We start from the raw sequence: 494,418 nt of genomic DNA, 5'->3' as shown, positions 1-494,418 counted from the left end.
GGGGGTGGGTCGCCTTCCTCAGCGCTCATGTTATCCAGTCCTTCCACCAGCAGAGCACTTTAAAACTTCAAAACCTAGGATGATAAAAGGTTTCCTTTTAAAACTATTCAAAAAGTTGAGCGCGATATGTTAATTTGTTACTACCCTTGAAGCTAGACAGGTGAACAAAACTATGTATTTCTCCCTACTGCATTATCTAAAGAAACTAAGTTTATGGGGCTAGAGAGAGAATTTTTTTAAGTGAGACAGCATGCACACACACACACACACACACACACACACACACACACACACGTATACACACACATCTGTCTAGGGGCTTTTTCAAACTGTGTAAGTGCTTCTCCTGATCATGATGTGACCCTAGGGTACATACCCCATTCCCAGTGGAATCTGGTTCAGTTCAGTTCAGTCACTCAGTTGTGTCTGACTCTTTGCAACCTCATGAATCGCAGGCACGCCAGGCCTCCCTGTCCATCACCAACTCCTGGAGTTCACTCAAACTCATGTCCATTGAGTCGGTGATGCCATCCAGCCATCTCATCCTCTGTCATCCCCTTCTCCTCCTGCCCCCAATCCCTCCCAGCATCAGAGTCTTTTCCAATGAGTCAACTCTTCACATGAGGTGGCCAAAGTACTGGAGTTTCAGTTTTAGCATCATTCCTTGCAAAGAACACCCAGGGCTGATCTCCTTTAGAATGGACTGGTTGGATCTCCTTGCAGTCCAAGGGACTCTCAAGAGTCTTCTCCAACACCACAGTTCAAAAGCATCAATTCTTTGGCGCTCAGCTTTCTTCACAGTCCAACTCTCACATCCATACATGACCACTGGAAAAACCATAGCCTTGACTAGACAGACCTTTGTTGGCAAAGTAATGTCTCTGCTTTTGAATATGCTATCTAGGTTGGTCATAACTTTTCTTCCAAGGAGTAAGTGTCTTTTAATTTCATGGCTGCAGTCACCATCTGCTGTGATTTTGGAGCCCAAAAAGATAAAGTCTGACACTGTTTCCACTGTTTCCCCATCTATTTCCCATGAAGTGATGGGACCAGATGCCATGATCTTTGTTTTCTGAATGTTGAGCTTTAAGCCAACTTTTTCACTCTCCTCTTTCACTTTCATCAAGAGGCTTTTTAGTTCCTCTTCACTTTCTGCTATAAGGGTGGTGTCATCTGCATATCTGAGGTTATTGATATTTCTCCCAGCAAAAGGAGGGAAAAAAATCAAATTTAGAACAATAATCAAATCTCCATCAAAATATACAGGCATTCGGAATATGGCTAAGATTCTAACTCTCACAGAATAAGAGTAAATAATTAAAGAGCAAAAGAACAGATTACAAAGCAGCTACTTCAAAAGAAGATAAAGAAGCTTTCTAGTGAGAAATTCTGAAGTCACTGGTGCAGACCTGGCCTAAGTGAGATGGTGCTTCATATGAAGGGACACCAGCAGCCCTTCATCAGACACAGAGATTACCTATAATCTGCACCCAACATCTGCCTTCTCCAGGTTTTCCAAAGCACCCATAAACAGCTGAAATTTTCTTTGATATACTACTTTGGTCTATTCCAGAACAGAAAGATCCACACTGACCTTTCAGCTGCCAGGCAACCTGTTGACCCACCAACATCCAAGATGTACAAATAAGAACTCAAACTGCCTGAAGTTTTTGCTTAATTTTTTTTCTCATCTCTCTCTCTCGTCTCTTATGGATCCTGTTTTTTGTCTTTGATTTTTGGCCACAGTCTAAGGTCTGGGCTTCCCTGGTGGCCCAGACGGTAAAGAATCTGCTTGCAATGCAGGAAATCAGGGATCCATCTCTGGGTTAGGAAGATCCCCTGAAGAAGGGAATGGCAACCTACTCCAATATTCATACCTGGGAAATCTTATGGAGAGAGGAGCCTGGCAGGCTACAGACCATGGGGTCGCCAAGAGTCTGACACAACTGAGTGACTAACATACACACACACACACACAATCTAAGGTCTAGCTTCTTCACACTAGAGGAAATTTGCTTAGGCAGTGACTACTTAGATGTCTGTGAATTATTATTGGATACAACAAAGATATACAATACCCAGGGGTTGTGTGTGCATTATAATCTTACACTTGAAACTGGCCTATAGGAGAAAGTTGTGCTATCTATAATATGTCAAGATCAAGTATGATGATACATACTAGTGAAGTCATATCAACTACCTGTCACTCTGATCAAATTTTTGCTTTTGAATTCTACAAAATAATTCATTTTACTTGGTAAGAGAATCATGCCTTCTTTCAAAGGGTATCAACAGGTATTGTTGTCGAGTTTCTGAAACCAAAGCAAAATTTAATTTCAATAAATGGTAAAGTACGTGTACTGATTGAGTTCAGTGGGGCTGGAGAGCATCTCTATAGGCAATCAAGGCTCTTTCTAGAGACACACAGTAATTTAAGCCAGTATAGAGATACCATTATGTAAGCCATGAAAGAAAGGCTAAAATTGAAATATATTTTGCTTAAAAAATCAAGGAAGGATTCAACAAATCTTAATAAGGTTCCCATCTAAAAATTACTACTATTTCTTAAGTGTTGGCACAGATTAAATTTTCAGAAAATTTTGTTACTTAAAGATTCCAGATAGTTAAGATTCATGACACATAATTTTAGAACTAGAAAATAAATGTTAGAAATCATCTAGCTTAATTTTTCCTTTTTACTGATAATGAAACTAAGATCCAGAGAAATTACAGGTCTTATCCAATTACACAGCCAAGAATGATCTTTCTAATGAGGGAAGTAAACACATCAACACTTATAATTTCACTAGAACCAGCCAAAGTGTGCACAAAAATCTATAGTGTCAAAAGAGAAAGTGCAGGAGGAAAATCCCTAAAAATGAGCTGTCATTTAAGACAAGTCTTGGTAGGATACATATGAGTTCCAACCAGAAGACTGAAGTTGCTGTAGTCGTTGAGCCGCTGTCATGTCAGACTCTTTTGTGACTATAACTTGCACTCCTCTGTCCATGGGATTCTCCAGGCAAGAATACTGAAGTGGGGTGCCATTCCCTTCTCCAGGGCATCTTCTTGACCCAGGGATTGAACTTGAGTTTCCTGCTTGGCATGCAGATTCTTTACCACTGAGCCACCAGGGAAGCCCAGAGAAGACTGGGGAGGTAATAGTAATTGCCAGCAAGTAAATCCCAGTTTCTGTGCTTGCTGAGACATAGAACTGTGGTTGATAAATATATATGGAGAGAATGTAAATAATATGAATTTTAATACACTTAATATATTTAATACTCAATATATATATTTGATGAAAATTGACATTATAATAATCATAGTCTAGACATAAAAAATGGAGTTGGGCTGACATTGAGGACCTGGTCTCAGACACATCCCCGAACCACTGAGAACTTGAATTTTATCTGAATTGTATCAAAGTGAAGGACACCACGAACCATTTTCAAAACAGCAGCTGCTGGCAGCTGCAACCTTATAGTCTCAAGGTTTCCCCTTGTACTTAACTATGCAACCATTTCAGATCCCAACAAATCCTTACAAGCACCCTTACTTCTTGCCAGTTTCAACTATTATTCTTGATAAACCATTCATGTAATTAAACTGTAAACCTGTGATTTTTGCCTTTTTAAGCCTCCTTCATTTTGGAGTCCTGCATAATACAATTCAAGTGCTTTTTGAATCTGTGTCTCTCAGGCTGCAGTCCTAACAAACCCCAAATAAACACCTTTTAATTTCAATCACGCCTCTGTTTCTCAAATTTTGGTTAACATAGCATGTGTGTGTGTGTGTGTGTGTGTGTGTTTGTGTGTGTGTGTGTCTACATACACATATGTAGATCTATACCATGTATGCACGCATGCTAAGCAGCTTCAGTCGTGTCCGACTATTTGCGACCCTATGGACCATAGCCTGCCAGGCTCCTCTGTCCATGGGATTCTCTGGCAAGAATATTGGAGTGGGTTGCCAGTGGGTTGCCATGCACTCCTCCAGGGGATCTTCTTGACCCACAGTTCAAACCCAAGTCTCTTGCAAATCTCCTGCATTGGCAGGTGAGTTCTTCACCACCAGCACCAGCTAGGAAGCCCAATACATAGCACAGTCATACATATTTTGAACATTTTTTCTAACACTAGTAAACTCAATTTATTTCAGGCTTTCAACACTTACTTTCTGCTAAGATGATAGATTTCACTTCTTTTAAAAAGAAAATGACCAGGGAGAACAAGATGGCGGAGGACTAGGTGGACATGGAGTACATCTCTCTCCTCGGATACATCAGGAATACACCTTCAGACACAGAAGTGCATGCAGAACACCAGCTGAGAGCGGACAGGAGTACCTGACCAGCGGAAAAGAACATGTGCTGCTAAGCTGCTAAGTCCCTTCAGTCATGTCCGACTCTGTGCGACCCCATAGACGGCAGCTCACCAGGCTCCACCGTCCCTGGTATTCTCCAGCCAAGAACACTGGAGTGGGTTGCCATTTCCTTCTCCAATGCGTGAAAGTGATGTTGCTCAGCTGTGTCTGACTCTTAGCGACCGACCCCGCGGACTGCAGCCCACCAGGCTCCTCCGTCCATGGGATTGTCCAGACAAGAGTACTGGAGTGGGGTGCCATTGCCTTCTCCTAAAGAACATATAGACCCATGCAAAACTTGGTAGGATGAAGGAACTAGGGAGAAAACCAGGAGTGTTAGTAGGACTGGACCTGCCCACAAAGGGTGGAGGAACTGAATCAGGGGTTCCATCCCCACACTGGGACAATTGTCTGAGTCAGAGGAGAAACATTTAAGGCTGAGACTGAAACAGCTGATCTGTGGCAGCCTAAATGGAATGAGAATCAGACAGTCCTTGACTCAGTCTTACATACCCCAGACAGGGACGCAGATCCCCTGTACGGGGCAGCAGCTGGGAGCTGGAGTTTAGGGATTGTGGAGCAATCCCAGGGTGAGGGCTGCCGTTGATGGTGGAGAGGGAGATCGATGGGATGTGAGGGAGGAGATTGTGGTGGGAAATGACTGTGGAGGAAAGCCAGGCAGCCAAGGAAGCAAGGAGATACTGCTGAGTCACGCAGCAGGTGGAGCCATCGCCATAGCCTCTCTCCCACTACACGTCAGCATTGGCAGCTGAACAGTATAGAGAGGCTGGCCTATCAAATGCCTGACATACTGAACTACAGACCCGGACCCCACCCAGGGTGCCCCTTTAAGTGCCTGATGGGCCGATCTACAGAATAGGACTCCAGCCAGGGGGGCCCCTCTATGTGCCTGACACATGGAACAACAGAGAAGGACCCCAGGCAAGGGAGCTTGCTAAGTGCCTGAAAGGGCAGAGCTACAGAGAAAGAGTGGCCACAGAGGCCTTCTGATCACCAGCTACATGAGGCTCGAAAAAAGATTCCAATAGGGCCATAACTCCTGCAGCAGAGGCAGTCCATGTCCCTGCACACTTGGTGCTGCCAGGGTCCCCACAAGCCAAGCAGCTGTGCCACCTTCACGCTCAACTCTCACTGGGGCAGAGCTGCCATGGGCAAAAAAAGTCTTGCGTCTATGCGTGCAGAGTCGCTTCAGTCCTGTCTGACTCTTTGCGATCCTGTAGACTGTGGCCTGCTAGGTTTCTCTGTCAGGGACGGGGGTTCTCCAGGCAAGAACAAGGGAGCATATTGGCCAATGCTGGTTGCCACACCCTTCTAGAGCACTATATTTCCTGCTGCCCTAGCCACCAACTCCCCTGAGTACCTGGTGCTGCCAGAACCCCTGTGCCCCAAGCAGCTGCGCCACCTCCACACCTGGCCCTCACAGGGGCAAACCCAAGCCCTCCAGGGCAGCCTCAGGAGCAAACCCCAGTGGATGACCCACATGCAGAAGTGGAAATAAAACCACAGTTGACACCCAGGGGCAGTGCGGCTAACGAAGAAGACCCAAAAACCTTCCCACCGGCCGTACAAGCTGCAGATTAAATCCACACAATCAACTAGGCAGATTCTGTGTCTATGGAATACAAAAAAGGTCATGGAGAGCTCCCACAAAAGAAAATGCACTAGTTGATAGCTGTAGACACTGCAGGCAAGAACACACAGGAGTAGAACCAGATTAGAATCTGAGCTGCCCCCACAGCAGGTCCAGAGATCAGCACAGTGCTGGAGGGCATCCTAGGGAGGTAAGGTGGACTGTGACTACCAGCAAGGGAAAGGACTCTGACAGCAGTGACTCAAGAAAAACATTTATTATTCTTATGTTTTCACTTGTTCTGTAGATTCTTTGGGATTTTTTCTTTATTTCCCCCTCTGTTGTAGTTGTCAGTTTTATCGGCACTATGAAGTCTAATTAAACTTTTGAGCTTTTTTTCCTTTTATTCTCAGTCACATTTTTTATTGTTGTCATAAACCCCTGCCTCTATGTTGGGCTTTTGCAATTCTAGGGAATTTCCCTCTTCTTTTTTTCCTTCCTCCCCTTTTTTTTTTTAATTTTTTAAACCTATTATTATTTTTTCTACATTTATTCCTTTGTTTGCTTTTCCTACTGTTCTTTTCCCCTTTCAGTTAATCTTTCTTGTATATAAACCTTCATCTACCTCTATTTAACTTTACATATCTTTTCTTTCTTTCCTTTCCTCTCAACATATTTGTTAGTTTTATTTTCATTGTTTTATTCTCCAGTTGGCACCTGCCTTTAGTTTTGTTGTCCAGTTTGTGCTGTAGTTAGGTTTGTTCTGGTAGATATAATTTTTGGTTCCCTTTGTTTGCTGGCCCTATTGTACTTTATTTTCATTGGACTGTTTTGATTTTGCTTATGGGTGTATATGTATATGTGTATATTCAGTCACACTTTTCATTGTTGTTATAAACCTCTGCATCTACATTGGGCTTTTGCAGTTCCATGGAGTTTTTTCCTTTTTTTCTTTCTTCTGCTTTTTTCTCTTCTCTTTTTAATAATTCTTTTTTTTAAACCTATCATATTTTTTCTACATTTATTCCTTTGTTTGCCTTTCCTACTGTTCTTTTCCCCTTGCAGTTAATATTCAATGTACATACCTTCTTCATCTACCTCCTATTTAACTTTGCATATCTATTCTTTCTTTCTTTCTTTCCTTTCTTTCTTTCCTTTCTTTTCCTCTCAACATACTTGTTAGTTTTGTTTTCAATGCTTTATTCCCCACTTGGCACCTTGCTTTAGTTTTGTTTTCCACTTTGTGCTTTAGTTAGCTTTTTTCTTAACTGGGAAATATAATTTTTGATTCCTTTGTTTGCTGGGTCAGTCTATTGGACTTCATTTGTGTTGGACTGTTTTGACTTTGCTCATGGGTGTGTATCTGTATATCCCATTATTTTAATTATTATCTGCTTGATTTTGTAACTGTCATTTGTCTGCGGTTCATCTTTGGTCTCTCGTTTTTGGATATTTGTTTTAATCTCACTTAATGCCGTAACAAACTACTTGTGGAATCTTCATTCCTGACCAGAGATCAAGCCCCGAGTCTTTGGAGTGGGAGCATTGACTGCAAGACCCTAGACCACCAGAGAACTAACTCTAGGGAGTTTCAAATAGTGGGAACTCACACAAAGGAAACCACTTGAATACAACACCAGGCATCACCCAACCAATAGTAGCACCCTGTGCAGGGCACCTCATCTAAACAAGAAACAAAACAAAAGTACAAACCCAGTCATCAGCAGACAGGATTACTACCTCACTCAGCCTTGCCCATCAGAGGAAAAACAAACAAACAAAATCTCAGCACAAATCTCACTCTATAAGCTTACACAAACCACTGGACCAACCTTAGGAGGGCAGAGACCAAAAGGAAGAAATAACTCAACCTTGAAGCCTGGGAAAAGGAGACCTCAAACACAATAAGTTAAAAAATATATATAATGAAAAGGCAGAGAAATACTACACAAAAGAAGGAACAAACTAGAAACAGAGAAGTCCAAATAAATGAAGAGGAAATAGGCACACTACCTGAGAAAGAATTCAAAATTATGATAGTAAAAATGATCAAAAACCTTGAAAACAAAACAAAGAAAATGCAAGAATCAATTAACAAAAACCTAGAAGAATTAAGGAATAAACATACAGAGACAAACAACACAATTACTGAAATTAAAAATATTCTAGAAGGAATCAATAGCAGAATATCTGAAGAAGAATGAATCAGTGAGCTGGAAGACAAAATGGTGCAAATAACTTCCAAAGAGCAAGATAAAGTGAAAAGAATGAAAAGAACTGAGGATAGTCTCAGAGACCTCTGGGACAATACTAAATGCACCAACATTTGAATTATAGGGGTCCCAGAAAAAGAAGAGAAAAAGAAAGGGTTTGAGAAAATTTTTGAAGAGATTATAGTTGAAAATTTCCTCAACATGAAAAAGGAAATAGTCTATCAAGTCCAAGAGGCACAAAGAGTCCCATACAGGATAAACCCAAGGAGAAACATGCCAAGACACATACTACCCAAACTAACAAAGACTAAACACAAAGAAAAAATATTAAAAGCAGCAAGGGAGAAGCAACAAGTAACATACAAGGGAAACCCCATATGTTTAAGAGCTGATCTTTCAGTAGAAACTCTGCAAGCAGAAGGAAATGGCAGGGTATATTTAAAGTACTGAAAGGGAAAAATCTACAACCAAGATTACCCAGCAAGGATCTCACTCAAAATTGATGGGGAAATAAAAAGCTTTTCAGACAAGCAAAAGTTCAGAGAATTCAGAACCACCAAACCCGTTTTACAACAAATGTTAAAGGGATTTATATAGTCAAGAAATACAAGAGAAGAAAAAAGATCTGCAAAGTCAACCCCAAATAATTAAGAAAATGGCAATAGGAACATATATATCAATAATTACTTTAAATGTAAATGGATGAAATGCTGCAACCAAAAGACACAGACTGGCTGAATGGATACAAAAACAAGACCCATATATATGCTGTCTAAAAGAAACCCACTTCAGACCTAAAGGCACATATAGACCGAAAGTGAGAAGATGGAAAATATATTCCATGCAAATAGGAAGCAAAAGAAAGCTGGAGTAGCAATCCTCATATCCTATAAAATAGACCATAAAATAAAGAAGATCACAAGAGATAAGGAAGGACACTACATAATGATCAAGAGATCAATCCAAGAGGAAGACATAACAATTGTAAATATCTATGCTCCCAACACAGAAGCACCTCAATACATAAGACAAACACTAACAGACACAAGAGGAGAAACTGACAGTAACACAATAATAGTAGGAGACTTTAACACCCTGCTCACACCAATGGACAGATCATCAAAACAAAATTAATAAGGAAACACAAGTTTTAAATGATACATTAGATGAGATGGATCTCACTGATATCTTCAGAACATTCCATCCAAACACAGAAGAATACAACTTCTTCTCAAGTGCACATGGAACATTCTCCAGGATAGACCACATCCTGGGTCACAAATCAAACCTCAGTAAATTTAAGAAAACTGAAATCATATCAGCATCTTCTCTGACCACAACACTATGAGACTAGATATCAATTACAAGAAAAAAACTGTAAGAAACACAAACACATGGAGATTAAACAACATGTTTCTAAATAACCAACAGGTTACTGAAGAAATCAGAAGGAAAATCAAAGAATTTCTAGAAACAAATGACAATGAAAACATGACAACTCAAAACCTATGAGATGCAGCAAAAGCAGTTCTAAGAGGGAAGTTTATAGCAACACAATCCTAACTCAAGAAACAAGAAAAACATCAAATAGACAACCTAACTTTACACCTAAAACAAATGGAAAAAGAAGAACCAAAAAAACCCAAAATTAGTAGAAGGAAATAAATCATAAAGATCTGAGCAGAAATAAGTGAAAAAGAAATGAAAGAAAAAATAGTAAAGATTAATAAAGCTAAAAGCTAGTTGTTTGAGAAGATAAAACTGATAAACCTTTAGCCAGACTCATCAAGAACAAAAGAGAGAAGAATCAAATCAACAAAATTGGGAATGAAAAAGGAGAGGTTACAACAGACAATGCAGAAATACAAAGGATTATAAGACTATTATGGACAGCCTAATGCAATAAAATGGATACCCTGGAAGAAATGGATAGATTCTAAATAAGTTCAATCTTCCAAGACTGAACCAGGAAGAAATAGAAATTATGAACGACCACTGAAGCACTGAAATTGAAGTTGTTATCAAAAATCTGCCGAAAAACAAAAGCCCAGGATCAGATGGCTTCACAGGAGAATTCTAACAAACATTTAGAGAAGAGCTAATGCTTATCCTTCTAAAACTCTTTCAAAAAATTTCAGAGGAAGGAACACTTCCTATCTTATTCTATGAGGCCACCATCACTGATACCAAAACCAGACAAAGACAACACACACAAAAGAAAACTACAGGCCAATATCACTGATGAACATAGATGAAAAAATCCTCAACAAAATTTTAGCAAACCAAGTTCAGCAACACATCAAAAAGCTCATACACCATGATCAAGCTGAGTTTATTCCAGGGAGCAAGGATTCTTCAATATATGCAAATCAATCAACTGTGATACACCATACCAATAAAAACCATATGATCACCTCAATAAATGCAGAAAAAGCCTTTGACAAAATTCAGCACCCATTTATGATTAAAACTCTTCTGTATGCAGAAAATTATAAGACACTGATGAAAGCAATCAAAGATGACATAAACAGATGGAGAGATATTCCATGTTCCTGGGTAGGAAGAATCAATATTGTGAAAATGACTATACTACCAAATACAGTCTACAGATTCAATGTCATCCCTATCAAATTACCAATGACATTTTTCACAGAACTAGAACAAAAAATTTCACAATTCATATGGAAACACAAAAGATCTCAAATAGCCAAAGCAGTCTTGAGGAAGAAGAATGGAGCTGGAGGAATCAACCTTCCTGACTTCAGATTATACTACAAAGCTACAGTCATCAAGACAGTATGGTACTGGCACAAAAACGGAAATACAGACCAGTGGAACAAGATAGAAAGCCCAGAAATAAACCCATGCACCTATAGTTACCTTATTTTTTACAAAGGAGGCAAGAATATACAATGGTACAAAGACAGCCTCTTCAATAAATGATGTTGGGAAAACTGGACAGTTACATGTAAAAGAATGAAATTAAAACACTTCCTGACACCATACACAAAGATAAACTCAAAATGGACTAAATACCTAAATGTAAGACCAGAAACTACAAAACTCTTAGAGGAAAACATAGGCAGAACACTTGAAGACATAAATCAAAGCAAGATCCACTATGGCGCACCTCCTGGAGCAACAGAAATAAGAAAAAGTAAACAAGTGGGACCTCATTAAACTTAAAAGCTTTTGTACCACAAAGAAAACTATAAGTGAGGTGAAAAGACAACCCTCAGAATGAGAGAAAATACTAGCAAATGAAACAACTGACAAAGGATTAATTTCCAAAATATACAAGTAGCTCACACAACTCAATGCCAGAAAAACAAACAACCCAATCAAAAAGTGGAAAAAAGACCTAAACAGACATTTATCCAAAGAAGATATACAGATGGCTAACAAACATATGAAAAGATGTTCAACATCGCTCATTATTAGAGAAATGCAAGTCAAAACTACAATGAGATATCATCTCACACAGCTCAGAATGGCCCTCATCAGAAAGTTTACAAACAATAAATGCTGAAATGGGTGTGGAGAAAAGGGAACATTCTTGCACTGTTGGTGGGAATGTAAATTGATACAGCCACTGTGGAAGACAGTATGGAGATTTCTTAAAAAGAAAACAAACAACAAAACTAGGAATAAAACCACCATAAAATCCACCAATCCCACTCCTAGGCATATACCCTGAGGAAACTGAAATTGAAAAAGCCACATGTATCCCATTGTTCATTGCAGCACTATTTACAATAGCTAGAACATGGAAGCAACCTAGATGTCCATCGACAGATGAATGGATAAAGAAGTTGTGGTACATACACACAATGAAATATTACTCAACCATAAAAAGGAATGCATTTGAGTCAGTTCTAATGAGGTGGATAAACCTAGAACCTATTATACAGAGTGAAGTGAGTCAGAAAGAGATGAATAGTGTATTCTAACACACATATACAGAATCTAGAAAATGGCACTGAAGAACTTATCTACAGGGCAGCAGTGGAGAAACAGACATAGATAACAGACTTATGGAAATGGGGAGAGGGGAGGAGAGGGTGAGATGTATGGAAAGAGTAACATGGAAACTTTCATTACCATATGTAAAATAGACAGCCAACAGGAATTTGCTCTATGGCTCAGGAAACTCAAACAGGGGCTCTGTATCAACCTAGAGGAGTGGGATGGGGAGGGGGATGGGAGGGAGGTTCAAAAGGGAGGGGATATATGTATACCTATGGCTGATTCATGTTGAGGTTTGACAGAAAACAACAAAACTCTGTAAAGCAATTATCCTTTGATAGAAAAATAAATTAAAAAGGAAAAAAATGAATAAAGGCCTCATAATAGGCAAAGGTTAAAAGTAAAAATAAATAAACGACGGGAGTTTAAAACAGTATAACCTCCATGGAAAAAACAGTTTGGCAGCTCTTCAAAATCCAAATATAGAATTACCATATGACCCAGTAACTCCACTCCTCGATGGAATTCTACTAGTAATTATACCCAAGAGAATAACATATGTGCACACAAAACACTGTACACAAATGTTCACAGCAGCATTATTCATAATAGTAAAAAAGTTAAAACAGTCCAAATGTTTGATCAGATGATGAATGGATAAACAAAATGTGGTACAGTAATATACTAAAATATTATTCAGGAAAGAAAGAAAGGACTTTATATTCTGCAACATAGGTGAACCTTGAAAGCATCACACTAAGTGAAAGAAGCCAGACACAAAAGGCCACATTTTGTTTGAGTCTATTTACATAAAATATAAATATAAAAGAATATCCAGAAAAGGCAAACCCATAGAGACTAAGTTAAGTGGTTGCCAGGAGGTGAGGGAAAGAATTGAAACTAACTGCTAACAGGCATGAGTTTTTTTTAATGGGTGATAGAAATGTTCTGGAATTATATAGTGGCTATGGCAGCACAAATCAGTGAATATAATAAAAATTACTGAAGACTACATTTTAACCTAGTGAACTTTATCTTACATGAAGTATATCTCAATTTTAAAATGTTATTAATATTTTAAAAAGAACAGTAAACAGGATAAGCACTGCACTAAGAAAATGACCACATCATTCATCTCACTCTAATAAAGTAATGCTCAAAATTCTCCAAGCCAGGCCTCAGCAATACATGAACCGTGAACTTCCAGATGTTCAAGCTGCTTTTAGAAAAGGCAGAGGAACCAGAGATCAAATTGCCAGCATCCGCTGGATCATCAAAAGAGCAAGAGAGTTCCAGAAAAACATCTATTTCTGCTTTATTGACTATGCCAAAGCCTTTGACTGTGTGGATCACAATAAACTGTGGAAAATTCTGAAAGAGATGGGAATACCAAACCACCTGACCTGCCTCTTGAGAAACCTGTATGCAGGTCAGGAAGCAATAGTTAGAACTGGACATGGAACAACAGACTGGTTCCAAATAGGAAAAGGAGTACGTCAAGGCTGTATATTGTCACCCTGCTTATTTAACTTCTATGCAGAGTACATCATGAGAAACGCTGGGCTGGAAGAAGCACAAGCTGGAACCAAGACTGCCAGGAAATATATCAATAACCTCGGATACGCAGATGACACCACGCTTATGGCAGAAAGTGAAGAGGAACTAAAAAGCCTCTTGATGAAAGTGAAAGAAGAGAGTGAAAAAGTTGGCTTAAAGCTCAACATTCAGAAAATGAAGATCATGGCATCTGGTCCCATCACTTCACGGGAAATAGATGGGGAAACAGTGGAAACAGTGTCAGTGTTTATCTTTTGGGGCTCCAAAATCACTGCAGATGATGACTGCAGCCATGAAATTAAAAGACACTTACTCCTTGGAAGAAAAGTTATGACCAACCCAGATAGCATGTTGAAAAGCAGAGACGTTACTTTGCCAACAAAGGTCCGTCTAGTCAAGGCTATGGTTTTTCCAGTGGTCATGTATGGATGTGAGAGTTGGACTGTGAAGAGAGCTGAGTGCAGAAGAACTGATACTTTTGAACTGTGGTGTTGGAGAAGACTCTTGAGAGTCCCTTGGACTGCAAGGAGATCCAACCAGTCCATCCTAAAGGAGATCAGCCCTGGGATTTCTTTGGAAGGAATGATGCTAAAGCTGAAACTCCAGTACTTTGGCCACCTGATGTGAAGAGTTGACTCATTGGAAAAGACTGATGCTGGGAGGGATTGGGGGCAGGAGGAAAAGAGGATGACAGAGGATGAGATGGCTGGATGGCATCACTGACTCAATGGATGTGAGTCTGAGTGAACTACGGGAGTTGGTGACGGACAGGGAGGCCTGGCATGCTGCGATTCATGGGGTCACAAAGAGTCGGACACGACTGAGCGACTGAACTGAACTGAACTGAAGAAAACGACCAACTTTTGTTGACAGTTTATCAAGAGGTCTTAGTTTGTAAAAATCCTCCTCATACCTACAAAGGGGGGAAAATAAAAAGCATTCTGATACTAGATACTAGAGAAAGATGAAAATACTAGAGAAAGCTAGAAGAACCAGTATAAGTATTGAGGAACTACATCATCTGCAGGCACCAGCTTTGCCTCCTTGCTCACCTATTTGTAATCTTTCAATGAAAGGATATTAAACACTAAAAACGCTCAAGTTAGCCTGAACACCACCAGTTAGGTTAAACAATATCTATAACTAAGGGTTAGGCTAAATCAATAGGCTTAGAGAAGGAAAACTGAAAGCAAATAAAAAGGAAAGAAAGCTGAGGGGAAGACAAATAGTGTGCAAAGAAAACAACAAAAAACACCCCAAATCTTCTCTCTCCTTTTCTGTGCCACAGCTGCACCTGCCATTCAAAGTGGTATGAGTAACTAAGCCATGTCCAGGACTATGATATTCACTCTGGGACAGAAAACAAGACAAGACCCTTGTCCTCCAAAATTCACAATCTTATTGGGGAGATAAAGTAGTCTGCAAATCAACCAACAGTGTAAATTTGTCACATTCTACTGGAAAAGGAAATTAGAAAAGGAAAAAAATGATGGTGGAAAAAACAGACAAAAACGATGTCATGCAGGATTTGGACATAAGTTGGCCTTGAAGGAGAGGATTTAGTTAGAAGCAAAAAGAAAAAAATCTAGAGAAAGAAGTAGAATGATAAAAACCTAGAGGGCTGGGACAGGGGGTCTGGGGGAAGGAGGCTCAAGAGAAAGGAGACATATGTATACATATAGTTGATTCACTTTGTTGAACAGCAGAAACTATCACAACATTGTAAAGCAATTATACTTTAATAATAAAAATATTTTTTTAAGTTTCAGTTCAGTTCAGTCACTCAGTTGTGTCCGAGTCTTTGTGACCCCATGAATCGCAGCACACCAGGCCTCCCTGTCCATTAAAGACATAAATTCATGTTGATGTATCGCAGAAAGCATCACAATACTGTAATTATCCTCCAATTAATAATAAAATTTAAATTTTTTAAAAAAAGAAGCTACAAAAAAAAAAAAAAGAAGTAAAAAGGTAAAGCCATGAAAAAGCATGAAGAGGTCAGAGGGGGTGAATTTAGTTGGGGAAAAATGCTTAGAATAACGCCATATTGTATTTATTCTCCCAAAAGACCACAAATTGCAAGGACTCAGAATCAGTTACATAAATAATAAAATGCAGTTTTTATACAAGCACCGATTCCTAATGTCAACATTTTACGGAACAGGCTCAGTTCTACTCAGAGCTTTTTTTCTAGCACTCCTAGGTCATACTTGAAAACCTCCTAATTAAGAATTCCCCCAGCTTATCATAAAACACACTGAAAGAAGTCGCCATGAGTTACTCTGATCCTATGGTGATCTAATAAACATAGTCTGTAGCCTCAATTCAGGTAAACATTTAAATATAACATTTCCACCTCTATATGTGTCTCCTTATCTCAGTTTCCTTGGGGTTTATGTGAAGCTGTTTAGGGAAGGGAAAAAATAGCATTTAAATTCTGAAACTTATTAGAATACTCCTCTCAGAATACATGTTTTATGTAAAGAGTTCAATTTGTTCTCTATGAATTAAGTGCTGGCATATATATTTCAAGTTAAGGACAGGATAAACTCTTATTTTGTGAACATAGTGTTTATGGCCACTAGTTTGTACACATTGACAATCAGGAAAATGATAACCAGGAATTAATCACTATTATGACTGAGGAAGAAGTAAATTCTAAATAATTTGTTATAGTTTACATTTTTAAAGAAAACCATATATCTGAGACACTCAAAATAAATAAATAAATTACCACTGCCATTTTGGGGAGATTCTGCTTAGGGAAGCTGTAGAATTCTTACTCTAATGAAATCATTTGACTTGCTTTTTCTATGTCGTTTCCAAATGTCAAATCATATATGGTGTGTAATGAACTCTAAATAAAAAATATCAGCTTTATCATTTCCAAAGACTGCTGCAGTTATTTCATTGTAACTTAGAAAATGTACACAACTGTTTTATACAGAATTCCTAAAAACTGCAGCAAAAATTTTAATAGATTACATAGTTGAAATAGAAAAAAAATTTTAGTAAATATGTTAGCTTACTATATATACATATTCATATCTTTGTATACAACATGTTTGCAAAAGTAAAAAGAAGCAAGAAAACAAACACACTTCTTGGAAACAAGCAAAATGTTCCTTAATAAAAGGACCCATTAATTGTACTGTAATACTCTATTCAATAAAGTTTTAATTTGACATTAGCAATAAAATAGAGGTAAAGCTATATATATATACATATATATAGAAACATTTCAAATTCATTACATGGAAAAAATAAATTTTTGAAGTATATGTATGCATATGCATAACATTTCATCTATTCTAAGATGCTCACTTTAAGAAGGTTTAATTGGCAACCTTTTTTCCTTTACTCATATTTTTTTCTTTGTGTTTTTACATAAAGTATGGAATTTCCATTTATGTAATTGCATAAAATTATAATCAGTAGTAGTTTAGATTTGATAAAAATACATTAAAACTTTCTGGGAAAGACACAATGAATTATGAACCATTATCTTGAGTGAGAAAGGCTGGATGAGAGAAGTAGAGGAAGAGTTGTGCTTTTCAATTTGATAACTTAATGGATTTTTGAAAATTATTATCATGTGGATATTTTACTTGTGTTCTATGTGTCTGTATCATATACACAAATAATTTTCCTCCTATATATCTTAAGACTTAAAATTTGGAACCTAAATTTCCTTCTAAACTTTAGGATTTAGCGCGACTAATTCTGCAGTGAAAGGGCAGGTCTTTACTCCAAGTAAAGACGCTTTGCTGGCTGTAAGAGGATAAACACCTTTTCGTCTCCTGCTCGTCCTTCCTTGTCCTCCTCCCCAGACAACTTGATGCCACACGCACTCATTCGAAATTCCGACCACCCCTTCTCTTTAAGTTCAATTCTGTTGGTTCACTGAACCTCCACAAAGGCATCGCTGGTTATTTCCAGGAGCAAGCTGCCATTTCAACCACACCCCTTTCTCTTGTGCGCATCTCTGTAACCCTATCCCTTCCCCATTACTAAGGGTCTCTGCGTGCTTGGTCCCTATGGCTACATACACAGCCGAGACGCCCCTCTAAAGAAAAGTCCACAACGGAAGAGGTGTGGGGGAGATGACAGACTGCTAAAAACGCACAGGGTGGTCAGTACGCCAGCAAAAGGTGAATGAACAAGAGAACTGACACAGACTAGCAGGGAAAGAAACTTCTGGAAAAAACCTGACAGAGATGACTTTGACTTGGGTCTCTAGAGCCGTCAGTAAAGGGCGGAAGAAAGTGAAAGGCTCTCAGTCGTGTCGGACTCTTTGTAACCCCATGCGCTATATAGCCCGCCAGGCTCCTCTGTCCGTGGAATTCTCCATGCAAGAATACTGGAGTGGATAGCCTGCTCCAGGGGATCTTCCCAGCCCAGGGACCAAACCCAGCTCTCCCGCATTGCGGGTGGCCACCAGGAAGCCCAAGAATACTGGAGTGGGTAGCCTATCCCTTCTCCAGGATCTTCCCGACCCAGGAATCTCACCGAGGTCTCCTGCATTGCGGGCGGATTCTTTACCAGCTGAGCCCCCAGGGAAACCCCAAAGGACGGGAAAGGGGGAGTATTCCAGCAAGAAAGCAGGAAAGGCTCAGCTTGCTTGGGGAAAGTGTCAAATTTAGTGGTGAGATTTTCGTGGTGCAGAGGAGTGGGGAGGAGACGGGAGCAGAAGAAAAGCCTGAAGGGATAGACATTTTGTTGGTCTTACTTTTGAATTCTTAAAAGCGGGAGTGGGCTGTGGAATCTCTCAGACGTCCAGCGGAAGATACTGGGATCGGCCAGGGCATGGGGCTCAGCTGGGGGCCGTAGCAGGGTGGGAACCGGGGAGGCTGGGAGGTGGACGCAGAGCGAGGCGAGTCGGCCGGGCCTCCGCCGGGCGGGGAACCGGGTCTCCGCGCGTCCCTGAGGGCGCCGCGCCGCTCAGCTCAGCTGCGCCAGGAGCTGCTCCAGCTCGGCCTCCGCGGCCACCGAGGCTCGGCCGTTGGGAGCCCGAGGCCTGCTCGCTCCCCGGCGCCCGCGCGCGGTTCTGCCCGGCGCGGCTCCACGCGGGGCGCGGGGGGTCGTCGGGGCGGCGGGCGCAGAGAGAAGGGCTTCCCCACCTCACCCCCGCGAGCCCACAGGCTGCGGCGGACACTCACCGCGCGAGCCCGGCAACTTAAAACCTTGTTTAGGCGCTCTCCAGCCACGGAGAGCAGCTGCCTAGAGATGGAATGTTTGAAGGGTGTGGAATATTTGGGAGGATTCCAAGGGCTTTGAGGGGATTGACAGAAAGTTTTTCTGTGACATTTAACGTTTTCTGAAGTTACTCCGTGTCTCACTAGAGAGCATTAAATGTTTTCTTTTGAATTTGTTTGCTCAAACACCTATGACTGGTAATACAGAGAGTAGAAAGACCAAAAAACGGGCCAGTTTACCACGCCCCTCCCACGCCCCCTCCCCCGCCCCGTCGCCTTTTCTGGTTCATTTCTGCTTTTCCAGGTGAAGTGGCGTGATGGGTATCCATTTTAATTAGATGTTCAAGTCAATCTTTGAATGTAGAGCAGGTGGAACTAAAATGAGGGCTGAAAGATCTGTTAAACGAAACAAATGAAATTAAATAAGCCATGGTCTATGCAAATGAAGAAATACTGCAGGGGAAATATGAAAGAGTTATAAAAGTTACTAGAATTTTCGTACCCAGAGATCGTGAGTTTTAACAGACTGGCATATTTATTTCTAGTTTTATTTTCATCTACTTATGTGAAAATATTTTTGTGAGATCGTGTTCTCCATATAGTTTTGGGTCCTGCTTTTTATCTCTAAATTTTGACTTTCAAGGATTTTCATGTATTTTAACAGTCCTTTACCAGTCCTTAGGGCTTGCCTGGTAGCTCAGATGGTAAAGAATCTGCCTGCAATTTAGGAGACCAGGGTTCAATCCCTGGGTTGGGAAGATTCCCTGGAGAAGAGAATGGCAACTCACTCCAGTATTCTTACCTGGAGAATCCCGTGGACAGAGGAGACTGGCGGGCTACAGTCTGGGTTGCAAAGAGTCGGACACAGCTGAGTGACTAACATACGCCAGTCCTTAAAAATATAATTTTAATTGTCTAGTATTTTATTGCGGAGAAGGTGATGGCACCCCACTCCAGCACTCTTGCCTGGAAAATCCCATGGACGGAGGAGCCTGGTGGGCTGCAGTCCATGGGGTCGCTAGAAGTCGGACAGGACTGAGCAACTTCACTTTCACTTTTCACTTTCATGCATTGGAGAAGGAAATGGCAACCCACTCCAGTGTTCTTGCCTGGAGAATCTCAGGGATGGGGGCGCCGTCTCTGGGGTAGCACAGAGTCGGACAAGACTGAAGGGACTTAGCAGCAGCAGCAGCAGCAGCAGCAGCAGTATTTTATTGAATAGTTGCATATTGAATTTTCAATAAATTCACTTACAATTAGCACACACAAAAAAAAAAAAAAAGAAAGAAAGGAAAAGAATACTTCGGTCATCATACAGTATGAGACAGTCCACATGGGCCCACAGGGCCCTTGCCCACCTCGCTGAGAGAGCTAAACTGGCAAGACCTAACTGTCCTTTGAACTGTTTCTTTAGCTAGTGTGTAGGCAATTAAGCAACCCATGCAGCAACCTTGGTGTGAGTGAGGAGCAACTGCTCGCTTCCCTGGGGAGGGGTACTAGCTTGTTTACTGCTTGCCACAGAAGGTGCTAAGCATTTAGCCCTGGAGTCTTAGCTGTCTCACAATCCACTGCCTGCGATCTCAGAGAGAATGCAGTAAGCAATCCTGAAGAGAGATCTTAGTTCTCTGCCCAAGAAGTGGACCTGGGTAGCCAGGGTGAAAACCAGGAATCCTCACCACTAGTCCACCAGGGCCTAGAGGCTAGAGGCAAAGTACCCCTGGCTCTTACCTGCATTGAAAGCAAGAATGTTTTAAGGAGGTAAAATCTGTAGAAACAGGTAAAAAGTTTATTATTAAGAGACACAGCGTAACATGTGGGAGAGCACACAGAGAAACAGTTTGTTTATTTGAGACAGAAACAAGACAGAAATAAACACCTGGAGAGAAGTGTGGGCATCTTGACTGAGGAGTATAGAAGTCAGAAGTTAGGCATAAATATACACCCAGAAAGAAAGAATATGGGTGTCCTCTCTAGTGAGGAGGAGCAGTTAGGAGGTGATTTAAATCACTTATGTAGGACAATTCGTCCAGGTCTTTGTTTATCTTTGGCCAATTATCCTGTTTCTTTTTTCACACCTCATCTGTCCTGTGATCCTCCCCAAGATGCCTGCACAGCTTTTGTTAATATAAATTCTACTGCAGAGGCCTGTGGGTGCATGTCCATACATATTATGGAGTGGTATCTTCTCCCTTTTTGACTCCCAAGGAGTCTTTCTACACATGTGAAAACTGGGACGTTTTTCTTGACCTCAGACGTGGTTGTCTTCTCTCTTTATTCCAGCAGAATAAACTAACTTTGTCCCTGGAGTGTCTAGGTTAGAACAGAGCTTCAATTTTACTCCACTTGGCAAACACCAGCTGTCCAGCCCAGGGGCCCATCTATCTCCAACCTCATCTGCATCTGGGCCCATACTGTTGCCCAGCACTAGCCTCCTGTGTGATGCTTCTGCCATTTGTTGGGCCATAATAAAAGGTCTCTCTCTAATCCATCCTTGCTTCATCATCTATTTTTGACACCCACAGAGTTATGGCAGATTTAATCCTTGCCATCTTCCCAGTCAGAGGTATAGCTATATTTGATGTAGTCAGAAATAAGTTACAGAATATCATATTCTTTAAAGAGCCTTAAATATATCTATATGCCTTAAACTACAAATTCCTCTTTTGAAAATATATTCTAAAGAAATAAAACTAAACATGGACAGAGTTTTTGTTCCAAAGATGTAGATTTTAGCATTAGGTTTGTTAGTATTGCAGTCCATGCAAAAGTTTCATTAATTCTAGCAGAAAACTAGGTTCACGGAAAACTACCAAATAATAACATTCCTGAGGATGCCTGAGGTATGGGCATAGTTTTCTTGAGACTTAATAGAAAGAAAACACCGTGTAGTACATATAAAACATTGAATGGTTAGACTGCCCAAGACCCTGAGAATTAAATGTTCCTGCAAATACAAGGAGGGAATGTATACAAAAACACTTAGCACAGTAGTACACAGTAATGGCTTAATCAATGCCAGTTATTAGTGTTAGCATATGTAGTAAAGAAAAAAATTACTGAACTGGAAATTAGAGGACCTGAATTTTAGGCCTGGGACTGTGCTACCCAATTACTCAACTAATTACTTCTGAAAGTCGGATTGTGAAATTGCTATAGTCCTGGGTGTCCTCGTTTATAAAATGAAATGTGGGAGATGAGATGATCTCTAAGTTCCCTTCCTGTTCAAAAAAATCCTAAACCCATGATGTTTCCTTTCACGCCTCATCCTCCTCCTCCAGGGGATGATACTATTGACGGAAAGAAAAACATCAAGAAATGTCTAGATGTTGGAAGGAGCATGCAATTAAAGTACACGGCTTATCAATATTTGTTGTTAATAATTGTCCTAACACAGCCACTTGTTCTTATTATCAAATAATAATTTAGGTAGTCATTCAAGTAAAATATCTTGAACATATATATCTCAAGTAATTATCCACAGTTCATTCTTAGAGCATTTCTTCCAGGATTATTGGTTTATGGCTGAAACAGCACACCTATATTCTGTTTAGTTGTCCATTTTATTTAATAAAAAAACAAAAAAAGAGAATGACAATTGGAACTTAGGGAACAAGTAAAGCAATGTTCATTAAGGACAATTAACTCTACCATAAAATTATTTTAAATATACTCTAAGTAAATTTCCTAATCTTAATTTTACTAACAAAAACAACAAAACAGCTATGTGTGCCTTGAAGTGGGTTGAATTATGTCCCCCTAAAATATGTCCAGTAGTCATGTATGGATGTGAGAGTTTTTTCCAGCAGTCATATGTGGATGTGAAAGTTGGACCATAAAGAAAACTGAGGGCCAAAGAATTGATGCTTTTGAACTGTGATATTAGAGAAGACTCTTGAGAGTCCCTTAGACTGCAAGGAGATCAAACCAGTCCATCCTAAAGAAAATCAGTCCTGAATGTTCATTGGAAGGACTGATGCTGAAGTTGAAACTCTAATACTTTGGCCATCTGATGCAAAGAGCTGACTCATTGGAAAAGACCCTGATGGTGAGAAAGATTGAAGGCAAGAGGATAAGGGGACATCAGAGGATGAGATGGTTGGATGGCATCACCGACTCGATGGACATGAGTTTGAGCAAGCTCCAGGAGATGGCGACGGACAGGGAAGCTTGGCATGCTGCAGTCCATAGGGTCACAAAGAGTCAGACACAACTGAGCGACTGAACTGAATACATCATATCCTTGTGTGCATGCTCAGTCACTTCAGTTATGTCCGACTCTTTGTGACCCTAGGCACTGTAACCTGTCAGGCTACTGCAGTGGGTTGCCATGCCCTCCTCCAGGGGAGCTTTCTGACTCAGGGATTGAACCCAGGTCTCCTGCATTGCAGGCAGAATTTTTTATGATCTGGGCCACCAGGGAAGCCTCATTATATTCACACAGAGTTTAAAACTTGGCAAAAATTGTATTGGTCATGTGCATTCCTTTGAAACTTTTAATTATTTAACTTCTGTTTGTGAGATTTATCAGTGTTAGAATATGTTCCTCAGACATCTTCACTTATGTATATTATTCCACTGTATGAAAATAACACAATTTATTTTCTCACAGTTGGACATTTAGGTTTTATCAATCTTTTTTTTTATTCAAATCTTGTCTCTTATACTTAGAGGGTAAGCACGATAATCTTCTGGATATATACTTAGTAGGACACACTGTCTTTAACTTCTTGTTGTTTTTAGCCACTAAGTTGTGTCTGATCCTTTTGCGACCCCATGGACTGTAGCCCACCAGGCTCCTCTGTCCATGGGATTTCCCAGGTAAGAATACCGGAGGGGGTTGCCATTTCCTCCTCCAGGGAATATTCCTGACCCAGGGATAGAACCTGCGTCTCCTGCTTGGCAGATAGATTCTTTACTACTGAGCCACCAGGAAAGCCCCTAATCTTACATACCTCAGTCGAAATGCTACCTCTCAGGGAAAACTTCACTGATTCCCTCAAGAAGGTCCTGTCCTCTACTAAATATACTCATTCATTTCAGTCACTCAATCATGTACGACTCTTTGCGACCCCATGGACTGCAGCATGCCAGGCTTCCCTGTCCATCACCAACTCCTGGAGCTTGCTCAAACTCATGACCATTGAGTCGGTGATGCCATCCAACCATCTCATCCTCTATCATCCCCTTCTCCTCCTGCCTTCAGTCTTTCCCACTCTTTTCCAATGAATCAACTCTTTGCATCAGGTGGCCAAAGTATTGGAGTTTCAGCTTCAGCATCAGTCCTTCCAATGAACATTCAGGACTGATTTCCTTTAGGATGGCTGTTTGGATCGTTTTTCAGGCCAAGGGACTCTCAAGAGTCTTCTCCAACACCTCAGTCAAAAGCATCAATTCTTTGGTGCTCAGCTTTCTTTATGGTTCAACTCTCACATCCATACATGACTACTGGAAAAACCATAGCTTCAACTAGACAGATCTTTGTCAGTGAAGTAATGTCTCTGCTTTTTAATAGGCTGTCTAGTTTTGTAGCACCCAATTTATGTTAAATTGTTCCTTGGTCTAATTTCAATGAAAATCTTATCATTTCATTAGAAATCTATTTTCAGTGTTTAAAAACTGTTAATATGAGAATTCAATAAAGCCAAAAATAAACAAATGAGACCTAATTAAACTTAAAAGCTTTTGCACAATGAAGGAAACTATAAGCAAGGTGAAAAGACAGCCTTCAGGATAGGAGAAAATAATAGTAAATGAAGCAACTGACAAAGAACTAATCTCCAAAATATACAAGCAGCTCATGCAGCTTCAATACCAGAAACATAAACAAACCAATCAAAAAATGGGCCAAAAAACTAAACAGACATTTCTCCAAAGAAGACATACAGATGGATAACAAACACGTGAAAAGATGCTCAACATCACTCATTATCAGAGAAATGCAAATCAAAACCACAGTAAGGTACCATCTCACGCTGGTCATAATGGCTGCCATCAAAAAGTCTACAAACAGTAAATGCTCAAGTGGATGTGGAGAAAAGGGAACCCTCTTATACCGTTAATGGGAATGCAAACTAGTACAGCCACTATGGAGAAGAGTGTGGAGGTTCCTTAAAAAACTGGAAACAGAACTGCCATCAGTTCAGTTCAGTCACTCAGTTGTGTCCGACTCTTTGCAACCCCATGAATTGCAGCATGCCAGGCCTTCCTGTCCATCACCAACCCCCGGAGTTCACTCAAACTCATGTCCATCAAGTCAGTGATGCCATCCAGCCATCTCATCCTCTGTCGTTCTCTTCTCCTCCTGCCCCCAATCCCTCCTAGCATCAAAGTCTTTTCCAATGAGTCAACTCTTCCCATGAGGTGGCCAAAGTACTGGAGTTTCAGCTTTAGCATCATTCCTTCCAACGAACACCCAGGACTAATCTGCTTTAGAATGGACTGGTTGGATCTCCTTGCAGTCCAAGGGACTCTCAAGAGTCTTCTCCAACACCACAGTTCAAAAGCATCAATTCTTTGGCGCTCAGCTTTCTTCACAGTCCCAACTCTCACATTCATACATGACCACAGGAGAAACCATAGCCTTAACTAGACGGACCTTTGTTGGCAAAGTAATGTCTCTGCTTTTGAATATGCTATCTAGGTTGGTCATAACTTTTCTTCCAAGGAGTAAGCGTCTTTTAATTTCATGGCTGCAGTAAACATCTGCAGTGATTTTGGAGCCCCCCAAAATAAAGTCTGACACTGTTTCCACTGTTTCCCCATCTATTTCCCGTGAAATGATGGGACCAGATGCCATGATCTTCGTTTTCTGAATGTTGAGCTTTAAGCCAACCTTTTCACTCTCCTCTCACTTTCATCAAGAGGCTTTTTAGTTCCTCTTCACTTTCTGCCATAAGGGTGGTGTCATCTGCATATCCGAGGTTATTGATATTTCTCCCGCCAATCTTAGTTCCAGCTCGTGCTTCTTCCAGCCCAGCATTTCTCATGATGTACTCTGCATATAAGTTAAATAAGCAGGGTGACAATATACAGCCTTGACGTACTCCTTTTCCTATTTGGAACCAGTCTGTTGTTCCACGTCTAGTTCTAACTATTGCTTCCTGACCTGCATATAGGTTACTCAAGAGGTCATACAACCCAACAATCCCACTTCTGGGCTTAGGAAACCAGAACTGAAAGAGATACGTGTACCCCAGTGTTCACTGCAACACTGTTTACAATAGCTAGGATATGGAAGCAACCTAGATGTCCATCGGCAGATGAGTGGATAAGGAAGTTGTGGTATATATACATAATGGAATGTTATTCAGCTATTAAAAAGAACACATTTGAGTCAGTTCTAATGAGGTGGATGAAACTGGAGCCTATTATACAGCATGAAGTAAGTCAGAAAGAAAAACACCAATACAGTATATTAAAGATGGTATCAATGACCCTATATGCAAGATAGCAAAAGAGAACAGACTTTTGGACTCTGTGGGAAAAGGCAAGAGTGGGATGATTTGAGAGAATAGCATTGAAACATGTATATTACCATATGTGAAATAGATGACCAGTCCAAGTTTGATGCATGAAACAGGGCACTCAAAGCTAGTGCACTGGGACAACCCAGAGGGATGGGGTGGGGAGGGAGGTAGGAGGGGGCTTCAGGAGCGGGGTTCTGGATGGAGGGACACATGTACACCCATGGCTGATTCTTGTTAATGTATGGCAAAAACCACCACAATACTGTAAAGTAATTAGCCTCCAATTAAAATCAATTAATCAGTTTTAAAAAAAGAATATGAGAATTCTGTTAGATGGCTGCTTGCAATATTACTATGCAAAAAATCAACAGTCTTCCTAGTCACAACAGTAACCTATTTGAAATATGATAAAAGAGTATTTTACATTGCTATCACAAAACTGTAAACATCTTTTGTCTGCCCAGCCCTCCTTCCTCCGGGTTTGGGGAATTACTCCTGTCTTGTGATTCTGGAGGACACTGCTCTCAGAGCCCTGCGGGTATATGCATGTGAAAACTAGATTAGCTAGACTCTCGGCAAGACTGTAAATCTTGAATGGAGACACACAAAGATAAAAGGGGATTTGAGCAAATCGGTCTACTGATGAATCCAGAGAAACTATCCTGAATCCATGGAAACTCTCTCTTCCTATTTCTCCCAAGACCTGATTGTTCAACTAGTTCTAAAGTTTGTGAACTACCCAAATGTTTGAATGTTTTGCTGACTTTAGATACTGTCAAATTATTTTCCAAAATGTTTATAATAATTTTGGTTTCCACCAGCAAACATTGCTCCTCATTCACACCAACACTTGATACTGGTAGACAACAAAATTTTCAATTTTTCTCAATCAGAAGAGTATGAAAGAAACCTCATTTTTATATTTAATTGCATTTCCCTGTTTTCCAGCAAGTTAGAGCATTTTTTTCATGTGCCTATTAGCTACTTGTGTTTTGTCTTTTGTAAACTGCTTATTTTTCTCTTTTGACATTTTTTCTATTGAGTTTCCTTTCTCTCATTGATTTGTAAGGGTTTTTACATGTTATGGATACTGATCCTTTGTTGGCTATGTGTGTTTCCCCTACTTTCTCCCACTTTGTGGTTTGTCTTTTTCCTTTTTTAATGGTGTGCTTTAGTTAGAATATTTTTTCTTTTATATTTTGTGCTTTTACATCTCATTAAGAAATTCCTACCATGAATTTATAAAGCAATTCTCTGATATCTTATTCTTTACATGTTTAAGTTTTGTGTTTTCACTTTTATATCTTTAATGCAGTTGGACTTCTGTTTTTCTTTATGGTATGAAATGGAGAAAATTACTTTATTCATATAGATAAATGATAGTGTTCCAGCACAGTTCATTGAAAAAGTCATCCTTTCCCCACTGATCTGCAGTACTAGCTCTGATCTAAATCAGATTTTCATGTGCATGCATGTGTGTGTTAGCTGTGTATCACTGCATAACAAATTACTCCAAAACTTTAGCAGCTAAAAACAATAAAAATTTATTATCTCATAGTTTCTGTAGGTTAGGAATCTGGGAGTGGACTACCCGGGTAGTTATGTCTCAAGATTTCTCACAAAATCAAAGTTCAGGAGTCACCTGGGGCAGCAGTCATCTCAAAGTTCCCTAGAAGAGAACTTCCAAGCTCACTTACATGGCCATTGGCAAGTCTCAGGTCCTCACTGGCTATTCACTGGGAACATCAATTCCTTTTTACCTGGGTCTCTCTATAGTGCTGCTTGCAACATGGTACCCTCTTACGAGAGATTGGAGAAAAAGAGAGAGAGAGATCCCAAGACAAGAATCACAGTCGTTACATAGTTTAACTCGGAAGTGACAGCCCATCACTTCTGCCATATTCTCTTTCTTAGAAGTGAGTCACCAAACATATTCAAAGGGAGGGGCTAACTCAAGAGCATAAATACCAGGAGCTAGGGATTACTGGAGTTGTTTTAGAGCTGCTTGTTAGAGTTTCCATTGATTAATCTATACCAGTGCCATCACCGTATTGTTCTCCTGTAGATTTATTCATTTATTCATTTACTTGGCTTCATCAGGTCTTGGTTGCAGCACTTGGAATCTTCACTGTGGCATGTGGGATCTTCTGTTGCAGCTCGAGAACTCCTCTGGTTATGGTGTGCAGGCTCCAGAGCTCCTGGGCTCAGTAGTTGTGGCCTGTGGGCTTAGTTACCCCACTGCATGTGGGCTCTCACTTCCTCGAACAGGGATCAAACCTGCGTCCCTGCATTGGAAGATGGATTCTTAACCACTGGACCACCAAGCAAGTCCCTTACTCTTGTTATCTAGATAAGTAGGTTTCCCTACCGTTTTTTTTTTTGGCCTTGCCAAATGGCTTGGGAAATCTCAGTTCCTCGGCCCGGGCCAGAGCAGTGGAAGCGCTGAATCGTAACCACTAAGCCACCAGGATATTCCCCGTATTTATTCTTCAAATGCGTCTTGTCTATTTGGGGTTCTAAAATTAGAATCTACAATTGGCTTATTAGAATCTACAATTGGCTTATTCAATTCATTGAAAAACCCATCAGGATTTTAATTGGAATTGCATTACATTAATGTATTAATTTATAAAGGAAAAAGCATTTTATCATATTGGGTCTTCCTATCCATTTATATGGTTTATCTCTCATATATTCTGGGAAATTCACCAGAGGGGTTGGAGGAAAAACAGTTGGAATGTTTTTTACAATAAAATATTTCAGACAAATTTATTTCATCTGGATTTCCTATGCAAAAATTTACTGGTAATACACAGTGTGTCAAGGGTCTTGCCTCAATCCCTGGGTTTAGCAGCTTTAAGCTCTAAGTACTCCATGTCTAAGTACTGTAATTCTAGTACAATGAGTTTTGACTCAATATTCCTCAGTAAGTTAGTACCAGGTGTGAAGGAAAGCTACACAGCTCAAAATAGCCTGGAGTTAAAACTCCCCTTCGGGTCCTCCCCACCATTCTATACAGAATAAAGAACTTTCCCCCCCAAAGAAAGAAATGAACATTAAGACTGATTATGTTCAGCTCCCAGCTAATCCCAGTCTCCGGCCAGTCTCAAGAACTCCTTGCCCCAGTTGTTGAAAGCTAACTAGTCAAAATAATCTTGAGGAAAAACACACCCCCTCAAAACAATGTATCTCCGTATATATATGTTTTCTATATATACCTGCTCTTTTCTTGACCTAGCGCAGCAGTTCACAGTCTGACTGCTGCCCCTTCTTGCCTCATTAAAGGTGATCTGTTCCTGTAGAGTATCGGTCTCATCCTTTCTCTGAACCTCACCTTCTCCAGTTCCTTTACCTTACATTTTTGTTGCCAAAACCCAGGAGGTTGAGGTTCCCTCTCATTCTCATTCTCCACGGCCAGCTCTTTGGATCGTGGAAACCTGCCAAGCTCACTTTCCCACCTGGTCTTTCAAGACCTCCTAGAGAGGACACTCTGTGCCTTCATGAGCTGTACAAACCCTGTGTAAGGGCTTTATTGGTTTTCCACGTACCCCAAGGAATATTGGCATCTCTCTCTCTCTCTCTCTCTCTCTTTCTGTCTTCCTCTTTTCTCTACACTCTCTTTTTTGAGAGACTGACCAGCTCCAGGACAGAGGCCTTTTGCCATTCAACCTCCCTCCATCCACCATGAATTCGCGCCTGACCCAGTAGCCCAGGTAAGCTCAGATGGTACTCTAGGGCACCATAGACTATCCTCCTTTCCAGGTTCCCGGGGAACCCTCCAGCCAAAAGGCCCTCTGGGGAGGGACTTGGGGGATGCCCCTCCCTCCTTCAGAGTCTCTCTCTTCCTTTGCCCAGTCGAAAGATTAGGTGATGACCTTTTCTCTTGACCAGACAGTCGCTAGCCATTTGCTATGGGGTCAAGTTAATCTGTCCCGTGGAACTCTCCCTTGGCCTGGGTAAAATGAAACCTCAAACTTCTACTCTTGACTAATCTCAAGGTTCAGAAACTCGAGTCACTTTGTACTCAAATTTGGTCTCAGTACGAATTGGATAACCAAAACCGCTGGCTTGAGTTTGGGATTTTTGATTTTAATATTTTATCAGATCTCACTAACTTCCTCAAACAGAATGGCAAATGTTCAGAGGTCCCCTGTATTCAAGCCTTCTGGGACCTTAGAAGCCGTCCTTCTCTCTGCAAGGACTGTTCTACTTATCAAATCCTCCTCTGTTTTCTCTCCCCCTCCACTACAAAAGAATCCAAATCTAAAGACCTTAAAAGGCCCCCTAAACCCTCAGCTCCTGATTTCAACCTGGCAGGTGAGCCTCCTTCCTACCACTCCAGAGATGAGGCTTCCAGAGATGAGACCTCACCCTCTAGCCCTTCCTCCTCCAAATCGGGAAGCAATGACCCCACAAACCCCAAAAGAGATTTCCACTCTCCCTCCATTGACCAGGTCCTGAAACAAACACATGTTTCCACTCAGAGAGGCAGCAGGACCGGAGGGCCCTACATGGGTTCATGTGCCTTTCTCAATTTCCGATATGAGCCAAACTGAAGAAAAATTGGGATCTTTTTCAGAAAATCCTAGTAGATATAGGAAGGAATTCCTCTGCCTTACACAAACATATCATCTAACCTGGAATGATCTTTATTACATCCTAAATGCCACTTTAACCCCTGATGAAAAGTGGATATGGCAGGCAGCCGGAACTCATGCTGATCAGCTCCATAACCAAGATAGGACTAATCCAGTGGCTGATGATGCAGTTCCTTTAACTGAGCCATGCTGGACATATCAAGCCAGCAACGCCAGCACCTGGTACCTACATCATATGACCATCTGTTTGCTAAAAGGAATGCTAAAAGCTCTCACATTCATGTGAACTATGATAAGATTAGAGAAGCGACTCAAGAAAAGGATGAAAACCCTGCCCTTTTTCTTTCACAGCTTACTGAGGCAGTCCAGAAATACAATAACCTGGATATTTTCACCCCCGCCAGACTCCTATACTTACATGTCTAGTTCATAAGTTAGTCAGCCCCCGATATTCACTGAAAACTACATCAGTTAGAAAAGGGCCCTGAAACCCCTCAGCAAGATCTCCTAGAAATAGCCTTTAAAGTTTTCAATAATAGAGAGGAAGAAGCAAACAAGGAAAAAGAAAATGAAAGAAAGGCCAAATATGCTTTATTCGTTGCAGCTATCCAAGAAAAAAATTCAACCCCTTTGGCCCATCAACCTCGGCCCACCTGTATGGGACCTAACCCTCCAGGCCCTTGCTTCAGATGCAACCAAATGGGATACTGGGCTAAGTCCTGCCCAAACCCCTGGCCACCCACCAAACCCTGCCCCACCCGCAAACAATGGGGCCAGTGGAAAATGGATTGTCCTTAGGCACTACCTACCAAATCTCGGGGTCCACCTCAGGCCCAACAACAATGGGCCGGGAACCAGACTCTGGGGGGCCCTGACACCCCAGACCATGGTTCCTTGGACGAGCTAAGAGATGATCCAATTGTGCCTAAATTATTCCAGTGATGGAGCCCAAGCTTCAGACCCCAAGTACGCCCCATATGGACGGACTTGGAGCTTCAGGTAATTGGCACAATGGCCATACACGAAGTCTCGTTCATAATAGACACTGCAAGTGAAAGCTCAGTCGTGTCCAACCCCTTGCGACCCCGTGGACTATAGCCTACCAGGCTTCTCTCTCTATGGGATTCTCCAGGCAAAAATACTGGAGTGGGTTGCCATTTCCTTCTCCAGGGGATCTTCCCACTCCAGGGATCAAACCCTGGTCTCCTGCATTGCAGGCAGACACTTTAACCTCTGAGTCACCAGGGAAGCCCTATAATAGACACTGGAGTGGCCTTTTCACTTTTAACCTTCTTTCAGGGCCCTCTCTAACCTTCAGAAGTGGCCATCAAAGGGGTCTCATGAAAAGGTCCTTTTCATCCCAAAATAACGCCCCCCTCTCCTTTGTTCTTTTGGCAAAACAACATTAACACATTCTTTTATAGCAGTTTCTCAATGCCCAACAGCATTAATGGGATGTGATCTTCTCGCTAAGCTGCAAACTTCTATAAACCTCCCATTCTTAGATCCCACATCAATTCTTTGCATCCAAATGGCACCCGAACCCTTGGCCAGCCCTCACTCCCAAAACCTGCTCCCTGATCTTCCCCCAAGAGATCCTTGGGTTTGGGACACCGAAGCCCCATCAGTAGCTCAACACCATTCCCTGTACAGGTTTTTCTTAAGAATCCCTCTCAGGTCACAACCCAAACTCAGTATACCCTGACTACAGAATCCCGACAAGGACTTCAACCACTAATCTCCCGACTGCCCAAAGCCGGCCTTTTGCGGTCCATCTCTTCATCCCATAATACCCCCATACTGGCAGTCAAAAAGGGACCCCACCCCTGGCGTCTAGTCCAAGATCTTCACAGGATCAATGAGGCCATAATACCCGTACACCCTGTGGTCACCAATCCCTACACCCTTGTCTCACATATTCCCCCCGACACACTCTATTTCACAGTATTAGACTTCAAAATGCTTTCTTTACTATACCTCTACACCACTTCTCACAGCCCCTATTTGCCTTTACCTGGACGGACCCAGCCACATATCTATCTCAACAATTAAGTTGGACCGTTTTGCCACAAGGGTTTAGAGATAGCCCTCATTTTCTTGGTCAAGCCCTTCAAAGAGACCTACAAACTTTAGACCTAGGCTCTACCACCTTACTTCAATATGTAGACAATTTATTGTAATGTAGTTCCTCTCACCATAACTGCCTAGTCTACACTGAGACAGTATTAAATGCCTGAGGCAACTGGGGCTACAGAGTCTCACTCTCCAAGGCACAAACTGCTTCCACCACTGTCAGTTACATGGGATTGTGACATGGCCCTATCTCCTTTTATAACAATATAGCGGATCACGAAGCAAAGTGGCAGGCCGCCTCTGTTAGTCCTGTCTTTACTATAGCCCAAACTGACAAGCCTAACATCCACACATTACTTTCATATTTACATTCCCTTTTCCACCCCTCTGCAAATGTACTTAAGACTTTCCTTCAGAACTTTATTGATCTGACTAAAGATAATGTGGCTTATTTAAATAATCTGACTCAAACTTGTATCACTTGTCAGCGGACAAAGCCTAATTCTAACATTCACCCCCCTCCTTTCCCCATCCACCAAATTTGCGGGCATCTTCCTACACAAGACTGGCAAGTAAATTTTACCCACATGCCACTCGCAAAAAGGATTAAATTCCTCCTAGTCTTTGTAGATACATTTTCTGGATGGATTGAAGCTTTCCCAACTACTAACAAACAAGCCCCTACTGCGACTCACCTTATTCTTACTGAAATTCTCCCTACGTTTGGAATGCCCTCCTCCCTCCAGTCTGACAACAGGCCCGAGTTCACATCCCAAATCACCCAAAATATTGCACGAACACTTCAAGTTTCTTGGAGGTTTCACATTTCTTAACACCTGTGGTCCTCAGGTAAGGTTGAGAGAGCCAACCAAATCTTAAAAGAAACTCTGACCAAATTAACAATCGAACTTCATCAAGATTAGACTAAACTCCTTCCTTTAGCCCTCTTAAAGTTCCGGGCCTTACCAAAAAAACCTCTAAATATCAGTCCATTCAAAGCCATGTATGGGAGGCCCATAGTACCTTTAGGACTCCCCCACTCCCATGACGGTCCCAAACTATCATCCCACCTTCCTTTTCCCTTACTTGCCCAGATATGAGATGCCCTTTGGCAACATATGGATAACCTACTCCCTTGACCACATCCCAATCTCCCGTACCCATCCCTCCAAATAGGAGACAAAGTTTATATGACAGTTCAGTCCCACTCAGACCTAACCCCAAAATGGCAAGGACTTTACACGGTAATTCTGCTGACCCCTACCGCTGCAAAATTGAAAGAAATCACCCCTTGGGTGCACATTACTCGACTAAAAAAAGGTTATGCAGCCCAGTGATGAGACTGCTTATCAGACTAATACTTACCAAGTTTCTCACAGAGGCCCTATAACTCTAAAGTTCTCCTGGCTTCCACTGGCCCCAACTGATGACGGATGAACCTATTGGTTTCACGGCTACAATTATTTCTGGAACAATTCCTGGCAGATATCTGGGTCGTGAGTCCTCAAGGATCCACGTTCAAACACGTTGAAGATTACATCTTCACCCTGTGGCTGCAGGGAACCTTTTATAACTTTTACCCTTTTGAAATCCAATTCTTCTCCACAGTAGTCTATCATATATTCACTTCCCCAAATGTTGCTTGACATCTTCTTTTTATCTTCTCTCTTTCCTCTGACTCAAGAACTCTTTCAAAATCCTCACCTCAACTATCTATTCCAGACCCTTAATTTAACCCATACTCTCCTCAATGCGTCTAAGCCACAATTGGCTAAAGACTGCTGGATATGTCTATCTATAACTCCTCTGAGAGATTCAGCCCTCCCCACATCCATCCTTGACTGGACCACTGGTAACATATCCCTATACCACTCATACTGTGGAGAGCCTTTATAAGTCTCAAATCTTAAATATCTTCACACTAATGATCAAATCCAAAATTCGGACAAACTCTTAGAATCTTTACTCACTGACCTTCCCTCCTACAATGGAAAACCTCCAATGGAGGCCCTATCACCCAGAGAGTAACACTATTATGACCAGCTCCTTTTTGCATACCTAGAAATTCCTGAAATAGCTCATATGACCAACCCGTGGGCATAATCCCTAAATCCATGTGTAATCATGCCTCCACTTTACTCTTTGCCACTGGAAAAGCTATATATAATGTTTCTGGTCCTACAGGACACTCTTTAACTTTTACAGGATGGTTTCCCTCAGCATATTCCTCCACTTCTCCCATTGTTGGGGCCACCTTAGTGGGTTCCCTAACTATTCTTGAACAAACGATCAAATCCCTACCTCCCGACTCCTCTTCGCCATGGACTTCAGCTGTTGTATTGTGACACCTGGCCTGTTTTTCTTGTGTGGGGCGTCTACATACCTCTGTTTACCTAGTAATTGGACTGGAATCTGCACCCTGGTATACTCCAGTCCAAACGTATTTATAGCCCCCAATGATCAACCCTTACCCTTTCCTCTCATTCACAAATGAATGAAATGAACCATCATTTCATTCCCCTCTTAGTGGGACTAGGAATAGTGGCTAGAATTGGAACAAGAACTGCTGGACTAACCACCTCCATCCAAGCTACCATGCACTATCTAAAGACCTATCAGACAGCCTCCAGGAAATAGCCCAAGGTCTAATAACTATCCAAAAAATCATCTCAATTCCAAATAGAATGGGACTAGATCTACTAACTGCAGAAAAGAGAGGTTTGTGACTTTTTCTGGATGAATCCTGCTGCTTCTATACCAACTAGTCAGGTATTGTCCAGGAAGCTGCAAAAAAACCTTACAGATCGAGCCTCTTGACTCCGCCAGAGATTAAGCAACTCCTGGCAGCCATGGCTGATGGATTGGATCTGGATGCCTTCGGTTTTGCCCCTTCTTGGACCATTCATATTCATTATCCTCCTATTCACATTTGGACCTTATTTGCTTAATCTTTTCAAGGGATTCCTCCAGGACCAAATCCAAGTCATTTCTCAAGATCAAGTTAAGACTGTTCTGCTCGAGACCTTGGCAGCTAGAATAGAAAATCAACACTACAGGCCTTAGACTTCCTTCCTCTCAGAACACAAACCCCCGACCCTCATTTACCAGCACGAAAAAACCCTGAACATTGACAACACCCATCTCTCTTTCTCTTTTTATATATTCCTTAGGGTCTGGAATGAAGGAAAGCTACACAGCTCAAAATAGCCTGGAGTTAAAACTCCCCTCCAGGTCCTCCCCACCATTCTATACAGAATAAAGAACTTTCTCCCCCAAAGAAAGAAATGAACATTAAGATTGATTACGTTCAGCTCCCAGCCAACCCCAGTCTCCGGCCAGTCTCAGGAATTCCTTGCCCCAGTTGTTGAAAGCTAACTAATCAAAATAATCTTGAGGAAAAACACATCCCCTCAAAACAATGAATTTCTGCATATATATGTTTTCTATATATACCTGCTCTTTTCTTGACCTAGAGCAGCAGTTCACTGGTCTGACTGCTGCCCCTTCTCGCCTCATTAAAGGTTATCTGTTCCTGTAGAGTATCAGTCTCGTCCTTTCTCTGAACCTCCCCTTCTCTAGTTCCTTTACCTTACGAGGTGTACACAAAATTTATTTTGAAATGCTTATCCTGCCCGCCTTTTTGCAGTGGGCATCTCTGCTTCAGTTTGCACAGGATGATAAAGAATCTGGCTGCAATGTGTGAGACCTGGGTTTAATCCCTGACTTGGGACAATCCTCTGGAGAAGGGAATGGCTACCCACTTCAGTATTCTTGCCTGGAGAATTCCATGGACAGAGGAGCCTGGTGTGCTATACTCTATGGGGCTGCAGAGAGTGGACATGACTGAGCAACTAACACTTTCACACTTTTCTTCCTATATGAGCAGCATCTCTTTCCTTTGGGAGAACTGCTTCACCCCCCAACTCCAACCTGGTGGTTCTAACCCAGGCTGTCAGTCACAGTGCCCTGACCATGGAAGTAAGTACAGGTCCTAGTCTAGGCCAATCATAGGCTCCTCTCTGGATTTTATCAAAATCAGAATTCAGGGAAGAGGTTCCCTCTCTCTCTGGTAAGAGGCTGAGAGTTCCAAGTTTCTAGGCTAATGGAGCAGGTATATGGAACAAAATGAAGCTGAGATGAGAGATGGAGACATCTTGGGGGTGGCCAGGTACATGGTACCAGGTGCCTCTCTGCCCTGCTTGTTTGATTTGGTGAGTAAGTTAGTTTTTATTTTGCCCAACTCCCTGAAATCCAAATTCCTGACATCCATCTGTTATCTTCCTGCTAATTTAGAAAGACCCTGCTCTTCACTTAGAAACTCTTGTCAAATCTCATGCCTCATTCATTTATTAACATAAAGTCCTTTTCTAAATTATTTTTACACTGGTCATGATCATTTAGTCTCAACAACATGATGTATTTATCGACAATCTATTACGTGCCAGTCATCAAAACACAGCGATGACTAAGTCGTCCAATGAAAATAATTAAAATACATGCCTTAGCAAAATCAACGTAAAAGACGATGAAAGTCATGGACATTTAGATAAGTAGTGAAACCGTAACTTAAATCTTATTTGATCCTCACCAAAATCCATCAAGGAAGCTCAGAGAAACGTCAGTAATTATTCCAAACTTTTAGAGCTAATAAATAGTGGAGCCCAAACTCGAAACCTAGGTTTTTCACTAAGTCAGAGTTGCTTTAATTATCCTCTACTGCTTAAACTGAGAAAATCGTTTTAGGTCCTTATAATTTAAAAATTATAACTCTTTTCATCAGATTCCTATCTCCTACCACGTGGCAGCCTTGAGGTATGGGTGATTATTGAACTTTAGTAGTTAAATAGAAACCAAATTAGGTCATCAAGTGACAGTGAGAAACCGCACTTTCTTCGGGCCGATTTGGGTTTGGTTGTTTTTTTTTTTTAAAACGACTCGCAGGCCTCCATCATATGCAAAGCACATTGGGAATTGTAGTGTTGGGCGTAGAGCGCTGTGGGCGGAGGAACTGGGACCCAATCAGCAGAAAGCCAACTTCCTTTCCAGCAAGCGATTGGCTGGAAGTCAGCAGCGCCCGCCCTGGGGCGCAGTCGCGCCGGCGCTGGTGAAAAGCGCTTAGAAGCCGGCGGTGTGTGGGTACCTCTTGAGTTCCCGGGGACCGTCGTCCGTGATACAGCAGTGAGGCCATGGCAGAACCACAGCCCGCGTCCAGTGGCCTCACCGACGAGGCTGCCCTCAGCTGTTGCTCCGACCCGGACCCCAGCACCAAGGTGGGTGTAGAACCTAATTTTCCTGAGTCGGGGCCCCCTCTGCGTGGCGCGGCTGGGGCCCCCAGAGGGAGCAGTTCCTGGGCTCAACCAGGCCCGGCTTGGGCTGGATGATTCGAACTCTGGACTTGAACCTACCTCATCCGGCCACCGCTGTAGCTCCGCCCGCCTTGGACGGATCGGAGTGGGCCGGGAAGAGGGCCAGGGGTGTCCCAACAGGAGATCAGAGAAAGGATCCGTTTAAGTTGTTTGAAAGACTGTGGCCCTGCTTGCTTTGATTTGTTTGACTTGGGGCAGTTACCTGAAACGTTGGCTCAGCTAGGATTAGAGACCTTGTCTGTGGGTTATGACTGTTCCTCAGCCCCAGGTCAATAGCCCTGGCAGGTAAGGGCAGTTTCAGAACTCAAGTCGTGGTCGAAGGTTTCTACGTGCCGGCTCCTCCCAACCTGGATGATTTTCCTTTCTTTCTTTTTTCTTTTTAAAAAATTATTTATTTTTATCGATTTGCACCGTGTCTTAGATGTTGGCAGGCGAACTCCTAGTTGTGGTGTGTGGGATCTAGTTCTCTGACCAGGGATCTGTCGGGAGCCTCTTATGTTGAGAGTGCAGAATCTTAGCTACTGGGTCACCAGGGAAGTCCCGGTCATTTCTCTGTAACTGCCTTGGCTTTGGGTTTAACTCCTCCAAACCAATCTGATGGCTCCTGACTTGAACCGCGCCCAGAATTTCGCTTTGGGTTGGCCTTTACAGTTGTTCACAGTGACAGTCCTCTGCCTGGGCTTAATGCCCCACAGGAGGGATGTTAGAATCCTGAAAGGGAATCATGGAAATTGCTTCACTAATCCTCTTATTGCAGCTGAGACCCATTGAGAGGAATGACTGGTTGCATAGGAAGGCTTTTCAGCTTGCTTAACGTGTTTGTACTGAGAGTCAGTGTAACTCACTCAGGTGTGGTGCCTACAGGCCTTATCAAGATCAGACAGGGCAGCCACTCCAGCGTTTGCTCCAGCACACTCAACACTGTCTGCAAATGCCTTTGTATGCATTCATTTGACTGGAAAAGCTCCAATTCCTTGAAGATTGAGTGTGTGCTTTGTACAGACCTTTAAGACAGTTGCTGACTTCATTCCCTGCTTGCTTTTTACATTCAGGGTGAAGAGTCAAACACTTCTAATTGCTCAAGCCTTTGACTAGCACCTGATAATACTTAGCTTAGGAAAAATGTTAGTCACTGCAAGACTAAGGGGGAAGAAATAAATATATACATTTCCTCTCACACTTATTTTTATACTCTTTAATGTTAAATGCCATGTTATTTCACATAATACCGATGGAGTTATTCAGTGTAAATTAATTATCCAGATAACTGGACATTTTATACACTGGACTGTTTAAAAAAAAAAAAGATTCCAAAGAGAGCTTGATGAAATTGATTGATACAATCCCTTGTGATCTTAATTTATGCATTCTCAATTTAAGTAGATTTCTCTTGATTTGAAGGAATTATTTTGGGGAATTAGTCATTTTCACTCTTGAGGTGCCGTATGGGGGACATAAAATGGACTGTGTAATATTAATAGTAGCTGGTATGTGTTGAGTTGTGCCAGGCCCTGGTTTGTTAAGTGTGTGTATTTAGTTGTTTAGTTGTGTCCAACTCTTTGTGACCCCATGGACTGTAGCCCACCAGACTCCTCTGTCCATGGGATTCTCAAGGCAATAATACTGGAGTGGATTGCCATCCCCTTCTCCATTGTTAAGTACATTACTTCAGTTAATCCTCACTACTGTGCAAGGAAGGCATACTCATTTCCCTGTTACATATAAGTAGACAGTGGCACAGTGGTGCTGAGTAATTTCCCTAGGGAGAGCCCACACTCTAGTCTCCACCCTGTTCTGCTTCTAGATACTGACTATAGTGTTTTGAAACTTGACACAAGGAAAGCGTAAATTCAATGATCATTGATCATCTGATATATGTAAAGAGCATGGTAGGTACCTTGGGGGATATTGAGATGAACAAAAAGATGAAGTTCCTTCCTGCACCAAACATACACCAACTGTAACATAAGGTGGAACTGAGATTATATATATTGGAATTATAAAGCACTGTGGGACCACAGAAGATAGAGATTTTCAAGGGTTGTGTCTCTTGTTGTTCAGTTGCCAAATTGTATCTGACTCTTTCCAACCCAATGGACTATTGCACACCAGGCTTCCTTATCCTCTGCTATCTCCCAGAGATTGCCCAAATTTATGTCCATTTAGTTGTTAATGCTATCTAATTATCTTATCCTTTGCCACACACTTCTCCTTTGCATTCTGTCTTTCCCAGCATCAAGGTCTTTTCCAGAGAGTCAGCTCCTCCCATCACGTGGCCAAAGTATTGGAGCATGAGCTTCAGCATCAATCCTTCCAATGAATATTCAGGATTGGTTTCCTTTAGCATTGACTTATTTGATCTCCTTGTTGTCCAAGGAACTCTCACGTCTTCTCCAGCACCACAGTTTGAAAACATCGATTCTTCAACACTCAGCCTTCTTTATAGTCCAACTCTCACAGCCCTATGTGACTACTATGGAAAAACCACAGCTTTGACTATACAGACCTTTGTTGGCAAAGTGATGTCTCTGCTATTTAATACGGTGTCTAGGTTTGTGGCACTAGTGGCAAAGAACCTGCCTGCCAGTGCAGGAGTCATAAAAAGACATGGGTTCATTCCCTGGGTCAGGAAGGTGCCTGCAGAAGGGCATGGCAACCCACTCCAGTATTCTTGCCTGGAGAATCCCATGGACAGAGGAGCCTGGTGGGCTACTGTCCATAGGATTGAAAAGAGTTGGACATGTTGAAGTGACTTAGCACGCACTAGGTTTGTCATAGCTTTCCTTCCAAGGAAATGTCTTAATTTCATGGCTGCAGTCACTGTCCAGAGTGATTTTGGAGCCCAAGAAAATAAAATCTGTCACTGCTTCCACTTTGTCACCTTCTATTTGCCAAGAAGTAAGAAAGCTGAGCGCTGAAGAATTGATGCTTTTGAACTGTGGTGTTGGAGAAGACTCTTGAGAGTCCCTTGGACTGCAAGGAGATCCAACCAGTCCATTCTGGAGATCAGCCCTGGGTGTTCTTTGGAAGGAATGATGCTGAAGCTGAAACTCCAGTACTTTGGCCACCTCATTGGAAAAGACTCTGATGCTGGGAGGGATTGGGGGCAGGAGGAGAAGGGGACGACAGAGGATGAGATGGTTGGATGGCATCACCTACTCGATGGACTTGAGTTTGAGTGAACTCCGGGAGTTGGTGATGGACAGGGAGGCCTGGCGTGGCGTGATTCATGGAGTTGCAAAGAGTCAGACAACTGAGCAACTGAACTGAACTGATGGGACCAGATGCCATGATGTTAGTTTTTGAATGTTGAGTTTCAAGTCAGCTTTTTCACTCTCCTCTTTTTCATCCTCATCAAGAGGCTCTTTAGTTCTTTTTTACTTTCTGCCACTGGAATGGTATCATCTGCATATCTGAGTTTGTTAATATTTCTCCCAGCAATCTTGATCCCAGCAATTCCAACTTGGGATTCATCTAGCCTGGCATTTGACATGATGTACTCTGCATATAAGTTAACTAGGCAGAGTGACAATATACAGCCTTGTTTTACTCCTTTCCCAATTTGGAACCAGTCTGTTGTTCCATGTTCCATTCTAATGGTTGCTTCTTGACCCACACACAGGTTCCCCAAGAGTCAGGTAAGGTGGTCTGGTATTCCTGTCTCTAAGAATTTTCCACAGTTTTTTGTGATCCACATAGTGAAAGGCTTTAGTGTAGTCAATGAAGCAGAAGTGGATGGATTTTTTTCTGGAATTCCCTTGCTTTTTCCATGATCCAGCGATTGTTGGCAATTTGATCTCTGGTTTCTCTGCCTTTTCTAAACCCAGCTGGTACGTCTCAAAGTTCTTGGGTTCCTGCTGAAGCCTATCTTGAAGGATTTTGAGCATAACTTTGCTAGCATGTGAAATGAGCGCAGTTGTATGGTGGTTTGAACATTCTTTGGCATTGCCCTTCTTGGGGATTGGAATGAAAACTCACCTTTTCCAGTTCTGTGGCCGCTGCTGAGTTTTCCAGATTTGCTGACATTTTTAGTGCATCATTTTAACAGCATCATCTTTTTGGATTTGTAATAGCTCAGCTAGAGTTCCATTGCTGCCACCTGCTTTGTTTGTAATAATGCCTCCTAAGGCCCACTTGACTTCACGCTCCAGGATGTCGGGCTGCAGGTGAGTAGCATCTATAGTATGATGTATAACCAGGGTATTTGGAGGCTGAAGACCTATATTTGAATCTCTAATTCTATCATTGGCCATAATGATCTTAGCAGGACACTTGGGCTGAGTTTGTAAAAGCAGCAGAAACAAAGCTGCTATAAGGATAAAATGTATCTATAATCTCTAAACTTTGAAAAGCAATACAATTCAAGGTTGTATTTCAACTGTGGATATCAGGGAGTGAGTCAAGCAGAAGGTGGGGGTGAGCCTAGACCTTGAAAGATAGATGGGATCCCAGCATCACACAGGAGATGGTTGCATGGGAGGGCTTCTAGGTGGAGGAGACATCTGAGCAAAACTGGTAAGGTAACAAAAAGATGCAGTGTGAAACGTGTTCTGGAGAAATGAGTTATGTGTTTTTGGTTCAAGTTATTTAAGAGGTGGTAGAGAAGACTGGAATGGTAGGTTGAAGCCAGATCTTGGAGAGAACCTAGAGTGTCACTTCTAAGAAAATTGGATTTCATATAGTTAGTGGGGAACCAGTGAGGGATTCAAATCATTCTATAGAATAGATTGGAGAGATCTAAGTGTAGAGATGATGAGGACCCCTAAAAGGTGAGAAAAGTGACGAGGAGCTGGTTTGGAAAGGACAGAGCCGTGGTAGAAGGTCAGCTTGTTTGTTGATCATTTGCATCTTTGTCATAGAGGCAGACCAAAGAATACACAGCTACACCACATCCCGGGCAGACTTACTAACTTGCTTCAAAAAGCCAGTGCTTCTTCTATCCCCAGGTAGTGATCTCCTGACGTTCTTTTTACTGTCTCTGTCAGTCCTCTTTGATACAGTTACTTGATGTCCCTTCCCATCTGAGTGGAAGATGAGGAGGTCAGGGAATACTTTTAGTGTTGGTGACGCTTCAGTTTAGTTCAGTTGCTCAGTCGTGTCCAACTCTTTGCAAACCCCATAGGCTGCAGCATGCCAGGCCTCCCTGTCCATCACCAACTCCCAGAGTTTACTCAAACTCATGTCCATCGAGTCACTGATGTCATCCAACCACCTCATCCTCTGTTGTTCCCTTCTTCTCCCACCTTCAATCTTTCCCAGCATCAGGGTCTTTTCCAATGAATCAGTTCTTCACATCAGATGGCCAAAGTATTGGAGTTTCAGCTTCAGCATCAGTCCTTCCAATGAATATTCAGGGCTGATTTCCTTTAGGATGGACTGGTTGGATCTCCTTGCAGTCCAAGGGACTCTCAAGAGTCTTCTCCAACACCACAGTTCAAAAGCATCAATTCTTCGGTGCTCAGCTTTCTTTATAGTCCAACTCTCATATCCATACATGACTACTGGGAAAACCATAGCTTTGACTAGACAGACCTTTGTTGGCGAAGTAATGTCTCTGCTTTTTAGTATGCTGTCTAACTTGGTCATAACTTTTCTTCCAAGGAGCAAGCGTGTTTTAATTGCATGGCTGCAGTCACCATCTGCAGTGATTTGGGAGCCCCGCAAAATAAAGTCTCACTGTTTCCATTGTTTCCTCATCTATTTGTCATGAAGTGATAGGGCCAGATGCCATGAGCTTAGTTTTCTGAATGTTGAATTTTAAGCTAACTTTTTCACTCTCCTCTTTCACTTTCATCAAGAGGCTCTTTAGTTCTTCTTTGCTTTCTGCCATAAGGGTGGTGTCATCTGTATATCTGAGGTTATTGATATTTCTCCTGGCAGTCTTGATTCCAGCTTGTGCTTCATCCTGCCCTGCGTTTCTCATGATGTATTCTGCATATAAGTTAAATAAGCAGGGTGACAATACACAGCCTTGATGTACTCCTTTCCTGATTTGGAACCAGTCTGTTGTTCCATGTCCAGTTCTAACTTTAGCTTCCTGACCTGCCTACAGATTTCTCAAAAGGCAGGTCAAGTGGTCTGGTAATCCCATCTCTTTAAGAGTTTTCCAGTTTGTTGTGATCCACGCAGTCATAGACTGCATATGACTTTGGCATAGTCAATAAAGCAAAAGTAGATGTTTTTCTGGAACTCTTGCTTTTTTGATGATCAAACGGATGTTGGCAATTTGATCTCTGGTTCCTCTGCCTTTTCTAAATCCAGCTTGAACATCTGGAAGTTCATGGTTCATGTACTGTTGAAGCCTGACTTGGAGAATTTTGAGCATTGCTTTACTAGCATGTGAGATGAGTGCAATTGTGCAGTAGTTTGAGCATTCTTTGGCATTGCCTTTCTTTGGGATTGGCATGAAAACTGACCTTTTCCAGTCCTGTGGCCACTGCTGAGTTTTCCAAATTTGCTGGCATATTAAGTGCAGCACTTTGACAGCATCATCTTTTAGGATTTGAAACAGCTCAACTGGAATTCCATCACCTCCACTAGCTTTGTTCGTAGTGATGCTTCTTAAGGCCCACCTGACTTTGCAATCCAGGATGTCTGGCTCTAGGTGAATGATGATACCATCATGATTATCTGAGTCATGAAGATCTTTTTTGCATAGTTCTTTGTATTCTTGCCACCTCTTCTTAATATTTTCTGCTTCTGTTAGGTCCATACCATTTCTGTTTTTTATTGATCCCATCTTTGCATGAAATGTTCCCTTGGTATGTCTAATTCTCTTGAAGAGATCTCTAGTCTTTCCCACTCTATTGTTTTCTTCTGTTTCTTTGCATTGATCACTGAGGAAGGCTTTCTTATGTCTCCTTGCTATTCTTTGGAACTCTGCACTCAAATGGGTATATCTTTCCTTTTCTCCTTTGCCTTTCGCTTCTCTTCTTTTCACAGCTATTTGTAACGCATAGTCAGACAACCATTTTGCCTTTTTGCGTTTCTTTTCCATGGGGATGGTCTCTATCCCTGTCTCCTGTGCAATGTCACAAACCTCTGTCCTTAGTTCTTCAGGCACTCTGCTGTCAGATCTAATCCCTTGAATCTATTTGTCACTTCCACTGTATAATCTTAAGGGCTTTGATTTAGGTCATACCTGAATGGTCTAGTGGTTTTCCCTACTTTCTTTAAGTCTGAATTTTGCAATAAGGAGTTCATGATCTGAGCCACAGTCAGCTCCTGGTCTTGTTTTTGCTGACTGTATAGAGCTTCTCCATCTTTGGCTGCAAAGAATTTAATCAATCTGAATTTGGTATTGACCGTGTGTAGAGTCTTCCCTTGTTTTGTTGGAAGAGGGTGTTTGCTGTGAGCAGTGCTTTCTCTTGGCAAAACTTTACTAGCCTTTGCCCTGCTTCATTCTGTATTCCAAGGCCAAATTTGCCTGTTACTCCAGGTGATTCTTGACTTCCTACTTTCGCATTCCATTCCTGGCACCCCACTCCAGTACTCTTGCCTGGGAAATCCCATGGACGGAGGAGCCTGGTAGGCTGCAGTCCATGGGGTCGCGAAGAGTTGGACACAAGTGAGCGACTTCCCCTTCTCTTTTCCCTTTCATGCACTGGAGAAGGAAATGGCAACCCACTCCAGTGTTCTTGCCTGGAGAATCCCAGGGACTGGGGAGCCTGGTGGGCTGCTGTCTGTGGGGTCGCACAGAGTCGGACATGACTGAAGTGACTTAGCAGCAGCAGCCCCTATAATGAAAAGGATATCTTTTTGGGGTGTTAGTTCTAGAAGGTCTTGTAGGTCTTCATAGAACTGTTCAACTTCAGCTTCTTCAGCATTACTGGTCGGGGCATAAACTTGGATTACTGTGATATTGAATGGTTTGCTTTGGAAATGAACAGAGATCATTCTGTCATTTTTGAGATTGCATCCAAGTACTGCATTTCAGACTGTTTGTTGACTGTGATGGCTACTCCATTTCTTCTAAGGGATTCTTGCCCACAGTAATCTCCTGTTTGACCACTTCCAATTTGCCATGATTCATGGACCTGATATTCCAGGTTCCTATGCGATATTGTTCTTTACAGCATTGGACTTAACTTCCATCACCAGTCATATCCACAACTGGGTGTTATTTTTGCTTTGGTTCTGTCTCTTCATTCTTTCTGGAGTTATTTCTCCCTTGACCTCCAGTGGCATATTGGGCATCTGCCGACCTGGAGAGTTCATCTTTCAGTATCCTATCTTTTTGCCTTTTTTACTGTTCATGGGGTTCTCAAGGCAAGCATACTGGTGACATTTATGTTGGGTTTTACTGAATACAAAGGAGGTAGCTAGGTAGAACTGGGTGCAGGGATTGAGGGAAGAAAAACAGAAAAGAAAGAATAAGGACAGTGGCTAGATGGATGAATGACTTTTCTCAGCAGAGAGAACTGTAGTTTATATAAAAACACAGTGACAATAGAGAACCAATGTGGGGACCTGCAAGTATACAATGAGACTGAAGTTATAAGGCAGTGGGAGTTAATGGTGAGGGACACAAAGCAATCGTTGGGATTCTCAGAGAAAATATGAACATTCCCACTTGGTTTGTTTTTCTCATCCTGTGAAGATTTTTGTTTGGCAAATATATTTTAAATATATTTGTTTTTTCAAGTATATTTCTATGTATAATTAAAAAGAAATGTATATATATACATTTATGGTGGGTGCATGCTCTCTTTTTTTTAACTGCTAAGAGTATGAAATCAGAACCATTTAAGATGACCAGTTTAGTGGAGTAATGACAAAAAATGAAGTTAGAGAAGTATGCAACAACTGTATGCGCTTGCTTTGGGGATTTTCTTCTTAAAGCTGTAAGGCACCATTGAAATTCTGATCTTTATCCCAGAAATGACACAACTGGGTTTTTATTATAGAAAGCTCAGTCTGGTAGCATTATCAGAATTCTGGATTGCATCACTCTGGATTGCATTTGGGTTTGAACTGTGGTGTTGGAGAAGACTCTTGAGAGTCCCTTGGACTGCAAGGAGATCCAACCAGTCCATTCTAAAGGAGATCAGCCCTGGGTGTTCTTTGGAAGGAATGATGCTAAAGCTGCAACTCCAGTACTTTGACCACCTCATGGGAAGAGTTGACTCATTGGAAAAGACTCTGATGCTGGGAGGGATTGGGGGCAGGAGGAAAAGGTGATGAAAGAGGATGAGATGGCTGGATAGCATCACCGACTCGATGGAGATGAGTTTGAGTGAACTCTGGGAGATGGTGATAGACAGGGAGGCCTGGCATGCTGCGATTCATGGAGTCACAAAGAGTTGGACATGACTGAGTGACTGGACTGAACTGAACTGAAGCTCACAAGAAGCAGACAGACCTGGGAGGCTTCTTCTCTTTTTTTTTTTAAATGTGGATCACTTTCAAAGTCTTTATTGAATTTGTTACAATGTTGGTTCTGTGTTTATGTTTTGGTTCTTTTGGCTGCAAGGCATGTGGGGTCCTAGCTTCCCAACCAGGAATCAAACTGCACCACCTGCACTGGAAAGCAAGCTCCTGACCAACTTGACCAGCAGGGAAGCCCCTCCAGGGAGGTTTGGACAATCGTCCAGGCAGGAAGTAGTGAAGACAAGAACAAGGTGGTAGTGATCATTGGAGAGGCAAGGAGAAAGATTCCAGAGGGACTTGAGCAGTCAGGTGATCCAGTCCAATCCAACGCTTGGATTGGGTTACAGAAGAAGTGGCAGAAAGAAACTAGGAAGATTCCATATGTCTGTCTTGGGCTAACAAGGGATTCTAGAGACATTCCCTGAGGGGGATGTATTAATAGTAGGAGTGTTCATCTGGGCTGTGATTAATTTGATGTTTGTTTGACTCAGGTGGAAATGTTGAGTAGACAGATGAAGATGTAAATCCAGAGCTGAGGTTAGAGGTGTGGGCTGGGGGATACAGACTTGGGAATCGAAAGCAATCGTTGGTAGTAGAATAGTTGGGGTATATTTTATAATAATAACAAGAGCAATAGTAAGTGGAGTAACTTATAGTTGGGGTATATTTTATAATAATAACAAGAGCAATAGTAAGTGGAGTAACTTACTCTGAGACAGAACTCTGCTAAGCACTTACGTGGATTTTCCCATTTATTTTCCAACTCAGCCCTAAGAGCTGAAAACCATTATTATTTCCATTCTAAAGATGTGAAAACTGATGTTCAAGAAAAGTAATGATTTACTCAGGGTAACAGTGATAGAGCCAGCATTTGAACCACATTGCCTCTGAAGAATTATTAATAATTCTTTCATACTTGTGTATGTTTTTCTCCCTTTGCATGAGATTGGAAAGGCCTCATGATACTGAGGGCTTCCAGGATATTCCTGTTTCTCTTATTTGTTGTAAGAGTAGTTGGGTGCAGGTATGTTCACAAATACCATAGGTAATTTTAAAAATAAAACGGATTTCCTTTGTGTCTCCTACCTGTTTTTGTCTTCCTTATTTATAGATTAAGTATACTTGCAGTATGTTGTTAGCTGTTGAGTGGGAAGAAGGAAAGAACCACATGAAATCAATTTAGATAGGACAACTAGTGTAGAGGAAGTGGCTGAATTATTTTCCGGAACAACTGTTACTTTCTGACATAGGTTGAATCAGAGAAGTAATAGCAGGAAAAAGATAGTAAAGAAAAAAATGTATCAGACCATATTGTATATCAACCATGTGCTCCAGCTGTCGCATAGTAAATAACCTTCCCCTCAAATACATTTCTTTTTCCAAAATGAACTTTCACAGAAGGCAATTGTGATTTTTTTTTTAAGTCAGGAAAAAGCAAAACCTTATCCATTTCTAATTCATAGGAGATGTGACACCTAGGAGTAAAGTTAGGCTTTTTCCCCTTGACAAGAATCTGACCTTTGGTTATCTCTAGCTCTGTTTCCCACGAAAATGCTATTTGTTACTTGGCAATATTGCTTTTGGTAGAAATAACTTGACTGGAAGGTTGCATCTGCAGAGAGAATTGTAAATATCTAATATAGCTTTGGGTTTGCCTGAATTCAGTGCCTCTTAAAACTGTCCCATGTGAAAATCCCGAAAGCTGTGCCTGTGGACTTGCTACCAGAGATAGTGGCCTTCTGTGGCACACAGGGCTTCTACACCAGGGTGACTCCCACCCCTGCCCTAATGTGGATCTTCTCCCTGCACCTGAGCGGTATAGATTCTTTCCCAAACTCTTGCTGCAAGAGACATCTAACACTGCTCTGTTGGTAAACTGTTTTCCTGACTGAGAGCCTTCTAGCCTATAGTTGTCTTGTGACTCTGAATGCTTAGTTGAACCTGAAGAAGACCCTTTGCTGGGGGTGATGCATCACATTTGAAAATTCATTGGGAGAGAGAGTTGATAGGCTCCATGGAGAGTTGGCCTCGCTGTTACTAAGACCAGAACACACAGTTCAGACAAAGAAGTATAAAAATTTCTGAAAGTTTAGCTGATGCAAGATTGCAGCTTTTATCCTGAGGTTGCACCTGTTCGGTCACATCTTCAGGATCCACTTCTAATTTTAGTTCTCTCATTATTTCCACCACATCTGCAGTTATTTCCTCCGCTGAAGCCTTGAACCTCTCAAAGTCATCAGTGAGGGTTGCAATCAGCTTCTTTCAAACTCCTATTATTAATGTTGATATTCTGACCTCTTCCCATGAATCACAAATGTTCTAGATGGCATCTAGAATGGTGAAGCCTTTCCAGAAGTTCAGTTTACTTTGCCCAAATTCATTAGAGGAATCATCTATGACAGCTATCACCTTACAAAATGTATTTCTTAAAGAGTAAGTCTTGAGAATCAGAATTACTCCTTGATGTATGGACTGCAGGGATGGATGCTATGTTAGCAGGGATGGAAACAAAATTAATCTCATTGTTCACCTCCGTCAGAGCTCTTAGACAGCCAAGTGCATTTTCAATGAGTGTATTAAAGGAATCTTATTTTTTTTCTGAGCAGTAAGTCTCAACTGTGGGCTTAAAATATTCAGTAAACCATGTTGTAACCAGATATGCTATCATCCAAGGCTTTATTGTTCATTTATAAAGACCACAGGCAGAGGAGATTCAGCATGATTCTTAAGAACCCTAGGATTTTCAGAATGGTAATGAGCATTGGCTTCAACTTAGAGTAACTAGCTGTTTTTGCTCCTACAAGAGAATGAGCCTATCCTTTGAAACTTCAAAGGCATTGACTTTTCTCCGATTGTGAACGTCCTAGATGGCATCTTCTTCCAATAGAAAGCTGTTTCATCCACATTGAAAGTCTGTTTAGTGCAGCCACCTTCGTTCATTGTTTTAGTTAGATCTTCTGGATAACTCACTGCAGCTTCTACCTCAGCACTTGCTACTTTACCTTGCACTTTTATGTTATGGAACTAACTTCTTTACTTAAATTTCATAAACCGACCACTGATAGCTTCACACTTTGCTTCTGTAGCTTCCTCACCTCTCTCTGCCCTCTAGAATGGGAGAGAGAGGCTTGCTCTGGATCAGGCTTTGGCTTGAGGGAATGTTGTGACTGGTTTGATCTTCTATCCAGATCTCTAAAACTTTCTCCATATCAGCAATAAGGCTGTCTTACTTTCTTATCATTTGTGTATTCACCGGAGTAGCACTATTAACTTCCTTAAAGAACTTTGTCTTCACAACTTGACTAACGCGGTGCAGGAGGCCTAGCTTTCAGTCTGTCTTAGGTTTTGACACATCTTCCTTGCTCAGCTTAATCATTTCTAGCTTTTGATTTAAAATAAGAGGTGTGGAACTCTTCCTTTCATTTGAACTCTTAGAGACCATTGCGCAGATATTAATTGATCTAATTTCAGTATCGTGTCTCAGGGAATAGGGAGCTGACTGTGGCTCAGATCATGAATTCCTTATTGCCAAATTCAGACTTAAATTGAAGAAAGTAGGGAACACCGCTAGACCATTTAGGTATGACCTAAATCAAATCCCTTATGATTATACAGTGGAAGTGAGAAATAGATTTAAGGGCCTAGATCTGTTAGATGGAGTGCCTGATGAACTATGGACAGAGGTTCGTGACATTATACAGGAGACAGGGATCAAGACCATCCACATAGAAAAGAAATGCAAAAAAGCAAAATGGCTGTCTGAGGAGGCCTTACAAATAGCTGTGAAAAGAAGAGAGGCAAGAGGCAAAGGAGAAAAGGAAAGATATAAGCATCTGAATGCAGAGTTCCAAAGAATAGCAAGAAGAGATAAGAAAGCCTTCTTCAGCAATCAATGCAAAGAAATAGAGGAAAACAACAGAATGGGAAAGACTAGAGATCTCTTCAAGAATATTAGAGATACCAAGGGAACACTTCATGCAAAGATGTGCTCGATAAAGGACAGAAATGGTATGGACCTAACAGAAGCAGAAGATGTTAAGAAGAGGTGGCAAGAATACACAGAATAACTGTACAAAAAAGATCTTCACTACCCGGATAATCACGATGGTGTGATCACTCATCTAGAGCCAGACATCCTGGAATGTGAAGTCAAGTGGGCCTTAGAAAGCATCACTACAAACAAAGCTAGTGGAGGTGATGGAATTCCAGTGGAGCTGTTTCAAATCCTGAAAGATGATGCTGTGAAAGTGCTGCACTCAATATGCCAGCAAATTTGGAAAACTCAGCAGTGGCCACAGGACTGGAAAAGGTCAGTTTTCATTCTAATCCCAAAGAAAGGCAATGCCAAAGAATGCTCAAACTACCGTACAATTGCACTCATCTCACATGCTAGTAAAGTAATGCTCAAAATTCTCCAAGTGAGGCTTCAACAGTATGTGAACTGTGAACTTCCAGATGTTCAAGCTAGTTTTAGAAAAGGCAGAGGAACCAGAGATCACATTGCCAACATGTGCTGGATCATCGAAAAAGCAAGAGAGTTCTAGAACAAACATCTATTTCTGCTTTATTGACTATGCCAAAGCCTTTGACTGTGTGGATCACAGTAAACTGTGGAAAATTCAGAAAAAGATGGGAATACCAGACCACCTAACCTGCCTCTTGAGAAATCTGTATGCAGGTCAGGAAGCAACAGTTAGAACTGGACATGGAACAACAGACTGGTTCCAAATAGGAAAAGGAGTGTGTCAAGGCTGTATATTGTCACCCTGCTTATTTAACTTCTATGCAGAGTACATCATGAGAAACGCTGGGCTGGAAGAAGCACAAGCTGGAATCGAGATTGCCAGGAGAAATATCAATAACCTCAGATATGCAGATGACACCACCCTTATGGCAGAAAGTGAAGAGGAACTAAAAAGCCTCTTGATGAAAGTGAAAGAGGAGAGTGAAAAGGTTGGCTTAAAGCTCAACATTCAGAAAACAAAGATCATGGCATCTGGTCCCATCACTTCATGGGAAATAAATGTGGAAACAGTGGAAACTGTGTCAGACTTTACTTTTTTGGGCTCCAGAATCACTGCAGATGGCGACTGCAGCCATGAAATTAAAAGATGCTTATTCCTTGGAAGGAAAGTTATGACCAACCTAGATAGTATATTCAAAAGCAGAGACATTACTTTGCCGACTAAGGTCCGTCTAGTCAAGGCTATGGTTTTTCCAGTGGTCATGTATGGATGTGAGAGTTGGGACTGTGAAGAAAGCTGAGTGCCGAAGAATTGATGCTTTTGAACTGTGGTGTTGGAGAAGACTTGAGAGTCCCTTGGACTGCAAGGAGATCCAACCAGTCCATTCTGAAGGAGATCAGCCCTGGGATTTCTTTGGAAGGAATGATGCTAAAGCTGAAACTCCAGTACTTTGGCCACCTGATGTGAAGAGTTGACTCATTGGAAAAGACTTTGATGCTGGGAGGGATTGGGGGCAGGAGGAGAGGGGGACAACAGAGGATGAGATGGCTGGATGGCATCACTGACTCGATGGACGTGAGTCTGAGTGAAACCCGGGAGTTGGTGATGGACAGGGAGGCCTGGCGTGCTGCGATTCATGGGGTCGCAAAGAGTCGGACACGACTGAGCGACTGAACTGGACTGAACTGAGGATGGGGAAAGAGATGGGGCAGTGGTCTGTCAGTGGAGTAGTCAGAACACACAAATTTTTTCAGTTAAGTTTGTCATCTAATGTGGATGTGGTTCATGGCACCCCAAAACAATCACAATAATAGCATCAAAGATCATTGATCGCAGATCATCATAACAAATGAAATGAAAAAGTTTGAAGTATTATGAGAATTATCAAAATGTGATGAGGGCTACAAAGTGAGCAAATGCTGTTGGAAAAGTATCACTGATAGACTTGTTGGACACAGGGTTGTTACAGACCTTCAATTTGCAGGGGCGGGGGGGAAACCAACCAGTATCTGTGAACCATAACAAAGTGATGCACAATAAAACGAGATATGCTTATATAAAACAAAAATAGGAAGACTCTGAAACGCAGAGAGAAGAAGGCAGACTGGGTAGGGACTTCGAAACCCTAGGAACATCATGGCAGTAAGTTTCCTGGGTTTTCTCTGTGCCTCATATAGCCCAGACTTAGAGCTAAAGAAGCTAGTGATCTGGAAGTGCCAGTGGATGCACACACACAAAGAAAGCCGAATGAATGCCTTCTCTCTCTACCCACAGGACCAGGAGATACACAGTATTTCCTGATAAGTCAGAAAACTTTTAGACCACAAGTGCTCTGCTACAACCAAACCCCATAGAGAAAACAGTGGCCTCAGCCACACCTCTGCCAGCAGAGGCTGAGTGGGGAGTTTAGTCTTCCAGCCAACTGGCTATAAGGTGCTCAACCTCCCCGTGCTACGGTAGTATCAGAGAAGACTAAGTAGGGAGCGATGATTTTGTCTTGCCAGGCAGTAACAATCTTTCCCCTCGTGCTGTTATCAGTGGAGAAATACGGAAAACCTAGCATTCCACCCTGGCCCAGCAGTGGAAATATTTTAAGACAGTTACAAATCGGAGAGAGTAAAGGGATATAAGGAGAGATAAGGTTTCTACACCTCACTCAAACCATTATATGATGATGCCAAATGCTGTGGTAAGTTACAACTGATATAGATCAGTGGAAAAGAGTTCAACCCAGAAATAAACTCACTAATAAAAACCCAACAGATTTTTCACAGAGATGCAAAAGTAATTCAGTGGAGAAAGGATAGATTTTTTGAACAAATGGTGCTGGAGCCATTGGACATTCATAGGTAAAAAGTGAAGCCCTATGTTTACGTCTTATGCCAAATAAAAGTCCGTTTAGAAGTGCTCAAAGGGACCTTGACCTTGATCCTTTGGTTCACTCCTGGCTCCACTTTTTATAGTTTTGTCAGGATTATATTGTAGGCACATAGTGCATGTACTAGAAACATCCCTGATTGTACCTTTAATGTTTTTGCACAATAGTTTTAAATTAATTAAATTTGGAGATTGCCCTCTCCCACTCCTGCAAAAGACTGATTATTTCTATTACTCTTTTTGTAAGGCAAAGGAGCAAATCTTTGTTGCTTAGCAGTCAAGCCAGAAAGCCCGAAACTTTTTGAGCATAAAAGACATCTTTTACTGTTCTGAATTTAGAGCATAATGAGGGACAGACATCCCTGAGGGCTCAGTGGTAAAGAATCCACCTGCAATGGAGGCAATTAGGATTCGCTCCCTAGGTCGGGAAGATCCGCTGGAGAAGGAGATGGCAACCCACTCCGGTATTCTTGCCTGGGAAATCCAAAAGACAGAGGAGCCTGTCAGGCTGTAGTCCATGGGGTTGCAAAAAGGTTGGACATGACTTGCAACTGAACAACCAAAGGGATAGACAAAGTTAAAAACTGTCCCATGAGATAATACATCAACTTTTAGGCTCAAGTCTTTTTTAGACACAAGATATATTTATTTCAAACAGTATTTTAGAACAATAGCAGTAAACAGTGATTTTTAGTAACTTTTAAAGAAACTTTTTTCCAGAATCATTTGAGTGTTTATCAGAAGTAACCGAGTGGTTTAACATTCTGTTACAGAGAGTTAACAGAATGTTTTGGTGATAAAAAGAAAACTGTTACCTGAGCATAGAATAACTAAATCATTTTATAAAAAGCAAACCCTGCTTGTTTTTTTAAAATATCATCCAAATAATACTTTGGCAGCAAAGGATTTATATGCCTTTATTTTTATGAATAAATCCACTAACATTGCTGGGAGAAATATCAGTAACCTCAGATATGCAGATGACACCACCCTTATGGCAGAAAGTGAAGAGGAACTAAAAAGCCTCTTGATGAAAGTGAAAGAGGAGGGTGAAAAAGTTGGCTTACAGCTCAACATTCAGAAAACAAAGATCATGGCATCCGGTCCCATCACTTCATGGGAAATAGATGGGGAAACAGTGTCAGACTTTATTTTTGGGGGCTCCAAAATCACTGCAGATGGTGACTGCAGCCATGAAATTAAAAGACACTTACTCCTTGGAAGAAAAGTTATGACCAACCTAGATAGCATATTCAAAAGCAGAGACATTACTTTGCCAACAAAGGTCCGTCTAGTCAAGGCTATGGTTTTTCCAGTGGTCATGTATGGATGTGAGAGTTGGACTGTGAAGAAAGCTGAGCACCAAAGAATTGATGCTTTTGAAGTGTTGTGTTGGAGAAGACTCTTGAGAGTCCCTTGGACTGCAAGGAGATCCACCCAGTCCATTCTAAAGGAGATCAGCCCTGGGTGTTCTTTGGAAGGAATGATGCCAAAGCTGAAACTCCGGTACTTTGGCCACCTGATGCGAAGAGTTGACTCATTGGAAAAGACCCTGATGCTGGGAGGGATTGGGGGCAGGAGGAGAAGGGGACGACAGAGGATAAGATGGCTGGATGGCATCACCGACTCGATGGACATGAGTTTGGGTGAACTCCGGGAGTTGGTGATGGACAGGAAGGCCTGGCGTGCTGTGATTCATGGGGTCACAAAGAGTCAGACATGGCTGAGCGACTGAACTGAACTGAACATTGAATATATTCAATGTTAATCTTTGATTTTGTTAATCTCTTTGCCATATATAGACTTTTTTTTAAGGTTAAATGATTTTGGAATTTATATTACTCTATGTTTTCTTAGAAATAATGTATTTATCTTATTAAGTCTTCTCAATCAGAAAAGTGGTGTTATCTTTCCATTCTAAACTGTTTTTGCCATCTTTATTGAGATAAAATTGACATAACATGTATGTCATAATATCATATGTATGTCCACATACTTCTAAAACAGCATTTTAAATGTCTTCATATATTCTATTATGCCTGTGTTAAAGAAGGAGATGCAAGTTCAATCCCTGGGTTGGGAAGATCCCCTAGAGAAGGAAATGGCAACCCGCTCCAGTATTTTTGCCTGGGAAACCCCACGGACAGATTAGCCTGGTGGGCTACAGTCCATGGGGATTCAGAGAGTCTAACACGACTTCGCTACTAAGCAACAACAACTAGTTTATTTAACTATTTCTTCATTGTTAGAGGCAGTTTAGCAAGATGATTGAAAGCAAGGAATTTGGAACCAAACTGTTTGCCAGTTACTTTCTCAATAGTAAAATGGAGATGGTATAATATATATATATATTATATATATAATATATATATATCATAAGGAGGGTTATGAAGATCATATAAGTTAATTTCTATAAATCATTTAGAACAGTATTTGGCACACAGTTACTATGTAAATGCTGTGATGAATGTCTTTATACATAAATCTTTGTCAAAGTTTCTAATTATTTCCTTTGATAGATTTTTAGAAGGGCAATATCTTGATTAATGAGTATGAACTCTTTAGGATTCTTGAGATCCAGTTGCTGCTTAAAAAGATTTTAGATAGAATAGAAATAGGGATAGGATAAACAGGGTTGTTGAACTTGTTTTACAGAACTTGGCACAAATCTATAGAAAAGAAAAAAATTTAAAAAACCCAAATCTTTGACCGAGCTACACAAATTTGAGCCTAGCTTTTATGGACTGAACAGAAGCAATAATAAAGCCGTGATGGACTAAGGGATTGCAGTGGTGGACTGTTGGTATCTTGTTACAGAAAGCAAAGCTAATGTTGGTAACACGTAGTAAAAATTAAAGGTGTTTAATACATACTGTTTCCCCTTAGGATTTTCTCTTGCAGCAGACTATGCTGCGAATTAAGGATCCTAAGAAGTCACTGGATTTTTATACGAGAATTCTTGGAATGACGTAAGTAAACTGTTGGTACCTGTGATGTTTAAATACATAGCTTTGCAAATATAGGCAGTGTTTTCAGATCTATTTTAAAAATAGATTAAAGTTTGCTTCAAAGGTCACCAAAGTATTTTGGCCAGGAGTCTGGGACTAGGCTTGACTGGCCAGGGCTTCCGTAAGGTTCCTCTCCTCTCTCCCAGCCAGGTTCACTGGGCAGCAAGACCAATGCTTGCATTTTCTCTTAACTCCCTTCTCAGTGAGAGCTGCCAGTTTAATCCTTAACATGCGCAGACCATTTTGATGTTATGGCCACTCTTAGCCTCTTGTTTTCTTCAGAAAAGATATAGCTATAAAGACACATTATTTAGAAAATTTAGTGAGTTTACCTAAAGTTGACCATCTGTCCCATTTTATAGAATATGTTCTCTTTTTCCAAATAAGTAATATTCACTGATAAGATACCTTTAACATATTTGCTTTTCTCGATTTGTTTCCTTAAATAATATGAAGGTTTTTATTTATTTCTGGTAGTATAGATACATGCAGAATAAAATAATCTTTAATTTACTGCCTATATAACCTTCATTAAGAGAAAACATCAAGTAATACAGTAATGTCTATATTTAGAAAATCTGACTGCTTCCGAGAAATACAAAGTGAAAAATGACAGCCTCCCTCTCCTAGTTCTCTTCAAAGATAACTGCTATTAACAGTTTCTTGTCATTCTTTCCAGAAAAAGTGGTTGTGCACATAGCTGTCAGTAAAGAATCTGCCTGCAATGAAGGAGACCTGGGTTGGATTCCTGGGTCGGGAAGATCCCCTGGAGAAGGAAATGGCAACCCACTCCAGTATACCTGCCTGGAAAATGCCATGGACAGAGGAGCCTGGCAGTCTGCAGTTCATGGGGTCACAAGAGTCGGACACGACTTAGCTACTAAAGCACCATGACAGGTTTAAAGGACATAATGAAACAAATGTATCGAATGTCTGCTATTTGCCAGGCCCTTTATATGTTCTTTTCATTCAGTCTTCACAATAGGCTTATGAGATAGCTTATATTTCCATTTTTCATGGAAAGGAAGAAACCAGAGCTTAAAGGCATTAACTTACAGCACCAAATCCCACAGTGGGAACATTGGCAGATTTGGAATTTGAATCCAGGTCCAAACAACTCCAATGTTGATATTATTTTTAAAGAGTCCCAAATAGATGACTCAGATGGTGAAGAATCTGCCTGCAATGCAGGAGACCCAGGTTCAATCCCTGGGTTGGGAAGATCCCCTGGAGAAGGAAATGGCAATCCATTCCAGCATTCTTGCCTGGAGAATTTCATGGACAGAGGAGGCTGGTGGCTACAGTCCATGGGGTTGCAAAGAGTTGGACACTACTGAGCGACTTACACAAGTACAACTTGATGTTATAGTGAAAGATAAAGCTGTGGTGGGGAAAGCAATGTACAACAGATTCAAGTGTTCCATTTGATTGGTCTGTAAGAGCTTAGGCAGTCTGCTTTGGTAGGTGCAGAGATAGTTTTTTGTGATTGGAGTATTTGAGTTGTTTGACACTTCATCATAAACATGTTTGAGTAAGAGTTATTTGTGATGAGTCAATGGGTAGATCTCAGTGAACCAAGGCATATTACATAGCAGTAATAAGAAGATTTGGAACAGAACTCTAGAAACTTTTTATTTGCTGTGCTTCAGTCATTCCTTCTTATTGGTGTTGAATGAGGTCATCTTTGAGCGTTTAGTAAGTAAAGTTGCTCAGTCGTGTCCGACTCTTTGCGACTCCGTGGACTGTAGCCTGCCAGGCTCCTCCCTCCATGGGATTCTCCAGGCAAGAGTACTGGAGTGGGTTGCCATTTCCTTCTCCAGGGGATCTTCCCGACCCAGGGATCGAACCCGGGTCTCCTGCATTCCCGGGTCTCCTGCATTCCAGGCAGACGCTTTAACCTCTGAGCCACCAGGGAAGCCCATTTAATCCTCTGTAACCTAAAGAAAACTATACTGTGTGTATCCTTGTTCCACCCTACTCCTTGCAAAATAGCGTCACACTCTAAGTTCGTTTTAGAAGCCACGGCTTTGTTGGATCTTCTTCAGAACCTCAGGATGTGGAATTCATGCACTGACTCTCACAATCAGTCTCTCCTTTTCCACTGCTCTTTTCAACCTACGAAAGAATCTTAAGTCTTCTCTGTTGTAGGATAATTGTCACCCTCCGTTCTCTTGCGGTCCATCCCATCATTGTGACTGTACAGATAGACCCCAGTTGCTAACCTCCCATTCTCCAGCTTCTGCTGTGTGCTGGTGAAACTGCCCTCACAGGACCTTTCTGTATCTACTCACCTCTCCTCAAACTTAATCCTGTCTGACCTTTCTGCAGTATTTGATACTGTCAACCACTTTATTATTGACATTCATGTCTTCTGTGATATTAATCTGTTCTCTCTTAACACCTATCCTCAACTTATCTTCCTAGGAGTTTTGGCACAGTAAGAACTCAATAAATTTATTTTTTTAACCGAATGCCATATATCTGAAAGGTGTGAGACATTATATTTTTCACTGAAAAAATTTTCTTTTGAAGATGTCTTTTGACACTTATAAACAGGCACCATAAATCCCGCTAATTTTCACTGTATTTGAAGAACTGATGAATTACAAGTTTACATTTAATTTTTTTTAATTTCACTGATATTTACAGATAAGTTTTTTAATTAGACCTTTTTATTGATTTTCCTTGCTTTTTCTATTAAAACAGGCTCACTGTGTACTGTTCTTATTCTCAGTAGAACTTGAATATTGTCATGTTGATCTTAGTATTAATCGACTTTTCCTGTAAGTTGAGTCAGGCTTGTTGTTTAATTTCAGACTACTCCAGAAACTTGATTTCCCCACTATGAAATTTTCACTCTACTTCTTGGCTTATGAGGATAAAAATGACATCCCAAAAGATAAAGATGAAAAAGTAGCATGGGTATTCTCCAGAAAAGCTACACTTGAACTTACACAGTAAGTATGAGTCTTTATTTTGTTTATATATTCTACATTTTTTTTTGAAGCTTTTTTTTTTAACTTTTCCCCCTTACCAGTTTAATTCAAACTGGGTCTTATCTAACCACTTTCCATTTGTAACGATATCTTTGAGTATTTTTTCATGGATCTTTGTATTGTTCTTGTGGCGCAAGTAGGGCAAATGAGATCATTTGCAGAGACTATAATAATGAAATGGCAAGATATTTGTCAAACTGTAGCTAATGAATGTTTGGATACTACAGCTGAGATTGTCACAGGCATTCTCCTTTCTGTTCTATTCTTTATGCTGCTTTTGTGCAGTCTTGAAAAATTAACACAACGGATTTGTTTCAGGGTGTGCTATATCCTGTGTCTCCTGAATCGGAACAGCCCAGGAGTCAGACAGACCTGGCCTGAGTCTTGCCTCTGATGATAGCTCTGTGACCCTGATCAAGTTATACCACCTCCCTACGTGGCAGTCTCATTTGTAAAATGGAGATACTCAGATCTAAGCCACGTAGCTGTTTTGAGGGCTTCATGAAATATAAAGTGCATAGCACAATGAATGGTAGTTGCTGTTATTATCATTTTATTCTTTTCCAGATGCCTAGTTTTATTGTCTCCTTAGTCTAGTTGATCATTCTTTGCCTATTTGCTCTTTCTGTTGTTGAAAACTTAACGTTTACAGTAGCAGAGATTAGACCAAATATATTAAGTAGCATATATACATGGAAAGATTTCAAAGATTGTTGCAGCTTTCTTTTCAGAATTTCTGTTCTCCAGGTCACTTAGAATTATGTTTTCTCTCCATCTGTAGCAATTGGGGCACGGAAGATGATGAGACCCAGAGTTACCACAGTGGCAATTCAGACCCTCGAGGATTTGGTATGTTTGCCTATTTGTGTGTAATACACTTTTATGGTTTTGTGATTTTGCATTGGGTACCTACCTATTTATGGTTATAAGCAATCTAAAACATTAACTTTTAGATTTTTGTTAGTATGGCTATTTTTATTTTCCACATGTAAGTTGTGTCCAGCTCTTTGCAACTCTGTGGACTATAACCCTATGGAATTAGAGGACTAATTCCTCTGTCTGTGGAATTCTCCAAGCAAGAATACTGGAGTAGGTAACCATTCCCTTCTCCAGGGCATCTTCCCAACCCAAGGACTGAACTTGTGTCCCTGCATTAACAGGCAGATTCTTTCCCATCTGAGCCACCAGGGAAGCCTAATTTTATTTAGGAGTATAATTTCATCATGTCAGTCTAAACTTTACGTTTATTCTCTCACCATGGTTTCATTTTTCAGTCTCAGTACTATATTTCCAGTAGACTTTTAAATTAAAGAAACAAAACCAAAAATGATGGTTAATAATAATCCTAATTTCCTCTAGCATACACTTCTGCCTTAATCTAAAATCTCTCAATCAAATGCCAGGATTATCAGTTTAAATGGACTGGTGTATAGTCATTATCAACAATTAGCTTATTAAGCATGAATAAATGGATATATATATTTTTTTAACTGTATTTTACTTTACAATACTGTATTGGTCTTGCCATACATTGACATGAATCCACCACGGGTGTATACAAGCTCCCAATCCTGAATCCCCCTCCCACCTCCCACTGGATATTGTTTTTTTAAGTAGGTTATTCTTAACAGATTGAACTATTTATGAGCAAATATTGGGCTTATGTCAAATAATTTATAATTCAGAGCAACTAATTATTATACCCAGCCACTTAGATTCTTGTTCTTTAATATTTTATAGGTTTTGAACCAACTTGATTCAGTCTGTTTACAGATGCCTTGTGTTTTGAAATTAACCAGTTTTGGAAGCCACCTGTGGCACACGGATACCCTGTTGTAATTTTTCCTTCTTTCTCTCTGCCTTGTTTTGGGGGCGGTTTTACCTAAGGTCACATTGGAATTGCTGTTCCCGACGTTCACGGTGCTTGTAAAAGATTTGAAGAGCTGGGAGTCAGATTTGTGAAGAAGCCTAATGACGGTGAGTCTGCTGCTTGTTTTCCCAGGCCTCTTTAGCTCTCTAACACCTACTAAGCACTCACAGAGGGTCCTGCTGCAGTTAAACCTTTTGGTTGCAAGTGACTCTGAATCCTACTCCAACCAGCTTAAGGAAAGAAGAGAAATGATTGGAAGCACACCGAGTTATCTTAGGAAACTGAAAGGCAAACTCGAGGGTGGCTTCACATGGGACTAATTGCAGGATCTGGAGAGCCATCCAAGACCGAGGCCGCCTCTCCACTCTTCAACCCTGCCCTTTTCTCGGTGACCACCGGCTTTTACTATCTCAGGTCTAGTTAGCCATCCAAAACCTAAGTTCCTTAAAGTCTGTTTCTTCTGCTGTTAATGTAACTACAGCAAGTCTGTTCAGTTCATAATTGTCTGGTGTTTCTTTTTCATCCTTGTATAACTTTTGCCTGTCTTTATGATTTAGGTATGTCTCTTGACAATAGTATGTATCTGGATTTTGTTGGATTTACATGTATTATAATTTATTTAGATCTATTTTTGCCATCCTAATTTATTTTTTAAATTTTTCATTTGGAATATTTCACTGTTTCATTTCCATCCTTTTTTTTTTTTCCAATTAAATTTGATATCCAAAAATCATTCTCCCCAGTAAGACAAGAACTTGCTCCCTTCTACCTCCATTATCTTACTATACCCAGGCTGGGATAGTATTGATTTATTTTTCTTTTTCTTTGGCTTGTTTTTTAAGATAATAAATATGTACAGGTATATATTTTTTCTCCATGTATCTTGCTGTAACATCTTCTGGATCTTTCTGTCCCTTTATTAAGAACCTCAACCAAAACTGCTTTCAAAGGGTTTGCGAGGCAGAACTCTTGAGGCATTCCATGTACCCCAGAACCATGCCTTTATATATATAAATGACAGTTTTGTTGTCTATAAAACCTTAGGTTTATTTTCCTTCAGTCTTGAAAATACAACTCTGTTGCCTTATTTTTCCCACCCAGTGTTGCTGCTGAAAAATCTGCTGATTTATGTTCCTTTGTATACTTTCTTCTGTTTTGTCCTAGAAGCTTTTTATATTTGTTTTCTTTGTCCTTAATTTCCTTCTGAGATTTCTTCAAACTGGCATACCAATTAGCTAAGTTTTCCTCAGATGTATCTGTTCTTATATTCGTCTTTGGTATTCTCATCTATTGTGTTATTTCAGCTATTATAATTTTGATTTCTAATTTTTGCTGACTTCCTTTTATATTGTTCAGCTGGTAAAGAACCCATCTGCAGTGCAGGAGACCCCAGTTCGATTCCTGGGTCTGGAAGATCCCCTGGAGAAGGGATAGGCTACCCACTCCAGTATTCTTGGGCTCCCCTGGTGGCTCAGAGAGTAAAGAACATGCCTGCAGTGCGGGAGACCTGGGTTCGACTCCTGAGTTGGGGAGATACCCTGGAGAAGGGAATGGCTACCCAATCCAATATTCTTGCCTGGAGAATTCCATGGACAGAGGAGCCTCAAAGGCTACATACAGTCCATGGGGTCACAAAAAGTCGGACACGACTGAGCAACTTTCACTTCACTTCATTATAATTTTGACTTCTAATTTTTGCTGACTTTCTTTAATATTTTCTTATTCTTATTTCATATTGGTTATATTTAATATTCCTCATTGCTTTTACATATTTCAATAGTTCTTGGTCCATTGATCTCATATTTGTTCTTCAGTTAGAATTTATAATCCATTGTTTGTTATATAGTCATATTCCTCAAATTCTTATTATTTTGATCTCAGAGATTTGGGGGGGGGTTGTTTTTGTTTTTTTACTGAAACTATTAGCTATTCCAACCATCAGTTCAGTTCAGTTCAGTCACTCTGTCGTCCCCTTCTCCTCCTGCCATCAGGCAGTGTGAAATGGGGGAGACCAGACCTTGGTTCTTAAAATTCCAAATGATCTCAGGGACATGTGCAGGGCAGAGAGAGAAAATAAGAGTTAAGACAAATACTTCACATTCTGTAGTCATATCCTTCTCCCGCTTTGTCCCTGATGTAGTATTTGTAGGAGATGCTTCTGGTATTGTTTTTCCCTAACCCTGGTTGTGTGGCAAGTGTAACCTCTGGGAGATCAGTTGCTCCCCACCTGTTTTTCTGCCCTTACCCACTCCTGAGGACATCTGAACCAGTCATTCGAACCCCCGGCACTGTGGGAGTAGGTGCTGAGGCCCAAGGCACTGGGAGCAACTAATTCAGCATCTTGGTACCAAAATAAATTTCTGAGGTCACACTTTTTCCATTTAGGCAAACAGCTCTACTACTAGACCTGTTAACCTCTCAGTCGCAGTTATGAGGTCCTGGGAGAAAGAATCTGATTGGCACAGCTTGGGTTATACAGAATAGTGTATGACCAAGCATCTGGGTCCCTTGGCTGGCTAGATGCACCATGCTACCGCCTCCCTTGAGCATCTATTTACTTTTTCCTCTTTAAGACAGCTTCTGTGACTACTCAACTAGTTGCATGATGTTACATTGTGCAGGTGAAGTAGATACCTGATACCTACAAGATACAGCCAGTCTCACTGTTTATTTCAGGATAGTTGGTTTACAGCTATGTGTAGAAGATAAATGTATCATTCTGAAAATCATGCATCTGGGCCACACTAATAGATTTTTTGAAGTTAAAACTATGAATGAAATAATGTAATTAACTAAAATGCAGAATAAAATTTGAATTAATAAATGTTATTTAAAATTTTTAAGTATATATATATTTTAGGTCTCTCAAATAATGAAAATTATTTTGTTTTACAGGTAAAATGAAAGGCCTGGCATTTATTCAAGATCCTGATGGTTACTGGATTGAAATTTTGAATCCCAACACAATGATAACTATTATTTAGTTCTGTGAGAATGTGGATTTGAAATTTCAGTGGAGACATTGTAGAAGGTAAAACAGGAAATCATGTGATTCAAGATATTCAGCTAACAGAAGCATCCAGGACTGATGGATCCTTGTCCCAACTCAGATTATTCTCAAATCTATCTCCCTTTCCTTTTTCAGCTGTTTCCCACTAACTGTTCAGTCATCCTAGTTTTAATGTAGTGCCTTGTCTTATGTCCTTGAATATAGTTGTATAACTACTTTTTTAGGCAATAATTAGAACAGTTCCCTTCAGAGGCTGCATTTGCCTTCCATCTCCTGAAGAGATACAAGTCTACAAGTCTGCCTTTGAACCATCATTTAAAATAAAAAAAACACTGAACATGTTTTTGTTATGGTTACCTTCTGGGGTTTCAGTTCCTCAGAAGTAACTTTTGACAATGAGAAGTTAAAAACCCTGAACAAAAATGAAGCTTCACGTATATTTCAAATAGTATAAAGTTTGTTTTACAAAAGAGAAGTGACTCTCGGGAGAAATTTAGAATCATGCTGACACGAATGCAGATAGAAATACTAATTTCTTCTTTACAGAGTGCTCTGAAAGTTCAAGGACTAGCCTCTTTGGGGATGGGGAGGGAGGATGGGAATATTATATACTGGTTATGCAGACACAAACTAGACTGTCACGTACTTTATCTCACTTAATCCTCCACAGTGTCCTGTGAGCTAGAAAGCAGGCTAACATGCAAAATTAATGAATCCAAGGCAATATAAATAGGCTCAAGTACTCAAGATCTCATCACCATCATCATCACTTTTAGTATTTCGCTGTACCTCACATCTCCTTCATCAGTCTTCTTTGTAAAAACCTTTGGTGAGTTTGAGCATTGCCCTCTCAGCTTTGGAGCCTTGAGTACCATGGTGAGGAAGAAGCAGAGGAGGAAGTCAGGAGCACACGGCTGCTCCGGGAATGCCCGGCCGTCCCTGTGCAAGTGGTGCTTGTGTTACTTGTGGAGAGCCCCTACCCCAAGGTCTTCCGCATGCCAGTAATCATGTAGGATACATTACGTTCAGCGATAACATAACTTAGTTATCGGAAATCAGCTCAGTGGTCTTCCTTGCCATGACTGATGGGTTTTTAAAACCAAACTGATGTTGAAAATTTCTTATGGCACAGATAATAAGAACATCCAGTTTGTGGCCTAACTCCATTTGGAATTTTTGTGTGTGTGTTGGAAGACCTTTGGATAGGCCATGCCAACTCTTACGCTGTTAGAAGCATTTTATATTTCCTTTTTGGATGGAATGGGTTTATGTGAGCTATTTGAACAAGTGGCAATACTCACAGACTGAAATAAAATAAAAATTTAGATAAGACTATGCTTAGTTTGTAAACTTCTATCCTGTACATTCTTTCTTAAAAAAAAAAAAAAAGAAAAACTGCCCTTGAGAAGTACTACAAGGATTTGAAGGGGCTTGCAGACTCATCGAGAACTGGGAATAGTTTGAAAGATTTGAAGGGGCTTGCAGACTCATCGAGAACTGGGAATAGTTTGTAATTCTCTACATCCAGCAAAGCACACAGTTTCTATGAATAATGAAGAGTGAGGAAGATGAGAAGAGGAAAGGAGATAAGGGTGAAGGATTTTGATAGAAGAAGTGCAGAGGAGGAGAAAGGCGAAATGTCAAAAGTGAGTTGTGGTTAAGCAATGCTAGTACATTTTGGGTTAATGGGTTATTAGATTCATAAATAAGCCTCTAGTGGGAGGGTTATTAGATTAATAAATTTAATCATTTAAACCTTACTCCCACAGAAAGAAGCCTTCTCTGCCTGCTAAGTAAAACTTGCCAAAAAGATAGCCCTTGCTTATTCTCGAAGTTCATCCTTAGATGTGTTGAAAAAATGTGTTGTATCACCAGGCTTTGCTAGGGATTAGGAAAACTCACTTCTAAATTAATTTACCTGAGCAGTGGTGACATGAAAGGATGAATTAGAGCACAAGAAATGTTCTTGCTTTCCATGATTGGACAGCAAGACTGTATAGCTCACTGTCAATGTGAAATAAATCAGTCTCTCAGGAACCCTACACAGCTAAGCCTGGGACTCAGTTATAACACAGATGGTCTGAATAGGAGCTGATGGCTGAGAGAAAATCACTTAGAGCTTCCCCATGTAGCATTCTCACCAGGATTGTGTACAGTGTATGTAACTATTCCTTAGCAACACAACTGCTTATGAAGAGGTCTGTATCAGTAGACATGCATACTGCTGACAATAAGAAAAGACCCAACTCTGTTGGATGTAACAAACACTTCAGAGGTTCTGGAATGGGTTGAGAGAGGGTTCAGAAATAACAAGTATCGTGGTTTTCTCCTATCTTTCCCAAACTGTCATTCTCAGCAATTTGGGGAGGGGGGGATGTGAATAATACTTGTGATCAAAAAACCCCTTCTATGATTCCAGGTATCATTGTATAAATAATGTTCAGTGAAAGAAAATAACCTTTTCTTCTTGGTGTCTGTAATGAGTGTAAAACCTTTCTCAAAGCTCATCAACAGAATCTTCTTGTCTCAAAACTGGGATCAGGTCACTCGCCTGGCTCTGATGATGAGGCCATTCTGACTTGGATTAGTCATATTTATCTGAGTTACCTGCATTAGGGTGGACACTGCATCAAACTGAGACTTCCAGAATGCAGGAGCAAATGGGGGCTTCTGAAGAGGCAAACAGAAACTGCAACAGGGTGAGATTTCATATTCAGAACTTGGTGCAAGGGTGCTCATAGAAATCATAAGGCATGTTCTGCCCTCAAAAAACTTTGTCTGAGATTACAGTTCTCAACTATATCAGACTTAGCAGATCCTCATTATAACATGGGAACATTTATAACATCTATTACACCACTATCCTGAAACAAAATGCATATATAATGTAAACCTATATACACAATTTCAGAAAGGATTAAGCCAGTGCCTTTATTATAATAACAAATCAATTTGTAATAAAGTGTGCATTTCAGAGTATAAATGCCCAGATACTACCACACTAAGAAACAATGGAGGAGTCAAGTGCTTTCTCTTATGTATACAAGTGTGTGTGTGCTCAGTTGCTCAGTCGTGTCCTCCTCTGCAGCCCCATGGACTGTAGCCCACTAGCTCCTCTATCCATGAAATTTTCCAGGCGACAATACTGGAGTGGGTTACCATTTCCTACTCCAGGGGATCTTCCCAACCCAGGGATGGAACCCATGTCTCTTGCATCTCCTGTATTGGCAGGTGGATTCTTTACCACTACTACATAGAAGAAGTAAAATTGTTTAATAGCGCACTGGTAACTCTATTGGTACTTTAAAATAGAGACTGAATTCATGACTTCTGAAGAGCTCTGTTACAACTTTTAAATGCATATTGATAACAGGTGTGTTTTATTGGTCACTCAAAGAAATTGAGTGATGTTAACTGTTGGCAACATCCTTTTCCAAAATGGTGATCAATTCTTGTGGAAGTTTTGAATAAAAGGATAATATTCCTTCTGTTTATGAGATAGTTTTGTCTCTAGTGAATATTAAGATTAGGTATACAAGTAGAAATTCTAGGCTCAGATGATAAAAGCAGATATTATAATTTTTTAGTTGACGTAAGTTTAAGGTGTGCAGTATGTTGATTTATGTTTGCAATATTACCACCACAGGCTTAGCTGACACTTCTATCGTCACATAATTACCTTTTCTTTTCTGTGATGGGAATAATTAAGATCTAGCCTCTGCCTAGAAATAAACAAGAAAAAAAAAAACTGCAAGAAGACACAAACACTGAGGCTGAACAATATGCTACTCAGTAACCAGTGAGTCACTAAAGAAATCAAAGAGGTAGACATTTGGAGACAAGTGAAAATGGAAACAACAATCTAACAGCAAACGCAGTTCTAAGAGGGAAGTTGATGGTGATACAAGCCAGCCTACCTCAGGAAACTAGAACTCTCCGTCTTAACCTTACACCTAAAGGAATGAGAAGAAAGAACAAGCAAAACCATCCTTGGCTAGCACTTCTGCTGGTATAGGTGGCAAACTTGGTGGAGTGACCCATACTGTCACCTCTGAGAGGTCTGAGCACCTGGACAACATGTTCTTTTCAGACCAGCCAGGGTTGCTGCACTTGTCCATCTACCCTTAAACCTGGGCATGCAAATACCAGCAGGCACCTAAGGGGGTCACAGGGATGCTAAGGAGCAGTACTCCCATTGTATAGCAGCAGCCCTACTTCGCAATGATAAGGGTCACTTACTAACACCAGAATGCTAATGATTCTTCTTGCCCAAAGTAACAGGGCAGCAGCCACAACTTAAAATTAATGGGATTAATCCCAAAGCAATCTATAGATTCAATTAAAAACCTATCAAAATTTTAATGACTTTCTTTTTTCAGAAATAGAAAAATTCAAACTAAAATTCACATGGAATCTCAAGGGAACCCGAATAGCCAAAACAATTTTGAAAAAGAATAAAATTGGAGGACTCATACATTCTGATTTCAAAACTTACCACACAGCTTCAGTGATCAAAACAGCATGGTACTGGCATGAAGACAGACACAGACCAATGAGTTTGTTCCTGGGCATTGAGCCTCACACATACGTTCAGATGATTTTTGATGAGGATACCAAGACCATTCAATGGGGAAAGGAAAATGTTTTCAACAAATAGTGCTGGTAAAACTGGGTAGCCACACAAAAGAGGGAAGTGTAGTGTAGGTGGATCTTTATCTTACACCATTATAAAAATTAACTCAAAATGGATCAAAGGTCTAAATGTAAAAGCTGAAAGTATAAAACTCATAGAAGAAAACATGAGAAAAGGCTGCATGACCTTGGATTTAGCAATAATTTCTTAGCTATGACACCAAGAAACACAGGCAACAAAAGGAAAAAAGTCAACAAATTGTACTTCACTAAAATTTAAAACATTTAAATTTAAATTTTAAAGGATGCTATCAACAGAGTGTAAAGGCAACCCATAGAATGGGAAAACATACTTGCAAATCATAGATTTGATATAATATTCAGAACATATGAAGAACCACATGCAACAACAACAAAAACAACCCAGCTTTAAAATGAGCAGAGGATTGCAAGTCAAAACTGCAGTGAGATACCATCCATACCCATTAAGATGGCTGTTGTTTACTGGCTAAGTTGTGTCTGACTCTTTCGATCGCATGGCCTGTAGCCCGCCAGGTCCCTCTGTCCATGGAATTTCACAGGTAACAGTTCCGGAGTGAGTTGCCATTTCTTTCTCCAAGGGATCTTCCCTACCCAGGGATTGAACCTGAGTCTCCTGCATTGGCAGGTGAATTCTTTACTGCTGAGCCACCAGGGAAGTATGTAAAATTAAAAACAAAAACAGAAAATAACAAATGTTTTAGGGAAAGCCTGAATGTTTACATTTTGGATTAATACTTTTATTACAAGTAACTTCATTTGTACATGCAGTTTATCCTAATAGGTCACTAGTTATCATATTTACATTCTATAAATGTTAACATTATGGATTAATATGAAGGTGAAAGTTGCTCATTTGTGTCTGACGCTTTGCGACCCCATGGACTATACAATCCATGGAATTCTCCAGGCCAGGATACTGGAGTGGGTAGCCTTTCCCTTCTCCAGTGGATCTTCCCAACCCAGGGATCAAACCCAGGTCTCCCGCATTGTAGGCGGATTCTTTACCAACAGAGCTATCAGGGAAGCCCTAATATAATATATCCTATAAGAATTTAGAAGCTTTTTTTCTCACTAAATCAGAATCAGGAATGAACACTGAGCTTTCAGGCTCTGCAGGTGATTTTTATGTGTCATTGAGTAAATAAAAATCAGTTTTAAAGATGTTTGGGAGTTCCCTGGTGGCCTTGTGGTTAGGATTCTGGCTTTCACTGCCACAGGCCAGATATTGCTGGCGGGAATGTAAAACAGTGCAGCTGCTGTGGAAATTAACTAAACAATTACCATATGTTCAGCAATTCTACTTTTGGATATATATATACCCAAAATAACTGAAAACAGACTCAAACTGATACTTGTACACCAAGGCTTGTTGGCAGCATTATTCATGTAGCCAAAAAGTGGATGAGTTTGAGCAGACTCTAGGAGACAGTGAAGGACAGGGAAGCCTGGCATGCTTCAGTCCATGGGGCTGCGGAGCTGGACATGACTGAGCAAGTGAACAACAAGAGGTGGAAACAACCCAAATGTCCACTGATGGATGAATAAGTAAAATGTGATATAGGCATACAATGGAATGTTATTCAGACTTGAACGAAATTCTGAAACATGATACAATATGGATGAACCTTGAAGACACTGGACTGAGATAAGTCAGGCAAAAAGATAAGTACAGTGTGATTCCATTTATATGAGATACCTAGAATAAATTCACAGAGACTGAAAGAATGGTGGTTTCCAAGGACTGGCGGGCAGAGGAAATGGGGAGTGATTGTTTAATTGATGGAGAGTTTGGGAAGAAGGAAAAGTTTTGGAGATGGATGATGGTAATGGTTTTACAACAGTGGAAATGCACTTGAAGCCATTGAACTGTATACTTAAAAATGGTTAAAAGGAAAGACTTTGTTTTCGTATATTTTACCACAATAAAAGAAATGAATGTGTGCTCTGGTGAAAGTGTCCCACTTTTTAGAAGAAGGACCTCTAGACAAGCAGAACCTGGAGTTATCCAAGTGAATAACTGGGAGCAGTGATGCTAAGAGGGGCTGCTCATATTTCCCCCCTTGGTTCCTGAACCCATATGATACCTTTTGGGAGTAGAGTGCTAGTAATGATAATTGACAGGGTATATCATGTGTCCTGGCAGTTGGCATCTCATCATTACAGGGTATCATCTCCAAGCTGGTACCTCAGCTGCACCTTCAGAAGACCATTTCATCACTGTCTCAGAGCAGCATCTTCTGATGGTACAGTAAGTGACAGGTCCAGTGGATCCCATGGTCATGTGCCTACTGCCATACTTGCTGTGCTCTAAAACAGGCCCCTTGGGCTGCCATCACCAAGAGAAGGACGTGCTCCAGAGAACCATCGACCTTCCAGTGGGGATCTTAGTATGGGACAGTTAGAGCAGAGAGTCATCCCAGTTGTTCCACAGTCTGAAGCAGAGTGATCTGCTTACGCAGCTGATTATGTAAGCTAGAAATAAATGCTTATTGTATGCAACTGAGACTTTCTTCATGTGTGTTACACAGAATTTTGTGGCAATAGCTGGTTGACACACTTCTATCTATCCTCCCCAAATTTCTAAGTTTATCTTGTTCTTTGTTCTAACTTCTTAACTGGAATGATTGGTTTGCTTATTGAAACTATTTTTAAAGCTCAAAAGTGCATTTTAAAATGTTATTTTTTCCCTCAGAATTGTTTTGGCAGCATGCCCCACAGTTTTTGCTATGTAGGCTCTCATTGTCATTATTTTGCTATCTTTTGATGTTAATTTTGTGTCCAGTGAATGTGAACTGTATTGTTCCTTTTTGAAATTTACTATAATTTTCTTTGTGAACAAGCATGTGCTTGATTTTGTGAATATTCCTTGGACAAGAACAGTATCTGCTGTTGTGGGATATTCAGTTCAGTTCAGTTGCTCGGTCATGTCTGACTCTTTGCAACCCCACGAACCACAGCACGCCAGGCCTCCCTGTCCATCACCAACTCCCGGAGTCCCCCCAAACCCATGTCCATTGAGTTGGTGATGCCATCCAACCATCTTATCCTCCATCGTCCCCTTCTCCTCATGCCCTCAATCTTTCCCAGCATCAGGGTCTTTTCAAATGAATCAGCTCTTCACATCAGGTGGCCAAAGTATTGGAGTTTCAGCTTCAACATCAGTCCCTCCAATGAACACCCGGGACTGATATCCTTTAGGATGGGTTGGTTGGATCTCCTTGCAGTCCAAGGGACTCTCAAGAGTCTTCCCCAACACCACAGTTCAAAAGCATCAATTCTTTGGCGCTCAGCTTTCTCCACAGTCCAACTCTCACATCCATACGTGACCACTGGAAAAACCATAGCCTTGACTAGATGGACCTTTGTTGACAAAGTAATGTCTCTGCTTTTGAATATGCTATCTAGGTTGGTCATAACTTTCCATCCACGGAGTAAGCATCTTTTAATTTCATGGCTGCAGTCACCATCTGCAGTGACTTTGGAGCCCAGAAAAATAAAGTCAGCCACTGTTCCCACGTCTGTTTGCCATGAAGTGATGGGACCGGATGCCATGATCTTCGTTTTCTGAATGTTGAGCTTCAAGCCAACTTTAAAGTTCTGTTTAAAATGGTTGAGATCAAACTCACAGAGTTTCAACTAAAAATCCTCCACAGCAGCTGTTATCTGTTCCTCTTCTTCCCCTTCTTCTCCCTCTTCTCCTCTCTCCTACTCCCCCTTTCTGAATTCCATTATAGGAAAATTAATATTGCTACCTCTGCTTTCTTTTTGTTTGCATTTACCTGAAAATTTTGCTCTTCTGTTTTTTTTCAAATTTTTCAATTTTATTATCTTTAGCAAGTCAAACAAAATATATACAAAAACGTTTCCTTCCCCAGCCACATCCATTTGAAAGAATATGTGTTAAAAAGTTGGTGATATTTATCCTTCAACCTTAGCCTCTTAAGTTCATAAATCTGTATAAATATGTTGTAGTAGGCCAAATAATGGCCCTCAACATGTCCAGATACTAATCTCTGGAGCCTGTGAATGTCTCCTTATATGGGAAAAGGGTCACAGTACCGGTGATTCAGTTAGGAATCTTGAGATGAGGTTATCTTGGATTATCTGGATGTGCCCTAAATGCAACCATACTTGTCCTAAGAAGGAGACCGATGGAAATTTAATACAGAAGTGAAAAAGATGATGTGAAAATGACTGTGGGGATTGGTGTGATGTGACTGTAAGCCAAGGAATGCTGTCTGCCACCAGAAGTGGGAAATATAAGGAACATTTTCCTCTAACTATTCAAGTGAGTGTGGCTCTACCCATATGTTGATTTTAACTCAGCAACACTGATTTTGGACTTCTGGCCTCCAGAAGTCTAAGAGAATAGAATAAACATGTACTGTTTTAAGCCATCTTTCTGCTGCTGTAATTTTTACAGCAGCAATAGAAAGCTAATATGTAAGTTTAAAAAATTTCCCCCTTTTTAATATTTTTGATAAATATGACATCATATTCTTATGGTGCTCTAGACTAACTTTTTATCCCTCTTAATAATTATATAAAAATAATGTATCAATTATATCTTCAAAGGTCAATATCTATAGATGCCATTCTTTTCAATAACCAAGTAATAGTCCATAGTATGCTCAGTGGTAAAGAATCTGCCTGCCAATGCAAGAGACATAGGTTCAGTCAAGATCCCCTGGAGAAGGAAACGGCGATCCTCTTCAGTATTTTTGCTTGGGCAATGCCATGGACAAAGGAGCCTGGTGGGCAATAGTCTGTGAGGTCACAAAGAGTTGGATACAACTTAGTGATCAAACAACAACAGTCCATAGTATAGATGTTTTATAACTCATTCAAACATTCTAGACTTTCTAGTTTCCAGTTTCCCATGGTAAATAGTGCTGCAGGAAATGTATGTATGTGTTTTATATGTTGGGATTTTTCTTGAGGGGAGAGGACAGTAGACTCCTATGAGGATCTATAGATAAGTATTAAATTTTAATAGAAGTCAACAGTTTACTTTCCAGGAAGGTTGTAACACTTCCCATCTGATTTGAATTTTCCTTTCTTTGAGTGACGATGACTGTTTTTTTCATATTTTTTGGCAATTTGTATTTCCTATTTTATGCAATGCTTGTTTAGTTCCTTTGCTCCTGTTTCCTTTGGATTATTTTCCTGAACTCGTGTGTCATGAGTTTTAGAAATATTTCTCGTCTTTTGATTGAACTGTGATTTTTACTCGCCTTTCATGATATTGGGGGAGAATTCTCCCCGTTCTTGCCCACTCACATCTAAAGAAGCCTGAGAACCTAAAATACTTTCCTCTCTATGCCTTAATCAAGAAATCACCTGTAAGTTCCTCTAGTATTTTAGAACAGATATCTCTCCCTTATCTCTCCATCATTGTCTGCCTGATGGCTCTCAATGGCTTCATCTGCACAGACACTGAAAGAATATACATACTATCAGTTAGTATGGGTGAGGTTACACTGCAGAAACAAATGATCCCCCAAATCTCAGTGGCTTATAAGATTTATCTCGCCCTCTCACTGCATATCCACCGATTCTCTCAGGCTCAGCTATTGGTGCAGCTGCACAACAGGCAACTTCTGGTGTCAGTGGAATCAATGGCTTCTCCAAGAGCTGCCTTTATTGAGAGGTACACAAGGGGCCTTTCAGGCAGCTACCAGACTGAACATTCTTCTCCCCGGATTCAGTAAGAGGCACATTTCCTTCAAGGCCACTGGCTTCCTAGTCTTTCTCTGGCATAGTAACATCATACACAGATGTGACTCTGTGTCTCTGTCGTAATGCCCTACACCAGCCTCTAAAGAAAGAACCTTAAGCCTTAGATGAGATCTGTTTCAGGAAGAAGAGAAGGATGTTTAATTCTCTCTGCAGGATCAAACGTCCAGGTAATTAAGGATGTTTGTCCAGAAAACACTAACTCAGCATTCTGTTCTTGGTCGTTTTACCTTGGCTTCTTTCTCCAAACCAAGTAAATTTTCCCCTTAAGTTCATCCTAGTCCTTTACGTCTTTGCCATTCGCCACCCTGCTGTGTGTTTCTGGAGGTCTCATCTCGCTCATAGTTTGATCACCGTGCTTCCTTTACCATCACGGGGTAATCATTAGTGCGGCTCACGAGTGTCTGGTTCTCCACTCTGGTCACATAGTAGCATGCATGTCCAGACTTCCGTAAGGTTAGAAGTGGTGACTGTCACTTTGAGGGTAAAGAATTTAATTGCTAGTGTAAGCCTTATGCTGCTGCTGCTGCTGCTGCTGCTGCTAAGTCGCTTCAGTCGTGTCTGACTCTGTGCGACCCCATAGACGGCAACCCACCAGGCTCCCCCATCCTTGGGATTCTCTAGGCAAGAATACTGGAGTGGGTTGCCATTTCCTTCTCCAATACATGAAAGTGAAAAGTCAAAGTGAAGTCGCCCAGTCGTGTCCTGAACTCTTCGCGACCCCATGGACTGCAGCTCACCAGGCTCCTCCGTCCATGGGATTTTCCAGGCAAGAGTACTGGAGTGGGGTGCCATTGCCTTCTCCAAGCCTTATATTTCAGGGTTATTTTTTGCTGTTGCATAGGATAGCCTATCTTGACTGAAACTATTACATACCTTTTTAGGTATTTAAAATATACATGACAAATTAGAGGCATTTAAAACAATATAAGTCTTCAGACACATAATGGGTAGAAAATGCTCCGTAACTCAAGGTACAAATGTAGTCCCAACACTCGTGTCGCTCTAACTCAAATTTAAATTGTTTCAAGCACCCAGATGCCGATTAGGTAGGAAGTTCAGAATCACTCTGTTGAGCTATTCCCACTTACCCTACATTGACTTTTCTCAGTGTAGTTTATACACCCTCTGTATCAAATCACCTGGGTTATTTGTTAAAAATAGACTCCCACATTACCCATCAAATTGGAATCTGGCAGGACTCAAGGTGCCCCCATGTCATTCTTTTGTCTATTTGTTGGTTGCACGGGGTCTCAGCTGCTGCATGCGGGCTTTCTCTAGCTGCAGCAAGAGGGGGCTGCACTCTAATTGCAGCGCATGGGCTTCTCACGGCAGTGGCTTCTCTTGTTGCCAAGCAGGGGCTCACATGGGCTTCATTAGTTGTGGTGTGTGGGCTCAATAGTTGTGGCGCACTGGGCTGAGTTGCCCTGTGGTATACAGGATGTTAGTTCCTGGACCAGGGATCAAGCCAGTGTTCCCTGCGTTGGCAGGCCGATTCTTATCCACTGGATTACCAGGGAAGTCCCTCTTAATGCATTCTTAATGCATACTTCACACATGATCTTTCTTAGGCTGAAATCACCTTGCTCTACCTCATGGTTCCCACACAACTGCTGCTGCTGCTGCTAAGTCACTTCAGTCGTGGCCGACTCTGTGCGACCCCATAGACGGTAGCCCACCAGGCTCCCCCGTCCCTGGGATTCTCCAGGCACACAACTTCTAGAGCAGCATTATCCAATAGGACCTTCTTCATTGATAGAAATGTACTTTACACATACTGTCCAATATAGTAACCACTAACATCACTCAGCTCCTCAGGTGTGACTAGTATGACTGAGGAACTGATGTTTTAATTCAACTTAAATAGCCACATGTAGCTAGAAGCTACCGCATTAGATAGCACAGTTCTGGACTGTTAGCCCTTGAGAGCAGGAACTGTATCTTCAGTCTCTGCATCTTTTTGCCTGACACAGAATAACCCAGTAAAGAGAAACTGAAATACGGCTACACTACTCCCATTTATTTTTTGAGTTTCCTGGTATATTAAGAAAAGAAATGCCAAAACAGGATTACAAAAGCGTTTTCCGGACATTCTAAATCTTTACTTACAAAGCAGCTTTATTGTCCTTTCTCAAGATGAACACAGGATTAAAATACTAAATCATAGACACATTGGTGTCTGAGAACAATACCTAATAGTCATGGGGGTACTCAATTACCTTTCTACCTTTAATTTAGCAAATATAAAATATGTATTAAGACAATGATGAATCTTGCTTAGGATCTTTCCATGTACCTTCAGTTGAAGTGTATGTATACAAATATGTACACCAGTGTATACAAATCAGATCACTAATACATTAGATAGAAAAGGGTTTAAAACAAAGAATATGCTTTAGATATAGGACAGCCAGTTCTTTACATCATGGCCTACTAGAACACTGTACTGAGAAAGGCTATGAGAAAAGTGTTTGGAGATTTTGGGACTTGAAGTATCTCATTGATGATTGTCAGCCATTCCTTTATCTGTTAACACCTCCCTCAGAAGAACAAAAGCAGAGTTAAAAGTGACATTCTTTAGATTTACAATAATATTAAAACTTCTTTGACAATAATGTATTGTTCTGGTTGTTTAGTTAGTGTAAAATCCTGGACATGTTATAAACAAAATATTCTTATCAGCATGGAAGGGTTCATAGTTTTTATTTATTTTTTATTGGAGGGTAATTGCTTTACAATGGTCTATTGGTTTCTGCCAGACAACAACATGAATCAGCAATAAGTATACATACATCCCTTCCCTCTAGTCTCGCTCCCCCCGCCCCCATCCCACCCCTCTAGGTTATCACAGAGGCCAGGCTGAGCTCCCTTTGTGGTACGGCAGCTCCTCACTAGTTATCTGTTTTACACGTGGTAGTACACATAGTCCCACCCTCTCCTCCCCCGGCTGTGCCCACAAGTCTGTTCTCTATGTCTGCATCTCTATTCCTGCCCTGAAAACATGCTTATAAGCACCATTTTCTAGATGCCATATATATGCGTTAACATATGATATTTGTTTTCCTATTTCTGACTTCCCTCTGTATAACAGGCTCTAGATTCTTCCTAATTCAAAAAGACACATGTACCCCTGTGTTCACTGCAGCACCGTTTATAAGCCAGGACATGGAAGCAACCTAGATATCCATTGACAGGCGAGTGGATAAAGAGGTAGTGCATACATACCATGGAATGTTACTCAGCATAAAAAGGAACAAATCTGGGTCCATAAGTTTTAACTCGTGCCTGAAGTAAGGATTCAGTTCAGTTCAGTCGCTCAGTCGTGTCCAACTCTCGGTGACCCCATGGACTGCAGTACGCCAGCGTTCCCTGTCCATCACCAACTCCCAGAGCTTACTCAAACTCATGTCCATTGAATTGGTGATGCCATCCAACCATCTAAAAGGTAGTCTTTATTAAGCATAAGTATCACTCATTTCCCTAGCTTTTCTATGATCCACCTGAGTTGCCCAGGGCAATTATACACACAATCCAGAAAATTACAGATAAATCTGAGTAAGAGAAAACCCAAATTTAAATAGAAGATAAGGACCAGGGAATAAATTAGAACACAGATGTGTAGGCCACAGTTCCTATGCAAGCACTAAAGCTGAGCTAAGAATGGACTTGGAGCTTCATGACAGGGAAAGTGAAGAGAAACATATCTAGTTATATTACCTACTTGCCTGTGAGGAAAACACATCACTTACTCAAGGGTTACCAGCATTTCCTGACACTTGGCTCTGAAAGAAAATTCTCCTGTGGGGTTTTCCATAAGGGACATAAATACTGAGTGCACGATAGCTCTGCAGCAAATGCAACAGTGCGCTTTGCAGAACTGTTTCTTTTAGAAGTCCTTAATGTATGCAGAAGCCGCAGTATTCAAAAGATAAGTCCGTAAAACACTCCTGGTAAGGGGGTGAGAAATATTTCTGTGTGTATGAGCTCAGGACAACATGGTCAGGGATGCAGTTTTCTGATGGACCAGCTAATACCCAGGCTGACTAAAAGCAAATACATATTGTTCAGTAATCTGACCAGCAGATGGTGGGTGGGTGACAGCCTTTTGTGCACAGTGAGTCATCCCCTTGAGATTCTCACCTAAATAAGAACATTCCTTTCTTCATGGGGATGGACAGAGGGAGCACCTGAAGGCAGTCTAGAATTTTCTTTAAAAAACACACAAAAAAATACAAACCCAGTTCTTCAAAATAAGAAGAATGAAGGATTCAAGTTTGTGAAGTTCTAACAGAGCAGAGGGTCTGCAAACTCACACACAAGTCATTTGTTCTTTTAACCCATGTTCACATTAGTTACCAATATTAAGAGATGAATAAATTAAAAACCTGGCAACCCAAAATGTTCACATACCACTCAGCAACAATCTGCCGGCTGGGGGTAGAGCGTTTGCCCACTCTTTAGGCATCTGAACTGTTGGAGGATGAAGATTTGGATTGAAAAATGTTCAAAGAAGAAATTATCAGCTGTTCACTCTGGCTATAGAAAAATCTGAATAATACTCCCATGAAATGTGTGGCTTTTAGCAAAGTATCAATAACTGGTCAGTAAATCTACCTGGAAGAATTCCTTGTAAAACACACCTTTAAGTAAAGAAATGAATCTGGAATTGAGTTACTGGATCTAAGTCAGTTAAATTGCAAGACATGTACCAAAATACCTATTTTAGTTTTAGAATAAGTGATCTTCATCCATTTCTGATAAATGCTAAACCACAAAATCAGCTGTACATTAAAGTTAATTATAATAAAATGTCAGCATTAAGGAAGATGACTGACTTTCTTATCTCTAAAGCAAGGCAGAATATGTTCAAATAATCCAAAAGTGGTTTCAAGTTATTTAGATATGTTAAAAATAAGGAGGGTCACAACTTGAAATACTTTCTGATTTGTCTGAACACCAATTCTATTGATCTGGACTTTCAAGATCACAGAAGTCCTGGTTTCATAGGGACTAGGATTCTACATTGAATTCATGGAAGTTAATCTGAAACTACTTCCTATCCACAGATTCAAAGTCTGAGAAAGCATGCAAAGATGCAACCTTTCTTTTAAAAACAAGGTTTACTTTTTCTAATTATAAAATAAATGTATAATATCAATAATCTAGAAAATGCAGAAGAATTTAGATTTCCCCCAGCTTTTAATTTTGAAAAATTTCAAACCAACAGAATGTAGACATGCAAGCCAAGAGTCTTTCCAGTTACTAATGCTGAGCCACAAATTTCTCAGAGCTTCTTGGCAGTCAGAGTGAAATAAGGAAACAGCCAGTTATGTAATACACATCACCTATAATCAGAAAACATATCAGTTCCTCAAGGGTAGTCAATTGTTTCATGGCATTTGGCTGAGAGTGAAAAATTCTCTTATGGTCTTTTAATGAGGGATACACAGCAATATCACACACAATAAGCCTATAATTACTGCACTAGAGAGTTCTTTAAAGTATATCTAGAACCTCTCAATGTTAGCAGAGGATGCATGATATGAAGGAAGGCAGCAATCTGGGGGTTAAGAGCATGGACTCTAGAACCCAACTATCTCGGTTTGCATCCGTCTCCATCACTATTGCGTTACCTTGAGTAAATTACTTAATCTTTCTATGCCTTGGTTTCCTGAATTATAAAGCACTGTGATTAATAATATCACCTGCCTCAAAGGGTTATTATGAAACTTAAGTGATTTAATGCCCAGAACTACCTAAAACTACCTGGCCCACAGGAAGCCAGGTCATCATCAGTATTACAGTAAATGCTAAAATAAAGGAGTGCATACTATGTAACAGTGGGCTTCCCTGGTGGCTCAGTGGTGAAGAACCTGCCTGCCAATGCAGGAAATGTGGGTTTGATCCCTGGGTCGGGAAGGTCCCCTGGAATAGGAAATGGCAACCCATTCCAGTATTCTTGCCTGGGAAATCCCATGGACAGAGGAGCCTGGTGGGTTACAGTCCATGTGGTCACAAAGAGTCAGACACAACTTAGCAACCAAACAACAACACCATGATGTAATAATACAGAGAAAGGACACTTAGACTAAATAATGGCCAGAGGGAAGGTTTCCTAAAGAGAGGATGCCTGATCGATTACATAACTGCTGTTAGCAAGACCCTGGCCCAGTTACTTAAACTTTGTATCCTTGCCTGCTAAAACAGAGATATAATATCAGTTTTGATACAATAAGCTGAAGTTTGTGAGAGTTAAATGAGATAGTATATGAGGATTAGATGAGCAAATGGAACAGTGTGGCATGTATAACAGATAAATATTTTCACTTAAATCTGGTGGAAAAGTAAATAAATTACTCTTGCATTCAATTTTTACACATCTGTTTCTCCAATTAAACGGTATACTTAAGTTCAGAAGTAATTGTACATAAATATTCATTCCAATCACAACAAAGCTATCTAGAAGTAATGTTAAATGATCAGTGGTGGATTAGCACAATTCCTCTTTCTTTTTTTTGTTTTAAATCACCATGGAAATGCCTTATGGTTCTGGTTATGTCATTTCTGAGGGACACTGTCCACCTGAGAGTAGGTAAATGTAACACCTTGATTTCCATTTGGCAAAAATTATTGCTCCCTCATCTGTATTACTTTTTATATCCCTCGTGTCACTTCATACAGAATTCTAATATGGTATGTAGTATACTGTGTCACGACCCAGATAATCACGATGGTGTGATCACTCACCTAGAGCCAGACATCCTGGAATGTGAAGTCAAGTGGGCCTTAGAAAGCATCACTATGAACAAAACTAGTGGAGGTGATGGAATTCCAGTTGAGCTATTTCAAATCCTGAAAGATGATGCTGTGAAAGTGCTGCACTCAATATGCCAGCAAATTTGGAAAACTCAGCAGTGGCCACAGGACTGGAAAAGGTCAGTTTTCATTCCAATCCCAAAGAAAGGCAATGCCAAAGAATGCTCAAAGTACCGCACAATTGCACTCATCTCACACGCTAGTAAAGTAATGCTCAAAATTCTCCAAGCCAGGCTTCAGCAATATGCAAACCATGAACTTCCAGATGTTCAAGCTGGTTTTAGAAAAGGCAGAGGAACAAATTGCCAACATCTGCTGGACCATGGAAAAAGCATGAGAGTTCTAGAACAAACATCTATTTCTGCTTTATTGACTATGCCAAAGCTTCTGATTGTGCAGATCACAATAAACTGTGGAAAATTCTTCAAGAGATGGGAATAGCAGACTACCTGACCTGCCTCTTGAGAAACCTGTATGCAGGTCAGGAAGCAACAGTTAGAACTGGACATGGAACAACAGACTGGTTCCAAATAGGAAAAGGAGTACATCAAGGCTGTATATTGTCACCCTGTTTATTTAACTTATATGCAGAGTACATCATGAGAAACGCTGGACTGGAAGAAGCACAAGCTGGAATCAAGATTGCCAGGAGAAATTTCAATAACCTCAGATATGCAGATGACACCACCCTTATGGCAGAAAGTGAAGAGGAACTAAAAAGCCTCTTGATGAGAGTGAAAGAGGAGAGTGAAAAAGTTGGCTTAAAGCTCAACATTCAGAAAACGAAGATCATGGCATCTGGTCCCATTACTTCATGGGAAATAGATGGGGAAACAGTGGAAACAGTGTCAGACTTTATCTTTTTGGGCTCCAAAATCACTGCAGATGGTGATTGCAGCCATGAAATTAAAAGACGCTTACTCCTTGGAAGGAAAGTTATGACCAACCTAGATAGCATATTCAAAAGCAGAGACATTACTTTGCCAACAAAGGTCTGTCTAGTCAAGGTTATGGTTTTTCCAGGGGTCATGTATGGATGTGAGAGTTGGACTGTGAAGAAGGCTGAGCGATGAAGAATTGATGCTTTTGAACTGTGGTGTTGGAGAAGACTCTTGAGAGTCCCTTGGACTGCAAGGAGATCCAACCAGTCCATTCTAAAGGAGATCAGCCCTGGGATTTCTTTGGAAGGAATGATGCTAAAGCTCAAACTCGAACACTTTGGCCACCTGATGCGAAGAGTTGACTCATTGGAAAAGACTGTGATGCTGGGAGGGATTGGGGGCAGGAGGAGAAGGGGATGACAGAGGATGAGATGGCTGGATGGCATCACTGACTCGATGCACATGAGTTTGGATGAACTCCGGGAGTTGGTGATGGACAGGGAGGCCTGGCGTGCTGCAATTCATGGGGTTGCAAAGAGTCAGACATGACTGAGCAACTGAACTGAACTTACTGATACTGTGTTAGAGTCACAGTTCATTCAATTTATACCTTGATTTGTTTAAAAAAGAACTATGGCAATTAGTTACCTACTTTTATGTTTATCTTCCTTCCAAAACTGTGAGTTTCTTGAGTAACTGTATCATATCCATATCCATAGTTTCTGGTCATAAGCTGAAACATAACATACTGATTCTCACTGTGTGGTGAAATGAGGATTTGAAATGTGCTGTTATAAGCAAATAAGTCTAATATGAAGTTAAGGGGACTCTCTGGGAATCTATGTGAAGATCACAGACATCTCCTTTGGTATATGGGAAACCAAAGTGTGGAATAGTTAAGTGATTTGCCAAAGGTTACTTAGCTAGTTAATGGCCAGAACCAAGACTGGAATCTCAAACTCCCATCAACTAGTCCAGATGGCAACCCACTATACTGACCTGCCTTTCAGACCCCAACAATTTAGGATATATATCTCTACTACCTCACTCAGCTGCAGTTGTTGCTCACCAATCACTCTTGTGTTGCTAATCCAGTCAGTGCTTTCCAGCCCTTCATATGCTTGCCCTGTTTGTGGTCTCTGACTCTGCTGAAACCATCTTGCAATTCTTTCCCACCTGAGCTTCAGAGGCACTACACTCACCTAGTTCTTTTATCTCTCTGGCCATTCTTCCTCAGACTTTGTGCGCTTCCATTCATCTGCCACAGCCTTAGTGCTTCCTGGGGATCTATCCTTGGTCCTCTTTATCATTTCTTCTGTGTTTTGATTGATCTCATCCAACCCCTGGACTTAAATTACCAGATTATAAATTAACATCCTGTAAATTTATTTTAACTCAACTTGTCTCCTTACTCACAAATCTGTGTAATAAACTGTTGATTGGATTTTTATTTCCCTCTGGATGTGAAGGTTCCCTCCATTAAGTCACAGTCACATTGCAGTCATCTCTGAAAGAACCTAATCAATTGCATTCTTTAAATGAAAGAGAATGTAGCAGGGGACCAACTATCTTCTTTATTATGGAATGTATTCATTTCCTATTGCTGTTTTAACAACTTACTACAGAGTTGGTGGCTTAAAACAACATAAATTTATTATCTTACAGTTCTGGAGATCAGAAATCTAAAAATCGAGGCATTGGGAGGGCTGTGTTCTCTCTGAGGGCTCTGGGGAAGAATCTTTCCTTGCCTCTTCCAGCTTCCAGAGGCCGCCTGCATTCCTTGGCTCCATCTTCAAAGCTGGCAGTGCAGATTCTTATCCTCCTTCTCTCTGACCTCTGCTTCCATCCTCATCTCTCACTCTCTGACTCTGACCCTCCTGCCTCCAGCCCAGCCGGATAATCCAAGATAATCTCCCCATCACAGATCCTTAATATAACCCATCTGCAGGACTTCCCTGGGTGGTCCAGTGGTTAAGACTTCATGCTCCCAGTGCAGGGGTAGCAGGTTTAATCCCTGGAACTAAATCCTGAGTGATGTGTGGTGCAGCCAAAACAAACAAAAACCCAAGGCAAAACAGCAAAACAAACAAAAAGCAACTAAACAAACAAACAAACAAAACCCTTCAAAGTCCCTTTTGGCACGTAAGGTAACATTCACAGGTTCTGGAGATAAGGGCATGAAAATCTTTCAGGACCTATAATTCTGTATACTACAACTGAAAAAACTGGAATTGAATATTACCTGTGGACAGAGAGCTTCATAATGCTAAACTCTTGAATTAACTCTGCAGCTCTGGACCAAGCACCCTCAACCCCACCCCCAGGCTTCACTCCTGATGAATCAGAGAAGTACACAAAGATAGTTCCCTGATGGAAGCTTTCCTTAAAGAGGGGGAAAAAAATGGATGGGCTACACATTTCCAGTTTCTCCTTTTAAATTCACCAATCAGGAAGCCACTGCTCCAGTGAGGAGTGAGCTAAGGCAGGTGCAGTGACATCTGTTAATAAAATATGTAATATGTGTATGAGTGTAGAATGTTTCCCCAACAAACATGCCCATTTTTTAATACATCATTGTGCATGCCTGCATGCTAAGTCACTTCAGTCGTGTCGGACTCTTTGTGACCCAATACACCATAGCCTGCTAGGCTCCTGGAGAATCCCACAGAATACATCATCATACCCTACAAATCCGATCTTCCTACTGGCGGTGTCATCAGCATTATATGATTTCCTGGATTACAAACTGGTGGATGACCCAGATTCATTTTTCTTCACTTCTTGTTAAATGTTTCCACCACCTACCCCAGACATTCTAGAAACTTGGCCTACTCATTTATCCCACAGTCAGTGCTGTCAATGCTACCACCTTAACAGTGCTCACACCTGTCCCTTCCTTTACATTTCCTCTGCCAAAACTTTGGTTCAGGCTCTGATCACTTCTTATCTGGGGTACAGCAATGGCCTCATAACTGATCTCCCTGCCTCCAGTCTACTTTCACTTCCATACCTTTACTCAGGAAGCTTCCTTTGGCTGGAATTATGTCCTTTCTAGTCACTCTCTCCAAAGCCCCACACCCCAGACCTCCAGTAAGCCCAAGGGTCAAGCAGAACTGACCGTCCATCATTCCCGATAAGACTTAATACTAGGTTTCCCTGACTCCACAGTCTATGCTCTTAACTGCTCTTGCTTGCCTTCCTTATAATAAAGATACTTTAAAGTCTAGTGAGCTTTATACTTTAAAACACACTTTTGCATGCATTATTTTGTTTTAGCCGCACAATTCTACAACGTAGGTAAGACAAGTATTGTTATCCTCACTTATAAAACGAAGAAACAAGAGTCGGAGGAATTCAAGGCCGGGTCCATCGCACGTTGCTGCGGAGTTAACGAGTGTCACTAGGCATTCTTTCACATTAACCTGCACTCAGCCCCAAAGGTCCCGGTTCCTGGAAAAGCCTTCCTGTACTTCGCAAAAGTAGCCGATGGGATCAGCTCCAGAAGTGACAGCAGTCTGGAGACCCTGCCGTCTACCCTACAGGCGCCCGGGCGACCACGACGGGGACCAACCCGTTTGTAGTGACGCGATCGGTGACGCCATACAGTGACGTGCAGTGACGTAACGCACCGGGAGCCAGGTGCCGGCAGGGCAGCCACACCCTGGAGCCCTTTGATCCGGAAGGCAGCGTGTCGGGCGGCTGCGGGAAAACCGCAAAAGCCGCGGGACGCGACCTCCCGGCCCTGAACCAGTGTAACCAGCCGGCCAGCCGCCGATCGGTTGCTACGTGACGCAAGCGCGCAGAGGCGCGTGCGCGGCCACGGCGGTGTGCGTGAGAGCGGACGCGCGCCGCGGCGGCGGCGGCGGCGAGGACGGCGGCGACGGCTGCGGCCGAGGGGGCGGCGGCTACGAGGAGGGTGCGGAGCGGGCGGAAGAGGTGCCCGTGTGGGCCGTGAGGTCGCAGAGGAACATCGTGGGGGTGAGTAGCCGCGGCCTCGCCGGGGAGGTGGGGCCCGGCCGCACCTGCTGCGCGGGCCCGGGGCGCGGGGACGCGCGCCCCTCCGCGCTCCTCAGCCGCCTACTCCGGGGCGCGGGGAAGGAGCGCCGACGGGGGCTGATGAGGGTCAGTTCCTGGGCGCGGGCGCTCCGGAAACCGGCAGCCTGCGGCCGGCGGAGGCTTTAGTTCTGGAAGCGTCTGGGGCGTCTGGGGGGCCTCAGGGCGGCACTGCCAGGCTCCCGGGCCGAGGAATCTGAAGCCCGAGAAGTCCGGCTCCCTGAGCAGCCTCGCATCCTGTCTGAGACGAGGCTGCGCGAGACTGAAGGCGAGGAGGAACCGGGAACGCAGTGGTTGGTGTTCGGATAAGTTGGGCCCTGCTGGGGCCCCTCAACGCCCCTGCCCTGGCCGGGCTCCGAGGAGGAGCCGGTTGTTATGGAGAGAGTTGTGAATCAGTGCCCGCCCGCCGCGTCAGACACACCCACGACCGGGGGCAGGAGATCTGTCACTGCGGAGAGGGGGCGGGCAACTTGTTGCTTGGTGTTTCCAACTTCAGGAGTTGTGTGCACGTGTTTGATGCACGCTGAAAGCTTTGTCGGCGCTTAGCATTTTATCACGCTGTTGCTACAGATTTTGAGGCCAAGGGGTGGATAGACATCCTTAGTTCTTCCTCCAAATAAATCAGCTGTTTTATATCCCTAAACCGTGTTGTACTTCTGTCATTATTAGGGCCAAGTAACTGTGGAGGCGCTGCCTTTTATTTTCTTTAAAAGAAGTACAGGCTTGGTATTTACTAGGCAGAAAACACAGATTCTGTTCAGCGTGTGGCCTGGAAATGTTGATGGTCGGATAAGCCTGATTGGGTGCCGCTTATCATCAGCCCAGTGCTTTCTTAGTGCCTTGGACTCCCTCGCCTAGTGACCATGCTCAGGAGAAAGTATTGGAGGTAGGGAGGAAGTCAGTCTTTTCTGATCGTTGATGAAGGCAGTGCCTAGAAACGGTGGAAAGGTAGGCTGTACTGAAATTTAATCATGATTTGTGCAAGAAAATTGAAGACAATAACTTGCAACTTCTCATTCAGTTCGAAAAGTCTGTGATTCAGTTTCGCAACTGAGGATCTGTAATGTTTGTCACTTGAAGTTCTTATATCTTGGAGCCAGTGATAACCTTGCTCTGTAGCTCTTCAAGTACTGAGACTTCAATATTTTTTGTGCTCTGGACAATAGTAGCTTTTAGGACAGGATCACATTTGTTTCCTTCAGGGCCATGTCTCCAGCATCTGCAAAAGTGCTTGCCACAGAGAGTAGACACAGTCGATATTTATTATATGTGACGCTGTGGATAAGTTGTGTATCAGTGCTTAGCAAGCGTTTAGCTCAGTCCTTCAAGTAGTTAATACATATGCTGCCTGTGCCCGGTATTATGCTATATGTGGGAGGAGGATTGTGGGATTACAAATGACATTGAAAGACCTGGCTTTTTCCCCTTAAGAGTGAAAACAGTATAGCTGGGAAAATAAAGCATATTATATAAAATAGTTATGAAACCAGATGAGGCAGTCTGTAAACAGGTGCTCTGTGAGGTGCTATACTTTAAGTACAGTACAAACTTAGAAAAGATTGATCTCATCTTTGGAAAAAGTGGAAACTTTCTTTTAGAGATAAGTCATATGTTTGAGAAAATAGTGTGAATTTGGTCACCGGGGGAATATATTGCAGCGACTTATATGTCCCATGATAGGGGATAATTGGAGAGAGAAGGTTTAGCAGGTTCGGGAGGGAAAGTGTTAAGACTCAGGCAGGCTTATCAGCATCCCACTGATAAACAGAGCCTGCTTCCTGGGAGGGATGGGAGTTGTGTTACTCAGAGTAGAGTCTTAGACAAGAATAAGTGTTATCCTTACTTAAAATGAAAGGATATTATAGTTGAACCAAAAGCAGGTATACCTCTGAGTTCAGTACTGATTTGAATAAATGCCTCACTACTGTGCGCTTATCTTATGTATTTAGTCAGCAGTGCATGCCCTCATTTCTAAAATCTGCCTGATGTTGCTGGGGCCGTTCTATTGGAAATGTACTGAAATGATGTACCCAAAGCAATTATCCAGCTACTCTCAGTGACAGAGTTTCCCTTGGGATTATCTCTTACAGCGGTCTGTGATGTTTGTAGTTGCTGCTGATCCTGTAAAATATACAGATCACGTTAGCTGGGAAAGGAGTCTATTTGAAGGATACTAAAAAATATTGACAAAAAGATTTTGAGAAGATTGCAGATGCTGCTGCTAAATATTGAACCTTCACTCTTTATCTTTTGTTGTAATGTGAGCTTTCTTTTGAGTGTTGCATAAACCTGAACTTGAATTGCTAACCTGTGTAATGTTGCAACACCAAATGTTGCATTATTTAACAACTCAGCAAATATTTATCGGGTAATGGCTATGGCTGGGCACTGTGTTGGGTGCAGGGACAGTGAAGGAAACACAGTATACCTGAAATATCAAGTGTTCATCAGAGGAGACCGACACTAGCCATGACATGTCACAATAAGAGCTCACTGTTTCTGGAATAAATAAAATGCTGAAGGAATAGATTACTTTGGCTGGGGAAATAAATTGATAGAGTCAGGGAAAACTTTAAAAATGATGGAACTTAGCCCTGAAGGTTAATTAGTATTTTGCCACATGGAAAAGGAAAAACAATCATTCCGGGCAGAGGGGAGAGTATAAGCAGAATTGCCAAAGATTAAAATTAAGTGGTAAAACTTTGAGTTCTTTTTTGTAGGCTTCTTGTATGACAGAAGTGATGAGACAGGAAAGGTATGGTTGGAGCCAAATCATGAGGAAGTCTTTTATTCTAAAAAGCCTAGGCCTGCCAGCACTAATCCTGTGTTAGTGATAAGAGAATGGTGGAAGGTAGAATAATCAGATCAGAAAGTGAAGTGGCAGTTCATGTGCAGAGTTGCTTTAGAGTGGAGAGGCAGGGAAACCAATTAGGATGTAGGTCAGAGGTGCCCATATCTTGAAGAGGGACAGTGGGAATGGACAGCTTGTAAAGATATTTTAGATGTTAAAATCTGTGAATGTTACGGACAGCTAGAGGTGAGAGAGACTGAGAGGTCAAAAGTGGCACTGATGATTATGAGGACATTAGATTAGAAAACACAGGAGGAGGAACAGATTTACAATGGAGGGAAGAAATGATGGCATGTTAATTTTAAGGCCTCTGTGTGGAGTTTAGAGAGGTCCATTAGCTAACTGGAAGTTCTACTCCAGAGTTTATCAGACTTTAGAAGTAATTGTCATATAACTGACAGCCTCCAAGGCTACCGTGTAGTCGCATTCTAGGACTTAATATAGTCTTTGGAGTTAGGAAAACCCAAAGTCAAATTCTTATGCCTCTGTTGATTAGATTGAGTAACCTTAGACAACTTACTTAGCATCTCTAAACCTATGTTTTTTTTTTTCCCCCTGAAAAGTGGGGTTAATAATACTTGAATTGTTTTGGCAGTTAAGATAGTATGTACACAACAGGACAGTGCTTGGACGATAAATGCTTAATAAATGACAGCTGTTGCTGTTAGTTGTTCTAATAGTTACAGCTGCAGAGATAGTGGAAGAAGATAATCCTACCCAGAAAAGTTGAGAATGAGAACTGGAAAGAACATGGAGTGGAACTTTTGGATGGTTTCTCAAACTTGAGCATTCATCAGAAATACCTGGAGGCTTTGGTAAAACACAGATTTCTTGGTGTCCCACCTCCACAGTTTCTGATTCAGTAAGTCTGGCAGGGGCTCTTGAAAATGCGTTTTGAATAAGTTCCCATGTGATGCTAATGTTGTTATTCCCGAGAACCACTGATTTAGAGGATTGGTGAAGGAAGAGGGGCCAGCATAGAGGCTAACGAATAGATTGAGGTTGATGGAGAATTCAGAGAAAGTTTAGAGCAAAATAAGGAAGGAGGAGCCTGGAGAACCACCATTCTGCTTTCCAGTTCCATGAACTTCAACTCATTTTTATTTCTGTTTCATCCAGAGTTTGGTATAATGCTTGGCACATAGCATTGTTTGAACGAACCTTTGAAGCTTCTTAACAATGTCCTTGTGGGTGATTGCAAGTACTAACATTCCTTCATCCTCTTATATCTCTGCAGTTTCACTGAGAAGATACTGTTTCTAATTTTATAGAGACACATAAACACAATAACTGCAGAAAATTTCTTTCAGATAGATGAGGCATAACTAGGTGCTTTTGACTCTGAATTAGATGCCCCCGCCCTCTTCTAAATGTCAGAGAGCCCAGTTAGAAAATAATTGTCAATAACAAGTGCCAAGACTCTGCTCAATGTTATGGGGCATCCTGGGGGGGAGGGAAGTTTGGGGGAGAATGGATACAAGATATGTACGGCTGAGCTCCCATCACTGTTCACCTGAAACTGTGACAACATTGTTAATGAGCTATACCCCAAAATAAAAATTCTATTTTAAAAAGTCTGAACATTCTGTCTTAAAAAATATGCCAAGATTACAATCTGTATCTTTTATTAGGTACTTTGAAGGTTTATAGAATAAGAAAATAATATACTTTGTGTACCTGGGATGTTTACAAGAGGATGGGCAAAACTCAAAGGAAAGAAACAGAATGAGATAAAATCACAGAGATGTGGATGGAGGGGTACAGGAACATAAGGATTTCTTTCTTTGCTGATGTACTTTGGGTCTTACATGTCTTGTGTACTCATATAGCACAAATGTTAGTGCTAATACCATAGATGTTAGTCCTACATCTATGATAGGAAGTTATGAGGGAGTTTTTCTGTTTTGCTGTTGTCGTTCAGTTGCTCACTTGTGTCCAACTCTTTGCGACCCCATGAGCTATACTATGCCAGGCCTCACCGTCCTTCTCCATCTCCCGGAGTTTGCTCAAACTCATGTCCATTGAGTTGGTGATGGCATCTAGCCATCTCATCCTCTGTTGTCCCCTTCTCCTTCTGCCCGCAATCTTTTCCAGCATCATGGTCTTCTCTAGTGACTTGGTTCTTCGCATGAGGTGGCCAAAGTATTGGAGCTTTAGCAGCAGTACTTCCAGTATTCAGGGTAGATTTCCATTGATTGACTGGTTTGATCTCCTTGCTGTCCAAAGGACTCTCAAGAGTCTCCTCTAACACCACAGTTCGAAAGCACCAATTCTTCAGTGCTCAGCCTTCTTTATGGTCCAACTCTCACATCCATACATGACTACTGGAAAAAATATAGCTTTGGCTATATGGAACTTTGTTGGCAAAATGATGTCTCTGCTTTTGACTATGTTGTCTAGGTTTGTTATTGCTTTTCTTCCAAGGCGCAAGCGTCTTGTAATTTCATTGCTGCAGTCACCATTCATAGTGATTTTTAGCCCAAGAAAATAAAGTCTGTCACTGTTTCCACTGTTTCCCCATCTGTTTGCCATGAAGTGATGGGACCGGATTCCATGATCTTCATTTTTTTAATATTGAGTTTCAAGCCAGCTTTTTCATTCTCCTCTTTCGCTTTCATCAAGAGGCTCTTTAGTTCCTCTTCACTTTCTGCCATTAGCATGGTGTCATCTGCATATCTGAAGTTATTGATATTTCTCCCAGCAATCTTGATTCCAGGTTGTGCTTCATCCAGCCTGGTGTTTCGCATGATGTATTCTGCATATAAGTTAAATAAGCAGGGTGACAATATACAGCCTTGATGTACTCCTTCCCCAATTTTGAACCAGTTCATTGTCCCATGTCTGGTTCTAACTGTTGCTTGACCTGCATACAGGTTTCTCAGGAGGCAGGTAAGGTGGTCTGGTATTCTCATCTGCATTCCAAGATATGCAGATGATACCACCCTAATGGCAGAAAGTGAAGAAGAACTAAAGAGCCCCTTGATGAGATGGCTGATGGCATCACTGGCTCAATGGACATGAATTTGGGCAAACTCTGGGAGGTAGTGAAGGACAGGGAAGCCTGGCATGCTGCAGTCCATGGGGTCACAAAGAGTCAGACATGACTGAGTGACTGAACAACAACATATCTGCATGTCTGAAGTTGTTGATATTTCTCCTGACAATCTTGATTCCAACTTGTGATTCATCCAGCCCAGCATTTTGCCTGGTGTACTCTGCACAGAAGTTAAATACGCAGGGTGACAATATACAGCCTTGCTATACTACTTTCCTAATTTTGAACCAGTCCGTTGTTCCATGTGTGGTTCTAACTGTTGGTTCTTGATCTGCATACAGGTTTCTCAGGAAGCAGGTAAGATGGTCTGGTATTTCCATCTCTTTAATAATTTTCTAGAGTTTATTGTGATCCACACAGTCATAGGCTTTAACATAGTCAATGAGGCAGAAGTAGATGTTTTTCTGGAGTGCGCTTGCTTTTTCTATGATCCAACAGATGTTGGCAATTTGATCTCTGGTTCCTCTATGTTTTCTAAATCTAGCTTATATGTCTGGAAGTTCTCAGTTCACATACTGTTGAATCCTAGCTTGAAGGATTTTGAGCATTACCTTGCTAGCATGTGAAATGAGTACAATTGTATGGTAGTTTGAACATTCTTTGACATTGCCCTTCTTTGGGATTGGAATGAAAACTGCTATATAAGGAAATCAGACAATAGTTGTGCAAAGATACAAACACATTGAAAAGAAATTTCAGGAGTTAAATTGTAGCTAGACCTGTTAGCTACTCAGCATGCTTCATTTGGCTCTTGTTCACTCAATTTATTCTTTCTACTAACATTCGTTCATTAAGTATATACTATGTGCCAGAGACTGTGCAGAGTGCTACACCTAGAGTAATGCTAATTGCTCTGGTTATCCAACACTGGCTTCTGTTAGGGATCTGGTGGCTCAATGGTAAAGAATCTGCCTGCAATGTGGGAGACTTGCATTTGATCCCTTAGTTGGGAAGAACCCCTGGAGGAGGAAATGGCAACCCACTCCAGTATTCTTGCCTGGAGAATCCCATGGACAGAGGAACCTGGCAGGCTACAGTCCACAGGGTCACAAAGAGTCCAACGTGACTGAAGCGACTTGTCAGGCATGATATACACCTTTGTGAAAGGAAGATCAGATGCCTGAATTTTACAATCTTAAGACTATATTGTTATGAGTAGACATTAAGAATATTTGTTGGAAGGACTGATGCTGAAGCAGAAACTCCAACACTTTTGCTACCTGATGCAAAGAGCTGACTCATTGGAAAAGACCCCAATGCTGGGAAAGATTGAGGGCAAGAGTAGAAGGGGCTGACAGAGGATGAGATGGTTGGATGGCATCACCAGCTCAATGGACATGAGTTTGAGCAAACTCCAGGAGATAGTGAAGGACAGGGAAGCCTGGCATGCTGCAGTCCATGGGATTGCAAACAGTTGGACATGACTGAGTGACTGAACAACAGCAAATATTAATATGAGTAGACACTGAGGACTTGAAGATAAATTTTTTTCAGCCCTATGTATGCTAGAGCCATGAGAGAATATAGAGATATACAGAAAATTTTTAAAATTTTATTTATTTTTATTTTTGGCTGCGCTGGGTTTCATTGCTTTGTGCGGGCTTTCTCTACTACTGTGTTGTAGTATGCCAGCTTCTCATTGCGGTGGCCTCTCTTGTTGTGGAGCATGGGCTTTGGTCATTACAGCACACAGGCTTAGTAGTTGCAGCGTGCAGGCTCTTGGGCATGCAGACTTAAGTGGTTTTGGCACAGGGTCTCATTAGTTGGGGCTCTCGGGCTCTTGAGTGCTGGCTCAGTACTGTGGTGCTCGGGCTTGGTTGCTCTGCGGCATGTGGAATTTTCCCAGAGCAGGGATTGAACCTGTGTCCCCTGCATTGTCAGACAGATTCTTATCCACTGTGCCACCTGGGAAGTCCAGAAAATTTTTTTAAAGCAATCAAATAATATATAATTTGGTAGAGGAGAAAAACATATTTCTCATGGTTCATGAACTGAGAATTCCAGATGTTCAAGCTAAATTTACAAAAGGCAGAAGAACCAGAGATCAAATTGCCAGTGTCCGTTGGATCATTGAAAAAGCAAGAGAATACCAGAAAAACATCTGCTTCATTGACTATGCTAAAGCCTTTGACTGTGGATTACAACAAACTGTGAAAAATTTTTAGAGATGGGACTACCAGACCACCTTACCTGTCTCCTGAGAGACCTGTGTGCAGGTCAAGAAGGAACAGTTAGAAACAAACATGGAACGACAGACTGGTTCAAAATTGGGTAAGGAGTACGTCAAGGCTGTATGTTGTCACCCTGCTTATTTAACTTATATGCAGAGTACATCATGCGAAATGCCAGGCTGGATGAAGCACAAGCTGGAATCAAGATTGTTGGGAGAAATATCAATAACCTCAGATATGCAGATGACACCATGCTAATGGCAGAAAGTGAAGAGGAACTAAAGAGATTCTTAATGAAAGTGAAAGAGGAAAGTGAAAAAGCTGGCTTGAAACTCAACATTCAAAAAATGACTAGTGGCATTCGGTCCCATCAAGTGAGTGAAAGTTGCTCAATTGTGTCCAACTCTTTGAGACCCCATGGACTATACAATCCATACAATTCTCTAAGCCAGAAAACTGGAGTGGGTAGCCTTTCTTTTCTCCAGGGGTTCTTCCCAACCCAGGGATCGAACTCAGGTCTCCCGGATTGCAAGCAGATTCTTTACCAATTGAGCCACAGGGGGAGCCTTGTCGGTCCCATCACTTCATGGCAAATAGATGGGGAAACAGTGGAAACAGTGACAGATTTTATTTGTCCGCAGCCATGAAATTTAAAAGGCGTTCATTGGAAGAAAAACAACGACAAACCTAGACAGTATATTAAAAAGCAGAGACATTACTTTGCCAACAAAGGTCTGTCTAGTTTTTTCAGTTTTTCCAGTAGTCATGTATGGATGTGAGAGTTGGACCATGAAGAAGGCTGAGTGCTGAAGAATTGATGCTTTTGAACCGTGGTGCTGGAGAAGACTCTTGAGAGTCCCTTGGACAGCAAGGAGATCCAACCAGTCCATCCTAAAGGAGATCAATCCTGGGTGTTCATTGGAAGGACTGATGTTGAAGCTGAAACTTCAATACTTTGGCCACCTGATGGAAGAACTGACTCATTGGAAAAGACTCTGATGCTGGGAAAGACTGAAGGCAGGAGGAGAAGGGGACGACAGAGGATGAGGGCTGGATGGTATCATCAACTCGATGGACGTGGATTTAAGCAAGCTCCGTGTACCTCCCTGGTGGCTCAGATGGTAAAGTGTCTGCCTACAATGTGGGAGACCTGGGTTCAATCCCTGGGTCGGGACGATCTCTTGGAGGAGGAAATGGTAATCACTCCAGTATTCTTGCCTGGAAAATCCCATAGATGGAAGAGCCTGATAGGCTACAGTCCATGGGGTTGGGAAGAGTCAAACATGACTAAGCGACTGAACAACAAAATAGAATATGATATGTTATATAAATATTGATCACAGTCTAGGTTCTCTAATATTTGAACACCCGAGTGTTCAGTTTCAATTTCAGCTTGTAAGCTTTTATAATATTCCAGAAATTATAGTGTGTCATAAATCCTTATTAATCTCCTGGGCTACCTTTTGGGTCTTTATGTGACACAGGAAATATTCTGGCAGTCTGTGTCCTTGTTTTCTTGGTTTGGAAATATAGTTGCTTGTGCTGCTGCTGCTAAGTCACTTCAGTCACATCTGACTCTGTGTGACCCCATAGACGGCAGCCCACCAGGCTCCCCCGTCCCTGGGATTCTCCAGGCATGAACACTGGAGTGGGTTGCCATTTCCTTCTCCAGTGCATGAAAGTGAAAAGTGAAAGTGAAGTCGCTCAGTCGTGTCCGACTGTTTACGACCCCAGTGTAGCCACCAGGCTCCTCCATCCATGAGATTTTCCAGGCAAGAGTACTGGAGTGGGGTGCCATTGCCTTCTCCGTTGGAAATGTAGTGCATATAAGCAAAAACAGTCAGCCACTGTTTATCAAGTGGTTGCATTATGCTAGGCCTTTTCTACTCATAATTGGATATTATCTTCATTTTATTAATTAGGCAGCTGAGTTTCAGAATGGGGAGAACAGTTTGCCTGTGTTTGTTACCAGTGAGGGTAGCAGCCCCATGCTTGGTCTCCACAGCCGCGCTCTTCAGTGCCGTCAGCGTGGGACCCTAGCAGGGAAATATCTAGATGAAGAAATCCAATCTTGTGTCTGCTGATTTGGGGGAAGTTGTTTGAGAAGTAAGACTTTTAATAACTGCCTGAATGATTGAAGCAATTTGATAATATTGTTAGAAATGGAGAAGAAAATGAGGTAGACAATTAAAGGCCCCCATGCGGATTTTCCTGTGAAGACCTGCTATATTTGACCCAAAAGTTTTTGGTTGACTGACAGGTTATTTTACATAAATATTCAGATTTCCCATTCTCTATGCATAGGTGCAGTCTTCTGGAGGAAGAGTTGTACTTTTCGAAGCTAATGACATTTAAAGTAAATTCAGAACTCCTTTTTTATCACTTAGTGAAAAATGTCTTGGTGCTTCACCCCAAATTGAAATTTCTCAGCTAATCGTCTTTCTTTCCACACCACTTATTCCTTTCACTCACTCAAGTGTTTATTTTTTAAATCTATTTACAAGCTAGATACTTGTGTATATATTCTGCTTCTGGTTTGATGTTCTTATTCTGATACCTTTTGAGTCCAATTTTATACATTCCTGGGAATAGTGACTATAATTATCTTTGTAAAGCATAGTTGATTTCCACTAATGTCATAATAAACTTTTAAGTAAAGTTAAAATTATAAAAATGGATAAATATTAAACCCTGTATTTGTTATCTATTGCTGTGTGACAAACTGGGGCTTTCCTGGTGGCTCAGCTGTAAAGAATCTGCCTGCAGTACAGGAGATGCAGGTTTGATCCCTCGGTCTGGAAGGCCCCGAGGAGGAGGAAATGGCAATCCATGCCAGTATTTGTGCCTGAAAAATCCCAAGTATTCGTGCCTGAAAAATTCCATGGAGAGAGGAGCCTGGGGTTGCACAGTTGGACAGGACTGAAGCAACTGAACATGACATGTAACAAATTACCTCTAAATTTAGCAGCTTAAAATGACAAATATTTCTTATCTAACAGTACCTATGGGTGAGAAATTTAGCTGGCTGGATTCTGACTCAATTGTAGACATTCTGTGACAGGTCATCTAAAGACTTGAAAGGGGCTGGAGGATCTGCCTCCATGATGGCTGCAGCCTCAGGTCTTTGTAGGGCTGCTTGATTATCCTCACAGCATGTCAGCTAGCTTTACCCAGAGTAAGTGATACAAGAGGAAACCACATGCCTTATATACCCTATCTTGACGACACAGTGCCACAACATTCTCTTTGTTGTAGGTGGGTCACTGAGTCCAGCCCACATTCAAGGAAAGCCTTTTAGGCTCCACCGTTTTGGGGAGGATGTAAAAAGTTTGTAGACATGTTTTGAAACAACCATGGATCTGTCATATGAAGTCGTTTTCTCAGCTGAAATTGATTACCTTTGTTGTAGCACGTGCTGTAGTGTTTCTGACTTGTGTATTCACCATATTTTCTGGAAGGATGCTTTGGAGAAAAGGTATTTTTTAAAATGTGAAGCAAGGTTTTATAAATTAAGTTTCGTTGGTGATTTTTCTTTTTTTCCCCCGAATTTCTTTTTTTTAAGTTAATTTATCTATTTGACTGTGCTGCATCTTAGTTGTGGCATGTGGAATCTAATTCCCTGAGCAGGGGTTGAACCCAGGCCCCCTGCATTGGGAGTGTGGAGCCTTAGCCACTGGACCACCAAGGAAGTCCCTACAGTAGCCATTTGACTTTCAGAAGCCCTCCTGGCCTTTCAGCTTATGAATTGCCCTACGTGAAGCATGGGGGCTGCTGCTTGGGGAGGCCCAGGCCCCATGGGCATAAGTTGTAGGTAGCAAGGTGACCCATCTGTATCATCCAGAACTGAGCTGGCACCATTGTGCCCCAGGCCAGGACAGTTGGACAGTCCCCTGCACACTGTTGGATATTTTCAAAAATTTTTCATCTTATTAGCTTTATTTCTAACATAGCTGGAATCTTTTCCCATTAAGAGGTTATTAATGGCTTTGATAAGAACAGTTTCAGTGGAGCAGTGGGCTGATAATGAGACTTTAGTGGATTCAGGAGTGAATTGCAGGTTAGGAAGAGGTGACTGCGGGTAAAGATAATCTTATGAAAAGTTGAGTAAATACTGGAAAAGGAATTAGAAACTATGTGTAAAGTATAGTATTGAAAAACTGACATAAGATTTCCCTGGTGGTGCCGTAGATAGGAATCCACCTGCCAGTGCAGTAGACATGGGTTTGACCCCTGGTCTGGGGAGATTCCACATGCTGCAGGCAGCTAAAACCTGTGTACCACCACTACTGAAGCCCAAGTGCCCAGAGCCTGTTCTCCGCCCCGGGAGAAGCCACCACAGCGCGCAGCCCGTGCACCACGACCAGAGAGGAGCCCCTGCTCACCGCAGCTAGAGAAAGCCCGTGTGCAGCAGTGAAGACCCAGCACAACCAAAAAAATAAATAATTTCAAAAAACTGGCCTATATGCTGTCCACCTTTGCTAAGCTGATATGGGCTCAGTACAGCAAGCTGAAGGTATTTTAAACCGTTGAGGGGTATAGGCTTAACTCCTGAGGCTTGGAGTCAGCTGCTTCCTCTGCAGCCTCCTAGTGAGTCCTTCTGTTCCTGAATGAAATATATAGTTTGCTCTAATTTGTATATCAATGCAGTATACCTTGGAGAAGGCAGTGGCACCCCACTCCAGTACTCTTGCCTGGAAAATCCCATGGACGGAGGAGCCTGGTGGGCTACAGTCCATGGGGTCACTAAGAGTCAGACACGGCTGAGCGACTCCACTTTCACTTTTCACTTTCATGCATTGGAGAAGGAAATGGCAACCCACTCCATTGTTCTTGCCTGGAGAATCCCAGAGACAGGGGAGCCTGGTAGGCTGCCGTCTATGGGGTTGCACAGAGTTGGACGCAACTGAAGCAACTTAGCAGCAGCAGCAGTATACCTGTCAGAAGATCATCGCCAAATGTACATCATCCTAAATGATGTTTTGGTTAAAAAAAATAAAAAATGTGATAGGGCAAATTAGTGGAGGAAGCCCAGGGCAAGAAAAGGATAGTTATGGGGTATTACATGTCAAGCATATACTGTATCCTTCATGTGTTTTATATTATTTCACTGCATCTTCATAACCACCCTACCAGGGTTGTGGTTATCCCCATTTTCTGGTTGAGGAGATTTAGAACCCATAGCCTTATCTCCCCTTACCTTATCCTAGTTTCTGCCACTGATGGCTGTAAGCTTGGACAGTTTTCTGTTTCCTCATTTGTAAAAAACCATGGTTATGATCCTTAAGTTCTTTCTAGCTCTAGGCTCCTGGGAATCTGTAAATAGTTACTAAATAGTGTTGCTATTGGTTATGAAAAAAGGCTATTCAGGGTATTTCCCCCTCTCAGTGAATTAATAACTTAGTGGTAACACTGTCCGGTTGTCCAGACTAAATAATTTATTTTCCCATCACACAGTGTGTACCCATTATGTATGTGGCCTTAGAAGGCTACTGTAAAATAAATCAAGTAAATGGGCTCGGTGACAGGCTCTCCATCAGTTGTTACTAGCCCTGGGCACAGAGGCTCAGAGCTACCTGCGAGACTGTGACGATTTTAAAGTGTGTTATAGGTTAAGTACTAAGTATTTTTATTAATTTAGAGAGTATTTGGCATGTGGCCTTTAAAAATTACATTATTATGTTATCATAAATCTTGATTAAGGCAACAAAATGTATTTACTATGGCCAGCTTCACAGCTGGGGTGAAATATTTTATAGTGTGTATAATGAGCCGCTAGATGATGGTGATTCTCTGTTCACATCTAAAAAACGAGAGTTGGGAAATTAATTAGAAGCTTTAAAAGTCTATTTAAGTGTGAAAATTAATTTCAAATAACAGTATCATGTGCCCTGTGAGTACTAAATAATTGAGAAGGAGGAGGGATAAAAGGAGATTTTGAGGCTTTCAAACCTTCTTAAGTCCATTTTGGGAAAAGGTTAGAACAACAATATTATGCTACTATGATTTTCAAAGACATCCTTTACAACATGATGTGTAAAGAAACAAAACTAGCAAGTAGTAAGCATTTTAAGATTAAATATCCTAATTTTGAGTCAGTGTGTTCTAGATACAGTGTCCTGGCAAGCAGAAGCTATGGTTATGGACTCTCTCCTCAGAAGGCATTATGAAAATTTATAGAGACAGTTTGGTTTTCTAATTTGGTTGAAATGCATATTATTTTATTATAAATTATTAAAAAATCTCTCCCTTATAGCTAATGTATTTTTTATAAGTAACTAGTAGGTTCTCAATCTATGAATTTTATTACAGAACAGTAGGCAATATAGCAAAATTTTTATTATAAAAAGTGGGTGTTGAGTCTGATAGGGTTGATGGCCACTGCATTAGTTTTCTGTTGATGTGCCACAAACTTACAGCTTGAAACTGCAGCCCCTCATGATAATTTCTGTAGGTCAGAAGTCCAGGCATGGGATAGCTATATTCTCTGCTCTGGGTCTTACCAGGCTGAATTTGAGGGGACTGCAGGGGCTGTGGTCTCATCTGAGACCACCAGGCTCTTTGGTTGTTAGCAGAATGACTGAGGTCCTCATTTTCTTACTGGCTGTCTGCTGGGGGTCCCTCTCAGCTCCTAGAGGCCACTTTCAGGTCTTAACTACAGGGCTCTCTCACAACCTGACGACTTCTTCAAAGCCAGCAGGAGAACCTCTCCAGTTGACTGCAGTGTCTCATATAAGGTTGCCTGATTACAGGATTGACTATAACTATGCCAAAGCCCTGTGGTCTGAGGGAGCTTATCGTGTGCCAAGGAACATTAGGGAAATGACTGTGGAGTCAGAAGGGAGCCAAACTCCATAAGCCTCCAAGGCCTAGTTAAGTGTTTTTCCTTCTCTTGTATTTAGAGGCTTGGGAAGCCACTGAAGGTATTTAAGTGGGGATGAGAGTCATGGAGGGGTTGAGGGAAAGAGTTCATAATCAGTTTTAGAATGTGACATTCAGTCTGGTTGCTGTATGGAGACAGTTTGGAGTAAAAACAGAGAGATGGGTTAGAAAGATGGTCTGAGTGAGAGGCAGGGGTGGTGTGGACTAGAATGAAGTTGCCAATAAGTGAATGAGTTTGAGAGCTCATTTAGGAGGTAAAATTAAAAGGCTTGCTGATAGATTAGGTATGGGAGGTAGGGTTGAAGTAGATGTCATTCTGGTTTCCATAATTGGGTTCACAGAGCTGGGGAACTTTGTAGGGCAGGTTTTTTAGTGGCAGAGATGTGTAGGGCGGACAAAGTTAATTTTGAAGTACTTTTGAGGTAACCAAGTAGAGAGATAAACTAGGCAGTGGGATGTTGAGATCTGGAATTCAGGGAGGAGAGATGTTAGTATCTATATGGCCTTTTTCTGTTAATTTTGAGGGCTTAAATATGCTAGAAACTGTATTAGCTACTGGGAATGTAAAGAGGACTAAGACATTAATTCAGTATTTGTTGCATGAATTCGTTATTACTCTCTGGAAGTTTGCTTACTAATAAGACAAATCACTAACAAGATCACTGGATGCTGTTGATGGGGCAGTGATGGAGGAAAACAAGCTGATTTCAAAGCACATAAGATAGACACCTGACGAAGACTAGCAGTATCAGTGGAGGCTGTTGCTGAAGGGTGTGAGGTCTGTTCCTGAACCTCGAAGAGCAGGCGAATTTAGCCAGATGAGGAGAATATAAGAATTTCCAGTAGTAAAAGCTTGATTGTATGAGAGAAGACAATGAAACCTCAGAAGAGCCAACAGTTCCAAATCCCTGGTTTTCACTATAGGCTGGATAAGTGGTGGTAAGGCAGCGCCTGTGCTTACACTGGGTGTTTATGTGGTGGTCTGGACCTCTGATGTAGCTGGCTTTGCTCTGCAACCATTTTGGAAAGAGAGGAGAGTGTTCAGTAGTTGGAACGGACTTCAGAGAACTTTTAACCCTTTCTTCTCATTTACGAGTGAGGTTACCAGTAGCCAAGGAGTATACTTGGCTGCTACACTCCCGGTGTCCAAGCTAAGCTTCATCAAACTGCTGCAGTAATGGCCATGCCCTTTTAATTGTGTTTCCATGTCCTCTGACACATTCATGTGGAAGAAAGTGTACTGGAAATACTCAGATGCTGCCGCTGAGTAGTTTGGGTCTCTATGGGTGCTATGTCTTTGGAAGAGAAACGCGAAATTCTCTCTGGACTGTCTGTGTTTGTGCCCTCTTTCCATTTTTTTATCCACTTGTCTCTGTCCTTTTCCCCCCTCATGTATTAGCGAATAATAATAATAGTATAGTGGAGTGATAATAGTGGTTAATACTGAACATTTATTATGTGTCAGGCACCATAGTAATTGTTTTACCTTATTTAATTCTACCAGCAGTCCTGTAAGATATAGTTTTTTAGTACCACCACATTTTATAGAAGAAAACATGGAGGCTTAGAAAAACAAGGCTTAGAAACCCACTGTGTCAAGGGTTATACAGTAATAAGTATAACTGGTGCCACAATTTGAATTCGAGCAGTGTGACTCTGGATACTTTTTATTCCCTTTTCCAATACAATTTATAAGCAGTTCTGCCAGGAGAAACATGATGGGAGCTACAAATGCAAGCTATGTTTGTAATTGAAACTTTTTAATAGTCATGATGAAGGAAAGAAAAACAGGTCAAATTAATTTAGAGATATTTTTATTAAGCCTAGTATATCTAAAGTATTGTCATTTCAACATCTCAGTGTGAAAAAATAAGTAAGATGTTTTCATAAGTCTTTGAAATACAGTGTTTATTCTATAGCATGTCTCAACTTGGGCTAGCCATGAATTCAAGGGTTCAGTGACTAGGTACCATTTTGGCTAGTGCAACTCCAAGGGGGCAGGAGAGTGCATGAAAATTTTGTCCTGCTGAGTGGCGAGAGGGAGAACCTGCTGAAAAATCTACAGATGAAACCAATGAAGAAGGCAGAGTGGTAATTCTTGGGTCTTATCCAGCAAGCACGGGCAAGTGGAGAAAAATTGTCTCTCCTATCGCCCTGAAGCTAAATGAGGTATCTTTTTTTTTCTTCCCACATTGAGACTCAGCATTTTTGTATAGTGTTATGGGTAGTTTCCATAGTGGTCTGATCCTTAAGTACTTTTGGGAATAAAGATGCATTTGTGACTGGCCACCAGATGTTGGAATGTTGTTTCTGTGGGAAACACTTAAGAATTCTAAAACCTATACATTACTTGTTTTTGGAATGTCATCTTCTGTTAATTGTGAAAGGGGTAAGATTGGAGAACAAATGGTAGTGATCACTTGCTGTGTGATCGCTTTAAGTTACAGGTGTTACAGCACAGGAGAAAAGCAATTAGCTCTTCAAGTTTGTATTCACCTGTTACTTTTTTCACCCTGTAGCTAGGCAACACCCAATTGCTTGTTGAGTTGAATATTAGCTGAGACGCAAATATACCTGGAACTGAGCTGTGTGAATCATTTCCTTTGTGACCTTTTCATTCTTAAACACTTGCTTTCCTTCAGTCCTTCCCCTTAGAAAAAGCAACACGGGCTTATCCCAACAAACTAAATAATACTGGCATGTAGAAAGAACAGTCCTATCCTTCCTCTGTTCTGAGAGTGCAGACCTGTGCACTACAAAGCACGTCAGCTGGTGTTCTACGTTTTTGTGGATGGAAAAATAAAATAGTGATATAGCAAAGATTTTTTACCGGAATGTTAACTCTCAGGACTATACTGTTGTTAATGCTTGTTTACATTCTTGAAGTATCTATAGAGTTTGCAATAGAAAAACCATAAATCACGAGACGCTTAGGAAGAGAACACCAAGAAAGGTGCTGCATAATAATTGTGTTTTAAGTTTTAAAATACTTGAAAAATATGAGAAACATCATGCAAAGTGTGATACGGAATATAGCCTTGATTTGCGAAGTGGAAATTTGGAAACCAAACAACTGTTGAATATTAGAGGGGGGCAGAACATCTTAATGAAAACATTTGGTTGTAAACTGTTGAGAGAGATTTTTAAGATGAGCACATGTATTTTTATAATCAGCTCCTGAGAGTGACTTGGAGTCCCAAGTTTGTGTCTCCAACCTGTGTGGTTCATTTCATTCCAGTGTGATATTTGTTTGTTGAATACTGTCCTTGTGGGATGCGAGAAAGACCTAGTCACTGCCCTCCAGGATTTTGTTTTGGCTTATTTTAGCTATTAAAAATCTCTTAAGTACTAAAAATCTGTTCCATCAATGTTTGCTCTTTTCTTCTCAAGTTACCTCTCAGAAAATATAGCAGGTCAGAGATCATCTATATCAGTGTTTTCATCCTTTTGTTTGGTGGTGGGGGAAGGGGGGAGGCTTCCTTTAGATAAACAGATATTTCATCAGTTTTTAAAGGTTCCACTTCTTAAAATTTTTTGAAATATTTAAATAAAAGGTAAATTGATTCTTATTTTAAAAGAAGGAAATACCACAACAATGTAAAGCTGTTGTACTCCAATAAAAAAAAAAAAAGGCTACTCTTCAGAAGTGCATTGAGTTTAACATAAACTTTCCTATTTATTCCTTTCCGTCCCCTAAGTCCCACCCCATCCTGGGAGATTACTTACTGCTGTTAGTAGTTGGCGTGTGGCCTTACAGTTCTTTTTTCCAATATGTGTATTTGCTTAATTCATTCAGTGGATATTTAAGTGCCTTATTAAATGTATACATACACTTACATATGTTTATGTAGTTGAATCCTATTGAACTAAAGCCTGTCCTCTTTACTTACTGTGTTATGGAGTTCCGGTCAGAACTTTTGATTTGTTCGCTTCTTCTTAATGGCTGTATTGTATGAATGCATTGCAATTTATCACCCTTCCCCTCACCTGTCTGCTATTGCAAGCAATGCTGAATTAAATATTCTAGAAGCACAGTTGCTGGATTATAGGAAATATATATTTAAAAATTTGACAGATTGTGCTAAGCTAACCTCTAAAAAGCTGAACCAGTTATCCTTCCAACAGTCACGTGAGGTCACTGATCCTACACATATGATTTAGTTACATAGAGATTTAGGACTTGAAGGGACCACAGGATGTGGCCTAACTCCATCCGCTCCTTTTCCAAGACAGAAGATGAACCTCAGAAACTCGAAATGATTTCCCCAGATTTTACCCAGCAGAACTATGTCCCAGTCCCTGATCTGTGTTCCCTTGAAGGCCTCTTAGTTTAGACAGATTTTATAGTGCGAGATTCTACCATACTGCTTGTCTGTTTCTGTTTCTTTTCTGTTGTTACTCAAAGCACACTTCCTTTTCAGGTTCACAGCCTTTGCCATCTTGTCTACATGGAGCAGCTTTCATTTAATATCCTTAAAAAGCTGCCTTCTTCCATTATTTAAAGCCCTCCTTCTCCACAGGGCATATGGGTTACTTTAGATTTACCCATAGGCATAGCACAACGAAGGAAGTATTTTATGAACATTCCTTATCAGCAGCTGACGCCACCCTGTTAGCCAAGTAAAACATAAGCTTCTTTTATAAACTTGGAGAAGGAAATAGATTGCAGGCATTTGTCTATTGCAGGATTTCTGCTACATTTGATCATTTTATATTTGTCAGATAATATGATGGCATTAAACTAAATGAACTCCATCTTAACATTATAAGTTTTATTAATTGCAGTTTATTTTTTCTCTTAGAAATAGCAATAAGAAAGTAGTCTACTTATATAAAGTATAACTAGCATCTCCTGCTCTTGTGTTAATATAATTATTTCTGATTATATTCCTAAACATGCCTACATTGGAGGCTTGCTTCTCTTCTAAAGGCATGGTCCTGGTAGCTTTTCTTGATGGGCTATGATAATTTGTGTCAGTGACATCCCAGGTTGGTACTGTGGTTGAGCTGGTCACATACCAAGATTATGACTTTAGGTAAAGAATCAACCGATGGAATTCTAAGAAACAGAGAACAGCCTTGATGCATATTTTGATGACGATAAAAGAGGCAGAATTCAGTATTAGATGTGAATTAAATTTGGCCTATGAATATTGTTCAGAACTGAGAATAGCAGTCTAATCATAAGCTTATCAATTATTCAGTAGCATCTTGGGGGTATTAGTGCACAGAATACAGAAAGCCTATCCACTACCCTTTAGAGTTTTTGTTCTGAGACAGAAGGGGAGAAGCATGCATTATTCTCTTCTAATGCATTTTATTCTTCCACAGGCGGGTGGAGTTTACATGTACACCAGAGGAGTGCACATACAGGCAGGCCACGTGATTGTATATTCACGGAGGTTTGTGGAAGATCTGGGGTGGGATTAAGATTGGATCATGAAAGATGACAGTTTTACAGGAGAAGTCCATTTTTCCCCTAATTGTAAGAGATGTGGATTTCTTGAACTCTCTGCCTAAATTTTTTGTTCCTAAAATGAGTCGTTTTCTTGATGTGTGCTGAGCTGTTCATCCCCTTATTCTGTGTATATGCTATACATTTGGCTTTGGCTGTAGAAGGGCTTCCCTGGTGGCTCAGCTGGCAGAGAATCCTCCTGCAATGTGGGAGACCTGGATTCAGTCCCTGGGTTGGGAAGGTCTGCTGGAGAAGGGAATGGCTACCCGCTCCGGTATTCTGGCCAGGAGAATTCCATGGACTGTATAGTTCATGGGGTCACAAAGAGTTGGACAGGACTGAGTAACTTTCACTTTGACTTGGCCTAAGCCATAGATTTGGGTCAGTGGGTCTTATTTTGGATAGTAACTACTAGACTACATGAGGATAATTACCTCTGAGTTTTATTCTTTTCATTGTAGTAGAGAATGGTATGTTGGAGGAACAAAGACAATGCTCATAAAACCAAAGGGAAGGAATTATATGTGGGGGGGGAGGGCAAAAGGAAGACTAGTATAATTTGTGAACATGTCCTTTAGATTATGTGCTAGAATGGCAACAAATAAATTTGTAAATCAAGATTTGTAGGTGGACTGATTTCTTAGTTGATCTTTTTTTATTTCCGTTTTCTCAGAAGATAGCCAGGATAGCAGGGTTTAACAAACTGCATCAGAGTATGCACAGCAGACCATTTTTATAACATCTACAAGGAAAAGCCAGTTTCCTTTACCCAGACGATAATCCAAATGTTCACAGTAGCTTCACTACAAGGAAATTAAATTGTTGCAATTGATGATTCCACTGCTTTAATGGGAGTTCATGCTATAATAACCTTTATTAATTAGGAAAATATCATATAATTTAAATCTGAGCAAGAATATTACAGACCCATAAGGTGCCACTGAAGAAATTAAAAAGAAATGGCTGTCCTGTATTTTCAAATATTATTACAACTAATAACCTCTGTACTCATTATGACTTTTTCATTGTTTTTTTTTTTAGGCTCTTGGTGCATTTATTTTTCTGTTCCTAGCGTACAGTTCATATAATTTTCAATAGACTTGAGATCAGTAAGACTGATAACCCCAAAAAGGATAATTATATAAACTCTGAGATCTATAAATGATAGCCAGTTGAAGTCTGTGACTTATCATTTGTATCTTACAGAGGGTTGTCTTACAGCGGCACGAACAAGAGCTGAGAGACCAAGGGTAGGTTGGTGACTGAATAACGTAGGTCTTTGGGTAATAGGTTAATAAAATCTGGTGGTGAGTTTCTGTACCTTTGAAGCATAAACTCAAGAAGGTACTCTGTAGGGAAGAAAGAAGAAACAAGCTTCAATATTTGGGGAAATATAATAGGAAATATAATATAATAATATTAATGGAATGAAACTCACTTGGGTCACTTGTTATTTTGTTTTAGGATACCTGATTTGAATGCTTTTGTTTGAAGGTGTTTGGGAAAGATTGTTTTAATTAGAGACTGGATTTAGAGAAACTGAAGTACTGAATAGAAAATAATAATACTGCAAATTATTGTATATATTGGGCCATATTTGCTTTGGGAGTCTCAGATATTTTGTGATTGAATAATAGAGTAGCTTCTCGCAGCCACCACAGAATTAGATGTCATTGCCAAACTAAGCCAGGAGCATTGCCCAGTCGAGGAAAATGCTTCTTAAAATATGGCCCAAGGTCACTGGTAGGCCTTGATGAGAAAATACTGGCAAATGTCAGGAGATCTCATAGTCTTTTGTTTATATATCCTTTGGCACCTTGTTAATGACCATACAAGGGAAGCATTAAGAATATGCACAATGTGGCATTCATAAATCCATGTTAGCATAATACTAGAGTTCATAAAAGATTCTGATTTGGTGTTCTACTAAGAAGTCTAACTTAAGCAGTCTGTAGCAGCATTATAGAACTCCTTTTCCACATGTGAACATGCATAAGTTACAGTTATTTTATATTTTTGAAAAGATACATATCACTGTTGAGTTGGTTGTATTTTTCAAGTTATTTCTGTTCTTCCCCTATAAGTTACTGTTTAGTCTTGTTATTATCAATTTAATTTGTTACAAGTTGTTTAGCTAGTTAACTATAGTGTATATTGATGCATATTTGTATTAATATTCTTGGTCTGTAATTTTTCAGTAGAGTTTTAAAACATTGTAGTTTAAAAAGTTGGATTAAAAAATGACACTGCCTTTTTTTTTTTTTTAACACCATAGCATATTTTACCTGTCTGAATAGAGTGTATTTTAAAAAAAAATTCGAGAACTGCTAGTCTGAGGAGCTAATTAGCAGGTCTAGTAGTCAGAGAGAGAATCATTTCTGACTTCTTCGGTATTACTACAGCATAGCTCTAGTAAGTTCAGAACTTTGACAGACTTTGGTTTAAATATGTTATTTATTGTCTGTGTCCTTGGACTTGTTGCCTAATCTTGTCTGTCCTTCAATTTTTCCTGTTAAATAAAAGAACAGTATGTGCTTAATCCACTTATTTCAATACTGGGTAGCATGGTATGTGTAAAATGCTAAGGACTCTGCCTAGCTTATACTTAAGTCCTCAGTATTATTTGTTATTGTTCTTGTTGTTCAGTCCTGTCCTACTTTTTTGTGACCACATTGACTATAACCAGCCAGGCTCCTCTGTCCTTGGGATTTCCCCAGCAAGAATACTGGAGTAGATTGCCATTTCCTTTTCTAAGGGATCTTCCCGACCCGGGGATGGAACCTATATCTCCTGCATTGCAGGTAGATTTTTTTCTTTTTAACCACTGAGCTACCTGGTATAGATAACCATTATTATTAGGTAAGAAGTACTTTCTGTGTCCCTTGGAAGAAAAACTGTGACCAACCTAGATAGTATATTGAAAAGCAGAGACATTACTTTGCCAACAAAGGTCCGTCTAGTCAAGGCTATGGTTTTTCCAGTGGTCATGTATGGATGTGAGAGTTGGACTGTGAAGAAGGCTGAGCGCCAAAGAATTGATGCGTTTGAACTGTGGTGTTGGAGAAAACTCTTGAGAGTCCCTTGGACTGCAAGGAGATCCAACCAGTCCATTCTGAAGGAGATCAGCCCTGGGATTTCTTTGGAAGAAATGATGCTAAAGCTGAAACTCCAGTACTTTGGCCACCTGATGTGAAGAATTGACTCATTGGAAAAGACTTTGATGCTGGGAGGGATTGGGGGCAGGAGGAGAAGGGGACGACCGAGGATGAGATGGCTGGATGGCATCACCGACTCCATCTACGTGAGTCTGAGTTAACTCCGGGAGTTGGTGATGGACAGGGAGGCCTGGCGTGCTGTGATTCATGGGGTCGCAAAGAGTCAGACATGACTGAGCAACTGAACTGAACTTTCTGTGTCCCTACTACAAAATTGTTAATTTGTTACTATTTAATGGATTGTTACTTTGCTTTAATTTTCTGCCTTTAAAATATATACATATATCAGAGTATACTTGCTTTACTATATGTTGTGTTAGTTTCAGGTGTACAGCAAAGTGATTCAGCTGTATATTTACATATATTTATTATTTTTCAGATTCTTTACCCTATAGGTTATTACAGAATATGGAGTAGGGTTCCCTGTGCTATACAATAGGTCCTTGTTGGTTATCTATTTTATGTATAGTAGTGTGTATGTATGTTAATCTCAAGTTCCTAATTTATCCCTTCTCCCTCACATTTCTGCTTTGATAACCATAAGTTTGCTTTCAAAATCTGGGAGTCTTTTTGTAAATAGGTTCATTTGTAAAAATTAAATTGCACATGAGTGATACCAGATGATATTTGTTTCTCTCTGACTTACTCTCTTAGTGTGATAATCTCTAGGTCCACCCATGTTGCTGCAAATGGCATTATTTTGTCCTTATGGCTGAATAATATTCCATTGTGTATATATACCACATCTTCTTCATCCATTCCTCTGTCAATGGACATTTCGTTGCTTCCATGACTTGACTAGCTTCCCTGGTGGCTCAGAGGTTAAAGCGTCTATCTCCAGTGCGGGAGACCTGGGTTCAATCCCTGGGTCGGGAAGATCCCCTGGAGAAGGAAATGGCAACCCACTCCAGTATTCTTGCCTGGAGAATCCCATGGACAGAGGAGCCTGGTAGGCTACAGTTCACGGGGTCACAAAGAGTCGGACACGACTGAGCGACTTCACCTTCACCTTCATGTCTTGACTAATGAAAATAGTGCTTCAGTGAATTTTGGGATGCATATATGTTTCCAAAGTATGGTTTTCTCTAGATATATGCCCAGTAGTGGGATTGCTGGATCATTTGGTAGTTCTGTTTTTAGCTTTTCCTTTATTTTTAAGGAACCTCTGTACTGTTCTCCAAGGTGGTTGTACCAATTTGCATTGCCACCAACAGTGTAGGAGGGTTCTCTTTTCTCTACCCGCTCTCTAGCATTTATTGTTTGTAGACTTTTTGATGATAGTCATTCTGACTGATGTGAGGTTATGCCTCACTGTAGTTTTCATTTGCATTTCTCTAAAAATTAATGGTGTTGAACATCTTTTCATATACTTGGGCCATCTGTATGTTGTCTTTGGAGAAATGCCTATTCTTCTGTCGATTTTTTTAGATTGAGTTGTTTTTTGACAAAGAGCTGCATGAGCTGTTTATATAGTTTGGAGGTTAATCCCTTGTTGGTTGCTTCGTTTACAGATATGTTCTCCTAGTCTGTTGGTTGTCTTTTTTTTGTTGATGATTTCCTTTGCTCTGCAAAAGCTATGAAATTTAATTAGGTCCCATTTATTTGTTTCTGTTTTTATTTTCATTACTCTGAAAGGTGAATCAGAAAAGATATTGCTACCATTTATGTCAAAGAGTGTTCTGCCTGTTTTCCTCTAAGAGTTGTATAGTGTCCAGCCTTAACATTTAGGTCTTTGATCAATTTTGAGTATATTTTTGTGTATAATGTTAGAGAATTTTCTAATTTCATTCTTTTACATGTAACTGTCTAGTTTTTCAAGCATTGCTTATCTTATTGAAGAGACCACCTTTTCTCCATTGTATATTCTTGCCTCTTTTGTCATAGATTAATTGACCTTAGGTGCATGGGTTTTTTTCTGGGCTTTCTATGCTGTTTCATTGATCTATATTTCTGTTTTTATTCCAGTACTGTACTGTTTTGGTTACTGTAGCTTTGTAGTATAGTCTGAAGTCATTTTAATGCCTTTAATGTGAAAGTTTGTTGTTAATAATAGAATATGTTTCAAATGATCTTGCTAATTTCAAAATTGATGGCTAGTTTTATTGAAATACATTTGACATATAACTATAAATTCAAGATGTACAACATGTTGATTTGCTACATTTATTTATTATAATTTGATTGCCATGATACAATAATTAGGACCTCTGTCATGTTACGTAATTATTTCTTTTTAGTGATTAGAATAATTAAGCTTTAGTTTCTTAGCAAGTTTGACTATAATACAACATTGTTGTCTATGTTCACTATACTGTGTATTAGCTGTCTAGGACTTATTGGGAGACAGGTCACCTTATAAAATCTGATTACTAGGAGTAGAGTTGTCATAATGGCTATTTTCTTGTTGTCTGCTTGTGTTGGCAATGTTATATTATCTTCAATCAGTGGTTTCTTTGTAGGAACCTTTTAAAATTCACTTGTCATTTTGTAAGCAATAACTTAAACTATATAATTTTTGGTAAATTCAAGTAGCAGGCCCAGGCAAACCTGATATTTCCCTTGAACAAAGGAGGACAGTTCCTTTTAGCTCATTTTTCTAGGTTAAAAATATATATCAGTGTAAGTGTTAAGAGGGGCTTCCCAGGTGCCTTAGTGGATAAAGAATCCGCCTGCAATGCAGGAGATGCAGGCAGATGTGAGTTCAGTCCCTGGGTTGGAAGCTCCCTTGGAAGAGGGAATGACACCCCACTCCAGAGTTCCTCCCTGGAGAATCCCATGGACAGAGGAGCCTGGTGGACTACAGTCCATGGGGTTGCAAAGAGTGGACACGACTGAAGTGACTGAGCATGCATGCAAGTGTTAAGATTTTTCCCAAATTTCCATGGTTTGTATTCCACTCCGCCTAGGGTGTGAATGCCCCATTTTAGAGAGCAGTTAGCTCGTTATTTGAATATTAACTCTTATTCTGATACAAGAGTATAAGAATTTTTTGTATATGTTTTGGTACGGTACCTATGGAAGATAACTGTCTTTGACTTTCTACAGATCATAAACTCACGGCTAGTTCTAGTGTTGACTTTACTTGTCATCTGGTCCTACTTTCCTCAGTGGACAGTGAGTTCTTTAAAGGTAGCAACTTTCTTTTATTAATCTTTGTGTTTGTATCACCTAGCACTGTATTGTAGTGAGAGCTCAATAAATCTCTTGTGGAATGAATCATATATAGCTCCAGAAACTAGTTTGTCCTTTGGCAAACAAGTGGTAAATACATGTGGTAATTGGTAAATGGAATTACATACACTCTCCATAAAATAATCTCATCAAATATTTTATGATACAGTTCCTTAGTGTTCCAAGCTGAGAATATCTATAAATATTTATTTACAAACATATAAAATCATAGAGTGACAAGAATTTGGAGCTGGACTGGATGTTAAAAACCATTTAATTTTTCCCAAAGAAAAACATGTCAGGAATCCCAAGACAAGAAAATGCCCATGAACTCCAGTCATATTTCTCACTGTAGCACTTTACTGCCTGATGCTGCTCTTCTGCAAGGTTTAGAAATGGATCTGCAGAATATCAGAATCAAGGTTACACCTACCAGGATTGCCAGTCTACACCTGTTTATTCAGACTGTTGGATGACAAGGGTAGAGTATATATCAAAAGAAGTGGGGCCTCCTTCCCATGAGAAACGAGAATGTGATTTTTTGTGAGTGTTTTAAGATGCAGACAGGACATCATTTATCTCCCCAGGCGATATTAATTTAAAGTTTAAGGATTACTACTTCAAATTACACACCACATGGGTACTAAGCACAGAAAGAAATTGCTAAACCATATGCTTGTAAATACCATCTCTTTCCTCAAGAGAAAAATCATTTATATTTTGCAATTAAAGAACAGGTCTCTTTTCTCATAAAATTCTTTCAGTCAAGAAATACATGGGCACAGAGGGCTTCCCAGGGGAGATTTATACAGCAGTTCAAGGACTCTTTGGCGTCTCCACCTGGTGGAACTTTGGTCTTTGTCTATTTCCTGACTAGACTCTGGAGAGTAAACTTTAAGTTCAGAAATTATAGTAAACCCTTGTTAAAGAAAAGTTTGTAAACAGTTCTGTTGGAAGTGACTTTAAGTAACGAAGTTGATATTTAGGTCAGTTTGGTTTTTTCACAATTACAGCATTACAACATTGGGAACCACATATGGTGCTCTTGCTTTATTGGTGGACGTTGGTTCCTATTTCGGTGACAACAAATGCATGTGGGTTTTTAATTGCATAATAAATAGTCAATAACCCTGAGAATTTTAATACTCCTTTAATAGGAGTTTTTTTAAAAAATATTTCTGATGTGTTTGAATCCAGGAAAGTTTAACCAATCACACAAAATACGATAGTTTCTATACCACCATCCCTGGTACATGAATTCATATGAAGTCTCAGAACCCTCAACTAGTAATTGATCATGATATCATGAGTGGTACCATTTCCTCTCTTAGAGTAAGTCTCTGTTCCCCTTGCCTTCCTACTCGTCTCTTTCCTCTTTCCTTGAAGGAACAGCTTGAGTGAATAGATTACCCTCCTCTATTCCTGTGAACGTCAGCAAGTTTAGACTCTGGGACTGTTAACCGGAACAAATTTCAGACCACTTTGTTTACATCCAAGAAAATATGCTGTAAATTGAGAAAAGTCATACTGAAAATCTCTGAAGGTGAAGATGTTTATAGTAGGCTATGCTACCCAGGTGTCTGATATTCATTACTTTTTACCTGTCTTAGTGTAAATGAACTTTTTGTCCTTGACTTCAAATTGTTAATTATTTTTTACTTGTAGTGTAATATATAATCCTTCTGTTGACCATTCTGTCTTAGTCACTAAGTCGGGTACTACTGGATTTAGCAAACTAAAACGCTTGCTGTCTTATTAAAAAAACCAGTTTAATTTGTGATTTTAGTGGCTAAATTTATTGAAATATTTGTGTATAGTTTTATTACAATAGAACATGCTTGTTATAAAAATTTTAAACATTACAGAAATAGATTTTATGCTGTGTAAAATTTTCCCCATAGCCCAATGGTTAATCCATTGGGTTAATCCTTGTTTGGTGTGTGCTTTTTATGTGTTTAACAAAATAAGGTTATATTATTGTTTTGCAGCTTGCCTTTTTGCATGTAAACATATATTTGATTTTTCAATGTCAATAAGGTATTTAACTTTATTTTTTTAAATCATTGTACAGTATTCCATTGTATAGGCTTATCATTGTTTATCCAGTTCCCACTAAATGGGCATTTAAGGGTTGTTGTTGTTTTTTTTTTACTGTTACAGAAAACACACACACACACACAACCCCCCCCTGCCCAACCTGTGTCTGTTGTTGGTATCGTTCACTTGCTAAGCGGTGTCTGACTCTTTGCAGCCCCGCAGACTGTAGCACATCGGGCTCCTCTGTCTTCTGTCTCCCTGAGTTTGCTCCAATTCATGGCCATTGAGTCAGTGCTGCTGTCTAACCGTCTCATCCTCTGCTTCCCCCTTCTGCTTTTGCCTTCAGTCTTTCCCGGGATACTGAATACCTCTGTATATTTGGGTTTATTTCTGGACTAATGTTTTAATGTTTAATTTTATGTTTAAATTTAATGTTTAACGTTTTAATGTGTTAATGACATTGCTTAATTGTTCTAATTTATGATTTGCTTTCTCATCCAGTACCCTGGCCTCCTTTTATTGCTCTTCTTTTTTAGAGTATATGTGAAGTCACATATTTATTCTTTCAGATTAACTTCTTTACCCCAATTTACTTTAAAAACTCAGTTGTGGTTCTGATCATTATTACTTTTAATTCCTGTATTAATTAGAACATTCTCTCAGCTTTAAAAATCTCTTGTAAATATAAAATTATCGTTTTCCTTCTCAGTTTACTAATATGTGTGCCCATTTGTCAAATTATTGTTTTTAACTGTATCCCTACCAAGAACATTTTGGTGAATTTTGTTTTCTGCTGCTAAAGCTTTGTTTTTGTTAACAATATGAAGGACAAGAAAATATCAAATATTCTTTTCTATAGGGTGAGTTAGAGATGAAGTGAAAGAAAGTGAAGTCTCTCAGTCGTGTCCCACTCTTTGTGACCCCATGGACTATAGCCCACCAGTCTCCTCCGTCCATGGGATTCTCCAGGCACAAATACTGGAGTGGGTTGCCATTTCCTTCTCCAGGGGATCTTCCCGACCCAGGGATCGAACCCAGGTCTTCCGCATTGCGAGCAGACACTTTAACCTCTGAGCCACATCTCCAAACATTGTATGTCTTTTCATTTATTTTTCTTAAATCCCTCAGAAGAGTTTTATAACTTCCTTTACATGTTGTATGAGTTTATTCCTAGATATTGCAGTTATAGATTGCAGATCTTTCCCTTCATATTTTCTATCTGGTTGTCTCATATTTTCTATCTGGTTGTTTTGGACATGAAAGACTACTATATATTTTCATATGCAGTCGACTATTGAACAATACAATGGTTAGGGTGCCTACCCTCCGCACAGTGGAAAATTCAAATGTGGTTAGTCTTCCATGTGTGAGGTTCCTTTGTATCCTCTGTTCCTATCCATCTGTTGTGGCTCATGCAGTTGTGGCTCATGTAGTACTGTGGCATTTTATTGAAAAAATCCAAGTATAAGTGGACTCATGCAGTTTAAACACATGTTCAGGGGTCAGCTGTAATAATTTATGTGGTCACCTTGGTGAACCTTGCTTATTTTCTCACATCTTTTTCAGTTGATCTCATGGATTTTTTTCATGTAGGCAATGAGATTATCAGCAAATAGTGATTACTTTGCTTATTTGTTTCCTAATCCATTTACCTTTAACTTTCTTAATTGCATTGTCTTTTGCCTCTGAAAAATATTAATAATGGTGAATAGATATCCTTGTCTTATTTCCAAACTTTCTAAGGATGTTTCTAGTGTTTTTATTGTTAATAGTGTCTTATATCTATTATCCCTGGAGAAGCAATGGCTACCCACTCCAGTATTCTAACCTGGAGAGTCCCATGGACAAAAGATCCTGGTGGGCTACAGTCCATGGGGTCACAAAGAGTTAGACACGACTGAGTGACTAAACACACATATCTATTATAGTTAGGATGTGTGTGTATAAGGTTAAGAAAATACTCATTTATCCCTATTCAATTAAGACTTTAAAAATAAACTTCTTAATGATTGTTTAAAAGGGGATTTTAGCTTTTATTGAGCTAATACATGATTTTTTTCTCCTTTAATCTTTTGCTGACAGTTATTTTTGCTAATATTCATATCTTTCTTGGAATTGACCAACTTTGTCATGGCTCCTTTTGCTTAATTCTGTTTTCCAATATTATACATAGGATTTTTTTCATTTTTACTAATTTCTGAGTGTGTGATGTGATCACATCTTCGTGTCAGGGTTAAATTGGCTTCATAAGAAGAGGTAGAAAACTCATGTGCACAGGAATAGGTTAAATAACACTGTAATCATCTGATCCTTAAAGTTTGAAGAAACCTGTCTATGAAACGGTTGGATCTAGCATATTGGGAGGTCAGGGGTCAGGGATTAATTTAGGCAGATGGGGTAGGTTATTTACTTAGTATCGCTTTCTCCTATCCAAATCTGAGGTTCAGTAAGTCTATCAGATAGGTTTTAGGCTCCTTGTTTTCAGTGCTCATCTATACCAACACCTCTCATTTGGCACCCTGAGTACTGCGTCTCTAGGAAGCTCCTCGGTGGGCAGTGTGCTGTCATAGCTTCCTGGGGGAATTTAATTTAGCACATGCAGTGTAACTCCATTGGGAGAGGGGCCTTGAAAGTTTGCGTCTAGGTCCCCCCCGGACTTTGCCATGTGTACTTTTTCAAAACCTTTACTGATTTTGCTTTGCCTTTTTTTTTTTTTTTGCTGTAATAAATCACAATCATAAGTCCATCCATATGCTGAGTCATGAGATTCATTTCATATGACAGGACAAAACAGTGGTATTAAAATGTGGTGGCAGAGTTCTAAAATACAACTTTAAAAAAATGTACTATATCTTTGTCCTTATAGGTATGGAAATAATCTCATGGAAGTTAGAACACTTGTCAAAGACCACATATGTTGTTAGTAGCAGAATAAGTATTAGCATTAAAGTATAAGAAATATGTCAGTAAATAGTTTTACTCCATGAGCTTTAATTTTTTCTTTATCAAATTTAAATTGATGTTTTAAAATGCTAACTTTATTGATGTGTGGCTTTTAAAACATGCTTTTTTTTAATGGCAAGTGGATGGACCCAAGCTGTCACTTCATGGATAAGCTAGGGCATTGGGTGACAATATTTTCTGCATACAAGCTGTGGCACTCGTAACTGGGTTAGCATCATTTGCCTCTTTGCAGTAAGATTAAAAATGGAATCGTATCCTAAATAAATTTTCTTAGCAGAAATATTGTTTGCGTATTTATGTACCTGAGAAGGGATGTTAACCTAGAACAGTAGAGTCTAAATAAATGAGTGTTTTCTAGGCTGAGCATTAGAATCACTTCAGATAGTGGCCAACTGCATCAGAATTTCTGGTGAGTGGAGCTCAAGCATCTTTGTGTTTTAAGCTCCTCAGTGATTCCTGTTGTGGCAAGCTTCATTGAGAATCACTGGTCTAATTAAAATTATTTCTGTATGCCAATGAAAATTATTGTTCTGTTAAAATTTCTTTACTAAGTGTCTGTTTCGTATACACGACAATCTTTGCTTCATGCCTCCAGTTGGAAAAGCATAATTAGAATGTAAATTTAGCAAAAGGAAATTTTACATAATAAGAAGTACAAATCTGGAGAACTTATTAAAATAGATATTTATATATGTAGCATTAAAGTTTATTATGTATCAGTTGAGGAATTATAAATTTACCTTTGAGCTAGTTAACCAAGAATCTATCATTGTCCATCAGGAGTTATTAATCATTTGAGTCTCACGGATAACCTAGATAAAATTTTAAGATAATATACCAGAGAACATACTCATTGGGTATGTACATGGCATCCTTTCTGGTAGGGAAAACATCTATTTTGTTTGGAGTCGTGCATCATCATTGAACTACTGGATAGTGTTGTGACAGTTCTGGTTGAAGGAGAATGGGATTTTGAAATCAGGTATCAGTGAGTTTTAGAATTTCATGACTGACATAGGAAATGATCGTGATATTTTGAACATTGTTTGGATAACCAAGCCAGAAATCAAAGCAAAGAGCAAAAACAATCTGATCCTTTATGTAGAATATAGCCAGTCCTTGATCATTTCTTAGAGCAGGGATGGCAAACTATAATCTGAGGGTTAAATCCAGCCCTTCTCTGTAAATAGTTTTATTGGAGCAAAGCCATGTTCATTCATTTACTTGCTGTCTATGGCTACTCATGATAGGGTTGAATGGTTGTGACAGAGGCTATTTGGCCTGCAAAGCCTAAAATGTTTACTCTCTGACCCTTTGCAAAAAGTTTGCCAACTTCTGTGTTAGACTGTTGTATCATATATTAAGGGATTGAATTCCACATGTTCTGGGGACACTCCTAAATGGATCCTTTTAAGCCGAATTTGGTCCTAAAAACAGAGGTGACTGGAGATGATCCACTTTTTAGGGCTGAAAATGCAGGTTGCGGTTGAGGGAGAGGGATTTGCCCTGAGAATGAGTATGCTGCTAGCCCTCTGATAGTCCTACGAGGGGCCAGGAGCTTCTTTTACTTATCTGGGGTGGATGTTTCCTTGCCTAACTCAACCTCTGTGTTCCTCTACATCACATTCCTTGCTGCCTTTCCCTCGGTTGGGAGTGGGCATGGAGTAGCAGGTAACTGGGAAAACTGGACTGTGAGGGTATTCCACTACAGTCTCTGGGGATAAAGGCAATTTTTTCACATAGCTTGTTTTATCTTTTAGTTTTAAAAATATTTTTATTTATTCTTGGCTGTGCTGGGTCTTCGGTGCTGTGTGGGCTTTTTTCTAGCTGCAGTGAGTGGGGCTGCTCTCTAGTTGGGGTGCTCGGGCTTCTCACTGTGGTGGCTTCCCTTGGTGCGGGGCACAGGCTCTAGGGCACGTGTGCTTCAGTAGTTGTGGTGCTTGGGCTCTAGAGCACAGGCGCAGTAGTCATGGGCACGGGCTCACGTTGCCCTGTGGCAAGTGGGATCTTCCAGGACCAGGGATCGAACAAGCGTCTCCCGCACCGGCAGGTGGATTCTTTACCTCTGAGCCACCAGGAAAGCATCACATACCGTGTTGACAATGAACCTGAATGTGGAAGTGTAAAGGTTAGGAGTGGCTTAATCTTTAATCCTGTTACAAGCGGAGAGTTCAAGAAGGTGTGGAGGAGGGTCTAGTGGACACAGAATATCTGACTCAATTCTAGTTTCAGGTACAACACCTCTGAGGTGTCTCACCTCCAAGCTGTCAGCCACATCGTCACTTCAGACACCTGCACTCTAGTGAGGGCTTTCATCCACTTCCTGGGTTACTTATATCTGGGAAATACAGTAGATATTTAAGAATATATCCATTTTTAGCTTTCGAAGATAATTACTCCCCTTTCTAATATGTAAAGCTGTTAATCAAGTTTTAAGCTTTTGATTTTCAGTTGCATTTGTAGAAAAGAAAAGCAAGGAAGTGAGAGTGATGTTGTGATAAACACAGGCTACCTGCTTATCAGGGATAAAAGTTTGAACTGGAAGTTAACAATCTTCAGAAAAATACTGGAGTTTTTCTTTCTTAGAGGGAAATTACATGCTTACTACAAGCTTCCATTAATAAATGTCCATTTATTTTTGTGGCTTCAGAAGATTCTAATCTTTTAATAAAATACTTAAGATGGTTTCAGATCAAAACTTCTGTAATTATTTGAAATCGGATTTAGTTTATTCTGTTTGTGATTTAGGGCTAGATCTATGCCTGAATGAGTTTTCCACTGGGTCTAGCTAGTTATACCCACCTTAGTAAATACAGCTATGCTAAAAGAAGAACTCTTCTGGTTGTTGATTTTCTTTTTCCTGAGATACTGAGAAATAAAGGACCTAAACGCAGTTTGAACACAGTTTTCTAGATTGTGATGGATCCAAGTGCTGTTAATGTTTGAAGATCCTGAGTTTTAGTGTGATAAGGTGGTGAGGATAGTGGAGTTAATGGAAATAGGCTGAACTACTTCCCAGAATAGATGGGTTAATAGAGATACCAATGATGATGATAAAATCACTCCCTTTTGTGATTTTTTAGAAAATACATTTTTACCTATCTGTGTTTATAGTATGTGGTTTTTGAAGTGTACTCCTCGTCTCTCACTAACGCTCATCCCTTCTTTGTATAATAGATCAACGACTATCACCTCTTCTACAAGATGAGTAACAGCCACCCTCTTCGCCCCTTTACTGCAGTGGGGGAGATTGACCATGTGCACATTTTGTCTGAACATATTGGTGCCTTGTTGATTGGGGAAGAATATGGCGACGTCACATTTGTTGTGGAAAAGAAACGTTTTCCTGCCCACAGGGTAATTTTAGCAGCAAGGTGCCAATATTTTCGGTAAGTGTATATTACTTTTTGAAGATACAAGTCACTTGTAGAAAACACTGGTATTTTCCACTCTATGAAAAATATGTAACAAAACAACAAATTCTAGCAGTCATTCAGTTGAACATCTATAAGCATTTCATCTTTGTTGACTTTTGTTATATTTTTGAAAATACCTTTTCCTTTCAGGAGTCATCATCTTAGGGTTGCAAGGCTTCTCAGGCTGGACTGTACCCCATCAACCATCTTCCAGGTTCTCAACAATATTTCTCAGGCTGAGTCTTTTTTTCCCTTACCCTCTCCTTACAGTTGATGACTAATGGAACTTAAACTGATTTATTGGCAGACAGTCCTCTTGTTGTATAGGCAGAATGACCTTTGGACTTGCCAGTGAACATGTATACCTCTTAGTTTCAGATCACTGAGGTCCAGGACCTATATGTAACCAAACAGATCTATCTCTGAGACATGTAATTTGACAACCCCAAAGTAAAGGAAACTTAAATATTTACTGAGACCAAGTTTCATAGTTATATTAGCGCTAAAACTAAACAAAATGTTAATTTATGTAGAAAGCATGCTTGTACTTATACGTAGCTATTGTATGTTACTTATACCCCTAATTTCCAGGGTTATAAATATTAAACTGAGGTCTAATTACTCTCTGTGTTACCTAATGTTAGTTAAAAGGGAATCATTACTGAATTATTGACTGATGATATATCCTTGAAAAAAGCTGTAGAGTCCATATCCATGAGATCGTGGATTTGTCTGTGAAACTTGATATCTAAAAATTGAGATGTGGAAGGCATGAAGAAAATTTCACTTACCTTTTAGTGAAAGCTACAGTCTGATATTATTTGTGATTATAATTAATTGAGAAGCAAAACGTACACCTGGAGTCACACACATTGTAATAGAGTATGTTTCTTGGCAATATTTACTATTTAGCTAGAACTCTTACTACAGTGCTTTATAAACATGTTTAGAACATTCTATCTTGTACATATAAAATGCCAACATAGAGGGAGCCAGGAGCTTAGAGATGAGAGGAATTTGTTAAGAGTTCTAGCTAACATGCTCCCGTCGAGGTGAGGCAGCTCGCCTTGGTCTGGTCATTATTTTTGCCAGTCTGTCCTCTGTATACTTTTGTTTTCCCTTTTCTTTCTTCCATTTGTTACTGTTAAAGTGTCTTATGAGAGTCCAGTCTTTATTAACTTAGAACTTTTCAGCCTTAGGTTTAGTATTTATTACTATTATATATCTTTCCTCTTTCAAAAGAATTTGAGACAACTGTATCTGGGTATCTTTTAGGTGATCAGTATATTCTTAAAAGAAACTCAAGTATCCTTAGACATTTGAAGAGCATATTGAATGAATGGAATATACTCCCCTCACTTACTGACCTTGTTTTTGCTGTCTCTTTGTGGGTATTGGACCTTTATAATATCTGGTGGCTCACTAGGTTAAACTCAGTCATTACCAATGCCAGCTTAGACTGATTCTCATTGCTGATACTGTTCTTGTGCAAAGGAAGGTTAACTGTTAGCCATCTGGAGAGGTCTTATGAGTGTGGTCATAGAGCCTATCAATTTCCAGATAAGGACAAGCTAACTGTACCAGAGGGACCCTTCTACAGTTTGGGGGTTCATATTTGAGACTTCCCAGGAGTCCGTGTCAAAACCACTTTTAAAGCATTGAGAATTCAAGTAAGTACCATGGATCACGCTGGAGTGAGAATAGGTCTTGGCAAGATCTCCCCAGGAAGGTGTTCTTTAATCTGTTAATAGTAACTTTAAGGTCATTGATTGGATGTGTTCTGGATTAATGGAAACCTTCACAGGTGTTTATAGGCAGAGTATAACCCAGTGAAGAAGTATGCTGAAAATATCCATGAATCTTTTGGTGAGTAGTTTCAGCTGTTTCTTTGAGACAAACAAGAATGTCCTGTCCTGCTTGTCTGGGGGAGGGTGGGAGGAGTTCTAGGCAAGCTTGAGGGGACACTTGGAAATGCTCATCCTGCCCTGAGAATCACAGGAGTGAGGGGCTCTCTCTTTGCTCCTTACTCTCTTGCTCTCGCTTTGTCACATTTTCTTTCTGACCCATTTCATTACTCTTCCTTTTCTGCACTCTTTCTTTGTGCTTTGCTGATGGATTGGAAGCTTTAATTGGTTCATATTATTTCCCCTAGAGTAATAGAGGTAGAAGTTCAAATTTATTACCTGACTGGATTGTCTGCTTTTTTATTATTTAGATGAACAGATAAACAATAATGTGGGGATTTTGTCTTAATCTGAAAAAAACTGAAAGACAAAATAGAAAAGTCAGATCATCTATAATCCCATCATGAATTTCATTTTAAATTTATAAACTGACAAATGAAGACCCTCTCCTCCCAGACATCTTTTTCCATTCCCTAGAGACAACCACTGTTAACAGTTTAATATGTATCTCTTCTCAATATAAATAGATGTATCTATATATACCTTTGTGCATACAAATGTAAGTATGTGGTATACACTTTTTTTCTGTGCTACACGTAAGGATTGCAACCTGACTTACCAGCTATGTCCTGACATCTTTCCAAGACAGTATATATTACTCTCCCTTGATCTTTCTAACGGCTGCATAGAACATATATATCTCATAATTTTGTAGCAAATCCTACTTGAAGTTTTCCTTATGCGTTTCTCCTCTGATGTGCAGAGCATTACTGTATGGTGGAATGCGAGAATCTCAGCCTGAAGCCGAAATCCCTCTTCAAGACACCACTGCAGAAGCATTCACAATGCTGCTTAAGTACATCTACACTGGGCGGGCGACGCTGACAGATGAGAAGGAGGAGGTGCTGCTGGACTTTTTGAGCCTGGCTCATAAATACGGATTTCCGGAGCTGGAGGATTCCACCTCTGAGTACCTCTGCACCATACTTAACATTCAGAATGTCTGTATGACTTTTGATGTTGCCAGTCTCTACTCACTTCCCAAGTTAACTTGCATGTGCTGCATGTTTATGGACAGAAATGCTCAGGAGGTACTCTCAAGTGAAGGCTTCCTCTCCCTTTCTAAGGTGTGTCATTGTCTCCAAGTAATTTACAGGCAATATGCATTGTTTTATTTGTATCTATAGAGAAAAAATATAGCAGTGGACTAAGAATAAAAAGAAAAGCTGCTAGTGTGGAAGAGGTGGTCTGTCTAGCTATCTGCCTCTGACTCCTGAGACTCTAGATCACATAAGAGGGAGGCAGATTGCTGCTGCTTTCTTTTAAGGTTCTTCTGGTAAGTTCTGTGTGCAAGAGACTCTGCCGCGGGGTGGTGGTTCTCAATGTAATGATGTCAGATAGACTCTCTTGTGGCTTTGCACACTGTTTTTTGGTTTTGTATCAGTATTTCTCTGACAGAGAGTGCAACTGATGATTCCTTATTTATGAGGGGGGAAGTTCATAAAGGAGATAATGATGTGTTGTTGTTCAGTTGCTGAGTCATGTCTGACTCTTTGTGACCCCATGGACTGCAGCACACCAGGCTTACCTGTCCTTCACTGTCTCCTGGAATTTGCACAGACACATGTCCATTGACATGAGTGATGCCATCCAACCATGTTGCCCCTTTTTCTTCCTTCCCTTAATCTTTTCCAGTATCAGGGTCTTTTCTAATGAGTTGGCTTTTGGCATCATGTGGCCAAAGTATTGGAGGTTCGGCATCAGGCCTTCCAATGAATATTCAGGGTTGGTTTCCTTTAGGATTGACTGGTTTGATCTTGCAGTCCAAGAGACTCTCAAGAATCTTCTCTAGCACCACAGTTCAAAAGCATCAGTTCTTTGGTGCTCAGCCTTCTTACGATCTTTAAGTCACTGTTTTTTTTTTTGTTTGTTTGTTTTCCTCTTTTGGCACAGAATTCACTATTGTGCAATGTTTTATACCATATAATCGCTAGAATAAAACTGTTTTTCCCCAGTCTTCCTTTGAACCCTGGTGGTTGTCTTTCCTTTCCCTTTCTGTGTCGCCCCTAGGACCTGAACATTTTGAATGGGAAAACCTATTAGAAAAACTACATGTCTTGTTTTGTGTGTAACTATGATTTTTACTTAATTTTTAGAGGCAAGGATCTTACAGGGTTACACCAGTGTTGCTGGAAGTAATTTTAGGAACATGAGAACTGAAAATATGGTAGAGCAGTAATACTGTGGAACAGAAGATTTTGAATTTTTTTATTATTAATAACTTTAATATTTATTGAATATTTTCTAGAAGAAAAGTCTTTTGCTGAGTCCTAAGTTATTTTTTTTTTGCATTTCTTTTTTTTTTTTTTTTACTTTATTTTACTTTACAGTACTGTATTGGTTTTGCCATACATCAACATGAATCCACCATGGGTGTACACGTGTTCCCAATCCTGAACCCCCCTCCTACCTCCCTCCCTATACCATCCTTCTGGGTCATCCCAGTGCACCAGCCCCAAGCATCCTGTATCCTGCATCGAACCTAGATTTTGAATTTTAAATAGCTAGATGTATCTTACTTACTTAGAGAAGTAAATTCTGCTAAAGAACGTGTACAGAGCAACAGCTTCTCACATTGCCATTTTTCTTGTTATTTTATTAAAGATAGGTGCACATGTGTTGAAAAGACTAGGTACCAGATGCCTATAGCTGTTCACACAGCCATAATGGGCAAGAGTATATGGCACAAAGAATAAGGAAAGAAGATGGTCAAGAAGAGTTAATTGCTTAAATATAAGTGATACTTGCAGTTCAGTAAAGTTTTACTTATTGATCATACACATGGTTGAGCTCCATAATAACTGGAATTTTTCCTTTTTATCCTTTTCAGACAGCACTTTTGAACATCGTATTAAGAGATTCATTTGCAGCTCCTGAAAAAGATATTTTCCTAGCCTTGTTAAATTGGTGTAAGCATAATTCAAATGAGAATCATGCTGAAATCATGCAGGCTGTGCGTTTGCCTCTGATGAGCCTCACTGAACTTCTGAATGTCGTGAGGCCTTCGGGACTGTTGTCTCCTGATGCCATCCTGGATGCTATTAAAGTTCGATCAGAGAGCCGGGACATGGACCTCAATTATAGAGGCATGCTCAGTAAGTACCTGTTTATGCCAATCTCACCAAAAAGTTTTGTTTGTATCCTATGACAGTCTCAGCGACAAACTCTAGCTACCAAACCGTAGTTCAGGTGTACGTGTGTCGGTCTGAGGATTAGTGCCCTGCTTCCTGTGGATTGGCTTCCTGTCCTTCTCCTGCTAACTCCTCCTCACATTGCTTGGCCTTTGTAGACCACAAAATATGTATTTCTTGCCGTTTCTGGACAGACTTCTCTAGTGCTCCCTAGAATGTCAGAAGTTTTATACTTTTTGTGAGAAGTTTCTTCTCATGTTAAGATCTTTCCTCCTTTCCTCCATCGAATCAGTACCGAATACATGCTGTATACTTATTATTTCAGGAACATGGAGATTCTAAATATTAACAACTAATAATGGCTAACATTTATATAGCATTTCCAATACTTACATGGTGTTTTCCTGATAAATAAAAATAATAGCAGTGAACACAACATTTAAAACTAACATTTCTCAACATTCAACACACTTGAGTAGTCTGTAGCAGAGGCTTGATGAATTAATGCAAGAAGAACTGACTAGAAGCAGTGGAAACATATTACTGCTGTATAGAAAGCAGTCAAAGTCGGTGATAAAAGAATTGAAACCTGGGCTAGAGTATAGAGAAAGAAATGAAAATCTAAAGTCTAAGACTCGGAGAAGACCTTTGGCCAGGGGTCCAAAGGTACAGAGGGAAGAATTAAAGGTAGGAAGAAAACTGGGGTAGAGTTACAGAAGAGAGAGCATTTCTATGGAGAAGGGTGGTCAGTGGTATCTGGTGGTGCTGGGAGGACAAGAAGAAGAAGAATTGAAAGAAAATTTTTGGATATCAATTGTGTGGATATAAATTGGTAGTAGTCTGGACAGAAGCTTAACTATACAGAGAATTAGGCCATAGATTTGAAAATATAGTAAATACCATGTATGACTACCCGGTGTGTATGTTGGAGTAAAGGTAGTAGAGAAATAGTATGGCAGCTAGAGGGAACAGGCCAGGAAAGATCAGGTAAGAAATTAGAGGTGCTGGAAAATGGTACTGGTGAAGGGTCAGCCTTTGATAAAGGATGGGAGGAGGGAGAGGGGAGAAGTAACAAGAGGAGTAACATAGTTTTAGCCTTTGTAAATCTTCATGGTTGGATCCTTTCTTATATAAGCACCTTTTCCCCCCTTTTTGTCCTAGTTTTGACTGAGGTGTTGATAGGGCCCCAGGCCCAGTTCATTATTGCTGTAGGTAGTAGACTTGGGACATGGCTGCAGAAGTGAGGAAATGCTTTGGACGTTTCATGTACTTACTGGAAGCCTGGAATTGATCAGCTGGTCAATATAGGTGTCAGACCTGGGTTACAATAGGCCCATGAAATTACCAAGAAAGGGGGTGACCAACCAGTTGAGGAGCATTCAGTTTCAAAATGATATACTGCTTATAAATGTTAAATTCTTCATTTTGGAATAATTCAGTGGGAGCTCAAGGAGGAGATTATTCAAATGCTTAGGAATCTTCTAACTTATAAACTTGAAAAATGACTAAGTAGCAGACTCTTTTTCTGATTTTTTCATTATATGAGTAGTAAAATTAATAATAGAAATACTGAGCATTTCACTTTCCTCTCAGATCCTAAAATATAGGTTAGTTATTTTCTAAGTAAATGTTATTCAGACATTCATTTTATTTTTTAAAAATCCAGTTTCTTCACTGTTTGGGGAAAAGAGGTCTAAAAATTCAGGACTGTTCCTGAGCTGATGATCTAGAAAGACAATTCTGCTTATTTTGAAATTATTGTTGAGGTTTGTTTGTTTCTTTGTTCTTCCCTGGGTATAGGTTCGGAGTCTTCAAGGACTTCCCATGAAACATTGAGAGGTTCTATCTTGGGGCTAGGGAATTAGTATCTAGGGGCACAAATACTAACTCGTTTTTTTTAGTTCATTAATATTGGTTACTGCATGGTTTAATGCTTATGGTTGCATATCAAATTAAAGCAATTTCCACCCACCCCTTCAAAAAAAAAGGATCCAAAGGATGTTTTTTTAAACTTACCAGTGATCTGTCTTTTTGAGAATGTGCTATAGATGTAGTTGTGTACATATATAATGATGAGCATCAGTCTATATATCTGCGGAAAGGAAATTAACTTTTTTTTTGGAAATTAACTTTCTAATTAATTTTTTTCCTTAGGATATTTAAACTACTTGTGCTCAGACCATTCCTTAATACTTAGTTTTGTCCTAGCTGTGGAGCTATTTCTTCCTTGAAAGTTAGTGCTTTTTCTCTTCCCACTGAGTTATTCTTTGTTTTGTGTATCTCAGGTTTTAGGCTTTGGGAAACAGAACAGTAATTTCTTGTTTCTTCATGCTTATAACAGATAGCACATCACAACTTCTGTCCTTAAGATGTTTTTTATTGGCAAGTCAATGTGCTTTCTTGGCCTGCTAATTTATGGTATTGGTTTGTGTTTGGGTGTGTGTCTGTTTAAATCTGTGCTGTAGGTACATGGTACCACACACCTATGCCCATAGTTTTCAATCACTAGACTGAGGGGGCTTGTCACTGTGAAACTATAATTGTTGCTTTTCTTGCCTACATTCCTATTCAGAGTGAGCTTCTTGAGGACTGTAATTATATTTTTCCTCCTGTCTTTTCCCAGCACCTAGCACAGTGTCTGAATCTAGACTTTTCCAAATAAATGAATGGCTGAATCCATCAGTTGTTTCTAAACTAGAATTTAAAATTTGTCTCATCTATCACATAAAGACAGTCATAAAAATGAACCTTTAATATTTTGAAAATTCTTTGACTCTGTTAGTATTGCCTTCCCAATTGTAGTTTTCAGTATCTTCATCTGTAAACTAGGGGGTTCCTGAGTCATCTACTGAGGTTCCTCCACAGATGCATTTCGTGTCTGATATGCACTCTTGTCTCCAATAGATGGTGCACTGCTGAAGGGCTGGAGGGCTGAGTCCAGCACAGTGAATAGCACCCAGAAAGCAGCTTAGGAATTTATTTTTTCCTTTAAATTAATTGGACAATGATCCCTTTCAGTTCTTGAGTGATTTTATTCTGTGATCTTTGTAAGTAACTTGCCTAGAGTTCGAGGGAAATCAATGCCTGAGCAAGAACCTAAGTGCTCATCTGACTCATGAGGCCAGTACTCCCTGACAGTCACCTGCTGCGTTATTTTCTGTTTCTGTTTGGTGTGTTTGAATATAAGTACTGTTAGATGTGAAGACAGGGCTGCAGGAAGTGTGGATAATGAGGAAGGTTAAGGTAAGGTGTGATCAGGAAAGTCATCTATAATGCTTCGCTTGCTGGCAGGGAGGGTCCATACATTTTTCAGGAAAGTCAAGTAGGGGAGTAGAGTGTGATTTAGGGGACAGAACTGGGTAAAGAGATTGCAGGGTGCAGAGAACTAAATGTGGATCCAAATGATCCATCAGGGGTTAACAGCCATCTCAGCCTAGATGCAACAGAGTTCAATAAAGGATGATTAAGAACATGAAGCAATTAAAGAAAAACACACAAGATAATTAACCTAGTACCATTCAGATTTTGGCACTGTGTAGCTAGGGGCTGGTCCTGCTCCATTTCTTCTTAGTTTTTCTTTCTAGTAATTGACTTTTTTCTGCTTAACTGTGGAACTTTAGAGTTTCATTTTCTTTCCTTATTATTTGTAAAATGCATCAAAAATTAGAAATGCAAAGAAAACGATTATTGTTGTCTACCACTTACTCCTTGGAAGAAAAGTTATGACAAACCTAGATAGCATATTCAAAAGCAGAGACATTACTTTGCCAACAAAGGTCCGTCTAGTCAAGGCTATGGTTTTTCCAGTGGTCATGTATGATGTGAGAGTTGGACTGTGAAGAAAGCTGAATGCTGAAGAATTGATGCTTTTGAACTGTGGTGTTGGAGAAAACTCTTGAGAGTCCCTTGGACTGCAAGGAGATCCAACCAGTCCATTCTAAAGGAGATCAGCCCTGGGATTTCTTTGGAAGGAATGATGCTAAAGCTGAAACTCCAGTACTTTGGCCACCTGATGCGAAGAGTTAACTCATTGGAAAAGACTCTGATGCTGGGAAGGACTGGGGGGCAGGAGGAAAAGGGGACGACAGAGGATGAGATGGTTGGATGGCATCACCGACTCGATGGACCTGAGCCTGAGTTTGAGTGAACTCCGGGAGATGGTGATGGACAAGGAGGCCTGGCGTGCTGCAATTCAGTTCAGTTCAGTTCAGTTGCTCAGTCATGTCCGACTCTGAACTGAACTGTCTTATTTAATCTCTACCACCCTATTTTTCTGAGAGCTCTTTTATCTACTGATAGGGAAATAATAGGCAGTAAGAGTATTTGTGGCTTGAATTATTTTGTTATGACTTGAACTTTTTTTGGTGATCATTTTCCCTTTTAAATTCATCATTTAACTATGGATTCTGGGGAAAAAAATTATTGGAGTTGTATTTTTAATCCTGTGAGATACTCAGCTTATAGTTACCATGAGAGAATTTCCATTTTTGTAAATGTCCCCAATTTTGAAGTGAAAGATACAGGGAATCTATATCAAGAACAGTTAGATAAGTTCTCAAGTCCTCCTGAAATAAACCTCAGAAGAGAACTTAGAATTGTGGTCGAAATTTTATTTCCAGTTTAGACATTCAGCTATGGCCACTCAAAACTCTTGTGCCTTATATGTTATTCTTTGCTTGATAAATTTTAGAAGTGAAAAGCTTATGTTTAGAGAAAATCAAAGGATAGCAGCAGGCTCTACATCTGAAGCTTGAGTGGCCCCTTTGTCTTGGTCTTGACTAGTGGTGGAAATAGATGGGGAAACAGTGGAAACAGTGTCAGACTTTATTTTTTGGGCTCCAAAAACACTGCAGATGGTGATTGCAGCCATGAAATTAAAAGACGCTTACTCCTTGGAAGAAAAGTTATGACCAACCTAGATAGCATATTCAAAACCAGAGACATTACTTTGCCGACTAAAGTCCATCTAGTCAAGGCTATGGTTTTTCCTATGGTCATGTATGGATGTGAGAGTTGGACTGTGAAGAAGGCTGAGCGCCAAAGAATTGATGATTTTGATCTGTGGTGTTGGAGAAGACTCTTGAGAGTCCCTTGGACTGCAAGGAGACCCAAGCAGTCCATTCTGAAGGAGATCAGCCGTGGGATTTCTTTGGAAGGAATGATGCTAAAGCTGAAACTCCAGTACTTTGGCCACCTGATGTGAAGAGTTGACTCATTGGAAAAGACTGTGATGCTGGGATGGATTGGGGGCAGGAGGAGAAGGGGATGACAGAGGATGAGATGGCTGGATGGCATCACTGACTCAATGGATGTGAGTCTGAGTGTACTCTAGGAGTTGGTGATGGACTGGGAGGCCTGGCGTGCTGTGATTCTTGGGGTCGCAAAGAGTCGAACACGACTGAGCGACTGAACTGAACTGAGTGGTGTCAGAGCTGGAGGATATGCTTCCAGTGGTCAGCAGCCGCAGACTTTGGACACCCACAGTAAGGGAACAGAAGTTTGTTTTCACCAAGTAATGACACATCAGTGATACCTGAAAATCACAAATTTGAAGGCTTTGTTTGCTTGCTTTATAAAATGCTTCATCTCAAGATTGGAGGCCTCAGCTTCTCTCTGTTTGGTTCACTGAGGGACCCCCAGTGTCTCACATGGTACAGAATGGGTCCTTAGTAAATGTTTTTTGACTAATTGAATGCTTATACTTATATAGTACTTTAGTATATATTTGCAGTATGATTTTTAGAGTAGCTCTGTGGGTGGGTTGGGTAAAATTTTTATTGGTTTTAGATGAGAAAACAGATTCAGAGAGACTAAGAGACCTCATCAGGGATAGTAAGTGGTAGAGCCTGAGTCTCAAACTTAGATTTTCTCATTTTAAGTCCAACTTAAAAAAAACAACAAAGTTTTATCAGACTGTTTCTTTCCTTTGGGACTAAGTAACCTTAGAAGGAAGAGCTAGCAAGGGTGGGGGGGGGGGGATATGGTCTTCCTGTGAGAAACCCTTTGTGATGGTAGTAGCAGGGCAGGGGCCCTGGTAAACAGACCACCTGTGTTCCAGTAACACCTCTGCTCCTTGCTGACTGTATAGCCTTGGACAACAAAGTCCACCTAACCCTTCTCTGCTCCACTTCCCCATGTGCGAAATGAATGTAATAGGAGTCCTACACTCAAAGGATTATTATGAGAACTAGATCAAAGGAATTGATAATGTTTGTTAGATAAATGAAAAATAAATATGAACACTATGTGTGATTTCCATGAGCTAATAGAACTTTTTTGTTGTTCAGTCATTAAGTTGTGTCCAACTCTTTGTGACCCCATGGATTGCAGCATACCAGGCTCCTCTGTCCTCCACTAATAGAATTTAGAAAGTTATAAACTGAAACTGTCTCTTGGACAGGGAGATCAAACTAGTCAATACTAAGGGAGTGCAACCCTGAATATTCACTGGAAGGACTGATGTTGAAGCTCTAGTATTTTGGTCATCTGATGCAAACAGATGACTCCTTGGAACAGTCCCTGATGCTGGGAAAGATTGAGGACAGAAGGAGAAGAGGGCATTTAGAGGATGAGATGACTGGATGGCAGCACCGATGCAATGAGCATGAACTTGGGCAAGCTCATGGTGAGGGACAGGGAGGCCTGGCATGCTGCAGTCCATGGGGTCACAGAGAGTCAGACACGACTGGGCAACTGAACAACAACAAACTGAAACTGAGCACATAAGCCTCTGGTGGTAAGAAGTTGATCATGACTAGGTTTTATTTTCATTTGGTTTGGTTTCTGAGTTGCCTTAGTCTTTTGCAGGTTAACTAAATTCAACCCAAACCCTATTTTTCAGGTGCATTTTTTATCAGCTGGAGCCACTCTCTTTACCTGTCTTCATTTGAAAAAAAAAGTTTTTAAATCTGCATTTTCCTAGAAATCTGCAATGATAAATTGCTCCTTTTCCCTAAGAGCCTAATTATAGCTCATACTTTCACCTAGTCAGATATATATATTCTGTGAGAATTCAGCATTTATTTATACCATCTGTAAACTTGGCCAGTGCTCTTATTGTGTGCTTTTATACACATGTTTTGTAAAAATAATGGCAGTTTTTTAGAGTTTAGTCTGTGCTTTGCAAAGATCTTCTCATTTAATTCTTAAAACACCTGTGGGATAGATGATGCCCTATTGAGAAACTGAAGTTCAGAGAATGTGACTTCCCCAAAGTGACACATCTGGTGAAAGATGGCAGCATTATTTAAACCCTGACTTTGAAGCTCAAGATCTTAACATCTATTTTATGTTGCCTCTTATCACTCCATGGAGAGAGTGTCAGTATTAGAATGTTAGTACCTGGAAGACAAGTTTCCAGATCTGTGAAGCAAAATTCACATAGAAAACTTCAGAGTCTTAGGAACAATTAACTCTTAGTACATCTAGTGTTGGAGAGGGGAAGAGGAGGGTTAGTTATAATCATAAGATTAATTTTGATGACGGACTGAATTTTTATTTTTGAAAGTATATCTTCTTTTAAACATAGTTTTGTTTTTTAAATAATTGATTCAGCACATCCTTGTATGACCAACAGCTCTGCTGTATTGGAAATTTTCTCTTTCTGTTTTGTCAGAAATTGAACCTATTTGCTTTGCTTTTATATTTTGTGCTCAGGTCCAGGTGGCAGGTATAGGTCATTTTACATGCTATTTTTATCAAGTAGATATTAAAGCTTCTAATAGAATGAATTCAGCAGAGCTGATTTGTTTGTCCTAGAACATAGTTTCTCCTAGTATTTACCACTTTTTCTTAGTCATAACTAGTCCCAGGCACTTAGTGGCTACGGTGGTGTCATTAAATTTCAACTTTGATGGTATCTTAAACCTCACAGACATTCCATATCTCCTGTCTCTTGTTAAATTAAATGCATATACTAGAATCAACTAGAATTTTAATCTTTTCCCTCCAAAATGGAAAATTTAACAGTAACCATTGTGCTTTTTCTATTTTTCACTTAGTACCAGAAGAAAACATTGCAACTATGAAGTATGGAGCCCAGGTTGTGAAAGGGGAGCTGAAATCTGCCTTATTAGATGGCGACACTCAGAACTATGATTTGGATCATGGATTTTCTAGGCACCCAATTGATGATGACTGTCGTTCTGGCATTGAGATTAAGCTAGGTCAGCCGTCCATTATCAATCATATACGGATCCTCCTGTGGGACCGAGATAGCCGGTAAGTCATTAGCGTGACTTGGAGAGAAACTGACATATTTGATTGAGATGGCCTAACTTTGTGGTCATCAGCTTTGGTTTTACAAATTTGATGTTTTATATCTTTGTCATCATTTTGCTGTTTCTCTTGAAGTTCAGTTTTAGGGGAGGAATTAAGTGCATTTCTTTAAAACAACATTTTTTGTTTCTTTTCTGCATATAAAAGTAATGAACATGTGTTTATTGTGGAAAACAGAAAATACAGAAAAGCACAAAGAAGAAAATAAAAATTACTAGTAATCTCACTGCCTATTATTAATCTTTGTACTAATCTAACTAGCATTTTTTTGTTATGCATAGTGATACAAACACACATAAACACACACAAAACAGAAACCTGTAAAACCACACATAGTTTTACAAAATAAAGATCAGGTATATACAAAAAGTAACTTCACTTTTTAATGAAAACATTGTGAATATTCTATGCTTTTAAAATGTTACTTAAATTTTTTTTTAGGGACTTCCCTGGTTTTCCAGTGGCTAGGACTCTGAGCTCCCAATGCAGGGGACCTGGGTACAGTCTCTGGTCAGGGAACTAGATCCCACATGTTGCCACTATAAGTTTGCATGCCACACTGAAGATCCTACATGCTGCAACAGAGATTGAAGATCCTGTTTGCTGCAGCTAAGATCCAGCGCAGCCAAAATAAATAAATAAATTAAAAAATTTTATTGAAGTATAGTTTATTTACAATATTGTTTTTAATTTCTGCTGTACAGCAAAGTGATTCAGTTATATATATATACACACATACACACACATATATTTTTTTTCATATTCTTTTCCATTACAGTTTATCATAGGATATTGACTATAATTCCCTGTACTATACAGTAGGTCCTTGTTTATCCATGTAAAATGTTACTTTTAATGATTGTTTGGTATTTTCCACCATTTGGGTTACCACTATTTATTTACTTGATTGATTACTTTTAGATATTAGAAAAACTTTAAAAATCTATTTTATACTATAGATAAAGAAAAAATTGTCTTTTAGTGTGGATAAATATCATTATCAAAACAAAATTGTGAAAAAGATTTGGTGGGGTCCAGCCTAGAAACTCACCAGTTTCAAAAGTTGACCTTTCTTTCTAGCCACTCTGGTTTTCACCCACTGTGGTGTCTGGGTTCAGCCATGATGGCAGAAGTACCAGAGCAGTAGGGTGACTAAGAACTGAACGGTCTCCCTCATTACTGCTTATCTTTAACCTAAACCCTACATACCCAGATACTGGTGTGCAGTCTCTGAGGCCCTACTCATGTTTTTTACGTCTAGGCAAGAAAGACTTAATAGTAAGGATGATGAAACCCTGCAGATCTTGCTGGTTAATTCATGTTTCTTGTTAGCACCACTGACCACCACACTGGGCTTTCAGGCCATTTGAACCAAGTGTGAGGGAAACTTTATGAAGGGAGAGCCAGCATTTCCCATGTGTGTGGATGTTGGAGGTTATCTTTTGGTTATCTGTGCCCTTTATATTAAGAATATATTTCCTGATATGTATCTTATTGGATATAATATGATGTTTATTTGGCAAAATGGAACACATTCATGTATTATTTCCATGAGTCTCTGATTAATAATAGTAGTAGGTACTGTTCTAGAAGTTTTACATATATTCATTCATTTAATTAATAATTAAATTAGTATAAAAATAATAGAAAAAGGTTAGCACATTTGAAGGTAGTTATCATCATTTCCAGGATGTTAAATATTTATAGGCCACTTTGTTTTAGTATGTGCGTTACATTCACAGGGGACTTTACCATGTACCAGTTGTTATCTCACAGAAGTTGTTATCATTCTAAGCAAAGGTGAAAAATTCAGAATCTTAAGCCAAAAAGATTCTGACATGTGTTGTAAAATTATATCCTACATTGCTGATAACCCAGAGAGGTTCAATAAAAGGTTATAACCAGTTTGAGACTGAGCGATAAAATGAATGGGAGTGAGGGGAGCAGAAAATGAGGGGATGACACCAAATAAGCTGAGCTTTTCTGGTCACAACTGTTGGTTGAAGGCTGACATTTATGGTCACCTAAATCTTCCGAGATTGTTCCCGTTGATATTACAGTACAAGTAATAACTGCATCTCAAATTTAAATTTGGCTTATGACAGGGGAATATAGATTTGTCCAGGATGGGACCAGCATGTAATGGTCCAGGGTAGCTGACCAGGGGAGGATGATAGGCTGTTTTCATTACTGGCAGATTATTAGCTGCCAGATTTTAAGTTGTATGGAAAAGAAACACGTAATATCTCTTCACCCATGTCATTTATTGTTCTGCAGGCTGTGTTTGTGTGTGGGATGGTAGGAGGCTGGGAGGGATCAGGAGATAAGCTGGCCTCAGTGAGGAAATGTTCAGAGTTGCCTTTCCTCCTGAGAGAGTAGGGCTGAGCACGCAGGCCGATGAAGGCAGAAGGAGAAAGCACCCTTCTCTATTTTCTGTCCTCTCTCTGTCATGGCTTTATTAATCTGCAAATATGGTGTGTGCAGGGCATCCTGGTTCTGTTATGCCTTCTATACCTGATAACATGCCAAGCACCATGCTAGACCCTGAATATATGCAGATAAATATGGCATGGTACATGTTCTTAAGCAACTTGAGACTTTCCCTGGTGGCTCAGCAATAAAGAATCTGCCTGCGATGCAGGAGACTCAAGTTCAGTCCCTTTGTCAGGAAGATCTTCTGAAGAAGGAAATGGCAACCCACTCCAGTATTCTTGCCTGGGAAATCCTATGGACAGCGGAGCCTGGTGAGCTACAGTCCATGAGTCACAAAAGAGTTGGACATGACTTGGTGACTAAGCAACATGTTCTTAAGCAGCTTGAGACCTAGTAAGGCAGACAGACACGCAAAGAGATAACTTCAATACATATTGTAAATGCTGTGTTAGGGAAATCTATACAAATTTCATCATCAGGGTTTGGTCATTGTTCAGAAAACCTAATTCATGAGTAGTATATTTTTTGTACCTTTTAACATTTTATTAAAATACCACTTGTTATTTTAATATGGTCCTTTTTTTTTCTGCCTTTTTCCTTTTGATTCATAGGTCTTATTCATACTTCATTGAAGTGTCAATGGATGAACTTGACTGGATCAGAGTGATTGATCATTCACAGTATTTGTGTCGTTCCTGGCAAAAGTTATATTTTCCAGCCCGTGTCTGCAGGTAGTTCTCATGGCTTATAAATGATACTGATGTTTGTCTAAAGAGATATGAATGTTGAGAAACAGATTTTGTTTTCTGTCTCATAGAAGAAAAGTTTTTCAGGGTATTAGCTACCAAATGCATTCCAACTAAAACACTTAGGAAAACCGTGGAAAATTAACATCTTAATATTTATAGTGTCCTGTGAAACTGTTTTGTACCATGTTTATGTAGTAGACCTGTAAATGGATAAGAAGGGACACTGAGATGTGGAAATGCTTTTTAAATTCCATGCTATACCTTGAAAGCAGAGCTATTGTTAGTGGGTGCGTTCTTTCCACAAAAGCCAAGAAAGATATTTTTGGAGGCTTCCCTGGCAGTCCTCAGGGCCAGGAGATTTTTGGATGCCTTCGTGTATGTTCTGAATATCTTTGTTCTTTTTCTAGGTCAGTGAATATCAGTGGGATTTGACAGAGCAGGTGTTTCTAAGTGGGGTTGTGTCTGGGGCAAAGGTGGCTGAGCTGGTGGGGTTCTAGACTCATACCCTCCCTTCAACCAGAGCACCTTAAGTATTATTGTTGTTATATATTTTAGCTCCATGTAAGTTTGTTTTTTTAAAAAGTATTGATAAACTATTCTAATGTTTCATATTCTTACTTTAGGTATGAGCCATTTTTAAAGCTTTCTTTCTGAAATTCTGTAAAACCAGGATGAATGATGAATTGAGGAATTGGGAAAAGCGGTTAAAGACCCCTGAAATTCTGTTGTTGTTGTTTTTTTCTGTTGTGCTTTTCCCCTTGGAAATTGCCCTTCAGATATCACCCTAACTCAAGAGATCAAAGGCGGAAAGTGATTGGCTTATTTAGTTAGGTGTGACAAGAAGAGAAGGGAAGGGATATGGTGGGTATAAGCCAGGGAGCATGTGGAGCAGGCCTCCTTACCCCCAACCCTAACTCCCCTCCACACTCTTACTCATGTTCCCGACTGACATCCAGTGTGGCTGAGTTGGGGCAGATGGGGCTGCCCCACAGCATTTACTCTCTTGGTCAGAAGATACCCTTATACTTATTTAACGCATGATCTAACAGCATCAGGCTGAATTCTTACTCCCACCACAGGAACACCACAAAACCTTTCAGCCTCTGGTACTGTAACAAATGTTGCCTACATGTTTTTTTTTTTCTTAATGGGTATGACCAGACACATTATTGTTACCCAAGAATCCTCTTGTGTGGAAATGAAGAAAATCAATTTCATTTCCCCAAAGAGGAAGTAAAGTGTCTCAGGTCTGGCAGTTGCTCTTTTATCAGAGGGGTTTTGAATGTATTAAAATGAGAGGGACAAGAAATTGAGTGAAGATTCTGTGTCTCAGAACTGCCTAGGGATACTTTGAGAGTGACAGAGGTGCCCCGAAGTGGAGGACAGGATTGAGTCTGCATCAACTCACATTATTATGGTTGTATCAGGTTAAAAAATAAGCAGTGTAACAACCAGAATGTCTGATGTGATCCAAAGGACTCTGAGTTTGTATTTAATTTGAAACCCTAGAAACATGACTCCCAGGACGAATTGCTGTACCTGTGATAGCAGCTGGGACAAAGGCATGTGCTTTACTCACCTGAAAACTCCTGCCTTGAGGAGGGAGACATGTGCCCTCAGTCATGATCCGTGGCTTTTAGAAAATGTCATTCTCTTGTTCACTAATGGGCATTATTTATACTCCCTTTTCCTTATTTTGTCTCTTCTTTGTGGCCTTGCCTTTGTTTTGGTTTTGTGTGCTATAGAGCCTGGCTGTATTCGCGATGCTAATTTTTGTCCTGTTATAGCCACCTCCCGATGCTGGTAGAGAAAACCTGAGCAAAGGTGGTGTTAGAGATAGTGATAACAAGAAAAGGAGGGAGTCCTGTATGCATTTTAGTGAGAAAAATATTTTAATATTTATAACCACTTTAACTTATTATATATTTTTAAAATATTTATTTATTTGGCTGTGCCGAGTCTTGGTTGCAGCACATGGGATCTTTAGTTGCAGCATGTGGGATCCAAGTCCCTGAGCAGGGATCAAACCTGGGCCCCCTGCATTGGGAATGCAGAATCTTAGCCGGTGGAAGAAGTCCCCTAACTTATATTACTTAATACATTCCATCATAAGCTTTGCCTTTTGTGATAGTTTGGAATTTTGGTAGTATTTTAAAATGAACTTAGTGAGCCCCTATTGATTATCCAAAGATGCCTTGTGCTTGGTGTTTCTTATCTTCACAATCATTTATTGACTACCTAACTTCACAATCATTTATTGTTCTTGCCTGGAGAATCCCGGGGACAGAGGAGCCTGGTAGGAGGCTGTCTCTGGGGTCGCACAGAGTCGGACATGACTGAACTGACTTAGCAGCAGCAGCAGCAGCAAGCAATGTTCTAAATACACTTCTTCCAGAGACTTTACTGGGCACATATACATTCTTTCTTTAGCACGTAAGTGTTCAGTTTGCATTATGTTAGTTAATTTGCACATTTGTATGTCACCTTTGTTCTTCAGCATCTTTTACATGTTTGTCTTATTTCTGATACCAAATTATAAGCTCTTGGGAGTAAGGACTATGGATTCTAATCTTTTAGTATTCTTGTATGGTATTCAGGCTATGTAGGTATGCAGTAGGTACTCTGTAAATGCTAGCACGAGTTTGGGGTCAAGGCACTGACCAGGTAATGACGAGATTAATTCAATATTAATATGTATATATTTTCATTGGTGTTTTCTACCCATGTCTTTGTTAAAATGTATATCTGTGCTGGAAAACTTTGAATTGGTAAATGCTATGACAGCAATGTAGGGAAGTGGTCTGCTCTTTCTTTCTGGGCCCTTTTCAGGAATGCATGGTTGGGTTAAGTGGACTGCTCAATGTAGCCAAAAGCTTAGACTAAGCACAGTCCTGCTAGCCCCCAGCTGGAGATGAAGAAAAGTGACTTGTCAGTTCTCGTAGTTTTCCATAGGGTTCAGTTCAGTTCAGTTGCTCAGTTGTGTCTGACTCTTTGTGACCCCATGGACTGCAGCACTCCAGGCTTCCCTGTCTTTCACCAACCCTCAGAGCTTGCTCAAACTCATGTCCATCAAGTCGGTGATGCCATCCAACCATCTCATCCTCTGTTGTCCCCTTCTCCTTCTGCCTTCAATCTTGCCCAGCATCAGGGTCTTTTCCAATGAGTCAGCTCTTCGCATCAGGTGGCCAAAGTATTGGAATTTCAGCTTCAACATTGGTCCTTCCAATGAAACTCGGGACTGGTCTCCTTTAGGATGGACTGGTTAGATCTCCTTGCAGTTCAAGGGACTCTCAAGAGTCTTCTCCAACACCACAGTTCAAAAGCATCAATTCTTCAGCGCTCAGCTTTCTTCACAGTCCAACTCTCACATCCATACATGACCACTGGAAAAACCATAGCCTAGACTAGACAGACCTTTGTTGCCAAAGTAATGTCTCTGCTTTTTAATATGCTGTCTAAGTTTGTCATAGCTTTTCTTCCTAGGAGCAAGTGTCTTTTAATTTCATGGCTACAGTCACCATCTGCATTGATTCTGGAGCCCCAAAAAAGTCAGTCACTGTTTCCACTGTTTCCCCATCTATTTGCCATGAAGTGATGGGACCAGATACCATGATCTTAGTTTTTGAATGTTGAATTTTAAGCCAACTTTTTCACTCTCCTCTTTCATTTTCATCAAGAGGCTCTTTTAGTTTCTCTTCACTTTCTGCCATAAGGGTGGTATCATCTGCCTATCTGAGGTTATTGATATTTTTCCCAACAATCTTGATTTTATCTTGTGCTTCATCCAGCCCAGCATTTCACATGATGTACTCTGCATATAAGTTAAATAAGCAGGGTGACAATATACAGCCTTGATGTACTACTTTCCTGATCTGGAACCAGTCCATTGTTCCATGTCCGGTTCTAACTGTTGCTTCTTGACCTGCATACAGATTTCTCAGGAGGCAGGTATGGTGGTCTGGTATTCCCATCTCTTTAAGAATTTTCCACAGTTTGTTGTGATCCACACTGTCAAAAGCTTTGGCATAGTCAATAAAGCAGAAGTATATGTTTTTCTGGAATTCTCTTGCTTTTTCTATGATCCAGCAGGTGTTGCCAATTTGATGTCTGGCTCCTCTGCCTTTTCTAAATCCAGCTTGAGCATCTGGAAGTTCTCGGTTCACATACTATCATTACTTTGCTAGCATGTGAGATAAGTGCAATTGTGCAGTAGTTTGAACATTCTTTGGCATTGCCTTTCTTTGGGATTGGAATGAAAACTGACCTTTTCCAGTCCTGTGGCCACTGCTGAGTTTTCCAAATTTGCTGGCATATTGAGTGCAGCACTGTAACAGCATCATCTTTTAGGATTTGAAATAGCTCAGCTGGAATTCCATCACCTCCACCTGCTTTGTTTGCAGTGATGCTTCCTAAGGCCCACTTGACCTCTTACTCCAGGATGTCTGGCTCTAGGTGGGTGATCACACCATCGTGGTTATCTGGGTCATGAAGATCTTTTTTGTGTAGTTCTGTGTACTTTTGCCACCTCTTCTTAACATTTTCTGCTTCTGTTAGGTCCATACCATTTCTGTCTTTTATTGTGCCCATCTTTGCATGCAATTTTACCTGATATCTCTAATTTTCTTAAAGAGATCTCTAGTCTTTTCCATTCTATTTTTTTCCTCTGTTTCTTTGCACTGATCGCTGAGGAAGGCTTTGTTATCTCTCCTTGCTATTCATTGGAACTCTCCATTCAGATGGATATATCTTTCTTTTTCTCCTTTGCCTTTTGCTTCTCTTTTTCTCTCAGCTATTTATAAGGCCTCCTCAGACAACCTTTTGCCTTTTTGCATCTTTTTTTCCTTGGAGATGGTTATGATCACACCCTCCTGTACCATGTCATGAACCTCCGTCCATAGTTCTTCAGGCACTCTTATCTGTTTTATATGGTACTCAGAACCATCTTCTATCTTATCAGCTTTGTCTTTTTCAGGAAAAGACAATTTCTGCCATACCCATAAATTTCCCTACCTTTGCATTGTCTTCTTGGCTTCCTAGGAAACTCTCTTCAAGCCCTTGCATAGAGTTTTTAGATGGTGGAGCCTGGAACTGAACAAAAAACACTAATAAGAAGTGGAAATACTGAGTGCCCTGGAGATGCTTTAAAAATTTTTTTCTGGCTATTTCTCAACATGGTGCTAGTATATTGGCAGCTGTGTAATGTTGCTGAAATATGAGAAGACTTGAAAACATGGATGTGAATGTGTGTAGAGGTAGCCTGCATGTGGCTGGTAGCTAGAATTACTAGAGCCATTTTGGGGTAAAACCTGAGAGTTGAAGGAGAAGAATAGTTGGCTTGAAAGCCAAGTTCTTAACAATGTACCTGTTGAAAGAGGAAAGGAAAGAATGGGTGGCAGATAGGTTTATTGCTGGTGCTGATTAGAGAAGTGAGAGGAGAATGCAGAGGAGCCAGAAAGGGTATTGAACAGGGTGCAACCTGACAGTTCAGAACATGACAGGAGGGTTGAACCCAGTTAACACTAAACTGGGCTTCTTTCTTCCTTCCCTTTTGTTTTTAACTATCAAAATGGAAATGTCATTTTATGACATTTTAATTATTAAATTATAATATACTGTTAGTTGCTCAGTTGTGCCTGATTCTTTGCAACCCCATTGACTGTAGCCCACCAGGCTACTCTGCCCGTGGAATTCTTTAGGCAAGAATACTGGAGTAGGTAGCCATCCCCTTCTCTTTGACCTTCCTGCCCCAGGGATCGAACCTGCGTCTCTTGCAGGTGGATTCTTTACTGTCTGAGCCACCAGAGAAGCCCAAATTATAGTATAGTATACATTTCAAGTATTGATGAAGCCTGCCCTCTGATAAGGCTGTACTCAGTTTCTACCAATAGCACATAAAAATGCCCCGTCTCTGAGCCCTCACCAATGCAAGCATTGTCAACATTTGCCAATGTGATTTAAGATTTGTAAAAAAATTGCCTTATTTTAATTTGGATTACCTTTATCATCAGTGAAGTAGGATATCTTATAGTACTTGACATTGATTATTTCTCATTTATGAAAAGCCTATTTTTGTCTTCTGTATATTTTTCTTCCAGTGTAATTATCTTTCTGTTTTTGGCTTGTGAGAACTTTATGTTGATACATACATCTTGATATATATGTATAATATAATGTATATGTGTGGTATATATAGTTATACTTATTTGTATATGTATGTTTTATATGATTATACTTTTGCCTATCATGTATTGTATATTTTATTAGTTTTTACTATTTTATTAGTACTTTTTATCACATGGAATTTTATGTTTAAAAAAAGTAATCAACTCTGTCCCATCTTTTTTTTATGGTTTCTGGTAATCTGATATTATGTTTAGAAGGGTGTTCCTCACTCCAGTGTTAGAATGTTATATTTTTAGGTTTTCTGCTTGTTATTTTTATCCTTATATCTGAATATTTAGTCCAGCCAGAATATTTTTCATGTATATTTTCAGATAGGGAAAGTCAGCTGACTAAGACCATTTATTTAATAATTGTTCTTACCACACTGGTATGAACAGCCATATTTGTCATGTGCTAAATTCTATCATATACTCTACTCCGTTCATTGATTTCTTTGACTGTTAATGAAAGTGTTTTAATCATTGTGGTTTTCCCTTCCCTCCTTTTTCTTCTTTTCTTAGAACTAGAGATAATAATGTGCCAAATGTGTCATGGAAAAAAGGGTGTCGTAGAGCATCTGCTGGCCTTGTCTCTTAGTCTCACTGGTCAGAGTAGAGGTCACAAATGATGAAAAACATCTCACTAGAATGGTTCTGCTTTCACATACAATAAGACATTTAGGTGTGCTTCACCAGCTAAGAAAATAGATTTTTCTTTATTTATTCATCTGTATTTTCATCCATTACTTACTCATTTCATAAATAACCTCCTACTTTGGGCTATGCATTGTAGTAGGAACTGAGGCCGTAACACTGATGAAGACTGCCAAGGTTTCTACTCTCATAGAACTTGGGAGGAACAGATATATACTGTAAGAAAACATCTGGTAATTTTAAGTGTTGTTAAAATGGTACTGTGATGTTGACCAGGGTCTAGGAAGTGAGTGGTTATTTAAAATAGGAGATTGTTGAAAGCCCAAGAGGGGAGCTGGGTGTTTCAAGCAGAGATTTAAGAGGATGACATTCTCTGGTTTTTGTGGTAGATGTTTGGGCTTTCTTTGGTGTGCACTGAATGTTATTCAGGAGTAACTGGTCTACTGTAGGAGACCTCATTAGATGAATACTAAACCTGTGCTGCTTCTTGGTTTAGGGCACTTTAATCTCTTTTATTGCTACCATACATTCCGAGTCCCCTCTCATCCCTGCCATCATTAGATGCAGCATAATTTTTTCTACCCATTTTCATTAGATTATAGTACCTAACAGTGCTGTAGATCTACAAGACATAAAACAAATTAGAAAATAAACATTGCTATTTATGGAAGCGTCCTTTCCCTACCATATTAGCATTGTACAAAAGCATGTGCGTCTTCCATTTTTTCTCTTTTGTTCTCCCCCAGCCTCATACCTGGGCACTGGTGTATTTATTTACTTTTAAAGGCAGACAAGTTTACATTAATCAGTGGTTCTCATCAGGATGCTTTATAATCATACCTAGAATTATGCTGAGCCTTTATTTATATGATTCATGTCTTCAGAATTCAAGAAATGCCTTATTCAGATGTAAAGGAAGAAGGAACAGTTTCAGTTTTTAAAGGTGATCATTTTAGTTCATGCTTTAATATAATTTAGTTTGAATTGTACCTCCACCTACAACTCTGATATCATAATTGAACTAATACAGAGTGACCTGCAAGCAGAGGAACATTCTAAGAGTGCAAAGCAAAATGTAGCCACATGGTGTCACTAAATCATAACAGTTTTACTTGGGGCTGAAGAGAGATTAAAATTGCTTTTTTTAAAAACCATATTTAAATATAAATTGTTCTGAAGTCTGTGATTTGTGAAATAACATGTGAAGCTATTTGTACTATTTAAGTCTCTCTACTCATGTGGAGCATTAATTATGCCTGAAGTCCGCAGAGGTACATTCAGGTGCTAGCCAGCCCTTGACTCGTCATCTGCCAAATATAGCAGATATGTGGGCTTCTGTAGTACATCTATTCAGTTTCATACAAATAAGTTCTTTTTTTATCTTCCTTTCAAATTTTGAAATAAATAGAAGAATAACTCAAAGGAAATAGATCCATTAAATATTTATAAGGAATCAGGGAGCAGAAGAAAGGAGTGAAGGAAAGAGAGAGAGGGTTACAGGACCTCAGAGGAGAGACAGGAGAACAGTCTAACATTTATTGTCTGTTGTGGGCCAGACACGTACTGCTCCTTTATCACTGATTCTCATGATAGCTTGAGGAGAGGAGCACCACTAACTACCATAATTGTACGAATGTGGAAACTGAGCCTCAGAGAAGTTTAACATGCAGGTCTGCCGGATTACTGTTAACCTCCCAGTCTAACATTGCCTCTGCGGACTGGGGTGGAGAAGTAGCCCTGTTTAAGGGTAGGGGAGACACGGAGCCCTGGACAAGCTCTTGCTGCCTCTTTGGCAGGAGCAGTGTCCAGGAGTGCTGGAATAGAGGGCCTGGGGTGGCCATAGTCCCCGTCATGACAAGGGTACTGAGGAGGAGGAGGAGGCAGAACAATTTCCTCTTTTAAAATGCCCTAAAGGGAGTGTGGCAATCCTTTATGTATGTTTTGTCAGTTTTTCAATAGACCTTTGAATTTTCCTGCCCCTTAGTTCTCCACAAGATGATTTTAGCCTTTATTATTACGGAGTGCAGCTGATGTTCTTAACTCTTGATTTGTTTGCTTCAGCTGTGTTTAGAAACAAGTTTCGTATATTACAGAATTTCTCTTCACAAGATCTTTTTACATCTTGAACTGTTTCTTTTTTAGTTGATTAATTTTATGTTATTTTCACTTAGGATCCTCTTATTAGGCCAAAAATATTTCCCACCGTGTTTTGTATTCAGTAAGACCTTTGAGACATGGCTATTTGTGCTTAAGTTTTTCAATTGAATCTAGGCTTTTTGTTTTTGTTTTATTTAGTTTAAAGGATAATAACATGTTGAGCTGCTTTTGTGTATAGTGGAGCAGTTGAAACATGAGAAAATAGAACAGGAAAATACTGAATTTTCCTTTTAATTTTATCTTATAATTTTAGAGTATAAATTAGCATCTTTTGATAAGTGTGAGATGATGTTAATAACACCAATGACCTGTCATTACTACCGCAAACAGCCATTGTCTGTTTTTTATTCTGGAAGGGCAAGAACTATATTTGGTAGTAGTACAGTTGCTTCCCAAGCAATTTCAGGATTAAGTTCAGATAATACCTCCCTAGCTGATCATTAAACATCTTTTTTTTCCCCTTGTTTTCCCTCTGCTTGTTGTACTGTGCTTAGTCGCTCAGTCGTGTCTGACTCTCCACGACCACATGGACTTTAACAGCCTGCCAGGCTCCTCTGTCCATGGGGATTCTCTAGGCAAGAATACTCGAGTGGGTTCTATGCCCTCTTCCAGGGGATCATCCCAACCCAGGGATTGAACTCAGGTCTTCCACATTGCAGGTGGATTCTTTACCATGTGAGCCACCAGGGAAGTCCTTCCCTCTTCTTAATTATACTCTATTACTTATAGGACTTACTCATCAGACATTCATCCAGCAAACATATTTACTGAATACCTGTTATATCACAGGCATTTAGTTTGGGTTCCAGCATAAAAGGATGAACAAGACACAGTTGCTGCTCTCACAAACTTCATGATATAATAAGAGTGACAACTTTCTGACGATGGATAAAGTAAAATGTGATCGGTACAATAATAGGTGTGTGTATATATATGTGTGTGTGTGTATATATATATGTTATTCTAGAACATAGTCATGGGAGGTCCTACAGAAGAGAGAATTTGGACAAAGGGATCAAGATATTGAACAGGAAAAAGTATGGGAGAAAGGATACTCTTTGTTCTTTTGCCAAAGGCAGAGTCTTCAGTGGACTTGGTCATATCTAAACTCTTCACCCGTAGCTCTGCATCACTGGGCCCTTCTGCTTCTCTAGCTTCTTTTTGGTTCTTAGTATAAATTCCGATTTTGGTCTCACCAGTCTAAATCATCTATTTAATGGGAGTTCCCTGGCAGTCCAGTGGTTTGGACTCCAAACTTTCACTGTTGAGGGCCTGGGTTCAGTCCCTGGTTAGGGAACTAAGATCCCACAAGTCATGCAGTAAGGCCAGAAAAAAAAAGTTATGAATATGCCATCTGCTTATGCCTTTTGCCTATACATGAGACTATACATGACTGACACTTCTCTTTTCATGTGACCCTGTATAACTGTTTCAGGTATCTGGAACTTGGGTTCATTTAGTTTTTGTTTTGTTTTTAATTTCTTTCAGTAAGACTAGAAGATTCCCTATGAAGAATCATAAACTAGATTAATTTTCACAAAGAATATTCAAAGAATAGTAAAAATCCCCAAGAAGTGAAGGAAAAAGAATCCCTCTTTTGGAGCCAGGATTTGAGTCAGTGTGTCTTTTGCTTAGAAAAATAAGGCACTTTTGTAGGTACTTTGTGTTGGGTATATGCTGTCTATAAGGAAGTTGACATGAGTATACCAGTTTTCCAATTTGAGATCTCCTTTTGGAATATACTGGGCTTGGCCAGAAAGTTCGTTTGTTTGTAAAAACCTGAGCAAACCTTTTGGCCAACCCACTATTTTGGCACTGTACTTTGCCCACACTTATTTATGGGACTTAGGAAATCCTGAGTCAGGAACGCACTATTGAACTGTTGCGCATGGGACTGGGGTTCTGTCAAGGAGAAAACAAGGAAGGAATAGAAGACAAAGTCATCTGGGACTTTGCTGCTACTGCTGCTAAGTCGCTTCAGTCGTGTCTGACTCTGTGCGACCCCAGAGACGGCAGCCCACCAGGCTCCCCCGTCCCTGGGATTCTCCAGGCAAGAACACTGGGGTGGGTTGCCATTTCCTTCTCCAATGCATGAAAGTGAAAAGTGAAAGTGAAGTTGCTCAGTCGTGTCCAACTCCTAGCTACCCCATGGACTGCAGCCTACCAGGCTCCTCCATCCATGGGATTTTCCAGGCAAGAGTGCTGGAGTGGGGTGCCATTGCCTTCTCCACATCTGGGACTTTAGTCTCCTTTATATGAGCCGGGTGCCTCCAGCATAGGAAACAGAGGCAAAGGTGAGCTATAGAAATGAGAGCAGAACCCCAGTAATTAATGGAAATGGTGGGGAAGTGGTTCTAGGACCTCCATCCCAGCTTCTGGAGTGAATGAGGAAATAAGAACTTTCACTCACTTTTCTTTTTGGAAGTTTGAGAAGAAGGAAGGACTGCTAGATCTTAGAGGTTAAGAACAAACAAACGTGGACATGGGCTTATTTGTGAATTACATAGTTGTTTTCCAATCCTATTTACTTTGGAAATGGTCATCTAAAGAAGATACTGGTTAAGTAGTTAATAATTCTCTCAGTGGAGAATTAGCCCTATGTATATTTAAATTTTACTCCACATTGCCTAGCATTGATTGCTCTGACCTTTCATAACATTTATAGCTTGAATCACCTAATTTTGCCATTAATTACATAGTAGATCTTATATGCCCCTCTAATTTTTTTTTTTACGGTTCGTGGACCTCACTGTATATTCCTTTGGTAGTATTTGCTTATCAGATATCTTGTTGAATCCTTTTAGCCCTCTAACATCCCTGAATTTAGGTGGCTGGAAAATAGTCATTTTTTTTCTGGAGAAATCCTTGTAACATTTTTTCCCCAGTGTTAGAAGGAGATACTAGGAAATGAAAATATTTTATTCTTTTTGCAGAAAATATGCTTAAAGAGAACTGTATGTACATGTCCCATGGTTAATAAAATCATCAGAGCTTTATCAGTCATCATTATAAATGGTACAGGTTCTCTGGATCAGGGTGCTTTCTGTGGATACAAGGTTAGCTCAAGGGACAATGGACCAGAAGTGAAACCACATTGCTTGTCGGCTGCCAGAAGTTCTGGGCAGAGTGCCAGACTTGGTTCACCTTTAAAAATTCATCTCCCAGTATGAAAATAGAGGGCTTGATCCCTGCAAGGAATAGTGGTAGCATGAATACTTGGACTTCCTTTGGCCCAAAGTACTTTCATTGATGCTAGGAAAGGTGGGGGGACTGATTGGTGTGGACCAGCAGCTTTGACCTCATTTAAGAGCTGCAATATTTTCTCTAGCAGCCTTACTTCATTATGTTTCAAATTATAATTTCATAAGTTAATAATTGTACTTCCAAATAATGTGGGTCATATATACACATTGAATATGTTCTGCCTGATAGGAAGCTGTAGGTTTAACTTCTAATAGTCATAGAAATTCTATGCACATTATGAAGCTATTAGGATGTAACAGCTGTTTTAGTTCATTTCACCCTGCAAAAGAAATGTGATGCAGGCTAAAATGATCAGTAATTATGTATTTTGAAAGCGAAACCTCCAGTTACAGAAAGAGCTAATTTACACATTAGATACTGATAAAACTAGAGTAAGCTCTGAGTTTCAAAGTTAGTGTTATCTCCTGCCTAGGACTATGAAAGAGAATCTGTACCAAAAGACAGTTTTTTCCTCTTTGAAATGCTCTTTTACATTGCCTATTGTAATTTTGAAGTTGCAAATCAACTGTAATGAAGAACTGTTTGATATCTTTCTAAAGAAAAAAATTAGAGGAATGTTAGAGGGAGTAGGATTTAGAAGGATTTCACTTTATTTCTGTTGATCAGGGCCTACCATCTGCCTTCCATTTAATGTTGTAGAAGCATGCATGCGTTTCCCAGTTCTGAACAGATGATGTGCATGATTTGTTGAGATATATGTGTATTCTGGATGTGTGTGTGTGTATATATACCTACGGTGCTTAAAATCACACTTGAAGTGTAAAACAGATAATGAGTCTCCATTTTGGCCTAATTTGCATATTCATCTCTTATACACAAAACAAAAGTCTACAATGATACTGATTTTCTTTTCTACTTTAGAATCAGCACTAACCAGCTGTCAACAAATATTTTGATTAAACAGTCTTCTTTATTAGGGAATTTTGGGGCACATTCTTTATATAAACACATTGTTTTCTTTGATTTCAAGGGACTTATTTTCAGTATGATTCATAGATGCATCACACCGGTAAGCTGTCATGCACAAAAATATATTTTTCTCTGTAAACTTCCTTTTTACCATTGATTTCTCTAGGGCAAAAATATGGCTCAGAACAGAATATTCTAACTTAGGATATTTGCCCATAATAAAGGTGGTAAATAAATGTATTGGCCTGCTTTAAGTAAACTGAAAAATTTAAAGTAAAAGCTTCACAAACTGGACTTCTCCAGGAGATTTTTAAAGATAATTTAACAGTTCCTGTTATACATCTAAGACGTGATCGGACTACAGAAATTTTGTTCGTATTTTGACATGTATTCTAGTCTTTCTTCTCTGTGTAACCATATATAAATATGTTATTTATAAAAATGGTATCATGTAGCACATATTATTTTGAAACCTGGCACATACGTATATTCATTGTGGCTATTGTTCTATGTCAGGACATAAGTATCTGCTTTATTCTTTTTAACAATAGCACAGTATTCTAAATATGCTGTTGTTTACCTAAAGTCCACTATTGAGGGACTGTAAGAATTTTTTTGGTTTTACTATTATAGAATAATACAGTCTCTGCATGCATATTTGATTATCTCTTAAGATAAGCAGAGTCAGAAGATATTACCATCTTAAAATATGACACATATTGGTAAATGACATACAAAGCATTGTACCAGTTTATCTTGACCAGTAGTTTGATAGTACCTATTTCCCTACATCTTTGTCAACAATGAGTATTTTATTTTAAAGTTTTTTATCAAACTGACAAGTAAATGATAGTCTCACATTTATTTTATGGTGCAGATTTTTGATGATTTATGAAATTAAACAACTGTGCATTTGTTTGACAAGCATACATATTTTCATAGAAAAGATGAGATTTGAGTTGATCTGAAGGTGAAAGTGAAGTCGCTCAGTCATGTCTGACTCTTTGCGACTCCATGGACTGTCACCTGCCAGGCTCCTCAGGCGACAGTCCATGGAGTTTTTCAGGCAAGAGTACTGGAATGGGTTGCCATTTTGTTCTCCAGGGGATCTTCCTGACCCAGGGATCGAACCTGGGTCTCCCACATTGCAGGCAGACGCTTTACCATCTGAGCCACAGGGAAGCCTGAAAGGATGAGTTTTATTAATTTTTTTCCTCTGGCTGCGGTGAGCAGGGTCTACTGTTTGTTGTGATGCACGGGCTTCTCATTGTGGTGGCTTCTCTTGTTGCCAAGCACAGGCTCTAGGCATGCAGGCTCAGTAGTTGTGGAGCATGGGCTTGCTTGCTCTGAGGCATGTGGAATCTTCCTGGACCAGGGATTGAGTCTGTGTCCCTGCATTGGCAGGCGGATTCTTAACCACTCTGCCACCAAGAAAGTCCCATGAGTTGAGTTTTGATTGGGTACTTTTAGAGGATTTTTCTCATGAGATCATCTGGGAAAGTGATTCTCAGTGAGGGGTGATTTTTGTTCCTCGGAGGACATTTGGTAATGTCTGGAGACATTTTTCTGGAAGAAAAATGGAAATAGTGACAGAAACAGTTCTTGGGCTCCACAATCACTGCAGATGGTGAGGACAGCCATGAAATTAAAAGACACTAGCTCCTTGAAAGAGAAGCTATGACCAACCTAGACAACATATTAAATAAAAAGCAGAGACATCACTTTGCCAACAAAGGTCTGTCTAGTCAAAGCTATGGTTTTTCCAGTGGTCATGTATGGTTGTGAGAGTTGGACCATAAAGAAAGCTGAGCACTGAAGAATTGATGTTTTTGAACTGTGGTGTTGCAGAAGACTCTTGAGAGTCCCTTGGACTGCAAGGAGATCCAACCAGTCCATCTTAAAGAAAATCAGTCCTGAGTATTCGTTGGTAGGACTGATGCTGAAGCTGAAGCTCCAATACTTTGGCCACCTGATGCAAAGAACTGACTCATTGGAAAAGACCCTGATGCTGGGCAAGATTGAAGGCAGGAGGAGAAGGGGATGACAGAGGACGAGATGGTTGGATGGCATCACCGACTCTATGGACATGAGTTGGGGCAAGCTCTGAGGGTTGGTAATGGATAGGGAAGCCTGGCGGGGTGCATGCAGTCCACGGGGTCACAAAGAGTTGGACACAACTGAGCGACTGAGCTGACTGACTGACAAGTATTCTTGCCTGGAAAATCCCATGGACAGAGGAACCTGGCGGGCTCCAGTTCATAGGGTCTCAAAGAATTGGACATTACTGAGCTGCTGCTGGCATTGGTAGCCTGTCAGGGTCCTCTGTCCATGGTATTCTCCAGGCAACAATACTGGAGTGTGTTGTCATTCCCCTCTCCAGGGGATCTTCCCAACCCAGGGATCAAACCTGGGTTTCCTGCATTGCAGGCAGATTCTTTACCATCTGAGCCACCAGAGAAGCCCAGGATAAAGTCAAGGATGCTGCTAAACATCCTACAATGTACATAACAGCCTCCTACAGCAATGAGTTATCCAGGTGAAAATGTCAGTAGTGTCAAGGGTGAGAAACCCTGATTTAAGAGAAGGTTGTAGTAATTTTGTATATAAAGAGGGCTTGAATTAGGTTGTTTTTGGTTAAAATGGAGAAAAAGAATCACTGTGAAAGACATTTAAAAGGAAAAATAGTCAAATTGATGCCTGATTGGATAGAGAGGGAAAACAAGAAATTGAGTCACAAAGTTTAGAAGCTAGATGGCTGGGATGTGGGATGACATTAGTGGAGAGAAGTTGTGAGAGAGCCAGTTTGAACTAGTTACTTAAGTAAATGGTGACACTCTGCTTTTTCATCTACTTCGCTTTCATACAGTGAGATTTTTATTTTACACTTGGTGCCAGGATTGTTTTGGATTTTTGAATTAAAAAATCACTAACTAGTACCAAACATTTCGTTGCGAACAATTTCTTCTTTCTGAAATGTGCTTCTTTCATCTGTCCTGCTATTTTGTCCCTTTCTAAAGTGCTGTTTCCTCCAGGAAATCTTTGATCTCTCCAAATGAAATAAAAATACTTTTTCTTTATTTATTCAAAAAATACTTACCAAGTGCCTGCTATGTGCTAGGCAGGCAATGTGCTAGGTACTGGAATTGCAGTGGAAAGCTTTAACCACATGTCTTCTTCCTTTATGGAGTTTAAAGCATAGTAGGAGAGTCAGATATTAAACAAAATAATTACAAGTAAAGGAAGAATCATAGGTTCTAATATTAAAAAATGCAAAGAAGGAAAAATACAAGTGAGCATTAGTGCCAAAGCAGAAGAATACAATTTGAACTGGACAGTCAGGGAAGACCTTTTAGGGAGGTGATGTTTAAGTAAAGACCTGAGTGATGACTAGGAATTAATCAGATAAAGACAAGAGGGGAATGAGGGAAAAGTAATTGGAGTAGAGACAAATAGAAAACCCTTGAGGAGAGAAATACCTTGGTCTGAATAAGGATATGAAAAGAAGTTTGTATGGCCGAAGAGCAGTAGTGAGATAGAGGGGAGGGTGGGTAATGACCAGATTGTTTAGGCCTGGAGGACCTTGTTAAAGAGGTTGATCTCTGGGTTAGGGTGGATGGTAATAAAGGCAGGGAGATGAGTAGGAGGCCTTTGTTATAGTTCAGGAGGTAAGGTGGTTACTTGTATAAGGATGGTGCCAGGAGAATTAGAAGTGGATGAATTTAAGATATGTTCTTCAGCTTGTGAGACTTCCAAGGAGTGATGTATAGATACAGGCTTGGAACTAAAAAGGAGGTCTAGATTGGAAATAGAAACATGAGAGTTGTCTTAGAGGATGGTATTTGAAGTTGCGGGCGGAGTTGGTTAGATTCAAATGAGATAGAATGTAGTTGTATGAAGAAGGAGAAGAAAAGAGGACCTCGAACCGAGTCCAAGGTGCTCTTAAATTTGATCAAGTAGAAGTCAATGAAGTAAATGGGGAAGGAGCAGCCAGCAAGAGAAGGACAAGCAGGAAAGTGTGGTTTCAAGAAGGAGGGGACAGGTCAGTAATGCCAGATGTTGCTGCAAGACCAAGTGGATGAGGAATGGAAAGTATCAATTGGCCTTGGCAGCATAGAGTGCACAGTTTACCTTAGAGATAGCAGTTTTACAGACATAGTATGATGCAGTAGGGGCAGAACCAGATTAGGATTGTAATTTATAGTAAAATTAAAATGCATATATGTGTTCTAGCAGCAATCATCTTTTTGGTAAAATTTAGTCAGAGGAAGGATGTACATAAGGACAGTTAGTGCAGAGTTGTCTGTAAATTTTAAAAGTTGTAAACTACCAAAATGTCCATCAAAAGGGGAGTTCAGTAAAATTAGAAATTAAAATCCTTCTATGAATTATCCTAGAAAGATTTCCATAAACATTGTTAGATGAAAACAAGATTGAGATAATGCTTTTTTTGGTCAGTAAACTACCATATATACATAGATATGTAAATATAAATGTTTATATGAATTTGTATGAGTATAGAGAATGGTATGGAAGGATGCACATCAAACTTCAATATTGATTATTCAGGAAAATGAAGTTGGAGTAAGGAAAGTAGAAAGATCTATTCAATTTTTATTTATCTTTTGTTATACTTGCTGTAACGCCATTTTTTTTTTAATTAAAAAGATTGAGGATTAAACTTTTTAAAGAAGAACTCCAGGAGATGAGGAAATGGAGAAAGAAAATTGAGTAACTTAAGAAACTTTGCTGGGAAGGTATATAAAGATACAGGATGGTGTGTTTTTAAGAATGAGAGGTGCTAAAGCTTGTTTAAATGTTGAATAAAAGGATCCAGAAGAGAGAAATCGAAGAGGCAGAGAAAAAGATAGTCTATGAAATGGGACACCTTAATTATGTGTGATGGGAGGAAAGAAAAAAGACTAATCTGGTTTTATACTGTGAGTGCCAGTGGGGTGGCTTCTGTTTTCTTTAGGATGAATGGAACAGAGTCATCAGCTGAGAGTGAGAGGGAAGTTGGGAGTCTGAATAGAGTGGAGAAAAGTGGGAACTAGGTGTTGCAGCAGTGGGAGAGTAAGCTTTCTAGGGAAGTACTGTGCCGTGCGAGGTGTGGTTGACTGCCTATTTGAGATTGGGCAGCGTGAGTCCATCTGCCTTGTTGTGTGGTTTTCTCTGGTGCAGTTCAGCTTCTTAAATTCAGAGAAGTAAGTAGTCAAGGAATAGGTGGGAGTTTGGCTAGTCCAACGGGTTGAAAGATGGGAGGGGCAGGAAAGTGGAGAGGATTTGCAAAGACCCAAAAGAAAAGTCTAGAGGTAATTACCCCTGGGACACTAGTAATAATTGCCCACATCCAGGTACTGTTTTCTATTTTTGTCTTATGTTGACCGCACTGCCTTGACCACCACTGGCTGGTGGGCTGTAGTTTGTGAGGTCGAAGAGAGCCGAACGTGACTGAGCATGTGAGTGGGCACAATCCCATGTGCACGCCTGCGCGTGCACACACACACATGCACGCACACACACGCACACACACACACACACACACACACACACACACTACCCCTCTTTTGCCGTGACTGTTAACTATGAACAAGATGTAGCTATTTTCTAGTTTTCTTGAAAACAGATCCTGGGGCTTATCTTAAAATATAAAACTTATGTAAACCTGTGTGTGTGTGCCCAGAATCTGGAAAGAAAGCAAACTAAGAAAAAGCAGTAGGTTTAATTGAAGCTGAGAATGTGACCTAGATGGTTCCTATTGCCATTGCCCACATCATACCTAGAAAGATGGTGTGTTTTTTTACAAACTTTCTATGGCTTGGTCAATTGAGAGATTATTTTGAACCTTGTCATTGGACAGTACTCATTATGTGACTGTCATCCCATTGGTTTTTATCAGTTTGTTATTTGTGTTGTCATCTTAGAGAAGACATGACCAGTAGATGTGACATCCTAGGAACAGATCTCAGGAATGTGTTTTATGGCTACCATAACAAAATGTACCCTGCAGAATCTGAGTCTGAAGGACTCTGACTTACATATTGATCTTTGGAGGTTTGTGGTTTGTTTTCTTTTCAAATACAAATTGTAGATGTCTTATTTTTAAAATGACATTATCTGAGAAGTGTTGGCGATCAGATGGCTGCCTTCTGAGTACTGAGTGCTTTTACATAAATTATTTTATGTCCTTAAACAACTTAAAGAAAAAATTAAATTCTTAAAACATCTCTTGGAGATAGGTTTGATTATTCTCATTTTACAGAGCCTCGAAAGGTTAAGTGCTTTTCCAAAGATCTCAAAACCAGAAAGGTCTAGAATTCTAGCTAGATATGTCTAGCTTTAAAGACAGTTATATCATATCATATAATGTCACTGAGAAAGAACCCATTCATGTACCTAAATAATGTCTTCCCTCTTACCTTGTAAGGCTTAGCAGATGTGTGCTTGGGGCTGGGACCTCACTGTTTCTGAGAAGCCTTATTTATCATACTGCCTTTATCAAGTGTTTCTGACAAAGTCCACATGATGATATCCTAACCTTGTCTTTGCAGACAGCTAGAGCGTCATCAGAGACTTTTTGGAGGCTGTATACTGTCATGCTGTCAAATGTGTGGAAAAAGAAGGGAAGTTATTGTTTATTAGCTTAGATATGGTTTACAGCACAGGCAATACCCACAGTTTTCCACACATTTTGCATATTTCATTTGATCTTATTTGGAAGCTAAGCATTTATTGCCCAGCTATTGTATTTCACAAATGAGGAAAGTAAGACTTGGATAGCGTAATGAACTTAGAGTTACACAACATCTGGGATTGAAATCCAAGTCTGTTTGACTCTGAAGTTTTGTGCTTTTTTAAAAACACACAGTGCTGTCTTTTCCATCTCTGCTTATCATCTTGTGGCATTATCTTTATTTTTTTGTGAGGTTTCAAAGATATTTAAAAATTGTTTTATTCTGGACTTCAGGATTCTGAAGTAATAGCTCTTACTGAAGGGTGATAAAAACACATACACGTACACTTTATAGGATAAGGAAAATATTCATATGTTATATATATTTTAATCTTATAAAAACACTTGGTAGCCTCAGTAGATCTAGATTCTGGCAGCTGCCAGATATACATTTGGATGCTTAAATTGATAAGTCAAGATTTTAATTTTGCTCCTATGGTTAGTGAATGGTGTCAGATTAAACTTATTTCCAGAGAGTGAGATGCATCCTGGTATCATTTTATCTAGTCTGTTTATACTGTGATTATAGGGTATGCAGACAGGCAATATTAAAATGTTGGGATGCGCTTCTAGTGCCCTGAGAAACATTTCTAGTTCCCAAACATTTCTATGATGGCCGTGGTCCTTCATATATGGGATGCCCTTCTTATCTGAATATTTTTTATTTCATGCTGTGTAGTCACAAAGATTGCATAGGGAAGCAGAAGTTACCATAATGTAAAAATATTTCCTGATTAATTGTCCACATGTAAATTTAGTTCCCACTTAAACACTCATCCTGGATAAATACTATCCCTTGCCCATCCTATTAGTTATAATGTGTCACCTATTGTTAAAAAGATGTAAAATTATTGTATTCAACTGTAAAGTCAATGGCAGATTTTTCAAAAATTCTGGAGATAAAAATTTAATGAAACCAAGAAGAGTGATGTCAAAGAATTATTGCCAAACTTGCAGGCAGAGCCAGTGGCAATGCAATTCTGACAGCATTAGCCAGTGAACAACTGAGGTAGAGAAAATCCACCAGAATAATGACATGTTATTTCAAAAGAAGGATCTGATTATTAAAAATTAGAGGAAATTTGATGATGTCTGGGTATTTTTGGAAGAATCTCTCTCACTGTAATTGTGCTAGTGCTAATTAGATAAATAGAGTGTCTGATGTCAGATCAGTATTACTCATCTGCTACTGCTGCTGTGACTACTACTTTGGTTATTACAATAGTTGCATTTATTATTCAAATTTTATTAAATTGAAGATAAAATACACTAATATTTGATATTTCAATTTTTTTACCTTAGTGAAAACATTCCCCCCCCCCCCAACATTCACTATGAGACTTTGGTCCCTATTGTAAGTGAATAGATTAACAATCCTCTTCAGATAATTGTTATCCTCACATAATGAGACCCTTCTGTAATGGTTATATACTTTATGTATTTGTATGTTGTTCCTCTCTTAGTTATGCTGTTAGTGAGCAGCAGTTACAAAAACTGTTGTGGTGAGTTAGCTGTGGGGTTGACTCATTCTGAGTAATATTGTCTTTTAACCAGTAATTCAAAGAAACAGAACTCAGGTGAGCAGTTGTCTCTTCTAGCAGAATGGCCAACAAGCAGATTACAGTTCTGTCTTGGAGAAAGGATTTCAGGTCACTCATTGAATTGAAAAGCATTACATAAATAAAAACTTCCAGTTGGGGATGGTTGAGGGGAATGCAGTAGTATTGTTTTTGAAGTCTTTTTTTTTTTTCTGTTCAGTAACATTGCCCATAGCTTTAATGTTCCTCAGATTTGAAGATGAATACATTTTGCAGCTTCCTAATCTGTATGAAAAGGAAAACGTACTTGTAATAACTTTACCAGCCTTAATTTGGCCCATTGGTAAACTTGGCAGGCTCAGCTGCAGCAGCCAGAGTGGAATCTAATGTCCCCTCTGGCTGCTTTCACCACAGCCAAGGTTCTAGATGCCCATTATTTCTGGAGATGATGTTCCTTCTTGGTGGTTTTTTAATCTTGGAGTCTGCGGAATACCCCAAGGTAATGTCAGTGTCAGAGAATTAAGTATTTTCTGGGTTCTGAAACATGTAAACAACATATATTAGTTTAAATTATAATGCATAGTTGGTTTTCTGGTAACCTCTAACAACGTGCAGACCCTTTTCTAAGCAGAATCAGAAGGTTGGTTTTTTTTTTTTTTTTTTTGAGACCTATAAAGTAATGATACCTTACAGCCATTCTCCAAATAGAGCTCATTCATTATGACCCCCATTTACATTCCTGCTTCCCTTGAACTTAGGCCAGAATATTTATCTGTGCAATTTAAGTAGCCACATGTTAGTTAAGTGCTTGATTTAAAGTAGCTGCCATTTCAATTTATTTTTCCTTTATTGGGAAATTTCTTCCCTTTGAAGAGGGGTTGAATTAATCATTGTGTGATTTAGATAAGTTACTTGATCTGGGGACAAAACGTTGCAGGATTTGTGGAGTTGTCTATGGTACCTGTGTGAGAGACACGTCATGAAGCTCTTAATAGTTGTGAAATTGCTTTTCATGAAATGTGTGATGTGTGACTGGCTCCTTCTCCTCCTTTTTATGGCAAATCATGTAGCTCATATATCATGCCAGCCATAAATCTCAATTCATATTTGTCCAAGGATTTTACTCTGAGATTCACCTTCTTAGAGCTGAAAAGGTTCAATACCATATGGTTTCTTTTTATTAGTATGATTAAGAATGTATTTTCATCAAACTATACCATCTGTTATAAAGAGAAAACAGGTAGATACATTGATATATTCTCCTCATTTTTTTTCTTCTTAACCTCCATCCAATTAGCTTATAAGCATAAATCTCTAAGATTGAGTTATTTAGAAAATAAAAAAATTTATGTATTGAAAGACTGGCTCCTTCAGGGCAGAATTTAGCCTTCTTTTTGTCCCACATATAGCTTGTATTATATCACATATATAGTAATGCTTCAGAAAATGTGTTGAAGTTATCTGTAACTACAGTGTTGTATGTAATATAAAATTACAGAAATATATTATCTGGTTGAAATTGCATTTAGCAGACTGAATAATTGATGGTTTCTCATTCCTGGTCCAGTGCCTGGCCCAGAGTTGACATTCAGTGACTGTTTGTTGACTTAGCTCATTAATTAATTGATTGATTCTTGGGATAATTTAGTCTGATCACTAAATGAGATTTATGAACAGTCATGTAACCTTTATTATGATAATGTATTTTAATAATCCTGCAAGAACAGAATTTGAAGCAAGTTTCCTTTGTAGTAACTTTACAGTATTTATAAGGGTATGAAATATTTTTAAACACAATTTTTTAAAAATTACTATTTGTTTATTCTTAAATATTTATTTATTTATTTGGCTGCACTGGGTCTTCTTTGCAGCATGTGAACTTTTAGCTGTGGCATGTGGGAAATATTCCCTGACCAGGGATCAAACCCAGGTGCTCTGCATTGGGAGCACAGTCTTACCAACTGGACCACCAGGAAAGTCCCTAAAATTTGCTATTTAAACTTCTACTGAGTTTTGCTTTTTTTTTTTTTTCCTCTCGTTCTTTCCAGTGAAGCTCATGGGTGATATTCTTCCTACTTAGATCTCTTTGTTTTTAAGTGACCCTTCAAGTTTACATATGTATAATCCAGAGGTCTTTTGAAGTTCCTTCTGGTTCTTGCAGTATAGGTAAGAGTGCTCAACCCCCACTCAGTTCTGTGGTCTTGAAGAGTCCAAAACTTCTGTGCTATTTGGGAAATCTGAGTCCCAGGACTTAATTCTTATAGCTCCTCTGCCTCTCATTTCTTTTCTTCTTATGTGCTAATTTTGTGTTATATCATGGTGTCCCAGATATAAAACTCAAGACAGCTTCCAGTTCCTCCAGAAGAGTCCTTTCCAACAGGAGCTTTAGAGACTAATGTGGACTTTCTGGGAGAGAGAAGGAAGGGCTTAACATTATCCATCCCGTTATCAATGCCTTAAAAAAATCTGTATTAGACGTTATTTTTCATTTGTTCACTGACACATATTCAACAAGCCAGGCACTGTGCCAGGCACTGGGTAGTCAGAGATGAGGGGAAAATAGACAGGTTCCTGTTTTCATGGGCCGAAGATCCCCCAGAGAAGGAGGCGGCAACCCACTTGCCTGGAAAATTCCATGGACAGAGGAGCCTGGCAGGCTGTAGTGCATGGGGTTGCAAAGATTCAGACACAACTGAGCAACAGAGTGCACGCGTAGACCAGTAGGGGTGCCAGGTAATCAAGCAGGCATACAAATTGATGTAGAATTCTAACTGTGATAAGTGCTATGTAAAAGAGGTACACAGTCCTGGAGAGAACGTTTAACGGAGAGCTTTGACCTTTTGGGGAATGGAGGTGGGTGAAGATGAGGAGGAATCATGTGGCCAAGTAGGGTGTAGGAGTGAGGAGAGGCACAGGTGAGTTTCTAGAGTATCTTCTCCATAGGGCTGCCATCTGTATTTCCTCTTGGTCACTTCTGTCTCTAGGAGCCCAGTCTGGTTGGCTGTCTTCTCCTCCAGGATTTTCCCTTAGAATTTCCAAGTACTTCTCCCTCTCTTAGGCATAGAACTTCTTCTAATCTTCAGATCCTATTAAAAACTTCAATAATTTTTATACATTAACACTCCATGTTCCTGCCAAGATTTCACCTCTGTCTAGATAAGGGAATTATTCTTTTTTTAAAATTTTTATTTATTTTTTAATTGAAGGATAGTTGCTTTACCGAATTTTGTTTGTTTCTGCCAACCATCAACATGAATCAACCAATCAGCATATGCAACCAATACATATGTACTGTCCCTCTTGAACCTCCCTCCCCTCTCCCTCCTCATCCCACCCCTGTAGGTTGTTACAGAGCCCCAGTTTGAGTTTAGATGGAGGGAACTGTTCTTAAACTATATGTTGGCAGCATCATTATTCATTCATTTTTTCATTCATTCAGCAAATATTTACTGGACACCTGTCCTCTGAAAGCAAGAGAACTTCACCACACCTGACTGATGCTGGAGCATTCCCCTTCCCTTTGAAACTTTTCTGGACTAGTTTGAACAACCTGAGCATTGTAAACATTAAGGATTCAGCAAAGTGCAGATTGCACAAAAATGTCTATCTTAATGGAGATTATGTTCTAATGGGGAGAGACAGACAATAAACAAAATAAATAAAGCAGGGAAGAGGGACTAGGATATTTATGGGGTGGGATTTGCAGCTTCAAACAGGCGAGGCCTGATTATACAGGTGACATCTAAGTAATGACCTGAAGAAGATTAGGGAACAAACCAGTGTGGTTGGAGTGCTCCTGGCTGAAGGAATGATAACTGACCCTGACATGGGGACATGCCTGGCGTGCTCCACAGATGGGAAGGAGGCCACTTGAACTGTAGCAGAATGGAAAGTAGTCTATGGGATCGGATTGTTTGGGCTTGGAGTGAGATGGGGGAGCCATTGGGGGGTGGTGAGCTGAGCAGCCATGTGATCTTATTGATCTAACTGCTGGGTGGGGCGTAGGTGGAAGAGGCGTAACAGAATGTAGGCAAGAGGTGGTGGCAGTCTCTTGGATGAGAGTAGAAGCAGTGAAATGAGGGAAAATGCTTGAAGTTCTGATATATTTGAAGGGAGAGCTAATGGCATTGGCTGGAAGATACGCATGGGATAAGAAAGGAGTCACAGGTGGCACCAAGGTTTTTGTCCTGAAGAACTAAAGGGATGGAATTGCAGTGACTGAGGTAGGACTGTGCAAGATAGGTTTTAGAGTAGCTCTAAAACATTTTAGATACGAGATGCCTATTAGATGTCTTAAGTGGAAATGCTGAAGAGGCCGTTGAATATGTGTCTGAAGTCTAAGGTAGAAATCCTGGCCAGATATATTAAATTAGGAGTTACCAGCATGAGATGTGTCTCAAAGCTGTGAGACTGGATGAAACCCCAGCGTTGAGGCTGAGGTTAGGAGAAGGGTCCGGTACCTCAGACCAAGGAGGAGCTGCCAGTGATGGGGGAGCAAAGTCAGGGGAAGGTGGTGACTCGGAAGCCAAGGAATAGAGTGACCCATTGTGTGGTGCTGCCAAGGGTTCACGTTTGATCAGGCCTGATAATTGACAGTTTAGCAACATGGAGATCGTGAATGCCCTTGTGGAGCAGTTTTAGATGAGTGGTGGGGTAGAAACCTGATTGGATTAGAGAAGGAAGAATTGGAAACAGGATATGTCAACATTTTTGAGAAGCTTAGGTGTGAAAGAAAGAAGTAAGGCAGTGGTTCCCTACTTTCTGGAGGCTTCGCTACACAGTCACTTCTAGTATCATCTGTCTGGGGAAGTTACTTTTGCAGAAACGTACTTACTACCATTAAGGTTTTTTTCCCTCCTGACAGCTGTCATTTTGAGTTGCTTTCCTTCTTTACTCTGACAGTGCCTAAGTTGGGACCTACTAAAATCTTGCTTTCTTTCTGATCCTCAAATATGATGCAAAAATATTGAGCCAGCCTCTGTTTGAGAACAGATACTGTCCTCCATAGCAGGTTAACAGGAGGGTGAGTTTGGAGACACATTTCCTAAGACTTGAGGCAGGCAGTGCTGTGTGCACAAAGAAGGCTAGCTCGTATTTCTCGAGTGCTTCTTCCGTGGCAGCACAGTCTTCCTGTTCTACATCATTATCCGTTTAACTGTAATAGCTGCTTGGGGTGATAGAGCTTCATAAAGAAAATCTTATAGGTAAATAACGGATTTGTGACAACCCTCTTAGTATTGTGTTTTATCTTACCAACTTTGATAGCTCATTGGAATATCCATGGATGTTTTATGAATGACTATGAAGTGCCAGGCACATTTATGGAACCAGGCATTAAAAGAAGTCACACTGTAGGTTGCTTTTAAAAAAATATTATGAACTTCTGGTTGAGAAGATAACTTTTTTTTTTTCTTAACTGAGAGGCTAGATTTTGGGAAAAACAGCCTAACCCAATGAAAATCCTCCAAAAGATCTTAAATCCTTAGAATTTACACATCCCTTTTACCCATGGGTTCTGTTGTCCTTTTCTGCAGTTATTGATTTTTCCTGGTGCCTTTTCTATAATGTCTGCCTGGCCATATCCATTCCTTATGGATTTATTGCTCATCTTTTTACCCTGCTCTCTTTAGAGGAATACTATATCAAACTTTTATCCCTTCCATCAGATTACAACAATTTAAAGGTAGATTGTGCTCCTGGCCTAAACGTGTTGACAATGACCCTTAACAATATTTGAATTATGGTGTGGTTTTCAGGTAAGCATTTTAGTTGACTGTTTTCTTTTTATGTGTGGACCTTCTTCTTTTCTCATTTACATATCTCTAGGGAAAGATAAATGCCTGAATTGGGCAAAAAAGAAATTTTGCTTTGAAATTGCTCTTTTTTAAGATGTCATCTAGGAATGCACTATTTAAAAATTTTGAACTTTATAGGCACATTTTCAAAGAAGAAGGGAAATACTTTTTAAAAATGTGTTGGCAAAACCTGAAAAGAAAGCTCTTAAAAAAGGACTCCAGCCTGACAAGAGGAAAGGAAGAAATGATTACTGATTATTTCAATTTCCAGTAAATTACAAAGCATACATAATAGGCTTCGAAGAGAGAGGATTCCTATGGCATACTTCATGATGCCTTTACAGATAAGTGTGAAAATGAAAGGGAAATTAATTGTTTCAGCCTGGCAAATCTATACCATTTTGGTGGAGTGAAAATGAATGAAATTAATTCTGTCACTCTTTACTGAAAATAACACATATTTTTGATGTGTTTCTGAAGCAGTGTACTTATAGATGTGCTACAAGGAAACTTAATACTGAGTCAGAGGTAACTAAATAATTATCAGAAAGTAAGAGGGATAATAGTATTTCATATAATTTACACTGCAAAATTTGGAAATTACCTGTGGCTAGGAATGATTTTTTTTAAACTCCTTAGACCTCCCCCCCCATAATATTATTAATAAAACAAAAAGTCCTTGCCATTAGGAGCTTATATTCTAGAGGAGGAGATTGATAATAAACAGTTACATAGATAATTGTATCATTTAACTTGTCACATCGTAAGGGCAGTGAAAGAAAAGACATCTTCCCTGAGGAAATAATGTTTAATTTGACCCCTGAGGAATGACGGGGGGAGGCCAAGTATAGGGGAAGGGAAAAGCATTCACAGAACTGAGAGAAGCAGAGAGTTGGGCAGTGTGGATGGAGCAAGTGAACAGGAGTATAGGAAGACAAAGTGAGGCTGGGTAGTGAGCTGAGGACAGATCTCACAGGGCCTTGTAGGTCATGTTGTGGATTTTGAACTTCATTCAGAGAACAAGGAGACACTATTAAAGAATTTTTAGCAGGTTTGCATTTTCAGATCATCACCTTAGACAAAGGACTTGAATAGACAAAAGGTTATGTACAGATGGTCAGTAAGAGATTCTCAGTGTTGTTAGTCATTAGGGAAATCTGAGTGAAAATCACAGTGAGTTAACACTTCACACCCAAAAGGATGGCTGTTATAAAAAATGAATGAATGAAAGAGGAAAATAGCAATTCTTGACAAGAACATGGAGAAATTGGAACCCTTGTGCATTGCTGGTGGGAATGTAAAATGGTGCTACTGCCACAGAAAACAGTCTGGCTGTTCCTCAAAAAGTTAAACATACTTAAACATATAAAGCTTTTTATTTAAAAACTTAGGTTTAAAAATATATATAAAAATTAAACCCAAAAAGTTAAACCATATGATCCAGCAGTTCTGCTGGATCGGTTCATCTGCTGGTGGACAAATAAACAAACTATGGTCTGTACATACAGTAGACTACTATTAAGCCTTAAAAAGGGATGAAATTCTGATACATGTTACAACATGGATGAACTTTAAAAACAATATGTTAAGTGAAATAAGCCAGATACAACAGGAAAATGTTGTATTATTTCACTTATGTGAATACCTGGAATAGGCAAATTCTTAGAGATAAAAGCAGCATAGAGGTTATGAAAGCCTCAATTGGTGGAGTATGGGGAGTTATTGTTTAATGGTTCACTATGTTAAGAATGGGTTGCTATTAGTTAAGAATGCATTTTAGTGCAAATCATAGGAAACCCTGTGAACCACAACTTAAATAATTGGGGTGCTTATTCTCCTTAATAGTGAATCTTGAGGTTTGCAGTCCTGTGTACAGTTCAGTAATGCCTTCTGGAGCCAGGCTGTTTCTTCCTTTCCATTCTGATATCCTTAGAATGTTGGCATCATCCTCATGCTCATCTCTGCTGGACACCAAGGCCCTTGTCTGTACTCTAGGCAGGAAGGAGGCGGAAGATGAGCAGGAAGGAGTAGCATCTACGTTACCTGCATCAGGAAAGCTCACTGGCTAGAGCCTTTGTGTCACCCTACACTTCTTTTTCTTATATGCCACATCTAATCCATCAGCAAATCCTTTTGGTCCTCCCCTTAAAATATATCCAGAATTGGAACCACTTTTTGCCATATCTGCTGTATGTACCATGATCCAGGCTATCACCGTCTCCTAGATTGTTATACTGGTCTAATACCTCATCTCCCTGCCTCCGCTCTTATAGTTCTATAATCTGTTCTCAGTCCCTGGAATGCCTTTTTTTTTTTTAATGAATAATTCACATACCCCCCAATTCACCCTTTTACAGTATACAATTCAGTGACTTTTAGTCCACAGCATCATGTAAGCCCAAAGAAATATTTACTTTTGAAATATAAGTCAAAATCTTCTCAAAACCTTCTAATAAATCGTCATCTCATTCAGGATAAAAGTCAAAGTTCTTGAGCAGTCTGCAAGGCCCTGCATGATCTAGGTCCCCGTGCTTATCAGACCTAATCCCCTACAGCTCTCTGCCCTCATCTTTCTGCCTCACCCACATGGGCCTTCTTGCTCTTCCACACCAGACAAGCTCCTGCTTTGAGATCTGTGCGCTTGCTGTTCCCTCTGCCTGGAATGCTTCCTTTCTCACCTCCTTCTGCTCTTTCCTCAAATGTTACCCTTTCAGCAGGCCCTTTCCTGACCATTTTGTTTAACATTGCAGCTCACCTCTCTGTACACACACAGACACACTCACATACTTACTGACACATGGTCACCACATTCCTTACGGCCCTTTCCCACTGTTTTTCTTTAGTCTTCATCACCTTCTAATATAATGTATAATTTACTGACATATTTGTTTATTTTCTGTCTTTCCCTACTTAATTATAAACTCCTTGAGGGCAGGATTTTTTCCATTGTTTGATCTCAGCACCTTGAATAATTGTAGTATATGCTTGTTGAATGACTGAACCATGATATATGGCACCCCAAGCTGCAAAAGAAGCTAGCCTTTAGATTAGTAGACGGTTGGGGATGGGTGTTGACTGAGCCCATTTAAAGTTGCGAGAGCTATTATAGTATTATTTATTTGATGTATATTTACTATTAATGCTAAGCAGTGTGGTTACAATGGCAAATAAGACATTTGTGGTTCCTGTTGTGATGGCGTTTACATTCTAGAAGGGTGATATATATAATAGGTAAATGAACAAGATAATATTAAAAAAAAAGTAGTGGTTGCTGTGAAGAAAATAAGACTGCCTTGTAGAAAATGAAGGTGTGCTGTGGGGAGACACTGCTTTATATTCTGTGGTCAGAGAAGACTTTTTTAGTAGGTGACGTTGAGCTGAAACCTGAATGACAAGGAGGAAGCAGCCAGGTAGATATCTATGAGAAGTGTCTTCCAAGCTTGGGAATAGGAAAGTGAAAGAGAATAGTACAGATGAAACCTGGTGAGTGAGGGGAGTGGCAGGAGATGAAATTGGACAGGTTAGATCATATAGGGCCTTTTAGGTGATGGTAAGCTTTTAGGTTTTTAAGTCAGTTGAAGTCATGAGAAAGTTTAACCAGGCAAGAGATATGATCTGATTAACATTTTGAAATGGGTTCACATACTCTTTTGCCTTCAGTGGTGGTATAAAAGTATATAGCAGACCCATATAAGCAAAAATACTAAAGCTATGTTGATAAATGTCAGTTTTCCTTTGGCCTCAGTGTTGGGAGACCATGAAGAGGGGACCAGCAAAGAAACTAGAGGGCAGAGTTGTTCCTTTCCTGAGCCCACCTAATGTAGACCAAGTGGAATTATGTACCTACCCAGTGTTGTTGCCAGATTTTTTAGTTTTCCAAGAGAAGCTAGGAATCCAAATTGTTTTGTTAAATATTAAAATTTGTAAATGTTAACAGCTGATCCAAATAGCTTATGAAAATACAGCAAGCCAAACAGAGCAGTCTTGCAGGTAGGATAGGATTCTGTAGATGACAGTTGGCAGTCTCTAGATTAGGATGATGACAGTGGAGACGCTGAAGAGCAGGCGTGATTGAGATGTTTTGAAGGTAGTATCATTAAACATGATGATAGAGTGGCTGTGGAAGATGCAGGAAAGAGGGAGGCCTCGTTTTAGCACTGTACTTCTGCATGAATAGCTGGGTGAGTGGTGCTCCATTTGCCAAGGTAGGGAAATCTGAGGAAAGGCAGATTGTGCATGCAGTGAAGAGCAAACATTCAGTATTGAGTCTTTTCAGGTTTGAGACGCCTGTGAGTCATCCAAATGGAGATTTCCAGAAAAAGCTGGATGCAGAGGACTGGCACATGGAACACAGATTTGGATTGGAGATAAATTGGTAATTACTGACACATAAAAGCTATGGGAGCCAATGAGCTCTGCTGGGGTGAAGGATTGAGACAGAGCAGAGAAGAGGGCATGTGTCCAGCCTTAGAGGCATAACTATTCTCTTGTTAATCGTCTCTGTGCTCCCTTTCTATATATGCTATATATAAACTTATGGGTTAAACATGTAGTTAAATTTATATGTCTCCTACTTGAGAAAATAAATTCTGCTTTTATCTGTTTTAGTGACAGTGATCCTAGGAACCCCAGGAATTCTAGGAGGAATTACTCATATACAACTAGAAGAAATGTTTGGTTTTATATTAAACTTGCTAGAAGAGAAAGAAAGCAGGGCTTTCGCTAGTTTCAAGTGGAGGTTTCAGGGTTGGGGTCAATCCCAGAATGAAAATTTTACAGTTGGCCTTTATGTCTATGCTCCACTTACAAAATTCCCCTTCTTGAGTTCTTCCTTCTTTCCTGTTCTTCCTCCCACCTTCTTCAGATATTTGAGCACCTACTATATGCAAAGCATTGTACAAGCATAGGTAATATAATAGTAAAAGCAAACCAAAAAACTGTGAAACTATCTAATGTATGTTCAGGCATTCTATTATTCTGACATCCATTTTGTGACTTTTCCTGCTTTTTATATGGGAGGGGTAGTCTGGGAAGTCTGAAAATAAAAATCAGAATAAATATGAATAATTCACCAGAGGCTACCAGAAACATTGTCATTAAGTTTCTATTTACCATTTCACCTTTGCCCAACATTAAGGCAGCTATTGTATTTTATTGGTTTGCTGTCCTTCTGATCCAGCTGTGAATGTATGTGAAAGAGAAGGGCCTGCTCGGTAAAGGCCAGGTGAGGGCGATGCTGTGTGCAGTGTTGCCGCTCCGGCATTGGGCATCATCGGTCACAGCAGGAGACACATCGCAGCGCTGCTTTGCTTTGGAGTTAAATTCAGAGAAGTGAGTTTTATTTTTAAAAAATCTGTGCTTTAATCCTTTAGGTATCTTAAAACTTGCTTCCAGTGAGGCACCACCAAAGCTCTCTTGCTAGTTGGCCTGTCTTTGGTGTCCAGAGAGAGCAGTGTTTTCTTGAGGTAGACTTTTTTATTTTATAAATCTTTATAAAGTTGGCCCTTTGGGTTGACCTTCAGGTATAAGCCATATGGCTTTTGTTTAGTGCTTTAAAAAAGAACAAAAGCAAATCTGAACAGAGCCTGGCTTTTCTTCTTGTTAGAATTTTGTATCTGCTTTTATATCATATGAACGCCTGGAGGCATCTTAAGATGGACATGATTTTATAAATCTTAAATAAAAAATAAATGCTTTATAGATTTGGGATTTGAAAGTGTGCAACATGCTGTAAGTCAGTGAATCTGTTGTAATACAATAAGGTTTATTGTAATACAAATCTATTTTTCAAAAATACGGCCCCTGGATTACTAGCATAATCCATAAAATGGGCCCCACTGTGGAGCATTTCATGTTAATTTATTATGCCTCCACTGTATGTCTTATTACTTAGCTCTTATTAAATGCTAGAAATTTCTTAGGCATTGAACAAAATCAGAAGATGGAATTTGACCCAAGTCAAAAGGTTTCTAGACACACAGGCCCAGGAGAGAAGCAGTGGAGGGAGAAGGCCTTCTTTTCCGTGCACCTCCTGTTCTGGTGCTGACCCCCCAGCTACACTAGTGGCTTCCGAGGGATTTCAGGTCCATTTTGAACTTTGGAGCACACATAGCAGTGCACATGGTCCATGTGTCCTGGTCTTTGTTGGTATTAATAACCTGTAAGAGTAAAGCACTTGTTGGCATGTCTCATTGCTGGTGATGTTAATTTGATCTCTTGTATTATACGCTGTCTGCCATGTTTCTTACATTGTAAAGTTATTATTTTTTCTTACTAATTGATAAATATCTTGTACTGAAATACTTTAAAAAATAGAACAAAGCACTAATAGTATTAACATCCTTGTCCTTCAGTCTGTGAGAAACCTTTAAGGCTGGTAGTCCAACCACCAAGGGGTGTCTAGAAATATTTATTTCCCTGAGCTTGTGAACTCTAATATAGCACAGATTTTCTCTTTAGCTATATCTCTATAAGTCTAATTCCATACAGAGCCTAATACAGAATCGTGTTTTAAAATATCTTATTTTTAATATCTGTAGTCAAGTCTCATTTATCTCTTATAATTGGTCTGCTTTCCATTTTATTTGTGGTGTGTTTTTATACCCACATTGAATTGGTCCAACCACCCGTTATGCTCCTGTCATTTGGCTTGTACCCAGGGAATGTAAGTCATTTTTTGTATTATCCTGAGAAAAAGATAATCAAATAAATCTCTTTAAAAAAATTAATAGATATTTCAAAGCCAACTAGAAGTGATTTGCAGAATGTTTTTGATCATCTGTTCTTCTGCCTTCAGTTAACATAAATAATCAAAGTTGGCTGTGGCACAATATAATTTTTGAATGGAACAGTCGTCATGTGGTTGTAAATTCTTTGAAGACCAGCCATCTGTCCTAAAGGAATTCAGGCACCAGAGTCTCAGATTCTTGACTTCTACCCATCTTGGAAATTAGTGTTAACCCTGAGTTCATTTGGTTAGAGGAATACATATATTAAATAAGGATGATGTTGGTAATATTCAGTTAAGATATGAACAGTTAGAAGTACATTAGTTGTTGACATTAATAGTTGGCATCAGTTAAATGTGATACAAATGATTAGAGAGTTGGTAAACAAAAGCCCCTAAAGTTAGTAAATTTAGATTAAAAAGTGATATAGCTAATAACTATGGATATTAAAATTACTCCTGCTTATATATAAGAAATGTTAAAAAAAAATGTGATGTAGATAATACTTGTCACTCCTAAAATGTACTTGGATTTCAGAGTTAAAATCAGAATGAATACTTTATCATCGCTCAACTCCTCCCACTCTCATTTGTTTTTTACGTTAGCGTTGATAATACATGTGCTCCTCAGAAACCCCTTAATTTCCCTAAAGTATTTATAGTTTTCTTGTGTTTTGAGTTTAATACTATGGACTCAGTCATTGCTTTTTTTAATCTTAAGAAACCAATGAATTCCTTGGCATCAAGTATGTGGGAGTAGATACATACTGGGTGACATTCTCTGCTAAAGGTATACCTAAGTGCTGTGAATTTACATAGAGTGGTTATATGGTCTAATATGCAGTTCTGATGTTTAATTTTGTCCATATCTCTATCAATAAGAGTGCAGATTAAGCTGTTGTATCAGAGAGACCCAGTGACTTTAATAAATTTTGTTCTATCACTTAACAGTCCAGGGCTGATCGGCGCTATTCCTTATGACCTCATGGGATGCAAGCTGGCAAAGTGGCTCTGCCAGCCTTTGGATGTGACTTCTGTGATTCCTCTGGTGAACTCCATGGTAGCAGAGGAGTGTACACCCAGTGTATAAAGACCAAAGCTTTGAAGTATAATTCATTGCTTTCATTCACATTCTGTTGGTGAGAACTTAGCTACTGATTGTACCTACCGGCAAGGGAAGCTGGAAAATGTAGTCTCAATTAGGTTGCTGTGTATCAGCTAAAATTTGCTGAAGGATGAAGAACAAGTTTTGAAGGTGTACTACTTCGTTTTATTTTTTTAATTTATTTAAAATTATATTTACTGACTGGCTGATTTCTGGCTGTCCTGGGTATTCATTGCTGCACAGGCTTTTCTCTAGTTGTAGTGAGTGGGGGCTACTCTCTAGTTGAGGTGCACAGGCTTCTCATTGTGGAGCACAGGCTCTAGGTATACCCAGGCTCAGTCGTTGGGGTACATGGGCTTAATTGCTCCGCAGCATCTGGGTTCTTTCCTGACTAGGGATCAAACCCATGTCTCCTGAATTGGCAGGTGGATTCCTAACTACTGGGCCAACAGGAAAGTCCTGCCACTTCATTTTATATCTAATGTTTTATTTGTTCATAACATAAAATTCAGTGTCAGTTTAAAGTGAAGCACTTTCCCTTGCCTCTCACCCATTCCCACCTCTCAAAAAGAATAAAGAAAGAGATCTGCTTGCCCTTTTGTTGAGATGGAAGATTAACTTGATACATTAGATCTGCAAAATCAGAAGATATTGATAGAATCACTCTTGGCCCTGCAGAAGTTTTTGATAATATTTATATATTTTTGTCTATCAGAAGGCCTGTTGACCACTTGCGAAAGGATAATAAAAATAAATTTACTGAAGTGAGCATATCTAAGCCCTTTTAGGTGAGTGGTGGTTTCTAGTGCCAGTAGTAAGACTGGTATAGTTTGATGCTTTTGTTCATTTGAATCCTGCCTCTGTTTTGGAGCACAGACTCATTAAACACCTTTCTGATTTCCAGGCAGGTCTCCATACATAGCGAAAATGCACCAGTCATGCAGTCCGTAGATATTTCTGATTGCTATAAAAATGATTTCTCATGATTAAAAAAAGTAGTTGGAAATCATAGTGATATATTCCCTCCTTCTCTAGGAAATTAGTTTCTGATTATGATTTTGACTTATATTGAAGTGGCTTATCTACAGGGATGGGAATGTGCTTATTGTGCCACCATATATTATTTCACCCGTGTGACAAAATACGTTTATTGTAAATGAGTAAATCATTCTGGACTGCCCTGGTGGCTCAGGCAGCCTGCAATGCAGGAGACCCAGGTTCAGTTCCTGGGTTGGGAAGATTCCCTGGAGAAGGGAATAGCAACCCACTCCAGGATTCTGGCCTGGAGAATCCCATGGACAGAGGAGCCTGGTGGGCTATAGTCCATGGAATCAGAAAGAGTCGGACAGGACTGAGCGACTAACACACAAAAATCATTCTGGTGACTCCTTCAGTCTTAATTTCACAAAGGATGAGTTGATTTCTAAGTACTTGATTTCCTGGACAGTGACAAGAAACCAGGTTTAGCTGGCTTGCTCTTGTTTGATACCTACTGCCACTCCATATAGAGACAGGAAAGGAGGGATGAAGGAGAGAATGAATTGTTCTGATCTCTGTTGATTCATGTCTTCGTTACGAGTCTTGAAAATTTTAGCTAGAGGGCAGAAACTACCTCTTTGTGGTTTATTTTATCGTATTTATCAAGCAAGAGTGGCTTTAAGAAATAGCTGAAAAATTTGCCTAAATACTATCAAAATGAATATCAGGTCTGCCAAAACTAAAACTAGTTTCTGAATGGGTGGAACTTCTGAAAATGTGTACATTTTTCAGAAGACTCATAATGTTGGACTTAATGGAATGTAGCTCTGCATAAAAATTATGTTCTGTAGGAGACAACTTAGATAATTTTGTGGTCAAGGTAGCTAATCCATTTATTAAATAAACATTGATTTAAGCATTGTTATGTGCTCACTATTCTAATAAGAATCTGTTTCTCTAGTTTCAGGCAAGACTATATAATTTTTCCTAGGCATTTTTTATTCTTGGAAATCCTAAAGAGAAGAAAATTTTCAGCCTGTCTTATAACATTTCATGATGTATAATCATTTGGAAATTTTTTCCTGACATTCTATCTTTATGATTTTGTTTTACCATAGGGAAATGAAAAACCCCCTAATAGCCAGCTTAAAAAAAATAATAAACCCTCTATTCTTGGAAATAGTTTAAAGTTACTTCTCAGACTTTAAAATCTCGGCTAGATACTCTTATTTCTGTCCATTCTTATATTTTTCATTTAACAAATCTATAAGCTAATATTTATTGATAGTGATTAGTAACTGGAGAAACCTCAGTAGTGAAGGTTTACCTAAGTGATTAATCTAGCTGAAGGAAAAGACTTAAATATGTCTTGTCATCTCCTCATAATTGAATAGATGTGTCAAAGTAGCTTATTGATAAATGAGCAGTACAGACAAAACTGCTAAGGAATTCCAGATAGGCAGCAGAACACAGACTTTGAAACCACGAGGCCTGGATGTCATTTGTGGGCCTGCCGCTCACAAGCTGTAAGTCTAGACGATTGCCTAGTTTTCCTGTGCCCCAGTTTCCCCATATGTTAGATACAGATAATAATGGTATCCATCTTACAGCATTATTGTAAGATTTGGATTAATTCGTATATATAAAGTGTTTAGAACAGTGCCTGGTACATAGAAAGCATGATGTAATAATAATAGTAAAAAACACTGTATACCTAAGTGCTGCTGGAAGATTGTGTGGGAGGTTAAGCTAAGATTTGAGGCAGAGATGGAATTTGGGTGATTTATAGGAGTGGAGGGGCTTGTGCAGGCAAGCTGGGAGAGTATGAGATGTGTAGCAGATGCTGACCAGAATGGCTGTGAGCTCAGAGTCGTCTGAAACATAAGGGTTTCAGTGCTGGGAAGGGAGGCAGTCTTAGGCCCAGCTCTCAGAGACTTTCAATGTTATTGTCAGGAATTTGGATTTAATCTTTGTAGGTGGTAGGTGCATGAGTGGTAATAGGCACTTTAAAAACCTTTTTATGAAGTAGTTTGCTGGGTTGGTGGAGACAGATGGAGAGTGGTGGCAGGTGACATTGTAGCCAGTGCACGGGCCTGAAGTGGGGCGGACACAGAAGAATGGTGAGAGAGACGTCACTGTGGAAAATTGAAAGGCTTTGCCTGCCCTTATTTTTTGAGAAGTTTTCTCTTATCTAGTATGTATTCTCCCTTCATTTGTTATCTTTAACTACAGAGGGAAAGTCAGATTAAGAAGTAGTCTATGGGTAAAAAATCACATTTTTCGGGTGGCATGCTTAGATTGAAAGTCCAATTGGAAATGCCTGACAGGCAGTTGGAAATGGACCTGAAACTCAGGGGAGAAGTCAAAGCTGGAGTTAGAAATACAACAGTCATCTCATTAGAGCTAGTGTTTGAGCAAAGGGGAAAGTCAAGATCTTTGAGACAGAGAATAGGAAGAGCTGGACCTCCTGCTTGAGGAACATCTGCCGTAAGGGAATTTGATGGAACAGCCAAAGAACTGTGAGAAAACCACGATGGTGTTAACAACTTGCATTAAAGAAGAGAAGAGAGTTTGCAAGCTGACTGCATAGTCAGCAGTGTTAGAAGTTGCAGAACAAACGGAAGGAGGCCTAAAACAGTTATCGTATGGCAGTAAGAAGGCCATTGGGGATCTTGGTAAGTAAAGTTTCGGTGGAGTTTAAGAAATCAGATTTTAGGACTTTTCTTTGAGAAGTATGGATGTTAAAGGAAGAAGAAATATATGGTGACTCTACCCAATGGCTCAGCTGGTAAAGAATGAAGAACCTGCCTGCTAGTTCAGGAGACACAAGAGACGGGGATTCAATCCCCAGGTTGGGAAGATCCCCTGGAGAAGGAAATGGCAACCCACTCCAATATTCTTGCCTGGAAAATTCCATGGACAGAATAGCCCATGGGGTTGCAAAGAGTCAGACCTGACTGAACATGTACCACTACCCCGAGTAGGTACAAATGAAGATTTTCAGGCAGAGCAAGAAACCAGTGGAGAGGGAAAGATTAAAGATTTGGGGGAAGAAGGTGGAGTGGACTGGTGGGGAGGTGGAATGAGCTGGCGAGGAGCTGGAGCCAGTGGGAAAGATCAGGTGAAGCCTGTGGCTTAGCTTCAGAAAAGAGGAGGCCCACATTCTTGGGCAGTGGCGTCTTGTGCCTGGGGCAGTGCTAGACACTTAGAAGGTATTTGGAAATATATATAAAGGTGTGACTGAAAGGAAGAAGGCAGAGGCAGTGAAAACAGGTGAGTCTGTGTGAAGTGAAGTGAAGTGAAGTTGCTTAGTCGTGTCCGACTCTTTGAGATCCCATGAACTGTAGTCTACCAGGCTTCTCTGTCCATGGAATTTTCCAGGCAAGAGTACTGGAGTGGGTTGCCATTTACTGCCTGATGAGTAAAATTCTGTTATTAACGTAGGGAACAAGATCATCAGACAAGGTGTTGATGAGGATGATAACTATGGTTAACGTCTACCTGTGGTTCAAGCTCCATTTTAAGTGTTTTGCATGTGTTATCTGATTTATTTTTCAAATAAACCTCTATGTACTATTTTCCCACTTACTAGATGGAGAAATTAAGACAAGAAAGATTAATTTGTCCAAAAACATACATTTTGTAAGGGCATATTGGGGGTTTGAACCAACATCGCCTGACTTCATAGGTCATGATCTTAACTATTGGGCTCCCGCTTCTCAAGCCTTGAGGAATGAATGGAAGATTTCAAACATTCATGAGATTCAGAACATTTATGATAGAAATGGTGCCTGGGAAGCAAGTCATAAGATATAGTTAAAAAAATCTTTTTTAATAGCAATGAATTTTTTAAAAATTACTTGTTGGTTGTTCTAAAAGTAACATATGCTAATTAAAACTTGGAAAATAAAGTATATTTTAACATTAATAGTCCCAAACCCAGAGATAACCAATGTTGACAATTTTTAATATTTTCTTGTAGCTTTTTTCTAAGATTATATTATGTATTTATGTAGATATTATATATATATGTTATATTATTCTAACATATATATATATAATTTTGTGGGATTTTCATTTAAAATTTTTATTATTATTTCCTAGTATCAAATATACCATAACTTTCACCATTTCTCTTTTGTTGATGATCAAGTCATTTTTGTATTTTGTTCTGGTTCTTCCTGCATGTTTGTTTTCTGAACAGTTTTCCTCCATACCTTGGGAAATATGACCATAGATATCTCCCGCGGTATAGCTCACAGCATTGCCAGCATTGGGACTTTGGTTTTTCTCCCCCAAAAAAATTTTCAAAGTTTTTCAAACTAAAGGCTTTGCTATGTAAGTATGTTATTACATTTGCTTTATCACATATCTGTTTATCAATCCTGCTATGCATCTTTTAAAAATCCATTTCAAAGTAAATTGCAGACCTTAGTAGATTTCCCCCTAAATACTTCAGCATGCTTATTATCAACTTAGAATTCACCATTTTAAAAAGTGTGTTTCCTTTCGATGTAAAATCTACATTCAAAGAAATATACAAATCTTTAAGTTTACATTTGCTGACTTTTGATAAATCCGTACACCTGGAATGCTCAACCGTTTATCACTTTTTATGATCTTAAGATTTAAAGATATCCCAGGAAATTGCTCTGACTAGCCCACCTTGGGTTTGACACTCTGACATCACAAAATGAGGGGAGCAACATTTTGAAGATATAAGAGGATGCTGGGCAGATAGAACTAAAGATACCTACTGGAGAGAGCTTACACTAATGGAATTTAGACAGCATGTCTTTATGCTGGGCAAAAAGCATGTAGGTTGGTTTTGTTTCCTTTAGAATGCTGCCTCTAATCTCCCACAGTAATGATTTTTTGTTCTATGTACTTGTGGTTCATCATTTTTTTCTTTAATTGATGTATCATATGTTTTGCATGTCTTAAAAAAAAAACAGATCGTAAACTCTTGAGGACAAAGACCACTTTTTTTTTTTCAAATCTCAGTTTATTCCTTATATAATGGCATTGATGGTAGATACTCAAATTCTTCTCCAACCAGCCATATTCTCTACGCACCAGTGAAGGTGCTTTTAGCTGCAAGTAATAGTAACCTTCACTCAAAGAGGCTAAATAATCAGGAAGTATACTTCAGTATGTAAAACTAGATACTGGTCAGCTTCAGAGTTGGTTAATTTGTGGCTTAATGACATTGTCAAGAACCTAGAATTTTTCTGTCTGGGCTCTGCATCATTTCTGTGTCAGTTTTGTCCTTAGACTACATTCTTTCACAATCCTAGGGTGACTGTTACATGTCCATATCCAGGCATTAAATCTAAATGCAATAATAATATTTCTTCCCTTCTGTCCCTCAAGAGTCAAGAAACCTTTCCCAAAATCCCTCTAGTTGACCTCCATATTTTACTGGCTAGAACTCATTGATGGTAACAAACTCAAATCAGTCACTTGTGAAGATAATGGAATCATGGTGACTTCTGATCAAAATTTACCCATTTATAGGTCATCTCTCCCCTTTCACATGGGAGAGGAGTGGACGCTGATGCAATCAGGACTCTTAGAAAGAAAGAAGGAAGGAAAGGAAAGAAGGTAGATTGATTGTGTAGGCAACAGGTAGCACCTATTACACAGCATTATTACTTAATGAAAATGCCTGATCTTGTCCTCTGAAGTTGGTGGTCATTGGACACAGTGGAAAAAAAAAAAAAAACAACCTGTATTTGATTCTTGTTGCTGTCTGAATGCTTTGTCTGTTGGTGACATTTGATACTATATATTGACCCCAATCTTTTACATTTTAGGCACTTCAATTTTTTTCCACTTCTTCCTGGGATCCTGGGATTTATCAGTCTTTATCTCTTACTGTATTCTGAAAATGTGCATTTTAACTGTTGCATCTTAATTTCATCTGACATTAGTTTCGATAAGACTAATATCTAAGCCTGGGTTCTCTGACATACAGACCCTGAGACAAGGATTAAAGTGCAGATTAGATCTGAAAGCTGCAGGTCAGATCTTTTGCAGGGCAAAAGGAAAAGAAACAAGGAATGATGCAAAGAAATTGATTTGATACAGAACTAGCTCTTGCTTCACAACAAGCTGTAAAAAGAAATAGCAGGTCTTTCAGCAGGTGTGTTCACTTGCCTACAGGATTTCTCTGTAATGGTTGCAGTGAGGAATTACATTTGAGTAGTCGGAGAAGGCAATGGCACCCCACTCCAGTACTCTTGCCTGGAAAATCCATGGACGGAGGAGCCTGGTGGGCTGCGGTCCATGGGGTCACTAAGAGTCCGACACGACTGAGCTACTTCACTTTCGCTTTTTACTTTCAAGCATTGGAGAAGGAAATGGCAACCCACTCCAGTATTCTTGCCTGGAGAATCCCAGGGACGGTGGAGCCTGGCAGGCTGCCGTCTATGGGGTCGCACAGAGTTGGACACGACTGAAGCGACTTAGCAGCAGCAGCAGCAGTCCTTAGAAAAGAGAAAGAAAAGGGCGGGGCAGGGGGGCGGGGATTTATCTGCCTGGTTTCTTCCTGTCTCCTGTCCTGGCTGATGGAGATTGATCCCATGGGGAGCTAACTCCTCTGTGCTCCCAAGCATCATCCAGACCCTTTGCAGACACTCAGGATGCTAGATCCATGCCCTCAGTGTGCATTTCATCTAAGTCCAAAGTGACTTGGATGAGGTACCAACGGAGAAAGAAAAAGACACACATAGAGGTGGTTGCAGGTATCTGAGAAAGTATACAAGTTTGTGTCCCATTATACCTAAGAAGGTTGAACTTTTTTGTCATAACATTACTTTGGTATTTAGTAACTTGGAAACATTAGTTTCAGAAAATAAGCCAGAGACTCCTTTTACTATTCAAGGGGCTATAAAGCTTAAGATCATCACCTTATGAAATGTTTTACTTTTCTCTGGTCTGGGAATCTCTTGTAGGACATGTTGGCAGTGTTTCAAAGCCAACCATTTGGCTTTGAACACATGGTATTGGTGGTTGTGGATCTAGGTCAACATTGACATCTCTGTCGTCATCTCAAAATATGATATGGCTGAGTGGAATGGCTCTGGGCACTCTTGGATTGTCCAGTCTTTCCAAGTTTATCGAGATTGATGGGTTCTTTGGATCTCCAGACACTTGGACATCATTCGAGTATTGGCTTTGAGTTCTAGGTGTTCTTACCAGGGCAGCTTCTTTTCAAAGAGAGCAATTTTTGCTTTTTGTTCAGGGTGCAGAGAAAAAAAAATCCTGTTGAATTGGTGGCAGAAGAGGCACAATCTGATGGGATGAAGGAAAGAGTATCTTTCCTGGGTTGCTTTGGTCTCTGCATTCTTCATGTGTTTCTTTTGTTTTATTGGGTTAAGATCTCTTTGGTTTTTCCCATTAATATGCTTTGCTTAAATCACTGTGATTGCTTAATAGGTATTCTAGAGTACTGGTAGCTGTTTTGGTGTGGGAGCCTACAGGATCAGTTTGTCAGAGATGAATGATTGCTTAATAGGTATTCTAGAGTACTGGTAGCTGTTTTGGTGTGGGAGCCTACAGGATGAGTTTGTCAGAGGTGAATGTAATTGGATGCATCTCATAAGCCTGAGGGTAGTTCCTGCTTCTGTGTCGTCATAGGAACCGAGGCAAGCATTTGGCCATTCCTGGCATGTCGCTAGCTGAGTGCTCTTGATCCATTCTGAACTGCCTAAAGTGAGTGGCACTGGCATGAAACTGTGGCACAACATAGCGCATTGAACTGCACTGAAAGCATGAGAATGTTTCACCAGTCTTTGGTTTGTGCTGAGGGCTTCCCAGGTGGCACTAGTGGTAAAGAGCCTGCCTGCTGATGCAGGAGACGCAGTAGATGCGGGCTCAGTCCCTCTGTTGGGAAGACACCCTGGAGGAGGGCATGGCAGTCCACTCCCGTATTCTTGCCTGGAGAACCCCATGGGCAGAGGAGCCTGGCAGGTTCCACAGGATTGAAAAGACTGAGCAACTAACACTTTCATCCAGATTTTTGAAAGTGTTCTGAAAGGATCTGTGTTCTTTCATCAGACTTTAGTGTCTTGACTTAACCTAGGGACTTAAAGTGACCTTAAAACACACAGGTCTACATATATCTACTTGACCCTCTTCTTCCTGTTTTAAAAATTAATGAAATGACTACCATGTGCCTTATTTAAGATAACCTGAAAATAAAAGATCCGCAGCCCCGCTCACCACCATTTTCTAGTCCAGAGGAGATGATGGTCTCTCTTCCATTCACCTCGGATACTTCTTACTTGCTGTGAGTTGTGAGGCTACTTGTAAGGCTGATGTAAGGTGGGATATTTTCTCCTTTTTGATGCTCTGCTTATGAGCTAGAGTCATAAAAATTCAAGAATTGTGCCAAATGTTCTTTTGTTGATGACTGTGATTTAGTCTGTTATGTAACTGTAATGTATAATTTACACATCCTGAAGATCATCAGTCTCTGTGCAGAGCGACTATATTTAACCCTCACTTCTTTGGAAAAAGAGAACATTACCAATTATCTTTGAAACTATATTTGTGAGACAATGCACATTGATCCACCCTCTGTCTCCATTTTTAATTTTTGGTGTGTTAAGTAGTACTTTATGGTTTATTCTGTGCTTTAATGTATAAAGGCTCAGAGGAGAGAGAACTTAGTGCTAGTGACTGTATCTTGAGGCTTCCATGGCTTCTATTGTCTAAGACAACGGACAGTAATATCCCTGTCATCTCTATTAATATGCAGGTCCAGAAAGAACAAAAGGGTACATTTCTTTCCACTATTATCTTTTTGTTGCAGAAGGGGAGTGGAAAGAGGATTTTGAAATATTTAATAGTGAATAGTTAGTAGTAAGAAAAAAACACTTCCTTTTCCAATAATGTGATGCTAGTAGTGCTTGTACCATTTGAAGAGTTTTTGAGAAATAAAATAGTTAATTTTGGTTTTCTTTTATCTTAACCTTTGTAAGTTAAGTCCAGTTTTAAGCTCAAATCCCATAACAGTGTCTTTTAAATAAATTCGTGTATTTTCCACCAAACATTTTGCCTCATTGCCCTGCCTCAGGCTCTGTTTATATGAAGTTGTCAATGTGAAAGGAAATGTTGACTGTGTTCACACAGGACTGTTCCCTTAAGAAAGAAAGCCTTGAATGAGAAAATGATGTTCTCATTAAATGAGCTCTTTAAGAGTAGGTGGGAGGAATTGCTATCGATCTAATGGATTTAATAGTTCATATACAAAGTCTGTGGAATAGAAGTAATATTCTGCAGCTGAGTAACTGTAGATTAATCCATCTTCAGACAGAATTCTGGAAGCATCTGTAAAACTGGAAAATTACATTTCTCTTCCCTTTTTCAGGCACAACTGGACTAAATGTATTTCCCAAATACTTTAGGATCAAATTATATCCACATAAGTAGGTCTACAAAAAATTATATGAAAAATTGAAATAAAATCATAAAGTATAAATGTTAGATTCTTCTTGGCTACATTTATTTTGGTGCCAGTTTGTTTGGAAGGGCTGCAGTGTTGAAGGGTAACCAGAGGTCACTTGTAGAAATTCTTTGTTCCTTGGGTGATTCTCTAATAACTTAGTGGTGGTCTATTTTAGTTCAGTTGGATGAAGTAGCTCTTTTAAGAGGGGTGGTGAAGTCAGACATTTAAGCTTCTCTTCATGCTCTCCCTTTGACCCTTTTAAAACCCCTTTCTTTTATTCTACTCACTGAAAACACGTCACTGAGCCCTCCTCCTTTGTCAGAAAAGGCCAGTCCATCCTTTCCCCCTTCCTGCCCTAACCTTTAATGAATAGTTTGTTCTGTGAAGATATGTGGGCTCCCAAGACATGCGAGAATTTTGATAGATATAAGTGACGTTCTATGGATGGAAATGAGGAAGACTTTGTTCATGTTTCATTCTCATATGAAGTACATATTCCTTTTATGTTTTACACCTACAAGATATTCAGTTTAGGTAGCATATACTGCTCGCAGGTTCTTGAGGAAATAAAAAGTAAAGTAATAACAATAATCATAATAGTAACAACTACATCTCTGCTTATTAGCAGTGAAACAAATGCAGAAGGAATTGGGACTTTTGGTAAATTTACAAGTAAAAGAAGAAGAGACTCATTATTAAGAATAACAGCAGTACCATGTGTTTCTGTAGAACATTGCCATTTACTCTTCACCTGAGTTTAGTATGACCTTATATGATAGCAGAGGAGTGCATTGCTTGGACTCCCATTGTTTCTTTAGCTTTAAGATCTCTGGATCTAAATCTTCACACCAGCAATTTTAATTAGCATTGTTGCTGTGCTGTGTTATCAAACTGCTTGAGTAGTCAGATAGTCTTATCAGTGGCAGCTGTTCTTCACGTTTAATCTTTTCCCTCTTCTGCTTCTTTCATCACTGTCAACTTTCCAGCTTGCATACTAGAGCATATGTAGCCATCTTTATTTACTTTTGTTCCATGCTAGCATTTGCCTTCTACTAAATGAGGTTGTCCTTTATGAGACAGCTGGTAATTTATTTCTACAGTCAAGGCTCATATACTGCATTTCAGAACTTGGGGTATGTTAGTAAGGCTTCAAAAATGAAAATATCATCTGAATGAACATTGCACTGATGGTGAGCTACAGACAACACTCCCCCACCCCCGCCAAAAAAAAAGCCGGTACCTGAATGTCTAGTACTTGTGTTTGTCTGTCCCATCTCTCCTGATAGTTTTACAATTAATAGTAGACTGTGAGAATGGCTATAAGCAGATACATATGTGTGTGTCCTCATATTAATCTCTTTCTCCAAAGCAGAATCATTCCTTAGGGTCATTTTTATGAGCAGTACTCCTAATTTGATTTTACATCAGTCCAAGGAGCATTTTTTCTCTTCCATCTACATCAGAGTTGTTGAAAGCATCATTGAACTTTTAAACCGAGTTAGGAGCACTGCTTAAAACATGCTTTTATTAAATCAACCTGATAAGAGAAATTCTATAAGCCAGATAAACTCTACGGTTCCCAGGGCTCTAATGGGGTCCACAGTTAGCTATTAGGTTAAGGGTGGGATAGTATGACTTCCTCAGAGTTTATACTTGGAGTGTATAATTCAACCTAGTCAGAAACCACTGCAGTTAATAATGTAGCTTTTTGACTGGCTCTTTGTTATATTTTTGTAATTTGGGGGTTTTAGACTATGCACACTCTAAAATCTTATCTTTACATGTATAATAATGCTAAACTTCAGCATTAGGGTACATGGAAATACTTAAATTCTATCAGTATAGTAGCTAATTAAATGTATTTCTATAAAGAATAGTTTACAATGGCATGGGTTCATTTTTAAAATCCACCCCTTCAGAGTTAAAAATTTACTTGTTAAAGGTAATGACGATGTCTCCTAACATTTATTGAACGGTTGATGATTGCCTCTAAAAGGATTATGTTTGTTTCTGGCAAAGGGTCAGGTAACTCTCAACAGCACCCCTGATAGAGAATCTGGTGAAAATTTTGCGGAGCATATTACATGCAGCTGTTAAAGAGGATTAATTTCAGTGTAGTAAGCAGACTCCCAGCTTTCGCTTTGCTCTGGAGGCGGTGGAGAGGGAGCCTGCATCCCTCTTCTTCAGCTGGCCACGGTGCTCTGGAAGAGTGAACTCCGTCTGCTGAGTTGCCATGTGGTGTTTGGTGTGCACACGTTCTACAGACGCTCTGCAATGGAAAGGGTGATGGGATCCACATCGTCCCTTGCCTTCTGTAAAACTTAGTGGTAGTTTTCCGTTGCCCTGTGGATCAAGTGCCAAACGTCCACTCTGAGCTTTGAAAAGGACCTTAGACCATTTCCTTTACCTTCCCTCTGTGTGCCCACATTTAGGTTAATTTTTTTCCAGAATTGCACCTTATGCCCTTCCTGTACTCTTTACTCTTCCATGTGAAAATGTTCCAGATGTGACAAGTGAATGGTTTCCCTTCATACTTTGAATTGTGTGTAATGAATATGTAATTAATCATCATCATTCAAATGGGATTCAAATTCAACCAGTCCATTCTGAAGGAGATCAGCCCTGGGATTTCTTTGGAAGGAACGATGCTAAAGCTGAAACTCCAGTACTTTGGCCACCTGATGTGAAGAGTTGACTCATTGGAAAAGACTGTGATGCTGGGAGGAATTGGGGGCAGGAGGAGAAGGGGACGACCAAGGATGAGATGGCTGGATGGCATCACTGACTTGATGGACGTGAGTCTGAGTAAACTCCGGGAGTTGGTGATGGACAGGGAGGCCTGGCGTGCTGCGATTCATGGGGTCGCAAAGAGTCAGACACGACTGAGTGACTGAACTGAACTGATGGAAGAAGAACACAGGGAAGGAAATTCACAGAATATTTTACAAAGAAGATAATGCGTATCTAGGTCTTCATGGATGAGTAGGAATTTTCCAGGTGTATTTTGGGCAGAGGGGGTAGTATACATGAAAAGTTTTGACATCTTACATTTGCAGCAACATGGATGGACCTAGAGATGATCCATACTAAGCAAAGTAAGTCAGAAAGAAAAAGGAAACACTATGTGATATCACTTACATGTGAAATCTACAATAGCAATGAACATATTTATGAAACAGAAACAGACTCACAGGCATAGAGAACAACCTATGGTTGCCACGGGGTCGAGGAGGGAAGGATTGAGAGTTGGGGACTAGCCAACTATCATACATGGTGGATAAACAACAAGGTCCTAAGGTCATACTCCATAGCAGAGGCAACCACATTCCATATCGTGTGATAAACCATAATGCAAAAGAATATGAAAAAGTCTATATGTATAACTGAGTCACTTTGCTATACAGCAGAAATTAACATAACATTGTAAATCAACTATACTAAAATTTAAAAAAAAGAAAAAAAATTTATGGCCTCATAAAGCAACATGACATGTTTAGGAAACATTGCTGGCCTCTACTGTATGCATGCTTGTTAGGTGCTGGTGCTGGGAGGCTATATCACCGATAGGATTTGTATGACAGGCTTTGGGCTGCAGAGGCCAAGCCCATGTGGTTCTTTTAGAATGCTCTATACTAGCACATTACCAGCTGGTTTAGGCACTTGGTAAATATTTTTTTCTGATGAAACATGAGGCTCAGAGTAGCTGGCTTTCTTTGATCAGGGGAAGAAGAAAATGTGAGTAATTCCTTTAAGAGCCATATTCATTCATCATTCATCAGGCATTCATTCAGCAAATATATACTGAGGCTGCTGCACTCAGAGCAACAAGGGAGATATAAAGATGTTTCTACCCTGTTTGTGCAGTGCTTCTTCTCCAAATTCAGGATTTTATTAGATTTTTCTTTTGAGAAGTGTTAATTCTGTGCCATTTTATTATGTTTTATGCATACTTGCTACTAAAGCACTGTGTAGTTATTGCTTTCTCTGGAAGGTTCAGCGCTATTTTAACCTACTCCACTGCTATATTTCAGGAGTTCTCACTCTGCATTTTGAGGAAAGTGCAGGTGCTCAAATAGCTGGCATTTTTCTACATTTTTGTGCCTTTCTAGCCAGTATTTATAAGGTCAAGAAGGCAGATCATGTGGTGTTAGAGATGTGAAAGCTGATTTGTACAGAACTTTTTAGGTCTAATGTATCTTAGCTGCCATTCTTTACAGTTGATGCAAAGAGAACATAGTTTAACTGTAGCGAAGTAAAACAGAAAAAACTTGAAAGCAGAGTAGGAGCTTTACTGTTTCTTTTTCTTGGGCTGTATGGTTTGTGGGATCGAAGTTCCCTGACCAGATGTTCAACCTGGGCCTACAGCAGTAAAAAGCACTGAGTCTTAACCACTAGACCACAGGGAATTCCTGAGACTTTGTTTTTAAAGATTGCACTCTTGGTAATATGTCATTTTTACTAGTGTGGGGAAGGTTCTTGAGGATTCCTTTAAATTCATTCAGTCCTTCTCTTCCTTCCACCCACTGCTCTGTTCCTTTCTCTGCTTCATCGCATATTTGAGTAACTTCGGTGTGTCAGCAGTGTGCCAGGAATTACACACTAGTTTACAGTGCATCCTGGGCATTGGTTTACAACAGCACACACTGTTGTTCTGTTTCCTCAAGGAGAGCTCTTGACAGCAGTCCTTCTCAATGCCGGCTGTATATTAGCCATACACGGAAGCCTGGAAGTACAGATGCTGGGGTCCCTGCCCTGGAGATTCTGATTCAGTGGTTCTCAGATGAGTAGGTAGGATTGCAGACAGGTTAATACATATACATACATGCACACATACATACATATAATGTATTCAGGGCTTTGTCAGCCAGGTTAAGAAACTTGAATTTTATCCTAAAGACAGTTGAAGCCATTGATATATTTTAAATAGTGGATATCGTATTGAGTTTATTTTATACAGGCACTCCTGCTGCTCTCTGGAGAGTGCCTTTGAATGAGTTAAGAACAGAATTTGAAGACTTTTACAGCAGTCTATGCAAGAAATGCCATGGCTTGAATCAAGGTAGTGGCAGTGGAGATTCAGAGAAGTGGGCAATTTAAAGAAATGTTCAGTTGTTAGAATATTCTGACCTTGGTTTAAAGTATATGTGTTGAGGGAGTAAGGTGAGAGACATCACTGTGTAAAGACTCTGTTCTTGGCTTAGAGTCTTGGATACCATTCACTAAGATGGGAATACAGGAGAATGGGCAGATAGAGCAGGGAAAGATCATCAACTTAGTTTAAATATACTGAGTTTGAGGTGCCATTTGACATCTCTACTTAGGTATATCTAGGCATTTACGAGTAGGATCTGGGCTAAAGATACAGATTTGGAAGCCGTTTGCATTTGTAAGAAGGTAACTGAAATCATATGAGTGCATGAGATGATTCAGTGTTTGTAGAGAGGGTTGGGCATCTGGGTTAGAACTCTTATGGACAGCAACATTTTAGGAAAGGGGGGGAAGGGACTCCTTAGAAGGGTATTGAAAACGCATATATGTGGAATTTAGAAAGATGGTAGTGATAACCCTGTGTGTGAGACAGCAAAAGAGACACAGATGTACAGAACACTCTTTTGGACTCTGTGGGAGAGGGTGAGGGTGGGATGATTTGGGAGAATGGCATTGAAACATGTATATTATCATATGTGAAACAAATCGTAAATCCAGGTTCGACGCAGGACACAGGATGCTTGGGGCTGGTGCACTGGGATGACCCAGAGGGATGGTGTGAGGAGGAAGGCAGGAGGGGGGTTCAGGATGGGGAACACGTGTACACCCGTGGCAGATTCATGTCAATGTATGGCAAAACCAATACAATATTGTAAAGTAATTAGCCTCCAATTAATAAATTTATATTAAAAGAAGGATATTGAAAAGGAGTGGTAAAGGTGGGAGGAATAGCAAGAGGGTGAATTGTCATACAAGCCAAGAGAACTTTTTAAGAAGGAAGGAGTAATCAACAAGGTTTAATGTCATAAGATCAATAAGAAATTTTTATTTGCTTTAAGAACAAGAATGTTCTGTCAGAATGAAGAGCAGTCTCATGGCATGGAGAGAAGCGGGTTGAAGGGTGTGAGGTCAAAGAATCACGGGGAAAATAAAACCATGCTGCACACTGTAAACTAGTATAGTGTTGTATATCAGTTATATCTCAATGAAACTAAAAAAAAATCATGAGTTAACAGTTGTTTTAAGAAGTTTGAGACAATCGAGATAGGATGGACGGATGGTAACCAGGGGCATAGGGGTTGAAGGAGAATTGTTGAGACAGGAGAAATTTAATTATCCTGTTGATTCCCTCCTAGAGTGATCATTTATTAAAGACCCTCTGTGAGCCAAACTCTGCTCTATGCTGAGAATAGCTCTTAATTCTAGCGGAATAGCTACTTAATAATTGAATAACAAATAATAATGGGAAGCACTACGAAGGAAATAAGCAGGATACTGTGGCTGAAAGTAACAGTGAGACCTATATAAGATAGTGTGGTCAGGAAAGGGCTCTTTGAGGAGGTGTCACTTTAAATTTAAATCTTGAGCCTTAGAGACAAGATGATGGAGAAAGGCTTGAGCTCACTCCCTCTCATGAAATCACACAACTAACTGCTAAACAACCATGGACAAAAAATTGAGATCTGAAGAATGAGAAGACAAGAAGTAAAGAGCCTAGGAAACAGTATTTCATTCAGAGAGAGCATTATGTGTGTAGGTCCTAGGATAGAAGCACCTTGGTGTGTTCTAGAAACCATCAGGGACAGAAAGTTTTTGTGGCCACAGCGAGGTGAGCTGGAACAGAGCATGGGTGTGGTCATGTATACATGGTTCTAGTGTGTGTTTTATTCAAGAACAGTGGGTAGCCACTGGAAGATTTTAAGCAAAATAACACCATCTGATTTAAATTCTAAGAACTTCACAATGGTTGTTTTGTGGATAATGGGTTACTAATGAGGGTGGGACAAGAACAGAAGCAGGGAAGTAACTTAGTGGCTACTTGGCTCAGGAGGGAGAGAGAAGCGGGTAGCTAGTGAAATATAGTGTGAAGATAGAATCAACATGTTGTGGCTAATGATTGCTAAAAAGGTCGAGGAATGGTGAAGAGGGGCTGCTTTGGTATCTGGTTAGTATCTGCATAAATGTAACACAGTTGACTCAGGTGGGAGACTGGAAAGGTCCCCAGATTTTCAGCGTGGGTTGGAGCTGGGAGGACATGCAGAATCAAAATCTCCTATTTTATACATGCTTAAATTTGTTTGTTTGCATAAGAGAGATTTTAACTGAGCAACTGAATTAGATTATGTGGAGGTTAGAGGAGAGGTTTGGTCTAACGTTTAAAATTATTTGGTGTATAGGTGTGTTTCAAGCCACGAGAGTGGACATATTCACCTGAGAGAGGATGTAGAGCCAAACTCTGAGCAATGACAGTATTTAGAAGTCAAAAAGAGGAGACAGAGCTTGCAAAGAGAATTGAGACAACAGCCAGTGAAGTAGGAACTTGGGAGAAGGTGGTATCGTGGCGGCTAGGAAGGGTTCAAGGAATGAAGGCAGTAAGCAACTCTGTGGAGTGGTTTGAGTAAGGTCAGAAAAGGGGCTATGGCTTTGGCATCACCTAGGTTAATGGCTATCACTGCAGGATCATGTTCAGTATTGTGGTAGGGTTAGAAGATGAGTGAAAGCAAGTGAGGAAGTAGAGCTCTAGTGATTGCACTAAATCTATTGGAATCTCTCTAATTCATTCTTTAAGGGCTCTGTGATGGCCCATGGTATGTTCTATCATAATTTATTCAAGCTTTCACTGTTGATGAGTATTTGCTTTGTTTTCTCTTTTGCCTTTGAAAATAGGCTATAATGAACATTCTGTACTTCCCCAACCTACATGGTGTGTGTGTGTGTGTCCATCTTTGGTTGTTTAGTAGCTAAGTTGTGTCTGACTCTTTGCCAACCCCATAGACAGTAGCCTACTGCCAGGCTCCTCTGTCCATGAGATTTCCCAGGCAAGAATATTGAAGTGGGTTGTCATTTTCTTCTCCAGGGGATCTTCCCCTCTCAGGGACAGAACTTGTGTCTCCTACACTGGCAGGCGAATTCTTTACCACTGAGCCACCAGGGAAGTTGTACCCATCTTTATATGTTGGTATTTTATGTAATTTTTGCTGGTATTGCTAATTTCTCAAAAGACTGTAAAAATTCACATTTCACCTGTTCTTTCTGAGAGAGTGATAATGCAGTGAGAGGAAAGATGCACAGTCCTTGAATAGGGAAGAGGAGGTGGGGTCTAAGGTGCACATAAAAGGACTGGACTTTGATAAGGAAAGGAATACTTTTTCCACTGTAACAGGGAGGAAGGAGAAGATTACTTAGTTGTCCATAATTTTGTAGTTTTGGTGGTAATAACATGAGACATTCTGTAGTCTCAGTGAAATAGGATATAAAATCATCAGTTGAAAGGAGGAACTTGGAAAGCTCAAAGTGTGAAATCAATGCTAGAAAGTCAAAAAGGGTGTAGGATTGCTGGGCCATGTTGAATTTAAAACACAGTCACAATGTGTGATTTTCTCTAGCTGTATACTGTGATGTGGGTTTGTACTCAGATAAAGTGGATACTTTGCATCACTAGGGCTAGAGTTTGCTAATAAACAAGTGTGACTGGGCAGAGGGCAAAGGAAGTAAGAGAACTCTGCAAGGGAATGATTGCATTATACATAGACTGCAAATCTAAGCTGAACAAAGAGGGACAGAAAGAGGCTGTAGGATTGTGACAGCATCATTAGGTTAGAAGGTTCAATGAGGAGTGAAGTGAAGTTGCTCAGTCGTGTCCGACTCTTTTGCGACCCCATGGACTGTAGCCTACCAGGCTCCTCTGTCCATGGGATTTTCCAGGCAAGAGTACTGGAGTGGATTGCCATTTCCTTCTCCAGGAGATCTTCCCGACCCAGGGATCGAACCTGGGTCTCCTGCATGGTAGACAGACACTTTACCGTCTGAGCCACCAGGGAAGTCAGGAGGAAGAATTTTTAACAACAGAGATACTAAAACTAATGGACGGGAAGGATGGGGTGGAGTGTTGGAATGTGGGATGTGTGAATTTAGAATTTTGGCATGGATAAGGGTTTCTGTTGACCAATTCAAGGAGTTGCCCGTGGATTTGGATCACTGAGATACAGTGGAAGAAGGGTTCATGAAAGAAGTTGTCAAAGATCTGGGAGGCCAAGTTATGTTTGCATAGTGTGCATTTTTGTTGGCAAATGATGACAGGAGTGGGAGTGGAAGGGAAGAATCGGGAATGCAGGTTTCCATGCGGGTGGAATGAGGGTGGAGACGGTAGATGACGGTGCAGCCAACGAGCGGGTGGGCTTGAGGTCTGCAAGAACACGGAGATTTGGAGACATGGGCAGAGTGCAAGAGGCCTGCTGGGAGGGCACTGGGGAGCAGACATAACTGCCTCCGCTACTCCTGGCCTTAGCATTTATGGGACAGGGGAATTGAGAGAAAAATAGTCACTTCTTGAGAGGGCTGCTGGGGAAGCATATTTATATGCTGGTGTTAAGGGAGTGAGGGAGAGGTTGGAAAGGGAAAGCCTGGCTAGTAGAGCTTCCTGACAGGGGAGACTCGATCGGCTGTAGAGTCTTAGTGGAGGGTTACCCTTGGCTGCCTCATAAAGGGAAGAAGGATGGGCAGCCCAGCTAGAATTGGGTGGCCAGAGGCCGGTCTTCCTCTCTCTCCTCTGCAGAAGGCAGCAAGAACAGCTGCTGAGGAGATGGAAGAGGAATGGAGAAGATTTCAAATAACAGCTGTGGAGTGAAGAAGTGACATGGAGAAGGGTCGTCAAGAGATGTTTGAGGGCTCAACTGGAGATGGAGATCATTAGGCATAAACTTCTCCCTTCCTGCCTCTCCCATTGCATATGCAATATCTATTTTCTTTTATTCCCACCAGCCTGAATTCATTACTTTCTCATCTGTGTTTCAATAGTATTAAATACCTACTTTGATATCTCTTATCACAGTGTGTTACATTGCTTTACTTGTTTTACGTTTTAGAGTGTAAGTTCGTAGACTATGTCCTAGGTTAAGTCTCATTTATCTCCTCTTCATGTCACCTGGAATATAATAGGTGGTCAGTTAATGTCATTGAATTGAATCAAATTACAAAAGTATGGTTATTTTATTTTCTAAAAGTTCTTTTTCACTGATATGACACTGAATATTCTAAACAACTGGCTGGTTTTTGTGGGTACAGTGTGCTCACTAAGGGTAAACTGTCCTGTTTCCATTTCATGCAAGAGCAATACTTGTGCAGAAGATTACTATATCCCACTCATCTCTACAGATTTGGCATGAACTTATTTGCCTTTGGAATTTCTGTCAGCAGAATCTTTGTTTGCCTCATTATTGACCTGACCAGTTGGCTGTTAGGGTGTTCTTTGAGAATGTAGTGAATGGCATATTCTTCTGAGTCAATGGTGCTGTGCTAACATTCTTTCCCTTCGGAGTGAATGGTACTATGTTGTGTTAATTAAAAGCTGTGGCTTGACATGGAGAAGAGAGCTTTTCTTATAAAAAGAACTCAATAAGCAAAATTAAAAAGTCACCTTGCTTTCAAAATATTGGAAATACTGTACTGACAGAAAGACTATACAACCATAGAAGAAGTGAAGAAGTGAAGTCGCTCAGTCGTGTCCGACTCTTTGTGACCCCATGGACTGTAGCCTACAAAGCTCCTCTACAAAATTCCATGGAATTTTCCAGGCAAGAGTACTGGAGTGGGTTGCCATTTCCTTCTCCAGGGGATCTTCCCCACCCAGGGATCGAACCCGGGTCTCCTGCATTGCAGGCAGATGCTTTACTGTCTGAGCCATCAGGAAAAATATCAATTTGCCCATTAATGTGCTCATATTATTTTGTGAGTAGGAAAATGAAGGTACATAAAGTATTATTTATATTCCATGTCAGTAGTCACAACTATGGAAGGAGGCTTCCTTAGGTTCCCTCTAAGATAGAATTATAGAATCTCATATTAGACAGTAACATGGAGAGCAGATGGTCCAGACACCCTGAACATTTGAATCCTCCTTCAGTATCCTCAATGGTTAGATGTTGAGTGTCTGCTTGTATACCTGTAGGGATCAGCAGTTTTCCTGAGAGCAGAAACTAGGTTCTGCATTGACACCACAGCATTGCTATCTCTGTAACAGTAGTTCTCAAACTTTTCTTTCCAAGAGCCCTTTATACTCTTAAAAATTATTAAGGATCTCAAAGAGCTTTTGCATGTGCAGAGTATACATACCAGTGATTATTTACTATTTAAAAATTTAATATTGAATGCCTTACCTGTCAGTGTAAATGCCATTTTTATTGAAAAATAACTCTTTTCCAAAACAAAACAAATTTGATGAGGAAAGCGGCCTTGCAAATGTTCCTAATAGCTGCCACAGTAAATAAAAATGGCAGGGTCCTCATATATATCACTCATTCAATCTGTTGTAATCTCACAGGTCATGTAGCCTCTGTACATACATGGGAGGCAAATAACTGCTTAGAATTAACAAGTTTTGACCTCAGGGACCCCTGCGAGTCTCCAGACCGTACTTAGAGAACCACTGCTGTCTTGTACACCAAGAGATGGGACAGATCGATGAACTAAACTGTTAGAGACTGGAATGAAAGGAAAAAATACATACAAAAGGGGCTTAAAAAAATACCATCAAATTTTGAGTGCCTACCATGTGCCTGATTGTAAAACACTGAAAATTCTAACACTTAGATCAGTTGTTCCCTGTCTTTTTCAATATGAAGATACTCTTTGACTTCAAAAAATATTTCAGGATTGTAAATTAGCCATTTTACTTATAGAATCCATCCTTTGAGAAAATGACAAAAAGCTACTTTGAATTTAGTTACCGTTTGTAAGTAAGAAATTGCTGTTTTCATCATCATGCCAGTGTCTGTGGACATTTGAAAGCCAGTACTGTGTCTGTGTTCCTATATAGTTGATCCTCAGGTCCATGAGGATTTAAAAAGCCTTGTGCCTGGCCTATGTAGCTGCGCCCGCCACATATGATCCATGGGCTGGGAGCCATGGTTCTCTGTGGTATTTTTCCCCCTGAGAAATCGTTCATTAGTTCTTGTCACCAGTCTTAAAGATGTTGACTGATAGTTTTGAAGCCACTAAGACTTGGTACTTCAGTTAAGATAACTGGGTGTCATTTAAAAAAAAAAAAGCCAAGACAAATAGATGTGTGTGCTTCTGGGGCCTGCGGTTCTCTTCACCTGTACTTTTCTTGCTAAGAGCAATAGATGGGCAGTGGCAGCCTGAGCCCATCTCCCCTGTCCTGTAAGATGGTGCTGGGAGCTGGTGGAAGAGAATTGTGTTGAGAGAGTTAATACTGAGTTAGAGAAAAGTGGAAGAGTGGTAAATAGTGCAATGGGAGGAGTGAGAAATTAAATGGTATCTTTTTAGAAGTCTGCCTTATTGCGGTCTGCATTGCTCCTTGGGGATTTTTCTACTGAGTACAAGAAAATCAGCAAGCACTTCCTGAAAAACCCAGATGAAATTACTGCCATAAATTTTTATTTTTTTTTTCATGGCATAAAACCCTTAATTTAGATGGGGAGGGTTTATTACCTGTGTTTTCTTGGCATGGCTAAGTTCAATTAATTTCAGATGACAAGCTCACCCCCACCCTTTGCCTTTTTCTGCACCCCACCCCCCTTCATATGTGGAAAGTACAATTTGTTATTGGTTTGCCTTTGGCTCTAGAGACCTCATTAAGGGCCCGAGAAAGGGATTTTATCTCTCTCTCTTTGACACCTTTCTGTTTTCTGCAGGATTCAGACCATTTGCATTGTCACATGGAAAGTATGTATGGTGTATGTGTGAAGGGGAGGTTAGTGGATAAAACTGGCAATGTTTATACCTTTTAAATATTGCGAGTTATGAAATTTGTTATCACAGTGTTCAACTAAGATAGGGACCTCAGCCTTAGATGAGGTCTCCGAAAGGAATGTGGGCACATTTAGACAGGAAAACTTACTTAGCTGTCCTGACAGTTCATACGTAACATACCTGGCTGCTTGAAAGCAGGAACAGGATGTCAACAGAATACTGTATTTACTCACACTGCCTGCTGCACCTTCTTGTTCCTATCAGAATACTGTGAGCATATCTTGCAAACAAGGGAAATAATCTATGGTGTTTTGTTTTGTCTTTCTCTGCATGGTAATACAGAATCTATTGTAGTGTGAATAAAAGGAGTCACAGGAGATCCATTACTGTTTGTGAAGTGTACGGTCTGTGTCTTTTGGTGTGTGATTCTTTATTTTACTTACAGAGCAGATATAAAAATTAGAATTGAGGTGATGGAGAATATATCCTGCATAAATAATCAATTCAAACAAAAGTTTTACCATTATAACACATAAATACCCTGCTTCAGAGGTTGGAGATTAGAATCCTGTTACATTAAATGCTTGACAATTAATTAGCTATTGTCTATAAAGTTCCCAGGATGACAAGTTACTTAAATACTATTATTAGGAGTAGCTGAATTAGTAATAATAATGCTCAAGTGCCACTGGTAACAATGAGGAGAATTTAAAAATAAAGATAAATGCGCGTGATCATAGCCGAAGTGATTTGTGTGCTGAATGCAGAGCAGGCAGTCCCTGTGCGCAGTGTTTTCTGAGACTGCAGCGTGGAATGTGCAGCACTTGGCACAGTGTTCTGAGGAGGGTGAGACAAAAGTGCTTAATTTGTTAATATTTTTTCTCTGCTTTTTGTGTATTGCTTAACCCCTTGTCAAAATAGTGTTCACGTAGGAAAATGAAAGAGAAGAAAGCTGACAGAAAAGAGGCTCGGCAGAAGGCCAAATGTAAAAGATGAACCCCGTGTCGTTGCTGACAGGCATTGTTTAGATTCCAAATATGCTAGATCATTCATTAGTGTGTGTGTATGTTTCAAAATATGGTACATAATTGGTATGAGAAAAACGTGTGGGGACTTCACTTGCTTGTACAGGTTTTTGTTCTGTGGAGCTTATATCCTTAGGGTCCCATCCGTTTTGGATGTAATTTTGTGAGAAAATCAACATGGAACCAAGAACTGGCCCAAGCTAGTAATGGGAGAAAATTACCAAAGGTAGTAGTGATAGGCACGAATCCTTATTATGTAGAGTGAAGCTTACAAGAGGGAAAGGTGTGGGGCTTCTTGATTTTTGGAATCAAAGATTTAGAAAATCGGGTGGTGTGCAGGGGCAGTGGTGCTCGTCAGCTGATTCCCAGTATTGGCCTCTGCTGCTGGCTCTGAGCAGAAAGGATATGTGGCCCTTCCTGGCCAGTGCGCTTGGTCCAGCCCTTTGTGGGCTGCTTCCTGCTTGCTCTGTTGTTGTTTTTTGGTGCTTGGGGGGCAGGTGCTAGATAACAGAGCAAAATAGAAAGCATCTAAAAATATATGTGTACTTCTAAATAGTGACAGAAATTCAGCTTATGTTCCACAGACCTGTTTAGCACGATCTGCTATTTAGAAGTATGTGTTGCATTCTCTTCTGCATGAATATGGAGTGTGGATGACTGACTAGTCCTGGTGTTCTGCTGCTGCTGCTGCTAAGTCGCTTCAGTTGTGTCCGACTCTGTGCAACTTCATAGACGGCAGCCCACCAGGCTCCCCCATCCATGGGATTCTCCAGGCAAGAACACTGGAGTGGCTTGCCATTTCCTTTTCCAGTGCAGGAAAGTGAAAAGTGAAAGTGAAGTCGTTCACTTGTGTCTGACTCTTCGTGACCCCATGGACTGCAGCCTACCAGGCTCCTCCGTTCATGAAATTTTCCAGGCACGAGTACTGGAGTGGCTTTCCATTGCCTTCTCCTCTGGTGTTCTGACCAATCCTTAATACTTCATATGAGTCCTGGGAAAACTTCATTGTGGAAGAAACTGGGATAGGTTGAATTTGGTTTTAGATCTTATAGACAGGTGCCTTTGGCAGCCAGATTCATACAGATGACCAGATTTCATGCTCTTACATTTAATACTTTGTTGGGAGTAACTCCATTGTTGATCTTACTGAAGATTTTTATTAATTTGAAAGTAACTTTATAGTCAATGTTTCTGTAAGGCCAACAAAATTTCAGAAAAACGGTGTTAAAACTAAGGGACACCTCAGCCTTAAATCTGTTTGTTATCAGCATATCTGATGCGTGTTATCCTCGTTGGCTGCCTCTTTCTGTAAACCTAGCTGTTGCCACCTCGCTTGGTTGCTTAGTTTGACTCTAGTCAAGCTTGTTTAATTAAGACTTGAAAAAACACCTCCATCCTGCTCAGACTTGGAAGAATAGCCAAGTCTGGAGCTTTTGCTTGCTGTCACGGTTGCTCAGCTAGTTGGTTGGAGCAACAAGGTTTGGAGAGCCTCTAGTGCATGATGATTTTCATTGTAATAGGTCTGATTGTAAGCAGTAGTCGTAGTACAGACGATAGTTCTTTCCTACTGAATATCTCATTGTTTTCACTCCCCCCCACCCCCGTCTCCCCTTCCCTCTTTTTCTTTCCCTCCTCTTTTCTGAGAAACTTGAAGAAAGGAACCCCATGCTGCTGCCATGTTTGGGGTCCAGGAATCTGAGTCGTTTTGAAGAGCTAGCTAGTTCTAACACTATCCTTAGGAATTATCTTGCTGAATATAGCATCTTTTGTGATGGGTGAAATGATAAAAGAGGGAATGTAACTTGGAAAAAAAAAATTTGGGGGGCCTCCATTAGAGAATATAAATCTCAAATCACTATACAGTTCAGATAATATTTCATCCAGAAATTGTGACAGCAATGGGAGGTGGGAAAAGTTCCCTCCTTGTGTCCGTTTTGAGAAATACAGTGTTTTTTATTTGGTACAGTTGCATATTCATTTCTAACAGACTGCATCTTAAAAGGATTGGACTTTTATAGATTCTATGAATATTCAGAGAGTCACCAAAACCAATTCTGTCCTTTACCTTCAGCATCCAGACCCATCTGTCATTTGCTTGTTAGAGAGTCCTAGCTCTGCACTGTGAGATTTCCCTGTTAAGAAAATGATATTTCCCACGTGAATGGGAAGAACACACTGGTACCTTTACTGCCGTGATTGAAAGTTTCCACCCACAGGGTAATTGTTGGAGTGTGTGTGTATCTGTATTGCCAGGCCCTGCCCACTCTGGGATCTGGCATCAACTCTCCTAAGCTTTTAGGCATTGTTTAGGACATTGATGCAGAAGTGGAAGGCATAATAGCTATTGCCACTAGTAAGTCATCAGGGTATTTGGCAAGCTGGCAAAAGCTAGAAGCCTTATCCATTTGCATTTTAATTGGCGTGACCAGTAGCCTAAAGCCTGAATTTTAAAAATTGTCCCTTGGGCCCTTTCTCCCTTTCACCCTCTCATTTTCCTGAAGCTGATTTGCATCTTTAAAAAGAAAATCTCACCATTTAAAAACTCATGCCCTTTTTGATAAACTCAGAACGCATACACCTCTGTTAATAGTATTTTAAATATCCATTAAAAGGTAAGGATTTTAACAAAAGATCCGGGACAATGGCAGTCTTAGAAGGATGCCCCCCCCCCCCCGCCTTTTTTTTTTTTTACTGCAGTCTTGTGAGATCAGTGTGAAAGTGGGGTCTGTTTGCTTGCCACAAGCATTTTTCCTATTCTTGCTAGTGACAGAGCACAGCACAGATCACTTTCACATCAGGCTTATTTTCATGATCACAAAGGGCAAGAGAGCCTTCTTCGCAAATATAGTCTATTTTATTATAATTCTTTTTTTATTATAATTCTGAAAGTGCATGTTCAGACTACACACAGGCCCATCTTCCCTGGAAAAGATTTGGTATCACTCTCATACCATCTCCCACCACCTTACTGCTTAAAGTACTTAACTATGAAGAGAGAAACAGATGAAAGTAATTAAGATGGGATAAGTAAGACATTCTTATTCATGAGCACATCCCCGTCTCTCAGCTACCAGCCCCGTGGGGGCTCTGTTATCGCTCCCCCTCTTTGCTGCCCTAACCACGCCCAGATCTGCCTGCATGGTCATCAGTGTGACTCCACATCTCCTAACCCTGGTTCTGGTTCTCCTGGACCTAAGGGAACGACCTAGGGAGAAAGGTCTTCTGTGTTCTTTCTGTGGAGGGAAGGGCATTCCTCGAGGATCTCTTAGAGTCCTGGGCACTGGGCTGACTGTTCTACGTGCATCATGACACTGAATCCTCAGAAGGTCCCTGTGAGATGGAAACAATTGTCCCCGTTTAGCAGATAAACCAAGGCACGGGGGATGTTTCCCTGCACTGCTTCATGATGATGGAGTGGAAAATCCCAAACCCAAAGTCGGCTCTGCTTACATTATACAGAGTTGCTTTCTTGGTTCCAATGAAATGAATGATCCTTTCAAAAAGATGCTCAAACTTTTCTGGTCTTTGGGTAAGCAGAAGAAGAAAAAAATTCAATTAGATAAGCATTATCATTTTTTTAAAATAACTACCTTATTCCACCTAGTAACTATTAATATTTGCTATAGGATCCAAGAAAATTATGATCATTTAACTCATTTTCAGTTGTTATAAATAGAAGTAAGCCTTTTCATATGAGAGATCAATGTTTTCAAGAATGGAAGTATTATAGATTGGCCTAAGGAAGCCTTTTTTGATAACCCTTAGGTATTCTTTCCCCGGTTTTTCAGAATAGTATTTGGAGCCCTTAATTTTGGATTCTAATAGGAGTGAGTTGTAGTGATTAAAAAAAAAACCAAACTAATTTATATATAGAGAATCTTTTATACTGTTATTAAAAACAAAAGTATTTCCATGGAGGAAAAAAATGAGTTAAAAGGCATTTCAAAATTGGCGAGTTCAAAATTAAAATTTCCATATGTACTCATTGTATTGTATAACAGGCAAAAAGAGAGTTCATTGTTCATAATGTCACTCCAGAGCTTAGATTATAACATAAAAATTAATACTACTCTAGTGCTGACATTCCTGCCATTATTCTAGACTTGTAGGAAACCATTTCGTTCATCACTGCAGCCATGTCTGCCACGTAAGGTTTTGCTTTGTTTTCCTTTTTTTTTTTTTTTAACTCTACAGAATGCTTCTTAGGAACAAATTAGATTAAAAAAAACAACAACACTTTAAATTAGGTGAGGAGAATTGTCAGTGGATAAATGGCTTGGTGTTGAAAATATGTTTAGATTAACAGTTGCATTTAAAAGAAGAAGGAACAAAGGTTATATTATTGTTCAAAAATGAAAAGATTGGCTACTGAACTTTGGCCTTTGGAAATGGCATTTTGAACCCTGGACCACTAGAGGGCGCTGTGCTACTGCAAACCACTTAATTTAAGCCCAAAGTCATCAAATCTCTTCATTTGTTCTTCTCACTAAAAAGATAAAGGATTTATATTCTTGTAATGCCAAGTCAGTTCATACTTAACATTCAGCCTTTAGCTGTAGAAACTTGTTTGAATGACAGTAATGGCTTCATTTCAAGTTATTTAAATGTTTAATGCTGTGTAATTTACTCAAATGTGTATAATCCTTTATTTAACTAGATGAAAATAATATACTGTTAACATTGTTTTAAGCATTAATTAATGTGACTAATTGAAGTTAAAAACACTGAAACCAATTTCCCTGTTTTTTTGCATGATCAAACTGTAGAGAGGCTTCCCTCTGGCCCAGGCTGACCTGGGTTCAGTGCTCTTCTCCCCTCAGCCCAGCTCCTGGCCCCCTGCGTACTTCACCGTCTCCCTGCTGTTTCTGTAGTTCATCTGATGTTAGTATACGGACTACTACAGTTGGTAGCAAAACTGGTGAACTGTAGATTAGTTTTCCTCCAAAAACTTGTCATGCATTTTGAGAGGAGCTTCTTAGCATTGTTTCATTGTTCCAAAATGAATGTAATAATGATTAAAATCACTAAATTTCTTAAAAGAAGGGGGAAAATGAAAGTAGGTGTTGTTGACATCACTAATCCTGGCATTAGGTGGGAACTCATTTTTATCAGGAAATGGTGGAACCGCAGAATTCCTGCCTGAAGACCCCATCAGCATAGCTATTGTTGCCACTGACTCTTAATAATAATGAAAAAGGAAACCAAGAGCCCCTGCTGTTTTCAAAGCTTTAGTCTGGTCTCTGAAATCAGATGAGTATGAGTCAAAACCAGGTAACACCTTTATGGCAGCTTGCTTGTACTGCTGTGATGTGTTATATTAAAACAGCCCATTACAGTTCTCTGTTTGTAGGCATAAATAATTCTTTCTCATTAAACATTGCTCCTCCAGGGTGACTGAGAAAGGAACAATTTCATCCATTGTAATTGTTGATACATGTCCTTTATTCAAAGTAATTGTTAGGTCACAGAATGCTTTGTTATTATTTCTGTACTCTGAAAGTTTTGTCTATAACCTGGGCAGTTTTTTAAGGGTTAAAATGCAGAAGTAGTTCATTCTTTTTAGATTAAATTTTAGATGAGAATTGTTGCCTTGGGGGGAAAAAATGTCTTGGTTTTAAAAACACATCTATAAAAGAATTTATCAGCTCCTTCTCATAGTATTTATATCATCATGTAATGCTTCATATGCAGTGGCGCTATTTTATTTTGTATATAAAGTCTTAAATTGAAAGCTTAAATTTAATTTCATGAACAAAATGCAATCATATTTAATTTCATCAGCAAAGTGCACATTGGCTCTGGTTTATTTGTTTACTAACAATTTTTTAAAGAATTTATATGTTTCTGAGATACCATAATTTTCCTTATCATAATTACATGTATGTAAATATCAATATATGTCTGTATGTGTTTTAAATATTTGTATTTGTATACACATGCATGATAGTTATCTCAGTTGGGCTAAACAAAATAATTGAGACAAATTCTTCTTAAATATATGTTATATAGCAATTTTAAGAGATAAGCTTATGAAATCAATGAATAACAGTAATATAAGTTTTGAATTATTATTTTATTTGCATCATTCTTTCCTTAAATCCATGAGTGACTAGAACGTTCAGTACTTTATAAAGACCTCTTCATTTGATCCTTACAAACATTGTATTAGGGAGTGGATGTAAATATCAGCCCCACTTTACACTGAAGGTAATGGAGCCATCAGAACATTAAAGTTCCTTTCCCAAGATCACTGCAGTGGCATGGCCTAAAGCTACGGTCGAGCTCAGTTTCTTGCTCTTTCCCTCCTCTGTCCTTCATCTGAAGGCCACTATGAACCCTGAACAGAGAGACCTGTGCAGGAAGGCTGGCTGTGTTTCCCTGAGTGTTCTAGACTGGCTTAAGGCAGTTTTTGTGTGTCTATTTTCTCATCTCTAAAATGGGATCTAATTAGTCTTTTTTCAGTCTTGTTCAAGACAGGGTAAAGACTAATGGAGTTTTAATTTACTGAGAATTTTGAACCTGGGGGTAAAATGCTATTTACAGTGTAGTTCTTACTTTTCTGTGTTTTTAGAAGGGCGAAATGGCCCTTTTCCTTTGTAGGAAAGACAATAGACAAGCTTGAAGAGCAAAGGAAACAGATTGTGAGGCATCCCCCATCATTGAAACACAAGGAAGTATCTCTTAAATTATTCTTTTTTAATTTCTTATTTACCGCCAAAAGCATCTATCCTGAGTGTTAACTTTTTTTATTTTTGGAGGCCTTTGTTTGTTTGTTTTAAAGCAGTTTTAATTTTACAACAAAATTGACAAGGAGGTGCAGAAATTCCCCTTCCCTCACGTGCACAGCTCTTGTCAAGAGTGGTACCTTTCTTTTTTTTTTTAAACCAAGGATGAACTGCATAACATATCATAATCACCAAGGTCCCCGGTTCATCTTAGGGTTCACTTGAATGAAGTGAGTAGTGTTGCATGTTCAGTGGGTTTGGACAAAAGTATAATGACATGTATCTATCATTATAATGTCATTCAAAGTTTCTTCACTGCTCATACAAACTTCTGTACTCTGTGTATTCATCTCCCCACAAACTCCTGGAAGTCATTGATCTTTTTATTGTCTCCATAGTTTTGCTTTTTCCAGAATGGAAAAAATAGTTTTTGATATAAGAATAGTAGCCAAAATTTTATTTACTTTGTAAAGTAGGTAAGATCTCTTAGAACTATTATTCCAAATAGTTGGAATTTATTTTTCTTTTTTTTTTTCCTTTCTCCTTGAAAAGAGAGGTTCAAAGCCTTTATAATACCACTCATAGTTCACCCACATGTGGACCGGACAGGCTCTAGGTTGCAAGCCCCTTCCCACAAATAAATACTGTAGCTTTTCTTTAATTATTCCTAATAAACCTTTTTGGGCTGGGTTCAGGACTTGGAATTTGTTTTTCTTCTTCATTGCCTCCTAGCTTTGCCATTTCTTCTCTTCCCACTTGAGGATGAGATGACTTCTTTTTTTTTTTAATGTACTTATTGGTATATGATAATAGATAGGCTCATTTCTTTAAGAGATGCAGTGTTATCAGTGTTTGACTGCTAAGATTAAATTAAACCATAAATTAGGACATAGCATTTCCTAAAGACATTTTATGTTTTAATCAGTACTAAGATGAGAAAGATAAATAACTACTAAAGTAGCAATAAAGTAAAGAAGATGAACCAGTGTTATTACTTAATATTATGCAAGAAAAAAATAATTATTTGTTAGGTACATGTGAGTAAATACTAGTTACCAAAAGAAGGTAAGGACTTCATTGTGTCTTGTGTGACGGACTCAGGACTTAGTTGGCGGCACCCACAACACTGCTCCTGTTATTTAACCAATCTTCTTCCTTTCCTGCCAGCATCACAGCATTTCAGGGCATGTATTGTTTTTCACAGTATTGCATTTGCAGGGACTTCACAGAAACGAGACAATACGTTGATATCCACTATACCCCTGCCCATGGGCTTCCCAGGTGGCTCAGTGGTAAAGAATCTGTCTGTAGTGCAAGAGATGCAGGTTCGATCCCTGGATCGGGAAGAACCCCTGAAGTAGGAAGTGACAGCCCACTCCAGTATTCTTGCCTGGGAAATCCTATGGACGGGGCAGCCTCATGGGCTACAGTCCATGGGATCACCAAGAGTTGAAGAGGACTTAGCAACTAAACAACAGCCCTGCCTGCCTGTTCTTGAGGCCATTTCCTCTCATTGCTTGAGTTTCACACTCTTGTTCCTTCTCCTTTCTGTGATCCCATTCATACCTGGCCTTGAAGAGCTCTCCTAGCAATGACCTTCATAATACCTTCTCCTTTACCTCAAAACTTTCACCACCACTTTTTCTCATCCAAGTCCCTTTTAGGGTTTTGTCTTCTGGCTTTTCTGCTCACACCCAACATTTACAGTCTCCAGCTAGCTCAGAGGAAGCAACAGTGAGGTCACTTGGTGCCTCCTCTGGGGAAGATCTGTGCACTAGTGGTAAGCCCTGAATTTTCAGCTTTGGTTCCCTCTGCCTTTGACCCTGAAGATGATGCTGAATTCCTGAAAGAATTTCTGTAACCAACAGGACATGCCAACTATTAATATCTTTCACCTTTTCACTCTCCTCATGGACAGCTCTCTCTGGGCTGTGGCTCCTAGCTAGCCCTCTACATCTAATGCCATGTGTCAAATGAGCGTGAACCTTAGAACTGGTCTTCTGAAATTGTAGTGTCCTTTCATTTTGCAGGAGAGGTGCATGCTGCTCAGAGAGACTGAGTTTTGTCTAAGGACGCAGCAGGTGTGGAGCAGACTCAGGCCTAGCATCCTGGCCTCCTGAGTCTTCGTCCATCCTGTAGTGTTTCCACTACATGTCCCTTCCTTTTGGCCACCAACAGGCAGAACTTCTGCTGGCTCACACTGGCTGCTTTTCAGAGACTAATGGATCACTAGCCAGCTCCAGGAGATCATCTCTTGTATGACCCACATCGGCTTTGGACTATTACTGATCTTTTTCAAAATCACAAGAAAAGCAGGGGGGTTTATTAGATAAAAATGTTATATTTCTGAAATTAAAACGACAAAATTAAAAGGTAAATGGAAAAATTGAAAAAATACAAAATTTATATCAGGGAAAACGTTTAGAATCTTTGCTATTTGATTCTTAAAAGAATCAGATGAGCACCTCAGAAGAAAAGTGGAAATAGGATATATGAAAATGGGAATAGATGATTCACAAAAACTGGCCAAAAATTATATATATATATCCTGGTGAAAAAAGGTCAATCTCATTGTGAAGCAAAGAGAAACCACTTGTGTTTATCAAATGGGAAGGTATTTTGAATTATGCTCATGGACATGTTGATAAGGGTGAGGTTAAATATTCTCTTATACATGTTGGTTCTGAAAGGATTAATTAGTTACAGCAATACATACATACATATGTACAGTGGAATTGTACAATAATTAAAACTGTTTTAGGAGAATTTTATATGGCACAAAAATGCTCACAGGTTGACTTGTAACAAGTTAAGTGGAAAAAAGGTACTAAAATAAACTATATTCAAATTTTTAAGTGACATATATGTTTATGCATTTTTTAAAAGCTATAAGAAAATACACCAAATATTAAAAGTATTTATCATCAAATGGAAGGATTATGAGTGATTATTCTTTTCAAGTTTTTTGCATATTCTGTAATTTGTACTATTTTTGAAATTAAAATTTTTAATTAAAATAGAAATTAAAAGATTTTTTAATTAAAAAAAGAAACATTTTTTGTAAGAGGGATGGGGGCCTCACCTTCAGATCACACATTCTTTGCAGATCTGCTGGTTCTCATCTGACCTTTTAAAAAGCTGTCTCCAGCTCCTTGCCTGGCAAAGAATGTGTCTGTAGTGAAGTAAAGGCCATGTGGCATGGAGAGACTAGACCCAGCCTCAGAACCAGGACAAATCACTCTGTTTTGTATGCACAGCATGGCCTGAGGAAGCCACTGCCCCATCCCTTCCCCTGGGGCCTTCTTCATTTACAGGGTGAAGGTATTGGCTCCTGGTATCTGTAAGACCCCATCCTGCTGTAAAATGGGATCATTCTTCAGCACTCTCCTTTCCTTCTTGTTATTGTTGTTTAGTCACTAAGTCATGTCCAACTCTTTGTGACCCCATGGACTGTAGCCCGCCAGACTCTTCTGTCCATGGAATTTCCCAGGCAAGAATACTGGAGTGAGTTGCTGTTTCCTTCTCCAGGGGATCTTCCTCCTTAGTCCTCTTATATCATTACATTGATCTTAGGCTGAGATGCCAGACCCACTTTATGATCTGACTCTGGGAAGTTTTATTATCTCTGGTAAAACAAACAAACAAGCAAACCCTCCAAAGATACTTTCTAAAACCTTTAGGTAGTTGCTTTTTCTTAGCAGGTATTTTATTGTCTATTACAGCTATTTCACACTTGTGCATCCATTTTTAGGCTCTAGACCAGCAGTCAGCAAGCATTTTGCTAAAGGACCAGAGAGTATTTTAGGCTTTGTGGGCCACACAGTCTCTGTGACATGTTCTTCTCCCCCCCCCTTTTTTTTTCTTTTAAACAACCCTTTTAAAAGATGTAAAATTCATTCTTTGCTCACAGGCCATAATCTGCTGACCTCTGTTCATAACTGTAGAGGAACAAAAAATTATTTTGTCATACCTTGTCATACAAGCATACTTCTAAACTTATTTTTCTCTCTTCATTTTCTAAGACAGTTCTTCAGACTGTAAATAAAGTAATCCTTCAGGATGACAAAAGTGAATTTATGTAATGGGTGACCAAAGGCACATTATTTTGTCTAGTTCATCAAATGTTGATGTAACCAAAAGCTCTAAGATGGAATCTTCATTGTTTTAAATTGTTCTTTATATTATTCCTGAAAATATCTTCAAATCCTCGATTTGGGTGAAGATTTTAAGAAAACCAATCCTCATACTTTTAGCAGAGCTACATCCAGTACTTTAAACTCTCCCTTCTGAACACAGTGGTCACACACAGGCATTGGGAAAAGAAAATTTTCATTCTCCCTGGAGAATGAAAATAGAATATTTCCTCATTAATTCTAGTTCTGTTAACCTTTTGCCATAAGTCTTGATTTCCCTGTGCACTAGTAATTTTTATGTTTCAACTTTCCCCTTCCTGTGATTTTCTGTAGTTGAGGAGCTGCACACCATATCCTAACTGAGGACTGCCTCATCGTTTCACTCCTCCATTTAATAAAGTTTACAGAGTACCTATCATGTGCTAAACACTGTGCCTGGAGCTAGACATGCAGCTTGAGTAAGACCAGGTCCTTGTCCTTGTCAAGCATAAGTTCTAGCAGGAGAGGTAAATAAATGAGATGTAAAGAAATAAATATGACACTTGCTGGTAGTATTTGAAGAAATTGGTGAGGAGTGGTGAGCTAGCAGCTGACTGAGTTGATGAAGGGAAATTTGGGTAGGAGGATCAGGGAAGGTCTCTGAGAAAGTCAGTTGACCTGAGACTTGATGTAACAGAAGTTTACCATGTGGAGAGCTACGAGAAGAGTCCTCTAGGCTAATGAACAGCACTAGTAAATTCTATGAAGTGGGAGCTAGCCTGGGGTGTTTGAGGAACAGAGGAAAAGGCAATGTAAGTTTAAAATCTGGTGATGGGTAGTCTGAGGGTATTGGGAGAAGGTATGGCTATCCGTGAGGGCAGAGAGGTAGACAGGAGCCAGAACCATAGACCCGGGTGATACAGAACTTATTCTAACAATGATGGAAAGCCATTGAAGGGTTTAAGTCAGGGGTGAAATAACCTGGATATATGTATGTTCTGTGAGAATGGGCTGTGGGGGGACAGGGATGAGGCAGGCAAGGAGAAGCAAACAGAGATAACTGTGAAGGGGCTGCCAGTATAGCAGGAAGAAAACAAGGAGAGAGTTTCCATGGAAGCCTGAAGAAGACAGCCTCTCAGTATGGGCAGAGGGGAGATGAGAGTGGGCAGTAGATGCTACGCAAGACAGATAAGAGCAGAAAAGTGACCAGTAGGTCTGGCAAGATGGAGCTTACTGGTGACCTTACTGGGAGCCAGTTTGGTGGAGTAGTGGGAGGAGAGTATGGAGGGTGAGTTCATAGGGATGGCAGTAAACGTACAAGATGAGAAGTGTGTCACTGGGAAGAGAGGCAGAGAAATGGCAAAAAGGCTAGGGGGACTCAAGGTCAAGGGAGGATGATATTAAGGTATGTTTGTATGCACATTGGAATGACTCCACAGGAAAGGAGGATTTGATAATGCCGGAGAGTGGGTCATTACAGGACTGTGTTCCTGATGTGAGAGAGAGGCTGGGCCCTGGGGTTCAAGTGGAAGGTTAGCTTTAAGTAGGAACGAGGTTACTTCTTTTGCTGCAGAGTATGTAGACTGACTGAGACAAAATGGAAATATTACCTTCATGTTCACAGTCCTTGCATTTCATTTGATCTTTGTGGTATATTATGGCCCTCTAGTTCTTTTTATGTTACTATGCTGATTGATTTGTGCAATATATTTTTTCTCTCTCTCCAGGCCATGTATCTCACATACAGATCTGTTTACATGTCTGTCTCTTCCACTAAACTGGCATCTCTTCAACAAGGGTGGTTATCTTTGTATCTCCAGACACAGCTCAGTGTTTGGCAAGAACTGAGTTGAAGGAATGACAGCTACATCAGTACAAAGGACTCGTGTAACAGCTACACAAACATGCAGTAGAAAGGAAAGTAATTTGAGAGCATGAATAAAATTAGATGTTTGCATTACTTAGAAGAATTAAGATGGGTTCTCTTATTTAAGTTGAATAGTTACTGATTACCAGAACTAAGGAGTAGCTAAGGGTAAAAAAAAGACCTTCTCACTACCACATGGAGGAAGGTAGGATTTTTAAAAAATTCTTTTTAGAATGTTTTTAAGAATTTAAAGTATAGTTGATTTACAGTGTTGTGTTAGTTTCTGCTGTACTGCAAAGTGAATCAGTTATACATACATATATATACACACACACTCTTTTTTGTATTTGTTTGCATTATGGTTTATTATGAGATATTGAGTTATAGTTCCCTGTGTTATAGGGTAGGACCTTGCTGTTTATCCGTCCTGTATAGAATTGTTTGCCTCTGCTAATCCCAGACTCCCAGTCCCTCCCCCTTTACCCGTCCTCCCCTTGGCAACTCACTCTCTATATCTGTCATTCTGTTTCATACATAAGTTCATTTGTGTCATATTTTAGAGTCTATATATAAACAGTATCATATGATGTTTGTCTTTCTGACTTCACTTAGTATGACCATCTCTGGGTCCATCCCTGTTGCTGCAAATGGCATTATTCCATTCTTTTCTATGGCTCAGTAGTGTTTCACCCCATTGTGCTGCATCAGGAAGTGGTGTTTTAACAAACATCCCTTTGAGCAGGGATGATTTAGTGTCTGGCATGCTGTGGTAGAAAGCACAGTTCTAGCTTCAAGAGAAAGTGATATTCAGTATCATTTATATGAGAAAGGCAAATTCCAGAATGGTCAGCATTCTTGTGGGGATGCCAGTAGCAGGGGATGTTTTGTGTTTAGAACAAGAGTAAATGTGCAAGAGGTGAGACCTAAGCAGATTTATGCTCAGATGAGTGAGAAAAACCTTACAGAAAATTTCAGTTTAGCATGTGTAGCTCTTTCCCAAATGCTTTCTACTTGGATTGGGGAAAAAGACACAACAAAACAAAATAGTTAACTTTCCCCTTCAGCATTATACAGCACATCCTAAATGAAACATGACTTTCTGAGTTACAAGCTGCCCCTGGCAAAGAGGCTGGTTGTAAGAGCATAATCTCAATGTGTGCCCTGGAATTAATGTTCTGTGGGCGCTCCAGATTTGTGTGACGTACTGTAAGTTATATCCAACCCAACTGTTCTTCTCACTGCCTGTATTAAGTATCATGAAATGAGTTGGCCTGAAAGGAACCATCTGAATAAAGCTTTTATGCCTTTGTAACTCCTTACTGCATGACCCCAGGTCCCCGCTGTTGGTATTAGGAGCTTTCTCTTCCACTTTTCACTCTCTTGTCTTTAATGGACGGACAGAATCCACATCAGGTGCTCTCCCTCGCTGTCAGCTTCCAGGTGCTGCTCTTTCCATTGTGGGGGGAGGAGGCAGGCACTGGCTTCTCTGTCATGTCTCTTCTCTTCCCAGGATGTCAGCTGGAGAAAGGTCACAGTCAGAGCTGCCCACCCCACAGAGTTCATTTTCTCCAGATTCATTAAAATGCTGCCTTCATCTTTCCCCTGGATTTTTACTTTTCAAAACGCTTTTTGTGGCACAGCCTCATTTTATTTTATGTCGAGCTGACAACCTAACATCTCGACAAGTATCAGCTGGGAATACAGTTCTTCCCTCACTGTGCTGTGCCATCTTGCCAAGTTCTGTCTTTGTTACTCAGCTTTCATTCAGAAAGGAATTTGAATGATACGCGCTATGGTTGTCTCCTTAAAGAAAGCTAGATTCTTGCACACCTTGGGAAAGTATTTATGTGTGAATGGTGCCATTCCTATTCTCTCTTCTTTCCCTTTCACATGTCATCATGGGGTCATCTCATGTTAGAATTAAATCTTCCAGCTCTGCCTCTCCCTACTCAGTGGGATTTTACCCAAGGGGCCCTTGGCTTCTGTCTTTATTTCTTCTTACCTGAGAGAAGCTGATAGTTTTGAGTCTAGGCATAAGGCTACTGATGTAAGAGAAGAGAATTTTTACACTGCAGAAGATGCTTAGATGCTGGTTTACTTCTCCAGCGGGATTTTGTACAAGCATGGATTCGGAAAGTTCTTTTCTGGGCTGAGTTGATGGAGCAGTCATGGTGGCATCAGTGGCCCCCTACTACACGCATGTGGTTCAGAAAAGGTGTTTCCTTTTATAGCAGTGATTCAAGTCTCAATTTGATTTTTTAAATGGTGGAAAGCTGAAGAAATGGGATTTTTTTCTCTAAAAGATTTTAATAGCTTTGCGATTGAACTTACAGCTTAATCATTGCTTCACTTTTGTCACATAAACAATTTATGTTTTTACAAATATGAAGGACAGTATTTGTTTTATGTTTTCTGCTTTCTGTCCTTTTGATTTTTTTCCCCATTATGTTGTGAATTATCAGATAAACTTACATAGGCAAGTTAATGCTAGGCTAACCATAGTTTGAGTAACCCTGAGTGTGTGGCGGCCTGGGGGTGGGTGAGGCAGGACCAGATGGGTTGTGTGTCTGAAATGTGATTTTGTTGATGTGTTGCACACTGGCCCCCTGTCAGCCTCTGCTTACTTTTCATTGCACATTTGGAAACTGTCTTATAGCCAGAACAAAGCCCAGGGAAAGCTCCACTCTTACAGTTTTGGTCGTGTTCTTGTAGTTTCCATCTGGTAACAACATGGTTTAGAGATAACTTTTTGAGCTTCTTGAGAACTCCTGAGACTCTTGTTTTGTCTTTGCCTGCAGCCAAGATAATTGAAGCATTGTCAGTCTATTTCAGGGGCACAACTTCAGGTGGAATGTGATACTATTTGGGATGCTCAGATAGACCAAAGGGAACATACCTTGTAACTCTTCTTGCAGCGGTAATTCCAGTTCTATGTATGATGAAAAAATGAAATGGAATTTCAGCCCACGAGACATATACAAAGGCAACTTAGTCATTAACAGTAGCAGCATCTCATAATTTCCAAAGTTTTCTCTGATTTTTAGTGTGTTGATTGTTCATTCCCTTCTTCAGGGAAATCAGGAAATCAGCCTTTCCCTGAAGTGGCTAAATAGATTCACACGGAGTTTGAAGGTGAATAAGGTAGATCTGAGCCCATCCAGAAGATTAAGGACCCACATTTCTTCCCTCCTTTATTCTTCTGCTTTGTCTGCTTGTCTACCTTTCTTCTCAGTGAAGAGACACCGGAGGTGGTCCTCTACGCAGAGTATGGGAATAAACAGAGTCAGATTCAGTGATACAGAAAGGGGAGAAAGTGGGTGTAAATCAAAGATGAAACTTGGTGCCATCCTCACTGCCAGCCACGTAATTCTCTTAAAAAAAAGGGAGACAGAATAGAGCGCGTCAAATCATACTAATAGACTACTTATCAAGCATCCACATGCCCAGAGATGCCTAAAAGACCAGTAAATGGAGGTGTCAGATGATATATGTGGGTAAATTAATATGATATTCAAATCAAAAAGTAGACAAAATATTTTAGAGTGGTCAGCCTCACAAAAGCAAAGCACTTACAAATACATACCTTCCTCTGCACACAGCCCCTCTCTCACACATACACAGGCACAAGCAGAGGCTGGGGGTAAACTTTTTGAACTTCTGACCCCTACTTAGCAGAACGCATTTGAGGGAACAGAGAGGAAACAGTTTATTGAGCGCATGGTACTTCCTGTTAGGCACTTGCATGCACTTCTCATTTAGTCCTGTGTAGTGTTCCTGTGCAGCAAGGGTATTCTCATTTTTAAAGATGAAGAAATTGAAGCTCAGAAAGATCACACCGTTAAAAAAAAAAAAAAGAAATTGTGGGACTAGGTTTCCAAACCAGGTCTGTGTGACTCCAAAGACCTTGAGTGGATGGATTCTCTTTCTGCTAAATCAGGCTGCCTCACTGGAAAATTACGGATGTCTTTACTCCATGTATTTATATCATCTTTGCTGGGTTTGAGTCAGGTTAGTGCTTCTGAAATGACTCTGGGATGAGGACCTCCTGTCAAGGCTTTACAAAAAAACCAAATATCCCCAGTTAGTATTGCTTTCATCCTCACTTTCTTAACTATAATCAGCATTGATTCTTTCTTATTCCCTGATAGTATTAAGTTATGATAACATTAAGGGGACAGAAAATAAAATCAGCAAATATAGATACTGCTTAGTAGATCAGTAAAATGTGACAGTTGGCAGCAGTTAAAGAAAATCTTATCTAAAAAGTATGGACATAAATACAAAGCACAGGATTAAAGGCATTTCAGATAAAGATAACTTTGTTTGCTAAACAAGCTTTTTAGGTGTAAGTGAAAATACAGTCTTGCTTCTGAGCATCTTATTATAAGCATGAGTCTGCCCTTGGCATGACTATCCAATTTTATTCACACCTTACATCTAGCACCTAGTTGGTACTAGGTAAAGGTTATGTTGGAGAAGACTCTTGAGAGTCCCTTGGACTGCAAAGAGATCCAACCAGTTCATTCTGAAGGAGATCAGCCCTGGGATTTCTTTGGAAGGGACGATGCTGAAGCCGAAACTCCAATACTTTGGCCACTTCATGCAAAGAGTTGACTCATTGGAAAAGACTCTGATGCTGGGAGGGATTGGGGGCAGGAGGAGAAGGGGACAACAGAGGATGAGATGGCTGGATGGCATCACTGACTCGATGGACGTGAATCTGAGTGAACTCCAGGAGTTGGTGATGGACAGGGAGGCCTGACATGCTGCGATTCATGGGGTTGCAAAGAGTCGGACACGACTGAGTGACTGAACTGAACTGAAAGGTTATGTTTTGGACTGAATGTTATGTCTTCGTAAAATTCATATGTTGAAGCCATGCCCCCTTATGTGCTGGTATTTGGAAATGGGACCTTTGGAGGTATTAGGTTTAGATGAGGTCCTGAGGGTGGAATCAGTGTCCGGATAAGAAAAAGAGAAGAGATCAGCACCCCCGACTCCTTACCCTGCAACTTGAGGACACAGTGAGCCAGGAACCAAACTGACTAGCACCTTGATCTTGGGCTTCCTGGCCCCCAGAACTGTGAGAAATAAATATTTGTTCAAGCCACCCAGTCTATAACTTGTTATGGCAGCTGAGCTAAGACAGGCTTGATGAAACGAGTCTATCTCTGTAATAAAGAGACCGTTCAACGACTTCATTTTGCTTCTGTTCCTTTTTACCTGTGATTTGCTGTACTCTCCTCTAATTTTGACTGTCATCCTCAGTGATTAGAGGACAAAAGCACAGATTAAGATTTCTCTTTTCCTTCCTCCAACTTCTGCCTCAGTGGAATTCATGCCATTTCAGGAACTCTTCCATTTTAGGAAAGACATCTGTCTTTGTGTGTATCCCTGGTCCTCACCCGTCCCAGGGGTCCTCTCACCTAAGCCTGGAGGTCGTTGGCAGCACCCTTCATAGTGGTATTCCTGCCCTTCCCTCCCTGGGCACATGTTAAAAATCAGTTAACAAAAGTTTCCATTTAAAAGCTCCAAGGGAAAATTAGGTAGAGTAATAACATTTTCATATGATTATTTGCCATATTGGCATTGAGGTAGAGAAATCTGTTAGAAAAACTGCTTGCTCTTTTCCCATGTGTCCATATTGAATAATATAGAGCTAGATACGCTCTCTCTATTCTGAAGCTGTCATGAGCTGTAATAACTGGTTTGACACTTATTATCTTTTTTAATGCAAAGGGGAAATTGTCAGAGTTTGCAACAGTAAAATAGATCCTTTGTTATTTGTATTATTTTCACTTGAAAGTACTTTTTACTCTCTTTGTCTTGATAAAACTGAAGTTTATGTGGTAAAAGATGCTGGTATGACATGAAACGCCAGAATTTGGACAGTATCAGAGCAGAGCAGGAGTCAAATGAATCACTAATTGGTATTTTTTAGAACCAGTGTTTATAAGCAAAGCTGTCAGCTTAAATCACAGCCTAACCTCATAGGATCTTAGTGCTTCATCAGAATAATTATTCATCAGTGCCTTTAATATTTCTTTCTGGAATGGTTAAAAGCATCCTCTCCATGCTGGTTCATGAGCACATATCACACAGCCTGGTTTCATTCAGGCCTGTGTTCATTCATCGTAGGAAGAAAGATGTACACTGAATCATGCTTTTAATTTTATATCCCTGGGAGGAATTAATGATCAGATTATTCTGGCCTTTGTGCTGTGCTGCCTTGAAAACAATTCTGAAGTGCCTAATGGTTAAGCTTAAAAGCTACCTTCATTTACTTTCAATGAACCTTTGATATTCAACAGTTATATTAAACAGAGTGAAAAACACAATGGCAGTCCCAAATTCATTTTCTCTAGCCGGTCAAATGAACATTCAGAAACTCAGATGGACAGTTCCAAACTTGTTTGCTGGTTTACATTCTTTGAAGAGTTAAAGGGCTCTTGATGGTCACTGCCCTAGGATGGTCTGGGGAGATGGCCACTGAACGTGAGCCATTGCATTGCCAGGCCTGACTCTGCCACTGCCCCTGCCTCTCCCACAGAGCTGCAGATAGTCTCTCGGTACTTTTAGAAGTCATTTTTATCTTTTATTAATTTCAGCGGTTGAGTTAGACCTTACCGTAGGTGTCTTCTCTGCCCTAGACATGTGTGATTTACAGGAGAAAGTATGGTGGCAGCTTTTGGCCAAGAAGCAGCAGGGACTCAGGAGATCACGGCCACACTGGTCTTCTGAGAGCCGAGTAATGAGCCAAGTAATATATAGAATAACTTCATTCTGAGCAATCAGCAAATATTAAATGCCTCTGTTGATGATGCTGCACTTGGTGCTAGGGGAAGGACAAGGAAATGAAATCATAGTCAGTTTGACACATAAGTGAGAGCTAAAGGCACAGAAAATAAATTGATGCGTCAAGGCAGCATACGTCCTGTCAGTTGAGTGCCTTGTGCGGCAAGTGTGGAGAGCAGGAGTGGAAGTAGTCAGGGAGGTGCTCACAGCCTCAGCTGCAGCGTGTAAGTGTGCTGTGTGTAGACCGCACATGAGGACTGGATGGCAGCAGGGAGCTAGCTGAAGTGTCTTCCTGTAAGTGTAGCCATTACTAGGAGATTTTTCTGAGAATAAACGTACTATTATTGTAGAAAATTTGGAAACTAGAAAAACATATTAAGATCACCCATAACTTCCCAATCCACAGATCACTACTTTGATCTTTGATCTATTTCTTTCTAGTCATGTGTGTTATGACCTGAGGTTTATTTTTTAAAAGAAATATTACACGTGTTTTATATCCTGCTTTCTTTGCATGTTGCATTGCTTTCCCCCACATTATTAAATATTCCTTGAAAACATTTTCAAGGCTGCGTGTTATTTCATTACACAGATGTTCCAACATCTAGGTACATGTAGCTTGTTTTGTTTTAATATTGTAAATAGTACTTTGATGAATACTTTTATATAAAATTTTGCTTGATCTTATATATAAATTATCTGATTATTTGAGATTTCAGAAAGTTATATTTCAACTTTTATAGAATTTTCTGTGGCAGTTGAGTTTGAACTTTAGATAGTATCCAGTTTCTGGTTTTTTTTTTTTATGTTGACTGAAAAATCTGACTCTAGAAAAGAAATGTAATTATATCTTAGAAAAAGACTGGAGGATGCCTCTGTCCTGGGACAGGTAGAAATATCATACAAGAAGACTATACGAACTGGTGCTTTTATCTGTTGATTCATTCATTCATTCATGTAGACGAACAGGGGGCTTTGCCAGACTCTGGGAATGAGGATGGCTTGGATTAGTTTGAGTCGTTGTTGGCTCTCTCTGGAACTACTGCAGTACTTTCCTAACTAGTTTCCCCATTTATATTTTTGTTCCTCTTTATTTCCCCACCCAGCAGCTACAGGGTTCTTTGCAAGACCATAAATCAGGTCATGCACATAACCCTGTACAGCTCCGATTATACCCAAGATAAAGTCCAGCGTCTTAATATGGCAGCTGTACTGCCCGTTTATTACCTCCAGCCTTACCGGCTCTTTTTGCATTTTCTAAAATGTGCTGAGCTCTGTCCTCTCTGAGGATTTTGCCCCCATTGTGCCTCTCTTCCCAGAGTCCTCTTACCCTGGTCTTCCCTTGCCTACCTCAGACTTACACTTTAGTCTCACCTCAATTTTCACTGACTGAGAAAACCCTTTTGACAGCCACTCACCCTTATCTTAACTAAGTCATCCACAGAACCCAGGTCTTTTTCTTTAAAGCACTTGTCACAATTTGTAATGAGACCTTTATTTGTGTATTTATTTCATGTACGACTTCACTGAACTGTAAGCTCCATAAGGGCAGGGACCACGACTTTCTTGCTCACTTTTCCCCAGTACCTGTCACTGTCCTTGTCTTGTGGTAGAGGTGAAAGAATAAATGAAAAGTAGAGCTTCTAATCTTTCTCAGCTTCCATATTAGCTCTGAAGGGAAGAGAAGAGGAGGAAGTGGAAGTGATGCATGAGGACTTTGGGTGGTCGGTAGGTTAAAGATGTAATTGACAGAAATGGCTAGGCTAAGTCAAATCAGGAGAGAAATGATGGAGCCAGTGTTAGGGATGTGTAACTTAAGGATGAAAGTGGAATATGTGAGGTAATCCACTGGAAAAATCCAGCAGGTCAGCACCAGTCTTTTTGTCTTAATAAAGTAAAGCCTTATTCCATACCTATTGTTTATTTTTTATTTTGAGATATTATTTGTGAATCAGATAACTCTTTTCTTTTTATAATTGATGCCTTTAAAAAAAATCCTTCTAAATTGCAGAGGGAAAAATAGGGTAAAGCCATCATTTTGTCTTATTTGTGCCATCCCTGTTACTGAAGCCCTGACACTTAACCTGTTCTGTTTAGAGGAGAAAACGAGGTTGGAACTTTACTCTTTGTTCCTTGCACCAGCCATTACTATCAACTCCCACCTCAGTTATTTTGGAAAAAATAAACCTAAATTACAAATTTGGGGAGTTTCAACATTGTTCACATACTTACTGGGATCCAACCATAGTATCAGGTTTGTAATGTTAGGTTTTGAATATAGTGTTTAAAGTCTTGGTATTTTGCAGAATTGCAAGATAAATTTAAGTTGGAAGCTGCTTTTTCTTAAATAATAGACATATTCTTAGCCCTGTGAAATGTGAGTAATGCAAGAATGGGCTTGATTATGACTTGAGCAGGATTATCGATCTTGGAAAGCCAAACCTAGATGTAATCTCATTTGTTCACATTACAGATCTAGCATATTTTTAGAAAATGAAAAGACGAACCAGACCCCATCTTATATAGGTGCCTTTTGGTCTTGTGTCTGTAGAGGTTGTAAAACTTGTTCTTGGGCTGGATGGTTATTTTTTGTTTTCAAGGTTGAGGCTACCCTTCAGATAATAGTCAGGTACAATCTTGAGGTCATACATAATTTTTTAAAAGTTGTTTAAAAGACCATGCACTGTCTTGCTGCTTGGGCGCCTCTCTATGACGGTGCCGAGCTCTCCTTTTCAGTAACCGACTCAGCCTGACACAGTTGTACTGGCTGCTTAACGCTCTGTAAAATGTTATTTAAATATTTCTAACTTATTGTTTCATGCTGGGTTTTATGGAACATAAATTTCTATTTAGGCCACTAATTTACAGTAGAAGTTTGTTACTAATATCACTGCAGGCTCCATCCATCTAAAAATATTGCTCATAACCTACGCTAAAAATATGTTATATATTTGCACTGTATGTAAACAGCATTGTGTTTTATTAGTGTGCAGAGCTTTGTCTGTGGAAATGTTGATATTACAGCATATATTTAGAAGGGATAGGAACTCAGGTGCAGTAGAAAGAGTATAGAAAAGTGAAATCCCTGCAGGATGGGATTTATGGAATTTTCAAGGTGCTTTGCAGAATATCTGCATACACTACCTATGTTTTGTTTTGTTTTGTTTTTTATAAGGCATCACCATCCTATATAATTGACTTTTTTATTAAGATTATAAATTTAAACAAGTAATCTGAATGGTTTTACCAGGTGATATACAGTTCAGTCTGTACAAAAATACAGGGAAATGAAGGAGAAGGGCCCAGAAAAGAAGGTTTGGCAACTTGTTTTGGAGTCTCGGTGGTGCTGAAGGCAGAGAACTAGAGGGGCTGTGGAAAAGTGCCACCTTTTTAAAGTAAAAGGCTTTAAATTAAAATCTGTTGAGCTAGACACACAGGACGGGGTTCTCAGAGGCTCAAACAATGCTAGTTTCATGAAGAATAACCAAAGGCTGCACCAGGACAGTGCAACTTAGGAGCACACGCACAGACACCACATCTGACCAGGAACTTCGTGAAACATCTCCAGCCACGAGATCTACCTTTTCTACAAAGATAAAGTGAAATCTTGCAGAATGTTCTGGGAAGCTCTGTTTGTTTCATGTGTTCTCCATATTGCTAAGTGGTTTATAGAGGGTTGAAACCGCAAATATATTCAGTTCCAGAGAGGCTTTAATGACCATGTTTTTAACCTTCAAAAATATTTATTAAATGGACTAGAAATAATATGTTGGATCCTCTTTCTGGTAGTGGAGAAATGTAATTCCAAAGAATGACATTTTTGTTTTCTTATGTGTCCTTGAGCTGGAGGAGATGATTTGGGGAATAAGAGGTTTAAGACTTTGGAAGAGTTCATTTGGATCATTTTGAGGAACCTTTAGTTCGTACAAGTCCTGTAGAGTGGTTACCTGAAAGAATTCAGCCTGAGCTCTAATCCAGTTCTTCCCTAGAAATATTGAGGGAGAGAAAGTAGGTTCATTATGACTGAATCCCAGTTAAACAAGTTAGTTTTGTTCCTGATATCCTGATGGGTCTGATTCTCCTGGTGAGACAACCTGTGTGCCATCTTCACTCATCTTCCTGCCTTTGATAGCAGCAGAGCGACTGGGCATCATCTGGGGAACTCAGAGTTGGCACTTAGTGTCCAGTTGAAAAGATGGTTGTGTCTCAAAACTAGACTGATGTAAGTGCCCACTAAGCCACGAGAACTGAAGTTTTTTAAAATCATCTTTCAAGGGTATGTGAGATTTGATAACCAGGTTAATTACTGGGAACTCTTTCAACTTGTTTAAAGTACATTTGCAGAAAACTAAGGCCATTGGTTTTGCCTCTAAAATAGTGATGCTGTGGTGAGAAGTTTGGCATCGTGTACTTACATGGCTCCCCAGAGTGTCAAACGCCATCATCTGTGATGGAGAATTTTTACAAACAACTCCCAAAGAGTTTTAATGTAGCAAATGAATCTTGGAAAACTGCTGTTTCTAATTTACTACCTTGTTCAGTGCATGTTAAAGAAGAAGCAGTGAATCATATAATTAAATATGATTTTTAAGGCCTCTGAGGTGGCACTTACTAATTGATACTCACTGGCATTTTGCTTGGCCTGTTGGACTGAGGCAGGAGGTCTTCAAAAGCTCATCTCTTATCTCTTACGAAGCAGACTGAGTGTGAAGGATGCTGTATTAGCAGCCGGCTGCTCACCATGCTTTCAAATGGCTCAGGCTGCCCTGCTGTCACCACTTGTCTCTACATGGACGCAGACTCCACCCATTCCCCTCCTGTTGGTTGTGTTTTATTTAGAAACTTCAAAAATGTTCACATTAAAATGACAAAGCTTTTTTCAAGAGCTGACCACTAGGTTATTAAGAAAAAATGAGATAGAATCTGAGTAATAAGTTTTTCAAAAAGGACCCTTTTCCTGAGTTCACAATAAAATGAACACTCCCTAACCAACATTTATATCCATAGACATGGCATTGCCTGCAACTCCCTGAGCTATAATCCACCCCATCTTCCACCTGTGCTTTCATTTTCAAGACCAAGACATCCTTTGGGTACATGGAGATTCTGTGGCCAGGACCATGGCTGCCCTCCCATCTAAGCTTAGGCCTGAGCTTGGCAGGTTGATAAATGTGAAAATTGAACTGCATTTCGTGGCCAGGTTCTTCACTTTGTCATTTTCTTTGCGCCCCTGGTTATTTCTTCTGTTCTTATAGAAAGGAAAGCAAAGCCCATTTAACAACTGTAAAGCACACAGTCCATAGAGACCTTAAAGATTACTGGCAACAAAACATATTTATGTCTTTAATAAGGAATTGAAATTTACCACTCACTAGATAAATTTTGCCTCTCTGTTCTTTCTCTTGAAATCATTGGTATGGGGTGAAACAATTTGGTTTCCGGCTATTACATTAATGTTCTTTGACTTCTGAGGTAATACTGCAGTATTTCCTGCCAATAATAAAATTTTGAGGTAATTCTAAGTTCTGGTGTACATGGACAGCTTTGAGTTAAATATTAAATTATTTTGTGTGATTTCCAAGTGTCTGAAGACTAAAAGACTACATCATATGTGTTGAACGTAACTGGCTATGAGAGTTTGTTGAAAGGGCAAAGATGTGGCTGTAGAGAACAGGTGATATAGTTGAAGGTAAAAACTGAGTGATTATTTGTCAATTCTAAATTAAAATCACTGATGAAATGATCATGTTGCCTGGCTGATGGTCTTCTAGCAAAGTCTTTCTTAAAAGATGAGGTAGTTGTGATGCCACAAATCAGACAGGATATTTAAAGAGTGGGCTTCGTGACACCTCCTGATCACCCTTTTCCATAATCCTCAGGATACATGGTCAAGCGGGTCTCAGAGCCTTTGTTTGGAGATGAGAGATCATGAAGCACTGTTGAAAGTCAGTGGAGCGTGATGAGCTGCGCCATCCACTCCTTTGCCTTATACTTCTGGCTCCTCATCAAGCATTTCTGAATAAGCTGCTTTTTTTTTTTTTTTTAATGCAACTTTGGTTTTCTAAAAGTGTACAAGCAAGAATAGTAGTAAGAAATGATATTTTATTTTATCAAAAAGAATGATACTTTATTTCCTTATTAAGGGATGGGTGGTGGTGTTTTTTTTTTTTTTGCTTTGATAATCTTCTGAGTCTCAAATTCATCCTTGGGATTTCTCCTGTAGAGTAAGATGTAGTTAAATCTTTTGGATGGTTACAAGGTAGGAGATAAAGAATCTGCCTGATATGCAGGAGACCTGGGTTCAATCCCTGGGTCAGGAAGATCCCCTGGACAAGGGAATGGCAACCCACTCCAATATTCTTGCCTGGAGAGTTCCATGGATAGAGGAACCTGGTGGGGTATAGTCCATAGGATCGCAAAGCATTGGACACTTTCACTCACTCAAAGCTCAGAGAAGTTTTGGTTCTGAGAGAGTCAAATAATCTTTGAAGAAGAATATAGAAACTACCTGAAGAAGAATATAGAAACTACCTATAAACTCTTCTTACAAATGCTCTTTTATTAAAATTTTACATACAAAGGTGCTACTCATTCATTGGTCATTCTCCAAATGTTTGGGTACTTCTCTGGGCTTACAGTGGTATACTGCCATGGTACAGTATTCAATCTCTTGAAGACATTTTAAAATACTATGCTAGGGAAACTGAGTTGCAGAGGAGAATGAAACATGATTCCTGCCTTTAAGGAGCTTACAATTTGATAGGTACAAAATAACTCTAATAAGGGTAGTATGTGTTAAGTGAGAAACAAGTATGGAATACTGTAGGAACCCAGTATTTGTAGGGATCATCAGAGAAGGCTTCCTAAAATATATTTATACTAGGTCTCTGTCTGAAAAGTCCTGGGCATCTTTAAAGGCCTAATATAAATATTAGGAAGCCTTCCCTGATTATCCCTGCCCTTGTCCTTTTCTACCAATGTGAAACTCTCTAAATGGAAGATCATGGAGAGTGGATACATAGGAGTCAAAGATGGTCAAGTTAAGCTTGGGAAATTTAGGAAAATTGTGGAGCCACACCAGAGAAGTCAAGAGAAGGGAGAATAAGGCTTTTCTGATGAGTTGCTGAATCTCTAGGATATGCTGGCGCTGAAGTACAAGCTATCAAAGTGGCTTTGTCCAGCAGGCGAGTGAGTGTGGAGTGGAATTTCATAGGGTAGATTAGGTTTTCAGTTGACCCTGCACAAGCTGTGGATGTGGATGGAAGAGACTGCCTGTCAAATTCTTGTAACTCTAACCTTCCAATGTTTAAGTTAAACTGTCCCAAACATTCTTGACTAATATCTGAGTTGGTGTTATGGCCTGATATTCTGTTGATAGGTTGGAGGCAATTTCTGTGATTTGGGTTTATAACTGGGCAATTTGTAAACAGAGATGCTAATTGGAGCTACATAAATTCAGAAACAGATAAATAGTTTTATATTTGTTCTTGTGAAAAAGACAGGCATTTTCTTCCCTAGGTCTAGGGGAAGAAACTTTGAGGTGTAAGAAGGGCCTGATGGTTTCTGGAAACCAAAGCTAAAACGGACAAAAATAAAATGAGATCCTTGTTTTCTGCAGCTTTCTTTCTTTGTATGGTTTTGGGAAACTGTCTTAATAACTTTTTCTAACTCTGTAATCTTTCTTTTTTTCTTAATTCAAGACCACAAATAGGGAAAACTGTTCTTTGCATTTTGATTTAATTAGCCATCTCATCAGCACATTCTAATGGAAGTGTTCCCTGATTTATTTACTGAAATTTATGGATTCTATATGTATGTTTGGTTATGCATAAATTTGTTGCTGTTCTTGAACTTTGGTGTTTTTATTTATCAGTAATACAGCTCATCTACATATTAGGAGTGTTACAGATTTCCAGGATATTTTCATTTCTTTAAAATATGATTGACAGGAATTTCTTCCTATCTCTGTTCATTCAGTGTGACCTTTCTTTTCGGTCTTAGTACTACCCTACCACACACCTTTGCCATTGGCTTTTGGAGAGTGAGTTTTGTGGTTTTAAAATACTAAGCCATTTATGAAGAAAGTATATACCCTCAATTAAAATACTTCATCCATTTTCATAACTGAATTATATCTATAGAAAAATATTTTGAAGTTATAATTCAGGATCATAAACAGACCAACAAAAAGTAAAAAAACACTTTGCCTTATTCAAGAATGAAAAGAAAGTGTAAAACTCAGAGTTTTAATTAACTTGAAAGAGGCTGACATTGCTATAGATTCCACAGATGTTACAAGAAGAAAAGCAGGGTTTTATTCACAGTTTTGTGCTAAAAAATAGGCAATTTAGTTGAAATGGACAAATTTGTTGAAAGAAAGAATCTACCTAGATCTCTCAGGAAGAAATAAATGATCAGAATAGCCACTATCTATTAAAATTTACAGCTAAAAATCCTTCTCACAAAGAAATGCTAGGCCCAAATGGCTTTACTGGTGAATTCTACCACATTTTTTGAGGAAGAAATGATACAGATTCTACATAAACTTTTCTAGAAAAACTGGAACAAACGGAATATATCCCAATTCATTCTGTGAGGCCTATTACCAAAATAGATGAAGATACTGCATAAACATAATAAGAAAACTACAAACCAATTATCTAGTTTTCCCATACAGAACACAGATAAAAAGTTCTTAACATTTTAGCAAATTGAGTCCAACAATCCATTAGAAGAATAATATAACATAATCAAGTAAGGAATGCAAGCCTAGTGTAACATTCAGAAGTCGATTAAATATAATTCACCATGTTAACAAACTAAAATTGAAAAATCATCTGATCATTTCCATAGAGGCAGAAAAGATTTTGCCAAGTCTTAACATCTATTCCTAATACTTCTAGCAAACTAGGACTAGAAGAAAACTTTTTCAAACTGATAAAGGACTTCTATGGAAAGTCAAGAGCTAACATGATACTTAATGGTGAAAGACTGAATGCTTTCTCCTGACATCAGGAATAAGTCAGCGATGTCCATTCTCATGATTCCCATTTAGCATTGTACTGGAAGTTCTACCTAGTACAGTAAGGCAAAAAGAGAAACAAAAGGCATTCAGAATGGAAAGGAAGAAGTAAAACCATTTTTATTCTCAGATGACATCATCATCTATGTTGGCATCATCTGGCACCACCGACTCAATGAACATGAGTTTGAGCAAACTCTGGGAGATAGTGAAGGAAAAGGAAGCCTGACTTGCTGCATTTCATGGAGTTGCAAAGAGTCAGACAAGACTTAGCAACTGAACAACAACATCTGGAAAAATCCAACGAAATCTACAAAAGAAGTCACTAAAACTGAATTTAGCAAGGGTGCAAGATACAATATCATTGTACAAAAGTCAACTGTATTTCTATATAATATCTACAAATAAAAAACTGTGTTTCTATATAAAATCTGTTTCTATAATTGGCAATAACAAATTTAAAACAATACCATTTACAATAGCATCAAAATTTCAAATACTTAGTGGGGAAATGACAAAAGATATATAAGACACTGAAAACTACAAAACATTGCTGAAAAAAATTAAAGACCTAAATAAACGGAGAGATAATACTGTGTTTACAGGTCAGAAGATTCAATATTGTTAGGATGTCAGTTTTCAAATTGATCAGTAGACTCAAACACAATCCCAATTAAAACCCCAGCAGGACTTTTGAAGAAATTCTAAAATTCATATGGAAATGTGAAGCTATATTAATCAAAACAGCTTTGAGAAAGAGCAAAATTGGAGACCTAACACTCCCTGATTTGAAGACTTACTGTAAATTGAGAGAGTATGATATTGGTGTAAAAACTGACAGACCAAATCTGTCAAAAGAGAAAGTCTGGAAGTAGACCCATGTAATTATGGATAGCTTATTTTCAACAGAGCTGCAAAAGCAATTCAGTGGAGAGGGGAAAGTCTTTTCAACAAATGATGTTGAAACAAATGGATATCCATATGCAAAAAAAAGCCCCAACACTTCATTTCATACCTTGTATAACAGAAAAAAATTGACTCAAAGGATCATTGATCTAACTAGAAAACTTCTAGAAGAAATCATAACCATTGTGATCTTGGCTCAGGCAAAGGTTTTTATTAATGAATTAGACTTTTTTTTAATGTAAAAACTTTGGCTCCTCTAAAGACACTATTTAGACAATGAAAAGATGAGCCATAAACTCAGAGTTGCAAATTGTGTATCTGATTTGCATTCAGAGTATATAAAAAATACTTGTAACTCAATAACTGAAACAAACAAAAAACCTTAGTGTAAAAGGACAAAGATTTCAATAGGTAGTTCACCAAGCAGGATTTGTGAATGGCAGATAAGCCCATGGAAAAAATGCTTACTATCATTAATCATTAGGAAAGTGCAAATTAAAACCAAAATGAGATTGAAAAGATTGATCATAATGAGTGCTGATGAAAATGTGAAGGAACTGTAACTCTTACACTATCCTACTCTGCTGCTGAGAGTATAAGTTGGTATAACTATAATGGAAAAGTTTGGCAATTCCTAAATTGGCAGCCTTTAAAAGTGTTAACCATGCGCCAACCATATGATTCAAACATTCCACAAATAGATATTTACCCAAGAAAAATGAAAGCATATGTCCATACAAAGACATACAAGCGAATTTTCGTAGAGGCTTCATTTGTAATATCAAAACCTGGAAACTACCCTAATGTTTATCAACAGATAAATGGAGAAATAAATTATAATGCATCTGTGCAGTGGAGTACTACTCAGTGATAAAAAAGAGTGAACTGTTGTTACATGTAACAACAAGGATGGACCTAAGAATAATTATGTTGAGTGTGTTAAAAGATAAACTGAGGTGCATTAAAATTTGAAAAGTTATTTGAGCAAACATAAGGTCCAGTTGAGTAGTGTCAAACCGAAAGCGGTTAGGATTGCTCCACCAGCAGGAGCTGGGGCAAGGTTTTTCTAGAGGATACATGGAAGCAGAGCAAGGAAATGATTTGATTGGCTCTAGCTTAAGTGGCTATATTTTCTGGGAAAGCCTAGTACACTCTTTGTAATTGGTTGTTGTTCTTTGGGACATGAACAAGCAAAATAAGCCAAATAAAAGTACATATTGTATAATTCCATTTATATAAAATTTAGAAAACTCAAAATAATCGATGGTATCAAGAAGAAATATAATTTGGGAACAGAACTATGAGGAGAGAAATGGAACAGTAGGATTACAAAGGGGTCCAAGAAAACTTTGTGGGACAGTGTTCATTATCTTGATTATAGTGATGGTTTCATACATCAAATTATCAGTTTTACACTGCAGAAGTATGCAATTTGTTTCCATTAAACTTCACTCAAGCTGTTAAAAGTAAAACTATTTTCCTTTAAAAGGGGAATGGAATTATGAAGCTCAGAGTTTTTACTAACCTGGATGAGATTTTTAGGACTTGAGTGTGACTTCAGCTTGCCTGAGGTATTCAACAACCCAAAACCTGTGGGACACTATAAAAGCAGTGCCAAGAGGAAAGTTCATAGCACTACAGGCATACCTCAAGAAACAAGAAAAAAGTCAAATAAATAACCTAACTCTACACCTAAAGCAACTAGAAAAGGAAGAATTGGAGAACCCCAGAGTTAGTAGAAGGAAAGAAATCTTAAAAATTAGGGCAGAAATAAATGCAAAAGAAGCAAAAGAGACCATAGCAAAAATCAACAAAGCCAAGAGCTGGTTCTTTGAAAGGATAAATAAAATTGACAGACCATTAGCCAGACTCATCAAGAAGCAAAGAGAAAAATCAAATCAATAAAATTAGAAATGAAAATGCAGAGATCACAGCACACAATGGAGACAATGAGATATGTGGCTATAAAGCTTCCTGTGTTATTTCCTTTACTCCAGAAGGTGAGCAGAGAGAGCGTGAAAGACCCAGTCAGGGTTAGGGAAGTGATTTCCGAAAGCACCAAATTTAATTACTTTTATAGTTAGGTGACAAAAATGAAAGGTTTCATTCATAACCGACATCCAGCTTTAAGCAAACAAAAAAAAGCCTCAACTATGAAATAATTAGTAACTAATTCCAAGGATTGGCTTGGTGTCCATATGTATATGAGGAAGCAGTTCTTGTTTGTTATAAATTCACTAGCTGTTAGTTTAAAGTGCCCCATTGGTTTTATGTTACACTAGTAAATTCTTTTTCTTTTCTCTTAGAAGGAGAAATAAAGACGCAACTGCAGTGTGCATAATGATGTTCAGACTAATGTTGTTACCAGCCAAAAAACAAATAGCAATGTGTTGTCAGCTTCCTGGGTAGAAATGACATAAGGGGCAGACTGGTTTTATCATCTCTCAGATCCAACTGTTTGATGATTGCTGTGATATTACTAAGCTGGAAAGGAAGAAAACACAAAACTTAAATATACAGGGTAAAGCATGCAGAAATAAGATCGTTTTCATTTTCTTGCTGGATAAGGTTTAGATGCAGACCCTTGGAAGTTGAGTGTTTTAATGAGAAGTCTCTTAACTATATTTTAAAAGTGTAACCAAACAGATCATCTCTCTGAAGATTATCTCTCTGAATCACGTTAGCATTTACTCTATTAAATAGGCTATTTCGGTAGTTGGGACTTTTAGCTGATACCTATTATCATAAGCTAGCTTGAAATGATCTCCTAAAGATGATGAAACAAATGAGACCATGCAAAGCTATAACTCTGTCCATGGAGTGCTTCAAGCTGCAATATGCAAAGCAACTCAGGAGGAAACAATAGCAAATAAAATGACTCTTTTAAGATCAAAGACAACATGCGAACCTCTACTTTTAAAGAATTCATCTTTTCAAGTAACTATACTTTCAAGTTAAATATATATCTGCACAATGTGAAATGGATTCTGTGACCAAAATTAGCCACTGAACTTACCTCCTCCAGATTGTCTATAATTTTAAATGTGATTTTCAACCATGAAGGTGTATTAATAAGAGTAGGCTCAGCTATGTGGTAACAACAAAATTGGTCTCAGTAACAGTACATATGGGGAAGCCTGGCACGCTGCAGTCCAGACCTTTTTTCAGGTCACAAAGAGTTGGACACGACTGAGTGACTGAACTGAACTGTGCATCACAAATATCTGGTTTTTGTTGATGTTACACATCCACCATAGCTCAGATATCCTGTCTCACATAGCGTCTCCCTTGGTGGCTCAGATGGATAAGACTCCGCCCACAGTGCGGGAGACCTGGGTTTGATCCCTGGATGGGGAAGATCCCCTGAAGAAGGGAATGGCGACCTGCTCTGGTATTCTGGCCTGAAGAATTCCATGGACCTGGCGGGCTACAGTCCATGGGGTCGCAAAGAGTCAGACATGACTGAGCAACTTTTCACTTTCACTTTAGTGTCTCCAGTACTGAGACTGATGGGAGCTCCACTCTTGTAACTGTACCAGCTGGAACATGTGGCCTCCTTGGTCATTGCAGAGGGAAGGGAGAGCTGGAGAGCCACACACAATAGCCTTTTTTTTAGCATAAAAGTGACATGCTCTTTCACTCACAGTACATTGACCAGAGCAGGGGTATGGCTCCATTTAACTGCACAGTAGTTGGAGAATTGGTGGGGAGTCCATGGATATTGAGTCAAATGTCCTTGCCTCAGAAGGATGATCAAATTTTTACATAACATGAGTTCCACTTGGCCTGGCACCTTTGAAATAATACCCTTAATAGAACATTTAATGTTAAATAATTAAAGTATCCAACTGATAAAGATGCTTGTAAGAAGGCCTTTTTATCTCACATAAATTTTTTATGTATTCTCATTTGTTAATAAGGAAGGGGGAGAGAGAATCAATACGTTCTTTAGTTTACCATTATTCATATAAATAGTAAATTGCCAGTTTCCGCTTTCTAAATAATCAAAATGACCTTACTTCCGGACCACAAAGTGAGATTGGAAATATGTGGCTACAGTAAAAACTTGAAATGTATTTTGAAAACAGCTAGAGTGATTGCAGGCATCTTTAGTTAGGAGTTTGTCGTGCTAGGGATCTCTCAGTCCCAGTTTTTGCTGAGTTGTAATGACAACAGACTGGTTCCAAATAGGAAAAGGAATATGTCAGGCTATATATTGTCACCCTGCTTATTTAACTTCTATGCAGAGTACATCATGAGAAACGCTGGGCTGGAAGAACCACAAGCTGGAATCAAGATTGCCGGGAGAAATATCAATAACCTCAGATATGCAGATGACACCACCCTTATGGCAGAAAGTGAAGAGGAACTCAAAAGCTTCTTGATGAAACTGAAAGTGGAGAGTGAAAAAGTTGGCTTAAAGCTCAACATTCAGAAAATGAATGTCCCATCACTTCATGGGAAATAGATGGGGAAACAGTGGAAACAGTGTCAGACTTTATTTTTTTGGGCTCCAAAATCACTGCAGATGGTGACTGCAGCCATGAAATTAAAAGACACTTACTTCTTGGAAGAAAAGTTATGACCAACCTAGATAGCATATTGAAGAGCAGAGACATTACTTTGCCAACAAAGGTCCGTCTAGTCAAGGCTGTGGTTTTTCCAGTGGTCATGTATGGATGTGAGAGTTGGACTGTGAAGAAAGCTGAGCGCCAAAGAATTGATGCTTTTGAACTGTGGTGTTGGAGAAGACTCTTGAGAGTCCCTTGGACTGCAAGGAGATCCAACCAGTCCATTCTAAAGGCGATCAGCCCTGGATGTTCTTTGGAAGGAATGATGTTAAAGCTGAAATTCCAGTACTTTGACCACCTGATGCGAAGAGTTGATTCATTGGAAAAGACTGTGATGCTGGGAGGGACTGGGGGCAGGAGGAAAAGGGGACAACAGAGGATGAGATGGCTGGATGGCATCACCGACTCGATGGACGTGAGTTTGAGTGAACTCCGGGAGCTGTTGATGGACAGGGAGGCCTGGCGTGTTGCAATTCATGAGGTCGCAAAGAGTCGGACATGACTGAGCAACTGAACTGAATGTGCCTTTTACCTCTAATGAAGGTTAAACCGTTGAGGAAGATAATCTTTATCATGATAGAATTATCTTGACCTTTTATTTAGGCTGTTCCCTGAGTCTTTTGAGGGGACAAATCAAATATGAGAGGAATCTAGGGTAGCAGCAACAGGTACTGTTAGAGTCTCTTTGCATTCTTAGGAATGCCAAGAAGATTATTTATATCAGGCCATCAAATCCAAAGATACTCAGTATCAGTATCAGTATCAGCCCAGTCATCTGACCTATTAACTTGTTAACTCAAAGGGAAAGAGCTCATTATTATTTTGCAGATAGGAAACAAAACAAAACAAAACAGTGGAAAAGAGAATCCTCACAAAAATTCCTATTAAAAATCAGTATGTTTTACTTGAAAACAAGTATTTTAATCTGCTGTTCTAAAGAGCCCCTTTTTGCTTGAGTGCTGGTTGTCCATCATGTACACGGCAAAACCTGGTACTTGAAGCTTTCACTCTGGGACTACAATCTCCTTGCTGCTTAGCTTCTTCAGTCATGTTCTCTGTGTGACCCTGAGGACTGCAGCCGGCCAGGCTCCTCTGTCCATGGGATTCTCTAGGTAAGAGTACTAGAGTGGGTTGCCATGCTCTCCTCTAGAAGATCTTCCCAACGCAGGGATTAAACCCTGGTCTCCTGCATTTGCAGGAGCCACCGGGGAATCTGCCACAATCTCCTTAGAGTTGCTCATCTTGCCTACCCCAGTATACCTTAGACATCCTGATGTCATCTTCCCTCATATATTATGAGCTCCACAAACACTTATTAAGCACTTGGTAAGTTTCAGGCAGCAGGATTTATTGAATATAGTTTTGAAGAAGACATGGCCTGTGTACTTGAGGAACTTATAGACCAGTTAGGGGAGAGAGATTGGTAAACTGATATTTCATTATGATGTGGAAGTACTTAAGGGCTTTATTCCAAATGCCCCTCTTTACCTATACTTTCCTTTCTCATACAAGTACATGCTCCTAACAAATTTATCACTATGGTCTCTTTATTGTGCGCCAGCTGTTGACTTGAAGTCTCTGTGTAGGTATCTTTTAGATATCTCAACTTGGTATGTCCCACATGGAACTCCTGATTTTCACTCCTATAATCAGTGCATCTCTGCCAGTAAATGGCACTATTATCCATCTATCATCTTATCTTGGATCTTAAGCCTTGGAGTCATCTTTGATTCTTCCCCTATTCTTATTCTTCATATTTCAGCCCATTGGAGAATCCTGTTTGTTTCAACTCTAAAATATATCTTGAATCTTATCTACTGTGGTCATTTTGCACCGCCACCACCCTAGTTAATGCCAACATCATTTCTTACCTGGACTGTAGTGACCTATAACTGGTTTCCTTGTTATCCCTCCAATTAATTCTTCATGCAGTAGCCAGACAAATCTTAAAATGGAGGAAGATTGAATTGCCTTCTTTGCTTAAAACCTTTCAGTGGTATCTTACCATAAAACTTCTCTGAGGCCTGTAAGACTTCACGTGGTTTGGTTTCTGCCTCTGCTTCTTCATCTTCATGTTATGCTCCATTCTGCCTCCCTCAGTGGGTTTTTAGCCATGATGGTCTACCTTCTTTTCCTTGAACTTGCCAAGCTCTTTCTCACCAAAGGATGCTGGCCTTGGTTTTCTCTCTGCCTGTTTGTTCTTTACTTTGGCTTCTTATTTGGATCTCAGGTCCAATGTCACACATTCTCAGAAAGCCTTTCCTGATAACCCACTCTTTATCATATCACTTTATTTATTTCCTTCAAAGTGATTATTATAATACCATGTCAGATAATTTAATGAAAGATTATGACAAACCAAACGAGGGGAATGATAAATAAAACAACTGATATTGTTTTACACATCTGAGATGTGTGGAAAAAAAAAACTATACAGAGGGGAGAAAAAAATGTACAAGTCATGTATGTGGCACAGGACCTGTATCCAGAATATATAAAGAATTCTAAAAGCTCAACAATAAGGAAACAGACAACCCAAAAAAAAAAAAAAAAAACCACAAAAATTTAAATAAGTGCTTCATCAGAGAAAATATCCTGATGACAGATAAACACATGAAAAGATGCTCAGCATCATTAGTCATTAAGAAAATGCAATTTAACAAAAACCAAAATAAGATATCTTTACACACCTATTAAAATGATTTTTTTTAAAGCAACAAATGAAAAAAATGGACACTAGGAAATCCTGGAAAGGATGGGGAGCATCTGGAATTCTCATTCATTACTGGTTGGAATGCAAAATGGCATGATCATTTTGGAGAAAGAGTTTGGCAGTTCCTTATAAAGTTAAATATACACTTACATATGACCTTGCCATTCCACACAAAAATCTGAATAAGAATTTTTATGCCAACTTTATTAATAATTTATAAAGCTTGTATATAACCCACCAATCCCTTCAGTTGGTGAATGAATAGATAAATCAGGGTGCATCCATGTTATGGTCTGCTATTTGGCAGTGAAAAAGGAACAGGTTAAAATAGACACAGCAGCATGGGTAAATCTCAGATGCATTTTGCTAAGTGAAAGAAACAAGAATCAGAAGGCTACTTACTGTGCGGTTGCATTCATATGTCATTCTATAGGCAGCAAAGCTATATGGCAATGGAAAACAGATCAATGGTTGGGGAAGGGTTTCACTGCAGAGTCAGCACAAGGGCATGTGTTGGGGGTGAGAGAACTATTCTGTGATTGCTGTGGTGGCAGTTTTTTTATTTTTTATCTCAGTTTTATTTATTTATTTTACGTTACAATATTGTATTGATTTTGCCATACATTGACATGAATCTGCCATGGGTGTGCATGTGTTTCCCATCCTGACCCCCCTCCCACCTCCCTCCCCATCCCATCCCTCTGGGTCATCCCAGTGCACCAGCCCCGAGCACCCTGTATCATGCATCAAACCTGGACTGGCGATTCGTTTCACATATGATAATATACATGTTTCAGTGCCATTCTCCCATATCATCCTGCTCTCGCCCTCTCCCACAGAGTCCGAAAGAGTGTTCTATACATCTGTGTCTATTTTGCTGTCTCACATACAGGGTTATCGTTACCATCTTTCTAAATTCCATATATATGCATTAGTATACTGTATTGGTGTTTTTCTTTCTGACTTACTTCACTAAATTCATAGAATAGCACACCAAAACCACTGAATTTAATTGTCTATGAACTTCAAAATAAACTTAGAAAAGATCATGGACTTTACTCTGTAAGTACTGGGTAAACCCTGATTTTGTGTTTTGTTTCATCATGCTGGTTCTTTTACTACCAGACCAACAATATTCAGTTTTTATCTTTTTTCCAGAAAAGAGGTATCTGGTTCCAGGAAGTGTTGGTTTCCCTCAGGCAGCCTGTTTGACAGTGACATTCTTTGAGCTGGTGGTGCTGTATTGATTCTTCGCATTTTCAATTAGCTTTTGTTAAATGAATGAGGTTTTTATTTTCTTACCATGAATTTGCATTATTTCCAGGATTTAATTTTTAATTTTATAGAAATGATGCTTTTTAAAACTACTTGTGGAAAGATATTGTTTACACATATTTTTCTAAGAGTGGCATGGTTTTCAGTGCTGTATGATAAACCCAGCATTCTGTATGTGAACTGTAAACTCTTTCACTTCAAAAGTAGATTAAGAAGATACATAATACAGTGTTTTCTCCAATTTTTAACACTCTGTGCTCATCTCTAATAAAACAGCTGTGTCCACCAGAGGATAAGAACATTGCGTTAACATTTATCAGACCATGTTTTGTATGCTAACTTCATTATATTTTGTCACAATCCATTGTGTAAATGTTAGGTTAATTACTTGAAACCAGACCTACTTGCTTGAAGAATTTCCATTTTGAAGTACATTGGAGTCATTAGTCACTGCACCTTTTGATCTCCTTTGAAAACTTCCCAGCATTTATTTTTCCCAGCATTTATTTTTTTATTATCTCCCTCAACAAAGGGAAACCACTTTTTTTAAAAAATTATAAATTTATTTATTTTAATTGGAGGCTAATTACTTTACAATATTGTATTGGTTTTGCCATACATCAACATGAATCCGCCACAGTTATACAAGTGTTCCCCATCCTGAACCCCCCTCCCACCTCCCTCCCTGTACCATCCCTCTGGGTCATCCCAGTGCACCAGCCCCAAGCATCCTGTATCATGCATCGAACCTGGACTGGCGATTCAGGAAAACCACTTTTTGTCCTGCTGATGTGTGACGTGGTGTGTATAGCCCTGTTTGATGAGTCTGTAGAATACAGGATTGAATTTGGAATGCATCCCCAACATTCCTGCACCGTTTGAAACTTATCCCATTTTCTGATGTCTTCTCTTTTCCAAAAAGCAACTTGATTTATTTATGTGACAGTTACTGCAGTCGTAGCATTTTAATTTCCTCTATCATCTTCTCTCTCCATTTGGGATGATATGCAATATGCAGGGGGACATTTGATGTTCCAGTGGATATCATAAGAGAATGTTGAAGAGCTAAGTAGTGAACATTCTTCATGCAGAACCTATTCATCTGACTGTCCTCAATCACAGGGTGGTACTGTAACTACATCCTCATCTACATCATAGCATTTCTTTTAAAAACTCGTCATTTAAAACCCATAAAACCAAATATTTAAAAGCACTCTGGATGTTTACTTTGCTGAGCCTTACTGTTGATTTTGTTGTTTTATGGAATGCTATAGAGGACTCCATTGTTAATCACGTCCTAACCCTATAAAATATGTAATAAGCTGCTGAACAGAATGATGACAGCAGACAGAGAAGAGAGTTTCATTTGAATTCATGCAAATGTAGAGGTTTCCCAGAAAGCCATTTTTAAAGTATGAGCCACATTTTTAAAATAAAACAAAGAATAACGCTTTGGAGTAGAAATCTGTAATGAAACCCATAATAGCTGAAAGGGTACAATAAATTCTGCGGGGAGAGCCTTCCATTTTCTGTTCCTTTTCAAATTCTAATACTAAACTCTATTAGCAGTCAGTATAAAATAATGAGACATGAAGCCCTGCTGGTGTAAAACTATTACTAATCTGTTACTTTGCATAAATTTTCACTCAGATGATTGTCTGTGGTCGTTTTAGGAAGGACCTGCTGTACGCTTTCCAGCTAAACAGATGAGACCTATTAACCATCTCCTTTGAATGAATGGTGTTGGAATTTGCAGGCATTGCACTTTTTACAAGTTGGGAAAAGAAAGGGATTACAAGCAAGGAACACAAGGGTATTTACTCCAATCAGAGATCGATGTTCTTATGTGAATATGTTAATTGAAGTCCTTTTCATTAGTTTTAGTGCCACATTAAGGAAAAGCAGAAAGACCTTTTTACTCTTATTTTAAAGATCTGTATATTGTAAAGTGTTCACCTTCCTCTATCTCGGTCACATCATTGTTTTATTTCTAATAATTACAAAAAGAAATTTATCATTTCCTCTCCCACAGACTCTGATCTTTCTCTGGTTTTTCCTGTTTCAGGTCATGTTGTTTCTTGGTCAGACAGACTAATAATTTAAATGAGCTTTGATTCTTTTTCTCTTATTTCACATGTTTATACAGAGGCCAAGTTCTTTTGATTCATCTTTCATAATTTCTCTCATATCTGTCTCTCTTTCATTCCCACTGCCGGCATCCTAGCGCAGGCCATTATGGACTCATGACTAAATTATTACATCTTTAATTGGTTTCCCAACCTCTAGTTAATTCCCTTCCAATTCATCCTGCATGTTACCAGTAGATTTATCTTACTGGAACGTGGCTTTTCTTACCCTTATTAATTTGGAAGTTTAGAAGTGATTGTAAAAATAATTGAAATATTGTTATGAAGAGATGGCATAGTGTACGTATGTTGGCTTTGGAACCAAACAAACTTGGGTTGGAATCTCAAATTAATTCCTTAGCAGTGTATGACCTTAGAGATTTTTTGGGTCTCAAGGTCTTCAACTAAAAATAGTGAAAATAGTATCATGGTTATTGATGTTATACGTGAAGTACCTAGATTAGTGGGCTCAATTAGTGATAGGTATTGTTAGTAGTAGTATTGTTGTTATCTTTAGGACAAAATGGAGAAAGGGAACAGGGTTTATAAGATGGAACTGACAGTGATGCTCCTGATTAGAAGGCATAAAGGGACAAGAGCCCTTTTACAGTGGCAGATGCTTCTGAAAGTAAGAAAAATTAAAAACCTTTTATTTCTTAAAATGTTTACATTCTTATATGTATTTAGGGCTCCACTCCTTAAATAGACCACAGAATGTAAATTTTCAGATACATGAACTAAGACTTTTTAAACCCAAGGATTGAAGGCCATTGGTTTTCGTGATTAAAAGCTTAATGCTCTCTTTCCAGATGGCAGCTTCATAGAGAGCAATCAGTGCCAAACGGGAACAAAAAAGAGAGATAGATATGAGGAAAATTATCAAAGATGAATCAGAACTTTACGGCCAATATCAGGAGTAAACTGTGGCAGAAAAATGGAGACAGAGGGTAGTAGACCTTTTATCTAGTAAGTTTAGGCTGAGAAGAAGGAATAAAATAGGCCTCTGGCTGTAGTGTCCCTGGCAACAGGGATAAGGGACGGCTTTTCCACCACAAGCTGGTGACATAAAGTGTTAAGAAGATAGAAGGGTCAATCCCATTCACCATTGCAACAAAAAGAATTAAATATCTAGGAATAAACTTACCTAAGGAGACAAAAGAACTGTACACAGAAAATTATAAGACACTAATGAAAGAAATCAAAGATGATATGAACAGAGAGATATTCCACATTCCTGGGTAGGAAGAATCAATATTGTGAAAATGACTATACTGCGAAACACAGTCTACAGATTAAATGCGATCCCTATCAAATTACCAAGGACATTTCTCACAGAATTAAAACAAAAAATTTCACAATTCATGTGGAAATACAAAAGACCCCAAATAGCAAAAGCAGTCTTGAGAAAGAAGAATGGAGCTGGAGGAATCAACCTTCCTTACTTCAGATTATACTACAAAGCTACAGTCATCAAGACAGTATGGTACTGGCACAAAAACAGATATATAGACCAATGGAACAAACCAATAGACCCAGAAATAAACCCATACACCTATGGGTACCTTATTTTTGACAGAGGAGACAATAGTGTACAGTGGGGCAAAGACAGTCTCTTCATTAAATAGTGCTGGGAAAACTGGACAGCTACGTGGAAAAGTATGAAAGAAAGAACACTTCCTAATACCATACACAAAGATAAGCTCAAAATGGATTAAAGACCTAAATGAAAGACCAGGAACTATAAAACTCTCAGAGGAAAATGTAGGCAATACACTCAGTGACATAAATCAAAGCAAGATCCTCTATCACCCACCTCCTAGAGTAACAGAAATAAAAACAAAAGTAAACAAGTGGGATCTGATTAAGCTTAAAAGCTTTTGCACAGCAAAGGAAACTATAAGCAAGGTGAAAAGACAGCTCTCAGAATGGGAGAAAATAATAGCAAATGAAACAACTGACAAAGGATTAATTTTCAAAATATACAAGCAGCTCATACAGCTCAATACCAGAAAAACAACCCAATCAAAAAGTGGGGAAAAGACCTGAACAGAGTTCTCCAAAGATGACATACAGATGGCTAACAAACACATGAAAAGATGTTCAGCGTTGCTCATTATTAGAGAAATGCAGATCAAAACTACAATGAGATATCACCTCACACCAGTCAGAATGGCAATCATTAAAAAGTCTACAAACAGTAAATGCTGGAGAAGGTGTGGAGAAAAAGAATGCTCTTGCACTGTTGGTGGGAATATAAATTGATAACAGTCACTCTAGAAGATGGTAGGGACATTCCTTAAAAAACTAGGAATAAAACCACCATATGACCCAGCAATCCCACTCCTAGGCATATACCCTGAGGAAACCAACATTGAAAAAGACACATGTATCCCAGTGTTCATTGCAGCACTATTTACAAGAGCTACAATATGGAAGCAACCTAGATGTCCATCGACAGATGAATGGATAAGGAAGTTGTGGTACATACACACAATGGAATATTACTCAGCCATAAAAAGGAATGCATTTGAGTCAGTTCTAATGAGGTGGATGAACCTAGAACCTATTACACAGAGTGAAGTGAGTCAGAAGAGAAAGATAAATATTGTGTTCTAAGGCATATATACAGAATCTAGAAAAATGGTACTGAAGAATTTATTTACAGGGCAGCAATGGAGAAACAGACATGGAGAATAGACTTATGGACATGGGGAGAGGAGGGGAGGAGAGGGTAAGATGTATCGAAGGAGTAACATGGAAATTTACATTACCATATGCAAAATAGATAGCCAACGGGAATTTGCTGTATGGCTCAGGAAACTCAAATAGGGCTCTGTATCAACCTAGAGGGATAGGATATATATATAGCTATGGCTGATTCATGTTGAGGTTTGATAGAAAACAACAAAATTCTGTCAAGCAATGATCCTTCAATAAAAAAATTTAAATAAAAATAATGTCTCTACATATTCACTAATTTTTTACAAAAAGGGAACCAGTGTGGAGGATAAGTGTGGAAATAGGACCTCTATGAGCTGGAAAGATTAATGATACTGTTCTTTACATTGTTTTTTTGCATGACACTTGTGCTGCTTTGGGGGCACTTCATGTGTGGTCATCATCCTTGTATCACACAAATGGAGCTGGCTTCTTCCTTTGCCTCTCTTCTGCATCTCTTTATTGTTGTCATCTTTGAGGAATCTCACACTGCTTGCCACTTTCAAACATTTGAGAAAACACATTTTAAGGCCAGTCGGAGTTAAAAGAAATGGTAGCAGTTGCTAAATGAGACAACTTTTTTTTTTTAATAATCCCTTGTTACTTAAACACCCAGAAAGAAAATGGCAATCATCAATTAGTTCACTTCGAGGTTTATCAGACCTCTTGGTCTGTTTAAGCACTGGGTTAGGAAGGACCATGATCTCCAGAAGCATGTGTCTGCCTTCACAGAGCTACACTTAGGTAAACACAATATACCCACAATACAAGACATTCATTCAGCAGATGTCTGTTAAATTTATGGTTATAACACTGTGTGCCAATTTCTGTGCTAGGTAATGAGGGTGAAAGAAGGAATGAGACAGAGGCTGTGTTTATAGTGTATGGATATATATTAACTCCAGTTTATATCAGGTTCCTTTGGTATAGTACAAAGCAGCCATATAGTTTAGAGTTATCAGGGATCACACATGTGGTTGGAAAATCAGAAAAGAAATCATTTATCATTTATTCAAGCTGGATCTTGAAAAGGTGGGTAGGCTTTCAATAAAGTGAAAGAAGGAGTTAGTGAAACTTGAGTGAGATATTAACAAAAATAAATGATCAAAACAGGGAAACCATTTGCAGGGCCCAAGTGTTATTAGAGAATAAGTGATGGATGAAGCTTCAGCAGTCATCTAGTTTAGTTCTCAGTCTTGAGTGCACCTCACAGTCATCTGGAGAGCTTGTTAAAATGCATATTCCCAGGTACCTTCCCCCTCTGAGTCATGAAACAAAAACAGTGGTCCTAGAGAATGCATTGTTTCCTGAAATCCTATTATTTTCTGTTTAATAATTATCTCAGGTGGTTCTGATTCTGTTTGTACTTGAAATACACTTGGAGAAACACTGACTTGGTCCTGAACATTCAATCACTGCTTAAACTCCTCTCTAAGCATCTAAGTGTTATCCACTCTGCATGAATTGGGACTCTGTCTTCTCCCACTGCCTGGTCTGTCTTTGAATAGCCCTGCTAAGAAAGCTCTTGCCTTTTTTTTTTTTTTTAAAGCTTTTGCTTTTAATTGAGGTGAAATTTCTTCATATGTTCTGTTGCTTTTAGCCCCTCCTGCATAAGGCCACAGAAAACAGTCATAGGCCTTTTCCTAAATGAGAGCCCTTCAAGCATTGGAAGACTCTCTTCTGCGGGCTGAACACATCCAGGTCCTCATTGGTTTGGTTTTGAGTCCTTTCTCTGTTCTGGATGCTTGCCTCTGAATGCATTCCAGTATCTCTGTGACCTTTGTAAAGTGTTGCGCCCAGAACTAAACATTATTACTGCACGGTCTCTGAGTTGTGAGTGAATAGTACCCAAATGAGCCATGTGGTTTTATCAATTATTTCCTCATATGGTCCTCATAAGTATTGTAATGGAAACATGGAGACAAAGGGTTGATTGGAATAACCTTTATGAAGAGCTTATATACCGCTGAGAAAAGGAAGGGACTGGAACTGCTTGTGTGCTTCTTAGTTGATAGCTTCTAAATTAGGGGACATAGAGTGAGGGAGAATACTGTTCTTGTCCCTTTTATCCTCCCGTGCTTAATTTTACCCTCCACCTTGGCTTATAAAAATATGCGTCTCTTATCTTCTTCTCTTATGTTTTTCTCTCTCCCCTTCTCTTTTTTTTCTTTCCTTTACTTGTGTGTTAAAAATTTTGATATGTCAGGTTAGAGAGTTTATCTGAGCATTTATTCCCCCCAGGTTTTTTTGGGTAGGGCAAATGCAGTAGAGTCCTGGAGAATCTGGGCAGCAGAGGCAGGACTTTGGCTGAGGGACAGAGTAAAGTCGGCCGTTTCCACCCCTTGTCTTCCTCTTGTGGGGCCCTTGACACTCCTCTGGTTGCTACAGAACATTCTTAGGCTTGGGCTCTGGGGTTAAGTTAACCAGAGCTGAAGCTGAACAAGCTGAATTTAAATCATAAATCACCTTTTAGAGGGTTGTGTAAATGTAGGTCTCTGGGTCTCTCCTAAAGCTATTGAACCAGGACTGAAGAGTGTTCATGTATCTTCCTGTGGGTTTCATTCTCCAGTGGCTACAGTTTTAACTTGAATTTTTTGAAAATCCACCAACTACTTTGAGTTTACCCCCAGAAAAACTTAACTGTGATTTTTTTCAAGATAAGGCATATTCCTAATATGACAAAGTATATCATATAGCCTTCTTCTAATAAGAGGCTGATGGGTAGGGCAAAGAGAAGGGGGAGATATGTTTTTGTCTTTTTCTGTAGGAAGTCTGGTAATAATTTTTCTTGTTTTGTAATCTTACTTATTCAGAAAAGATGTCTAGTCATTAGTTCCTTTGGGTCAAAGTTCAGTGTGTGACTGGGCAAGATCATACGTTGATGTCCTTGAACTTTTCCACTTTCTTGCCATTTAACAACATGCAGAATTGTTGATGACCACTAGAACACTTGTTTCTTCTCCTGCTGGTATTTTTCTTCTAGAATAAGGATGCCAGTGGGCTTTACATGAACCCAAGCCACTTTCCAAATACTACGAGCGTTTTAGTTTCTTTTTGACTTTGCTGAATAATTTGCAACATCTTTTGTTTGTTGCTTGTTATACCAGATGATTGAAAAGTCCCTTGAGTCTCCTATTTTTCTCATCCCAAAATTGACAGCTGAATCGTGACAAATGGCTATATACACTGACCCAAATTCCTTGTCTCTAATTGATGGGTCATATATACTTCCATTAACAAAGCAGCAGGCCTTTTCGGAGTCTTTACTGCAGCATTTCCTCTTAGTGCTAATTGACTTTTATAGAGCTTGATATATTTTCATTTACTTAAAAAAAAAAAAAACTGTGGTTCTCTTGGCAAAAATTCGAGCAATGACAGTTCTTTTAACGAGTTGTAAAATTGCCATTAATAAAGAAGAAAAATATGAATTACATGGGGAAGAGTTATTGTTGTTGTTGTTTTTTAAACAAGGATTTTTTTTTTTTTTTTTAAGGATAATTCAGTACTCTTGCTTGGCAAATCCCATGGATGGTAGAGCCTGGTAGGCTGCGGTCCATTGGGGTCACTAGGAGTCGGTGACTTCACTTTCACTTTTCACTTTCATGCACTGGAGAAGGAAATGGCAACCCACTCCACTGTTCTTGCCTGGAGAATCCTAGGGACGGGGGAGCCTGGTGGGCTGCCATCTGTGGGGTCGCACAGAGTTGGACACAACTGAAGTGACTTAGCAGCAGCAGCAGCAAGCTTTCTAATTGGCCTGGTGCTCAGGAATTTTTGCCGTCCCTATTTTAATTTGCCTAAATTGGTACGCAGGATTTGACCTACGACTTGTCAGAATGTGTTGGGGAGATTGATTCTGCCCTGCCTAGCTATTTAGTACAGTGAACATTTGCTATGACATCAAACAGATCTGGGTTCATATTCAACTGTGTGACTTTGAGTACTACTCTGAGCCTCAGTTTCCTTATCTGTAACATAAAATGGCTAATACTAGGCCTACCTCATAGAGTCCAGGATTAATTGAAATCATACATGCAAAGATGTGCTCAGTGCCTGGTGTACATGTGGCACTCAGTGAATGCAGGTGTCAGAGGTGAGCAAGAGTGTCCCATGAAGAGTCCACCTCACCGCTTGCTGAGAAGACAGGTAGTAAGCAAATTCTTATAAGAGCAGTCATGAAATGTTGATTACCTAAGCAGTGGGTGAAGAACAGGATGCATTTTTAAGGAGGATGTGTTTCTGTGGTCAGTCTCTGGTGCAGGTTCACTATGACTGAGCATGTTGTGTCTTCTGCTAGATAGACGATGCCCAGGTACCTGATTCATGTGGGTGAGGTCCTCACCATTCAGGTGTCTTGCTTTTGTTTTGCTCTAATGTTCTACCCTTGGCTTCAGTGAGAGCTTTCCTGGGAGGACCAGTAAGTCCTCTGTCAGGTGGGAGAGGAGTTTTATTACTGACATTTAAATATACTTTTTCAACTGCTACCTAGATTGTGTGCTTCTAGAACAGTTTTTCAGTTTTTTTTCCTCTTCAGCAATACACATATATAAATATGTATGTGTATGTATGTCTATATATACACACACATACTTAATAAATTTTATTAGCTGAAAGGCAGCACATGGTCTTTTGTCCCTCCTGATATATCCATCTCACCAGATTATATGGTAACTATGTCAATACAAATGTCTTCTGGAATTATAAATTCCATGCATTCATTTCAAGATCTGCTGATGATAGAATTTATTTCAATATATAGTCATTCAGTGTGCTTTTTCTGTTCAAGTGTGTATATTTAAAGAAAAATAAAAACTTTGATGTGGATAACCCCCAAAGAAGGTTTTTTAAAATATCTAGTTTAAGAAATTTTTTTTAATAGGCCGACACATTCTCACTCCTTCCACATAGATGCAAGACCAGCCTAGACTCAGCTAAAGTGCTTTATGTATTTGCTTTTCAGTTCATAGAGGATATTTGTCTGTAATGTCAGGCCTTCAGTCTCTGTTGGTATTCCTTATGGAGACTTGAATCTATTTTTCTCTGATTAAGTCAGTATAGGAGTGTTGTCCAGTCTTGTTTGGGAAATTGTTTATGTCGCCCTCTGTGTCACAAGGTCCTATAACCACAATCCATTTGCCTGCTAAATAAATATTTGCTTGACATACAAAGCAGAAATCAAGATGATTCTGTCTGGCTTGAGCTCCTTACAATGTTCTGTTTGTTTTTTTTAAAGCCTTGCTACTTCTGTTTCTACATCTCAAGTGAGACTGTTCTGTGTTACTCCCTCCACCTTTCCTTCAGGAAAGGTGCGTCTGTTGCTGAGCAGAGCAGATAGGGTGAAAATTCTGACGGCATCGTATTAGCATGGGTATCTTTTCTCTAGGAACTCACTACTTTTTTCTTTTATACATACAGCAAGACTCTTACTGTATGAGTTCAGGTCTATTACAGACTAAATCCTGCCCCAACAGAAAAACAGAGTCTAACAAAAAAAGCCTGCTCTCCAACCAGCATTATGAAAGGGCCATGGTTTTGTAATATATATTTCTGTACATTCTAATACAGAGAAGCCATTCTTTCTTGCCATGATTTTGCTTGGGCCCTTCAAATAGGAACTTTGGCCTTCTCTGAGGAATTTTGTAGATGAAGCTTCATGCTTAAAGGAGTGTCTGGTTTACCTCTTAGCTATAATTTTGGGCTGTGTGATTGTGTGTCTTATTTTAGTTCATGCCATATGTAAAATTGAACTGTTGATAACATCTACTTCCTAGGTTGTTGTCAGGAATAACAAGACACTACATGGAAATCATTCTGAATAGTATCTGGCATATAGTAAAAACTCAGTAAATGTTAGCTGTTGTTTTCTTCCCTGTATCCCCCAGGATGGACGTGATAGGTTTTCCTCTCTGTAACTCTCTATAACATCTAAGATAGGATTCTCTGTTCAGAAGCCTCTGGCAACCACCTTTTCCCCTAAAAAAATTTGTGAGAATTGGTAAAGAAATGGGGAGGAGCTAGATACATCCAAAGGAACCATTAGCACCCAAGAAAAATGGAAACCAACCTCTAACCTGACCCCTTTAGAGTTGTGGGCAGTGCCACAGCACTTTGGGCCTGGGGTCAGATCACCAAGAGTAATGCTCCCCAAGAGGTTTCTCTTTTACTGTAGTGTTAGTTCTGAGTTCTGTAGAATAGTGGTTTTTAACCCTCAGGGTTATAATTCTCTTTATTGCCTTCATAGGCAGTCACTAAGCTTCTCCACTTCTCCACAGGGTGTTTCTGGGGATCATACGATAAAAAGGATTATAGTTTTCTATAGGAAAAATATGTGTGTAAATTACTTTTCTAATTTAGACCAGCATCAAAAAATTCTAGATTTGGTCAAAGCTGTTGGTAAATTGAAAAAACAAAGCACATCAAATAAAACATTTTTAGGCTCTTGAAATTGCTGAAAGTCATGATTTTGAGGTTGCAGAAGGGCTTATAAATGATCTAGTCTAACCCACTCATTTTACATTTAATAAAGAAGTCCAGAGATGCTGATGGTCTTCAGAATTTATACAGCTAGTTAAGGGAAGAACCAGGAGTGGAACCCAGATCTCCTGGCTCCCTGATCAGTGTTCTATTATATCACATTATCCTTTAAATTTTATAAAATATGCATAAATGTTTGATTAGTATGTGTGGTATGGAGACCCTGATGCACTATAAAGCAGACATTCTACACATTAAACATGTGTCTACTATGCCATAAATTTGACATAACCTAACAGTGATATGTTAGCTATAATATTCAATAAACATATCATTAACACTAATGGTGCTTGTCTTTTTATAATTTAGAAGGGACTTGATGGGAGGAATTTAGATAGCTTGTTCAACAAAGTTTGTCACTTTACAGAAATATTAAGAAAGTCGTCCAGAAGTTTTCCTAGTCTCTTTTAAACTTCTTCCTCCTGTCATACCGCACCCGCAACCTGCCCTTGTCAAGATCACCGATTACGTCTACAGTGCCGAGCCCAGTGGTCTGTTCTGAGTCCCTGTCCGTGTCACCAGTTCCTCCTATCTCCCTGACCTCTAAAATTGAAGTGCCCTGGACTCTGTCCATGACCCTCTGTTCTTCTCTGTTTGTCATACTCACACTCATCCGTGCTTCAGGGATGTAAACCATTTCTAGGCTCCCAAATTTATATATTGAGCCCAGAGTTCTCTGTTGAACTCCAGACTCATAAATTCAGCTGCTCACCTGACACCTTTACTTGAATGTCTAATAGACATCTGAAATGTAACATAAACAAAGTCACAGTCCTGGGCTGGCTGCTAGAATCCCCCTTCCGCAGTCTTTCGTGTTTCAGTAGATAGCAGGTCCATCCTTTGGCTCAGGCCAAAAACCTTGACATCATCTAGTCCGTTAGTGAGTCCTATTAGTTCTACTTTCAGAGTAATTCCTGAACTGATCTTTGCTCACTATTTAGACAGCTCTCACTCCGTAGAGTAGCTCCAAGGCCCCACAGATATGGTGCTCATTACCTCTTGGGCTTTGTTTTTGGGGTTTTTTTGGAGGGGGGGTGCTTTGTTTTTTCCTACTCTTTTCCTCATTTTCTCTACTCCAGCCACACTGACCTCTCTTCTGTCCTTGAACACACAGGTGCTCTTGCCTCAGGACCTTTGAATTTGTTCTTCCCTCTGCTAGGAACTTTTTCCTCCAGATATCTGCATGGCTCATTTCTTTACCCCGAGTCTTCACTCATATGCCATTTTTTTCAGTTAGACCTTCTCTGACTACCCTATTTTGTAAATTGCCAAATGCCTATGTACTTTACTGTTTTGTTTTTTTCCATAGCATTCATCACCACATACTGTGTATGTTTACTAGTTTATTTTGTCTTTTTAAAATTTGTTATATGTTTCCCACTAAAATGAAGCTTCCCAAGATCTAGTACTATATAGGACACAGAGTTGGTGCTCAGTAAACACATTTGGACTATTGAAATAATGAAGGCCCACTCTTCCTTTGTAGGTTTCAGAGGAAAGAATCTGTTTATCTAATTGAGGCTTAAATGACCCAAAGGCTTATTTCCTAGTAGTATTTCTACTTGAAAATATTGTCTTATTGGTAGTTTGTGGGAGATGTTTTGAGTAGTGCTTTTCACTTGCTTTGCTCTGAACTTGTGGCCTGTCATTCTCATAGCCCTGCTGAAGAAGTGGAGTTATATACTAGCCATCTTAGTTCTGAAGGGTTGCTAGCTGCCAGTCTGTACCTTATAGTGAGATATGGTGACCATCATCTCCCTACTTCAACCTTTTCTCTCGGAACACAGGTTTGATACGTACTAACTTGCTCTAGAGTGATGAGACAGTAGTAGCACTCGTGTGTGTTTGGGGGGGGTGGGCCACGCTTGCAGAATCTTAGATCCCCCACCAGAGACTGAACCTAGGCCCTGGCAGTGAAAGCACCAAGTCCTTACACTGGACCTCCAGGGAATTCCTAGTGGTAGCATTCTTAAAGTCATGTCTTTCTACAGTTTTAGAACATCAGGATCAGTGCTGTGGACGTAGGTGAAAATATCTTCCCTTCTCTGTCCCCAGAGACTACTGGGCTTTGAAGCTGGTGGGTTTTGTTTATATTAGAATTTCAGCTCTAACATTCATCCAGCTGTGTGGCTTTGAAAAGATTTCTTAAAATCTGAGACTGGGTCTGACATATCACCCTTTAATGCGGGTTGCTTCCCTTTGCCTTTTCTGCTTCCCTCTTTTCTTTGTATCCCTCTCCAGAGAAGAGACTTGATTGCTTGATTTTTCAAATCTTATATACAGAGATCCCTATTTGAAAACTGTCCCATGCTTTAAATTTGTATTCAGGGTTAATCTTGTACGTTTCAGTATGATCTTTCTCCCTTAATTGTTATTAATGAAACCATCTTCTGTATGTGAACTATGTACTGAACAAAAGCCTAGAATCTTCACTTTACGAGCATTGCAAAGTAAGACAGATATGTCTTGGATATAAGATTAAAGATGACTGCATCAGAAAACATGTGGAAAGAGTAACACAGCTTTCATAGTCCTTCTCAAAATGTCTTTCTTCTTCAAAGAAATAACAGTAAACCCAGAAAAAGACAGATATTATTTTCACACTTCTTTTCAGTGACTAGTAGTAAAAATTAATAACAATGGGAAAAGAACATGAATCCAAATAAGATATTTGCATATTTCTATATTTCTTCTTCTTCAAGCTGTTGGGAGCTGACAAATACAACGGTTGATAAACCTCAGAGTCTCGAAACCAGGGGCAAGATAACTGATTAGAACCCCCTTCCCTCTTGTAAGGAGTGACTAGTTGCTGTCACCCTCCCACGGCTACTCTAGGGCAGTGGGGCACATCCAGGGGCACCTTGTCATTAATGTCCTTGTTCTTCCCCCTTTATCTTTGTGTCACCATGACCTTTCAGTCTTAAAACATACACAGGTTGTCATTATAGACTCTGCATTTATATACTCCTAGTCCTTAAACCTTGGATTTATTGTAATTTGTTTTAACTGATACATTACTGTGGTATACATTATCAGCTGTATGATGTACTATCGTTTTTTAAAATTTTAATTTATTTTAGACTGTGCTGGGTCTTGGTTGCTGCTTATACTTTTCTCTAGTTGTGCGAGCAGGGGTTACTCCTTGTTGAAGTGTGTAGGCTTCTCATTGTGGTGGCTTCTCTTGTTGCAGAGCACGGGCTCCAGGACACGTGGGTTTCAGAAGTTGCGGCACGTGGGCTCAGTAGTTGCAGCTCCTTGGCTCTAGGGCACAGGCTTAATAGTTGTGGCACGTGGACTTAGTTGCTTCATGGCATGTGGGAGCAAATCACTGATCAGGGATCGAACCCACTTCCCCCCCATTGGCAGGTGAACTGTTTACCACTGAGCCACTAGGGAAGCTCCCATCAGCTGCTTTTGATGCCATGTTTGAGTCTGCATCTTTAGGAGGATAGAAGAAACTGGCATGCTTTAGGTATCATAGGAAGTTAAGAGAAAAGCTAGATGCTTGAGGAGGGTGCCACATGTGTATTCCTATGACTGCAGCTATCGCTGTAGACTTATAATTCATAGCACTTCCTGTTTATAGCTACTGCAAGGGGTTCACTCTGTGACTTGAATAATGCCAACAGCTGACTCTCACAGAGAGGTTTTGGTTCTTGCCAAGGGCAGAGTACAGGGCTAGGGAGCAAGGCATACAAAACTGTCTTGCTCGCTTTTCTTAAGTGAAAACTCCATGAATGAAAATGTTGATGTTAAAATATATACAAATTAGAATTTGGATGGCTATTGCCTCATTAGTTTCATTTATAAGATTCTGTAGCCTTTCCTTGAAGTCTTGGACGGTAAAATATTAGCGGGGTGGGGGATGAGTGGGAGATTTGGATTAAGGTGGAAAATTGGAGTTTGTCTTTTTGAATGTTCCTCACTCTGCTACTTCTGGTAGCTATAGCAGGAATCCTTAACTCTTAGCTTCATTTTTTTAAACCTTTTAATAAAATTGAGTCTCTTATTTATCTACTTTTTAATCTTATTTCTCAGTACTAGGAAGAGATTCTGTATAACTTTCAGGTTTAAGATATCTAAAAGATGTGTGGCATTAAATGATTTTGTTCCAAATTGTTAACTTTATAATTGGAATGTTAATATTGAAAGTTCTCTTAGATTTGTGTTTTTAACAGAATATTCTTATGCCTCAATGTCTTATTAGAAAGACAGAGATCTATGGGGTGCTTCTGTTCTAAAGGTCAGTTGTTTTTGTTTGTTACAGTGTTCAAGATTTTTTTCTTTCTGTAAGATAAAATTTAGCAATCTTCTGTGTCTCATTCTTGTTAAAGGCTTAGAGGAAAACTGAACAACCTGAGTGTTTGTCTGGGCTCACAGAGAGCCAAAGGAACATATCTCTTGGGTTGTAACAAAACAAGTCAAACCTGTATTAAGCATTATATGTATTCCTAGAAACTGTGGGACACAGAATTAAAGCATATTTCCTATTCTCTGAGAGTTTTCTATGTAGATGTGTAGATATTGTTTCTATGTGTTAGTTGCTCAGTCATGTCCAACTCTATGACCCCATGGACTGTAGCCCACCAGGCTCCTCTGTCTGTGGGATTCTCCAGACAAGAATACTGGAGTGGGTTGCCGTTGCCTTCTCCAGAGGATCTTCCTGACCCAGTTATTGAACCCAGGTCTCCCACATTGCCTCTATATCCTTATCTTTTATCTATATTGTGTTATCTGTATATCTGTATCTATCTATACATACACACATATGCATATATACATCCATGAAACAACTGAAATGAAATTTGATGTGTAATCACACGCTGTCTCAATACAGACTATTACTAGAGAGAGTTCTTTGAATTTGGATGCACTCATTGTGCTTGAGTGCCAAGTACTCTCTGTTCCAGTTACTGAGGATACACAGCAGTGAACCAACAGAGATGGTCCCCGTTATTGTGGAGCATATATTTTCTGGTGGAGGAAAGACAGACAATACAAGTAAATATGACAGTTTCATATATGAACACTGCAAGAAAATATTGGTAAAACATGGTAGAGAAGTGGGAAACTTTAAATTGGGTAGTCAGAGAAGATAAAATTTGAGCTGAGGCTTGAGTGACAGGAAGGGATCAGTAAGTAATAATCTCAGGGTGAGGCATTTCAGGCAGGAGTACCTTTGAAAAGTCACAATATTAGGATGAGCTCGGTGTGTTCAGAACCAGAAAGAAGGCCATGTGGCGAAAGGGAGGGTGGTAGTACGTGAAGTTGGAGATATGGCAAGTTGTCCGCCCGATCATGCAGAGTCCCAGAGTGAGATGGATGGCTATTAGAATATTTTAAAGACCCCTCCCCCCAAAAGTTTTTTCTTTTGTTGTAGTGGACATAGAGACAAGAGTAGAAGCAGAGAGACCGTAGCCTGGAGGAGAAGTGATGGCAGTGGGGCCTTGGGTGCTAGTTATGGAAATAGAATGCTCTGACTATCTGATTCAAGATATATTCAGAATTCGTTAATAGAGTAGATACAGAGAAGGGAGAAGAGAAGTTTTTGGTTTGAGCATGTGGATAAATGATAATGAGAAGGATGATGGGGAGAAGCAGGTTTGAAGAATGGAAATCAGGAGGTTTTGTTTTAGTCAAGTTGATTTTGAAATATGTGGTTCTGACACTTTCTAGTTGTGATGGCTATTGAACAAATGGTTTCAGTGTCCTCATCTGTAAAATGGTGATGGTAACCAAACCTATGCCATATGACTGATGTAAAATTTTAATTAATTAATATCCCTGAGGCACTTAAAATAGGATTCAGTTCAGCTCAGTTCAGTCACTCAGTCGTGTCCGACTCTTTCTGACCCCATGAACTGCAGCACGCCAGGCCTCCCTGTCCATCACCAACTCCTGGAGTCCACCCACACCCATGTCCATTGTGTCGGTGATGCCACCCCACTATCTCATCCTCTATCGTCCTCTTCTCCTCCTGCCCTCAATCTTTCCCAGCATCAGGGTCTTTTCCAATGAGTCAGCTCTTCGCATGAGGTGACCAAAGTACTGGAGTTTCAGCTTTAGCATCATTCCTTCCAAAGAACACCCAGGACTGATCTCCTTTAGAATGGACTGGTTGGATCTCCTTGCAGTCCAAGGGACTCTCAAGAGTCTTCTCCAACACCACAGTTCAAAAGCATCAATTCTTTGGCACTCAGCTTTCTTCACAATCCAAATCTCACATCCATACATGACCACTGGAAAAACCATAGCCTTGACTAGATGGACCTTTGTTGATAAAGTAATGTCTCTGCTTTTTAATATGCTATCTAGGTTGGTTGTAGCTTGCCTTCCAAGGAGTAAGTGTCTTTTAATTTCATGGCTGCAGTAAACATCTGCAATGATTTTGGAGCCCAGAAAAATAAAGTCAGCCACTGTTTCTACTGTTTCCCCATCTATTTGCCATGAAGTGATGGGACCAGATGTCATGATGTTAGTTTCCTGAATGTAGAGCTTTAAGCCAACTTTTTCACTCTCCTCTTTCACTTTCATCAAGAGGCTCTTTAGTTCTTCTTCGCTTTCTGCCATAAGGGTGGTGTCATCTGCATATCTGAGGTTATTGTTATTTCTCCTGGCAATCTTGATTCCAGATTGTGCTTCTTCAGCCCAGCGTTTCTCATGATGTACTCTGCGTATAAGTTAAATAAGCAGGGTGACAATATACAGCCTTGACGTACTCCTTTTCCTATTTGGAACCAGTCTGTTGTTCCATGTCCATTTCTAACTGTTGCTTCCTGACCTGCATATAGGTTTCTTAAGAGGCTGGTCAGGTGGTCTGGTATGCCCATCTCTCTCAGGATTGGATACACACTAATTTCTCAGTCAGTGTTAGTTAGCTATTGCTACTGTTGCTGCTGCTGCTTCAGTCATGTCCAACTCTCTGTGACCCCATGGACTGTAGGCCGCCACGCTCCTCTGTCCATGGGATTCCCCAGGCAAGAATACTAGAATGAGTTTCCATTCCCTTCTCCAGGGATCTTCCCATCTGAGGAATTGAACCAGGGTCTTGCAGGCAGATTCTTTACCGCTGAGCCATCAGGGAAACTGTTATTAATATTATTATCAATAATATTAGTAATAGTATATATCCAAGTGAGATTTTGAATACGTAATGGGATATATAAGTCTGGAGCTCAGGATAGAAGCAAGGATTAGATATTAACTTTGATAGTTACAAGCATATTGGTGGATATATAAAACCATTGGACTAGATGAGGCTGCTGATGGAGAGAGGGGGAAGGAAGGGTAGAAACTGAAGAATGGGCCCTCTGGTATTTAGAGGTCAAGAAGAGGCTGAGTCTGCAGAGAACAAAGAAGGAGCTGTTGAGACTGGAGAGAAACCTGAAGAGTGTGGCATCTTGGAAGCAAAGTATAGAAAACATTAAAAGAGGAAAAGTTGACTATACCAAATGATGCTGAAAGTAAAATAGGAGTAAAAAGGAGGACAAACCTGACCATTGGATTTGATAAAGGTAAATTGATGGTAACCTTGACAAGCCATTTCAGTGGAAAGGTGGGAATGAAGTCCCAATTGGAGTGGTTAGAAAGAATGGGGAGGGAAGAAATGGGGCAGTAACCAGAGAGGGATAGGGGGTGGGGGATGTCTTGGGAAGGTTATTTTAATATGGGAGTATTAAGGCACATTTGTATGCTAATTGGAATGATTCAGTAGAGAGGGAGAATTTTATGATATAAGAGAGAAAGGGAATAATTATAAGAACAAAGTCCTTGAATATTCAAAAAAGGGTATGATCCAACAGAGTCACTGAAAGAGAGCAGAGATACTTCTTCCATTGTAAATGGCCACAAGTCAGAGTATGGACACAAAAGTCAGATGGCAGATTTTGAGATGGAGTGGTGGTAATTTTTAATTTGCATACTTTGTAAAACAAAGAATAAGGTGAAGTCATTAGAGAATAAGATATGTAGGAGGACTTGAAGTATTTATTCATAGTGAGTTGAAAAGTGAAAGTGAAAGTAGCTCAGTCTTTGCAACCCCATGAAATATACAGCTCATGGACTTCTCCAGGCCAGAATACTGGAGTGGGTAGCTGTTCCCTTCTCCAGGGGATCTTCCCAACCCAGGGATCAAACCCAGGTGAGAGGATCTAAACAAATGCTATAGGCAGCACAAATCAGTTTTTAAAAAATTCAGAACCACATTCTGAACTATAAGGAAAAGAGAAGAGAGAGTCCTCACATAGCAAAGAAGGTATGATGCTGTTTGCTACCAGTGATAAAACAGAATTGTTAAACTTTTATCTTTTATCTTTAGTTTTATTTTAAACTCCTTCTTTGGTAAGGAGTTTGGCCTTTAAACAGGAAAGGGAAAAAAAACAAACATTTTTGAGAAGAAATTGAAGCTCAGGGTGGGTAAGAGAGTCAAAGGAAAAGCAAGGATATATCTACTGCTTTAAAATAGTTGTACACTCAGGCTCTTGCTAAATTACATCCCTGGGAACCCAGAGGACTTTCAGATCTGATTTTGGAATTTTCACTCACCACGATTGCTAGCTTGATGGCTAATACTACAGGTGATTTTTTTTTCCTCCCGAAAGGAGCAATTCTATATACAAATAGCAATAGGCCTGATTTTTATCCTTGGCAAAACTCTAGAACTAGCAATTAACCTGATGGTTTATGAGCATTTAGGGGAAAATGCATAGTTCTAATAGCCAGTTTGAGTTGTGTAAAAATAAGTCATTCCCAACTAAATGGATTTTCTGTTAGAGTTTGTAAGAAAATCAGGGTAGGCTATAAAAAACAGTGTATCTGGAGTTCGGCAAAATTTTGGTGGTGTTTTTATGACATTTTTTAGATAAAACAAAGGATGAGTTAACATTTAAGACCGTATTTGTGCAAGGCACTTGATAAAAGGGTGCAGTTACATTCAGAGTGCTGGCTTCTGAATCAGTGACCCCCACTTGATGCTGGTTTCTGGTGACAGAAATATCACAGGATTCTGCTCTAAGCTTTGTCCTTAATAAAGGTCTTCAGAAACCTAGATGGAAACACAGTGGACTCGTGGAGAGGACTCATGCAGTAGATGACAGAGTCAGAGGACTGTTTCACCTATGACTAGATATGCTCAGCCACTAAGTCGTGTCCAACTCTCTGTGTGGCTCCCCTGTCCATGGGATTCTTCAGGCAAGAAGAGTGCATTGTCATTTCCTTCTCCCGGGGATCTTCCCAACCCAGGGGTCAAACCCAGGTCTCCTGCATTGGAGGCAGATTCTTTCCTGACTGAGCTATGAGGGATTTGTGTTATTTAAGTCATATAGTAAGCATTCGTAAATTCATTCATTTATTGGTAATTGTTGAGATCTTTGTGTCAAATATTTCTCTTGGTGGTAGAAATACATAGGAAAGCAAAGAGAAGTGAGTCATAGCTTTCAAAGAGCTTCAGTTTAGTTCAGTTGCTCAGTTCAGTGTCTTGACTCTGCTACCCCATGGAATGTGCTTTAAATGTGTTAATAAAGCAGGTTTTAACACAGAGGAGCATACAGAAGTTTGGGGCCTAAGGAAGGGAGTGTCAGTTCAACGAAGGGCTGTTCCAGGCTGTGTAGAAGAGCTGTCACTTCAAGTTCCTCCACCCCTTTTTAAAAGTCCTCTATAGAAGTACCTCTTGATAGTTAAATATCAGAGATTTATCTCAGCAATTTTTGCAACCCCATCTTTCCTTTTCTGCCCATCCTCACCCCCACTACCCTCACCAAAGCACCCTTCCTAGAACCTCTAACCTTGAGAGCAACTGTGCTTTGTTCCTCACACCTTTGAAGAGAGCTAGTTACCTCTTTTTATGCAAATATGGAAAAGTACCTTCACTTATGCAAATATTGAACATTAGCACTTCCTAGTGCCTAGGAGCAGCATTCCCTCAAAGTTACATTCACTCTTCTGGAGTAACAAGCTATGAAGGTTAAGTGAACAGGAACAGTTTAATCTTGTAATAAAATAAAACTTACTCTAGTTAATGCAAAACACGCATTAGTTATAATAATAATAACATACCTTATCATTACTGTGTTGCATTGTAATTAGTCAAATAGAGAGTGGTTGACCTAAGAGAATGTAATTAGCATTTCTTTTATACATAAAAGTAGGTCTTTGTGGGTTTTCTCTTCTTTTTGTTAGTCTTCTATACCTACAATTATCTTTACTGTTGACAGTTTTTCTTGAGACCAATATAATGTAATCTTTTTGTACACTCATAAACATGCACACAAATACTTTGACACAAAGGTTAGAAAAACAAAGTTTTGGTGCTGCTAGCAGTCTAAAATTCCCTCTGCTCACTTCTAGAGAGTGTACTCTGCTTGGACAATCCGTGCATGTATGACTGTTCTTGCTTTCCTAGTGTGCACTTTTCCCAACTCTGACTGTACACTAATAATTTAGGGAGCTTTTACAAAATTCTGATGTCTAGATCTTACCACCTCCCACCTCACTGAGAGTCTGACTAAATTGGTGGGGGGGTTGGGGGGGGCTGCCATCAGTATTTTTTTCAGAGTTCTTCAGGTAATTTTAATATGCAGCTCGAGCTGAGCATCAACTGTGCATAAAGGTACAGTGTTCCAGGAGCATCATTGTGAACTTCGTGGGGCTGCTGTAGAGAGGGGCATGCTAGGCTAGCCTGGCAGGTGTAGGAGGCAAACAGGAGAGAGACTTCACCCAGCAATCTGGGAATACCAGGAACTGTGACATTAAGGGAGTGCTGCCTAGTTCAGGCATTGTACCACATCTGACATTTTTCATTATTTACTGCTACACCTGGAAATAGGCTTGTAGCAGCTTCAGAAAACTCCTTCCAGAGGTCCATCCTGACCCTGCTTTTATAAAGGCACCATGAATAATACTAGATACAGCTTCTGGTTTGGACTTGCCATTAAATACAATGTGATTGCAAGGAGCAGTCTGGAATTCCCTCTCCCATTCACCAGCTTGGATATACCTTTCACGTAGAATCTCAGAGCTTAGAAGAAGCTTGAAGGGATGATAAGTCATCCTCATTTTTAGATGAAAGAGTGAAACCTCTAGAAATTTAGTGTACTGCCTAATGTCATACTAATGTTGCGTTAGAATGAAAATGAAAACCCACTTCTCTTGGCTGCAGGTTCATTGCTTTTTCTATATATCATGTTGTCTTCTAGTATATACTTTTGAATATTTCCAGTAGAAAATATCTCTATATCTTGAAGATGGATTAACCTTTTGTAACTCATTCTGATTCAAGCCCAGGAGGATGGGAAACCTATCTAATACTTGTGGTCCATAATTGACAGAAAATTTACAATGAGCTGGAACTTTGTCATTGAACCAATTGTTGGGCAGTGTTACGTTTTTTTCATGTATTGCAGAGAATTTCTCAACTGCTTCAGAATTTCTTGCTTATAAACTGAACAGTATGACCTTGTGGGATGAATTTTGAATGGACTATGCCATCTGCTTGCTGATGCCTGAAGTTCCTTTAAAGGAGTCAAAGATTTTCATTCCACAATTAGAAGTAAAAGCCTTAAAATGCAAATGCCTTTGAGACATAATCCATTGAAATTCATTCACTCATTCACAAGTCAATCAGTGAGTATAAAAATAATACTAATGGCTCTCACTTACTTAGTTCCTCTTAAGTGTCTAGCTCCTAGATGCTTTGCATACTCAACATCAGTAATTTATACAAAAAGTTGTGTTATTTTTCTATAAGGAAACCAAGCTTCTGAAAGATCAAGTAACTTGTCCAAGGTCATGCAGTCAGTAAATGAAAGTGCTGAACACGGCATAGACCCTGTCATGAACAATTGTAAGCCAACAGGCCTGGATTAAATTTTTAAGATTCCAAAAACATTCTTTTAACCCTTTTATTATCAGATTTATACTTTCTTATTATATGATTAAATACAGAATCCAAATACTAATTTTTATCCTTTGATTTCAAGTATTCTAAGTGTTGTTAACCAGGTTGGCTTTAATTGCCAAAATGAACATGGGGAGTTAATGTATGATGACTTGTTTGGCATTAGTGTGTGTGTCCTTTGGTCATCTTCTGGTAATTGACCAAAGAAATAATGGATTTTGATAAAATTACTTAAACCCCTAAAGGATATCAAGGCATATTTATGCCTAGAAAACCCTGTATAAAATAATTAGGTGGGCAAGTCATGATGTCTTAGAAAGGTTTGCATATGAGTATTATCATCTTAAATGCATTTTTTTAAAACTGAAGCTCTAGTCTTAGAATATTGAATCCCTATTCAACAAGGGATAGTAGTGCCACATTCTTATTTCATTTAGAACATTTGTTCTTAGCAATAACAGGCGCAATATTCACTTTTTAGAAGAAATATTTTGTGATGGCTCTTACCATCTTGAAATAAATTTTTTAGAAAACATAACCTACCCACATAAAAAAATTTTAACCAATATTAATATAAACATAACCTACCCACATAAAAAAGTTTTACCAATGTTAATATAAACCCAGCTGTTTTTTTAGTGGAATTTAATAGGTTGATTCCAAAGTTAATAAAGTAATATAAAGAGCCAAAAATAACCAAGTCACCTATGAAGGATATCAGGGTGGAAAAACTTGCTTTACTAACAGTCATATCACGAAGGGGCTTATGAGTGGTTTCTGGGATGCTGGATAGGGGTTGTTTTACAGCTGTCTTCTGGAAGATAAAAGTACTCCCGCCAATTTCTAGAATGCCTTCTAGAGTGGTACCAACCCCCGCTGAAAACCTCTGATTTAGAAAATTAACTTGATGGGAAGGTTTTACAGCTGTATTTTATAGCACTGGTGTTTTCTTTAACCAATTGAGTTGTTTCTTAATTAGTTATTGTAAGTCCCTCAGACCGCATTCTGAGACCATTGCCTCCAATCCCTTATAAAAACTGAGCAACTGATCATTATTTACAGAGGCAAACATGCATATTTTGGGCCAACCTTTTCTGTATCTTAATGTACTTTATTTCTTTTGCTTTTTGGACATAATCTGCACCTGCTATAATGAACTTAATTATTTATTCCGTTGGGAATTTAGCTTTAGTCAGAGCTTCTAGCATCTAGCTAATGCCTTACTGTTTGGTGTCATCTTTGAATTCAGTGGAGTCTACTTGTCTTCCATTTATGTGGTCATGATGCAGATGTTGAACATGTAAAATTTTATAACTGACCATATTACTATGAACCAGTTAAATCCTTTGCCTCCATCCTGAGGCCAACATACAGAAGCAGACATCTTTGAGATGGACTGTCCTATCTATAATGCTGCTAGGAGATACATATGTGTGTGTGTGTGTGTGTGTGTGTGTGTGTATTGTTAAAGAGATAACAATAAAGTTTAAAAACAAGATATATGTTCAAAACTGAGTGAATAAAATAATCTTGCAATCTAAATAATCCTTTATGACATAATAAAAGGAAATAGTAATCTTAAAACTTTCATTGATCTTATCACTGCTTTACTATATTCAACAGTTATAAGATCTTTTTAAAATTTTGTGCTTTTCTTGTGTAACATTTTCTTAAACCTTTTCCTGTAGGGGTTGCTGGTACCAGTTCTAATGGTTGCATGGTACTCCATCTTTTTGATAAAACCCTACTGTTGACCTCTTGGTAATTTTGGATTTAACAAGTCAGAAGCATTCACAAAGACCTGTGATCCAGGAATTTTTCTGAGACTGAGTTTGGGTCCCCGCTAGTGTTTCACAGGCGACCAGGGAGCTTCTAGCTGGTGAGTGAGCAGAGTCCTCCTCCCAACATTGCACTGGCGTGCCACCTGTTGTTTTCTTCTGATCCTCTTGTGCAGGGTTGCTCTTATAAAGTGATTAAAGAAAAAAGCCCTCAGAGAGTCATATAAGTTTCTGGATATTGTCAGCCTAGTCATGGTGTGGAATCATGTTCATCTTAGTGGCAAAACTGGTTGTATTAGTCTTAAAATAGTTATCTTCTACTTATAGAATAATTAAAAACTTAGAAAGATTAGTTTTTTCCCCCACATTTTGCTGGGGAAATGAGATGTTGTCAATGGTTTTTCAGAATGTGTAAACTTATGAATATCTTGGGATGAAGCAATTTTTACTATTTCGATTCTACTGTGCTTTATTTATATTCCCTTATTGTTGGGTATTTAGTTTGTAGAGAAGGAAAATTGCTTTGAGCATCTTGAAAAGTGTTCAAATGTTTTCTCTTAATATTTTCTAAGCCAGTATTTTGGAGTCTTCCAAAATAAGCATTTTCTCTCCTTTGCTGAACTAGATCATTCTCTTTATTATTTTAATCACCATTAATTTGAAATTTCAGACCAAGTAAAAGGGACTAATCAGGGGGTCTCATAAATGTGAAGCATTTCCCAATTATAAGCACTTCCTTTTTTGGTAACAGTTTTATTGAGATGTAATTCACATACCATACAACTCACCCATTTAAAGTGTACAATTCATTGATTTAAATAAATTCACAGAGTTGTGCAGCCATCACCACAGTTAATTTTAGAACATTTTCATTGTCCCCCAAAGAATCATATGCTCTTTAGCTGTCTTCTTCCCCATTTTTGCATCCCTTCCGGCTTTAGGCACCACTAATTTTCTGTCTCTAAAGCTTTGCCTATCCTGAATGTTTTATATAAATGGAATCATAAAATATGTGTTATTTTGTGATTGACTTCTTTCACTTAGCATAACTTTTTCAAGGTTCATCCATATTGTACATGATACATGTACGAACAGTACTTCATTCCTTTTTATGGTCAAAGAATATTCCATTATATAGTTAAACATATAGCCACATTTTGTCTACATATTCATCATTTGAAAGTAGAGTTCTTCAAGAACTTGAAATCCCTAGAATTGACCAGTAATTACTTGGTAATAAGAATGGATATGGGAAGCTTTGTCCATAACAAGCCTCCAACAAGAGTAATCAATAAATGGAAAGGGTGTCCTGACCATTTTCTGTAGCCCTTCTTGGAATAGAGATTGCAGGTAAAAATTAAATCTACTCAGAACCCACCCCAAACAGAATCCCTCTTGGGCCATCAGGATGGTGGGGGCGGGGAGGGGGGAGAGAACATGGGGCTTTATCATGTTGGAACTCAAACAGGTATAATCTCAGTAGATCTTAAATAAAAGGCAGGGTCACCACCTAAAAATATTATGAAATACATATATTAAAAGGGTAACAGTATTTTGTTATTTAGTCGCTATGTTGTGTCTGGCTCTTTTGCAACCCCGTGGACTGTAGCTCGCCAGGCTCTTCTGCCCATGGGATTTTCCAGGCAAGAATACTGGAGTAGGTTGCCATTTCTTTCCCCAGGGGATCTTCCCGACCCATGAATAGAACCCACGTTTCCTGCTTGGCAGGTGGATTCTTCTTTACCACTGAGCCACCAGGGAAGTCCTAACAGTGGTTTTAAATAAATGTAAATAGATAAATGTCTGTCTTCTTCCCACTCTTTTCCCTACTGCTCTTTAGGGGTGGGAGTGGGAGGTGTTAGGAGTGATGGAGATGGAGAAGAGAAAAGGACCAAAATACACTTGGGAAGATAAGTCCAGACTGTCTGATTTATATGTGGATAGTCTTATATACAATTAGGCCAATTTCTGCATCTGGGCCTTAACATATTTACATGGTAGTTGTGCAACCCTGAACATATTTCTCCCTATACTTAGAGTCAGAAAGAGTGATTTTGTGTAATTTATTTCCCTTGGAAGGCTCATCTCATACCAACACTTTTGTTTCATCAAGATCCTTTATATTTTTCCCTTAAATTTTCAGTGCAGTTAAATCTGACTCTTTATGGGCCATAAGCAAAGACATAAATGATAATAGAAAAAAACATCCTTCAATTATAGCAGGCAAGAGTTCTAGGGTACGTTGTTCAGCTGCTTTCTTTTCCCATGGTAGAAAGCTGATAAATGTCTTAAAAGGTTTTCCATTTTTTTCATCTTCCCCTGTGGGAGAAAAAACGTAAGCTGTGAAGATCAGTTACCCAAAACAAATGTTACTCATTGTGGGAAAATGAAAAAGTCAACTAAAACTAATATTTGCATACTTATTTATTCAACAAATGTTTGAATACCACTTATTTGTCAATACCTTTCAGATGCTCAGGGACAAAGACAAAGTTTTACCCTCAAAGAGGTTCCATTCTTTGCAGAGTGTATAGATTAAAAACCAATCAATCTTTACATTTCAATGAGATACATACAACAAGAGTGTCCCAGGCAGTGTGAGAGACCAGAGGGGATGCCTAACTCAGCTCGGTGAGGCTAACTCAGACACTGCCTCCTAGGAGCTGCTCTTATGTAGAGATGAGGTGCTTGATCAAAGGGCAGAACCTGGGTGTTACAGAGTAACAGGGTGTGAGAGAACATGGCTCCTAAGTCTTGGGCAGACCAGTTATTTGATACCGTTTCAGAAATAAATTGTTTAATGGTACTTTAGAGATGCTGAGGGGTATGGAGGAAAAGGGCTTAGTTCTCTAGTGACGAGGTCCTAGGTTGATGAGGCTCCCTCCCCCCCACCCCCTCCCCCCAGCAACGTACTAAGTCCTATAGTTAAAGGCGCAGACCTTTCTTAAATGGCAGTTCAACACCTACCCATGCCACCCAGGAATCTTGACTTTTATTTCTCCTCAGTCTCCCCACATGCCAGGGTTTTCCTTCCAACCTCACGTATTACTTGGTACTTTGGAATTCTGTTCAACATAGTTTCCTCCGTCTCTTTACATTCCTAGCAATGTTTTGTTGTTGTTCAGTTTTAAGTCGTGTCCGACTCTTTGTGACCCCATGAACGCCAGCACACCACACTTTCCTGTCCTTCACTATCTGCCAGAGTTTGCTCAAACTCTTGTCCATTGAGTCAGTGATGCCATCCAACCATTTTATCCTCTGTCACCCCTTCACCTCTTGCCTTCCATCTTTGTAGCAATGTTTAGCTTTCAGCAATGTTTCATATAGTCAATCTCAGGGCTTCCCAGGAGGCACAGTGGTAAAAAAATCCACCTGCCGATGGAGGAGATGCAAGAGATGTGGGTTTGATCCCTGGATTGGGAAGATCCCCTAGAATAGGAAATGGCAACTCGCTCCAGTATTCTTGCCTGGAAAATTCCATGGACAGAGGAGCCTGGGGGGCTACAGTCCATGGGGTCTCAAAGAGCCGGACACGTTTGAGCAATAGAACACAGCACACACACAGTCAATCTCTGTTCTGATAGTGCTTTAGAGGCTTTGCTAGGGGTGTTTGAACTTGTTCCTGAAGTCATTGAGGAGAAATTAGAACAAATACGATCAGGAGAGGTATGCTTTTTTTATTTTTATTTTTTGAGAACTCCACTGGTAGATAGCAAGTATCAATGGACAGGTGTGAAGTTGATGAAGGTACCAAACTAAAAGCAAAAAAACCAGTGGACACTGTGATCATAGTCTAGATAAAATGGGATGAGTTTGTGGTAATGGGGATGAAAAAGATGAACTGAAAGTTGTTTAGGTGATAAATGCAGTAATACTTAGAGAATGATTGGCTAGAAGTGGAGAGTAATTCTCCACCTCCTGCCTTGGGTGCTGGATCAATTTCCTGTTGCTGCTATAACAAGTTATCACAAATTTAGTGGCTCAAAAGCAGCACAGATTTATTGTCTCACAGTTTCAGAAGTCAGAAATCTGAAGTGGGTCTCACTGAGCTAAGTCACCACTACTGCATTCCTTCCTGGAGGCTCTATGGGAAAAAACTTTTTTTTTTCTTTGGTCTTTTTCCAGATTCTAGACTGCCCACATTCCTTGACTCATGGTCTCCTTCAAGTTCAATGCCAGCAATGGCTGGTGGATTCTTTCTTATATTATTAATCTATCCCTCTGACTCCAGATCTCTGCTTTCCTCTTCCACACTTAAAAAATCTTGTAATTACTCTTATATATAAAGTAGATAATCAGCAGACCTACTGTATAGAACAAGGAACTCTATTAAATACTTTGTAATAACCTGTGTGGGAAAAGAATCTGAAAAAGAATAGATATATATATATAGCTAAATCACTTTGCTGTACACCTGAAACTAACACATTATAAATCAGTTATAACCCAATATAAAAAATGAAAAAAAAGTCTTGTAATTACATTGGTCCCATCCAGATAATCCAGAGTCATGGCCTCACCTCAAGGTCAGTTTTCGTAGCACCCTTAATTCCCCTTTGCCAGCAACATTGTCTATTTTCAGGTTCTGGGGATTAGGACACGGACATCTTTGGCGCGGGGGTCTCTGCTCTGCTTACCATAGAGTCTATGAAGATAGTGGTGCCATTGCCATGTTAAGAAAAGGAAAAATTTGGAGTGGGAGCATTGAATTGATCACTTCTATCTTGGATGTTTGGATTTTAAAGTACCTATGGAACCTTTCAGGAGATATATCCAGTGGGCAGTTGAAAGTGTGGGTCTTCATGAAACTTAGTAGTTACTAATTTCAATGTTGTTCATTTAAGGAAGCTAACTGAAGTAATGATTACAGATAAGATTGCCTGGGATAACTACACAGAGTAAAAACAAGAGAAGGCCAGGTGGGACTCTTGAGTAACACCTGTGTTTAAGGGACAAAATAAAGGAAAAGGATCATACACAGAATGGAAAGGTACAACAAAGTGGAGGAAGAAACAAGAAGAATGAAAGGAAAGAATGGTGTCACAGAAGCATGCACAGCAGTCAGCAGGACTAAAAACTATCTGAACAGATCTAGTGGCGTGGTGAGGGCAGCAGGCCGTGGCAGCACACTGAGGAACAACTGGGGAGACGGAAAGTGGAGACTGATGGGAAGGGAAGGAAAGAGAAAGGGCAGTAGCCAGAGGTTATAAGCTTGAGAAAAGGTTTTTTAAAATAATAATAATAATAAATGGTTGGGGGGAAATGATGAGTTCAGATCAGCAGGGCCCTGTGACTTGTATCCTTTGTTATTCAAAGAATTAGTAAAATGTATTGATAGAGCAACTATTACTTACTATTTTTGAGATGCCGTGAAGTACAAAAGACAGCTGTAGAAAACTAGACAATAGCTTCTGGATGACCCTGGTAATTACAGATGTCTTCCTATTCCAGATAGCAAGGAAGATATTAAAACATATCATCAAACAGTTCACTTAAAATGAGCACCTAGACAAACACTAGGCCCTGAATAGCAATGACTGTGTTTTTGCAAATGGTAAATTTTGTCAGTTGTTAAGTCTCCTTTAGTGATAGACAGGCCATGAATAAAAAGAGGAGATAATAAATGTAACACCTAAACCTTGATGAAACTTGGGGGGTATTCTGTATTGTATAAATGTTAAATATACATATTTTTGGCTTAGCAGCTACGTTAATAATATTAGTTTCTTTGTCTGGTAAGTTTGTCTATGAGACAGGCATTGTGCAGAACACTACAGATATCAGATTGTTCAATCTTCACTACAGCCCCATCAAGTAAATACTGTAGCATTATTCCCAGTTTATGAATGGGGAACTTCTAAAAGGTCACATAGTAAGTCAGTGGGACAGAGAGACTGAATCAGCCATCAAAGGAGCTGGCTTTTAATCTGAATTCTAATAAAAAAAATTCCAGTTCCAGAGCACGTTCCAGAATAAGATGGTGTACTACTCTTTTTCTTTACTTTTTTTAAAAAGAGAATGAGATTCCAGAATGCCTACCAGGCTCCTCTGTCCATGGGATTTTTCAGGCAAGAATACGTTGCCATTTCCTTCTCTAGGGGATCTTCTCCACACAGGGATTGAACCAGCATCTCTCCTGTGTCCTCTGCATTGCAGGTGGATTCCTTACCTGCTGAGCCATCGGGGAAGCTCAACAATTGGGAGTAGTGGTACCCTATAATTTTGAGTCTTCATCTCTAAAAATAGAGTATGTCTTAACAGTTGTTCAGGGCTCCCCAGGTGGCGCTAGTGGTAAAGAACCTGCCTGCCATTGCAGAAGACATAGGAGACGCTAGTTGAATCCCTGGGTGGGGAAGATCCCCTGGAGAAGGAAATGGCAACCCATTCCAGTATTCTTGCCTAGAGAATTACATGAACAGAGGAGTATGGCAGGCTACAGTCCATGGGGTTGCAAAAGAGAGACATGACTAAAGCAACTTAGCATGCACACATTTGTCTACAGTAAAGTCTACTTTAGTTCCATGTTCTTTCTTACACATGTTGCTCCTCCATTTGGGCCAGGCTGAATCTGAAGAACTTAGGTGGCCAACAGTTAGGATGTAGGCAGAGAGAGGTTAACTGAAGAACTCTGCTGGGAACCATATTCATTAATCATATATGATTTCATGAAATGACCTTTTCATCGTTGATTACTATTGGATCTTTAAGTTAGTCAATCAAAGACATTTTCTGAAGAACTTCCTCATTGAAAACATTTAATTCGTAGTGGATATATGACCAGGTAACATTTTAATGTTTTCTTAGTAATTAAAAAATGAGGACTATGTTTTTAAATCCTTTCTAGCACAATTTTTCATTTTCATGGAATATAGTGGTTCATTTTTGAGAGTGTTTCACTGATTAAATTTTTATTTTTAATTCCGAGATAAGAATATAGTTGCTTTGGACTTTATCAAGAATACAAAAATATTAAAATAAAACCATTGTTTTTTTTAGCTCATCAGTTTCATAGAGCAAAGAAAGTAACAGTGTTTGTTAATAAAAACTCATTAATGTGCTATAGCCCAGAAAATGTAAGAACTTAATAATTATGAAACTGGACTCACTATAAGGAGATAACTAGATGAATTAACCTGAGTTATGTCTTGCTTTGAGTTTTATTCTCAGGAAATCATGCATACATATAACCACCTGTAATGTTACATATTCTAGATATAGACTTCTCATGAAATTCTTAATCAAAAAAAGTAAGCAGGATTTATGAGCATCTTTTTCTAAATTTAAGGGATGTTTTTTATATATAGTTTTTAAAAAGCCTGTTGACTATACTGTCTTATGCATTGTTTTTTTTTCAAAGTTAGCTAACTTGTATAAAACCTTTATGGACAGTTTCAGGAAAGTGATGCCATAGTGTTGCAGATTAAGCTTGCTTAAGGAATTAAGGTAATTCACTTTACACTATAGGCCACCAGCTCTTTTTCTATTGTATGGTTGTCTAGATACCTATTTTTCTTTAGTACCAGTACCTATAGTATTGAGAGTACCAGAAAGAATAGAATTTCATATCATTTTCCCTTTTGATACTGCTTTGGGCTGTGTGTGTGCTGAGAATGAACTGCAGATAGTGGGTGGTGGTAGAAATGCTCCTACCTTTAGCTTTAGCTTCAGTGAGAGAGCAGTAAAGACAGAAGTAATTTGGAAGTCCTATTGTCAGCAAGACTTAGGAAATAAACCTGTTGCTTCGTTTCCACATATGTCTCTCTTTATGGATTCTACACAGAAGCTGTTTTCTTTGGAGTATTTATAGCTTGTGTGTTAAATGGTTTTTCAGAAATTTTTCTTGTTAACCCAATAGGAAGACATAATGGTCCTCCATGACTGTGTCTCTTAACACAGGACAAAAATGTGAGTGCAGTTGTCTTAGAATTATTTCATCCAAGTGGAAGAAAAAAAACCAAAACTTTGGTGGGCTCATGTCCCTGTCTGTATTACAAAGCTTTGGATTCTTTAACCTTCAATGCATTGAACCTTTGAGCATTATAATAAGTGGGCAAAAGGAATAAGAGGATGTGAGAACATTAAAAAAAATAAAAGTTGGAAAATGTATAGGATGTTGCATTGTCACTCAGATGACATCACTACTTGACTAAACAGAATGGGTTAGAAGGAACAGCCTTCAGAGAGAGATGTTCCTGTTGGCAGCAACATAGTTGACTCCTGTCTATGGGCTACCACAGGGAAACATGTTCACTCACTATTGAGATGTCAGAATTTTAGATCATGGTTCAAGTGTAAATAAGTAAAAAAGACTGACTTTTAGGTTATATATTAGCTTTTTTATTGGGACTCCTTTCCTGGGGTGTAAAAATCTGTTGTCTCCAAAAAGAAAACGGAAAGCAGCTTTTCTTTGATCATGCATCTGAGTGGGCCCATTCAGGTCTTTGAATGCAAGGATTCTTGAATCATTACAGATGGGTAGGCAAGCATCAGGGAATTTGTTAGTCTTCTAATTGAATCTAGTTTTGATAATTATTTGCATAGTTTTTTTTTTTTGAAGGATAATTGCTATACAGAATTTTGTTGTTTTCTGTCAAACCTCAACATGAATCAGCCATAGGTATACATATATCCCCTCCCTTTTGAACCTGCCTCTCATCTCCCTCCCCATCCTACCCCTCTAGGTTGATACAGAGCCCCTGTTTGAGTTTCCTGAGCCATAGATATGGCAAATTCCTGTTGGCTATCTGTTTTACATAACAGTAACAGTTTCCATGTTACTCTTTCCATACATCTCACCCTCTCCTCCCCTCTCCCCATGTCCATAAGTCTATTCTCCATGTCTTGTTTCTCCATTGCTGCCTTGTAAATAAATTCTTCAGTACCATTTTTCTAGATTCCATATATATACCTTAGAAGATGATATTTATCTTTCTCTTCTAACTTACTTCACTCTGTATAATAGGTTCTAGGTTCATCCACCTCATCAGAACTGACTCAAATATGTTCCTTTTAATGACTGAGTAATATTCCATTGTGTATATGTACCACAGCTTCCTTATCCATTCGTCTGTCGATGGACATCTAGGTTGCTTCCATGTTCTAGCTCGTGTAAATAATGCTGCAATGAACTTGGGATACATATGTCTTTTTCAATGTTGGTTTCCTCCAGGTATATGCCTAGGAGTGGGATTGCTGGGTCATATGGTGGTTTTATTCCTAGTTTTTTAGGGAATCTCCATACTATCTTCCAGAGTGGCTGTATCAATTTACATTCCCACCAACAGTGCAAGAGCATTCCCTTTACTCCACACTCTCTCCGGCATTTATTATTTGTAGACTTTTTGATGATGGCCATTCTGACTGGGGTGAAGTGATATCTCACTGTAGTTTTGATTTGCATTTCTCTAATACTGAACACCACCCTTATGGCAGAAAGTGAAGAGGAACTCAAAAGCCTCTTGATGAAAGTGAAAGAGGAGAGGGAAAAAGTTGGCCTAAAGCCCAACATTCAGAAAATGAAGATCATGGCATCCGGTCCCATCACTTCATGGGAAATAGATGGGGAAACAGTGGAAACAGTGTCAGACTTTATTTTGGGGGCTCCAAAATCACTGTAGATGGTGACTGAAGCCATGAAATTAAACGACGCTTACTGCTTGGAAGAAAAGTTATGACCAACCTAGATAGTATATTCAAAAGCAGAGACATTACTGTGCCGACTAAGGTCCATCTAGTCAAGGCTATGGTTTTTCCTGTGGTCCTGTATGGATGTGAGAGTTGGACTGTGAAGAAGGCTGAGCACCGAAGAATTGATGCTTTTGAACTGTGGTGTTAGAGAAGACTGTTGAGCGTCCCTTGGACTGCAAGGAGACCAACCAGTCCATTCTGAAGGAGATCAGCCCTGGGTGTTCTTTAGAAGGAATGATGCCAAAGCTGAAACTCCAGTACTTTGGCCACCTCATGCAAAGAGTTGACTCATTGGAAAAGACTCTGATACTGGGAGGGATTGGGGGCAGGAGGAGAAGGGGACAACCAAGGATGAGATGGCTGGATGGCATCACTGACTCGATGGACGTGAATCTGAGTGAACTCCAGGAGTTGGTGATGGACGGGGAGGCCTGGTGTGCTGCAATTCATGGGGTCACAAAGAGTCAGACATGACTGAGCAACTGAACTGAACTGAACTGAATACTGAACAGTGTTGAACATCTTTTCATGTGTTTGTTAGCCATCAGTATGTCTTCTTTGGAGAAATGTCTGTTTAGGTCTTTTTCCCACTTTTTGGTTGGGTTGTTTGCTTTTCTGGCATTGAGTTGTATGAGCTGCTTGTATATTTTGGAAATTAATCCTTTGTCAGTTGTTTCATTTGCTGTTATTTTCTCCCATTCTGAGGGTTGTCTTTTGACCTTGCTTATAGTTTCCTTTGCTGTGGCAAAAGCTTTTAAGCTTAATCAGGTCCCACTTGTTTACTTTTGTTTTTATTTCCATTACTCCAGGAGGTGGGTCATAGAGGATCTTGCTTTGATTTATGTCGTCGAGTGTTCTGCCTATGTTTCCTCTAAGAATTTTATAGTTTCTGGTCTTATATTTAGGTCTTTAATCCATTTTGAGTTTATCTTTGTGTATGGTGTTAGGAAGTGTTCTAATTTCATACTTTTTCATACTTTTACATTCTTTCTTCTTTTGGTTTCTGCCCTCCTAAGGTTGGTCCAGTGGGTTGTGTAAGCTTCATATATGATGAGATTTGTGCTGAGTTTTTGTTTGTTTGTTTTTCCTCTGATGGGCAAGGCTGAGTGAGGTGGTAATCCTGTCTGCTGATGATTGGGTTTGTATTTTTGTTTTGTTTGTTGTTTAGATGAGGTGTCCTGCACAGGGTGCTACTGGTGGTTGGTTGATGCTGGGTCTTGTATTCAAGTGGTTTCGTTTGTGTGAGTTCTCACTGTTTGACACTCTCTAGGGTTAGTTCTCTGGTGGTCTGGGGTCTTGGAGTCAGTGCTCCCACTCCAAAGACTCGGGGGTTGATCTCTGGTCAGGAACAAAGGTTCCACAAGTGAGATTAAAACAAATATCCAAAAAGGAGAAATTCAAAGATGAACTCCAGACAAAATCAAGCAAATAATAATTAAAATAATGGAATATACATATACATCCATGAGCAAAGTCAAAACAGTCCATCAAAAGTAAAGTACAGTAGATTGACCTGATGAACAAAGGAAATGAAAAATTATCTTTACCAGTTAAGAACAAAACTAAAGCACAAACTGGAAAACAAAACTAAGGCAAGGTGCCAACTGGGGACCAAAGCAATGAAAATAAAACTAACAAATATGTTGAGAGGAAAGAAAGAATAGCTACGCAAAGTTAAATAGAGGTAGATAAAGATTATGCTAAAGATTAACTGCAAGGGGAAAAGAACAGTAGGAAAAGCAAACAAAAGAATAAATAAATGTAGAAAAAAATAATAGGTTTAAAAAATTAAAATTTAAAAAGAGAAAAGAAAAAAAAAGGAAAACTCCACAGAACTGCAAAGGCCCAATGTAGAGGCAAAGGTTTATAACAATATAAAAAATGTGACTGAGGGGGAAAAAGAAAAGCTCAAAAGCTTAATTGGATTTTATAGTGTCAATAAAATCAACAACTACAACATAGGGGAAAAAAGGGGAAAAAAAATCCAGATGATTCTACAGAACAAATCAAAAAATAAGAAAAATAAATGTTTTTCTTGAGTCATTACTGTCAGAGTCCTTTCCCTTGATGGGAGTCACAGTCCACCTTACCTCCCTGATGCCCTCCAATACTGTGCTGATCTCTGGACCTGCTGTGAGGGCAGCTAAGATTCCAATCTGGTCCTACTCCTGTGTGTTCTTGCCTCCAGAGTCCACAGCTATCAGAACGAGTGCATTTTTTTTTTGTGGGAGCTCTCCATGACCTTTTATGTATTCCATAGACATAGAGTCTGTCTAGTTGATCCTGGGGATTTAATCTGCAGCTTGTACAGCTGGTGGGAAGGTTTTGGGGTCTTCTTCCTTAGCCACACTGCCCCTGGGTTTCAACTGTGGTTTTATTTCCACCTCTGCATGCGGGTCATCCACTATGGTTTGCTCCTGAGGCTGCCCTGCAGGACTTGGGTTTGCCCCTGTGAGGGCCAGGTGTGGAGGTGGCACAGCTGCTTGGGTCACAGGGGTTCTGGCAGCACCAGGTACTCAGGGGAGTTGGTGGCTAGGGCAGCAGGAAATACAGTGCTCTAGAAGGGTATGGCAACCAGCATTGGCCAATACCCTCCAGTATTCTTGCCTGGAGAATCCCCCGTCCCTGCCAAAGAATCCTGGCAGCCCACAGTCTACAGGGTCACAAAGAGTCAGACAGGACTGAAGAGACCCTGTCCGCATAGACGCAAGACTTTTTTGCCTGTGGCACCTCTGCCCCAGTGAGAGTCGAGTGTGAAAGTGGCACAGTTCCTTGGCTTATGGGGGACCCTGGTGGTGCCAAGTGTGTAGGGCCATGACTGCCTCCACCTCAGGAGTTATGGCCCTATCGGAGTCTTTTTTCGAGCCTCTCGTAGCTGGTGATCAGAAGGCCTCTTTGGCCAGTCTTTCTCCATAGCTCTGCCTGTTCAGGCACTTAGAGGGTTCCCTTGCCTGGGGTCCTTCATTGTTCTATTTGCATAGTTTTTTAAGGTTTCCTATTAATTATCTTTGTAACCATGAAGATAGGAAAGCCTGTTTGTGCAGAGATCCTGGGAAAATAAAACATTATTTTGCTTTTTGTTGAAAATACTCCTTTTACTGATTTCATCCTGCATATTTCCCCAATGTAGCCACCCAGACTACCTCCCTTTGTTTAAATCAAGCACATTGAGAAAATGACTTTAAGTTCATGGCCAGAATTGTTCAAAACCTCCACCAGGTGACCCAAGGGGACAGTGCAGATTGCACACAGAAAGAACTGAGGTTTGTCTGCTCCTTGTCCTGAGTCATGCACAGCCAGGCTGGTGCACTAGCATCAGAAAGGGTAAACATACCAGATAATTAATTGATCTTGAACACAAAATTTTGAAGAACCAGAATTCAGAATTGTTCCCCCACCAAAGGAACTTCCTCTCTTACAGCTCAGAAATTTTTTGGGCTCATTCTGAAAGCTGCCATTTGAATTGGACTGGGAACAAATGTGGAAATGTACTGAAAACAACTCATTGCCTAATCTCTAGCAATTTCATTTTATTATGTGATCAACAGATGTGTTGCAAGTTAGATTCAAAATGAAAATAAAAGTTTAAACAGTCAAAGTGTGGTCACTAAATCATTTTCCAGACCTGTAGGGAAATGAAATTAAAATCTGAGAAATATTCAGATGCAACATAAATTTTTTTCACTTTATTCCAAACAAATGGGTTTTATTTTTTAATTAATTTTTATTGGAGTGTGTGTGTGTGTGTGTGTACTACATCATCTTTATCCCTTCCTCTGTTGATGGACGTTTAGGTTGTTTCCATGTCCTGGCTATTGTCAGTAGTGCTGCAGTGAACATTGGGGTGGATGTATCTTTTTGAATTATGGTTTTATCTGGGCAATATAGATTATTATTCTGTTCTTTGTTCACTCTCATCTCTGTCCCCTCGGTTATCTTCACATGGTTATTTACAAAAGTAGTCAGATAGCAGGAATGATACAGAGAATTTGGACTCTGAAGACTTCATTTCTGGATCTGGCTCTGCCACTTAACTAGTTGCGTGAATCTTTCTCAGACTGTTCCTTGAGCTTCCTTGGGCAAGGTGATAAAAGTACCTGTCCTGCCTCCCTGGCCAGGATGATTATTATCTTCAGATGATACAATACATTTAGAAACTTTAACTTCCACCAGTGTCATTTCTTTTAATGAGATCACACATCCAGCATCAGCCCTTTAACCTTTTGACAGCGTTTCTGAGGGTGAGTATATCAGAAAATTGTTTTCTTAGTCCTTCTTCGAACACTAAATTCTCTGGAATGGGTGTGCCAAGTCCTTACTGTAAGAAAACTTAATTCCCTGATCTAAGCAGCCTTTCCAAGTGCCAATTCTGACAAGAAATGGAATGGAATGGTAATGTATGTATATTCCTATACAGTGTGATGTAGGGCTTGCTTATACTTATTCGTAGCCAGTAGAGTTTGGAGATTATTTTAAAAATCAATTCTCAGACTGCAGATCAAAATTTCAACAGGGTACTTACAACTTGGCAAAGAATCTGCCTTTAGGCTGTGCCGATGCTCTTTACAGTTACTCTTTTCTGGGGCTCTAAAATGGTAGAGCTGTGTTGAAGCCAGTGATTTGTAAGAGGATGCTACATCCCCCACCCACAGAGACACAAAGAATTTCTTTCCCTGTCTTCCCAGCCCTTAACTTAAGGACCTGTGAACACCCAGTGCATGTAATTTCAGATTCTGGGTTAAGAGGCCTAAAATTTAGCCCACTTGACAGGTAGTTTACTAGTATTTCTCTCTGCTGGACCCATAACCCTGTGGCATTCTTGCCACTATTACTGAACTATGAAACACCCACACTGCATCCCACTCCCCAAAATCTTTGCCAAGCTCTTAACGCCCCACAAGAGGGTTTAAATTTTTTTAATTTATAACTGTTGCACATATGTGGCATATAAAATTAGTCTAAATGTTGAATTGCTTAGTAGGTTAAAAATCACTAAAATATTTATGATTAAAATGGAAACGCAAGTAGGCTTTATGGCTACTTTTCCTGATAATATTGGCTTCTATTTATATGAAGATATTCAGCTTTTAGAAATTATAGACAAATCTTGATAAAATAATTGAAGTTGTCAAAACAATGTCTCATTCACCCTGGAAATACAACCTATCTGTGTTTTCTTTCTTTTTTTAACATCAGAATCAGTAACATAATTAATGTGTTTTTAGTTTACTTCTCTTCATAGCTTCAATATTGGATCAGAGGTTAAGCTTTTGGATTTGAATCTGATTTTTCAGACTTCTGGCTTCTGGAAAGTTTTTATGTGCTGATGCAGGTTTGCTGTTTTTAGGTCATGGTGATTTGGCTTTTCTAGAAGCTGTTCTTTTTCTAAGTGACTGACAGGAATCATTACTCTCTATGGCAAGAAACCAGAAGTTGGCAGGAGCCCTACAACGACTGTCCAATTGGATTTATTTTTTTTAACTATTGTGCCAATTTCCAAATTATCTTCAGTTATAGGGCATCTGTTTTCTTAAAAAGGTTCAAAGTGGATAATACACATCTAGTGACAGCCCTGCCCAGGTCAGTTGAGAGGGGCTGGGCCCTTCTTCTGACAAAGACTTTCTCTTTAGCACTCTGGACAGAAGCCAGAGATTCACAGTACATTCCTAGAATTGCACAAACCAAAGCCTCAACTATCAGGCAGTTTTGTATTTGTTCCTGAAACTCTCACATTATGACTTTGATTCCTCTTGATTGTTTAGAGGTGTGAATCTGACAAGGATCACTTGGTAACGATGGACAGTAAGCACTCAAAGCCTTGGTGATTATAGCCATGTTTCCTGCCTGAGCTGCTTCCCAGTATGAACTTTAAAATACTGAAAAGAAAAGGGTCAGAGCTTTAATCTGAAGGGATTTCTGAATTTGCCTCTTTTCTGAGAGAATTGATTGAGGTAGAAAGTGTCTCAAGTGAGGGCCGCTCTGAAGCTGAGCTCTACCTTTTCACCTCTGTGGGGGACTTTAAACCATCCCCCATCTCTCCCCTGCTTTGCTGGCCAGGGCCAATTTGATAATAGCTAGCCCAGAATGAAACACATCTGTTTATTTTCTCATATTGGCTGGTAACAACCAGAAATGCTTTTGCTTGTTTGAGCTTTGCCCTCCCCAGAATCTTGGTATTTGTTTTGAATTTGGTTTTTGGCAGAATGAGATCCCATGCATGCCAGGCAGGCTCAGGAATGTGTGTTTAGTAGTGTAGGATTTTGTTTTCTTTTTTTATTGACTTGCTTTGGGCTAAAGCTTTCTGTTTTTAAATATCTGACTCTTCTTCCATTGTCCTAGCTGTGCTGTAAGTAATGAATGCATCCTCTGCTTTGGAACTCTGCCGGAGAAGATGCAAATTTGTCTATCCTGTTTCTTTATCGAGTTTACCCAACTGGGCCTACTGCTGCTTTAAAATATTCAGTTCAGTTCAGTCACTCAGTCGTGTCCGACTCTTTGCGACCCCACGAATTGCAGCACGCCAGGCCTCCCTGTCCATCACCAACTCCTGGAGTTTACCCAAACTCCTGTGCATCGAGTCAGTGATGCGATCCAGCCATCTCATCCTCTGTCGTCCCCTTCTCCTCCTGCCCCCAATCCCTCCCAGCATCAGGGTCTTTTCCAGTGAGTCAACTCTTCGCATGAGGTGGCCAAAGTATTGGAGTTTCAGCTTCAGCATCAGTCCTTCCAATGAACACCCAGGACTGGTCTCCTTTAAGATGGACTGGTTGGATCTCCTTGCAGTCCAAGGGGAAGAGTCTTCTCCAACACCACAGTTCAAAAGCATCAATTCTTCGGCGCTCAGCTTTCTTCACAGTCCAACTCTCACATCCATACATGACCACAGGAAAAACCATAGCCTTGACTAGACGGACCTTTGTTTGCAAAGTAATATCTCTGCTTTTGAATATGCTGTCTAGGTTGGTCATAACTTTCCTTCCAAGGAGTAAGTGTCTTTTAATTTCATGGCTGCATCACCATCTGTGATTTTGGAGCCCAAAAATGGTCACAGAGTTAGCAAATATTAGAGCCAGGATTTACATCCAGCCCTTAGAGTCTGTGCTTTGTGAGACTATGCTACTTCTCACAAGATGTAGTACAAGGTAGCTTATGGCAAGAACCTCATTGATGAAAAGACCGTGTAATTGCCTAAAGGATGCATACTCGGCTACAAACAACCCTATCTAGAATTTGTTTCCTGTTGGAAGGATTTGGCTTGCTTGATGTTAGAGGGAGTCCATATTTGATGTTTATCAATGAAATGAAAATGAATCTTATTGATGTTCATTTGAGCTTTGGCAAACTAATTTATTGTTTCATTTAAGTGGGGTTCACTTTAGAAAATAAGCTGGATTCATCCTAAAGTCTTTAAAAAATAAAACACACTTAGACTATTTCTTTTCACTTTTTCATTTAATTAATTTCAGACAGGAAGTAAAAGGTTTCTCAAGAGGCAGGTCAGGTGGTGTGGTATTCCCATCTCTTTCAGAACTTTCCAGTTTATTGTGATCCACACAGTCAAAGGCTTTGGCATAGTCAATAAAGCAGAAATAGATGTTTTTCTGGACCTCTCTTGGTTTTTTGATGATCCAGCGGATGTTGGCAATTTGATCTGTGGTTCCTCTGCGTTTTCTAAAACCAGCTTGAACATTAGCTACCTTTTAAAAAAATATTTTCTTGTTGAGATATGATTCACGTACCATAAAGCTCATCATTTTCATAAGGTTGTGCAACCTTTGCTACTATCTAATGTGACATTTTCATCACTCCCAAGACAAACCCCCCCAACCATAAGCAATCACTCCCTTTTACCCCTCCACCCAATCCCTGGCAACAACTGTACCACTTTAAATCTCTATGTATTTGTTTTTTCTAGACATGTCATACAAATGCAATCATGTAATATATGGCTTTTGTGTTTGATTTCTTTTATTTGATGTAATGTGTTTGCGGTTCATCTGTGTTATATTATGTTTGAGTACTTTGTTCTTTTTTACATATGAATAATGTTCCATGGTATAGATATACAGTATTTTGTTTGTCCATTCATCAATTTTTGGATATCTGGGTTCTTTTCATCATTTAACTATTATAAATAATGCTACTATAGGACATTTCACCCCAAAACAATGAATTTCACCTTTTTTTCAAGTGCTTATGGAACCTTCTCCAGGATAGATCACATCCTGGGCCATAAATCTAAACTTGATGAATTCAAAAAAATCGAAATCATTCCAAGCATCTTTTCTGACCATAATGCATTAAGATTAGATCTCAATTACAGGAGAAAAACTACTAAAAATTCCAGCATATGGAGGTTGAACAACGCACTTCTGAATAACCAACAAATCACAGAAGAAATCAAAATATGCATAGAAACTAATGAAAATGAAAACACAACAACCCAAAACCTGTGGGACACTATAAAAGCAGTGCTAAGAGGAAAGTTCATAGCAATACAGGCATACCACAAGAAACAAGAAAAAAGTCAAATAAATAACCTAACTCTACACCTAAAGCAACTAGAAAAGGAAGAATTGGAGAACCCCAGAGTTAGTAGAAGGAAAGAAATCTTAAAAATTAGGGCAGAAATAAATGCAAAAGAAACAAAAGAGACCATAGCAAAAATCAACAAGGCCAAAAGCTGGTTCTTTGAAAGGATAAATAAAATTGACAAACCACTAGCCAGACTCATCAAGAAGCAGAGAGAAAAATCAAATCAATAAAATTAGAAACGAAAATGGAGAGATCACAACAGACAACACAGAAATACAAAGGATCATAAGAGACTACTATCAGCAGTTGTATGTCAATAAAATGGACAACGTGGAAGAAATGGACAAATTCTTAGAAAAGTACAATTTTCCGAAACTGAACCAGGAAGAAAGAGAAAATCTTAACAGACCCATCACAAGCACGGAAATTGAAACTGTAATCAGAAATCTTCCAGCAAAGAAAAGCCCAGGTCCAGACAGCTTCACAGCTGAATTCTACCAAAAATTTCGAGAAGAGCTAACACCTATCCTACTCAAACTCTTCCAGAAAATTGCAGAGGAAGGTAAACTTCCAAACTCATTCTATGAGGCCACCATCACCCTAATACCAAAACCTGACAAAGATGTCACAAAAAAAGAAAACTACAGGCCAATATCACTGATGAACATAGATGCAAAAATCCTCAACAAAATTCTAGCAATCAGAATCCAACAACACATTAAAAAGATCATACACCATGACCAAGTGGGCTTTATCCCAGGGATGCAAGGATTCTTCAATATCCACAAATCAATCAATGTAATTCACCACAGTAACAAATTGAAAAATAAAAACCATATGATTATCTCAATAGATGCAGAGAAGGCCTTTGACAAAATTCAACCTCCATTTATGATAAAAACTCTCCAGAAAGCAGGAATAGAAGGAACATACCTCAACATAATAAAAGCTATATATGACAAACCCACAGCAAACATTATCCTCAATGGTGAAAAATTGAAAGCATTTCCCCTAAAGTCAGGAACAAGACAAGGGTGTCCACTTTCACCGCTACTATTCAACATAGTTCTAGAAGTTTTGGCCACAGCAATCAGAGCAGAAAAGAAATAAAAGGAATCCAAATTGGAAAAGAAGAAGTAAAACTCTCACTGTTTGCAGATGACATGATCCTCTACATGGAAAACCCTAAAGACTCCACCAGAAAATTACTAGAGCTCATCAATGAATATAGTAAAGTTGCAGGATATAAAATCAACACACAGAAATCCCTTGCATTCCTATACACTAATAATGAGAAAGTAGAAAAAGAAATTAAGGAAACAATTCCATTCACCATTGCAACGAAAAGAATAAAATACTTAGGAATATATCTACCCAAAGAAACTAAAGACCTATATATAGAAAACTATAAAACACTGATGAAAGAAATCAAAGAGGACACTAATAGATGGAGAAATATACCATGTTCATGGATCGGAAGAATCAATATAGTGAAAATGAGTATACTACCCAAAGCAATTTACAAATTCAATGCAATCCCTATCAAGCTACCAGCCATATTTTTCACAGAACTAGAACAAATCATTTCAAGATTTGTATGGAAATACAAAAAACCTCGAATTGCCAAAGCAGTCTTGAGAAAGAAGAATGGAACTGGAGGAATCAACTTGCCTGACTTCAGGCTCTACTACAAAGCCACAGTCATCAAAACAGTATGGTACTGGCACAAAAACAGACATATAGATCAATGGAACAAAATAGAAAGCCCAGAGATAAATCCACACACATATGGACACCTTATCTTTGACAAAGGAGGCAAGAATATACAATGGAGTAAAGACAATCTCTTTAACAAGTGGTGCTGGGAAAACTGGTCAACCACTTGTAAGAAAATGAAACTAGATCACTTTCTAATACCGCACACAAAAATAAACTCAAAATGGATTAAAGATCTAAATGTAAGACCAGAAACTATAAAACTCCTAGAGGAGAACATAGGCAAAACACTCTCAGACATAAATCACAGCAGGATCCTCTATGATCCACCTCCCAGAATTCTGGAAATAAAAGCAAAAATAAACAAATGGGATCTAATTAAAATTAAAAGCTTCTGCACAACAAAGGAAAATATAAGCAAGGTGAAAAGACAGCCTTCTGAATGGGAGAAAATAATAGCAAATGAAGCAACTGACAAACAACTAATCTCAAAAATATACAAGCAACTTATGCAGCTCAATTCCAGAAAAATAAACGACCCAATCAAAAAATGGGCCAAAGAACTAAATAGACATTTCTCCAAAGAAGACATATGGATGGCTAACAAACACATGAAAAGATGCTCCACATCACTCATTATCAGAGAAATGCAAATCAAAACCACAATGAGGTACCACTTCACACCAGTCAGAATGGCTGCGATCCAAAAGTCTGTAAGCAATAAATGCTGGAGAGGGTGTGGAGAAAAGGGAACCCTCCTACACTGTTGGTGGGAATGCAAACTAGTACAGCCACTATGGAGAACAGTGTGGAGATTCCTTAAAAAATTGCAAATAGAACTACCTTATGACCCAGCAATCCCACTGCTGGGCATACACACCAAGGAAACCAGAATTGAAAGAGACACATGTACCCCAATGTTCATCACAGCACTGTTTATAATAGCCAGGACATGGAAACAACCTAGATGTCCATCAGCAGATGAATGGATAAGAAAGCTGTGGTACATACACACAATGGAGTATTACTCAGCCGTTAAAAAGAATTCATTTGAATCAGTTCTGATGAGATGGATGAAACTGGAGCCGATTATACAGAGTGAAGTAAGCCAGAAAGAAAAACACCAATACAGTATACTAACACATATATATGGAATCTAGAAAGATGGCAATGATGACCCTGTATGCAAGACAGGAAAAAAGACACAGCGGTGTATAACGGACTTTTGGACTCAGAGGGAGAGGGAGAGGGTGGGATGATTTGGGAGAATGGCATTCTATCATGTATACTATCATGTAAGAATTGAATCGCCAGTCTATGTCTGACGCAGGATACAGCATGCTTGGGGCTGGTGCATGGGGATGACCCACTGAGATGTTATGGGGAGGGAGGTGGGAGGGGGGTTCATGTTTGGGAACACATGTAAGAATTAAAGATTTTAAAATTAAAAAAATAATAATGCTACTATCAGTTTTTATGTACAACTTTTTGTGTGCACATATGAACTGCACAGTCATAGACTGACTCTGTGTTTAACTTTTTAAGGAACTTCCAGACTATTTTTCGCCATTGTACCATTTTGTATTTCTACCTTCGGTGTGTAGTGGTTCTGATTTTTCTACATTCATGGTTTTAGAATTTTTGATTTTAGATATGCTTGTAGGCATGAAGTGGTATATTGTAGTTTGATTTGCAGTTGTGATGTTGAGCATCTTTTCATATGCTTCTTGGGTACTTGTATATCTTCTTTGGAGAAGTATCTTATTCAGATCCTTTGCCCATTTTTTAATTGAGTTATTTGTTGTTTATCTGTCCACTGGGTTATTTGTCTTTTATTATTTAATTATGAGAGCTGTTTACATATTCTAGATATTACGCCCTAATCTGAGAGATGATATAGAAATATTTTCTTCCATTCTGTAGGTTGTCCTTTACTTTTTTGATAATGTCCTTCGAAATACTAAAGCATATTTTGCTAAAGTCCAAATTATCAATTCTTTTTTGGTTGCCTGTGCTTCAGATTTCATATCTAAGAAACTATTGCCTAATCCAAGGCCACGAATATATATACCTTGGTTTTCTTCCAAGACTTTTATAGTTACAGCTCTTATGTTTAGGCTTTTGATCCATTTTGAGTTATTTTTTTTTTTTTGTGGTGTGAGGTAGGATTCTAAATTCATTTTCCTGCATGTGGATATTAGTTGTCCCAGCACCATTTGTTGAAAAGATTATTCTTTCCTCCACTGAATTGTCTTGGCACCCTTGTTGAAAATCAATTGACTGTAAATGTATGGGTTTATTTTTGGATTGTATTCTACTACATTGGTATATTTGTCTAACCTTATGCCAGAACCACACTATCTTGACTGCTGTGGTTTTATAGTAAGTTTTAAAATCAGGAAGTTGGAGTCCTCTACTCTACCCACCCCCTAAGATTCTTTTGGCTATTTTGAATCCTTTCCATATGAATTTTAGAATCAGATTGTTAGTTTCTACAAAGAAGCCAGCTAGGATTTTGAAAGAGATTACACTGAATCTGTAAATCTCTTTAGAGAATATTGTCATCAAAACAATATCAAATCATCTATTTCATGAACACAGGATATTTTTCCATTTATTTAGATCATCTTTAATTTCTTTAGATAATATCTTGTGGTTTTCAGTGTATAAATCTTAAGATCAGTTTCAATGGAGCAAGGGAGGAAAAGGGTAGATTAGAGAAGCTAAGTCTGAAATGAAGTGGGAAGAGTGTGTATGAACTGTGAATTTAAGAAAAATAAGGAGGGGGGATGATTGCTTACAAAGTGAATAGGATAACAACAGATGTGTGGTTTCAGGATCTGATCTGAGAAGAAGTGGCTTGTGGAGAGAGAGCTGTTAAAGATTCTCGCTGTTGTTGTGCAGTCACTTAGTCGTGTCGGACTCTTTGCAACCCCCTGGACTGCAGCACACTAGGCTTCCCTTTCCTTCACCATTTCCTGGAGCTTGCTCAAACTCACATCCATTGAGTCGGTGATGCCATCTGACCATCTCATCCTCTGTCGTCCCTATCTCCTCCTGCCTTCAATCTTTCGCAGCATCACGGTCTTTACCAGTGAGTTGGCACTTCACATCAGGTGACCAACATATTGGAGCTTCAGCATCAGTCCTTCCAATGAATATTCAGGATTGATTTCCTTTAGGATTGACTGGTTTGATCTCCTTGCAATCCAAGGGACTTTCGAGAGTCTTCTCCAATACCACATTCAAAAGCATCAGTTCTTTGATACACAGCCTTCTTTATGGTCCAACTTTCACATCCATACATGACTACTGGAAAAACCAGAGCTTTGACTAGATGGACTTTTGTTGTCTAAATAATGTCTCTGCTTTTTAATATGCTGTTTAGGTTTATCATAGCTTTTCTTGCAAGGAGCAAGCATCTTTTAATTTCATGGCTACAGTCACCAGCTTCAGTGATTTTGGAGCCCATGAAAATGAAGTCTGTCACTGTTTCCATTGTTTCCTCATTTATTTGCCATGAAGTGGTTGGGACCAGATGCCATGATCTAAAGATTCTAGAGAGAAGTAGTATCTGATAGGACAGATGGAGAAAAGAATTGGTGAAGGAAGCAGGACAGTGTGGGATCAGGAACAGAAGTGGAGAGGTAGTCATTGAAAAGGAAAAGTGACAGGAATTGGGAAATACAGTGCAAAGGAGGAGAATTAGAAGACACAGTGTCTGATGGCCCCCATTTTCCTCATAAACTAGGAGGTAGAGTCACCTCTGAGAGTGAATCGGGCAAGTGTTGGGTAGAGTGCTTTAGGAGAGGGTTAAAGGGTTAGAATGGTCCCTACAATGGAGAAAAACCTAGGGGGAAGAGGAACTGCTGAATAACTCTAATGGCCTCAGTATAACTAAGAGGTATAGTCATATATTTTTTCTCACTTATATACAATTAATCCACATGTGTGATATACTTTATAATTTATAGTGCTTTTACATATGCTGAATTATTCTGTCTTCCAGTAACTCTGTGAAACAGACAGATGCCTTAATGCATTGATTATCACACCTTCCTTTGTCTTTTCTTCTTTCTCCTTTTTCTTGCAGAGAAAGTTGTCAATCATTGTACGGGTATTTATTATCCACTATATGCCAGGCACTGTGGATTCAATAGCAGATGACATAGATGCAGTGCTACCCTCACCAAAATTAAAGTCTAGTTGGGGAAGCAGACAAATAAAAAGCAATTACTGTACAAGTATGATAAGTATTAAAATGAGGGAAATGTAGGGTTTTATGAGATCGCATGGGAAGGGTACTGTATCAGCTAGAACTCAGTTGCATACAGCAAAAAAACAAAAATGTTACGGATTTAAGCACACTGACTCTTTCGTGACCCCATGGACTGTAGCCCACCAGTCTTCTCTGTCCATGAGATTTTATAGGCACAAATGCTGGAATGGGTTACCATTTCCTTTTCCAGGGGATCTTCCTGATCCAGGAATTCAACCTGTATCTCCTTTATTGGCACGTGGATTCTTTACCACTGAGCCACCAGGGAAGCCCACACAAGAGTAATATCCTCATGTAAAAACAGGTTGAATATAGGCCTGGGACTATATGGTAGTCCCTGGGAACTGCTATGGTAATTCCACAAAAATGTGAAAATTGGTTCCTTTTTTCTGTTCTGCCATCATTCATACTAGCTTCTGTTTTCAAGATTGCCTCCTTGTCCAAGATGGCTGCTGGAACTCCCAACTGTCATGACAGAATTCCAGATAGCAGGATGAAAGAAGGGAATAAGTGCAAAAGAATGTATTTCTTAGCTGAGTCAGCAACTTTTAAGAAACCTTCTTGAGTATCTGGCACAATCTTCCTTCCTTACATCTCTTTGGTCAGAACATATTCAAATGGCTACTCCTTGCTACCTGCAAGGGAGTTTGGAAATTGTGTTTTTTTTTTTTTTTTTTCCCCAGGTAGGCAGCTATGTGCAAAGCTTAAAAAATAAAATGAAGGTTATTTTACTAAGAAGAGAAAATAGACTCTGGGGTGGGCAATTCAGTTTTTGCTGTAGGTAATCAAATGCATCCAGAGTGGTTGGTGAACATATAATAGGGAATTAAAGTTATTTACTAGCTCACTGGTAACCTCACTTTACTAACAGGGGAACTTACACTCAGGAAGGTTAAGTATTAGGTTGGTGCAAAAGTAATTGCAGTTTCGGGTTGTGAATTTTAAAGCATTATAACTAGGCTCAAACACATCTTTATTGATCAAAATAAGAACCATTACAATCAACACATTTTTGCCAACAAGAAATAAGTTTGTTTATTTCTGTAGCTTAAAAATCCATGCTTTGGGTTTCGATGAACTCTTGGAAAGCATTTTCTGCATCGTGCAGGTTGTGGAGGTGTGTTCCCTGCAAATAGTTGTCGAGATGCTTGAAGAAGTGGTAGTCATTTGGCGAGAGGCCAGGTGAATATGGCAGATGAGGCAAAACTTCATAGCCAAATTTGTTTAACTCTTGAAGTGTTGATTGTGCAACGTGTGGTCAGGCGTTGTCATGGAGAAGGATAGGGCCTCTTCTGTTATCCAGTGCCAGCTGCAGGCATTGCAGTTTTTGTTATATCCCATCAATTTGTTGAGTATACCTCTCAGATTTAATGGTTTTGCCAAGATTCAGAAAGCTGTATTGGATCAGATGGGCAACCAGATCAGCAAAAAGTGACCATGAGCTTTTTTTGGTGCAAATTAGGCTTTGGGAAGTGCTTTGGAGCTTCTTCTTGGTCCAGCCACTCAGCTGGTCATTGCTTATTGTTGTATAAAATCCACTTTTCGTTGCATATCACAATCCAACTGAAAAATAGTTTCTTGATGTTGCATAGAATAAGAGAAAACAAAACTTGAAAATTACTTTTTATTAAAAAAAATTTTCGGTCAGCTCATGAGATACCCACTTATCAAGCTTTTTCACCTTTCCAGTTTGCTGCAAATACTGAACAACTACAGAATGGTCAATGATGAGTTCTTGGGCAATTTCTTGTGTAGTTGTAAGAGGATCAGCTTCTATGATTGTTCTCATTTGGTCGTTGTCAGCTTCTGATGGCCAGCCACTACTACGCTGTTCATCTTCAAGGCTCTTGTTTTCATTGCAAAACTTCTTGAACCACCACTGCACTCTCTATTCATTAGCAGTTCCTGGGCCAAATGCGTTGTTGATGTTGTGAGTTGTCTCCATGTTTTAGGACCCATTTTGAACTCAAATAAGGAAATCACTTGAATTTGCTTTTTGTCTTATGTCATTTCCACAGTCCAAAATACCTATAAAATAAACAAGTAGTAAGTCATTAGCAAAAAATACATAAAGCAAGAAATGTGCATTAAAATGATGTATAGCATGACCACATTTATTAAGAATGTATTCCAAAATCAAATGGCAAATTTCAACAATACAAAACCTGCAGTTATGTTTGCACCAACCTAATTGTACAGTCCACAGAATGAGTTGGTAGCATAGCAAAACTAAAGCCGTCATAGTCTCATATCCAACATTCTTTCTGTTGCACCATTGCTTTTCATTTTAATATATGCATATAGTATTTGTAGTTCAACTAATAGGCGATTTTAAGATTTAGAGCTTTACTTCCAGATATTCTAAATATTCTGTATTTGGGTAGTATTACATAAAGTCCGGAAAGATTTAAGAAGTCAGTGGGATTTAGATATGGTCCATTGAAAAGTTTTTTATAATGGGTTTAATTTAGTTTTTATTCAGAAACTCATTTGGCTTTTGAAACATAGTCATTTCTCAGTGTTGTACAAAGTGTTTACAAATTTTTCCCACCTTAGGACCTGCTATTGTATTATAAGGAACACTGGTGAAGGCTGTTGTTAGATTCCATTTATTTGAAAAGCAAACCTTTCCCTAGTAAAAAACAAATGTTTTTCCATCTTAGCATTGTGAAATGTATTTCATCTTAGAAGGTTTCAGTGGAATGAAAGTAACATGATGACTAGGACTCTGAACTCAGAGGAGCAGGAAGTTTGTGACTCTGGGCAAATCACTGTCCTAGCTGTAAAATAAAATACCTTTTAAAAAGTGGATATGAGAATAAATTAGGAAAAAAAAATAATTTCTTAGACTTGTATAGTTGAAATAAGCAGATTATTAAGCTGCCTTTCAACCATTAGATTGATTTTATTCTCCATTATCACAGCTAACTTGTTTTGTGGTTTCCTCCTTTTCCTGACATGTTTACCTATGAGGGAAGGGTAAAGTGGACAATGGAGTCATTAAGGGTTGAAGAGCAGTGTGTGGAGGATGGTGAGAGGGCCTGGAGGAGGCCTTTGCTGGATAATCAGCCTGTGACTTTCATTATCTCTTTTTAGTTTGAGTTGTTCAATGACAACAAGAGAGTATTCTTTTTCCTGGCATTTTGTCTGAATATGTGATATGCTGCTGCAAAATGAACAGTAATAGTTCCTTGGTATAGCCTCATATCCCTGGCATTCAGTCTTAACATGCTTATTATTATCTGAGAGTGAGTGAATGAGAAAGGAGGATGGGGGAAGGAGAGCGAGAAGAAAGACTTGTAATACTGGCTCAACAACTTTAAACTTTTCTTACCAAATCTTTTAACTATAGACGGTAGATCTTAAAGCCTAGAGAAGTCATCGAATTCAGGGGTTTTCAGATTGTGCTCTGTGGAACCCAGTGATAATGTCAGGGCCAAGTGAATGAGGGCTTCTTTCAGTTAAGAGCATGTACCTTAAAGAATATTATAAAAATCAAATGTCACTCCCCTACCTAAAAATTTTCAGGACTCCTCTTTGCCCATGGAATAAAGTCCAAGGTCCTTAGCGTAAAACACAAAACTCTTCATGATCTGCCCACTCTGTGCCTACGTGGTTGCTCCCATTCCATTCCTCATCGTCTGTATTTCAGGCTCCTGCTGTTTCCCTGAACTTGTCTGGCTGTTTCACAACTCTCTGCATTTGTACTTGGTATTTCTTCTACACAGGATGTACTTTCTCTGTCCTGCATTCTTCTTTGCTCCCATCTCAGTTACCCCCAGACTTGAATAGTCCCCCAACCCTATCCCATCGCTCACTGTCCTTTGATCCTGCTCTGTTCTTGGTATGCTGCTAAGTCACTTCGGTCGTGTCCGACTCTGTGCGACCCCATAGACGGCAGCCCACCAGGCTCCCCCGTCCCTGGGATTCTCCAGGCAAGAACACTGGAGTGGCTTGCCATTTCCTTCTCCAATGCACGAAAGTGAAAAGTGAAAGGGAAGTCACTCAGTTGTGTCCGACCCTTAGCATGGACTGCAGCCTACCAGGCTTCTCCATCCATGGGATTTTTCAGGCAAGAGTACTGGAGTGGGGTGCCACTGCCTTCTCAGGTTTTTGGTATAACACCAGTTATAAGCTAGAACAATATTTTTAATGTGTTTGCTTATTTGTGCTCTCCTTTTCTCACTCTGTGTACTCTCCCCTGGCAATCTCATGGGCTCAAGTGGCATCATTCGAGAAAAGACTTTATCTCCTGCTTAGATCTTTCTCATGCACATCCCACAAGTACACTGGCCACTGCAAAGCTTCCTCAGAGTGATATGTAGCACCCCAGCTCACAACAAAATACTTCAAGCTGATTAATTTTACATTCCCCCATGGTGGTCTTCCTGCATTCCCATCTCAGGAAAAGACTGCTCAGTTGCCCCGTCCCAAAAGCTGGGCAGCACCTTTCATTCCTCCCTCTTCCCCATCCAGTTGTTTCAATTATGGCAACTCTTCCTCATGAAATTCTTTTCTAAATCCACCCTCTTTTCTACATATCCATTGCAATAACTCACTGTTCTTTTCTTGACTAAATTATGTATTGTATTATTCTCGGTTCTCTAGAACAGTGCTATCCAATAGAAATATATTATTTTAAATATTCTAGTAGGTACATTAAAAAAGGCAAAAGAAACAAGTAAAATTAATTTTAGCAATGTGTTTTACTTAAGCCATTATATCCAAAATATAATCAACTCAACATGTAATCAATATTTGAAACCATTTATTATATTTTAACACACGTACAAAAACTCTACACATTTAATGTATACAACTTGATGAGTTTGTAAATAAATTTATATATGCCCATGAAGCCAAAAATCTATGCTATGAACCTATCCATCATTTCAAAAGTTTTCTCCTGTACTCTTTATTTATTATTATTATTGTTATTGTTTTTAACTGTTATGATGGTGATAATGATCAGAACACTTAAGATAACTCTCTCTAGCAAACATTTATGTATAGCAATACAGTATTGTTAACTGTAGGCACCATACTATACAGTAGATCTCTAGGTTTTATTTATCTTGTATAAACTTTGTACCCCTTGACTAATACTGCCTCATTTCCCCTCCCCTGGCAACTACTATTTTACTCTCTCTGGCTTTGTGAGTTTGACTGTTTTAGATTCCTCGTATGATTGATATGATGTAGTATTTGTCCTTCTTAGCCTAGTGTCCTCTATGTTCATCCATGTTGTCACAAATAACAATATCAATTATTATCAAATAACAAGTTCAAAGATCAGTGTGAATTTTATACTTGCAGCATATCTCAATTTGGACTAATCACATTTCAACCAGCTATGGCTAGTGGCTACTATATTCAACATCATAACTATAAAATACAGAATCTGAAGCAAGGATTAGAGTCCTGACATTGTCTTTGGTCGGTTCCAGCCCAGAATGGTGAGGGCAAAGGTCAGGTAAGAAAAAATGATGATGTAGTGTAGCGTGCTGGCTGCTGTGTGCTGTGTGTGCTGAGTTGCTCAGTGGTGTCCGTCTTTTTGACCCCATGGACTGTAGCCCACCAGATTTCTCTGACCATGGGGATTCTCCAGACAGGAATACTGGAGTGGGTTTTCATGCCCTCCTCCAGGGGATCTTCCCTACCCAGGGATCAAACCCAGGGTTCCTGCATTGCAGGTGGATTCTTTACCATCAGAGCCACCAGAGAAGCCCAAGAATACTGGAGTGGGTAGCCTTATCTCTTCTTCAGGGGATCTTCTCAACCCAGGAATTGAACCAGGGTCTCCTGCATTGCAGGCAGGTTCTGTACCAGCTGAGCTACCGGGGATGCCCACCATGCTGGCCACCTCACCACCACTGTAGAGACGCACAGCAGACTGTCCAGCAAATGTAGTTTCCTCCCCTCTTCTGTTTCCCATTAGTCTGAGCTCACCCCATGGGAAGCTAATTCCTCTGCGCTTCCTCTGCCCCCCTTGACAACTGTTCAGAAAGCAGTATGATGTTTTATCCAAATCCACAGGGTGTAATGCAACATGGGTTAATGAGAAAGTTGAAGGTCTTTGAGAGAATCCTTGAATCAATTCAATAAAAATAAATTAATTTAAAAAAGAATTGTAGTAAAACGATGATAAAAAATAAATTTGCATCAACATGTGACTGAGCATTTTGACTGGTTTTATCTTCTCTTCAGTCCATTTTCCATTCTATAGCCATGTGTTCTTGTGAAATGCAAACCTATCATTCTCCTATTTCAAAACCTCCAGTGACTCCTCACTGTGTCCAAGATTAAGTCCAATACCCATCTTGTTCAAAGATTTACTTGGTCTGGCCCTGCCTACCTGTCTAGCTTCTGGTCTCAAGGTCCTCCCTCCTGTCTTAAATACTATGTGTGTTACTTACCTGCTGGATAACAAATTACTCCAAACGTTGTGACTTAACAATAAATATTTATTACCTTACAGTTTTAATGGGTTAGGAATTTGGGTTATTTTAGGCCTGAGTTTCTCTCCATATTGGCTTCTCTAGAGGACTGCTGCAGTAGCCTCATCGCATGGTGGCCGTCTTCCCCCAGAGAAAGTGATCCAAGAGGGAGCAAAGCGGAAGCCACCATGTTTTCTTCCTTTTTTTAACCTCGTCTCAGAAATATATATCATTATTTTCATGACTCCATATTGAAATGGGAGGAGATCTACACAAAAACATGACTAGCAGAAGACAGCCGTCAGAGGCCATGCTGGAGGCTGGGTACAAACATATGTAGCATTTCCTTAAGTCATTCTAGCGTGCCCTACTTGCATCTGGGCATTCCTACGTGTTATTCTGTATTACCCCAAAGAGTTCCCTCTCTGTTTCTCTTTTCCTTGTTTGCCTTTATAACTCTGATGTCGCTTACTGTGAGAAGTTCTTTTTTTTTTAACCCGTAATATTCTGACCCTACCTGCCACCCATGGCTCCCTGCTATCAGACTGCCTTGTCCTCCCATCAGCTGTGCATTTTCATCACAGTTGCCTGTTTCCTGGCTTGTCTCCTGCATTAGATTCTGAGTTCATGAGGACAGAGACCATGTCTTTCTGGTCCACTGTTGTCTCTCCAGTGCCCAGCACAAGGCTTGGCAACACATTGTAGGTTCTCAGTAAATAGTTGTTGGTTGGGAAGATAAAGGAAGGGATGGGTGGATGATTGATGGATGATACAACAGACATCTTGTCTCTTTACTAGACTTTGAACTCTTGCAGAGGAGTGCTCTGGTCTTTTCATTTCTGAATCCCCAGGGCATGACATAGTGCCCGGCAGGTAATAGGCCCCTAATAAATGTCCTTTTCTCCTTCCTTCCTTTTTTCTCCTATTCTTTCTGATGGAATAAAGATTTTGGGAGGTTCAGTGTCTCTACAGGTCTATTATTAGTGATAAATCTGATTATTTACAAAAATTTACCTCTTGATTACTTCCTATTTCAAATATTAACAATATTCCTCTTTATGTCAACAGTGCAGCAGCATTTCAGATAATTGATTTTTGTGTTTAATAACTATAATAGTGTTTATTAAGGCTGAGTGGGTGCTTTGAACATGGAAGGTGTTTTGTGAATGTTGAATAAATTCAGTATATTGATAAGTGCGTTTTTACTGAGTATGGTAAAGCTTCAGATTGTATGAGAAGTGAATAGTTTTTCTTAGATCTTGATTCTGTTAACACAAGGAATTACTAACGTGTAAGTGTAAGTAAATTGATTCTGGATTTGAAATTTAGGAGAAAATTGACCTTGATTGTGTTTAAGGCCAGTTCTCTTCAGCTTCCCTGTTAGCTATATCGAAAGGCAGCAAGTGAGAGGAAGCTTGCCAACAATGCTGACTCTGCTTCCTCCCCAAAAAATGTGAAGAACTGAGATTAGTTACTAAGAACCCACTGGGAGGAAGTACACAAACATGTGGTTACTTGTTCGTTTCACTCTTTTCATTTTCTTTAAAAAATATTATATTTTTTCTTTATTTTTATAATTTATAAGTCAATTCTGTTTTATAATTTTTATTTATTTTGGCTGTGCTGGCTCTTTCTTGCTGTGTGGGCTTTGGGGCTACTCTAGTTGTGGTGCGCGGGCTTCTCTTGGAGCACGGGCTCTGGGGTGTGCAGACTTCAGTAGTTACAGCTCCCAGGCTCTAGAGCGGAGGCTCAGTAGTTGTGCTGCATGTGCTGGGTTGTTCTGCGGCTGTGGGATCGCCCTGGACCAGGGATCGAATCCATGTGTCCCGCATTGACAGGTGGATTCTTTACCACTGAGCCAACAGGGAAGCCCCATAAGTTAATTCTGTATTTACTTTTTTCATTTTCAAATTCCTTACTGGAGGTTCATTAAAAGGGCGTGTACTTTGTGATTGAACAGAACTACATTCAGATTCTGACTGCCACTTACTACTGGCTGTGTGTCATTGGACAAGTTACTTTATATTTCTGATTTTTTCGTTTTTAGTGTGTGAAATGAGAATAGAAATGACTTTTTATAAGATTAGCATCCGGTTTAGTAAGATATCTTATGTAAAGTGCCAAGTGTGGAATTTGTCCTTCATGCTCAGTCAAATTCAAGTAATACCTTCCTTCCCTAGGCTGTTTTGCATAGATTGAAGCAGTGCTTAGCAGTATGTTATGTAATCAGTCACATGACCCCAGAAATAAGAGACTCATTGATTCTGGCAGAAAAGTAGTTTCCTGGACCATCTGACAAAACTGCCTGCTTTCTTCCTTAGTTTGCTTCCCAACCAACTGAAGTGGTACAATATGAGTGTATTGTGCTTTTCCTGTGTATGTTTTTTTCTCTCTTTTTTTTCATTACCTTTCCCACCTTGTTTTCTTCTCCTTCCCTTTGGTGACAGTTGATATTTTTAGATCCCTGCTTACTTCCACACTTACTGGTATCACTAAGACTAGTTCCTCCCCGTCTGCCTTTACTGTGCTGTAGACTCTAGAGCCTCCCCCTGGGAACCCTTCACTCCTAAGACTCATTGGTGGGATTAGTCACTCAAGGTTTTACTTGGTGCCCTGCCAGGTGGTGGGAGTTTGGATGATGTGTCCTTCTTTTTCTCCATATGATCTCCGGAGAGGTCTGTATGGGGGGAATGTGACGGGCCACACAAACAAACAGTCTGGGGTGTCCAAATCTTGAGTTGAGTGGCCTGTTAAAACAGGTCTGTGTCAGGAGTGATAAATAGTTTTTGTGGATTTTGAGCAAGTTGCCGATCGATCAGCTACCGTTTAATGAGAGAGAGACACTGTAAGAGGAGCAGAAGCCCAGCTGCCTGTTCGAGAGCCACCTGCCTTTTCTCTTTACTTCATTTTCTTGCTAATGAAGGAACCAATTGGTTTAGAGCGATCAATGCTGACCTATTTGGATCAGACATTGTTTTGGCATTGCCAAGGCAATTAAATTCAGCAGGGTGAGGATTAGAGCGAGAAAGGCTATGAAAAAGAAAAAAGAGAGAAACAAGAGACTTTTTATTCAGCAACAACCACTCTGGTGTTAGAGGTATAAAAAGGATTAGTTTAAAAAGAATCATTAGAGCATTTTCTTTCTTGGTAAAATAATCAGAAGGTTTGTTGACATTAGTTCTTAGATTTAGGAAGATAGGAAGCTCTGCTTTGCTGATTTCACTTAAGGTACAAACCTTTATTATTGACCTCATTCCTATTTAAAGTTACGACTCATCCAGCAAGCCTTCTCTTAGAGACTGTCTACTGTAGTAGGTACTGTGACCTATATGTGGTAGATTTTCCAAAGCAGCTCTGATTTTAAATTGTCTGGCCCCTCACCATTCCATTTAGGTGATGTGATTCAGAAATTGTTCATCAGTCTGAACACTTGAAGACTTGATGGAGAGCATAGTATATAAAACCCCTGAGAATAGGGTACATGAGCTAATCATCTTGGCACACACACTTCTAATTCTTTCAGCCAAGCATGGTGCCTTCCACTTAGATGCTCAATAAATATTTGAGTAAACTGACAGAGTGACTAACTCACTGCATAAGAAGTAGGGTCCTAAAAAATACATAGAATCTGAAAACTTGGTGTTCTAGGGTTAGGGACGCAGTAGGAATAAGCATATAAAAGCAGCAATGAATAGAGTGAGTTAGGGAGACCATAGGTTCTTTATAGAGTGGAAGGCATATAATAAAGTGAGAGTTTCCAGACTTCAGGTTTCACCAACTTGTACAATTTCCAAAAGTAATTTTGCTAAGTAAAATGTTGATTGTCACCTTTCTCCCATAATACCAAAATATAGAGTGGATATACTTTTGGCCAAAAAAGGGCAATTCTTTAAATTACTTGTATTTTGCTGTATTTTTAAAATTCTGTGTCATTCTTTTTGTTGTGTACTAGGGAAAGCCATTTATACAGACACAGGCCATGGCCTCTAATGCTAATAGGGTGCTCCCTCAGAGTTGTCACCAAGGTTGCCATTCATAGATAGCTGATGGTGTGCCAGGAAATGACTATAGCTTTGCTGCTACCACCTGTTTGTCAGGACCTTGAGCCAGCCATCAGCTTAAGCAGTGGCATCATTGGAGGTGATTCTCCATATGTTTCTCAGAGTTATATAACTACCTTGATTTGGAGGAGGTATCTAAGTGTCATCCACATCTGGTTGATCTTTGATTCCCCCACTGGTTTCTCATGCTTTTGGACTTGGTTTATATGTCATCTACAAGGAGCTAAATGTCTTGGATAAGAGCTCATGTTTTTACTTCAGAATGTGCTCTGGGCTTTCCTTAGATAACTGCCTCTGAAATGGCCAGGGGACTTTATACCCCTTGCCTTGCAACTTCTTGATGATGCACACCATTAGTTTAAAAAAAAAAAAATTGCACATCAAAAAAATGAACAATATCATTAGTCATTAAGGTAATGCTATTAATAAAACTACAGTGAGATACCACTTTATGCCCAATAGGATAGCTAGGATCAAAAAGTCTAATAACAACAAGTGTTGGCAAGGATTTAGAGAAATTAGAACCCTCATAAACTGATGCCGGCAGTGTAAAAATGGTACGACCACTTTGGAAAACAGTCTAACAGTTCCTCAGAAACTTAAATGTGGAATTACATTATACTCAGCAATTCCACTTTTAGGTGTGTACCCAAGAGGAATGAAAACATATGTGTATATGAAAAATTGAACATAAATAATCAGAGCATTATTCACAGTAGCCAAACGGTGAAAAAAAAAGATGTCCATCAGCTGATGAATGGCTAAACAAAATATGGTATAGCTATGCAATGGAATGTTATTCAGCCATTAAAAGGAATCAAATGCTAATACATGTTATAACATAGATAAACCTTGAAAACATTATGCTAAGTGAAAGAAGCTAGTCACAAAAGATCACACATTATATGATTCCATTTATATGAAATGTCCAGAATAGGCGAATCTGTAAAGACAGAAAATAGTGACTGCTTAGGACTGAAGAGATGGGGAAGTAGGGAGTCTGATAGCTAAAATATATAAGCCCGCTCTCTGAGGTGATGAAAATGTTCTTAAATTTTTTGTGATGATGATTGTACACCTCTGTGAATATACTATAAAGCATGGAATTATATATGTTAAATGGGCAAATCATATCTTGCTATAGCTGTTAAAAAAGGATTTTTAAGTGGGCTCTCTTGATATATGTATTTATAAATTTTATACATGTACTCCTCTAGTATTATTACACTGTGTGTGTGCGTGCTCAGTCACGTCAGTTATGTCCAACTCTTTGCTGTGTTGCGGAGTGCCACCCACCAGACTCGTCTGTCAGTGGGAATTCTCCAGACTAGAATATTGGAGTGGATTGCCATGCCCTCCTTCAGGGGTTCTTCACTACTTGCATCACCTGGACAATTCAAAGTATACAGTAAAGTGAAAGTCTCTCAGTCTTCATGACCCCAGGGACTGTAGAGTCCTTAGAATTCTCCAGGCCAGAATACTGGAGTGGCTAGCCTTTCCCTTCTCCAGGGGATCTTCCTAACCCAGGGATCGAAGCCAGGTCTCCTACATTGCAGGCGGATTCTTTACCAACTGAGCCACAAGGGAAGCCCAAATTGAGTATACAGTAAAGGTATTAGTAATTTAAGTTCTAGTTATTTTCTTTTCTAACTAGTGAATCACAATCTTACAAGCCCCTGGAATGAATGTAGCTCACTTTGAAAACCACTCTTTTTGACCACATAATAGAGATTAACATGTGTGAGGCAAGCCTGTGTAGGAAGGATGGATTTCTCAAATCCCAAGAGCTTGACATGATTGGACTGTGAAGGTATCTGGAGGTCTCTGCCTTTCAGGGAGAATGAAAGCCTTCTGTGTGCTTTTATCCCAGAATACTCAAATATGTGATGGTACCAGCAGAAAGGTATTTCAGATCAATTCACTGTCCCATCAGAAAGAACTTTGAGTGGCATGTGATGACAATCAGTGGTGGCCCTGTAACCTCATATTTTGTAATTACTCCTAAAATATATTCAGTATGTTTGTGGGACCCTACAGAGAGAGAAAGGAAAGTATGCTATTCCCAACTGAGTGACATAAAGCTGTATTTTTATTAACAGCTTTGACTGACATTATAAATCATAAATCACTAACGTGAAGCTTGAAGCACCAGAAGCCAGAGAGAAAATAGAACCTGTAAAATGTGCCATTCTGGTAGAGTTTAAAATTCATAGTGGCAAGGGTTTTAAAGCTATCATATGTACTAAATTAAGGCATCTAATTTTTTATTCAGTTTTCTTTTTTCAGGTGAGCTAGTCTTGACCTTTTGTGCCATTTCTTTATATATCAGCTGACAATAATCAGTTTGGGTATTTCTGTATTTGAGTGATTGGTTCTTGGGAAAGGTGGTGAATAATTACTGCATATTTTCATATATCTTTGTATACTGTAAAGCACAGGCTGTTGTGAATGAATGTGGACACCCAACGACATCCAACATGGGGCTGTAAGTTTAGTGCAGGTGTTTAATACTTGTTTATTGGTGGTGATATTGATGTTAGAGAGTTGAAAGGAGTATTTTGAAATTTCCTAGCTCTGTTTGAAATGTACAGAGAACATGGTATTGCATTTGCTTGTTTTTTGGCACAGTAATGTATCATTAACAATTTATTGTGGTGTATCAAGCCATGAAACCGACCACTTCTTGAGCATATTTCTCTGGCAGGCAGAGGTGCAGATTTTATGTATTGAGCTAAAGGAAATGAAATTTTCTCAGCAAGAGTAAGCAGAAAGAAATTTGGTTGTAGATATATGTCTTTAAAATGTGGAGAAAATAAGTTTAAAAGATTATTAAATCCTTACCTCTATTAATTAATCTCTATACTATAAATTATCACAGATTTCCTGCCAGTTAAAGACAGTGAAAAGACCAAATGGAGAATTTGGTACATTACATACTCCTAAAAAATTATTATTACACTATTGTCTTTTCCCCCTTTGTTTAAAAATCTTTTTAGCTAGTATAAAAACCTGCGGTCTAACACAGCTCAGATTCCCTTCTTGAGAAATGATAAGACAATGCATCATAAAACACAATTTATGTAACCCCTTTAAAAATGTAGCTTTTATGATGACATTTTAATATTTTAGAAGTCATGAAGGTTTAACATTAAGTTTCAGTTTAAATGATTCTCAAGTTTTAGGTATTAGTATTTATTAGAAACAGAGTCATTTCAAGGGTAAAGATTGGAAACAGAGTAAGTGTTTTCATACATATACAAAAAACTACTTGCCAAAGGATTGATGGGGACTGCCTTTTTCAACACACTTCATTTGAAAAGGACTGTATCCAATCTCTAAACACACTAAATTGTTAGTATGTTACTTTTCAGTCAGTGTGAACTCTAGTAGTACTGTGAAGAGATAGGAAAAAGCTAATATATCACGTGCAGAAAATACACAATACTTACTATTCCAAAGCTCTTTGTTCCCTTTTCCTTGATGACAAACATAAAGCTGTAAAAGAAATCATTATAAAAGTATAAGTAAACTACAGTCCTAACAGCTAATACAGGTACTAAGTTACGCCATCTTCCTTTTTTCTTTTCTTAAGACACAAAACAAAACAACCCCTAATGTTGGAGAGGTGATACTGCTATTGTACAAGTTAAATAGAAGAGAGGCCCTAGTTACCAACAACATGATCAGGCTCCAGCCAATTAAGCTGTGAAACTCAAAGCTGTTCTCCTAAAGAAGACTTGTTGTCAGGGCATTTATATTGGAAGCATTTTCTTGGCACAAAGTGCACATCTGAACATTTAAATCCAAATATGCTAACAGATGTCTCTTGAGCAAGAACATCATAAAACCAGATTTCACTTGAGTGAGGAAAATACTTTTTCCATCATTTAGTATTTTTCGCTTGGAGGTTACATTTCACTTTAGACAATGGCCCTGTGGACTGTGATTAGAAGGTGGAATTGGTACATCCCATCAGTGTGAGGTGAGCACGTGCATTTCAAATCAAAGTGGCGCTACCTAGTTCTGAGAGCATAGACTACTAATGAAACGAACCATTATTTTCCTCTTTTGGTTTTCAGGCCTCTTTACCACAAATGTCTGACACTCTGTGAATTCACTCTCTCTTTTATGGTTCTGCATAAATGTATTTGGCATCTAGGCAAGTCCTTTTCCCAAGTATTTAGTGGAGTAGCTTATCTATTTGGATTTCTCCTCTGGGCACAGATAAAACAAAATGAATGATATATTTTTAGGAGTTTTTTCCCAAATCCATATGTTGTATCTTATGGCCTTATGTGTAATCAGTCACACTGACCAGATACCCACTAGTGAATAATCTGTTAGATATATGATCCCATTATAAGCTTTTGTTTTATAATTCTAGGTTTAATAAAATCTCTCCCTACTACAAACAAATAGGTAAAGATTTTCACCCTGAAACACTACAGTAGTTGAAAAAGAAATGTGATTTGATTATTTAGCATGAAATTCCTAGTAAAGTGAATTCCAAGAGTAAATTCATGAATGCCTCTTTGTTCATTCCGTTCTTTCTTATTACATGATATAGAGTGTCACTTCAGAGGCACATCGGATATATAGTTTGATCAAATGGAAACTCAAGACCGAAATGATCAGCAACATAGACTAGACTTTTTAGCAAATAAGAATAACTCAGAAAATATGTCCCCAATATATAATATTATATTTTTATTACATTTTAGTAGTCAGAATATTAAAATTTGACCTAATAATGTCGGAACCAGAATTCTCAGCAGTGCCCCTGTGAACACTGTATCTATCCCATGATATAGTGCATAGCAGGCACAATAATGCTACTATGAACGTTTTCAACTCCAGTCTGAGCTGGAACAGCTCACTTTCCTCTAATTCTGTATTCTTCCTTCCTTTGATATTTATTCCATTTAAATGGAAGATAATTTATCACAGATGTCATCATATGTTATTTTGGAGTCTTTCTTCTTATGAAATTTTGAGGTGGCAAAGTTGACATATACCTTAAATTTATCCTTACATGACATGAAAATTTCTCAAATAGAATTGTGTCTTGAAACTCATATGTGGAACAGAACTACAATAGAACATTTTTGCTTAAGGTTGTGAATGATAGCTTACCAAATAATATTATAAAGGTAAGAATTATGATATTATTTAATCTCTAATTGTTGGCCTGCTATTTAAAAAAATTTTATGGGGTATTTCAATTCAAAGCTTATAATGTTTTTCCTAAAGATATCTAGAAAATCTGTTCCTTTAAAATTTTTATACAATTTTTAAAGCTTAGTTTCTATTTACAGTTATTACAAAATGTTGGTTATATTCCCAGTGTCTTACAATACCTCTTTAAGCCTGTGTCACACCCAGTAGCTTCTGCCTCCCACTCCCTACTTCTGTAGCGCCCCTCCCCCACTCCCATAGCCACTAGTCTGTTCTCTGTATCTGTGAGTCTGCAGCTTACATGTTATAGTCACTAGTTTATTGTATTTGTTTAAATTCCACATGTAAGTCATAGCATACAGAATTTTTCTTTCTCTTTCTGACTTATTTCACTTAGCATGATGCCCTTCAACTCCATCCATACTGCTGTAAATAGCAGATTCTTGATCTTTTCTTATAGCTGTTGTATTCTGTTGTGTGTGTATATATATACCACAGCTTCTTTATCCAGCCATCTGTTGATGGACACTTAAGTCATTTTCATGTCTTGGCAATTGCCATGTCTTGGCAATTAATGCTGCTGTGAACGTTGGGGTTACATGTATCTTTTCAAATTATTGTTTTTATTTTATCAGATATATACCTAGGAGTAGAATTGCTGGGTCATATGATAGTTCTATTTTCAGGTTTTTGAGGAACTTCCATACTATTTCCCACAATGGCTGCACCAGTCTACATTCCCACCAAAAGTGTGCAAGGGTTCCCTTTACACTTCCCTTTACACACCAGCATTTGTTATTTGTAAGACTTTTTGATGGTAGCCATTCTGACAGGTGTGTGGTGATCTCTCACTGTGGCTTTGGTTTGCCTTCCCTGATGATTAATGATGTTGAGCACATTTTCATGTGCTTGTTGGCCATCTGTATTTCCTCTTTGGAAAAATGTCTATTCAGTCCTTCTGCCTATTTTTCAATCAGGTTGCTTGTCTTTTTGATGTTGAGTTGAATGAGCTGTTTATGTATGTTGGATATTAATCCCTTTTTGGTAATGTAATTTGCAAATATTTTCTTCCATGAAAAGGTTGTCTTTTCATTTTGTTGATGGTTTCCTTTGCTGTACAAAAGCTTTTAAATTTAATTAGGTCTCATTTATTTATATTTGCTTTTATTTCCTTTAGGAGAGGGATCCAAAAAACACTGTTTCTTAATATTTGCAATATTAATCTACTTCCCATTTATTTGACCATTCTGGTTTTTATTAATTAATTTTGTACATGAAATCAATAATAAAATAATCATTATTATAGTTTTTTACTCTTAAGATATCAATATCAAAATATAGAAGGAACTTTTCAAACCAAATTGTATCCATCCAGCATGCTTACCTCTATTTGAGAGCAAACAGTCAGATATTAACTGTAAGTTCAAACGGCCTACCTTGTTCATATTACTTTGTTTGTTAGATTTTATCGGAATCTACATGACATGTGATACTGATGGTGAATACATTCAGATGCCAAAAATGACACTGAAGCAGACCTTAGGCTTTTAACACCCTTCAAGCCTAAGGTTGAAGCCAAGTAGCAGATAACTGAAGCCCTGAACTTCTAGGTTTTATATGGAACAAGTATATTTTTGTCAGTGTGTTTCATATAAGACCAAATTCCCCATGAAGCCTGGAGGCCTCCCTAGGAAGCCCTGGGAAACATCCTAGCATTGTTTTTCTATTGAATTGGCCACCACATTCAAGCGTTATCGTCTTGTGACATTTGAAATCATTCAGGAGCTATTAAATATACACAGTCAAACTGTTTCCCTGTCTTCTGGGGCTTGAAAACACTGATTTTCCTTATCACTTATGTGACTCTTAGGAAATACTGGTTGCAAAGACCTGCTAATATGTATCTTTTGGAGATGGTTATTCCAGTTTGTAAATGCTAACTGGTCTAACTTCTGTGTGAGCTAAGGAGGCCTTTGCTGGTGAGATGCTTTTTGCAAATCCAAAAGAATATTTGCCAAAGACCTAGGCTCAAAGGAAAGATAAAAAGGAATTTATATCTGACAGCAGTCTTTGTGTCTTTTAATACCATTTTATTGAATTCTTCATAAGGTGAAAACTACTCAGTGAGTCTAAAGATATACAAATTAGACCTGGAAAATCAAGCACATTTGATGTTATAGCACAGAAGCGGTAAAACTTTATATAATGCAATGTGCTTTATTTTTATATCACCTAATTCACAGTATCACAAGACACTTTACAGAAAGAGTCAGTTGCAAGCAAAAGGAAACTTTTAAGGTGAGATTTAAGGACAGAATATACTCTAATTTTGCAACTGCGTCAGAGTCACTGTGACTTTTGTGCTGCCATTAAAATTATACTTGAGGTTTCTCCACTGAGCCCTGAAATACCAGCTTGCCAAAGGGGGATATCGTATGACCAAGGAGGGCACTGGGCCCTGTGCTTCTCACCAGTCGCCCAGTACAAAAGACATCGACTCTGCTACAGCTTAATCATTCACTCACAGTCCACGCTCCTGTTTGTCCTCCCAGTTATCAAGCCAGGCCTTCCACCAGACACCTGTTTATTTGCTTTTCCCTCTGTCTTCTGCTTTAGAGATTTTTATCATATGATCTTCTAACTAATCCTTGATTTTCTTCTTGCTATTAACAGTAAAAAACTAAAATCTGATTGAAGCTTTGAATATGTGTTTGAGTTTCACTGTAGGACAGTGGTTCTTAACCATGGCTGAATGTAAGAATCTCCTAGGGAGCTTTTAAAAATCCCAGGGCACTCCTGGGAGAAGGCAGTGGCACCCCACTCCAGTACTCTTGCCTGGAAAATCCCATGGACGAAGGAGCCTGGTAGGCTCCAGTCCATGGGGTCACTAGGAGTTGGACACGACTGAGCGACTTCACTTTCACTTTTCACTTTCATGCATTGGAGAAGGCAGTGGCAACCCACTCCAGTGTTCTTGCCTAGAGAATCCCAGGGATGGGGGAGCCTAGTGGGCTGCCATCTCTGGGGTCGCACAGAGTTGGACACGACTGAAGCGACGCAGCAGCAGCAGCAGCAGCAGCAGCAGCAGCAGCAGCAGCAGGGCACTCCTGGGTGCCCCTCCCTAAGGCGTTAAGTCAGACATTCTCAGTAGTGGAACACAGGCATCACTATTTTTTAAAGCTTCCAAGGTGATACCAGTGAGCAGTCAATTTTAAGAACCACTGGTGAGTCATGTGTTATGGAATCCCAGATGCTAGTATTTTAGGAGTTTTTCCTCCCCTTAGTCTAGTCAGATTCTTTGGGAAAGAAATATTTGCCTAGAGATTAAAGGTCTAGCTGCCATTGTTCTAGTTGATGAACAGCAAAAGAGGGTTGGGTACCTCAGTATTCCTTAGTAAATATGGTCCATTAATCCTTTGATTTTAGTAAGATACCTATGTATCCAACTGCTTAGGTCAACTTCTAGTCCAAAGACTCTTTTGTCTTCTCTGAAAGGTAAACCAAGTTTTCTGTTGGGGTAGGAGATGGGATTCAGAGAAGGCAATGGCAACCCACTCCAGTGTTCTTGCCTGGAGAATCCCAGGGACGGGGGAGCCTGGTGGGCTGCCGTCTTTGGGGTCACACAGAGTCGGACACGATTGAAGCGATTTAGCAGCAGCAGCAGCAGCAGGAGATGGGATCACCCACTGGATTGAGTGACAAGGAAGGAGTCTAGATACCTAACTGGTTAACATTAATAGCTTTCACCACATCCACACCTATCTTTCAGTTCTAGTTACAGAGGCATCAAGTCTCAGAGGTTTCTGAGACTTTTCAGAACTCTACAGCCTAACAGAGGTTTATTCTTATCCTCCCCACTGCTAACCAGGAATCAGCTGAGAACCGATCTGTTAAGACAGTTCCCAGCCTTCAAAATTTTAATATCTTTTCTTCTTTTCTTCCTGTCTTTCAGCTTTGACATTTTTTAAAAAATCTTTTTATTGAAGTTTTAAGTGATTTCAGTGGGACTGAACTTTTGGTCAATGCTTATTTTCCACAGAGCTGTTATTCCACTATCTTCCATTGTTACTGTCCGAAGTCAGCTGTCAGTCTTGTGATCTAGCAAGCCTGTGCATCAATATGTCTGTTTTTTCTCTGGCTACTTTCCAGATCTACGTTTTGATTTTGATGTTCTTCTGTTTCACTGCTATGTATTTAGGTATGGATTTCTCTTTGCCCTGTTTGGGAGTTCATTGGTATTTATCTGAAGATTAATGTCTTTCAGTAGTTTGGAAAATGGTTATCTTATACCTAATTGAATATTGCCCCTCTCTCTTTCTTTATATTTCTTCTTTCTAGAGGCTTGATTAGATGTGTTTGGCTTCTTCACTCTGATTTTCATATTTCCTAATCTTCATTTCTTTTTGTCTCTATACAACTTTCTGTGTAATTTCTTTAGCTCTATCTTCCTTTTTTAAAATTAATTTTCTCCAACTGTCTTTGATCTTCTGGTTAACTTAAATTCTTTAGATTTTTTTTTTTTACAGATTACATTTTTTAAAGTTTTTCTAAGAATTGTGAGTTTTCTTAAATATACTTTGTCAATTTTGATAGTCTTGTGTTTCCTTATCACACTTGCAGTCTCCTCTTTATTTAAACGTATTAAACATGTTCATTTATATTGTCCACATATTAGGTTAGTAACATCAGACTGTTGTTTCTGCTGACTCTGACTCACTGATGCTTTTTCCTCATGTATTTAGTGATTCTTTTTATCAACAGCTTGTATTCCTTGGAATTTTTGGTGAGAATTATTTAAGAACTACATGTAGGCATGTTTCTCCATGGATGAGCTGGTTAGCTTTTCTCTGGTTCTGAAGGACAGGCTACCAACCAGACATCGTTTAAAAGGTAACTTCTATTTTCAGGCTTTCCAGGTTACCTTGGTGGTGTGAATTCTGGCCTGAAACCTGGATGAGAGTATACTTGTGCTTAAGAATTTTTAAAGGCATTTTTTCCTTTTTCATTTTCTTTTAATATGTATGTAAAGAAAAAAGAGGAAAGAATAGTTTTTCTGTTCTACTAAGAATCAAGTTCCAGTTAAAAAAGACTTTCTCCTGTTGCAAGACAGTTCTTACTTCCTTTTTTCATTCCTTCTCTCTGTTCTTTCTTTTTTTCCCTTTCCTCTCTTCCCTCCCTCTTCTTTTCTTTTATTTTTTTTTAAGTTAACCACTGTAAGTGTCACCCTTTGTGAGCTTGGGCTTTTGTTCAGAGGAGTCCCTGACTCAACAACTCACCCCATTCAAACCCTGTGCTTTGTCTTCTTTCCCCATGTACACATGTGGCCTGCTAAGATCCAAACTGCTCCCAAGAATCAGCAAGTAACCCCAGGGTAGAGTGATCATGTATCCAGTATACCTGGAAAAGTATGAGTTTGTTATAGCTTAATTATTTCTACTTAAAAAATGTCCTGGTTTGGGTAATAAATTATATGGTCATCCTACCACAGGGCAAATATCAGCACGACAACTTGCTCATCCCTGGAAAGGATTCTTTTTTAAAGATTCTTGCCTCCAGTTATTTTCTGTACTTTACTGCCAGCTTAACCATACTTCTGAAAGAATTAAAAAATATGTTTTATTCATTATTTTAGATATTCATCATGAGGAGGGATTTCTCCACACATAGTCAGCTGTGTTGCTGGAAAGAGAAGTCATGCCTCTATCTTTTAAAAGATCTTGTCTAAGAAAGAATCTGAAGATTTCTTTTTTAATAGGAACTTACTGCATTCTTTCCTTTTATCACCCTATTGATTATATAACATTTCATAGATTAGAAAAATTAGTAATTCTGTTAAAATGAAAAATGTACTGTGTAGTAAATTAATGTTTTAGATAATATGATTATGAAAAAAGAGAGGAATATCTTAACAACCTTCTCAAATATTGTAACTAGAAATTCCCAGGAGGGTCTAGAATTATTAAAGGGAGTTAGAGATAGTTCTGGGTAAATCTAATAAAAGTGTGTGTGTATGTACATGGGCATGTTCTTAATTTGTATGAATCCAAAAATGAAATACAAAGTAAACTGAGAAAAAACCAAAGTAGAGGTTAAATTTGTTCCTCATCTACAGGTAATAGATTGCTTTGGCCTCATCTATAACAGTGGTATACTATCATTGGTTTCTGATATTCTGAAGAGGTGCCATAATAAATAATGTCTGTCCCTTCATCCCTAAATAGACAGGATGTTTTCATTCTGTTATGAGTAATTGTTTCCAATGGGAACACTAGTACTAACCCCAGAATAGCTTCCTTGCTGTGTCTGACATGGTTTCTTCTGAAAAGAATATATTAGGCAGCAGTATATAGTTACATACTAAAATAGGTCTTCTATAAAGGAATAAGAAATTGTTATGTAAAGTGTTTACATTTCATTTATTTACATCAAAACAGAGTTGCGTCACGTTCAACCAAAAATGTATATACTTTCTAAACAGAATAAGGTGGTTGTAAAAATATATATATAGTAGAGTCAGTAACTGAACCTGATGAAATATTAGAGACCTCCTACATCAACCCAAGAAATTTGTTTAGATAAACCTAACTTCCCTCAAGAAACTTATTCTCTGCCTTGGAGAGTGGCCTTTAGCAAAAGGCAGTGTTGGGGAGTGGGTGTCAATGAACAGAATGATGCACTTAAAGAAAATTATGACACACAGTATATTCAGATGGCAGTCATTGTAATTCTAATTATCCAGTGCATTCAGGGTACTGGATAGCTTTTTATGATTATAACCACTCCAAGAAGGACAAATATAAGGTAATAAGCATATAGAGCTATCAAGCACCCAAAGTGCATAGTCTAGATAAAATGAATGGTATCAGAATACATCAGCTTGTCTCCAGTTTTCTTTGTACAGTAAAATTTGATTTGCATTGAAGGGTGTTAGGAGGTTTCTTAGTGGTTAATGACTTACATAATGATTTTCTTTTTATCAGAGAGTTAACACAGTTCTTGATTCTGGATTTACAATGATTTTGTTACAGCCTTCTTTTCATTTAACTTAAATGTCTTATCTGCATACATTCCTTTATCATTTGAGATGTGTACATTAAAAAAATTAACCTCTGAACATAGTAGTTGTATTATTTAAACAGTGGGAAGATTCTGGCATTGAGTATACAATTTCCTCCTCTTAGTTTAGTTCGTATTTCTCAACTTCTTGTTTCCTACCATATTAACAGATATTGCCAAAGAAAAACATTCTTCATCCTAGGAATACCCTTTAATATTAATTTGTAGAGAACAGGTACCCATTTAGTCAGCCCCTAGCTAACTGCATGTGGTTAACTCTTGCAGTCTTTCTGCTTGAACCATCCCTCTGAGCTTTTCTTCACATGCATTGTTGTTATTTAGTTGCTCAGTCCTGTCTGACTCCTTTGTGACCCCATGGACTGTAGCTTGGCAGGCTGCTCTGTCCCTGTGGTTTCCCAGGTAAAGAATACTGGAGTGGGTTGCCATTTCCTTCTCCAGGGGATCTTCCCCACCCAGGGATCAAATCCACGTCTCCTGCATTGGCAGGTGAATTCTTGACCACTTAGCCATCAGTGTATGTGCTCAGTCTTGTCCGACTCTTTTGCAACCCCGTGGACTGTAGCCCATGAGGCTCCTCTGTCTATGGAATTTTCCAGACAAGAATACTGCAGTAGGTTGCCACTTCCTTCTCCAGGGGATCTTCCCCACCCAGGGATTGAACCTGGGTCTCCAGCATTGCAGGCAGATTCTTTACCACCTGAGCAACCAGGAAGCTCCCTGCAGTGCAGGAGACTGGAGTTTGATCCCTTGGTTGGGGAGATCCCCTGGAGAAGGGAGTGACTACCCACTCCAGTATTCTTGCCTGGAGATTCCACAGACAGAGAAGCCTGGCGGGCTACAGCCCATAGGATCACAAGAGTTGGACATGACCGAGTGACTAACACTTCTTTACTTATTTCAGCCAGAGAAACCCATAAATTTTCTTCACTTTGCATAACATCTTACTTTTGTTTTTCAAAAAAAGGACTACTGCTTTCTGGATTCCCATGCTTGTTAAGTAGCAGGGGATAATTTGGAGTTTGCCTTTTGCCCCCAACTCCTGAGTCTGCTTTCCAGTTGTATTGAGCAAGACATATAAGATTGCAGACTTGCTTTTAGTTTTCTTGCAGACTTTAGTTTTCTGTCATAGTTATTCCTACACAGGTTTTTTTTTTTTTTTTGATTGGCTCAAGGTTAACTGTTTTGGGAAAGTAAGTCCACATTAACTGGAATTGCTCAGTGTGTGTGTGTGTGTGTGTGTGTGTGTGTGTGTGTGTGTGTGTCTGTGTGTGTGTCTGTGTGTGTGTCTGTGTGTGTGTCTGTGTGTGTGTCTATCCCTAGCAACTCAAGCATGCCTGAAATTTTCAGTTTGCCCTTTCCCACAGACCTTGTAGTCTGTTCGATAATTCAATGGTTAAATTCCTCTGAGTAAGGAAAGGTCTGATATTGTGGCCAGAGTTCAAATATCTGGTAACCCTTCATGTTGTGGTTAGCAGTCTTAGGCCACACTCTGGAAGACGTTGTTCTCAGCCTTAGCTCTCTGACTTAGGTGCTTGCCGACTTTCCATCCTCTGTTACTCAGTACAGTGATTAGCATGTGTTACTATTTGAACTTGCCTAGAAGATTGTAAGCACTTTCAGGGCACACACTTTCTAACTTATACTAAGACTTCTTAATGCCAGTCCTAGCATGATAGCATGCATCTTACATTTGCTCAGTAAATACTTGATGCTAATAAAAAGCAGGCTACAAGCAATTTAGTTGTCCAGATAAGCCTTTTCACAGTTCTGTTGAACGTGATTTTAACCAAATTTATGTTTCATTATTATAGCATCAGTGCTTTGCATTCTGAGAAAGAGCTCATGTGGACAACTCAACAGCATTTCTTCCACTGACTCTTCTGCTACTTATCTAGCCCTGGCGCATCTCACTTCCCGACTACTCCTGCAGTCCTACTTTTGTCAAGGGACTTAGAATCCCATAGATAGAAAGAATATTGAGACGTGATTCAGTCCATAGCCTTATCTTAAAGACAAGAACATATAAAAGACAACTGTAAGCCTTTTTCCCCCTCAAATCTCCAGAGTGATGACTATCACATCTCAGCCACTCCTGGAGAAGGCCTTGTGTTTTTTGCACATTGTGTTCCAAAGATCACTAAAATGTCACTGCTAACTCTGAATTCCTTTTCTTGTCGCTATAGTCAGGGAGAAAAGCCAGTGACTCTTTTCTAAGACTCGGTAGGTGTATCCATAGGTCTATCAGTGCTTTCAGGGCCACATAAAAGGCATTGATTTCATGCTGATTTCTGTGAAGTTTCTTTTTGTAGGTTTGTGTGAATGTGCATGCATGTGTGTGTGTGTGTTTGTGTGTTTGTGTATTGGGGGTGGTATTTGTGTGCATGCGTGAATAATTTAAAAAATAATTTGTTTAAAATTGAAACATTTCATTAATTACTTTATTCATTCTGGTGATTATACTAAAACAAGAAGCCTCAGTAAGACAGTTCTCTTAATAGGATACAGTAAATTTAAATAATTTATTAGATTTTCAAATGCTATTTATAATATTCTATACACTTCTGAATATCAATAAATCTAGCTCTGAAGTTTACAGAACTTAGCTTTTCTGTGCTTTCTTCTCTTGTCCTTATGTAGCTTGAATGTTGATAAAAAACTTATTTTTCAGAAAGATGCTAAGCACTGAAGCATAGAAGATGCAACTGCTACTTGCTTTAATGTCCATATATTTCTTTTCCAGTTTTGATTTTTAATATCAACTTTTTGGCCTGATTGTTAAACCAGTATTAAAAAGTTTACTTGTACTGCCCAACACTAAATATAGTAGGATTCTTCCTTGGAGTGCATATTTTATGGTCTCATTGAAACAGAAACAATCACAGTAAGTTTCCTTCAGGACAAGTTGTGTTTTTAAGTAATGTACTAATAATGTGGCAAACACAGTGATGACTTAATCGTGATTACTCTATTAGGTGAACTTAAAACCTATTAATGTCCAAAGTTTAATCACACATTTTACTCTTAATCCCTTGTGGCTATTTAGCTTCTTGAGAAGAGTAGCCAGCAAGGGCCAACACCATGGTCCTTGTCAAATGATGGTCTCCACACAGATAGCCAATGACCCTAAGGCTCCGAAGGCTTATTGAAGGACCTAATTCTACCCCTTCCCAAAGATAAAGAAATGCACACACATACACATGCATGCAAACTGTACAGAGAAACTAGAGGAAGAGGTGGAGAGAAACAAGGAAAAACAGGTAGAGAAGGAAGCCCAGCTTAGAGTTTTCATAGAATCTGACAGACCTCTGCTGTCTCTGTTTTATGATAGAGTAAGCGACTTCACTTTGACTTTTCACTTTCATGCATTGGAGAAGGAAATGGCACCCCACTCCAGTATTCTTGCCTAGAGAATGCCAGGGATAGGGGAGCCTGGTGGGCTGCTGTCTATGGGGTCGCACAGAGTCGGACATGACTGAAGCGACTTAGTGGCAGCAGCAGCAGCAGCAGCAGCAAGATGCTTTTAACTAGAGAACAAAGTGTTTGGATTTATCACAGGTAGAAAGTGGTAGAAACCATGATAGGTTTGGGAAAATTGTGGGAAGGAAGACTGGAAAGAGGCTCCTGTGGCCTGAGTGGAGGGTACGGAAAGAAAAGCCGGGGGGAGTCTGAGCAGCCCTTCTAGGACTTTCTAGCGCCAGATGGTTATCCATGGTCTCAACTCTGAGAGTGCCAAGAATGTATTCTCTTAAAAAAAGGAAATAAATACAGAAAATGATAAATTTGTTTTTCTTTATAAAAAGGGGTTTTATCCTGTTTTGCTTCATACTTTTAAAGTGTTTTTTCTTTCCTTGAAGTTATCTGTAGATTGGTGGTGCAGGCTTTTCATCTGGTTGGTGTTGCCTATTTTGATTTGTAGAAAATGGGTTATGTCAGTCCACACCAGTCCACTAAACCCCCAGCTCTCCACTGCAGAAATAGCCTGAGAAAGTGACAAATTACTGTACCTCATCATACAGTGATTAGGCTTAGTGTCTTTTAATAATGAGTGTGACTCCACGTGGGAAGAGAATAGACTGGCAGTTTATACAGAGATATAATTTCCTAGGGATTTTGGTGATATTTAAATTTTAATCACTTTAGATTTGGAGCTATGAGTGAGCTGAAGATATATGGCTAAAGATTCTGTCACTGAAGGTCCAGAGATGCTTGTCTCTTCGTTGACACAAGTGACTGGATGGTCCAGGAGAAGCTGAATTGTGTACATTGCATTTTTCTGTGGGATTCTCGGGGGAGAACATCTAATTGAACTTATTTCTTTTACGCTGAGGTGTTGTGATTTGTTGTTGTTATTGTTAAGTCTGTGGATAAAACTGTCTTCTGTTTTTTCCAGGTCATCCAAAACGATATACAAATCTCCCCTTCAGTTTCATAAAAATTAAAAATAGACATTGAGGCCATAGAAGGCACAAGGATTTTTAAATTTTATTAATTTTCCCAATTGTAATCACAGGTTAGATACTGATAACAGTTTGGAGACATGAAAGAAGATAAGCCCACATCATGTTTATTGGATTCACTGTGGGTGCATGCCTTATTTTGTGAGCTAACCTCATTTACATTATTTTCAATGTGCTGGCATGCAGAAAGATTGGGAAGCCGAGAGATTTATTATTTACAGAAGGTGGACAGTAGAGTCTATTGCTTTAGGAAAACACGCAGCTCAGAGCAGCAGCCGGTCTGACATTAATGAATCATGGCAATGACAGTGACCTTGAGAAGTCATCCATCTCATTCACCCCGTGTTTTTGCACAGGTCTGCATCTCTCAGACATCCCTGGGCAGAACTAACCTGTCTGCCACATGTTGGTCGAGATCCCTGGAAGGAGGGTCTTCCCTGGTCCTCCTGGCCAGTGAAGATCTGGTGATCCTGCGTGGTCTCAGCATCCCTCACAATCACGCTGGGCTGGTTTTATTCATTGCTGCCTGATGAAACACCCTTCAGAGCTTAAATTTTTCTCTCATTTGGAGCGAAAGCCAAAGTTAAACTCCAGCAAAATAAAAGATCTCATCTGTGCACAGTACACAAAATGGTAAATTGTCCCAGGCAGACTGGATCACCTTTCAGCAAACTAATACTGCCGAGATCCATTAAAGCAGTAGGGGGCTGCCAAGTACTCACATTCTAGACTCATCAACTTGTTTTTCTGCTGACCACTCAGTCAGTCAGCAAGAGCAATGTGATAAGTCCTAGATGATAAACATGGTTCTTTTTCAGAGACAGAATGGATCACAGCAGAGAAGAAAAAATGTTTCAGATGAGAAAAATAAATGCCAAAAGCAAGGTCCTTTTAGATGAGAGCAGGTCCTTTCAGATCCACGAGAGTCTCATATTCCATATAGAAATTTGGGTGTGAGGGCATTTAAAAAACGCCCCACACCAGGCCCTTAGTCTCAGACACCTGCATGTCTGCAGAACATCTCAGGGAAAACCCTTAACTCTGTGGCATGTTAAGGGCAAATTTCAGTACTTGTTTAATAGACTAGAGACATTTGTTGCAATGAAATGTAGATCTGCTGTTCGTGTGAATTTATTGTGCTGCTCTAGCATCTTTATTATTTCCTATAAAATACAATCTGATTTAAAAATAACTGGTCCTGTGACACTTACAAGGTTGAATCTGATGGAATGTCCATTGCAGATAAATAGCCCTGTAAATAATTTATGTCTTTCATCTCTTATATGTGGATTCTCTTAGACCTACAGTAATTAGCAATAAGTTCTGGAGTAAACTAGTGAGTGACAGTATCAGAAAGTCATGTAGGTTAGTGAGTTCTATTGATTCTTTAAAATAATTTTATAGTAATGACTATGGGAAAGAAGCCAGTGTTTTTCCAAGTCTGATTAATAGCTGATTTAATTCATAAGACTTAAAGCCCAAAGCAAAGATTCATTTGTTTTCAACTCTGTTTTATGTTTTTTGGAGCATTGAAGCTTGGATAGTTTATTTAAATGAGGTACATTTATGATTTTTAATATGAGTGTCGTCCCATTTACACAGAAAGCAATATGTTATATTCAAAAAGTCAGGATGAGTGAGTAGTCCTGGCTTTGAAACAAACAAAGGCAACCTGGATTCCATACTAGATGTCAGTTCTCTACTAACACTGACATAATCAAGTCCCTTAGATTGCAAATAATAGAAATCTACTCAGACTGGCTAAAACAGACTGGGAGTTTGCAATCAGGATACAGGGGTAGCTGATGGAACGAAGGAAAGAATTGTGGTCAGGCCTCACTAGAGACCAAAATAGGGACTCGAAAGTGGTTGTGAGCTGGTGTTATTTTTGTTGTCCTTCCAGGGGTGTATAGTCCCCTGTCTCCCTACTACTACTGTCTAGAGACTTTCTCTTCTTCTGTGACAATATACCACCAATCATGGTTGCCTTCATTTCAGATTTATATTACTTCTGATTTCAAGAAATACCAACCACCTAGCTGGAGCAGTAATTGCTAATTCCAAATTCCCAGAAACAGACTCAGTTTAGCTCACCTTCTCAGGTGGCCAAAGAGCTATGCCCAAGGGGACAAGGTAGTTCAGCACTGAAAGGGCTCTAGGGAGAAAGTGCCAATTTTGTCTAAGATATTTCTTGTTATCCCTCTTCCCTTACCTGCCTCTCTGCTTCTGTGAGTATTACAATACTCACATTTTTTAGAGCAGTCTACTTCCAAAGGTGCAGAAGAGAAAATACGGAAGGTGTTCCAGGCAGAGGAGGCTACGGGAAGGAGAAGCTGCACAGTGCGTGGAGGGAAATGCATCCAGTCGATCCTCATCGGGTGTCAAGGAAATGGCGCAGAGAGGGAACTTGAGGAGCCAGTGATTTCGAGGCCCTGCTGGGACTCTAGAACTTTATCTTGAAGGCCATGTGTGTGTTTTGTTTGTCTTTTATCCTGCCAGGGAGTTAGTTGGTCATCAAAAAGTTTAATCAGAAACTTACAGATTTTGTATTTTCAGAAGCGCAGGAATGGAAGCAGAGACATCACTTGAGTGTCTCAGGTGGGAGATGAGAGTCTGAACTCGGGCAGAGTGGTGAAAGAGAGGAGGACATATTTGAGAAACCTTGAGGAGGTACAGTGGGCAGGACATGTTGAATGCCTGTGAAAGGAGAAGAAAGGAATCAAAAATAGTGAACCTAGAAGCAGGCTTGAGTAGAAGATAGTGAATTCAGAATTGGACAGTTGAGTTTGATGTGTCTGTGGGACATCTAAATAGATATTTCTAGCATCTGAGTCTGAAGCCTGATCAGGGCTCAAGGGATTAATTGGAATTCGCAAATACTCAGATGTAGTTAGACGGATGAGAATATATACAGTCACCCCAAGAGAGCATGCAGAGGGGTGTTTAGGTGAAGGCCCATTAACAGGCTCCAAAGGTTCTAATGAATGCTCTGATTGTGTATAAACTTTTATACAAATGTATTGGGAATGGGAATGAGGAAAGGGTCCACCGCTTTCATCACATTGTCAAAGAGGTCCGTGAGTCATAAAGCGGTTAAGGAGCTTAACATGCATTCTGGAAGGGAGCAATACTTTCTCCCAAGGGAGTGAAAGCTGGTTTTTAGGGGCCAAAAAATCTTACTCTTTTTATGTGTAAAATGTAGATATACATACACAACACAAGCATACACAGTATGCCTAGGTTAGTAAAAATCATAGGGGCAATAAGAAAGAAAATGTCTTAAAAGACTCCTTAGGGAGGTGATAAAAGGACGGGGATGAATGGATGCAGAACAGTGGTGTGGCCTGAAAGGAGCAGTAGGTTTAAAGCCCAAGACAAAAAGAATCTGTGGTTTTTATTGCTGTACCACCTCTTCCTCCTTTCCAGTATCACATCACCATGACCACGCATATACCCAGTACATACTTTCTGAAAAATTATATTACACTGAGCTACGTTTACTTGGAGAAGGAAATGGCACCCCACTCCAGTACTCTTGCCTGGAAAATCCCGTGGACGGAGGAGCCTGATAGGCTACAATCTATGGAGTCACAAAGAGTTGGACACGACTGAGCGACTTCACTTTCCCATGGACGGAGGAGCCTGGTAGGCTACAATCTATGGAGTCACAAAGAGTTGGACACGACTGAGCAACTTCACTTTCCCGTGGACGGAGGAGCCTGGTAGGCTACAATCTATGGAGTCACAAAGAGTTGGACACGACTGAGTGACTTCACTTTTCACGTTTCACTTCACTAAGTGTACAGGGACTAAAGGGAAAACATGACATTTTTCAGAAAGAGGTCTTTTTTTTTTCCGCCATATCTGCTGCAACATTCCTTCAAGATGATGTACATAATAACTGTTATCTGATATCTGTTATTCTAATAACTGTTTAGAATAGAATATTCTATACTAATATCTAATAACTTATTCTAATATCTAGAATTAGAGGTACATTTTAAAAACCAATCTTTTACATTAATAGATGTACCTACTTACTCTGTTGGCTGACTGAGAAAGAAAGCACCATTTGTGGTCTGAGGCTGCTAGAAGCTTCCAAGAATTATTCTCCCTTGGGCCTTTTCTCCACCTCTTCTTTAGCTGATAACTTCCTCCACTGAAGGTATCTGTTGAGCCCTCACTGTGTACACGACACCAGATCTAAGTGTTGAGTAGCTTTGGAGAATTCAAAGAGTATCCAGTACCTTCTTTGAGTAGTTTGTCTCCCCCCCACCCCCCGCTGCCCCCCACGAAGGAAAAGCAGCAGTTCCTTTCAAAGGCAAGCCGCTGCTGCAGTACAATGCCAGGAATCACTTTCTGAGTTCCTTCTCTCCAAGGAAAGCTAGGTCGCTATAAAGTATCAAGAGACTGCCACTTTACTCTGTAATGTGTTATGTACTTTTCTAGTCTTAATTCTTTTATGAATTGCTTATAAAAAAAAGATGGTCAAATTAACCAGATTTCACTAATCTTCCCATTCTTTTAATGTAAATTATTGGCCACCCTTGGGGCCAGAGCTGAGAGCAGCAACTTTTGGAAGGGGAAAGCAAGATCAGCAGGTTTCTGGCCGCTGTGGTTCAAGTCAGAAATCGTTTATCTACATTAACTCTTGTTCTAAAGTGTTCACATTTTAAAACACCTGTGGGTGAAGGTATTCATAGGGTAAATGTCTGCTTTGTGCACCTCAAGAAAAAGAACTTGACCCTGTGAACCTGTGTTCATCTGGAAGCCTTATTGCTGAAAATGGAGCTGTCATCAGGCCTCTACGCTCAGGACATTGAGAGCGTGGCACGTGTGCTTACCTAATCAAGGACCAAATGCAGCCAAATTCCGATAGCAACAGTACAGGAATACTAGAAGAAACAGCATGTATCACTGCAGGGAAAGATCATCCTTCTTTCCATTCCTGGTGAATGGTTTTAAAGCTGAAAGTCTGTTTTTTTCCTTCTATTCTTTCAAAAAGGCCCATAAAATAGATCACCGTTACATTTATCATCCTTTTCTACTTTTTCTTTTTTTTTTTTTGGTAAAATCAATCACAGATGAATGCTTAAACTATTTAGGAACATTTTGATGTTTAGCAACCTCCAAAATACTCGATTTTAAATACGTATTTTGTTTTCAATTCATAAACCAATAATTCAGAGGCCAGGCCTCTGCTTTACATATACTCTTCAGTTCTGCCATGTAATGAAGTGTACAGTATATACGTGCTTTGTATGATGTGCTTCGGGGACAGCTTTCCTTTTCAGACCTTGCTTTTTGTGTCAGCTGACTGGCACCCACAGTGCTAGGGAAATGGAGTGGTTCCTTGGTGACTCCCAATAGCTGTCAAGATTAATCTGTAGACAGAAAAAGATCTTCCTTGAAAGTAAGCTGGAGGAAACTGCCAAGCAATGGCTGCACATCATTCTAAGGAGACACTTGTTGCCATGATGGAGGCAAGGAACGAGGACGCTTATTTTGCAAATTTAAATTGTAAGCCTCTTCTCAACAAGTGAAAAATCAAATTGAGTGGGTTTTAAAAAAATATTTCACTTACAGACTTTTTTACATTTTGGTAAGTCAAGTCTATCCACTTATGAAGCAGGTCCTACTCTTTCAGTTCTGAAGAACTGAAGCTGGCATTTTTCTCATCCTTAACCACTAGAGACCCAGATGCCTTACAGCAGCAAAGATGAGACCCAGGCTTCCCCCTAACCGCTTCCTTTTGAGTGAGAGATATCCAGTTGACATTGAGATGAAAATCTCTCTTTCCTGTTGTTTCTTCTGAACCTTATTTCTGGAAACTAGCAGTTTTCTAATTTATAAGAAGTCTTTTCTTCCATTTTTTTAAAGCAGAAATTAAAAGCTCTATCTACAAATTGTTCATTAAGGAGCATTCAAAAATTTTACTTATGGGTTGAATTGGCCTTCAGGGATTGGTTCTTCAGTTGTGTGTGTATGCCCACTCAGTCATGTCCAACTCTTTGTATCCCTGTGGGCTGTAGCCCACTAGCCTCCTCTGTCTATGGAAGTTTCCAAACAAGAATACTGGAGTGAGTTGCCATTTCCTACTCCAGAAGATCTTCCCTACCCAGGGATTGAACCCATGTCTCTTGCATCTTTTGCACTGGTAGGCAGATTCTTTACCACTAGTACCACCTGGGAAGCCCTGTAATAGTAGCATGAATGGCATGATTATAAATGAGTCAGATATTTGTTACTTGTTTTCCTTCAGTTCTCATAGCTATGCAGATTAGCCCCCAGGTCTATGGCCTGACTTACGGACAAATGCAAGTTTAAGTTAAAAAAAAAAAGGAGGTGAGGGCAACCTGTGGTTCAACAAGCCATCCCTGTCCCAGATTGGGCAAGCCAGTTATATGATACACTGAAACATAGCCTTCATGACAAACCTTTTTATTTCCCAGTTTGTGAGCTTGAGCAAGTTAGTTAAACACTATGAGTGTTCCTCAGTTTACTCATCTCTAAAATGGGGATAGTGGTAGTGCTTTACTTTATAAGTGATGAGGATTTGATGAGTTAAAATGGGTTAAATGCTTAATACAGTGCCTGGCATATACTCAGTATTCAATAAATGTTAACTGCTTCCTTTTTTTCCTTGCTGTAATTATTATGTTGCTATCATTCAACATTAGCCTTGATGTTATAAGTGTTAGACTTTAGCACAGTCCTGAAAACACCTTTGGAGTCTGGAAACTGCTCAGTCTCTCAGTTTCTATTGTCAGAGGATTTCATTTTCTTAGGTCTTGGTTCATTTACACCAAGCTGGTACCTTACTGAATGATTTTGAGGAATCTCTGGAAGAAGTCATAGAGCAGAGAGAATTCATCACTTCAAGATCCCCAGGGCCTTATCTTATTCATTAACCTATTTGGCTTACTTTTTCTCCAGTTTGTGGTATGTCAGTATTTTCATTTTATCCTGTTAGGAGAACCGGAAAAAAAAAATAAGGTTAAAGGATTTGGTCTAGGTTACCTGGGTTTGGTAACAGAACTAGTCACAGAAACCATTCTGACTACTCTTCATGGTTGTGGTTTATTACATAAAGTCCTTCCACAGCTAAGGTACCATATGTGCCATCTCACATTAGCTACCAAGGTCAGCCAAGGAATATTGCAAAGTGTTTTTTTTTTAAAAATCTCATGAGTTGAATTCCTTAAATGTTAAATCTAAATATTTTATCATAAATATTTAAAGCAAATAACCAATTTCCACTTAATCATAAAGCACAACTCTTGTTAGTCTGAAAGCATTTGCATGGAAAATTACACATCACTTTAATGTATTTTCTGTCTGCTTTTGTGTCCATATAAAAATAACAAGCCACAGATGCACAATGACATCATCATCACTGAACCAGAGAAGGAAGAAAGGGAAGTTACTTTGTGAGCTGAAGATGTAAACTGTTCCCTGTCAGGCTGTCAGTGCTTTACTTAGTTCTTTTAGGAGGGAGTCCCTGTGTGTAGAGTCAGCTGCAAGATCAAGGACAGTTGACACTCACTCCTCCTGCAAAGTGAGTCCAAAATTTAAACACAGTGTCCTTCAAATGTCCCTTGGCGTGAATGAAGGTGATTTTTTCCCTTAATGCTACATTAGGTTCTCTAGTTCGTCCCACTCAGCTCCACTGCTTCTTCTCTAATGTTGTGTCCAATTTTAAATGGTTTGAATGATGGGCTTTCCATCTTTTGCCTGGCCAGTGTAACCCCAGAGTGCCTAAGATTCACATGGCCTTGTTACTCCCTGCGACAGTCATGCTGCAGCAGACCTGAGAAAGAAGTGGCACAGCTCACATGATTTTAATTGCTGCCTAGTAGGCTATAGCAACCTGAGCATTTTATTAAGAGGGCATTTAAAATTAGCATTATTATTCTAGAAGATGCTTTCACATTGCAGTAAAAATCATGCTGAGAGAATGTCTGATGTGCAACCCAATTTTGCCATTTTCTTAATTTCTTCCCATTACTTCTAGTAATGTACCTCTCAAGCCATTTTATCCTCTTTGTACTTCTCTGATTACATAAATAATTTTATCTTCTTCCTTTCTGTTTTTCCCAGAGTATTTTCCCAGAGTATTCAGGATAAGCGTAATCATAATAATAGAATTGGGGATTATTACATGTAGACTTTTCAGAGTTAGGGTAACTATTAAAAAAATAGATATTGATGAATTCCATAGAAGTAAGCAATATACACCTTCTCATAGCAATAAGCAGGAGAGTTGTGTGTGTGTGTGTGTGTGTGTGTGTGTGTGTGTGTGTGTGTGTTTTAAACCTTTATCTTCTCTTAAATCATTCAGTTCTGTCATTTCCGGGCCACTCTCTCCTGTTACTGACACTCCTATGAGTGAAAACCAGATTTCAATATCATCATCTTTCTAGAGAGGAACTTTTATCTCTCCTTTGTGATGATATTTGAGCAACTCTGCCATCATACCATGGTTATTTAATTCTATTGTATTTATAAGCAATTCTCCAACCTGCTGACAGTTGTCACTTAGAAACCTTACTGGTGTTTTTCCTTTCTTCTCTATACTTATCAAATCCTGCCACCGGGCACTGTCTGTGCACTGTCCCACCAGCATTTGGCTACCTTATAGACAGAAGTTAAAAAATAAGTTGCACTGTTTAATTGAGGTTTTTATATACCAAGACTAAGCATCTAGTTTCATACTCTGTAAAACACCCGTGAAATATTCTTTATCCTTTGCTCTTTGGGAGTAACTTATACTCCTCTAAAAAGTAATTGCACATAAATATTATTTGCTTTGATGAACTTTAACAGTCTTTTTAAATTCTTGTATTCTTAAGTACAGTTCTTATTACTGTTTGTTTATCCACATTGATTCATTCATTTAGATAACATTTGAGGACACTGTTGCATTCTACTGGGCACTATGCTGGGTGCTTTGAAAAAGAAAATAAGCAAGAAAAGGTCTCTATTTTCAGAAGTATCAGAGTTCAGTAGGGAAGGCCAAAAAGCAAACAGTTAACTATCATACAACGTGTGTGTGTGCATGCTCATCTGTGTCTGACTCTTTGCGAACCTCATGGACTGTAGCCTGCCAGGCAAGAATACTGAAGGGGGTTGCCATTGCCTACTTCCAACCAGGGATCAAACCTGCATCTTTTGCATCGGCAGGCAGATTCTTTACCACTGCACCCCCTGGGAGTCATACAATGTGAGACATGCTCTAATAGAAGTTATGTGAACAATGGTGAGGGAGGAATTACTGCTTCTTAAGATAAGTCAGTACTAATGGGAGACTACATGAAGCATGTGCCCTTTGAGTTGGGCTTTCCAGGAGAAGTAAGGGAATAAGGGGAGAAAGGTATGCCCAGGAGCAGAAACCATACCAGCAGGGCATAGAGACCTGATGTACACTGAGAAATAAACCATGAGTCAAACATAGAGCCTCTAGTTGAAATAGCTAGTGATGGAGCCAGAAAAATGAGTGGCAGTAAAGTGGAATGCAGTAATCCGGAGCAGTGTTAACCCCAAGGTAGTTAACCTTTGCTCTTGAAACATGTGTTTTTATTTATGTATGACTATAGGTGTTTGATATGATTTAGACTAATGGTTCCCACCCTGAGGTGTGCATTAAAATCTCTGCCTCATTCTGATTAGAATCTCCAAGGGTGGCATCCATATATTTTTAAGTTCCCTGGGTGATTCTGATGGGAAGCCAGGGTGGAGAACCATCAATTCAAACCCCCTCAGTGTTTAAACAGGTACCAGGAAGACCTTGTCTCACTGAAACTGGTAAGTGATACTCTTAAATCAGAAACCATTCATTCATTGGTAGGAAGAGCAGCCTTTACCCCTCTGCAGAGTTCTTTCCCCTACAACTTGTCTTTAAACATGCTCAGATAACTTCCACCTCCTAATGGGTAAAACAGATCCTTGTAGCATCATCTTGTTTTACTCTTCATAGCCAAGTCCTGTGCTTCCATTTTTAATTTCTGTTCCAGCCAAGTGCAATCTAGACTCAGTTCTACCGCCTAGCCCACAGTCCTCCCAGACTTCCTGGGTGTTGCATTCCTGCACTTGTTCATGCTACTCTTCTCCCTGGATTTTTCTTCCGTGCACATTTTTTTCTTGACATCCCCACTCATATTTCAGCACTGAGCATCACATCTGAGGTCTCCTGCATTATAGGTGATTCTTTACTGACTGAGCCACCAGGGAAGCCCCCACACCCAAGAAGCCTTCTCTAATCTTCCCAGTCTGGATTACGTGGCATTCCTTTGTGCTACTATGCTATTTTGTGTAGTACTTATAAAATAACATTTATTAATATATATTGTAATAACTGTCTGCATTAAAACAGTGGGCCTTTTAGGAACTGATTCATTCATATTTATTTCCATATCTAGTGGTTCACAGTATTCAGCATATAATAGTTCCTCAATTTAAAATATTGCTAAATTAATGATGTCAGATATAGTCATAAAAGCGAGTACCTGCTATTCGCTAGCGATTATGCCAATTACTGAGCACTTAGTATGTGCCTTGTCAGGTACTGACCAACCACTTCACACATGTATCATTTAACTCCCTGAAGTCAGGTCATGTTATTTTCCCTTTTATGGATGAGGAAACAGAGGCTTTGAGAAGTTAACTTTGAAAACTGAATTGCTCTTTTTGGTGTCTTTCTCAAATTGGAATTTCACATTTAACCTGAACTGAAGGGCTTCTTTAATGTAGTCTGTAAATTTTCTAAAATGTAATACAGAATCATCCACTTAGATTTATTTTGTGAATTGGCAGTGTTACCAGTTGTCTCTGGTGTTTATCAAAGGACTTTTTTTTTAAAGATGAGATCCTAAGTGGCTTAACTAGTATTTTTTTTTTCTTTTTGTCTAACATTTATACTTCTGCTAGCCTTTTCAGTGAAAATAGAGGAGCAACCATTTCTTCTGTTTGGGAATTAAGAGAGACCAAATGATTAAAATCGATAGACTATGCCACAGCCTCCAATTCCCCATCCTCTCTTCCTACCAAAGAATCTCTGGAGCCAATAGTTTGAACACCCTCCCTCAGAAACCTGCTCATAAATAGAAAAATCGGCTAGTTTGACTTTCCCCCTCTGCTCCTTTCTCCTCCTCCCTGCTAATGAGCAGTGAAATGGCCTAATGACTGGGACCAGAGGGAGGGGAGGGCAGAGAAGAAAGCCTGAGTAATCTGCACACGGAATTATCAGCCTCTGTGTAATTGAGTTTTCTTTGGCTTCCTTCATTTTGGAGTTTAGCATTTTAAAGATACTGAGGGATGCACTGTTTCTCCAGGCTCTGAGATGAGCCGTGTTTTCAGTTTCTGCCATGATCATTTGATCCACCTCTGTGGCTAGAAGACTTGTGCTTCTGATGGGGACTCCAGAAATGAAGCTGGGAGGACTCTGAATGAATGACAAGGTTTTCTTTTCCACTGAGAGTCAAACACATAATGGCCTTTTCATGCCCTTGTCTGTTTGACTGTGTGTGATAGAGGCTGGAGAACATGTATGTGGCAGGAGCGGCCCTGGAAGATGAGGAGAATGCTGAGCAGAAAATGAATGCAGCCCAGGTTCACAGAGTCCTGGAAGGGGAAATAGCTGGTGGTGGTGGAGGGTGAACATCTGTCCTGGTTTGCCTGAGACTGATCTGCTTCTTGGACTGCGAGACTTTCAGTAGTAAAACCAGCACAGTCCTGGGCAAACAGGGATGGTTGGGCATCCTGTGTGCTTAACTTTCCTTATCTTCACAAAAAGTTCACAGTCAGTTGGAAATTATTTCCTATTACCTTAAATCCTAACTCACTGAATGAAAACAAACCAAACCTTGAGACTTTTCTTGGACTCCCTGGAATAAGCAGTAAACTTGAATGGTGCCTTGTTGAAAGCTTTCCTCCTGTTACACGTGCATCTTGTGCTCCAGTTGTCTGGTTTAGAACTCTTGGCCGCCCCACTCCCCATGCCTGTGAGGTGTTTCTTTGTTTTTCCGTCCCTTCTTCTTTTGCTTCTGCTGCAATAACTGCAAAGATTAAGGAGGATGTACAGTATGTAGTTTCGGTTACTTTGGCACTTGTGTCCCACAGCTCTGCTTCGATTCAGCTGGCTGGGCTGGGACTTTAGGGAGCCTCCAGGTGACCCGCAGCTGAATCTATCAGGTCCCCTGCAGCAGCTGTTATCTGAGCTAACTGGGTCCTGTGACAGCAGCAGAGGAAGGGTGCAGCACGAATGTGCAGGAAGAGCACCAGACAGGCCTGTCTCTGCTCCAGAGAGTCTTGATCACCCCATCTGCATGTGGAGCATGGTGATTGTTCTGGAGAGAGTGGGAAGGGAGGAGATGGTGTTTTTCCACAGTTATTAAGATAAACAGAGCAGCCAATACTGTCTGTGCAGCTGTTTCAGCGTGAGGATGAATGGAATTATTTTATTTTTACTCAGTGGGAATTAACACCCCCCTCTTTCTTTTTGAGAGGGGGAGACTATGGCTAACACAATAACTCAATGATTTGAATCTTTCTGAAGAATGGTGATAATTTATGTGACTGTCTGGACATATCCCTGTTTGGACATTTAATTAGTGAAAAACCAGTTCAGAAGATAAAATAGCTAAATAATCTGAGGGAACCATTTGAAGATGTGGTAGAAGGAATAGGACAAGGAAGGGGAGGGGATGGAGGAGCAGCTACAAGGTGACAGTGTTATTTCAAGACAAGAAAGAATAAGAATAAAGAGTTGTAGCCCTCAGGCTGAAGACAGGGAAGGAGATGAGGAAGAATGGTTATTATCTCTTGTGTTATTGTCCTAAGTACCAGACCGATTTAAAGGTTTACCCTTGTGGCCATAGCAGCTTGGAAGACCCAAGGTCTCAGACTCAGTGAGTGAGTCCAGCAAAGATCAAACCTCTATCCTTATAGGCATAATTACAGGCATGGACACACTTTGGTGAAAAATATTATACTTAAGCTTTCAGATGATGATGGCAGAATGAACACACATTGATTCTCACATCCTTCAGAACAAGATTCTACTAGAATGACAGTAAACAAAAAATTTAAAGTATTAATCTACAAAGATAGAAAAAAATGGGACGAGGAGATTAAAAACATGGAAGAAGTTGTAAAGCAGATGAACAATTGGTTAATGATTTAACAGGCTCGAGAAAACTGAGTCCAGGGCTTCCCTGGTGGCTCAGTGGTAAAGAGTCTGCCTGCCAGCGTAGGAGTCGGGGGCTTTGATCTCCAGTCTGGGAAGGTTCCACATGCCATGGAGCAGCTAAGCCTGTGAGCCATACCTGCTGAGCCAAGCAGCCACAACTACTGAAGCCTCAGCACCCTAGAGCCCATGCTCCACAACGAGAGAAGCCGCTGCAACGAGAAGCCCATGCACCGCAGCTAGAGAGTAGCCCCACAGCCATAAGTAAATAATGTAAATTAAAAAAGAAAAACGGAATCCTAAACTCCCAGAGCCTCAGAGGCTTAGAAATTAGGGGCACCAGGCACCTTTGAAGCTATGATGAAGGAGGTAGGTAGGAAGGGGCTAAAATGAGGACAATTCGTTAACTGTGTGCTTATGGAACAATTAAGAGCTCTGGCTTCTCTTCGCCACTTCATTCAACTTTGACTGCTTCTCTCCCACTCTGATAGAAAACTGGAAGATTATTTCTTCTCTTTTTTCCAATTCTGTTAAGATAAAACTGACATATAACATTGTGTAGGCTAAATGTGATGATACATGGTGATTAAAAAAACTTTTTATTTTACATAGTAGTATAGTTGATTAGGGCTTCCCTGGTGATTTAGTGGTAAAGAATCCGCCTGCCAAACAAGAGATGCAGGTTCGATCCCTGAGTTAGAAAGATCCCCTTGAGAAGGAAATGGCCACCTACTCCAGTATTCTTGTCTGGGAAATCCCGTGGACGGGGGAGCCTGATGGGGCTATAGTCAATGGGATTGCAAAGAGTTGGACATGACTTAGTGGCTAAACAACAACAACATGGTTGGCTAACAGTGTTGTGTTAGTTTCAGGTACACAGCAAAGTGATTCAGTTATACACATACATGGTATCTATTCTTTTTCAAGTTCTTTTCCCATTTAGGTCATAACATGGTAATTTGACATAGATATGTTGTGAAAGGATTACCATAATATGTTTATTTAACATTTTCATCACCTCAGAGAAGTATCTTTTTTTTTAATGGTGAGAACACTTAAGATCTAGTCTATTAGCAGCTTTCAAGTGTATAATACAGTTGTTAGCTGTAGTCTCCATGCTGTATATTAGATTCCCAGAACTTATAACTGGAAATTTGTACCAGGTGACCAACATCTCCCCTTTTCTCTCACTTCCCAGCCCCTGGCAGCTATCATTCTAATCTATTTTAAAATAAGTTAGATCATACAGTATTGTCTTTCTCTTTCTGACTTTGGAAATTTTTTCTTTGATGAAGATAAAACAGAAGGTCTCTAAACTGGGAAACCGGGCACAAGTGAGAAGGATCATACTGTAGGAAGTTGAGGTGGTCTGAGGCTTAGACTCCACCTTTCAGTGATACCTCCCCTACCACACACATATGTTTTCCTTTTTCATCACTCTGAAACTCTGGTAGTCAAGCCCATATCTTCCAGGCATACGATTAGAAACATCTTTCTAGAATAATGATCAGTCCAAGAGAGAACTAAAGAATCTGAAAGTGAAAGTGAGGTTTTACTGACTGTTGACCCATTCAGGCAACTATATCTTCATAATTTCCTTTTATATGTCTGGGTTCCTTCCTGACAACCTCCTTGACAACCAGACATTCAAGGAAACTAATGAGAAACATGAAGACTAAAACAAATAGGAAAAAAACTATACAGGGAGATGAAAATGTTTAAAAAATTATTGCTATCTTCAGAGAGATTAGAGTAAATCTAGCAATCTTTAGACCAAGAAGCAGCCATAAAAAAGGAGCATTTGAAAAATATGAAATACATTTGGAAATTTAAAATATTAAAGCAGAAATGGAAAGCTTGGTAGAGTGCACAAATGATAAGGCTGAAGAACTCTCCCATAAAGTAGAACAAAATTACAAAAAAAAAAAAAAAAATGATAAAGACAGCCACCATGTCCTGCTCGCCTTCTGCTGCACACAGCGGGGTGTTGCTCCAGGACCTTGCTTCAGACACCTCCTGCCCTACTTTAAATGATTTAAAACCCTCCTGTGGTCACCTCCTCATGCTTCACAGAGAGCAGAGCTAGTGCACATGGTCAGTTCTAAGAAAGGCTGCATTCAACAAGAGCACCAAGGGAACCAGTTCTTAGTGACTCCACGTCTACTGAACTCAATGACTGCAGGACTCAAACTGTATAGAGAGCACCTGGGATACTGCTTGGCCTCTGACCCACCTGGAGACAATGACAATACAAATGACTCCAAGAGGATTTTTCAGAAAGGATGGGGGAAGAAGCCTCTTTGGGCAGGAAGATCTTTGGTTCCCCAACCATCATAGCATGTTGATAGCTGCCGACCCCATCACTACCAATGCTAACCGTGCCTGCTCTGAAATATTGACTGACTTCTTGATACAACCTGATTCTTTCCGTTAATTTGACCTGGGGTGGCTCAGATGGTAAAGTGTCTGCCTGCAATGTGGGAGACCTGGGTTCGATCCCTGGGTCAGGAAGATCCCCTGGAGAAGGAAATGGCAACCCACTCCAGTACTCTTGCCTGGGAAATTCCATGGATGGAGGAGCCTGGTAGGCTACAGTCATATAGGGTCACAAAGAGTCGGACACGACTGAGTGACTTCACTTTCACGTTTTGCTAATTTGACCCGAATGTTTTTCAGACCAGTAAAAGGACCCTTTTTCAATATATTGCACTCCTTCCCCTGATTCCTGGGTTTTGGCACCAATAAGAAACCATAAACTAATATGTTACTTGGTGGGATAAGCAACTCAGTTGATTGATGCACTAAAGTCCTCTAAATTTCAGTTTCAACCATAAAATGGAGATATTAATTCCTGCCCTCCGAGTTAGGAATTTATATATAGTTTGTGTATGGAGGGGAGTTATTGATGTAGAGTGTAAGTTTTGAGTGTCCAAAAATTGATTCACAATTTTTAAAAGGTTATATTCCAATTATAGTTATTATAAAATACTGGCTATATTCCCTGTGTTGCACAATATATCCTTGTAGCTTATTTATTTTATACATAGTTTGTATCACTTAATCCCCTACCTCTATCTTGGCCCTCCCTCCCTCTCTCTTCCCACTGGTAACTACTAGTTTGTTCTCGATACAGTGAATCTGTTTCTGTATCTTTATATTGACTAGTTTATTGTTGCTTTTTAGATTCTACATGTAAGTGATATCATACAGTGTTTGTCTTCCTCTGACTTACTTCACTCAGCATAGTACCCTCCAACTCCATCCATGTTGTCGCAAATGGGAAATTTACATTCTTTTTTGTGACTAGTATTCCATTGTATGAATATGTGTGTGGGTGTCTATCATGTCTTCTTTATTCACTCGTCTGTTGATGGACACTTAGGTTGCTTCTGTGTCTTGGCAATTGTAAGTGATGCTTCTGTGAACATTGGGGTGCATGTATCTTTTCAAATTAGTGTTTTCACTTCTTTCAAATATATACCCAGGAGCGAAATGCTTACATTAGAACAAAAGGTAGACTTACATGGAGTTTAAAAAAAAAAAAGATAAATAGAGGAAGTATAAAAGTACAGGTAAAGATAAGGAGGTCCAATATTTAAAGCTAGGAGTTTCATAAAGAGAGATTTTAAAAAATCCAGGGGAAAAAGTCAATAATTTAAGAATATTTACTGAAACTGAAGTACATGGATTTCCAGATTGTGAAGGCCTTCTGAGTACCTGACCCAGTTGAAGATAATAGTCCCACGCTAAGTCATCATGAAATTTCATCATGTTAGGGAAGCAGAGAATACCTGCATGTTTCCAGAGCAGGACGTGGTTTTTTTTCTTTTGAGCTATTTCAGTCCTAAAAGATGATGCTGTGAAAGTGCTGCACTCAGTATGCCAGCAAATTTGGAAAACTCAGCAATGGCCACAGGACTGGAAAAGGTCAGTTTTCACTCCAGTCCCAAAGAAAGGCAATACCAAAGAATGCTCAAATGACCACACAATTGCACTCATCTCACATGCTAGCAAAATAATGATCAAAATTCTCCAAGCCAGTCTTCAACAGTATGTGAACCATGAACTTCCAGATGTACAAGCTGGTTTTAGAAAAGGCAGAGGAACCAGAGATGAACTTGGCAACATCTGCTGGATCTTTGAAAAAGCATGAGAGTTCCAGAAAAATATCTACTTCTGCTTTATTGACTACGCCAAAGCCTTTGACTGTGTGAATCACAACAAACTACGAAAAATTCTGAAAGGGATGGGAATACCAGGCCACCTGACTTGCCTCCTGATAAATCTGTATGCAGGTCAGAAAACAACGGAACTGAACATGGAACAACACAATGGTTCCAAATTGGGAAAGGAGCATGTCAAGGCTGTATATTGTCACCCTGCTTATTTAACTTATATGCAGAGTACATCATGAGAAACACTGGGCTGGAAGCAGCACAAACTGGAAGCAGGATTGCCAGGAGAAATATCTATAACCTCAGATATGCAGATGACACCACCCTTATGGCAGAAAAGAAAGCAAAGAAGAACTAAAGAGCCTCTTGAGGAAAGTGAAAGAGAGTGAAAAAGTTGGCTTGAAGCTCAACATTCAGAAAACGAAGATCATGGCATCCGGTCCCATCACTTCATGGCAAATAGATGGGGAAATAGTGGAAACAGTGAGATGCTTTATTTTGAGGGGCTCCAAAATCACTGCAGATGGTGACTGCAGCCATGAAATTAAAAGACACTTGCTGTTTGGAAGAAAAGCTCTGACCAACCTAGACAGCATATTAAAAAGCAGAGACATTACTTTGCCAACAAAGGTCCATTTAGTCAAGGCTATGGTTTTTCCAGTGGTCATGTATGGATGTGGGAGTTGGCCTATAAAGAAAGCTGAGTGCCGAAGAATTGATGCTTTTGAACTGTGGTGTTGGAGAAGACTCTTGAGAGTCCCTTGGACTGCAAGGAGATCCAACCAGTCCATCCAAAAGGAGATCAGTCCTGAATATTCATTAGAAGGACTGAAGCTGAAACTGCAATACTTTGGCCATCTGATGCGAAGAACTGATTCATTTGAAAAGACCCTGATGCTGGGAACGGTTGAAGGCGGGAGGAGAAGGAAATGACAGAGGATGAGATGGTTGGATGACATCACTGACTCGATGGACATGAGTTTGAGTAAGCTCCAGGAGTTGGTGATGGACAGGGTGGCCTGGCATGCTGCAGTCCATGGGGTCGCAGAGTTGGACACAACTGAGTGACTGAACTGAACTGAGGAATAAAATTTTCTTTTAAAAATTTAAAAGAAAAGAAACAGTTAAAGCCAGTTTTGTTTTATTTTAATGAGAATTCCAAACACCACAGCAGTAGCAGTGACTTTAGTCATATAATAGAATCCTCTTGTCTGTTAAAAAATAAATTCTCTCTTACAAAGTGCACTTTACCTTATTGCATTTCACTCGTAAGTTTTTCTTTCCTTGAACTTCTGAGCCAAGTGTAAAGATTGACGTTTTCTTTCTGATCATGGACTTAACACTAATGCTGTGCCAATAAAGTCTATGTCATGAATGGTTGAACTGTTAAGAAGCTTTGGGGAGGGAGAAAAAAAAAATCCTTGCCAAACTACTCCACTTCCCAACCTGCTTGCTAATCCAGTAGAAATATGGTTTGGGACAGGCTTCAAAACTTCATCAGTGCAGAGGACAAAAGGCATGAGTACAGGGAAATGTCTTTTAAAATGACTGGGCAAACCATTAGCTTTGAAGGTGTCCCATGTCTGCCCAGCCCCTATGACAAGCTGCAGGCTCTATAGTTCACCAGCAGCACCACTTGGAGCATCTTGCTCCTTTGTTTTCTGTTTTGCTTGTGTTAAAGTTCTAACACGTTGCAGATTTTAACAGCAGAAATCTCTTAGTGCTGCAATTAGTATTCTTTCATGCTGTTTGGAAGCTGGAGTGTACAGGCTTCTACAGTGTAATCAACCATACACTTCTGGCTTTAACAAACCCTGAGACAACATACCACACCAGTTTTGGTGCCCAGGACAGAAGTGCTTCTCTGTCTCCTATTATCATTTGCTTTTCCTGTGCTGCTGGTGTGAGTGGTCTTTTCAAGTTTTCTGTAATATTATTTTTGTTTGCTTTGACTACTCTGCTTCTGATTGTTAGCTTTGTACGTAGTTATACTGATACCTGGATTATGTAAATCTGTGGATCGTTTTTCCTTTTTTCCTTTTCCCTGATCAATTTCTCTAGGTAAAGGTCCAGAATTTCCCAAAGGGCAAAGGAGGGTCCCTGAAATTTTTTGTGAGCATCGAAGCAGTGTTGAAATAGTAGGTGGCAAGTGTGTGGCTTTTCTGGGTTGAGCTTGTTTTCTCCAAATACATTTCAGTTAGTTCTCTGTTAGCACCTGTTATTGCCTGGAACACAGGTTTCTTTGCATAGCTCATAAAGAATACAGAGGCTCTGATGGATGTGTGTTCTGTTGAGCTGTGACATCTCCAGCCTGATTGTATAAGTGTATAGGGTATGAGTTTTCCATGAATTGAAGTAATGCATGCAAGGCCTAGCATATGGGATGAGTTCTGAAGCTGGTTTTTGCTCTAATTCCAGTGCTAATTTCTCAGGGGTCTGGAGTGAAGACCTGTGCCCTCCTTACTCCCTGTGCTGTCTTTAATTATTATTTTGACTTGGGGCTCAGTTTTTACTTCCATCATTCTGACCATCTTAAGCAAGTCTTGTCTTATTTCTCAGTATGTCAGATGTTTACATTCTTAGAAGGATTCTTAGATTTTTCCTCTGGGAGAGGTAAATTCTTTCTCTTTCTCTTTGCCTCTCTTCCTTCTGTGTTTAATCTTCTACTCTAAAAGGAAAAAAAGAACAGGCTCCTCCAACCCTTCAAATTATAAGTTGCAATAAGTGGCATATCCCCACCATAGTCTTAGGTTTTAAAAAAGAGAAACTTCCCTTACCCATCATGATCCTAAAGCAGGCTTGCTACAGGTCATAGCCACCAAATGAGTTCTTACAGATTCATAGGGAAACTAACAAATTTAATTTTCTTCTACTTTTTCTCTAGTGCACAATTCCATTAGACTCATTTGTCTACATTCTTGGAAATGCACAGCCTACTGGATAAACTGAAAAAGATAATGCAGCCATTTTAAAGATAAAACTGGTGAAATTCTCTTTTCTGCTCCCAGCATCTTGGTCTAAGGGAAAAGTTAATGAAAAAATGCAAATATTGAACTTTTGGTAATTCAGTTCTATTTCTTAAAATATGCTTTGTATTGGTTTCAGATGTTTCATTGAGTAGTAAAATTGGTTAGCAGTACTCCCATATGAGACTTTGTTCACAGTAGCACATAACAGAGACAGAGAAGGGATTGGTTTATGCATATTCATGATCTTTCTCTTCCCTCCCCCTCCCTCTGCTTGCTCCTCCCTTTATCCCTCTTTTCTCTTTCTCCCTTCTTTCTTCCCTCCATACCTCTCTCTCTCATTCACTTTTTGTTTTATATCTTTCACTTGCCATCTTGTCTTTCTGTAATCCCTTGAAAATTTGCAGAGCTAATTCTCTGGGGGAAAAAAAGCAATAAAAAGAAAACTAAGCCATGAAATAAATAAGGCATTTCTTCCCATGGAATTCAAATCAGTTCCTCTTTCTAGTTCCTAAGAAATCTACTTAATTAGATGTTTGCCTGTATCCTGCTAAATATGTACAATACACTCATTTACAGTATATCCATGTTCTCAGGCAGAGCTAGTCATGCCTTCCCTTTTGACTCTTTTTTTATTCCTGGAGGGAAAGGTTTTTGTTAATATAACTGTTTATCCTTCCAGTTTAGCAAGTTTGTCTATGAAGTTGTATGCTAAATATCAATAGATCACTTACCAACCAGTGGCTAATTATTTGATTTTTTAAATTTCTTTTTGTCTCCTGACCTGAAATGTAAATTCCATGGGAAATAGATTTTACTGTAGTATCCAATCCCCTATCCCAGCACCCAGCAGGAGTAGCTGACGCATGCTCAGTTAATATTGATATTTGTTCGGTTAATACTGATATTTGTTGGATAAGACAGTGGTTGTGTGTGTGGGTTGCGGGGAAGGGATTATTTCTCTTTTAGCTGTTTGTTTTGTTTACAGGGAGGACTTTTAGAGTTCATGCTGCTAAATGAGCTATTTTAAGATTAGGCCACCATATGTGAATAGGTCAGCAGCTCTTATGTCTTTTTACTTACCATTGCTACCAATATGGAGCCTGAGACTGGGAGAAATTAAGGAACTTGCCCCCGATTTTATATCTAATGTATTGTGAAGCTCTGACTACCACGTAGGTCATTCTTTCGGCTTAATCCTGTCAAAAATCATAGTTTGATGGGTCTTAGTCTTAGCTTCTAAACTGCACTATGAACTTCTCCCGATGAAGGTTTATGTCCTGTCTTTGTGGTCCATTTCAAACAGTGTTTAGCAGAATTTCTTGTATCTAGCAAGTGTTTGTTAAATCTTGATCAATAGCAGATTTACCCAGTATACCTACAGGAGCTATTAACTGGTAAATGTGCAAGTAGAAACAAATTAAGCAAATTTACATATTATTATCATTTTCATATGATTTATGTAAATAAATATTATAGTTCTTTTGTGATATTAATTTCAAATATGTTTTCATAGATTGAAGGCAGTATGGTAGGTTTTAGGTTCTACATATGCAGAGATGGGGAAAAAAGCCTACTGTTCAAAGTGCACATTTCCCCCAAATAAAAAACAATGCTTAAATATTTATCTCTGATGTTGAAATGACTTTCTGTTTGGGGTTGCACTGGGTTATGATGTGTTAGTAGTTATTTACCAGTCTTATCCGCTCTGCATGCTTGATTCTATAAAGCATCAATTTTCTCTGGAAACAAAATGACTTCTTGTTTTGTTTGCCCTTCAGGTTGAGTAGTGGAATTGCTAGAACATAACTGCTCCCTCTGCAGGGTTAGTGGTCAGACAGTATCAGGGCTGTTCTCCAAGACAGTGGCCTCTGCTTAGGCTAACTCTGCAGAGTGCTTAACCTTTCAATAAGTCTTCCTCTCTCAAATAAGCAAATGCTGCTGGGACCCTTTGCTGAAGTCAGTGGAGGAGAATCTGTAGCTCCACAGATCAGCCAGAGGGCAGGTTTTCTAAGAGTAGCAAATCTGTTCTGTTGCAACATGCTTTTTCTAGAAGCTTTTTGTCATTCTGGCAGTAAACTGTTTTCCACTTGCTGCCTTAGCAACAAGACCTGAAGTCACTTTCCCCTCCGGTCTGGGTTTGATTAGAAGAGCATTAACACTGTACCTAGAACTAGAAGAAAACATCATCCTGGGGAAACCCACAGATGTTACCAGCTTCTTGGGCTGGAGAATTATTTATGTACATTCTTCATAGCTCCTTGCAAGGAAAGGTCAAATGGGAAATTGTGGAAATGGTGAATTCCAAACCTACATGGTCCTGAGTCCCTAGAAAATGCTGTAGCTTAAGTTCTTGTCAGGTGGCTTCTGGCCACAGCAAAGGACAGTCTTCCTCTGCAAAATTCTCTACAGGGACCTCAGAGGAAGAGCCAGAATGTTAGGGGCTCCTTCTTGTGTTAAGGATCCCAGCCTTAGGCTACCTCTAGTTTTCTCCAGAGTCTTTGTTTAACCCAGGAATATAAAGTTCAATTTGAGAAGAAAATTTTGTTTACAAGAGAATAAAATTCTGATGGACTTTGGCTTTAGTTTATCCCTTGAGAGCTCATTTAAATGTTTTTTGCTGAATTCAATCTTATCTTGTAATAGAATCTGCTCAGTTCAGAAGTTAGGTGATCATATAACTAGAGGCAAAGGTTAAGGATTAACTGTAACCACAAGTAGGCTAAAGACTAAAGAAACAAAGTATTCCAACAGGTTTAAAGTGAGGGGTGCAAGTTGCTGCTTTTGTATTCAGTTTGTTAAAGATGTGTTGTTTGTGGCTTAGAAATGAAATATGGTAGCATCCTGACAAGAAATGATGGAAAGAAGATTAAGAATAGGAATTTGTAGTACCTCCCCAGAACAGGCAGGGAATACAATGAAATCTCCAAGGCAAAAATTTTCTAGGTCACGGTATTATGGTGTCTCTTTGTAAGAAGTGCTGTTTTTCTTGGTAAATTAAAACGCCAAACTTCCAGAGTTTGCACAAAAAAAAGAAACTCTTTCGTAGGCACAGGTAGCTGGACCAAATATGGGCAAAGGATTCTTGTTTCTTTATGCAGAGCTTACTTAGGTCAAGAACATTTAAAATAGACTTTTCTAAAGACTAGGGGCTTAAAGCAGGAAGTGACATAGAGCCAGGTAATCTGCATTTGGAATGCAGATTCTCGCCATGGCCCATAACACCTATACTGTAGGGCCCTAAATGGACAGCTAATCCCGGCCTGTGCTCTTGAGGTCCATCTTTGGGCCTGGATGCACCACTTTAACACCCATAGTTAGGAATGCGCTCCCAGACACCAAACAGTCTCAAAGTCCAAAAGAAATTCTGCTTCCAAGGATATACTCTTTGCATTTCTGTTTAGTGACACTGTACTCTGCCGTACCCTGCACTAGATACTTTAACTACTTATTTAAATATCATATAAGATTTGTGTATTGATCCATTTTATAGAGAAGGAAACTGTGATTCAAAAGGTTTAAAGCTTTTCCCATAGCGACACAGCTAATTAAGTGATAGAGCTGGGAGACAAACCTGGTTCTGTTAGCCACTAAAGCTAGTACTTCAAAACTCTAGTGCTTCTCAGTTTTAGAGTGCTATCCATGGGGGGTTTAGGTTTAATTTTATCAAAGAAGAATCTCTTTTCACCCACAATATTATAGCTCCTAGAAACTTCTGCACTGAAACAGCCTGTTTGGAACTGTTGAGGCCCCAGTCGTTGTGAGCAGGACTAGAAGACAGCTAACATAGGGAAGGGAGGAGACCGTTGGAAACAGACTCTGCACCAGAGCTTGTGTGGACAGCATTCATCTCCATCAGAAATGGCCAATCTGTTGCATATCTGCCTTCCTCATCCCTGTTTAAGTTTTAATTATCTTCCAACTGTCTGAGCTGCTGTTGAGGACCTCAGAGAGAACAAAGGATAGCTGTCATATTTTTCAGCAGCTTTCCTTTCTGCACACGGATGAAGTCACTAGCTGCCACTGCCCTTATCATCAGGTTAAGTCAGAGTCTGAGTGTGCATTGGAGAGATGATGTTGAAAGAAAAAAATTAAGCTTAAGTTTTACCTTTTACTCGAAATCTTTTGTGACAAAGAAAATTAGGATCTACTTCTTGTTAGGTGTCATAACCCAGAAGCAAGTTTTGTTTTTCAAAAAAAAAAAAGGTAGAGAGAACTCTCTCTCTCCCATCCCCAGCCCTTGGGTTTTCAATAGCTTGGATAGTTGTAACTGCTGCCTGCAGGTTGTTCCATTGTGCACCTCATAAAGAAAATCTGCCTGTGATTGAGGATGGTACCTTGATGGTGCTTCCTCCTTCTCCCTCTGGACATTGCTCCTGGATCAGGGCACGCTTTCCCCTGAGCTGGACAGGGCCCCTGAGTTCTTAATGGAGAGCTCCAGGCTGCCCTACCAGTCACTGAAGTTGGGGGATTAGTTAAAGCCTGTTTTCTATTTCTAGTCAAGATCTTCAGTGAAGGACAGAGTCCTCAGCTAAACGATTCCTTGCTGGAGAAAAGGAGCATGGCTTCTTTGCTGTGACTTTGTTACCGTTTTTTAATGTGTATTTGAGTAAGGACTTTATGCCACTTTTGTAAATTAGGCTATAATTTTATGGAGACTTAGAGAGTATTGTAGAACTAGAATAATTAAAGTTGTTATGAGCATTACATATAACAGGCTAATCAAGAAGTGTGATGTACAGTGGTGAATTGCTAATTTGACCTCAGGATTATGCAGCAGAGATAACATTATCTTCATTTATATAGAACTTTTTTTATCTGGAGGCATCTCTCAATGCTTTTGCAATCATATATATTATTTTATTAGCTATCACAAACACTATCATTAAGGCTGTAAAATATATTCCAGTACAGTTTTTTATTTTCAGTTTCCTATAATCGGGGGATGAGAGAGGGGAAAGTTCTTTAATTTCTCCCACTCCTGATATTTACACAAGGGTAAAATTTGGGAAATGACTGTTATCTAAACTTGGAGAATGGTTCCATATGATGTTTTAAAAAGAAAGAGAGTGAGGGAACATTAGTGCATCCCCTTAGGTCAGCCTGAACTGTTAACCTTTAAGAACTGCCACTGGGGGAAGGTCCTATTAGTCCCTCCCTTTCTCCTCTATCTCCTCAGTATTAGGAAAGCTATCTCTCCTTTGAAAGATTTGACCTAGAGAACAGGAAAATGATCTGATCAAATTCCACCAAACCACATTCCCTCCAAGGTTGCAGATAGCAGCACTCACTGTCACGACCATGTGCGGTTGCAAATGCTCTGCTTGTTGAGTTCCTGTGGGTTTAAGGAAATGGATAAAATTAGATTCAGGCCAAGGTGCCAGGCTTAACGACACCCCTTCCATTCCAGAAAGCCCAGAGAGATTGTTACTGCCAGGAGTAAAGAACAACACAATCTGTTCTACTCAGACCATTTAGAACTTACTTTAAGTGAACCCCATCCACCTACCCAAACCCAGTAAAGTCAACAACACCTTCTGTCTGCCCTGAAGGCTGGAGAGAACAGATCATAGCCAACCTCCTGCTTACCCAGAGGGCGATGGTGAGCACAGCAGTTGCCCTGACTCTCCACACAGGAAGAATGGTGTCTCCCTGCAGCGGGGATGGGAACACAGAGCAGCCAGTCCAGGAGAGGGCATTACTATTGGTTATGAAGATGAGCGATCAGCTCATGTCAAGGAGCAGATGGCTAAATGAGGTGCACAGGGATTGCAGTGAGATTCAGGCTTGAAGAAACAGGAGGGAAAATAGCTCATGACACAGAACCCCCAAATATAGCCTCTATAATGTGAATTTTTTTAAATTGGCATTTACATTATACAGTTAACTTGGAGGGATGAGAAATGTAAGGAAATTACCAAATTAGTGAACAGCGATTAACTCAGAAGTAAAATTACATCATCTAAATGGAAGGTTGTTTTACACAGCGGAGGGAAGATATTACTAAAACCTTGCCCAGTCTGTCATCTGCTAATTGAAATCTGTTCGTTTAGTACGCTGCATCCTTCAGAGCACATAGTTCATAATTTGGGAGAGCGTTATCAGTTCATCTGTTATTTTTTGCCTTGCCCTTCTTTTGAATTCCAGGATGTGTGTAGCACATTTCGTTCCCCATGGAATTGAGTGACACTCAGAAGAGTCCGTTTGTTCATTAACCTGTGAACTGTCAGGTCCCTTTGGAGAATGAAAGGGGCAAGTTGCTCCAAGATTAATGCTTGTTTGTCAGAGGTGAAGCCTCCAGGGAGACCCAGAGGGTGAATAGGCTGAGATGCTCGAGACCTGCCCCTCGAAACTCTGCACTGTGTGCAGATGCCAGCTCCCTGCGGCCAGGAGGGAGGCTGCAGCGCAGGCTGGCTCACCTCTGCACATCACTTCCTCTGGCCAGGAGAAGGCATCCTAGCAGTCATGCTGGGGACTGGCGTAAGAATATAGGGTTCACATCCTAATGAGAATTTAGGAGCAACATTAAAATACAAGAAACTGTGAGTGGTTTTCAGTAGTTTCTGTGGATTTTTTTTTTTTTTTACTCTAAATGAGAAAGCAGTATTGATTTCATGCATTTCATCCAATGGGTGAAAGATTTCATTGAGTTGGAAAGTATTTGATTTTGTGTGTGTTTGTGCACCTATGCACAGGCACGTTCCTAACCACAAGGTAAGGATAGAAGCTGTTATTCTCCAGTGTAAATGTCTCATGGATGTAAAATTGTACTGACATTTGGGAGTTGAGCTGAACAGCCCCTGGTTTGATTTTCTAGGTAAACCAAATCTAAGTTCTACTTCATTCTCTGGAAAGTGGTACCTCCCTAATTTTGCTGTAATTTTTCTAGACTCAGTTGGAGCTAGCCCTAAGGAGCAGGTACAGGGTCTGAAGCCTATTCAGAGTCTCTTTCAGTCCGTGCTCTGGTAGACTGTATGTTTATGTAGTGTATCTTTTTCTGTCATCCTTGGATTTGTTATGATGGAAGCTCATTTTCTTCAACAGATTGTCTTCTCTTTTTACCCCCAGGTATATTCGAATAGTTGGGACTCACAACACAGTGAATAAGATTTTTCACATTGTGGCTTTTGAATGTATGTTTACAAACAAAACCTTCACTCTGGAGAAGGGGCTGATAGGTAAGTGTTACAATTACATTTTTATGTATCACATAGCTATGTTATCTTCAAATATTTTGTTATTCCCTTAACTCATCTTAATTCACCTGTTAATCAGCTTTGACTAAGAGCTCTGGTTGACTTGAATGCCTTATGGCTGAGATACATAGAAAGGGCTTATATATTTTTAGAAATAGTCAAAATAATAATTCTAGTAAACTTAAGAGTGTAAATATTATACTAGTAGTTCAGAATTGGAAATGTTCTAGTGATTCATTCAGATTTGCTCTGTGGGGAATGCTTGTGATAGTCAGGCACAGCCTCCTGTACCAAAAGGCTTTTCTATATTTAATGGTAGGTAAGATCAGGGAGGAAGTCAGTATAATATTGATCCAATGCTCCTACTTTACAAGGCTGTGCAGGTATTTTGGCCTTTGATTTGATATGAACAGTGTGCTCAGCTATGAGAATATCTCCTTTTCATAGACACAGCAGTCCATATTTGCCCTTCTTTGTCAAATTCACCTCAAGAAAACGATTGCATGTAATTAAAATAAGACCAAAGTAACTAAATTACCATAATGAAGATTATCTTGTGACCAGTTCGTCCTGGCTAATCTTTTGAAAGGACATTTTAAATTTCATTTAGTTGTTTGGTTGTTTTCTGCTGTGCTTTGTTTTTGCTTTTGTTTTAGGTAATGTTTAGTCTGGCTGTGTCTCTAGTCCATCTCAGGCCTTAACATTATGATACCATGAGTGGCTTTTTCTGTCTAGGCTGATTATTCTTCTTTTATCCATGCCCACAGGTTTTTGCTCATTTCCTACCAAGATCATATTTTGTAACTAACTAGATCCTTGAATCTGCACCTTTACTGCAGCTTTCTTGGAAAAGAAACTCTCTTATGTTCAAGTAAAGGGATAAACCCATGGCTTGATATACCTAAAGTAGTTCTTTACCTTTACAAAGGACTCATTTCTCATCTCCTCCCCAGGTCCTGTTCATGCTGGGACACAGAACATATTGACAGTGTCCTAAAAACATGGTGAAAACTAGAATGAGAAAGATGAGGGTAGCTTACAAATGTTTACTAATTCTATGAATGGTCAAAAGTCTAAATTTTCATAACACTTTTTGTTTCCTAAACATAATCGTTTAGGGAAATTTGAGAGAGTAATACTAATAAAGTAGCAAGAGTAGAAATTATTCCAACATATAGAGAAGTTTTAGAGCTCAACTAAAGTAGTTTGGTTTTGACTTTGCAATGGGTGTAATTTTTAGAATTAAATATAAATGTTGATAAGCCTTGTGACTTTTTTTTGGAATTAAAAAAAATTTTAATTGGAGGCTAATTACTTTACAATATTGTGGTGGTTTTTGCCTTACATTCACATGAATCAGCCATGGGTATACATGTGTTCCCCATCCTGACCCTCCCTCCCACCTCCCTCCTTGTGACTTTGAAACCATTTGAAAGTTAACAGTGGGCATTACTTGATATTATCAAGGCTTTTAATTCTGTGAGGGGGCATAGAATTGTGATGATGGAGTGTTTTGGAAAGGCTACTCCTTTTTACTTGCTGCCCATGTTGTTGTATAGACCAGACCTCACTGTGCATGTGATTGTATAGTTAAGAGCATCCTTACTGAGAAGGATCTTACTAGGAACCAAATCACCTTTACAACCATAGGAGGTGTAGAGCATCTGGCTGCTCACTTCAGCCTGGTACACTGAATTTTGGGCATGCTGTATAGAAGGCCCCTTTCCCTTCTAACTGGAGGAAGGACAGGTTTGTAGGCACTGTAATTATCGAAGAAACAAATCTATCTGGCATGAAAGGCCACTGCAGGAGTGAAACTCAGAATCAGTTGTAGTGAGGGATGCTGTTGTTGGTCTATCTGTTTTGTCCAAACTGAGTCAGTCAGTATTAGCAGAAGCCATAATAGTCTCAGACATGTCAAGGGATAAAAGAAGACTGTAGAGAGGCTACAAGTATTTCTGGTGTCTGGTCAGACACTTTTTTCAAGTCCGCTTCTAAGATGCTCACAAGTTTGACTGTCAAGAGCACTGCAGTCACTTGCCTGTCGTCGTCTCTCCTCCAAATAGGAGCAGTGGTGCAGGCAGGCAGGTTGGTGCGTGTGCTCGTCAGCAGATGGCCTGCAGTGGGGTCCCCTCTGGCTCTGCTTTTACTGTCTTCATGGCTCAAATTTGCCCCCATGCTGGGCAGACAGGGAGCTGGTTTAAGTCATGAGCGTGTGTAGGGTGATTCCATTATCCTTTTTCTGACATGGCAGCTGTGCCAGATTTACAGGGACGTTTGAAACAATAATGGCCAGCTTTCCCTGTCGGTGATCCAGGTGCATTTTAGCTGCACACAGGCCTCAGCCACAGCCATTCTACAGGGACCTCCAAGAAAGAAGTGGTCCTTTAGTGAGGCCACAGTGTATGTCAGAATCCCCTGGAATTATTTTTAAATTGTAGTTGCCTACTGCTCCCTCTGTCCTATGAGATATGCTGTCCTCCCTTGAGAACCACTGATCCAATGCCAGGTTTTCATAGGGGAAAAATATAAAACTACAATAATGTCATCATGAATAACTAGTGGTATCTAGCTCTACCCTTACGTTTCGAGATTGAGAATTTCCATCATATTTCCTGACCTTGTTTCATAGTTCAGGCTACTCTCATTAGAGTAGTATTCTCCTGCTGCTGAGTGTGCTCAGTCGTGTCCAACTGTTTGCAACACCATGGACTGTAGCCCACCAGGCTCCTCTGTCCATGGAATTTTCCAGGAAAGAATACTGGGGTGGGTTGCCACTTCCTTCTCAAGGGGATTTTCCTGACCCAGGGATAGAACCCATGTCTCTTGTGTCTCCTGCATTGGCAGTCAGATTCTTAACCAACTAGCACTACCTGGGAAGTCCAGTATTCTCCTAAATTACTTTAAAAAAATACTTGTGTCAGAGACATTAGTTTGTCAACAAAGATCCGTCTAGTCAAGGCTATGGTTTTTCCAGTAGTCATGTATGGATGTGAGAGTTGGACCATAAAGAAAGCTGAATGCAGAAGAATTGATGCTTTTGAACTGTGATGCTGGAGAAGACTCTTGAGAGAGTCCTTGGACTGCAAGGAGGTCCAATCAGTCCACCCTAAAGGAGATCAGTCAGTCCTGGGTGTTCATTGGAAGGACTGATGTTGAAGCTGAAACTCCAATACTTTGGCCACCTGATGCGAAGACCTGACTCATCTGAAAAGACCCTAATGCTGGGAAAGATTGAGGGCAGGAGGAGAAGGGGACGACAGAGAATGAGATAGTTGGATGGCATCACTGACTCAATGGACATGGGTTTGGGTGGACTCCAGGAGTTGGTGATGGACAGGGAGGCCTGGCGTGTTGCGGTTCATGGGGTCGCAAAGAGTTGGACACAACTGAGTGACTGAACTGAACTGTGTCTTTTTAAATTAGATTTAATGTTATTATTTAAAATGTATAATGATGTCAGGAGAAACATGAATAAAAATAGCCATACCAGCTTTGTAAGATTTTAGTCTTCCTTTTCCACCGAAGGGTTTTTTTCACATTTTTGTTGATAGCATGTCACTCTTCATACTGCTTAATTTGCACAGACTCTTGGGGAGGCTCTGGAACCCTGTGGGTTCATGCATCCATGGGAATGGGCCCACCTTAAGTACATTGACCAGACCCGGGCATCAGACTCACAGCTCTTCTCCCACCTTATCTGCTGTTGCCACCACAGCCCTTTCTCCGTTGGTGGCTGCTTCTGGGTAGTGCTGGGATGTATTCTTGCCTGGGAGAGTCTTGCCTCTTTGTTAGGAGGCATTTGTAGGAAATTCTAACCTCTTACTGCTAGTGCATAGAAGAAAGTTAGAATTGATATGACTGCTGAATAGATATGAGTGCTATTTAAACATTAAACCTCCCAAATAATGTATTTGCTTGCCTTGGCACTCCACTTTGTGATATGTCTGTGGCGTATGCCAAATCCCTCTAGTTTTTCATAACTTGCCTAAACTTCCTTTTCATTTAATCTTGTATTTAAATTCACTGAGCGACTGAACTGAACTGAACTGAAACAAAGTTTTGTTTAACTTTTTGATCTTTCATCTTTTTTCCATACTGAAAATCTTGGCCTTTACTGATCAGTTCAGTCACTCAGTCGTGTCCTACTCTTTGCGACCTCATGAATCGCACCATGCGAGGCCTCCCTGTTCATCACCAACTCCTGGAATTCACTCAGATTCATGTCCATCGAGTCAGTGATGCCATCCAGCCATCTCATCCTCGGCCGTCCCCTTCTCCTCCTGCCCCCAATCCCTCCCAGCATCACAGTCTTTTCCAATGAGTCAGCTCTTCGCATGAGGTGGCCAAAGTACTGGAGTTTCAGCTTTAGCAACATTCCCTCCAAAGAAATCCCAGGGTTGATCTTCTTCAGAATGGACTGGTTGGATCTCCTTGCAGTCCAAGGGACTCTCAAGAGTCTTCTCCAACACCACAGTTCAAAAGCATCAATTCTTCGGCGCTCAGCCTTCTTCACAGTCCAACTCTCACATCCATACATGACTACTGGAAAAACCATAGCCTTGACTAGACGGACCTTAGTCGGCAGAGTAATGTCTCTGCTTTTGAATATGCTATCTAGGTTGGTCATAACTTTTCTTCCAAGGAGTAAGCGTCTGTTAATTTCATGGCTGCAGTCACCATCTGCAGTGATTTTGTGGCCCCCAAATATAAAGTCTGACACTGTTTCCCCATCTATTTCCCATGAAGTGATGGGACTGGATGCCATGATCTTCGTTTTCTGAATGTTGAGCTTCAAGCCAGCTTTTTTACTCTCCTCTTTCACTTTCATCAAGAGGCTTTTTAGTTCATTTTCTGCCATAAGGGTGGTATCTTCTGCCTATCTGAGGTTATTGATACTTCTCCCAGCAATCTTGATTCCAGCTTGTGTTTCTTCCAGTCCAACGTTTCTCATGATGCACTCTACGTATAAGTTAAATAAGCAGGGTGACAATATACAGCCTTGACATACTCCTCTTCCTATTTGGAACCAGTCTGTTGTTCCATGTCCAGTTCGAACTGTTGCTTTCTGACCTGCATATAGGTTTCTCAAGAGGCAGGTCAGGTGGTCTGGTATTCCCGTCTCTTGAAGAATTTTCCACAGTTGATTGTGATCCACACAGTCAAAGGCTTTGGCATAGTCAATAAAGCAGAAATAGACGTTTTTCTGGAACTCTCTTGCTTTTTCCATGATCCAGTGGATGTTGGCAATTTGATCTCTGCTTCCTCTGCCTTTTCTAAAACCAGCTTGAACATCAGGAAGTTCACGGTTCACGTATTGCTGAAGCCTGGCTTGGAGAATTTTGAGCATTACCTCACTAGCATGTGAGATGAGTGCAATTGTACAGTAGTTGGAGCATTCTTTGGCATTGCCTTTCTTTGGGATTGGCATGAAAACTGACCTTTTCCAGTCCTGTGGCCACTGCTGAGTTTTCCAAATTTGCTGGCATACTGAGTGCAGCACTTTCACAGCAGCATCTTTCAGGATTTGAAACAGCTCCACTGGAATGCCATCACCTCCACTAGCTTTGTTTGTAGTGATGCTTTCTAAGGCCCAGTTGACTTCACATTCCAGGATGTCTGGCTCTAGATGAGTGATCACACCATCGTGATTATCCAGGTCGTGAAGATCTTTTTTGTACAGTTCTTCTGTGTATTCTTGCCACCTCTTCTTAATATCTTCTGCTTCTGTTAGGTCCATACCATTTCTGTCCTTTATCGAGCCCATCTTTGCCTGAAATGTTCCCTTGGTATCTCTAATTTTCTTGAAGAGCTCTCTAGTCTTTCCCATTCTGTTGTTTTCCTCTATTTGTTTGCACTGATCGCTGAAGAAGGTTTTCTTATCTCTTTTTGCTGTTCTTTGGAACTCTGCATTCAGATGCTTATATCTTTCCTTTTCTCCTTTGCTTTTCGCTTCTCTTCTTTTCACAGCTGTTTGTAAGGCCTCCCCAGACAGCCATGTTGCTTTTTTGCATTTCTTTTCCATGGGGGTGGTCTTGATCCCTGTCTCCTGTACAATGTCACGAACCTCATTCCATAGTTCATCAGGCACTCTCTCTATCAGATCTAGTCCCTTAAATCTATTTCTCACTTCCACTGTATAATCATAAGGGATTTGATTTAGGTCATACCTGAATGGTTGAGTGGTTTTCCCTATTTTCTTCAATTTAAGTCTGAATTTGATAATAAGGAGTTCATGATCTGAGCCACAGTCAGCTCCTGGTCTTGTTTTTGTTGACTGTGTAGAGGTTCTCCATCTTTGGCTGCAAAGAATATAATCAATCTGATTTTAGTGTTGACCATCTGGTGATGTCCATGTGTAGAGTCTTCTCTTGTGTTGTTGGAAGAGGGTGTTTGCTATGATCAGTGCATTTTCTTGACAAAACTCTATTAGTCTTTGCCCTGCTTCATTCCACGTTCCAAGCCAAATTTGCCTGTTACTCCAGGTGTTTCCTGACTTCCTACTTTTGCATTCCAGTCCCCTATAATGAAAAGGACATCTTTTTGGGGTGTTAGTTCTAAAAGGTCTTGGAGGTCTTCATAGAACCGTTCAACTTCAGCTTCTTCAGCATTACTGGTTGGGGGATAGACTTGGATTATTGATATTGAATGGTTTGCCTTGGAGACGATCAGAGATCATTCTGTTGTTTTTGAGACTGCATCCAAGTACTGCATTTCAGTAGTCTCTCATGTTGACCATGATGGCTACTCCATTTCTTCTAAGGGATTCCTGCCCGCAGTAGTAGATATAATGGTCATCTGAGTTAAATTCACCCATTCCAGTCCATTTTAGTTCGCTGAGTCCTAGAATGTCGACGTTCACTCTTGCCATCTCTTGTTTGACCACTTCCAATTTGCCTTGATTCGTGGACCTGCCATTCCAGGTTCCTATGCAATATTGCTCTTTACAGCATCGGACCTTGCTTCTATCACCAGTCACATCCACAGCTGGGTACTGTTTTCGCTTTGGCTCCGTCCCTTCATTCTTTCTGGAGTTATTTTTCCGCTGATCTCCAGTAGCATATTGGGCACCTACTGACCTGGGGAGTTCCTCTTTCGGTATCCTATCGTTTTCCTTTTCATACTGTTCATGGGGTTCTCAAGGCAAGAATACTGAAGTGGTTTGCCATTCCTTTCTCCAGTGGGCCACATTCTGTCAGACCTCTCCACCACGACCCACCCGTCTTGGGTTTCCCCATGGGCATGGCTTAGTTTCATTGAGTTAGACAAGGCTGTGGTCCTAGTGTGATTAAACTGACTGGTTTTCTGTGAGTATGGTTTCAGCATGTCTGCCCTCTGATGCCCTCTTGCAACACCTACTATCTTACTTGGGTTTCTCTTACCTTGGGCGTGGGGTATCTCTTCACGGCTGCTCCAGTAAAGGGTACCCCTTGGATGAGGGGTATCTCTTCACCGCCGCCCTTTCTGACCTTCAACGTGGGATAGCTCCTCTAGGCCCTCGTGCACCCGTGCAGCCACCGCTCCTTGGACTGGGGTTGCTTCTCCCGGCTGCCGCCCCTGGCCTTGGGCGCGGTGTGGGTCCTCCCGGCCGCCGCCCCTGACCTCGGACGCGGGGTAGCTCCTCTCGGCCGTTCCTGCGCCGTCGCAGCCTGGCACTCTTGGCCTCTGCCCCTGACCTGGGACGTGGGGTAACTCCCCTTGGCTGCCTCCCTTCGGGCATGGGGTCCTTCCGGCTTCTGCCCCTGATCTCGGACGTGGGGTAGCTCCTCTCGGCCACGCTTAGTGCACTGGTCACAGCCGCCTGCGCTTGGTGCGCCGGTCGCAGCCACCTGCGCTTAGCGATAAAACACAATATAATTCATTTGCTTTGTTTTCAGTACATACAAAATAATTGCAGAATTACATTATAGTACCAGTTTAAACCACATGGTTTCTGAAAATAGCTCAAGATTTATGCAGTAACCTTTTGGGCCCTTAAGGTATATCCCATGAGAGATGTACAGTAAAATTACTGTGTTTTAAAGATACTTAGAATAATTCGTTGGATGGTCATATAGCTATTTCACTGTACATATAGATTCATTTGTTCCATTTTGCTTTCAGTATTCAGTGATTGCCTTTAAATTTTTTTGTTTTATAATTGTGTAAAATGTATACATAGTTCTAAAATCAAATATACAAAGCTGTTGTATGTATTTAGAGAAATTCAGTTTCTATTTCTGCCCCCTCTACTCCTGTAGGTAATCTCCTTTTCCCCTTTCTCTGGGGTTATCCTTTTTGGGGGGAAAAAAAAAAAAGGAGAATAAGTAAATATATGTGTAACTTGTATTTTGTATCCTCCCCAGCATTCTTAAATAATTGATAGCGTGCTATATTCTATTCATACTTCATTTTTTTACCTTGCTTTTTTTGTACTTAATGCTTTTCTAGGGCTAGCTGTATAGAAAGATATTATTTATTTCTTTTTAATAGCAGCATGGTCAAAGGGTAAATGCATGTATTTCTTTGTTAGATATTGCCAAATTCACCTCCATAGGGTGTATAACATTTTAAAATTCTCATTGGCAATAATGAGAATGAATAATGTCTGTTTCCCTCACAGCCTGCCAGTGGAGCATATTGTCAGACTTCTGGACTTTTGCCAGTTCGATAGGTGAGAAATGGTATCCCAGTACAGTTTTAACATTTCTCTTGCGAGAGAAATTGAGCATCTTTTTATATTTTTAGGGCCATTTGCATTTTTTTCTTTTTAAATAGCTCTTCTCTTCATGTAAGTCTTACAGATGAATAGAGAATATGCTTTTTAGTAAAACTTGAGAGAATAGTTAAGTACTTAACACTGATACTGGAGTGTGGTGCTTAGCATTGCATGAGTCTAGTTTCCCTTTTTAAGGTCTCCTGCTTCTCCTGGAAAGCATAAGCTCTCGCAAGTCCCTTTCCTTGGCTCTACCTGTGCTTTAGAGATGGTAACCAGAGCGCAGAGCTGTAGGCTCAAAATGCACGTCTTTTTTTTTTTTAAACCCTTTCAGGGAGTAAGAAAAAGCTTCCGTTACCAACTTTAGGCCATTAAGTGGTATCTTTGTGTCTACCAGCATGGGTTCAAAAGACTGGTGGCTTTTTTGTTCGACTTCTTGTTAGTAGTTGAGGTGGGGCAAGCAAACCAGGCAGCACAAGTGCAGGATCTGTGTTGCTGGAGCTCTGGGAACGCTCACTGCTGCTGCCACCAGGAACTGTGCTGTCTGAACAGGAACTCTGGCACCCGTGTTCATCACCCTCTGTGCTACCTGCAGTGCTACCAGGAGCATCCTCCCATCTTCCATTCTCGCCAGCTTCTTCTACTGGTAGAGCTTCAGCAAAAACAAAGCTACGGGGAGAAACCCACACCAGGCTGGCAAGTTTGGGGAGTGTAGTTTATGGAGCTTTAGCCTCTGAGATACAGTGTAAAGCAAGGGAGCGAATGGAGCTGAAAGCAGATAGAGAGATGATGCGTGCAAAGGCAGAAAGTGTGAAAGGGGCTTCAGTCAACAGGAAACTTCCCATCTGACTCACAATAGCTGGATAAGCCCGCTGGCAGGGCATAGAGACACGTGGAGACATAGAAACAAAGGCACAAGCAGAGTATGGAGAAAGGTTCAAAGTTTAGGAGGCGTGTGAAGGAACCCAACATATTTTCTTGCCTAGTAAGGTAAGGTTTTATGAAGAATAGTGCTTTGAGCTGGGCCTGGAGGAATTTAGTAACTAAAGCAGAGCAATGCACATGTGCTGATTTACACAGCAACAAAATGGCTGCTATGTGTTCACAGCTGGAGGCAGGAAATAGAAAGTAGGTGGTCTGTCGTTGCTACTGTCATCTCAGAATACTCTGAAGCAGTGTGCTTAGAATTCTGTGAAGTCCTGGGAAAGTAAACAATTGGAAGTCTGCTGTAACAGGCTTTTACAGCCACTGAACTGAGGATCTGACTTCCGCCCTTTAAAAAAAATGTGTTCTCTGGAGCAGAAACAGAGATTTGGGAGTGAGGGAATACCAGAGGGTAGAGGTGTTAGAATGTGGCAAAGAAGCAAACTTGTTAGAATAGCAGAGGGGTCCTTAATTCAGAGAGTTTTCTAAAAATGGCACTATATAGAGTCTGGATTAGTCTAGACCAAGAGACTTTGCTTTTCCCAGCCTGTTTCTCTAATCAGATATTAAGGCTGGTTCTAATTGTCAGTGAAGCTTAACTTCTTTGTCTACTGTAAATTACTTGGCATTAAGCAGACATTTATTAAGAGGCTGCCAAGTGTATTTGAGGCACTGGGGAGGGAAAGATACACAGGTGCAGTTTCTGCCTTGGAGGAGCATTTGAGCTCATGAAGGAGAAAGACACTTAGAAGGTGACAACACAGTAAAAGAAGTCATCTCTGGGAAGGGTTCAGCAGATGCTATAGGAACACTGGAACAGGAATGCCTAACCTGAGTCTGGAGATGCTATCAGGGAAGACCTACCTACAGAGGTGATGAAGCTCCTTAAATCTTCTTAAGGAAGAAGACAGAGTTGGGGGAAGAGTCACATAAAATGACCCATGTGTACACAGGGTTATTTATCTCTGACCCACTTCAAAGCCAATGCCCTTTCCAGTGGACCACTTTGCATCTGGTAGTGGAATAAGAATTAAGAGTTATTTGTAGTCTCTTACCCTTTCTTTGGAGAATAAGTATTATTTTCTCACAAAGTCTTAGAGTTTTAGAAGAATTCAAATAAAATAAACACCCCACAGTAATGCATGAAGAATGTAACACAGTTTGTTTGCCTCCCACCCAGAGAGCCCGGGTTCTCAAACAAGAATGGGCTACCATTTTTTATCTGGGGGGAAGAGTCAGGGATGATTAGAAAATGACCTTCTCACAGTCATTTAGGATTCTCAATTTGGTATGTGGTCCTTTGTGTACAATTAAGTTTCATTGTCTTTTAATACCTGTTCTTTTGTTGGTTTTTTGTTTGCGAATACAGATTGCCTGAAAAAGTCTTTATTGCTCTTACTTTACAGAATTTACGTGTAAATTTAATCCTTCTCCTACTTTTTATAGAAGGAATATAGTAGTGTGTGTGTGCAGGGAAATGTAAATATGCACAACTTTTTTTTTTAATGGGACATCATGGAGCTTGTATCCAATATTATGCAGCAATATCACTTTCTCACAAACCACAGTTCTGCCTCACTGGTATTTTGAATAGCCAGGTTGTAAATAGGTGGGATCGTTCTCTGTTACTGACTGTGAAAGCTGTTTGGGCAGCTGCTGCTGCTGCTGCTAAGTTGCTTCAGTCCTGTCCGACTCCATGTGACCCCATAGACGGCCTCCCACCAGGCTCCTCTGTCCCTGGGATTCTCCAAGCAAGAACACTGGAGTGGGTTGCCATTTCCTTCTCCAGTGCGTGAAAGTGAAGCTGCTCAGTCGTGTCCGACTCTTAGCGACCTCATGGACTGCAGCCTACCAGGCTCCTCCGTCTATGGGATTTTCCAGGCAAGAGTACTGGAGTGGGGTGCCACTGCCTTCTCCAGTTCCAGCAGCTAAGGGGATGTAGAATCTAATTTTGTTGGTCTAGTTGCTTCCCTGGTAGCTCAGACGGTAAAGCGTCTGCCTACAATGCTGGAGACCTGGGTTTGATCCCTGGATCAGGAAGATCCCCTGGAGAAGGAAATGGCAACCCACTCCAGTATTCATGCCTGGAAAATCCCATGGACCAAGGAGCCTGGTGGGCAATAGTCCATGGGGTCGCAAAGAGTCAGACATGACTGAGCGACTTCACTACAGTTGCTACCTCAGTACCCTAGTCTTCCACCCCATAACCAGGTAGGTAATTTTTTAACTTAATATTTTAAGTAGGTAATACAAATATGTATTCTTATTTCCCCATTTTGTTAAACATAGCACATATTCATATATGTATGTTTTAAATTGGAGATCTTTCCTTACCAATACAAAAAAACTTTCTCATGCTTTATGTTTTTTACATTTGTGCAGCATTGGCTAGAGGTGCTATAATTTAATTTATTTAACCAGTCCCCTTTGATAGATATGTAGGTGTTTCCAGTCTTTTATTATCAATAACAATTCTATAATGACCCATTTTATAAGTAGTGAGGTTTAATCAGAGATGGTTCCAATAAAGCCTAAAACAAACCAAAAAAATCCATCATTATTCCCAGGGCCAGCTACTTAATCTGCAAGGCACTATGCAGAATGACAATATGGAGCCCCTTGCTCCAAGTGCAGGAAACAAGTGCATTTAAAAGTATTTTAACAAGAAAAAACATTTTTTCCCTTTCTTGTGCAATCTTCCGACCAGGCATATTGTTTTTATTTGCTGATTAATGTTCTAAGAAAAATAACTTTTATATTGTCAGCATGAATTTTATCTTTCATCTTTATCTTGTGTAATGGTGGTTTTAAATGCAAATATAAGAGCATTATCTGCTATGCCAAATGACCAAAGTTACACAATTCATGTTTGATAGCTCACACATGTGTATGTATTACTTCTTAACCAGTAAATGGAAATTCTGCACAAAACTATATTGTTTTTGTTTCACTTCTTAATTCACACACATTTTACCAAAACTTTCTGCCATTGACTTACTCTGTAAGCTTCCTTAATAAGGAAGAATGGAAACTAATACAATACTGTAAATCAGCTATACTTCAATTAAAAAATAAAACAAGACACTACTAAAGGGCGAAGAATATACGAGTTGCTCTGTTTTTCAGCATATCATAATCTTTAGCATAAGCATCTGGCTAGTATAGGGAAATAACAAGAGTGAAAAAAGGATATGATAGAGTTCTTTGGTTGGTAGTGCTTTTTAAAAAGTTGACTTTTTTCCTGCATTGAGGCAAGTTCTGATTGGAAGAGTAAGTGGCCTCTCTGGGCCACTTTACTCAGGCACAGTAAATTTACTCAGGCACAGTCATGGCACCTTGACTTTGGCTTTGCTTTGAGTCTCGCTCAACCTCCATATGTTGTAAGTCCACTGGAATTCCGTACTTCTGGGACTTGATAAACCTATACACAAATTGGGGCAGTGACAAACTCTGGACCCGTGTATGTTGCATATCTCCTCTGTTCACGGGCTTGCTCCATTGTCCCCTTGGACTTTATTTTAAAATTTCAAAGATAAGATTATGAGAATTTAAAGACAGGGGCCATGGAGCATTAAACTAAATTTAGGTCCCTTCTGAGTGCAGGGCCTGTCTGAAAGAAAACGTTGCATGCCCATGAAGCTGCCCCTCATTACTATTTCTATTTAACATTGCTCTGTACTTTTCTGGGTGGGGAGAGGGGATAGAGGAGGAGGAGAAGAACAAGAAATATGCATGATAGACATTGGAGGAAAGGGACCGAATATCATTATTTATGATGTGATGTGATAATATACCCAAGGGAATGAACTGAAAAATTACTAAAACACAAGAACTCTTAAGGAATGTAGTCAGATATAATGGTATATACAAAATCAAGTTTTCTCAAATATCCACAATAACCAATTAGTTTAATGGAAAATTTTCATTCATAATAGCAATAAAAACTGTATCACAGTTAGTAACAATTCAGGAGCCGTACTTTTGCTTTATACCTAGTCCATCCTTAGCCATATTAACAAGGATCGTCCATCCCTGAACCACCTGATGCCATTAGAGATGACACCACCCTTTTGGCAGAAAGTGAAGAGGAACTAAAAGCCTCTTGATGAAAGTGAAAGAGGAGAGTGAGAAAGTTGGCTTAAACCTCAACATTCAGAAAACGAAGATCATGGCATCCGGTCCCATCACTTCATGGGAAATAGATGGGGAAACAATGGAAACAGTGTCAGACTATTTTTCTGGGCTCCAAAATCACTGCAGATGGTGACTGCAGCCATGAAATTAATAGACGCTTACTCCTTGGAAGGAAAGTTATGACCAACCTAGATAGCATATTGAAAAGCAGAGACATTACTCTGCCGACTAAGGTCCGTCTAGTCAAGGCTATGGTTTTTCCAGTAGTCATGTATGGATGTGAGAGTTGGACTGTGAAGAAGGCTGAGCGCCGAAGAATTGATGCTTTTGAACTGTGGTGTTGGAGAAGACTCTTGAGAGTCCCTTGGACTACAAGGAGGTCCAACCAGCTCATTCTGAAGGAGATCAGCCCTGGGATTTCTTTGGAAGGAATGATGCTAAAGCTGAAACTCCAGTACTTTGGCCACCTCATGCAAAGAGTTGACTCATTGGAAAAGACTGTGATGCTGGGAGGGATTGGGGGCAGGAGGAGAAGGGGACGACCGAGGATGAGATGGCTGAATGGCATCACTGACTCGATGGACGTGAATCTGAGTAAACTCCGGGAGTTGGTGATGGACAGGGAGGCCTGGTGTGCTGCGATTTATGGGGTCGCAAAGAGTAGGACACGACTGAGTGACTGAACTGAAGGGTCAAGAACAAAGATGAGAGGCAGAAGATGATGTGAGCTCGGAAATAGGATGGATATGAGGTGAGCACGCTGGGGAAATCTGCTGAAAGTTGTTAACTCTTTTCCCCACAAACAATATATACCTACCTAGGAATAAAGCTAAGAAATCCACAAGTTCTCATGTAAAGAAACCATAAATATTTAAGAAACACTGAATAATGGAAAGCTATATTCCAGGATGGGAAACTTTAATATACTGAACACATTGGTTCTTCCCATCTTAATCTGCTAATTTAAGGCAGGATTATTTAGAATCTGTTGTGCTTTAAAAAACAGCAACAACAACAACAACTTTGACTAAGCTCTTTAAAATTTTCCCAAGAGAATAAATAAATGGAATTCCCTTTCCCCAAAAAAAATGAAGGGAAAAAGATGAAATGAGAAGCCTACTACCACTAGATATTAAAATTTGTACTACGTACTGAGGTAGTATGGCATTAATGCAAGAATGAACTGGTAGATTAAGCAATCATCCACACTCTGGATTTGATCTCTGTATACATATGAATATAGGGCAAGATTAAAGATGACATTTCACATCAATGGAGAATGGAAAGGTAATCTAGCAGATGGTGCTGAGACAGTTGACAGTTGAAAACACATGAGATTTTCTTCATACTGTATACTAAACTAGTTTCCTGTTAAGATTCAGATTTTACGTTACTCCAAGAGAACTGTTGAGAACTAATAATAAGTATTTATCTGGTCCCAAGGTAAAAAACTACTTCTTCACCATAAAAGCAAAGGCAGAAACTGTAAACGGAATTCAAAGGTGTTTGACAAACTGGAAAAATATAATTGCAACTTATATGACAATGAGTAATTGTCTTTAGTATATATGAGAAACTTCCCAACTAAGTAAGAAAAAATGTGAATCCCCGATAGGAAATGTATACAAACAGTAATTTATTTAAAAGAAAGAAAAACCTAATAGTCAATAAACTGGAAAGGTTTGGCTTCATAATAATCAAAGAAATGGCAAACTGAATCATGATACCATTTTTGGACTTTTATTGGCAAATATTTCTAATTTAAAATGTTTTATTTACATGAATAGTACAACTAAAATAAAATATTTCTATGTTTTAACTTGCATTAAATTAAAGTTTTACTAAATGGGTATCTTTTTATGTTTCTTGGATATTTGTTTTTTTTTAAAATTAATTAATGTCTTCATACTCTTTGTCACCATTTTGTTGCTTGTGTTGCTTATCATTAATTTGCAGATTATGGATATTCATGTTTGTCTTTTATATATATTTTGAAAATATCTTCTCCCAGACTGTTAGTTACTTTTAAACTTGTTTATGGTGTCCGTGTTGTACAAAAGCTTTTTTATTTTGATTTGGCCTTATCTGTCAGTCATTTCTTACCTGTCATCTGGATTTTGTGACTTGCTTAGAATCTTCCTCCTCAGTCCAAATTATAAAAATATGCTCTCCTGTAGCTGTGGTTGATCATCATTTTCTTATATTGTTGTGTGTGTCTTTTTAGCATTTAGCTCTTTAATTCATTTAAATTTTATTCTCTGTATGGTCTGAGGTAGGGGTTTACCCTTATTTCTAAAATATGTAAACAGTTGTTTTGAATCGAAATTCTTTATTGATTATTTCATTCTTTTCATCATTGTTTAATTTACGTATTTTAATTGGAGGATAATTACTTCACAGTCTTGTGATGGGTTTTGCCATACATCAACATGAATTTGCCACAGGTATACATGTGTCCCCCCATCCTGAACCCCCCTCTCACCTCCCTCCTCACCCTGTCCCTCTGGGTTGTCCCAGGGCACCTGCTTTGGGTATCCTGCTTCATGCGTTGAACTTGCACTGGTCATCTGTTTTACATATGGTGGTGGCTGCTTAGTCACTCAGTTGTGTCCAACTCTTTTGACCCCATGGACTGTAGCCCACCAGGGTCCTCTGTCCAGGGGGATTCTCCAGGCAAGAATACTGGAGTGGGTTGCCATGCCCTCCTCCAGGGGATCTTCTCAACCCAGGGATTGAACTCACATCTCCTGCACTGCAGATGGATTCTTTCCCATCTGAGCCAACAGGGAAGCCCTTACATATGGTATTGTACATGTTTCTATGCTATTTTCTCAAATCACCCCACCCTTGCCTTCTCCCACTGAGTTCAAAAGTCTGTTCTTTACATCTCTTTCTCCTTTGCTGCCCTGCAGGTAGGATTGTTGTTACCGTCTTTTTAAATTACACATATATGTGTGTTAATATACAGTATTTGTCTTTCTCTTTCTGAGTTACTTCACTCTGTATAATAGGCTCCAGGTTCATCCACCTCATTAGAACTGATTCAAATGCGTTCCTTTTTATAGCTGAGTAATATTTCATTGCATGTATGTACCACAACTTCCTTATCCATTCATCTGCTGGTGGACATCTAGGTTACTGCTGTGTCCTAGCTATTGTAAATAGTGCTGCAGTGAACATTGGGATACCTGTGTCCATGTGTCTCTTTCAGTTCTGGTTTCCTCAGGGTGTATGGCCAGCAGTGGGATTGCTAGGTCATATGGCAGTTCTATTCCCAATTTTTAAAGAAATCTCCATAGTGGCTGTTCCAGTTTGCATTCCCACCAACAGTATAAGAGGGTTTCCTTGTCTCCACACCCTCTCCAGTATTTATTGTTTGTAGACTTTTTGATGATGTTCATTCTGACCAGTGTGAGATGATACCTCATTGTGCTCTGGATTTACATTTCTCTAATAATGAGTGATGTTGAGCATCTTTTCATGTGTTTATTAGTCATCTGTATGCCGTCTTTGAAGAAATGTCTGTTTAGGTCTTTTGCACACTTTGGGAAAAATAGCATGTAACATGGATCTGTAAATCTCTTCTAGACTTTGTGTCACATCATTTAAAATACTGCTGTAAATTCACACTCATACCTATTCTTTTTCTCAATTTTCTAGGCTATTTTTTCAAATTTTCTTTTCCAATGAACTTGAAAATCAGCTTGTCAAGTATCATTTTAAAATCCTGTTGGCAAGGATGTTTTAAAAGAGAATACTTAGTGTGAGTGAGGTTGTCACAAAATGGGCAGTGTCATATACTGCTGAGATTTGTTGTGTAAGTTTACTAGAAGGCAATTTGATGATATGTATTAAGTGTCTTAAAAATATCCCTTGATCCCTACTTCCGCCGTTAGTTTATCATAAGGAAATCTTCAGGAAGAGCATTGGGTTTTTTTTTACATTAATGTTCAGCATGGTGTTACTTATGATAAGCAAAAAATTGGGAAAACTACAAATGTCCAACAATAGGAGCATGATTAAATAAATTCTAGCACATTAACATATCAAAATTCCAGTATAAGCATTCATAAATAAGGAAATAGCCATAATATAATGTAAAATACCCTTCGTCCAAGGTAAGGAGCAGCAGCTGCGCTTTGCTGGAGCAGCTGTGAAGAAATACCCCACGTCCAAGGTAAGAGATACCCAAGTAAGATCGTAGGTGTTGCAAGAGGGTATCAGAGGGCAGACACACTGAAACCAGAATCACAGAAAACTAGTCAATCTGGTCATACTAGGACCGCGGTCTTGTCTAATTCAGTGAAACTAAGCCACCCAGGATGGGGGTGGGTCGTGGGGGAGAGGTCTGACAGAATGTGGTCCACTGGAGAAGGGAATGGCAAACCACTTCAGTATTCTTGCCTTGAGAACCCCATGAACAGTATGAAAAGGCAAAATGATAGGATACTGAAAGAGGAACTCCCCAGGTCAGTAGGTGCCCAATATGCTACTGGAGATCAGCGGAAAAATAACTCCAGAAAGAATGAAGGGACGGAGCCAAAGCAAAAACAGTACCCAGCTGTGGATGTGACTGGTGATAGAAGCAAGGTCCGATGCTGTAAAGAGCAATATTGCATAGGAACCTGGAATGGCAGGTCCACGAATCAAGGCAAATTGGAAGTGGTCAAACAAGAGATGGCAAGAGTGAACGTCGACATTCTAGGACTCAGCGAACTAAAATGGACTGGAATGGGTGAATTTAACTCAGATGACCATTATATCTACTACTGCAGGCAGGAATCCCTTAGAAGAAATGGAGTAGCCATCATGGTCAACAAGAGACTCTGAAATGCAGTACTTGGATGCAGTCTCAAAAACAACAGAATGATCTCTGATCGTCTCCAAGGCAAACCATTCAATATCAATAATCCAAGTCTATCCCCCAACCAGTAATGCTGAAGAAGCTGAAGTTGAACGGTTCTATGAAGACCTCCAAGACCTTTTAGAACTAACACCCCAAAAAGATGTCCTTTTCATTATAGGGGACTGGAATGCAAAAGTAGGAAGTCAGGAAACACCTGGAGTAACAGGCAAATTTGGCGTTGGAACGTGGAATGAAGCAGGGCAAAGACTAATAGAGTTTTGTCAAGAAAATGCACTGATCATAGCAAACACCCTCTTCCAACAACACAAGAGAAGACTCTACACATGGACATCACCAGATGGTCAACACTAAAATCAGATTGATTATATTCTTTGCAGCCAAAGATGGAGAACCTCTACACAGTCAACAAAAACAAGACCAGGAGCTGACTGTGGCTCAGATCATGAACTCCTTATTATCAAATTCAGACTTAAATTGAAGAAAATAGGGAAAACCACTCAACCATTCAGGTATGACCTAAATCAAATCCCTTATGATTATACAGTGGAAGTGAGAAATAGATTTAAGGGACTAGATCTGATAGAGAGAGTGCCTGATGAACTATGGAATGAGGTTCGTGACATTGTACAGGAGACAGGGATCAAGACCACCCCCATGGAAAAGAAATGCAAAAAAGCAACATGGCTGTCTGGGGAGGGCTTACAAACAGCTGTGAAAAGAAGAGAAGCGAAAAGCAAAGGAGAAAAGGAAAGATATAAGCATCTGAATGCAGAGTTCCAAAGAATAGCAAAAAGAGATAAGAAAGCCTTCTTCAGCGATCAGTGCAAACAAATAGAGGAAAACAACAGAATGGGAAAGACTAGAGAGCTCTTCAAGAAAATTAGAGATACCAAGGGAACATTTCAGGCAAAGATGGGCTCGATAAAGGACAGAAATGGTATGGACCTAACAGAAGCAGAAGATATTAAGAAGAGGTGGCAAGAATACACAGAAGAACTGTACAAAAAAGATCTTCACGACCCGGATAATCACGATGGTGTGATCACTCATCTAGAGCCAGACATCCTGGAATGTGAAGTCAACTGGGCCTTAGAAAGCATCACTACAAACAAAGCTAGTGGAGGTGATGGCATTCCAGTGGAGCTGTTTCAAATCCTGAAAGATGCTGCTGTGAAAGTGCTGCACTCAGTATGCCAGCAAATTTGGAAAACTCAGCAGTGGCCACAGGACTGGAAAAGGTCAGTTTTCATGCCAATCCCAAAGAAAGGCAATGCCAAAGAATGCTCCAACTACTGTACAATTGCACTCATCTCACATGCTAGTGAGGTAATGCTCAAAATTCTCCAAGCCAGGCTTCAGCAATACGTGAACCGTGAACTTCCTGATGTTCAAGCTGGTTTTAGAAAAGGCAGAGGAAGCAGAGATCAAATTGCCAACATCCACTGGATCATGGAAAAAGCAAGAGAGTTCCAGAAAAACGTCTATTTCTGCTTTATTGACTATGCCAAAGCCTTTGACTGTGTGGATCACAATCAACTGTGGAAAATTCTTCAAGAGACGGGAATACCAGACCACCTGACCTGCCTCTTGAGAAACCTATATGCAGGTCAGAAAGCAACAGTTCGAACTGGACATGGAACAACAGACTGGTTCCAAATAGGAAGAGGAGTATGTCAAGGCTGTATATTGTCACCCTGCTTATTTAACTTATACGTAGAGTGCATCATGAGAAACGTTGGACTGGAAGAAACACAAGCTGGAATCAAGATTGCTGGGAGAAGTATCAATAACCTCAGATATGCAGATGACAGCACCATTATGCCAGAAAGTGAAGAGGAACTAAAAAGCCTCTTGATGAAAGTGAAAGTGGAGAGTGAAAAAGTTGGCTTGAAGCTCAACATTCAGAAAACGAAGATCATGGCATCCGGTCCCAATCACTTCATGGGAAATAGATGGGGAAACAGTGGAAACAGTGTCAACCTTTATTTTGGGGGGCTACAAAGTCACTGCAGATGGTGACTGCAGCCATGAAATTAAAAGATGCTTACTCCTTGGATGGAAACTTATGACCAACCTAGATAGCATATTGAAAAGCAGAGACGTTACTTTGCCAACAAAGGTCCATCTAGTCAAGGCTATGGTTTTTCCATTGGTCACGTATGGATATGAGAGTTGGACTGTGAAGAAAGCTGAGTGCCGAAGAATTGATGCTTTTGAACTGTGGTGTTGGAGAAGACTCTTGAGAGTCCCTTGGACTGCAAGGAGATCCAACCAGTCCATTCTGAAGAAGTTCAGCCGTGAGATTTCTTTGGAAGGAATGATGCTAAAGCAGAAACTCCAGTACTTTTGCCACCTCATGTGAAGAGTTGACTCATTGGTAAATACTTTGATGCTGAGAGGGATTGGGGGCAGGAGGAGAGGGAACAACAGAGGATGAGATGGCTGGATTGCATCACTGACTCGATGGACGTGAGTCTGAGTGACCTCCGGGAGTTGGTGATGGACAGGGAGGCCTGTCGTGCTGCCATTCATGGGGTCGCAAAGAGTTGGGCACGACTGAGCAACTGAACTGAATTGAAGGTAAAATAGAAATGGGATACCATGTTTATGGCCAATGGATGCTAGTATTTTTATTTTATTTTTTATTTTTTTATTAAATTTTAAAATCTTTAATTCTTACATGTGTTCCCAAACATGAAACCCCCTCCCACCTCCCTCCCCATAACATCTCTGTGGGTGATCCCCATGCACCAGCCCCAAGCATGCTGTATCCTGCGTCAGACATAGACTGGCGATTCAATTCTTACATGATAGTATATCTGTATTTTTATATGTGCATGTATTAATTTGCTAGGGCTGCCTTAAAAAAAATACTGCATACTGTGTCGCTTAAACAACAGAAATTTATTTTCTCAGAGTTCTACAACTTGGAAGTCTAAGACCAAAGTGTCAGCAGGTTTGGTTTCTCCTCAGACCTCTCTCCTTGGCTTGCAGATGGCCATCTTCTCACTGAACCCCCACAGGGCTTTTTCTCCATGCACTCTTGTCCCTGAAGTCTCTTCGTCTTGTAATGACACCTGTCTTATTGGATCAGAGCCCCATCTTATGACTTCCTTTAATCTTATTTACCTCTTTAAAGGCCCTGCCTCCAAATACAGTCAGATTCTAAGGTACTGGGGGTTAACATTTCAAAATATGAATTTGGGAGGGATACACTTCAGTCTATAACAGTGCATTAAAAAAAGAACATAAGGAAGACTATCACAATGTTAATAGAGGTTTTCTGGATGGTGGGATTCCAGGTAATTTTTATGTTTTTAATCATATTTTTCTTTATTTACATGTTTTCATCAGTGAATATGTGTTACTTTTGTAGTCAGAAGAAAATGTTTCTACTTCAAAGGAACCTATTTCCACACTGCATATGAAGAGACAAGGCGGAGTGTGTGGAGCCAATACTTAAGCCTTCCACACACCACAGGACTCACTTGCTCCCACGTGTAGCCACTAATGTCCGCAAAGTCCTGTTCCTGGGGAAGGTAGGGAGTGTAGTGATTCACCTGATGCTTCTATTGAGTAAACCAAAGGTCCTGGAGAATCTAGAAAAAAGACGCCAAACCAAAAATATATATCGTATGGTCCCACTTATAAACAATTCTACATCTCAGAAACTTGTGTATAGTGACAGGAAGCAGATCCACAGTTTCTGGGGCTGGGGAGGAATTACAGAGAGGCATGAGGAGACTTCTGAGATTGAGGGAAAGGTTTGTTCTCTTGACTGTGCTAACAGTTTCGTGGGTGTGTACAGACGTCTAACACATATTGTATATTTCAGATATGTGCAGTTTATTGTGTGTCAATTATATCCCAAGAAAAGATGTTTAAAAATGGAAAGAAAGATTTCAGTAGCCTTTTGAACATTATGGTATTACTTATTTGTTAAACTAGTGATGTGAAGGCTGTGGTTTTGTGAATCAAATGAAATCTTTGATGTTTGGAGGCTGTTGAAGCAAACTGCTGTATAAAATGTTTTGAGAGGGGGCCTTTAAACCCAATGGCCTATTCCTGCCCCATAATTCAGTGTAACAGTATGGGTGTGTCACTAATTTGAGTAAAATTAAGTGATTGTATGATGTCAGGTGCCTGGTAGGTGAACCAGTCTGGTGCACAGCGATCTTTTTGAATTTATTGGTTCATTAATATTGTGAAGATATGGGTATGTTTCTTTTATAGCTGCATTCGATACTTATCTTTTTAAGGACAGGAATCGGTTCAGTGCTACAAGAGAGAAATGTACTTAAAAATCACAACATTACCTGTGGTAAAATTATCATAAAAACTCCCTGGTACTCAAGCAGGGGATTGCTTCAATTCTGCCCTCATAATGACAGGAAATGGTTGTGGGTAAAGTTGTTTTCCATGAAGCTGTGATGAAATCAACTAAAATGGTAATAAAGTGGAGTGTAAAAGTGAGGGACTCAAGTGAGATGTAAAAGTGCAGAAGGTGTTAGAATGTTCAAATTAGGATCTTCAGGAAATGATTCTGTGAAATATTAAATATGAATTGATTGAGTTCTCAGCTCAGAACTGTCAGCAGTCAGGCAGCTGGCTATGGGAGTGGACTTTCCTAGGCACCGCACCCCACCCGCATCATGGCTGGGTGGCTTCCATTTCACTAACGACCAGAGAAGCCAGATAACAGAGAAACAGTCTTTTGTGGTGAATGATAATTTAGCAAAGGGTTTGGGGCCCCATTTTCCTCCTTCTTGCTCAAAACCAAGGAACTTGTCACCCCAGGAGCATTATCGTATTTTTTTCCAATGATCCTTTGATGAATTAATGTTCAGTAGATGGCCTGTTACAGATGATTGGAAGCACACCTCCGTAAAACCTCAGCGAGCTGTGGAAGCTCACTAAAATGTATATCATCAGAGGTATTTTTTATATTATAGACATAACTTTATACTGAGACTGTATTCCAAATGTCCCATCTGTTCCCTTCTTGCCTCCACTGCTGCCACCGCTCTCGTGCACACCACCCCCATCTTCTGCACTGTTGTCTGTCGCGCCTGCCTGCTTTGCAGTATCCCTGCGTCTTCTCTAGTCCTTTCCATTGCTCTCCACACGCCTGTTGGAACACTCCTTTGCTCACAGTCACTTACAGCCTCTCCGTTGCTCTTAGGATTTCCACCCTGGCCCTCAAGGCCCTGTATAATCTGGTGCCTGTGTGTGCCTGCATCATCTTGTGCCGGTCCCTGTCTAGCCTTTTGTATTCACCATTCTCTCTGGAATGTCTCTTATCTAGTCCTCATTCTTACTCCCATCACACCCCACCTGCTTTGTCTCCTTAACCTCCTACTGATCCTTTAAATTTGTTTAAATGTCAGTTCTTAAGAAAAGATTTGCCTGACCCTATACCCTAGTTTGGGTTAAAGTCCTTTGTATGATGCTAATAAATCAGGGTTTTTTTCTTGAGTACTTAGCTTCATTTGTAATTCTTCACTTGTTCACATGGTTCCATAATCGAAGGGTCTGTTTTGTTCGCTGCTGTATTCCCAGCATGTGAAATCTCGATATTCAATAAATATTTACTGAATAGATACACAGTCCCATGGAAGGAAGAAATGATGTGTTGCCTTCTGAAGACCAGATCAATGCAGATTCTGGTTCTCACTCTGCTGCTGATTCACCGTGCAATAAAGAAGTCACAGTCTCTCTGAACTTCCAATTTCTCACCTATAAAATGAAAAACTAACCTAATGATACATTCTTTTGTTTTTAAACAGGTATCCTTTTGGTGTAGATAACCATGTTATTATATAATTTAGGTCATAATACGTCATCCTTAGTGATAAAAGCAAGGCCTTCTCTTTTATTTATGTTTCCTCGTCTTTGTTGAATCCCAATCCTGTTCCACTCTCATGGCCGTCTCTAATAAGTTTCGTTATGGCCTTAATGTGTATGTATATTTGGAAAAATCTGTAATGTTGGGGGAGGGAGGGGTGTATATGTGTTTTAATCATAAATAATGTTTTATGCCATAAGTCTTATTCTTTTTCATACCTTTCTCACCCTAGTATTGTGAGTACTATGTATTCTATAGTATACTATAGTATTATGAATACTATGTATAAGTACTATGTATCACCTAGTATTATGAGTCCTGTTGGTCCCATCACTTCATGGAAAATAGATGGGGAACCAGTGGAAACAGTGTCAGACTTTATTTTGGGGGACTCTAAAATCACTGCAGATGGTGACTGCAGCCATGAAATTAAAAGACGTTTACTCCTTGGAAGGAAAGTTATGACCAACCTAGATAGCATATTGAAAAGCAGAGACATTACTTTGCCGACTAAGGTCCGTCTAGTCAAGGCTATGGTTTTTCCAGTGGTCATGTATGGATGTGAGAGTTGGACTGTGAAGAAAGCTGAGCGCCGAAGAATTGATGCTTTTGAACTATGGTGTTGGAGAAGACTCTTTGAGAGTCCCTTGGACTACAAGGAGGTCCAACCAGTCCATTCTGAAGGAGATCAGTCCTGGGATTTCTTTGGAGGGAATGATGCTAAAGCTGAAACTCCAGTACTTTGGCCACCTGATGCAAAGAGTTGACTCATTGGAAAAGACTGTGATGGTGGGAGGGATTGGGGGCAGGAGGAGAAGGGGACGACAGAGGATGAGATGGCTGGATGGCATCACTGACTCGATGGACGTGAGTCTGAGTGACCTCCGGGAGTTGGTGATGGACAGGGAGGCCTGGCGTGCTGGGATTCATGGGGTCGCAAAGAGTCGGACACCACTGAGCGACTGAACTGAACTGAACTGATGAGCTGTATGTCATTGTTTCTTAATGTTACTTAGTATTTCATCATAATAACTAAATATATTATTAGTGAATTTATAAAGTTCTTACTGTTTGCCAGACACTGTTCTAAGCTCTTTACATATCATCATCTAGGCTTCATGGCACTCTTGTAAAGTAGGTACTGTTACTATTTCACCCGTTCCATTCATTGCCCTGGTGGTGGAGACCTAGGTCACCTTCAGCTTCTTGCTCTCCAAAACAATGCTGCAGGGAGTTCCATTGTGTCTGTCTCCTTTGAACCTTTTTTCTGAGGCCTGTATTCTGTGTATGATCCCTGAGTACTAAAGCATGCACATCTTCAGCTTTGATCCATCCTGCCATGCTGCCTCCTGCAAGGCAGATGCCAGTTTACGCTCCCACCACCAGGAGTGCACGTCACAGTGCCTTTTCCTCCCTAAGTCCACATCCACACTTAACACATGTGTTCTGCTCTTTGCCTTTATGATGGCCACAAAGGAGTATCTTGTTACTTTAATTTGCATTTCTCTAATTCCTAGTGATTTGAGGGGCCCTTGCTGCTGCTACCACCCTAGTGCAAGGCACCACCACCCCCCTCACCACTGGTCTAGTCTTTCTACTCATGGGTCTCCCCACATCCTCTCTTGTCCTCTATGCTCCAGCCAGAGTAATATTTTTAAAAATAATTTTATTTATTTATTTATGGCTGTTCTGGGCCTTCACTACGGCAAGGGCTTTTCTCACCGGTAGTGAACAGGGGCTCCTCTCCGTTACAGTGCGCAGTCTTCTCTTGTTTTGGAGCTCGGGGTCTAGGGCACGCAGCTTTCAGTAGTTGCAGTCCCCAGATTCTAGAGCACAGGCTCAGTAGTTGCAGTCCCCAGGCTTAGGTACTCGGCAGCATGTGGGATCTTCCCAGACTAGGGACTGAATTTGTGTCTCCTGCATAGGCAGGCAGATTCTTTACCACTGAGCCACCAGGGAAGCCTCAGCCAGAGCAATTTACTGGACCACTCCTTTGCTCACAATCACTCTTTAACCCACTGAAATGACACATGTTCTGATGATGACCCATACTTGTATGTCTAGGATAATTGCTTCTTAGACATGATGTATTTTCTAAATAATTATTGGATTTGTTGGCTAATATTTATTTTAGGGGTTTTACACCTATTTTCTTAGATAAAATGAGCCTATAAATTTCTTATCTTGTCTCTCAGTCATTTTATAACCAAAGTTATATTAAGATGACTCGAGAAGCTTTCTTTTTCTGTTTTCTCGATCAATATGTAATAAGATATAAATTACCTATGCTTTGAACTAAGTGGTCCTCAAGGTTCTTTGCTAACTGTAAATTTGATAACTTGATGAGCTGTTGTAGCTGTGAGTTTCTTACCAGTGCTTCACTGGTTGTGTGGATTAGTCAAGTCAATTCATGTCTATTCAAGACCTCAGTGATGTCAGAAGGGATTAACCTACTATGGGCACAGAATGGTATGTTTCCCATCATGTGCCCACGGAATTGAGCTGTAACAGGAGTTCCATAGTCAACCCGTATCTATTTTTATTCATTTGTTTTATGAAACTTTAGCCATAAATATTTGGGTGTATAAATTCTATCATGGATTTCAAGGAACTCTCCTGGCCTCCCTCCCACCCCAGCTGATTTCTTAGCCTTTCCTTTCCTTCCTCATAAAAACATGCTGCTTTATTCTACTTCCTTCTTTCTTTCCAGCTGTGCTCTTCTCCTTCCTGTCTGATTTTTATGACTCTAGAGGAGAATTGGATTCTTTGAGCCTAAAGACCAAGAGATTGCCAGAAAGGTTGGTTTTGGTAAGATTGGAATACTGGGTTGTAGAGAGAAAGGGGGTTTGATCTCTGCAAATTTGGCAGGTGATAGAAAAGAAACTCCCATGCTAGTGTGTAGTTTCATGGCAGAGAGGCTCTGGGGTAGACACAGGCTCTGGGCGTCGACACCCAGTGGCTTCAAAGAACTTGGATGATGCAGTCTCATCAGTTTAAACTGCTTTGATAAGGTTTACGTCATGAGTCTCTGAATCTTGTTCTCAGAGTTAGGATGAAATCAGAATACGTGGCATGGCTATTCAGACGTCTCCCATTCTTCTTAGTACATATTACTTGAAACTATAATAGTAATTGTCATTTCATTTTCTTTTTCTTTTTCATTTGGCTGAGGATGCAGCGCATGCAGAGATTGTCAGACAGTGGCTACCTGGCATCCACAGTCTATATAATGGCAGTTAAGCTGAGACCCCAAGACTGACAAACAAGCTATTAAGTCTAAAAGGCAGGATTTCTTATGGTAGATCAGTTATAATAATTTTATATCTCAGTATTTTACATATGTGATATTTGGTATAATAAACAATTAATTGCCTGCTTTTGACATTTGAAAGTTAATGTGAAGGGAGTTATAAAACAGACACTGTGAACATCACCTCCCAAAGTAGAGTGGTAAATGGCTATCGGCCTCTGGGAGGATACAACCTAATTATTCCTCACAGTGCACTCTGTACCTTTTTACCACCAGTTTGGGTTTCATTGTCTTTGATAAACAAGATAATTGATATAAATGAATGTGATCCTGTAAAATTGTTCCCCAATTGCAGGTTTTTATGCCAGAGGTATAATTTTCCTTATGGCACATTACTGTTAATCTTTAAATGGGTAGGTTGGTAATCTACCTTTCATAAGCAGACATTAGATGAATCTTTCCTTACCGGAGCTGATAAAAACATTGGGTGTATCAGGTCACAGGAAAAAATGACTAATGGTCACATTAATGAGCAAGGACACATGGATTTTTGAGCGGGAGGTTTAGGGTCGGGAAAGTATGGGAACTATCTTGGAGGTAAAAGGAGATGCGGTCCTCCTCAGGAAGAGGACAGAGGCAGTGAAGCATGCGCTAGAAAGGAAGGCCTGGAAAGTGCACGCTCAGCGTTCCCCTTCTTCCCCAGCCCCGGCTCTGATCATGGCAAATGCTGACTTGGCCACCCTGGCTGACCCTACAGGCGGAAGATCTCAAAGAAGCCCCAATGTGCTTTTCCCTCTTACTTAGAGGAAAAGCACTGGGGCTTTGCTAAACCGCCATTTTGTTCCTTAAATGAATACTCCGCGTTCTTAATTCTCTGTTGGAAGTCTGTCTTTAGGAAATGTCAAGGGCCAATCAGGCAACAGAAGCATGCAGGTAGGCACTCAGCAGGGAAGTCTGGGGCAAGCTCATTGGCAGTCTGCTTTGAGGAACCCATTTCTCTTTCTGTATAAAGTACAGCAAGGAAGAGTGAATGAAGAAAGTTGGCAGACGCATAGGAGAGAGTACAAAATGGCGTGGCCATAACTATAATTTTGGGGGAATGTACAACTTAGCACTCAGAGTCTTGGTGGTTTAAAAAAAGTTATAATTAAGAATTATTGATTTGTCTAGGGCACCGAATATTTAGTTTTAAAAATGAATTTAAACTCACAGCAAGGGAAACTATGGTGAAATGAGATTTCTCCCCAGATAGTTCTCTTTGGCAGTATTATCACAGCTTTTCAGACACCCGGGCTTGCTAAGGGTAGCTTGCTGTCCAGTTCAATGTCGTCTCTTCTCTGAACTGGTGCACTGCCTCCCTCCCCCTCTCTCACTCTTGAAAGGTTAGCCTTTCTTCAGAATAGTACAGGTTTTTCCAGCAACATCTGTCAACTTGGCAACAAGCACACCCTAAGGAAATTATAAACATTGAAGACCATCTAAATACTGTAGGGAATCTCTCTCTCCTCTCCCCCCTGCTCCCCCTCCTGCTTTCACCCAAGAAGAGGAGGGTACCCACAAGGCATTTATCACTATCCATATCACTGATAAACTATAAACCTATTTGTGTCTGTTAAAAAAACCTATTTTTTTTTAACGCACTGTGATTTCTTCACTCAATTGTGATAACTCATCAAACCTCAACTTAGTGACCATCCTAGAAGGCAGGTTGTGGGCAGACCCTTTTGTTTAATGGAAAGAGACACCTAACCACTGTACTGTTAGTGCAAAGAGCCTTCTTTGCTCTAATAACTCCCATGATCTTGATCTGATTCAGGAGGTCAGAAATTGCTGTCCCCAGCAATATCGACCAGAAGGAACTGCTTTCTTGGTTATTCTGAAACTGCCAGCTGCATATTACACTAGCAGGTGCTAATAGGTTTTTACTGGTCAGTAGAATTGTTATTGGTTCTCCCCTCCCCTGCCTCCTGTCCTTTTACGATTACAGGGTAGCTCATGAGAATGAAAGTCTCCCTTGTGTGAAATACCCAGATTTCTGAAATGCTTGTCCCACCTACCCGTGCCATGTTGGGAAGAGCCTGACTCTTCATGGCTAGGGAAGTACCAAGTCTGGATATTGTGATTATTTGAAAATCTCGAGATGCTTTTATGAATGTGATCTAATATATTTTTCACTATTCATAAGAAGGCAGAGAGAAGATGGGATTCTTTTCTCTGTGGGTAAAGAAATCAAGTTACAGGGTGGTTAAACGGCCTCCTTGAGATTGCCTGGGAGACGGTTTACTTAACTGAGGTGAGCACTTCAGGTTCCTGCTTTCCGCTGGAGGTTCGAGCTGAAGACAGGCAGGGTAGCACACATTTGCCCTCTCAGAATTAAAGTATGTAGGCATGATGCAAAGAGAGCTAGAATTCAGAAACAAGATACTTCCTAACTATCAGGTCCCAGAATATTCATAATAAAATTCCATTTAAAAATACTCATACCCATTTTTCATTTCCTGAAGCACTAAGTGTAAACCATTAAAAGAATAATTAACTGAGATTAATAGCAGAAGGTGCTTTTTAAGCTTTCTTTTAGTGTATTTTCCCTTTTAATGTATCTTCCCTAGTGGCTCAGATGATAAAAGCGTCTGCCTACAATGCAGGAGACTTGGGTTCAATCCCTGGGTTGGGAAGATCCCCTGGAGAAGGAAATGGCAACCCACTCCAGTACTGTTGCCTGGAAAATCCCATGGACAGAGAAGCCTGGTAGGTTACAGTCCATGGCGACTCCACTTTCTTTCTGTCGTTCTTTCTTTCTTAGTGTATGTTCATCAGACACTGTAAGCTTCCTGGAAAACACCGCATGATTCTTCAATCTAGATTAACTTTGATCTCCAGAGGTAGTATAAATTGTCCTTTTTCCTGAGTTTTTTTTTTTTTTTCTTTTTTTCCTCATAACTGCTTTACTTAGGAGTATGGGTAAACTCATTCCAGGTCACTGGCAAGACTTTGATTGTCAGTCTTTGAAGCAAGGTAGACAGATTTCCCCAGGGACCCCCAGTTCACCTGTTGGGAAGCACAGCCTCAGTCTGACCCAGGGGATTGCTCAGCCCTGTGCTGGCCCCTCAGGCTAAGAGTAGGGGAGCCCAGGGAGCAAGTTCTCCCTCAGGCATCTTGTAGGGTTTGGTTACAGTCTCAGTTCTGAAAGCTCAGTATTCACAAGTTAAGATTCACCTTTACTCATACGTCTCTTCTAAATTTTAGTCTCACTCCTTTGAGATTCTCAGAGATTCCTTCTCGCACAACTCAATTCAGAATGGTTTGTGGGAACTAAAACATGTGAGAATTTGGTATGGTCTCCCACGTTTTTCTCTCTGCCTTCAAAATCTGTGGCAGGAAGTTTCTGCCAATATGTAATTATACTCGCCACAGATCTGATTGGGACATTTTCTGTAAAATGTACAGAGTTCCCCTTAATGTTTAAATGCCTCACCGCTGATAACTATTGTTAGTAAAAATGCAAATTTTAATAGTTATTGATACATTTAGACCATCATTCAAGATGTTAAGACTCAAGAGTTATCCATTATTTTAGAATCATTCTGACTTAAAGTTTGAACCAGATATATCCTCCAGCTTAGAATAGAAAGAGGTTAACTACTACTTTGTTAAAATGATAGTTGAAAAAAACACAAACATTTCCTTGCAAATCACAACTTCTTTTGTGGACCTTAAAAAAAAAAAAACATTTTGCACATCCTATTTTCTGTGCTTAACATGAATGAGAAATATTCCCCCAAAACTGTGGTGACATCTCTGATCTTGAGTCACAAAACTGTTGTGGCATGACAAAACCTTTCAGCCAGTAGTGTGGAACAAAAATAACTGTTAATTTCAACATCTTTTAGGACATAAGAAAAAATAAATCCATGTAAAACTCTTATGATACTAGTCATAGAAAAAGATGCATTTCACATTATAATTTTTAAATTCTTTTGAGAAAGAGTTTCCAAAACTTGCAAGAACAATTCCAATGACTCTTTGCATGTTAGGTATTTTTCCCCATGTCAGCATGAATAACTTGTCCTGATGTAGGGGACAGATGTAGAATCTTATTTCTCTGACAGATTATTTGCAGAGAAAAGGAAAAAAATCACCCCACTGAGATATTGCCTGTTAGTTCAAACACAGAGTTGGATGTTTGAAATCTATTTTTTCTGGCATCTGGAAATTCCTTTGTCCTAAATTTAAAGGCGTTGCCTACAGAGTGAATCCCTCTCTGATATACTGCAGTGGTTACCGCTATTAAACATCCAGTGCTTGATTTTTTTATTTATTTTAATTGGAGGATAATTACTGTACAATATTGTGGTGGCTTTTGCCATACATCGACATGAATCAGCCACGGGAACACATGTGTCCCCCCATCCTGAACCCCTCCTTCTACTTCTCTCCCCACCCCATCACTCTGGGTTGTCCCAGAGCACCAGCTTTGAGTGCCCTGCTTCATGCGATGCTTGATCCTTTAAGGTCTTTTTGAATTGAAGATTTTCACAGCTAAAACCTCCAGCATGAATGCTGGAATTTGAAAACTACACATAAGAGGGTAAACCTCTTAAGCAGTTAGATCTGGAACATGCTTTCCCTCAAAGGCTTCAGTGTAAGAGAGAAGCCACTGATCCTGGTGAACCTGCGCACTTGGGAACCACTAGTCCACTGCATCTCACCTTTGCCCCTGGGAACAGGCACCTCTGACTTCTTACCTCCATTTTCTGGAAAACTGCCATGTTCTCAGAAATGTTCAGAGCTATAGCTTTCCAAAGTTGGAAAATTTGCATATTTTGGGAGGAAGGAGAGCCTTAAAGTTTGGAAGAGTGTTAAACTTTTCCTATTACTGGCTAAATAGGACCTAGCATGATTGTCAGAGTCTTTATAATTTCAAGATATGGTGTTATTTGGGCAACTTTTGGTTTTGTCACAATTGGAGCTGTAACAGGAATGATGAGAACACTGAGATTATACTAACTGAAACAGACAAAAATGAAAACAAAGAAAAAAAGAAAAGAGGCTGTGAGTAATGGGTCTCCGGCATTCAAAAGGCATGGTCTGTGTTCTTCCCATGCGTTTCCCCTGCAGACGTGACTGAATTCTTTGGAACTGTGTTAGGAAGCAACTTCCCACAGAGCTGGAAACTTGGAGGTAATTTGGGAAAAGAAAAATTTAAAGGCTTTTCTTCAACAATGTGATATAATATACTATGTGATTCAAAAATGATTTTTTGATTAAAATATAATTGATTTACTTCAAACTGGTTTTAGAAAAGGCTGAGGAACCAGAGATCAAGTGGATCATCAAAAAAGCAAGAGAGTTCTAGGAAAACATCTATTTCTACTTTATTAACTCTGCCAAAGCCTTTGATTGTGTGGATCACAATAAACTGTGGAAAATTCTGAAAGAAATGGGAATACCAGACCACCTGACCTACCTCTTGAGAAATCTGTATGCAAGTCAGGAAGCGACAGTTAGAACTGGGCATGAAACAACAGAATGGTTCCAAACAGGAAAAGGAGTACATCAAGGCTGTATATTGTCACCCTGCTTATTTAACTTATATGCAGAGTACATCCTGAGAAACGCTGGGCTGGAAGAAGCACAAGCTAGAATCAAGATTTCTGGGAGAAATATCAGTAACCTCAGATATGCAGATGATACCACCCTTATGGCAGAAAATGAAGAACTAAAGAGCCTCTTGATGAAAGTAAAAGAGGAGAGTGAAAAAGTTGGCTTAAAGCTCAACATTCAGAAAACTAAGATCATGACATCTGGTCCCATCACTTCATGGCAAATAGATGGGCAAACAGTGGAAACAGTGGCTGACTTTATTTTGGGGGGCTCCAAAATCACTGTAGATGGTGATTGTAGCCATGAAATTAAAAGACGCTTACTCCTTGGAAGGCAAGATATGACCAACCTAGATAGCATATTCAAAAGCAGAGACATTACTTTGCCAACAAAGGTCCGTCTAGTCGAGGCTATGATTTTTCCAGTGGTCATGTATGGATGTGAGAGTTGGACTATAAAGAAAGTTGAGCGCCGAAGAATTGATGCTTTTGAACTGTGGTGTTGGAGAGGACTTTCGAGAGTCCCTTGGAGCACAAGGAGATCCAACCAGTCCATTCTAAAGGAGATCAGTCCTGGATGTTCATTGGAAGGACTGATATTGGAGCTGAAACTGCAATACTTTGGCCACCTGATGTGAACAGCTGACTCATTGGGAAAGACCCTGATGCTGGGAAAGATTGAGGGCGGGAGAAGGGGACAACAGAGGATGAGAAGGTTAGATGGCATCACCGACTCAATGGACATGGGTTTGGGTAGACTCCGGGAGTTAGTGATGGACAGGGAGGCCTGGCGTGCTGCAGTTCATGGGATCGCAAAGAGTCAGACACGACTGAGCGACTAAACTGAACTGAACTGAATTTGTGCTGTATAGCAAAATAATTCAGTTATACACACACACACATACACACATTCTTTTAAAATATTCTTTTCCATTATGGTTATCACAAGATATTGAATATACTTCCCTGTGCTATATATTCAGTAGGACCTTGTTGTTTATCCATCTGTATATAATAGTGTACATATGCTAATGCAAACGCCTACTCCTTCCATCTCCCACCCTCCCGCCCACCTGGCAGCCACACAAGTCTGTTCTCTGTGTCTGTGAGTCTGTTTGTTTTATAAAAGTTCATGTGTCATATTTTAGATTCTACATATAAGTGATATCATATGGTATTTGTCTTTCTCTTTCTGACTTACTTTACTTAGTATGATAATCTCTCGTTCCGTCCGTGTTGCTGCATATGTGGCATTATTTCCTTTCTTTTTATAGTGAAGTAGTATTCCATTGTGTGCATGGGGCCACATCTTTATCTGTTCATCTGTTGGTGGATGTTTAGGTTGTTTCCATTCTTGGCTGTTGTGAATGGTGCTGCTGTGAACATAGGGTACATGTATCTTTTTAAATTATATTTTTATCCAGATATATGCCCAGAAGTGGGATTGCTGGATCATATGACAGCTCTGTTTTTAGTTTTTTGAGAAACCTCCATACTGTTTTGCATAGTTGACTGCACCAAGAAAAGTGATTTTTTTTTTTTCACCTTGATAGATAAAACCAGGAATGAATGTAACTTAGTACCAGTGGTGAATACATTTTGGTAGCTTTTTGATAGTTTCTAAGAAAGATGGGCTTGTGCTCTAATTAGCTATTGTTCTTTTACAGCTGTTCAGACATAACAGCTGTGAATATTTTTTCCTTTAAAGTAAGTTGACAGAAGGTTGGATTGCCGTTTGTTTGAAAGCTTGCTTAGTCAGCAGCAGTTTCTATGTAGGCTTGGAGATAGGCCCCGCACAGGGGTGAGGGGGTGGGGGTCCCTTTTAAAAAAAAAATGTAGATCTGTAGGGGGGACTATCTAGATGTGACCTTAAGTTGATAGTCCTAGTTGCTTTTTGAAGGAAATACTTTGTATCTCTGAAAATCTTAGCACCGAGAAGAATCTAGCCTAAGACCATTAAGCCCTTGATGGGTGCACGAACCGCTGTGCTGTTAGAAAACAATTTATAATGAAAATAGCCAGGGAAACATTGAATGAAGCCCAACACAAGCACTATTTTTGAAGCTGACAATCCTCTGTAAGTGCCATTTCACTTTTAAAATCTGCTTCAAGTGGGTTTTTCTCCCCTATCTCTCAAAGGTGATCCCTGGAGATAGTTAAATAACATGTCAGTCTTATCTTTAAATATTGCTGGTACAGGTGGCCCTCAGGTCATGTCCTAGTGAAGTAATACTGCCTTTTAAAAAATTTATTACTCCTGAATTAAATTTACAGGCCGGCGGTTGGCCACCCCTGGTGCTGTGTAACAACAGAGAACAGTAAAATTGTTTTCAGAACAGTTTTTCCCCAAGCCTGAGTCATCCCAATATTCTACACTTGCAGGATGTATACACTTTGTTAACATGCAATTTTTGCATTCAGAAGTAGCAAATTAAATTTGTCTGAACAGAATTGCTGTGTGCACAGAGGGGGAAAAGTAATTTCTGCCTAGGCACTTCCCTTTTGCCTTTGCTCCTAGCACAGACTATTGTAAGAGGTACACAGCTGAAGGATAGCAAAGGAAGACCGGCAAGAGACAGACATGAGACACTGGATTTTGGCAGTATGGTTTTGTAAACAAAGTGACACAAATTGGGGCAGAAATTCCAGTGGGACAAGGGAGGAAACTGGAAGACTGGAAATACAGCACAAAGCTGAGTCCCATCCAGATGGTGTTTTTAATAAATTTATCAGATGCATGTGAAAGATGGTAATGAACACTCAAATGGGGAGTGGCCTGGCCCCTCTGGGAAGGGAAACTGTATGGCACCTTCTGTGTGTTGCAGTCAGTTAGAGTCACTCTCTAATTTTTCCCAGGAAAAAAGATCATGGACCTTATTCAAATCATTGACTTATTATTAGGCAGTCCAACTAGGCAGGCTGAGGTTTGTGTTTCTGGGAAGAAAAAGAAATAACCGAATTATTTCCTGCTGAAATGAAGGAAGTGGCCCATATTAGTAAACCCAGCAGTGACATTTAGGACATCTCTTCTGTAAGAACTCCTATAGTGTGACTAGAGCAGACAGCAGTACCATCAGGCATAGAAGAGCTTCTGTAATCTTTAAAAGTCACGTTACTATATACATTTTTCCTCTTCCCCCTGTTTTCCCCAAAACAGTTTCCTTATCAGAAAATATTTTAGTCTACCATGAGTGACCAGACTTTCTATATGTGGGATAAACTTTTAGGGGAAAAGAAGTTGAAAGAGCTGAAGTGTATATAGTGCTTATAAAGCAGCTCCCCTGTAGTGGGCATATTTGTTTTCTTTTTAATGTTTAGGTCAAGACCCAGAGATTGATCATACTTTAATTTTCTAGGAAAACTTTCCCTGAGAAAGCACTTTTTCTGCTTTATTCAGGAACTTTTAGATTTTCTAGCTTTTGGTAAGGAGCTATGTTAAGCAAGGTTAAGTGCCATAGCCTACATAGGCATCCTTTTCCAGCTCTGATTCATTCATTCAGCAGATATTTATTTAATACCTACTATATGCTAGGCCCTCTTTTTTGTCAGTTGGGAATACAAAAGTGAAAAGAAAGAAAAGTTCCTGCCCTTATGAGACTCAGATGCTGAATCTGTTAGATCAGATGGAAGTACTGATTTGGATATTAAGAATGGACACAGCACTGAAACTATGGTCCAATCCTGGTTATTTACAGAAAGTTGCTATCCATGGGCTTTGTGCTCAAGTCCCTACTCTCTCTTCTTTCCACCTGTTGGCATCATTTTGTTGTTATATTGTTAATTTGACTGATTATTTTAAAAATAGGAATAAGAATTAAGAAAAGTGGTGATCTTCAGATTTTCTACCTTATGAAGTAAATACAGTTCATCAGGTTGCTAGTAGAGTTCTAGCAAAAGCGCTTTCTTGAAAGTAAACATGGGAGTTGGGGTAGATTTCATAATACAGTTCATCTCAGTGTATTATATGTTACATGTGTCTGTGTTGGGCACCCTTTGTAGACTCAGACTTTGACTGGAAGTATTAATGAGTAATTATGTCAAGATTAAAGTAGAGGGACATCCCTGGTGGTCCAGTAGTTAAGACTCTGAGCTTCCAATGCTAGGGGTGCAGATTTGATTCTTTCTTGGTCAGGGGACCAAAATCTCACATGTGCTGGTATGGTCAAAAATAAATAAACTGAGTTTAACATTTTTAAAAAAAAATATCAAAGTGAAAACCATAGAATACTCTTCTCTAGCACACAGATGTAAGATTTTTTGTTAAGGCAAAGTTCTTCAATGTAGCATATATTAGACAACCTTAAGATTCCAGAGGGTCAAAGGGGGTGGTATTACTAGGGCAGTTTTGCTTAGAGAAATATTGAAGACTGAAAGAATCTTCTTTAGTAAATATTTATAAATATGTCTTTAAAAAAGGAGTTCTGAGTGCTTTTCCCAGCTTTGTTTCCCAAAGAGCTAGAACCGTGTCACTAATGATTTTATGATTATCTCTGATGCTGCTGTACTAATTGACTACTAGTTAAAATCAGATTATCTAGGGATAAAACTGTGAAGCAGTAAGATAGCTTAGGAGGAAATTGACAGACTCATGGAGAATCAACAAGGACAGCTCTTAAGACCTAGTAGATACTATAGAGCACATCAGTATTCTAAAGAATTCTGAAAGATTTACCCTTTCAAGCCCCCTGAATTGCTTTCCATTTTTCTGGTTTTCATAAAAAGTGTTAAAATATATGGAATTAAAGAAAAACACCAGTATTCTATGTTTGTGAAAGAACATAAAGAATATATCTGTAAAGTTTGGAGAGCAACAACACTTGCATGCTCACCAGCTTGAGAAATAGAACATTACCAAATCTTTTTTTTTTTTTTGATGTGGACCAATTTTGAAGCCTGTATTGAATTCATTATAATACTGCTTCTGTTTTATATTTTGGTTTTTTGGCCGAGAGGCTTATGGGATCTTAGCTCCCCAACCAGGAGTCGAATCCATGCCCACTGGCCCAGCACTAGCAAACTTGTGAAGTCCTTTGTGTGTTCCTCCCCGTTGCATCCCTGCTGTCTTCCTATCCATAGGCCACCATTCACCTGAATTTGTGTTTACTACTTCCTAGCTCTCCTTTCTAATCTTACCACATAGGTGAGATTCACTAGGTATCTATCATTAAACAACAGAAGTAGAATTAATACCCTTTGTGCTTTTCTGACTTGCTTTTCTTAACCAGCTTTCTTGCTGATATGTAGGGCTACAGTTTACTTATTTTCAAGTAGTTTTTGTTTGATAATAAAATTTTACCTGTCAGTGCACAGGTTGAATAGTAGATGGAACATATCTGGAGAAATGTAGGGAACACAAATAGTAATTTTAATAAATTTCCCAGAATGCTTCAAAAACAAGAGGGAAAAAATGAAAGGAAGGTTAAAAAACAGATAGAATAGAATGGGAAGTCCCAACAGAGGTCTAATGGGAATTCTAGAAAAGGGAAAAACAGAAAATGAGGGAGAATCAGTACTCATAGAAACAATGGTGAAAAATGTTCCAGACTTGATAAAGCCATAAATGCTTATATTCAGTCCTGAGCGGGATAAATTTAGTCTACATAGAGATACAACGTGGAGCTTCCCAGGTGACTGAGAGGTAAAGAATCCTGCAGGAACCTCCGGAGACATGGGTTCAATCCCTGGATTGGGAAGATCCCCTGGAGGAGGAAATGGCAACCCACTCTAGTATTCTTGCTAGGATAATCCCACGGACAGAGGAGTCTGGCAGGATACAATCCATGGGGTCGTAGAGAGTCAGATACAGCTGAAGCAACAGAGCATGTATGCATGCATAACATAAATTACAAAACACCAAGATCAAAAAGAAAACCTTAAAATTAACTGTAGAGAAAAAAATTACAGCTGTTAGAGGGATGGCACACTGTAACAGACATAACAGTAGAAGCGGAAGACTATGCAAAAGTATCTTCAAAGTACTGAGGAAAAACAACTTGTCACTTAGAGTTCTGTATCCAACTAAACTATCTCTCAAGAGTGGTGGCAAAATATACTTTCAAACAAAGACTTTGCTGATGGATGTGTCTTAAAAGGAAGTTGAACCAGGAAGAAAGGAGGGTTAGGATTGAATAAATTGATGAATGTGAATGAGTAAGTTTTGACTATATAAGATCATAATGACTGATTTTGAGACTATAAAGGTAGAAGTGAAATGTTAGGTAAGAATAACAAGCTAAAATGCAGATGATTTGTATGAAAATGTGTTAATATCTTTTATATTGTTCAGGAGAAGGGAACATGTGATTTTTAGTTTTAGTCATTTTTAAGTCTGGCATGCATATCTAAATTTTAGTAAAAGAATAGAGACAGAATGCAGCACTTGAACAGAACCATCTCTTAGGATTTTTAAATAGCTCAGCTGGAATTCTATCCCTTCCACTAGCTTTGTAGTAATGCATTCTGAGGCCCACTTGACTTCACACTCCAGGATGTCTGGCTCTATGTGAGTGACAGCACCATTGTTGTTACCTGGGTCATTAAGATCTTTTGTGTATAGTTGTTCTGTGTATTTTTGCCACGTCTTCTTAATCTTTTCTGCTTCTGTTAGGTCCTTACCTTTTCTGTCCTTTATCATCCCCATCCTTGTATGAAGTGTTCCCCTGATATTTCCAATTTTCTTGAAGAGATCTCTTATCTTTCCCATATTCTTGTTTTCCTCTACTTATTTGCATTGTTTATTAAAGAAGACCTTATCTCTCTTTGTTGTTCTCTGGAATTCCACATTTAGTTGGGTATATCTTTCCCTGTTTCTCCCTTGCTTTTTGCTTCTCTTTGTAAAGCCTCCTCAGACAACCACTTTGCCTGCTCCCATTTCGTTTTCTTGGGGATGGTTTTGGTCACTGCCTCCTGTACAGTGTTAGGAAGCTCTGTCCATAGTTCTTCAGGCAATGTGTCTACCAGATCTAAGCCCTTGAATATATATGTCACTTAGTGTCTAAAAAAACCACATAGAAATAGAATAAAGGAATTTCAATCCATTAGAAAATAGGAACAGAGTGGATGGAGAGGTGGGAGAAGCAGCAAAGGAAAAGTCTTGTTAAGTAGAAGTAAAAGTGAGTTAGTATACACCTTGGTAATAGCAATTAATATAAGTCATATAAATCTGCCAGTTAAAAGACAAAGGACACTGAATTTTTCAAAAATCTAATTATATGTTATTCACAAGAGATCAGAAAAAGAGAAGAATGATGCTAGGATATAGTAGCCAAAATGAAGGTGCTATATTTATTTGACATCAGACAATGTGGATTTTAGGGCAAAGGCATTACTTGAAATAAAGAATGACAATGCACCATGATGAAAGGTTCAGTCTACCAATTGGATATAATTCTAAAATGATATATATGAAGTGATGTGGCCTCAAAATATATAAAGCAAAGATTGACAGAATTACAAGGAGAAATTGACAGATCTATAGTCATAGTGGAAAATTTAAATAAACCTCTCCCATTAATTAGTAAGCATATAAGTGATCTGAACAGCACAGTAAGTTTGATATAGTAGATCTGCATAGAACCATACATCTCCCAAATTACAGAATACACATTCTCCTCAGGCACATGTAAAATATTAATAAGACTCATGTACTAGACCACAAAAAAGCACGTCTCATCAAATTCTCCAATGACTCTGTATCATACAGAATATACTTTTTGTATCCATATTGCAATGTAATTAATTTGAAAAGTTAAAAAATCCTTCTTATGAATAATTTATGGATCAAAGAAAACTCCTAATGGAAATTAGAAAATACTTAGATGCAATCAGCTTTTAAAACACTTTGTATCAGAAAACACTCAAATGGAGGGACATTCTACACCATGCCTGACCAATACTGTTCAAAACACTATATCAAAATTTAAAGATAAAGATAAAGCAGGATTTAGAGGTAAAATATAAGCTTTAAATGCATTTATCAGAAAAAAAGAAAAAAATTAATTAGTTAAGCATTTGCTTCAAATAGTTGGAAAAAAAAGAATAAATCCAAAGGAACAGAAGGAAGAAATAATAAAAAGAACTGATTTAGTGAACTATGAAATAAAGAATCAACAAAATAAAAAACTGAATTCTTGAAAACACTAATAACATGTATAGAACTGATCAAAGAAAGAAAAGGAACAAATGAAATACTTGGAATGATAATGAGAACAAACTGTGAAAAGTTTTATGCTGCTATGTTTGAAAACTTAAACAAAATGAAAATTTTTCCTGAGGGAACCAAGACTAACTGAGGTTAATTTTGAAGGAAATAAGAAGGGGAAGAAGTATTCATTTTTTCAGATTTTATGATACTGTAAAATTTTAGTCATTAAAACAGCATGGTAAAGGCACAAGGCTAGGCAAATTAAGGAAACAGAGTACAGACCTTAAGAGATTCGGATATTATGAAAACCTTATATATGACTAAAGTAACATAAATTAGTGGGGGAAGGGACGAACTGTTCATTAAATGGTGCTGGGGAGATCGGCTAACCTTATGAATAAAAGATGAAAGTAGATCCGTATTTCATAGGATACCAAAAATAAATCCTAAGTAGATTAAAGAACCAAACATGAAAAACGAAATTTGAAAACTTTTAGAAGAAAATATAGGAAGATATCTTTATAAATTTGGGGTAGGAAAGAATTTATAAACATGAAAGGGAAAGCACAAATCACATAGAGGAAAAGATTAAATATTTCAACTCAATACCTTAACCAAGAAAGGACTGACATCCTGCCAGTGAAGTGACTCATAGCCACAAGTACAATTCCATTTGTGTGTGTGTGTGTGTGTAAATATATACATGTATATGTCTTATGTATTCCTTGAAGAAACTCTTACCTATGTATACAAGAAGGCACCTTTGTTTGTAATCACAAAGAAAACAATGGTAACAATCTAAATGTTCCTTTGGTATATTTATACACTGAAATATTTTATGTACTTTATACCAGTGAACTAGATTTATCTCTCTATTGAATGTTCCTGCATCCTGGTTTACTGTTTATGGTAGATGTCAATATTGTTGACCACACATTCCCTTTCTTCTGCTCACATAGCAAGTTAGTTCTCTCCCACCTGCTTTGAAGTTAGGTAAGACTCAGTGACTTGCCTTAGTCAGCAAAATGTGAGCAAAGTGATGTGTATTGCTTTGGGGAGGAGTTTTCAGAGCCACTGCCCAGTTCACTCTCTTCTCACTGCTGCTGTGATTGAATAAGCACACACAAAAATATCAGTGCAAAGCTTCCGTCACGAGGAAGCTGTGTAGTGCAGTGCTGAGTGCCACCTTGCTGATCATCACTGAGGGCATATTGTGGGTGAAAAGAAAATGTGTGCTGTTTAAGCAACTGGGAGAATGGAGGCTGTCTTGTTACTGCAGCCTGAGCTGCCCACAGTGTGATTTTATGTCTCAGCTCAGTTTACTGTGCATCTTGTGCCGCTTCCTTTAGTTCTGTCTTCCAAACCACAGAATACTTCTCTTTCTCTGTGAGGTGGAAGTCCTTACTAAGTCTCTAAGTATAGTCCTTTATTTCTTCTCCTTTCACAGTCAGATGGGGGCTTTTCTCTAAGCCCCTCTCTGCTAGGAAACCATCCTCAGAGATTATTTCACCAGCATTTTTACTTGTTGCTTTGGAGTTAAGCTTCATACTCAAGGGATTCATGGCCAGAAAACCCATCCTCTCTCACTCCCTTCTTCCCTTTCTCTCTTCCTTATCTGTGGATGGCTGTCCTCACCTGCAGAGAGTACAGCAAGCAGTGAAGGTGTATGAGATGAGGGCTTGAAAACAGGTATCCCCAACTTTGGAAAGTGTATGCATTGCTTAGAAGGGACATGGAAGATGATTTACTTAGAAGGGACATGGAAGATGATTTACTCCCCATCACTATGCAGTTAGAAATGTTTTGGCATGATAGTAGTACTATTCACCCTCTCTCTTTGCATAGAGTATAATATACTAAAAAGTACAGTGTATATCTTAATAAGCAATTGTCTTGTTTTACAATCTACTTTAAAATTACATAAAGTAAGCTACATAGCTTGAATGCAAGTAGCTAAGGTTAATTGTAGATTTTGGTTAAATACATTAAATATTCTGAGGAAAATTCCAACACTAGTAAACGCACAAAAAAGGTTCCAGTGGACTTAAAAGACCCTTCATCTTTCACCAATCTCTTCTCAGTGTTTACAGAATCGACATCATTTTTTGAACAGCTATCATTTAGTGGAAACTCTAGACTTTTATAAATGAACAGGTTGATGTAGACTTGAAACATATATAGAGACATGAAATCAAAACAGAACTGAGGTTTCAAAATGCAGCAGTTCTTGAACAAAGAGATGAGCATATGTGTTGAAATGCTCAGGATAGTAAACAAACAAGGGAAACACATCATGGCTGAAGACAACTGTATATTCTGAAAAGGGATTGGTTCCATGTTCTGGATTGTTTTCCTACGTTATGAATTCTAAAATACTGGAAAAAATATATATATTATATAATGCTTCTTTAAACAAATGTGCTACATTTATTAAGTGAAATAAATATATACAGGTTCTAGGCCCCACTTCAGACTTCCCAACCTGGGGATCTGGCAAAGAGACTGGGAATCCCCAGGGAATCTGATGTTGAAGATTCCAGTGGGATTTGATTACAGAACTTTCACAGAACTGGGGGAAACAGAGACTCTTGGAGGGCACAAAGAAAACCTTGTGTGAACCAGGGCCCAGGGGAAAGGAGCAGTGAGCCCCCAGGAGACTGAGCCACCCCAGCCTGTGAACGTCTGAAAGTCTGCCGTGGAGGTGTGGGTCGACAGTGGCCTGCCGTGGAGACAGGGCGCTGGCAGCGCAGTCCTGGGAGGTGCGTGCTGGCCTGAGTCCCCTTGAAGGCCACCATTAGCCCTGCCACAGTGCCAGGACTGGGTTGTCTCAGGCCAAACAACTAACAGGGAGGGAGCACAGCCCCACCCATCAGCAGACAGTTGGATTAAAGGTTTACTGAGCATGGCTCTGCCAGCCAGAGTAAGACCCAGTATTCTCCACAGCCAGCCCCTCCCATCAGGAAGCTTGCGTTAGCCTCTTATCTTCATCCATCAGAGGGCAGATAGACAAAGTAAGAACTACAGACCCACAGCCTCCAGAACAAAAACCACAATCACAGAAAGCTAACCAAAATGATCACATGGATCATAGCCTTGTCACAGTGAAGGGGCTTGTGTAACTCAATGAAGCTATAAGCCATGCTGTGCAGGGCCACCCAACACGTATGGGTCATGGTGGAGAGCTGTGACAAAAATGTGGTCCATTGGAGAAGGGAATGGCCACTTCAGTGTTCTTGCCTCAAGAACCCTATAAACAGTATGAAAAAACAAAAAGATATGACACTGGAAGACGAACCCCCTAAGTCAGAATGTGTCCAATATGGTACTGGGCAAAAGCGGAGAAATAGCTCCAGGAAGAGGGCTGGGCCACAACAGAAATGATGCCCCGTTGTGGATGTGTCTGGTGGTGAAGGTAAAGTCTGATGCTGTAAACAACAATATTGCACAGAAACCTGGAATGTTAGATCCATGAATCAAATTAGATGTAGTCATGCAGGAGATGGCAAGATTGAATGTAGACATCCTAGGAATCAGTGAATTTAAATGGATGAGAATGGGTGAATTTAATTCAGGTGACCTACTGTGGGCAAGAATCCCTTAGAAGAAATGGAGTAGCTCTCATAGTCAGCAAAGAAGTCCAAAATGCACTACTTGGGTGCAACCTCGAAAACAGCAGAATGATGTTGGTTCATTTCCAAGGTAAACCATTCAACATCAGAGTAATCCAAGACTGTGTCCCAACCACTGATGCTGAAGAAGCTGAAGTTGACTGGTTCTATGAAGCCCTACAAGACCTTCTAGAACTAACACCAAAAAACAGATGTTCTTTTTATCACAGGGGATTGGAATGCAAAAGTAAGAAGTCAAGAGATACCTGGCATGTAATAGCCAAGTTTGGCCTTAGAGTACAAAATGAAGCAGGGCAAAGCCTAACAGAGTTTTGTCAAGACAACACGCTGCTCGTAGCAAAGACCCTTTTTCAATAACACAAGAGACAACTCTACACAAGGACATCACCAAATGTTCAATACCAAAATCAGATTAATTATAATCTTTGCAGCTGAAGATGGAGAAGCTCTATGCAGTCAGCAAAAACAAGACCTGGAGCTGACTGTGGCTCAGATCAGGAGCTCCTTATTGCAAAATTCAGGCTTAAATTGAAGAAAGTAGGGAAAACCACTAGGCCATTCAGTTATGACTTAAATCAAATCCCTGCTGATTATACAATGGAGATGAGGAATAGATTCAAGGGATTACATCTGGTAGATAGGGTGCCTAAAGAACTATGGACAGAGGTTCCTAACAGGAGGCAGTGACCGAAACCATCCCCAAGTAAGGTGGTTGTCTGAGGAGGCTTTACAAAATAGCTGAGGAAAGAAGAGAAGCAAAAGGCAAAGGAGAAAGGGAAAGATGTACCCGACTGAATGCAGAGTTCCAGAAAACAAGAAGAGATAAGAAGTCCTTCTTCAGTGAACAATGCAAAGAAATAAAAGAAAATAATGGAATGGAAAAGACTAGATATCTCTTCAAGAAAATTGGAGGTATCAAGGGAACATTTCATGCAAGGATGGGCAAGATAAAGAACAGAAATGGTAAGGACCTAACAAAAGCAGAAAAGATTAAAAAGAGGTGGCAAGAATACACAGAAGAGTTGTACAAAAAATCCAGATAACCACAATGTTGTGGTCACTTACCTAGAACCAGACATCCTGGAGTGTAAAGTCAAGTGGACCTTAGAAAGCATTACTATAAACAAAGCTAGTGGAGGTGATGGAATTCCAGCTGAGCTATTTAAAATCCTTAAAGATGGTGCTGTTAAAGTGCTCATTCAACATGTCAGCAAATTTTTTAAAAACTCAGCAGTGGTCATGGGACTGGAAAAGGTCAGTTTTCATTCCAGTCCCTAAGAAAGGCAATGCCAAACAATGTTCAAACTACTGTACAACTGTGCTCATTTCACATCCTAGCAAGGTAATGCTAAGCTAAAAATCCTTCAAGCTAGGCTTCAGGAGTACTTGAATCGAGAACTTCCAGATGTACAAGCTGGGTTCAGAAAAGGCAGAGGAACCAGAGATCACAACATCTGTTGGATCATAGAGAAAGCAAGGGAATTCCAGAGAAACATCTACTTGTGCTTCATTGACTATGCTACAGCCTTTGACTGTGTAGATCACAACAAACTGTGGGAAATTCTTAAAGAAATGGGAATACCAGACCACTTTACCTGTCTCCTGAGAAACCTGTATGCAGGTCAAGAAGCAACAGTTAGAACCAGACATGAAACAACAAACTGGTTGGGAAATGGGAACAAAGTACATCAAGGCTGCATATTGTCATCCTGCTTATTTAACTCATATGCAGAGTACATCATGCAAAATGCCAGGCTGGATGAATCACAAATGAGAGTCAAGATTGCCAGGAGAAATATCAACAACATCAGATATGTAGATGATACCACTCTAATAGCAGAAAGTGAAGAGGAACTAAAGAGCCTCTTGATAAGGGTGAAAGAGGACAGTGAAAAAGCTGGCTTAAAATTCAGCATTCAAAAAACTAAAATCGTGGTATCCGGTCCCAACACTTCATGGCAAATAGATGGGGAAAAAAATGGAAACAGTGACAGATGATTTTCTTGGGCTCCAGAATCACTGTAGACAGTGGTTGCAGTCATGTAAGTAAAAGATGCTTCTCCCTTGAAAGAAACACTATGACAAACCTAGACAGCATATTAAAAAGCAGAGACATCACTTTGCCACAGTGGTCCATATCAGTTCAGTTCAGTCGCTCAGTTGTGTCTAACTCTTTGCGACCCTGTGAATCGCAGCACGCCAGGCCTCCCTGTCCGTCACCAACTCCTGGAGTTTACCCAAACTCATGTCCATTGAGTCGGTGATGCCATCCAGCCACCTCATCCTCTGTCATCCCCTTCTTCTCCTGCCTTCAGTCTTTCCCAGCATCAGGGTCTTTTCAAATGAGTCAGTTCTTTGCATAGGTGGCCAAAGTATTGGAGCTTCAGCTTCAACATCAGTCCTTCCAATGAACATCCAGGACTGATCTCCTTTAGGATGGACTGGTTGGATCTCCTTGCAGTCCAAGGGACTCTCAAGAGTCTTTTCCAACACCACAGTTCGATAGTTATATATGGATGTGAGAACTGGACCAGGCTGAGCCACAGAAAATTGATGCTTTCAAATTGTGATGCAAGGAGATCACACCAGTCAATTCTAAAGGAAATCAACCCTGAATATTCACTGGAAGGACTGATGCTGAAGCTGAAGCTCCAATATTTTGGCCTCCTAATGCGAATAGCCAGCTCACTGGAAAAAACCCTGATTTGGGGAAAGACTGAAGGCAGGAGGAGAAAGGGATGACAGAGGATGAGATGGTTGGATGGCATCACCGATTCAATGGACATGAGTTTGAGCAAACTCCGGGATATACTGAAGGACAGGGAAACCTGGCATGCTGCAGTCCATAGGGTCGCAAAGAGTTGGACACGACTTAGCGACTGAACAACAACAACAATAAATATGAATAGTTTAGAGAATATTAATAAAACAAGTGCCCGTGTACCTATTGCCTCACTTGAGAATAGAATAAGACCAGAAGTTGAAGCCCTTCCAAGATTTCATCTTGGAAATGAAATCAATTAATGTTTAGACACATCGGTAGGGGTCCCTCGAAGATTTCATATTCCTCTTTCACATATAAGTGAGCATAAATTTTGTGTAATAATTCCCTAGATTTGCTTTTTATTTTACATTTATATATGCACCCCTAAACAAGTTGTATTTTTAGTTTCGCCATTTTAAAAAACTTTGTGTAAATGAAATCCTACACTGTGTTTTTCTGCGCCTTGCTTTTTTCACTCAGCATTGCTTTTTGATTCATCCATTTGGATATAGCTGTGGTTTATTAATCTCAACCACTGTGTGGTTTCCCATTGTAGTAATATTTTGCAGTGTTTGTATCCATTCTATATTTTATAGGGCATCATGTTTCTTTATAATAAAATTCTTTAGTGTTAATTGTCACATATGATTTGGTTTGTTTCAGCCTTAGGTTCAACTTTTTAAAAAACTGTTTGGCATGTGTTTTAAATGTGTTCATATCTTGAGGGAGTCAGTATGCTCTAATTTTTGTTTTATCGTTGATAATAATTAATTAATTTTGTTTGTAGAAAACTGTTGGGGTATATTTGGCTTCTTGATGCTGAATCTTGTGTTGGATTCACAGTTCCCATGGAGAATGTTGCAACAATCGCTGATTGTGCCAGTGTGATTGAAGGAGTCAGTCGGAGCCGAAATGCCTTGCTGAATGGGGACACTAAGAACTACGACTGGGATTCTGGTTATACGTGTCATCAGCTAGGAAGTGGTGCGATTGTGGTTCAGCTGGCACAGCCCTACATGATCGGGTCAATACGGTAAGAAGATTCCCTTTCATTTATTACTTTTTAAATGGAAGACACATGTGCAAATTGTGTTTTGGTACATTGGTGATCCCAGTAACTTCAGTGAAGATCCTCCTCTGTTCTTGCCTCTAAATGTTGAGAGGAGGGGGTGGAAAGGGAGGGACAAAGTTATACAAGGTGCTTGTTTGGATTTTCTGATGGTAAGATGCCGCAAAATTAGGCTTGTGGAGGGTCTAGATGCAATTTGTGGAGGGAAAGGACTAGGTCTCTCCCTGGATATGGCTTACCTTTGACTCATGTCTCAGTTTGTTCTGGTTGGGGACTTACAGGATAATGTCCAAACAGGCTATATGGAATCAAAACTCATTTTCAACTCTAGTAAATGACTTTATGTATGAACCAAACATATCTGAGCGTGAAACCTGGTACTAAAAGACCTTTTTAATAATCTTCATGTCTGGACTTTTGGTTGTTGTTTTCATTTTGTTTTGGTTTGCCTTAAGAAGGGAACTTGAATCCAATATTGCTTGATTTGTAAGACCATGTGATTTTTAAAATATAAGACTGGTGACATCCCCCAGAGGATATACTTTAGTTCAAGAGCCATCTGGATCTTGAATAGGCTTCCCTTTTTTTTTTAAGTTCTAAGAGGTCTCTGAAAGATTGTTGTGTGTGTCTGTGTGTTTGTGTATACACACACAATATTAATATACTTATTAATATATATATAAAACACAAGAATATTTTACCCTGTATCTTAACCTTCCAGAGGTGGAGATGTTGGTGAAACGTGACTGCCTTCCCCCACATTGTTCTCCACCACAGCTGCCTTATGGTTTCCTGTTCTCATTTTATTTTAAAGTTAAAATTTTGTAATGAAAGAAATAGCACAAAAAATAAGATGTTGTTGTTGCTCAGTCGCCCAGTCGTGTCTGACTCTTCGTGGCCTCATGGACTGCTGCACGCCAGGCCTCCCTGTCCCTCACATCTCTCAAAGCTTGCCCAAGCTCGTGCTCATTGCATTGGTGTTGCCATCCAGCCATCTCACCCTCTGACTCCTTCTTCACCTTCTGTCCTCAGTCTTTCCCAGCATCAGGGACTTTTCCAACGATTCAGCCATTCACATCAGATAACCTAAATACTGGAGCTTCAGCTTTACCATCAGTCCTTCCAATGAGTATTCAGGGTTGATTTCCCTTAAGATAGACTGGTTTGATCTCCTTGCTGTCCAGGGGACTTTCAGGAGTCTTCTCCAATACCACAGTTCAAAGGCATTAATTCTTCAGCACTCTGCCTTCTTGACTGTCCAGCTCACACAACCATACGTGGCCACTGGGAAGACCATAGCCTTCACTGTACAGATCTTTGTCATCAGAGTAATGTTTCTGCTTTTCAACACTGTCTGGGTTTGTCATAGCTTTTTTGCCATGAAGCAGTTGCCTTCTGATTTCATGGCTGCAGAGTATAAGAAGAGGAAATCTGTCACTACTTCCACCTTTTCCCCTTCTATTTAGCATGAAGTAATGGGGCCAAATGCCCCCTTTTTTAATATTTAGTTTTAAGTAAGCTCTTTCACTCTCTACCTTTACCCTCATCAAGAGGCTCTTTAGTTCCTGTTTGCTTCCTGCCATTAGAGTGGTATCATCTGCATATCTGAGGTGTTTGATATTTCTCCTGCCCATCTTGATTCCAGCTTGTAACTCATCCAGCCTGGCATATCTCATGATGTACTCAGCTTATAGGTTAAACAAATGGGGTGACAGCAGACACCCCTGTTGTACTTGTTTTTCAACCTGAACCAATCAGTTGTTCCATACAGGGTTCCAACTGTTGCTTCTTGACCACATACAGGTTTCTCAGGAGACAGGTAAGATGTTCTGGTATTCCCATCTCTTTAAGAGCGTTCCACAGTTTCTTATGTTCCACACAGTCAGAGGCTTTAGCCTAGTCAGTGAAACAGAGGAAGATGTTTTTCTGGAATCCCCTTGTTTTCTCTATGATCCAGCAAATGTTGGCAATTTGATCTCTGGTTCCTATTTCTTTTCTAAACCCAGCTTGGACATCTAGAAGTTCTTGATTTGCATAATACTGAAGCCTGGCATGCAAGATTTTAAGCATGACCTTACTAGCATGGGAAATGAGTGCAACTGTCCAATGGTTAGCACATTCTGTAGTACTACCCTTCTTGGGAATCGGGATGAGGATTGACCTTTTCCAGTCCTGCGGCCACTGCTGGGTCTTCCAGATTTGCTGACATAGTGAATGCAGCACGTTGATGGCATCATCCTTTAGGGTTTTGAATAGTTCTACTGGAATTCCATCATATCCACTAGCTTTATTAACAGCAGTGCTTCCTAAGGCCCAGTTGACTTCACGCTCCAGAATGTCTGGCTCTGAGTGACTGACCACACCATTGTAGTAATCTGTTTCATTAAGATCTTTTTCGTACAGTTCTTCCATGTATTCTTTCCGTCTCTTCTTGGCCTCTTCAGTGTCTACTAGGTCTTTACCGTTTCTGTCCCTTATTGTGCCCATCTTTCAAGGAAACGTTCCCAGTTATCTTACTGTTTCCTGTTCTCATTTTAAAATTAGCATTTGTAAAGAAAGAAATAGCACAAAAAATAAGGTAGTAGGATTCTAATAGGCAAAGGTTTATTGATGTTCAAGCTAATAAGTACAGAAGTTAGTTCGCTTGTCGATTCCTGAGGTACACTGACAATTGATGCTACATTTCTTGGAGAATTCATTCTGTTAATTTCTTCATTTAAATTGTAAGCCTCTTTTCATAAAGGGTCATGTACAGGCTGAGTACTCTGGGCAACAAATCACAGATAGAAAAGCTGTGAATTTGTCCTGCAGGCCCAAGAGCTCACATTGTGCTTCAGAAGGGGAGGGAGACAAGCCACATTCAGTCTGGACAAAATAGAAGTACAAATAAACTTCTCAGCAAACAACACCCCCTCCTTCCTTTTTCTCAGCTTCATGCATTAACTAAAGTAATCATGAGCCACTTATTTAATAAATCATTCTAGAATCCTTGTCATAAATGGTGTGAAACTTATCTGCATATTTCCCATTACAATCTTTTCCTCTGTACTTTAAAAATCTGGAAAACAGTTGTCCTTCTCTTGTTTTATAGTCTCCACAATTTCTTGAAGATTACCAATCGTGTCTCTGAGATTACATCTGCAATTTCTTTCAGCAGGCTTGTTGTGTAACTCATCTGACCAGGAGACTTGAAATCATCTAAATTGACTGGATACTCTCTCTCTTTCATTTCACTATTTGGGACTTCAGTTTTCTCTTTATTATGTTTGTTCTGCCATTTCTAATTTGAAGATCTGTCTTCTTGCCAACGAAGATAGAAGCAAACTGGCTGCTTAGCAGCTCTGCCCATTCTCTTTTAATGTTCCCTGTATTCTGTCTGCTTACCTGGTACCACACATCTCCCTGCCACCTAACACTGGTCCATGTGCATCTGAAAGCAAATGTCAGAAATGGAGTCCCATTCTTCTCTTTCCCTGTTCAGGTTGCCTCATACTGTGATTTTTCTCATCTCATCTGGTATATCCCACCCAACCATCCATCCACTGAGCCAAAAACATGGGACTCTTCTGGATTCCTTCCTTTCCCTCACCTCCCCCACAGAACAGTCAGCTGTCAATACCAGCTCCTGTATATCTCACAGATCCTTCCTGTCTTCCCCACCCCAACTACCATCACCGTAGCTGCACCTTTGTAAGTTCTCTTCTCTGTCTAGCTCTCCCTTCCCCTGCCTGCAACTACCTCCCACACCATTAACACAAGTCTCATGTGGTCCTGCCCCTTCCTGAGAGGATTCATGGCTATTATTTGCCTTCAGGAGAAAGTTCAGACAAAGGCATTAAGAACTTGTGGCTCCCTTCTGTCTGTGCAGCCTGTCTCCTGCCTCTCCTCCTACCCCTACACATAATATCTCAGCCTATCCAGCTACTTGAAGTTTTGCATGTCACCCTCTCTTTTCCTCCAATTCTTTGAACATGCTGTTCTCATTGCGTGTGTATCTCACTGTCTTCTCATCACTTCTTCTTACCTGGCTCTATGACCCCTTTAAGACCTCACTCCTTTGGGAATGCATCCCTAACCTTCTTTCATCTCCTGGGCTGCTTCAGACATCCCTAGTCAGTGTATTCTGTGTGTAATTCCTCCCAGGGCATTTGTCATGTTCGTATTATAATTGTTTACTTACTGCCTCCTCCCAGTCTCATCTGATATATAAAGCCTGTGGCAGCTCAGAATAAGTGTTCCTTGACAAACTGAATGTGCAGATGAGGTAATCCGTCAATAAAAAAGGAGGATTATAGCAGATATAGTGGGAGATCTAGGATTTTAGATCCAGCAGGGACTTCATGAGGTTGTTACCAAGGTGACAACTCAGAGAGAGACAAACAGGCTTTTTGTGTGGCAAGGCTGCCTTGGCTTCTAGCTCTCTGCTCAAAGAATCACAGATGTTGAATCTAACTCCAGAAAAAGGTGTCACTGGAGCTTAAGAGAGACATGAGAGAACAGTCCCATTTGGTTTTCTTTAAAAGTGAAATGAAAATGGTTCTCCCAAACAATTTTTCTTTTCCTGACTCAGAGGGAGTTGGTGAACATGAGTACAACCGAAGGCAGAATTGTGTATGTCAGCACTGTGTGAAGCCTCCATCGTCCTTAAGCCTGGCTATTGCTTTTGCAGAGAGAAAATCCATGCAATTGAAGCCCCAAGTAACTGGCTGAACACTCAAAGAGACACGTCTCTAGGAAACTAACATTATGTTGTCAGGAACTGCATTTACCTCTTCTGTGACATGATCAAGAAGAGGAAAGGGAAAAGGATTTCTCCACTGCCAATGCCTGTGGTCAACGGTGGATATCTTGGCAGGCCATGGTTAGCAGCATCTGATGTGTCCAGATAGCTGCTTATTGACAAATGACAGGTTGATCAGTTAGTGACCTTTGACCCCTGGCTTCTGCTGTCGTTGATGACTCAGTTGCTCTCCTAGTCACTGTGTCCACAGAAGCCCAGTGATTCTGAATCACACCTAAAGGGAGAGCATTCCAAAGCTGGGTGACCAGCATTTTCTCCAGCCAAGAGAGAGGAGTCTGGCAGTCCTGGAACCTCTTCCTCTGGGGGTCCAATCACATGGTACACTAACTGTAAAATTTCAGGTTTCTTTGGCGATGGTGAACACAGAGGCAAAGGTCTCAAACATAGGATTATCTTGATCATTGCATTCTTTATTCCTAAGAAAGGACAGAGTTACCGCGTGGATAAGATTTCTCTTGCTCGTGTGTTTTCATCCATATAGGCTGTTTCTTCCTTTCCTGAGGGTTTCCACTGTAGCTGGGTAGACAAGCAGAGCTTCTTTCTTGGCAGACAGTGACCAAGGCTAACCACCATCTGTGAGACCCTAATCCTGCTAGTGCATCTGCAACAGTAAGTACCCTTGTGGGTCCTGAAAAGGCAGACCTGGAAACATGATCTCTGATTGTCTCCTGCCTCCATTTTCTTTCATTCACTCAACAAACATTTATTGAGCCTTGTACTCTATGCCAGGCACTGTTTAAGCCCTGGGGATACAGCACTGAATACAGAAAACAAACATCAGTGTTCTCGCAGAACTGACGGTCTTGTTGGGGGGAGGCAGGCAGTGGTGGATAACCAGTAAACAGCACTATTTGTAACGTGTCAGATATTTCAGAGATGGAACCATCAGGAGGGAGGACTTGGATGTGGAGATAGTGCAGTTTTAGGTTGGGTGGTCGGGAAGGCCTCACCTTGCAGAACCGGAAGGCTGGGAAGGCAAACCTCTTGGGGACCGGGGGATGAGCCTCACAGGCAGAATGCCAGGGCCCTGCTGCACGCATGTGAGCGCAGAACAGGCGAGGCAGGTTCAGGAGCGGCAGAGAGGCCAGGGTGGCTGGAGCAGAGTGACGGAGGGAGAGCCACAGGTGAGGGGCGGAAGGGGGTGTTCAGGGTGGCAGCCCTGAGATGTCTTGTCACTGTTCCTGTTAATACGTTCAGTCACCAGCTCCCAGAACCATTCCACCTTCCGCCATAAACCCATCCCAGTGTTTGTTAGCACTGTTAGAGGAGAGGTTTCTTCACTGAGGAGGGGAGGGCAGAGCTGGGGAGCCCTCATGCCTTTAGAAGCTACCTTCTTTATTCCTGACCGGCCTTTGTCCGACCAGCTCCCAGGAAAGAAACAGGAGGCTAGGATGCCTTGAGTTTATATGAAACTTTCTCCCCATCCTTGGCATTTATTTCTCATCCCCAAGAGCCAGAGCAGGCAGTTTAACTTGGAAATAAAGGTGTTTGTCTTTGTTGTTGCTAGGTTTACAGGCACAATAAAAGTTATTCATTTTGAGAGGAAATGAGAGAAATTGCCTGGAATGTGCCTTAAAGGTGGGTAACTGAGTAGTAATTATATCATTTTCATGCCATTTTAAAAACATTAAGATTTAAATAACAGGAAATCTTCAGAGGCCTGACCGCATAAAAAGACTAAGGTAGAGTCATAGTAACTAACCAAATCTACCTGATGTCTTATAGTCCCTCTGTTGCCTAAGGTTAAAACTTACTGTCTTTCTGCTTGCTGATCATGATGTCCTTTTAAGTGTTTTGAGGTTAGTATGAGAAATCACATATGCTGCACATTAAGCATGCCTGTCGCCCAATCTTTTTCAGCTAATAAATGACAGCACTTTGTTTGAAACCCTAATTATAAGATAGTTAATTAAATTAACAATTCTTACATTAGCTTGAAAATGATGGTTTTGTAATTGATATGAGCAATACTGTAAGTAAAATACCCATAATGCTTTAACTAACCTAATTGTGAGTAAGTAGGCTGTTGAAAGATTGAAACAGCACAGATAGCTGAAGCTAAATAAACCTACAGCCTTCCTGGGTATTATGAGGATTAAGGAGTTAATGACACAAAAATATTTTTAGTTCCTCAGTTGCAAAATGTTATATGAATATAGTATGTTAGAACAAAATGAATCTAGCCCAAAGTATGTTCTTGGTGGACAGTCATAATCTCTTTAGTTTGTGGGGATGAGTCTTTTACTTTGCAATAAGGAAAAAAAAAAAACAATTCTGCCACTTAAAAAGTTAATCTGCCACAGAACTTCCGAACCACAAATTAGTTCATGCCTTGCAGTTATTAAGCATGGATAAAACAAAACAATAGCAAGTTGATCCTTGAAAACAACACCTAGATATGCCACTGTGGTCCTTATTCATCCCAGCGTATTTTTCCTTCCTTTTGAGCTTTTAAGTCCATGCTCAGTTCAACTGGCCTTTCACTGTTGTGTGACTGCAGTCATTCCGGGTTATCTATTCAGGCTATAAATTAGAAATCCAATTTCTTACTGCAATTTTTTCCTTCTTACCGCTGCTGACCACCCCACCAAACTATTGCTCATCCACTTCCCTCCCACAGGACAGGCACAGAAAAAAAGAAGAACCACAAACCATACCATTTTTGCCCCTTTCAGTAGCTCCAAATGAACGCCTAGTGCAATAAGGGTAGGGAGAGAAATTGAACCAGTGACTCAAGTGATGCTTTATAGTTATATGAATATTTTCTACATGTGTGCTGCCCTCAAGTTCTCGTAGTCCCACAGATAATCTCAAGTTGAAGATAGTGATTGTAGTGTTGAGATGAACTTGGGTCTTTGCAGAAATTTCCAAGTGCCTGGTACAGTACTCCATGCTGTGAGTACTCAATAAACACTCATTGACTGAGCTGACAACATAGTATGTTAGTGCAGCTAAAGGGAGTCCTATCTATCAACTAAATTGGACATCATATTTGCTCAGTGTGTCTGTTCTAAGCATATGTGAGGGAACTGCTGAAGATCTGGCATCTCCCGCAGATGACTAAGATGAAGCTCTGGTGTTAGGCGCCGACATGAGCACAGGTACGGGCGGCTGCCTCGCATTTCACACTGCTTCCATTTCTTTCTGTCTGAGTGCTACACAGGCAAGCATACTTTATTTACATTAGGAAAACCTTTTTTGTGACCTAGAGAGCTAAAAATTTCCTTTTTATAGTCTAAAGAATACAACAAACATCTAAAAATATGACTCTTCTGGCTTGGATTAAGATTGCCTATAATTCTAGTCAAAATGGAAAAGATATTTTACAAAATTTGCTTCATATCAGTCATGCTGAATGTCATCTGTCACAGCCCTGAACCAAAGAATTCTTCCTTGTCTTGCTGATCCATGATTTATTTACCAAGCGTTGTTTCTCTCACAGCCTATCTGCATTGCACTAAAGTCTTCAAATATCACCCTCAGACCTCAGAACTCTGATTCCCAGAACAATTGTTGAATAAAAAATTTTATCTGTGGTTCCCAGTAGATGTTAGAGTCTGAACCATGTGAACACTAAGGGGACCAGAAATCCTGGAGCCTAGAAATGATAGCAGAGTTTGGGGGAACAGTAAATATGTCTCAGCTAGATTCATCCTAGAGGTATTTCAAGACCAGAAAATATTACTATGGCAACTCAGTTGCTTGTTAAAAATACAGGAAGGGGACTAGAATTCAGATATTCTTTGGAAAAACAGGAAAGGTTAAATCCTCCCCCCCAAAAAGTGTGTGTATGTTTGTTTATGTTTGATTTATCTCACGTCAACCATTTATCTCCCTTGTGTGATTAGAGAACTTGACAACTAGTCATCATAAACTATAGCTGAATACATGAAAAGAAAAATCCTTTCAGTTTTCAAAGATTAACCCATCAAGAAGACATTTTTACAGAGGATATCAACCCCATTGGACCCAGTATTTTATGTGCAAATATATGTTTAGTAATTATCCAGAACTGTTATTTGAGACCCCTCTAAAACAAATACTTTACCAGTAGTGCTTTAAACAATCATTTTAATAACTGGAACCGTTCACCTTGGAAGATCAAATGAAGGGAAAGCATCGACCTACTCCTTCTGTGGTTTGAGTCTGGCGATCGTTTAAAGGCTGCTTCCCACAGGGTTGGGCATGCGGGGTCACAGAAATGGGGCTGTTCTCATGAAGGCTAGCAGAAGTACAGGGCTTTCAGCAAACTGACCAGAATTTCTACAAATTTAATACATCAAACTGCTCAAATCTGTCTTTTGAGTATTAAGTAAATGAAGCTGTTTTGAAATCTGATGAAGGATCACCTTCATTTAAGAAATTACTCCTTGAATTAATATAACACAGTAATCTATCTTTTAAAACCTTTAGTCCTCAGGTACTCTCAAATCAGATTTCCCAGCCACCTCCAGGAGCACAAATTTGTCACCTTGTGAAGATGCTTTGGGTGATCTCGGTAGCACCTGGTGTCTGTCTGTCTCTCCCCCCACCTCCCTCTCAGCTTTACGCTTTGTAACCTGGTAACCACAAGAGGCACTGGACCATAACATCCTTTTATCTCTGGTTAGGAACAAGCAGAAGCACAGAGATCAAGAACAACTGTTCCACCTCCCCATCTTCTCCATCCATCCACATCCATTGTGCATCCTTCTCTTAAAAAGAGTGATTATGATGACAGGCTGGTTGGTGCCCTTAAAGGACTACTTTCAGCAACTTGCCTGGACACTCAGGGCCTTAGGTGGGGCTAAGAAATCTTTTTTTTTTTCCTGCTGTGTTACGTTTCATGGGGTCGCCAAGAGTCAGACAGGACTGAGCAACTGAACTGAACTACCTCTTTCAACAATGTATCAGATTCAGTATAAGGGCTATTGGTTACATAGATAAATGCAGAGTGTGCTTTTTCTTCTGCCTGGATTTTCTTTCTTGTGCCCTTAAGAGCAAGTGGTAAGGATCCTCTTTCTTCCTTTTACCTTATGATGTCTGAAACTATGTCCCTCAATGATTATGACATTACTAGCCTTGCCGCATTATCCTTTTACTGTAACCAAATACCAGTCAAGACTGTTTCGATTTTCCATACAATTTAATGGTCCTTTTAGTTGTTGTGTCTTTCAGTAGCTCTGGAGGTTTAGCTGCTTCAGTGTCTCCATTTAAAATGTGGAGAGACTGCAGCATAACTTGAGATCCTTTTCTTTTCTCCACCGTGAACATGGCAGTTACAGTTTTTTTTCACAATCCAACAGAGCCTCTTATGGCCTTAAAAAGAAATTGAGAGAAGGCATTGTATCTTCTGGTTCAGCCCACCCTCATTTCCTGAGGTAAATTATAGAAATTTTTTCGTTAAATATTGTGGCTCAGACTTGACAACATTTATTTTTATTCCTAGCCCTTGTGTGCTCCAAAGAAGCTTGCATTTGGCTTCAAATAACAAAGAAACTGATTAAGAAAGACTATTTATTTATGGCTGCACCATGCTGCTTGTGGGATCTTAGTTCCCCGACCAAGGATTGAACCTGGGCCCTTAGCAGTGGAAATGTGGCATACTAACCACTGGACCACCAGCGAATTCCCAAGAATGACTTTTTTTTAATGTTTGCTTTTTAAAAATTATTTGGTTTTGTTTTGCTTTTGTTTATCTGTTTGGTTCTCACATAAGAAGTATATGGGTGGGTGGCTGCTAGTATTGGTTCTGCAGTTCAGTGAGCTTTTTGATTATCTTGGTCTTTTCCCATTGAATTTTCGCCTCAGAGAAACAAGACAGCTGCTACAACTTTAACTACCACGTCTGCATTTAGGCAGGAAGGAGAAGAACAAAGGGAAACACAAACTTTTAAGTGTGGAGAACCCTGACAGTCACGTCTATCTCTTTTTATTAGGAAAAGCCAAAGCTTTATTTGAAGCCCCACCTAGCCAACTGCCACTTAGTTATTAGATAGAACTGTCATGCCATCAACCCTAGCACAGCTGGCAAAGAAGTTGAGGGTCATAGCAAGGAGTTGGCTCATCCAGTCAACAACTCTGCTGCAGACCCCTACCTCCTGCTTGACTTTTCACATCTGCTTTGGGATTTTTATAAATCTCCATATTTCATATGCTTGGTTATTTTTTAAAAAACAACTTTATTGAGATATTCATATAATGTATAATTTGCCCATTTAAAGTATATAATTCAGTTTTTTTTTTCCTATTTACTTTCTAAAATGCCCACAGCTTCTGGATGTATCTAAAACAGTAAATATGATAATTTTACTTTATATTATTCTCAGTTTCAGAAATGTTCTGTAAATAAAAAGCCTATATCTGCTTACTGGGTAATTCTCATCCAAAATGAGAAGCATTACTGCTTATGTATATTTGATTTCTTATTCATGAAATTTACCTCTTGGAAAAAACTAAGTTTCTGTTACAAACTATTACCAGCATTTAATTTACTGCAATTGGTCTTCATGTTTTACCAGCACAGTGAAAGTGGATGTACCTAATAAAATTTGGGAAGCAGGCAAGATCCTAAGTGCCCTCAAAAGGAAAATACATTTTATTTGGTGTGGTTTTATTCTAGCTAAGTGTATTTTAAACATTTCTGAATTTTTTTAAAAGTTGGCAGTCCATATGGAATCTGTTAACCAGACATATTTGATTAACCAAAATACCTGTTTACCTATACCTCAGGTTAGAGAGACTTGACTTTTTTTCTGTACATATAAAATTCTAAACCAGAACTTCACTGCATATCCATGTTATTTTGTAATGGTAGGTTAATTATGTCAAAAGTCCTGCTAGAGATAACATTTTCAGTTTTTAACATCTGGTGTTTAAAAAGTCAGGCCCATCAGCCCTAGAGTGAAAAGATACATTAAAACACCTCTGACTTTCCAAGGGAATATTGGACAATAACTGTCTTTTCACATCTAGTCTTCTTCTAAGTTCTTGAAATGTGGTGTTTGTAAGATTACAGTGAAAATTCTGGTTTTTGGAACTTTTGAAATGAGAAGTACAGTAAGTAGAGAGTGGTTGTAGCAATACTACAATTCTGTCTTGGGAGAAAAAATTAAAATACCCTCTTCTTTCCCTACCATGGTTTCTTGTGCCTTCCCATCCCTGTTTTACTCCTCCCCCAAGTGGCGGTCTTAGTCAGAGCCTGTAGTCCCTTTCCAGGGGAGACACTGATCAGATGTGTGAGTTTGCAGGAGTGAGAGGGGCCACAGTTCAGCGGAAGCACTGCTTGTGTCTCTTGTCTTCCCCCCTGGGTCCTGAGTGGCATGGCCAGGGCTAATTCTGCTAATCTGTCTCTCCTCTCTGTTCCTACCTCTTCCCCATCTCTCTCTCCTCTCCTCTATCTTCACAACAAGCAGACACAATCTGTCTTCTCCTTGGACTTTCTTATTTCCTTTTTTATCTTTTAGAGTGGACAGGGTAAGGGTACTACCTCAGCCCAGGGGTAGTTCAGGGCTAGGCAGCAGGGGACCATGATCTGTGCTGTACCCACTCTGCCTCGGTGGTACTGGAAGGTGTATTAAGTTGATCCGTCCTCCATTTGGAAGTGGTAAGAAGCAAGTTTTGTGAGTGGAAGAAGGGACAGAACAGACCTCCTAACTTGCTTTGGGTGAAGCTATTTAGGCATAACCAACTTGAGTATGCCATGCCATGTCTTACATCTCTTGCATTAGAGTTTGGGGCCAAAATTCTACTAGCAATAAAGTGTCCCTTTGCTTCCCACTTGCTGAGACTTTCCTTGGTGGGTGCTTACCTCAGGAACCTTGTGGGAGAGGGTAGTTGTGACCTAAGATAATAGACCTTGTTCCTGAGTCCCTTAGGCACATATCATTTAATTGTCCCCTGATGTCTCATACAAGCCCTTGTCAACTGTTTTCTCAATATCTAACTTCTGTAATCACATCATCTCTGAGGATTAAAGTTGTGTTCCAGCTCTTTTCCACCCTATGGACTATAGCCCACCAGGCTCTTCTGTCCGTGGAATTCTCCCAAGCCAGAATCTTGGAGTGGGTAGCCATTCCCTTCTCCAGGGGCCTGACCCAAGGATCAAACTCAGGTTCGATCTGCATTTCAGGCAGCTTCTTCACCATCTGAGCCACCTGGGAAGCTGAATAATAAAGCGTCTATAACCAAATAGTATACTTATTATGAAGTTCATAATAGTCCTGTTAGAAATAGATAAAGCATTATCTGTAAAGAATTGTTTGAGAATTAACAGTAACCCAGTGAATAATATCTTGTTGATAATAGCATTCTTGGTAGAAAGGTAAAATTGCTTTGTCATGATTGTGTTTGCTGTAGTGGGATTTTAGCTGTGTATTTTAGTCTCAGAGAAATGTAAAGAATTTATGGATATTATTTGGAACTTTTGGGGAAGAACATTGAAATAGAGCCCATCCCTTTAAAATTAGAGAGTCCCTTGGACTACAAGGAGATCCAACCAGTCCATCCTAAAGGAAATCAGTCCTGAATATTCATTGGAAGGACTGATGCTGAAGCTGAAGCTCCAGTACTTTGGCCACCTGATGGGAAGAACTGACTCATTGGAAAAGACCCTGCTGCTGGGAAAGACTGAAGGCAGGAGGAGAAGGGGACGACAGTGGATGAGATGGTTGGATGGCATCACTGACTCAGTGGACATGTCTGAGTAAGCTCTGGGAGTTGGTGGTGAACAGGGAAGCCTGGCGTGCTGCAGTCCATGGAGTCGCAGTCAGATGCAACTGAGTGACTGAAGTGAAACTGATTTTAAATTATTTTCATTAAAGATTCCAAATGAGTAGCTGTGTTAAAACACTAAGCACTATAAGGTTTTTATTGTTCTGTGGTCATAGACTGCCCTGGTCAGCTATCTTGTAAGATGCTTTTTATAATCCCAGGAGACAGCACTGGAGAGACAGCAAGGGGATAGAACCTTACAGATTCGTTTTCTCCTGGTGACTGATAAACAGCCCTGTCTGTCTAATTGGTGTGGTTTAGTCTGTGGTGTCATCTTCCTGAGATAATAGTGTTTTACTGCTGTCACATTAACTGCCTTATTGTTGACCATATAACTTTTGTGTGTTACCTATTGACTTTAATGCTCAAAATCCTCCAAGCCAGGCTTCAACAGTACATGAACCATGAACTTCCAGATGTTCAAGCTAGATTTAGAAAAGGCAGAGGAACCAGAGATCAAATTGCCAACATCCACTGAATCATCGAGAAAGTATGAGAGTTCCAGAAAAACATCTACTTCTGCTTTATTGACTACATCAAAGCCTTTGACTGTGTGGATCACAACAAACTGTGGAAAATTCTTAAAGAGATGGGAATACCAGACCACCTGACCTGCCTCCTGAGAAATCTGTATGCAAGTCAAGAAGCAACAGTTAGAACTGGACATGGGACAACAAACTGGTTCCACATCAGGAAAGGAGTATGTCAAGGCTGTATATTGTCACCCTGCTTATTTAACTTATATGCAGAGTACATCATGTGAAATGCCAGAGAAATATCAATAACCTCAGATATGCAGATTGACACCACCCTCATGGCAGAAAGTGAAGAACTAAAGAGCCTCTTGATGAAAGTGAAAGAGAAGAGTAAAAGAGTTGGCTTGAAACTCAACATTCAGAAAACTAAGATCATGGCATCCAGTTCTATCACTTCATGGCAAATAGATGGGGAAACAATGGAAACAATGAGAGCCTTTATTTTGGGGGGCTCCAAAATTACTGCAGATGGTGACTGCAGCCATGAAATTAAAAGACACTTGCTCCTTGGAAGAAAAGCTCTGACCAACCTAGACAGCATATTAAAAAGCAGAGACATTGCTTTGCCAACAAAGATCCATCTAGTCAAAGATACGGTTTTTCCAGTAGTCGTGTATGGATGTGAGAGTTGGGCTATAAAGAAATTGAGTGCCAAAGAATTGATGCTTTTGAATTGTGGGGTTGGAGAAGACTTTTGAGGGTCCCTTGGACTGCAAGGAGATCCAACCAGTCCATCCTAAAGGAGATCAGTCCTGGGTGTTCATTGGAAGGACTGATGCTGAAGCTGAAACTCCCAATACTTTGGCCACCTGATGTGAAGAACTGACCTCTAGAAAAGACCCTGATGCTGGGAAAGATTGAAGGTGGATGGAGAAGGGGTCTACAGAAGATGAGATGGTTGGATGGCATCAACGACTCAGTGGACATGAGTTTGAGTACGCTCCAGGAGTTGGTGATGGACAGGGAGGCCTGGTGTGCTGCAGTCCGCGGGTCACAGAGTCGGACACAACTGAGCGCCTGAACTGAATTGAACTATTGACTTTAAATGTCTCTATAACTTCTTCAGCCTACTCTGCTGCCTCCATGCTGTTTCATAGAGATCTGGAGGGTCTTGGTCAAGTGTGAGTTTTGCTTGCACTTATCTTTAGTTTGAGAATGTAGCACCTAGGCCCTTCATCAGTTCAGGGAACAGAGAGATTTGGGAATGGTTTTCATTTTTAATTGGAATCTCCCTCCTTTCCTCCCTCTCTCCCTCCCTCCTTCCTTTATTCCTTCCTTTCCTTCTTTCCTTCCTTTACTCTTAGCAGAAATACCAGAAATTTGGGGTGAAAAACAAGCTAAGAATTCTCTGTACAGTTGTCACAGTAATAGTGGTGGGATTAGGACTAGCAGAATCTAACAGCTCGTGTAGAATTTGCTACATGAAAATCTACTGAAAAGTTTGAACAGAAGAAAGGGATTTTAGATGTTTCTGGACTAAACTCAGCCTTAAGCTATACCTTTATTTCTTGCTTTGGTGCCATAGCTCTTTATTGCTCCATATGAAGAGCTTTAGTTTTCTCTTCCTAGCACTAGCAAACTTGTTTTCATAAAGCACCAGATAGTAATTTTAGGCTTTGTATACTATAGTCTCTGTCCCAGCTGCTCCACTTTGGTGAGAGGGCACGCTGTGTTCCAATAAAACTTTATTTACAAAAAGAGGCAGCCACAGGCATTGTTTACCAGTGCTCTTATCTATTCGGCTCCATTTCTCACTAACAGCTCTAGTCCATACAGGTAGAAGTGAAGAATTAGGGAAGCCATTTGCCCTTCATGGTTTCAAAAAGTGTGAATGATAATAGTTATTACTCCTTGGAAGAAAAGTTATGACCAACCTAGATAGCATATTCAAAAGCAGATTCATTACTTTGCTGACTAAGGTCCGTCTAGTCAAGGCTATGGTTTTCCCAGTAGTCATGTATGGATGTGAGAGTTGGACTGTGAAGAAGGCTGAGCGCCGAAGAATTGATGCTTTTGAACTGTGATGTTGGAGAAAACTCTTGAGAGTCCCTTGGACTGCAAGGAGACCCAACCAGTCCATTCTGAAGGAGATCAACCCTGGGATTTCTTTGGAAGGAATGATGCTAAAGCTGAAACTCCAGTACTTCGGCCACCTGATGTGAAGAGTTGACTCATTGGAAAAGACTCTGATGCTGGGAGAGATTGGGGGCAGGAGGAGAGGGGGACGATAGAGGATGAGATGGCTGGATGGCATCACTGACTCAATGGACGTGAATCTGAGTGAACTCCGGGAGTTGGTGATGGACAGGGAGGCCTAGCGTGCTGCAATTCATGGGGTCGCAAAGAGTCAGACACGACTGAGCAACTGAACTGAGCCGAATATAAGGCTGTTATTTAAAGCTATGAGCATTAACATCAGCATTTAGTTTAGGGTCACAGTATACACCATGCATGACCCAGTGATTTTTCCTACTGTGTTTTAAGGGGGCTGAGCCTTGGCGACCACAGGAGGAAGTCTGGCAGATGAGGCCCCACCACTGACCTTGGTAGAGTGGTTCTGCTTTTACCTGTTATGAATATTGAGGTTCTTCTTAGACGTTTGTAAAGGGGTTCTGCTACTAAAGCATATTTTTAAAAATATTGGTTTACATTTTATGTACACCTTTTTTTTATGGATACTTTATAAGAAGTACCGAAGGATTTATCATTGTGTTACTTTAGGAACCACAGATCATCCAAATTAGACTCTGTCTCCCTCTCTTCCCTTACCCGCACACCTCATTCAACAGATTATACACGTGAGAAGATGAGGTTTCAAGATAGCCACAGAGTTTGGCCTCTGGGCCCGCCTGCTGTGCCACTGCCGCATTCTGCCTTGGATCACCCTTGTGTGCGTCAGAGGCTGAAGGAGAGCAGGTGGAGCCCTTTGTGCTCCAAACAGGCTGAGGGACAACTTGATATCCAGAGTGTCGCAGAAGCTGCCGTTTCCTTCCTCCTTACTCATATTCCTTCTCTCTGACCTGACAGGATCCCCCAGCCTCCTGGATGCCCTAAACTATTCAAGTTTGAACTGTGCTTACAGCTAGAATGGTTCCAGCCCTAGCCTCTTTGAAGTTACCCCCAGGGATGTCTCCCAGCCCCTGACATGTAAACACTGTCTGAAGAGCGTTAGTTGCAACAGTTTCCTGTGTGACTCTGACAGGCTACCTCAGCCAGGTCCCCTCTGCCCTCAGCATGAACCGCAGTGTTGACTCCTGGGGATTCAGTCCCAGAGTCCTGAGGAGGGTCCTGAGAAGCCTGGGATCTCACCACTGTGGGCACAATTCCTTCCTTCCCTGGTTTGTGAGGTTCTTAATCTTTTCTGCTTGTATCTTTCTGAATGTGTCAGGGCAGTGAGGCAGAGGGGGGTGTTGTGTGTGTGTGCAGGGGTATATTCACACGCCCACATGGCTGCACTGGTGCTTGCGTGGTACCAGACCTGCGTTCTCAGGGTGCCTGGTGTACCCTATAAGCCAAACAGAAAGGAACAAGGGGTCCAATAGATAGGGCTTTGGGGCACAGGGGAGGTACATGTTTGTTTTTCTTAATGAGGAAGGATAAGCCAGAAGGACAAAAGAAACAGTTTAATTCACATAGTATTCTAATGAAGCCTCATGCTGTGCTTGAGTCCAAGTGACAAGTCTGGCTGCAGAGGGCCTTAGACAGATGTGAGTGATTTATTCATCTCTGCCTCCTTCACTCAGATTTTCTCCTTTCAGCCATCCAATATCCATCACCGATTTCTGTGCAGGAGTCTACCCTGGTAGCTTGCCTGGAATACGTTTTGAAGGATTAGCGTACATGGCATGGAGGCTGGCCCCTGTACCCAGCATACTCTGGTGAATATTCATGTCAGCACCTGAGAGGGTTATTTCTAAAAAGGCAGCTCGTGCAGAATACATTCCAAAGAGGGAGTGTTTTTCTCTTGTCTGACGATCCTTCAACCAAATAAACATGGGAAGGAGGGGGAAGCCACACTGCAGTTCCGGTGAGTGTTTATGAGACAGAAGCTGCACCCTCACATCCCTCCCCATTGGAGCCTTCACCTGGGGCCCCCCACTCTGGGGAAACAGCAGAAGTGATTCCAGAAAAGAAAATGACAACTGCCCATTTAGCCTTTTGTCCCAACACCCACACTAGTTTAATATAATTATGGCTGTTTAGCAGTTAGAAAAGTTAGAGTTATTAACGTTCAGTTGAAAGCGTTTGAATTAAAACTTATGATCTCAGCTTTGAAGACCTGGATCAAGAAAACTGTACTGAGTGGCCAGTGATCAAAAGAATTCCATTGAAAAACATAATTATCCATTTTTCCCCTCTAGCCGTTATGAAAGATTACATAAAATCTCACCTTTCTTCTTGCTTTTCGCCATTCTTCAAAAGATTTATCACACAGTTACTTATTAAACTAATTGATTATCTTTTGTTTGTAAGTACTTATCATTGTTAGGATTCTCACTCTTACATATTTGTGAAGAAGATGTCATTATTCTCATTAACGTTGTCTTTATTTTAATGGTATGTCATGTACCCCAAAGAGGATTATGATTTGTGAGATACCTCAAACTTCAAATAGAATAATCTGCTTACTCTAAGTGTTTAAATTTTATAGTAGTTGTAACTTATTATAGTTTTATTTTTCTGTTTTAGAAGGTCTTTTCCATGTGAAAGCCTTTACAGAAGAATTTTGTGATGGAAGTTCATTAGCAATGAGACCTAAATGGAGGAAATTTAGATAGAGAAAATACGAGGGAGAGCACAGGCAAGCGCTCCATTGTGTAGGAGTAAATATGAGAATAAGTAGGAAATTGGGGGAAGCGACAGAAGGAAAGCAGCCACTTAGCAGAGAGAGGATGTGAAGGTGGAGAGAGCCAGGGCCTGTGCTGCTTCTGCAGAAGGATTGGACACACAAACGTTTTAAAATCATTTTCAGCAAGAGCTCAGGACTTTGTAGATTGTGCCCTGTGGGAAAGAGAAGAGAACTCAAAGCTGGGGCAAAGATTGAAACCCAGATCTGATTTGGGTGAAAGGTCAGGCTGATAAGAAAGAGAGCCAGCGTGGGAAGACAGTGCTGGCAGTGTTCAGAGTGCCCAGAGAAGAGCTTTGGGGAGAACAAATGTAGAGATTACATGACTGGATGGGAAGAGTTCCGCCTTGTAGTTCACCCCTGCTGGAATATTCTCTCGCCTGTAACATTCAGAGTTGAGCCTTCCCACCTTGCTTTGCCCTTCCATTCTCTCCCTTGATCACCAGGTTGAGAGAATACAAAGATCTGCCTGTAGCTAAACGGTGAGTTCGCCACAGACAGGAATTCCTATGATCACCTGACCCAAGGGACTGAAAAGGAGCTGTGGAGCTTATTAAATATCTCTTTGGCCCTGCCTCTTGGTGCTTCATAGGCTGTGCGCATGTGGGCACATATTAACATGTGGTCATAGGAGGGGCAGGAGAGAGAGCTCAAAAGATGAAATCATAGTCAAAGTTGATACATTTCATAAATGACCCCTCAACCAAGACTCTCCAAAGTGGTGTGGGGGTGGAGGGCTGGCTGGCATATGTGCGGATTGAAATGTAACTCAGGCTACAGATCCTTGAAAAATGTGCTGGTAACTCATCCTGTGAGAAAAGAGATTTATCTGTAGTTCCGTCTCCTTTCCATCACCCTGTCCTGTCCCCGTGTCCTCCTCCAGTTTAACTCAGTGGAGCTGACGATATGTAAGGCACTGTGCTGGGAACCATGTACCATGCATGGCCCTGGTTCTAGAAGCACGGTCAGGGCAGTTCCTCCTGACTGGACTTGGTCCTGAAAGCCGAAGGGAGTGTGGGACAGGGATTGGGTGGTGGTACGTAGGGCACCTGGAACTCAGTGACTTTCCTTTCCCACCACACTGGGGCCACTTGATTCCACTAGAGTCAGAAATGTAAGTAAAGATCCAAGAAGGAAAATCCCCTACAACTCAGCTGGTAGATTAGTGAGCTTGGAGCTCTAATTTAAGATACCTGTCCCTTCTCACCCTCCTAGTAATTTCATAGAAGGGCGGGTAGGGAAAGAAAAGCTCACACAAGTGCATACTGCCTTTAGCTGTTAAGGGAAGAAACTGATTCTTGTCTTTTGAAATCCCAGCAGCCCCTCATGGCAAATGGAGCTGAAATGGAGCTGGGCTTGATCCCTAGGGAGCTAAGCCCTGTGGTCAGGACAGGACCTCTCCATTTCTACCTCTCCCACATCCTTTTTGGATCCTGCTGGTGAGCCAGATTGGGCCAATCTCACTGACTGTGTCTATACGTCATGATGAGGATGCTGCTGAGATCAAGACAGCTGGCCTTGCTGCAGAGAGGGGAATTGATGATGCCAAATTTAAACATAGGGAAAGATCTGTAAAGGCCGCGTATCTGCTTAGCATGTCACTGCTTGAAAAGCTCTGCAACATAATGAGGCTTCACCTTTTAAAATATAACAAAACCATTTGAAATGGTTCCCAGTATTTTTGATGCCAGCATCTTGCTTAAGAAAGGGGGCTATATTGAATAGAGTCACCTTAGAAAATAGAAGAAAACAGCTTTTCTTCTCTAGGGCTGTTTGGCCTGGAAAAAATTTTCTCATATATCCACATCGAAAGCATACAGTGAAAGAATTTGCATCAAATTGGACTGTGTAGGATGAAATCTAAGCCTTGGCTAAAACTTTCTTATTAATAAAGGGTTTGCCAAGTGATTGAATAATCTGTAAAAGATTGCTTGGGCAGTATTTAGCCCATGTTAAAAAAAATTAACCAAGTAAGTTAGAAAAATAGATTTGCATTGAAAGCAGGAAATGTGCTGATTATAAATTGTTTTTTTCCCCAAAATGTGATAATATATGCAAAAACATTTTGAAGCCATTGAGATCTGTGTGAATGTGAGGTGAGATTATGATTAGCTGTTCACCATTCGTCCCACACTCAGTATTTATTAAATGTTGCAGCTGCAGCCATACTGTCTGGTAGTTTGCTGTTATCTTTTATGTCATCACCTAAAACTTGAAATTAAAAATGTAATCCCTCCAAGGAGTGAAATGATGGTCTAAATTAGCTGTTAACAATTGGTAGTTTTGCATTGTCTCAAAGTTGTGGCCCATCCAGCTTTCCGTCTAGCTGTATCCTGCAGGTGTATTCTGCATTTCAGATCACTTCCCTGGGTTATACTGAAGAGGATATAGCATTTAATGAGAGGAAGGCCCCTCCTTTTATTTCCCCCTTTCTCAGTGAACTAACTTACACGGTGGAGCCCGAGTATATATGTGTCTCCTCACCTTTCCTCACCCTGGAGCTTCAGTGACTAAACACAGAAGCTGCCATACCAGACAGCCAAGGGCTTATGCTTACCTTTTCCCACATCAACTGCAAGATGAGTTTATGAGCCAGTGTCATGATTTCTTCCTCTCTTAGAGAACTCACCCTCTTAAGACGTATGAGAGACTAAACAATGTCAGACAGTACGTGCACGCTCTGATGTCCTCTGACTAGGGTATTTCCCAAGTTCCCCTTCCATCTGGCGAGCAGTCTGCATTTTCTTCTCATGCCCTCTTGGCCCTGCGAGGTTGTGGCCCACATAGAGGCGGGCACCCGTGGTGGTTCCTCCCTGGGAGTTTCCGTGTCTGAATCTGCAGGACAGCTACCTGGTCTGCTCCACGTGCTTTGGTAGGGCACTGGCTCTTGGCTCCAGGCTCCTGCTGGTAATCTCATGTTGGCCCTGCAGCCAGCTGGCAGCTCTTCTCAGCTTGACCTTGCTCCTCACCTGAGGAAGAATCTGCACAATTGAACTTTCTGACAGCTGGCAATAGGAGCCCTCTCATCTTGGGGAAAAATCCCAGTTTCTCACCAGCAAAGTTGTTCCTCTGAAGCTGTACTCATTCCTTCTGGCAGCTGTGACAGGCCCTCTCCTGCCTCTCAGTAGTAGAGCTTATAACAGAGCCTCAAACATGATGTTTGTCTTTCTGCTCGTCATTCAGAAGAGCGACAGAAAGCACTGAATGAAATTGTCTCTTGTGACAAGAACTCCACCACACCTCTCTCCTTTACCCTTGTGTCCGTCACATCTCTCCTGCTTCGTGATCGAACCAGGGTCTCTTGCATTGCAGGTGATTCTTCACTGTCTGAGCCACCAGGGAAGCCCTTCATGAGCTCTCCTCCGCCTCCCTCTATTCTGGCAGGTGGTCAGCCCCCTCTGACTCCAGGTAACTCCTCAGCAGCCTCAAGTGGCAAACACTCGCACTGCACTTCACTGCCCTGATCCTGCACTCTCTTCCTTGTCACTGACACCCCTGCTTTCTCCCCTCCTGCCCTCTCAGTGCCACTGCTGGAGAGAGTTATAAACCACACTGACTGGTCCGTCCTTGCAAGGCCACTCCCTGCAGCATGGCAGGCCTCATGGAACCTATTCTGAAGCCCGTTCTGCCTTTTCTCCCACACTGCAGCCCTCCCACTCTTGGCTTCAACAGAGGCTCTGCTTTCATGTTTCAATAAAAAGGTTCCTGTCCAGAGTGAGCCTCCTCACCATCCCAGTTCTTCACCTCGTCATCTCTCTGGTCCCATAGCCATCATGTTGTCATTGTCATCCTCATCATCAGAATGTCTCGTTTCTGCCTCGTGCACTCTGCTAGGAGCTTATCTTAGGCCCTTTTGTTTCCAAGTTACAGAAACCAGATGAAGATGGCTTAAGCCTTAAATGGTGAGTTTATTAAAGTGATTGGGAAATTTCTCATGGAACACTAGGGCAGGAACTCCAGTGGCCCCCACTGGGGCACTGGGGACTAAAATCAGATGTTGGTCATCCTGCAAGGAAGCCAGACAACCCTTCCTGGGCCATACCATCTTGTTTGCTTCTCACTGCAGATGACTTTCTTTACTTCTTTGAGCTTCTGATGAAAGAGGGTCCCTCCAGAATGTCTGCATTTTTATCATCATTTTAAATGAACAGCACCAATTATGGTAAAATCTTACATAATTGTAAATTTTTTGTATGAAATCTGATTGGCTCAGCAAGGGTCAGATGCCTTCCTGTAACAGCTGTGTCTACAGAGCTCAGGAACCCACTACATATACCTTAAGGTTGGGCCAGAATCTGTTCTCAAAGAGGGGAGTTACTGGGACTTCCCTGGCTGTCCATTGTTTAAGACTCCGCACTTCCATTACAAGGAGGACAGGTTCAGTCCTTGGTCAGGGAACTAAGATCCTACATCCCACATGGCATGGCCAATAAATAAATAAAATTTCTTTTAAAAAAGAAGAGTTACTATGTAATGGATAGGTATGCAAAAAAAAAAAAAAAAAAAACCCAAACCCTGTTCTGCATAGACTTACAAAAAATTGCAGAATGTTAGAACTGGAAGAGCCCTTAGAAACCATCCGATGTAGACCTTTCATTTTACAAGGGATGAAACTGAAGTACAAGTTAAGTGACTTGCCTAGTGTCACTTAGTCAATACTCAGTAAATATTTGTTGAATTGTTAATGGAAGACAGTTATTTCTGAAGAACTTCATTTCTGAAGATTTTAACAAAGAATAGTCTGTACAAATTTTTGAGGTCAGAAGTACCTTTCATTTTGTCTGAGAGACTGGAAATGGATCTGATGATAAATTATTGTTATATGGCTAATACCATGGCAGTTGATCTTTCCTTAGTTGTCTGTTTTCACCCAAATGGGAAAACTCGGCAAGAACAACTGACTTGACCCCTGGCCTTCCAGTGGAGTCTCCCACAAATGATGGACAGCTAGAAGGAGGCAAAACAGATACTTGCTGCTGATCCAAAAGATCATTTCAGTGGAGAAGCTGTTGATCTCCACTGTTAAACCTCAGCCATTGTTCACAATCTGGCACAGAATTAATCCCTTGAGAAAGGGATGAAAAAAGTGCCGCTCAGCACAACATAGTCTGTCATCGCATGCATAATGCAGACTTTCCAATTAGAATGCTATAATTTGGAAACTTTATTCACAGACTGATGAGAGAGCAATTATTTTAAAGAAGGGAAAACTCAGTCCACTGGGTTTGCCTCAAGTCACTTCTGACTCAAGCCGCGAAGACAAGAGTTTTGAAAACATATTCGCTATTGAATTTCGTATCAAAACACTAGCAAGGAGAGCAATTAGTTGCTGTAAACTGACCCCCAGTAATCAATGGTATGCAGCCAGCCAGAGCATTTATGGAAGACGTAAGCGAAATCACATCTGTTAATCAATTTTTTAAAAATGCCCAGCACTTACTGTTTTTCAGGGAAATTCCACAATGAGAATAAGGAAGACAGAGGAGACAACATTTAATATCACCAGGCATTTCATGCTGTGCTCATTAGGTAGAGGGGTTTGTGGCCACAACTTAAACACAAACTCGATCTGCATCGATAGATCTTGGCCAGCAGCTGCCTTTATGCAGCTCCTTTTGAGAATGGCTTCTGATGTATGGGCGGGGGCATGCAGATGTCGGGGGTATGTTTAAGGATCTGCTCTCAATTAGAGTCAGAGGGAGTGTGTCTGTCCTGGGCCAGCTCACCTGGCAGACCTTATCTGGCAGATTACAAATCGGAAATATTGCTGTGTTGTTGCAGGTGCAAAGATACAGGAACAGACTTTGCTGGCAGGGAAAGAAGTGAAGGGAGTTGGTGGGCTTTACCATTGTGCCTTATTAGAACTAAAATTTCTCTCCATGGGGAAAAAAAAAAAAGAGAAATGGAGCCAATTTTTCCTTTAGAGTCTTTAAGCTATGCTTGCTTCTCCCCCCGCCACCCGCCCTTAGTTGAATCAACAGAAGGGTTTTCATTCCTGGCTAAGCCTACCTTCTAAGCAAATATGCATCTGGGCACATAAAATAAATACCTCTTATATCGAGAACAAACTTGTGGCTGCCAGTGGGAGAATGGGGAAAGGGAGGGACAATATAGGGGGAGAGGATTTTTTAAAGGGTTATTTTGGGATTATATGAAAATTGTAGAGCGCTATAGAATTTAAGAGGCTTTCCAGGTAGCTCAGTGGTAAAGAATCTGCTTGCCAATGCAGGAGACACGGATTTGATCCCTAGATTGGGAAGATGCCCTGGAGAAGGAAATGGCAACCCACTCCAGTATTCTTGCCTGGAAAATTCCATGGACAGAGGCACCTGGTGGGCTACAGTCCATGGGTCACAAAGAGTTGGAGGCGACTGAGCAGATAGACCCATAGAATTTAAAGAATGTTTTCATTTAGTTAAAAAAAGAAGAATCTCTCTTTAAAACTCCTAAGTGTAGGTGAAGACAACCTAAGATCCATCAATGTCCCTATTCCACCCTGACCCCACATTTTTAGCCTCCAGGGACTCTTAATAGAGGACTAGTGAGGAGATGTCTCAACCAGTATGTGCACTTGGCTGCTGTTCAGAAAAAAGAATTTAGGCCAGGAGAGATTATTGAGGTAAAGATCGATAGAGTAGGCTAATAAAAATTAATATCATCAGCATCCAAACTGTGATAGGCACTGGATTAATATCCTTTAAATATAAAGGGCATCTTGTAAGTCATTAACAAATGAATAAATATAAGTAGAAAATGGGTAAAAATGTTCAAGTTCAGTGATAAGTAAAAAGCTGCACATTAAAGTAATGAAATATATTTCATCTATCAAATTGGCAGTATTTTAAAAGATAATACACAATATTGGTGATGATGTACGGAAGCAAAGCATTTTTATACACTGCTGGTAGTATGAGTATAAATTGGTACAGCCTGTCATTGGGGGCGAGAGGACAGGTATCCAGCTATTTTATAATACATGTCAAGGTCTATTAAACCCTGTTGCAGGAGTTTTACTTATAGCAACTTTCAAAGACAATAATCATAGATCTAGCTTAAGAATGTTCATCACAGAGGTTTCATAACAGTACAATATTGTCAACTACCTAAATGTCCAACAATAAGAGAACTATTTAGATAAATTCTGGGGCATCCATACAGTAAAATTCTATGAAATCAGTACATAAGATGAGCGGAAATATTTGATGATACCCAAAAAAAGTTAGTAAAAAAGAATATTCATAATAGATCATTAAGCAAAGAAGCCATTTTTACCATGAGTGTGTTTACAAAATTACTGGAATTATGGGTGATCTTCATGTTACATTGAAAGAAATAGGAAGACTTCCATCGTGGCTCAGCTGGTAAAGAATCCGCCTGCAATGTGGGAGACCTGGGTTCGATCCCTGGGTTAGGAAGTTCCCCTGGAGAAGGTAAGGGTTACCACTCCAGTATTCTTGGGCTTTCCTTGTGGCTCAGCTTGTAAAGAATCTGCCTGCAATGTGGGAAACCTGGGTTCAATCCCTGGGTTGGAAAGATCCCCTGGAGAAAGGAAAGGCTGCCTACTCCAGTATTCTGGCCTGGAGAATCCCATGGACTGTATTGTCCATGGAATACACGTACACAACCGAACGACTTTCACTTTCACTTTCATAGAATAAGTTACTGTAAGACACAATATGCACAACTTTAAAATTCTTTTAATCTGCTATTACTTTAAGAATCTCTGCTAGAGCATTTATGAAACTTACATATAATTAGTTTTCCTTTTATCTTGTCTGTATCCTATATCCTTGGGGCAATCTTTTTCTGTGAAATAGTTCAAGATAGTTAGAGTCTAACCCAAAAGGGACTGATTATTTTCATTTGGATGTACTGGTAGAAACACTAACTCATGATTATCCAGAAGGATATGGATTATGTTAAGCCTAGCTCTCCGTAAATAACCAAAATTCCATTGGGAAAGCAGCCTCAACAGCATCTCTCAAAAAGCCTGTGACCAGGGCTGTTAAATAAAGTGAATGTTAATTATTTTGAAGGTTTTCCCCCCCTGGTTTTAATCTACTCTGGCAGAGTTATGAATGATTTCAGCCCAGAACATATATGGAACATATGCTATATAAACAGAGCCCACATGTTTGGAGTAGAATTTTTTTTTAAAGAGAGAGATCAACCATCTTTCTAATAGGTTCATATTCATCTGAGAGCAGACAAACATAGAAGCAAAAAGTACATTTTTAAAAGTTACTCAATATAAATTATAATAACACAGACTAACTGCATAAAAGTACTGAGACACTAGAGTAATATTTGAGGAAATGACTAATGAGAGAAATGATTCACTTTCTTATCAAGCATGCTGGTTTAATCTACAAGTAAAATTATTGGACCCTAAAAACAAGAGGGTAGATTCCAGTCTGATTGATTCAGACTACTTTGAGAGATTAAATAACTCAGATGAGCTCAAGAGAATCGGTAGTATTTACAGTATTACACATCTGTTTATGCTTTCCAAAATCTTTTAACAGTTTTCTCTACTTAAAAGATGGATTCTATCATGTTAAATAATATGGATTTCATCACTGATAGCAAACAAAATCACAACTGAAAGCAAGGAACAGAGGGTAAGAGGAAAGGGGAACACAGCGGCACTTCTCATCTTCAGTAATAGCTTTACAGGTGGCACCAAAGGTGACCCTGACCTCCTGCAGAGGACTTGCATGGATGGGAATTGCAGGATTAAGAGGAAGCACTACAGACTGCCTTTGTAGAGTGATAGGCTGTAAGTTGCCAGTTATGCCCCACATACATAAACTCGGAGTGAAGAAAACATTTGACAGACTACAGAAGAGGGCTTTTGTTAGGACACCAGGTTGGAACCATCACTGAGTTCGGACAAATTCCCTATCAGCTTTTAAGCCTCACTTTCACTATATATCATTTGATGAGAACAATAATGCTTGCTAAGAGGATTTTTGCAAGGATATAATGTTATGTAAAACATTTACTATAGGGCCTGGTACACAGTAAGCATTAAAGAAATGTACCATTATAATGATAATGATCATTGTTGTAGTTGTTGCAAATAATGTATTTGCCCAGCAGATATTCATGGAGTGCAGGCACTGTGTGAGATGCTATGCCAGGTCCTGAGTGTGGAAAACTAGTAAGACATAGACGCTGTGTTTAGGGAGCTCACTCTGTTCTAGCTAGTGGAGGAGACAAGTGTGCATGCCCAGCTGTAAAACAGTAAGATAGGTATCTTGTATGGGAAGGACTTCTGAGGCTGAAATGATAGAAAACAGTGGTCTCTCACCAGAGCCGCACTGTCGGAGACAAAATGCTGGACTGCACTCTAATGCATATTATACTATTTAGAGTCTTTTTTATTCTGTTGTTTTAAACTGAGGAATAACACACATATATTACACAAAACTTTTATAAATAGCTTGATGAATATGAATATTTGCATGTGTATATACCCATGTAGCTATCACTAGATCAAAATTATCCCATTTTCAGTATCTTAGAAGGCTCCTTCACCCATTCACAGTCATTCCTTCCCCAAGAGGTAGCTACCGTTCTGACTCTTGTCATTGTAGATATATCTTGTTTCTTTTGAGCTTCTGGTAAATGGGATCACATAGTCAATGCTTTTGGTTCTTATCTGAGCCAAGAAGGGGTATAGGAACAGGACCAACATAATCTTTAAGAAACAAAGATTTCCTGATGAACATATGTTTGCCTGTATCTCCCAATCAGGTAATCTTACCAAAGCTATGCAGGAAGTCTGAAATGTGAAGGAATCTGAAACATAATTAAAGTCATTGGGACATGCTAGTAAGTACTACTTAGAATACCCATTAGAAAGCACAGGTTTCCCCATAAACAGTGGTCTCAAGAATGTTGCCTTTGTTCAGCCCAGACAACTGGAGGTGAGGGCTGAAAGAAGCACGAAGGAGGATTTGGGGAAGTCTCCCTGATCAGCTCATGTGAAGATCTTTGCCACATGGGGGACAGAGGCTGCCTGGTTGGGTGCCTTGTGAAATAAATACCTAAAGAAACAAGCCTCTCCCTGCAGACTGACTCTGCCTTTCATCATACTTTTGTTGGGGATTCACTTTCTTTCCTTGGTCCTGAAAGTGTGTGGGGCAGGAGAGACCAATTAGGACAGAGAAGACATGAATCCCCTCATGCCTACAGCCTAAGGAAAGAGCCAGGCAGAGTGCTGACCACCTTCTTGTGTCTTCCTCTGCTCAGGTTATTGCTGTGGGACTGTGACGACCGGAGCTACAGCTACTATGTCGAGGTTTCCACCAACCAGCAGCAGTGGACCATGGTGGCCGACAGAACCAAAGTTTCCTGCAAGTAAGTGCCAGTCTTTCAGGAATATATGCTACTTTAAAGGACAGTCTTTCCACTAGACTCAGAAAGTTCCAATGAAAAGTCAGATCTGGAATCATCAAATTATATTCTTGCTTGGAGGTGAAAGCATTCTAAAGATCCTTTACTTCAGTTTTGACTCTTAAATACTTGTATGAAAATTTATATGACCAAAGAAGTGGTCCTTATTTTGTGGTTTGAACTTGACTTTTTAAAATGACACGTACCTAAGCAGGGACAAGAAAGATACTTTCCACATGCAGTTCTCTCTCAGTTCCTCCCCCACATCCCACACTAGCCCTTTGGGACTTTTTTCTTCCTTAGAGATTTTTGCTGATGCTTCATACAATTAAGTAGGATTCTGGGACTCTCACCTCTTCCCCACCCTCATGTCTTTCTCAGGGTTACCTTTAAATATTTATCTCATCTCGATGTTAGTTACACTGTTGCCTAAACTAAGGAAAGTTTGTACCTTAGGTCTCCGTGGGAAACAGACAATGGGTATGGCATCTGGGCTCTGTCTGACCTTACCTGGTTGTGGGGATGCCGGGCGGAAGGGTTCTGAGTTCTGACCAGCCTAGAACCATGTAAATGTAACTACTACTCAGATGGAGATTAGCATATTTGCAGCATCCTAGAAGGTTCCCTCATACCTTTTCCCAGTCATTACCTGAAAAGAACGCAGTGCCTTTTTGTGTGGAGACCAGTGCTCTTGGAGGCAAGATAAAGCCAGCAGCTGATATTTCTTCTTTTTTATTTTAATTGCAATATGATTCACATACCATAGAATTCACCCTTTAAAATTGTGCATTTCAGTGGTTTTCCATGTGTTCAGGGTTGTGCCATCATCACTATGACTGTCTAATGTTCCAAAACACTTTCATCACCCCAAAAAAGAAACCTCCTCCCACTAGCAGTCACCCCATTTCCCTCCACCTCCCGCAGCCCCAGTACTTTTCTGTCACTATGGATCTGTATATTCTGGACATTTCATATAAATGGAGTCATATAGTATGTGACCTTTTGTTCCAGGCTTCTCTCACTTAGTATGATGTTTCAGGTTTCACTCATGTTATAGTATGTGTCAGTACTTCATTCCTTTTTATGACTGAATAGTATTCCATAACATGGGAATATATAATTAACACATTTTGTTTATCCATTTATCAATTGGTGAACATTTGAATTTTTCTGATTTTTGGCTATTATGAATATTGCTGCTATGAACATTCCTGTACAAGTATTGGTGTGAACATGTGTTTTCAGCTGTCTTATGAATATACCTACAAGTAGAATTGTTGGATCTTATAGTAATTCTGTGTTTAAGATTTTGAGGAACTGCCAACCTTTTCCACAAAAGCTGCACCATTTTGCATTTCTGCCAGCAGCGTATCAAGGTTCAGTTTTTCCACATTCTTGCCAGTGCTTGATACTGTCTGTTTTTTGTTCATAGCCATTCTAGTGGGGTGGTATCTCCTTGAGGTTTTGATTTGCATTTTCCTAATGGCTGATGATGTTGAACATCTTTTCAAGATTTTATAATAGTATTAATGATGGCTTGTTTGCACCATTATTATATATTAATTATATAGAACACGTGTACTGGTTAGAGTAACACTTGCTACTGTGACAAATAGTGGTTTCAGTATGTCAGCAGCTTAACACAGCAGTATACTTCTCAGTCAGGAGTGTTCCTGGCTGTCAAGTGACTCTTCACAGATGATTGAGGGACCCAGGTATCTTCCTTCTTGTGGTTCTGCCATCACTGAAGGCCTCATCAGCATCATCTGCTTCTGGCCGGCAGATGGGGAAAGAACAGAGAGAAGGTAACCCTGGCTCTGAAAGCCTTGACCTGGGTGTGGTGAACATCACTTCCACTTCCATTTCATCAAGGAGAGCTGGTCAGGTGCTACTCTAGATGCTAGTAGGACTGGGAAAAGTAGTCAGCTCCTGGCTGAGCAGCCGCTTCTCAGGGGAGCACATGATAGCATAAGAAAACTCACAGTTATTTAGTAACTAGTATTTCTTCACTGCATGTGTTTTACCTTATTTTGTCCTGAATATAAATCACCTTGTGTGGGATATCGTCCCAATTTTATAAAAGAGAAAAGGAAGATCTCTTTCACCTGGAACCCAAAGCATTGCTAAACCAAGCTAGATGAGGAAAATTGTAAAGTGAAGTGATTCATTTATTTCCAAGCTCCCAGAACCCTTTTTGTACACCAGAAAGGCCTTCAAGGCCCATGAACCACCACCAGTGTTCTCTTTCCAGAGTCGTTGCTGCCGGGTGTACAGCTCACAGACCAGGCGCTCTGCTTCCTCATCTTTTACACGTCTCCCTGGTCGCAGTCACCCATCTCTTCAGTCATTTTATATGTTACAAATTGGATTCCTCATCTCTTTTGTGTCCCCCTTTTGAAGATGTTATACAGTTGGGTTTTCAACAAGAACTGGTTGACTACTGACAAGGTACATATCATAATGATTTTGTATTTATTTAAATGGTTTTCCTTGACTCTCTCATTCGATCCGCTCCCAGTAGTCTTGCATTAAATCGTGAGCATCTGTTTTTCCTCCTTTTAATTTTTTGTTTCCATTAGTTGGTGGAGTTCAATAATTTTAATGTTTTTTCCCTTGTATTTTAGCACTTAGATGCTATAGCAGTAAGTGTTTTAAAGACTAATAAGTAAATAATATATAAGAACAAGAGTAATAGCAAGAAGGCAAGTGTCTGTTAACCCTCTAGGAATCAGTGGAGTCAAAGATTATGATTTCATGTTTATAGACGTTACCTGAGCCTGTTGTGCCTTCCGTTTTTGAGTAAGGTCCTAAGGGATATAGTAGCAGATATGCAGATGATAAAAGAAGAAAGCCTTTCCTTTTGAACTAATGTACTCTAGAGCAGTCCTCAAGAGAGGATCCTATTAGCTTCAAAAATTATAGCCTGGGTGATTTTTCTTTTTTTTTTTTTCAGTGAAATAAAGTATGTGAGTAACATAAATGAAATTCTATGGGACCTTTAGAGATCATAGCCCTGCCTCATGATAGCATTCTGCCTAGTCAGGGAATCAGGGGACAGATTTTTGCTGTCCTCTGAAAAAGACTAGGGAATGAGATTCTCCGATGTCTCCTTGTAAGTTCCTGCTCCTGGAGTAGGATAGTTTCTTTTTTCTTTTTTTTTTTTGGTGTCCTTTCTGCTACAGTTGGAACTCTCACGATAAAAGCTTATTTTTTATCATAGATAGTTCTGGTGGGTTTTTTTGTTTTGTTTTTGTTTTGGCTGTTCCACATCTTTGTTGAGGGCTGTGGGATCTTTAGTTGTGGCATGCAGAATCTAGTTCCCTGACCAAGGATCAAACCCGGGCTCCCTGCACTGAGAGTGTGGAGTCTTCACTACTGGACCACCAGGGAAATCCCAGTAATTCTGTTTTCATATTGACTGCTGTGGAGTTCTTCCCAGCTTTTTGAGATGTACTTGGTATATAACACTGTATAAGGTTAGGATGTACAACACAATGTATATGTTGTGAAACTGTCATCACAATAAGATTACCATGTATCACCTCCCCTAGTTACAATTTCATTTCTTGTGGTGAGAACTTTTAAGATCTCTCTTAGTGACTTTCAAATATGCAATGCAGCAGTGTTCACTATAGTCATCATGCTGTACATTACACCCCCAGAACTTATCTTATGACTGGACATTTGTACTGTTCAACTATCTTCAGCCATTTCCCTCAGCCCCCAGTCACTGGCAACCATCAATCTGTTCTGTTTCTATGAGTTTGTTTTCTTAGATTTCACATATAAGTGAGGTCATAAAATATTTGTCTGTCCCTGTTTAAGTTATTTCACTTAGCATAATGCCCTCAAGGTTTATCCATGTTTTCATAAATGTATTGGCTGATTTTATAAAATTACTTTTTATTCTTTTTTCATATAACGTATTCCTGTACCTTTTAACCTTATTCCACTTTTTAATCTTTGATTCCTTTTCTCTATTGGCTTCTAAATTGCTGAACCCTAAATTTGTGTCAGCATATTAAAAAGCAAATTAAAAAGCAGAGACATTACTTTGCCAACAAAGGTCCATCTAGTCAAGGCTGTGGCTTTTCCAGTGGTCATGTATGGATGTGAGAGTTGGACTATAAAGAAAGCTGAGCACCGAAGAATTGATGCTTTTGAACGGTGGTGTTGGAGAAGACTCTTGAGAGTCCCTTGGATTGCAAGGAGATCCAACCAGTCCATCCTAAAGGAGATCAGTCCTGGGTGTTCATTGGAAGGACTAATATTGAAGCTGAAACTATGATACTTTGGCCACCTGATGCGAAGAGATGACTCATTTGAAAAGACCCTGATGCTGGGAAAGATTGAGGGCAGGAGGAGAAGGGGACGACAGAGGATGAGATGGCTGGATGACATCACCAACTCAATGGACGAAGGTTTGGGTGAACTCCGGGAGTTGGTGATGGACAGGGAGGCCTGGTGTGCTGCAGTTCATGGGGTCGCAGAGAGTTGGACACGACTGAGCGACTGAACTGAACTGACATTTGTGTCAGTACAGTAAAATACTAACATCAGGTTTTATTTTTCTATTATAAATGTAAAACCTGCCCATGGAAAGTTACTTTCAACTATACAAAAAGATATAAGTGAAGAAGAAATATTTACTCTCCCATCTTGTTTCATTTGTAGCAGTAGCTACTTCTGACTATTTTTTTTAGTCTTTATAACTTCTAAATTATAAGTAATACTTTTATATCTCTGCTTATTAGTTTAGCTAATTCACTGACTCCTTGGTATAAAAAAATGAATTTAGCCTACTTAACCACTCCTCATTTTTTGTTAATTATGCTTTTCTTTCTTGTTCTTTCATTGCTGTTTAGTCACTAAGTCATGTCTGACTCTTTGTGACCCCTTGGACTGCACCACACCAGGCTCCCCTGTCCTTCGCTATCTCCCTGAGTTTACTCAGACTCATGTCCATTGAGTCAGTGATGCCATCCAACCATCTGATCCTCTGTCATCCCCTTCTCCTCTTGCCCTCAATCTTTCCCAGGATTAGGATCTTTTCCAATGAGTCAGCTCTTTGCATCAGGTGGCCAAAGTCTTGGAGCTTCAGCTTCAGTGTCAGTCCTTCCAATGAATATTGGAAGTGAGAACCCCACTACTGTTACTTCTTTTAAAATTAGACAAAATGGTTAAACCTCTGTTTTTGATCCATCAATTGTAGATAGTATTTCTTGACTCCCTACTATTTAGTGAAGAAATTACCATGACTGTGTTTCCCTCTGTCTCTCCCATCAGTTAACTGTCCCACCTCATTGAAATTGTGAGATTGATGGTAATATTTTCTGGGTTTTGACCTATTTAAATCTTCCATGTGTTGGCTATAAACTGATTCTGAAAAGGGAAAACCACTCAGAACTCACTGTAACATTATGATTATATAAACATTGTTCACTATAAACCTAGTAATTCATTGGCTCTGTAAGAAAAGAAATGCTGTTCCATGTCACTAGACTTGTGTCACTCTTGGAAGAGTTGTACTATGTTCAAATCACAGATTCAATTTTATTACAAGTGCCCAGAATTATTCCATAAATGATAAATAAGTAGCTTTATGATAGCCTGCTTTTTGTTTTCCTAGAGTTCCTAATTGCTTCTTTTTCCTGTTACAGAAGCTTCTGAAGCATATTTTTGTTCATTATTTCATTATTTTCCTGTTTTTAAATTGAAGTATAGTTGATGTACAATATTACGTAAGTTACAGGTATATAGCATAGTGATTGCCAATTTTTAAAGGTTTTGCTCCGTTTGCAATTATAAAATATTGGCTGTACTCCCAGCATTGTACAGTGTATATCCTTACAGCTTGTCTTGTGCAGGATGGTTTGTACCTCTTAGTACCCCTATATTGCCCCTCCTCACACACTTGTCATGACTAGTTCTCTGTGTCTGTGAATCTGTTTTTCTCCCTTTTATTAGTTTGTTGTATTTTTTTAGGTTCCACATGTAAGTGATACCATACAGTATTTGTCTTTCCTTGTCTGACTTATTTCATTTAGCACAATATCCTCAAGACTATCTGTGCTGTTGCAAATGGCAATATTTCTTTCTTTTTTATGACCAAGTATATTGTATATGTGTACACACACACACACACACACGGCCTCTTTTTCTATTCGTCTGTTGGTGGACACAGGCTGCTTCCGTATCTTAGCAATAGTAAATAATGCTGCTATGAACATTGGGGTGCATGCATCTTTTCAAATTAGTGGTTTTGTTTTTATATATATGCACCCAGGAATGAGATTGCTGGGTCACATGGTAGTTCTGTTTTTAGCTTTTTAAGACATTGCTGTACTGTTTTCCACAGTGGCCGCACCTATTTACATTCCCATCATTAGTTAATTTTTGAACAGACTGCTTCTGAGGCCTACTCTACAACTGTGATCATTTGTTTTTCTTTTTTGTAGAATTTAGGTAAAGGAGTAATAAGACCCTTTATCCTTCATAGGAGATATTGTCCTTTGGCCCAGTTACCTTTCTAGATCTCTTCCCCTGAAAACCTGAGAGAAATGGAATGTTGGCTGTATTATCAGGCAGCATTGCTTATGAATAAAATCACCATTGATTGGTAAATTGCCTCTAGCCTGGGAGAACTCCCAGCTATGGTTTTTCCAATAGTCATGTATGGATGTGAGAGTTGGACTGTTAAGAAAGCTGAGTGCCGAAGAACTGATGCTTTTGAACTATAGTGTTGAAGACTCTTGAAAGTCCCTTGGACTGCAAGGAGATCCAACCAGTCTGTCCTAAAGGAAATCAGTCCTGAATATTCATTGAAAGGACTGATATTGAAGCTGAAACTTCAATACTTAGGCCACCTGATGCAAAGAACTGACTCATTGGAAAAGACCCTGATTCCGGGAAAGATTGAAGGCGGGAAGAGAAGGAGACAACAGAGGATGAGATGGTTGGATGGCATCACTGACTCAATGGACATGAGTTTGAGCAAGCTCCGGGAGTTGGTGATGGACAGGGAGGCCTGGTGTGCTGCAGTCCACGGGGTCGCAAAGAATCGGACATGACTGAGCAACTGAACTGAACTGGGAGAACTTTAAAATATCTGGTTGGAAGTCATAGCTTTGGGTTTCCTGACTGTGATGAGTTGTGATTAGATGTGTCCCTTGTGAAAGTTCTGGGCTCTGTGTTTATGGAGCTTTTCCAAGAGAGATTCGTTTCATTTTGAAATATGAGGCTTCTAGACCAGAGTGGCTTCACTCTTGCTCAGTACAAGTTTTATGTGCTCATCTGAGCTGTCACCTGCACGCCAGCAGGAATGGCTCTTGTACAGTTGTGTGGACTGCTGCAAGGACTCCCCCTGAGGAGAAATGCCTGCGGCTACCCTAAGTAAAAAATTCCTGTTCTTATTCCTGGGTGAATTTGAAGACAAATAAACTGTGGAAAATTCTTCAAGAGATGGGAATACCAGACCACCTGACCTGCCTCTTGAGAAACCTGTATGCAGGTCAGGAAGCAACAGTTAGAACTGGACATGGAACAACAGACTGGTTCCAAATAGGAAAAGGAGTGCATCAAGGCTGTATATTGTCACCCTGCTTATTTGACTTATATGCAGAGTACATCATGAGAAACGCTGGGCTGGAAGAAGCACAAGCTGAAATCAAGATTGCCCGGAGAAATATCAATAACCTCAGATATGCAGATGACACCACCCTTATGGCAGAAAGTGAAGAGGAACTAAAAGCCTCTTGATGAAAGTGAAGGAGGAGAGCAAAAAAGTTGGCTTAAAGCCCAACATTCAGAAAACAAAGATCGTGGCATCTGGTCCCATCACTTCATGGGAAATAGATGGGGAACCAGTGGAAACAGTGTCAGACTTTATCTTTTGGGGCTCCAAAATCACTGCAGATGGTGATTGCAGCCATGAAATTAAAAGACGCTTACTCCTTGGAAGAAAAGTTATGACCAACCTAGATAGCATATTGAAGAGCAGAGACATTACTTTGCCAACAAAGGTCCGTCTAGTCAAGGCTATGGTTTTTCCTGTGGTCATGTATGGATGTGAGAGTTGGACTGTGAAGAAGGCTGAGCACCGAAGAATTGATGCTTTTGAACTGTGGTGTTGGAGAAGACTCTTGAGAGTCCCTTGGACTGCAAGGAGATCCAACCAGTCCATTCTAAAGGAGATCAGCCCTGGGTGTTCTTTGGAAGGAATGATACTAAAGCTGAAACTCCAGTACTTTGGCCACCTGATGCGAAGAGTTGACGCATTGGAAAAGACTCTGATGCTGGGAGGGATTGGGGGTAGGAGGAGAAGGGGACGACAGAGGATGAGATAGCTAGATGGCATCACCAACTCAATGGACGTGAGTCTTGAGTGAACTCTGGGAGATGATGATGGACAGGGAGGCCTGGTGTGCTACGATTCATGGGGTCACAAAGAGTCGGACACGACTGAGCGACTGAACTGAACTGATGAATTGATTGGGTCTTAGTTAAGAAGCTCCCTCATGAGCACTACACAGAGTAAATCTATAGGTACTTTTTTCAGAAAGGATATGTGGAAAGCAAATTTTCAGAATACTTGCATGCCTGAATCATAGTTTGACTGGGTATAGTGTTCAATTCCTTCATAAATTTGAAAGCTTGAATTTATTGCCATCTAGCTTAAATCATGGCATCTGGTCCCATCACTTCATGGGAAATAGATGGGGAAACAGTGGAAACAGTGTCAGACTATTTTTGGGGGCTCCAAAATCACTGCAGATGGTGATTGCATCCATGAAATTAAAAGACGCTTACTCCTTGGAAGGAAAGTTATGACCAACCTAGATAGCATATTGAAGAGCAGAGACATTACTTTGCCAACAAAGGTCCATCTAGTCAAGGCTGTGGTTTTTCCAGTGGTCATGTATGGATGTGAGAGTTAGACTGTGAAGAAAGCTGAGCGCCAAAAAATTGATGCTTTTGAACTGTGATGTTGGAGAAGACTCTTGGGGGTCCCTTGGACTGCAAGGAGATCCAACCAGTCCGTTCTGACGGAGATCAACCCTCGGATTTATTTGGAAGGAATGATGCTGAAGCTGAAACTCCAGTATTTTGGCCACCTCACGCAAAGAGTTGACTCATTGGAAAAGACTGTGATGGTGGGAGGGATTGGGGGCAGGAGGAGAAGGGGACGACCGAGGATGAGATGGCTGGATGGCATCATGGACTTGATGGACGTGAGTGTGAGTGAACTCCGGGAGATGGTGGTGGACAAGGAGGCCTGGCGTGCTGCGATTCATGGGGTCACAAAGAGTCGGACATGACGGAGTAACTGAACTGAACTGAGCATCTAATGTTGCTGATGAGAAAAATCTGATATAATCATATTCTTATTCTTTATAGTAATTTATTTTTCCCCATAGATACCTTTAGGATCTTCTCTTCATCTCTGAAGGTCTTAAATTTCACAATGGTATATATGGCCGAGTGTAAATCATTTTTCTTCCATCCTGCTCAGTTGGCTGCTGTATGGAAATCTGCCTAATTCCTCTCAGATTTATGAATAATATTTCATCCACCTACCATTTTCTAGAAATTCAACAAAATCTTGATTTGCCAATAGCCTTCCTTTCAGTTTGCAACACTATTATGAATGTATTCCCTTTGTATTTCTTTGATGTCCCCTCATTGGTTTCCAGGAAGGAAGCAAGGTAAATATGCCTATAATGTCAGCTGTATTGAACTTGAATTCCCAAAAGCTCTACCACATGGGCTGCTGATATTCCCCAGGGACCCCATTCCTTTCCTTTCCTTGCTTGTGCTTGGCTTCACTTCTCTCATCTTATGCAGCCTTCTTGCTTCCTGCAAAGCTTGAGCTGCTTTCATATTGACCTCATTTGTATTCATTTTTTAAGCATTTCTTCCCTTTGTCACGGCCCCATTGACTAATAATCGTGTCTGCCAAAATGTTAGTGATCTCGGCCATCATCTAAGACTGTGCCTTTGGCAAACATTTTGGCAAATATAAAAGATTAGATATAGAAATTGGGTATTACTGAAAATTTTCTTTTTCTGCTTGAGAATTCTGTCGTCCTAATCTGAAACTACCTAGCATCTCTAGAGTTTAGCCTCATTTTCTCATAAACTATCTGTGCCTACCAGATATACTACCCATATTTCCTTTTGAATAAGTTTTCTTCCTTAGCTTAAATGTTCATTAAAAATGATGTTGTGAAGAGTTTTTAGGGAATTTTCTGATGGTCCAGTGGTTAGGACTGTGCAGTCTCACTGCTGAGGGCCTGGGTTCGATCTCTACTCAGGGAACCAAGATCCTGCATGGTGCAACCAAAAAAATAAAAAAAAAGAGTTTTTAATAATTTGGGGCTTCCCTGGTGGCTCAGAGGTTAAAGCGTCTGCCTGCAGTGCGGGAGACCAGGGTTCAATCCCTGGGTTGTGAAGATTCCCCTGGAGAAGGAAATGGCAACCCACTCCAGTATTCTTGCCTGGAGAATCCCATGGACAGAGAAGCCTGATGGGCTACAGTCCACGGGGTCGCAAAGAGTCGGACACGACTGAGAGACTTCACTTTCACTTTCACTTTAATAACTTAAAACTACTCATTCAAGATTTTTAAAACAGAACTGAAAATTATAGAAATATTACCACAAGTAGGAAAAAAACTATGGAAGAAGAAACCCAGAAGGAGACATGCTAGAACGCTAATAAGGTTGACTTTGTATATTAGGGTTAGGGGAATTATTTCTGGTTCCCTACGTTTCTGATCAATTTACATGTACTTCTCTTAAAATTTAAAAAAAAAATCTTTATTTTAAAAGTATTTTTTCTAGCTACAGCCATAAATGTTTTGTAGAGATTTATCCTTGCTATTATTTGAGTAGCATATGCTGGCAGAGTAGTGTGGTTTATTCACTGTCAACAATAAATTAAAGAAATTAAATAAGTGCTGCACATAGCAATATCCTACTAGCCTTTCAGAACCTTGAGGCCACTTACCCTAAGCACAAGTGTTTCCCTGAAAAGGACACCTGAGCCCCCTTTTCCTTATGCTTCTCCCCTTGGTCCTCTCAGAGCCCAGCTCTCCAAGAGTACTTCCTTCTGTCTTTCCTCAGTACTTTAGAAGTCCCTGTCCACTTGAGTCTCCCCACTCAGTGGGGTCAGGCCTGCTTGGATCAGCACCTGGGGTCAGGCAGTTTCTGTAGCATCCTAACTTTGAAGCAGTTTCTTCCCTGGGCCTTCCCTGAGGAGCACATTGACTGTGCCACCTGCCGAGGCCTCTCTGGGGACAGCTGCTCTGCTCCCTGCACTTCAGCCTGACCGCATTCTTATCTGACAAGCAGCATGTCCCCTTGCTGAATGTACTGTCATTCAGTGCTGGGGAGGGCCAACATTCTGTTCTGGGGTGTGTTTCTGTAACTGGTGCTATTTATTCAGTAGGAATCTCAGGACCAGGAGTCATGTTTCTTCCTCTAAGTGCTGCAGTGGTTGAAGACAACGGGATAAATTCAAGATGGAGAGTTATAGCCTCAGTAAACTCTGCCAAAGTGTAGCAAGATTGAAACACGGGACATTTAAACCTAGACTCTTTATTTACCTTGCCTGCATCATCTTTGCCATTTTTAGTGATAAAGTTGAAAAAGCTTCCTTGCCACCAGCTTTGTTTCTTAGGCTGACACTTCACAAAACAAAAATCTCAGGTTGGTTCCAGGAGGGCACTGCTAACCGTGTGATTTAGGGGCTGTGTGTCAAGGGCTTGGAGTCACTAATGTGATGCAATAGAAAGAAAGTAGGTCTTAAGAGAGGAAATAACTTCACCATTGAGACTGCTGATGAGACGTTCCTGGTTAGTGTCAAGTTTTAGTTTCCAGGATGGGATTGCAGCTTTTGGCTGTGGCATAGGTCCTGTGTTGAAATGTTACCATTTCTTGGGAGTCTGCTGGGGTAATGGGCCAACTGCCCTCCTCAGAGCCCCTCCCTGCGAGGTTGGAGGGCTGTGCTTGCTGCTCCTTGAAGTGTGAGCCAATTAATGGGCTCTGGTTGTGTAATTGTCACTTCTAAATGTTCGATGGAGATTTTATTTTTCTCTTCTCGTACTTAATTCCATTTTTCTACACAGCATTTGACAGCAATGAGAAAAGCTAGTCATGTTCTTTCCTGTGTTTTTTTAAAAGGGCAAACATTCCTGTAACTTTTGTCAAGAGTTTTAGAACTTGAATGATAGAGAAACATGTACCTGTAAAAAGAATGGCAAAAAAATGAGAAAACAATGGAATTCAGATAAAACACAGAGGACAAGTCTGGATCGAGGCAGACCCCCATGTTCACAATAAGATATCAGAGCCTACCCCTAGAAGGCATCTACCTGTCAGACCAGACTTGGAGACACTTGTTCATCAAGCTTTTGTTTGTGGGTTTATGAGTAGCAGGATTCAGTGAGTATTTTGGAATAAAGAACATCAAAAGGGAATCAGGCACTCCTCCCTGCACACCCAAAGAAGGGACTTACCTCTGTGTATTGCAGAAAGTTTTTAAGGAAAAATTTACTCCTATGTTGGAAGCCATATAGAAAGTAGATTTCAATGCTCAGTATGTGAACTGAGTTATAAGTTTAGAGCTGTCTGCAGCTTCTGTGGACTGCCAGTGGAAAGGCTCCACCCCACCCAGACCATTTGATAGGTGATGGCTCTGGAAAGAAGTGCAGTCTCCTTGGATAACCAGTGATCAGCTGGGAGAAACTGAGAGCTCTCTTCCCTCTCCCTTGCTTACCCAGGAGCCATGTTATTCTGGGAGGATAATAATTTTTCCATGCCTTTTATGAAAAAATAAAAAGGCATATGTCAGTAAAACTTTATCAGTGAGCTGCATGGACACACTGAAAATGCACATAATCAGAAAGATTTTTCATTTTTTGGAAATTGCTTTCATATTAATATTAAATTTCTAATGACGAAGATCAGTCAAGACCACCTAGGCCAACTACCATCCCCTCTCTTCTCTCTACTTTGCTCTGTTAACTGACCCACCCACCCCCGCCGACAGTCTCTCTGTACCCTTTCTTAAGTTGACCTCACTCACTGTCACCACAGTGGCATTTTCCAAGCACAACTCTTGCCCTATATCTGCTTAGAACCCCTCACTGGCTTCCCATTGCCCTCTGGACGGAGTCCATGGTTCTTCATGTGACCTTGAGGCCTTCACACCCTGGCCCCCTCCTGCCTCTCCAGACTTAGTCTTCATTCCCCTCCTTGTGCTCCCTGTTTATACCATCCTCACTTCCTCTCATATTCCAGCTCGAGTCATGCTCTGTCCTCCCACAGGGCATTTGCAGGTGCCAGCGGCTTCTCTCTGGAGCCCGCTCCCCTGCTCTGTATCTGTAAGCCTTATTATCCTTTTGTTCTCAGTTCAAGGCTGCTTTCTGAGAAACTGCCCTGACCACCTGTCACGACCATTGCTTTGCTCTTCCCTCTCATAGAACCCAGCTTTTTTCCTTCACATGACAAGTACAGTTTGCACTGACACTGCTTAGCAAGCTTCCTGCTGTTCTTTCCCCGCTAGAGTGTAAGCTCCAGCAGAGCGGGGATCTGGCCTGTTTCGCTTGCTCTAGCCATGGTCTCTTAGCAAGGACCTAGCGCTTGCGCTGTGAACAGAGGAGCGGATGAGGGCCACCGCTCTGTCTGCAGTCACGCATGCACGCTGGCTGCTTTTGCCCTGCTTCTGTCCAGAGCTCTTGTCATCATAGGGCTCAGTCAGGCCCTCTGTCCATCCCAGCTCAAATGCTGTCACACAGAACTAGGAAGAGTCTGTGGGAGAGAACAGAAGTTGCTTGTTGCCCTGATACTGTAATCCTTGTGGACTAGGAATGTATCTTCCCAGCTTTCCTTTATTAACCCATTATTGATCTGTCATCCTTGATTCATTTGTAGTCTTATTCCAGAGATTCAGTCATTGCCAGAGGTTTAGTTTTCTCTGGTCTCCACCATCTATCCTTGCCCCTCAAGTTAGTCACTATATCCCCCAGTAACAGTTTATTACTTTAGATTGGTTACTGGCTGGAAGTCCATTACGTTTATTTTTAAATATTCTTAGAGTAAAGTTTTTCTTTATGGAGGGGTTGAGTGCTTTAAAAACCATTTGCCAGTTGTGCCCCTTTCACTTTGGAAATTGATTTGATTTAAAATCCCAAGTTTGTCAGGTTAATATGTTTCAGTTGTTTCTCTGGACTTTCAGAATAAAAGGTTAAAAAAGAGGGAAAGGAAAAAAAAAAAAAAAAACAACCTGCATTATCTCTGGGGAGGAACTCAAAACCACTTGCAAGGCCTTGTCTCTCCCAGCAGGGTAGAGTCTTCCACAGAACAGGTCTCGCTCTGGAATCCTGGCACTCTGGATCCCTCCCAGAGTTTTAGGATGGCTTGAAGAGGGTCCAGAGAGGTCCTTGGGATACACCCCTTACCATGAGCAACCCTAGATTATTAGCCCCTTCTCTCAGATAGGCGTTGCCAATAAAGCAGTGCAGTCTGCCCTCCTACCCTGGGCCTCTAGTCAGAGTCACATAACCCTGAGTAGGCAAGCAAACTATGCACCTAGAGATGCCAGAATAGCAGTTGCCGCAGAAATCCATTCGTTAAAATGAATGGTCAGCATGTGATCTGCTAAAAAGGAAAGCAGAGCCTGTTTGTTGGTCAGTGAACAAAGGCAGCAGGAAGGAAAGTCAGTGTTGTATTGACTGCGTCTTCTTAGAGTGACCTGGGTCAGAATAAGAAGCCGTGATGATGATCATGCCCTGATCAACGCTACCTTAGCTCAGTCCCAGGTGCTCAGAGGCTGATGTTTTCTCCCTAGGTTAAAGAAAGAAGAGAGAGAAAGTGTTCCCGTTAATTCAGGGGTCCAGCATGCACACGGAATTAACTTATAGAACTAAAAGGGCACTCTTCCTACTATCTGATTTATTCTCTTGGCTCAGGGGTCTTTTCCATTCATATGTTCTGTTAAATGTTGGCCCTTGCTAGAATGGCTTCTCTAACTCAATTTGTCGAAAACTAGGTTCATCTGCATCTTTCCCCATAAAAGCAGCTCCTCTCTTGATGTCCCTGCTCGAATTGGTGGTGATACAGCTTCTCCTGGGCACCTCTTACCCCTCTGACTCTTCCTCTCCTTTGCCTTCCACAGCCAGTCAGGTACCATGTCTTTTGTTTTATATCATTTCTGCTTTTATTTCTATTCCCTGTGTTCCCTCCATCTTTATTCAGACCCTCATACCTCTCCCAGAATATTATATTGGCCTCCAGTGGCGTTCCCTCAGTCTGTATTCTGTTTGCACCTGTTGCTGTTCTCTGGTGTCTGGAATACTGTTGCTGGGTTATCCTGGCTGTGGTGCCTTATTTCCTTGTACAGGCACCTCCAGTGGTCAACTGAGAAACCCTCAGGTCCTTGCTTGGGTCATCGTCTATCTCCACATGACCAGTTCTCCCCAAACTGCTTGGTTTCAACTATCTATCCTACTGTTAGACCTCACGTCCAGATTTCAAGTATATAAATAAATACTACATCTCTCTGACTCTCACCAAACTTTCTAATCTTTATCACTTTAATTCTCTCCTTACAGGTATCCTACTTTACTTTCAGTCTGGCCCAATTACTGTTGCCAAATGAGTCCATGTTTTAGATCAGCTAATTATCTGTATTTCTGCTGGCTGATCTTCAAGTCTCTGCCCGTCCTCTGTTCCCCTTAAGACCCAGCCAGAAATGCTATGAGTTCTTCCTTGATCTTTCTCCTCCCAAATACAAGTAATTTGCTCTATTAACTAAATATTCACTGTAATCTGTTTACATCTAAGTTAATAACATTCACTTTTTCTTGGATCCATTTCAGAGAAGGGAGGAAATAAGGGGCTAGGCTGGGAGGAAGTTTGCTTTTTACCAATCCAGCCATTTTTCAAGGGGCTATGCCCCCCTACTCCCATGCTGCCTTGGAAGGACAAGCCAGATTTTTTTCAGAATAGCCTCTGCTTAATAGATCTACAATCAAATGCATAGCCCAACTGACTTTGATTGAGTCATATGTATTGAGTGACCCTAGTAAATAGAGGCAACATTGTGAAGGAAAATGCTGAGGAACCAGGAAGATGTTTCTCCTCTGAAGGAACTTACAGACTCTACACAACTTTCAAACATTTAGGAACCATCATAACACATACACACACACACACACACACACACACACACACACACACACACAGTATAAAATACAAAACAGGATCCTGGAGTTCTAAAATATTGTGACTCAAAATACCTTGGAATTCATAGTCCAGACCTCTCAGTTTGTTTATGCGGCTCTGAGACAGAAGGCACAAGTACATTTCCAAATCCTCATCTAATGAGAGAGTCCAGATTAGAAACTGGATCTCCTGATTCTGAATCCCCTTTTCCCTGGAATTTTGCATGGCCTATAAGACCACAGTAAAACAAAACAAAACAAAAACAAAAACAAAAAAAACAGAGAAGGGCTGTAAGCATATAGACATGATCAGAATGTGGTATAGGGTTAGGTAATTTTTCTGGAAAAAAGCATTTGAGCCTGGCCACCTACTATTGGCCTGCATTATAGCTGGGAAAACTGGTTACTTCCCAACCAAAGGGACCTGTGAGCTTCAGATTTTAAAATCAGACATACAGGTCAGAAATAGACTCTTTAAGAAGGCAGGATGAAGACTATAGATTACAAAGAAGTCCACTTATATTTCCACATAATTTCCTACTTTACTGTCACTATGACTTCCTCCACACAGTATTAATTTGACCAGCCTATTAGCTGTATCATAATTCATACTTTAAAACTTGGTTTTAAAATTACAGTCTCTAAACCAGATTACCTAGGGCTTCATTATCCAGGTTTAGAGTTATTAGCCTCTGTTTTTCTTCCCTTTTCCTTCCTATTGCCTACTTTAAAAAATCATTACATTGTTCATTAGACCATTTATAAGATTATTTCCTTCTACCAAAAGAGACTTGCATTTGTGTTTTTCCTCTGTTTTAAGCCAAGATCCATAAAGCATATTTTCCCCTCAGTTGACATTTTCTTTTCATGATCCCTTGAAATGGAATGTAAGTGAATTTCACCATGGTGGTTGTAAATTACGTACTGAGTATCAGTAATAAACATTTCTTACAAAGTTTAGAGTGTAGTTTCAGAGTGGTGATCATCTGGAATTGCACACATTTACCAGATGTTTTGGAGGGAGTTAGTGAGTGCTTTTTGCTCATACACTTTTCACCTCTTGATCCAAATTTATGCAGTGGTTCACAGCCCACATTAAAAAAAAAAACCTAATGTGAGCAAAAGAACGTTTGTGTTCTTAGTGATGTGGCTGCACAGTTTTGAAGGGAAGGTGTGGTGAATAGTCATCTTCTTCATCCTTCTACCTCCAGGCGGGGTTGCACAGTAAACTTGTCCCAGAATCCTGGTGACTTTCCTCTCTTGAGAAACACTGGATAATAGCCCTTGCTTCCTCGCCTCTGGTTCGCAAAGCCTTCAGTGTACATTTCATGCTGAGGGGATGCTCAGGCAAAGGAGGGCAGCGCATGTTGGTGCTGCCACTGTCAGATGAAAGTAACTTGTTTATATTGTTCCTGTTTCCTTCCTGGTTCTCTAGGGAGTTCCCGAATTCTCTATAGGATTTGGCAGTGGATATATAGGCTTAATAGAAACTCAGACTGCTGGAGCTTTGAAATGTATGGTCTTTCCTCTAGGGTGTGCTGGGGAAGGGGAAGGAGGGGCTCGTGGAAGCTTGGTTATTTGTTTCACATTTCTGAATCTTTTCATTTTTCCTAAATTAAAATAAAAATCCAAACCTATACTAATTTAATGGTGAGACCCCAAGTTTAAACTCCCAAGAGGGTATGACCCCAAAGTTCATGTTTTCATGTTCTCACAGCACCAGCGGGCCCCTGTGTCGTGGCCTCTGCCTGTTCGTAGGGGCTTCTGCAGACCTCGGGTGCACAGCCATGTGGCTGGGTTGCACTATGGGGACAGAGGGCCACAGGAACAGTTAGTGATCAAGTTTTCAGTGAGATGTGGCGCATGCTGTGGTCCACAATTGCAGATGCCTTCAATTTGGGATCTCTAGTCTGGCTTTGAAATGTATACCTTCACATTGCATTAATATCATAGTCATACATTAATATTAATTAACTTTATAAATTTCTGAGGAGATGAGAAGGGAGGCCAGGGCACAGTCTTCTAAGTCATTCCTATTTGTGGATGGAACAACTGATAGTGTCAGGCACTAGTTCCTTAAGTCACTTCCTTATCTGAAGTTATCATTCAACTCATATTGATTGAATCATTTCCCTGCTAAACACCGCCCCCCCCCCCATTCATGGGGCATAGGCCCATGTTAACTCAAAAACATGTGATTGATCCATCCATCACTTAGGGGACATATTTTTGCCACCGCTCTAGGTCAGGCGCTGTGCTAGGCGCTTCCCTTCCCTCATGGGCTTGTTAGCTAAGCTTTCCCAGTCGGCTCAGAACCAGTAGTAACTGAGGGGCCTGATCCAAGTGTAAATAGAGGCATTTGTGGATTCTGACATACTTAGCTAGACCAACTCTTCTCTGAGTGAGTCAGTGGGGATGACATTTATGGGAGCAAGCAGTATGCTAAATCTGGAAACACGTACTACACAGACAGGAGTGAGCTTGGCCTTGGTGGATAAGTAAAGATCACTCCTTCTGCCTTCAGCATGCCAGAGGGAAGTTCAAGTGTGCCTTTGAGCAGAGAAGATCTTCCTGGGGATGGCAGGATTGCAGCCTGCACACTCAGCCCATCCACTCCTTTGTTACCTTTGTGCTGGAAACAATAACCTCAGCCACAGGGAGCCTTGACACTTTGAGCATGTTTTGTTGCAGGCTGTGCCAGGGCTCCGGCTGCCCTCTCTGATGATAAGTGTGATGTTCAGTTTGTAATGAGCACTTGCAGCTTCTGTAAACTGTGTAATACCATATAATAAGCAGTAATTTTCCACTTATCCTTAATAACAGGAGTTTTCTGCTTGGCTTTTAGTGATAGCCAAAATGTGGGTGGTTTTTTTTCCCCCCTTCACCAGTATGATGAATTTCCAGAGTCATCTTTTTTTTTTTTTCACAAGATAGATTGACAAGTTGTTTTCCAAGTGTGTCCAAAATGTGTAATAGCTAATCTTGCCTTTAAAAAAGTCAAAGTCAAATAAAATGGTGCTGAAGTAGCCATTTATAATAAAATGGCTATATACATTCCTAAGCTCGTTTTAGCTGTCTCCTGGCTGTGCTCTTCCTCAGGGGATTAGTAGCTTGAAGCTTAGCCCAATAGCTTGGATGATAAAACTGCCAAGTCTCAAGTTATTGTTTTAAATTTCCTGTAAGAGATTGTATCTTAAGTATAAAGTGAACTTGCCCTAGATAACTTTGGTGTCCTTCCTGGAGAGAGAGAGATGGCTATTATGCTGTGTACTCTTCTTCCCTGAGTCACACACTCAAGACTGGTGGGAGTTCTTGCTCTGATTTTTTTTTTAATCATTGGGAAATAATTCCAGAAAAGAAACAGACACAGCTTTGCATTGTAAGTCTTCTTACCTCCATTTAAAATCATCCTTTGATGACTTTCCCTTGATGCTCGGAATGCCGTAAAATTCAGTGGGGTTTGTTGTTGTTGTTGTTGTTTGTAATAAATTAAGGTTGCTTTTTCATCAGACTGCCTTCTCCCTTTCTGAGATATAGCTGGCATTATCTATTCATTCATTTATTTATGTAGGCCTCTTGGTAACCACTTACCCCATCAGATGGTTTGAGCAAGACCAGCAGCTGTTGATTTTGTGATATCAGGGAAGTGTTATAAATCATGTTGATGGGAGCCTTGATACTTCCATGATCACTGGGCACTGCCATTTATCTGTCACAGAGCTGGCCTTCCTGCAGATTTCTTACCTGAGACTTCGGTGTGTCTGACTTGCTAAAACTAAGATGTCAGTGAACGGTGGCAAGTAAGATGCAGAAGTTGCTTGAGCTGACCTCACCTTTAAAGGATGATTGTGCCTTTTTGGCACAAAAGGTTGGATTTGTTCATCAGAATGATAGATTGATCCTCTGTGTGCAGAACTCTGTGTGGAGTTATAAAGAAAAGAGAAGATGGACCACTTGTCTGAAGTCTCTAGTTCAGAAACAACATACATATCAAAAGACTCTCGTCAGCTGACTACTACCAAGTGTTACCTAAAAAGCAAACTGAGGTTGAGTAACTGTTTGCTTCCCCATGTCTGTGTAAAACTTCATTTAAATCACAGAAGTAGTGTGCAGTTTATGAAGAAAGTTTATTAGAACTTTCAGCAAGCAAGTCACACTTCTGCACAGTTAGAATGCAGACCAGCCGGGGTTTGGGTGATGTGTGCTCAGGCAGAGGCCAGGCTTTCTGCAGATGCTGGCAAGTCTAGTGCTGCTCGGAAAAGGTGCTTCTCGCCCATCTGACACACCTGTACTCATAGCTCTTTGTTTCTCAGATGTGGGTCCAGATATGCTGTTTCAGTGACTGTGGGGAGCTATTGTTTTGTCTTCTTCCTCCCTCAGGCCCTTCCACTGAAAGGCTGTCCTGCAGGTGGAACTGAATTGACTCTGCACAAGAAATGCCCTGACTCAAGTGAAAGCAGACTTTTAATCAAACACCAATAGAACAAACCATTTTCTAGTGAAATCTCTGGAGCCGTGGTATCACTGGTGCCCACATTCTCTAGTTCTTTACTGGCATTTGATATCTACCCCAGCAGGTTGTCCTTGGGGTTTACTTACATCAGTGTATTTAAATTAGAATTTGTAGTCTTATGATACTTCTACTTAGGAATTTTACTTGGAGACCTGTCACTGCAGATCGAACATCATGGGCTGGCAGTCAGTCATGATGAGAATGAGGGTCTTGTCTTCAAAGCAGAGGTGGTCTGCTCTGCATTTGACTTGAATGTTATTGTTTAGCTTCTCTTAGGATGTTGAGTCTTTGGCTGTCAGATTTGGGCGTAGCTTCTCAAATTGTATGAAATGATGTCACAGACCAGTGTTCTCCTTTAGAAATGTATACATCACATAATTTATGAATTTTAGTGCAATGAAAAGTAAAGTAATGGGGGAAAGCTATGGATTGAATTTTCAAGAAGGGAACCCAGCAGTTGTACCAGTGTTGCCAATTCCTCGTTTCTATGCTGTTTGGGCAGAGAAGGCAATGGCCTGGAGAATCCCAGGGACAGGGGAGCCTGGTGGGCTGCCGTCTGTGGGGTTGCACAGAGTCGGACACGACTGAAGCGACTTAGCAGCAGCAGGAGCATGCTCTTTGGGAAGGGGGCTGAGGGGGAAAAGTACATGACAGAGAATGGGGAAGAGGGTGTAAGGAAGGAATATAAAAGCTATCATCATAGTTATTACTTCTTAAATGAGGCGTTCCTTTCCTCTAAGAAATATCTAACTTAAGTTCTTCTTGAGAAAAGAGGATTCTGGCTACAAGGAGTCCGGAATCTGAGGTTCCAGGCTCTGAAGTCTTGTCCTGTGCAGCACCATTATGCCAAGTGCCCAGGCGATTGCCCCTTCCCCCTCTAGCGAGGGGTCTTTCAGTGTCATTTTGCTCAAGGGTACTGTGGGCAGCACTGTGTATCAGTATCATTGGTTTCCTTGTGTGGTTTATTTAAGCATTTGAAAATATTCTGAGAAGGGATTCGTAGTTCACCAGACTGCCAGAGAGATCCATGGTGCAAAAAGGAAAGGTCTAAGTGTGAAATGAATACTTACATATTCAGAACCTTCAGATGATGTGGAATTTCAAAAAACAGGAAGCATGGCTTTACAGACATCTTTGTTACAGCATTTTTCCCTTACCTGATTTCTACGTGATCTCCTGTGACCTTGTCCATCTGGGGCACACTATTGGTCTGGGGCCATTTGCCGCCAAGATGAGCTTGTCAGCTCATCTTTTGTCACTGACCTTCTCATCTTATACCTTGAAGTGTGGTGACCTCAGTTGTTAACGCTTCAGCCAGGGGTGCTGGGAGCCAAAGAAGCTCTCTGCAGTGGAACCCTAGCCCTCCTCCCCTGGCTCAAATTTCAGCAGCACTTCTCTCTCTCTCTGAAGTGGCATGTACACAGAAATCCTGAAGGTTTGTTCTAGCAGATCAAGGCTGGGAAAAGGTGGCAGCCCCAGGCTTCCCTTCAGCCCTTTCTCTGACCCTCCAGGCCAACCTGGCTTCTTCCAGGACTCATAGGGTATCTACCCGTGGGAAGCCTGTGCAGACCTTTATCTTTATGAAGTGCAGCTCACTTTATGAAGTGCAGTTGGCCCTCAAACAGCATGGGGGTTGATCCACTTGTAACTTACGGTCAGCCTTCTGTACCCACAGCTCCTACACATCCATGGATTCAACCCACTCCAGACCATGTAGCACAGTGATTTTACTATGGAAAAATATCCGCATATAAGTGGACTCTTGTAGTTTAAACCCCGCATTGTTCAAAGGTCAGTTGTATCTACTATGAGGTTGGTGCTATACTAGACAAAAATCTACCAGACCACAAAGTTCAAGAGCCTGTGGGCATGGACTGATGTTTGCAGTGTGGCTGCCCTGGGTGACTGCCCCACCCCAAGGAGGGTTGACCCTGATGGAGGGAAAAACACAGCCATGGATGTGAGAGTCTGGTTTGGAATTGCTTGTTTTAAATATAAAATGGTTTCAAGCTCAACCTTTATCTTAGTGATTATGTTCTTAAACTATTACCAGTATCTTGCCAGAAAGAACAGTGTGCAGTATGGCAACATTAACTGCACATGAATGAAGTAAAACAGGCAAAATAAAAGCCCCTGGACTAGAAACCAGGAGATCTGGCTCTCAGCCCTGATTCTGTCACCAAGGGGAGAGTGTCCTTCAGCAGGTCCTTCAGTTTTCCTGTGTCTCTGCCTCCACAGCTGGGGAACACCATCCCTCAAACAGGGCTCAGTGCTGGACTCCCAGGGTGGCTTTTATTAAAATAGTACAGGTTATTGTTTTATTACCAGTAAAAGTATGAAAGTTATGGAAAACATAAAATCCACCATACCTTTCCAAAGCTCCTTCTGATATTTATGTTTGTGGTTCTAAAGTTCTCCCAGAAATGGTTACTGGTTGGATAGGTATAGAGATACTGACATACATGTGTGCTGTACACACAAAACATGTGCATTAGCTTCTGACTGTTACTTATGAGGTAGAATCAACCCTGTAGCTGCTTCTCTGCATTTCATTAGGCCTAGACTCTGGATTTATCGCATATACCTGGGCCCAGGCGGCTGTAAGAGAGAAAACCTTGCAACCTCATCTCTAGAGAAAACCTTGCAACCTCATATAGTCTTATTGGGAAGTGGAAAAATAATATTAACAAGTTGAAATGTATTAAATACTTTTGAGCTTCCTGGAGATGTAGACTGTAATGTGTATAATTAAATTATATTTGAACTGTGGTCATGTGGAACAACAAACCGAGGTGCTGAAACTCAGATCAGATGAGTTGGTGTTGAAAGAAGGGTCACCTTGTAGTCCTAAAATCACTGAGTACGTATCTGCCTGGAAACCTTTTCCTAGTGAACTGTTAACATCCATTAAACGTTAGGTGTGCATTAAAAATGTCTTAATATTTGTATTTTTAGCATGGATACAGTGGTATCAGTTAAAATAATCAGCCCTTGCCTGTAATCTAAAAGTCTTATCTCTTTACTCTTACATTTTTAGAAGGCAGATGTTTTAAAACTGATTTGAAAATCAAATTTGCCCTTCAGTGATTTCATTTGGAAGAAACATAGAAGTAAACATTATAAAGAAGGCTTTTCAGTACATTATGCATGCAAATGTGGCAGCCAAATTCAGGTTCACAAGTGAAGGCGGATGACTGTTCTGGTTGAGAAAGGTTGAGTTGTTTAAATGAATACAAAGGTCATCGACCCTCAGATTGTGCTTTTTTGTCATTTAGTAGAAAGGCTATTGCCTCATGTTTAACTCCACCTGCCAAAAAGTAAGACTTGAAAGGCTGGGGCTGGCAGAGTGAGGCCCCATTGATGGCGCAGTGGCTACTGAAACGCTCGTGAGTGGGGCCCCATTGACAGTGCAGTGGCTGCTGAACCACTCGTGAGTGGGGCCCCATTGATGGTGCAGTGGCTGCTGAACCACTCATGGTGTGCTCCCATTCACCCCCTGCTCTCTGCCTAGTGCTGTGTTGGATGCAACAGAGCGGGGTTTTAGGTGGGGTTAGGGTCTTCCCAGAATATACCCCATGACTGGTGTGGGAAATCTGGAGGCTGTAGTCATAGAAGTTAAATATATGCTGCAAAGACAATCTCTGATGTATTTACAGGTTTGTCTGATACCCCTCAAGAGTCAGGGACTGTGTCTTTGAATCACCAACACAGGGGAAAGCCTGACATGGAGCAGGAGCTTAGAAATGATCCATATATAAATGAATGAATGAATTTATGAATGAATGAGTAGTTATACTTTGGGAGTTATATTATTGCTTAATGGAATTGTAACAGATTGTTAAGACTTATAGTGAATTAAATAAAGGTTATCATTGTGGTAGAGCAGAAAAAAGAGATTTAGAATAATCCAAGCCAAATTCTTGCTGTTTGTCCTGAAGATCAGAAACTTGAGCAGGCAGCATGGAGGTCTGCAGATCTGGAGAGAAGAGGTCTCCCAGCTGTAAGTGTGACCACCCTGCCGAAAATTTGCATTAAACCCTAGTTGGCCCAGCTCCACAGTGGGCGGGTTAAGGGAGAGATTGGTGTCCCCAGTGAGCAGAGCATCTCCCGGGAAGGGCTTGCTGGAGTGGGCAGGACTCAACCTGAGCTTTAGGAGGAAGCCATACCTCTTTATGGGATTCTAATCCAGGTTCCTGCAGAGAGACTTATTTAAAAAGGCCTCATTAAAGGAACTGCAGCCAGGAGAGTCCAGTGGCAGCCAGGACCCTTCTAGGAAGAGTTTTGTGCTACACTATGTCTTTATTGTATCTTTTATCTCGATTCTGTTGAAGAATCTTTATTTATCTTGGGTTTCTTGGGGAATGGGCTGAAAACTTTTGGGGGCTGTTGTCTAGTTTCCCACCTCCTTCCCTGCTGGAAGCGTTCAGATTGGCAAGAGGCCTGTGCTCTTCATGGTCCCTTGCTGCTTGTCCTTTTAGCACTCTCTTCAGCCCAAGCAGGCAAGATTGTGGGTGCCTCTTGTTTTGAACTGCTGATGGCTCTCAGAATTTTTTCTAGGTGTATTCTGAATACATCTAGCTGAAGTTATTTATGTATCTATCTCTAATTATTAGAAAGTATAAAAGGGCCTTCTTCCAACAAATATTTGAATACCCATTGCACGTGAGGCACAGAGTCGTTGTTACATTGCTACTCATCGTCCTGTTTCCAGGCTCAGGTTGAGAGTTCACTGAACTCTTTCCTGCATCCTGTAAAGTAGATTTCTTACGTCATCGGCCTCCCTAAGAAGCCCTTGGGAGGCAAGACTCTCCACAGCCTCAACAGGCAAATGAGAAGATCAGCTTTCACAAAAACAGTAAGAGAGGTCCTCTGGCTTAAGGACTTTGTCATTGGGTGGATTTAAAAAAAGGTGTACATATACATTGTGGAATATTATTCAGCCATAAGAAAGGTTATTCTGTCAGTTGTGACAGTGGATAGATGTTGAACACATTATGCTGTGAGATAAGTCAGACAGAAAGACAAGTTCTTTGTGATCCACCCAGATACGGAATCTAGAAAAAACAAACCTGTAAAACAAACAGACAAAAAACCAGATAGTAAAATGGTGGTTACCAAGGGATTGAGGGTGGAGGATAAGATAAATGGTGTTTAAGGGTATAAACTTTTAATGAACAGTAAATAAGCCATAGAGATCCAGTGCGCAGTGTAATGAATATAAACAATAATATTGTGCTTAATTATGTAATGTGATAAGTATTGCCATAAAGGCAATCATGTTACAATAAATAAACGCATCAAAGTAACATACTTTAAACATACACAGTGTTGCATGTCACATTTATTCAATTAAAAATATATTGTTAAGAGAACTTTCATTCAGGAGGAAAAGGGAATGGGGTGGGAGATGTAGGGGTATGGAGGACTCATAGGCAGGGGGGACTGTGCCAGCCCCACTACTGTGCCTTTGTCTCTCACTGTTGCTTGCTACGGCTCTTTCTCTGGACAGTCTGTGCTTTCTCATCTTTGTGACGTTTCCATATGGTGGGACCACTCCCTGGAATGCTAGTCTTTATTGCCCCTCCCCAACCCCTGCCCCTTCTCTGACTGGAGAAGAATTCTAGGTCATTCTTTATGTCCAGCTCACTGTAATCTCTGAATGTTCTCCTGAGCTTTCCAGACTAAACTCAGAAGAGGTAGAATCCCTAACCCAGGCTAAATGTGAGAAAGCCTGTCCGCCCTTCCTCAATCAGGGCTGAAACTGGACTCAACAGATGTGGCAAGGGAGGGGAGGATTCAGGCCTGGTGAGATGACAGAACCACTTAAGGATTCGAGAGAGACCATTTTAATTCTCACCTCTTCTTAGGGATGAGGGAGAAACAGAATCTCGTCTGTTCACTACTACGTTCCTGCCACCTGGTTGAAGCTCAGTACATGGTAATGTGTTAATGTGCATGAGTGATCTGGGAGGTCATCTGTTTCCTAATTTAGAACTTAAAAATCATGGAGTTCAAGGGACTCATGGATAGCACAATCATTAGAAATTATGGGACCGAGAAACTCCACTCACAGATATATCTACCCAAGATAAATGAAAACATACGTCCACCTTGAAAACTTGTGTATGAATGTTCACCTCTTTCTTATTTCTCAAGGCTCTCTCCTCACAGATCTGTGGCTGGACCAGGGTTTACTGCTTTAACACATGGTTAATTTACAAACAAATCCAGAGAGTTCACTGTGGAGTTTTGAGGTGTGAGGAGAGCAAAGCCTGGACCAGAGGGCACTGCTGTCAGACTAAAAGCACTGATCCCACCTTCCGCACGTGGGGACACGGTGGGGAGGGGAGCCAGTGCAGCTTCAGTGGCCCTTGATGGGCCGTCAGCACCTTTTAGAGTTGGCTTTCTGTTTTGGCCACTAGGTAAACAGTAGAAGTCCCTACTGTAAATCAGATCTTACACCAGCATTGTAATGGGGTACTAAGTCAGTAAAATTCAGATATTGAGGTCAGAATGATCCTTGTCCCTATTGTTATACTGGAAAATATCTAAGTGTATATAAATGTAAGAGTTAGAGACATTTACATGAACTTGACCTGACTGAGCCACAACTCTGATGAATGGCTCTTTTGATAATGAAAGCAATCTAATCCTACAACCACAAAGCTGTATATGAGATGTTGATTCTCACAGAGGTCTCTCATAGTACATGGTTTTTGAATAGCATGTCTGTGTTATCCTACATAATGCATTTTTACTACCAGTTATTGTCTGACTTGATTCAGTGCTAGTAATTCAGTTTGATTATTTGATGACATCATAAATATTAATTACAAAGTTGATTATAGTAATGGTGAAAGAATGGAACCAAGGACCGTTTTTATTATGGCACGTGAAGTCATAGCAAATATATTTGGCTTCTCCTGATTCTATAACTCATACCGTTTTTCATTCATCCAAGAAATAAATTGAGCACCTACTAAGTGTTAGACACTGAACAAGACAGACAGAATCTCTAGTTTCATCAAGTTTACGCTCTAGTTAGGGGAAACCAGCAGTAACAAGTAAGTTCTCACTACTGATAAGTGCTGTGAAGAAAATGGCACAAGGTAGTAGGTGGATAGTGATGTCTGTGATCTGCAAGAAGCAGCTACTTGAGGTCAGAACAGCCACTCTAAAAAAGTGACATTTGAGCTTAATGATATAGAAGCCAGCTTTACAAAAGCTGGGGGGAAGAGAATTTAAGATAGAGGTAAGGCTATAAAAATGGAATGGGCTTGGTGTATATACAGAACAGAAAGATGGCTAGTGCTGCTGAAGCTTGGAGGAGGAATTGGAGATGGAGAGACTCATGAATCTCAGATTGTATATGATCTTTAGGTCTTGTTAAGGAGGCTGATTTTGATTCTGAGAGTAATGGGGAGCTGTTAGAGGGTTTTAAGCAAGGGAATGATGTGAACTGATTTCTGCTTTGTCAAGATCACTGTGGTTGCTGTATGGAGAATGACTTGGAGGGAGGTAAATAACAGAGTGGGAGGACCAGTAAGGAGGCTGGTGCTATAACCCTGATAAGAGAATACAGGGTCTTGGACTGGGATGGTGATGCTGGAGATGGTAAAAGTGGTTGGCTTTGGAAAACATACTGCTGATGGACTGGACTGGAGACCAGGGTAGGGATCAGGGAGAGGAAAGAAAGAGGCCTTGATGCAGAACTTCTGGCTCTGTCCTTGGTCCTGGACATTTCAGCACTTTGCTGTTTCTATCATGCCCTGAAAGAAGACAGAAGGCCTTCTTCCTGGGTTTCTAAAGCTAGGAGGGATGACAACTGCAATAGATGACAAACGTGAGATACAAAATGATCTCTCTAGCCTCTAATGTGGGACCAAACCAACAGGATGGGACTTAATGGGGATAAATGTGATGTCCTCCACTTAGGCTCAGAAAATCAATTGTGTAAGTACAGTATGGGGGCAGTCAAGCTTGAGAGAAGTTCATGTGAAAAAGTGCTGTGGTTTTAATTGGCCACAAACTCAGTATGAGGTAATGATTAGGATGAGGCTGCTGCAGACCCTAGGCAGTCTTAATGTACCCTGACTGCGTGGCACCCGTATGCCCACAACACCACCTTCCTCTCGTGCCCCGCGCTGGTGGGGGTGTGTTAATGCTTAAAGGAGTACACTGAAGGGGGACCAGGTGATAAGAGTTTGGGAAGCTATTTCATGGGGGGAATCAACTGAAGGAACAAGGGGTAGAATAAGACCAGGTAAGACAAGACTGAGGGAGTTGTGAGGTCATGATAAGTATCTTGAAATATGTGCAGAGCTTTTTTGTGGGAAAGAAACCCTGATTATATTAACCCTGGAGGTGGGCACCTAACTATTTTATTCTTACAACAGTAAGTAGAGTGGTTTGGTAGTAAGAGAGACTAAAGACAGGAAAGCCCGGGAGCAACGGTGAAAGACGAGAGGCCATCAGCGTCTGAGCAGAGCCATTGCAGTGGGGACGTGAAGTCTTCCGGCTGGGAACCTGAAGTGGGGGGACCCCCTTGAGGGAAGACAGAAAAACCCTGTAGCTCTGTGTCCTCGTGCCCGGGCAGCCAGCCAGCAGGGTGGACAGCCAACGCCAGAGGGTGAGATAGAGGGACTTCTGGGGGAAGTCCCACGCATCATTCCTGAAGCACCGGTGGCAGAAGAACTCGCTCTTCTCCAGTCTGTCCGCCCATCAGACTCGAGGTGCCTGGGTTCTCAGCATGGGGAGGCTGCCAGCCCCACACCGCCTGCCCCCTTACGCTGTCACCCACAGCTCCGTCAGCAGGAGGAATCACACCCTCGTTTTCCATGGACACAGAGCTGTGAGCGTCTGCAGACGTGTCTGTGGCCTCTTCTGAAGCTCTCCCACTGGCTCCTCAACCAGTAACTCAGCCGCCCCGGGGCCCGCCAGCCCCACTGCCCTGGCTGCCTTGTGCCTTGGATCGCTTTCCTTCACTCCTGCCCGTCAGAGCAGAGGGGACAAGGACAGTAACTGGTGGGGAGCCGGGTGTCTGAGTGTTCAACCGGTCTTCATTGTGTGGCTCTCTGTTCTTCATGTTTTTGAAAGGCACATTGTTTAGGCCTCCAGGAATCTTTGGATTCGACATCTGAAGGATATAACTGTGAACCACATAATAAATATGTGCTCTTGAAACAACATTAAGTGGCAGCACTAATGACTTCAGCCAGGACTTCAAAGCACAAGCCCCAGAAGTGGCTTCCTTTGGAGAGCAATCAGAATCCCAGAACTCTAGAAACTTGGAGAGAGGAAGCGTCTGACCGCCTCTCTAGACGCTGCTCTGCATCTCCTTGCACACAGCATTTGGTCTCCCTGGGAGGCGAGCCTGGTGCACCTGGTGGATGAGAAGGCCGCTCCAGGACACCCTTGTTAAGTGGTGACACTCACACTGTCCGACCTCTGCTTGTTTCAGCCGTAAAATCCTGGGTCAGATTGTGGTTAGAAAGTCGATTGCTTGCAAAGCAACCCTGCCGTCTCTAGGTCTTTGTTTTATTCGGGGCTGCTCTGTCAGCTGTGGGCTCGCCTTTGATGGGGCACAGCGGTGTTTTTCATGTCGAACTAGTGTTTTAATGTTTGTGAGAGACTGTGGTTAATTGGATCCCCATGGTACCACAAATGGCTTTAGAAGCCTCTTGTGTCTGGGGGGCTAATTCTGGGACTGCGTGTGCATGCGTGTATACCCATGTGCCCTCACACCTGAGCAGGCACCATGAGAGTTTTAAGTGTTCCTTGACCCACATCTCAGGTTTGAGAATTTTTAATACTTGTTTTTTCCAAAGTCTAAAATCATGGCATCTCCCCTAGATTTGTAACCTTTCTCCTCTCACCCTTGTTCATTGCCTGTGTTGTTCTGGGGCCACTTGAAGCAGCCCAGCCAGACTCATCGTGAGCATGTCTGATCCCCACGCGTGGGTATGTTATACACGTCCACTGTCTTGTGGGCCACTGTGTTCCTCCAGCCCCTGCTTGCTGACTTCCCTTTTGCAGGGTTGCAGCAGCAACGAGGCCCCCACGTGCTCTTCTCTGGTTTTCTGCTCAGTGGCTGTGAAAGCATCCAGGGGCCTGCCTGCTGCTCGTCCAGAGAAGGGCAGCCACAGGCAGTTCCTTATGCACAGGCTGCCATTCTTTGGATCCTGCAGTCTGATCACCGAGGTGCGGATCAGCATCTTATCAGTTCTCCACAAGAGACAGGGTCTTGCACTCTCAAGCCCTCTCTGACACCTGAGGTAAACCTCTTTCTCATAACCTGAACAAGCCTAACATTCCTTTGCACAGAGCAGTGAGGGCACGTTAAAGAAGATGCTTTTATAAGGGGAGCAGTGTGTACAGAAATAGTTCAGTACACCTCGGGGCAAGACAGTTCAGTTCAGTCACTCAGTCATGTCCGACCCTTTGCAACCCCATGGATTGCAGCACGCCAGGCTTCCCTGTCCTTCACCAATTGCCAAAGCTTGCTCACACTCATGTCCATCCAGTCGGTGATACCGTCCAACCATCTCATCCTCTGTCGGGTAAGACAGGCTGTTAGGATCTGGGATGCCTGGGAAGTGGAGAAGTTAATCAATCCATGTCTGACCTTTAGCCTCCTACTCCTTCCTTGCCAGGGGACTGTGCTCACTGATTGTATGTGCATGTATCTTGTTAGTCTTCTCTTATTATCTGTGTGTCCTATCTGCCTCAGGTGGATTGGTGTCCTGGAGGTACTCTCTTGGTGGTAAAACTCTAAACAAAGATAAGATATCATTAGGAACGTCCCTGGTGGTCCAGTGGTTAAGATTCTGTGCTTCCACTACAGGGGACGCAGGTTGGCCCTCTGGTCAGGAAACTAAGATCATGCACCTTAGATCTCTTCAACTAGAGCATAACTTCTTGAAGCCAAGGTTGCATTCTCATAGAGTCCCTAAGCTCCCTGCTCTTTGCCTGGCTGGTTAAATGACCATTTCCAGCCACGCTCGAGTTGTTCTCTGCTATTCTCTCCTGGCACTGTGTTCCATTCCTTCCTAACAAGCTGTCACAGCATATAATTCTGTGTTATTTGTAATTAACTTTTTTATGTATGTCTTTTCCAGTAGACTTTAAGTTCTGTAACCTTAGGGGACCCTGTCTGCTTGGTTCATATGTACATTCCTAGCATCCGTATGGTGCTTGGTACATATTAATATTTTTTGAGTGACTAAAGGAATGGTTCCCCAAGAGGACATCAAGTTAAGGGCCAGAGAATGTCTCTGTTTTCGTAGATCTTACCAGCTGGGGCCGTCCTTGGCCTTCACCTTCATGTTCTGCTGGGCTAGCTTCCTAATGTACCCTGAGCATTCAGCCTCCCCCCATTACCTCTGAATGTGACTGCTAGTGACTTAACTCAGATGAATCTCAGAGACACTGGGGCCCAGCACTGGGCAAGAGATGGCAGCTACCTGAGCTGATTTGTTCCTGTCCCATTTGTCTGTGGAAGGAGGGATGGATGACTTTAGGGCTCCAGATGCAGAGAAGAAGGTAAGTGGGCTTCTGACCAAGTGTGTAAGGACAAATGCAGGGGCCCCCCGGGGGCACACAGAGGAAGCACCTGCTTTCATATCTTCTGTCCCTGGTGGTGGTGTGTCCATCTCATAGGAGAGCCCATTAAAACAGTCACTATGAACAGCAGAAATTCCATCAGAAGTTAGTTACCTTAAACTAAATGTGACTTTCCGACCCACATTTATGGATTTACACTAATTAGATTGTGGGATTGCAGCATCACATTTGTCTATTACCTTGAAATTACAATTTCATTCTAAATAACCAAGCCTTGTAAACAGTGTAAGCACCACCTGACACACATTCTGAAACAAGCCCCGTGTTAAGCTGCATGTGTTTAGTGGGCAGTATTTGAAGAACTCTAATTGAATATATGAATCATCAAAATCAGAAATGGAAAAAACAATGTTAGCTTTTCCTTGAACCAGCTACACACTGGTCTGTGGCTCAGTGGTGACCATTCTCTCTCCTGCACACCTTTGTCTTATCCAAGCTCTTTCTGTTACGTTCCTGGCATCCCCCCACCCCTGTTCAGATCTTCTGGTGCAGAGTTTCTCCATTGCTACTGTTTATATATCATGTGTACTTTGGCTGGTAGTCTCTAAAAACCTTTGTGTTTCATCCAACATTGATTTTGCCCCAAAGCTCCTCTTTCCCCAAGCAGTGGTGCTGATTTTGACAGTCCTTTTTTTCCTCATCTTTATGAGATGGCCTTCATCCAGAAGTGTGCTCATGGCCCTGTCCAAGATTAGGAATCCTTGGCTAGGGGCCTGCCAGCTGAGCCAGGCAGACAGATAAATTCCAGAAGAGGAATGACAACATAGAAAAGGAGGCTGTACAGCCATGAGACTCAAATAAATCTAATTACTGAATTATCCATATCTCAGAATCGTTAAAAAGTCGCATTGGAAGAAGTAAGACCAAGACAGGGATTTCCAGAGTAAGAAGAGAAATGGGGAAAATTTGGGGAAGATGTTGAAGCTGGATGTAACACATTTTTAAAAAAGGAAAAGAAGAAAGAGGAAAAACAAAGAGAATAAAGAAAATGTTTGGCTGAAACGGGTAAGAATGAACTGGAGGTGTGTGACAAGGTGAGGGCGGACCTGTGGTTGGTGAGGAATTGGGTAGGAAGAAAGATGACTGAGCATCTAAATTCATCCAATTCCTGTGTAGGCATATCTCCCCCTGCTTAGAAGAGTGATGGCTTGGCTCTGTAGTGTGGTAGGGAGATTGTTGCGACAATCTACGAATCTTCCTCCAAACTCAGGGTTGGAACCTCATTTCTTTTGGCTTGCCCACATGAGATCTATTTAAAAAACAAAAACAAAAACAAAACAAAACACACACACAGAGAATACGTAAATAAAGCAGTGGGAGAAAAACTGGAATGGGAAGCCAGAAAGAACACCTGTGGCCACATGGCCTCCTCGTGATATGTGTCTGTGTAACACGCCTAGCTCTAATGTCTGTTTGGTGTGTGTCTGTGTAACACGCCTAACTCTAATGTCTGTTCACATTTGCTAGGTGGGCTTTTCCTGGGAGAGACAGAGATTCTTCAGCTAGAGCCTTTTCAGCTCATGGTACCCCCACAGGATTGCATGCTTAATCTCATTCTGTCCACAATTAAAATTAGAGTTCTTTTGTTAAGTAAATAAACTGAATGAATTGTCCGTGCCAATTTAGCCCTTTCTCCCTTCATCAGTGTGATGTTTACTTTTATTAATACTTGTAAGTGTTGTATTTGAGTGGCTACCAGCTCCGTTTTTCAGACAAATCTTACAGTTCAGTGTCAGATGTATCTGATTCATGGTAAGTGCTTAGGCCTTCTCAGGGCTTCATTTCTTCGGAACAATGAGTAATTATTCCAGCTCCTCCCTGCCCTGTGGGGATATTTGGACCATAAATGAGATCACATCTCTGACAGCACTGCCTACTCTTCAGAGGAGATCCGCACTGTTGTTGTTAGGTTAATATTGTTCTTTCCCAGAGTGCACCCCACCTAATACTTGCAGCACCACCATCTCTTGGGGCTTCCACCGGCGAAAAGATTGCAGTGGCGCTGTGCTCAGGTTTCCTGTGGCATTCTGTGGGCAGGACTCTGTGGTGCTCCTGGCCTGTATGTCTGTGCACTGAGCTCTTGGGTGTCTGAGACTGAAGGGGAGAAGATGCCAGTGGCCTTCTAGGCTCTGGACTGGGGGCGGCTGGGTGATTACAGGAAGGCAGGTGCTGATTTACCTGTTTGCCAGTTTATTTTCTTTGGGGAGGCAGCATTTCAATTTACTGCATTCCTTGGAGGTTTGACATATCAATTAGATGTTATCGACAGTAATAGAGGGGCAGTTGCTGTAAATGTGAAGTTTTTACTGGTAGGCCATGAAATGACACCCCAAGGGACTGTAACAGAGGGCGTGATAAATATCGTGTTACCTGCACACGGGCAGAGGGACTGATTAACAGGGGAGGGTGATTCTATCTCCTGCACTAAAATATTATTTATTCATTTGCTGTCAATCAAACCTTCTGTTCTAATTGGCTAAAAGGTTAAATCATCGAGATCTGCTCATAAACCAAGTTAAGGTAGGAAGAAAAGCGGTGTTAAATCATAATCAGTAGCTTGTTTATTTACTGCATTATCACATCTGCGTGACCTTGCGGAGCCTTTCTGTCTCCTCTAGTTACAGTAGCAACCCTGAGCAGGGACTTGCACCTGGGTGGAGGTTGCAGGGAAGTGGGAGACGGTTGCTATGCCCAGTGGTATACCTGGGATCTGAAGAAGGCCACAGTGGTGCTCCATGCAACACAGCCTGGGCATAATTAGACCATGGCTGTTCTTCCTCCTGCACCCTAATGTATGGCTCTCGTATTGCACAACACTTGTAAAAGGAAGAATTATTTGTTGAAAAGACAAATATATTTCCACACTAACAGTTTTATAAAGATGTCAGTGAATAAGTATAGGCATCATTAAATCACATTTTAAAGGCAGGTTTCTCATTGTGATAAATCTGCATTATCAAGTCTCATTTCTGAAATGAATCATACATGGTAAAACTTTATGAGAGTTGAGTAAAGGATCCCTTGTTGGCTAGTACAAGTGTATATTGTCAAACTGTGCAGAAGGATAGCTTCAGACCCCAGTGAGAACGCTGATGGGGTTCCACCCGTTTCTTAGAAGCAGTATTTCAAGTGCAAGCTACTTTGGGCTGGTAAGGAGCTTTTCTCACTGCCAAAGCAGCTTATTCAAAGACAGCCAAGAGTATACTCCCTTTCAGAGGGTCTTTCTCCTCTCAGCTTGGCGCTGAACACAACTTGCTCTTCAGCGGGGCTGGAAAGCCCAATCTCCCAGAACCACAGGGCCAAGCAAGGTGGGCGCCCCCCACCCCTGGATACTACACCCAACAGCACATGTGGATGTCCCACCCCCACCACCGACCTGCCCAGAGCCAGACACTGCAGCCTTCAACGCAGACTGCTTTTCCTTCATCTAGATGTTTAATAAAGTCACAGTCACAGTTGTCAATTTCAGTATTTCAAGCACAGAGAGCCATGCTAACTTGTGAATCTGACATACCATATTACCGTATTAAATACCATTGACATGCCATGTTAAAAATAATTTAGCCAAAGAGGGTCTAATTGTCTACTCTTTGGAGAGCACCTCTGAGATGACAGGGTAGCAGAATGCCTTCCTCAGTTTGGGTATTATTTGTATTTGTGAATGTATTTTAGGTTACCATGTTTGTGGAAAATATAACAAGTGTTTAACAGTGGCTCTCATGGCAGAAACAGCCAACATTATCTGCTTTCTCATCTTGTGTGACTGCTGAGTTAATTTCCCCCTTAGTAACACTCACCCATCTCAAAACCACCTGGTCTTATTTATTCTCAGTGGATAATACAACTTTGTGGCTATGTTGTTCCACAGTCAAGTTGCATGTGAGATGCATGAGGGACTCCTAGTTGGTCTGACAAAACTGAAACAGTTTCAAGGCAGAGAATTAATGAGAAAGACATGTTAAGAAGCTGGTCTTGGGTGGCTGGCTGATTTAGTAAGGAGGGAACATTTAGTCTAAGGAGGAAAAAGTAGTAAAGGAATGGCCTCATTTTCCTTCTGAAGGAATAGACTGGCCAGCACTTGGATGCGTGTTGCTTTTTGCTAGACCTACACCAGGAGCTAGTCAGCCATCAGTAACTGTCGGTATTGCCAGACCTGGTCACAGTCTATCTAGATGGGCACTCACAAACAAACAAACAAACCATGACAGAGTGGGGGTTCTGTCTAGAAAGCCAGACCCAACAAGTGAATTGTTTTTCCCCAATCAGACACAGTGCCATAGAGAACTATAAGAGAAATTACATTTTGTATACATCCAATGCTTATGCATTGGGATTTGAGAATAAAACATCAGGATGGTGTCAAGAGGATAGCAGATATTTCCTTTATAAAGTTGCTTAGTCGTAGCTCCAGGTGGCTGTCTTTTCTGTGAGCTTCTGTCCATACTCACCCTCAGTCTCAGGTTAGAGCCCAGGCAGTTGCTGGCAGACATTCCAAACCAGGAATTTTAGGACCTGAACATGGGCCCAGCCTACCTTGATGGAACAGACTATTTGGGAACGTCGCTGTAACAGGACTGGGTGGAAATCGGCAGGTCCAAGGGCTTGTTCTAGACCAAAGGCAATCAGCACAGCTTAGGGAGTGTCCCAGCCAGGTGACAGCAGGGACCCAGCCTTGGAAACTGGGATTCAGAAACAGACTGTGGCCCTAGGAGGGCTGGAAAGGTTAGGGCAAGACTTTAGGGCTTTAGGGAGAGAAAGTTATTGGGTATTAATAGGATAGGGGTTGGGGCCATATTCAGCACATAACCTGTTTTTATGTGGCCACTAAGCTAAGAATAGTTTTTACATTGTAAAAGGATTGTAAAAAATAAAGCCTATGTGACAAGGAGCTGTGTGGTCTAAAATATTGATATTTACTGTCTGACCTTTTACAGTAAAAGTTTGCTGACCCTGGAGGAGTTAGGCATAGACCATAATGTAGAATAATTTCTGGAACCAGAGGTATGACATGCTTTTTGAATTACCCGGAATAAAGTGAGGGCCAGATTCTAGTGCCCAGATACACAAGAGCAGGATCCAGAGCGTGGCTTACCTAGCAGTTGAGTGATTTCCCGTGTTCCCCCTCGCTGGGGTAAGATTGGTCCGGGGCCCAGGTAGAATCCACAGGTAAGAGAGGGTTGGGGGGCTGCGCAGGAAATCGGTCATGGGCACAGCTGGTGGCAGCAGCAGATACCTGACATTTCTAGTGACAGTTTACCAAGTGCTCTGCCAGCCTTTGCCTCATTTGACTTTCCTGACTACCTGTAGGTTAGGTGTTCTCCACGTGGGACAGCAAGGACTTCAGAGAGCAGGTGACTTGCCTAAGGCAGAACCTGAGCCCAGATCCAAATACTGTGGCTCCTATATGGTGGGGTTCCTGCCTCACCCCAGCTCCTCTCCCTCGGTCACCCTGGGCAAGCAGACCCCTCCACCCAGCCAGGGTATCTGTGGAGCATTTTTGAAAGCTGGGTTTGGAACCTCCCTGTCACAGTATCCCTGCCATTTCAGTCTCCCATCCTCACTGACATACCTCCCAAGTCTTCCTGATTCCCTTATTCTAAAACCTTCCAAGATTTTTCCAGCTTGTGCTTCCTACCTGCTGGAACATAAGCTCATCCTCCTTGTTATAGAGCAGAATGGTCGGTCTCAAAGTGTGGTACCTGGGCAGTAAGCATCACCTGGGAACATGTTAGAAATACAAAGTCTCAGGTCTCACCCCAGACCTCCTGAATCAGAAACTTGGGGAGTAGGTGCTGGCTGTCTGTGCCAGCATTCCCTCCAGGCGATGCTGGGGAGCTCAAGTTGGAGACGCAGGGAGAGCACATCACAACACACCGAAGAATCACCCTGGACACACAACCCTATGGACTAGAACATCGCCTCTGTTCTCTCGAAGGTAGTTCCTGTATTTTTCACTGACCGTGACAGGGCTAGTGACAGCGCAGGTCATTGTGCTCCGGCTCTGTTACGAGGCCCATGAGAATTTCACTGCTGAGCACCCCCACACTGGGGGAAAATCATAAGAGTCTGGGAACATGCCACATAAACCTAATACTACCAGACTTGGCGGAGGGGGTCCCAACATCCAGGTCTTCAGAGGGAACCTGCATTTCCCAAATTCTGCATTTCTGTAGAATGCACACTAGTGTATCTAGCCAGACTTATATAATTTGCTATGAAAAGGGGTCCCAGCCAGGGGTTCTCAGAAACACTCTGCAGAGCCTGCACCAGTCTTCTGCATCCCAGATCCACTGGCTAATGGCACGTTTTGACTCAAAGTTGGGAGTCATGATCTTCCCAACAAACATTATGAAACTGACAATAAGAAAATCGTAAAAGCTAAGATGTATCTCCCAAAGGTACAGCCAACACTCATCACTGGCACTGAGTCCACAGGTGGCACAGTGTCAGTTTTGTTGTTAATTGAGTACAGGTCCCTCCCGTGATGTTCTGTCACATCCAGAAATGGTTCCAAAAGGACATTTGCCATCTTCAGTTAGAGATGAGTAACAGTCCCTCACAAGGAGCAAAGGGTGAGAATAAAGATATCCTCCCCAGAGCCTTAAAGTCGATACCCCTCGAGGAGTCTTCTTCCTGGAGCTGTCTCTAGGCAGGGGCTGGGATTATTAGTGGTGGTGATACTAGGTTTTGGTTGTTGTTCATCTCTAGTTTAAAGGCTTTTTAGTACAGAGTTTCAGATCTAGAGATCTGCTGACTTGATGGAAAAAAAAACAGCTGAATAACAGAACAGCTGAAATTTCATCCATTTCTACATCTCACACACCACAGCCCTTCAGGACTGCCCACCAGGACACCAGTGTGAGCCTGATGGGGGCTGAGCCACAACAAAGCGGGGAGATGAGTAAAAATCATCTAGCAATTTTAGGAAAATCTACTTTGGGCTTTCACACACTTGGTTGAACTTTTCAAAAATATTGAATAAACCACTTGCCAGCTGTGATTACCAGCAGCTCTATTTGACAGTCCTTGACATAAAGCCAATGGGCATGTGTGACGTCATCCGGCTCAGGGCCTTGGTTAGCAGCTGCTGGAGGGCTGAGGGCGCTCCTGGGCCTGGCCCATGATTCCTGTTCCTGGGTGCTGTGCACTCGAGCATTGCTAAACTGTTTGCCTAGCGAGCCCAGGGGCGGACATGAAGCCTGCCTGTACATCTCCATCACTCAGAGTGCTCTTTATGTTCCGATCTCCAGGAACACAAATAATATTCTTTCTAAGCCGCTCCAAAATACAAGTGATAGAAAATATCATGGAAAAGGTGAACTGCCAGACAGTAAGCCCTCATGACCAAGAGCTTATTCATAAAATGATGACAAATTTATTACACACACTCACGGCCAGCTTTCTGAGATTAATAGCTGATCTATCTGATTTTAAAGCCTGACAGTGGAATCAGAAAGAGTTACTAGTTAGTTTTCTCACCCATCTCCTTCACCCAGCAGCCTTCTTCCCCAAGAAATAATACAGAAAAATAAGCTGATTTAGCTTCGGCAACAGTTTTACAGTATTTTATGGCAGGAGATTTCCATGTGCCAAGGATAACTTTTAACCTTGTTGAATGCAATTTGACTTCTTGGCATCTGCCTTCAACTCTGCAGAACCCTTAGGGCAGGGGACTAGCATGGTGAATAACTAGGGATAGACTGAAACACAACCTGAAAGGAAGCCATATTTTTGTGTGTCTCATGGCTGCCTGTTTACTGTGAAGTAGTAAAGAAGTCATTGTCTGATGTCTTAGCCTTGGGGGCATGAACAGAATTCAAAGCAGGTGTAAAGAAATACACTGCATCAAATCTTAGGCATGCAAACACACACAAGCACAGCCTAGGTTCAGAAAATAGGAGGAAATTTCTGAGGTTGCTGGTTGAAGGGGAGTCAGGATTTGCCACAAACAGCAAGGTACCTCTCATGCAGTTTCTTTCTTCCTGAGCCTAATTGAAAAGATCTAACAATAACCCCTGGCCTGCCGTATATCTGGCCTCTCTCTGCCGAGCTGAATCCTCCTACCTGGCCTCGCACCTGATTGTTGTGTCAGAAATTTTCTGAATTATTCAGTGTATGCACTTATCACATGCCCTGCTTGTCTCCTGTCCTGTCTCCTTGTCTACCACACTGAATTTCCCGGACCTCACGGCTGCCTCTTCCTATGGCACCAGCATAATGATACCCAGTGGCCTGGCTGAAGGTGCTGAGATGGGTGGAGCAAGGTCATGGGAAAGTTCATTCTTGCCTGGGTCTAGGCCACTGTACAACAGGAATTTGGGAAGGGGTCAGAGACCTCTTTGGGAAGGACTCAAAACCAGCCCTGGAGAGCAGGGCGCCTGCAAGGGAACACTCGCCCCTTCTAAGTCTTAAGAGAGGTCTAGGCCAGCAGAGGCTGGGCCTGGAAAGTTACCAACACCAAGTTGAAGGTGGCAGTGATTTTTTATTTTTTAATCAAGAAAGTGTTGGAAAAGAGGACGAGATGATTTTTTTTTTTTTAACTCAACTTTTTTCCCTCAGAAAATGTCTCTGAAGGAAGATTGTTACATGCACGAACTGCCTTACATTCATTCAGGTCATTCCCTGTCTTGCTTTAATTGTGTGAAATGTGGCAGTTTATGCAAGTTCCAGAAGAGACCTTTATGGGGCCAGTCATGAATACTTGTCACCTTTTCATTATAGAACTCACATGCAGAAATTCCCAGCGATAAATGGCTCTAGGCTAATCTTGGGCAGCTCCATGCTAGGAGCTATAGTTTTCATCAAAAAGAAACGTGTATATACACAGACACAGACACACACACACACACAGACACACACACAGACACACACACACACACACACACACACATATACTCTGGAGATTTTTTAAGCTCTCTCCAGTGCTCCCAATTTCTTATCTGTTCAGTTGCAAATATCAAGCCCTTAATGGCTGGAGAGGGAGAGTCTATTTTTAAGTTTTTACTGAATAATCTCCCCTCACTCCCTCCCACTGTGAGGTGCTGCACGAATTTGGCATGTCATAAGATCTGGAAGCCCTAAGGGGCTTAGTGTAATTTTTAGGTATGAAACTGGTCAGGTTTGATTCAGGGACTGTCTGGCAGTCCTTCTGGAGGGCCGCTGGCTGGCTTTGCTCTGTGTACTGTCGTGGGTTTCTGAGGTCAGGGCCAGGTTTTGTTCTGCATACACAGGCTTTTGGCATGAATTTCCATAAAAGCAGACTTTATTAAACCTAAAATTCAGGGGGCATTTAGCCCTCGTTGTGTTCTAAATCCCTTTGGTATTTAAAACACTAGGAAATGAAATTGCCAAATTCTTAACATATGAAAATCGGCTCCTGCCCACGCCTGGTCCTCACGTCTCCAGCGCACACCTCGGGGCGGGTGCTGTGGTGGGACATGTGGAGGTGGCTGTGGTCACCCAGAGCCTGGAGGAGGCAGCACTGTTCTTGGAGGCAACAGGCCTCTTCAGAGTGATTCCACCTTAGAGGCTGGAAGGAGCCACTGGCGTCATTAAATCAATACTTGTGCTGAGCAGCGTGCTTGCCCGGGACAGGGAATCCTCTGGGGAACAGCAAGCCAGATCTGCCCTCCCCTCCAGCCCCCAGGGCTGCCTGCTGGCAGAAAGTGTGGCCAAGCCACCAACTCCTCCATCCTTTCAGAGGAGACCCAGCCCCAGGTGGTGGTTGTATTCCAGGCAAATTTCAGCAAAATTTCCAAGCACCTGATATGGGTACTGAGAGATCAAAAGTAGGAACATCCCTAATGAACAGCGTGAAGCAAATCAAGGTACTGGAGCTGGTGCAGGGTCCCAAGGGAGGAGAGGCGAGTCCTCCCCACCCTACCACAGGCCCAGCCTAGCCTGGTCCAGTCCATTCTGGAAAGGAGCAGCACAGAGTGTGGAACCCCAGCTGCATGGAGACCCCTCGCTCCTCTGCTCTCCTCACCTCCAGGGCAGGGCCACGCGGGTGTGTCTCTTTACCCCACCAAGGACAGGACCCCACAGCTTCTCCTCACCACGCCAACTGGCTTCTCATTTGCCTGTGGGCAGCTTGCTGACTTCCCTTCTGCCCATTAGCCACTCACAGTGGACCTCGGCACCCCAGAGATGCATTGGTGGACTCTGCCCAGGGATGGCAAAACCTTGGTCTCAACACTGCCTGGCTTCTGGAGTCTGCTCAAGTGTTTATTTCCACAAGGACACGTGGCCTCCCACTGTGGGAGCCAGAGTCCCCTTGTTAACTCACAAACACAGCCCTATTCAGCTGCCTCCTGCCAGTGCCCCCAGTGTAGGGACAGTTTGCTGGCATTCATTCATCAGAGGGGGAAGAAAGAGATGTTTGTTTGTAATGTGGAATAATGAATTTTGTCTGAAGAAGATGAATAAGTGATCTTCAGTTAATGGCTAATTCTTCAATATCAGACAAACCTGAGCCACAGTGAATTTTTAATACAAAATTCTTATTACTGGAGCCTTCTAGAACTCCAGAGAAACGGATGGAACTTGGAGAATTTGTGGGTGAGGACCTCCCAGTCTCCACACCATGTCTTATGAATCGGTTTGTTGAACTTATTTCAAGCTCTAGATCTCTACATTCTGAGCAAGATAATCTTGGGTGGTAAGCTATTTCTGAACCTATTTCTTATTCCCTTATTTGTTCATAAATCTCCTTAGAGATGTGAACCTTGCAGCGTAAAATCTTGGTACCTAAAAAGCTCAGCTCTGTTGGTCAGCTTCCTCAGAAAAACCCATGAACTAAGGCTGCTGAGGAACACCTTTCGCCCTGAGAGTGGGGCAGGGAGGGGCATGTTAGACCTGGACCCCAATGGCAGGTGACTCAGGTGTTCAGGAGGGTTGGTAGGGACTCCTGACTCTGTACAACCATCAGCTGAAGTCACACTCTCCCTTGGAGAAGCCCAGCTCGCTCTCCTCCTGATGGTCTCCTAGAGGAGGCAGATAACAGGCAGGGGTAAAGGTCTTTAATTATAAGATTCAAGTGTGACAGAAACCCTATTAGAAAGAACACATCTCTTCCAAAGACTTCCCAGACATTTAGAAGTTTCAACAGAGTTTAAATTTTCGAGGGAAACCATTAAACCTTATAAGAAGGAAATGCCAGACCAAGAGGGTCCTTTGTAGATTGATGAGGCCTCCCCTGTTTCTACACCACACAAAAGCTCTTGCCCAGATGCAGATATATGTGTGCGCACATGCATAGAAACAGACAGCAGATCCCACCACCAGTTGTGTACAAACATGGATAAAGAGGCAGGAGGAAACATGCATTTTCTTTTTTTCTGCATGAGACTCAAAACCACTGCATCTCTGGCACAGCTGCTTTGCAAGAGAGAGAGAAAAGCACTTGGCCCCAGAGTCTGTTTATGTGTTTGAGCCGAGAAAGCGATTTTTGTTGCGAGGGGCTCTAAGTGAGACAGACAGAGTCAGAGAATAAGAGAGAGAGAGATAATTATCTAAATTATGTTCGTGCTATTATCGAAGACGAATATAGTTAAAATGTAATTAAATATGACGGGCTAGCAGGATGTAAGGCAAGCTTTGGAATGCTAATCATCAATTACTGCGTCCCCTTAGGGGAATCAAGGAGAGCTGCATGGCAAAGAGAGGGAGCGGGGAGCTTGGGGATGGGGCTGAGTGAGATGTGCATGAAAACAGCCCCCCTCATCCGTCTCCCCCACACTCTGGTTCAGACACTCCTCAGAGGTCCCAGGACACACACCTTTCTGTAGCTGCCACAGGGCTAGAAGCTTTCAGCTCAACTCTTAGGAGGAGCTGACAGGAAAGTCTTGACCTTCTCTTTGAGAGGAAACTTCTCTTAAAGGGAAAATTAGGCTCTGAGCAGGGATAGTAAAGCCAAGACCTGCTCAGGTTAAAGCTTTAAATGCAAGTGCATTCACTAGAGAGGCCTAAGACCCACCTTGGCCAGGAAGTGTAAAATGCCGACCTACCCACCCCCCCACCCCCCCTGCAGCGCACCCCTGGTCCAGAAGTCCCTGGGGCAGGAGGAGCTAGGGGAAGGCTGCTCTGGACTGTAACTGGGACAGGTGACACCCTGTCATCCTAGCAAACTGCTCCCCGCCAGACACCCCAGCCCGCAGAGGGGCTCCACCGCAGCTGAACACAGGCTCACGCAGGGCCCACCCCCTGGAGAGTTTTAACTGGTCTGGGGTGTGGCCTGTGACGTGGAAAGTTCCGAAGCCCCATGGGTTACCCCAGCGTGCAGCCAGGATTGAGAACCCATTGGTCTCACTGAAACCTGACTTCTGTTAAGCTGGCCACAGAGGGCAGGCATCCAGCACTGGAGACCGTGTCAGCTGCAGGGTCTCTCCATGAACCCCACTCAGAACTATGTTGAGGCCAAGAAGAGAACAGTGTAATACGATACATAGATTTTTTTTTTTTTAACAGAAACAGAATTTGTGTATATGAGCTAGAAATTGAGTTCCCTCTGTTTAACACTCCCTGAGCTTTATGTAAGGCTGGGGTAGAACGCTGGCCACCTCCTGGGATTGGGGGGGGCCGATGGGAGTGAGTGAGGTGGACCCGGCCAGGGCAGAGACCCCAGGCATGAGGGCAACACCCCAGGGGAGCGGCCGAGGCCATTACGTCCACCTCGGTGCCAGCGTTTTCGCCACACGACCCCAGGAGTTTTATTTTTTAAAAGTATCTATTTATCTGACTGCCTGGGGTCTTAGTTGAGGCATGTGGGATCTAGATCCCTAACCAGAGATTGAACCTGGTTCCCCCTGCATTGGAAGTGTGGAGTCCCAGCCGCTGGGCCACTAGGGAAGTCTCCAGGAATTTGTATTTTTGTGTGACATATTCTAATTTTTAAACAGCAACTGAAGTTTTAAAAACTACTCTGTAAACCAGCAAGGTGTGTCTGTGAACCTCCCCTCTGTGACCCGACCAGCCTGTGACCACAGGGGCACTGGTCCCCGGGGGCTCCTGACAGGCTGTGTCCCTGCCCCCTCAGGGCTTCGGTCGGTTAGACGGCCTTGGCGCCGTTCTTCCCAAGCCTGACACATAGAGGGCTGTCGATAAGTAGCTGCTGAATGGAGGGACAGACAGAGCGAATGGCACAAGCCTAGAATCCCCTCTAGGTCGGGGCAGCAAGTCGGCCATAAAATCCAGTTAAACGTCCTGCTAGACAAAAGCATGTACTGCCAGGTGCCAGATGGGTCACTGAGGCCTGCACCGAGGAAGGCGTCAGTGTAGCCTGGGCAAGAGAGGGGGCGGCAGGCCATGCCAGGCCGGGAGCCAGGGGGCATGCTCCAGCGCCCAGTCTCAAGGCAGTGATGCCACCAGGGTTCCCACCTCACCACATCAGGGAAGACACACCCACCCTCACCTGCCTGGTCCACCTCCCTCACGGCACATCTTTAGATGTGGCTAAAGAGATGAGCGTGGTCCTTAGCTCATGGCAGCCGGGCGGCAGACTAAGAACAGCATGCTCAGGGGGAGGAGGGACGGCAGGCTGCTGTGGGGTCAGCTTGAGAGGCACACCCCACCCAGCAGAGGTCTTCAGGCCCCGTTCAGCACCTGGAGGCTCACCCACACCTTCAGCACCGCCCAGCTCTGTGCCCACGGCTGGAGGGGGTGCCACTGTGGATGCTCAGTTGACAGGGGACAACTTCAGTATTTCCTTCCTTTTCGAGAATCTTTTCTGAAGGTTTACCTTTGCCTTCCAGCCCTGCTCGCGCAGGTTGTAAATAAAATGCTCCCCACATACCCTTCCCACTCCTCACCACCACAGGCTTCTCTCCTGCTCTTGGCTCTGCTCTTTGTTTTTTTTTTCCACTTTTGAACCTTAACACTTTTTTATCAAAGATATACATGTTCAGTTTTCAAAGTCAAGTAGGCGCACAAGGCTTATAATAAATGAGCAATAATCCCCTGCTTCACTCTTTTCCAGCCCAGACCCTGTTCATTTTGAAAAAACAATACGTTCAAAGAAAGTATATTTAATGTGGTTTCAAAATATAAAACTATAAACAGTGAAATGTCTCCTTCCTACCCACCTCTTCGTCCGGAGGTGATAGTTTATGTGTAAACATATAAAAATGTGTGTTTTCCCATTTTTTTTGATACAAATCTTTCTGCACCTTGGAGGTCTCTTGAGTTTCTCCCTCCCCGTCTCTCCTGCTGCGCAGTCTGCGGTGGTAAGGACAGAGATGCACCACAGTCTCCTTAACCAGGCCCGAGTGATGCGCGCTTCAGCTGGTTCTGTTCTCCTGCGGGACAAACGGTACTGCAGCGCCAGCTCTACGCCTGCCATGCTCCTGTGCTGGGAGCACTTCTGAGTTGAAGCTTTTGAAAAATCTCATGTGGTTCTGGTTGCCACACCTTCCTCCCCTCCAGAAGCATTTAGAGCTTTCTCCTTCACTGTAGCGGCCACTCAGTGGCCTCTAACTTAGAAACATACGTCCTTCATATCTGGGAAAATTTCTTGTGTTATTGTTACACTTTATAACTTGTGTCTTTTCTGCTATTTTTCTCTGAAACATTTGCTAATTTGGATAGTGAACCTCTTGGTTTAATCATCTCATTCTCTTATCCTTTTTCTTCTGTTTTCTCTTTGTCATTTTGCTTGGTATTCTAGGAAATTTCCTCGACTTGAGTTTCTATTTTGTTGAATTACTTCTTTGAATTTGTAATTTTAATTTGCAAGATCATTTTCTTATTTTGCAGGTGTTTCTTTTTCACATTATTTTATTCTTATTTCAAGGGTGTGATAATGTTTCCTTTTACCTTTCTAGGGGTAATATAAGTTTTTTTCTGAAGTTTTACTCTGCTTTCTAAACTTTATCTGTATCCTCTGAGTTATTTTTCTTTTCCATTTGTGTTTGGTCTCTTATCATTCATGTTAGAGTCTTTGGTGATCTTTGCAGTGAAGTGTTAGGCACTGAGAAAGCTGTCAAAAAGCTTTTTCTGTGCGGGGGTTTGTGGACTTGATTCAGGGTTATCAGACCTGGCTCAGGCATTTCACTGGGAGACCCCTGTCCGCTCATTCTGATCTAGCCTTCTGGGCACCGTCTGTTCCTTCTCATGGCAGTGCTCTTCAGGTCCACTGTGTGAGTCTCAGCCCACTTGTGACTTCACCAGAGAACTTCTTTAAAGATATTATCTAAAGCTATGTGCTCCTCTCCGTTTACTTACACTGCTTTATTTTTTTTTCCATAGCCCTTCTTTAACTCTTCTATTTCTTTATTTCTTTTGTTTGTCTCTCTCTCCCCTACTAGAAGCTAAGCTTCTTGAGGGCAGAGTTGAGAACAGGGCCTTCCTCATTAAGCTCTCAAGCAGTATTAACAGAAGCAAGCATGGAGGGACAGAGGGGAGCAAGGTAGGGGTCAGTATTTCTAGCTCTTTCCTCTTGGGCTGGTCAGAGTCCCAGAGGGATCCTCCAGTCCCCTGCCTGTGGGTTAGGCCTGAATCACGGTGGCCTGAAAGCCACGAGTGGGAAGGGGGCTGGAAGTCATGCCGTCTAGGGTGTTCACTCGTGTGTGTTCCTTGCGCTCAGCCCCTGAAGGGCCCACCCTCTGCTGTGCCTGGTGTCCCGGAGTCTAGACCCGCTCTGTTAAAGGACTCTAGAGTGAAATCACTGTCTCTTGCTGAGGTGGAAAAGGGCTCATCTCCGCTGTGTAGGAAGAAGAAAAGGGGGGTTGGGGAGCCCACCTCCTCCTTTTACTTGTTTTCAGCCAGCCCCCTGCCTGCCCCCATCTTCAGTAGTGGCTAGTGACTCAGGACATGAGCCTTTCCGGGGCCTGCAGTGTGAATCCACTTGCTTCCTGAGTGTTTCTCTCTGAGGTGTTGGCAAAGAAAGATGGTGACATCTTTTGTGCTTTCTTTTGCTTGTTTTATGCTCGTGTGTGTACGTGTGTGTGTATTAGAACACATACATGTGATGTGAAACATAACGTGCAATTTCCTAACTGCCCTTTGAGTGGAGAAAGCAAAGGTTAACCCACTTATTCAATTTGCCGTGTTTAACTGCCAGTCTGGCCCTGGCCAAACACTCCTGGCCCTCTCCCCGGTGTCCACCAGTTCTGCTACAGAAAAATTCTGACATTCTCTTTCTCATTAGAGCACAAGTGGCAAAATCACGTAATTTTTCAGAGCTGAAAAGACCAGGCACCCTTGGCATAGGATCTGCAGGATCCCCAGAGAAGACAGGACGAGGCTGAGGGTGCAGAGGCCATCTCGGCCGAGCCCTTTGGGCCTGTGTGGTACCCAGAGCCGCCCTCACAAACCCCGCTCTCACCACTGACAGCCACACCCTCCTCTCCCACCTGGCAGCTCCCTGTCCTCTGCTTGCTTTGGACAAAGACCCAGCTGTCCAGAGACCTGGCACACCCCCCGGAGGGACTGACTCCACTTTCCCCCTAGTTTTAATATTCCTAGTTTAGTTAAGTTCACCTCTGACTAATTCTTTGTCACGTTAAACACAGACACCATTTTAATCCCTTCCTTCCTTCCTTCCTTCCTTTGCTTCTTTTTATTTCAAGAACTATTTAAAATGCAGAAAAGAATAAAAACTATTAAAACATTCATTCACATACTCACCCCTGGAATTGACTGTAGTTAATATTTTACACATACACTTTGTCTTTTTATTTTCATCAAAGAAATGAAACATTGCAATTGGTGTTGAAGTGTCCTTTGTTCCCCATCAGCAAAGCCCACTCCTCACCCTCTCCTGAGAGACAGCTGCTCTCATGAATTCAGCATATCTCCTTCTCCAGAATAATCACAGCATACTTTACAAGCATGTACAGTTTTCGTGAGTAACATGTGCACAGCGATTGTGAAGCCCCCTGTAAACCACACCATGGTCTGCAGTCAGAAGAGCCACTTTTTCACTCTCCTTGTTAACAGACCACCTACCATATTTCAGTGACAGCCCCAGGATTTTATATGCGTTGTAGTATTTAATCCTCATTCCTCAAGCAGCAGCTTTAAAGAGACTGTTTTAAATCACTTGTTTTTCTGGCTTGTTTAATTACTACTATGGCAACAACAACATTTTTTTCCTTCCTTTTTTAAACTTCATATACATAATATTTCAGCCTCATTATGGGTTAAAGTGAGTTTTATGGGTGGGTCTTGGAACTCAGTCAGAATGTATGGCTTTATTTCTCTGAAAAAACTGCTTCCAAACTTTAAATAGCCAATTACCAGGGAGGTTTTGGAACACCAAGAGGTTATGAGTTGGGACCATAGTACAGTTTGCATTGTCCTCTGATTATGGAGGGACCGCTGGTCTCCCCTGAGAGATCGTGAACGTCATCAGGGCAGCGCTCCGTCTGGCATGTTTCCCGTAACACCCAGCCTCAAGCGTGCTTTCACCAAATACTTGCTTAATTCCTTCAAAGCCTAGCTACCTTGTCTGCCTCCAAGTAATGGGTATAATGGGTGCTGATGGAGTGTGGTGGGAATCTCTGCAGTAGTCACTAAATCAACACCAGCAAACTTGGTGACTCACGGGGGGTGGGGGCGGATCCCTGGGAAAGGGTGTGTCTTGTCCAGGTTTATGTGGCCGGCAGGTAATTACAGTAGTAATAACAATATCAGCTCTTTTTCTTAGAACCTAGTGTATGCCAATACTGTTCGAAGTGTTTTACATTTGTTAATGTATTTAATCTTTACACACACAAAAATTTAGATAGTTTTGTCTATTGTCTTCATTTTAAGAGAGGAGACTAAAGCCCAGAAAGGTTAAATAGCTTGTCTGAGGTCACAGAGCTGGCTAAAAGTTCAAACCCAGGAGCCTGCCTCCACAGCCCATGCTGCCAACCGCTTTGCCATCCTCCCTGTGGCTCACGAAAGGCCATGATTAAAACCGGCTGTCTTGACTGTCACCCAGTGAGTCTCTCAACCGGAAATATTTTACATAATAATCCAGTGCTGGCATTTTCACTTGCTTCACATCACGTGATCTGTGTTAAAGGCTTGGATAGTAGGCAAGCTAGAAACTTTTTCTGATATACATTCTACCAAACTAAATAGTACAAAGAGTGCAGAAGTTTACAACTAATGTCTCTTGAAGTTCTTCCATCCAAACAATATTTTGGCAAACATGCTTGTAGACCTCTCTCTTAGAATACATGTGTGTATGCTGCTGCTAAGTCGCTTCAGTCGTGTCTGACTCTGTGCGACCCCATAGACGGCAGCCCACCAGGCTCCCCCGTCCCTGGGATTCTCCAGGCAAGAACACTGGAGTGGGTTGCCATTTCCTTCTCCAATGCATGAAAGTGAAAAGTGAAAGTGAAATCGCTCAGTCATATCCAACTCTGAGCGACCCCATGGACTGCAGCCTACCAGTCTTCTCCGTCCATGGGATTTTCCAGGCAAGAGTACTGGAGTGGGGTGCCATTGCCTTCTCCACATATGTGTATAGATATTTACAATTTAGCATAATCGGGACCTCATTCTAGATGCCTTTTCGTGATGGAGGGTGTGGTATTATTTCCATCAGCATTGGACAGATGAGGAAACTACAGCTCAGCAAGGGGTTGTGATTTGTCTGCTACAGAGCTGGCAAGTGCCAGGTTTGGGACGTCACTCCTGTGTGGGTTTTTCTGTTTGGGGTAAGTGCTCAGAGCAAAGGCCACGCGTATTTTTCGACACTGGTAGTTCCTGTTCGGACACGTCCTCCCAGCACCCAGCCTTGGCTCTGAACTGAGTGATGATGTTGCTCTGTAGTCTTCCTGGGAGTGCTGCCTACTACAGAGGAGATGCGGAGTCCTGGAAAAGCAGGGGTCTTCATACAGCTCGCTAGCTCAGTAAGAAAGGCGCTGAGCTTCTGCATAGACCAAGCGGCGGTGGCGGCGCCTGGCTCTGTGACACGTGAGCCTCCTCGGGGTGGCGCTGTGACTATGCATGTGGCTCCGACACGCCCATGACCGTCCCCCTGCCGCCTGGTCATTCCCCGCTGGGCACGCAGAGAGCCGTTTCGAAGACATTCGGGGGAAATGGAAGTTGGTACTCGAGAGGGAGAGATGCTTATTACCTCATCCTGACTGGCTTCCCTTTCTGCTCGTGCTTTGGTCTTAGGGCTGTCATCCAGTTTGCTGAAGATGAAATCATCTGTTCACCTCTCGGGCTGTGTTAGTGGAAATGAACTCTAATATGATTAGATATTAATGCAGTGCAGTGGAGGATTGGTATTAAATTGAGGCCTTCTGATCTTGTTACTCCAGCAGTGCTCCCTCCTGCTCAGGCTGTGGCCCTGCCAGCCCTGCTCCCCCCACAGAGGGTGGGGGGCCAGGGCCTGAGCCCCCAGGAGGCTGGACGGGAGATGGAGTCAAGGGGGTGACAGTGGGATGATGAGTGGGGTTCAGGCCCAGCTCCCCCCAGGATGCCCCACAGTGAGCCCTCACTCCCTTCAGGGCCTCAGCCTCCACCCCACACAGTAGGGCCGGGTGGGGTTGGGGTCGTCCAGGGGGCAGGGGCACAATGCCAGGCCTGCCTGCACTCTCAGAGCCCTGAGCATGTTGTTGAAGACTGTGAGCTTACGAGAGTCAGGTTTTACCTTCCTGTCCAGAAGCACTGGACTAAAAAGCTAAGAAGAGTCTTCTCTGTCTCCTCCACTCCCAGCCCCCTCTCCATCCCAATACCTTTTGTGAAACTGGCTGAACCTAATATCAGAGCTATGGTTTTCCCAGTAGTCATGTATAGATGTGAGAGTTGGACCATAAAGAAAGCTGAGCACCAAAGAATTGATGCTTTTGAACTGTGGTGCTGGAGAAGACTCTTGAGAGTCCCTTGGACTGCAAGGCGATCAAACCAGTCCATCCTAAAGGGAATCAGTCCTGAATATTCATTGGAAGGACTGATGCTGAAGCTGAAGCTCTAATACTTTGGCTACCTGATGCGAAGAACTGACTCATTAGAAAAGACCATGATGCTGGGAAAGATTGAGGGCAGGAGGAGAAGGGGATGACAGAGGATGAGACGGTTGGATGGCATCACCGACTCAATGGACATGAGTTTGAGCAAGCTCAGGAGTCAGTGATGGACAGGGAGGCCTGGCGTGCTGCAGTCCATGGGGTCGCAAAGAGTTGGACACGACTGAGCAACTGAAGTGAATGGTTGTCACTGGCTGAGTCACTCGCCCTAGCTCTGTCTCCCTTTCCTGGAGTAGGGGTCTGAGAAGTGCGGTGGACCAGCTCTGGTATGTGCTGGCTGGGGTTCTGATGCCTGTGCGATGTGAACCCCTAGCTTCCCCTACCTGCTGGAGGAAGAACGCAAGTCTGTGCTCAGCCCCCGTGCTTAGTGCAGAAATGAACCCGAGGCCTGTCGGAGCCCAGGTCCAATGTTGAGGCCCCATGGGGCCTTCCTCACAGGCCCACCCTGGGCTTGGGCTTTCCAAGGGAGCTGTGTGGGTCTGGGAACAAAACACTGAGAAAATGGGCCAGGAATACAGACCCTGGGGATGGTCAGATGGCATCACCTTTATGTATGAATAGCCTTTCTACAGACAGAGTGATTTTTCTTATGCTGTTTGCAGAAAACTGCTTCCAGAGGCACAGACTTTGCACATAGGATGGTAACGACTTTTTAATGACCTCAAGGGGCCTGGTGTCCAGGCAGCAGTGAATCAGTCTCTGTGGGCAGCTCATGGTGAGAGGGAAGATGGAACACCTGAAAGCAAAGGGGGAAAAACAAGCCATAAATACGTGTATTTTCTTTGGTAGCATTACTCGGTAATTAGACAGTTACAGGAAACAGCGTCCCAGCAGCTGGCGGCTCCGCTATGTGTGCGGAGGAGGGCTGCGGCAGCCGCAAGCACCTCGCGCTGGTTTTGAAAGCATGAGTGGAGTTGGCAGCCGCAGGTGCCCAGCGCCTCGTTCCTCCGACAAGCCGGGAGCGGTAAACCAGGAGCAGACCACTTACTCTCGGGGGAGAGAGACTAGAGGCCTGCTCCGCTGGCCCAGCCCCTGCCAATCCGTGAGGAGGGGCGTTTAAAATCCCAGGGCTGCTTTTGAGCCCACCCACCCAAAGACTAAACTGTTTGGGGGATGCGTTGGGAAGCAGAAAAAGACGGCTGAAAGGAGGCCAGTGGAGAAACTTGCCTTTTCTTCCCCAGGTGCCGCCACCACTTGCATGGGGCAGGTGGGGGTCAGACATGGGAGCCCAGGGCTCGCACGGCAGTGAATGCCCCCCTCCCAGCCTGCAGTGCTGGGCCCAGCCGCCCTGCCCTTGGCCTGCATGCCCTGCTTCAGCTCCTCCTCCAGGACCCTCCCAGGAAGTCCCTGTGCCCACCTGGGTGCGGCCATTCAGCCTACAGCCCTCTGAGGGCAGTCCCATCGCGGCCCTGTTGCTTCCTGAGCCCCGCCCACCTTGATCCCTCCCCCGTGTGGCCATCATGAGCCCCGCCCACCTTGATCCCTCCCCTGTGTGGCCATCATGAGCCCCGCCCGCCTTAATCCCTCCCCCGTGTGGCCATCATGAGCCCCGCCCACCTTGATCCCTCCCCTGTGTGGCCATCCTGAGCCCCGCCCGCCTTGATCCCTCCCCCGTGTGGCCATCATGAGCCCCGCCCGCCTTGATCCCTCCCCCGTGTGGCCATCATGAGCCCCGCCCGCCTTGATCCCTCCCCCGTGTGGCCATCATGAGCCCTGCCCGCCTTGATCCCTACCCCGTGTGGCCACAGTCTTGTCACTACGTGCAGGGTCTGCCTCTCATGCTTGCTTGTGTCGCCCCTTCACAGAAGGGCAGCACCTCCTGTGCTGAGATTGTGGGGCGCCGTGTACCCCTGTCCCCACTCCACACAGTGGGCGGAGACCCCCGCCCCCTCCACATCCTGGGCTCCACTGGGCCGAGCCGCCAGCAGGGTCACAGGATGGTGTAACCAAGCAGTGCTTATGTTTCTCCTCACAGGTCCTGGCAGTCGGTAACTTTTGAAAGACGTCCAGCATCCTTCATCCGAATCGTTGGAACACACAACACGGCAAACGAGGTAAGGGTCCCCTTTGGTGAAAGACACAGTGGTATTTCCTGCCATCTGGGTGATGCCTCGGCCCAAGTGAACTGGAGCTGTTCAGTGGCCTGTTGTTCAGACAGCTTGCTTGGTACAGGAAGGAGGAGCCCTGCTCTCTCACAGGGGAACTGTTGTTACCATTTCTGGGTGTCTGTTCACCACGAGTAGCAGGCAGCCCCTGCAGCTTCACTTCCTCCCCTGTGCAGAGACCTGGAGAGTCCTCTCCCCTCCCAGACGCCAGCTCTCTCAGGGTCCCTGGGCCCCGAGTGTGGTGTGTGAGGAACCCCAGCTCCACGGGGCAGCCAGGACGCACAGTTGCAGGTTTTCTCTGTCTGTCTACCCAGTCCTGCGCCAGCCTGCACATGGTGCTCATGGGCGAGCCTCTTCCTCCCTGGCCTGTTCCTCGCCTGGGCCTGGGCCTTGTTTCTGGGACAGCAGCTGTTCTTTTGGGCCATACCGTCTGGGTGTCCCTCCACCTGAGGAATTCATGAGGGAAGAGTGGGTGGGTTATTCTCTCAAGTTTGGGCTCCGGAGGCCAGGGTGGCCAGCAGGTGAGGTTCCTGGGCCTCAAACATGCTGTCTTCTCTGGCTGGAAATGACTCTGGAGGACGCAGTGGGTTCCTTCAGATGAGAGAGGGGTGGGCAGTGCCTGCAATGCCTTGAGGGCCCAAGGGAGGGCGATGTGAGCGACAGCACAGGACCCGAGTGCAAACCAGGACAGTGCCAGACCCCTGGGACTGCCTCCCCCAACAGCGTGCATCCCTCTGGGCTCCAAGAGCCACCTCGGGGCCCATTCACACCACTTAAGGTGAGAAGACGTCTGTTTCCATTTTGAGTGCAAAATAATCCATCTGTAAGTTAATTGCTTAGCCTCTGTTCCTCAGGTGGGCATAGAGTAAGCGCTGGCGGTGAGAGGTTGGAGTTGGCAGGTGGCCATGCCACAGGTCCATCTGCTCATCACGCTCTTGCTTTTACACAGTCAGATGTGCTTAGCGCACACCCTGAAGGCCTGACTGCTGGTTAAAGACCACAGTCGTAAGAAACAGTAAGGTTGGAGCTCAAGAGGTAAATGAAAGGCATAAAAATAGTAACCGTTCTGCAGTTTCACTCCTACGTAAACTTTCTCAGATCTGTACGGGACCAGTGTCCTAGGCTTGTGGCCAGGGCTGTTGCATGGGGCTCCCTACCCAGAAGGGGCTCTGTGCTTGGGGTTTAATGCTCTCCAGCATCTTCTTGAAATTCTTAGTAATCTTATCTTTGGATTTTCTTTTTAAGGGAAGAACATCCACCGGGGGCTCCCTGCAGGCCAGCCTTTGCTCCTTCTCCCTCCCTAGGAAGGGTTCTCAGCCACCCACCCTGACCCCTGGTGCCTGGACCCATGCAGCCTCCTCAGCCTGCCCTGTGACCACTGCCACTCCCACTGGGACCCCCACACATTTGTGAGGAGAGTCAGGATCTGGTGTGGGTCCCCTGTGCAAGTCACAGGATGGAGCCCTGTGTGCCCTGAGGATCTGCCCTGACCTAACACTGTCCCCCAAGCTGGAGCGAGCACAGCATCAAATAGCAGATGAAAACCCTGGGGCACGTCAGGAGAGACCCTGGGAGAACAGGAAAAGCTTTCTCTCTGCCTTTTGAAGGAGAGACGCTACATTTCCATTTTTCACTGAGCCCCACACGTTACACAGTGGGCCCTGGATCGTGCATTATTTGTCAGATGAGAGTTCTCCAAGGCACATCAAGGTGCTTCTGGTTCTTTGAAAAGCATTTTAAGCAGTGAAAATATTGTGATAACGTATATTCATTTTGCCTTTGTATTTATTTAGAATAAAAATGATACACGCCCACAATATATTTCTTGCAGAGAAGAGCTTAGAAACAGAAGCCTGGAACTTTTGCTTACCTTTTTATTTCAAAACAAACCTGAAAATTATAAAATAAAGAAGGCCATTGATAGTTTTTAAAGCGTAAAATTAATTCTAAACATCAGGTCATAAAAACACTTTTTTATTCTTTGAAGATGTAACAGAAGTATAAATTTGAATCTGCATTTTAATAGATATTTGAGCTCCAAACAAAACATCATACTTTTAAAATTTTACCAATAATTCTCAATTTTTCTAACCACTTAAATTACATGTATATTACTAAATTAGAAAACAATTTGAACGTATCTTTACTTAATAGTATATAAAGCTAAAATTAAATATTTTTATTTGCAATCCCTTGTTTCTTATATAATGCATTTTTTAAAGGCCATTTTATTTTCGTTAGTTACTGAATGGGACTTTGTAATTGTCATTTAACAGTAGAAGAAATTCTTAAGTCAGAGAAGGCTGAGAAGCACTGGAGCAAGTCAGATCAGGGTCTCCTTCCAGGTCTTGACCCCAAGGCCCTAACCTCAGTGACCAGAGGAATAATTTCCCCTTACAGAACTCAAAACCTGGCATGCCAGATCTCTCCCCGATGAGTTTACAAAAATATCTGCAAGGAGCCCCAGCTACTTGGGACCTGCCAGTTTGGAGACTGGAGTCCCCAGTTTGAATGGGTTGACTTAGGTCACTAATTAAGTGGTGACCCCGTTATATCTGGCTGATGAGCAACTTGCTCAGCTGCTGCTTTATCGAGTAAGATATTGATCAGGAAGAAAAACCTCAGTGTGGTGTTGCCAACCTGGGAACATCTCAAATCATAAAATAAACAATGACCGGGATCATAAGGCAAGATCCATAAACTGTGTCATTCTCAGGGCAAACAAGAAGGCACAAGAGTTGATTTCACGGAGTATCAGGAATGTAGCACGGCCTCAAAGAGAACGTTCTTTATTGCAGCATACCGGTATTGGGCGTCATATCCCCCTCCTTGGAGATGGGCAGGAATGTGTGCAGAGTCAGAGGAGTGAGGGAAGGAGGGTGACTGGGGAGGGTCGGTCAGGACTCCTCGGGGGACTTTGATGGCACAGCCAGTAGGGAAAGCAGGCAGGGGTCCAGGACAAGCCTGGTCCCGAGTCCCATGTAGCCAGAACCACGCCATGAGAAGACAGGGGTCAGGGCGCCTCTTCCTTACAGTGGAGGACGGGGTGGAAGGCAGGCCAGGATTCTTTAGTCTGTCCTGGCTTATCTGCCAAGGGGCATCAGTAGCCTGCATTGACTCAGAGCCAGGACCTGTTTCCCTTTAGATAGTGAATGTTAGCAGCCCACAGACTGTGTGAATTTCAAGAAGTATAGGTGGAGTTGGTTTCTATCATGAGAGGTAAGATGGTGTATGCAGACAGGGAAAGAAGCATGCCAGTTCTCCCAGGTAAAACTGTTTGCTGCAGGCGCTGCCCTGTGCGGAGAGGGTGTCAGAGCAGAGCCAGGCGGGGAAGTGCGGCTTAGCACCCCTGTGAGTTGAAGAGCATTCGGCAGGAGGGCAGGCTGTCTGGGCAGAAGGTGGGAAGGTGGCGCGTGTACGTGGCTGTACCTGCTGGCAACTCCGGGGATGTGGCAACAGAAAGGGTCCAGAGCTAAAGTACTTGGGGATTTCTTGCCTGACGTGGCCACGTGTCTGTGTTGCTCTAGTTAGCCCAGCTTCTCCGCACTAGGCTCAACATCTGGCTGCAAGCTGATTCCCGCCCCCACCCCCACCCCAACCCCAACCCCTCCACCAGGGCCAGCTCTCGGGTGATGGCCACCAGGCAGGCTGCAGGCATTCAGATTTCCTGATCACCTGTTCAGGCACGCTTCTGGTTTCCTCAGCATTTCATGCCTCTTCTTTGGGAAACACATGTCTGCTGCTGGCATCTGTCTCTCATCTTCCTTTGTGAGCACCAGGCAATGAATTCATTTAATTTTTTAGCTACATTTACAACTTCTGTCAATAAATTCCCTTAATGTTTACCTGTCGAAGACAGCACCACTTGGCTCCAGTGACCTCCTGCTCCTTGTCTGCTCAGCATTTCCTTGTCGTCTATCTCAACTTCTCAGAACCTTTTTCCTTTCATTGCCCACCAGGAAGCCTGTCATCTTGCCCCTCCTCCTTGGTTCTGCCCCTGGACATGCCCCTCCCTCTGCCACTCAGAGGCGGCTATCCCGTCCTCCTCTCAACGCTCAGCACTAGACAGCAGGCACATGTCGGTTTGTCTGTCAACGAGTCCCCCAACCTGCTCTCCTTCAGTTATTTTCATTCATCTGATTCCCCCTGGTGCCTAGAGCCGAAAAGGTCTCCCTGGCTTTTTCCTTCACCCCTTTCTACTGGTCTAGTCGCCAGTGCAGCTGCGTGGTCCTTCCAGCCCAGCTGCCTTGACTGCTGCCTGACTCAGAGCTACTTGGGAGGCAGACGTGGCTCTCCTGCCCGCAGGAGGTTAGAGACGGCCTTGTGGGCAGGACCACAAACATCCTGACGGATCTGAACTTTCCACTCATACCCATGCAGCAGCCGGGCTGGTTCTGATGTGGTGTCTCTCGCAAACCTTTCATTCACATTCAGCTGGGCACCGCAGAAAAGCAGCAAAGGCACACTGCTTCGTCCTTAAGGAGGCTGTCGGTCTGCCAGCCTGTTTCTTCTTATGCCTGTTTCACTTATGCGCGTTTCTTATTTTGACTTTGATGAAGGCTGGTTGGAGAGCAGGTTGTGGAGTGATTTTTCAGGAGGTAGAGACCTCAGGGGCATAAGCAGCCCCACGGGCTAGAAAGGATTTATAGGAAAAGCTTCCTTTCTGCAATATGGAACGACCAAGTTCCTGCTCACAAGAACCCACAGGAAAGAAAGCCTTTGCCGAGTCAGTAACAGAGAGTGAGAACGAGGTGGACAGTCTGTAGGCAGCTCTCAGGGCTCCAGTTATGTGTTGAATATATGTAGCTGAGGAAAGAGGCTGTGTGGTAATTTTTTTCCTAGGTCCCGGCCCTAACTTGGGCCCGGCACGTGTGCGCACAGAGTACCTGCTTCCTGAGTGAGCGGATGAATGGTTCAGTCTGTCCATCCATCGCTCCCTCTCCCCATCAGGCAGCCAAATAAGGGAAAAGGTTCAGTGAAACAACTTCTCATCCCCACAGTCCATGGGGATGAACATCGCAGCGTATCCAAAGATAGAAGCCAGCACAGAAGAATCCGTGTAGTGGGGTAACATTCGTACAGATGTCAGAAACTAAGCTATGACATCTAAGGATGTGCACACAGAAGAGAAGTGATTGTTATTAAAGGCAGGCTGTGGTTTTAATAGCAAGGCAGGGGCTCAGATCAGGAAGGGACCATACAGTGCTGGCAGTGTTTCTGGTTCTTGACCCGCGTGCGGTTTACATAGCTGGAGTTCACTATATAGTCATTCAACAAGCTGTACATTGGAATTTTATGCACCTTTTAGTGCATAGTTTTCACAGTAAAAAATGTTCTGTTTTAAGCAAAAGGGATAAATTGATGAAGAAACCAAAGCTGAACAATGTTAAGTGATTTGTAAGAGTTTGAATTCAGGCAGTTTGGCTCTCAACATCCAGGGTGCTCTGTCTCCCAAAAAGGTATAATGTTGGGTTGGCCAAAAAAGCTCACTCAGCTTCCCCATGACTTTAGCAGTGCTCATTTGTCTCTCACTCCATTCAGAACAGTTTGGTTAGATTTCATTGTGACAGCTGTCATGTCAGCGAGCATTTCAAAAAGTTTATCAAAATTGTGTAACCATTTTTGTGTAAGCATTTTAATATTGAAGATGAAAGAAAAAAGCAACATTTTTGGCATATTATGCTCTATTATTTCAAGAAAGGTAAAAAGACAGCTGAAGCATGAGAGAAGATTTGTGCAGTGTGTGGAGAAGGCGCTGTGACTGAACAGATGTGCCAGACGTGGCTTGTGAAGTTTCTCGCTGGATGATGCTCCATGGTCAAGTAGACCCGTTGAAGTTGACAGCAATCAAATTGAGACATTAATTGAGAACAGTCAATGTTATACCACGAGAGATAGCTGGCATACTCAAAATATCCAAATCAAGCATTGAAAATCATTTGCACCAGTTTGGTTATATTCCTTGCTTTGATGTTTGGGTTCCACATAAGTTAAGTGAAAAAAACTGTCTTGACCTTATTTCCGCATGTGATTCTCTATTTTAATGTAATGAAAACATTTTGTTTTTAAAACAAATTGTGACAGGCGGTGAAAAGTGGATACTGTACAATAATGTGGAACAGAAGAGCTTATGGGCAAATGAAATGAATCACTGCCAACCAAAGGCCGGTCTTCATCCAAAGAAGGTGAAGTTATGCATATGTTGGGATTGGAAGGGAGTCCTCTGTTGTGAGCCCCTTCCAGAAAAGGAGCTCATAATTAAACAGTTAATTCCAACAAATACAGCTCCCAGTTAGACCAACTGAAACCAGCACTCAATGAAAGGCGTCCAGAAGTAGTCAATAGGAAACACATTATCTTCCATCAGGACAAGCAAACCACAAGTCTCTTTAATGAACAGGCAAAAACTCATTGACTGGGGCGTCCTTGGCTGGAACATCCACTATACATACCAGATTTCTATTTATTTTGCCCTTTATAAAATTCTCTTAATGGAAAAAGTTTCAGTTCCCTAGAAGACTGTAAAAGATACCTGCAACAATTCTTTGCTCAAAAAGATTAAAAGTTTTGGGAAGGTGGAATTATGAAGTTGCCTGAAAAATGGCAGAAGGTAGTGGAACAAAACAGTGAACATGTTCACTAAAGTTCTTGGTGAAAATGCAAAATGTCTTGTATATTTACATAAAAACCTGAAGGAACTTTCTGGCCAACCCAATAAATAGTAAAGCCACAGAAAAGAGCCCAGCTCTGCCCTGGCTAGGCCATCAGATCAGATGTTGGTGAGCAGGTGGTTCCTGTGGGCAAGCTTTGTGCAGCCTGGGCTCAAACCAGGAGAGAAACCCAGGCAAGGGCCCTTCCCTAGAGGGGCTGTAGCTTCACCACCTGACAGAAGTCAACCCACAGGAAGAGCACCTGAACCTGGGCTGGGGGCGGGGGTGATGTGAAGCGCAGGAGCCTGAGCTCCTGCAGTTGGGCAGAGGCAGTGGCAGCAGGTGGGCACGGCCCTGGATGGGCAGACAGTGCTGAGGCTGTGCAGTGGAGGCTTTGGGAGGGTGGAGGGTGCAGATTCCTCCCGGCCCCTGGGAACCAGCTGCAGGAGGGTCCACACTGCCGACACCAGCAGGGTGGAGAGTCTGTAAGTGGCTGCTTGAGCTGCCCTCCAGGACCAGTCAGCACCGAGCCTGGAGTGAGGCAGAATTTATTTACAGCCTCTGTCGGGCCCGTGAGTGGCTGTGGGCTCCCAGTGCCATCCTTGTTCCCATAGCAGCATGTGGCTCTAGTGAAGAAAAAAACAAAAAGAAGGAAACAGATTCTGGTTTTGTTTTTTTTTTTTAAAAAAGGCTCCCTCCTGGCCTGGTGACAATTCAGTTCAGTCGCTCAATCGTGTCCAGCTCTTTGTGACCTTATGGACTGCAGCATGCCAGTCTTCCCTGTCCATCATGAACTCCCGGAGCCTACTCAAACTCAAGTCCATCAAGTCAGTGATGCCGGTGACAATTATTTCTCAGGCCCTGCCCCCCGGTTCTGGTCACTCCCTCGAGGATTCCCTCCCAGGCAGCATCCGCCAAAGGATGCCGTCTGAGAAACAGCCTCAACACACAGGGCAGGGAGGTGGGGGATGCCCAGGAGGGGAGAGAAATGGGAAGGAAAGAAGGGGGTCCCTTTTCCAGTGTGAACCAGGAGACCTCAGCGTTGGTGCCAGCCTTGCCCCCAACCAGCTTGGGGGGCAATATCACCTGGAAATATCACCTCACCTCCCTGACTCTCAGGACACTTGTCTTTAAAATAAGGAGAGTGGACTAGATCTTAAAGGGTCCTTCCCAGTGAGACAGAAGAAAAAAATCAGAAAAATACTTAATTTATAGTACAATTATACAAGACCTTTCATAGACATCTTTATATTTAAATGTCTTTTAGGAAAGATTTTATTGGAAAACAAAGGAAAGTGACACAACAGTGAGTGCATCATTGTTGCAAATGCTCCACAAGCCTTATGGCCGTTGCAGTGGAGCAGTTCAGCTCCAAAGGCCCAGCCTGGGAGGGTGCCTGCAGTGCCTGAGCAGGGGGGGCTGGGGGCCACTGGGCGGCGAGATGGACGAAGACGCCAGGTCGTGAGCATGACGTCCAGCCGTGCCTTGCTGCAGAGCCAGTGGTGAGGAGTCAGGCCTGAGATCTCCATGGAGCCGATGCTCTTCAAGACAGAGCAGATACATCTGGATGAAGTGAACAACTGCCCTGGGCGGTAGGGCCTCTAGAGCAGCCTCTAGGGGAGAGCGGAGGGCCCCAGTAAGGCCGTGTCTGCCAGTTCCCCATTTCTCCTTTTTTGCCTTAGTTTCCCAGATTAATTAAGAGAAAGAATCTCTCTCCTGGGAGCTCTGGAGTACGCACACAGGAAAACCAGAGGTCAGGGATTCCAGGGCTGCCAGAGGTGACATGTTTTGGAAAGGCTTTTCTCCAGAACCTTCCAGGCAGTAGAGTTCCAGATACTTGTGAGTGCCTGGGCTTATGGGAAGATGGCAAAGTGACATTGGAAAGTTAAAAAAAGCCATTGCCATATAGAAGCAGTGTCATCAAGAAGCTTACTCTCATGCCTAGTAGGAATAAATACTTGTGCAAAACTATTCGGTATCCTATCACCCCAAAGCAATGCTAAAAAGTTGTTGCTCACAACCTGGAAATATCTTGCTATGAAATGGGAGAAATATAGCAAGAAATATCTTGCTATAACTGGTCTAACTGAAAACCATGTTTTGGGCTGTTCAGATGTACATACATGATACTCTGATTTTAAAGTGCCATGTTTTATTGGAAATACTTGGTCTTCATTTTTAAGGGAACAAAGATAAAACATCTCTATAGTCTAGACAGACTTGGAACTTCTGTTCCTGAGACAAGTGTAAGAAGATGTAATTGTCAGCATCACCAAGCTCAGTAGGGTTTGCTGAGCACTGAGTGTGTGCCATGCTGCCATACACACGTTGCGAAAGGAGAGAGGAAGTCTTCAGGGTGTGTAATTCAGAAGCCAGATCTCTGTGTCTGACTTACGGGCAGACAGCATTGAGAGGTAGGTGTCTACTTATAAAGATACGTCACCTCGTAAATGTAAGTTGCAAGCTTGGCTCAGAAATCCTATTTGTATTGGTTGGTATGAAAGAAGTCTGTGAAAATTACTCAAGAGAAGCCTGAAAAGCAAGGTAGAGTCATTGATCAACATTTATTAAATTTTCCTGATTTCTGCTACAGTTCACAGTGGGTTCTGCTACAGTTCACAAGTGGACTCTTAGGCCAACTTTGGAAAATTAACAGAGGCCTCTCTCTGCTTTTAAAAGCCTTGGGGACCTCCCCAGGGGAACAGTGGATAAGAATCCACCTGCCAGTTTAGGGGACAGAGGTTCAGTCCCTGGTCCAGGAAGATTCCACCTGCTGCAGAGCAACTAGGCACGCGAGCCACAACTGCTGAGCCTGCTCTCCAGCTCCCGCACCCCACAGAAGAGAAGCTGCCAACTGCAGCGAGGAGCCCTGCGTGCCATAACTACAGAAAGTCCATGCACAGCACCAAAGACTCAGTACAGCCAAGTAAATATTAAAATTTTTTTTAAATGTCAGGGGAAATGGCGTTTGTTAAAATGTCTCAAAAAAAGAAAGAAAAAAAACCACCTTGAAGACATGTTGAACAGAGTGCTTGGGGAATCACTGTAATGAAAAGCAGCAAAGAGTGGCCAACAAAGGAATTCCCTGGTTCACCAAGGAGGGGCCACACATACGTGTGCAGCCTCTCCAGGGCTCCCAGAGAAAAGAGGACCCCAGACTGTCCCCAGCATGTCGAGAATTACAGCTCCCAGAGAGGAAAGGAAAGAGATAATAAACAGCAGCCACAAAAAAGGACACGCGGATGGTGACTTGGGCTGTGTCAGCCTCATACACACGACTACATTCCAGATTAACCAGCTTCTCCCGGGGGACAGATCCAGAGGCCTCCAAGCTGGTTTAGCAAAGGTGCCCCTTCGTGAGCAGCAGCCATCAAACTGCTAATGGGAGGCCTGACTCCTGAAAAGGGGAGGGAGGGTGACTGGGCGACGGGGATAATGGTTCTGCATAAATCCGAGCACAGCTCTGCGCCTCATTCACTTTGTCACAGCTTTTCCAAGGGCGGGGGTCGCAGTCTTGAGAAGGTTCAGAGGAAAGAAATGGAATCACACAAGCTTCTGAGTGAAAAGACACTCAGGACCTGGCTGTTCCTCTGAGAGGGAGGCCCCAGGTATGGCGGGACAGGTCCCTCGTGGCACTGACAACTCCGGGCAACAGAGACCCTGCAGTGTCTGCTTGAGGAGAGCACAGCGTCCCCATGTGCCCACTGGCACACCTCTGCTGCTGGTGCCTGGGGACCTGGGGTCCTAAGGGAAGAGCCCCGGCCTTGAGCCAGACGGTGGCAGTGAGTGTGGACACCATGATGCTTACCGCCTCTGTGGCGTCCGGTGTCGGCTTCCCACCGTTGCCGTGCGGGCTCAAGGCTGGTGGGTTGAATTATTGACTGAGACCGCTGAGCCAGCACATTGTACAGAGGGGGGCGGTGAGGCCCAGGCCTTCATCTGGATGTCCTCCCTGTGCCTTCTGCCCAGGGCCACTCCCGCCCTGGCTTCGAGGCTGGGTTTTGCACACCTTCCTCCCAACCTTCAGGCAGGGTCACACTCACAGGTTGTGTCTTTCTGCTCACTCGCTGCCCCGTTGTCTGAGGGAGGAGCTGTCCTGGCACCCAGAGGGCACAGGAGCAGGAGTGACCCCGCCCCGAGGTGCACCCCCTCCTGCTCCTGGGCTGCGTCCCTCTGCGTGGGGTCCTGACAGCGGGGGCTGCGTGGCCTGGCCAGCGTTCGTGCTCAGTGAGGTCACTGAGGTTTGAAAAACAAGCCGTGGAAGGACGATCAGAGGCCGAGTCCAGGTCTGGTGCTCGGGAGCCTGGGGGCACCACGGTCCTCCCAGGGGGACTCCAGCCTCTGTCCTCCTAGGGGGGACCCCAGCCTCTGTCTTCCCGGGGGGGGGGGTCTCCAGCCTCTGTCTTCCCGGGGGGTCCCCAGCCTCTTTCCTCCCGGGGGGTCACCCAGCCCTGTCTCCCCAGGGGAGTCCCCAGCCTCTGTCCTCCCCGGGTTACCCAGCCTCTGTCCCCCCGGGGGAGGGTCTCCAGCCTCTGTCCTCCTGGGGGGTCCCTAGCTTCTGTTCTCCCAGGGGTCCCCAGCCTCTGTCTTCCCAAGGGGGTTCTCTGTCAGTCTTACCAAGCCTGTTAACCAGGTGCTGTAGTTTATCCTTTTAAAATGCTTCTTTCCTGATTGTCCCACATTGCTGTGTTCTACCTCAGAGGATTTCAAGTTTAAGGGTTTGCTGTCATCTGCTTGCTTTCTTCAGACCCTTGTATTATTTGTCACCACAAACATATTCCTTTTGTGATATTTTTAATTGAAGCAACACTTAAGTGTTTAAGTGTCTCCTCTGTCCAGAGGCCCTGGCTGCCCGCCCGGGTCCAGGCCAGGCCCCCAGCAAGCCCTCTGAGGCACAGCCTCTTGCTCCACCGTCCCTGCAGCCCACCTCCTCAGCTCCCTTCCTGTGCCATCATGTGGGGCTGGGGCGCCCACAGGGGACCCCTCTGACCAGACCTGCCTCATCCTTCCAGGCCCAGCTCTGGAGGCCTGCCCCGCCCCACACCCTCCTGGCTCCCTGCATGGTCAGAGCCTGTCCTCACTCAGCGCCGGGTGCGCCCTCCCAGGGGCCAGGACTCACCGGAGGGGTACAGGAGGTGCCTCAGTTTGGGGTGACCGCGTGCGTGCACTCGGACCTCCTGAGCCCCGTGGACCCCTCTCCCGTTTGGGTCCCGACCACCCCCGGTGTCCGGCACCCCCCGCCCCCTAGCCTGGCACCTGGGGGTGCCGATCCCGCCCCACTCGCCGCCGTGAGCCCGCTGGCTCCGTCCCCGCTCCCCCCTCTACCTCTGCACGCGTCTTTCTGTTTGTAAAACACCCATTGAGTTTGTGACTGTATAGCTGTTTCTTGTGTGTTGCCTAAGAGTCGGCAGAACCCGCTGGGTGCTGGAGATGCTCAGGAGCCCCCATCAGAGTTAGTTGGTCCCTTGGTGACACCCTGGGACTCCAGGGTCACAGCCTGAAGCGCAGCTCTGACCGGCCCTGGTTCCTCATGGTCGCTGTGGAGACTCCGCCAGGCAGGCCTCGGGGGCTCCGGTTCCCCGACTCAGGGCAGAGCCTGCACTGAGCTCCGCACGGTCAGGGAAACGAGTGGGCCTGATTCCCGGGAGCCGCCACCGGACGCTGAACCGGCCCCATTGGGTGTGTTGAGAATGACAGCCATTTGCATTACTCTTTCAGAACAGGTAGGTGGGTGGGCTAGAGACAGTTCAGTCTCGCAGGTAGAGAGAAGCTCTAGACCGTCCTCCCGGCTTCTCGCGCCCGGCGCCCCCAGGCCAGTGCCGCCCACGGGCCCCTTCCTCAGGTGGCGGCCAGGCAGGCAGCGGCCGCCGCGGTCTTCTTTACTTTTCACTTCCGAGTTTTTACTGGTTTGTTGATTCCTGTGTGAGGCCCTGAGCGGGAGAAAGGAGAGCCACGCCTGGGTCCTTGAGTCGGACGGGAACTGACAGCTCAGGGCGCGGGCGGGAGGAGGAGCCCCAGCCCCGCAGGCGGCCCAGGAGCGGAGAGACCGAAGGGAGGCCGCGAGGGCGCGGAGGGAAAGCCCGCCGCCTGGGGCTGGCGACGGCCGGGCAGCGCCGGGCAGCCTGGGGGTGCCGCCAGGGGGACGCCTCCTGCAGGGAGCGGGGTGGGGCACGCGGGGCTCGCGTCAGAACCGGGCGGCATCGCAAAGCCCGTTCAGAGCGGCGGAGCCACGGGCACCGGGGAAGACTCGGTCGTGTTGAGAAACAGAAGGATGTGTGTTCGCTTGCAGGGAGGTCTGAGAGAGGACCCACTGATGGGGCGGGGGTGTTACGGAAGCAGAGGTGTGTTCTGGGGGGTCATCTCCACGGCTCCATCATGTCTTTGCTCATAAAGCAAGAGACTGTCAGTTACCCACTAGGAAATGGTTCTGTCACTTCAGAAGCTAGAAGAATGTGGAGCTGATGGAGAGTAGATTAATAGTTGCTTAGAAGAGGATTTTCAGATTGACCCCAGGTAGCTCAGGTAAGAGCCAGTGGCCCTGTAGACAGTTTTTAAATCCCCTGAAAAGGCCCTCCCATCAGGCTGCTGACAGGTAAGCACCTGCCAACGGGCCCACGTCGGTAGATTTGCTCAGGGAAAAAAAAAAGGGAGAAAGAAAAAGGAAGGAGAGAACTGGGCGCTGATCCCGGGCAGCGACGGCCGCAGGGGTCCACAGGAGTCAGCCCCAGCCTGAGCTCTAGAGAGAGATGGGGGCTCATGGTGAGAAGAAGCAGGCTCTGCTGCACAGAGAGCCCGGCCCAGTCAGTCCCACGCTAGAGTCTGAGAGGCAGGACTTGAAACAGTGGTAGACAAATGAATTGAAGTGGGAATATGGAAAAAAATAGTGATGCAGGGAGGTAAGCGCGGAATTTATATTTTAAGTATAATTTCCTGGTTGATATTACATTTGTCTTCTCCTCTGTGAACCTGATTGTGCAGGAGAGTGCACGTGTATGCGTACATTGTGGATGTGTGTCTGCACATGGTGTGGATGTGTGTGGTGTGTGTGTGCACAGTGCGTGTATGCACAGTGCGTGTGTGCACAGTGCGTGTGCTTGAGCTGTGAGGTCACAGAGCTCCCAGAAGGGGCAGCCCCACCCCCAGCTCTCTGCACCCCTGAGCCCCCTGCAGTCTCCTCCGCCTGGTCCTTCCTCAGGGAGGGTGGCCCATGGCCAGCCTGGCCTGCTTCCTGCCTACTCCCAGAACTCCAGTGCGCCTCCTCTACAGCCCAGCCTTTATCTAGGACTCAGGAAGCAGGCCAGATCCAAGTTCAGTGGCTCCTCTCTAGCCAGTAGGCCCCTCAGAAGGAAAGGGTGCCCCCAACCCAAGCAGAGTGAGGCTTGAGCTCTCTGGGAACATGGGGTGGCCAGGGCTGGGAGTCTGTGCCATCTCTCACGGCTGTCCACACAGGCCCAGGCACCGGCAGTCCTTTCCAAGCAATCACTGCACGCTGGTTACACGCTTCTATAAATCAGTGACAGCTTGACTACAGCTCGCATCGTCTTATATCTAGGACCCTGGGCTGCTTTAGAAGTCTGGAGACCCAAGGGAGCAAATCCGCGGGGTGCGGTAGCACGGTGTGAGAACCAGGCCCTGCAGGCGTTTGTGAAGGACGCTGTGGTTCTAGCAGCGGGTCTTCTGTCTCCTGGTTCCCCAGCCATGGTGACCTCTGGCTCCCTCAGCCTCAGCTCCTGTCCTGTTACTGGCCCAGCGCACCAGTGTCTCCAAGGCTGTCCGGTGCCGTCAGGCCCCTCCATAACTGGCGCTCACCCCTAAATCCCACTCCAGCTTTCTGCTCCAGAGCCTCACCCACCACACTGTCACCTCTCCGCACAGCTGGCTGCTTGAAACTTCTCAGACATCGCTTGGCTGGCTGTCTCCTCCCCAGCGTCTTTCCCCATTATTATTCCCCTTGCCCGGAACACGTCTAACCCTGTAATGTTCTGGCCTTCCCTCCAAGTCTGTTAAGTTCTGTTTTGTTTTAATTTTATTGAGGTACAGTTGATTCGCAATGCTGTGCTAATTTCTTATGAACAGCAGAATGACTCCAGTTGTATACATACGTATATATACCCATCTTCTCATATCCTTTTCCCTTGTGGTTTGTCGGATGCTGAACACGGCTCCGCGCTGTAGAGTAGCACCTTGCTGTGTACTGCTCTGCTCTTTGCTCCTGCTCACCCAGAACTCTCAGCCCTCCCCACCCCTGCCTCTCCTCTCCTCCCTAGGCAGCCACAAGTCTGTTCTCTCTGAGTCTGGTTTTGTTTCATAGATATGTTGATTTGTATATTTTGGATTCCACATGTAAGGGATACCATGTGGTATCCCTCTCTTCCTGGCCTGCTTTACTTAGGCTGTTAATCTCTAGATCCATGTTGCTACAGATCTGCCTGTAGATTGTGGTGGGGTGGGAGGGGGCAGCCACATGGCTTGCAGGATCTTAGTTCCTTGACCAGGGATCACACCTGCACCCTCAGCAGTGACAGTGTGGAGCCCTAACCACTTGGCTGCCAGGGGCTCCTGCTTGTCACCTTTTAAAAGGGCTCTCCTGAGGGCTTAGTCTCCTAAGTTCTGTGAGCAATGGCCTTCAAACAAGTTGTTTTTATTGTTGTTGCTCCGTTGTGTCCACTCTTTGCAACCCCATGGGCTGCAGCATGTCAGGCTTCCCTGTCCTTCACTATCTCCCAGAGTTTTCTCAAACTCCTGTCCATTGAGTTGATGATGCCATCCAACCATCTCATCCTTTGTTGCCCTCTTCTCCTCCTGCCCTCAACCTTTCCCAGCATCACAGTCTTTTCCAGTGAGTCAGCTCTTCGTATCAGGTGGCCAAAGTATTGGAGCATCATCATCAGTCCTTCCAGTGAATATTCAGGACTGATTTCCTTTTCAGTTGACTGGTTTGATCTCCTTGCTGTCCAAGGGACTCTCAAGAGTCTTCTCCAGCACCACAGTTTGAAAGCATTAATTCTTTGGTGCTCAGCCTTCTTAATGGCCCAACTCTCACATCCATACATGACTACTGGAGAAACCATAATTTTGACTATATGGACCTTTATTGGCAAAGTGATATCTCTGCTTTTTAATACACTAAGTTTGTCATAGCTTTTCTCACAAGGAGCAAGCATCTTTTAATTTCACAGTGGCAATCACTGTCCACAGTGATTTTGGAGTCCAAGAAAATAAAGTACCTCACTGTTTCCATTTTTTCCCCTTCTATTTGCCATGAAGTGATGGGACCAGATGCCATGATCTTAGTTTTTAATGTTGAGTTTTAAGCCAGCTTTTCCACTTCCCTCTTTCACCTTCCATCAAGAAGCTCTTCAGTTCTTCACTTTCTGCTCTAAGGGTGGTGTCATTTGCATGTCTGAAGTTATTGATATTTCTCCCAGCGACCTGGATTCCAGCTTGTGATTCATCCAGGCCAGCATTTTGTAGGATGTATTCTGCATATAAGTTAAATAAGCAGGGTGACAATATACAGCCCTGATGTACTCCTTTCCCAGTTTGGAATCAGTTCATTGTTCCACATCCGGTTCTGACTGTTGCTTCTTGACCAGCACACAGATTTCTCAGGAGGCAGGTAAGGTGGTCTGGTATTCCCATCTCTTGAAGAATTTCCCACAGTTTATTGTGATCCACACAGTCAAAGGCTTTAGCATAGTCAGTAAAGCAGATGGTTTTCTGGAATTCCCTTGCTTTTTCTATGATCCAGTGGATGTTGGCAATTTGACCTCTGGTTCCTCTGCCTTTTCTCAGTCCATCTTGTACACCTGGACGTTCTTGGTTCACATATTGTTGAAGCCTAGCTTGAAGGATTTTGAGCATTACCTTGCTAGCTTGTGAAATGAGTGCAGTTGTGCAGTACTTTGAACATTCTTTGGCATTGCCCTTCTTTTGGATTGGAATGAAAATTGACCTTTTCCAGTCGTGTGGCCACTGCTGAGTTTTCTGAATTTGCTGGCATATTGAGTGCAGGACTTTAACAGCATCATCTTTTTAAGATTTGAAATAGTTCAGCTGGAATTCCATCACCTCCACTAGCTTTGTTCATAGTGATGCTTCCTAAGGCCTACTTGACTTCCCACTCCAGGATGTCTGGCCCTAGGTGAGTGACCACACCATCATGGTTATTCTAGTCATTAACACTTTCTTTGTACAGTTCTTCTGTCTGCATATCCCCTAAAAGAGCTTTGGGGAAAAAAGTATAATTTTTTGAACATTTTAAGTAAAACATTTGTTCATAAGTTTAAATATAATTATTTGTGTTAATATGATAAAGGAAAAAATAAACATTTTAAAAGGTGGAAGATGATGACTGATTATTAGGAATACATAGTTGATGACATGATTTACTAAGATAGATTTTAACCAACTCATTGAATTAAGGGACACCATATCTGAAAATAATTGGGGAATCATTCATGGGTTTTAGCCAGTGTATTTTGAGAATGTCTTCATAATTCTGGAAAAATTCCAGTTATGTTTAGAAGAATTACATGAGTCACATATACAGTTCAGTTCTAAATTCAGAACATCTCCCCCAGGCCACGCTTCCCCCACTTGGGGACCAGGAGCCGCCAGGGTCCTCACTTACGGTGGGGGTGCGTGCTTACCCAGGGCTTGGCATGCCCCAGTGGCACCCAGCAGGGCAGCTCAGGGCTGTGCTTTCCTCTCAGGATGTGGGCGAAGGTGTCAGGATTCAGTCACTTCTCAGGCAGTTTTGGAAAATACAAAATCTGAGGATCTGGAAATTGATTCCCAAGAAGCCAGCATGCTTCTTGGAAAGTAGATGTGTGTTCCCCAGACTGAAGACCCCACTGCAGAGAGTGTGATTCTGCTCTGCAGAGAGCTCAGGACAGGGAGCAGGGATCCCAGGAGGATATGGTCGTTACACACTGGAACAAAGACTTCCCGTGTGCGCTAGGGAAGGCCCCTCTGCAGACCCTGCTCTGAGGGGGGCTGCCCCTGCTGCCCCAGCTCATGCCCAACCGTCCCTCCTGCGCTGGACGTGAGGCTCCCGCCACCCCAGCCGTGCTGCATTTGCTCAAGGTCAGGGCCAAGGCTCACGCTTGCTCGCCGAGCTCTGTGCGGAACCCACCTGTCTGCCCAGTGGTGCTTCCTCAGTGAATCACACGAGAGTCACCCAGCATCTCCTGGGTACTGTGGGAGGCCCGCTCCTCCACCTGAGGGCATCTGCTCCCAGTTGGCCCAAGGCCTGTCAGGTTGAAGTTCCCTCCCCAGCGCTGCTGCCCAAAGGATGAATTCATACCAAGAACGTGTTCCTTCCTGAGGCCACGGCATGAGGTCAGCCGGCTCCCTGGTCCCTTGGAGATCCCCTGGGGTAGTGCCCTGCTGGACTTTATGGCAATACAATTCCCATGCCATACAACTCACTTATTTAAAGCATACAATTCATTGGTTTCTAGTATTTTCAGAGTCTTGCAGCCATCGCCACCACCATCAACCCCACTAGCTTCTAACCCAACTGCCTGAATTAGTTAAAGAGAAAGAAAAGCTCATGAGACCAAAGAAACCCAAAACAGAGAAGTGCGGTGGGAACATTTTCTAGGAATCCACACCACGCTGCCTGTAACTCTTAGACCATCAGCCCACTTACTTTTACCCTGAAACACGCTCCAGCCTTCTAGTTGCTCCCGTCTGCGCCTGCAGCAGGGGGCAGAGGACCCTCTCTAACTCCCCTGGGGACCGTGACCTGACTCGTCACAGCCTGGGTGGGACACTGGCCTGCACTCACCGCCTCTCCTCTCTCACAGGTGTTCCACTGCGTCCACTTTGAGTGTCCCGAGCAGCAGAGTGCCCAGAAGGACAGCAGCGATGAGCCCGGGACAGGGGGCGCCAGCGCGGCCGGGCAGCAGCTTGACCCCCACGCCCTGCAGGCCCCCAGCAGCAGCTCCCTGCCTTCCAGCCCGGGCTCCAACTCGCGCTCACCCAACCGGCAGCACCAATAAAGGAGGCGCACATGTGGAGTGACGCGGTGGCCAGGTGGCGCGGGAGCCGTGTCCCCCGCCCGAGCAGGGGTCCCTGTGGACTCCCCCCACACCCTCCCCCACAGGAGCAGGCCTGGCCGTGAAAAGGGACGCAGAACGGGTTTCCTCCCAAGGACACAAAGGGGCTGCTCTGTTCTCCTCAATTTGTTCAAATCAGGCTGGTCTCCAGAGGGAGAGAGTGGGTCTTCAGTCTTCATCAAGTCCTCCATTAACACCCTACCTCTCTAATCTAACCCGCAGAGGGCACAGAAGGAAGGAATAGGCAGGCCCGGGTCAGCAGACAGAAACGGCACGTGGACACGGGCCTGGAAGGGGTTGTGTTGGGCCTTCACCCAGAGGCGCCCTGAGGAAGGAGGTTTCAGTGTGTTTACTTTTATGGAACACATTGCCCTGGCAACCAAATGGTTTTTTATTTCTTTTAGTTACTCTCCATTTGCTGAATCATAGGTGTTCCAGATCTTTTTGAAAGGCTCAAACCGCAAATCACTTGTTTTAAACCCTTTTGATGCTGTAATTTTCCTTCTTTAGTTTTGAACAGTGGAGTGTGGGGTAGAGCGGAAAAATAGCGTGCACGTCTCCACAGGGAGGGATGGAGGCAGGGCTTCGAGGTCTGACAGGGAAAGTCCTTTGAGGAAGTTCAACAAAATACACAATGAACAAATCAGTCTGCGGACACTGGAGTTATAATCACTCAAAGTGCCAGGTTATTAACCTGTCATTCCTGAAATGAATCCCGCCTTTAAGCTTGGGAGGCTGGCAAGGAAACAGTGATTATGCCACCAGCTAATTTAACGTTCAGAAGTATGCAGAGAGAAACCTGCCCCAGCTTCCGGCTAGGCTGGACCTGCCCTGATGCCATGCTAGTGGAGTGCGCAGGGACGGCCGTCCTGCCGGTCAGGGTCTGGAATGTAAGAGGGGCCTCTCCCGCCTGCTGGTGACCAGTGGTTGCTGCTTTCCCCCAGACCATAATACTCAGCCAGGGATTGGGTTGGCGGGGGAAACCAGTTCTAAGCAGCTTTCCTCTTAATCCTCACTGAAACCATCTAATCTGTCCCGCGTGTTTGAGTGATGTCCGCCCAGCGCTAACCGCCCTGTGAAAGCCCCTCCCCAGGTTCTCCCGGTGGCTGGCTGCTGCGGTCAGGCCCTCCGCACAGGTGGGCACTTTCTGTCTTAAGCACACATTGGTCGTGGGTGTGCAAAGAGCCAGTGGGTCGGCTCTTTCTTCCCAGTGTGACGCAGATGTGAGTGGCTTATCGGTCCTGGAGGAGTAGGGTCGCTTCAAGCTGCATGGACAAACCAGATGGTTGTCTTTCTGCAGGTCCCCCTCAGTGCCCTTGACTCTGATCTCTGTCTGCATCCCCCCGTGTGGGGTGAGTGGAACCCCTGGGTTGGGGGGCAGCTTTTCACCATAGGAGGAGGGCTCTGGTAACAAATGGGGCCGCTCGCTTGGTCACCATGGGTGGGTGACCACCTCCCTCAGCATCCAGCTTCCGGTTGCCAATTAAGAGCCTGGAATTCTTGTCCACTCAGCACCTCCTCCGGCGGCGCGTTCACTGCCGACAGGGAAACAGGCGGAGCAGGGGACTCAGGAGTGGGCAAGGTTCAGGTCCTTTGCAGGTAGCACCTGTTCACGGGCTTACTCATGGAGTTACTGTCCAGAGAGGAGTCCCAGCCTGGAGGCCGGCACTGCTGACCTGGGGAAGGTCTGGAGCCTTCTGAGCCGTGGCCCTGCAGCATCCCTCTGCGTCCAGGCAGGGGACAGACGCCGCCTGGCCGCTCAGCTGCCAACCAGGAGGCATGGACCGTGCCTGGCTGGCCAGCGGCTCAGCCCTTCTCTCGTCCCCGGTGAATTCTCTCCACCCTGAGGTCTGTCTGGAGAACAGAACTGTCTCCCTGCTCCTGCAGCAGTTCACTCACCCTTGTTATCACGTAAAGGGAAGGAAGGGACGGGGAGGCTGCCCCTCCCCGGCAGCTGCCTCTCAGGGCCCCTGATGGTCTGGAAGCCTGTTCTGGATGTTGATGAAGCTCAGCAGGGCACTCCAGTCTGCCTCCGGCCACTAGGCAGGGGCTCCACCTTCCCTGATGAGCCTTCTGGTTTGGGGGATGGGAGGCAGTCAACAAATGCATAGGGGACTGACATCTCCAGAGCCCTGGCCTGTCCTACAGAGGACTCCCCCCACCCACCCCGCCGGGAGCCAAATGGACCAAAATGGCCCCCAAACTCGGA

At 41.0% G+C, this 494,418-nt stretch overlaps 2 protein-coding genes across 3 annotated transcripts; both read left to right on the top strand.

Annotated features, from left to right (window-relative positions):
• The first annotated feature begins 38,149 nt into the window (after positions 1 to 38,149).
• GLO1 (glyoxalase I) lies at positions 38,150 to 66,793 on the top strand. Its single transcript, XM_068960477.1, has 6 exons — positions 38,150 to 38,294; positions 57,488 to 57,570; positions 60,426 to 60,566; positions 61,387 to 61,454; positions 62,493 to 62,582; positions 65,371 to 66,793. The coding sequence occupies exons 1-6, from the start codon at positions 38,211 to 38,213 to the stop codon at positions 65,457 to 65,459; spliced, it is 555 nt and encodes a 184-aa protein (XP_068816578.1). The 5' UTR covers positions 38,150 to 38,210; the 3' UTR covers positions 65,460 to 66,793.
• A 55,854-nt stretch (positions 66,794 to 122,647) lies between these two features.
• On the top strand, positions 122,648 to 492,528 carry BTBD9 (BTB domain containing 9). 2 transcript variants are annotated; one of them, XM_068960691.1, is made up of 12 exons: positions 125,519 to 125,890; positions 127,654 to 127,918; positions 135,955 to 136,174; positions 139,276 to 139,395; positions 207,283 to 207,322; positions 218,537 to 218,562; positions 244,132 to 244,149; positions 340,680 to 340,789; positions 389,505 to 389,694; positions 418,922 to 419,029; positions 473,365 to 473,443; positions 491,958 to 492,528. In XM_068960691.1, exons 1-12 carry the CDS (start codon positions 125,519 to 125,521, stop codon positions 492,150 to 492,152), a joined length of 1,743 nt encoding a protein of 580 aa, XP_068816792.1. In that variant the 3' UTR covers positions 492,153 to 492,528. The 2 variants fall into 2 exon arrangements, with proteins under 2 accessions (XP_068816791.1, XP_068816792.1); XM_068960690.1 differs by lacking the exons at positions 207,283 to 207,322; positions 218,537 to 218,562; positions 244,132 to 244,149 and adding an exon at positions 122,648 to 122,832 and having other exon boundaries at positions 125,527 to 125,890.
• Positions 492,529 to 494,418: the final 1,890 nt, after the last annotated feature.

The sequence above is a fragment of the Capricornis sumatraensis genome, chromosome 22 (genome assembly GCF_032405125.1).
Source record: "Capricornis sumatraensis isolate serow.1 chromosome 22, serow.2, whole genome shotgun sequence".
Taxonomy (NCBI): Eukaryota; Metazoa; Chordata; class Mammalia; order Artiodactyla; family Bovidae; genus Capricornis; species Capricornis sumatraensis.
Note: the sequence above shows the minus strand (reverse complement) of the source record. Positions and strands in the feature narration are given on the sequence as shown.

What these genes read in the sequence shown, in the direction of transcription:
- BTBD9 (XM_068960690.1), top strand. Translation starts at nt 122,648, where the DNA reads ATGAGTAACAGCCACCCTCTTCGCCCCTTTACTGCAGTGGGGGAGATT. An exon ending in CAATTATAGAGGCATGCTCA is followed by an intron (nt 127,919 to 135,954) that starts GTAAGTACCTGT and finishes TTTTTCACTTAG; the next exon opens with TACCAGAAGAAAACATTGCA. An exon ending in TACATGATCGGGTCAATACG is followed by an intron (nt 389,695 to 418,921) that starts GTAAGAAGATTC and finishes TCCTCTGCTCAG; the next exon opens with GTTATTGCTGTGGGACTGTG.
- GLO1 (XM_068960477.1), top strand. Translation starts at nt 38,211, where the DNA reads ATGGCAGAACCACAGCCCGCGTCCAGTGGCCTCACCGACGAGGCTGCC. An exon ending in GCTACACTTGAACTTACACA is followed by an intron (nt 60,567 to 61,386) that starts GTAAGTATGAGT and finishes CTCCATCTGTAG; the next exon opens with CAATTGGGGCACGGAAGATG. An exon ending in TTCAGACCCTCGAGGATTTG is followed by an intron (nt 61,455 to 62,492) that starts GTATGTTTGCCT and finishes GTTTTACCTAAG; the next exon opens with GTCACATTGGAATTGCTGTT.